Source organism: Triturus cristatus, chromosome 9 (genome assembly GCF_964204655.1).
Source record: "Triturus cristatus chromosome 9, aTriCri1.1, whole genome shotgun sequence".
NCBI lineage: Eukaryota > Metazoa > Chordata > Amphibia > Caudata > Salamandridae > Triturus > Triturus cristatus.
In genome coordinates this window covers 953329317-953906032 of record NC_140592.1, presented here as the reverse complement: position 1 = coordinate 953906032, position 576716 = coordinate 953329317, and the positions used below count along the sequence as shown (strand labels likewise).

Below are 576716 nucleotides of genomic sequence, written 5' to 3'. Positions count from 1 at the left end.
TGAACAGATTTACACCAAACCTGCAAAAGGCACTTCATGGACCTTATGGCTACCTCTCTGCCAAATTTCACGTAATTCTGTTCAGCCGTTCGGGCTGTAGCTGCGACTAAAGTCCCTATGGAAAAATCCATGGGGAAAACGCGTTTTGGGACCCCCCTTTTTCCCGGCCCCCGCTTGACGAATCACCCCGAGACTTTCAGGGTAGGAGAGGAGCGGAGCGCCCCATTAGTTTTGAAAATTTCGCGAGGATTCGTCAATCGGCGCCAAAGTTATTCAAAATAGAATTTTGAGATTTCCTATGGAAACTCGGTCCTAACTATAACTATCTACTGGCGACCGCCAGTAGATTATATATATATATATATATATATATATATATATATATATATATTCACTGAAAAAACCATAGGTTTCACACATGTTATAGTTAGCTGGACATTTTACTGATAAAAAACCAATGAAATTCCCCCGTTATAGTTAGTGCAGGCAACTATAACTCACGCGACCGCAATCTTCTGCTGATGCTAATACTGTATTTAGACAATTATTTGCCCATGTCTTCTTCCATTAAATTTTAGCTATACATATATTACAAATATTTTTTTTTCATAAAGACACATATGTCATCAGCAGAGGATTGCGGTCGCGTGAGTTATAGTTGCCTGCACTAACTATAACGGGGGAATTTCATTGGTTTTTTATCAGTAAAATGTCCAGCTAACTATAACATGTGTGAAACCTATGGTTTTTTCAGTGAATTTGCAAGGTTTTTTAAATGCTATTTCCTAACTATAACGTGTGTGAAACCTATGGTTTTTTCAGTGAATTTGTACGTTTTTTTAAATGCTAAGTTACTTTACGCCATTCGTGGCGTGCGCGCCCACTTTACGCAGTTAGTGCCGTGCACGCACGGTGGATGGGCCATGTACGCACGATGCGCTTCGCGCACCGTGCGCACATGGAGGACATATTATGCACTTCGTTGCGAAAGGAAATCTTTTTTCTTTTCATAATGTGTTTCAGATGCCATGCACAAATGGTGCACTGCGGGCACCATTTGCACACGGGGTGTGGAGAGTGTGGTTGATTTTTTTTTTTTTTTGGGAAATTTTTACCGTACGCGTACGGTAAGCGTAATCGCCGATTTTTCGAAAAAAATTAAAATTGATTTTTTGGCCTTGGGGGTTCATTGGGGACACCATCATCAAGGCTATGTGATTAGGAGCTGTCTAAACAGCCCCTTTACATGTTTTTTCCCTTTGTTAATCCTCCACCCCTCAGAGTGCGAGAGAGAAAATGGCGGCCGCCGCTTCCTGGTTTCGACCGATTCGAATGTTTACTAAGATCTAACAGCCAATCAGAATCGCGCTCGCGCACGTCACCGTACGCGTACGGTAAGCGCACGGTAAGCGCACCGTAAGCTGGCTCAGATATATATATTGATTTAAAGGCTATTTTCTCAGAATCTACTGAACAGATTTACACCAAACCTACAAAAGGCACTTCCTTGACCTGTAGACTACCTCTCTGCCAAATTTCAAGGAACTTTGTTCAGCCGTTCGGGCTGTAGCTGTGTCTAAAGGTCCTATGGAAAAATGCATGGGAAAAATGCGTTTTGGGACCCCCCTTTTATCTCAGCCCCCGCTTGACGAATCCCCCCGAGACTTTCAGGGTAGGAGCGGAGCGTAGCGCCCCATTAGTTTTGAAAATTTCGCGAGGATTCGTCGACCGGCGCCAAAGTTATTCAAAATAGAATGTTGCGGTTTTCCTATGGAAACAGGGTCCTAACTATAACTACCTACTGGCGACCGCCAGTAGGTAATATATATATATATATATATTCACTGAAAAAAACATAGGTTTCACACATGTTATAGTTAGCTGGACATTTCACTCATAAAAAACCAATGAAATTCCCCCGTTATAGTTAGTTCAGCTAACTATAACTCGCACGCCCGCAATCCACTGCTGATGACATCACATATTACATCACTCATGACATGGTCAGTGACATCACTCATGACATCACTGATGACATCTCAAATGACATCACTGATGACATCACTGATGACATCATCCATTGAGTATGTGTTTCTGAACAATTTTAATATGTTTAATATATATAGGGAAAGGCCTGATGAAGAATGAGTGGGTGTACACGTGTGTAAATGAATGATTTTCTGTAGTGCGTAACTGACTCTATAAGTGAGTCATTAAATGTATCTTACTGCAATCTAGTAACTAAACTGTGTAAATGTCTGTATGTGTCTGTATGTTGGTGTATAAGTGGCTGCTTGGTTTTGTGAATAGCTATATGAGTGTCTATATGAGTTATTGATTGTTTGTCTCAGTATCTGTATGGGTTCCTGAGTGTTTGTGTGGGTAGGGTGTGTGTGACTCTATGCATAGATGTGTGAGTGGGTGATTCTATGGGTGCATGGTTTTAAGAGTGCATCTGTGATGGACTGTATGGTTGAGTGAGTGTATGTATGGGTGTGTTAGGGATTGAATGTATATCTCAGTGGTACATTTGTGACTAACTACATATGTGAAAGGCAGTATATATGCGTGTAAGAGTATATAAGTGGGTAGATGTGATAGTGCGTGATTGTGAGAGTGACTGTATGGATGAGTATGTGCTTGAATCAATGATTCTATAAGAGCGTAAGAATGTGATACTATTTTTATGATTAAGTGAACTTGAGTGTGAATAACCGCATAGGTGAGTAAATGGCAGTGTAATTATTTGCATGACTGACTATGTGTGAGTGTACCTCTATGGATGATTGGTGGTGTGTGAGTGTCTATATAGGTGTATAAATGCATATGATAGTCTTGTATGGAGTGTTTGTAAGTAGGAGTGACTGTACAGGTGAATGAGTGGAGGTGTATGTAGACCTAACAGTTAATAAGTGGGTATGTAGTTATTGGTATTGGAGTATGTATGGTTTTGAGAATGGAACTCTGAAATTTTGAGTCGGTGTATCAAAGATTATATTAGGGTGTGGTAATTTATCACATGGACGACGTCATGAGTGATGTCATCAGTGATGTCATTTGAGATGTCATCAATGATGTCATGAGTGATGTCACTGACCATATCATGAGTGATGTAATATGTGACGTCATCAGCAGTGGATTGCGGGCGCGCGAGTTATAGTTAGCTGAACTAACTATAACGGGGGAATTTCATTGTTTTTTTATGAGTGAAATGTCCAGCTAACTATAACATGTGTGAAACCTATGGTTTTTTCAGTGAATTTGCAAGGTTTTTTAAATGCTAATTCCTAACTATAACGTTTGTGAAACCTATGGTTTTTTCAGTGAATTTGCAAGGTTTTTTTAAATGCTAATTTTTTTATTTATTAATTTTATTGAGTTTTTTTTTTTTTAAAGAATATCCTACCTATGTATATAATCATAAATTTACTGTATCCTGCAATATGGAATGGTTCACCTTTTTTAAATAAATCTTTAGATATAGTTGAACATCATAGTTAATATCTTCTACAAACCTTTCAACTTTGGTTTTTTTTTTTTTTGTGGATTTTTTGCCGTACGTGTACCGTAAGCTTACGCTACGTGCTCGGTACGTTATAAGTACGGTACGCGCACGTAATATGTGTGCTCCGTGTACGCATGCGTACGCGATTTACGTACGCATGCGTACTTCGTCACCGACGCGTACGCGCTGGCGTCCTACGCGCATGCGCGCGCGCGCTCCTTACGCGAAACCGACGTATGCGGTTACGCGACTGCCTGTAATGCGCATGCGCGTGTGAGTCGTACGTGCGTGCTCCGTACGTGCATGCGTACGTCTCCCCTACGCGCATGCATACTTTTTTCCCGTGCGCGTACGTTAAGCTTACCGAGCTCGTACGGTAGGTCATGTGATCAAGGAACAACACTTTTGATTGGTTTAAACTACTTTCAGTTCCAGAATCTTCCTACACCACACCCATTCCCCTCATTACTGCTTGTGATCCCCTAGGAGAAGGAGCTGAATTGTCTTTGGGATACAATGGCAGAGCAGCACTCCTCTTCTGAGAGTGAGCAAGGCAGCAGCATCATCAGACAGAGAAGGAAGAAACAAAAGAATTATTTTGTTTGGGAATATTTTACATTTCCAGAAGGGCAGAAAAAGGTAAATGCTCCATTAGTCACCTGCTCACTTTGTGAGCGTGTCTTATCTAGAGGTGATCCAAGGAAGAAGTATTCCTTTGGTAATCACACTATGGTTAGACACATTAGGGATGTACATCCCAGGACTTTTGCTCGACATACTGAAGCAAACTCTCCAGTAAGTCACCCGAGCACATCCGCAGAAGCTCAGCCGAGTACATCTTCGGCAGCTCAGCAGAGCCCTTCATCTGCGGAGGGAGCATCACCCTCTTCTGCTTCTCTGGACATTAACCCTCGATTTCAGAGGGTACAAATGAGGTGCAACAGATGTTATGGTCTAATTGTTTATGGGGAGTCCAGTATTTCCTTAATAACCAATGAGATAGACCAGCACATCTGTGGTCCTTGTTAATATTCCCACTCTTTCTTTCCTCTGTCCCTGTATTAACACAAGGGCTCTTTTAAGAGCCACCCTAGCTCACAATTTTTTGAAGTTTTTTTATCACTTTATTTTTTTTAAAAATTTTTGCCGTTCGCGTACCATTTAAAAAAAAAAAAATGTATTTCACCTTTCAATGTACTTGAGGGAACACAAGGGAAATAACAAAAGCAGAGTGAAGAGAAGTAAAAACAAGCGACTACGAAAGTAAATGTGTGATAAATAAAGATATTTCAAAATTACCTGACCAACTAAATTTTCATTAAATGGTTTTTTTTAATTAGTAGAAAAAAAGATTTATTTTCCTCAAATTTATTTCACAATCTGTAATCAATAAGTCTGTTTCTGCTTTCCTCAGAGACTATGGTATGGGTTCTATATACCACAACAACTTGCGTTGCAACATGCAAGACATTTATAGAGGAGACGGTGTACATTTCAATGATGAAGGGAACAGAGTCTTCCTCTTGAACTTTAGACTCTGCATCGGTACTTACTTGTAGGTACCAAAAAAAAACACTCAATAAACACAACGGCTATTTTTAGAGCCAACCAACATTTAAACATTTATTTTTGATTTTTAATTCTTTTTTTAATTTTTTTTACCGCCGTACGCTTACCGTGCGCGCACGGTACGCTTACCCCGCGATTTAAAAAAAAAAATTAAAATGTATTTTTCACACTTCTGAGTCTTTTTGGCCCCCCTGACAAAGGCTAGGGGGTCTCCAACTCTCTACCTTTCCCCCTTTTCACGTTCTCCACCTTTGTTTTTTAGTGTGAGACACACAAAATGGCAGCCGGCACTTCCTGATTTCGACCGAGTGGAATGTTTACTGTCATGTAACAACCAATCAGAATTACGCTCGCGCATGGCATCGTGTGCGTACGGTAAGCTTACGGTGCGCGTACGGAGCGCGCTTATAGATATATATATACTTTTAACTGTAATTTTCTCAGCAATTACTGAACAGATTGACTCCAGACCTGCAAAAGGCACATCCCTGACCTGAGGACTACCTCTATGCCAAATTTCAATTAATTCTGTTCAGCCGTTCGGGCTGTACCTTGGACTAAAGGTCCTATGGAAAAATGCATGGGGAAAACGCGTTTTGGGACCCCCCTTTTTTCTCGGCCCCCGCTTCACGGATCCCCCCAAAACTTTCAGGGTAGGAGCGGAGCGCCCCACCTATTTTGAAAAATTCACGAGGATTCGTCAATCGGCGGCAAAGTTATTCAAAATAGAATTTTCAGATTTCCTATGGGAACACGGTCCTAACTATAACTATCTACTGGCGACCGCCAGTAGATTATATATATATATATAACCCTGCATAATTTAAAGTTAGTTTTGAGGCACGAAATTGTCAGGATAATATATTTACTGTTTTGAATACAATCATGAGAGCTGACACACGAGATATTTTCGTAAAGAACTACCAGTCTGTTTTCACTATTTATGGTTTTGTAGTTTGTCACGTGTCACGCAATCACTGTTTTGTTTAAAAATGGCAGAAAACTTTATGTGAACCGTTAGTGAACAAGCCTGTTCCACAGGCGAAACGCGTCTAACGTTTGTGCTGACAATAAAATACTGCAATCCTCTGCTGATGCTAATACTGTATTTAGACACTTATTTGCCCATGTCTTCTTCCATTAAATTTTAGCTATACATATATTACAATGTTTTTTTTTTCATAAAGACACATATGTCATCAGCAGAGGATTGCGGTCGCGTGAGTTATAGTTGCCTGCACTAACTATAACGGGGGAATTTCATTGGTTTTTTATGAGTAAAATCTCCAGCTAACTATAGCATGTGTGAAACCTATGGTTTTTTCACTGAATTTGCAAGGTTTTTTAAATGCTAATTCCTAACTATAACGTGTGTGAAACCTATGGTTTTTTCAGTGAATTTGTACGGTTTTTTAAATGCTAAGTTACTTTACGCCGTTCGTGGCGTGCGCGCCCACTTAACGCAGTTCGTTCTGTGCGCGCACGGTGCACTTTACGCAGTTAGTGCCGTGCACGCACGGTGGGCACGCGGTGCGCTACGCGCACCGCGTGCCCACGTTACGCTTGATGGGCCATGTACGCACGATGCGCTTCGCACACCGTCCGCACATGGAGGACATATTATGCGCTTCGTTGTTTAAGGTAATATTTTAAATGTTCCTTATTACAAATAAGCCATGCACTAATGGTGCCCTTAGGGCAGCTTTAGCACACGGGGTGGGGAAAGTGTGGATTATTTTTAAAAAAAAATAATAATTTTTACCGTACGCGTAAGCGTAATCGGCGTTTTTTCGAAAAAAAATAAAATTGAATTTTTTACATTGGGGGTGCTTTTGGGACACCTTGATCAAGGCTAGGTGGTTAGGAGCTGTATAAACCGCCCCTTTACATGTTTTTTGCCTTTGTTTTTCCTCCCCCCCTCAGAGTGCGAGAGAGAAAATGGCGGCCGCCGCTTCCTGGTTTCGACCGATTCGAATGTTTACTAAGATCTAACAGCCAATCAGAATCGCGCACGGCACCGTACGCGTACGGTAAGCTTACCGTAAGCGCACGGTAAGCGCACCGTAAGCTGGCTCAGATATATATATTGATTTAAATGCTATTTTCTCAGGATCTACTGAACAGATTTACACCAGACCTACAAAAGGCACTTCCTTGACCTGTAGACTACCTCTCTGCCAAATTTCAAGCAACTCTGTTCGGCCGTTCGGGCTGTAGCTGTGTCTAAAGGTCCTATGGAAAAATGCATGGGAAAAACGCGTTTTGGGACCCCCCTTTTTTCTCAGCCCCCGCTTGACGAATCCCCCCGAGACTTTCAGGGTAGGAGCGGAGCGTAGCACCCCATTAGTTTTGAAAATTTCGCGAGAATTCGTCGACCGGCGCCAAAGTTATTCCAAATAGAATGTTGCGGTTTTCCTATGGAAAAGGGGTCCTAACTATAACTACCTACTGGCGACCGCCAGTAGGTAATATATATATATATATATATATATATATTTCTTGTAGAGCAATTTTTGCCTATCGCAGAAGTAGCACACTGAAAGACACAACAGAGGGTAGAAAGAAAGAGGTCGAGAGCAAGATGCTGTAGTAAGTAGAAGTTTAATAAAATTATTGTTGCAAAAAGATAAGTTGCTAGGCAACTGATATGTGGAGTGTATGCATCGAAGATAGCCACCCAGTCATGACAGCACAATGTACATAGTGTCACGGGGAGCAAGGGAAGACAGACAGAGATCCAGTGGGCCTCAGAATATAAAGACAGTGTGCAGCTGTTGACAAGAGGTGTGGACACTGGAAAGGATGCAGCTAGAATCTGCAGAGGACATGAGTCTGGAAGTCAAAAGATGCAAAAGAATATGTGCCTACCTTCGGGGAGCAGCAACAAAGTGGCATTTCTTTGCTTGTGAAATGACCTTACCCGAACTTCCAATTACATCATAACGTGTTTACATATTGCAGCTGGGAGTAGTACAAATCTGTTTTGTATATTATGCCAGTTCCTACCTTAAAACTACTAATAAACTAAAATGAAGATGCTGCCCGCAATGTCAAGGCGCCAAAACATTGAAAAAACAGATTCAGTGGCCCAAAAACTGGCTGCCAAGTTCTAGCCCAGGCCCAAGTTTGAAATCACAACCATAAAATCCTTTTAGTCAATCTATATTATTTCAATGCCTAAGAATGATTTTAACAGATGGTCTCTATAACCTGTGAAAGAGTAATTCTGAATTGAATTTTGTGCTTTGACTCCCAGTCACTCCAGTTTGCCTCTTTTATTAATTTTCCCTTTCACACTTACTCTGGGGATACGAGAGAGAGAGAGACAGAGAGAGAGAAAGTGTTATCTGGAAATTCAAAGGAGATTAGCAATCAGATTAAGATTAGTATTACTAAAGTATCTGGGGTCTTGCATGGGAGATTAGATTCTCCTTTGTCTCTATTGTGTCTAAGGGCCTTTAAAAAGGAACTCTCCATTCTTTCTCCAAAAAAGGTATCCCATGATACAACATCAATCATACCCTGTGCCATCACATCAGTTATAAAAACTGTGGTACTTTTTGTTTCAAGTTTATGGTTTGTTTCATTTTACCAGATTAGGCTGTACAAACATTGTTTAAAATATTTTTTAAAGTCAAAAGTTTAAAAAAGAAAATTTACAGAAAGAGAAGGTGACCGAAAATGCAATACAAGTTTACATTTATGGTTTATAAAACTATGAGAGAGGAAGAATGAAGAGTGGATAGTAGTAAAGACAGAAGAGGAGAATACGGGGCCTATTAGCATGGCGGGCGGATCGCCTTCGCCCGCCAAAACACCCCGCCGCTTTTCCACTGGTAGGCAATCATCACGATTGCCTACCGGGCAGAAAAGGCCCATAATATGGTGGCGGTGCAATGCCTTTCCATGGCGGAGACTCCGCCATGGAAAGGCATGCAGAGTTTACTTTGGGGGCCCGTTGCGGGCCCCAAAGGGGATGGAGGGCTGCACTTGGGGGGTACCCATGGTACCCCCCTACATTGGCATTCACAAGGTGGCAGGCACCACGCGGCCCCTGTCACGTTGTGCATGCCAATGCACAACATGCTTTTTCAACATTGTGGCAGGTGCTGTTTACAGCACTGCCCACCACAATGTTGAAAATACGGGATGCGACCGCCAGGGTGGCGGTCGGAGGCTAATTGGCAGTGCGGGACCACTGGCGACCGGTCCAAGCACTGCTAGGGTGGCTGGCGGACTGAAGTCCGCCCGCCATCCTAAGGGGAGCCTAGGTATCTAGCAGGAGAGAGAGTGAGAGAGAGAGAGAGAGATCAGCAGAGATAGAAAGGAAAGGGATCGGTGGTAGACCGAGGGGGCGGGCTTCGCTTCATACTGTCCAAAGGAATGTGGGAGGTACTTATGTTTTGGATGAAAAGGATAGGCTTGCCTTGTGTGAGGGCCCTGCCTAAGGTGGATTAGATTTCTGCAGGTAAAGATTAAGTTTGTCCCATAAGCTTATAGAGGGGATAGAGGTAAGGTTTTTAAATGGATAGTATTGTCAGCATTTCTTATTAAGCACACCCAAGCCCACTAAGTTTGGAATGAAACATGCTTGGTATTCTTTCAATCGCATTGAGTGGCTTAGATGTCTATCGATAGTAGTAGGCCTAGAAGGAGGAGATCGTGGTCATTGGAGGTTAAGTGGGAGGTCCATGAACAGTGGGGCTAGAATAGTGTTACATGAGTTGAGTGATCTAAATATGAAATATTTCATTGGTGATTTGTTTGATAATTATCCACAGGGACTGTATGTGTTTACTATTAAAGAGCATGAGGTATTTATGCGGAGGGTTCGGAACAGTTCCAACAGAAGTCAGGTTCTATAAGGCCAAGTTTGAATCATTTATTTGGGGTCCAAAAGACATTGGCTCTGCTCATCACCCCTTTTGTGTAAGGCCCAGAATTTGCAGTGGTATGGCAAAGGGGATTGGACCGAAATGATGGCCCATTGTTTTTCATTGAGGGTTTTTATGTTTATTTTGAAACATGAAAAATCACAATTTCTCATGTGTGTGTGTGTTGTTTTTAGTGTTGCTACTATCTAGGAACTTGTACATTTTAGCAGCAATATGATTTTTTGCAGACACTCTTTCAAGTAATATGATGTTATCCGGTGATTGTGGTTCATCTAGCTTCCTAAGGGCAGATTTGAGTTGCACAAAGGTTTAGAAGTCCAGGTCTGATATGTTATATTTTTCTTATAACATGGCATCTGATATGGGATGTAGAGCTGAGCTAATGTCTTTGAGAAAATGCATTTCTCTTTCCGCCCAACTTCCCCATAGAACGTTTTTCACATCTGTCTTAATTTTTGGATTAAGGTACAAGGTGGCCATTTCTGAGCCTCAGATTTTTGTGACATTTCTTGTCTTAGGGCATTTATGGTGATGTCTCTTAATATGTTACATGAGTGGCATACCTTAGGTTCATCTACTGCTAAGGTATTTATGAGGGAAATGGGTTTTACTAGGTCAGATTCGATTTCCACCCAAGGAAATAAGGGCTATTTAATTATATCTATCCATTGGCACGTTTGCCTCATTATTAAGGCAGATTGGTAACTAAAGAAGTTGGGTAGACCAATGTCCCCACTTGGTGTCTTTGTTTTAAGTTTGGAGAGGGAAATTCTGACTTGTTTATTATTCCAGATGAATTATGATATAGGTTTGTCTAGTCTTTTGTAGAAATGTGTTGATAAGTGTAATGGAAACATACTTGTAATAAATTTAACTTGTAGTGAGATAATAATTTTAATGCAGTCAATTTTGCCCCACTAGGTTATGAAGCTTATGGGGCTAATTATGATGTTGGTTGGAAAGGCTCCAAATGGCATTTTGTTTTTCCAAGCCAGTGTCGGAACCCATGTTGCCGACCGACTTGGAAACATTTCTGATTACGATACAAGGTAACCGTTCAGTCTTTCTGACTCTGTTCCGTCCAGCATTCGGAGAGCCTGAGTCGGTTGGAGCTGAATCGCACCGTTCTACGGACCGTGTTTCCGACCAAGTGATTACGATGTCGGATTCGACAGCCTGTCTGAGTCGGTTTGACTGGCACGGATCGGCTGTCGCAAACTGGCTTTGGGGGCCTGTACCAGGCCCTCCTTCACCCAGAGGCCTCCGGTTAGGCCCCGTTGGGGTACCCATGGGTACCCCCTTTACAACAATGCACACTGTGGCTGGCACCATGGATTGCCCGCCACAGGGTGCTAGGTTTTCCGCAACCACTCCGTTTTTCAATGGGATCCTGTGTTGTCGGTGAGAACACAGGCTCCCATTGAAGTCAATGGGAGTCCGACCGAACGGTGTTCGGAATCATCGTAAACGGTCGGTCGGACTCCCCGAACAAGGAGTAGGTCGGAATGCTTTCTGCCCGACATCGTAATGAGGGCCAAACTTGATCAGGAGTCAGTTAGATTTGTAATCATGGATTATAGGTCTTTCTCAATGTGATATCTTGTGGTATTCAGGCAAAATATTGAGTTGAAAGTATCGATTTACAAGAATATCAGATCTAAAATATTGTGACATGGGAAATATTGATGTCAAGAATATTGATCTCAAGAATATTGATTTGAAGGTAATATCGATTTCTAAAATACAGAAGTCATTAATATTGTTTTTAAAATTATAGTTTAAAATATTGTTTTTTAAATAATTATTTTAGTTTACATTTTAAATGTATATGATGTCATTTTTTTGTATAAATATCGTCTTTTTAAAATATATTTGTTTTTTTTAGTAGTTATTATATTTAATCTAATAACATTTTGGGGCCGATTCCGATCCTGGAAAAACACTTTACAAATCGTGGTATGGAGCGTTTTCCCCATACAACTCGTACTTGTAAGGATTCCCCTACAACCTAGGAAGTACGATCCGTACAAATAGACGCTCTCCATACAAATTGTAAAAAAGACCATACAACTCGTATATACAAGCAATTCCGATTCGGATTGCCCTGTTCGCGACGTTCACATGTATTCCCGGCAGCAGTTTACAACCCGTCAAGTACGATTCGTACAAACGGCACTCCGCATGGCTCTTTTTTTACAGGAGCCAAAAAGTGCTGGGAAAACATTGTACGCCCCGAAAACAGTACGAGACGGACCCCCCATGTACGCGTCGTACACCCCATGAATACAGGGGTACGGTGCGTATGTACGGTGCGTACTGATGACACGGAAAGTGGGGTACGGTGCGTATATACACGCTGAAGTGGTACTGGTCGTGTACGCATCGTACAATCACCGTACCCCAAAATCGCTTGTGTACGCACCGTACCCCAAAAGTGCGTATGTACGGTGCGGACCCCAAAATCGCGTATGTACGGTGCGTACATGCGCGATGTTGGGGTATGCTCCATACACACGCCTTGCATGTGGGGGGACCACTGTACGCCTCATACCCCTATACGACCCATACCCCGGTACGAGTCGTACCCCCAGAACGAGTCATACCAGGGTACGAGGCGTATAGGGGTTTGCTTCGTAGCCCGGTACGAGTCGTTCCCCGTATACAGGCCATTTTCCATACAAATCGCATGCAGACAACCCGGTACGAATCGTACTTGACGGGTTGTGCAGCCTTTTTACAAATTGTATGGTCTTTATTACAAGTCCCTGTCGTACAGCTTTTCCCGATTCGATTTGTAAGGATCGGGACAAACTGTATGTATTTTTCCCGTACGAATCGTACTACACGGGTTGGAAGGGACTTGTACGATTTGTATGGAAAAAAATACGGATCCGATTTGTATGTAAAATAAAAGTCCAGGATCAGAATCGGCCCCTTAGTGTTTAGTTCCGTAGCGGATTGTGGGTTTTATAAGGGTATAAGGTGAAAAGTAATATATTTGTAATTAATTATTAATTAATTGTTGATTAATAATTGAAAATTAAGTATGTTAATTGTGTATTTTTTGGGGGGTGCAGGTTGTGGGTTATAGAGGTAAGGGGTGGGAAGTAATTTATTTTTAATTGATTCATATTATGGTGAATTAATTATGTTAATTCTTTATTTTTTGTTGTGTGGTTATAACGGTTAAAGGTGGGAAGTAATGTATTTTTAGTTAATTATTTAGTAATTAAAATGAATTAATTGATGATTATGATTAATTGTTTAATTCTTTTTAGGTGTGGGTTGTGGGGCTATAGGGGTAAGGGGTCAGGAGTAAAATCATTTTAATTAACTAATAATTAGTTGTTAAATACTATACATTATTTAATTGACAATTGTTTTAATTATGTAATTCTTTTTTATAGTTTGATTTTAGGTGTGGGTTATGGAGTTTATAGGGGTAAAGGGAGGGAAGTTATTTAATTGTAATGAATTTATATTCAGTTTTTAATAAATAATACTTGTTTAATTGATCATTTATTTTGTTACTTGTATTATTACATTATTTGGTTTAGATTGTATATGTAGGTTGGGGGTTTTGTAGCGGTATGGGGTGGGAGGTAATTAATTTGAAGTAATGAACATTTTTTATTATTAATTCAGAATTTGATTGTGTAAATTACTTTTGATACATTTTATGAGTGTGTTGTGTGTTTTGTGGGGGTGTATTGTGGGAAGTACATTAATTATAATTAGTTAATATTTAATTATTGATAATTGGTTTGTTAAATATTTTTTTTTTTTTTTTTTTTTTTTTTTTGAAACCGTTTATTGCAGGTTGTAAAAGTTACAGGTATGGGCCTACAACCACCCGGCCGGCCGCTAGAATGACAAGCATATTGTATACATACAGTAAAAAGCTCTCGGCAGTGCAGAGCAGTGAAACAGGAGTAATCAGTGGTGCGGGCCACACAGCTCCAAGCCCATAGTGCGGTTCCCTTTTCTTAAAACAAAACAACACAAAAAACCACACCCGCAAGGCAACCCGCGATCTAAAGTGACAGCACGTGCTCCATAAGTGGGGGATCCAAACCAGCAGCAGAACTCTGGGGAGGGGAATGGGAGTAGGTCAGGGACTGGGGGGACCGCGCGCTCGCGGCCGAGGGAGGGGAGCCGTCTAGGGAGACGGAACCGGTGAGGCAGCCGGTAGCAGGGGCGGCTCACAGATGCCCCCGCGGTAGGCGTTCCAGGGGCCCCAGAGTTTCACCCACGCCCCAGGCTTACCCCTCGCCACATACACCACCTTTTCACGAAACATACACCAATCCATATGCTCTTTCCAGGCCGACACCGCAGGGGGCCTCTGGGATCCCCACAATTGAGCAATGTCACGCTTAGCTATCATGTATCCCAGAGTCACCCATCGCGTCTGCGGGACCGAATAGTCATTCGGTTCCCATACATTCAGCAAGCATCTCCTCGCTTCAGGCAGCAGCGCGACACGCGTAACCACACGCAGGACCTCATGCACACCACGCCAGAATCGCTCCACCTTCGGGCACTCCCACAATATATGCATGAAAGTCGCCAGCGCACCACAGCCACGCTTACACAGTCCGTCACCAGCAAAACCCATACGCAGAAGCCTTGGCCCCGTCACGTAAACCCGGTGGAGGATCTTGAGCTGGACGAAACGAAGGCGAGCCGGGATGGCCACCTCTTTCGGGGAGGCCACCGCGGAAATCCAATCCTCGCCGTCCAGCTCCAGCCCGTCGGCAACCCATGCCTCGCGGAGACTAGTCAGCAGGCACGATCTATCGTTGATCAGTTTTTTATATATGAGGGAGATCGTGCTGTCCGGTACATGGCCGTCCAGCACTCTGTCCTCCAGGGGGGAAGACTCCGGAATGGCTGCGACGTCCGGGAAGACGGAGCCCAGCGCATGGCGGACTTGTAGGTACCGAAAGTACTCACTGCCCTGCAGCTGAAACTCCGCCTGCAGCGTCTCAAAAGTTTTGAATCCCCCCCTCGTCCAGAGATCTCCCACCGTACTGATTCCGATCGTGTCCCACTTCTCGAAGCCCTTCGACGTCCATAGGGAGCCCAACCTCTCAGACGCATACAGCGGTGACGCCCGGGTCAAACGGTTCTTCCACCCCATAGCTGCATTGGCCGCGTGCCAGACACGCACCATAACACGCGTCGGTCCCGTCAAACGGGAGTCGGGCGCGCCAGAGTAAAGCGCGCGATTATAATCGCCACCGGGTAGGAGCATTTTATCCATCTCAAATGCCGGGTTCAAGGCGGGCCCATAAAGGCCATGATTAATTGCAGCTAGTTGGGAGGCCCAGTAATACCGTTTAATGTCCGGGAGGGCGACCCCCCCATCGTACCACGGGAGCGTCAATTTAGCCAGAGCAATACGCGGCCTCCCGTCCCAGAACAGGCGCCGCTGGAGGCCCTCCACCTCACGGAAATAGCGCGCCGGGACCAAGTCCATTGTATTCTGGAGGGCATAGAGGAATCGCGGCAGGGACATCATTTTGAACAAAGCCGCTCGGCCGAGCGGCGAGAGCGGCAGACGCCGCCAGCGCACCACGTCCTCCCTCAAGCGCTGGAGGGGGGGCAGCAAATTCCGCTCATAGCGGGCCTCCGGGTCAAGTGTGATGTAGATACCCAGGTACCGAAAACCATGGGGGGCAATCTGGATCGGACAGTCCCGTGGTAGGGCCGGAGCCTCCCCGGAGAGCACATAGACACAGGATTTCGCCCAGTTGATGACCAAGCCCGAGTTGCGACCGAAGGAGCGCAAAACATCAACCAGGACGATCAGTGATTTACGCGGGGAGGCGAGATACAGAAGGATGTCGTCAGCGTAGAGGGACACCCGGTCCTCATGCTCGGGGGTCCAGCGGAGACCACGGATAGAGGGGTGCCACCGTAGCCACTCCGCCAGGGGCTCCAGGGCCAGGGCAAATAGGAGAGGCGACAGGGGGCAACCCTGTCGCGTACCCCTCCCCAGCGCGAATGGGGCCGAGACTCGCCCATTCACTACCACCTGCGCCAAGGGGCCCGAGTATAGCAATTTGACCCAGCTAATGAAACCCGGGCCGAACCCGAATTTCGCCAGCATCGCCCAGATATATGGCCACTCAAGCGTATCAAACGCCATGGTGGCGTCCAAGGATGCCAAGATGGCCGGCTCCCGCACAAAGGGGACACGCGCGAGCACCCCGTGCAAGCGCCGCAGATTGAGCGCCGTGTTGCGGTGCGGTATAAAGCCAGATTGGTCTTGGTGGACCAGGTCGCCCACCACGCCAACCAACCGGTTGGCCAACACCTTGGCGAGGATTTTGGGCTCCGCGTTCAAAAGCGAAATCGGCCTATAGGATGTGACACGTTCACGGGGCTTCCCCTCCTTGTGGATCACCACAATTGTGGCCAGGCGCTGGTCCGGCGGAAGGGAACCCTGCGAGTGGGCCGCCAGAAACATCGCACGCAGGTGGGGCGCCAACACATCCGGGCGTAGCTTGTAGAGCTCAATGGGAATACCATTGGGGCCCATGGCCTTGCCGGATGCAACCGAGCGGATAGCCAAGGCAATTTCGTCCGAGGTGGGAGGGGCGTCAAGCGAATCCCTGTCCTCCACCGTTAGGGAGGGCAGTGCGATGTCCCGAAGCAGGGCATGGGAATCTTCCTCCGAGCAGGGGGAAACCGGGGAGTAGACTTCGCGGAAATAATCCGCGAAGCAGGAGACAATGGCTTCTGGCTCGGTGACACACGCACCATCAATACTCTCAATCACAGGCACCACGCGGCTCGCTCTCTCCCTCTTATCCAACCACGCAATCAATTTGCCAGCCTTATCACCCACATCATACAATCGCCCCTGCTGCTCTCTACTGAGGCCCCTGGCCGCCTCCGTGACGAGGGCCCGATAGGCCGCCTGCTTTAGGTGTAGAACATGCAACTTGGCGTCTGTTACCCCGCTCCCCAGGTCACCCTCCAGTTCTGCAATCTCGGCCTCTACCCGGGTCACCTCCTCCCGCTCGAGCCGCCGGGCATGGGAGATAAAGGAGAGGGCCTCCCCTCTAAGGACTACCTTGAAAGCCTCCCACAGGGAGATGGCGGAAGAGACCGACCCCACATTCTCGTCGAAATATCGCTGTAAGGATTTGATCAAACCGACACGAATGGTGGGGTCACGCAAATACCATGCATTGATTGGGGCCACCCTGCCATCCCCCCTCGGGAAGACATCGAAGTGCAACAACAATGGGGAGTGGTCTGAGATACCCCGTGCTAGATGGCGCACCTCCCCCACCCTCCCCGCATGGGCCGCCGGGACAAGGATGTAGTCAAGCCGCGAGAGGCTGCCATGGGCACCCGAGTGGAAGGTGTACTGTCGCAATTCGGGATGCTTTAATCGCCAACAATCCACCAGGCCCAGCGTGTCCAGAAGGCCGGGCAGCCACGCCTGTGCCCGGGGGAGGTCCCTAGGGGGATGGCGATCCATAGACCCAGAGGCCACCGCATTAAAGTCCCCTCCAACCACCAGCAGGCCACTCGGAAGGTCCAGGAGGAGGCGCCCCAGGTCCGCGAATGTGGTGACTTGTAACCCAGGCGGGACGTACACGGATATAAAGATAAACACTCTACCCTCCATTCTTCCCACCAGAGCCGTGTAGCGTCCCCTCTCATCATGGCGCACCTCATCAATCTCCAACGGGAGCGAGTTCTTGATCATAATACCCACCCCCCGCGAGCCCGAGGTGAAGCCGGAATGCGCCACCAAACGATATCCCCGCCGATTCATTGCATGAAAGGAGTTACCTATAAGGTGCGTCTCCTGCAGGAAGACAACATCTGGTGAAATACGTTTTAAGTACTGCAGGACCACACCACGCTTAATCCTATCCCCCAGGCCGTTAACATTCCATGACAACACAGTCAAATCCCTACCCCCCATCATACGTCGAATCAATCGGTCGTCCCCCATCGAGCATCCTAGTAACAAGAACATAGTAGCGGGTTTGCCCTGCGGTGCTAACAAACAACACCCCCCCCACCCCCCGGTCCCAACAGAACTCCCCCCTCCCTGCACCCCTGCATGAGCCCAAACAGCCCCCCCAAAGTGCAGTGTGCCTGTCGCCCCATAGCTAAATACTAACTAGTCCCCCAAAGGAGGAGGGAAGCCCCCAACAGACCCCACGCAACCTCCATAGGAGGGGAAAATACGCAATCAATAAATAGTAAAGGAACAGCGTCCAGAGCAAGGCCTATTCAGTCACCCCTCAATTCTGATCCGGCGGGCCCTCCCCGCCAGCCGCGCCCCCCCCGCCCCCCCGGCCCCGATCTCCAGGCAGGGTGTCCAGCCAGTCCCCAGCCGCCTCGGGCCGGTCAAAGAAGTGCGTGCGACCATCCACCTCTACCCTCAGCTTAGCTGGAAAGAGCATTGAGTACTTGAGGTTCAGGTCCCTTAGGCGACGTTTAACCCCAAGAAAGCTCTGTCGCTGCTTCTGGACCGCCGGAGTAAAGTCTGGGTAGAAATGTATCTCCATGTTGTCAAGCTTGACCGGTCCCTGTTGCCTGGAGGTCTGGAGGATAGCATCTCTGTCCCGAAAATTAAAAATCCGGGCGATGAGCGGCCGCGGCGGGGCACCAGTCTTAGGTCTGCCCCCGGGGACCCGGTGAGCACGCTCCACCGCAAAAAGCTTACTCAGCCCCCGGGGCTGGAGATGGGTCAGGATCAAATCTTCAACGAAGAGGTCCGCCGCCTCCGCCTCTCGTCCCTCCGGGACCCCCACAATACGGACATTATTCCTCCGGGCCCGACCCTCGGAGTCCTCCAATCGCCGGTCCATCAGGGCGCTCGCCTGGCCAAGCCGGCGCACCTCCTTCTGGAGGGCCACCACGTCTGCCGTGAGGCTCGTCGTGGTGTGGGCCAGGGAGTCGACTCGGTCGTTTGTTTTGGACAAGTCCGCCCTCACAAGGCTCACATCCACAAGGACCGAGTCTATTTTTTGCGCTAAGGTGTCGAAACGCTGGTCCACCGAGGCCTTCATCTCTGCGATGGCGCCCATGACGTCCCGGAGGGTCAGATCCCCTGGATGAGCAGATGCCTCCGTCGGGCCCACCGGGGATGCACTCGATGTCTCCGGAGAACCCTTCTGAAGCGTGTAGCGGTCCATACTGTTGGCCTGGTGCGCCGTGCCACGGCGGGTCGTCTTCACCTTCTCCCGGTCGCCATCTTGTTTGGTGGACATGCTGGCTCTTCCACAGTCGTGCCAAGCTCCCCAAACGGGCCGCTATACCAGTCACGGGTGCCAGGGGGGGGGCAGGGGCGACCACCGAACCGCGGGTCAACCCACCGCCGGCGGGTCAGCCGGGCTCCTGGACAAGGCCACCGCACCCCGCTCCGCAGCCCGACCCGGCTCGAGAGCTAGGAGGGCGCAAAAGCGAAAGTGAAAGTGCGGGGTACGCCAGTCGCCCAGCCCCGCTCGCCGCTGTTATTCACTTTGTCCCCGGATCGCCCCACTACTCCAATCCGGGGGGCCGGCGAGGAGAAGGCCGCAACCTTCGATCGACGCTCCCACCGGCGTTCGGGGTCCGATTCGAACCCAAAAAACGGGTGGCGCCTCAGCTCCGGTTCCTCAACACAGTCCCCTCGACAAGGACAGGATATCGCCAGGATTAATTCAGGAGGTCGCGGAGGTCCTCGGGAGCCTCGCACCTACGCGGCCATCTTGGTTGCGCGCTAGGCTCCTCCCTCGGTTTGTTAAATATTAATAGTGTAAAAATATATTTTAAGCACTTTTTTTGTTGTAGCTTGAGAGTTTTGTGAGGGTATATGATGGTAAGAAAGATATTAAATGTATACTAATTATTTTTTGTTATTGTTAAATAATTTAAAATATATATTTATAATAATATTTGTAGGATTTTGTGTTGTTTTTAACAATGTTTTTATTTTTTTAAATTGAATAAATTTTTGTATTTTTTCAACATGTTTGTATTTTGTTTAGTTTAATTTGTTTTTGAAGTAATTTTATTATGTTTAAGATATTTTGTTGCTTATTGTTGTTGTACTAATTGGAGTGAGAATAGTAAATTTCACCCCTCCGCAATCCAACATTTCCCCTACTGTTGAACTTGTTGGAGTTGGAAAAGTACATTTTACCCCTCCACTATCCAACACTTTCCCTACTGTTGCATTTATTGGCGGGGCAATAGTAAATTTTACCCCCCCTCCCCCCGCTATCCAACACTTTCCCTACTGTTGCACTTATTGGAGTGGGAATAGTAAATTTAACCCCTCCGGAATCCAACACTTTCCCTCCTGTTGTAGTGGCTGAAATGGTTATAGTAAATGAAACCTATCTATAATTAAATATTTTTACTAGCATTGTATTTATTGGAGGGAGATTTGTAAATTTTACCAAGTTTTTTTATTTTTGTGTTGCATGAAGTGGGAGTTGGTAATTTTTAAATATATTTATTATAATACTTTAGGTCGTTTTAAATTAATTGTAGTGGGAATACTATATGTATTAAATTATATATATTTTTTCATATTTTTATAATTTATATTATTGTCTTTTTGTTTAAAATTATATTTTTAAATATTGATGTTTTAAAAAGTAAGTGTTTATACATTTTAAGAATGTTTAGTTGTTTAGTTTTTTATTTAATTAGAATGTTTATTTTTTTAAATGTTTATTTTATTAGTATATATATATAATTGTTTTTTATTTTTCATATTACATCGTTTAATCATTTAGAAATTATAATATAAATGAAAATTATTAGTTCAAATGATGTTTAAGTAGATGTATGTAAATATAGTAATTATTATATATGTATTTAACTTTTTTTAAATTGAGTTAATTTGCCATATTTGTTAAATATATAAACTTTATTTTATTTTTTATTAATGTTTATAATTAATGTATTTAATATTTATTAATTTATTTTATTTATATTTTAAAAACAATATTTAGTACAACGATATTAATTACAGCAATTTTTTTTCAATATGTTTATACTTACTATTATAAAGATATGATGACGATATTTTTGGCATCGATATTTAGGTCGCAATATTTTTGTATTGCGCTATTTAGGGGGCGATATTGTCAATGAACCATCTCTTGTGTAATATCAGTTTCTCATAAATTCTATTTTAATTGACTAGCTTGCCACTTGAGCCTCGCGTTTATAAGTATGGCTGGGAAATACAAGGGGTCAGTGGGAAGGCCTTTTTCATCATTTAAAAAGTATCTTGAGACATTAGTATCGTCACTGATTATTTTAAGAATTTGTGATTTCACAAGTTCCGCATTTTCTGTAAAGATTAGAAAGTCATCTGCATATGCTGCATTGTTTGCAGGGGTTAGAGGGAAACGCAATTCCTTTGATGAGTGGGTTCAAACGCATGACAGTTAGCAAAGGTTTTATAACCAGTAGAAATAGTAATGGTGACATGGGTCAACTTTGTCTGGTACCTTGTGATCGCCTTAATTTCTTTGACAAGTGGCCTTTAATCAAGTCAAGTCAAAAAGCTTTATTTCGATAAAAGAATTATCATAAAAGCATGTACATACAAACATATAAAAACAAACAGATAATTCATCAAGAGAGCAATATTTACAGGTAATCGCAATATTTGTGAGAATGCTCCTAATCTTGGTAGCTTAATGATTAGTTATATAAATTCATTATAAAAATGTTAAAACCAGTTTAAAAACTTAAAAAGAGGATGAAAGTGTTATAGACAAAAATCAACTACTAGGGCTAGTGAGTTTACTTCTAATAATCCAGGACCAGCCCAGAAATTTGGCCACGGCACAGACTAGCACCAAGCTTGTGTCAGATTGTAGAATACGTAAAGCAGCACGATAGTTTGTAGTGCCCAGGAGGCGGCAAGCTGGGCCTAACCATTTCCTTCTTGGATTACTGTACGCTGGGCATTCGAACATGATATGGGCAATGCTTTCGACCTTCTCCACACAGATCAGACAAGTATCAGGTGTCTGGTGGGGAGGCTTCCATTTACTAGTGAACTCTCGGGTTGGAAGAATCTCTAGTCTGAACTGGAGATACAAAGATCTATCCCTTGGTTTTTGTACAAACTCGAGATAAGGCTCGAAGCAAATAGACTGCTTGTGAATGTAAAAAGCTTCAGTCAACCTTTAATTCTAATGGAAGTTTATGGTTGGGTATATAAAACTATAACCATGCATTCAAAGAAAGGTCCTTAATTTTTTTTTTTTTTTTTTTACTGAATGCAGGAAAGTCCACAAAACCTTATCAAGGGCTTTTTCTGCATCCAATGTCATGGCTATTGTTGGAGAGGGTAGTACTTTGCCTTCTCTAGAACATACACAAATAGTCCTATGTTATCTGATTTGTATTTACCTTTAATAAATCCTGTTTGTGTAGGGTGTTTAAGCGTGGCTAGGACTTTTTCCAGTCTCACGGGCAGGATCTTCGCACATGTTTTGCAGTCAACTGTGAGTAGTGAGTTTAGCCTGTAATTTTTGGGGTCCATAGGATCTTTCGCATTCCTATGTATAACCATTATTGTGGCGTCCAAGGCAGTCACCTGAATTTCACCAGTGGTTTTAAAATGAACAAAGAGTTCTTCTAGGCGTGGTAGCAAGGTCTTTTGTATTAGGAAGCAGGAAAACTATCCAGGCCCAAGCCTCTGACACATTTTGGGGATTGAATAGCTTTAATTATTTCAGATCTTTGTATTTTCTTGTTTATTCAGCATGTGATTCTTCATATATTATGGGAAGTTTTAGATTATTGAGTTAGGTCTGGCATTCTGTCGCCGACTGAAACAATGTGGTCTCGATCAGAGCTAGTGCCTTTTTCTTTTGAGAGGAATGGGAGTGGTCTTAAAACCAGCATCCTTTTGATGTGAATGAGAACAACTGGTATAAGGAACTGGCAAAGGCCAGTGGGTTAGAAACCTCGCTTGACACTGGCTTGGTCTCTCCTCATACTATAGCTACAGAGGAGGGAGCCTCTTATGCTACGGTGGTACATAGGGCCGCTGTGGTCCTGGACCTTAAGCTGCCCACAGTGGCAGTCAAGACGAATGCCTTGACAGAGGTGCTTCAGCCTGGAGTCACCCATACCGATGTCCTACTCAGGGTCTGATCCAAGCCCTGCACATGGATAGAATGATTGTTCTCCGCCATTGCCCAGCTCCTTCGAAGCCCAATTTCCTTAACCGGCACCTCCCACCAAAGAGCTTTGTGGCCCAAGCCTTCACAGCTAGCATCAACCCGACAGATTCCCTACCACTCCACTGAATAGGGGATCCCTGGATCCCCAGGGATACCCTTAGCAAGAGAATGTTCTCTATGGCCAGCCTTGCACTTCGGTGATTGAATACCACATGCTTTTTGGGCCGATATTCCCATACAATCTGGATTCGGTTGCGCAAGTGCTGCCTATGGTCTCGGAAGAGGCACAAGCCATACAAAATATTACTGAAAGGCAGAGACGCCAATAAGTTCACCATACGCTGTGGACTAGACAGGACCGACATGCTGAGTAGATAATGATTTTGTTGTCGGTGGCATTGCACCGCCATGCCTGGCTGGGAAACCCTATTTTTTATGGAGCTGCCCAAGCTTTGATTATGAACATGCCCTTTGATGGCTCGTGTCTTTTTGGAGAGAAGGGGGACTCAGCGCTGGAGCGCTTTAAGGACAGCAGAGCTACGGCCAGGTCCTTCGGCTTGTCTGTGGACACTCATCACCCCTAGTCGCCTTTTTTGTGGCCACAGAAGGGGTCTCAAACCATGTCTGTACCCTCCCAGCCATCAGGGCCAACAGTCTTCACAGCCTTTTTGTAGCTAGCTCTCTTGGCCAAGGGAGTCATAGAGAGGCTGCCAGCATCAGAGGTAGATTGTGGTTGCTATTTCCACTACTTTCTGGTGTCCAAGAAGGATGGAGGTCTTCGTCCTATCCTAGACCTGTGCCTTCTCAATCTTTTCCTGAAATGGAGAAATTCAAAATGCTCGCTCAAGTCCGGTCTGCCATGGACTCCGGTCTTTTTGATTTAAAATTGGCTTTGCAGACCCAACTTGGAGGCGGCATTGCTAGAGTATCTATTCTAATGTAAGAAATCTCTGCCAAGAAGGCTCTATCAGATGAACAAGTTACTTACCTTTGGTAATGCCTTATCTGGTAGGGACGCTCTCTGACCACAGTTTACTGACCCTCCGATCTTACCTGCTGTACAAGCTGATTGCAGTATAAGGGATACCCTTCATAGAGCATTAGCTTTTTCACACCAGTGGTCAGTTCTCATCATAGCTCCGTAATCCTGGCATGGAAAGTTGCAAAAGTAACTGACATAAGCACACTGCTGTGGCAATTATACAGTCACTTCAGGCATGAACAATGCAGACAACATGGATCCGTGTGACGCCACCTACTGGCACACTGGGGTCCTGCTCAAAAAACTTCCAGATCCAGTTTGACGCCTAGGGATTATTTTAAAATAAGGAATCTGCGGCTAGATAGTCTCTACCAGTTAAGGTGTTACCGAAAGTAAGTAACTTGTCCTTCTGGATCATACAGAATCTCCGCATTTATCCTCCAGATTCTGGGGCCGATTCACAAAGGGGCCCGCATGCATGGCAGAGGCCCGCAGTCTTGACAATGAGTAACTGCAATGCAGAGGTTTCACCACAAGTGCAGGGCCGCCGCCACGACTATGGGGCCTCCTCCAAAATGGCTGAGGACCTTTGTAAATTAGGCCCTCTGTCTTTGTTTTGTGAATTAGCAAAATCTTGGGATTGGTTACATTGGCAGTCAGCAGATTATTGGTTAATAGGTAGTCTATTTTTGTTAGCGTCTTGTGAAGTTGGGAGTAAAAGGTAAATTCACTTCTTGTTGGGTTGTGATGGTGCCATAAATCCTTAAAGTTATGGTCTTGGATTAGTTGTCTTATTCGCAGGTGAAACCTATTTGGTTGGAATTTGCAGGATGGGATTCTATCTAAAGTTATGTCTAGAGGGGGATTGAAATGATCCCCTATTTGTATACCAATAATATTTAAGACAGTGCTTCCCAATCTTTTTAGAAGCAGGACCCACTTATTAGATGGACAAACTGTGGCGACCCACCTAGCTTTTATGGACATGACATGGCCATTTTTTTAGGAAGCTCACTGTCATTTACAGACAGCATATTTTCCATTGAAATGGCCTCTAAATTTGCACAGACTTACAGGTTTACTGATAAAACTATACTGCATACAGATAACATTGCATGGAAATTGGGTTTCAGTGAATTTATCATTTGTACACCAAAAAGTAAAGAGTCTTGATTTGTTTTAATCCTATTAAATCATAAAACCTACAAAGAAATTCACCATGTGAGGAGACGGAACTTTGGAGGTGGCAGGGACTTGTGCCTAGAGCTACCTGAGAAGAACTTTGCCCTCCACAAATATCTCCATGTTCTCTTTCCACCCAAAAAAACAAAGGGTCGATGAGGCTATCGCCGACATCTTGAGGTGTTCACACATTCGTTAATGGGCATCGACTGCTTACAACCTCAAAAAAAGAGCTGGAAAGCCACTCTGTGCAGTGCTTCCAGCTGCCTTTCCTGCCAATGTGTGATTTTGGCTTCTCACCATGCGACTGTGTGAAGGTGAGCCGAAATACTGTGACGCACCGTGGCACTGTGTGAGTTGGCAGGTCTGGTTAAAGGCAAAAAGGAACCATAGAAAAAGAGGGAGAAAATTAACACATTTAGAATTCTTCCATTGTTAAAAACTATCCAATAGCTCAATGGTTCCTTTAGTAAGAGACATTCTCAAGTTCTGCATGTGTTGAGAAATCAGAAGAAGTTCCGGCAAGATACATTTTTCATCTTTTCAATGCAGTCTAAAGAACTTTCTCACCTTAGCAGATTGCTTTGTATACCCTCATTTCATACCACAGCATGATTTGTGCAGTTGGAGTCTGCAAGGTATTTAAATAGGGAAGCAGCAGGATTCTATGGTCTCGAATAAGTGATTTGCAGAGAAGGATCCACATGATAATGATTGGTTTTGTGATAGACATAATGGGCACCATCTTGAAGAGTTATTGTCTTTCTTTAACCTGCTTCTTATCTCTTGTAGAGCCATTTGTCTTAATCTTAGCATCAGGATCCACCTTCTGTGTTCTTGCACCTGTATCTGAACCAGGTATTGTTGAGGTTGTTCTAACAGCTCGTGGATGCACACTGTTTCACTGGAACTATGCTATACCTGGCTGACGTGCCCTAACTACGGTGAAACCGGTCCTAGGTTGTTTGCGTTCTGGTTCGGGGAGAACCTGGCACATCAGGCTGGACTGTTCCCATTGCAGCAGGGGCAAGACTGGTTGCATATGGCTGGGTCCAAACTGAGGATGCATGGTGTGCATAATAACAATGGACTGGGATGCTGTCTCGAGTAATTACCAGTGGCACAGATTGTGGGGGGGATATGAAAAAGTTGACTAGGGACAGGACACAAGGCATGCTGCATTGGAAGGCAGAGAGCTCCCAGTACCAACAGGAGAGGCCTTGGTGGTGTCTGTACCTAAGTAGGGTAGGTCTACAGAGAAGTCAGCCACCTATAGGCCTCTTTCAATGCTTAATTTAGATTGTAAAATACTCATCCATATCCTGGCTAACTAGTTGTACCCTCACTTACCCACGTTGGCTCATATAGATAAAAATGGGTTCATACCTACACATAATACATCCCTTTACAGAAATATTGCAGTGGCGCTATCTGAAAGCAGTTATGACTCGAATGTTGCTTGGGCTTGATAGATTGATACCCTAATACAGTGGCCAGAGTGAAGACAAAAAAAATGTTTTACCTTCGGGAATACCTTATCTGGTAGAATATCTAGCTCAAAACTCCTTATACTTTTTTTAACACAATTTTTCAAAATACAAACAGGAAAGGAAAAAGGCAGTACAGGGCAATCATTATCCCACCAATCGTTCACAGAATCCCCCCTAGTGCAAATTAGTAAAGGCTCTTGTTATTAATGATGCCTTGAGGTATCGGGAGGGCTGGGGAGGGGAGGGTGATGTAATGGCCCGCATAGGAGGCGGCCAAAGTTAAGAGATGTTGTAGATTAACATATGTGACGGTATGGTTCTTGTGCATGCAGGGATAAAGTGGTCTAGGCCACATCTTTGGGGACCAATATGGTATGACTGCCAAACAGGGTAGAACTGTGATGTTAACCATAGGGCAGGGAACAGGGGCAGATTCCTTACCATAGAATATTTCCCAGGTGCCATACTAGAAACCGAAAATCTAGAGCAGTACCTCTCCGCGTCCATAGGTTGGTGGCGCTGATCGGCATCGCAAGCGTCGTACATTACAGATGTGACCTGTGTTGTGTCTATACAGCCACCATCCCAGAGTACTGCCATCTGTTCCTTCCTCCTTCTTGGAGCGGTGAGGTGGCACTAAGAAGGTCAGCAGCTTGATGCTCTGGTGATGTTGAAAGAGGTCACCACCTTCAACAAAAAAGAGGCATGGTTGCAGAAGACCACGTTTTCGGGCAAGAGTGTGATATATCGAGGGGCTATACCCTTGCAAAGGTTATGAATTCAAGTCCAGGGTGGGTTTGGATTTAGGAATGGATCGAGATAGTCCGAGGACAAACCTGCTGGCTGAGACACAGCCAAAGCACCTCCCTAACATGTGGGGCCTGAAGGCTCTCCAGAGGGGTCCCGGACACTCAAAAATGACGTGCATAGTCTCATAAAATTATTTTAGTTTGTTAGTGGTGACACCGGCTCCAGGAAAGTCAGGCATACATGGAGTGGATAGAAGTGCAGGCACCATGCGGCAGTTTGGGAGCTACGTTTTGATTTGTGGTGTTATCCTTGCACCTCATCCTGTAACTTGGGCCAGAGCGGCAAAATCAAAGAACTCGTCAACATCTTGGATTTCTTCTTGTGGGACTTACCCGACGACTTTTTCGGACCTTGATGGATGACTGGTGGGAGTGACTACTCAAGTGGGCCCAAAGTCTTCCACACGACTGGGGCATGGCATGGTGCAGAGTGGTCGGGTGTCGAGAGGCCAGGAGCTTCATGGTGCACTACCAGATAGCTGTTGGATTCACTGGCTGACTGTTTGGAGTTGTGGTCCAGCTCCAGGCACCACAAACAAACCAAGTGGAAGTCTGTTACTGACTTTTGCCTGTAACAGGCTCCACATGGTGTAAAACCAACAGGTTTATTAGGGGACATCACTAAAGCACACTGGTACCGAAAAATTCAGAAACGGTCAACAAAAGTAAAAACAAAAAGCAGTCAAAAATTGACTGAGGTAGCTATTTGAGATCCGCGCTAGTGGTGAGCAAAGAAAGTAACTGATTTCAGCATGCTGGGGTGGCACCTAAATAGGCTCTGCCACATCACATCTGGCACGGATGACGCCTACAACGCAGAGCCAATCGGCGGCACGCAGCGGTAGTACTCAAGATTTTCCGGACCCAGTCTGATACCTGGAGAATATTCTAAGGTTAATAATCTGTGGCTACAAGTCTCTATCAGAAAGGTGGTTATATATCTCAACAGTTGTCAGAATTCCTGCCACAGCTCACCTGTCTTGACTATCACAATATACTGGCATGACTTATATCATTCCTCCCAACACTTATAAATAAACAAACTTCTTGTACCCTGACTATTGACCATATTACATGCTGTTGGTAAAAGCTAGCTGCAGCTGGTGTTCCCCAGTTTGTATGAAAAGGCTTATTAGCTTTTTATAAATGTTTTACCATGCATATGCAAGGTCAGGTTTCAGTCACCACAGAAACATCCAGAAAGTCCACCAGAATAAGTATAGATGACCGCAACATGAACCTTCAGGAAGGCAACCCTCATCAAATTAATCCCCTGAACCTTTATATAAGCAATTAGAATGCGACCTCTGTGAACATTCTAAAACACCTTCTAGAAGAAATTCTTTTCAAATGAATCATCTGCACCTGTTTCTTGCTGTAAGCAATTAGAACTTGACCTTTGTGAACATTCTAAAGCACCTTCTAGAAGACAGCCTCTTCAAGTTAATTATCTGCACCTGTTCCGTGTTAAATGCAATTAGAATGTGACCCTTATGAACATTCTAAAGTAGTCTTATTTAAATACTGTGCATACTTCTACCCTTCACGTATCCGCTTTGCCTGCCACTTACCCGTTTCCCGACTTCCAGGACTCTGTCTTGCCAGCTCCCTTGAGCCTCCTGCTTCAACCTCACTGCAAAGAACGTACCACATTAGTCTCGAGCCTGGATGGACAAAAGAAGTAGAAGAAAAGGAGAGACGCATTAGCGAGTTGAGTTTACTATGCGCTGAGCTTGGTCGCAACATTGTGCTGCAAACAAAGGTAATCAGTGTTTTTGTTCAACTTGTACATGCCCACAGCAGCAGCAGGGCTCTGCCGGAGAGGACTTGGGTGACGCTAACTCAGTCCAAATTTTCTTGTGGGTTTGATGCTGAAATCATACTCACTACAGTTTCAAAAGTTGTGCTAAAGGAGCCTCTACGGGACAATCTAAATGAAAACAAAACAAAAAAACTAAAGGTTGGTTAAGATTTGAAAAGCTTTCGTGAGGGAATACCTTAATAGATAGAGTAAATACAAGAACAAAGCCTTGTAATTAGATTGTTTATAGGTACCATATCTGCCTGTATCATTCATCAGACTGGTGTGAATGCCTGCTGAAGTGTTGCTGTTGAGTAGACGAGTGTTGAAAAACGAGGCAGTATCTGTGAGGCCTGCACAAATAACAGGACTACATTTTTCCTTCACAGAGAACCAAACACACCATTGTAGCGCTCGACTCTCAGAGGGTAGCACTGCTGAGCAGTCTAAGGCTACTCAAGGGAGGTGGTGTGAGCTAATAATTGCCATTTACAAGTACGCTGAAATAACACTCAATAATTGATTTTCCAGTCTGTACTTTGTCTGTACTCAATACTATGTACCAATTTACAGTTATACATAAGCTGTTGGAATTACTTTGTGACATTGCATAAAATGTTCCACCCCTCCAGCGAGGGGGGGTCTAGTACCCCGACTTCCATGTATGCACATCATCTTGCCCCCTAATGCAATGGGTTGAACATAACCTGGAGCGAGGGCCTTGCCCACTGGTACCATCCCAGTGGCGACCCACCCCATTATCTCAACAAGCCTTTAAAATAAGTACACCTGCCCTGGTGACACATAACCCTGACTGAGCATCTCATACTGACCATACAGTATACACCTCTACATCTTAAAGGCTAACAGTCTGGGTTGTTCTTCACCTAACACAGCAGCAAGAATACATGTTTAGACATCACTTTAAATGAGGTACTTATCATAGCTGATAACAGTTGTATTGCATTGCAATCACAGCCCCTAAAAGGCATCACAGTTATAATCCCAGGATTAAGCATATACAACCTGACATCTTAGCAGGAATGTCTGCAGCCTAACCCCACTTTGCTTATGACTTCACATTACATATGTGACTTTCAGTCCCAACAAGAAACAATATAACGTAGATGAGCCATTGCGCAAATGCACCTGTCCACCTCTAGGGAGAGTCACCTGAATGACCATCCAGGTTTAACCTTTCACTCTGTAGTGAAGTCTCAAACATCAACTTTCAGCTGCTGAACTAAAGTTCCAGTGTTAATGAAGCTTAAAAAAACCATGGCTAACCCTTGAGAGGTTCCTTCCAGTAAGTCCCCCAGAAACTGAGGGTGGTACTTTTCATCTTCCTGCTGGGAGAGACTGAGCTGCTCCTGCAGCTCCACCAGCACCTCTTTCAACAAAGGGGGGTAACCCCCTCCTCCGGGGCCAACTTGTACCCATTCACAACGCAATCCCCATGCCTTGCAAGGCATTATGGGGCGCTTCTTGGACCCAGCGCGCATATTAGAACAGTGGCTCTCCCGCTGTGTCGGGGAGAGGCACGCGGCCTTTTTTTGCAGCTTGGCGCCGCATCCGCCCTTCGTTGCGGTTCCGGTCCCACTCGGGCTCCTGCTGCCAACCGGTGAGTCCTAGTAGCAAGTGCAGCTCGGGGAGCCCACCCTCCGCTGCTCTGGCCATTCTGGCTGGCTCCCAGCCTGGCCGCACCCTCCTGTGCAGCTGCAGGAGCCAGTGTATTCTTCTGGTCTGCCCGCTCAAGCGGGCAGACACGGAGACTCCCGCCGGTCCGACTGGACCACGGGGGAGTGCGGCGGCACTCCCCCGACCTCTTTCTTAACTTCGGGGCCCACAGATGGGGTCCCGGGCCCCTGGGCCATCTGAACGGTGGCGCTTCCTGGCTTGGCTTCCTCGCGCCGTTGCACACCAGGGCCCTGAGTTGGAGATCCCTGGCCCCTTCCCCTGGACAGTCTTCACGGGGAGCGCGAGGACTCTCCCCGACTTCGCCCATAGCTTTGGGCCCGGAGTTGGGCTCCCGGGCCCCTGATACTTCTTTGTGGGGGGGCGCAACCATGCTCCCCGCACTCATTTGTCGCCGGGGGTCACGGGGGGCTCCTGGCACCCCATTTGGGCCACTTCACGGTGAGCGCGACGGTGCTCCCAGACTTTGCTTCATGCGGGGGCAGCCCTCGGGACCTGACCCACCCCGGGGCCCATTCAAGACCGGCGGTGGAGCCCCATATGCTTTGTTGTTGGTCAGGCTAGAGTTCAAAGGTCGCCTACCTTCTGGGGGGCAAATCTCAGCCCCCGGGGGACCGATCTTCACCATTTTGGCCTCTTCTTGGTCCTGGTGGTCTCAATGAGAGTGAATTCAGCAGGGAGCAGTCTTCACTGGTTCCCTGTGCCAGCCTTTTGCCTGGCTCTCCTCCTGGGCCTCTCCTCGCCTTGCGCCGAGGCCCAGGCTTCTGCTCACTGGTCATGGACTCCCCTCCTGGCGCAATTCTGGAACCTGGGACAGTCAGGGGGTTCTTCCTTCCAACTGCCCATGGCACCAGGCCCCAGCACCAGTCTTCCTCAGCCGACCACACCCCAGAGAGAGCTTCTCTTCCTGTGCAAGCTCTTGTAAAAGAATTTGGAGGGGCTGGCAGGAAGGCTATCAGGCAGCGACACATTACCTCATTGCCCCTACTCCCTCCTTCCTGCCCAGGCCTCTGGGTTAGTTCAAAATGGCGTCATCCAGGGGTCTCATGCCACATGGTCTCTGAAAAGCGCCTTCCCCCTGGCTGCCTTCTCTCCAGAGCAGCTTGGTTCCTGGCACCAGGTGACAGCTGCTGATGAATAACCTATAGCTCTGCCCAGCTTCTCTTCTTGGAGAGGAGACCTTCGGCCTTGGAATGCTTGCCATGAAGGGCCAGGTCTCTGAAGCTCAGCTTGGAGAGGTAGGTCATTAATCCAGCCTGGCAGGGTCAGCCCCAGCCAGGCTCTGATTATGAGCTGTCAGAGGAATATGACATTTCTGGATGACCCATAAGCAGTACAGATATGGTTTTGAATTCAGCAGAATACTTCTTCTCACCTAAATTACAGTGGACTGTAGTGCGTGTCTGGAATTTGTAGGCCCTAGGGAAGTGAAACTATCCCATGTGATCCCCATCCTCATAGGAAAATAATGGAGTGGTCCTTCAGTGAAAACAGTAAAGCACACTGACTTCCCCTCACATATTTCTTCTCACTGTATAAAACCTATTCCATGTCACCACCCAGCTCTGCATTATTCCTACCACACCATTCAATCTGTACCTGCTCCTAGGCGGCGCATGCCAGGAATCTCCCCTGCGTTGCCCCTACACGTGTGTACACGCATGTACCCACGTGTATGCATGTAACCAGCCCAGCGCCCCTTACTCCGGCTGCAGCGCAGCGGCCTACTCTCACCAGGGGCCACCAGTAAAATCCACATGCAGTCTCTTTCATCATGAGTTCACTGTGGGTGAGTCCCAACTTATGAGGCTCTTCCACAGTAAAAGCTCAACAATTAGGTGTTCAAAAAGCAAAACATCCGGGCGGCTCAGATGGTCAGAACCACCTTATAACAAAGAGCCATAGCATTTTTGACTCTACATACTTTCTCCATCCCAACCCCCTTCCCCCTGGGATTTGTCACCGGAGCAGTGTCTCCTCCTGTAAACTGAGGGCAAGTCTAGTGAGGATTCGGGAACTAGCATCGCCGCCCCATTGTAATCATCTGGGATCCAGGTAGGTGGCTTATGATAGCAGTACTGCCTATTTAAGGGAGAAGACAGAGATGCCCTCTTTCCCTGCTCTTTTTCGCTATTGCAATAGTCATTTACTTTGGTTGCTAGAGCAGAAGGGCATGTAAGGTCTATAGCGCTATTAGATGGTATACACACTGTATCCTTCTATGTGGACAACCTATTTTTGTATGTTTGAGATGGGTCAGTGGATTTGAGGCTGAAGGTAAAACGCCTGGCAAAATTTTGGAAACATCTCTGAGCTTAATTAAATCTATGACTTGTTCCTTTCCAGTTGTACCAGACAGTACGGAGCTTAATGTGGGTAACCTTGGGATAACATGGACTCCACACACTTTAAAATATGTGGGTGTAAAAATATACTACCGTTCCACTGACCTCCGCAATGGTAATTTGGGTACTGCACCAAAAGCATTGAAGGGTAATATAGCATTCTGGCACTCCCTCCGATTGCCGCTTATGGCGAGATTGGCCTGTACTAAAATAGTCATTTTGCCCAGGTTACTGTATTTTTTTACCAACATGCCAGTGTAGGTTCCAGTGAAATGGATTAAACAAATTGCCTCACTTATCAGGGAACTGATCTGGGATGGTGGCGTCAGAGACTATTGTTGGAAACACATAAAAAGACTTGTTTTATAGAGCTGTTTAAGTGCACCAGATTATCAATTATGTTTTCTGGCAGTACAGCTGCAATGCTTAGCAAGATAACTGGATTGAACCTAATCTTCAAGCCCTCATAGCCTTTATACTGATAAAGACGACCAGAACGCAGGGCTACACAATACTCCTTTCTGTCACTCTACATCTGATAGGGACTTCTAGCCGCAGATTCTTTACCTTAGAATTACCCCCCAGGTGACAAACTGGATCCAAAACCTTTTGAGGAGTACACCTGTGGGCAGGTAGTGATGTGAACAGTGCCTGTATAGGTGCCACCCAAGTGCACTGACATCACTTCTTTCCGCGACATCCAGCAAAGATCCGGAGAGAGCTACCACTAGTCTATTTGTGACTGACCTTATTTGAATTACTGTTGTGAATTATTCGGGAATTGTTTTTCTCCTGGTGTGTAAAAACAGTGGCTTTCAAACTCTGTTGCCCCTGTCACTTGTGTTTTTTCTGGGGTGCTTGTAGCGGGACCACAACTCGAAGCCCTGCAAGGACTGCCACGCCATGAACACAAAGGTGCTGAGTGAACATTTCGTAAAGCTGTTTGCTGCTCAACGCTGGACGACCCCGTGATGCTGTCGATCCCAGTCAAGTGGAAGGTCCCAGACCGCTCGCGGAACACTCCTGAAGATCATCGTCCCAGTGAATATCTTCTGATAAGTCCCACAAACAAAAGAAGTCCAAGCATTCTTCTTTTTCGCCGTGCCAGTCAAAGTCATCCGATGAGGCCGGGGAACTATGATACCACTCAAGAGTGTCATCAAATTCCCATCTGTGTCTGCAGAATAGACACTGAACACAGACACTGAATGCTGAAACGATGAGGAGGCAGGGACAAGCCACAGCAGGAGAAGCCACAGGAAGCTGCAGGTCACGCTTAGGAGACACTGTGATGGGAGAAGGAAGTTGAGGCTCCTCAGGGGACATTTGTAACACTACAGGTGTTTAGCTCCCACTCCTCCTTCTACAGCCCCACCCATTGTCGTCAAAATGGTAGAAGAAGCTGCGTGGCAGCGGGAAGCAGCGTGGCAGCCTTTCTGCCTAGGCGCCACACCGCTGCCACCTCCCGCTCCTCGCCCACAATTTAACCTCTTCGGTGCCCATGACGAGCTGGACTCGTCATGGGCCGCGGTTGCACTGTGCCCATGACGAGTCCAGCTCGTCATAAACCCCGCCCGCTAATGTAACGGCCGGCACAGGGCGGGGAAAGGGGCGGGCACTGAAGGGGTTAACAACTCAGTAACCGAGTAACGCTGCCCCCCAGTAGCCCATAATAGGGCACAAGACAAAAGACATTCTGGGACCTCTGCGGCAAATAGAGTCTCTAGGTGGTTGGAGCAGTGGAGAGGGAAGCGGAGGTTTCATAGGGTGGTCGGTTAGTAGTACCACATTTGGTTGAGCCTGGACATGCAGAAGCAGCCCACTTGACTGGGGTGCAGCTTGTGTGCAGGTTGTTTGCGTCCTCCCTACTTCTACATCCCTCCCTCTCACAATAGACTTCATGCCAACTTAATTCAGAGCGCTTTAAACAATTCCCTGCCCTTCGTCGATTGATTGGATCACTATCGCTAAGGCACTGTGATCTATTTGTGCCATCTTCAGGCAGTGAAGACTCCAGCATATACAAACAAGTAAATTTTTTTAAACTGCCTTATTAACCCTTCTGTGCCCATGACGAGCTGGACTCGTCATGGGCCGCGGTTGTGCTGTGCCCATGACGAGTCCAGCTCGTCATGAATCCCGCCCGCTAATGCAACGCCCGGCACAGGGCGGGGAAAGGGCGTGGCACACAAGGGGTTAAATGGCACAAACACTATGAAATCAAATCCAAGCACTAAGGCCGGCAATATTTAATGCACAACTATGTCTAATCATCTGCCACTTCAAATCCCATACGCCATAACTTTTAAGTTGATAACCCATCATCCCCTTAACAAGCACTAACAGGGGGCAAAGCTGGACAATCTCTGGTTAAATTCTTTCACGGCTTAGATAAGAAATCTGGTAGAGAAGCAACTTGTCAGGAGCAAGACCAGCACAATTCATAAATTATGTGCTCATAGTGCCCAGCTCCAAGTAAACATAAGAAACGCAAGGAACTTTTCCTCTGAAAACTTGAAGTTCTCACATAAAGACTTCATATTCAGGAGGACTGCAGCAATGGTCGAGGAAGGCACTGACACAGTTACAGATAGGAAAACCCCCCGCAACCCAGAACAGGGACGACAGTACAATGTACTCGGCCAACAGGGCTCCTACTAACACCTCAATGGCTACCAACCTAATCGAACATCCAAGGGTAAGCTACACACGCAGCAGCAGGAAAGCAGTCGGGAAAATCACTGCATACTTTCTGAAAAAGGAAAGGGGTACGTTTCTTTCCGGAACCCCTGATCCCATGCTGCGCTCACTTATGACAGCCTATACGGAAGCAGAACAAGTTATAGGGCCCAGCAGACCGAGCAATAGAAGGACACGCTCAAGCCCAAAGCTAGGGGACATAAGCTCAATAATAGAACTATGATCAACTATACTTGACCTACCATCATCACAAAATATGGGACATGGGGTAAATGACGGAGGATATGGGCAAGAGTCTATCCCTCCAATAACCCAGCCCAATCTAAGGAGTCAACTGCGGCACAGTTCCACTAGGAGCATGGACATGAAACAGGAGCAGGTAGGTCGTCCGGCGACACAAGTCAAACTAAAGGAACAGCCCTGAGTGGACCACCCCAAAATCTTGAATTCCTTGTAGGTACCGGATGAGGAACTGACGCATCAACTCACCCAGAACTCTCGGAGCCCTTACAAGGGACCCTCCACTTCCTCTCCTTTGGATCTCTCTCATACAGAGGTCCATTAATTTCTTCACTGATGGCATCCACAAACGACCTGACATTGCAGTCACTCAAACTTAAAGTTCAGATGGAAACCCTACAAGTAATGGCGTCCACCATGGTGGAAATGGCAAAGATTGAAAAAATTGACGACATCAGCAAAAAGGTGTCCACAAAAGTCTGTCTTTGCCCAAACATAGTGGAAAAATGGTCCACGCTACCATCATCTTTGCCACATTGGTCGCAGACCTGAACGAAATAAACAACATTCCTCCAGGCATGCAATGCACTGGGGAAGTAGAAGGTGGAACACAAAAGACTGGTACTCCGCTCACGACGATGGAAAGACAACAAAACATTTGCCAGGTGAAAACAGAGGAAGAGGTGGCTTGCCGAAATGTGCATCTCTTCATAAGCAAAAATACTAACAAACATTCTAAGGAGCAAATGGAAACTTGCAACTGTCTAGATGAAGGGGTAAGGCAGCACATAATTGAGCTGCTAACACGGAGAGTAAAAAACGCTTAAAGAAGCGCAAAAAAACAATGAAAACACAGCACATAAAAATGGCGCATGAAGTGTTTGCAAAGAACTTTCAGCAGCAAAAACATATCTGATAACCACAGTCACCTCGACCAAGCCCTTATATCCAATATTTCTAACAAAGAGAATGTGAGATATGGGCCAAAAGATGGGGATGATGTACCCTCCACAACTACAAACACGATCACATACGCCCAGGCCGCCAAACATCTTGGCAGGGAAAGCAACAAACTAATAACATGCATAGATATGGCAGACACCTATAAGTGGAACCGACAGACAAGAACTCAGGTCCAATAAGACCTATCAAGTCAGCAAAGTCTAGAAGGTCCCCATCCAGGCAGAAGGCCCCAAGCCATAGACCTGGAAGAAATACCTAACTGTCAGCATGCAACATCACATGAGAGGCAGGCAAATAATACATACCCAACTAAACTCAGCCCAATAAAGGAAATACAACACATAGGAAGCGATAGTTTGACAATCAACAAAGAAAGTAAAAGAAGCTGCTCAGTAGGGACAAGTAGGACGACTAATGCTGGAGAATCCATAGAGTGCCCAAACAGATCATACCGAGAGGCCTGAGGACCATAAGGATGTACCAACTCCAGGGGGAGAAGATCAATCCACTATACAGTCAATCTCACCCAACATAAAAACCATGTGAGTGCACGCACATGACTTGGCCATAAGATGGGCTCCTGAATTGCCCCGACCGGCAGGCTGCCCCAGTCACACCAAAAAGCTAGTTCCAACAAAGAAAACTGGGGTAGATTCTAAAAAATATACTCAGCCCACAGTATGTCTCTAGGGCTATCTCAGATGTTCTCAACCAGTTTAATATGCTCAAACTCAGCAGTATATCCCCTCATTGTCCTCCATTAACAGCGAAGACATAATAAGTGTACAACTTAACTTCATAGGTCCAGACAAGATAAACAAATCAACAACTATAACATGGTGAGACGCAAGCCTGTCAAAAAAGGTGATGCATGGAAAAGAGCAGTTTGCAAACTGGGGAATATTAGTCCATATCATGAAAAGGGAGAAATACCCTTACATCCTAAAACATCTGTCTGATGACCATAGAGAAAACAGCACAAAGAAAGGGATTTTAAGGGGAACAATGAGTGGTAAAGTCAATCCAAGCTACACAGATTTTAATAATCGGTACCAGCCAGAAGCATCGGCGGGAGATTGAAGGTTAATTATGCCACAGTGCTTTTCCCCCTTGACCATTTAACTTATGTAAATGACTGGGGCTGGATCGCCACCAACCTAACCCATGAGAAATTGAGACATCCCTAGCTTTAATTACATGGAGATGAGGAGCATGAAATGTCTGGTAGAAATAACGAAAACAGTGACTTGGAATGTGGCCGTAAATCACTAAGATTCTACAGAGGAAGGCCGCACTCACATTCCTGAATTAAGCAGACATCATCCGTCTCCAAGAGACATGGTAACCAAAACCTACTCTGCTACCAGGATAAGCCCGACAAAAAGATTGATCTATTCAGGAGGAGTATCAATATACATCAAGCACTCAGTAAAATTGTCCATCTTGGAAATAAACAACAACTCAGAAATTCTACAAGCAGGAATACTAAAGGGCTGTAGAGGCAAAAGAGGTACACAGTCGATGTTAATCATTAACGTCTACTTTAACGCCCATGGCAGAGGTAGATTGGAAAAAACAAAAAAACTGATCACCAATCTGGAAAAACTAATCAGCAACCACACAAGTAGTATAAAGGTATCCCTTTCACTCATCCCTTTAAAAGTGAAGGGTTCCACGCCACCTGAAATGACGTAGGGTTCACATGTCCCAGGGGTGGGATCACGTAGGGGTGGGGCCTTGTTGGAAACCCAGCGAACCAGAACTCCAGGACGCCCTGTGACCAAGATGTGATGTAGAGGTGTACGCCTCTTTTAGGGGTGCTTAGAATACATATAAGTAATTCTTAAGTGCCATGTGCAGCAACCAAGAGATACAGCCCGCTCATCAAAAGAACCCCATTGGTGGGTGGTCAGGCCACAATCGATAGATCTTATCATAGCATAACACCCACGGTATTGGACTAGAATGCTCAACAGGAAGCTCCTAAAGATATGGGCTGCGACGATATTGGTTGGACCTTTGCCGTCGGATGAAGTCTCAAGGATTTGCCACGACGGCGCGCATGCTGGAAACAATTTCTTCGACATGGAAAAGGTGAAGAATCTATAGTTCCTCCTAACTCACCTGTCTATGAAGATATGGGTTTTTTGGAGGAAGCTGTTCCAGAGCCGGTCGTTGTTCAACAGCCTGCTACAAGCTACGAAGCTGGTGGGGCCTCGCTGGACCTCTGCGATTCTCAAGATTTCAGAGCCGCCGCAGAGTGCCATGAAAATGCTGAGGTTAGTAAAAACGTTATAGGCAGTCAAACTGCATATTATTGTATTTTATTTTTAACTAACTGGTTGTCTCTCATTCTTCTTCTGAACCTTAGACAGCATCCCCAAAAAGAACCAGGCCAGAGGGGTAAAACTCAAAAGTTAACAATGTACATTTTTACTGTCTGTGGTGTTCAAAACAGATGGAAAGTTCCACATGCCAAAACAATGATGGTCGCAGCAAATGCGTCTGTGCCTCTAAGAGCGGCACATGTGAAAAGGACACTCCCGGAGTACCCCACAACGCCATATCACCTGTTAAAGGTTTTGCTGTAGCTGTTGTACTAGCCTGTGTCATACATTACTATTACAGCCTTTGTCATGGACATCAAATTAAGGATCCTCAGCAGGCTGCACACGAATGTCTGTGCGAATCATACAGAGCAAGAACAATGCAGTATCTATGTAGTTTGTTAGACCCGCACAAGGTGTATAAACTGTTAAGGGTGGTGTATGGGCTGTCCGCTGAAGAGAAATATGTCCACCATGATATGCTGAAGATCTTATCATCAACACTCAATGAGATCTGTGTGGTATGCCGAGGCTGTGTACGTGTTTTGATATAAGGATGATAGAAAGACTCGTAAAAAGGCATAAGTGTAATATGTATTTAAAAATAGAAGAATAGGTTCTTAAGCCCCCGAAAATCTGTTTTAAAATAAATAAGTTATTATTTAATGTTACATAAGCGTTCCTATTTAGGACAAAGCAATATATTGTCACAGCACAAGCTGGCTATGCATTAATCCCCCCTTCTAGAACCAATGAGTGTATATCTGTAAAAAGTGTAAAGCCAGTAGGGCATGTACTATGAAAATGTGAAGTATGTTCTGTTTATGTTTTGCTAATATTATTTATTATTAATAAAATGTTCTTACACAAAACAAGCATCTTTCTTTTCCTGTGCTGTAGCGGATGATAACATGTCTTGTACTAAGCAATAAAAGTGGGGCCAGCGTCACAGCTGCTTTTAAAGCAATCTTCAAGATGGGTCAAACCCCTCAAAAACTACAAACAGATGCTGGAAAAGAATTCTTAAATAAGGCGTTTCAGAAATGATTCAAGCAGCATATTGTTCACCGTTTTGTAACACAAATAGAAGTAAAAGCTGTAGTTGCAGTTGTAGAATGGTTTAACAGAACTTTAATGTCTAAGATGTGGAGATATTTCATGGCCTACAACACCTACAGATACGTCGATGTTCTACAGGCTTTTATAGATGTTTAGAATGCCAGTTATCACGGAACAATCAAAACAACACCCCTAGAGGTGATCATTCGTTAAATGTCTGGAGAACGGTGTACGGGCGCCATTTTGCTACAAAGGTGAAGAAACCACTTTTTTAAAAAGGTGATCATGCTAGGATTTCAAAGTTGAAATGTCTCTTTACTAAGGGGTACCAGCTGACTTTTAGCAATGAGATATTTATAGTGGAAATAGGGGTTGTATATTTACAGGTTAAAGGACTACGATGGTGAAGATGTGGCAGGCGTCTTTTACAAGGAAGAGTTACAAATGATCCCCGATGATCTGCACAGGGTATATAGGGTTGGAAAGGTTCTGAAAAGGAAAGGTAGAGGGGGTAACAGCCAGGCATTTGTCAAATGGCGGGGATGGCCTGTGAAATTTAACCGTTGGGTGTTGGCCAACTCCCAGAAGGGTGTATGAGTTTTAGGACTGTCTAAAGCTGGCGGTAAGATGGAGACAGCGCCCTTTTATATTACCCTGCCGTCCAACGCCTCTAAGGACATGTTCCCAGAAATCCAGATTTCTAATTCCACCGTGAAATTAGCTAAGCCTCTGGACTTGAAAGGGGATTGGGAGGTAGCCCAAACAGAAATTCAATACCCAAGAACATGGAGTACATTCACACCGACCAATGCCATATTTAACATAAAGCGTGAACAAGATCCCTTAGAGCATACATGCCAGCTTTCTACACTGTTTTTACCCAAATGTTCCAAGTGTTGTCGACACCATCAACAAATCCATATCCAGCATTCAAACATATGCGAATATTCATCTGATGCTAGATACCATTAGAAGGAAGGTGTTTGTTAAAGCCCCAGGCCACAATACAATGTATAACTGTTCTGGTAAATTAAGAAGGGTTTTAGGCACCGTGCAACATATGAGAAGTCCAGTTGAACCGAATCACACATGCCCTGATATTAACGGGGGTTCTATACACTCTATGTGTATGGCCATATTGTAGAGGTGCATAGTTATTCACCGTTGTTAAGATGGGTACATATGCAGGGTGAAAATGATATGATAGTTAATATTCGATTTAACAAGGCTGACTGTGTAGCAGTTTCTAAAAACCATTTTGACACTATTTCAGTTAGGATCTTCGACGACCAGTCTGAGCCAGTCTCCTTTAAAAACGGGAAAGTTATAGTTAAGCTTCATTTAAGACCGAGACTCAACAGCGACTATTATGAAGACATCATGGTGGTCTTGAAAACGACAGACTACCCCCGGAAATACAGGCAGAAAGACCCCACACCCTCGTCTTTCACACAGATCCTCATTACAAGGTTGGAACACACTGGGTGGCAGTGTTTATGGATAGTGACATGGTTACAGTGTTTAACAGTACAGCCGAGTTCCCCAAACATAGCATCTATACAAAACCCATATTAAAGTATGTGAAAAAAGCTGCAGCGTGGGTGGAGTATACCAAGATGAGAGTCTAAGATTCGCTAGCCATCACATGTGGGGAACACTGTATATATTTTATTAGTAAAATGTCAGAGGGTATGACGTTTAGAAATGTCTTAAATCTTTATTCGAATGACCTTGTTAACAATGACCGGATAGTTATGAAATATGTAAAAGAAAACACAGGGGCTATGAACCGTTCTGTTAAAATGGAATACACCGTATGTCGAAATTGTAAAGTCGTGTAACATCTGTATGTTTAATGATGAATGTCTAAAATAAAGTAATGTAAAAACGCAAATTCGGCCTGTGTATTTTTCATTCTGACTCATACAACATAATTAAAATGTTTTAAAAGATGACTCAAACAGACTGAAAAGTTGAAAGTGTTTATTACAATCAGTTTTGTAGGATAAGTATTACATTAACAGCATTATATAAGAAGAAAAAATCAGACACGAACGTTAGACGATGCATAACTATGCAAAACGTAATGGATGCAGATATTCAAAAAGTCTGGAGAAACATCAGGTTGTAAGCCATGTGTGGGAGTTAGCCAATGTCTTTTTTTGAGGTACAGCAGATGTAACAGGAGTGCTCCAAGTGGTGGATAGCTGTGAAATGCCAGAAACGGCTGGTGATGGCGGTAGGGGGGGTCTTCAAACTTTCAAGTAGGTGCCTGTGGTCGCCTTCACCAAAGAGCGTTGAAGGGATGTTGAGTTCCGTAGAAGCTCGCAGAAACTGTTCCCAACCAGTAGGAGCATTTTGGGGCGTTAGGGGTTTGGTGTGCGTGAGGCCTTTGACTAGGTCGTACATGTGTGACTCAACAATCGGCTGACTTTTGTAGAGGAATTCGCCACACTCATTCCAAGATGTTAGGTCTTTAGAAGATGCAAGATTACTCATCAACATTTGCGAGGCCCTTCGGTATGTTTGACTTATATTTTTTATGAGGTCATCAACAAAGATATCTGAGGTTGGTGATGGGTCCTGCTGCGGTTGTTGGTGTTTAGGTGCTGGAGGGGGTGCTGGGTGCTGTTCAGAGTCTGGGGCATAGAGAGTTAGCCTATTTCTTTTGGTATTCCACTGTTTGTAGTAGTTTAAAAAATGTTTTAGGATGTTGCTGTAAAGGTTTGCTTTGTCGCACAGATTTAGATCTGTCCTGTTCAAAATGTCTTTAATTTCAGCATCCAGCCGCAGAGTCTCATTTTTTCTTATATCCCATGTGTTGTCTGTAGGCGGTCCCAACTGTTCCAACTGTTGTCTAGGCACCAAATACATCTTTGAGGCATGCTCCATCACTGTCCCAAGAGGATACTTGTAATTATGGGTATAGCTATGCCCAACAAAGAGCCTATAAAACCGTCAGACTGTTTTACCCATTCTTTTGCTAGGAAATGAGGGAGTGCCTTTTTTACTGAACTTCTTAATAAGGTACCGCTTCTTCTTAACACCTGTAACTGATGCTTTGATATAAGGACGTTACCGTTCAGGGTGTTTGGGGCTATTTCTGAAATGGCTGCCATTAAATCTTCAGAAGGCGCGCACAGGATGACCTTTCTGTACTGGGGACTGGCTGCTACCAGCATTTTAAGGAGAGCTAAATTACGCCGTAGGCGGCCAGACATGGTCATCACCTTATATTATAAAGTCAGAATTGTAACTGTCACTAAGTCTTTAACAAGTCTTTTTATACGCTCTGGGTTTGGTCTTAGGGGTGTAAGCGACGGTGAGATCAGGGGGGAGGGGAAATATCAGCCTGTAGTCTGTAGTCTTCTAGAAGATTTTTTTTAAGCCGACCAACATTTAGCCATGAGGTGTTTTTGGTAGTGTCATTAAAAGCCTCCATGAAGAACTGGGTGTTTCCAGGGTACATCTGTTTAGCTATGATGGATATTTGCTGTTTGTCACAGGGGTTTTTAAATAAAACAAGGCATGAGGCATTGAGAGCTATAAAACGACTGTTCTTACCCTTGTAAAGCAAGTTCTGCACGATGTAGCATATGCTTAGATTGCGATGGTGTGAATAGTCAGTAAAATCTCTCTCTAACTCAGGATGATCCCCACCTTCACGCATAAAGTCATCGACAATTACCATGTTTACAAGGTTTGTCGACAGCAGCTCATCGCCATTGAGATTATTAGGTGTACCTTCTATAAACCTGATATGTAGGAAACTGCGGGATAGTTTGGTATAAAGATCTTGCCAGCAAGAATAAAGCCACACAATGTTTTTAGGTGTTTGGGATAAAACACCTTCAGCATTTTCTAAGCGCTTTTTTATTAAGTAGGTTTTACCAGAGTTTGAGGGAACTGCTAAAACGCAGGAGAACGGATTCTGTAATCTGGTATCCATAGTGTAGGGGTCAGCTGCTCTAATGTGTCTAATAACTGTACAGCAGTGTTTTATAGTCTGCAGTCAGGACCCTTTTATCGGAAATAACGAGTAATGTTTTATGTAAGGGTTATGTTGTTACTTACCACTTCTTTTTGGATCTGTCTATGCTGGGTTGATACACAACTATGGTTTTATAATTTTTATGATCGTCCAATGCCGAGTATTCGTGCACCAGATCCTTCAGGTTGTCAAAATTAATTTTTAGGGAGTTGTTGACATTTAATATTATACATTTGATTTTCATACATACTTTGTTGTTGTTGGTTTTGTAAGAATAGGTTTTAGGCCCTGATAAAGTGAATTCAACTGTATATTCACCCTTATCAAGTTTACTGGTCAAAATACCTACATAATCACCTAGCGGAGGTCTTCATCCCAAGGCTTACTCACAAAAATAACTGAATCGGTATCATGATACAAACATCGGTCCTGTAGTTTATCCATAACCCTATAAAGCTCTAAACGTGTGTGAGCTGTCGTAAAGCACACTATGAAGATGTTTATGTTGTCACATGTTGTGGGGCACTCTTGTGTGTATTTCCAACATAAAGCAGCGGTCTTGTCATCAATAAACTCGCAGCTGGACACCTTGTAACACTGCACAAAAAGGTACTTAAACAGTTTGTCAGGATCTGTGATTATGGTCATGTTTGACAGGTTTGTACGCTGTATGAATAAGAAGATGAGACAGAGTTTTTAGAACTGTCGTCTGGCAACTGGGGCCATAAGCATATTCCCTTGTGAGCGTGGGAGTCATCAATTAATTTTTGCTTAGTATCCTGGCTAGTGCACCAATCAGGATACCCTGAGGCCTCCTGTTTGTCTCTAAGAAACAAGTTAATCTATGGGGAAAAGAGCTATGTCATGGCCCTCTAGGCCCTATACTCTCAGCACATGTTTGACAGAGTGGGAACATTAGCTTCCCATTGACTCTGCATGGTAGTACCAGAAAGTAAAGCCTCATAGTAGGGTAGATCTGGCACTTAACTAACCCTAAGTATTCAGAAAGGTGTTTAAAGTCTCTATGTATGATGGTGGGGTGGCCTAAGGGGTATAACTTCATTTTGTTCACAAACAGATACAGACTAGTGAAATCATAGGAGTGTATTTTCTCACCCTCACCCTTGGCCATGTACAGCTGTATAGCATTTGTACAACCCCCAAATAAGGCATTGTGGGGCTCCAGAGGATCTGGTAAATCATGACTCTTAATAAAAGAACAGAGTTCCTCATTTGATGTTAGCATAACTAACCACTCCTGCTCCCAAAGGGTCCTCATAGCGAAGCCACATTTTTCAACATATTGTGCCTTCATAAGAGTACGTCTGTGTAGGTGTTCAAACTTGGTACCCAACAGTCTGTTAAGCTCATGGGGCTTGTAACACTGAGGACAACCATAATAAAAACAACCATTGTATTCAAAGACAGTCTGAACACCCTTAATTACAGCGTACCCATCTTGGTAATAAGGTCCCAGGCTGTATCCACCACCATGTAAGGTGTTCTAAATATGGATGTTTTCCTTTGCAGAGACGTACATGAGCCATTGGATAGAGGGGGTTGAATAACATTTCTTTTTACCGTTATAGAGGTCTAGTGTGACTAGCAAGATACTTTCAGGTCTTAAAAACATGTGCTTATGGCTCGCATTGGTTTGCAACAGGAGATTTAATTACAAAGGTTAAATTGCTCACATGATGCTTCGAACCGTAACTGTGTATTCTACTATGCTGTCTGAGACTGTATATCATTATGCCACGTATGATTATGATATCGTATCATGTTTTGTTGTTTATTTGATTGGTTGTGTAAAATCAATAAAAAACAGATCTAAAAAAAAATAAAAAATGTGCTTGGGAGACAGCATGGACCCCACATAATTATTGTTCGTCAAGGTGTTAAAAAAGTGTGGGGAAAAAACCTTTACATCCTGGGAAACCAAAGGCTTTTGACAGCTTGTTCAATTTCATGGTCAAAAAACTGCAGGGTGTTTATGAACCTTATTTGTAACGGTCCAGCAGTTAACATCATCAGTTTGGAACCCTGGGTGAGGACTTCTACAGGGATATTTTCACAAATTATTTTTTGCAAAGTAAAGAAAGAGTCATATGCTCTTGAGTTATGCGCCAGCATGGTATACCCTTTGAATTTTGTTTGAATGAATGTGTTGAGGAAGTCACCCACACACATGCACCCTTCAAACTCCCAGTTGTCATCGGAAGTTAGATTGCAGGCGTAAATATAGTTCGGTTGGTGTAATCCTGTCTCTTGTGTACACTCTATATCGAACACAATATAGTCTTCGGTTTTGGGCTGTGGCCGACCTTTAACCATGTATCAATGTTGTTCTCGAGCCCTAAAAGACGTACGACACCTTGGACATTTCATGCCTTTTGCATTTGCGATCTGCTTTCACATACAGACCACACTCATTGCAATCTGATTTAGGGATGCACATAACATCACGGTTGTGTATGCTCAAACAGTCTTGCGAGCGATCAAACAGATTACAGTTGCTACACTTCACCTTCGGAGCTACGCCTACAACGCAACCGTCTCTTTGGCACATCTTACAGTGCATTTCACACTGGTGATTTGCCGGAATGCTGTAGATGTGATCGCAATGGGTGCACATATCCTTGGCCCCTAGACAACTTTTAAGGTTCAAGATACCATAAAAGTGATTTTCGTGGTGGAGGACATATACAGTCTTGTTTTTCACAAGTTCCCCGGTTGTAAAGTACTTAAAAAGAACCATCGTGATAAGGAACTTTCACTGTAACAGCAAAATAGTTCTCAAAAAGACCTATGTCCCTAAAGCAGACCAAGCGATCTGGAGGTATTTCAAGCATCGCATGGGCTTCAGTAGCTTTAGACATGATGACAGCATCGGGGATGCTGCGATCCAGCAGTAAGCCCACAATGCTGGCTGCCAGACAGACGTTGGACGCTACACTTTTACAGTTGAGCAATCAACGTTGTTTCTTTCCAAAGATTTTACTGTACTGTACGCTCTTAAAAGGACGGGAAACACCCTCCTCATGGCCTCGTACAATGAAGGCGATGACTCTGAAGGTACCATAGGCGACTAGTTCAGCCTTACTCTGTAAAAGCTAAGAGAGGTTTTCTAGAATTTCCACAGCGTCAAACACCTCACAGGGTCGCGGTTTGGTGAACAAGGGGCTGTCAAGGCCCTGCCCCTGTAAGCGTAGTTGGAAGAAATCTTTAGGACCCACCTCAGGCAACAATCTTTCTATAAGCGTTTGCATCGCCTGATGTATGGCTAAAACCCCATGAACAGAGGACCTTATATGGTGTAGGTTAACAAACCTAAATTCCTCATAATGCTCTGTAGCGTCAAATCTCTCTACAGTACGGCTGTAACTTCTAACGCTCTCTAAAAACACGGATTCTGAATCCTCAGATTGAGGAAAAGTTCTTGCTGGGGAGCGCCTAGATGAATCATTTTAGTGGTTCGGGCTTAGCATGGGCTCTGGTGTGTTTTGAAGCCGCTGTGTAGTGCATATTCTGGCTTTCTTTTGTTTACTTATTAAAAGAGTGTGCTGCTTAGCGCTATCATACCATTTTTGATTTTTACCGGCCCATCTATTTTTAGGTAACTTTCCACAGCCTATTTGAGCAGTTTGGCCTGTGTTTGTAAGTGCCATACTTGTAGAGGCCTCTGCTACAGGCCCTACATATGGCCTTTCTATGTGTTCAGGGTGTTGGAGTATCTCAGCTTTACTTCCTGAACGCTTCAAGCTGCCTATCTTGGGGCTGTCCTCTCCTTAACTTATGTATTGTCCTATGTTAGGTATTGATTTATATGTTTTAATCATAGGGTGCAGTACTTTGAGACTTTTTTTGAGGGGCTCTATGCACTTTTTGCTCTCGAGACAGTGTAAGAATTGCAGGGATGTACTCAGTATAGTGTAGACCTTCTTGAAATATGTGTAGGCTTATTAACAACTGCGGAATAGTGATTCTTTAGGGCACGTCGTAGGTCTAGTCACGCCTGTATAGCACTTATGTCTGTCAATGTAGCTTGACAAGCTTGTAGGACCATGTTTTTACACAGTTCAACCCTTTGAAGTATCTTCCTACGTGCATACGTCATGATCATGTCTCCGCTTACCGTCTTACCCAGATTTAAGGTCCTATAGTTCACCTGACATATTAGTTTATTAACTGTCAGCTGTATATCTTTGATGTGAGCCCATAGTACAGCTTTCGGATCTAGAGAATCATATTTGGGTGCATTAGAGATGAACATGGAGCAGGGTTGTATAAAAGCCTGAAGCATCAGCGGGTCCGCACTCAGGCTACCCTCATCAACCCCATTCTGCACTGCAGGGCAGGGCGGGATCAAAGAAAGAGGGTCCCAATATGAACAGCCTGGGGCTCCAGAGGACGGTTCCCCACTAAACACGACTTCAAAACTTGGATTTTGGTAGCCGCTCCATCCAGTACTACTATCAGGATATATTGAGGCTTGTGTTGGGAGTTTTACACCGGACGCGGGACTGGAGGGGTCGTACGCTCCTAGTGGTGTGATGGAGGGACATAGGGTATGGGGAGTTTAAATGTTGGTCAAAATAATCAAGGGCCTCATCGGTGTAGGAATTGTCAGGCTGGGGGTCAGGTGTATGTCTAACCTGTGTCTGCAACCCCCCCCCATTTTCCATATTAGGAGGACCATTGTGCACAGCTTCTGCGGGTGTATTGATACTCTGCACCAGCCCTGCCAGGGTCTTGAGAAAGCCTATACACTCAGTATAAGGAGCCTTGAAGGATTGTTCATTTTCAATCGGGGTGTCCCTAAGCCTGTTAAGACTCATTATAGTTGGTTTTGGGGTTGACCCTACAGTGACCTCGTCTACATAGGCCACCATATTCTTTGAACTTCTAGAGTGCTTTTGAGTACGGGGCATCTGTTGCGGTGTAACAGTCTTGTTTAAGGCTCTGGCTACTGGATCTATTTGTAACTCTCTGATCACCTGCTTCTTCCAAAGGTTTTTTTTTTTAGAGGCGAGTCACTTTTGAGATCTGGAGTGGTTTTAGAACCTCTACAATAGATGTTGTAGCCGCTGAACATTTAGAGGTATGTGGGGTAATGGGGCCATTCTGCGGTGTAAAGGTCTTTTTTAAAGAGAGTTCTAAAGGGGCTGTTTGCGGCTCTGGGTCCTCCTGTTTCTTCTTACTACATTTTAAGGATAACCGGTTCACATTTGGGTTTGGGGCTATTGCATATATACTGCACCCCTTTTACACAAACCCTGATGTGTCATTTCTGGAACTGTCAGCACACATCCTCTTTGGTCTCCAAATTCTTGCAGAAATGGCATTCAAGTAGGAGTGTTCAACGAGTTGGATGGTGGCTTACCTTGAAATGTCAGTGAAATGTTGGGCCTCGGGGGATATGTACATAGTCAGAGCATAGTTTGTCCTGGTGCACACAACTACTCACACCTTTTGCTGTAGGTGGGTCTTTGTGATGTCCCTTAAAGGGACCGACATCCTCTTGGCCTTACACGATTCTTCTCCAGAGAACATTTGAGGTGTTTCTAGGATGTAAATATAAATATATATATATATTAGATTAAATAAGAATCCTTCACAAAATTCTTACATTACCCACAGACACTCACACGGACCCCATAACTTCTGCACAACCCTTTATATAACGGTACTATATGCAGGAGGTCCTTTCTGTTTGAGACTATAAAACCTAAGAGTTCTTTTGACACCTTTTGTGAAAACACACCTATTATTGGTCTTTGCACATCTAATTTCTTTGAAGCCGTTCCTTTTTTAGGTGCTGAAGACTTCCTTTTCAGTAACCAATTTTTTGCTCGCGGCTCTGCTTCATGGCCCAGACTACCATCCTTGCACTTCTCCACGGGACATGTAAAGAAAAAAAACAAAGTCACATTTACAGCAGAAAATGTACCCTTAGCAGCCCTTCTGATGAGCCTTCCTACAGTTCACCTATGGGTTTTTGGACTATCACATCCTAAGGCTTACATACCATTTAGGGTCCTTTTTATTTACCTGTAAGAGCAGGATTATGTTGTACACTGAGCGGAGCGTCTTGACCATCCAGGATCTGTTGTAGAGTGTCGACCGACAACTGTACTTTGGTGTCATAACCTTTAAAAACACCCATGCATGAGAATACAATTTGAAAAACACCCTGGTTAACAAAGAGGCTCAGAACTATAGAACTCTAAATATCCATACCTTGGTAAAAGGCGAGCATTTCTTCATCACATATTTATTTAAGGGAGATCCTGTGGGGGTAGAGCAAACAGGGCTGTTTTAAAAAATAACTCTAATAAAACACTGAATTACCATGTGTAACTCATGCCTCAGAAAACGCTAATAAATAATGCATAACGCCCTGTCTACAGGAACATTCGCTGTTTGTAAATAGTTGGGACTCTGGTAATACAAAAGAGACATTTCACCAACCACTATCTTTCAGATGTATTTAAATAGTTATATAATGGGGAGACTTACGAACCTGCCACCACCGCCGAGAGCCACTTGCTAGTACTTACCTGAACCTAACTGGGCAGAATCCCAGCCGCCATCCCCGAGAGTCAATCCTGGGCACATATTGCTTAACTGTCCTGACGTTTTGGCCACCACCGTCGAGAGTCAATCCTGGGCTTTGGAAACCGCGCCACCGCTCCGGGGGACTATAACTCCTGGCAGGCCTCGCGGCGGCGCGTGGAGGTGACGCAACACGCGCCAGCGAGTGCTTCCAGGCAGCATAAAGGGAGAAGGAGCCCCGCGTCGCGGGACGCCCGGGGCGAAGCCCGGGCAAAGGGCGGGCCCTCTACGGCCCTCATCGGCAGGAGGAGGCAGGGGCAGGGCCAGAAATGCCACAGGATTCATTTCTGTTATCATTTCTTAAGTAAGCCTAGCCTATATAAGATCTTACTTACAGTTGTACTTGCGTTCTTCTTTAACATTTGTTATATTATAAGCTATGCCTAAAAAACTTGTTGGAGCTCAACAAAACAAGATTAACAATTACCTTGTTCAGACCGTACAGAAGATTAATATGCAAAGGAGGGAGTTATTGGGGCTGAGCCAATCTCCTGATTTGCTTTGTCTGTCTCCACCCACACTTGTTACTACTTTGACTGATGAAATTACCATGCAAGATGTTTATAGTGCAGCCACGATTGTTGACATTAATTCCCAAGTCATACCTGGCACTCCGGATAATGCAACCCCGGCTTCTGAGGGCTTGCCCGTTGAGGGCAATGCAGATAACTACAATGATAATGATTCTGACCAAGATACACAGTCTCAGGTCTCTGTTCTCGACCAATCTTCTATGGGTCACGCAGCCAGACCTAAACGACAATGTACAAAGATTCCTCTAAAGCGGGGTGGGTTACGCTCAGGGACAAAACAGAAGAGGGCTACTACTCCAAAATGCAAACAAGTGACTCACGTTGAGGATCATCCTATCTGTTCTATTGAAGAAGTCCTTCTTGATAAAATTGCAGATCTCATTGAGATTAAAATCAACATTATTGTTAAACCTCTCATATCCAAGATTGATAAACTGCAAGCAGAGGTTAAGAAGCTGGGTGGTCTCCAAAATACAGTTGCAAGTGGCATTGAAAATATAACTACGTTAGTTACTCATTTTGGCAATAATTCTAGGGGAGTTGTCGCCGGAAGCGATATGGGCGTTGGAGAAGGAATAGAACTGCTTGGGGAGAATCCATCGCCATCAACTTTGACTGCTATTATTGAGGGCTCTACGCTACCATGTTCTCCAACAAACCCAACCCCTTCGGCTAATATTCCCCCAGTGCAAACACAAGTACAAGCCCAAACTTTTACTACGGATCCTCTGCAATTTATTGTTGAAGCCACACCTATGGTCTTAGTCCTCGCAAATGTCCCTCCGCTGGAAAGAGGCATAGCGGAAAGTTCTAATTCACTGTGTAGCAAAGCCCTACATTGGTTAACTAGTAATATGCGGCTAGCTCCAGGGGGACAGCATCACCTAGTAAGTGTAATTAAATCAGCAACTAGGGTTCCCTGGCTGGGAAATCGGCCAAAAAAATTTAAAGGTGACTGTGTGGCTGTGAGCTTTTTAAATCAATACGTTCTTCCCAATATTCTTGCAAACATCTTTCCTCCCCAACGAAGACAAGGCACCGTGGTCCCCCTCACTTTGAAATTCTTTTATGGGGAACAGCAGAATGTATCCATCCCAAGGACTCCTGCCCCAGGGTGGAATACCAACTGGGATTCTCACTTCAGATGGGGACAAGACTTAAGGAACAACGCACCAGTTCATCGTCATCAACCTTTTATGCTTAACCCTGTTACACAGCCCTCAGAACTGTTTAACCGCTTTGCGCCACTATCTTTTATGGACCAAAATGACTGACTTTTGCCAAGTCAAGACAATGATGTGGAGGGACCACACCCTGCTCTTGGTTTGTCAGCTCAGTCCTCTGCAGGTGCCAGGGTCTGCAGAATTATGAGCTGGAACATTGCTGGGCTTAGAATCAAATTTAAAGATAAGAACTGGTTGGACAAAATCAGGAATTATGACATTCTTGCTTTTCAGGAAACTTGGGAAATGTTAGATTGCTTGGCCTTAGATGGCTATTCTCTTTTTTTTGTACCTACAGACCCCAGCAAAGCAGGAAGAGCAAGGGGCGGGTTGGCTGTATATATTTCACTTGACGTCAAAGGTAAACCTAGACATATTAAGTCTAAATCTAAAAATTGCTTAGTGGTTGAACTGACTTCACCAAATTGTAATTCTATTTTACTAGTTAATTTTTATAATTCTCCGGCCAGTCAATTTCCTAACGAGCATTTGCTATCCCTAGAGGATCTCTTATCCACTCACATTGAGAACAGTTCCTATGGGTGTGAGGTGATCCTTATGGGAGATTTTAACATTCATCCTTGCCAGGCGGGTTGTCAAAGGGAAGCTGAGAAATTTTTTTCTTATTCCTCCTCGCCGCATTTTGAACACACACCAAGCGGAGAGGTTTTGGAATTGCTCTTGGCTACCCTCAACCTTCATGAATCATGTACCTGCTCAAATGATCTGAGGTTACCAACATACGTGGGTAATGATTCCGGCCCAATTATTGATTATATTTTTGTATCTTTAAGAGTTCTACCTGAAGTACTTGCTTATAAGGTAGAAACTTCTGTTTTTAGTGATCACAACCCTGTGATTTTAGAGGTTTTAGCTCAAGGAGTCTTGGGAAATAGGAAGATGGACACACTGTGTGCGACAGATCTTGTGCTAAGAGATCAAAACCGGAGGCTCAAATGGGATCAAGTTACTCCAATAACCTTTTTACAGGAAACTATGGCCAAAGTCGCTGGCGAAATTGCTATCTGTTTAGACAATAAAAACCCTAGTGTCACTATGGTCGAGGCCTTTAGTGTTATTTGCCATCAAGTCAACTTAGATTTGACTGTAAAGGCAAAGTTTAATAAACCAAAGGGCCCCAAATGGTTTGATACAAACTGTTCTAAGGCCCATTCAACTCTTCTTAAGGCCCTAAAGTTTAAACCTAGAGACAGAGTGCTGATAGCGTTATTGAGGAAACAATATAACCTAGCTATCAGGAAGAGGAAATCTGAAATAAAAGACGAGGCCTGGAATGATTTGCTACTGCCCGAGATACAGAAAGATAGTGTTAAATTTTGGGCAGTTATAAATCACCCATATTTTGTGGGATTAGATAATCAGAGAGCTGACTGCATTATCCCAGATGAACAGTGGGTGACACATTTTAGCAATATCTATAGTCATACTTATACCACTACAGAATGCGAAACACCTCTTCTAAAACCGTTAACTCACATCTCTCCCTTTACTCAGGAAGAGGTGAAACAAGCAATTAAAGACACACTCTGTAAAAAGGCACCGGGGCCAGATGGGGTCCCTGCAGACTTTTTTAAGAGCGCTCCTGAACTTAGCTCAAAAATTTTAACTAATATTTTTAATGCTACAAGGGAATTTATTTTCCCTTCTAGCTGGGCAAATTCGACCATTGTGCCAATCTTCAAGAAAGGACAGAGGACAGACCCGGCCTGTTATAGGCCAATCTCTCTTATTGACTCGAGTGTTAAAATTTTGGGGAGAGTCCTCTTAGGTAGATTGACCCTGATTTTAGAAAGCAAGGGTATTTTATCTAATGCACAATATGGCTTTAGAGCCAATAGAGGAACCTTAGATCAGTGCCTAAACCTAGAATTAATTTTAAATAAATATGTAATCGCCAAGGGGGGTTCATTGTACATGGCCTTTATGGACCTCTCCTCAGCTTTTGACCTGGTCAACAGGTCAAGGCTGTGGGGGATCCTTTTGGCCATGGGCCTTGACCCCCCTTTGGTCGAATACTTAGCTGAACTACATAAGGATCTTATGACTTCAGTTAGAGTCACTAGGGAAGGAAGATGTACTTGTCATTTTAGGTCAGAGAGGGGGGTTAGGCAAGGGTGTATACTTGCCCCCCTCCTCTTTACCCTATACATTAATGACCTTGAGGCAGTAATGTCAACATCCCATAGTGACATCCCGCGTGCAGGTGAGACAAAGATACCTGTCCTCCTGTACGCGGATGATGCCGTTCTTCTAGCACGCTCTGGAGTTGCGTTGAACAAACTTCTTTTATCTTTTGGAGTTTTTATGTCATCACTAGACATGAAAATTAATACAGAAAAATCACATGTAATGATTGCTGGACCCGCAGGCAGGAAAAGAAAGTCGCTAACATTTTACTGTGCGGGGAAGGAGGTTAAGAGAGTCCCTTCTTTTCCATACCTAGGTGTGACTTTTGATGAAAAGGGCACTTGGGGCCCCCAGCTTTTGGTTAAAAGCAGCGCTGTTGCTAGAGCGGCCGCAGGGCTGCTAGGTTTTGCTAAAAAACTGGGCGCCCGCCCCATGGGAAGCATCATCAAAGTTTATAAAGCAAAATGTTTGTCAGTCGCCCAGTATGGCTCTGTTATCTGGGGATATACTAGCTCTGCCAAAATACAGAATGTAGAAAACAAATTTTTGAGATCTCTGCTTTCTGTTCCCCAATCAACCCCGACCTTTGCATTGCATACAGAGTTAGGCTTGGGCTACATATCTGACACTTTAAAACTAGCCCCAGTGATTGGTTGGATAAAAACCTGGCTTAACCAGGAGCTTACTCTAAATCATATTATTTTAAAAGATTGTTTAGCCCTGGACAGAGCTCTTAACATCCCATGGGTAAGATATGTGAAAACTCAGCTTATTTTAGCAGGCCGCCCGGAGCTCTTTTCATCTCCAGATGGAATAACTCATGAAGATCTAAAATCAGTCAAAAATATTCTGACAAATTTATATGCCCTGGAGAGGGAAGTAATAGAGCTAAAAAAAACCATGGTAAGGAAACACTGTATGCTTTCCTCTGTTCCAGGAATGGAATCATACCTCCTTTTGGTAACAAATTCTTACCATCGCTTTCTCTTAACGAGATTTCGCTTTGATTTAATTCATTTTATACTGGGCAATTTTAGAACCTGGACTAGACCTGATGATGCTGAACCATGTGACTGTGATCATTTTTCAACACAGGACACGATGCATTTTATTATGTTTTGCGGTCATTATATTGAGATCAGAAAAAGATATTTGTTCCCTATTTTATGTAATCAGGGCTTTATTCAGGTAAAACCAGCCCTGTTGTTTTTGCAACTTCTTCCTAATATGAAAGTAGCTTTTTCTGTCGCTAGTTTTCTAGTTGCAGGAGCACGCTTAAATAAGCATCGCACAAGGTACAGGCACTTTATCTCTGAAAAATGAATTTCCTCTTTTCTCATTTATTTGAATGTGTTGTGTTTTAATAAACCCTTCTTTTTATCTTTTTTAAATATTTATGTATGTTTCAATGTAAAATTTAGTGTCTTCTATAATGATTGTTTGTAAAATGTTGTGATCTGACGAAATGGTGACATGTATTTTTGCTCGTTCTTTTATGATTTTTAATAATCGAATAAAGATAATTGACTGACTGACTGACTGACTGACCCTCATACCAGCGCAGGGTGTCAGGGCATTTTGCAACATATGCTTATTACCTAGAGACAATCAATAATACATGTTTGAAGCAGCATATAGGCAATATTACATAATCCTGAGGTCTACAAGCTGCAGGAAAAAGCAGTCACCCCTACTAGTAAACAGCACAGTTAAAGTCTGAGAAGCAACAACTCAGAATTAAAAACGGAACCACAAAGTTGTGGGTGTTTTTTAAATAATCAACCCTTATTTGTACCCTATGAACTCTTGTGCACCATTAATCTACGCTCATAGCTATACTATGCAGGTTGCAAGATGTTATTTGCCAGCATTTAATAATTCAACATTCTATAGTCGGATTTTAACTTATAACCCGTCAGTAACAAAAGGCCCTCTCTTAGGAAAAACAGTAACTCATGGACCTATTGTCATTATATGCACTTTGTGGGCTGCACGGAATACATTCTATGTAGCAGGCATATTAATCCTATGTGCAATTTTATGATCATCTAAAACCTACACTAGCCAAAATGCTAATCTCTCCCCAGAGAAGAACATTATTCACATGTGTTATGTATGCACTTTTATGATCATTTAAAACCTACACTTTACAAAATGCCTATCTCACCCCTCGAAGAACATTATTCACAGGGGATATGTTAACATTTTTTATTTTTGTATTTATCCAATGCCTGCTTAATATGCTGCTGTGCAGAATCACACAACGCCCGTCGCATATTCTTGAAGCCATTCTTATTGCTTCTTAGATCAAGGGGGGAGGGAAGGAGAAGCTATAGTCCATTCGGCTTCCTTATATTCATACAAAATCAGGGGAGAGAATGGACTGCTTGTACCTGTGTGACCTTACAAAAAAAAACAACTCATTAGCGTACACAGGTGGTGGGCGGTATATCTTGATTCTTCGCCTATGTGTAGCGTAGCAGCATTATCATCATCGGGTTTTATTGTTGGTATGCTGACCTCCACCTGGAGGAAGACATATTTAAAGTGATTTAAATGTCATTTGCAATGCTTTGTAAATGTTTTTAATGGTCCCATCATCTTGAGGCATTGTAAATATACACGTAACAGAACCGACGCCAGGCGCATCTACTAGATCGCAGTTCTGTAAGGCACCAATATATGATCATGCTTATGGTTGCTACATTTCCTGACTCTCACCGCCACACTAATAACGGCATATACAACTACCCAAACATAGTAAGAATGTAATAAACAATGGTCATCTATTTACATTATAATGGAGCCATCAATGCCTATAAGACCGCTAAGCTCATACACCACAAGCAGTAACGTGAATGGGTAAACAGTTCTAGTTTTAATCATACCTAAACCATACGCGCTTTCCCCCCTTCCAGTGCCACACCGCTTAGATTACCCTGCATAGTTGCAATACTAAAATTAGTATTGAGCATCACAGTATCTAAGTATTTAAAAAAATGAAATGTCAATGAAAGTATATAATTGTACCTTTCTATTTTCCACCACTACAGCTACAGGTACTTGTGACCTGACTCAACCGAACAAGAGTGGTAAGTTAATAACCCACTTAAGTAGTCGCTACAACGTGCGTCTGCGAACTTAGAGGTCCTGAAGAAAGGCCCTATATCCGATTGGACAATGAGGCTGAAACATGTCGACCACCATTTTTAAATAGTGCGTGCGCGAGATTAGTAACTTGATCTGTACACGCACCACTTTGTTTTTACTTTTCCATACCACCATTCCAGTAAAGAATTGTCTAATATGGCGGTGTAGGGAATTTTAAAATCACTTCACTTGAGCACTATATTCACTTCTCTGGATGCTACTGTAATACCAGTGGTCTTCCTCCAGGTGGAGATCAGCATACCAACAATAAAACCCGATGATGATGCTGCTACGCTGGTGGTGGGCGGAGAATAAAGATATACCGCCCACCACCTGTGTACGCCAATCTTATTACACCATGGCACACAATCTGTCACAGAGGTTCAAAACCTTCTATTGTCATTGGAAATAGTGACAGACATAGGCAAATTAGGTAAATTCATACATATGGCATGCACATTGCTAAGGACAAACTGCCCAAAACCACACCCCAACTGCTGGACTCCAGTAGTGAGCTCAATAAGCTCAGTCCTTAGAATTTAGCACTTTTATTCAATTTGTTTTTAGCCTAACTGTAATGGTTTTAAGTAATCATACAATAAAGTTCATTCATTCATTCACTCAAGGTTTTGCTCCTCCGCAGAGCCTGTTCCTGGGTCAGCTCCATGCCTTCCAAATTTTACTGGAGCCAGACCAACCCCTTCCCAACTCAGGGAGTTTAATGAGGCCATGCACCTCATATTTTGGTGACACGACCCCTCTGGAGCCTCTTCTGGCTTCACAGTTTTGGGCGTGGGGTGGTACCCCTACTACAGTCCCGCCTACAGTACCACCTTTGGTGCCATTCAGGCCTCATGGATCCGGAGCGACTCCAACCATAAGACCGCGATCTTCCACAAGACTGATCCAGTGCCCTGGTTCCCAGCACCACTGAGCTGGAACAGCGTCATCAGAAGCTGCCTCCGACGGGTGCCATGCTCTTCAAGTCAGAGCCAGCGCATTTTACTTTTGATAGGCCTGGGAAGAGAGACAATTGGAAGGGGTCAAAGGCCCCTTATGCATTCCACCACCCCTTACATGAACTAGAGGACAACTGCTATTAGGAACTTGCGGATGCCAGTGGAAAAAACACCTTACCCGACACTAGCTTAGTCTCTTCGCCCACAGTGGCTGGGGAGGAGGGAACTCCTTTGCAATGGTGGTGTGGAGAGCTGCTATGGTCCTGGCCCTTACATTGCAATCTGTGGCAGTCAAGACAAATGCCTATATTGGTGCTTCAGCTGGGTGTAGCTCCCAATAAACCTCTACTCCCATTTAATGAAGCCCTTAGGAACGTCCTGTTTGGGGTCTGGTCCAACCACTCAACAGGACTCCTGTGCACAGCACAGTTGCCCACAGCCATCACCCCGCTCTAGGGAACCCCAGTTTCTTCACTCAGAACCCCACAGAGCTTGTTGGTCTTTGGCAAGACGGTGTTCTCTTCCGCCAGACTAGCAGTTCAATCGGTGAACATTACGTACCTGTTGGGCCAATACATACACACACGTTGTGGGATTTGGGTGCACAAGTGGTGCCCATGGTCTCAGAGGAGGCCTGAGCTATTCTCACCCAAGCCATATCAGATAGGCAAGATGCAGCAAAGTTCACCATCAGATGTGGGCTGGATACAACAGACTCTCTAGGCAGGGAGACTGCATCATCAGTGGCACTCAGACACCATGCCTGGTTGAGAACCACTGACTTTTTCGGGAGATGTCCATACCTCATTCATGGACATACCCTTTGATGGCTCTCACCTTTTTGGCAAAAAGAAAGACGCAGTGATGGCGTGCTTTAAAGATATCAGGGCTACAACAAGATCTTTGGGCCTATCCATGGCACCCGGCCAATCTCAGTCTGCCTTTTGCCCCTTACATGGCTACTATAGGGGCTGCCAACTGCATCTTTTCACTCTCAACCACCAAGGCCAACAGGCTTCCAAGGCATTTCGTGGACGCAGACGTGCTTCCCACAGACAATGTGGGACTACCAGCCAGAAGTTGAGCTTTCCACCGTCTCCCACCCCATCCGTAGCAGCTGCCCCAAGCCCCTTTAGTTTGCCCTCATAGCAGCACGGACACCCAGTAGGAGGCAGGATACATCATCTCCTGCCACACTGGCAGTCCATTACATCGGACAAGTGGGTTCTTCAAATCATCCATAAGGGATACTCTATCACCTTTCTAGAACTTCCCCCCACCCATGCCACCATCTGGCAACTGGCTGACTAAGGACAACTCTCCTTGCTGTCTCAAAAATTATTGTTGGCTCTTTTGGCCAAAGGAGCCACCAAGCTTCAGAGGTAGATCTTGGTTGCTATTCCCGTTACTTTCCTGTGTTCAAAAAGGACGGAGGTCTCTGTCTCATTCTAGACCTGTGTCTTCTCAACTTCTTCCTGAAGAAAGAGAAGTTCAAGATGCTCATGTTAACTCAGGTTCTGTCTGCCCTGGACCCTGGAGACTGGATGGAAGCATTGGGTTTTCAGGATGCATACTTCCATATTCCAGTCCTGCCTGTTCACAGATGTTACCTGTGATTCATAGTGGGTCATGAGCACTTTCAGTTTTCTTTGGTCCCCTATGGCCTTACCAGCGCCCTTCGGGTGTTCACCAAAGGGATGGCTGTGGTTTCAGCAAATGTGAGGAGGTCAGGGGTTCCAGTCTTCCCCTACCTTAAAGACTGTCTGTTGAAGTCAAATACGCCCGAGATAGTCGTCTCCTACCTTCAGACTATGGCTGACCTACTGCACTCGCTATAAACATGCCTATTTACATATTATCGATCGACTGACGGTAAAATCTTTTCAAAACAGATTAGTGAATCGAACACCATTTTTACAAAATCAGCCTCTCGATTCACGATGGTTTTGCTATCATGTGGTATTTTTGAGACTTTTCCTGGAGGCCAAAGCAATTAATTCTCAAGCTTAATTTATCAAGCGTGCCGAGAGCAACTTCTCAATAGTCATCCTACCAGATTAATCCTGGTGATACTTTTCCAGATCACCAAATGGAGACATAATAATCACAAAGTTTAACCTCAGTGTTGGTTACTTACCACAGCAGCTTGCTAAATCTGATACAAAGCATGGACATCCCATGGCTAGCAGAGGTGAGAACTAGTTTATGTAGAATTAATTACTGATAGCCCTAATGAGCTAGACATTGTAAATAAAAAAAGATCGCTAGGCAGCCCTATATAGGCACTATAGAAAATATAGACTCAATAGGGAGTCTAGTAAACCTAGTGTAGCCACTTTTATGGAGATGGATCAGCAACTGGTTAGTTACCTGACTAAACCTATGGGCCGCTGGGAGCATGGTCTCCTCTTTCGTCTGAGGACAGGTACTGTTAAATATTTATTACGCTTTCCCCTTGGCTTTCAAATCAATCTTGATCTTGTTTCATGCCCATGCGATGAACGCTCAGGCCAAACCACATTACATTTTTTAGTCTTTTGTAAGTATTATATACAATACACTGAATTGTTTTTACTTCCCTTTTTTAAATAACACTCATACGTCAATTAAAGAGATGCATATAGGATGCTTCTTAATCTAGGAGATGGTGATTTAATATTCAGTGTGAGGGCCTTTTTGAAAATTGCTGTTCGCACGCGTAGTACGATGAACACTGTATAAACTGTATTTTAATTGCTCTGCACTGTATTGGAATTTTCATATTGCACCCTTTTTGAACATGATGAATCTTTATGTTTGATGTATCATTGTATGAGTTTGTTCTTTTATGGATATGTTTTTATTCGAATAAAGTAATTGAAATGAAATGAAATCTGATGCAAGCTTGGATGAGGTTACCCAAGTTAACTGTTATACGCATCCTTGATTGTAGAACAATTGCCACAGTCCTCTGGTGTCTCCTACATAATCCCTTCCTGATGAAGACCCTTATCTAAATAATTCTGTATTGTGGGTCGAAACATCAACAACTTCAGCAGTGGACTGTTTTTTAATTTGATTGAGGATTTCAACACTCCTGTTGCCTATTACATCCTAATTTCCCTATCCGTCACATGTATATATTTGCATTAGGTATGGCATTTTAACACTATTTATTCACTTCATCATTCTTACTATGCCCTCAACAAATAGGAGCACCTTGTTTACGATTGATACTGAGAATTGTTAAATCAAGTTCTTGGGACCACTTGTGTCTATAATAATTATCCTACCCAGGTCCTCAGGTAACTGGGTTGCCTCTGATTCTAAAATATGGTCCACACCATGTCAGCAGGGAAACGAAAGGTTAGATGATGATATACAAGCAGAAGAGCTGTTAGAGGCATTAAAACAAAGTGGGAAGGCACTGGGGCCCAATTCCTTTGAGGCTGAATTGTTCAAACAGCTATCTGATTAGGTGTCACACCACATTCTCCAGCTTCTGCTAGAATCTACAGAGGAATGCTGCCTCCCACTGGATGTGCTTATGGCCAAAATAATACTGATAAAAAGTTGGTAAATGACTGGATTAATGCACCTCATTCAGGTGCATATCCCTCCTAAACCAAGAGTGCCTGTTAATAGAAACAAACGTTGCTAATTGTTTGCAAATGCTAATGCACCTGGATTTATCCAGACCAGTCAGAATGTATCCCTACTAAGCCAACATGGCACAATCTTAGGTGCCCATTACGGATGCCAGAAACATGGCAACATATGACTGGAGCCAGGCCGCAGTCCTATCAATGGGTGCTGAAAAGGCATTTGATTCTTTGTAGTGACCTTTCCTCTAGGCACACCTGAAATAAATGGGCTTTGTCCCGTTGTCATTTCCTGGTGTCTTTTCTCTATAAGTGTCTTATGGCAAGGGTAAAGGTCAATGGGAAGAGGTCAGTGCTAGTTTCCCACTAAACAGAGGCACTAGGCAGAGGTGCCCGAGTTCCTTCATTCAACCTGACTATCGAATCCTTGGCATGCTAACTTTGAAGAGATTCATTGGAAGAGGACTGAGGTGGAGTGGGAGGAAGTTTATTAGATGAAGAGGGTAAGCTCTTCTAGCTGACAGACCCTTTAACTTCAGTTAGTAGAACCCTGGATATTGGTAGTATATCTGGCCTCTACTCAGGCCTTCGGCTGAACTGGTCTAAGTTTATATTATTCTCACTCACATATAGGACCACTGCGGCTGATTGGCCCCGCCTTCTTCAAATTGCCAGGAAAGCTTACAATATTTTGGAATCTTCAAAATTAGGGAAAAAAACGTTCCAGGTAAGAACGCGTAAATCCCCTTTACACAATATAGGGGGGATGTGACACATTGGAAGAGCACACCAGTTTGTGTGCCAGGGACATATTTTGGTGAACGAGATAGACTAGTGCGACCTTCATTACGGGACGGGGGGTTATCCATGATCTCACTTGCCACACACTGTTTGAGAGTGTATGAGGGAGGAGTTGTGCTATTAGATAGGAGAAAATATTACTGACTCTTGCCAAAGTGTATTGTTCTGCGAAGAATCAAGTTCTCACTAATATGTATACAGTACCTCAGCTCCAAATGTACCCGATGAGCCATAACTCTAGAGAACAGTGTTGAAAACCACTGGCTATTTTCACGCTGCCTCTGCCATATAAAAAGTAGTAAGGGAGAGTGTAGAAACAGTAAATGAAAAGGCTAGCACATCTGTTCACAAAACAAATAAATATGTGCTATAAATATTTGCAAAATAAAATGTAATATTAATCAAACATGCCTAATACAAAATATTCAGATTAAGCTACAATATAGCTCAGTGACCCTCTCCGGTCTACCCAAAGCAAGAACAGCTCCACTCATAATGACTCTTAATGCTGCAGCAAAACTGGTAACAGGAACTAGATGCTTTGACCACATCACCTCATTGCTTAGGTATCTAGACTGGCTTCCCCTTGCGGCAAGAACTCAACTGAAAATTGCCCGCCTCACAAACAAAGCATTACATTTTAACAAACCAAGTTACCTGGCAAAAAAGGTTTGAATCTCCGGTGGCAGCCGCCACCTAAGCAGTGCTAACTCAGGCTTGAACCTCCTAGATTCCAAAAACAAAACATGTTAACACGCTCCTTCTCCATGGCGGCGCCAAGGATCTGAAACTCCTTACCACCCAAGGTGCGTTCAAACCCATCAACCCACCTTTTCAAAAAGAGGTGAAAAAGATCCTAATGAATAGATTCCTTGCATAGACTTTTGGACAGCCCTTCCCCAGGGCGCAATGGACGTCACAATGGCAGCAATTTCTAGATTGGTCAGAAGCACTTCGTTTACAGGAGAACCCTCTAAAACATTGCTCCCCTGGGTACCTGGATCTGAACAGTTTCAAAGCAGCAGCAAAATACCCACCATAAAGATGATAGATCAATGCAGACAAATGGAATATTAATGGACTGACGGTCGTTTAATATGATATCTGTTGCAACAGCCTATTGTGGAGCTTTACTTTTGATGTACCTGTCTATACCTATCATTTGGTCCATTCAACCCTATGTACAGCGCTTTGATACCCTTGGGCCATATGCGCGGTTTATAAAACACTCTAAATAAAAAATACGCTGTTTCTCTTCCTTCAGAGGTATAAACCAGAACTGCAGTAAACCGTAACTTCAAAAACAGTATTAAATATTCTAATTAATTCTCCTTTTTTTTCCTTCATAGTTATGTTTATTAAATGTTTACAGCTTACAATCTGAGCTAGCAACATCAAATGGTCCCACGCAGGGGATCAGAAAGCCTCAGCAGGACCATAACAGTTGAACAAAATGCATTGATCAATATAAACCAGCTCCTCTTCTCATTAAGTAGGCTGAATGGTGGATACAGTTTCTAAACGTACTGGAGCTTAAAATGAGTCTTTGCAGAGGTACGATGCAAGCAGGCCGTTCTATAGAAAGCTCAACTTCCTTCTGCGACGGTAGCTTCCCCAAGTTGCTCAGTTGGAGTGCTGTACATGAAATGAACAAAAAGAATGTACAAACTTATCCCAACGTGGGATAATTTAAATATAAGACAAACCCCCCCCCCCCATACCCTCCCCCACCCTACCCGTGGTGGCGGCAAAATTCATACAATTGAGAAAGTGATCGACACTGGGACTCTAATCAAAATTGAAAGAGATGGAGGGCTCTTATGGTAGAGGGACACACAGCAGCTGGGAGACCTCTGGAAAGGAAGGAGACAATGGGTCCCCATTTAAATTCAAAGTTCTTATAGTTATCCCTGAAAATATCAGCCATACGCTCTAAGCTAAGCAGTCTCCATAGATGAGAGTGCCAGAGGGAAATAGCTGGAGCCTCCCTCCTCTTCCAAGCGGCTGCCAAAGTAACCTTAGCCATGCTAATGCAAAACCACATAATCATTTTATCAGCTCGAGTCTGGTGTTCTAGGGAGGAGTCATGAAGCCCCAAAAGAACTCCCGCCATGGTAGTGGGGATGGGATAACCCAGCATGTCTTTTATATGTGCCAGGATTTCTTCCCAGAAGGGGTGGATAGCCAGGCAATCCCACCTTATGTGTTGAAGTCCCCAAGAAGTCCGCACCCTCTCCAACATCTATCCGAGGTGGTGGGGAAGATCTGCGGAAGTTTGGATGGATGCAGATACCAATCCATCATGGTCTTCAGGTGTGCTTCCCTGAGTTCTGTGGAATGATTGAAGCGTGCAATGTCGGACCATAGGTGCGTCCATTCCTCATCCGAAATAAGACGGTGAATCAAGTCTTCCCACATGGACATATATCTGGGGCTGTTTTAAGTAGGAAGCTATGTATAAACGAGATCACCCCTTTCATATTAGTAGTCTTGGTGAGGAAAGCCTCACATTTTGTGAGGGGCCGAGTGGCAGCGTCCCGTACCTGAGGAGTAAGGGCCCAATGCATCAATTGTGTATAATGGTATCTTTCTGTGTTCTCTAGTTCATAGTCCCGCTTACAGTGATCGAAAGTGAGAGGATCAAAATTATGGAACAAATGTGTTAGAGCTAAGCAGCCTCCCTTTCTCCAGGCATCAAAAGTCCCTCATGCTGGGCCGGGGGAATGCTGGATTAAAGTGGATCGGAGTAAATGGGGACGGGAATGAGGTCCACCTATCGTCACCCGAGATCGAATCCCATACTTTAAGACTTGTGCGTGTGGGGGTGCTAATGTACGTGTTCTGGGGTCTGTCCCTTCGAGGGCGCCACACCAGATCCCAAACGGTTCGCCCCGTCATGCTGCGATCCATATGTAACCAATGTTTCTCGGATTCCTGTTGGGATCAGTCAACCAGGACTCTCAGCTGTGCCGCTTAGTAGTATAAGAAAATGTCTGGGAGGCCTACTCCTCCATCAGTGCGGGAGCGGCGCAGCAGAGAGTAAGAGAAGCGAGCGCGTCCTCCCTGCCAAATAAAGCACAGGATCATGGCCTTCACTTTCCGAAAGAAATCATTCTCCAGTTCAATGGGTAAGGCCTGAAATAAGTAGAGAAGCTTGGGCAGGAGAATCATTTTCACGGTGTGTATGTGGCCCAACCATGACAGGAAAAGAGGTTTCCATTTCGTAAGTTCTGTTTGAATGCGCGCAAGGATGGGAGGGAAGTTGGCAGCATTTAGCCCCTCAATTCTCGGCGTCAGTTGAACCCCCAGATATTGGATGGATGAGGTAGCCCATGATAGCGGGGTAAGAGATTGGAGCCTGAGGACCTCCATAGGTGAGAGGGTAAGATTAAATATGTACGATTTGCCTAGATTTATTTTAAACCCTGACACTAGTTCGAAATGCTCGAGTTCCGACTGTAAGTGCGGGAGAGAAGTCGCAGGCTCAGACAGAGACAAAAGAGCATCGTCCCCGAACAGAGATATTTTATGGGATTCTCCTGTGAATGGTATTCCCTGGATGTCAGGGTTATTCCTGATCGCTAAGGCTAAGGGTTCAATGCTGAGCGCAAAAAGTAGAGGTGAAAGGGGACACCCCTGACGCGTGCCTCTTGAGTGGAGAAAGGTAGATTATTGTATCCCGTTAATCACCACTCTAGAGCAGGGGAGACGGTAATTAGCTCTTATCATATTGAGAAATTTAGGCGCAAAACCGAATGCCGTAAGGGTGCAAAATAGTAAAACCCAGTCCACCCTATCGAAGGCCTTCTCGGCGTCCAAGCCCACCAAGACCGCAGGGATTTGGCGTCTACTGGCCTTTTCTATCAGGTGTATGATTCTACTGATATTATCGTGCGTTTGGCGTCCTTTGATAAAAACCCGACTGGTCTGGGTGAATGAGGGCGGGCATGAGGTCATTTAGGCATTTGGCAATAATTAAAGACTACAGTGTAGCATCAAGATTCAATAAGGCAATCGGCCTATAGGAGGCGCAGCGCTGGGGGTCTTTCCCCGGTTTGGGAATCACTGAAATCACAGCTTCAGACATGGTGCCGGAAGTTGCACCTTCTTCCGCCATTTTGTTGAAAAGACGTACAAGATAGGGGAAAATATCGGGGGCAAATGTCTTAAAAAAAAAAAAAGAGCCGTACAGCCGTCCGGCCCTAGAGCTTTGTGAGGTTTCAGGCTTTAAAGGGCCATGGTGACATCGTCTATGGTAATAGGAGCAGTGAGCAGGTCATTCCATGCATCAGACACCTGGGGCAGAGGCAATGACTGGAGGTCTTCCTGTTGAGCGTCCGCGTCTAAGGATTCCCCAGAATGTAGGTTCCCATAAAAAGTCCCAAAGATCTCAGCTTTGTCCTCGTCCCTATGTGTAATTTCCCCCGCAGAACCCAAAATGCCGCCTATGTATTCTTTCTCCCGTTTGTCTTTCAATTGTCTGGCAAGATGTTTAGCAATTTTATTGCTCTGGGTGTATGATAGGTGCCGTAGCTTAAGAAGTGTGAGTTCTGCCCTGTTGTTATAAATGGCCCTGAGTTTACCTCGGAGGGCCATGAGACTGCGTAGCGTTTGCCTTGTGGGGTTAGCTTTATGGGTACGTTCAAGAGCAGTCATTTCGTTCTCCAATAGCTCTCTCGCCCGAGCACGCTGCTTATTCAGTGCCGCGTTGAGGGCAATACACTCCCCCCGAATAACAGCCTTTAATGTATCCCAGGTGATAAACTCCGAGGTATCTTCTGGCCTGTTAGTATTGAAGAATTCAGTAATGGCGTTTCTTATTTTGGAACAGGATTCCTTGTCACAAATAAGTGACAGTGGCAAGTACCATCTAGGAGTGGTCGGGCATTCCCTAGCCAATTAAGACAAACAGAGAACAAGTTATGATCGGATACCGAGAGGGGCAAGATCTTGGCGACCTGTAATGCACCCTGCAGAGACTGACTGATAAAGATGTAATCCAACCGGGAGTATGTACGATGGACATGTGAGTAAAACGTGTAGTCTTGTGAGTGTGGGAAAAGAGTGCGCCAGGTATCTAGGAGGCCCAGATCATGGATGCGTTGTTGTGTCTCCCCGGAAAAGGAGCCCATGTCCGACCGCTGTGCGTATGTACTGTCCAGGTCTTTTTGCCATATCAAATTAAAATCGCCCATGAGAATTAGCGGGCCCTCTGCAAAGTCTGTCAATTTCCCCAGAAAAGTGTGTAGGAAAACAGTCTGACCAGTGTTGGGGGCATATATAGCTGCAAATGTGCAAACTTTCCCTCTTAGGCGACCTTTGGTCATGACCCAGCGCCGATCTCTATCGCTCTGAACTCCCAGAGATTGGAATTGTGTAGAAGAGCGAAACATAATAGCCACCCCCGATGTTTCGTGTGGGCCGAGGACCTATAAATTAGTGGAAAGTGTTTGTGTCTAAGTGCGTCTCGTGTAGAGCCACGATGTCGAGGTGGTGATCAATAATATATTTCCATACTTTGTGGCGTTTTTGGGGGGAGTTGAGACCTTTAACATTCCAAAGTTCCAATAATAATCGGCATCACATCACATCACATGGAAAAAACGACATCTCTCCCCAAGCCCGGATGGTCCCATCGCGCCTCCACACCTAATCTGTGGTAGTGTAAGATCAGAGCCCGCTGACTGTGCCTTCCCAGAATTTCGAAGATTCCCCAGAAGCATTGTTAAAAGGCCGCCACCACCACTCACCCCAACCCCCCCAGAAACCCCTAGAAAAATAAGAACAAATAAAAACAAGTAACCAATTCTAACATGACTTTTGGTCCCTCTATGGGGGTCGAGATGATCCCCCTGAGACCATGGGAAACAACAGGTCCGAGAACCCCGTCCACGCCCGTCTCGGCGGGAAGTTTGACCAGAGGCGTATTTGTGCGGTTCTCAGAGAAGAAACAGATACAAAAAGGGCCAGACTTAATGTTAGCCCATGCCTAGAGAAACGCATTAAGAAGGCATTCACATTGGTAAATATAACAATTATCAACATTGTAGATCACAGATTGTATCCGAAAGCTAGAAAATCCTCGATTGATAAGCCCACTGTGTATAATCGAAAGGAAACAACATCAGTCTTACTTGTAAGGTCTACAACGTCCATGAACCCTCTTTCTTGATAGTGAGTATCCGTAGCCTCAGAAACAGGGGCCGCAGCGGTGCACAGAGAAGGGACATTCCTGGCTCTCCCGGCAGATGCTGGCCCCTGTTGTGTATCATTGGAGGTTTCTAGGGACATCAGCCATTACTGCGGGAAGGCAGGAGGCTGCGATGTGCAGCCCATGGAGCTTCCAGAAGACGTTCAGCGCCTCCCCCTGCGCGACCAGGCTGAGGATGATGAAGCTCCTCGGGTAGATTCTACAGCTTTGCCTGGGGAGGTGGCATCCTCTCCAGAGGGAATGCCTAGCAGATCCAAGCCTTACTGGAGGTCGGTGATATGGCGTTGTTTATTCTGGAATTCAAAACTGAGCCCAAAGGGATAGGTCCATCTGTACCTGATCTTGTCATCTCGCAACTTAGTGGTAACGGGTCTGAGCAATTGTCTCCGAGCCAAAGTCGATGGCGCAACATCCTGGTAGATGGTGCAGGAATGATCTTGGAATGTGATGGACTCCCTAGCCCTGGCCGCCTGAAGAACAGCCTCCTTGACCTTATAGGAGTGGAATTGTGCTAGGACATCGCACAGCCATTTCTTCTCTCACTGTTGTAGAGACCCCACCCGATGGACTCTGTCCAATTTTATTTTGAGAGAGTCTGTGGAGACAAAATCTCCGAGAAGAGACCTACAACAAAGGCCTCCAGATCAGGCCCTTCAGCGCCCTCTTCCAGGTCTCTGATGCGTATGTTCTCCCTCCGAGCCCTGTTCTTGAGATCTTCTGCCTTGAGTTGCGACTGGTGAAGTTGCTTTTTAAGTGAGCGGACATCATCCCGGAGTCCGGTAGATAGTTGCTCTTGTTCCTGGTGGTGTGCTTCGAGGTCAAGGACTCTAGTGCCTACTGAGTCCACATCCTATTGTAAGGAGGACAGACGGTCCGACAAGTGTGCTCGCAGTTGGTCAATGGAAGATTTGATGTCTTGGCCAATGTCCTTGCGTAATTCGGATTTGAAGTCTTTAAACATGGTTAAAAGATCTGCTTTCGTAAGAGCCATCGCTGCAGAGCCTGCGTCTCCTCGTAGCGTAGATCGTTTATCTGCGGTCGAGAAGAAATCTGAGACCTTGTTTGGAGTCTTGGCCGTTGTCTTCTTAGGCGGCATAGAGTGAAACCTTCAGAGTTGCGCTGGCGTATGTAGGACTTAGCCCACTAGTTTCTGACTGGGAAGCGTCCGTAGGTGGTGCCTAAAGGGTTAACCTCCTTGCCACAAAGTCTCGCACCTTGAAGCCTGCGGGGGGGCCCTCTCAGGAGCTCAGCCAGGTAGTCCTCGGGTATACAAGGGTGGCACCGTCGCTGTGTGAAAGTTTGAGGATCAAGTGCGCACTAGTGCCCTTCGTGGAGCCTTGTTGTTTTGCTCCTATAAACAGCCGCTGCAGTGGGAGCAGTAAGATGCTAGACTGTGAGGAGCAGGGTTACTAGGAAAGAGATCTGCAGGTAATAAGAGATGTGGAAGCCTGGCGATACCGGACAGCGGTGTGTAACAGGCCCCAATCCCTCAGGCCATATCCAGATACGCACCCCAATGCCCAGCGAAATGGAGGCTTTGGGCGCAGCGCTCAGGGGGGCCCTCTTATGTGGAGCTAGCAGGCGATTCCGGGCAGCAAGCTGTGAGCGCGAAAGTCGGCTGCCATTTTGAAGTCAGGCACACGTGGGGGAGATGAAATTCGGCGATTTAGCCAAGTGTATGGGTTACCGCTGTTGCCCCCAGGCCATCCAGTACTTGCTGTGCATTCCGCTATCTAATCGAGGGGTCCTGCATCCTCACCGTCGATGTGTGATCGGGAAAGGCTCCTTTTTCTCGCAAAGGTCGCGCCGCCATGTTAACACGATGCGCCTCCCACTGTCCAGACGGCGAAGTCAAACGCAGCGGTTCCCGAGGCGAGCAGCGTGCGCCGACACTCTCCGCTAATGCCTCACATCCTTACACGCCTGCAACCTTCGTTTGTGGTGGGCGTAAGTTGCCGCAACCGCTTCTATCCCCACCGAGACAGCACGTGAACCGGGAGCAGAGACGGGTTACGTCCGGTCGGCCATCTTGCCCGGCCACGCCCCCAATTCCCTTTTTTTAAGTACTAAACGTACCAAACAAGAAATAGTGTCAATAAAATAGTAAAAATAAACACCTACAAACCAAATCATTTCTATTTGTTAAGAATGCAAGCCAAAAATGCAAAAAAATCGAATTATGATTATTGTTTCTATTTACTCATTACTATTTATACCATTAAGGCCATCTAGCAGGAATGATTCCATTTATGCTAATGTTTCAGAGGAAACAATTAATTTGACATCCTTTGTGTGCACTGCAGTGCCTCTCTTTGACTCCCTCTTCCTCGCTTCGCCTTCCGTGCTCCCATTCTTGCACGTCTCTGTTTTGCCCTGCGTCAACATCTCCTACGGCACCTTACCTAACTCCTCTTCTTACTACGTCCCCACACCTTAGGCACCAGCTCCCTGATAGAGGGGGTGGCAGCCAGTGCAATTTTTGGGGTGTCCTAGAGAGGGGATTAGCACGTGCGTTAATGATGCTGACCATGTTGCGCAGGCGCACGAGGCCCATTCGCCTGGGCTTTAGAGAAGTAATTCCTGGAGGCATTGGCAGCTCCTCCGCAAAGGTGGAGGAGCGTCGCCCCACTGCTTTTAAGCAGAGTCACTAAAGGGTAAAATAAAATTATAATAACTCTAAAGTTTTCATTATTTAATTTTTTCCTTGTTGCAGCAGCTTTGTGGCGCAGGCGGGGCGGGTCTGCTGGCAGAGCGCGGGAGGGAAGGAGTGATTTGCACTCCCTAAAGTGTGCATGAATGTTTGGGTGGCCCTCTGGGACTGGGTAAACATTCATGCACACTTTGCATGTTCTCCATGCAGGCGGCACAGCCTGCATGGAGAACATGCCCAGCCTCTCCATTATCTGACTGAGTGCCGATCCACGGCGCTCAGACCAATCACAACGCATTGGTTATCAGGTGTCTGGGAGCCGGGTACATCCTGTTTCCTGCCCTGGAAGCGGGGAAGAGGAACGGGATGAGGCGGCGACGGCGGGCAGCTGACAGGTAAGTTTTTTTTAATTTCAGTCCCTCCTGCCCCCCCCCCCCGCCCCCCCGCCCCCCCCCCCCGCCTTCAAATACCAGCTGCAACTGCTTGGAGCGGTACATTGGAGCGTGTATGACAGGCATCATCATTTTATTTTTGGCAGTTTTACAAAATTCTGAATCAGGTTTCTGCATGGAGGGATCGGGAGGCAGGAGACTAGACTTCAAATCGGTAGTCTCCCCCCTGAATCAAGAGGGTTGCATGTAGGTCTCTGGGCTGGGGATACCAGCTTGGCCTAGCCGGATCAGTTGGCTAAGTGTTCTGCTCCCCTCCTAAACATATTTACAGCAGAACAACTTTGTTTTTCTGTTTTCATCACTGAAGGTGCCCCCGATGTCCCCTCCGCCCTGCCTGAACTTTTCCCTGTCAACCAAAATGTGTCCATGGCATAGGTGTGAACACAGGAGCACAGAAACTTGTATCCCCTGCTGCTATCTAACCCGAACCTCAAATAGACTGCAGGGTTCTTCTGTAACACTCCTAGAGTAACAAGAGGGAGGTAATGATCCCCATCACAGGGCTAATAAAATACAGACACAATGATACCGGGTTAAAAAAAGGATTGAAATTTGAACAGTTCATGACATTATTACACTAATATTAGAAGCACATTGTTTTCATTTTTTAGTTCCGCGTTAACCACTCCTCAGTGTAGGAAGTGGAAAAAAAATACAGTTTTCTGACATAAATTTGAGGCGCTATATAAATGTAATATCAAAACTTGCACACATGCATCTGTGTATTGCTAGGCATACCAGCCTTCTACAGGGAACTAAGGGGCATATTTACAAGCCCCTATCGCCACCACAATGTCACTTTTTTGGATGTTGTGGTGGCGATAGGGGCTTCCCCTTATTTACAAGGCAGCGATGGAAGAGTGAGGGCTCATAGGGCAACCTGGATGGAAAATGTATTGCTGTCAGCCCTGTGTGCCCATGGGCTGATGGTGTCATGAAGCAGCATATATGTAGCAGTGATTAAGTTTGAAGTGAAACGAAGATGATTGAGAAATGTAGTCACTAACAATATTCATACCACTTTTGCACATTGTTGGTAAGTTTATAGTGTGACCGGAGGAGAGACGTTTTGATGTGGGGCATGGTAAGCACAGGGGTGCTCTTATCTTGCGGCAATATTGCAGATCCAATAAAGCTTGATATGAAGCCAAGAAGAGTGGGAGAAGCTAATACCTAACATCTGTATCTAGTTTAGAACTTTGATTATAGCTATCAAAACACAATTTTTCATGTTTAAAACACATTATATTAAATTAAAAAACGAATTTAACCTAAACAAGCGAAAAAACAGCTTAATACAATTAGGCATTCTGGCTTATAAAATAAAATTTTTATAATGTACTGAATGCACTACCTCTCGAAAATACACAGGCTTCCCATGATTTGGGAACGAAGGACGTAAAACATATTCAAAATAAGATTTAATTTTCTTTATCACATTTGTGCGGCCCACTAACGACAAATGAAGATTATGTATCCTGCTAAAATCCTGTTTCACTTTCTTAATCAATGGCTCAATATTCTGCTCTACTGTACTGCTCAAATCTGGTGAGATACTAATCCCTTGATAGACAGCCGACCTAACCACCCTATTATCCTCGCAGACCGTGATATCATTTTTAATTATCTGGGTTTTAGCCCTATTGAGCGCATACCCTGAAACCTGCCCGAATACCCAGGCTTCTGCCTCTACCTCTTCGATAGCAGTGACTGGTGCTGATGTGACGATTGCGACGTCCTCTGCATAGGCAAAGGTGTTAAACTCCTGCCCATGCATAGCTAAAGGGAAAATCCTGTTGTTATGTTCCAGTCTGCGTAGCAATGGGTCCATATACAGAGCAAATAGAAGAGGTGAGGATGGGCACCCTTGTCTATTCCCTCGCTTGATCTGCAGCGGGGCGGTGTATCCTTTGTTGATTCTCAGTCGGGCTGAGGGATCCCTATAAAGAGCCTGTATAGCTTTTATATATCCTTCCCCTATACCGCTCCACCTCATGGCCATCCAGAGGTAGTCCCAGGAGACCCTATTGAATGCCTTCTCTGCGTCGAGTAACAAGACGGCCATAGGATCCCCTGGAACCTCCGCTGCATCAAAGAGGGTAAACATTTGCCTAATATGTTGGGTAGTGCCCTTTCCCGGTATGAAACCATGCTTCGTGGGGCTAACCATGCCCTCGATCACCCTGCCTAACCTCATAGCGAGTATTTTAGAAAAGGTCTTCGCATCTGCGTTCATAAGTGTAATGGGCCTATAAGATCCTGGTTCTGATGGAGGTTTGTCCTTTTTCAGGATTACTACAATATCGCCCCCCCCCCCAGTAGCTTGGTATGGAGAGTCCTTGTTGTGCTTGTGCCATTGTAGCCTGCATATCCCTACTTAACACACCTTGAAAAACTTTGTAGAATTCAGCCGGTATCTGATCCGGACCTGCCGCCTTACCCGAGGGGAGGTTTTTTATTGCAGTAACCATCTCCTCTAGAGTTATAGGGAGATCAAGAGCCGACTTCTCCTCCTCAGGGAGAATCGGGTGTGGGATGTCCTTTAAGTATTCCTGAGTGGACGCTACTTCGCTTATCTGATTTTGATTATAGAGTTCCGCATAAAAAAAGTCTAAAAACCTCCCGTATTGCCCCGGAGTCTGTAACTACATCTCCTCTATCATCTAAAATCTCCTTTATTTCCCCTGCCACCATTTTCTGCCTCGTGCGTATTGCCAGAATATGCCCTACTCTCTCACTTAATTCATAGCACTTTCTTTCTTAACCAAAAAGCTGGCTGCCGCTTTGCTCGCGATACTCTTGCTTGCCTCAGCTTTACCGACTGGAATTTTAAGAAGGATTTGCTCCAGGGGCGCCTTCTGCTGTATAGCTACATTCAGCTTCTCCTCTGCCTCTGCCAACCTTTTCATAAGCTTTTCCACTCTTTCCTTTTCCTGTTTTTTCTTATATAGTGTGTAGCTCAGAGTCTCCCCTCGTACCCCTGCTTTAAAAGCATCCCAAGCGATAGCGGAGGAGGTACTTCCTCTGTTAATCTCCCAGTATGTTCTAATCCACTCCTTCATATGGTTAACATATCCCTCATCCTTTAATAATGCCCTCTCAAAAGTCCAGTTATTTTCCCTGTTAGCGACCCTCCCTAGCTAAAGAGTGATTATTAGAGGATTAAGATCGGAGATTATCCATGGCTGTTTTTCTATCCGGGTTCTTGGAGTAAGGGAGTTAGATACTAAAAAATAATCTAATCTCACGGAGATCCTGTGTGGTGCTGAATAAAATGCACTGCCAGTGCCTACCGGATTAAACCGTGCCCAAAGGTCTGTTAATGAGTTATGATATGCCAAATTAACTATTGCGGCACATGTCTTTTTCTTACGGCTGGTATATATCTGCCCCACCTCTGTGCCCAAACCAGTCCGCCCATTAATATTGAGATCCCCACAACAAATGATAGGTTCTGGCCATAGAGGTAATTTCGAATCCAGAAACTCAAAAATATCTGGGTCATCTTCAGTTGACCCGTAAATTGATACTAAGGTGAATGTCTCCCCCTTAGTTGTACATTCGAGTAGAACCCATCTCCCCCATTGATCCTCCTTCTTTCTCTTGACTATTGTTTTCCCTCTTTTAGCAAGTACAGCAACTCCCCGAGTTTTTGATCCTTGCTTAGTATTCGCCAACACCGAGAGTCCCAGCTGCTCCAGGAGGTAGCCTTTCGTCCCTTCTATGTGTGTCTCCTGTAGGCAAGCAATGTCTAAATGCATTGACGTAAGGAGTGCTGCCACCCGCTGCCTTTTAGTGCCATCATTGAGACTGCAGACGTTTATTGATGCAATCCGGATACTCCTTAAAATACATCATATTGCTGTCCTGCTTTTCCCAGCCGTACCTTGTAAGAACTAGAAACGTGTGCTGTGCTGTATGTGCTGTGTGTTCCCCCCTTACGCTCCCTCCCTCCCCCAACCCCCCACCCCAACCCCCCCTCCCAGCACCCCTCCCCCCAGGGCCCCCCTACCCGCTTACAGGCAAATAGATCAAGCATGACCTATGAGTGACCGCTTTTGGATTGCTATCGCATCCTTATCCCTCCCAAATGCAAATCAAGCCTTATTGTGGATACCCCCTAACCCCCTGGAACAACCAGCACAACCAACTTATAGCCCGGCCTAGAAAGCCCCTGTTGAAAAGAACATTTTAACCTGCCCCTTTGGGAGCACCTTAAGCCTCGCGGGATATAATAGGTAAGCCTCCGACCCTAGAGCCTGGCGAAAAAAGTGATGTCTTTAAAGGAGCGCTTAGACTCTGGCTTTGCCTGGTCCATAATTTCTTGTCTAAGCAGGTAGTTAACCACGTAGACCAAAATTACCCTGGGCCTACCCTCCTGTGACCCCCCATGCACTTTCCTCGGTGCCAATGGAAACCGATGCGCTCTCTGAATTTCATTCTCCCACTGCCAGGATGGTGATTCCAGGAAAGCGCCATTCAGTAAGTTAACAACAAATAACCAAACATCTTGCCCTTCCACCCCCTCAGCCACACCCAGTAGTCTTATATTGTTCCGCCGCTGCCGATTCTCAAAATCCTCCAGCTTCCACTGAACGTCCTCCGCCATTTTTTCTTGTGTTTGTTTAAAAGTCTGCCAGCTGCTAACGTCGTCCTCCAACCTTCCCGTTCTTTCCTCGACATGTGCCACTCTATCCGCCACTTCTTCATACAATTTGTTCATTTTTCTCAGTGAACTCTGTATCTTTTTTATTGCCTGTGTCAGGCTCTCCGGGTCCGAATCCTCAGGGCTGTATCGATGCTCTATGGGGGCCCACCTCTGAATCGACCCAAGTCTGGCCGTGTAAACATACGCAGACTTTTGGGGCAATTGAGCGGGGGAAGGAAAGGGTGGGGACTGCGGGGAGGGAGACCTGTGTGTGAGAAACAAGAAACACTATGAGAATTTGCATTCACCCTTTACTCCCTCGCTTATCTAACCCCCTCAATCCACCCACTTCTTACCTGTAAAGAAAAAAAAAAGGATAATGTTCCATCACTCTTCAGAAGAGAGGGAATGAAGACGTCTCTCAAGTGCTCTAGAGGTAGTGTGTTTATCCGTCTGATTCCGTTCTCCTTACTCTCACTCATTTACTCTAACTCCTGGGTGGATACCAAAAGAGAAACAAACACACACACAACAGCAAAGGAAAGCGAGGAGAACACTGAACTTTAACACTGGAGCCGAGTTACAGGTCAGGTATGATCATGTCTTTTGTATTGGATAATACTGAACCGAAAAATGTTCCACTTCTATAGGTTTTGTACCTCAATTCCCAAGAAGCCTGGTGATCCCAGGTACACCAGCACTGAACCGTAATCAGCTAATGCAAGATCAAGAAAATGTCACACGAAAAAAAATGGCCTACTCTGCTTATTCTCAATTTCTATAGTAAGCAATTTGCGTTCACTGCCTTTGGATGCCAGGAATGTTATGGCCACACTCATCCATCCATTCAGCGTTTGCTCACCATACAATTCGCTGGTGCGTATTCACCCCGCATAAAACCTAGCACGGTTTCTCCAACTGGGTTAAAGGCTGCCCAAGCGCCACTACGTGCGCGTACGCTCCGCTGCACGGTGAAGCAATCACCTCCAACAGGGGAGTCACTGGAAACCGGGATATGAAGTCCCGCGATTTCCTCAGTATGCGGTCGAAAGGTGTGTCCTTGGACACTCTTACCGTCAACAGATCTGAAGAGCGAAGCGTCCTGCTTCCTCGAGGGCGAAGGTCGAATAATCGGCAGCGCGGTCCAGAACGCAGGGCCTTTATTTCCTGCTTCCGGTCCCGCCGCCGTCATACGCGCAACGTGTTTCGCGTTGCCTAATGGGAGTTGTAGTTTCGGTCCCGTCCGCGTCGCGTCGGCTCCAGACACAGCAGTGAGCGCGAGCGCCAGACGCAAAATCCTGACAGAACATCCCCCCTTTCACCGGGAGCGCGAGCTGCAATCCGGCTTGCCAGGGTGTAATCGATGAAATTTGGCCACCAATTTGGGGGCATGCACCGCTTCACTCGGTTCCCATGAGTTCTCTTCCGGGCCGTAACCCTTCCAGGCCACCAAATACCACAACTTCCTACCTACCCTCTTGGCATCTAATATGCCCTGTACCACATATTCGAGATCTCCTTGTACTACCACAGGCACCGGGCAAGTCAGCGTCTTACCCTGAGCTGGTTTCAAAAGGGACACATGAAATACGGGATATATGCGCATATGGGACGGTAGCTTTAGCCTCACCGCCACAGGGTTTATATGTTTCTCCACCTGATATAGGCCAATGTATTTTGGATTAAACACGCTGTACCTTCGGAATCTGATGTGTTTCGTGGACAACCAGACCCACTTGCCCCTGACATATGTAGGACCTGGTCTACGCCTTTTGTCAGCCTGTGTTTTGTATCGTTCTTTGGCCTTGATCAGATTGCTGTGTAGTGCCATAAGTGTTTTGCGCATATGCCGCAGCCTTGCGTGTACCTCAGGGATGTGAGCAGTAGAGCTTGGAAGGATCAGTGGTGAGAACCTAGGATGGAAACCATAGGTACTGAAGAATGAAGTGTATAGCGAGGAGGAATGTTTGGCGCTGTTGTAAGCAACCTCGGCCGCCCACAACCAGTCCACCCACTCGTCAGTATTGGTTTTGACATAGCACCTTAGGAATTGTTTCAGAGTCTGGTTGAGTCTTTCTGTTTGGCCGTTTGCGGATGGAAACTAGTGGAGAGAGATGTTGCCATTTGTAACCCTGCACACCACGTCTTCCAGAATCCCGCAGTGAACTGGGCCCCTCGGTCTGAAACAATATCTTTGGGAAGACCATGGAGTCGAACTACGTGGATTAACAACAGTTTCGCCAGTTGGCTGATTGTGGGCGCTTGTCTACACGCTATAAAGTGGCCCATTTTGGTTAAATAGTATACCACCACAACTATAGCTGTGTTTTCTTGATCCCTCGGTAAACCCACGATGAAGTCCACTGAAATTCTTTCCCAGGGAGCGGTAGGCGTAGGCATGATTTGTAGTAGTCCTTGCGTCGGTTGATTATCCGTTTTTGACTGTAAAGAACAACAAATAGTCTCAACTGGTGTCATTCAATTTAGACAAATAAAATGCATGTGTAAGACATTACAATTGAGATAAGGAAGACTCTGAGAAGGAAAGTTTAGAAAAAAAGTATATTGTATTATATTAAATAAATACAAAGGAACGCACAAACACTTAATTGAGCAGGATGATGGAACAGTTGTATCAGCACTATACGCAAAATTCCATATTACAAAAGGACAACCCGAACGTGTACTTGGTGCTTAAGGTGTACGTGATACGGAAACGGCGACGCAAGTGACAAGGTGAGAACAGCAAGGGACAGCGCAAGGTGAAGTAACAGTGAATAGTTGAAAATTAAACAGGTTCTGAATTCAATTAGTTACAATAAAAATGATTGCACATTCATTTTAAGGAACCATAAGGTCATCAATTAAGCTGAAATGTCGACGGCGTTTCGATCCGGTTGAATTGGGATCGTCATCAGGACTGGGTTGCAATATTCAAGCGGTGCTGTACAAGGAAAATTAAAGGAGTGTAAGAGAGGAGAAAGGACAAAGTTAAAGAAAAAAGAAAGAGGAAAAGGAACTAGTCAAAGTACCAGAGCCCGGGTATTGGAATCAATTGGGAGAAAACAAAACCAAATCAGGCACAAAATAGAGGTCAGGGTATAGGTCCGTCACTAATTATACAGTTAATTACACAAGGACAAAGGGAGGGGAAAATGTGGGGGGGGGAAAGGGGGGAGAGGGGTGGGGGGAGAGGGGGGGTTGAGATGGGAGGTGGGTAAACGGAAAGTGAATATTAGGGGGAGGAGGACGAATTATCTAATGAGAGTGGGGTACGCAAAGGCACTTACAGGGACAGAGGGGCCAGGAAAGGCGAGATCGAATCAGCGTGATTACCTGGAAGTGGGGAGTTGTAATCAGGTTACAGGAGAGGACAGAGCGGGATGATGGAAGAATTCTACATAAACAGGGAAAACAAAAATACAAAGGGGAAAGGAATTAGTTAACAGGCTCAGGAAGAGTAAGGTCACCTGAGTGGCAGGGAAAAGCAAGTTTAACATTTACACGAAACTCACAATCAGGTGTCAACATATACCTGAAGGCACCGAGGGAAAGAATCGTTATCTCGAGGGAAAATCAAGGCGTAATGGTAGCAGGAATCTGGGGGAAGGACACAAGAGAAACATCAAGTAACCGAGGTCGCGGTGTGTGAATGATCGGAGGGAAAGAAGGGTAAGGTCGGGAAACAATAGAGGATAGCATACCTAATGCATAGAACGTCAGGGGTAGGCTAACTCCATCACCGGGGGTCCAGCGGTATAGAAACCAACGGCAGGAATAAATCAGCAATATCAAGGATTGAGTTAATAATAAATGGGGCGAGTAAAGCGCCAAGGGCCCTACAATCTGAAAGAGAAATCCCAGTGTAAGGAAGGAAGTTGGCAAAAACCGGGAATGACCAGGAAACAGGTTACGGGCAGAATTACCTAATGGATCGAATGACGGGAGAAGGGCGTCTCAGTCGCCACAGGACCAGCGTCGTGTATCACTGGACGAGACTGTTGCAGGAAGTCAACAGGAAAGGGGGGGGGGGCGTGACTGCATGTAAATACGTCCAAGTGAGAGGTCAGTGAGTAAACATAGACAACAGACCACAACGTGGGAGCAGTGAAACGGAAAGGAGAGGAAAAAGAAAATGGATTAAATTGTCAAACATTTAATTAAATTGAGGCGAAAGTACTAACTAAATTAATAAAATAGATCACATAAGTGGCAATAATTATTTTAGCAAGCAGCTCTGTAGTAACATAATCACGGATAGAATATGCAGTAGCAATCAGAGAGGCAGGAAGACATATATAAAGTCATCTCTGGTAATTGGGTAACAGGAGCATACACTTTCCACGACGGGGCAAGTAATGAGCCGATTTTCTCATGGGACCGGAGTTAAAATAGAAATAAAATTAGAAAGAAAAGGATCAAAGAGTAACAAGGTCAGTAGAACAGTCATATTTGAGGTCAAAACCAGTATTCTAACAGGGAAAGTTTAAGCCAGGCCAGAGGGTTCAAAGTAGTATGGTGCTGTTCCACTCATCAATGGTATTTAGCCCTGAATTGACAGAATTGCAAACCGTCATCCATTTGGACTCACTTTTATTGAGCAATAGTTTAATATTGCCACCTCGTAGTGGTAGTGTTGGCTGTTCAATCACTTGCCAGGCAATATCTGTTGGATTGTGGTCTCTTTCCAGATAATGACTAACCAAGGGAGCAGTAAGTACTTTACAATGTATTCGACTTTTGTGTTGAATGATCCGTTGTTTTACCATTTGGGTAGTTTGTCCGATATATGTCAAATCACATGGACATCTAATCGCGTAGACCACATTCTGGGACCTTCAGTTCGTCATAGTTTTGAGCATGTAGGTTTTGTTGCCTGTTTTGAACTCTTTGGTGTTTTGTGTGAGATCACAAACTGAGCAATTCTGACATTTGTAGTGCCCAACAATCGGTGGAAGACCCCAAGTTGAAGTAATAGTGTTGGTATTAACTGTGTCAGTCGGCCAAGTTATGGCATGGACAAGATGTGTAGCCAGATTTTTGCCCCGTTGGTACGAGAAGAGGGGGGATTCCTTAAAGGAGTCCAACTGTCTGAGTACAGACCAGTTCCGTTTGATAATTTTGGAGACCGTGTTACTACATGGACTACATTTGAGACAAATGGGATCCGCGTCATGCTTTGTTTAGGTTGTGGTGTGAGAAGTACTTCACGTGGACAATACCAAGCTCTTTTGCATGCTCTGGTCAGGAGGCGTTTGGGGTGCCCTCTGTCTGTTAGTTTTTGTAGTAGGACATCTGACTCAAAGAAATAGTCTTTCCGCCACTTACAATTCCTACGAATCCGTAGGAACTGTCCATAAGGAAGTCCATCACGGAGAGCACGAGGATGGTAACTCGAGTATTGAAGAAGAGTGTTCCGTTCCGTGGGTTTTCGGTAAAGACGTGTACCGATAAAGCCCTCCTCTGCATGTATGGTAACATCAAGGAAGGGTAAATCATTGTGTTTTGTCTCACATGTGAAATTAAGATGTTGCTGAGACTGATTAAGCCAAATCATGAACTGGTTGAGGGTATCTGAAGTACCTCTCCAAAAGACCAGGATGTCGTCAATATAACGACGCCAGAGAGAAATACAATCAAAGAATGGATTATTACAGGTGAGAATATGGGTTTTCTCCAAGTTGTAGACGTAGAGAATCGCAAAATTTGGGGCAAAACAAGCACCCATCGAGACACCTTTAATTTGTAAGTAAAAGGAATCTCGGTATAGAAAGTAGTTGTTCTCCAGCGCAATTTGGAGTAAAACCATTACAAAATCCGTGGGAATCAAATGGGGACGTGGTCTGGTGTCAAGGAGGTCTCTGATAACTTGAAGTCCCTCGGAATGGGGAATGTTTGTATAGAGAGATTCGATGTCCAAGCCTGCCATGATTTCGGTATTGTTGTCAAATGGTCTATTCTCAATTGTTACAATGAGATCCATAGTGTCTTTTATGTAGGTATCGGTTGTAGGTACAAATTCTTTGATAATGGCATCGATATACTTTCCTAATGGTTCTAAAATAGAACCACAGCCTGACACAATTGGACGGCCTGGCGGATTGAGAGGATTCTTGTGAATTTTAGGGAGTATATAGATGACAGGTGTCCGAGGGAATTTATTGTTAAGGAAGTTAAACTCTTTAGAAGATATAATGTTAAGAGCTTTTGCCCGTCCAGTCAATGTTAATATTTTGTCTCTAAGGGCAGGTAAAGGATCCTTAGTCAATTGCAAATAGTGGTTTTGGTTAGAAAGTTGTCGTCTTACTTCAAGGTCATATGTGTGATTATCCATGACCACTATGCCGCCGCCCTTATCTGCTGGTTAAATGGTTAATTCAGGGTTATTAGCAAGATTATTGAGAGCTTGTTTTTCAGATAAAGGTATGTTGTATGGGACATATTCAAAACGAGTCCCTAGGTCAGCCACTTCTTGTAGAACTAGATGTTCGAAGGCTAGAATTACGGCAGGCATGGAAGCGGAAGGGGGATTGAAATTGGAGGGGGGATGAAAGCGTGGGAGAGGAGAATAGGGATCACAAGGTTTGTCAGAAAAGAATTGTTAAGTAAATTTGATTGTAAGTCAAGAAAATGTGTACGTTCTGTTGGTACAAAACTGAGGCCTCGACTAAGTATCTGAGTCTCGTCATTGGTGAGGATGTGATTGGAAAGGTTGAAAATGGGTATGGTCAACGGGTCAGGTGGATTGCAATTACTAGTAGGAATGGGTTGAATCATTGAGGGGGTCCCCATTGGTAATACCTGTTGCGGGTTTGTCTCTCGCCTGAGTATTGATGTTGGTACTGGCGATTGTTCCGTGGTCGTGATTGAGCTTGGCCGCGGCTTGGACCTAAAAAACCAGGTGGTAAAAGAGGTTGGGGTCTGTGGACCGGTCCACTGGAGTTGGGTGTGACAGTCCCGTCTGAGTCTTCCAAAGAAGTGTTGGAGGACTCAGAGAAGGTAACGCGCTGATTATTACGCGACCTGCCCCAAGTACTTGTTCTGAGTGGAGTATACGGAGTGTTGTAAAATTCCTCCCTAAGGTAAGGGTAGGTATTATCAACACTGTAAAATTTTATATCCTTCTGGATTTTGGTGACTTTCTGGTTTAGCTCAAAGGTGTTAAAGGTCGAGATGGTAGCACTGATTTTCTGAAGAAGGTTTTTGGCCTCTGTGCAAGTAGTATCGGTTAAAATCAATTTCTCTAATTTAGCAATTTCCTCGAGTTCCAGTCGACTGTGTTCTATTGCGGTATCAATGCCCAACACCATCCAGTGGCGTGAGCAAGTGGTCGCAAGATGGCTGAAACAACGGAATTTAGGGTCCTGGGTGAAGATTGCTGGGATATTTCTGATTTGTAGGCCAAGTGGTATTACGCCTGATTTTAAGTATTCCGTGAGCATACGGGCATGTAGATCAGTTCTAATTTGTTTCTTTCTCAATTTTTCAAGTTTATCCAATAGGGAAGAATTTGGAGTAGAGACAGAGGAAGTGGAAAGATGGGGCCCTGAAAGAAGGGAAGGGCCACCAATTAGCCGTTGAATGTAGTCCTCAGAGTAAGAGAGAGTCTCCCTTGACATTCTAATAGACAGACAAAGGACTAAAAGAGAGACCAAATAAATTGGAAAAGCTAGTGGATCACAAGGTGACCTACTCTCGCAGCTGGTAAACTGCTCACAATCTTATAATAAACAACAGGAGCTTAAACCCGTAAACCTCGTTGAGATAGGGATAGTGAAGTAAAGAACAACAAATAGCCTCAACTGGTGTCATTCAATTTAAACAAATAAAATGCATGTGTAAGACATTACAATTGAGATAAGGAAGACTCTGAGAAGGAAAGTTTAGAAAAAAAGTATATTGTATTATATTAAATAAATACAAAGGAACGCACAAACACTTAATTGAGCAGGATGATGGAACAGTTGTATCAGCACTGTACGCAAAAGTCCATATTACAAAAGGACAACCCGAAATTGTACTTGGTGCTTAAGGTGTACGTTTTTGACTGAGCACACTTGTTGCATTCTCGGACCCACATCAATACGTCTGGACGGATTGTCGGCCACCAAAACTGACGCAACATCTTTTCCAATGTTTTGGCGCCTCCTGGATGACCAGCACATGGCAGATCATGGCACCATGTAAATGCAGAGCGGCGTACTTTGAGGGTAGGAAGCAGCAATTGTTGTCCTTTCATGGGAAGCCCTTGTCTCACCCGCCATTCAGGATGTGATTTGAGCCAGCGTCTCCAAGTGAAGTTTTGTATTCCAAGTCTGATTACTCGTAGAAATCCTTCGGTTTGCATGGCACATACTACTTTTGCAGGTTAAATTATGGAGTCCTTGATTGAAGCAACCTCAGGGAGAACGACTTCCTGTCTTGTCAGTGCGTCGGCCTTTTTGTTCTGGGCTCCTGGCCGGTAAGTAACCACAAAATGGTATTCGGCGAAGAAGAGCATCCACCGGAGTTGTCGTGGCGTAAGATGGCGTGCCGCCTTCATAAACTGGAGGTTACGATGGTCGGAATATACCGTGATTTGATGGACTGCTCCCATTAGCCAATGTCTCCATTCCAAGAAGGCGTCTCTGATAGCTAATAACTCCTTCTCTGCTATTGTATAATTCTGTTCCGCTATGTTGAGTTTCCGAGATATAAAGGTAATTGGATGTAGATATCCCGTAGATTCATGTCATTGCGAAAGCACCGCTCCTATCGCTGACTCGGAGGCATCTGCTTCGACTATGAAAGGTAGAGCTGGATTGGCATGTGTGAGGACGGGGGCTGAGACAAAAGCGCTCTTTAGACGGTCGAAGGCCTTTTGGGTGTACTGGGTCCATACAAATGGGGTCTTTTTCCAGGTTAACTTAGTTAATGGAGTAACTATTTCTGAGAAGTGCCGGATAAACCGGCGATAGAAGTTCGCGAACCCCAACAGGCTCTGGATTTCCTTGACGTTGTGTGGACAAGGCCATTCGAGGATGGCCTTCACCTTCCTTTCTGCCATGACTTGACCCGACGGAGTAAGCATCACCCCCAGAAATTCCACAGTTGTGACGTGGAATTCGCACTTTGTTATCTTGCAAAACAACTGATGTTTCCGTAAGGCTTGCAAGACCAGGCTTACGTGACCAACGTGTTCTTCTTCATTATTGGAGTAAATCAATATGTCGTCTATATAGACCACGACGAAGAGATCCAGATATTGTCTCAGGACCACAATGAGAAAAAATTGAAATGCCGCTGGGGTGTTACATAACCCAAAGGGCATTACCAGGTATTCGTAGAGCCCGTATCTCGTTTTAAACGCTGTCTTCCATTCATCCCCTTCTTTTATTCGGACCAAGTGGTAGGCACCCCTTAAGTCCAATTTTGTGTAGATGCCTGCTGCTCGCACTTGTTCCAAAAGCACCAGTATTAGGGGAAGTGGATAGCGATTCTTGATGGTGATTTCATTCAAGGCTCTGTAGTCAATGCAACATCTCAAGTCCCCGTTGGCCTTGGGGATAAAAAAAAAGGGGAGATGCTGCTGGTGATCTAGAAGGTCTTATAAAACCCAGCTCCAGGTATTTATCCAAATACTCCCGTAGATACGTTGTTTCAGGTACTGTAAGGGTGTAAACCCTCCCACAGGGTACTACTGCTCCGGGGACCAAATCTATGCGACAGTCGTAGTCTCTGTGGGGTGGTAATTGTTCGGCCTGAATATCGCAGAACACATCTGCGTAGGTCTCATAGCATAAGGGCAGAACTACGTCTTTCTCGGCCGCAGTGGCTATGTGTTGACTAGTGGCTAAGAGTCTCGAAGGCCGGGACAGTGGTGGATTGCAATGTTGTTTGCAATATTCTGAATTAAAACTCAACGTCTTTTGAGCCCAATTGATCGTTGGATCGTGCTTTTGGAGCCAAGGTAGGCCTAGAATAACGCCGTATTGTGGAGCGTGTATTATGCAGAACGATAAGTTCTCACTATGACAGTCCTCGTAAAGGATTTCATATTCCGGGGTGTGATGTGTAATGGGACTGGTTTCCAACTCTTGACCATCCACCGCATACACCTTCTCCGGAATGGATCGGGGACCCATTTGTACATTCAGGCGATGTGCCTCTCTTTTTTCCATAAAACAACCAGTGGCTCCTGAGTCCACCATTGCCAGTAGGTGCCGATTTTCGTGGTTGATCCTGATCACCAGCTTTATAAAAAAATGTTTGGTTGTGTCGAACTCGTAAGCATCCACTGAAGGGATGGCGCATTCGCCTGAAGACGTCCCTTCCTTCTTCTTCAAGCTTTGCCGTTTCCCTCTTCCTTTTCCGTGGTTATGGCCGCGGTTTGCCCTACTCTTCCCTTACCATACTTGGGTTTTATCGGACATTCCCACAGTATAGGCACAATCCTTGCTTCCGGCGATGGTCTCGTTCGCTGAGCGTCAATGAGGCTCTTACCGTGCCGATTTCCATCGGTTCCGGTTGGGTACTCGTCTTTTCCACACTGGAGCCTCGATCACTGTACACGGCACCTTTCTCTTTCTTTTTGTTTTCTCCTCGACGTTCTTTAAGACGGTGATCCAACCGAAGTGTTAGGTCAATAAGTGCGGTACAAGTGCGAGGCTGAGGATCTATTTGGGCTAATACGTCCTTGAGCTCCTCTGAGAGCCCCTGATAGAATATAGCCGATTGTTTAGATTCCGGCCAATCTGTTTCTGCAACGAGTCTCCGAAAGCTATTTAAATAACTAACCAACTCAGAGGACCCTTGGCGTAGTTTCAACAGGTCTCTATCTGCTGAAAACGTGTCCGCCCTTCTATCGCATGTTTTTTCGAAGCTTTCCCGGAACTCGTCCCAATCATACAGCTTCGGGTCGTCTCTCTGCACTATGGGGACTGCCCATTGAGCGGCCTCTCCTCCCAGGTAGGAAATCAAAAACGCCACTCGTGCTTGATTTGTACTGAACATCTTAGGCTTGCAATTGAAATGAAGGAGGACTTGGGTAAGAAATACTTGTACTTTTTTTAAAGTCACCGTAAAACCTCTCCGGTGGTGCTAACTGGATTTGTGCTGGCATCTCTACCACTACTGACGGTGGGTGTGGAGTACCCCCTACATCAAAGGGGTTCTTCTGAAGCCTATCTACTCGGGTATGAAGGGCTGCTGTCTCCTGACGTGAAGCGGCTAGTTCAGCTTGAACAAGCGTTCAGGCCGCGACTACATCTTCTAAGGTGGCCATGTTTAACTCAACACAACCAGGAGGAAACTGATTCGTGGGCCGATTATTCTGTCAGGCTCTCCGGGTCCGAATCCTCAGGGCTGTGTCGATGCTCTATGGGGGCCCACCTCTGAATCGACCCAGGTATGGCCGTGTAAACATACGCAGACTTTTGGGGCAATTGAGCGGGGGAAGGAAAGGGTGGGGACTGCGGGGAGGGAGACCTGTGTGTGAGAAACAAGAAACACTATGAGAATTTGCATTCACCCTTTACTCCCTCGCTCGCTTATCTAACCCCCTCAATCCACCCACTTCTTACCTGTAAAGATAAAAAAGGATAATGTTCCATCACTCTTCAGAAGAGAGGTAATGAAGACGTCTCTCAAGTGCTCTAGAGGTAGCTTGGCCTTGTGTGTTTATCCTTCTGATTCCGTTCTCCTTACTCTCACTCATTTACTCTAACTCCTGGGTGGATACCAAAAGAGAAACAAACACACACACAACAGCAAAGGAAAGCGAGGAGAACACTGAACTTTAACACTGGAGCCGAGTTACAGGTCAGGTATGACCATGTCTTTTGTATTGGATAATACTGGAACCGATAATTTCACGTTCCACTTCTATAGGTTTTGTACCTCAATTCCCAAGAAGCCTGGTGATCCCAGGTACACCAGCACTGAACCGTAATCAGCTAATGCAAGATCAAGAAAATGTCACACGAAAAGAAATGGCCTACTCGGCTTATTCTCAATTTCTATAGTAAGCAATTTGCGTTCACTGCCTTTGGATGCCAGGAATGTTATGGCCACACTCATCCACCCATTCAGCGTTTGCTCACCATACAATTCGCGGGCGCGTATTCACCCCGCATGAAACCTAGCACGGTTTCTCCAACTGGGTTAAAGGATGCCCAAGCGCCACTACGTGCGCGTACGCTCCCCTGCACGGTGAAGCAATCACCTCCAACAGGGGAGTCACTGGAAACCGGGATATGAAGTCCCGCGATTTCCTCAGTATGCGGTCGAAAGGTGTGTCCTTTGACACTCTTACCGTCAACAGATCTGAAGAGCGAAGCGTCCTGCTTCCTCGAGGGCGAAGGTCGAATAATCGGCAGCGCGGTCCGGAACGTGGGGCCTTTATTTCCTGCTTCCGGTCTCGCCGCCGTCATATGCGCAACGTGTTTCGCGTTGCCTAATGGGAGTTGTAGTTTCGGTCACGTCCGCGTCGCGTCGGCTCCAGACACAGCAGTGAGCGCGAGCGCCAGACGCAAAATCCTGACAGCCTGCCTAGCCCTGCGGCTCTCCATCCTCGCTTCCCCCTGCATCTGCTATAGAGTGCTAAACAGTAGCTCCAGTGAGGCAGGCTGAGGCTGGGGGGGGTGGGGGGGGGGGGGGGGTGTTGGATGCCGACCCCCCTTCTAGGCTGAGTGGATTAGTACCATCCTGGTACATTTGTGAGGTAGCAGAGTAGTCCCAGACTAATTTCTTAGCGGTATCCGAGAGGCTCCCAGGCGGGTTGTCTCTTACTTTAGACCTTCGCTTCCTCTACGTAGTCAGAAGCACTGGTCCCTGAGTCTGAGTCCTCTACTGAGCTTGCTTCACTAGATACCATAGACTCCGAGTCTTCATTCAGAGAAAAAAAAACAGTTCCCCTCAGGTGTGCAACCCCTCCCTCTCTCCAATAACCCTGGCTGTTGCAGGGCTTTCGCATCAATCTGACTTGCCTGACTTGCCAGGAGGGGGGGGGGGTCGCTTCCCCGCATACTCACAGTTTGGTATGGTGGGTCGCATGCGGCTCCCACCATGGTCTGTGCACTCAATTCATCCTTATTGCCCACCAGAGATATGGCCAGCGATCCGTTGTTGTCAGGGATTGCCTTCTGGGCTCTTCCGTCCTTTCCAGTGCCTGCTTTGCCGCTCCTCTGCTAACCAGACGGAGCTCACGCTGCTGTGCCCGGGCATTGCTTGGCAACCGTACTTTTGGCGTCCTCGTGGAAGGCGCCGCTTTGGCTTTTCCCTTTCCCCACGTCAGCGTCTGACAGCTCCAGCACCTTGGCGATGAAGGCTTCAACCACGGTAGGTTGTCGCATTGAGGCGTCCTTGGGTTTGCCACTGTCTTTTGGTAACTTCTGTAGCGAGGTGTTTCGGGCATTATCCGTAGTCGCGGCCTCGCTGACATTTCCGCGCTGTCACCCGTTCTTCTTTGAGGTTGTAGTCGGAGCCCTCCGAGCTGTGCCTGAAGAGCGCTGAGACGCGCCCGGGGCTGGCATGTCTTTACTTGGAATTCTCTCGTTGTGGTTCTCCGGTTCCTTTTGTTCCTTCGCCTGCTTGGGGACGCGCGGGGGCATTGTTGATCTCGTTCTGGAAAGAAATGCGGCAATCCTTATAAAGCTGATCTTGATGATTGAGAATAGTGAGGCTGTTGGGTATGCTGACCACCTTGCGGTCCCAGGATCCCTTTGTCTTGTTACCGCCAAAAGTTCCGAGCCTCCAGGGGTCCACAGCATCCTACTCAAAACTCCATACTAGGTCCAGGGAGGGAGAAGGAGAGATTGCGACTGAGCACTACGATCCAGCAGCGGCCATCTTGCCCTCTGTGATAAAGATGATCATCTTGCCTAAATTCCTTTACTTGTTCAGGGCGATTCACTTTTCTTTGAGGCCAAATGGTTTCAGGCACCAGAGCATATTCTGAACAGATTCATATGGGCTCACGGCAAAACACGGAGGGCATATCGATACATTACCCTTCCCAGGGAAAGAGGGGGATGGGGGGCCCCCGATTTTAGAATGCATTACTGGGCGGCAGCACTTCAGTACATGCAGGGGCTACTGGGTGGTGCAGAAAGGGATTCTCAGGATAGATCTAGCTTCACTAATGTATACGCGACGGTGCTGGGGCAGAAGCGGGGAATTGTTTTCTTAATTGCACAGATTTTAGTTATTATAAAAGAACAAGGTTCAAGACATTGCAGGCGGTGTATAAGATATGGGCAGCATTTTCAAAAAAGTTTGGCCTTGGAAGATTAAACAAATATACTCGTATGCTGAAGAATATATCCCTCCCAGGGGAGATATTTATGGATTCAGTGATGGTGGAGTGGGGGGAACATGGAATCCAGAAATTTGGCGACCTGGTGGGCCCCAGTGAGGTACTTCAGTACTCTGAACTACAGGCCGTTTATGGTATTGATAGGAGTTTTTTTTAAATACTTGCAGGTACGGAGTTTTATCTCAATTAAACGCGGAGAACCATCAGGGTTCAGTAATAATAAAAATTTGGATATTATTGAAAGCAGGGGAAATTGTACTGTCCGTAGATTTTATGCAGAACTTGCCGCAGCTAAGCCCGATGATCTAGGGAAATTTGGCATAAAATGGGCAGAGAAATTAGGTACTGATCACGACTGCTTTCAGGATTCACTCGACCTGGGACGGACAATACTTTGCTCAGCAGCACTGCAGGCTCAACCCTATAAGACAATATATTCCCTATATCATACACCTGCAAGGATAGCTCAGTGGGGGGGGTACCTCAGGCATTACTTGCCCTCGCTGTGATTCCACGGAGGCAGACATAATTCACATTTTCGCTACTTGACCGCAGTTGTATACACTTCATAGAGCAGTGGAACTGTTTCTTCATAGGTCATTGGGGATAAAAATTAGCCTCTCATCAGTTTTGATCATATTTGGGGTCAATGCAGGCTCTGAGGGGCCCCATATGGAATTTTTATTTATGGCTATGTCTGTCCTGCGTCTGTGCATTGCTAAGGCATGGCTAGACAAAGTTCCCCCCACGCTACAGCAGTGGTTAGCTAGGTTGCTTGCTGTCTATAATTTAGAGAATAGAATTTATGCAAAGAACGGGAAAAAGGGCAAACTACGTGGGAGGAGAATTTGGAGACCCATTGAGCAGTGGAAAGAGGGCCTTAAAAATACACCTTAGGCGTGATGTTTTTTCTCCTCATATATAACTTTTTTTAATTTTATTATATACTTTCTTTTTCTTCTTCATTTTCTATATGGTGCCCTTCCTATTTGGGTATTTCTCAATAGTGTACTTTGGAATGTCTAATTGTGCGGAAGTAATCTATATAATGTATGGTAATTTAATTTTTGCTGTGCTGTAATACAAAAGCTTAATAAAAATATTTTTTTTTTAAATATACAATTTCATTTAATGACTTGACATCATGTGTGCTACATACATTTTCTCCATGATCTCACTATTTATAAAGTACTTTTGTATCTTTTTCCACAAAAACCCAAATGATTACCCAAAGATGGATTTTTAACGTTTAATTTGAAAAATCTAATTTTTCAATTCTCAAATAAATTTACAAAAATATAATCCCAGTTGTATTTATCAAAACTATTGTGTTACTTTTTTTAAAGGTTAAAAGTTGAAAGGCATATTATTTCCATGCCAATTTGTCGACAATTAAGGTTATACATCAGTTACACTTTATATATAAATTTGGGGCACATTTATAATATTTTGGCGTAGGGCAGCGCTGCAAGTCTTCTAGCTGCGCTGCTCTATGTCTAAAGAAAAGGATAGGAATACAAGATACGGAGCATGCCTGTCCTTTCTGCAAGTGCTGACGCACAAACTGCAGTCGAGCGTCAACGCAGGCAGCCTTGCACAAGGGTGCAAGGCTGTCGGTGTTGTTCGCATTATTGTTTTTTGCGCAGGAAAGATACCTTCCTGCACAAAAACAATCAAAGGAGGCTTTTTTCGAATGCAGCACATGTGGAAAGAGGAAAAAACGAGGAGAAATGTAAAAAAAGTTCTTCTTGTTACGCCTGCTTTGAAAAGGCATTAGTTTTGGCGATTCCCCAAATTTAAGCTATGTTGTAAATCTGCAGCAGTCTCAAAAAACATGGGTGTTGTGTGGGAACACCCACAGCAATACCATGCCTGCCAACCTGAAGAACAATCTCACTGTGTGCGGTGGGGGAGGGACCATGAAGGAGGCGGGACCTCATGCCGAGAAGTACCTACGAGGCACTTTTGAAACCAACTCGCCCTCAAGCCCCCTCCTCCCCACCAAAAGAAAAAAAGCTTCCTGAGGCTGGTGCTGATGTCCCGGGGTGTTTAAAACACCCCTTAATGGACGTCAGCAGTTCAGAGCCTCAGAAAAAGAGCTGGAAAACCACTATTTACAGTGCTTTTCAGCTCATTTTCCTGCCACGGTGTGATATCGATTCCTCGCTGGGAGACCGTGTAATGAGAACCCATATCGTGTGTCAAACGGTGGCACTGTGCGAGTTGGCAGGTATGCAACACCCATGTAACGCCCCTTCCACGCAGAGTAAGGCATTGCCTTACTCCATGTTCAAAAGAGCATAAAAAGCCACGCAGGGTGGCTTTGCACTGCGCGTGCGCTGCCTTGTAAATATGGCGCTAGTGATGCTCTGGTGGCATAAAAGTGCCGCAGGGGCATTGTAAACATGTCCCTATATTTCTTATTTACTTTACTAGGAAATCCCAATAAACAGAGGCTTTTCTTTTACAATTAAAGGGTAATGTTCCATCTGGTGATTACAAACTATACAGTGATTACATTTTTTTAATGATCCTTTCAGTTGGTTTATTTCAAATTGTACTGCTTGTAGCATTTCTGACAGCACAAACTGCATTGTTTGAATTTAGATATTTTAAATGACAGCATGAGTTAAATTGAAGGCATGACAATAGACCATTTCCCTAATTTTCCATCAGATCTCACTCTGATTTCCTATTCTTTTATGTAGTAAATAAGGGTATAATTCAAGTTTTAAAAAAACCATAAAATCTTATTTTTATATAGTAGTCATTCTCATTCATGTCTGGCTGTCAGGACGGGGCAAGAAAGTCAACCATATTATGTTTGCTTGCTGCATCAAGGACATCTTTTACCTATGGCATGATTAGTTTAAGAACATGCGAACAAAAATAAGTGATATGCAAGGTTCAAAACAAGGGCCAGAGGATTTCCACCTCAGAACTTTAAAATACAAGCAATCCAGCAAAACGTGTGGTAGTTGTTTTATCTATCTAAATTCAGTGCTGGGGCTCAAAGTACCTTAGGATCCTATTTTGCACTTTGGTTCTCCAAAGTCGAAGATCTAGTAAGCCCACACCTAATCCTCGATGAGTAAGAGGTATAGATACGTTTCTCTGGTTCCCTATACCTTAACAGAGACTATTTTATGAGCTAGGTTAATCTGCTTTGAGACGGTCCTCTAGGCACTGATCATCACTCATGTCTTCCATCAAAAAACACAAGACTCTGGAGGATATCCCTCCTGCACCCACCCAGCCATTTACCAATGTCTTCCATAGAGCAAGGAGTAAAGAGAAACCACCCACTGTTGACACTGCTGAATGTGAATATATCTGATATCTATCCACATATAGAACATGTCCCTGGATACCTGTATATGCTACCTGAATTAGAGGAATATAGAAGTAGCACCAATGTGTTTGAGCTTAAAGAATAGCTTGCCCTCATCCATAGCATTAAAGGCTTTTGCAAAATCTAGAAAGCACACAAACTGATGAACTATGTGATAGGTAATAAACTGCATTTTTTAATCAATCTATATGTTGTCAATATCAGACAGACAAGTATAATGTTGTACATTGTTTGTGTACACACTCTATGGCCTTAAATAGCAAAGACTGGGCTAAGTGGTTTTGGCGGCCTACTGCTCTGGATAATGGCAACATCAAACTGGCAACCTGTTGGACCAGGCCTTTTTTGCAGGGTTAGCCCAGAACTTTTCGCCTTCCTCCTGTACTTTTTCTGACCTGTTTTTGTTGGTTTTATGATTCTGGGCACTTTACCACTGCCGATCAGTGCTAAAGTGCAGGCGCTCTCTCCTGTAAACTTGGTAAGATTGGTCTACACCAGTTTGCATATTTAATTTACCTGTAAGTCCCTTGCACAGTGGTATCCTATATACCCAGGGCCTGTACATTAAATTAAATGCTACTAGTGGGCCTGCAGCGCTGCTTGCACCATCCACAGAAGTAGCCTTTCAAACCTTTCTCAGGCCTCTGCCGCTGCTAAAGTGTTTGCCAAGTCTGAAATTCCTCTTTTACTACATATAGGTCACCCCTAAGGTAGGCCCTAGATATCCCTATGGGCAGGATGCTGTGTAGGGAAAAGGTAGGACATGTGCCTTTGTTGTGTGGCATGTCCTGGTAGTGACAAACAGCCTATTCAGTTTCTCAGTGCTGTAAGGCTGCTCCACTCATTGGTTTGCATTGGGAATTCACTGGTATGTTTTTCAGTGGCAATTTGTGATATGAAAGGGGTAGCGGGACATGTTTGGTATGTTTGGAATAGTGGTAATAAATTCCGCTTTTTGGTAAAAGTGGATTTGTTAATGCCATTTTAGAAATTCCACTTTTAGAAGTGGATATTTGTGTGTACTTATGACTCTTTGTGCCATGCCTGGTTCTGTATTCACTGTCTGGTTTAGACTGACAGGAGCTGGAGATGTGCATTCACTCTAGACAGTCACAAGGGGGGTTGAAGTGTGCCCTGCCTTTCCTGGGTGACTCATTTCCAGGCTGAATAGACCTTTTCTGTACTTAGAGTGGTGGGAGGAGTTGTGACCTGCACCTGAATTGGGCTGTGTCTGCCTTTCACAATGTTGTCTCTGCCCCCCTGTAGGGTGTCTGGAGCCAGAGCTGGGAACTGAATGGGGGTGTTGTGCACTTCTAAGTTTGCTTGAAGTGCCCCCAAACAAAGTCTTTGTGGGTATAAGTACAGGGGCTGTGACCCCATGATTTTAGACACTGTGTGGGACTTGTAACCAGACTCTGCTGGCACTATAGACTGCACCTTGCCAGAAGGAACTGTTATGCTGCCAAGAGAAACTGCATTGAACTTCCTTGTTTGTTGATCTGATCATTGGCCTGCGGGGCTGCAAGAAGGACTGCCTGCTTCCCTACAAGGACTCTGTGTGCTGGCCTGCTGCACCTATTCCTAATTGGTGCCCCCGGTGATCTCCTAGGTCTGGGTGGCCTGCGTTGCGTTTTTGAAAATCTAGCACCTGGTGAGCGCTTTATTCTTTTGGCCCTGAACTTAATTGCGTTGAGCGCTTATAATTTTGGAGACTGTGTGGGTTCTCAGTTATCTCACATCAGCATGTGGTGGGCGCTGTATTATTCCTTCGTTTTTTGTGAAGGCAAGTGAGGAGCCCTTTTGTCTACCCTACAGCGTGTGGAGTGCTGCACTGTCAGAGTGGTTCCTGAGTGAGGAGAGAGCCGAGGAGGAAGAAGCACTCTCCCTCTCCCTGCTTGTGAAAGCCGCATGGTGAGCCCTCCTCCCCCGGTCTGGATCAGCGTGGGGGTTGCCGCTGAGAGGAGCTACCTCGGTGTCTTCCACCACAGCCCTAGCCAGAGAGGTTGCCCGAGGGCATCTTGGCGCTATCAAATGAGGGTTTAGGTACAGAACTGTTAGAAAGAAAGCTCTCTTACAGGACAATGAATACCTTTTAGTCTTGTGAGAAAAGCCAGGTCTTAAAAGATTTTCTAAAGACCAGTAAGGAAGAGGTCGTTTTTAGTGTCAGTGGTGGACTGTTCCAGAGCACCACGGTGGCCGTAAAAAAGCTCTTTCTACCCCAGGTGGTCTTCCTAAAACAGGAGACAGTCAGGTTCTTGGCAGAGTCTGAACGAAGAGTCCTCCCAGGGATATACCATGTGAGCTTGTCCTTGAAGCGACCTGGTCCATATCCATATAGTGATTTGTAGGCCAAACAGAGGGCCTTAAACTTACACCGTTTTCTGACTGGTAGCCAGTGAAGTTTCCTGATGGCTTCTTTAGCCGATTCATATTTTGGTATTTGGTATTTTGAAAACAAAACGTGCAGCTGCGTTCGGCAGAGTCTGGAGCCTCTTCATGCAACCTACTGCGGGATAGAGATAGAGACTGTTGCAGTAGTCAAATCTCGTACCAAGGAGATAGAAATTTTTCAATCTACCCTACCATTCTCAGGGAGCAGAATAGGCCTGGGTGGTAAATTTCGTTCCGCTCGCGGAATTTGCGATATTTTGACATTTTCGCGTTCCGCGTAGAACGTGAAAATGTCAAAATTTTCGCAACCTGCCGCGAAACGAAAGTATTTTTCTTGTTTGCGCTTTAAAAATGCGTTCTCGCGCGCGTTCGCAACTTACCGTGTCCCTGCATTTGCCGACGAGTTTTCCTATCCGTTCTCGCGCGCCACAAGATGTTGGATTGTTGGTAGCCGGTCGCGCTATCCCGCAAGAGTTTGCGATCGCGACAAGGAAATAAACATTGCGAGCAAGATGGCCGCGCCCATTAGCGACCGCATGGGCAAGTTGGAGATATATTTCCCCGTGAGCATGCAAAAACACATCGCGAATGGGTGGGAAAGGCAATCTCCGCATTTTCGCGAAAGTTCCACATGCTCACGGAGATTTTGTGCAATTTCGCAATAATTTGCGAAAGTCAATTTCGCAAATTCCGCCCACCCCTAGAGCAGAATGAAGTGATACTGTTCACCTGCTCTTTAAGCTTCATCTCATTATCTAAGAGGAAACAGAGATTCTTCACTTTATTTGTGGCTTCAGGAAGAGAGCCCAACTCAGGTGGCCACCAGGCCATTGTCCAAAATGAGGGATTGCTGCCGAAAATGATGACCTCAATTTTTGTGGCATTCAGTTTGAGACAGATGTTGCCCATCCAATTGCTGTCGTTGCTCATGCATGTCCTAAAGGTAGAGCTTGTCTTATCTTTGCCATAATTGGGGGGAGGGGGTGTGTGGGGGGGGGGGGGGCACTATTCTGCACTTTTGTGGCCATTGTGGGGCGATCCCAGGAGGGGCGCCTGATCTGAAACTGCCCGCACTAAAAGATCCTTGTGTGGTGATTCATACGCCCTGAGGAGGTTATGTGATCAAGTTCTGCACTCTACGCGGAGAACCGGAATTACCGCAGTCAGTGGAGTAGGTGGTCCGGTGGCCCTGTAGCCCACATTTAGGAACCATATTACCGTATAGGGAGTATTAGAAGCACAGAAGCACTGTGCTTTACGAATCTGTGGGGATACTGGTTGTTACTTCATGCCTATGGTGATTTATGTGATCTAATTCTGCAGCAAACTACTGCAGTTTGATGCTGTAATGTTGTGCATTAAGCCAGTTACACCTGGCAATGATAGGGTGATGAGTATCCTTCTTAGAACTGCATACTTTGTATAGGGAGGGTGTAAGGTGTCATTATGCTTAATGTTTTTCATGATGGTAATTACTTTATTGCACTAAATGTGTTTTGACAATTGCTTAGTTAGCAAAGGGATTTATGTGATTGTGTTCTAATAGGTTTTATATACAATATAAGTGATATTTGTTTATATCTAAGTGGAGTCTTTTTTTGTGGTGTGTCTAGTTTGTCACTGGTGTGGGTGTTGTGCAAACGCTTTACACATTGCCTCTGAGATATGCCTGACTGCCCTGCCAAGCTACCGAGAGGGTGAGCAGGGGTTATCTTGTATGTGCAACACCTTACCTCGACTAGTGATGGGTTCTGCCTGGCTTAGGCGTATACCCTAGATCTGTGACTGGGGGTGAGTGTCTGAAAAGTTTCAGCGCTCCGTCCATCATTGCCTTGTGTTTGCTTTGTTCGCCCTAAGTTGGCAGCGTATGCCCAGATGTGGGTCCCTTGCTCACTTTGCCACTGGATTTCCAGCTAGCCTGGCTGATAAGGGCTGTTATCCCGAAACTTGTCCCAGGATGCTTGTTTCCGGTCCAGGGAAGACATGGCTTGGCAGTACGGGCTGGACTGTTCCCATGAGGCACAGGGTCAGGACTAATTTGTATATAGCTGTGTCTGAACTAGGGTGGTGAAGTGAGCTAAAGAACGATGATGGATTTAACCCAGATCTGTGACTGGGGGTGAGTGTCTGAAAAGTTTCAGCGCTCCGTCCATCATCTCCGTGTATTTGCTTTGTTCGCCCTAAGTTGGCAGGGTATGCCCAGGCCTGGGTCCCTTGCTCACCATTGCCACTGGATTCAAGCTACCCTGGCTGATGAGGGCTGTTAGCCCGAAACCGTTCCCAGGATGCTTGTTTCCGGTCCAGGGAAGACATGGCTTGGCAGTTCAGGCTGGACTGTTCCCATGAGGCACATGGTCAAGACTGATTTGCATATAGCTGTGTCTGAACTGGGCTGGCGAAGTGAGCTAAAGAACGATGATGGATTCAACTCAGATCTTTGACTGAGGGCGAGTGTCTGAAAAGTTTCAGCGCTCCGTCCATCATCTCCTTGTGTTCGCTTAGGCTCATACCCTACCCAACCAGAAACACCATTTTTAACACCACCCTTCTAGCCTATTATCAATCGTATCAAATTCATGCCATATGGGCATTCTTGAAGGTTTACTTCGTGCTTGCTAGTAGTCTCTAGAATTGTTCCATATTCCCCCCCCCCCCAACCTGCAGAAGTAGAAATACATTTTTTATACAGGTTTTATACTACCGTTTCTTAGTAGGCATTTTTCAAAACTACACAGTTTCTACGGGTTCGCAAGCATTTCACCGCAGGGAAATCACAGAAACTCTTGACACCAGTGTTTGTCCCAAAGCAATTCAGGGGCAGCTCCTCTGTTAAGGCAGAGGAGCACCCCCCCACTGCTCTCAGAGCATTGGGAAAGGGAAAAATAAAATGATAATAACGTTATCATTTTATTTTTTGTTGCTGCTTGGCAGGGTTAGGGCAGGGCGGGGTGGGGCTGGTGGCACAGGGAGGATGAGTGGTTCATGCACTTAAGGGCGCATGACGGTTTGGCCTGCTGTGTTAGGCCGGCCAAACAGTCATGCTCACTTTGCATATTCTCCACCAGGCGTCAATGCGCAGCCTGGGTGGAGAACATGCACAGGCTCTCTGTTCCCCTCAGACTAAACACAACAGAGTCAGAAAAAAAAGCAGAGACAGCGGAAGAAGTAAGAGGTTTTCTTAAACAAATCTTATTGGATTATCAAGGTACATACCGAGCCAGTGCTCGCGATAAATATTGGATGCATCAGATACAACCAAATTACCTGCATTAGTGAACACACTGGAACTCCTGCATAACCTGCAGGCAATACATCATAAACATAAACGTGACCGAGCCTTTAAAACCCCACAAGATTAAATAAATTAGCGCATGTTTGACCACCAAAGCATTTGTAAGTGTTCAAATCTGTTCAGGGACTTGCATCGCATTGGGGAACCATTCTATACTAGGTCTATGTCTGGCAGCGGCAGTAGCTCTAATCCTCGATAGATCGCTGATCTGGACCATATTTTTCTGTGTTTTGGGGGGCACCCTCTCGCCTGAAATATCGCCATCCCTGCCCCGTGCATGAATCTAAAGCTTTCCTCCAGCCACCAATTGTTCGGGGGATGCCACCTTCCACTGCTGTGCGATGTCCCTCTTAGCCAGGGTGAGGGCCAGGAAAAGCAGAGGCTGTTTATATTTGTTTCCACCAATCCCATCCGTGCTATGTAATAAGAAAAGTCGTGGGTCAAATGGAGGTCCCAACCCAGGACCTGATCCAGGCAGGACGCCACCCTACGCCAGAATGGCTTCAGTGCACTACAACTCCATACAGTATGTATAAACAAACCCTCGTCTTTCTCACAGCGGAGACGCATTGGGGACGGAATAGCTGCCATCCGCCACAGTCGGGATCAAGTGTAATATATACAATGTATATATTTGAACTGAATGAGGTGATAATGCGAGGACACCGCCACGCCCCGGGGGATGGTAAGAGCCTCCGACCAGTCATCATGTCATATCCGGTAGGTCCCTGAGCCATGCCGCCTGAGTCTTGTGTATGTTGGTATGGGCGTGTGTTGTCAGCGTCTGATAGATCTGGCGTATTTTGTGTGCCCCAATGTCCCCTGTGAGCAGTCGCCCTTCTAGTGGGTGATATTCAAAGTCTCCAAAGGGTGTAGTTGGGGGTGAATTGCATGTCTCAGTTGGAGATACTTATGAAATTGTGACTTATTTAAGGGAAACTCGGTCTGCAGCTGGGTAAAAGATTTAAGTGTAGTTCCCCGCATGACATTGCCCAGAGTAGATATCCCCAGCAAACCCCACTTCTGGAAACCCCCCAGCTCTGCTACCGGGCGTAAATAGGTACCATTCCATAGCGGCGTCAAACCAGTCAGGCGGCCTTGCCAGTCCATCTACCGGACTACAAATCACCAAATTCGTATCACCACTCTACCAGCCGGCGGCAAGAAATCCACGCTTGTGTGACTGTAGAGGAGTTGGAGGAGAGGTTTATGTTCCATCGCTCTATGTTGCAACTGGTATGCTGGATCTGACGGCGAGTTATGCAACAACTCAATGACTAATAAATGGGATGCTGCTTAATACGCAAACACGTCTGCCGCCGCTATGCCACCCCAGTATATAGACTGCGTGCAGGTGCTCAGTGCCACTCTGACTGCCTCGCCGTCCCATAGGAATTTATTGTGAATGGCATTTATTTGTGAAAACTAGGTGTGAGGTATGTCATAAGGGATATTCTGTACTCTCTATAAAATACAGGGAGGGAGGCTCGGATACCCCAGATAAGAATAGCTGATCTTTTAATCTTGGCCACTCCACTGCACAGACTTTAGTACGCTATAAAGTTTCTTTGGTTTTCCTTTTTACTCCTCCTTTCTAAAAACAAATGTAAACTTTTTATATTGTGCTATTCTGTCATATCCTATTGTGAACCTACCGACCACCAATGTGAAAGACTCATATTTAGCAATAAGAAGGTACTACTGTATAGTCTGATCCTGAAGATATTATTTACCGGATTACAGTACGGCGATAAATATGCAAACCATTGAGCAGAGTCCTCATGAGGGGGTATATTATGTAAAACTGTGGTAACTCTGGGGAGAGACTTGCATGCAGATTTATATACTGTCTACGTATTGAAATGTGATATAAGAAATGCCAATAAAAAGAAGTTAAAAAAAAAAAAAAATACGGGGGAGGGAGACCATTTTAAAAATTGCTGATCGGCCATACAGTGACAGAGAAAGGTGAGACTAAATCGCCGTCTCGTCCCGCAAACCAACCATTAGTGGGGTTATATTGTGAGCCCACGAGACTTTCGGGCAGGGAGAGACATATATGCCCAGGTATTTGAAGCCAGCGGTCTCATGTGACAGTTGCGCCGCCCAGGTGGTACGGCCTTGATCCCCACACACTGGCAACGAAACCGACTTTGCGGAGTTAGTATGGAGACCGGGCGTTTCGCCAAATACTAAGTATTTGCAAGATACGAGGGCCAGAAAACCAAGGGTCCGTCATAAAGAACAGCACATCGTCAGCATATAGTGCTATGCGATCCGAGCAAGACTCTGTCCAGTCAAAACCCCTAATCACCGGGTCACTTCGAAACCCATGCCGCCAGGGGCTCAACAGCTAGCGCAAACAGTAGGGGTGACAGGGGGCAACCCTGTCTCGTGCTGCGGCCAATCATAAAGGGGGTCGAACTATGTCCCGCCACCCGGACGGAGGAAGTGAGGTCTGTGTATAACAGTCATATTTATGTCCAAAAGCAGGGACCAGAGTTAGCAGCTTCCAGGAGTTGGAATAAATACGTCCAGCTTAGTGAGTCCAATGCTTTTTCAATATCGGCTCATAAAATTGCTGCGGGACGACCTAACTCAGGAGCCTTAGTCATAGCTTTGTGAACCTGCCGTGTATTATGTCTGGTGGAGCGATGTGGCATGAAGCCAGACTGATCCGGGTGGATCAGATCCAGGATGCATATTCGCAGTCAGCCAGGACCTTACCCAGTAGTTTGGGCTCACAATTTAGGAGAGACATGGGGCGATACGACGATGGGTCTTCAGGTGGACATCCGGGTTTTAAAAATAAGACTATTTCCGCATGTCTCCAATCCACTGGCAGCACTTGACTATCACATGGCTTCATCTATTGCAGCCAAGAGGTGTGGGCCCAAAATCCCTATTTGGGATTTGAAAAATTCAGCCGGGAACCTGTTGGGACCAGGGGCTTGGCACGGGCAAATATTACCAAGAGCTGTGGTAAGTTCATCCACCGTGATGGGGGCATCCATTTGCTCTCTCATATGATCTGGGAGTGTGTGAGGGGGAACATCTCGTAAGAATTCAGCAATTTGCGCTTCCGATATATGCTCGGTGCGTCTATATAGTGCAGAGAAAAACAAGCAAATTCCTCAGCGACCAGTGTGGGGAGGGAGGAGTATATAGTCCCTTCTGACCCATGCAGTGTTGGAACGCACAAAGGGGAGTTAATAGCTTGGCACAGTCTGTGTAGCATTTTGCTAGATTTGTCCCCCACTGGTATATCCTGTGCAGCTAACCAGATTTCTTTCTCCTCCTGTGTGAGATGCTGCTGTATGTTTTGTTGCGCTAACAGTAAATTTCGTTAGTGATGTGGGTTATAATCTGTTATGAGTTGAGCTTCAAGGCTCCGTTGGCAGTTTTCAAGGTCATCTAGCTCTGCCCGTTGTTTACATTTTCTCCCTGTGCGAAAACTAATGTCAGCTCTCCAAAGGGCTCGTCGCCTATCTATTGGGGCCATCACGTCGTTCCATTCTCCAACCCAGCAGTGTCATACATTCAGGGAGCTCTCCCCACAGTTGTGTAATCTGTTCAATAAACGTGGTCCCGAGGGGGGAGGGGCATATATGCTACCAATGCTGATGTGTTCCCCGTATAGCGTTCCTGACACAAAAGTGTAACGCCCTCCCGGATCCAGCCATTGTTTGGTATGGACATAGGGGACCCTGCGATGTAGAAGTATAGCTGTGCCCCGTGAGCCCCTGGTGAATCCGGAGTAGTAAACCGCATGATAGCCAAATCTGGCCAAACAGGGAGCTTTATTGCCAAGCAGGTGCGTCTCCTGTAGGAGGAGGACGGTCTGCCGCATATCTTTTGGCCTGTCGTAGAACTGCTACCCGCTCTCACCAGCTGAAGATTGTGAGTTCCCCCAACGGGGCCTGGTGTGTCAAACTAGTCATCTCCAATCTTTATGGCTGCCACCTGTCGCTATGTTTATGGGGTCTGAACTGTGCCTCTGTGTACAATTAACCATAGAAACAAAAACATTTTGACCACTGAAAAGAAACCCCCACCCCCATCTCAATACTTCCTTACAACTGGAGCATCTGTCGTGGGGGAGGGTACTCTGGACCCCCAACAGGGAGGCCCAAAGGTTTCTCGCCGATCTGTTCCTAACTTCCCTTTTAACGTGAACATAAAAGTCTACGGGCGGGATTGTTCAGTGGCAGGTTGCTACGCCATGTTTATAGTCAAACGGAATGAAAACTCAGGAGTGTATGAATAGGATATGCCTCTCCGCACTTGGTCGGAGCCGTTCGAGTTTATTTACGATGCAGCTTCGGTGGTCAGTGGGCGCCGATTGGAGCCTGAACGGTGTCTCCATTTAGAGTTGTTCTTTTTTAGACGGATTCTTTGTGAACCTTGCGATGTTTGAGATGAGTCCGATTCTAATGGGGGCGGCGTATGGGCCCCAGATGAGCTCTTTCATCAGCCCAAGCAAAGACTGCCTCCGGTGTGTCGAAGAAGTACATCTTAGAATTAAAGGCCACTCGCATCCTGGCCAGATACAACAGCATATATTAGCCATTAAGCTCTTTGAGCCTGCGCTTAGCGGCCATGAAGGACTAGTGCTGCTACTGGTCAAATCTTGTGTAGTCTGGGAAGATCATGATTCAGCCTGATTCTACTATTGGCTCATCTTTGTGTGTTCTGGCGAACTGTAGGATGGTGTTTCTATCAACATAATTCAACAGCCAGACAATTACAGGCCTCGGGCTTTCACCCAGAGGAGGTTTCTTCGTGAGCGCCCTATGAGCTCGTTCTAAGACAAAGAATGAGGACAAGGACTCTTCTGGCAATACTGACCTAAGCCAGGTAGTGAAGAAGCAGACCATCGAAGAACCTTCACAACCCCCAGGAAGCCTCACGAAACGTAAGTTATTGCGACCGGCTCAGCCATCCATATCTTCCACTCGCGAGGCCGTCTCTTGAGCCACCACCGCCAGTTTAACTTTTTTCTGGAGGGTCGATACTTGATCTTCGACTGTCAAGACCCAGGTTTCCGCTTCTGTGATTCAGTCCACTGCATTCCGCAGGTCCTGCCACAATAGGGAGACCTCGGATCCCACTGCTCCGATTTTGGCATCCAGGGCATTTTGGGAGTCCATAATGGCAGCCAGGAGAGCCGCGTTGTCAGACACTGTCCCATCGGCATCCCCTCCAAGGGCTCCACCAGGGGGTGTTGTGTACTGGTCCAGTGTACTTTGTTTTGAGCCCGGATCTCTGCAGGCCGCCGGGGCTTATCTGGGCGTCCGTATTCTGAAGCTGCCCTATGGCAGTCGCTACCCCTCTTGCCCACAACAAAGAGGTCACCCCCCCTGGCCGGGCCTTACGGATTCCGACCACCCCAGGCCACAAGCCGCACCAAGCCTAGCTCGGTCGCTTCCGCAGCCTGAGGTGACTAGCCAAGCGGGCTCTCCTACCAGGGCCATGCTCGCCGGCCCCACGACCCGAGGTCGGCCCCCACAGGATAGTGCATGCTGGTCAGGGGTATGCCGGCCCCCGGTTTGTGTCTCTCAAGAAGCCACTGTCAGTAATCAGGCCTGGAAAACCGTGCATGTGTGGTCCACTGGGCCTTCCAGAGTTTCTTCACCTCGGGAAACAGAGCCATCTTCAACATGAGGGGGATACGCACCTCCCAGCTCAGCGATATGTGTATGCCTTGCAACTACAGCCTCACTGTATCGGGAGTATCCTGAGCCGCACCGGGAGTGCACCCTTTACCTTCATGTGGTGAGCGCTGTATTTAATTTCTCGCAGGGTCCACCAGGCGCATCGTCTCTTTCAGAGTGTTGGAGCCCCGGGGCTGTATTCCCTCACAGGGTCCACTCCACTGCGGATTCTCGGCCCGCGGGGCCGTACGCTACACACTTATTCAGGCCCCCATGCCAGCGTGACTCACTGGGCCTGATGGATCCGCCGGGGCAGCTACGGACTCCACGTAATCCGCATACGGCCGGAAGGGCCTTCAGTGAGCGCCACCCCTCTAAGGCCGCTCCCGCCAAGACCACAGATGATCCCCTTTGGGTCGCGCCACTGCCGCAGTTTACCCCCGGGGCCTGGCGTCATTCACATATGGGCAATCCGGCTATTGCGACCAACCGGCTTCAATGGCAGCAGCACACCAGCAGGCCCAGGTCTCGCCACAGCTCGCTCCCCTCTCAGTTTTCAGCTGATCCTGGGCTGATTTTCTCTTTCTTCGCTTGTCGCTGCTGCTAGACACTGGTTGGAGGTCAGTCGTTCCATTTGAGGGCAGTATTATGACGGATTTTGTTATTTTACGGCGCAGACCAGCGGAGCCTCGTTAGAGTGTGTCCGCCATGTTGGCTATCGCAGCCACGTCCCGGCAGAGGTAAGTGTTTTAAAAAAATATATTTTTTTCAAACACCACCCTTGTTCCCTACCAGCCACCACTGCAGCAATCGCCGTTTTTGCATTTTCTTCATTTAGGGGGTGCCCCATGTTTCCCGGCTCCCCTCTCCACTGGCATTTTGCCACCACTAACTGCAGCGCTGTTTAATTAGGTGCTGCAGTGCTGGCGGCGAAATGTTAGTTGTAAAAATAAAAGTGGCACAAAGTCCGCATACCATTTCCAGGCACAAATTGGCTCGTTCAAGGCGCTTTTCACTTTTCCATTAACCATAAAGCCGTGGCGGGTCTGTTGTAAGACTTTGAGGGTTCTCTCTGTTGATAGGTGCTTAGAATTTAGAGATTTTATTTTCCTAACGTTTTTATTTTAGGTAAAAGCAAAAAAAGCCACCAGAGACAGAAATACAGGTGTTGGCATTTGAAAGAGCAAAATTCACCGCAATTACCTACTTGTGTATCAACTAGAGTAGAGTATCATCTAACAACAGGATTTCCACGAGATTAAACTGGTAGTCTTCACATACTGAGGTACCCACCAAGCAACACTTTACACCATCTCCCCCTGATCCTATTGAACATCTGTGGGCATCCACGTGCATTGTAGTTCCAGTACATGCCTGAATTGAAGAATTTCTTTTTATAATGAGATTTATGCAATTGTAATTTTTTACATAGGTCTATTAATATTAAAATAGTGCTAGCTTCCCATATGTTGGTTAATTTGTAAATTCCAATAATATCCCAAGGCCTGAATTAGAGGCCCAATTATAGGAAAAACTCAATTTAAAAGCATGCGTGTTAAAGGCATATTTGTTGTAACATCCTGCGTGGTAACAGTACCCGCATCATAACTGCTGCATTGTTAAGGTATTGCGTGGTAACGGCTGCATTGTAATGGATGTTTCCGTAATTAGAGTGGTCTTGTAGCGGTCAGTAGCCAATCTCCTAGCCACAATGTGGTTTCTAGACTAATACATTTATACCAGGCTATATGATATGAAACCGTGCATTGCGCCACACCATTAGTGCTTATCTGGTGACCTCCGAGATGTCCTATGGGATCGTGACCAGGCATAAGTCGTGTTCAGGGTTGGTGTCCGGAAAATAGGTTAACTCCAGTCTGTATGTTGGATCGTCCCAATCCCCAAACATCCAGTCATAACTTGTGAGGTGGCTGCCAAGTAATAAAGTTGTATTTCAGCCATTGCTAATTCTCGGTCATATGTGTCCTGCCTACTTTTGACTGAAGCTATCCTTGTTTACCAGGCCACAAAAATTTCAGCAGGGTGGCTTTCAGTTTATTAAAGAAGGATTGTGGAATACTGTAGGGAAAGTTTTGTAGGAGGTATAAAAATTTGGGAAGAGCAATCCTTTGAAAAAGGGCTGTTCTATCGGGCTATTGATAAGCGGTGCGCTTCCCATTTATGGATGTCGTATTCAAGTTGTATCAGCAAGGGAAGAGATGTTTAGGCTTCTTGCCTTGTAAGAGTGCATTTTGAGATATATCCCGAGATATTTGACACAACCTTTATGCATTTGGAGTTGAGGAAGCCAGATCGCACTGGATTTATTCCAGTTAACCGTTAAGCCAGTCGCACTGGCGTAAAAACATACGATTCGCATTAAACGGGGACCTGTTGTATGCGGCTTGTACAAGAGGAGAAGCACGTTGTCAACATACAATGATATACGATCTTCTGGGTGATCAGCTCATCGAAAGTCCCCCTCCACTCAAGCATCTATCCTAATCAGTTCGGTGAGAGGCTAGATCACCAATGCAAATTGGAGTGGGAACAGGGGACAACCTTGTCTGGTACTTCTCTCAATCAGGAATGGGTTTGAGAGGGTTCTGTTCAGAATAGAGGGCCATGATACATGACATGAATTGAGGTCCAAACTTCATCTTGTGAAGAACCTGCAACAGGAACCTCCAACTCATTGAATCAAAGGATTTATCAAATTAGGGATAACAGAAAATGAGGGCCATTCAGATGCAGTCTCTGGAGACAGTGTCTAGTGCTGCCTCTGACACACAGATGATGGATGAAATGCAGAGTAAATCAAACATTCTCCCCCAGTCAATAGATCTGGATTAAATCCATCATTCTTTTGCTCACCATGCCACCCCAGTTTTGACCCAGCCATATGCAAATCAGTCTTGACCCTGTGCCTCATGGGAACAGTCCAGACCGACTGCCAAGCCAGATCCTCCCTGGACTGGAAACAAGCATCCTGGGACCGGTTTCGGGGCATCACCCCTCATCAGCCAGGCTAGCTTGAATCCAGTGGCACAGTGAGCCCGGGACCCACGTCTGGGCATTCCCGGCACACTTAGGGCGAGAAAGCAAAAGACACACAGATGATGGACAGAATGCAGAGCAAATCAAACATTGTCCCCCAGTCAATAGATCTGGGTTAAACCTATTGTTCTATTGCTCACCATGCCAACTCAGTTTCGACCCAGCCATATACAAATTAGTCTTGAACCTGTGCCTCATGGGAGCAGTCCAGACCAAACTGCCAAGCCAGGTCCTCCGTGGACCGGAAGCAAGCAACCTTGGACCGGTTTCGGGGCATCACCCCTCATCAACCAGGCTAGCTTGAATCCAGTGGCACAGTGCGCCCAGGACCCACGTCTGGTCATACGCGTCGAGAAAGCAGATGACACACAGATAATGGACAGAATGCAGAGCAATAGATCTGGGTTAAATCCATCGTTCTTTTGCTCATCATGCCACTCCAGTTTAGACCCACCCATATGCAAATCAGTCTTGACTCTGTGCCTTATGGGAACAGTCCAGACCGTACTGCCTGTGAGATATAAGGTTTTTGATGGGAGAAATTGAGGAGAGTGCTGTGTGGGAATTAGAGCCGGAGCCTGTACCATATCATTGTCGACGGCCAACATCCTTGCCGGCCCGTGCTAATTTTACTCTGTTTGATCTGACATATGAAGACTGAGGAGATTGTCGTTGTTGGAATTAGGAACGGTAAGATTGAGTACTTGAGGAGTATGCTGGGTAACATTATTGTTGATACCACCCCCCCTCCCCCCCCCTATAGGAAGGCTGCCCTTTCCCTCGGGACCCTTGAAAAGGAGTTTTCTTGAACTGCAGCATCCCCAAAGACTTGGCGGTATCCGTGTCCGCCTATATTGTTTTAGGGCCTCCTCCACCTGGCTTCCAAAGAGGTCCTTCTCAGTCATATCGTAGGTCCAAGATCTTGTTTTGAACCTCCGGTCGGAATGAGGTGGCTTTAAGGCATCCTTGTCATCGCAGGACTGCCACACCTGCCAACTGCCTTTCACCAGTAATGGCGACGTCCATGGCAGATTCTATCTTTTCATTAAATGCTCTTTTGCCTTCATGCAGGATCTTCTTTGCTTCCTCCTTAGCGTCCTCTGGTAGTTGGTCCAGATAGGGGGCTATGTCTGACCACATCTGGAGATCATAGCGCCCTAAGATCGCCAGAGAATTTGCCGCTCTCACTGTTAAGGCTGACATCGAAGAGAAACGCTTGGCGATTGAATATAAGTGACTGCCATCTTTGTCAGGAGGAGCCCAAAGGAGGGCTGCCGGATTCTTCGAGCGGTGCTGGGCAGCTTGAATGACGACAGAATCCAGTTTTGGGTGTCCTGTGAGGCACACTGGTGCATTATCCGTAGCCTTGTATTTCTTGTCAAGCCGTGGAAGCACTGCTGGTACAGAAGCTGGGGTCTTCATGATTTCAATACCCTTGTCCCATATGTAATCGATAATTGGTATAGCTCTGACAGACTTTCTAAATGGTTCTTTAAAGTCGCAAAGGAAACAGTCCAGACTGTTTCGAGGGCATTGGCAACCAAATCTTTTTGCTGCACGTTCCAAAAGGTTACGAGACCCTCCAGTGTCTTCTGGTGGAGAATATACAGGAGGAGGTGTTGGTGAAGCAGGCAAGGAAATCGAATACTTATTCCACTCCCTACCCATGTCGGGAAGTTCTGACTCTTCCCTGGTGAGGAATGTACTGCAGACTATTAGGAACTGACAACCTCGTAGGAGTGGAGCGCTGTACAGGTGAATTGTAGGTGTAGATTCAGCAACAGGTCCTGCAGGTGGGAATCCCCTACGGTAACCCTCCAGCATAAACTGAGGATCTGTGAGCACGAAAGACAGCATTGTGACCATTTCCTGATGATACTGCTGATGTCCCATCTCAGGTTGGGCATAGTAGGCCTGACCATAATAACCTTGTTCTTCCTCTTCGTCGTCATCTTGGCATTTAACCTGTAAGTCTGAAGGACTATACGCATTCCCAAATGGGCCCTCGTCTTCCTACTCTAGAAGATGAGTGGGCAGAAGAGGAATGATCTTACTAGGGCAAGTATGTTCTGGGGTTATGTCCATGTCCATAGGCTTAGGCGAGAATGAACTGGCCACCAACTGCAATTTTGGTGACGAAGGAGTTTTGGCCTGAGAGTTGGCCGCCGTTGACACCGGTGGCGTCATCAAAAGCGGTGGGCTCAACGATGACGTGTTCACCTCCGGTGACAGTTTCCTCTTCGTTAATGAGTGTGTCTTCACCAACAACTCTATCTTTGTCGACAACTGTGTCTTCAATGACGGTGGTACCTTAGTCGACGGTTGTTCCTTCATCGACCGTTGTTCCTTCATCGGCGGCTTCGTTGATGGCTCAGTCTTCGTCAACGACTTGGTCTTCGTCGACGACTGGGCCTTATTCGGGGACGATGGGATCCCCGTCGACGGTGGTGTCTTGGTCGACGACAACTTTCTGGTTGACTGTTATGTCTTCGCCGTCAATGATTGGGAGAAAGTGCCCTCTTTCTTGCATGGTATGCCCCCACTTTTTGCTGAATTGCTGATGTGCTTTGACTGAGTGAGCCCTGGGCTCCTGCCAATCAGGTACCCAGGACCTGTGTTCCTTCCCTAAAACTACATTGAAGCCTAAACCCAATTGGCATCTCTGGCCACATGTCAGCCCCTGGCAAATGGTACCATAGGTACCCAGGGCACTGTGACCAGAGAAGGACCCTAAGGGCTGCAGCACTTATTGTGCCACCCTTAGAGGCCCTGTACCCTGACACACACACACACACTGCCTTTGCAGGCTGAGTGTCTTTGTGCAGAACAAAACAAAGAGTCGACATGGAACATATCCCTGTGTGCCATGCCCACAAACCACTGCCCTGGCCTACATCAGTCACCCCTCTAGCTGGGTGCCCTATGCCAGTGGTGAGGGTACAGGTGTATGAGCCCTGTACCCCTACAGTAACCAGGTCTATTGCTGGGCCCTGTAGAGTGGCAGAATAGGGGGTGTACCCACCCCAGGGAAAGGACCCATTGGTCCCTGCCCTTTACCTACCTGTAACACCCCTAAATTTAGTATTTAGGGGCACCCTAAACTTTCCTTCCTCAGATCCAGCGACCACAAGAAAAAGAAAAGAAGGACGAGAAGCTGTGAAGAGCTAACAAGAGGAAGACGCCCACTGACATGGCCCCAGCCCTACAGGCCTGTCTCCCCTCGAACCTGCTCCTGCAAAACCTCAAAAACCCCGGAGGACCTGCCTGCCTTCACTTTCCAAGCTGTTTCTCCCGTGAACACCAGACGTATTTGAACTGCAGCTTCTGGTGCCAGCCAGGAACCGTGAATCCAGCCCACTCTGCACCCCCCGAACTCGGCCTGAGCTCGAGTGGAAAAATACCACAAGGAGGTCCCCCCGGCGATCCTGACCAGAGATCCGGCGACCCCTGACCTGCTTCAAGCCTCCAGACGACGCCTGCAGCCTCAATCCAGAGGACCCCCCTACCGCGACCAGAGTGGGTAAGAAAATACGACGTCCCAAGGCACCTCTGCACCCGATTCCCCACGGCCTTGAGCGCCCAACCCAGCGGTGCCTAACCAACCCTCAACACCCCAACTTACCCCTCGAAGTGGTGGTCACTCCTGGAAGATCCTCGTCCCCGAGCCTGCAGGGTTTCTTTGTCCCGGAGAATCTCCATTGAAATCAACAGGGCACCCAACCTCAAAACAGCACCCTGCACCCGGCCGCCATAGTGCCGCGGAGGGTGCCCCTTTGGTGCTTACTTGGTCCCCAACTTGCCCTGAGCTTAACCCTAGGAGCTTTGCTCCCACAACCCCGTGGCCTGCTTGCCAGCAGCCACCAACCGGAGTCCCCCTATCCTCCATAGGATAATATTGGGCCTCAACACTCTGCACCCGGCCGCCCGAGTGACGCTGAGGGGGCAATAACAGTGCATCAATGACCCTGGGAGACTCCCGAGTCTAACCCCAGGACCCTAACTCCAAAGACCAATTACCTACCTGGAAACCGATAACCTCTTTTTCCTCATAGAATAACACTGACACTTTTTCTCCCAAAAAGTTTCGAAGTGTCGACTTTTGAAAACTGAGAATATTCCTTAAAAACCAACCGATTAACCATAACGCATTTTCTCAACTGTTTTCAGGAAATGTCCCAGTGCTGAGTCTAGTTATCCAGCACTGAGTAAGAAAAGTATTGTTAAAGTAACTTACCTGCTAAGTGAATTTCCTCCCATAGGATAACATTGGTGATTCAATGTGAAAAAGTTTAGAAGTGTCAACTTTTGAAATACAATAATATTCTTTAAAAATCGTACCTCTAACTAAAACGTATTTACTCAACTGTTTGCAGGAAATGCCCCGGTGCTGAATCTAGGATCCAGCACTGTGTTAGTAAAAGTAATCGGATAAGTAATGTAATTGCATTTTACTGAAAAAGCCTATTGATTCCGATGTACTGAGTCTACTAAGTTTGTGCAGTGCATTGCATTGCAACCCCTGTAAACTCGAATTGATACAAAGTCCTACTATCTTTTGAAAGTATTCAACAACAGCATCTTGTAGCTGAAAAGTATTTACGTGCTTACCTGTGCCAGGCTTGCTTGGTTCTAGAAATAAAACATCAGTATATGTTTTCATACAAAACAATTGGCCTAGAGTTCAGTTCTTGAGTGTGTGAATTAATTTGCTGACTGAGTGTGTACATCAAATGCTTAACACTGTCCTCTGATACTGCCTTACTGCTCGACCAAGCTACCACTTTAGAGAGTAAGGTTCTATCTAACTTTAACCTCTGTTAAACTTCTGGAGACCCTTGGACTCTATACACACTGTACCTCACTGTGGTGAGTATATATAGAGCCAGTTTCTTACACTGATTTCTCTGCCGACCAGGGTGATGACAACAACAGTCTCGCCGACATCTCTGTCGGTGGTCTCATTTTAAACGACAATGACGAAATCTTCGTCGACGACACCAGAGGGATGTTCAACAAAATCGGGGTCTGAGTGGACGACGAAATAGAAGTAGTCGATGATGAGAGGGCCATGGAGAAAGATGTCGATATTAATGTCCCTGAGGTGCATCCCCTCGTCGACGAGGGAGTTGACAGACCCTTCCTAGATGGCAGAGAGCTTGACGACAGCTCTGAGGAAGGCTTCCTGAATGTTAATTTTAGCTTCGGAGGTGGAGTTTTGGACTCTGATACAGTCTATGAAGGCTGTTCTCTCCTGTGAGACCGTTTCTTGCTCTCTGAAGAAACATCTCGAGAAGATTTCTTATTGAATTTGGCATGGGGTGCCTTATCAGAGTGCGAGGAATCCCTTCCCCTTTTGAGGGAAACTCTTGAGGAGGTAGACTGCTAACTCTCAGGATCAGGCCTAGTCATCTTCTGGAGCCAAATGAGAAGCCGTCCCTCACGGTCTCTGAGAGGTTTGTTTGAAAAGTGCAACAAATGTTATAGTCTGACGCCTTATGGGCTGGATATAAAGAGTAAATGCACTCTTTACGCAGGTCCTCCACATATAGCCTCTTCTTAAAACAGGTGGCACACTCTCTGAAAAGAGCCTTTCTTGCCTTGTCTAAAATGACTCAGAGCGGATATAAGAGAATAGATATGAGTAGAATATATATAAATCTGCTTGAAATACAAATCATTAGTCACTTCCCTGAAGTATGAAGTCCAGACATCATCTTTAGGTGTGAAAAGCTGAGCAGAGCTCATAGGAGACTCCCTAGCACAACATGCTGTAGAAAATCTGAGGTACTGAGCTTCTCTTTGGAGTGTTCTAGAGGGCGATTTATGCGGATTGGTTAAGGCAAAATTTGGTCTCTTTTTTAATAATGACAGTAATAGGTTAATAAACTAAGAGGCCTAGGCCTTTTCTAGTCTATACCTATCTACTACTACTACTATTTTAAAGTACCGGGGACTCCCATCAGGACGACGGGGAATGATTCAAGCATGTGAATCTATGAAAGTTCCATTACTAGAGTAATTCAGGAGTATTCCTCACTGCCTTCTCGTAGGGATGCTACCAAGTTTCCGTTCATATGCCACCAGTGGCTACACTGCCAGTTTCCTCTATATCTGGGACCTTTGCCAAGTATTGTTCGCAATATTGGGGAATGATCTGATATACCACTAAGGAGAAGGTCTATGGCTGCAACATCTTGATTCAAGAGTGAGGGAAATATATAGTCCCGACAGGAAAAAGAATCGTGTAGTGATATGTGTATGCCAAACTCTCAAAATGTCGGCGAGACCCCTATAGCTTACCCAATCACAAAGTTTGAGGGATCGTCTGGTAGTCGTTATTTTAATGCTTCTAATATCCAGACTTTTGTCCTTGACTGCACTGAAGTCCCCGCCTATTCAAGTTTATCTAGGGGCATGTTTGCCATTATGTCAGTTAAGGAGTACAATATATTGTCCAGAAGGGGAGAGGGGGCATAAACACGCATCAGGGACCATTTCTGTTTGTGTAACAGCCCTCCACCATGGTGTATCTTCCCAAGGGATCCAGTTGAGAGTGGTCTATTGTGATGGGGAATAATTTATTAATTAATACTGCCGTGCCTAGACAGCAGTTAGTAAATCCTGCATGGTAAACTCTGTTAAAGCCATAACAACCAAGGAACCTGCAGGTATTGCCCTATTAGTGAGTTTGTGGCAAGAGAAGGAGGGCTGGGTCATTTAACAAATTACATAACTGCTCCCCTATTTATCTTTTTAGTAAGCCCGCTGACGCTTCATGACATGAATTGGTGCATCGTGGGGTTTAGAATCAAGTCATTTCTGGTCATTGTGCTCTAGTATTAAAATATAGTTGAGTTGTAAAACCTCCTTCACAACTACCCCACTTCACAGTTCCACTCCAGAAGCATCTAACACCAATTACCACTGAACCTAAGGAAGAAAAGGAGATGTTAAAATCAAGCTAGTCGTTGTCCCTCTGATCTAATGAGGTCTAATATAGCAGGGGAGTCCCAGCAGGCTAGTTTGGAGCACCTCATCCAGAGCGTTGTTGTGAGAATGTTGGATACGATTCCTCTTGGTAATTCGCCTACTTTGTAAGTTGAGTGGCAACAGGTTCGAAAGGACCACAGACAGGGAGGTCCTCTCTTTCGGGTAGCATATCTAGCCTCCTCTCCCATCCGTTTTCTGTAGCACTTCATTAAACTTTGAAGTATTAACCATGATATTTAATCATCCAGTTGCACAGGAAGAGACAACACTGGATTTCCCATCATCCATCTGCACAGAAAGTAACATCATTCCTCCCCACTTCCATGACCTACCTAATGGTGGTCACAGTTCGAATGTGCAGCGGACTCCATTTGTTCTAGCATTTTGCAGAATTGCATCCTGATCTCTCTAATTAAGGAGTCATAAGACAAAATGTGTAGGCAGAGCGCCAGGAGGGTGTTTAACCATCGGGGACTTGATGGACCTCTCAACTATGAAGCACTGGGAAAAATGTTCTTTCAGTACTCATGCAATTAGCCATTTGGTCATAAATTGGATTGAGTTTGATTTCTCCGTCCTCTCTAGTATCCACACTAGGCGCATATTATTCTGCCTTGAGGGGCCATGGAATCTTCAGATTGATTCTCACGTTCCATGGTGGGTATGTGTGGGTTGTCTGACAGAATATAGATGAAACAAATATCGTGTAGACTGAATATTGTGTCAAAAATATCAAGGACTAAAATATCGATAAGTGCAATGAGGTAAGTATAGATTTACTATTCTTAACTACACTCCTACATACCTTGATGATGTATGCATCGTCAAGGTACATACATGTGGACTTAAGTATAAAGTTTGCTTACCCATAGAAACTTACCTTCACAATATTTTTACCTCAATATTCTTGAACCAATACTATGTTCACACTATGTTTTTATCCAATGTTTTGTGCAAACACCTCTGTATGTTTTTTTTTAACTCCAGATATTATGCCTTCTTTCTCTGTTATCCTTTCAAAGTAATTTCGGAGATGGGGGAGATCAATGCTCACCTCACTCATTTTACTTTCCAAGGTAGTATGTGTGTCATTGATCATCTACTAAATCTTTCAGTTTTTCATCGCTCCTAGGTAACGTCGGTGGAGTCTCCACTGGGGCCAATTGCTTGGTGCATGTTTCAATGGTGATTTACCCACCAGACGCTTCAACCTGCCCTATGCTTGGAGAAGGGGAATGGATTAAGTCTTGTGTGTTTCGGCGAGTATCAACTTGTATGGAGCGAAAAAGGAAGAGTGATTATTTAGGGAGATATTGACTTATTTACAGTAGTCTGGTCCAGCAGGGCCTGCCTTCCACCCATACTGGTATGAGGGCACGAGCTGCTCCGGCCCGATGTTCATCTTCAGCTGTCTATATCCAGTTGTCAGGCGATCGGGCCACACCCTGTCCCAAACCAAACAGTGTTAATTAATGGCTCTCACATACATAGGGACATGTCAGTCTGGATGGATGGAGAGAAACAAGCTGCAATCACCCAACTACTGATCAATTCTTTGCTTCAGTCAGATACTATAGGGAAGTCTGCCAGCCTCAGTACAATGGTCTAAAAAGCCTTAAATCAGCAGCCTTTATGGCTCTTTCTTCCCTTCACAGATTTGGATGCACATCCGTTTCCTCTTCAGGGGCTCTGGTGCTGCTTTAATTAGTGGGAAGACATGTCCAGCTACGGGAGACCCAAATTAAGTAGTTAGTGATATTTTTTGCCTCAGTTTAAACACAAAATAGCAGACTGTGGGCCAGCAAGAGTAGCACCCTTGTATGGCCTCTACAGGAGGTCTCTGGGATTGGGAGGCTCAATCTCCTACCCTCTTCATCAATTGCACAGGCCCCGGCTTCCCACCCAGCAGAATGCCACAGCAACATGGCTCAGATATATATCGGTTGACACTGCAGCCACTCTGTTCCCAGAGGAAGATCACCTCATCTGTGGCCTGCACGCCAGACTCTACAGTCACCGCCAAGGGCTTGGTTTCCTTTAGGCCACTCTGCGCCACACATTGTGTCCTCTAGGGCTACTGGATCTCCGGCAGCTGGGCCAACCCAAACAAGGCCACGGGCCAGCATTCCTGCAACATGCAGCGTCCGCCTTAGGTGTCCTGGGTGCTAGGGGCACAGACCAGCCATTGGACAGATGAATATGCATCCCATACCGCTATTCACTAATGCTCATGGGCCACATCGATAATGGATTGTGGAGAATATCGGAGATTCCAAAGAGAGCCTAAAAAGATGCAGCTGCCATGTTCAATAGCCTACTTTGCCCAGAACCTAGACATCTTGCATCAAAACTTTCATTAGGGCAAATAAACTCTGAGTCTAAGTTCTCTGGATTTTCTTTGATGAATCTAAATTTGAGAGCAGTCCAGTATGAACAAGTTTAATAAAAAGAAAAACAATTAATCAAGTTGAAGCTTTGAAATAATCAGCACCTCAATCCTTGTGTAACATAACAAACTCCTAGGTCACTCAAGCACTGTGCACTTGGTTTGTGATACCTTCAGAACTGCATTTATGGAAGAAAGGGCAGCTCTTCATAACATCACACCCTAGAACACCATGCGTATCAGGAAATTGTTTCCTGTATAATGCAGCGCCAATGTACCTCTGGTTGCCAATGAAATATATTCAAGAATAACAATGTGCGGTTGTAGAAGGCACTTAGACTTTAGACACAGAAAATATTATAGGCATTTGAAGGACAGTGTAATAAAATGAAGCACCTTCCAAATTGTTTTGACTTCAAATATTTATTTCCATGGCAAAAATAGACTATATTCATTATACATAAATGACACTGTACACATTCAGTCATAAAAACATTTCCTGTCTATCAAATATAATATATTCATTGTCTTATAAACTAATTTTAAAAGTTTTAAAGCTGTAATAATCATATATGTTTACAGTGGTAGCCAGGCACACTCAAATTGGCTAGCCATGGCGTTTGCGAAAATAATACTTCAGAAAATGTACTATTACATGTAGGGAGTATAAATATATCCATGTTGACTGGCTTGAGAGTGAATTGTGGCAGGTGGTTAGTAAAACCTACCTATATCACTTGTTGGGTCCACAATGTGCAGTGTGCAAAGGCTCAGAACTGCATCATCAAAAGTAGCCATGGTCCAGCTTTGTATTACACATCTATGGACTGTTTGCGATAAAATTCTACCATTTTCTTACATCTTGCAGTTTGCATTTTCAAAGCTAATGAGAATTTTCCCAACAGCACAAATAAACATTTCCACTAGCTTGGCTACTTGGACTCTTTAAAGTGCATAGAGATCTAAAGGGCAGTGATGTTTGATGACAGCTTAAAAAACAGACTTTGGTGAAATCGTTTTTTATAACATTACCTTAAGAGTTACTTAAGGAGAGGGGGTCATATAATGCATCTTAAGTGTTCTTTCTGTAAATGATGAAACAAATGATTACATCTTTTGTAAAAGTCATATTTCTGACAAACTAAAACCTCATTACATCAAAGTAGGCTTTGCGAATGGAGTAGGATTTCATATGAGCTACTTGTACATGACCACATCTGTATTACAAATCCTTCACTGGGTGCACTATAAATTAACCAGTCCCTTAATGAGTGAAGCCTTATACCACACATACTAATTTGTATTTACCCTTTGTGTTTGTAGTGAAAACCAAGCTATGAAGCCAGTCTTAGTGTCACCCTTAGCTAATGAACTGCATTAAGCCTGGCATGAAAAACAGGGCAGCTATCTTGAAATATACCGCCTAGTGGTAGGAAACTGTCATCTTCAAAGCTGGTCCTATTTGCTTTGTCACTTTATGCCTCCTCCTTTCACAGAGATTCAAATACAGTCCACACAATCCATTCCAGAAGAAACATTTGTGTGTGCTGTAATTGGATGTTATTTACCCCACTCCCAGTAACACAGGATCTAGTTTGTCAAAGTCACTTTATACCACATTGCATCAGTCCTTGGAAAGGTGTAAGCCTATCAAACTTAAATGCTTGCACAAATGAAGCAGATTAAAGACAAGCAATATACACAACCCATGAGATGAAAAAGTTTAAATTATACACGGTCCTAAAAAACACATAGGCAAACAGGATATATGAATCTAGAATTGCAAATTTGCTTTCTTCTTCCTACAAGTAAAGTTTTTAGCACAAACTGAAAGCAAATTAAAAAGAAAAGGAATTCCATTCCGGTTTTTTTTTTTACGCAACAAGATGCCAGTTCGATAATACTTGTATACTAGAGTAAAAACAATTTTTGAGGGGAAAAAAGTGTCCGGTTAATTGGAGTGCCAAGATGGTCAGGTCTGGGAAATAATTTTGTGTCGTTATGTCAGCTTTGCTTCCAGAATTGTACGGATTTATTTTATTTGCATTTCTGGAATTTTCATAAAATAAGATCAAGGAAACATAATGAAAAAATACAGCAACGTCTTTCTGCTTTACAACTGGGACATGCTCCTTCAATCCTCCCCAACACCATTTAGTCTTTTTCATATATTAAAGGGATATTCTGCACATTTGTTTTTTATATTAATGCCTGTAGATTCGTTTTTATATCAAAATCTAGGCAGCACATAGAAATCTTTCAAGAATGCACACTGGGATCATCCAAGACACCATATAAACCATAGTGGCTAATCCCAAATCGACATGGCCAATGCAATTTACCTGAACATCCCTTTTCAAGAAATCAGACACTCTCTTGCATGTGCAATACAACTATTCAATAGTATTAATCTACAAAACACTTCCAAAGGCTACCTGTCGAAGTATGTAAAATGGATGCATAGTACAATTCAAATTTAATGTTAGGAACATTGCTATATAATCACTCAACTTTGGAGCTCTCTCCATTATTTCGATCACACCAGCTAACATTTCTGAATGCAACAAAATTGGATTATAAAATGATATGCAATCTATCAAAAAATAGTATTTATTATTTATTATTTGGGCGTCTACAACTTTATTGCAGAATCACACCGGAGGCATTCTGTTCAGCTGTTGCTTTTCCAACTTTTGTATTTTCCATAAAGGAACTTAGAGTTAATTTTTTGACAGACATACCTATTGGCTCATTTTCAAATACCATGAATCTAAAGATTCCTGGTGCGGTTTCACTTCCTGTGCAACAGAGTAGATTATCTAGTGAAAGCATTAGAATGGGTTCACCTATGTGTCCACTTTTGATTTTGCTCTTATTTATAGATAGCAGATGCAAAACCAAAAGATGGTTCGCTTTCCATTACATAACATAACGTGTATTTTTAAAGCACACATTCACCCAGAAGGGTACCATGGTGCTGCATAACAGATGTTCATTAGAATATTGCTTTCACATAGACATACAGCCTATGCCAAATAATTTTTTATTTACATAATAGAAGAATCAGGAGAATTTAAAGAAAAGTTTAGGCTAACGGAATGCATCTTGCATTACAGGATTCTCTACAAATTCTACAGTCTACCCGGGTTGAGTGTATATTAAAATAAGTTTTCTCCGGCAGTTTGAGTAAAAGAACGGGCAATACTCAGCATGGACTTGTAAATGTACTAAAACACTATGCAACGTGATGCCATAAGGACCTGAGCATTTTGGGCCCATTTACAGAAAATTCCCAAAACACATATACACAGATAGATGTTTACCTTCATTTGATTGTAGATATATACATTTTTGAAATCCTCCAAGGCTGCCTGCCAGGAATACACTAGGAAAGCTGCGACAAACGCATTTTCCCCAGGAGTACTCCTAAAAAAAAGTTTGAGGAATCCCATGTAAGAGATTATGAAGGCATTTACGTATATACAATTTTTGTGTTTTTTGTAAAGCGTTACTTCCCAAAATGTCTTTCATGACCATAATTGCACTTTAATCTTTTCCTTTCGTCTCCAGGGTAAACTATTCCCACCCATGGTCATGTAGAAATTGATTTATCACTGTTCTCAGGTTCTTGACATGAAAATATGTCTGACCGGTCTAAATCCAATACAAATCATTACTAGTAGAGGACACCTTCAAAAAGGTGTATCTGATGGAGGAGACTGACTGTATACTGCTAAGGCCAAGAATATCTAATAACTTTATAGGGCTAACTTATATAGAATAAACTTATTTTTTAACTCCTTACAAAAAGAAATAAAATTTAGTACTGAGTCTCAGCAGCACAGGAGATGCTTTGCTGGGCTAGAAGCGGCTAGTCTAAATGTTTTATCTCAGAACTTCACTTTCTTACTTCCCACGGTAAGAAGAGTAAAAATATTGAGAACTGAGACTGCAAGATGTTTTATTGCATGCTAAAAAGGTAAGGGCTGCATTGTGGTCTATCCAATGTATAAGGCATAGTGATTTTCAGGTCGCTCGTTGTGTAACAGGAACCTAGTTGAGCTAGGCCAGAGTCTAATATGGTCATTCTTGCTTAGCACAGCCTTTCCAGACACGTCATAACGGGGACAGTAAGCGCTTTGGGAAATCAAGATTGATGCTCTTACTGTAATCAAGGAGAGCATGGACAAAAGTGACGAAAGTCCAAACACGCTGAGGGATTTCCAAGTACATAAATATCTGGTTTCTAGGATGGAAAATGGCTTAGACAATGTTTGTGAATATCCACAAAAGAAGTACATTTGTGGGCATTTCCAGACATTCAGGGCATACTCCTCGCCACTGGATTAATATTTAGTCAAACGTTAAAATGAGCTTTAACTTGTTAAAAGACTTGTTAAAAAGGTTATTGGCACATTAGTTAATTTATTACATTTTTACACCAATGCCCTACCTGTATGAACGTACTCTACAGTATAACAACCATAGAGAAAGTTGTGTTTACAACGTGATTGTCAGCCAGCATTACAAATTACACTTGCAAATTTCTTTATGAATTTGGTCCTTAGCCAATCAGCTATCCAAAGAATTGAAGAAATTGGGTAGGTTTAGAGAAAGGGGCGCCTGCTTTAATTTTACTATTGACTTTAACATTAGCCCCTACATGTCCTTCTCTTGCATGTCCTTTTCGTCCCAGTCTTTGTAATTAAGAGCAATAAATGCGAACAAGCATTTGCAATGCAATGGTCTCGCATTTACGAGAGTTTGAGCTGTTGGCACTGTAAATGACAATGCCTTTTATTTATGTGTTGTTGTTAAAACGGATAGATAAAAGGCATTATCATTTACAATGCCAATAGCTTAAACTCTCGCAAATGCGAGACATATTGCATTGCACGTGCGTCCAGCGCTATAAAAACTTTTTAAAAAGCGTTAGGAGAGAGCATGTCCACAAAACTATTTGAGAAAATAGTGCTTGGAAGCTATATTTAAAGGCTACCGAGTAACAATACACATAACAGGGTGTCGCCATGGGACGTTACAAAATTAGACAATGCGGTACTAAGGAGGGACTACTAAGCCTATTGAGCAATGAACAGCCACAGTTTACAGTAGACAACGACACAAGCCAATGAAAAATATGGGCGGAGAGTAGGTAGAGCTTAAGTCCCTACCTGAATACAGCATGCATCACAGAGCAGCGCATGCGCTGCCCAGGCTCGACCAACAAAGGATAAATTGTAATCTGCCTCTCCGGGGGTAGTGCCGTCTCACTCAGTAAGACAGAGATGAGGATGACCTGATTCATGATAATGAAGTTTACTGGTAAGTAGTGGTTTCATTAATCGCTTGCCTAAATATGGGTTCAGGGAATAAATAATTACTTTGAGCATTTACAGCGTTAGGAGCAGGCTTCTTGTAATTTATTACTAATGTGCAACTGAGCTCAATTAACCTGAGAAAGATGAACCATGGAGCCCGCTGAACAGGTTACATCCAGCATTTATTTATCTAACCTGCCCTACAGTAGCAGGCAATCGTAATAAGATTTACACACGCAAGTCTTCCTTTTTCATTACTGGCAATGCATCTATTACAGCAATGGATCGCAAATAGTTTTTGACATTTTTTTTTACGCAGTTTTATATAGCGCGAACTTGACTCGAAGGTATCTGGTATCAAAGCGCTTTACATGAGGACCAGTTGTGTTACATGAGGACACATTTGTTTTTGATAGGCACGGGGAGATTAACTGATTTGCACAGAATCACAGGATGTTGCGCGTCTTTGCCGAGGCTTGAACCCGGTTCCCCAGATTAGAGGTCGAACGCTCTTGCCGTTAGACCAACTCCTCTCCCCAAATGGTATTTTGTATTTTAAAGACATGTACTGTTTAATCAACTTTATGAAACATGTCGGTCACAATTGGAAAGCACTACAATTAACAGATGAGGAAGCACTCTGTGCCTGTGGTTTAGCTGTTTTTACGGTGCGTAGCTGGTTAAAATAACTGCAGATGTAAGGAAACCGTTTAAATTGTATTATATGGCCACACCATATGCCAACTTTGGAATTATTTCCTCGTTCAATTCTGGGACCCAAGAGAGATGAGATGGTCTTTGGAGCCCTTCCACTGCTTGAGGTGCACGCTGGCATCTGATAGTGCTTTCACACACTACTAAGGCCCCGCCCCCATGCCCTGGGAAGGCTGAAAACTTGTGTGGATTTTGTGAGATGGGCTGCAACAGTCAAGCTGGGAAGCTACTCTGTACCATGGTTTACAGGTCACTTTACTGTTCACTGTATGATAAAGACTCTTCACCAATGCATCTTGTGATGTGAGCAGATACCACATGGAACTTTGTGAAACATATAGTTAGTGTGTGTACTCTTGGGTAGTTACACTTGGTTTGCATGTGACTACAATCACCAAAACAGTTATTTTTAATTTCTATGTAGCTTTTTGAATGGATTAACACAAACAATTCAATTTAATGATATTGTTGCTTTTAAATTAGATCGCTGTTGAATTAAAAAAATTTAAAAAAAAGAATTGTTCACATGGTTAATTAACCAGTTACAAGGCACGTCTCACTTTGTACTAACAGATTAAAAAGCAGGACACTTTTTTTGTTATTTAGTATCCAAGAGAAAGAATGCAGGTGGAATATCAACAAGGACAAGCCAGCCTTCCATCTTTCGGAGGTAAACCAACTGCCAATCATTAAGTTGAGGAATAGCATCTCTAGTGTTAACACCACTTATAAACAGAGGAGTATTATGAACCGATATAAAAAAAAAAGTTCAGGTTTTGCTTGTAAAATGTTTTTGAAAGTTAATCATGGCCGCTAATATATTAGGTGTATCAAACCGAGGACAATCTGTCTCCTCATTAATGATTGCTGATATTGCAAAACCTTTGTATCACAGAATGCAATAGATGCCAGTATATTCTGTGAAAATGATGACTGCCAAGTTATCGCTGTGGTTTGTACTGGCAGGTCATACTACTGCTGCACAAGGTTTCTGAATTCTCAGGAAACACCAGAATAACCAGTGATACCCCTTGCCAACAACTAGAAAATATCACTAGAGGATTACATTTTATCATGCCAAAAGACATATTGGTGTAACGGGACCTCATTTAAGGGTACCAATTTAATGGCCTATTCTGCTCAGTTTCTGCTATTTAATGACCATCTGGCAAACTGAATTACTGTATTAGTCTGGCACATATCTGGCAATAACGCATAGAGATTTTTTTCTCAAACTGGTCCAGAATATAATAATGCATTAATTGGGAAAAACCCTATTAAGTGAGCCAAGTGAGATACAGCTGATCACATACAGAAAGCATCTTTTGCACATCAATTCCTTACAACTCTTCAATGGCATGTGACAAACCAGAACTCATTGGCCCTCAATTGCAGTTTGCCAGACTTCACGCTTGTTAATCAATAATTGTCTGCTCATGTGGACTTATTCACCACAATGGACAATGGTTGTTTACAAAATTTCAAGACATTCATGTGTGTGTATGTGTGATGAGTTTGCATATGTATGAGTGTACAAATGCTCCTGCTTTCGCTTTAAAAAAAAAAAAATGGGAGGCGCATATGGAAGTAGGAAGTTGAGTTTTGCTTCCTGTTGTGCCCACTCTGAAAATTAAGTATGGCTCAAGGAGTGAGGTGCGCGATGTGAGAAATCCCTCTACTGCTCAGTAGTCATGACTCTGCCGGTGGAGCTATGGCCGACGCCTAGGCCTGCTGCTCTCAGACACTCACTGGTATACAGAGGTGAGGGTTGGGTCAGCAACCAGGCAGATGAACCTATGAAAAGGTCAGATGAGTTTTTTTTTTATCTCATCGCTGTTTGCAGCCAAAAATTGTAACCTGACCACAAGTTGAATTAGAACAATTCTCCTCACCATCCAGCTTAACTTTTGTGCAAAAATAAATTAGAGTGTGAGGTAAATCAGCATTAATTCAGTAAGTACAAAAATGCACTTTTAACACATTTTCCCCAACTTCCAGGTACAATGGCTGCATTTTCTAGGCGGTTTTCACTGTCCATTTTCTCCTGTTGCAGTCAGGGTTAAGATACGAGGAAAAAGTGATAAGCCCAATCACAAGTTTTCCACATTTCTATCCATAAATGAGGATGATTGTGAAGAAGTGGCATCTCTCTTTTGGATCTCTTAAGAAGCACTGCACATTCATCAAGGCACCTTCTCCACAACTGTTTAAAGTCTGTTGTTTTCAGAAGGGCCCATTTTAAAACAAGCAGCTGCTGAGCATCATGTTCAAAATACCGTTTACCCTTTTTTAGGGGATATACTGAATTGTTAATACACAAGAACATTTATAAAACTGGACACCCATTTTTAAAGATTCCTTACGATGTTTGTAAGAAGTTACGATGTTAGAGAAGAGCGTAGTGTATGGAAGGGTCTAAATATTTTAGGACCTCATTCAAAAAACGTATACGAGTATCAGAAACAGTAAGAGAGGAGGACTCTTCACATTCTCTTACATCCCTTTATGAATCATCCCTGAAAAATTCAACTACCTAATAAAAGTGCAAATAGGGCACATCCCTTTCTTTTTGTACTAATCTCATATGAATATTAACAGAATGTTCCCATTTAATTCCCAGTACAGATGTTTTGGGGCCACCTCATAAAAGCATATATGAAAGAGTATTAAGAGACTATTACTTTATGTAGTTCAAAATGCCTTAATCTTTTCATTTCAAAACGTAGTGCATGTTTGGTACCATATTTGAAGTATGTGCATTGTCTCTTTTCAAGCAGCATACTATTGTTTTACCAGCTTGTAGGTTTTCTTTAGCAGCTTTCCGTTGACTAGGTAACCTCCAATGTCTCTCATAGGTTTATATTATTAATTAGTGGTGTAATCTCTCTTTTCCAAGAACATTTTGACAGACTCATCACTTGATTGAAAGGCCTGAGGGGGACAGCCAACAACTGGTTCTAACTCATTGATTTAAGTTAGTCAATCACGGCATCAGGTAACACAAGTGCTATGGGAGCGCAGCAGGTTTTAGGGTATGATTTTTGCACTTCATGGGCACTCCTGTTGTATGCATTGCGCGGCCCAACATTTCGAGCCTACTCAATGAAAAAGATATGTTCCCTCGTTTGTAAAAGTTCATGGCCCCTTACAAATGAAATAATGCCTTCGCCTCCGCGATGTTATGGACACAGGCGCGCAGACAAAAATGGGCGTCCCGACTGCAGACCACATAAAAGTGGACAGTTAGTCTCTCTATAAGTGTGCCCTTTGGTGGAATGGCACAAGTGGACACCCTCAAATAGAGACAAGCCAAAGACTGGTGCCCCTGTATAAAACAGAGTGGCTGGGTGAACCTCAAATCTGTCTTGTGCAGCAGCGCTCCCTTCGTTGCATTTGCACACTATAAAGGTATGCACTACACAAAACCGGTTACATCATCAAGACCCTGCAATCTGTGTTCCCATACTCACTGGAGGGAAAAAAAGGGGGGGGGGGGGGGAAGTATAGGACTAGCTTATGGTGGCCCACCCTTCAACAGATGGTGCTAGTTGACAGCTATTGAAGATATCACTGTAAGAAGAGAAGTCAATATAGATTATAGGGCACGTTAAAGTTTTTAAATTACTTGCTGTAGGAAATAAATAATTTCAGAAGCACAATAACAGACAATGACTTCCTTTCAAAAGCTTAGAGCAAACTTGCATTTCCCATGGGAAAATAGTAACTACAAAAAAGCCTAAGTGGGCCATTAAAAATACACCACATTCACGCTTTCACTTCCTCTTTACCATTTTACTACTTACACATATTCCTTTTTCTGCAACGTTAAAGTCATCAGTTTAAATTCTTCAGCTAAGAAAATATTCAGCCCTAATAAGGTGTGTTGATCTAAAAAGATAGACATTTAAAATAAGCATTTTTAGCTATATAAATAAAAGAGCCCCAAAAAAGTGCTTATAAAAGAAGCGCCCATCCACTTGATTTCAACTAGTAAAATCAGACATTCAGTTCAAAGATGAGAAATAATACTGATAAAAAAATGTACTTCATATCACCGTTCACGCAGATTCAGACGCTGCAGGGTTCGCGTGTAAGAATCAATATGGAGAACCCTGCTCGAAAGTATGCGCTCATTGGCCTGCCACACTACAACAGTATGCAGAAATGTGTTGCACATGTTTAAAACGGAAGTGCTGTAGACCCAGCCTCGGGTCTTCCATTCTTTTCTTTTGTTCTGCTCCTCCTTTTTCATTTTCAAAACTCACGGACCAATTGTTTTTATCTCCCAAGCACTGCCATCTTGATCATCCTTGTCCTGGGCTACAGTCTTCTTGTCCGATTCCCGGTTCTGGGATCCAGGGTGCCATAAGTCCCGTTTTTGGATCCTGTTGTGCAGGAAGCCCTCCACAAGCCGTCACTCAGGAGGATGTTACCTATTTGGAGAAAGGCTCTATAGGGAATTTCACAGCGAGTTGAAATTGTCAGATTTCTAAGCAAGGGACCGTGGCAGGGTGAAACACATCAGATGTGCTTGATTGCATGAGGAATCCAGTCCCAGTTATAGACTTTTAGAGCCTCCAGTCTGTTAAGGATCCTCTTGATGATGAAGTGCACAACTGTCTTTAAACAGCCTATTGACAACTCTCCCGATTTTCCTAAAAGGTAGTTGTGCTCGGTTATGGACCGCTGTGAAATTCAACTAAAGTATTGTGATGGCCAACAGAGGAGCATCGCAGGCTAACGATGGTGCTATCATTCCTAAGCTTTGGAAACAATCACACAGTCAACAGGAAACTGTTCCTGTGTATTGTACTATTGCTGTGTAGCTCAAATGGAACCTCTCATCCAAAGTATAGATTTTCCACTCGGAAATCTCACCATAACTAGTTGATACATATCACTATCAACCTTTGGAGCTCACTCTTCATTTTACTGAAATGCCTCTTGACCAAATCAATCCCTGGTTTAAACTGATCTGCCTTCATGTTCACTGGAAGGAAGATCTTTTGCTAGGGAGACTTGCGTATTAGCCATTGGGCTTGAAAGAGTTAACAATAACGCATCACTGACATTCAGCTAAAGTTAACCAGCTTCCAAGGTGTGGGAGATTTTACTACTGGCCCGCTCCATCTTCACATGTTTAGTGGAGCTGATACTTCAGACTCTGCTCTTACTTAAAAGCAAGCACATCACACCAGCATTTGGGTGGCTCAAACATATTCTTCACTCTTTTCAGAAATCACTTCTTGAGAAATTGCAAAGATGCATGCCTCAGCCAATTAGCACAGTTCCATAAACTCCAACTAGGTGTAGGTCCTGTTGGATTAGGCGATGTTCAAATCAGTCTGGAACTTTTGAGGAATTCTATGAGCACCTTGTAGACAAAAGTGTACTGGCAGATAATCTGAACCATCATCATCCGCTGCTGTCTCAGCATGTCCAATACTTTTGGGATGTCCAGCATCTGAAACAAGAGAGACAGGGAAAGGGTTTAGTATATCTTTAACTGGATGGTGGAGCTAGTCACGTGTGAACTACAGGATGAACACATGTGCCACTAAGTCACAGAACATGCATTTTATCAGTGGTTAAGTCTGACCATGGAAAGACCCCCATTCTGACCATGTTTGAAATCGCTTTACCCAACACTGAAGAACAAAGGAGTTGATTTAGTGTAGGGCGTTCAACCAAGTAGCATGGCCCATGGCTTCCTTGTTACACCACTGCTGAGTCACTAGCTTTTTCCTCTTTTCACAGCACCATTTAAGTGGTCTTGTACCACTTATTTTCTGAATTTTGCAATTATATTTGTATAACACTTTATATCCCACTGCAAGTGGCTAAAGTGCATTATTGGACAGGAAGCATGCAACACTGAGTACTTGGTTGGAAGGGCGTTTTTTTTTTTAGGCAAGTTTGGGAAGTGTGCATGGGTGACTGGACTGGTGCTCTTGTCGTCCCTTGAGTTGCAGGTCATGATGGAGGAATGATGAGCAAGAGATAGGGAGTATTCGGTTATGTTAGATGGCTGATACATTCTACTCTACACGTCCCATATTTAGTTTATGGTGCTAAGCAAGACCACTAACTCATTGTCAGTGAAATTGCTCTCCCTCCCTCGCAGCTCCACCATTAAGTGAGGCCTTCCCCCAAGCCCCTGCACTCTCGAGTGTTGGTGTTCGAGTCCCTCCTCCACCCGCAGGTTTCACCTGCGCCTCATCCTTGGTGGTCCAGTGGACCTCTTGCTCTTTTTCTCTCCTTTTTCACACGTTTTTTCCCTCACTTCTATCTCCCCCTTCACTCTCCTTCTGGGTCTTTCCTCCATTTTCTGTTGTTTTCCCCTCCTTTCAAGCTCTCCCCTTCACTCTCCTTCTGTGTCTTTCCTCCGTTTTTCACTCGTTTTTTACCCTCACCTCAATCTCACCCTTTCACTCTCCTGTGTCCTCTGTCTTTCCTTCACTCTTTCTTGCACTCTTTCTTGCACTTTTGCTGCCTTATTTGCACTTTTCTCTCTCTTTTTGCCTTTTTCCTTTTGCCTTTTTCAGCCCGTTTTTCCCCGCCACTGCTGCCCCCACGACCCCTCCTCCCCAGCACGACCAGTGAGACAGGCCCAATCCAGCTCCCCTCCCTGCTCCCGCCTCCCAGCTGTCCAGCCCTCCCCGACCCCTACTTAATGGCAGCCACTAGGCGGCCGTGCCGCCGGGGCGCCAAAGACAAGCTTGTCTGCGCCCGTCCGCGACCCGACTGAGACCAGCGCCAGGAACCCTGGATCTCTGCACCGCCAACGCTACGACCCAGAAGCACTCCACTCTCTCAACCCAGGCCACAACAACAACTGCAAGCTAGCATCACCAGCCGACACCCACGGACCCTTCAGCTGTCACCGCTATCTGCACACCTGCAGCACCGCCAAGACCACTGACCCAGCGCAATCCGCCCGCAAGAACACAACCGAACCGAAGAACCTGCAATGCATCCTCCTCAACGTCCGATCCCTCCACAAACATGCCACTGAAATCTGAGACCTCCTCGACAGTACTACCCCGGACGTAGCATTCTTTACCGAAACCTGGACCAACACCACCTCGGGACCGGACATCGCCATTGCCATTCCCCAAGGATACAAGATTACCAGGAAGGACCGCCCCACCCGCCCGGGAGGAGGAATCGCCATCGTCCACAAATCCACCCTCCGCATGAGCACACTCCCGATGAGCCCACAGACCTGATGTAACACCTTCACTTCAAAATACTGGCCAGCCCTACCTCCACCCTCCGAGGAACCCTCATTTACCGACCCCCTGGACCCCGCAGACTTTTCGCCAACTCCATTATGCACATCATCTCCCCACATGCCATCGCGTCCACCAACTACACCCTACTGGGAGACCTCAACTTCCACCTCCACAACCAACTGGACCACAGCACGACATCCCTCCTGGACAACCTCCACAACATTGGACTCTGCCAGATCGTGACCGAACCCATGCACTCAGCAGGACACACCCTCGACCCCCTCTTCACAACAGGAAACTTCATCACCTTCAGACACACTTCCGAACTCCCATGGACTGACCATCGATGCATCCACTTAACCTTCAGAACACCCACCATCCACAGACACCAGCACCTGCTCCCAGGAAGAAACTGGACCAGAATCACTGACGACCAGCTAACCTCATTACTCAGCAACTCCACCCCAACCATCGTGGAAAACGACACCAACACTGCAGCCCGAACCATGCACAGATGGATCTCTGACAGCGCCAACACCATAAGCCCCCCTCAAGAAAAACAACAACACCCACACCAAGAAAGCTAGATGGTTCACCACCGAAATTTGAGAGTCCAGACGCACTTGCCGCCGCCTCGAAAAAGCCTGGAGGAACACCAAATCCACAGAAGCCCACAACAAGATTTCTTATTAAAGATCACAAAATGGGGGACAACGCTGGTGAAAACAGGGGAGGCTTCCAAGGCGGCTTTGGCGGCAGGGGCCACGGCTGTGAAAGAGGGCGGGGCCGCGGACGAGGCCACGGAGCCCGTGTGAAGGCAGATGAAAAAGAGTGGGTGCCGGTGACTAAACTAGGTCGGCTGGTCAAGGACATGAAGATCAAGTCTCTGGAGGAGATTTAGCTTTTTTCTTTTCCAATCAAGGAGTCCGAGATCATTGACTTCTTCCTGGCCTCTTCTCTGAAGGGTGAGGTTCTGAAGATAATACCGGTCCAGAAGCAGGCCAGAGCCGGTCAACGTACCAGGTTCAAGGCTTTTGTTGCCATCGGAGACTACAATGGCCATGTTGGGCTGGGTGTTAAGTGCTCTAAGGAGGTTGCTACTGCTATTCGTGGAGCTATCATTCTCGCCAAGTTGTCCATTGTACCTGTGCGACAAGGTTGCTGGGGAAATAAGATAGGCAAACCCCATATAGTGCCTTGTAAGGTGACTGGACGCTGTGGTTCTGTTCTTGTGTGTCTGATTCGCATCCCGCGGTACTGGCATTGTGTCTGCGCCGGTCCCCAAGAAGCTGCTGCTGATGGCTGGTATCGATGACTGTTACACCTCGGCCAGGGGCTGCACAGCCACGCTGGGCAACTTTGCAAAGGCCACCTTTGATGCTATCTCAAAGACCTACAGCTACTTGACCCCAGATCTCGGGAAGGAGACAGTCTTTACCAAGTCTCCATGCCAGGAATACACCAATCACTTGGCCAAGACGCACACCAGAGTGTCTGTGCAGCCCAGCTGTCCCCGGCGCAACCCCCACATAACATGTTCTGCTGGAAAATAAAGTAGTTGGAACTGTAAAAAAAAAAAAAAAAAAAGCCCACAACAACTTCAGAGCCGCCACCAATGCCCACCACCAACTCATCAGAAAAACGAGGAAAAAAGCGATTGAAGACAGAATCTCCACTCATGCACACAACAGCAAAGAAATCTACATCATCAAGGAGTTCGCCCAACCCACCAGCGAATCCACCGACATCCCTCCCTCACAAGACCTCAGCGACAAGCTCAGCACCTTTTTCCACCACAAAATCAAGAGCATCTACGACAACTTCGACGAAGACAACCAACACACTGAACCCTCACCAACCACCCCCGACACCCGGAAGCGAGCGATCGACAACTGGACAACCCTCACCACCGAAGACACACTGAAGACGATGAAGTCAATCCACTCCGGGGCCCCCACGGACCCCTGCCCCCACCACAATTTCAACAGAGCTGCCAACATCATCGCACCCATGCTCAGCCAACTAAACACCAAGAAAACGGAAGTACTCATCATGGGTCCAAACTCAGATGCCTGGAGACACATGGTGGCCCCCCGCCCTCGGAAACCCGTCCAACCCCACGGACCACGCACGCAACCTGGGAATCATCCTTGACTCATAGCTCAAAATGGACCGCCAGATCAACTCAGTCTCGTCCTCCTGTGTTCCACACCCTCCGCCTCCTACGTAAGACCTTCAAATGGATCCCCCTCGAACACAGAAAGACCGTCACTCACGCCCTGGTCACCAGCAGGCTCAACTACGCCAATGCACTCTATGCCGGAATAAACAAAAACCTCACCCGCAAGCTACAGAACATCCAAAACGCCGCGGCAAGACTGGCCCTCAACCTGCCAAGACACTGCCACATCTCCCAGCACCTGCGCACACTCCACTGGCTCTCCAGCGAAGCTAGAGTCGCCTTCAAGATGCTAACCCACGCTCACAAGGCCCTCCATGACACTGGACCAGCATACCAGCATACCTGAATAGCCGACTCAAATTCCACGCACCCCAAAGGACTCTACGATCAGCCAAGCTCTCCTACGCCGTGGTCCCCCGCACCAGAAAGATCAGATCAGGAGGCCACTCATTCTCCTTCTGCGCGGCCAGAGCCTGGAATGACCTTCCGCGCCACCTCAGACAGATAACATCGCTCCCCATCTTCGCCGAAATCTCAAAACCTGGCTCTTCGACAGACCCCCTCCTTGATGGACTGGAACCTGCGAATCCCCCCCCCACCCACCATCGCCTTGAGACACTTACGGAGGAGTAGTCACGCTTAAACACCTGATTTGATTTAACCTCCTCTGTACATTTTGCGAGTCTGGAGAAAAGAGAAAGGACAGTGATTCACCTTGATGGACTCATTGCTTAATTTGTGCAACAAAAAAAAAAAGAAGGTGCTAGTGCTCTTGTCAGGAGGCCTCTGCAGCTTGCACCACCTATTGCCACGGCCAGTTTTGCCAATGACAGTAGTTGAACAACTACTAACCAGCACACTGCTACAAGTGTGACAATTCAAACTATTCCAGGCCCCCAATGCTATAAAAACAGCTTGGGCGTCAGGTATTAGTTGTTTTTAATGCATACAGAATTAATAAACATTATATAAAACAGCGCCAACATGTGGCAGCTGTCAGAAGTGCTGGCGTTGACAATTATATGCAGGTGCTAACAATTAAGTGCCGGTGCTGAGCAACAGAAACCACCGGCTCAAATTAAGCACTGGATGGACTGCATTACCGTCATCCATTACGTAAGCTGCTATCGTTCTCTAAGAGTTTGTAATGCTTTAGGATGTTCAAGTTTGAATATGTTGAGGGACAAGTGCATGATCTGCAGGGATAGACTGTATTAAAGTTCTCCAAGACTGCCAGCCAAATGTGGAAGATTGCATTGTGTACAGAGCGTCTATTTCTTGATATTGAGTGGCAATGGTTTAGGTGGACTGACAGTAAGGACGCACTGCAGATTACCTCTTGTATTAGTTCTATAGATTCGAGCCTGGGTCAGGGACTAAAGCTCTCATCTGTTCTGGTAACCACCAGCCGAGCTACAAATATTTCGAAAGGGTTGCCGAAGGGGGTATCAATGTTGTCTCGTCAGCACTGATTACAGCTGCCCATTGTAAAATTAAATGTAGTGTTACTGTGAATGTTGGGGCACTCTTGGATCTTGAGTATTCAGCTCTCATATTGAGAGTTGTTCATTTTCTTCCATGCCAATGCACCAGAACGGTTCGGCATTTTTATGTTGAGAACAGGCAGCTTATTTCCTGCTAAAACATGAGATGCTCTTGTATATTTCATATCTCAGCAGGCAAGATGTTTCAAAGTTTTGCCACCTGTACTAAGAAAGTTGTTCCACCAATGGTGTAGCGATTCAGAGTTTCCTCCCAAGCTAATTCAGCAAAGCCTTAACATTTCTCCCTTGACTCAATTCTATTTGTTCCATGAAGTTGCTGCTCGACTTGTCCGGCAGATTCTTAAGGCCGCACTGCTGATCTTCTTTGGAAAGCGGGGAGTGGCCTCTTTTCCTAGATGTCATGTCTAGGTCCCAGATCAGGAGGGCACAGTTTTCCTTTGTCACGAGAGTCATCCTCTCCTAAATAGCCTTCGACTGCAATCTGATGTTTCTGCATTTAACCTGCGCACCCTTATTTCAATGGTGTGCACTATAGAGGTCTTCAGAGTAAAAGGTTGACACCACCATTTGCCACTCAGTGCCAGCAATATACCAGACAGGTCTCAACATACAGGAACACGCAGGCAACCCAGGCAGAACACTTTGTGGGAAATCAGACTTAATCTGAAACTGGCATATCTCGAAAAATACAGGAGGGGCTATGCACCCTGCTCCCCAACGCAGGCTGCAACATTTCAGTTGCAAAGTAAAGAGGGGAAAAGCACCCTGATGAAAAGGAGATGAGACACTATCAAGCTAAGTGTCCAGCAATCACAGGGTTGTTCAATTTATTTTCAAGTATTTCCTTAAGTCAACCCCTCTTGACCTTCCTCCTCATCAACGCCCATCAATGGTGTCACCTTGCGGCTGCTAGGGAACACTACTAGGATCACTAGTGAATTCTGCCCTAGGGCACCATTTAGCTTCCTGTGGCTTCTATGTCATGAACAGCTTTTGCCCACATAGAACACTTCCCTTCTCAAGAAAGGCCAAGACAGCATGTCATCAAGGCACTCAAGCCTAGCTACCATGCCACTGCCCTATCTAAGTATGAATTGTGTGGAAAGAGATAATCAAAGACCCTCTTGATGCAGATATCATCTGCCATGCACCAACTCTCCCAGCTGCAGAATGGATCCGGATGTACCAGAACCCCTTCCACCTCAATCAGGTCACTGAGAATATAGGAAACTACATCTGCCTGCGCTATGAGAGCCACAGTGCCAGAACTCCATGGGTATCAAAGCCTTTCTCTTTCCACTGTGTGCTGGTAAGATGGCTGTCACAGTTACAAGGAGGAGGTTGGTTATCCGCCTTGGAGAATAAAGGCACTTGCTGCACTTCCTCCAGCTCCGAATCCCACCTCTAGGAATCTCTCTCTTTCCTTCCACCTTCAAAGCCCTGTGAGGTCTGATGATGCTTGTCAGCTGGTACTACTCAGAGGGAATGGGTTCACTGAGCAGGGGATCACACCTCAGAGTTGCTCAAGACTTAACTATTAATTGTTATGGATGGACAGCTCTTGCTCAGTGAAAACTTATAGAAGTGTGTTGGAATTCTTGAGATCCCTTACAGTCGGTCTTAATTCCAATGTGTTCTGAATGAGAAAACAGTGCCTCTCAAATGATATGCTAGAATTGACTCTCACAATAACTGACAGACATAACATTCTCCATCACAGTCCTGACAAGAAAAAGGTCTAAGGTAGGCTCCATAATGTTTCTGAATTGGAAAACGTATCCTATTCCAGAAGCGCAAAGCAGAAAAATCTAGCAAGGAAGAGAGACCTAGCTAAGAATTTGCACCTACTTCCTTTACTGCCACTAAAATAAAATAAAAATGCAGGCATCCTACTATGAGAAGCAATAAACAAAGCCCAAATATGCTGCAAATAAGCTACCACGAGTCACACATAAATAAAACATGCACAAGTTAGAGTCTCAGCATGGGAGCTTTCCTCTGCGTTGGAATGCTGTTACCTGCCGCACTAGGAGAGAACGCTTACATGACGGTAACTGCAGTACAAGGCTTTTCGTGGTCGCAACACCTGAAAGGAAATGACTGTGGCAACATGGTCAGCCATTGGAGAAACTCTGCCGCTAAACATTAAGCCTACACATTCAAGAGATCAGGTCTGCTCTGGAGATGGATAATCAACTTGGAAACTACGTTATAATGGCTACAAGAAGCTGCAGGGATTGTAACAAATGGACTGTTTCTGGTTGGAGCCATCTGAGCACTCCTCTATCGGCATCTCCAACGGATATTTACAGCTAGTTTTCTATAGATCTGGATTCCTTCATTTTTTATGATCTGTGTTATATACAGGTTCACATGAGTTTGCTTTGGTCTTCCATATGCCTTACTAGAGGTATTGTAAATCTATATACCATCTTCTTAACTCCACCTCAGAAGCTATGGTAGTAAGGTTTTAGGGAAGACTGTTACAGACACCCGGCTATCAGGTCTGTTAATGTAGAAAGACCTCAATATATCTGAATGTATTTGTCTCACCAACAAAGGCAAGAGTCTGAAATCTGTGTGCCCTTTCTCGACTCCTATTACAAATAACTCATCATATTGACCTCTGCTAGCATTATATCAGCTGTTCTTCCTGTTGGCTTACTGGATGTACTGATCTCTTCCAGCACAGATGTAAATAATTTTTGGAGAGCAAGGATGTCTGGACTTCCAACTACCCTTTTTGGTGTTAAGGGGCATTCCCTCACTGGTCATTTTATCTCTTTCCATGGTTACAGGTTATATATTGAGAGGTGAAAATAAGGACTCATCCTAAGGAATGTGGAGCAAAGGAATATTGGTGCAACCGTTGTTGCAGTGAATAAGGTACAGCTTTTCCTTGTTTCACCTGCCTTTTGAGAAGACAAGAATAACTATAAGAGGGGAACATTTATTCTCACTTCTTTTTGCTCAATTCATATGAAACATCTTGCCAAACTGGGCATTAAACCAAAGGCTCCCAACCACAACAGAGTGCATGTAGAACACGTGTGCGTTGCCCATATGGCTCCCCTGCATATAGTCTCAAAGGATACATGGTACTGGAACAGATGTTTTGGCTCTTTCTTCATGCATATGGATGCCTTCTAGATGACACTAGCATCTTTGTAGCACTCTCAGATAGCTACAAGAGATGATCATAAGACCAAGCAATGCCCGTTTCCCTGCTGATGAGGAAAGGATCCGCCACCAGTAACAGAGGATATAAGGGACTATTACCATCAATAGCAAAGTAATTACCTTCACAGCACGGCAAATGCTATGGAACACATACTGTCTGATATGCAGAAAATAATTGATGTGTGCAAGACCATAAAGTAGTGAAGCCTGCAGGTGTGCGCATATTCGGATACCCATTCAAATGTCATATTTGTACAGCAGGAGTTGATCCGACATATTAGCACAGCCACATTTTAGTTCGAGCTAAAGTATTCTGAAGGCCTACACCTCAACCACCAAACTCTGTTTCCATGGCCCTCAGTCTGTTGCAGACCTTGTACTGCGCTGACAAATACATCCTACATGGGTATTCCAGACAAATTCAGCGAACCACCACATTACCCTTCAGCTACTAGCAGCATTGTTATTTATGTACTTCAAAATACAACTGGAAGATCAGTCACAAATGCATCATTCCTACATACAACTGCTAGTTACCCAGAAGCACACAGCCAGTTAACCACTAATTTGTACAATGGCTCAAGTGTTTCAGAATGAGATCGTATGTGGGAGTGACGGATACAGACACAGAGGTACAGTAAATTATCTAGCATCCTAGCAATTGCTGATGGTAAACTCAGAAACCAGAATTGGGTAAGAAAGTCCCACATGTCTGATGTATAAAACATAATTATTTGGCATATTTCAATCACATTAACAAAGGAAAAGACAGTCACCTCATTGTGCTCCAAGCAAGCAATCATGATCTCAGACAGAATAACCACTCCGGTTCTTCCAACCCCAGCACTGCAGTGTACCAGCACAGGTGGGTTCGGAGTATTGGTGCTGTTCGTGTGGCGACGCACTGACTGGATCTCTTCTAGGTAGGCTATGGGTACAAGTGTGGGAAAGGAAAGAACAATTGCATACATCAAAGGGGTGACGTTTTTAGAATACAGGCAACAAATGTTTACTTTCCATAATGGAATGTGGCATTTACACACAGCTGCTAAAAGAGTAGGGCCTGCAAGAGGTTCCTTCGGTGACATGTAGCAACATCTTGCATTTCAAATGGCAACCATGCATGTCAACAAGTCATTGTTTATACTTCATCTTTTCATACAACTTTGCCAGCTATACCATAATTCACCAAACCAGTAACGCCAGAGTCTTTGGAGGTTTGGTACAGATTGAGAATAAATAAATCTGCAGCTGATGAAATATGTTTTTTTCAAACAGGTTAAAAAAACTACACGATTAACAAGTTCCACCATTTTGCACGAACCAGATGCGGGCCACACATTTTTCACTGGGACAAGCTGCATTTGTCAAATTCTATGAAAATGACCATCCATGTGCCCCCTATGTTCTGCAGAGACAAGCCGGTGCCTCTACTATTTTTGGACAGAACAGCTGGGTGCATCCAGGTTACTTCAGGCACCAGCTGCATGTCTTGATGACATACATGAACCAGCTCTGGGCCTCATTTCCATTCTGGATGAAGAAGATGAGTCTTACAAAGCAGTCCAACTTCCATGGTATGTGGCCTGGCATTCCAGGCAGGACTGTTACTGTAGGAGCAGGACCGTTTCTGATTTGCAAACGGATAACTTCACTCTTTAATACCCCTAACGGCACTGAAACAAAGAACGTTCCAACTAGCATCATTCGCATCTGTATGGATAACAATTTCTGACCCATCTCCCATCTGCACTGGAAGTGACACCACTGGATTTACCATCAACCATCTGCACAGTAAGTGGCATCGCTGGTTTCCAACCAAAAAGAAGCAGCCAAGCAAGATTACTCCTAGGACCTACTTAATGATGCTGTAAATCAAACGCACCACTGGTGCACGAAAGGCAAGTCCATCCACATCTGAACCACGCCCAGCATCAAGAACCCATGGACTCCCCTACCCATCGATAACCTGTGCGCTCCTCCATCCTCTGAACCCCGGCCGCCACTAGCCGCACCACTGCCACAACACAGAAGGAGTGTTCACAAGCTCCCTCTGGAAGTCCTCATACACTCTCCCACACCCACCAATACTGCACCGACTGCACCCCACTTGCTCACACAAACCAGCTAGCTACCTGCTCATGCTCACTAACGAAACCCCATCCAAACACGCCATGCTCACCTACATCCTCAACATATGCTCACTCACCAAACGCCATGGATATATGGGACCTACTGTGCAGTCACGCTCTGGACCTGCTCTTTCTCAAAGAAACATGGCTAAACCAAACCTCAGTATCGGACAACGCTAGAGCCATTCCCGCCACCTACAAGATCTTTAGGCAAGACCCTCACTCAGCATAAGCTTGTAGGTGGAGTCAAAAGATACCATCAGCTGCAACACCTCACGGACACCCACACCAGCTACCTGGTACACCTCACGTTCAAGATACACATCACACCTAACTTCTCTCTGGGCGGAACCCTTGTATACAGACCACCAGGCACCCGCACCAATTTCTCCACTGTCATCATGTACTTTGTCGCACCTCTCATCATCAATGCCATCTCCTTCATCCTCCTCTAAGACTTTGACTTAGAAGACCGCACTGACCCAAACTCTACAGCCGTTCTAGGAAACTTCGGAAGCCTTTGCCTCATCCAGCATGTTATCAAACTCACCCACACTGCCGGCCCCCTATTGGACCCGATTTTCTCCTCAAGCAGCAACAATCACATTTGAGAAGCCAGCAACTATAATTTGGACACATCACGCCCTCGTCAGTTTCAGAATAGCCAATCCGCACCATCAGAGACCTACCACCACGAAAACACCTGCCACAGCTGGAAAAGCATATCTAAAGAGGAGCGGACTTTCACCATTTCTGAGCACAGGCCTGAAACTTGCTGGAAGCCATCAAAAACATCTCCAGCTGGATCCCCGCATAGGCCGACACCCTGGCTCCCATCAAATGCATCCCAATGGCAAGAGCCCGACCACAGGCCACACAGAGGAACACAGGCTGACAAAACGCCACTACAAGCAACTAGAAAGCAAATGGAGAACAAGTAGATACACCGTAAATAAAGGCATCTTCAAATCAGCCATAAGACACTACCCCCAGCAGATACGGAACACCAAGCACAGAGTTCTATCAGATCCCATTAAGGCCATCACGAACAGCAGTTAGGAAATATTCGCAATCAAAGATTTCACCATGTTTGCTGCCACCTTCAGCAACATCACCCCCTCACAAGACATCTGCAACAAGTTCTCACAATTCGTTTGTAACAAAATCAGCTCCCTATACAACAATTTCCACCCTCAACCAGACCCAGTCACCATCGCAACTCAACTTCCAATAAAAGAACCCTGACCTCGTGGCTTGCCATGACCACCGCCGAAATCGCTGCTACCATGAAGACCATCCACTCAGGAGCTCCATTTGACCCTTCCCCCACCACACCTTCACCAGAGGACTCCTACTGATTAGCGGAGCACTAACACCCATCTTCAAGGCTTCCATCGACTCAGCCACATTTGCATTCACCTGGAAGCATGCCACCATCATGCCCCTGCGCAGGAAACTATCAGCAAACATAGCAACACTTTCCAACTACAGACCCATCTCCCTCCTACCATATCAGGCAAAGGTCTTAGAGAAACTAATCAACCAAAGCCTCACCGACCACCTCAGCAAACACCAGCTCCTTGATGCCACTCAGTCTGGATTCAGACCCCAACCACATTACAAAAACAACACTCATCGCCACCACAAACTACATCAGCATGATTATTGACAGAGGAGACACAGCAGCACTGATTCTCCTGGACCTCTCTGCAGCATTTGACACAGTCTCACACTCCATCCTCATCAGGCGCTGGCAAGAGATTGTTATCCTAGATCCTGTTCTCCGCTGGATCTGCTCTTTTTTAATGGATTGAACACAAGCAACGAGACTGGCCCCTTACTCCTTGGAAGCTTGCAAACTCATCTTCTAAGTACCTCAAGGCTCATCGCTCAGCCCCGCCCTCTTCAACACTTTGGACAATGCCATCCGCGCAAACATCAACATCCTCTCCTACGCAGACAATATGCAACTCATTATCTCCCTCTCTGACAAGTCCCCCAACACAAGAGACCAGTTCACCGCCTGCATGACCGAAGTCGCTAACTGGATGAAAGCAAACTGTCTCAAGCTCAACACCAACAAGCCAGAAGTAGTAATCTTTGGCAAGAACATCTCACGATAGCACTCCAAATTGTGACCAGGCTGAACTCAGACCCACACCTAGAACCCACACCAGGATCCTTGGAATTATCATTGACCGCAAACTGTACATGATCACACAAGTCAAAGCTGTCACTGCATTCTGCTTGTACGCCCTGAAGATCTTTAAATGGCATTCAAGCAACACTAGAAAAACTGTCACTAATGCCCTAGTCACCTGTAAGTTGGACTGTGAGAACATCCTCTACGGCGGGATCATGAAGCAATTCACTAGAAGACTACAAACCATCCAGAACTTGGCAGCCAGTCTCATTTACAACGTACCACGCAGAACTCGCATCCCATCTCAGGGAAGCACATTGGCTCCTGATACACAAACACACTCCATTCAAACTCCTCACACACACATTCAGGGCACTACACAACTCCGGCCCCACCTACTTGAATAGTCACATCTCTTTCCACCAACCACCCAGACACCTCCGCTCTGCAGGACTCCTCTTTGCACATACCCAGCGCATACACAGAAACAGATCAGGAGGCCAGGCGCACTCTTGCATTGTTCCTAAAGCGTGGAACAACCTCCTTCTCCACATCAGAGTCTCCATCTCTCTTCTTGAATTCCACAACAAGCTGAAAACCTGGCTTTTCAATTAACCATCCTACCATAGCCAGGGCTAGGCTCACACACCTAGTCAGCGCCAGGATACCCTTGCGGTTGATAGTGTGCGTTACAAATGCACATAAGAATATTTTGTTGCCACTTCAGCTTAGGGTGGTTAGATAAAGTCCTTTGGTGACCAAATCGCATTCTTTTATTTAATCTCGGCTGCCCTTTCCTAACTAGACAATCCACTCTAAATCATGACATGCATTATTAGTTTGATACACGCTTTACTTGTACAAGTTGATGTTGCTGACATGACTACACTCATGAGAGTTCTGTTACAGTTTTCAAGCTAAATTCAGATCACAATTCTCTATCTGTCACGGAACCAACAGCAGGGTGTTAAAATGTTGCTTAGATATAGCTGACAGACTGCTTTTTGGCTATTTCAATGTTCACTTCCAGTTTTGTAACACTGAAGCACTTTTCATTTGGACTGCACACAACAAATGTGCTTCAAAGTTAGTAAGGATGACTGATTCCAGAGTTGGCTGTAATTACTTAAAAATATACTGTAAACACTTTTCAGATGCCTTCTAAACTTAATGATTGAGGACTTTCTTCTTATGCCCAAAGAAGGCATTAATTTGTGTAACACTAACTGTAATTTCGAGGCTAACAAAGGCAGGGTTTAGGGAAAGGAGTAGTGCGTATCAAATCTACTTCCGCTAGCTATCCAAACTGAAAAAGCCAGCCTTGAAAGCATAATTACACATGGGCGACTTATGCATTTTGTCACATTGAAATCAATAGTCACAGGTGCACAGAAAAAAAATTGTGTTAGGATGTCTCAAACCAGGGTACAGGCTTTTAAATTGTTTCTCCAGATTCTATCTGCAAAGCTTCACACAAATGTATTGCCGACTCTCAAGGAACAAGAGGAAGTGTGACCAAGTAGTTTAAGAATAGTTTTAGACTAAAACATGACAGTATCCATTTTCGATACATGGTTAATGACCATTTGAGTCACTCACAAATGGCAGTTAATTTTCGATGGAGAAAGTAGATTTACAGGTCTTATAAGGGTTGGTGAATAGACATTTAAGATGCGCCAAACAATGTAAAAGAAGCCAGACGTAACTAGTGGTCTCGAGGGAAGGGGGCACTTGGAGGAAGAATGCCACAGCAAACAATATGCAGAAAATTAGCAATTTAGTCTGACTCCTAGGTGGTAGAACATATACTTAGTTATACTATACAATGACATTCTAGAACAATAGAGTTTTTAGGCACATTCTACTTTTTTTTTTTTTAATTGCTCTCCTGTAAATGAGCAAACTTTCTGACACACTGGTCAACTCAACAGCTCTATTAAAGTTTCATGGTTTTGGTATGTGTGTCCTGAAATTATACACATCTTAAACAATAGCAGATGAGTATGATTTAATAAAAAAAGCTTACTAGAGAGGCTCAGCACTATAAACTGGGTTTTAAATGCACACAAACAATTTTTGCAAATCCAAAAGGTAATAGTAGGTCATTTCTAAAATTGCAGACCACTCTGACTTTGTGATATAGCTACAAAATGATTTCAAAAAGCAAAACACTGCTTTAAGTGGCCAAGGAAGACCATGAGAAAGACAAGTTATTTTATATAACTGGATCTCACAAGGCCCTGCATAAACACTCTGTTTGAAATAGAATACCAAGTTCCCTAACACAGCAATGGGTTTTATATTTTGGGGGAATGCAACCAATCAACAATGTAAGCTCACTCACTTAAATAAGAGTAAATAAGGCCTGATAGTACAGCCATCTTGTGTGTCTAGCACATCTTTCTTGATTTAAATGATAATTAGTAATTTGCAGATGCTTTTGACAAGAGTAATGTTATTTTGTGTACACTGCTATTTTTCATTTTAAACAACGGTTTTATGATCATTATAGGTTGCAAAGACAAAAGTCAAAAATCAATGAGTGAAATACATTCATGGTTTAAAGTTAGTCTTGTAAACAGCAAGAACTGTATTCTTTTTCAAACTAAAAGACCATTGTGAGTGTAGGTTTTAAAATTTGTCTCTAGGGCTTTGACCAGGCAACAAATGGCCGAGCCAATGCCTAATTGTGTAAGGCTTCATCTTTATGAAGTCCCCTTTAACCTCCCCCCTAGAAAAGCTTCACATTATATGAATATGGATGTTCTCTCGCTGCACTTGAGCCCCTCCAGTGTATCCATCGAAGCCTCCAAAATGAATGTTTGGTGCCCCGGCTTCCAAGCTCTGCTTAGAGAAGATTACTTGAATAATACATCTATTCCCAAAACAAAAAGCGAGTGTGCAGACTTACAAAGAAAGCCCTTGATATCATCTGGGCAGCCATGCTCTGGCCAGTCCGTATACTGGAGATGCCATACAGTCCTCTCCTGACCAGTTAAGAGGTGTTTGATCTTCAGACCAGTGGTGGCATAGCACCCAGAGTCGGTACGAAAGCGAGTGGTGATCTTGAATCGCCCATAAGTGACCGTGTTGTGCCTGGAGCCGAGCCTGGGCCAATACCTGAAGCTCTTCTCTCGTCCACCCTCCTTAAAAAAAGATAAAGAAAATGTAAGTCATTCATGAAAAAAATGCTGTGAAGATTCGACTGTCAGTGCAGTTATTTTTAGAAGTGATTCTTGGATGGCTCAAGAAGGTTTACACAAACAACCTACATGCTCCTGAATCCCGCAGCAGCTCTAAGTATAAGTCATTATGTAGGCTACTGCACCTGCTGTCGAAATCAAATAGTAATCTGGTTCAGATGCAAGCAGGAACAAATTACCCTTTTACCCTCCAGAGCTCAAGGAGCATCACTGAGTTTAGCAGCAGTAATGCCACGGTTCACTGTCTTGGGAAGTGAGGTAAAATACCTCACACAAATGCTCATTATCATCATGATGACTACACTTCGGAAATTCACCTCACTTGAAATAAAAGAGTCCCCCCACCATCCTTAAAAAGGGACCCTGGTGAAAAAAGGTAGAAAGTAGAAAGAAAGCTCACCCATGCCTAGTTCCAAGCCTTAGCTTCGGGAAATGTAGCCCTTTGACTGTTTCAACAAATTTGAAAGCTTCAGAACGAATCAGATTCTTTACAATGTTTCTCTTAATCTGAACAGCTTAATTGTTAATTTTTTGTATCTAGTCTTATTTCTCTTTTTTAATGGCATGGTACTTAAGCAATACACTATATTATTTCCATGCTTTTACTGTCAAAATAAACACGAATTCGGTGATTTTAAACAAACAGTCTGCGATTACATCATCAGAAACACTTTTATGTACGGCCAATGAGTAAATGTTGACCTGGTTCCAAAAATATTCCCTTGGATACACATAGGCGTAAGCCTGTATACAATGCATGCTCCCTTTAGCAAGAGCACCAGCTTGTATGCAAAATGGAGATCCAACACCTGGAAACATGAATGCAGTACTTGTGAGAGATCTGAACGCTCACTGATTAAGTTTAACAACAACTTTGTATTAAAGAAATCAAATGTACTATTTTAAAATACTGCAAAAATAAACAAAACTCAGGCGGTAACACATTTAAAACCAAACTATTTTGAGAATGCGCTTCAAAAAGGCAATATGGGAAATGGGCAATGTGTCCCACTCAATTCTCCAAATAGGGAGAGCCACGTTAAAAGACAAAAGGGACTTATTCAAAAATTTCCATGCAGTACTTCATTACACTGAGCCAGAAGACATGTCCTGGGAGAGTACAGACCAACATATTTAGAGATCTTCGCCAGGGATGTGGAGATCTGTCCCACCACAGCTTCACTGGAGGTTTGATGGCATCATGTTCACTGTGCCCACTCAGCACAGTTTTTTTTCAAATCTAATCTTCCAAAGTTCTAGGTTTGTTATTGAAAAACAAAAAAAAATGGCTCTTATACGCTGGAATTTTTCCCCATAGTACATTAGTGCTATATCCTGGCGGACCAGCTGGGGTACCTTAGCCCATGCCTAAATATCTGAATGGCACCATTAAAAGTATTCCACCAGAGGAACCACTGCTTCCTCTGCCATCAGAAAAATGGCTGTTCACCAAAACAAAATGGAGTGGGAGAACTGCAGGTTTGGCTAACTGGATATTCCAACACATATTTAGTAGCTGATCATGATGAGATAGGATTTTGAAAGCACTTGAAAGCAAGTTTTGGAAATCTGCTGTTGCCGGTATGCAAACCCATATAACTGGTGTAACCATTTTCTTTAATTTCATGGGAGCCAATAGCTGCCTATTTCTAGATATTCCTATTCTAAGACATGGATACTGCTTGGACCACTGAGCAACGTTTTTATTTATATGCAATACAAAATAATAACATTGACCGTTTTTGGTAGGCGTGTGGCTTTCAATAGAATGAAAATAATGAGTTCAATGTAGTATAGAGGAGGCAGGAACCCATTGAAAATTGTGTACTAAAACGGTTAGGAGGAAGTGGAGGAAGAGACAAACGTGTTTTTAATATCCCATTTCTATAATGAAAAGGAGATGGGGATTTTCCTACTGGTGAATAGTATAGCAGTTTTACAAAAGGTTTTGTTGATCTCACATTGCTTTATGTCGAATCTAACTTTTTTTGGGCCTGGTAGGAGAAAGATCAAGGGATTTTCTTCAAATACTGTGCGTCACCCAACTGAAGGGTCATATTCTTTTCTGAATTAAATTTGTCAAATAGGATTCAGAAGAACAACAAGGATCGGCTTATGCTTATTCATTTAAACTAAGTGTACGATGTGTACCACATGTTGATGAATGCTTATCAGGTGTATTTGGGGGAAATATAGGGCAGGGTAGTGTTCACTGCTGGACATAATGTACCACAAAAACTAGTAACTTACCAATAACACTCTTTGGAGCGAATAGTCTGTCTATACACTGATTTCCCACCTTTAGAATTCCCAGTGACAGACTAGCTCTATAGAATTCGCTCTACAATGATTCTTGCGTGGCGCTAGGCTGTGCAATGTGGCTCTGTGGTAAATTTGCACTACCTCTGAAGTGACGGATCAACGCCGCATATAGGAACCACCTGTGCATGGACATTTTTTTTCTTTTCTTCCAGGAACTTCAACATGGATCCAGCTCTCTGCTCCTAAATTTGTTGGCCTCCCTAAAACCATTGTGAAAAAGTTGAGACAGTGTGATACGGAAGAGCTCTCCCCTGGAAAAACAGGTTTCAAGCTGTGCCGCGATTGAAGGAAGCAGATGTCAGTCACAGATCCTCATAACTGAGTCTCTGGCCCCTGGGTTCTGGTAATGACGCAAATGTTTGTATGAGAAATGTGTCCTTCTTCACCCGAAGGCAATCAGGGAGCAAAATGAAGCTCTATATCATCAAACACTAGAGATCGCGCTCAAAGCAGCATTTCCATTCCAAGTTGCAGGCTGGACCTGATCACAGGGGTGGTCTCACGCAAGGTTGCGCTTGAAGTCTTAGGTAAAAAATGCCATAAGGACAAGAAAGTAAGTGGGATCAGGTGAGAAGTTGCAAGGACAACAATACAAAGGCCCCTAGCTTCCAGCATGTTCCGAATCCTATCTAGTACCATAACTTATCCCAGCACACCCCAATTTCCCAAAGCTGTTAGACCGGTCAGCCTTGGGGTGATCTTTGGCCCAAACATTTACCTTTCTCCTCCATTTTTGCCGACCTCGTATTTGCTGGCCTTAGAACTCTGCACACTTTACCACTGCTAACCAGTGCTAAAGGGTAGTGCTCACTACTAAAAACATGGTCATATCGCGTATCCCCAATTAAGTCATAAATGTTAAACCTGTTAGATCACTTAAAATCATTATATGTAAAACATCACTGCACAGCAATTTCCTATGTACCTTTGAAATAAAAATTTAAATTTGTATAAATAGTAAATTCTGTAAAATAGCATCATAAAAAAACAACATTAAAAGTTTGTTTTTAAAAATAAAAAACATTGTAAGCTCTAACTCTACTGTTCATGTGCTCTAGGTACTCTAGGCAACCTTCAGGGAACTATCTGTGTGCAAAAAATGCAAAATGCTTCTGTTACAACATTTGAATGACTAATACCTAGGAAGATGTCTGCTTGCTGGTTAATAAGCCAATTTAGATCGCTTGCGATGGCGGGGACATGGGATTTATCTCATCATAGACACAAAACCTGCAAGCCAAATAACATCTCAGAATTTCTCCAGACTGGCAAGAGTCTGAAGTGAGCAGAGAGGTGTTAATCCAGTGCTTTTCTGCGGAGTCTGACCAGTTCTCACCCTGTTAGTACACTGAGAAGAACGGATTGAATAGAATCAGTGAATTTTCCCATCCTGGTAAGAGTTTGTGGGGGGCAGGTGGAAAAATTTAGGTCTGATGCTTCTCTGCATTGCCTAACGCCACTGGCTTGACATAAAGGAGCCAACAAACTACGTCGATCGGTGGTAAGTTTGGGACAGTAACACAGCAGGTGGAACCAAGTTTTTCAGCGATAGTTGCATATTCGACACGGTGTATCCTTGTCCCAAAAAACAAAGAAGGGAGTGAAGAGGTATAATAAGTCGTGGACTTTGCCTCTTCTACAAGTAATGAAAAACACAAAGGGAGTCCACTCTCAATTTCAAAGAACCGTGCTATCCTTACAAACAGTGACTAAACCCAAGAGAACCATTCAGTTTCTAGCATGGGAGAAACGATGTGTTCTAAAATAACCCTCACCCAACAAAAGGTCCCTTGGTGGCATGCTTCATCATCGGGTTCTTCCCGCCTTGCTGCGGGACGGGGCGTGCTACGACCTACGGATACGTGGGAGCACTCTCAAGTGAAGTGAAAAAATGTGTTTGATGTGAGAGTGGAAGGGTCAGAAGATAAGTGAGTTAAAAAAATCCCTGGCTGGTTATCCAACCTTCAAGTGCTTTGCCCAGGTCGGCAGTCTGCAGATTGAAAAGAAGAGGCGCCAACATGCAGCCTTGTTTAAGACCGTTGTTATTTGACACTTTGGCCGTTGCTGTGGTTGGACTTGTTTTTATCCGGACCCAAGTCCCCTGATGGAGATTTTATGGCCATGAAAAGCTGGAGGGGAATCCCCCATGCGGTCAATTTTTCCCTCAGCTTACCTGGCCAAATGCCACACTGCACTCTATGAAGCAACAAAATAGTGGCAGTTGCTTGCACCGGGTGGCTCACTGAGACAAGTGTGCCAGTGCTAAGATATTGTCCATTGTGGACCTAGCAGGCCTGAATCCTGATTGGAAGAAAGGGAGGATGTTTTTTTTCGGATGCCCAGGATTCCAGCTCTGCCAATAAACTTTGGGCATTGTCTTTTGCTTCAAGGTGCAATAAAGTGATGAGCCAGTAGGTGGCGGGGTTTGAGCGGTCTCCCTTTTTATAGATAGGGAAAAGAATGGCTCCTCTGCATGTGTACGGTATTGTTGGAATGGTGAAGGTGTAGTTGAACAGCGGTGTGAAGAGCCCAGCCCAGAAGACATGTAGAGTTGTTCCTAATTTTATTAATGGTGTCTTTTACAGAAGCCTCTGAGATTAAGGTTTTGTTGGTCCAGACAAAGTGAGGCTGGAGTATTGAGTATAACTGCTTAACATAAGTGACCCACACTTGTTTTGCTACACTATTTTCCTTAGTCTGGGCAGATTGCTAAGGTTGTTGATGTACTTCCAGAGGTGGGAATAGCTCTTCTCTTTTAGGAGGGTGACATTTTTCAGCCATTCCACTTCGATTTTCTTTGATCTTTGCTCCCATTCTATCTATTTGTGGGCAGCTCTGAGTGCTGAGATCTTATGGCCTTGATGATTTTTGCCACCTCTACCTCTGGCCTTCAGGGCCCTTCAGAGACTGCGCTTGCTAGCAAGAAGCTCCTTGAATGTAATGAGAGGAGGAGATGTTCTAGCGAAGGGGTCCCTTCTCAGAGGGATACAAGATCATCCGCCCAGTGCCTGCTGAAGTTTAGCGATAAGATCCTTCCAGTACCCCGGGGTAATGATGTCCTGAAAGATGAGTGCCAGCTCCTTTTTAGGTCTCGCCTGAGACAGCGCTTTAGCGCTGTTCTGGCGAGACTTATAGTAAGCACTTTTGGAAGTGCAAACGAGTGCTTTCAGGCCGACAACTACTGTGCATGTGTGCCGGGCGCGCGCACCATTTGGCAGCCTGAAAGCACTCGTCTTTCACTTTCGCCTGTCACACAGCCGCGCTTTGAAGTGTGATCGCGATTGCAATCACTTACATTTCGCGGGCGCTTTGATGTTTTCAGTGAGCCGCGCGGCCACTGAGGACATCAAAGCGCCCGTGAACACCATTTGCCACCCCCACCTCTTCAGCCAACTTACTCGCCATGTCTGCTCTGGATTCTTGTGCCTCTTTTTGAAACTCAGGAGCAGTAACATTGTCGTGGTGTCACTAGGGCTTCAAGTGGATGCTTTTTCAATATTATATACAAGCCACAGTTACTGCTAATTTATCTTATGCAACTAACAACGATTGACAAAGCCAATAGTCCTAACTTGTTTTTTTTGCATTTGTCAAATTTTAATTTTTAAACAGCTGTTTCCATTTCCCGTTTTGTTTCCCTTCCAAACTGCTTGTGTTTGTCGCTTTCTTGTGTGCTCTTTGTTTTTTTTTCACTTCGTTAGTCTAGCACTCGTTTAAACCGCTGCTCCTGTATGTGTCCTTCGATACCATCTTTGCACACTAACAGCTGGTGCACTGCATCATTATTGCGCGTTTCACGTAACATTAAGGGTACAAAATCCCTCTATGCAACCTAACCGTACACAAACAGAGCATAGGACCATAACACAAAGCAGGGCGCGTGGGGCTCCGGCAGTGCTCGTCACCTCACAGCTCTCTCTGAGAGCCCAACCGAGCCGCAGCCATGTCGGACCAGAGCCCCTTGGGTAGGTGTGGCGTGTTTCCCGTCCTTATGGGTGTTGCAGCACTACAAAATAAATGTACATGCACCTGCCCCAGAGTAGTGGTTTCCGCATGCACTTTATGCGACGTGTCTTCTCTGGGTGATTATCTGTCGTGAAAAAAACCAGTTTTCCACGAACGGTCTGCAGTACCACACAGCAACCACTCACCATTATTTGATATGCTTAGGCATCCAGCCAATTTCTCCATCACTACGAATGCTCCAGCAAGAGTGGCAATTTTAAAGCGAATCTGATAATCTACAACCCCTTCCTAGCATCGAGGCATTCGTCCTAAAATAACAGTGACTGACAGATAACAGGTGGTAAGCCCAAGTACGTGTTCTCAGTCACCTGAGGCGAGGTTAAACACTGGGTTCGCTGGCGTGTAACCCAAAAGGGGTGATTTGGCAGAGTAGATGGTGCTGATCCACTACCACAACAAGAATGCTGAACACTTGGTACATAGTTTACAAGGCAGCAACCACGGAAGCCAGTCGTAACAAACTGAGGAGTTACTTGCTACAGGCAAACTAAACCAATAACGGGGATCTTGAACACGTTTTGAAAGGAGTTGGGAAACCATAACCTTGTGAGTAACATAAAACTGCTCGTGGGCTAAGACATGCACACGAGTAAGCCATTCGAGCCAGGGAGATCAGAACACCAGTGTGCAACGGAGACGCCTGGGGGTTGCGTTGTTCGTACCACCCTTCCCCCACTGGGGGTGAAAAACGCTCTTCTAGAGCCTCCGAGGGTCACGTTTCCCAAGCTGTTATGCAAGTTCTCCCAATCGAAACCCGACGAATGCAATGCTACACAACACTACACCATAGGTCCTCGCCAGGCCTGCGCTCGGGTTCTTTCCCGGCCAGGGTTTAACACATTTGGGCTGCATTCAGGGACTGGGGGGGAGGAGTAATCCTAATGGGCCTCATCGGACATATGTTATTTACTTCCATATAACAATCAGGCATTTGAGCTGCACGTCCCCACAGTCAGTGGTGCCACAAAATTCTCGCATTTCCCTCATAAAATGGAGCACCGGTGATCGTCGAGCTGTTCTGCTTATACAGTCGGTCGGCGGGTGTGCAGCGCTATGCTCCCTACTTCCTCGAGCGAACACTAAAGGCCGGTAACCTGTTCCTTTGTGAGAGAAAGACAAGTAGCCTTCTCAGCAGATGCCTGGGCCCGCCTCATCTGTTCCAGCGGCCTCACAAAGACCTACGCGGAAAAGACAGCGAGACGGACCTCCGACTACAAAGCCCGCCAGGCGCCTGGAGGGGGACGGTGGACATTGATACAAAACCTACCCACTTCCTGCTCTCACAGCACAAACAGACAGCACACCTCACTCACACACAGGCACAATCACCACAGACGGACACTTCAGCCAGGCTGACTCGAAACTTAGAATGCGGGCGAAAAAAAGTTCCAGGTACCGCGCATGCCCAGGCAGCTCTTGCCCTCCCAGGTCTCCTCCCGGCCCGGATGTGGAGCTGCTTTTAAAGAGGTGCAGGGCGCGTGGGGCTCTGGCAGTGCTCGTCACCTCACAACTCTCTCTGACAGCCCCACCGAGCCGCAGCCATGTTGGACCAGGCCCCCTTGGGTGGGTGTGGCGTGTTTCCCCTCTTGGGTGGGTGTGGCGTGTTTTCCGTCCTGGGTGGGTGTGGCGTGTTCCCCTCCTGGGTGGGTGTGGCGTATTTCCCCTCTCCGCCCACATTTTTAATTGGCTTGTGTCATTGTCCACTGTAGACTGTGGCTGTTCTTTGCTCAATAGGCTTAGTAGTCCCTCCTTAGTACCACCTAATCTCAATTTGTAACTTCCCATGGTGACACCCCCTGTTAGGAGTGTTGTTACTTGGTAGGCTTTGCTTTAATTACAGGCTCCCAGCACAGCAGGCAGGACATGCTCTCTCCTAATGCTTTTTAATTTTTTTTATAGCATGGGCGCTGGCATTTGCAATACAATCAGCCTCACATTTGCGAGAGTTTAAGCTATTGGCATTGTAAATGACAATGCCTTTTATTTATCTGTTTAAAAAACAACACATAAATAAAAGGCATTGTCATTTACAATGCCAATAGCCCAAACTCTCGTAAATGCGAGACCTATTGCATTGCAAATGCTTGTTTTCAATGCATACGGATAGGTTTCTGCCAAGATTTACAGACCATTTAGTTCTCGAAAGGACCTTATTGCATTCTTCCCTTATTGCATTCTACCCAGGTGGGTTCCCCAAACTACAGTGATTGCTGCAAAACATTAGAGTCTAACTGTTGGACTGCCTGCAGGGACCAGTGATCACTCTTGTCCCTGTTGTCTACTTCAAAGTTGCAAAAGTTGGAGGACAGTGCATTATTAAGAAAGATATAGTCAATGGTGGATATATTCCTGAAGGTTGGGGTGGGTCGAGGGCCTCTTTTAAGGACTGTGCAGCAACTAATTATGACTCTACAATGGTACAGCCTCTGTGGTTGGGGGACATCCACAGGGCTCTGTTAAAGTCTCCTACAATTTTGGGAGAGTGGGAAGCGCATTTGTTTAGTAGATATTCAATTATAAGTGCGAGGGAACTTGGAGCCCTTTTTTTCTGATACAGTGCAGGGTTGATGTAAGAGCTGATAAACAGCAGTTAGATGGGCTGGAGTGTGTTCTTTAGCCCATTGATAAGCAATGCTTGAAGGTCAGACAAGCTGGTGCATATTTCAGTGGCCACTATTTTTCGAACATATTTAATGAAGATGGAGAGCCAGATGGCCGGACGAAGATGTTGTACTTTATTGCTGCGGAGTGAAATTCGTAATATCCTGTGAACTGCATTGTTTCAGTGGCCCAAGTCTTCTCAAGGCATAACATGTTTTCCTTTGTAAAGGTAGTCCGGTGCTGAGTGGGCCTCAAGGAGTTTATGAAGGTCTTCCACGCTCAAGGAAATAACGGATGTGAACTGCGGCCTGCATCCCCGATGTGTTTACATTTTGCCCTAATGTTGACAATGTTAGGGATACCGTTGTGGGTGGAAATGAGCCGTTGGGCCCCAATGTTCAGTTTCAATATTGGCTGTGTGAATGCAGAAAAACACTGCCCTTTTTTTGTTTGTGTTTGTTTATTCTTAAGGCGTTGAAAGGTTTCTACTCAGCAGGATTTCTACCACCCTGGTTGATCCATTTAAAATGGAGAGAGCTCCCTTTCTCGGGGAAGGGATGTTAAGCACATATGGATATTTCTCTGATTGATGTCAATTCCTCCATTCTGCCAACTTAGGTGCTATCTCGAGCATGGCAGCCAAGAGAAGTTGTTGGCACAGGCCTTGATTTGCTGTGGGTGTTACCCGGGAACCTAAACTAGGCATGGTCGTCCTATCGCATGTGAGCCAGGGAAGGTGTGCTTAAGTAGCTGCAGTATATTGACCCTATTTAAGAAATCGTGTTGCCAACTGATGTAATATCTAGGAGTTAGCACTATCTCCAGGGCACTCGACCTTGCCTTTGTGGTGGTTGATTCTGTGGGATGAGAAGCACTTTGGGTGCAACCAGAGGTAGACAGAGCGTTTGTCTGACAGAGATTAGGTGCAGGTGTGTTTGTAGGGCCTTAGGTGGTTTCCTCTCTGATATGTGAGCTGGACTCCCAAATAGCTTCAGCCTGGGTGTTAGCATCCACCTTCTCCTTTTTTTATCAGGGATGGGGCTGTGGGTTCTCTGGGGCCGGAGTAAACCAGCACCCTGTCCTCCCTTTATGGGCTTTGTGGGTATGGAGGTTTTAGGGTTGGGACCCTTTTGCCATGGTGGCTGATGCATCCCTGGTGCCCGGCCTTGGGGCAAATTTCATATACAACTGGGCGGGACCATTTGCAACAGGAGCAGGCAGGTTCTGGGTGATTAGCCAAGACGCCACTCTTTCGGAAATTGTAGCCCTTTTGTACGGTTTTCTTAGTTTTTTCTTGGCCCTCCTGGAGAAGGGCACACCTGCCTGCGTTGGACAAGATGGACCCTTCTTAGTGTCCTTGCCTGCTGGCCACGTGTTAGCACTGTAACTTGATTCACTGGAACTAGAAAGTAGATTGTGTTTTGTGAGAATAGGCCATGTGTGCTGGAGTAGGCTTAGGACTGTCTATCAATTATTGGTTTGGAGAGTGGGCCTGCTGAGTTTACAGCCACCATACTTTGGTTACGATGGGTTGGTGACCTGCTACCTGCAGGGGTGCAGACTTTGCCCCCCCCCCTCCCATTGTGGCGGCAATGTCGGACAAGACTTCCGGGGGAATTACCGTTTATCAATGATAGCAGCACATGAGCAGGTACACAACCACTCCTGCAGCCCTGCGATGGCATGGCACAGCATGGAGCTGCGCAGCGCTACACAAAGCCTGTCACACCTCTAACAAACCGGAACTCACAACCCACGTCGGTACGTTGGTGATGCACCTTGCCCAGCCCAGCCAAGGTGCAACTGGAATTTGCAACCCAAAACAGTTTGACATGTCACCAATTAGCATATTTAACTTACTTATAAGACACTAGTAAAGTGCCACTGCATGTGCCCAGGGCCTGTAAATTAAATGCTACTAGTGGGCCTGCATCACTTATCGTGCCACCCACTTAAGTAGCCATTTAACCGTGTCTAAGGCCTGCCATTACAGCCTGTGTGTGCAGTTTTAAAACTGCCATTTCAAACTGGTAAAATAAACCTTTTGCATACTCAAACCTTCCCTTTTTACACATGGAAGTCACCCCTAAGGTAGGCCCTGCACAGCCCACACGGCAGGGTTAGGTATATTTAAAAGGTAGGGCATGTACCTTTAAGTTTTACATGTCCTTAGCCTTTTATTGCCTATAGCCTGTATCTGGGTCACATGACTGGGTGTAGCTGACAGTTGAGCTGTGTGTATTCCTACTAGACAGACACACACAATAGGAAGCTTAGGTGTGCCTGGATGGGCAATCACTGTCAGGAAGGCAGGGGGAGCTGGGAACAGCCCCACTTGCACTTCAATAGGCTGTGTCCTGCCTCCACACAATGGGCTGCATACACCCTGTAGTTAGTCTGGAGCCAGGACAGGGGAAGCAGGATGCCTGGGGACATTAAAGGAAAACCTCTATCAACTTCTACCCACTTCAAAGGTACATGTGCGTATAAATACTGGACCTCAGACAATACCACTTCAATACACTTCTAGATTGTGGATACACTGCCAGGAAGGACTCCTGAGCTGCTCTCACTGCTCCTCGCGGCCCTGCCTGGTGGAACAGAAACCTCCATGGTTGGCAAAGAATTCTCTTTAAGGAAGGGGTATTTATGGTTTTCCAGAACAGGTTACTGTCAACACTTTCTGCTGCCTGTTCTAGATCTGTCCAGGCCTGCTCCTGAAGTCCCTTTTTTCCTTCTGGCTAGCACCACCATTCTTAGATCCTTGATTCTTTCCCTATTTCAAGGGTTTCCTACAAAGCCTTCCTTAGGGCCTCATTTTCTCCAGTGAATTGGGAGCTGAACCACCCTAGGTCTGTTCTTCTCTTCCCAAGGTCTTTAGCCAGGGTATTTAGGTTGTTGGCAAAGTTATTTTGTGAAAAGCCTCCACCAACTTTTCATCTGCCCACCATTCTGTGCAAGTGCCAGAAGCTTCCCATTGCTCCATAATAATGTTTTCAAGTGTTTGGCTCAGTTACACGAGCCAATTTTAGGTTAAAATATTTTTAATTGTTTTTAAGACAAAACAGTGTGCAAGGCAACATGTAAGCCAAGTTGTGGGCCAGAGATATTTGCAGTGCTGTGTAACACACCATAACGAAAACAAGTAAACAACCACCCAACCTCCGCCCCCCCCTCCCAAAATAACCCCCCAATCCCCCCTCCCAAAATACCCCCCCCCCCCCCCCGGGTCAGACTCAAAAGAGAAGAAACTCGTATGACTTAGGATGCATCAATGTGTAGAAAGTTGGGGCTTGGCTTGTTGCAGCGCAGGGAGATGAAGTAGTCGCAGGTATTTGGGACAGGTTAGCTCGCTGAATTCCGAGCATAGCAGGGCTATAAAGGGATACCACAAGTTGGCAAAGGAGGCCTCATCGCCCTGGAGCGAGAAAGAAATGCGCTCCATACCATTCACGTACCATAACCTGTGCAGTCACCCTTATAATGTGGGAGTCCTATTCGTACCCCATTGGGATATGTTCTGTAGTGCCGCCCCCAAGAGCTATTCCCATCTGCCTACCCTTACGAGATTTGAGGGGAAAAGTAAGCGCAATATTGTAGTGTTGAAATGTTTCTCAATCTCATCTAGGATCTGTTACCAGTACTGTGTGAGAGTGGGGCAGTCCCACAACAGGTGCAGCTCCGTAACCCCTCCAACATCCAGGGAAGCGGCTCGGGTTGCTCCTATGAAGTCTGGGGGGGGGGGGTGGGCGGGGGGTTGGTGAGGTACCAGTATGTTGCAATCTTAGTTGTGGACTATTCTAGAGAAATTGCGAGCTGCATGTCTGGCCCTGTAAAAAAGTTCTCCACATTCTTTCGGGGATAGTGTCCGTCCCAATTCCGTCCCCCACCTCCTCTGACCAGCAGATTTAGTCGGCTGTTCCAGGGGGTGTAGCATGTGGTAGAGCTCCGTGATAAGCCATTTGTTTGACTGTTATAGTAGCCACCTCTCATAGAGGGGGAGCCCTCTCTCCGCTCCCTTGCGTATCTGGGGCTGCATTATCGAGTGGTGTATTTGCTGATAGTGGTAACGTTCGGTTTAGGGCATTGCAAATCAGATCGGAAATCTTCAAAAGAGAGAGGGCCCTCGGCGTCGAAGAAGTGGCCTATCTATCTATGTCCCTCTCTGTGTCAGTGTCTGAAGGCCACCTCGTTTAGGCCCGTAGTAAACTCAGGGTTGCTAGTGATAGGGGTGAGTAGTGACAGGAAGGTGGCGAGTCTGCTGTGGGTAGCAGTTGTGTCCCACATCTTTAGGGTGGCCCGTATGATTGCCAATCCATAGAGTCCCGGAGGTTGGGAATCTCTGCAAAGAAAGGGGATCTTCCACAGGGATTGGCCCGCTAATGCCCGCTCCATGAATGACCAATGTTTCTCAGATTCCGCCTGGGCCCACTCTAACAGCAGACGCAGATGGGTAGCCCTGTAACAGCGAACAAGATCAGGGGATACCCAGGCCTCCCTCTCCAGGACGCTGAACAGCTCAAATCCCTACTCATTATAAGTTTTTTATCTGCCCAGACAAAGGAGATGAACTCATTTCGAAGCTGCTTCAACATACCCGGGAAGGAAGGAGGGGGGTTCCACTGGCAGGGTTTGAAATAGATATAAAATTTTACGTAGGATGCACATCTTGAGGTCTGCCACCCGTCCCAACCAGGAAAGGCTAAACAGCCGCCAACGATGCAAATTGCAACGAACTTGAGCCAGCAAGTGAGTGTAGTTCAACGAGACAGTATCTGAGGTGGATGCTGTCAGTCTGATGCCGAGGTTGGGTATGGCCCTCTGATCCCATCTGATGCGGCAGGTCTGGCTAAGAATGGCAACAATTTGTGAGCTCAGGGAGAATCCCAGGGCTTGCGATTTGGTCACATTAACTCGAAAGCCTGATATGGCTGCAAATGACTATCTCAGCAAGAAAAGCCGGTACCGATGTCGTGGGGCTTTCCTGCCTGGCGATTACATCGTCCGCGTACAGGCTGATGGTGGGGCGCTCTCCCCCAAAGTGAACCCCCTTAACCTGCTGACTATCTTGTACCTCTTGAGCCAATGGCTCCATATACAGGGTTAACAGCAATGGGGAGAGCAGACAGCCCTGTCTCGTGCCTCTGGTTATTGGGAAAGACTCAGACATGTAGCCATTTACCCGGACTGTGGCCGAGGGACGGCTTCAGCTGCTGAGTACCAATCTCTGGAATCCCCCCCCCGCCCCTAGCGCTCTAGCATGGCCTCCAAGAAGGACCAGGAGCGGCCAGTGCACCCCGTTGAACGCCTTTTCGGCATCAAAAGATAGCACCGCCCGGTCCGCTGACTGGCGATGTGCCTTGTCCAGGAGGTGGAGTAGCCTCCGAGTGTTGTCGCTACATTGCCTAGACGCCACAAAACCGGCCTGATCCAGGTCGATTAATCCCGGCATTAGCGGCCCTAAGCTGGCCGCCAAGATCCTGGTGAATATCTTAAGATCAATGTTCAGCAGGGATATAGGCCTGTTGGAGGCACAATAGCGGCTGTCCTTTCCGGGCTTGGGGATGACAACGATCGACGCTAGGAGCATTGTGGGCGGCATCTCGGAGGTATCTCCGATAGCATTAAAGAGTCGGGTCAGTACCGGAGCCGAGGTGGAGCAGAATGTTTTATAAAAAATAGCGGTGAACCCGTCCGGGCCTGGAGATTTAAGGAGCTTGAGCCGTGCTATGGCCGATATGGCCTCTTCGACCCGGATAGGACTGTAAAGAGAGGAAGCCTGGCATGTCGTTAAGCATGTGTTTTATCCCCTGGAGGTATGCGTGGGAATTCTGCTCTGGGTTTTGCAGCGCTGAGTATAGCTCTGCATAGATATCCGCTTCTTGCGTGCTTTCGGCACCCTGGGTGTCATAGATCATTTGAACTGTCTCTGCCTGGCGCTGGGCATGCAGCTTGTGGGCCAGCAGGAGGCCGCATCTATCCCCTCCCGTATAGGACAGGTGTTTCAGGCGCAGGGCAGCGTACTCTATCCAAGTCCAAGCTAGCTAGTTGGGTTTGCGTAGCATCTAACTGTCACCACACTCATGGTGTCATTGATAGATAAAAAGTTCTCGAGCGTCTTGGTTAAGCGTGTGATAACCTCAGGGCGGGGTGTGAGAGTGTGTCCCTAAGCCTCCAAGAGTATGATGACCGAGGTGTGGGGGTGAAATGACAATGATATCGTTATTGCTGCATGGTCAGACAACGGTTTTGGTTCTATGGATAAGTCTTGTGCCGAAGAGAGAAGGGACTGAGACCCAAGAAAGTAATCCAACCTGGCATAGATTCTTGTGAGCGTGAAGGTAGAAGGTATAATCGGCGGTGCCAGGTCATGTAGCCACCGTCGTCCATCCGCAGACAAGGCCCCAGACTGACCCCGTCTCTGAGCTGAGCGGTCTAAATGACTGTCGAACACTAAGTTCAGGTCTCCTCCCATGAGGACTTGTCGGTCTAGGGAGGATGTTAAATCTGCGGCCGCCCTGCGAAGGAATACCTCCTGACCCTCGTTAGGAGCATAAATCGTAGCCAGCGTGAGTGTGTGCGGCCCGATAGTCACAGAGAGGGCCAGGAGTTTCCCCCTAATCTCAGACACCTTTGCTCCCACCACCCCTGTAAATTTGCGGGATATGAGGATGGCTACCCAAGCCTTCTTGGTGGGAAGAGAGGAGAAATATAGCTGTGGGAAGACCTTTGAACGTAGTTTGTGAGTGTCGCAGCGCAGGAGGTGGGTCTCTTGCAGTAAACATATATGCGCTTCTGAACTCTCCAAGTAAGACAAGATAGCCCTCCACTTAGTAGGGTTATTAAGCCCCTTGACATTCAGGGCCAGGATTCTAACACTCATCGGTATATTGCCTGGTGTCTGATGAACTGTGGGAGCTGAGCGAGTATATGTGACTGTAGTACCTAAGGGTGGATGGAGCCCTATGTGCAGAAGCAGGCCTAACAGAGTTTGCCTATGTGTGAGCAGAATAGAGGAGGCGCGGGGGTGGGAGGTAGCCATTTGAAAGAAAATAACAAAACCCCAACATAACTACAAAAATATCATGGTGAGTCATCAATCAACAATGTCCGGAGCGTACGACTCCCTAGAATGAGAGTATAGGGTACCAGTGGCCGGTTTCTCTCCGCTTCCCCCGGCACAGCCCGGCGTGTGTTTGAAGCATTTCAGACAATGGGCAGGGGAGCAAATAACGGACTGTTAGCTCTTGTTTGAATCCTCAGTGTTCACTCGGAGGGTGCTCCAGCCAGCGATGCCAGAACCGCCTGTCTCTCTTTGGCGATAGTGTTCGAGTCAGGGCGCGCCGACGGGCTGGGTGGTTTGATGGTGGTCCAGCCATGACCACTACATTGTCTGGGGCTTCGGTTGTTCCGATTAGGCTCTTCCTCTGTGGGTTCCTCAAGGTTCAAAAGCTTATAGGCGGGGGAGAGAGAGAGCAGATCTCCCTAAGCTCTCCCTTAAAGTGGAAGATCAATCGAAAGGGGTGCTCCTAAGAATATTTAATGCCAGATTCTCTGAGGAAGGTCGTGATCGGGCAAAACAACTTGCGTTTGATTAAAGTGGAGGCTGCCAGGTCCTGATATAGTGTAGGTTTCTGACCCTTGTAGAGGAAATGCGTGTTGTTTCTGGCTTCACAAAGGATTCGTTCATTGAGTTGGTAGTCGTGTACACAGGTCCAAACGTCCGCTGGAGGGCCTGGGCCAGGTCTTCTGGGCCCTATGGGTGCGGTCGAGCTTGATTGGGAATTCTGGGGGCTCCCCCAGGATCGAGCGAAAAAGGTCCACCACCAGAGCTGCAATGTCTGTCCCTCTCTCCCTGAGCCATACATCGGATGCAGATGTTGTTTCTCCGGGACCTGTTCTCCAGGTCCTCGGTGTGGGCTTGGAGGTCGAGATTCTGTTCTTCACGCCTGGTTTCATGCTCCTCTAGTGTGTTGACCCTCTCCCCTAGGGAGTCTACATCGCATCAAACTTCCCGCACGTCCACCGAGAGATCGCGCTTCATGGCGGACAGGTCTTCCCATAGGAAGGAGAACAGAGATTTAAGGAAAGATCGGCTTACTGGGGCTTCTGGTCCCTCCATGCCTTCAGCCTCCTTCGTGCCCTTCGCTGTAAGTAGGCTGTCCGCCTGTGACGATGTCGATTTGATCAGCATGTGTTTCACTGTTCTGTCCTTTCTGCCCTCGGGGGCCGCCATGACTCCGCAGTCAGACTGGGGTAGGCTCGACCCTAGATTGGAGATCCTGCAAGTGGGGGGGCACCTCCCAGGGGGCCTCTCAGCCTAGTCCTTACACCCCCTGCAGCCAGGGTGGCGCTTCCCACCTGAACTTCGCCGCACTCCGTGTGATCCTCGTAGCCAGTCAGCGCACCTCTCAGGCCTCGGTCCAGACCGCCACCATCTTGCGGCCCTGGAGCGGCTCTTGTGTCCTGGAGCAACTCCGCGCATGGTCCACACACCCGATCAGGCTTTGACAGGCCGTGTCTGCCCCTGCCTCCCGAAGCAGGGGATAGCCCCTCCACCCGGGCCGGCTAGCAATCAATCCCGACCCCAGGGCCCCAGCCCGGTAGCTCCTCCGTTCCGTATCCGGAGCCCAGACAGGGGATGGCCGGGAAATGGGGGTAATTCCTGTTGTACCCACTGTCACTCCCTAGCATCCTGCACTCAGGATGAAGCGGTGGGAGGGGTGCTTTGCACTCATCAGAGTGTCAGTTGGCAAGGTGCTCTGCTGCCGTCTTTTCTTGCCTCTGTGTCCAGCCACTTTGCTTCACTGCAGTCCTAAGCTCAGGCCCCGAAGTCACCAGAGCCTGCTCCCACACTGGCCAGCGGGGCTGTAATAGGTGAGGCAGGCCTTGCAAGGCCTCCGCGGTCGGCCCCTCAGGGCTCAGGCCTCTCCGCACTGTAGTGACCGTCTGGCAGACCCCACCTTGAGTGCAGCCGATCTGCTGCGCAGTGCGTGTCCTCCCCGGTGGCCTATCTTTAAGCTCCTGGAGTCTGGATCTGGAGCGTCGAAGGTGCCTTGCCACCTCAGCTGAGTCCCAGCGCCAGTTGCGTCCCTCAGTGTCGCCTACAGGCCAGACCAATGATGGAATCACCAACGGGCAGGGCAAACCTGTGCTTCGGCAGCCGGGTCCTTGCGTAGATTCACACAGCCCGACTTTTCTGACTCAGCTGGGCTGCTCAGCCTTGCTGTGCGGACGTGCAGCCGACCCCGCCGCCTGATCCAGGACCCCCTGCGGTCTCGCCGTATAGCCGATGGAGTCGCCGATGTCCGCTGGCAGCAACGCAGCACTGTGCTTTCTGGCCTCTTCCGGCCGGCCCTCTCTGCTCCTCAGACAGGCCTGTGTTACCTTCTCTGCAGCCCTCTGCTCCGGGAGCACAGCCACTCAGATCAGCCCCAACACCGGTACAGCCCTCAGCAAAGGCTCGGCGGACGCCACGAGTCCTCCTCGCCGTCTGATTAACAGGGCTATGCCGGGCCGGAGCGGAGAGCCACGAAAGTGCGACCTACCCAGTCGCCATCTTGGCCACGCCGCCTCCACCAGCCAATTTTAAGGCAAATCTATTTCTTCTCACGGGTTTAATAAGGGCTATTTCCAATACCTCTGGTTTATTATGGGCGATATTTAGGGTGAGATTTAACAAAGCTTGATCACTAAGAACTGTACATTCAATTTTGAGTGTTATCAGATTTAGGTCTTTTACTGAAATCATTATGTGGTCAATGGAGGAAGTATGCCCAGTTCCATAAATATTATCACCACAGAGCCATTTTCTCTTATTTCTTGCTCTATCAATTCCAGATTTAGTTTATATAGGAGATCGTTTAACAAGTCCCCATAGGAGTCGTGGGGGAAATGGGGTTGTTCAGTACTGTAACAATCTAAAAAGCCACAAACTGTGATATTAGTGTTCTGAAATTTACTCATGTTGAAATCTCCAACCCAAAGGTATAGTAATTGGAAACCATGTTATTTGCGAATGTCTCCAGTTCCTTTCCCAAATCTATAACAATCATACTACGCGTATTGTTTAAAACAACGTTGTAAAAGGTAATTAAACTTACCTTTTGGTTTATAATCAAGTAAGCCAGCTAGAAATAGGGGGATTCATTTGAAGTTTTCTTGGCAACAATAGGTGATAAATTTGAAATGAGTATTGCCAAGCCCCCTTTGGCTTGTCCATTAACTAAGGGAGTGGCTGGTGTTAGGATGGAGACAAATCCATTTATATGAAAATCTCCCCTGAGCCAAGTTTCCTGTAGACATATTAGGTCGGAAGACTTTATAATATTTTGCCAAACCAGATTATTCAATTTAGATTTCACACCCACAACGTTCCAGGACTTAATTACTAAATGCTCATTCGTGTTGCCTATAGTATTCGAGACCCCCAGCCTGCCCCTTGAATGGTCATAGGAATCCTGTGGCTCTGGTCCCTACTAACATGCTCCATAACCTCCTCCTGTCAGTCTTGGTCATCTAGTTGGGTTAAAGGTGCATATCTGTTTTATTGCTGCAATAAAAAACATGGGGCTTACAGTTCTGGACCCGATACCAGCCCTGTTGTCTTTCCCGTGATTGATTGACACTTTAATTACAGGAATCTGGTACTAAGGTCTTTGATTTGCTTTATCTATGGGGTCTACAAAAATATCCTAGTGGGAGGGCTTCTATTTTACTCATACACGGGGTGATTTGAGCCAGGCTTTGCAGTAATAGCTCAACAATGAAAGGTCTTCTGAAATGTACTAATATGCAAACCCCTGCAGTCTCTTTTTGGTGAACAACCAACCATGGCATCCTCTTTATTGTGCACCACCTCCTGTGTCAGATCCTCCACCCATCCGGAATTTATTTTCTTCCAGTTATGTCACGTTATGTTAAAATACTTGTATAGCGTATGGCTGCCCCAGCATCGAGGCGTCCCAGCGCTGAAGCAGAACAATGAGTGAGGAGGCAGGGAGAGAAAATTAGCGGTGGGAGAAGAGCCAGGTCTTCCCCAGCCTTCTGAAGTTCAGGTGATCAGGGTTGCTATGCATATGTAGAGGGAGGGAGTTCCTTAAGGCAGGAGCCAACGGCTTAAAAGATCGACCACCCGATCTGACGCTCCGTATCCAGTCCACCATCTTGTTTGGTAGTGCTGTGTAATCCTAACTATTTTCATTTAAAAGCACTGGCACATCCTTTAATATAATGGTGTAAGGGGTACACTCGAGGATAGTTGGGGATAACCCTTATTGGAGCGTCGGTCCTTCCCATTAACTTTTCGCTATGATCCTGGTTTGTCATTTATATTTTTGTTTGGTGAGAAAAGTGGTTGGTTAGGTGTCTGGGAGACTATGGGGGCATGTATTGATTCCCTCTCCCTACCGGGGATCCCAGTTATACCTGGCCCTCAAGCTGTTGGGCATATACCCCTGGGATTGTGTAGGACAGAAGTAGGTCCGCAGTGTTCATAATACCTGTCCCCTGTCTTTCTTCTAAAATACTTTTTAAGACCATAATTTGTGACACCATATCATCTAGACGTAAAAATAAGGGGGCGAGTTCCTACTTGATTACGTCTCTAAGAGACTCTTTACTTTTTTTCTATAAAAAAGGTCCATAAAGTCTTAGTTAGAGAAACAGGATGCCATGTCTTCACATGTAGGTTCCCATGTGAATTGGGATACAGTAGCAATGGCTTCCCTGGCCCCTGAGTTCCTGCAGCAGCATGTCACTGCTGTGTAGACTTATGAACTTTATGACTCTTATCTTTAGCTCGAATTGGGCCCTTAGGCTTTTTGCTCTTTGATGGGGTTGGTTCTGCGCCCTGTGTCCCGAGCACTTGGACATTTCAGGCATAATAATCGAGTCTCTTGCAGGGATGAGGGTATTGGCTTGGGAATTATCCACTTCTAGCAATGCATCTAACCAATGGCCATGGAGAGCTTTCTCTCGGACAGTTGAATTTCAGCGTTAACCACCCCTAATGTTCATTCTAACATATGATCAATCACAGTAGGTTTTGCGGGGGTTCTGGACAAGGATTCCCCCTGGTAGCCTTCTTTTGCCCATGGTCTTACTAGGTGAACAAGCAGAGAACAAAAGGAAAATGCTACTTACCAGTATGCATCTGTTCTTGGCATGTAGAGCTGCAGAGATTCATACTGTAGCATAGATCGCCATCTGGTGTTGGGCTTGGATGTTTGCACCTTGTTGTTGTCTTGGAAGAAGTCTTTTGTAGTCACGAGATAGGGCACTCCTCCCTTGGACGATAGTGCGCATGGGCATCGACTCCATCCTCAAATTGTTTTTCGCCATGATGGGAAATGATGGAGTCAGTAAGAAGTAGAAGAGATGTCCATGTGAATGTATCTAATTAAGATAACACTGGAACAGATACAGGCTCCAGGGAGGCCGGTGGGCGTATGAATCTCTGCAGCTCTACATGCCAAGAAAAGATGCATACTGGTAAGTAGCATTTTCCGTTCGAGGCATATGAGCTGCGGAATTCATACTGTAGCATAGACTGTATAGAAGTGTCTCCCCTAGCGGTGGTCGCCTGTATCAGTTGCAGTGGTTTGGAAAAGTGTCTTAAAAACAGCCTTGCCTACAGAAGCCTGTTCCTTCGCCTGCACATCTACACAATAGTGTTTAGTGAAGGTGTGTGTTGTAGACCATGTTGCTGCCTTACAAATGTGTTCTAGGGGAATATTCCCTAAGAATGCCATGGAAGCCCCCAGTTTGCGAGTTGAATGCGCTCTTGGGGGAATTGTTAGCGTACGTTTTGCTTCCTGGTAACATATTTGAATGCATTTTACTATCCATCTGGCAATTCCAGCTTTGGAGATGGGATTACTTTTATGAGGGATGAGAAAGCTACAAAAAGTTGTTTTGTTTTTCTAAAGGCTTTAGTCCTGTCTATGTAATAAATTAAAGCTCTTTTGACGTATAGTGTGTGAAGAGCTCTTTCTGCTACCAAATCAGGGTTTTGGAAAAATACCGGTAACTCTACTGATTTGTTAAGATGGAAAGCAGAAGGCAAATGCTACTTACCAGTGTGCATGTGTTCTTGGCATGTAGAGCTGCAGATCTACACACTGTGCATAGATCGCCATCTGGTGTTGGGCCCGGATGTTTGCAGTTGTTTTTCTTCTTGGAAAGTCTTTGGAAGTCACGAGGTCTGTGACTCCTCCTTTGGATCGTATTGCACATGGGCTTCGGCTCCATCCTCAGATTGTTTTTCGCCAGCAGGGACAGATGGAGCGTAGTAGTAACAGTGAAGATGCCCATGTGTGTTGTATCTAAATAAGATAAACTGGAACAGATAAAGGTAGCCGGGGAGGCGGGTGGGCGTGTGTAGATCTGCAGCTCTACAGGCCAAGAACAGATGCACACTGGTAAGTAGCATTTGCCGTTCGAAGCATATGAGCTGCAGATTACACACTGTGCATAGATTATATAGCAGTACCCATCCTTGGCGGCGACCACCAGTATCTGTTGCAGTGGTTTGAAACAATGTCTTGAGTACAGCCTGGCCCACACTAGCTTGTTGCTTAGTTTGCACATCTACACAATAGTGTTTAGTGAAAGTGTGCGGTGTTGACCATGTAGCTGCTCTGCAGATATCATCTAAGGGAATGTTCCCTAAAAATGCCATGGAAGCCCCTATCTTACGTGTAGAGTGGGCTTTAGGGGGAACAGATAGCGTTCGTTTTGCTTTGTGGTAGCAAATCTGAATGCATTTGACAATCCACCTAGCTATCCCTGATTTGGAGATAGGGTTGCCTTTGTGTGGTGGTGAGAAAGATACAAACAGTTGTTTGGTCTTACGAAAGGTTTGTGTTCTCTCAATGTAGTAGAGCAAGGCTCGTTTGACATCTAATATGTGGAGAGCTCTTTCTGCAACGGTCTGTGGTTGCGAGAAGAAAACTGGTAGTTCCACAGATTGTTTTATGTGAAAGGGAGAAATGACTTTAGGGAGGAATTTTGGATTAGTACGAAGAACAACCTTGTTATGGTGCATTTGGAGAAAAGGTTCTTGAATGGCAAGTGCTTGTATCTCACTGACCCTTCTGAGGGAAGTGATGGCTACAAGAAAGGCAGTTTTCCATGTTATGAATTGAAGTTCACACTTGTGTAGAGGTTCAAAGGGAGGCCCCATTAGTCTGGTGAGAACAATGTTTAGGTTCCACACAGGTGAGGGTGGCACTCTGGGGGGAATTATTCTTTTGAGGCCTTCCATGAAGGCTTTTATGGCAGGTACCCTAAAGAGTGATAGATGTTGCCTGTTTTGTAGATTGGCTGCAAGGTGCAGTCTAATAGACGTGTAGGCTAGACTGCATCTTTGTAGGTGTAGTAAATAGCTTATGATGTGTTGAATGGACACATCTAGGGGATTGAAGTTATTGTTGTGACAATAGACCACAAATCTTTTCCACTTGGCTGCGTAGCAAGCTCTAGTGGTGGGTCGCCTAGCTTCTCTAATGAGGTTCATGCAGCCAGGGGGAAGATTTAGATAACCTAATTCTAGGATTTCAGGAGCCAGATCGCAAGGTTGAGCTGAGCTGGGTCCGGGTGCCTGATCTCTCTATGGTTCTGGGTTAAGAGGCGTGGAAAGAGGTGTAGCTTTTGGTGCGGTACTACAGATAGTTCCAGCAGTGTGGTGTACCACGGTTGTCTGGCCCAAGTTGGGGCTACTAGTATGAGAGTGAGGGAGTGCTGTTGTAGTTTGCGCACCACTAATGGAATGAGTGGGAGAGGCGGAAAAGCGTACGCAAATTTACCTGACCAATTCATCCATATCGCATTGCCTTTGGACAATGGGTGTGGATATCTGGCGGCGAAGCTTGGGCATTTGGTGTTTTTGTGGGTGGCGAAGAGGTCTATCTGTGGATGCCCCCACATTTGAAAGTACGGGTGAAGAACTTGTGGATGGAGTTCCCACTCATGAATTTGTTGTGTTTGTCTGCTCAGCAGAACTGCGATAGTGTTTTGGACTCCTGGGACATGTTGGGCTAGGAGAAAGATTTTTTGGGGTATGGCCCATCTCCATATGCTCTGTGCTAGCTGAGAGAGCTGCGTAGAGTGTGTGCCGCCTTGTTTCTGTATATAATACATGGCTGTCATGTTGTCGGTGCGGACTAAGAAGGCCTTGCCTGAGACGTGAGTTTGAAAGGCTTTTAGTGCTAAGAATATGGCTAGTAACTCCAGACAGTTGATGTGGAGTAACTTTTGTTGAGGTGTCCACCTGCCCTGCATGGTGTGATGTAATATGTGAGCTCCCCAGCCGGAGAGCGATGCGTCTGCTGTCAGTACTTTCTGAGGAACCGGGTCCAAGAACGGTCGCCCTTTGGAAAGGTTTGTGGTGGTCCACCACTGCAGAGAGCGATGGGCCCGACCGTCTACCAACACCAGATCTGTCAATTGACCCTGGGCCTGGTTCCATTGGCGCGCTAAGCACTCTTGGAGAGGACGCATCTGGAGTCTTGCGTGGGGTACTATGAATATGCAAGAGGCCATCATTCCTATTAGTTGCATGAACACTCGTGCTGGAAGAGAGTGTTCTGGCTGAAATTTGAGCCTGAATGCTTGCTATCCTGGCCGGACTGGGGTAGGCTAGCGCTTTTGCGGTGTCTATGGTGGCACCGAGGTATAGCTTTACGTGGGATGGTTGCAGATGGGACTTCATGTGATTTATTGTGAAGCCCAGGTCATGAAGTAATCGGATAGTGGCTTGGGTGTGTTGTACACATTGGTTGTATGAGCTGGCTTTTATGAGACAGTCGTCTAGGTATGGGAAGACATGAATGTGTTGCCGTCGCAGGTGTGCTGCCACTACCGCTGGGCACTTGGTAAACACCCGTAGTGCTGTGGTGACTCCGAAGGGGAGCATTTTGAATTGATAGTGTTAGCCGTCCACCACAAATCTGAGAAACTTCCTGTGAGCGTTGTGAACAGGAATGTGGAAGTAGGCGTCTTTGAGGTCTAAAGTGGCCAGGAAGTAGTTTTGGGAGAGGAGTGGAAGTACCTGCTGGAGTGTGACCATGTGGAAATGGTCTGAGTGTATATATTGATTTAGGGGTCTGAGGTCTAGGATGGGCCTTAGAGTGTCGTCCCTTTTTGGTATGAGAAAATATAGGGAGTAAACTCCCATATTTTGTTGATTGGTAGGCACTGGTTCTATCGCACCCTTTTGTAGGAGGGAGATTACCTCCTGCTTTATTAATGTTAAATGTTCCCGTGACATCGGGCGTGGTTTGGATGGAATGTTTGGGGGGTAGATGTTAGTTCGAGGCAGTATCCTGACCGAATTATTTGGATTACCCATTTGTCTGAGGTGATTGTAGTCCAGACAGGAAGGAAATTTTGGAGTCTGCCCCTGACCGGAGTGGGATGGTCTGGGGGGAGTGGAGGGAAGTCATTGGGTAGGGGTGGAGGCAGAGCGGAAGGTGTTTGTCTTGCCTCTGCCTTTGTTATTGTTGCCCCTATAGCCGCCTCTTTGGTAACCCCTTGTAAAGGTGGATTGGGTAGGGGCTTTAAAGGAAGTGGAAGTGGTGTCGGAGGAGTAGCCTCTGGATGTGCTTCGAAAGGAAGAGCGGCGAAAGGAGCGTCTGGGAGGATGCGATTGTAAGGCTCCCATAGAATTAGTCGTATCTGTGTCTTTCTTCATTTTTTCTAGGGCCTCATCCACTTTTGGGCCGAACAGATGTTCTTGGTCAAAGGGGTGGTTCAGAATAGAAGCTTGCACCTCCGGTTTGAAACCTGAAATCCGTAGCCAGGCATGGCGACGGAGGAGGACGCTGGTGTTAATTGCCCTAGAGGCGGTGTCAGCTGCATCTAGGGCACAGCGGATGGAGGTGTTGGTGATGGTTTTCCCTCCTGGATTAGCTCATTGGCTCTATTTCTATATTTATCAGGGAGGTGTTGCATTATGGCTTCTAGTTCGTCATAATGTGCCCTGTCAAATCTTGCCAGAAGCGTTTGTGTGTTGGCGATGCGCCATATGTTGGCAGCCTGGGATGCAGTGCGCTTGCCCGATGTGTCCAAGAGTTTGGACTCTTTGTCAGTGGTGGTGCCTCGCCTGATGCCTGGGAGTTTGCCTGCTTTCCTGCAGTAGACACTACTAGGGAATCTAGTGGTGCTGGCCCTCTGATGTAGGTGGGATCTGTAGGGGCGGCCTTATATTTTTTGTCGATGCGAGGGTTGATGACCCTGGCTCTGACCGGGTCTTTAAAGACCTCTGGCGCATGTTTGAGAACACCTTTGAGCATGGGCAGAATGGAAGTGGCCCTGTGTGTTGTATCGAAGGTATCAAGGAGGAAGTCCTCCTCCACGGGGTCAGTATGGAGATCCACACCCTGGTAATGTGCAGCCCTTTGGAGTAGTTGATTGAACCCCATTGAGTCTTCTGGTGGGGATTTTCTCGAGGGGTAGATATCATCCTGTGGGACGTTCGGGATGTCTGGAATGTTATAGTCGTCCCATGGGTCTGGGGAGCCTGTAGGAGTGGGGTCCCCTGTAGGTTGGTCATGGGGCTCGTCCCCTGTGTCATCATAAACATCATCATTCGGAGAGGGTGTGGGGGAATGATGGGGTGGGGGAGGAGAAGGTGGAGGGGTGGAGGAGGGGGTGAAGGTATTCTCATAGGGGAGGTCGCAAAGTCTTCCCTCTTTGGAGGTGGAGCAGGTTTGTCCAGCTGTCTCTTTTTGATGCTGAGCATCAAATGTCCAGTCTTAGGGTCCTTGACCAGTGTTTTTTATAATGGTTCAGGCCTAAATAGTTCTTCAGAGAGTGCCCGCTTTGTCGGTGCCGAAGGCATCGGGCCGTAGGTTTTTTGTTTTGGAGTCTGCGCCAGTTCGTAGTTTTGAACCGTGCGGCTTTGGAAGGGTTGGTTGGTCACTCGGTTCCGAGATGCCTTTCGGCTTCGAGGTGTGGGTGTCGATGGCTTTGTGTTTTTTGCTTGGCTCCGAAGACTGTGTCGGCACCGAGGAGCCGGTGCTGGTTTTCAGCGCCGAGTGCTTTGGTGTGGAGCTCGGTGCCAAGGAGGAAGGCATTTTCTTTTTCGGCGTGGGTGCGGAGGAGTGTTTCTCGGCACCGACGGTGGGCTGGCTCAAGCCCGAGCCGCCTGAAGGCTTGATAGGCTTCTTTACCGGTCCCGAAGGCGCGGTGTGGGAAGCAGTGTCCTTGGTCGTGCCTAGGCCTGAGGGCGAAGGCGCGACCAAAGCCTTTTTCGATGCTGTCGAGGGTGTGGGTGGATGTTGGTACTCACGACCCTCTGTGCCGGAGTGATGTCCTCGACATCTGAGTCGTCGGCCTCGGATGCGCTGGCGAGGCCCTCTTCGGTGTGCTGTCCTTCTGGAGCGTCAACGCCTTCTCCGAAGAGGTCGTCTGGGATCGCTGTCGATGGTTTCTTGGACCGGAAGGATTTGCACGCCGGACAGTCTCGAGCCTCGTGTTCAGGGGAGAGGCAAAGTTTGCATACCTCGTGGAGATCGGTGTGGGGGAATTTGGACCCACATCGAGGGCACTTTTTGAATGGAGTCCTTTCCATTAGCCAGGACCGGAGCTTGGGTAGGCCCGAAGTCGATGAGTGTGGCGATCGCAAACAATACCGCGAAAATGGGGGAGGATTGCACGTCGATTGAAGAACTGGAAACTGTTCGGAACCGGAGCGCGAAGATCACATCTGAGCCCGATGGCGGAAAAAAACAATCTGAGGATGGAGCCGAAGCCCATGCGCAATACGATCCAAAGGAGGAGTCACAGACCTCGTGACTTCCAAAGACTTTCCAAAAAGAAAAACAACTGCAAACATCTGGGCCCAACACCAGATGGCGATCTATGCACAGTGTGTAATCTGCAGCTCATATGCCTCGAACATGACTTCTTGAAGGAATTGTGGATTTGTCCTAAGAACCACTTTGTTACGATGTATTTGTAAGAATGGTTCTTGTATGGTTAAAGCCTGGATCTCACTTACTCTTCTGAGAGAGGTGATTACGACAAGGAAGGCTACTTTCCATGTAAGGAATTGTAATTCACATTTATGTAAAGGCTCAAATGGGGGACCCATGAGTCTAGTAAGAACAATGTTAAGGTTCCACACTCGAGAGGGTGGTAGTCTGGGTGGAATTATTCTTTTGAGGCCTTCCATAAAGGCTTTGATAGCGGGTACCCTAAACAATGACAAATGTTGCCTGTTTTGTAGGTAGGCTGCAAGGGCAGCTAGATGTAATCTGATTGATGAGTATGCCAGATTGCATCTTTGCAGATGTAGCAAATAGCAGATAATGTTCTGAATTGAAGCATCTAATGGATCTATTTTGTTGTTGTTGCAGTAAATTACGAATAATTTCCATTTAGCTGCATAGCAAGCTCTAGTAGTAGGGCGTCTGGCTTCTTTAATAATATTCATACATTCAGGTGGGAGGTTAAGGTAACCGAACTCTAGGACTTCAGGAGACAATTGCTAGATTTAGTTGCGCTGGATCTGGGTGCCTTATGTCTCCATGGTTCTGTGTGAGCAGTCTTGGGAAGAGACGGAGCTTCTGGTGTGGAACTACTGAGAGTTCGAGGAGTGTTGTGAGCCACGGTTGCCGCGCCCATGTGGGAGCAACTAGGATAATTTTGAGAGACTATTGCTTGAGCTTGCGTACTACTAGCGGAATGAGTGGGAGTGGCGGAAAAGCATACGCAAATCTGCCTCACCAGTTCATCCATATTGCATTGCCCTTGGACAATGGGTGTGGGAACCTGGCGGCGAAGGTTGGGCATTTTGCATTTGCGTGTGTGGTGAACAGATTTAGGTCTGGTTGTCCCCACATTTGGAAGAAAGGTTGAAGAACTTGCGGATGAAGTTCCCATTCGTGTATCTGTTGCATCTGCCAACTTAACAGATTCGCTATCTGATTGTTCACTCCTGGAAGATGTCCTGCTAGCAGATATATTTTTTTGTGGAATGGCCCATCTCCATATGCTTTGCGCTAGATGAGACAGTTGCAAAGAATGTGTTCCTCCTTGTTTTTGTATGTAATACATCGCTGCCATATTGTCTGTGCGGACTAGGACAGTTTTGTTGAGAAGGTGTGGTTGGAATGTTTTTAACGCTAGAAATATTGCTAGTAATTCTAGGTAGTTGATGTGGAGCGATTTTTGTTGAGTCGTCCACTTGCCCTGAATTTTGTGGTGTAGGAGATGGGCTCCCAGAAAGTGATGTGTCTGCTGTTAGCACTATCTGTGGAACTGACTCTAGGAACGGCCGACCTCTGGAAAGGTTTTGTGTATTCCACCACTGCAGAGAGCGATGTGTGCGGCTGTCTACCAACACCAGATCTGTAAGTTGACCTTGAGCCTGGTTCCACTGATGTGCTAAGCATTCCTGTAAAGGTCGCACCTGGAGTCTTGCATGAGGTACAATGAAAATGCAAGAGGCCATCATTCTTGTGAGTTGCATGGACACCCTTGCTGGAAGGGAATGCTGTGGCTGAAATTTGGTGATGAGGGATTGTATACTGGTTATCCTGGTTGGATTGGGATATGCCAGAGCTTTGGAGGTATCTATTGTGGCCCAAGATACTGATGCATATGGGAGGGCTGAAGATGTGACTTGGTGTAGTTTACTGTGAACCCCAAGTTGTGTAGTAGCTGGATGGTTTGGTAAGTGTGATGGACACACTGGTTGTGTGATTTGGCTTTTATGAGCCAGTCGTCGAGGTATGGAAAGACATGGATTTGTTGTCTTCTCAAGTGTGCTGCTACTACTGCAATGTACTGGTAAGGTGTGCCTTCAAGGGATTTTTTGAAAGACTGAGTTATATAACTTGACTATAGGGTAAAGATATACCTATAGAAGCGATTTATCTCAAGGTGTATATATCGTGAAGTTGTATATTATGCATTAGTCATATATATATATATATACACATCATTTCAACTAAATTGAAACAGTTGAATAATCAGAAAAGACAAAAGGTGTGTGAGAAAAAATTAATTTATAACAATAAATGGTAATCAGGGTACCTAAAATTTGGACAGTTATACAAGATTTGGAAGCAAATGATACATTCAATGATTCCTCCACTCAACAATAAATCAAACACTTTTTCTTGATGATGCTTAGAAGTTATATAGAAAACAGTGTGATAGTCGACGTTTCGGTCTTTACATCTCAGTTCATAAGACCATCTTCAGGACTGATAATTTAAAAGTTGACCCCTGGAAGTTTGGTTGTTATCCAAGTTTTTCCGAAATCTCTAATATCTACTTTCAAAGACCAGTGCGAAGTTGGTAGTCTTGATGTAGTAAATCTCGTTTTAGCGGGTGAAAGAGGCACGTGTCATTTAGTTTGACTTAAGCGGATCCTCTATCATCCAGTTCAACTGAACAGCATACTAGTTCTTTCAGGCTTCTTTAGAAGGAACTTGTGACGAATAAATTGATATCGTAACCGAAATACTCGAACGTAGGCAAACCGGTGAGTAATCTCGGGGCGTTCGTGTCTTCCCTCAGAGAATACTGGCAATGATTCGGCGGTCTCGTCTGTTGACTGAAGCACTACTGCAAGGCACTTTGTGAAGACTCTGGGTGCTGTGGTCACCCCGAATGGAAGGACTTTGAACTGATAGTGTTGTCCGTCCAACATGAATCTTAGGTATTTCTTGTGAGCAGGGTGTATGGGAATATGGAAGTAGGCGTCCTTGAGATCTAGTGTGGCAAGGAAGTTGCCCTGTTGAAGTAGCGGTAGGACCTGTTGAAGAGTGATCATGTGGAAATTATCTGACTGTATGTAGAGATTTAAGGGTCTGAGGTTGAGTATTGGCCTTAGGGTGCTGTCCTTTTAGGGGATAAGGAAATAGAGCATTAAGGAACAGGGGTTTACTTGCTGTAAGGGAACCAGTTCTATTGCATGCTTTTAAAGCAGTGACAGAGCTTCTTGTTTTAAGAGCGTGAGATGTTCCGTTGACATTGGACGCTGTTTGGGTGGTATGTTGGGTGGGGTGGCTGTAAGTTCCAGGCAATAACCATACTGGACAATTTGTCTTACCCACTTGTATGTAGTGATGGAATCCCAGACAGGTAGGAACTGTGATAGTCTCCCTCCGACTGGAGTGGAATGGTCTGGAGGGAGTGGAGGGAAGTCACTGCTTATTAGCGGGCGGAGGTGCGAGTGTTGTTGTTACCTCGGCGTCTTCCCTTATTGTTATTTCCCTGTATCATCCCCTAAAATATCCCCTGTTGGGGGATGTTTGTGTGGTGTTTTTTTAGGAAGAAAAAGCAGTGTCTGTACTGATGTTCTTGGATGCTCCTCTATAGAAGGAGCGTCGAAAGGAACCACGTGTGGATGGAGAGTGTAATGCTACCATGGATTTAGCAGTCTCCGTGTCCTTTTTCATTTTTTCTAGGGCAGTGTCTACAGCCGGTCCAAAAAGCTGTTGATTGAACGGCTGATTGAGGATAGTTGTTTATACCTCTTGTTTGAAGCCAAAGATGCGCAAACAGGCATGTCGTCTGAGTAACACGCTAGTGTTGATGGACCTAGAGGCAGTGTTTGCTGCATCAAGGACACACTTAATTGATGCATTAGTTACTAATTTCCCCTCCTGAATTAAATCATTGGCCTTCGTCTTATATTGATCAGGTAAATGTTGCAATAGGGTTTCCAGTTGGTCATAGTGAGCCCTATCGTACCTAGCAAGTAATGCCTGTGTATTGGCTATCCGCCAGTGATTAGCTGCTTGGGCAGCAACACGTTTGCCGGAATCATCTAATAATTTAGACTCCTTATCTGGAGGTGCCACATCACCGGAGGTCTGAGAATTGGCACGTTTCCTAGCGTTAGTTACCACTAGGGAGTCTAAAGGGAGTTGACCCTTGATGTAGGTGGGATCATCGGGGGCCGGTCTATATTTCTTCTCAATTCTGGGATTGAGAATTCTAGCCCTAACAGGGTCCATGAATATGTCAGGGGTATGTTTAATGACATCTTTTAACATTGGCAGGGTTTGTATAGTCTTTAATGACTGTTCAAAAGTGTCTATTAGAAAGTCCTACTCTGCTGGGTCTAAATGCATTGGAACCCCATGGTACTGAGCAGCCCTATGTACAGGCTGACTAAAACCAATACTGTCATCTGGGGGAGATGGTTTTGTTGGGTATGCATGGGGACCAGGGAGGTCTTGAGGATCTAATGGGTTATCATAATCGTCCCAATCGACCTGTGGTACGTCTGTGTCGTCATCAGGGTCAGTAAAAAGGTCATTGTTGCCTCCCCCATTCCCTAAATCATCATCATCCTGTGGTGGTGGTGAGTTTGGTGGAAGTATAGGAGAATGTGGAGGAGAGATAGGCTTAGTAGGAAGAACAGGAGAAGAGGGTCATAAAGGTGAAGATGCACAGTCTTTCCTTTTTACAGGCACTTCAGGAGTGTCTGGGGTGTCCAATTTCCTCTTCTTGTGAGGAACAACAGCCACATGCCCTGTTTTGGGGTCTATGTGGAGTGTCTTTTGTTTTGGATCAATGGGATCCGTTCGCAAAAGTTCTTCCTCTTCTGTAGTCGCTTTCAGCGCTGATTTTTTAGGGTCCGAGCAAGTTTTTGATTTCTGCACCGGATCGTTTTCGGTTCCGAATGTCTCTGTTTCGGAGCTAATGCCTTTTCTTTCGGCGTCGAGGTGGTCGGTGCCGACGTCTTTTTGGAAGTGGGCTGCGCTCCTGTCTTCAGTGCTGATGACGCCCGCGGGACACTGACATGCAGCTTGCTCGGTCCCGAGCCGCCGGAAGGCTTGTCCCTTATCTGCGGAGCCGGGCCCGGGGGCGGGCTTCTGAAGCTGGTTGTCGGACGTGACTGGGGCCAGCAGGCGAAGTCTTGACAAGGGCCTTCTTTTTTTCAGGTGGGGTTGGGGTAGGGGCAGTTGTACTCACTCGTTGACCTGAAGTGATGTGGTCGTCTGAGTTAGCGTATTCTGCTTCGTACACCATCTCGAGATCCTCCGAATCCTCCTCCGGGACATCAGGGCCTTCATCGAAGATGTCCACCGGTGCCGGAGCTGCTTGCTGCACCATGATGTGTCATCGGGCCCGGCGATCACTGATGGTCTTTTTGGATCGAAAGGAGGCGCAGGCCTAGCAATTAGTCTCATCGTGCTCTGGCGAGAGACACAGGTTACAGACTTTGTGGTGGTCACTGTGTGGACATTTAGCTCCACACTGGGGGCATTTTTTAAATGGAGCCCTTTCCATGAGCCGTAGGCCGAACGGTGTCTATAGGCCCAGCGGCCCGCGTCGACGACCGGAATAGAATATTTGAAGGAGTGCGTCAAAGATCACGCAATCGATAACAATACCGTCGAGTTTATGATGGTTTGCACGTCAAAAAGGTTTGGAGAATATGGTGCCGAACCGGAGCGCCGAAGTTACATCTGAACCCAATGACGGAAAAAAACAATCTGAGGATGGAGTCGATGCCCATGCGCACTATGGTCCAAGGGAGGAGTCACCTACCTCGTGACTACAAAAGACTTCTTCCAAGACAACAACAAGGTGCAAGCATCCGAGCCCAACACCAGATGGCGATCTATGCTGCAGTATGAATTCCGCAGCTCATATGCCTCTAACACAATACTTCGCCTAATAAGATATAAACACCAGTCATAAGATTATTTTAAGCACACAATGTCCAAACAAAAGTCTCTATTGGAGATGCAGGATCCCACACCTTTGGGATAAAAGGAGAGCAAATTAAAAAAGTGTTTAGAATTACCCCCGAAATGTTCGATGTCGCGAGGGGGGGGGGGGTGTGAGGATGGGGGCTCAGCCTTATCCAGTTTCAGACGGGCACAGGCTGGCCTGCCCTTTGCCCAGGTTTAGATCGGGCGCGTCCCATGCAGTGGAGCCGCAGTGAGTTTTTATGAGCGATTTGTTGCTCTAGAGGTGGCAGGGGATTGTAGTCCCCCAGAGGTGGTCGACAGACCCACGACTCTCTCCCGGCAAGTTCTTTGCAGCAGAAAGTGAAAGAGACTCAGTTGTCCTTTGTGAAATTGATAACATTTGTTTAAAGGATTGCAAATCAAGTTAGGAGTTTGGCTGTATCTCCTGAAAATACTCAATGCTATTTTACTTTCAGGTAAGGATGGTTTATTAACAGAATTCTTGAAAAAGTTTTTTTTTATGCTAAAGCTAAAACATTGGTTCTCCACTAGTATTAACCTTGACATTTTATCTGGTTTCACAGCTCCTTCCCACTGTACTTCTGGGAGGTACTGTTCCAGGGGATTCTTGCCCATAACATTAACTCACAATGAGCAATTACATCTATGAAGGCAGTGGAGAGACTTGCAATATTAAAGCCCTCCTATTCTGAAGCAATTTTGAGGACACGTTTATGCAGGCATTAGACATTATCGCCCCCCCTTAAATTGAGTATAATTAAAACAAAAAACCTTCTTGCTCTATGGTACACTGAATCCCTAAAGAGGGAAAAAACATGAAGGAAATATGATCGTAAATAGAGAAAGTCCAAATCAGATGAGGATAAACTCATTTTTTTTATCTGCATTAAGAAAATACCAATACTGCAAGAATGACCTACATAGTTGATAGAATAAACTCTGCAAAGAATTCTTCAAAAGAGCTTTATAACATAAAAAAAAATTCCCCAATCTTACGATGTATAGCTCTACTATCCCAGCATCCCAGGCGTTCTATGATAATCTAGCAGTACACTTTGAACAAAAGATCAATAACATCAACCAATCTCTTTCAAATAATGTGGCATTGACAAAACTCAGCCTACCACCTTGAAGTTTTTTAATGCTGCTACCCCAAACAAGTATTGGATCTTCTTGAAAGGATCAAATCCGGATCTCCTGTGGATCTCTCATCCCTTTATATTATAGTCACCTTGGCTCCAATACTTCTTACTCCTATCACAGACCTATGTAACCTTACATTTAATCTGGAAACCCTGCCCATTAAATGGAAAGCCGCTCAGGTCAGATCCATTCTGAAACAAACATATGGCTGACTCTAAAGACTTGCAAAACTACACACCAATAACATTGCTCCCTTTTCTTGTGAAAGTTACGGAGTCTTGGATAAATCAACAATTGGTATCTTTTTAGAATCCAACTCCTTGTTGGATTCCTCCCAGTCAGACTTTATGGCACAGTCTCGGCCTTTGTGGAGGCCACTGTCACAATGAGACTTGCCTTAGATTAAGGAGAATCACCATACCCGTATTCCCTTGATCTATCAACTGCGTTTGATACCATCTCCCACTCAATCCTAATCCAGAGATTGGGTGGGACTGGTGTCAGAGGTTGAGCTCTGAAATGGATGGAAAACGTTTTAGCGGAGAGATCTCATACAGTACAAATGGATCCTTAAAACTCTGAAACTGTGGTCTTGGATAAAGGGGGGCCAAAGGGATTGATTCTGAACGCTACTCTCTTTAACATATATGTGGCTCCCCTGGCCAAGCTTATTAGGTCATGCAGCTTCGATAGGATTTCATACGCTGATGACACACAACTTCACTATGGAACCTAGTACAGAATTTACCAATATCAAATTTAAAAATTGCATGCTACTAATTGCCTCCTGGATGATGGCTAATTTTCTTCAGTGCAAGACTAGTAAAACAGAAGTCTTACACTTTGGGAAGGCTCACTCAGTCTGGTCTACCGACTGGCAGCCATTCAAACTTGGAGTGTCCCAGAGTCCCAAAAAACAGGTAAAAAAATGTGGGTGTTCTCTTGGACGATAATCTTTCAATGAATGAGCATGTTAAATCTATCTCTGGGACCTGTTTCGGCTTGATGGGCGTGCTTAGGAAAGCCTTTCATTGGGTTCCTTTGCATTAAAGGAAAGCCCTAGTCCAAGCGTTGCTAGTGAGCCGCATGGACTATGGGAATTCCCTTATGGTCGCAATGAAATAAGGACTTTTTTTCTAGACTTCAGGTGGTACACAACACAGCAGCATGCCTTGTCTGTAATCTTCCCCGCGATCTCCCTCTGAACATTCCCTTCACTGGCTTCCCATAAAAAAGCATGCACTTTTTAAACTTATGTGTTTGGTTTTTAAATCTTTGCATGGGAAGGGTCCATGCTATCTTAAAAACATGTTGCAGCCATATATCCCGGTACGCCTGCGCAGATCCAGTGAGCTACTATTGCTACACCCAAAGCTTATTCTTACAGCCAGATACGGTGGCCGTTCCATTTCCGTTTTAGCTCTAAAACACTGGAATAAGTTACCCTTACACCTCTACGTTCTTGCTCAGACTTACTCTCTTTTAAAAAACCCTTGAAAACATAGGTGTTTGATCTTCAATCATCTAATGGAATCGTGACCTGTACTGACTGCTCCAGCGCCGAGTAATCCCATCAGAGATGATTTGTGCGCCTAACAAATCTAAAATCAAATGAAATATGCTAAACTTTGAACCTCTTGGTGCTCCAGGGAGCCCGGAAAAATCTAAAGTGAAAGGGCTTTCAAAATCTCCTCTCTCTAATGCTTTTGAATGGCTGCAACATGCTTTCCTAAAAATGCATAGGTCATCCTTTGAGAACACAGAGGATAAGCATGCCCCTGACACTATCCCCACTGAGGATGATAATACCCTAATGGGGGATCTCGAGGATGGGGATGTTTTTTAACATGACCTGGAAGACAAGCCAGTGGATGAACCAAGCCCCAGAAGACCCTGGCGACCGAACGTGTTCCCAAGTTACCCAGGTTAGAGATTGGGCCCTTCTGGGACACAGTTGGGGCCAAGAATCCAGCTGATATGCTAAGCCCTGATGACATTTACCATCCATACTCAGTGAAGTGGAATCTGGCAAACAAAGTGGCCCAATATGTGGACAGCAGAGTAAGGAAACCACTAAATAAATAGGTCAGGGGCCGCCTAAGGGCAGAGTATGCGAGACCTGTCCTAACGGGAAGGGTTGCTCTAAATCTGGAGACAGATGGCAAGATGGCCACTTTCATCACCAAATTTGTTAAGGATCCCAAGAAGGAGATCGACAGATCCTAGCAGGCTTGCCAGATAAGCTCCTGGACACACTAGGACCATTGACTAAAATCCTGGAAATGGCCGAAGAGGCAAAAGAGACTGGTAATTTAATATTCCTGGATATTCTTTAGGGTTGGGCACAACCTGCAGTGTTTCCTTGGCAATGCAAAGTGTGGCATCTACGCAGAGAGGCATTGTTCTCTACCGATTAAGAGTGATCCCAAACTAGGGGAGTTGACCTACGCGGAGATCGGTTCAACAGTAAATGGAGGCCTTTTCGTGGATCCATTCCTAAAAAAATTGAGTACATTTGTAACTACCTTTTCCTCATTGGAGAAAGCCCAACAATCAATGAAACTTGTCTTCGGACACAAGGTTTCATCTAGAGCCGGGGGAGGCAAGGGGTGCTTATTTGGCCACGCCTTCTACCCACAGATCACAGTTTCAAAAGTACCAGTGGCAGGATCAGCCAAAATTTGGGGGGGGGGGGGGGGGTTCTTGCAAATTAGAGGCGGTGGCAGAAGTGCATTTCAGGAAGCCAACAACGCACCAGGCGGACCTTCAGGTAAGGAGTATTGAATAGTTTCTTACCGGTCGGTGTAGTTTTGTAGCTTGAAGAATTTTCCTTATTCACATGCTGTGCATTATTCTGCCATCTAGTGGTTGGGTCCGGAATTACTGTATTTGTCTTTTTTGTGTGTGGTTGGTGGGCGTCGACATACCACCATTTGATGTCCTTCTGTGACGTTGAAGGGCTTCCTCCAGAAGCTCACACCTTTGGTCGCCATCTTCGGATTCTTTTTTTTTGTTGTCGTCTCATCATTCCTGGCGGAGGAGGGTGGGTTCGCTAGTGAATCCAGAAAATTCTTCAAGCTGCAAAACTACACCAACAGGTAAGAAACTATTCATTTTGCAGCAGGAATCTTTTCTGGATTCACATGCTGTGCATAGACTTTGTAGCGGTTTGCTAGTCGTGTGGTGGCTGGGTGGAAGAGGAGCGTTGGTTTGTGAATAAATGATGTAAGACCTTTTGTCCCACCTGTGCTTCCTTATTCATTTGGATGTCCACACAGTAATGATTTGTAAATATGTGTAAGGAAGACCAGGTTGCTTCCATGCAAATGTCATGAACTGGAGAATTTGCCAGAAATGCCACTGTACCGGCTTTCTTTCTTGTTGTGTGAGCCCGTGGTGCTCCTTGTAATGTTTAGCCCGCTTGTTTGTGACATAGCTGAATGGCTTGTGCAATCCATCTCGCAATGCTATTCTTGGTTACTGGTCTTCCCAAAAAACAATTAGCAAAAGAGACAAAGAATTGCTTTTTCTTCCTGTATTCGTTGGTTCTTTCAACGTAGTACAGGACTGCTCTCCTGGCGTCAAGTGTATGCAGGGTCTTTTCTGCCTTAGATTTTGGTTTCTGAAAGAAACTTGGAATTTGTATCATCTAATTTATGTGGAATTATGATACCACCTTTGGCATAAAATGTGGATCTCTCCTCATGACCACTCTGTCACCATGTATTTGGAAGTAGGGTTCCTGTAGTGTTAAAGCCTGTAGCTCACTAACTCTGTGTAGAGATGTGATTGCTACTAAAGAAAGTTGTTTTTAGAGTGAGTATGTTTGGCGTTGCTTTATGTGGCAGTTCAAATGGTGCTTTCATTAATTGTGTCAACAACATGTTCAGATTCCATGTGGGCGCAGGCACCATTTTTGGTGGTGCTATTCTTTTTGCTCCCTCTAGGACCCTTTTGACTACACGAGAAGTGAAGAAACTCTTTCCTGCTTCTCCTCTTGTGTACGCTACAATTGCTGCTAAGTGCACCCTTAGTGAAGTGTAGCTTAGGTTACGCTGAAGCAAATGAGTCAGATACTTTAGAACTGTTCATTCTTGTCAGATATTTTTTAAGGCACCATTGTGTGCATCTTTTCCATTTAGCTGTATAACATTTTCTTGTCATTGGTTTTCTTCCTTCTCTGAGAACAGTCATTGTACTTTCTGGTAGTTTGAGGTGTGTCCTCAGAAGCCATGCTGCCAAGCTTAAGCTCTCTGTTTCTGGGTGCAGCACCTTTCCGTTTTGCTTTGTTAGTAGGTCTTGCCTTTTTGGATATGTGTGCATTGTTCCTTGAGATACTTCCATTATCTCTGTGAACCAAGTTTGCCTGGCCCACTGTGGTGCAATGAGAATCATTGTCATCTGGCTGATCTTGCATTTGAGGATCACCTTGTGGAGTAGTGGGATCTGGGGAAAAGCCTAAGCAAATATCCCTGACCAGTCCATCCATAGGGCATTCCCTAGGGACTGATGCACGGTTGCCTGGATGCGAAGCTTTGGCATTTTGCATTGTGGGGTGCTGCAAATAAGTCTATTTGTGAAGTCCCCCATTTCCTGAAAATCTTTTGGAGTTTCGATTGATTCATTTCCCACTCTTGGGATGATGACGTTTGTCTGCTCAGTCTGTCCGCTTCGATATTGTCCTTCCCTGGTAAATGTATTGCTACTATGTATATGTTCTTTGGGATTGCCTATTTCCAAATTTCTTGGACTAGAGTAGAGAGAGCAACAGACTGAGTTCCCGCTCTTGTAGACACAGGGGCCATTCACCTGAAACTTTTTGTCAGCAATGTGTTCCTAGTCCAGAAAAAGGGTAAGTGCTACCACCTGTCAATCAATCTGAAGGAACTGAATTGCTATTTGGTGTATCACCACTTCAAAATGGTGAGAATGGTCAGGAACATCCTGCTCTCAAAACACTGGATGGTAGATCTCAAGAACATCTACCTCACAGTCCCAATTTTCTACCTTACAGTCTCTATTTTCGGGCCACACAGGTTTCTTCAGTTTGTGTGGAGGGGTCAACCTTACAATCCGGGCTTTTGTTTGGCTCCTTGGTTTTTCAACAAAGATCTCAAGCTGGTGGTGGAACTGTTCAGGTCACAGAGCCAGAGGATCATCGTATACCTAGACGACATCCGGTTCATGAATCAGGAACCAGATCATCTGACTCAGGAGTTGGAGTTTGCGAGATCCGTCCTTCAGGATTCAGGATCCGTAATCAACAATGAGAAGTCAGAATGCACAATGGCAAAATCAATGTCATTTCTGGGATTCAATATAGATGCGGTGCAGGAATCTCTTTGACTACCACAAAGGAAGCTAGCCCTGATCTGCAAGGAACTCAGGAGAACGATCACAAGGGGCCAAACCTTGCTCCCATACTGGCACAAATAGAGGGCCTTCTGGCATCTTCAATTCAGGGCATTTTTCCAGTACCTCTCCAGTATCTGGTCCTCCAGCGACTGAAGACCTTGCACCTCAGGAGGGGCCTCTCTTAGGACACTCTGATAGCTTTGAAACAGAAGGCCAGGATCGAGCTCAAGTAGTGGCTGCACCATATCGATGCCTGGAATGGCAGACCCATTTTGGGGTCAGCTCCGGAATTCGTGATAGAATCTGATGAGAGTTGCTCGGGCTGAGGAGCACGATGTGGAGACACAGGCAAAAGAGGACCTCAGTCGCAATAGGAATCAACACTTCACATAAACTCTTCATAATTCCTACTAGGATTCTTTTCAGTGAAGTGTTTGACAAGGGACAAGGTTTCCTGCTCAATCCTGCTCAAGAAGGACAATGTGTCTGCAGTTCGTTACATCAACTGGCTGGGGAGCACCAGGTCAAAAACTCTGGCAGAGTTGGCCAAGGAGTTTGGCAGCTCTGTTTGAAAAGGATTTCAGTCACGGCAGAATGTCTTTTGGGAAGGACTGGAATTCCAGGCACCTCAGCGACTCTGGGTATTTGGTAGCTGGATCCAGCTGTATTTCAATTGATCAAGAGCAGCTGGGGCCCCTGTTATATACATCTCTTGGCGTCGAGGTTGGATCACCAGCTTCCACTATTTTTCAGCTGGTGGCCAGACCCGCTGGCAGAGGCTGCGGATCCGTTTCTCCAGGACTGGTGACAGTCTGTAAATAACGTGTTTCCCCCATTCTCTATGATCACAAGACTTGCAGGCTGGGTCAAGAGGCAAAGAGTGAATTTGGTGCTGGTGACACTAGTATGGTGATCGCAAGCTTAGATTCCAGCTCTTCTGGAGCTTTCCTTGGATTCTTCAATCCGTCTACCCCGGATGGCAACTGCCACCCATTGGTGCAGAGGGGCAATCTCCACCTCATGGTGTGGAAGATGACAAGAGATGTTGCAGCGTCCCAGGCCTTTAGTACCAAACTACAGACATCATCAGAAAGGGATGGTCTAGCTCTACGGTCAAGAGATACGACTTAGCGTGGTGTAGATGGTCCCACTGTTATATGGGAAGAGGTATCAATTCCCTGGGGGAAGCTGTAGATCAGGTTGTGGATTTCTTGTCAGAACTGTCGGGTTAAGGTATTGCCTACCTCACCATTCATGCCTGCAGATCAACCATATCGGCAAGTCATCTCCCATACAGGGAGTATACGTGACAGAGCATCCTTTTGTCTATAGACTCCTAATGGGATTTGACTCGGTTTCTCCTGAGTCAAGATATTTGTGCCTTTGGGACTTCAGTGTGGTTCTGAGGTTCATGAAATGCTGGAGGAGCAATGAATTTCTTTCTATGAAGGAGTTGTCTGGGAAACTGGCAATTTTACTCTGTCTCATCTCCTGTAAATGGGTGTCGGACATTCAAGCCTTTCACATTCACATCTTTGCCAGGGGGTATACTCCGGTTGGAGTTTCATTCACAGTTTCCAGACACACAAAACCTCCTACCAGGATTGTTAACTATCCTGTTTTCCTCAGCAACCCCAAATTGTGCATGGTGAAATGTCTGCAGGCTTATGAGAGTGACAGGGGATGTGAGGCCTCCGGGAATGAGGAAACACCTCATAGCATTAAAAAAAAATATTCAAACCAGTATCCCTGGTAACCATAGCATGTTGGATTTGATGGATAATGAGGGAAACGTCCTTTAGGACGAAGCCCCAAACATGCTGTGCTTTCACAGCGCCACAAGCAGAACAAATGCATCTTTAGCACGCAGTCGCTCTGCATGCAAGTCATTACAACGCAATGTGGTGTTGGAATTAAAGTCCAACACCTTCCCTACTGTTGCGCAGACTGGAGTTGGAATAGTAAATAAACTATTCCAATATCCAGCACCCCCCTAAGGCAAGTTGTTAAAACGACTTGCGAGTAGAACACGCATTCGTTCAAAGGACGGAGTTCCTAAGGTATGCGTAAAAAAACGCATGGGGAATTCCGTCATACATTCGGATAACGAGTGAGACTGAAATCAGAGTCTCTATTGTCGGAGCCCACTCTGTAAGAAAGAGCATCTAAGGCTTATTTATGCCTTGAGGGGCCGCCTGCAGAATATTCTGCGGGCAGAAGATTAGTCCTCCAATTCTACTTCTCCTAAACTTTATTTCAAATCAGGGGTGGGAGTAACAACGTTGGTTGTTGACAAGCTTTAAACTAGATTAATTCGAAGCCTAAAGTCCGGATATAGAATGTAAAATTTCCTAGCTAACATGAAGGAAAGTTTCCATTCTATTAAAGACAAGGAGACTAGGATTATCCCACTCAGTGAGACGAGGACTCAAACGATCCCGTTTAGACAACACAGGTTGGTTCATTGAGGTGGAGTATATTTTCTTGTTGACGCATTGACATGTTATGGGTTTCTGGTGATTTTCTTCTGGTAATTCAAGTATGCAATATCACAATTGTAAAGTATTTTCAGGGAGCAATTGATTAAGATTGTTTCTTTTCAGGATCTGAGCAAAATTAAGATTTTCAGAAGGAGATGGCCCCTCATAATCCGCCACCCACAAGGAAAAAGGAAAACACTTATCTCTGACTGCTGAACAGTGAAGAAAGAGGAAGTGTTGTTCAGAGTGGGATGTTTAACATGGATAAGATTAATGGTTATTGGTGGACTGTTTTAATGTTGGGATTCATGGAAGTGGTAGTCCCAGATTAGTAGGGTTGTACAATGTTGGGCTGCTGAACTTATAAAAGCGAAGCAATACAGCACAATGCTTGCCTTGAGTTCTTGATATAATTGAAACTTTCCTTCACGTTAGCTAAGAAATTATACATTCACCGCTGCTGCACTCACAAGGGATTCACCTCCCAACGCCACCCTGTTAATGTAATGGACGATGGAGCGGAATGTTGGTCCCGGACATTGGAGGGACAAAGCTTGAAGGTAAGGCCCACTAGCATCTCAAGCACATCTGTGTGCAAACACTGCTGTTACATGGCCCAAAGTACTTGTATCGAAATGTTGCCCAGATCGGCAACCAAGTCCATTGAGGAGGCGTGACCATAGTATCGTGTCCTTTCGGTTGAAAAGATGACCTACGTCAAGACTGGAGCGGTTCATCCACTCAGACAGGTCCAGAAGAATCAACTGGAATATCTGCACCTGAGCCAAGACGATCCCTTAATGTTGGTGTCCCTGGTGTCATAGGCACTGCCGGACACTCATTCGTCATCTGGAGGGAACTAATTCTCCATATGGTGAGCGGAGTCAAAAGGATGCATGAGGCTGAGTACGTTTAAGACCTGTAGGACCGGGCGACGGGTTGAATAGAAATCTCAGAATCATCTCCTGAATATCCACAATCCTCAGAGAAGGAGGAAAAGCCTTCATGTGGGTCATGCCTAGCACAGCATGTGTGAAGGTCAACCTCTGTATCTGACTGACGTGGGACGTTTGGGCATTGAAAGCAAAGAGCAGGTCGTGAAGAAGATGCTCCTAAACCAGCACCGTGGAGTTCGCCTTCACCACACAAGTCATTCATTTGCAGAAACACATAGCCTCCTGAATATCTTGGTGAAGCTGCTATAACTGCTAGCACCTTTGTGAAACAATGAGGGTGCAATTATCAACCAGAAATACAAGATTGCCAACTGATAATGCTGGGACCTCATAGTAAATCTCAAGTAACACTTGTGAAGATAGAGAGTTTGAAGTGGGTGTCCTGAAGTCAGAGGACACCAACCTGTCTGCACAATCAGGGCAAGCAGACACTGCCTCAGAGACAGAATCTTGAAGTAAAGTGAGCAAAATGCAGTGACCCTTACACGCAGAGGCACCAACTCAATGGCCCCTATGTTCAGCAGGGAAAGAACCTCGGCCACCAGAATTGAGGTATGTGCCAGACAGCACGTCCTGGCAGCCGGTATGAAGGTCTGGACAGGAATGATGGGACTCCTGTGGATCAACTGGATGACCCAGCAGCCCATCATGATCGACACTCAATTGGGGGAGTGGGAGATTTCCCACCACACCTCAAAGTAAGATGGTGGTGTATGTAGAGGGAGGAGTCGAAGATGTTCTGTAGCAGCAGATCTAGCCAAGATTTGAGAGGACAAAATATTTTGCCGCTGCTGGCAATAGTGACCTTTAGGTACACCTTTGGTGTGGAAAAACCAGTACGTTTGTCGAGGGTTCAGGACGGGATAAGAGGGTTGCCTCTGCCACAACTGAATTGCCGCAAAACACTCTACATTGCTGCATGAACTGCCTTACAGAATCCGGTCCAGTGAGCGGGCCTTAGCCCTGCTATTATTGCAGCTCTCCATGGAGGAGTTGGCCTTTTAACCAAAAAGTAACTCCCACTGAAGGGCATGTTCCTCAGAGAAGCCTCAAATCTCCCGAAAAGCCAGGAGGGCCAATTTTAGCATGTAGGCGTAAAGTGATGGCAGTGCCCATTGACTAAGCTACAGTAGCTGCAGAATCCATGCGGCACTTCAGGGTGAATTTTGAAGAATCAATGACCGTTGACTAGTTTTGCTATTTTCCAGAAGGCACGAACACAGCAGCCTAGTTGACAAGTGTCATTCTCTGTACACAGAGCAAGGCTGCCTAATGCAAACACCTTCTGGCCCATGGCATCCAGTAGTTCAGAGTTCATATCCGGTGGGGCTTTGGGGAGGGCACTAGGGTTCAGTTTATGGATCAATTCTGTTTATTGGCACCTTGGGGAACTTGAACATACACAGCTGTTTGCCTTCAACCCAGGTGGTGGGGTTCAGTTTAGAGAATTAAGCTTGAACCACTAGCGCTCTTGCAACAGATGCAAGGACAAGAATTTCAGGTTGCTTGCAAAGGTCTATAGTGTCTGGAAATGTGTCTGTGGACTGCAGGTACAAAAATGGCCTTTTCCAGAAAATCAGACAGATTCCAGTAAATCTCACTGAATGGGAGCAATAACTCAGCAGTCAAGCTACTAGGCTGCAAAATGTCCTGCAAAATATGATTTGGAACCTCAGGCGGTAGTCATTTCCAAAGTATCTGCCACTTTACGCACTACTGTGGTGAAGGAAACTTCCTCTGCCTGGGGCCAAGAAAGGTAACTGGTGTCCCCTTCTGGAGAGGTGTCCAGGCCACTGGCATGTGGCAAATCAAGATAAAGGCCAGCATCTGAGTAAAAAAGAGGAAGCTTATTGTCGGGCTCAGAATCATCATCTCCAACGCAGGCATGATCCACAGCAAGCAAATTTAGGCTTCAGAATCTGATCAGAATAATTTTAACATCCAGATAGATTTGGGAACCTATGCAGGAGCTGTTCCCCAACCTTTAATCTTTTCTTCTCCTACTGAGATAGTCTCAGCTGACTTCTAGGGAGACACCCCTAACAAATCTGAGCTTGACCGGCTGCAGGGGTGATATAGTACATGGCCCTCAGGTAGACAGGGGATGGTGCTGGAACTTAGGTGTTGAGGCCGGAAATCGTGAAGTCGCAGAGACAGGAGGGGACGGATTGGAAGCTACTGGAGCCATGAAGCACAAAGGATATGGTCCATCCTTAGGAAGAGGGCCAGATGGCACAGAAGCTATCCCAAAGTGGAAGGCCGTGGCCTGCAGGAAGTCTTCTGACAAATTCAGAAATTCCAGCTGAACCTTCTCCAGCTTTTGATTCGGGTTACAGGATGAGGAAAATCCTGGTATCAGGGAATGGCACTGTGACTCCGAACAGATCTAGGAATGGGACTGCTCAATCGTTGAAAACATTTCTCCCTATGGTGCTTTAATGTTTTGTGGAAGACCTCTTGAGAGAAAGCTTGCTCACAAAATGATTACTTTTACGAGGTTTGCAGACTGGCTGGTCTCTGTGGGCCTTGAAAAAAGAAAAAAGTGACAGGTGGATTGCTTGAATTAATCTTAGCCACTGGTCCATCTGTTGTTGCCCACCATGACACCTCAGACGCGAGCCAGTCAAATGCAAATCAGTCTTGGCTGTGCTCCAATAAGAACAGTGCAGTTCAAACTGCCAGCCTATGTCCCCTTTAGATTGGAATACAAGTAACCCCAGAATGGTTTTGGACTATTTGGGCCTCATCCGTAGGGTGCAGTTTGGTTCATATACAACACTGAACATGGGACACGCATCTGGGCATTCCCGTAGCACTTAGGGTATCACACTATGGAAACAAAAATGTGATGTGAGGATTGCTTGGATTGATCTCAGCCATTAGTAATTACTCTAGGGCTGTACTCCAGTCCGCTTTTATTTGCCTACCATGTCACCTCAGAGAAGGCCCAGGGCAAAATCAACTTGGTCATTCTCTGATGACTTTCCGGTGTTTTAGTCAGACAAAGACACCATATGCACATTTTGTGCGGATCAGATAGAAACATCTGCTTGTGGCACTTACGACAGGGCATGAACCCTGAAACCTTCAGAGGAGCCAACTGATTTAGGTGCTGCCAAAAGTGGAAGGATGTTCATTGGTGAAGCACTGAGAGAGAAAGAGAGTTCAAGATCACTTCAATGAGGTGCAGAAAAATAGGATCGAACATCAGTGTGCAGACAGCGACTACTATATGCAGGCAACATAATGTCAGATGGGTGGTGGCACAGCTGTAGTCAGAGGGTGCCACCTGGCGGCTAAGGGGAATTATTGCTGGAGACCAGTCTCGCCCCACCCCCCGGGGAACAATCCTAAAGTGAGGACTCTGTACGAGGATATATTTATCAGAAAATGATGAACAATGGAGCTAGGAAAGGACACATTACTTACTCTACTTAGATTATGATGCTGTCCAGATTAGATTATACATAAACGGTCTCGAATGGTATCTAGATTTGTAATAATACCTGGAACACTGATTCCCAGTCCACTCTTCAGTACTTCAGACACAGGGCTTAAGCAACAAATATCTTCCAAACTTAGATAGACCCCATAAGGAAAGCAGCTGTCAAACAGAATTTCTGTAGATGCAGTACAGGAAGGTGCAGGAATCTCCTTCACAAATAATACAGGAGCAGCAGCCAATACAGCACTTTGTTTATCAACACTTAAGTCCTTCTTAAGAGTCATGATCATAGACAGTTGAATATAGGAATCTGGGAGAAGGGTTAAAGTGCTTGCCAAAGTTTTCATCACAGCTTTAAGTTTCATTCCCAGCAGTTTATAAATCAAAAACTATTCAGCCATACTAGAAGGAAGCTGGAACTGTAGTTGCAGTTCATACTGCCCTATTACCAATGATATATAAAGATTTGAAGCTTTATACAAAGCACTAGCAAATTATTTAGCTCAAGTTGCATCACTCTTGGTTTAAAATGGGAGTAGTAATTCTCTTTGATATCTGTATCATGACATCATATCTCTGTAAGAGCCTTCCGGGGTTGCATCAGGGAAAGGTTTCAAACATAATTACTTTTCCCAGACTTCAGAAGTATTTAAAATCCGTTGATGGACACGTCAGGGCCACCTCTTCCATTCTCCTCCGCTCTTATTTAGCCATTCAAGCAAAGGATCATTGATCAGTATGATATTCTTGGGTTAATTTATGGCTATGCAACAGTTGCTATGAAGAATTTATGATAGTCTGTAGGATACACATGATGAAAACAAGATGCATTTCTGCATTTACAGAAGGATGCATCATCGGGGTTCTAAAATGGGGATTAATGTCACCCATTTGGAGGACCTAATTAAGTAAAACTAAAAAACAATATAGTCAAGGTGGGATGGCAAGCAGAGGCAAGACGCATATGGGGTTCTTTGGTCAGAGATCATTGGCAAACAGAATGATCCATAAAACTTTCATTTTCTAAAGCACAATTTAAAAATCGTGATTGGATCACTTTTATAAGGGTTTACAAGAGCACAGCCTTTGAGTAAGAAATTAATTTTCCAGGAAAGCAAGGGAGGAATGGTGAACTCCAGCCTTCAATGCTACTATTAGACATGTTTTTGTATCTCCTGCAATGTCAAGCGCAGGACTTTCCTAACTTTTCCAGGAGGAAGTGTACTGCTACCAGCAAGAGTATCTCCTGTATACGTTTTCCAGGGCTTATCTTCTTCTGTAAAGTTTGCTGTATGGTGGTGACAGTATAGGTGTTCAATTATAAATCTCGGTGGGGACAACGAGTTCGCCCCAGTGTAAGCTGGTCAATAAAGCTCAGGTGACCGTTATATACTAGGAGGAACTTTGTCCACATGGAGGAGATCATTTTTTAGTCTGCTAGGTTATACGAGTTTGGGGCCACTTAGTTGAATTGTCTTGATTACTGGGTTAGGAGACAGCTGACACGTAAATACTTTCCCCTGCATGGAAACCAGCTTCCAGATAAATCACTTCATATACTTGCCAAGGAAACGACTAATAACCACATTTCATTCATTATCCCCATTCAATAACTGGAGCCTATAACTCAAAGTAATATCTATCTTGTGGTAAGCTGCATTCAAGATCTAGCATACTCTCTGCAATATACCCATATATGGCTATTTCCAGCTAATTTGAGAATGGCACAATTCCCTACCAATCTAAAAATATATTGACATCTTATAAACATTAGGACATTTGTTGGAAGGTCCAGTAATAGAGTAAGAGATGGCAGAAGAAGGATACTTTATAACTTGTTATCATTTTTTTGCTACAATTACGGAGATTTTTTTAGATATTTGAGTGGAGAACGTGGTCCAAAATGTCTGTCTTATGGTCTTTGCGACTTATGTCTGTCAAAACCATAAAACTGTCACACGTTTTGTCGCAACATCAGTTACAAGCGTGGTATAATTGATATCCTAGCTGAAGCCACCAGTAGAAGCACAGTGTTGGATGCTCAAGGGAAATTTAGCACAAAAAAAGGATTATTTTGGCAAGGAGACTTGGAATGCATTTACAAAATAGATCTGTCACAATATTGAAAAGTCTGTCAAAGGCCCATATCAGGATGTGGTAAAACTCTCAACTGTCATACCGTGTTTTTTATTACTAAAACACTAAGTGCAAGTCCCTGAAATTTTGGTTAGAGGCCCGCGGCCAGCGCAATGAATATCAGGGGTGCCGAATACCACGGCTGTGTAGTCTTGATTCCACCTTATGCCTCTTTCATCAACCACCAGACACCCACTGCCTCTTTATCCCACTCTTGCAGGCTGTTTTTAATCCCTGCTCTACCCTTTGTCACAGTTTTTCCATCTTTCTCTTCCTCCTTTTGTTTTTGTTATTGCTTTTCTCTCCCTTGCGCTGTGTGAAATCTGAGGAGGAAAAATATGCATTGGCCCCAAAATTGTATGCAGGTGGGCCTCACCTGCAACCATTTGCTCAAATTAAGCACTGGTCATACCATTCTTTGTAAAGAGATATATACATGGTTTATCCTGCCCTCATTTCTGCTTGTTTCACTTTTCTTCTATACTTGTTTTTTAATCTCAGCTACTGGTCCTTCGTTGTTCAGTGCTCATTCTTCATTGCACTTTAATGAAAGCTCCTAGATGTACCAGTGAATATTTATATGGAAAATGCTACTTACCCAGTATGCATCTGTTCTTGGCATATAGAGCTGTAGAGTCATATGCTTTAGCATAGATCGCCATCTGGTGTTGGGTCCGGATGTTTGCACTTTGTTTTTGTTCAAAGAAGGTAGGGGACTCCTCCTTTCGGTGATAGTGCGCATGGGCATCAACTCCATCCTTAGATTGTTTTGCCATAAAGGGTGACGATGGAGTTAGTAAAGTAGTAAAAGAGATGTCCATGTAATTTGTATCTAAGTAAGAGATCACTGCAATAGGTAAAGGGACCCGGGGAGGCAGTGGGGGCATATGACTCTACATGCCAAGAACCGATGCATACTGGGTAAGTAGCATTTTCCGTTCGAGGCATATGAGCTGTAGATCATATGCTTTAGCATGGACTATACAGCAGTTATTTTAAAGAGGTGGCTAACCTGTAGCTGTTGCAGTGGTTTGAAATAGGGTTCGTAAAACTACCTGGCCCACACTAGCCTGTTGTTTTGCTAACACATCTACACAATAGTGCTTCGCAAATGTGTGGGGTGTAGACCATGTTGCAGCTTTGCAGAGGTCATCTATGGGTATGTTTCCTAAGAATGTCATAGAAGCCCCTAGTTTGTGTGTAGAATGCGCCCTAAGAGGAATTGGTAGTGTGCTTTTAGCTTTTAAGTAGCATATTTGAATGACTCAACTATCCACCTTGCAATGCCTGATTTTGAAATAGGATTGCCTTTATGTGGTGAAGTAAAAGCAACAAAGAGGTATTTAGTTTTACTAAAGGGCTTTGTTCTTTCTATGTAGTAAAGCGGTGCTCTCTTGACATCTAATGCGTGAAGGGCACGTTCTGCCACTGAATCTGGTTGAGGGAAGAATACAGGCAACTCGACAGATTGGTTGATATGAAAGGCAGAGATGACTTTAGGTAAGAATTTGGGGTTAGTCCTAAGGACTACTATGCTTTGGTGTATTTGCAAAAACGGTTCCTCTATGGTTAGTGCCTGAAGCTCACCCACTCTCCTCAGAGAAGTGATGGCTATAAGGAAGGCTACTTTTGTGCAACGGCTCGAATGGTGGACCCATGAGTCTTGCAATGACTATGTTAAGGTTCCACACTGGAGAAGGTGGAAGTCTGGGAGGAATGAATCTTGAGTCGTTCCATAAAAGCTTTCATAGCGGGCACTCTAAAAAGAGATAAGTGCTGCCTATTTTGCAGATATGTTGCTATTGCAGCGAGATGTAAGCATATGGATGTGTACGTTAAGTTAGAACGTTGCATGTACAATAAATAAATTACGTTTTGTATTGAAGCATCCAGTGGAGATCTGATTGTTGTTACAATACACAACAAGTCTCTTCCACTTTGCTGCGTAGCATGCTCTTGTGGTAGGGCGCCCACCTTCTTTGATAACATCTATAAAGTCTGGCGGTAGATTAAGGTAGCCAAACTCGAGGACTTCAGGTGCCAAATCGCAAGGTTTTCAGGAAAGAGAGAAATGGTTCTGTTGGGGGGTCAATTACTTGTAGTACATAGCCAAAGCTTATGGGTATCAAAATCAATGATTTTTCAAAGAACAAAGTATAACACACAACAGAGAAATTGAGTCATTCAAAAAAAAAAAAATGTAAATGATGAATCACAATTAGTCGTAGGCTGTCGCAATTTACACTTTCAATTGTAAACGTGAAATAGGTGACTGTGGTGAACAGTGACATGTGAGAAGTGGTGATAGAATACTGTATACAACATCAATTGTAAACAATGTGACGAGAAGGGGAAAAAAACTTTCATAAAAAGTCCTTATTGCTTTACACATATGCTTAATAATCTAATGATGAATGGGACTGTATTCTTGAGCTTTGTGTGGACATAGGTAGTACGCAAGGTTGAGCTGATTGGGATCTGGATGTCTTATCTCTCCATGGTTCTGAGTAAGGAACTTGGGGGAGAGGTGTAGTTTTTGGTGGGGAACTACTGATAGTTCCAGTAGAGTTGTGAACCAGTGTTGTCGGGCCCATGTGGGAGCAACTAGGATAAGCGTCAGGGAGTGTTGTTTGAGTTTACAAACCACTAATGTAATGAGTGGGAGAGGAGGAAAAACGTAAGCAAATATTCCTGATCAATTCATCCTTAGTGCATGGTCTTTGGACAATGGGTGTGGATGTCTGGACACGAAGTTTGGGCGTTTTGCGTTTATTTGGGTGGCGAACAGATCTAGCTCTGGGAAGCCCCACATTTGGAAGAACAGGAGGAGAACTTCAGGGTGAAGTTCCCATTCGTGCATCTGCTGTTGTTGACGACTGAGCAGATCCGCAACTTGGTTGTGTACTCCTGGAAGATGTTCTGCAAGGAGATATATCTTTTGAGGTGTGTCCCATCTCCAGATGCTTTGTGCTAACTGTGACAGCTGTCAAGAGTGCGTCCCCCCTGTTTTGTATGTAGTACATGGCTTTCATGTCTGTGCGAACCAGGACAGCTTTGCCCACTTAATGAAGTTGAAAAGCTTTTAATGCTAGAAAAATTGCTAGCAGTTCTAGGTGGTTTATGTGTAGTTGTTTTTGTCGCAGAGTCTACATGCCCTGGATGGTATGTTTTCCCATATGTGCTCCCCAACCAGTGTGGGATGCGTCAGCTGTTATAACCATCTGTGGAATGGGATCGAGAAATGGCCGCCCCTTGGAAAGGTTTTTTATGTTCCATCACTGCAGAGAGCGATGAGTACGGCCATCTATCAACACCAGATCTGATAACTGACCTTGAGCCTGGTTCCACTGATGTGCTAAGCATTTCTGTAGGGGACGCATTTGAAGTGTTGCATATGGGACGATTAAAATGCAAGAAGCCATCATTCCGATTAGTTGCATGAATACTCTGGCTGGCAGTGAGTGTTGAGGCTGAAACTGGGAAATTAGAACTTGCATGTTGCGAATCCTGACTGGGTTGGGGTACGCTAAGGCTTTGCGAGTGTCTATTGTGGCTCCTAGATACACTTGAGTGTTGGATGGTTGGAGGGGAGACTTGGTGAGGTTTACGGTGAAACCCACGTAGTGAAGCAGTTGGACTGTCTTTAGAGTGTGATGTATGCAGCTTTGATATGATCTGGCTTTTATCAGCCAGTCGTCTAGGTAAGGAAAAAAATTAACATGCTGTCTTCTTAGATGAGCTGTGACTACTGCGAGGCACTTGGCGAAAACCCTGAGAGCTGTAGTTACTCCGAATGGGAGGACTTTGAATTGGTAATGTTGTCCGTCCACCACAAACCAGAGATATTTTCTGTGAGCAGGGTGAATGGGAATATGGAAGTAGGCGTTCTTTAAATCTAGAGTGGATAGAAAGTCGACTTGCTGAAGTATTGGGAGCATCTGTTGGAGTGTGACCATGTGGAAGTGGTTGTAGAGGTTTAATTGTCTGAGGTCTAATATAGGCCTGAGAGAGCCGAGGAGGGGTGTAGGAAGAAACCAGGTGAGAAAAAGAAATAAATAGAAATACAACACCGTCCTTTCTGGGAATTAAAAAATACAGAGCGTATACCCCGATTGTAAGAGGAGGAGGCATGGTCAGTGGATGTAGTTTTTGAGCCACCCTTGTAGAAAGAGCGGCGAAAGGAACCTCTACTGGCTGGTAACTGTAAAGCCCCCATGGACTTTGCCACCTCAGTGTCCTCCTTCATCTTTTCCAGCATGGTAACAACAGCTGGGGCCGAAAAGATGCTCTTTATCAAATGGCTGTTTAAGAATGGAGGTTTGCACCTCTGGCTTAAATCCAGAGAACCTGAGCCAAGCGTGCCTGCGCAATAATACACTTGTGTTGATTGCACGAGATGCTGTGTCGTCTGCGTCCAGTGCACATTTAATGGAGGTGTTAGTAATAAGCTTACCTTCCTGTATAAGGTCGTTAGCTTTAGATTTGTATTGGTCAGGCAAGTGTTGTATTCGTTTTTCTATCTCATCGTAGTGAGCCCTGTCATATCGGGCTAGCAGCGCCTGGGCATTAGCAATGCGCCAGTTGTTTGCTGCCTGCGCAGCTATTCTTTTGCCCGAGGCATCGATAAGCTTGGACTCCTTGTCAGAAGGAGGGGTGTCTCCTGTGGGTTGGGAGTTAGCTTTCTTGCGTTGGAGACTACAAGAGAGTCTTGGGGTAGCTGTCCTTTAGTATAAATAGGATCGGTAGGAGCTGCTTTGTATTTTTTATCTACTCTAGGAGTGATAATCCTAGCCCTTACTGGATCATTAAAGACCTTGTCTGTATGTTTTAACATACCTTTCAGCATTGGTAAGGTATGAATTGTTCTTTGGGAGGAAGAAAGTGTCTCAAAAAGAAAATCCTCTTCTAAAGGTTCTTTGAGAAGTTCTACCCCACGGTAATGAGCGAACCTGTTTAGGAGCTCAAGATAACTGATGTTGTCATCAGATGGGGAAGGGCTAGAGGGATACAAATCATGGTCATTGTCAGTATTTGGGTCAGTGGGTTAATCATCCCAAGCGTCAGTGTCCTCATCCTGAGCCCCATCCCCGTCATCCTGTGGGTTAGGTGTAATAGGCCTAAGTGGTGAATTGTTAAGTGTAATGAGCAAGTTAGGGTTAAGAAGAGGAGAAGGAGGTGGAATGTAAGGAGGAGAAGGGTTAGTGCCCATATTATTCTTTTTAGGAGGGGCATGGTCGTCCTCTGGCAAGTCTGCTTTCCGTTTCTTTGGAATGGTTGCTTGAATATATCATGTTTTAGGATTTAAAACCAATGTTTTCTGTTTTGGATCAAGAATTGGCTCATTAGATGGAAGCTCTTTGGGGAAAGTCTTTATCTTTCTGTGGAGATTCCGGTCCCGAAGGTTTCGGCTCCGAGCCTTTGGGCGTTGTTAATTTGGGCTCAGTGTGTTTGTGCTTGTCTGCGTCCTTGGTTTTCGAGGATTTCGGCTCAGAGTGTTTGTTTCTGAAAGATTTCGGCTCTGAATCTTTGGTCTTGGAGGATTTGGGCTACAAGTCTTTGACTTTGGATGGTCTCGGCTCAGAGTCTTTGGGCTTGGAGGGTTTCGGCTCCGAGCCTTTTGGCGTTGCAGGTGGAACCTTCGGTCCTGAAGGTATCTTGCTCTTATGTTTCGAAGCCGAAGGTGTCGGTTCGGCATCGGAGCGAGGCTGGCTCGAGCCCGAAGGCTTTTTTCTTGTTTCGGAGCTGAGCCGGGGGGCGGGGCATTGGAAACGTGTTGTCGGTGCCGACCTGAACCCGAGGGCAAAGGAGTGACCAGAGACTTTGTCTTTTGTGGAAGGGGCCCAGGGGGAGTTGTACTCACGGTATGCTGTCCCACAGTGAGGTCTTCCTCTTCCTCCATGTTGGAGTCGGCTTCGGACACGGACACCTGCTCTTCTTCCTCTGGCTCCGAAGCTGGAGGGTGGATGCCGAAATCTTCTCCAAAGATGTCCGGAATGGAGTTGCTCTGGTGCTGCATTTCGTGGCGCCGAGCCAGACGATAGGATAGACACGCGTCCCAGCTTTTTTCATCATGTTCCGGGGACAAGCAGAGGTTGCAAACTTCATGCAGGCCAGTGCGTGGAAATTTAACATGACACCCGGAACATAGTTTAAATGGAGTCCGTTCCATCGACTGCTAACGCGGTCGGCATGGGTAGGCCCTACGGCCTGCCTCGAGATTTCCAACTGAAAGTTTTCCGAAGTAAGACGATGCGCGTCGAATGATGGGTCGCGATCGATAACAATACCGTTGGGGTTAGCGGATTGTGCGTCGAAATGGTCCGAAAAAGGTGCCGGAGCGCAGCAATACACATCCTAACCCGATGGCGGAAAAACACAATCTAAGGATGAAGTTGATGCGCATGCGCACTATCACCGAAAGGAGGAGTCACCTACCTCGTGACTACAAGACTTCTTCGAACAAAAACAAAGTGCAAACATCCGGACCCAACACCAGATGGCGATCTATGCTAAAGCATATGATCTACAGCTCAAATGCCTCGAACATTAATTTATGAGAAATCAAATTAATTCCATGGATTTTTCAGCATGTTAAGTGTCGTTAAGTAAAAACTTTCACAAGTGGCACACTGTAAAGGCAGATGAGCTTGTGCAGCTTATACTAAGTGACTTTCTCCGCTTCAATGCACCAGTGTAGATTCTTGCTCCAGTGTTGGTATTACCAGTCTGCCTCAGAAGTGTCTCATTTCGCCTTCAACAAAGCTTAGTGAACACATGTTATATCGTGTCTGAAAATCACAAAATTAAAAAACAATCCCCATTGCTGTCACCAGTCTTTATTCCTCTTTTCATTTGGAGGAGCCATACATTAGAGTGAGACTTCATCTCTGATGCACTCTTTCCCACCACATCACAAGACAAGCCCACTCAATCTGTGACAAAATGGAAAGGTTGGTGTGAGAGCAATAAAGAAAGGGATAGGGAGGTGTCTACTGGCCTCTCCCCCGTGAGTAAAACCATCAGCAGAAATCTGGTACATCCCAATCCCCCCCCCCCCCCCCCCCCCCGAATACAGACTTCCTGAGTTGGTCACAACACATTTATTCTAATACAGACTTCCTCAGTTGGTCACAACACATTTATCCATCCTTTAGAGTCATCCTGAACTGCAGCCACTATAGGGCTCTAATATAAAGGCTGCCGATTAAGGTGACAGGGCACTTCGCAAGAGCAATGAACGTTTCAATATGAGCAGCTCATTTAACACCACTTACACAGAAGGATCATCACAAACACATTCCTCATCTTTCAAGACATGATATACCGCAAAATATACACTTACCTGATAAAGAAAAGGGAAAACAGATCCTACAATAAAGCACAAGGGGTCAATACAGCTTGGAGAGCAAAAGGCCCAATGTCCGCAGTAAAGGTTCTCCATTTGTAATCATAGAGTCAAATTTGATGTTGTAGATTTAGTCTTGGATTGCTTATAATTTGCTGTTCAGCACAAGCACATATTAAAATCTATTTTTGAAAAGTATGAGATTGGATCACATTATGATGCACTGCTGGTAAGAACACAAAGGCATTTTATGGACGTTATAATTGCAATTATATAGTTTTTAAAAGTAATTCAGAAAATTGAATAAAAGCTTGTTAGTTTATCATGTTAAGAGTCATTAAGCAAATTATATTTGTTTTATTTTAATGGATCGTGGCTGTTAATTATTTAATGTACGACGAAGTTTTAGAAGACTTTTTTTGTTAGAAACCAAATACCTTTGAATTTGTAAAATCTAAAATGTTATTACTTCTATGCTCTGAGAAACATTCAACTTGTGTACCGTTCAACGAAAATAACACAAACATTAAACACTCCATATATTCTTTAATTCCAATGGAAAAAGCTTTATTTACATCACAGTAACTCACACAAGATAAACAGTATACTCCATGAAAGGGTACTCACCTCTTCTGCAGTTACCATGGCAATGATGGCAACGCCTTGCTCCCACACCATCTGCCAGAAATCTTGACAAGTATTCTGCAGTGGGCCTTGTGTGGCAATATAGTCCCATTCTTCTCCACCAACCGTGACCTGGAAAAAGTACAAGAAAAATGTATAACAACAGTGAAAGATTGCTAGGCACTAAGTGAATGCATGATAAAGTGGAGCTTTTCTCTGAGAGGATATCATGCTTTACTATAAATGGAGAACAACTGTATATTCGGTCTCTGTTCATTTGCAGGAATATTACATGTTGAATGTGGTTCAGTCTGGATTAATTTTTTTAATAAAAATTTTTTTTTTGATTTTCATCTGTAACAGAACATAAAAGTACAACTAAAGCATCAGCAAATATCCTGTAATTACTTTTCTACTATTTAAGAAATAAAGAAGATGTGGTCAGATATTACCAGCCAATTCAACATTTAGTCCATCATCTTTTTTTTATTTATTTTTTTTAAAAACATTTTATTATACTTAATAAAGTAATACAAAACAAGAAGAAGAGCTTGGTACATTCGGTAGTGCATTTGTCATATTAGTCCTCTGCAGGTCTAGTACACAGGTAAAGCAATGCCACAAAGTATCATAATTTACATATTAGAATGTAGCAAGAGAAAACTTCTGGAGCGTCGATCCCGGCCACTATTATGCCCCCTCACTGGACCTATCGGGTTAATCGCTCAGATCAGGATCCGAGTCTGATGCTGGAGGGGCGCAGATGTTGCCCCAAAATGCATTCCACCTACCCCACACCCGTTTCCATTTTTTGGGGCACCCTCTGTGTATAAAAACTGCTTTTTCGGCCACCATTGAACTATCCATGTCATGACACCATTGTCTCCGCTGGGGGGATGCCGGTACGCCCCAGTGCTATGCAATATTGCGTTTTGCCAACATGATCCCCAGAGTCGCCCAGTCTTGTGCTGCGTGGTTTAGGTCAGTTGATTCCCATATATTGAGGAGGTATCGCTTTGGCTCGGGTGGGACCGGTAAACCACACACCTGCGTAATTGTGTCCATCACCTCCTCCCAGTAGAGTGTTATGTGTGGGCACTCCCAGAATGTATGGTAGAATATGCCCCTCGCCCCACAGCCCTGCAGACAGAGAGGTGTCACAGCTCGGCCGATCCTGTGGAGCATGTCCCTAGTGTAGTATGCCCTGTGTAAGACCTTCAGTTGCACCAACCGTAGCCGGGACGGGATCGCCACCTCCCTCGGGGACGCTAGTGCTTCCTGCCAGTCCTGTTCATCTATATCTCCAAGGTCTGCCCGCCATTTGTCCCGCAGGGCTAGTGTGGGGTGTTTTTGATTATTAATAAGTTTACGATAGGTGAGGGAGATGGCCCTCTTAGTGAGTTGGTCTGTAAGAAGACGGTCCTCAAGGGGGGATGATTCGGGAAGAACCGTGCCTCTAGGTATTGCCCTTGTAAGTGCATGCTTAATTTGTGTGTAAGGGAATAATTCTGTGTCTGCCATTTGATATGTCGTCTGTAGTTGAGCAAAATCCACCACCTCCCCTTTTTTCCACAGGTCCCCAACTCTGGAGATGCCAATAAAGTCCCATTGCGCAAATCCCTTGCTGTTGCGGAGTGTACCAAGTTTTGGTGTATCCTACAATGGTGTAAGTTGTGTCATGACTCCCTCCCATCCGAGCGTTTGTTGCGCTATGAACCATATGCGTATCGTGTGTGCGGTGGGACCCACCCATGCGTCTTTGTTGTTCTTGTGATAAAGCGCCCCGAGAGGTCACCCAGACCCACGAGCATGCCGGTCGAGCCGGAGAGCTCGCTCGTCCCGAGGGGCATGAAGCCATTGGTTAACTATGATAAGTTGTGAGGCCCAGTAGTACTGTCGTATACTAGGCAAGGCTATTCCTCCATCGTACCAGCTCCTGATAAGTTTGGACTGAGCTATGCGGGGGGTTTTCCACCCCAAAGGAGCAGTCCCACCTCTGCCTCGACTGCCTTAAAGTAGGAATCAGGGACCGGGGTGGATGTATTTTGCAAGGCGTATAGAAATCTCGGGAGAGCCATGATTTTGAATAGGGCTGCACAGCCCAGAAGGGTAAGGGGTAGTGTATGCCAGTGCTTTACATCGTCTTTAAATCTCCGGAGGGGGGGCCTGAGATTTCGCTCATAGAAGTGGGTGGGGTCTGGAGTAATGTGGATACCCAGGTATTTAAAGCCTTCCCTCCCCAGCTGTATCGACACTCCCCGTGGTAGACGTGGAGGGGAACCGTGAAGAATAAACAAAACAGATTTAGCCCAGTTAATCGCGTAACCCGAGCACCTGCCATAGGCAGCACATATGTCTAGTAGACAGTTGATGGAGCGGCTGGGGGAGGACATATATAGTAGTATATCATCCGCGTAAAGCGATATGCGGTCCTCCCACCCCTCCGCCCATCAAAGCCCTCGTATCACTGGGTCGTTCCGTATCCAGGCCGCCAGGGGCTCGAGTACAAGGGCGAATAGGAGCGGGGACAGGGGACATCCCTGTGGTCCCGCACCCCAGAGGGAAGTCCTTTGAGATGCGCCCATTGACCACAACATGCGCCAGGAGTTGTGTGTATAACAGTTGGATCCAAGCACGAAAATTGGGCCCAAAGCCAAAGCGCTGGAGTACCGCGAACATAAAGGGCCATTCCACCCGATCAAAAGCCATGCTGGCATCTGGCGAGAGAAGAACCGCATCCTCTCGGATAGTAGACATTCGAGCTAACACCCCGTGGAGCCTACGTAAGTTCATTGCCATGTTGCGGCCGGGCATAAACCCGGACTGATCCGGGTGAATAAGTGACGCGAGGTGTGGCTGAAGCCTAGTGGCCAGCACTTTCGCTAAGATTTTTGTCTTTACATTTAGGAGTGAGATGGGACGGTACGAGGCACACTCCTGAGGGGGCTTGCCGGATTTTGGGATTGTCACTAGGGTTGCTAGCCTTTGGTCTGTGGGCAGTATTCCCCTATCTAGGCTATCTTCGTACATTTTCAATAAGTGGGGTCCCAGTCTTTCTGCGTCTATTTTATACATTTCTACGGGAATGCCGTTGGGACCGGGGGCTTTGCCTGATTGAAGATCCCTAATTGCTGCGGTGATTTCATCCACCGTAAATGGCTCTTCTAATGGTTCGGTGTCTCTGGGTGTCAGAGTGGGCATCCGAATGTCTCTGAGAAATTCTAAATTCTCCGCCACTGTGCCGTTAGCGGAAGGTGTGTAGACTGCCTCGTAGTCGCTTGCGAAGGCGGTCACTATATCTTGCCGGTCCGTTACTTCCTCCCCAGAGGGCAAGTGCAGCTGGGCCACCCACCGACTGGCACGCTCTTTCTTGTCCAGCCAGGCCAGCAGCTTACTAGCCTTGTCCCCCGTCTCGTAGATTGTGTGTTGTGTTTTCCGGACTCTCTCCTTAGCTTCCTCCCATGTGTAGTCCCTAAATGCTTGTTTGGCCAGATCTAGCCTATGTGTAGTCTCAATAGTCTGAGTTTTGGTATGTTCTTCTTCAGCCAAGCCAACCGCTCTCTCCAGTTCCAGCACTTGGTGGGCCCTGTCATGTTTGTGCGATGTTATTATAGACATTGCTTGCCCTCGTAGGACCGTCTTATACGCCTCCCATAGAATACTAGGGGAGTCAACGGAGTGTGTTTTTTCATGGAAATATTGTTCTGTGGTTTTCCGCAGCTGTTTCTTAATGGTGGGGACTTTCAGGTACCCTGAATGAATCGGATAAATGCGTTTACGTCCCACGTGCTGTGATGCATATGTCACTAACAGAGGGGATGATCGGATATCCCTCTGGGAAGATGCGTGATCTCTGAAACAGCCGCTAGGGTTGTCGGGGATGAGAGGACGTAGTCTATTCTGGACAGACTGTTATGGACACTTGAATGGTACGTGTATTGACGCACCTCCGGATGCCGTGTACGCCAGACATCTATAAGGCCCATCGCTTCCACAAAGTCTCGCAAATGGGAAGGGGGCTTCCCTTATTCTCGCGCTGGTGACCTATCCTGAGAGGCATCAAGGACTGCATTGAAGTCCCCCCCCCTATAATAAGTTCCCCGGGAGGCAGGGTGAGCAGGAACTCACCCAGAGCGGAGAAGGCCGCGGCATGAAGTGCAGGTGGTATGCATACTGCGACTAAGTTGTAGGTTCGTCCCTCCCATTGACAGGACAGCGCCGCAAAGCTTCCCTGATCATCCTGGGTGTCTAGTATTATCAGTGGGCAGCTTTTACGTATTAATATTCCCACTCCCCTGGATCACGTGGTGAACACAGAGTGTACGACCATTTTAAAACCCCAGCAGTCGAGCGCTTTGGTGGAGGCCCCTACTAAGTGGGTCTCCTGCAGGAGGACAACAGATGGGGTGTCTCTCTTAAGGTGGTGCAGCACTAGCATTCGCTTGATTTTATCACCTAGGCCGTTGACATTCCAGGAGATGAGAGTGAGGGGGGGGCAGGGTGTACGATTGTCTTCCCGACTTAAATCGTGTATGAACCCTAGGGCCTCCTCCTTGACGGCTGTACGATTTGGATGTACGATTTGGATGCGGTCCTTCCTACTGCCCAGAGGTACCCAAGGGGAGTCAGTCGTCTTGTGTTGACACCCGTGCAGTATGTGGGCACCTCCTCAACCGGGAGCACCACCAGGGCGCCAAGTGTTCATGCGCCGCAATTCGTGCCCCCTCAGTGCATTCAGGCAGGGCGGGGTTCTTTAGTGTTGAAAAGGGCACACTGCTCTGCACCACTAGACCCCCGGGTCCTCAGCTGGGTCTTCCAATGTTCCACTTTCTTCCCCCAGCCTTTACGAGCAGCCGTCACACTCGGGGATAGGAAGAGGGCCAGGCCCTCTAGGGCTGCTGTCGTTCCTCACCCCCCTGCCTCCTTACTTGATATCTGCTCCGGGGGGGCAGGGGGACCCCGCGCCAGAATCCCCTGCCGGTCCGTGGATCGGGCCGCCAAGACCCCACAGGCCCTGCTGTGCAGGGGGCCGCCGATGTCTTCCCGGCAGCGAGTGCTGTGCGTGACCGGGACGGACCCGATGTCCCAGGCCATCTCACCGCCGGTGTGCTTCACCACGTATAGGGTCACAAGTGCCCTGCAGCGCACCGCTTCCCGGGGGCAGCATCCTCAGCGCTGTGGCTCCCCCGCGCCTCTCCATCACGGCCCAGTCGCGGGTCTCCTGGTCACGCGAGACCTTGGCTCCGTCGACCGCCGCAGGCCCCACGTCGTTGCCGGCCCTTATGGTGACGATGCGACCTCAGCTCCGCCGCAGACTCGACCTGGGGACTGCCGCTGCAGTCCGATGCCCATATCAGTCCTGGGGGGGAATTATTGGTACAGGATAAATGCCCGGATTAGGGGGCGATGCGGTGGCGCTAGCCGGAGCTCAGCTAGGTTGCGGCCATTACTTTCGGCTGCAAGCCTAGTCCATTATCTGAGTGACTGTAACTATTTACAGCCCAGCCCCACGGAGTGACACTACCATAATCAACATATTTAATTACATTTCCTGGGGCATTTCACATGGTGGGAGCAACACTCCATACCCCGCAACTAAGTTTTTATTTTAATTCCAATATGCCACCCACTTTTCCAAGGTTTGAGTATGTGTTAATTAACTACCTCCTGAGATGCACTGCTGGACAAGTTAGTTACCTTTGGTAATTCTCTATCTAACCACAAATTCCTTGCCTTTCAAATTGCCCCAGACGCTAGACTAGATCCGGAACGTTTTCCAACAATTGCTCCTGGAGCCGGAAGGCAATACAATTTGACTCTCCTGCGGCTTTTTCCCACCTCGGAAAGTGACAGCTTGGATATGGATAGAGGCACTATCCCTGTGCACCGCCGTTAGTCTAAAGTGACCTCTACTGTGCCCTAAGATGTGGAGCATCAGTGACAGAACAGTGATATTGTGCAAAACCTAATATGGAACATTATTAAAATCCAGCAGCCCAATCCAAAAAAAGGGGAGGATGGTGAGGAATCTGTAAATAGAGAATTGCAATTAGAGTATCCACCAGAAAGATCATTACCAAGCTAAGCATCTTATTCTTCTAATGATACTTCTAACCGTTGATTCCTCATTTTTAAATAGATACCAAAGCAGCATCCCATGGAAGTTGGTAGGTGTGAAAAATTGACTTTACAACAGGAGTCCTGCATGGCCAAGCAGGCAAACCGAGCCTTCCTGTGGAGGTGATAGAATAGTACCATGTTAAGCTGTGGACAGATGCTCAATTAACAGCCTGGAAGATGTTATGCACCAGACCCACCCAAACTAAAGCAATAGTGTCAGTTTTGGCTCTGATGAAATATGCCTGAAGGTGCTCAGGAATCTCCTTCGGGGGGGGAAAAACATAATGTATTGTGATCTAGACAACAATTCATCATACAAGGGTCTTTTTCTGAACTGCCCTTCCCTTGTCCACCTGATGCTCCTCGAAGAACTACACGTAGGCTCAAAGGATGAGAACATCAAGAAAGTAAGAACCTAATCAAGGTCCCACTGCGACATAATAAAAAGGGCAGGAGTAAAAATGTATGCAAGTCCTTTTTAAAAATGCATCTCAATTGGTGACTTATGATCATCCAAACGAAAAAAGGCCCAACAAATCACCTACAATGGTGTCCACAGCAAAACCTTGCAGAGCCAAAAAAAAGAACAAACAGAAGTACTTCAGTAAGCTTCATTAGCACTAGACGGTCCTGCCAAGTGGCGAGAATAGATCAACTTGGTGAAAGGATGGCAATAGAGGATATCCACCTCCTCTGCAGTGAGGTCAAAATCACTAACCCGGGTACACTTAATCTCCAAATGTAGAGGTGTTGGCTGTGGAGGTTCAGATGAAGAACCATGTTCTATTCTGGTACAGTAGGTCCTCCTGAAGAGGATCATGTAGTGGAGGACAAATGCGCAGACTCTGTAGTTTAGAGTACCAGAACCTCCAAGCCCAGTTTGTTGCATTCAGGATGATCTAAGCCCAGTTCTTCCAGGCCATCATCAGAACTTATGTAAGCATTATTAGAGAAAACCTCATAAAGGAGTCTGTGGAAACTTTAGCACCCCTTTACCAGCAATGAATGAACCTCCTCCACAAGAATGGTGGCATGACCTGCAAACGTCTCAACAGAAATGGTAGAAACAGAAGGGGGAGTAAGTCAGCAAAAGAATCACGTTCCGCCTCCTCACCCACGCACACAAAGCCCTCCATGACCTAGGCCCCAGGTACCTCAACAACCGCCTGACCTTCTACACTCCCACCCGCCAACTATGATCGACCAACCACGCCCTCGCCGCCGTTCCACGCATCCGAAGAGCCACCATGGGAGGAAGATCCTTCTCCTACCTGGCAGCCAAGACCTGGAATTCCCTCCCCATCCACCTCCGACTCACCCAAGACCACCTCTCTTTCAGGAAGCAACTCAAGACCTGGCTGTTCGAGCAGTAGCGGACCCCCCCCCCCCCCCCAGCGCCTTGAGACCCTCCAGGTGAGTAGCGCGCTATAAAAATTTCTTGATTGATTGATTGATAGACAAATGTATTCTGCCCTCTATTGGCTGCACATGATCACTGTAGGGGGAGTCAGAGTGGCTTGTCAGCGGTCGCTGCAGATCACAAGGAAGAAGACTGACCTTTCTGGTGTCCACAGCCTCTGCATCCACCACACCCTCAGGAGTAAAAAAAAAAAAAAAAAAAAAAAAACAGTACAGTTTGTTGCACAAGCTGGGATGGTTGGATATGGGGGTAAAGAAGTCCCCAGGAGAAGCTTACGAATTTTCTGTATTGTTGAAGAAACTGGCGGACCACAGATTTCCCAAAAATGCAGGCTGAAGTACAGCTGTCTTGGAACCGCTCATGAGACTTAGTCACTTTTGTGATGAAACAGCTTGGATGCAACAAACGGCATGTCTATCATGGACGCCTACATGTCCCTGGAAAAGCTTTTGGTGTGCATCCAAGTATGAAGCTGAAACATCAAACTCATGTCCATAGTGCAGCCAATGCAGTCTGCAGTGTGCAGCCCATCTCCTAAAATATGTTTTGTCATATCTTGCCAATCATGGATCACATGGGTAAAGGTACTGCAGAACTCTTCCCGGAGACTGGCCAAGAACTTACTTGCTCACCACGATCACCATGTACTAAAAGAGCACGATTTTAGTATCCTAACAAGCAAACTGCTTTGAGAGATCTCGAAGTCTAGCTGTGAGAGAGGAAGCCCTCTTGCCTAATGCAACAATGCAACTCTATTCCCTGTCATGAGGGGAGAAGAGAAGGCACTCAAATTCATTTTGCTGGCCGAAGCCTAAACCACAAAGCTCTTGGGTGTCAGGTGCTACATTGCTCTGGCAAAAAGACTGGGTCACCAGAAGCAGGCCTATGGTGCCTCACATTGTGGTGACTCACTGGTGGTGCCAAACACAGCTTTGGTCCTGCTGCTGGCAAGGCCTTTGTTACTGTTTCATTGAAGGGCAACAAGGGCACTGAAGTGGAAGAGCAAGGCTAAAAGATTTCTGTAAGCAGATATGCTTTGGTCTCCACAGTAGGTAACTGCAGTTCCTGCATCATTACAGGCCACCAGAGCAAAACAGCAACGTTCTCCCATCAGCGGTCCCAATGGGGCATCCAATTCCATTTCAGAGGAGATATCAAGGCTACTGGGATCCTGAAAATTCACCTTAAGACCAGCATCATTATAGTGAGAAGACAGCAAATAGCCAAAACCACCTCCACACCATCATTGTCATGTAGGGCATTCTGAATTCCCTGAATTGCATCTGAATCACACCCAAAAGTGCCCTCGAGCTGTCATTAGTACATACATCGAGGCACAGACAACTGCAAAATGTTTCCACATCAAGGGATGTGCCGTAGTAATCTCATAGCGAAACACTGTCTGAGATCTAGTCAAACTCCGATTTGAATCCAAAAGTGGCAGTGGGTGATGGGCCCACAACTGGCATCTCCAGAGCAGAGGCCAACACAATAGGCTTGAGAAGGTATGGCCTCTAACACTTGTGGGGGTGTGGTCTTGCGGTGGCAGGGAGCCAGGAAGATGCCTAACATGGCCAGATGGAGAAGGCTCCGTAACAGGAATTCGGACTGCAGGCCCTGACAGACCCATGGGGCCCGAAGGAGCCCCAAAGGCAAAAGGGACCCAGAATCTTCTGATAAAGCTGCAGCAAAGCCTCTTTGAAGGCTATGACCCGCTGCAGAGTCAAGAATGGGAGGGAAATTTGAGGGGCATCTGCCCCTGCTGGGGAACGCGGTTGGAGTCAGAGAACTGACATGAAATCGGGCCCTTGGAGTGTCAACTGAATGATCTTTCCTTGGAGCACGAGCAGCAGATCAAGACTCCCACCTAAGCTTCATGTGCTTGAGCAGAGGATTGTCTTTTGACTTGATCTTGGACATACCAGAGGACATTTCTAACGCTTGGTGACTTAAAGTTTTGTCGCCTGCTCCGTACTGGCCATAGGATGCAAAAGGGAACATTTGCCGCATAACTTTGAATCATATTTGGAACCAATGCAAACGTTATGCGCATCTGTAACCGGCATGTGCTTTCTGCATTTGGATCATGGTTTGAAGCCTGTGGTCTTCAGGTGAGATATTTTCCCAGCAGAAAGTCCAATAAAAGATGTTTAGAGGGCCAGCAAATCATCAACAGACTTAAGGAACAGAGCTCTGGATCCGCGTTTTAGAGTGCAGAAGGAAAAGAAACTGAAAACAGCATGCGGGGTGGCATCTGAATAAGGCTGCTGCATGTTACTTATGGAGGAGAGGACAGGGCCACCACGGAGTCCGATGGTGTCACCTATCAACATGTGGGAGCAATTGCTTGAAAAAGTTCTGGATACGGTCTTGCATCTGGGGATAATTAAAAATAGGAGTTATCCGTGGTCAGAGTAGAAGTATTCATCAGAAACATGTAAACATCATTGGTGCAGACCTATAGGCACAACTATGAACTGTCAATGTTTTGCACCTCCAATAAAATATATTTATGTGTGTCTTCAGTGCATAGAGACAGGATAGTAAACATCCTTTAAATGTATTGCATCAGTATAATCACATATGGTAGTTGTGATTTTGAGCCTTTATCTTCTGACTAATCTGCTCAGTGAGTGGAGGTTCAGAATAGGTCATCGTCTGCAGTTTTTTTTTGGGACTGAGAAGGTATGTAAAGTACACCTCTTTATTTCAAAGTGACATTGTTGATGGCTCCCGTTTTGAAAATTGTTGCATACCAATCGACAGTTCCCAGTCCGTCTAAAACCCAATGGAGTATTATGGGTGCAGAATTCATATCCCATTAAAGCCACACTGATGGTCATCAACGAGAACTTATAACTTTTATATAAAAAGTGAACTTTCTGACAGAGTTGTTAGATCGCAGAATTATGCATGAAGTAAATCTGTGAGAGGTTCACATTCAAAGTCCAGGATTTAGAGTTACATAAGACTGATGAACAAAATAAAGTATTTTGAATGAAAATCTTTGTATGGTTTTTCCCTCCCCTGTTTGGGTCCATGTATCTCTTTGGGTTCCCTCATCCTTGAGATTTTCACTATGTTTTCCTCTTCTCTAAGTCCAATGTAACTTCTACTTATTTTCCTAAATGATGCTGGTGCTTTTGAATAAACTCCATTCAAGTCCACTTGCCCCCCTCCTGTTCCTTCTCACCATCAAACCCCTGTTTAACGACAGTTACACAAAGAGTGTTTTTGTGATTTTCCTCACTCTGCACTTTATGATGGAGAGAGAAAAGTAGAAGATGTTTTAAATGGGTTTACCACATAACCATTTCTAATTTGCACTTGTGCACACACAATGTGAATTTTTCTCAAAGTACTTACCACAGGGTACCGGTGCAGAAAGACAGCTGTTCAGCACTACAAGGTAATATAGGCATCTAAGGCTCTTTTAGTACTTGTCAGACTGCACTTTTGCAATACATTTTGTACGGGGTATGCTCAAAACATTGTAGTAGATTATGCATAGTTGCATTCAGCCTGACCAAACAAATTTTATGAACCATTAAAAAAAAAAAGTTAACAGAACAGGGGACATTAATGTAATTATTTTCAATGATTGAATATTTGACTAAAAATTACGTTAGCCCGAAATGTAATTTAATCTTTTCTCTTAGTCTGCATGCACATGCGGCAAAGATTGAAATCTACTGCTGCCAAGTTTATGGGAACAGCCGAGGAGCCTTTGTTCGCTTTTCGTTTTTAACCATTCTATCTGTCTGCAACTAGGAATTTGATTGGCATTGTAATACCAAAGAGAATATGGTTGATTTATATATTGTGCACACCAAAATTAGTAATCATTTTATTGATCTCAGGCGCATCAACAGCTTACGCTAACCAGGTAGGATTCGAATCTGGGACCCGTTGGTTAAATATATAGCACTAAGCTCATTAACATCTATCGGTTTTTGAGTTATTCTTCACCAGCCTGCTCCTTTGGACAGAGATCTAAATTATACATTAGGGGTAGGCATCGACTCTAAATGAAGACTCTGCCCTGTTGCTTTGGACTGTACCATTTAAGCAGGGTCAGAAAGGTGGCATATGTCATGTGTACCATGTCAAAACTCATTCAAGAGAAAACAGAGCATAAAGCGGATTTTCACTTAATTCCTAAGAAAATACTTTCTTTTTCCACTTTCATTTTGAGTATTTCACCGTTCATTAGCTTATATCATTTGTGCGACCAATGGCTGCATAAAATCCATTTGTTTCTAAAATTGAGAGTTTGCTGGAAAATAAAAATATCACCGCTATGGTGACCAACATTTTTCTGGCCGCAATTCGGTGTTATAAGTGCATCATTTTTAAACTGAAAAACACAAATCGAAAAATAGGGCAGCCCAGAGTTAAGGTGCTGATTCAGAGTTTTTCTTCAGTCCTACAGTGTGGTGTATCCACATCTTCCTCCACACTGGTATAAGAAAATCTAGTGCATCACATTTTTTTTTTTTTTACATTAAAATGTCACTTTGGTGGAAAAAAAGATCATGGAAATTGAGCAAGTGTCTACAAAGGGTATTGGAATTTCAATAACCTATTGTAGATACTAGAACAGTACCTCCTAAGTAAGAGGTCAGTCAGTGCCTATATATAGTGTTTTCATTGGAGGGCGGGTGGGTCCTACTAGATTAGAGATACCAAAGTCATCTATTTTGTTGTAGTCCACCACTGTCTTCCAATGTGTTACTTTGAGAAACATTGGGGCAGATCTTTTTCACTAGATGGGGCACCTGAGGTTCCATCATCTTTGGCGGATGTTCTTCCTTCCCTTCCCCTAAGATTGCAGTGCCCTACCCCAGACTTTACCTTTATGTGCGAGGCATTGATGTAGCCAGTGTTGTTTTCTTTGGTTGGCACCAGCTCCACCCTGCAGTCATCATAGGGCAGCACATCCTGGTAACGGTTTCGCTCAGCATTTTCTGGGAGCCGGGCCGTTGAGCATTCCCCACCGTCAACTCGCCTTTTCTGGATATTTTCATACTCTGTAAACAACATTGAGTGTTCCAGCCGCTGCTCTAATAGCTTACACTGAAAGTAAGGGGAAAATATTGTCAGCATCAAAATCTTTCTCTTCAAAAACAAAACATTTTTCTATTCTCAGCGTTTGACTTTTAACTTGTTCAAGAAATACTGATCTAAGAAAGTAATGTATTATTTATAGTCTTCAGTGTATAACAGTTCTGAGCTTTTAACTGTAATCACTCATATAACAGACAATGTACAAATCAAATTTTGAAAAATCAAGCATATGCAACTCTCTTAATTCTGGGGAGAAGTTTTACAATAATAGGGGTGTGTGAAGTATGTTTGCAATCAGAATTTGTTTTTTCCTGGTGTCTTATGAAGTAGATTTTTCCCCTTTTGTTTTAGTCACCATTCCAGTGGGGCTAGCTAATATCAATTCTCAAGGTTTCATTTTTTTTTATTGGAGTACGGTCATGTGTAGTTTGTTTGTACACTGCTTAAGTCCATGAGGGAATGCAGGACCATTTTTTGTGCTAAAACACAAAAATATTATGGAAAGTGAGGTGTTCCTAACCCAGGGTGAAAGGGCGTGGTTTTCCAACCATTCACATTCAGCCTATAAACAGCCTTGAGGGCAATGTTTTGTAAGTTCTATTTAATACATCAATAGGGATGTGTCCTTTCCTAATGGAGAATGATTGCACTCCCATCCCTACAAGCTGATGCATCCAAGAAGCTCATTCATTCATGGACTGGAATGATACAAGAAGAAACTGACAGAATTGTCATTAATACATCACAAGGACTTGCAAGTCTCTGACAAAATGTATGATCATATCATAAAAAATGATTTACCAATAATTATGGGCCAGATGTCGAAAGATACTGGTTGTAACAAATGGTCGTAATTTGAGACCAGTCTTTTTTTGCAAACCTACCTATATACTATTAGGGCGGTTTGCAAAGTTGCAAATCATAGTGGATCGCAGTCTGACCTACCTAATGATATTCCTTAGTTTTAAAATTGCAACTCATCCTAACTGGTCACAATCAGAGGACTAGTAGTCTGAAAGGGTCAGCAGACCACTATCCGTGTGATTGCTTTTAAAAAAGCTTTTATTTTTTATTTTAATGGGATTTTTTTTGTTTTTTAAAGTTTTGGTGAAGGTGGATAGTGGTCTCCGGGACCACTGCCTACTCCCCCCTAAAACATGTATCTCTATTCACAAAAGGGAAGGAGAGTCCTTAACCACTGATACATCTAGAAGCGATATGGTATTTGGATGGTATGGCTAAAACATGCACCTTCCAAATATTAATCCGTATCAAATTGTAAACCCATTTTAGGAGTCTGTAAAACTTTACCAACTCCACACACGCGTTTGCACTTTTTTGCTATTGTAAACTCCAAATCAAAGAGTTTGCAACATCAAAAAAAAAGTGTCATAAATTTGGTTCCAAGTGCTGCTCTGTAAGCCACCAACAGCACAGTTCTCCTTTCAACTAATCAATTAATCTCTAGCATGGGCACCATGAGACAAGGGTTTCTGCTTGAACCTGGTTGCCATCCTTAAACAGGTCCTTAGAAAAGCCGAAGTGCGTACCTTGAACATGGTGGCTAACATTAGCACAGAATACCCACAGCCTAAAAAACATATACCACGCAGGACATCAAAAACAAACCAAAATGTGGTTACCATTCTAAAATGGCAAGGAACCTGCACAGCAAAACCTAGAAATCAAAAGGATGTAACACTGCCAAAGGCCCTTGGAAGAAATGCACCCTGATACTACACACTGGCTCTGTGTCCATTCAACAGCATTGATCATGAAGTCCTACTAAACTGAGAGACGGTGGCAGGCATGGAGGGCATCATTCTGGTCTGTTTAAATCAATCATCAATCAGGGGTTTGTTGAGTGCAGCTACTCACCTGGAAGGGTCTCAAGGCGCAGGGGGGCGCGCAGCTCCAAGGCACTCATGGAGTATCGTCGGTGGCCAAATGGGTCAGAGGTCTTTCCTGGCCTTTCAGGGTACGCACTGTGACGGATGCCCATGGTGATTCGTCAAAGAGCCAGGTCTTGAGGTCCTTCAGGCACTCGGGGAGAGTTGGTGTCTGGCGGAGATGGAGAGGGAGGGTCTTCCAGGCCTTTGCCGCGAGGAAGGAGAAGGAACAACCTCCTGTTCTGGTCTAATTGATGCGTGGTACCATGGCGAGGGAAAGCTGGGCTGAGCGGAGGGATCTTTGTGGTGCGTGGAACGAGAGCTGGTGGTTCATGTAGGCGGGCCGGTGTTGTGGAGGGCTTTGTGGGTGTGGGTGAGAAGCTTGAAGGCGATTCCCTTCTCGACGGGGAGCCAGTGTAGTGCCCACCGGTGTTGGGTGATGTGGCAATGGCGTGGTAGGTTGAGGACCAGTCTGGAGATGGCGTTCTGGAGTTGGTGGGTGAGGTTTCTTGTTGATCCCGGCGTAGAGTGCGTTGCTGTAGTCCAGTCTGCTGATGATGAGGGAGAGGGTGACTGTTTTCCTGTGTTCAAGGGGGATCCAGCTGAAAGTTTTACGTAGGAGACGGAAGGTGTGAAAACAAGAAGAGGTGACAGTGTTGATCTGGAGGTCCATTTTGAGTTCGGAGTCGAGGATGAATCCGAGGTTGCGTGCGTGGTCCGCAGGTGGGGGTGAATTCCTGGGGGCCACCAGGTGTTGTTCCACGCATCGAGATGTGGGCCTATGATGAGTACTTTGGTTTTTTCTGTGTTAAGTTGTAGGCCGCTGTTCTTCATCCACCTGGCGACTGCTTCCATTCCTTCTTGAAAGTTGTGTTTCGAGATGTTGGGTTCATTGGATAGTGAGAGGATGAGTTGCGGGTCGTCTACGTACGATGCGATGTTGAGTCCGTGTGATCTAACAATGGAAGCGAGAGGGGCCATGTAGACGTTGAACAGAGTAGGGCTGATGAAGGATCCTTGGGGGACTCTGCAGGTGATTGGCATTGGCTCCGAGAAGAAGGGAGGTAGTCTGACCCGCTGCGTTCTTCCAGAGAGGAATGAGCAAATCCCCAGTCGAGGGCTTTGTTCCGGATTCCTGCATTGTGGAGTCTGCGGGCTAGGGTGCAGTGTGAGACTGTGTCGAAGGCCGCGGAGAGGTCCAGGAGGATGAGGGCCACAGTCTCTCCTCGGTCGGGGAGGGAGCAGATGTCGTCTGTTGCGACGATGAGGGCGGTCTCTGTGCTGTGGTTCTTCCTGAAGCCTGATTGGGAGGAGTCGAGGATGTTGTTAACGTCGATGAAGTAGGCGAGCTGGCTGTTGGCAGCTTTTTCAATGACTTTGGCCAGATAGAGAAGACGGCAGATCGGTCTGTAGTTCTTGAGGTCGGTGGGGTCCGCCGATGGTTTCTTTAGGAGAGGGTTGATCTCGGCATGTTTCCAGTCATCGGGGAAGGAGGTGGTCTCAAAGGATCGGTTGATGACTCTTTGTAGCTCAGGCGATGATGTCTGCGGCTCTGTGGTAGATGTCCGTGGGGGCACCGGTGGTCCTCATGGTCTTTAGGGTGTCTTCGATGCTTTGGGCGGTCCAGCTGTCCAGCATCGGCTGTGTGGTGCAGGAAGCGGTGGGTGTGGGTTCCTCATGGAGGTTGTTGTTGTCGAAGTTGTGATAGATAGCCCTGATTTTGTGATGGACGAAGGTGCTGAGTTTGTCACAGAGGTCCTGGGAGGATGGGTTGTCGGTGAACTTGCTGTTGGGTTGGGAAAAATCTTTGATGATGCCGAAGAGATCCTTGCTGTTGTGTGCATGGGCGGAGATTCTGTCCTGGAGTGCTTTTTTCCTTGAGTGTCTGATGAGTTTGTGTTAGTGGTGGCTGTTTTGTTTTGTAGTTGTCGAGGTTCGCTGGGGTTTTGGAACTCCTCCATAGTTTTTCGAGAGGTCTGCAGGTTCGTCTGGATTCCTGGAGTTCGGTGGAGAACCAGCTGGCCTTCTTAGCATGAGGGTTGAAGGATTTCTTGAGGGGGGCGACGGTGTTTGCGCAGTCGGTGATCCATTTGTGTCTGATGTGGGCAGCGGTGGTGGGGTCGTTGTCTGAGGCAGGGGGCGCGGAGCTGCTGAGGGTGGTGGTGAACTGCTCGTTCGGAGGTCTTGTTCCAATTCCTGCATTGGAGCTGGGGTGGGTGTCTTTGGGGGATGTTCGCTTTGTAGGTGAAGTGGACACAGCGGGGGTCTGTCCATGGGAGTTCAGAGGTATGGCAGAAGGGGATGAAGTTTCCTGCTGTGAAGATAGGGTCGAGGGGTCCTGCGGAGTGTGCTGGTCCTGGTACGAACTGATGGAGTCCGATGACGTGGAAGGTTTTCCAGGAGGGAGATGGAGTTGGGGTCTTGGCGGCTGTCGAAGTGGAAGCTAAGGTTTCCCAGCAAAATGCAGCCGGTGAAGGTGATGGCATGCAGGGTGATTATGTCGGTGATGGAGTCGGAGAAGGGTGCGCGGGGTTCGGGAGGTCGGTAGATGAGGGTGCCTCGTAGGGTGGTGGTCGGGTTGACCTGTATCTTGAAGTGCAGGTGTTCCATAAGGTCCGTAGGCCCGTCGATGTAGGTGCTTAGGCGGAGGTTGGCCTAGTGGGCGATGGCGATGCCGCCTCCGGGGGGTTTTGGGCGGTCCTTCCGGGGGATTTTGTATCTTTCGGGGATGGCAATAGCAATGTCAGGGCCAAAGGTGACGCTTGTCCATGTTTCGGTGAGAAAAGCGACGTCGGGAGAGCTGCTGTAGAGGAGATCCCAGATTTCCATGGCGTGCCTGTGAAGGGAGCGGACGTTGAGGAGGATGCATTGCAGGGTTTGGGCTGCGGTGTGGATGTTGCTGGTCGGCAGAGGGGGGTCCTGGGTTTTGTCGATGTTGAAGGAGTGGCGGCAGTTTCTGCAGGTGAAAGGACCGTGGGTGTCGAGAGGAGAGCTTGCAGTTGTTATTCTTGTCGCCATTGAGTGTGTGGAGATCCGCTGAACTGTAGCGATGGTAGGTCGGAGGACCTGGGGTCATGGTGCTGGTCGCAGACGGGCTTGCCTTTGGCGCGCACACTGCGCGCGTCCGCCGCGTGGCTGCGAAGCGGCCTCCATTAAGTAGAGGTTGGGGGAGGGCGTGACAGCTGGGAGCTAGAAGAACGCGGGAGGGGCCACAGGGGCAGCAACGGCGGGAACCAGCAGAAGGGCCAGACACGGAGGAGGGGGGAGAGAAGAATAGGAATAAGGGGTATAAAAAGAAATAAGGGGATACAAAAAATAGAAACAAAATAGAAATAAAAATGAGAAATTAAGCCACCAGAAAAATCAAGAGCAGTCCAGGGCGTGGCACGGGCCTCAAACCGTGGTCTGTGCAGGTCAGAGGCAGAGGCAGAGCACTGCCTGGGTGAGCAGTAACACAGTAAATCAATGCTGGATATCTGCACCCAGCAGATTAAATTATTACCCTTCTTGAATACCCTCAAGATCGTGTGCAGAGCACTTTTAGGATCACCCCTCTCCTTGGCCATTTTACTCCTATAAAACGACTTTGCTAAGTACAACAACACTACACAGATCCACTTGAAAGTCTAAAATGGATGTGGGGGATTGACAACGAATTGGGATTACTTGGCAAATGTCCAGGTCTGGATGCAAAAAAGCAAGCTCTCAGATTCAAGAACAACAACTGTATATTAGACCAACCACCCTCAGACCAGCAAAACTCAAATCAACACTCCCCCCAACCCCCCATCACACACACACACACCATATAACACTGGATTGCTGAGATCTTAGCTGGGGTGAGCCAGGGCCTGGCTCATTGTGTTAGTATCAGCACAGGTATCTGAGCCAAGTCAGTGATCAAACAACAAAGGCCCAAAAACACACTATAACGCTCCAGCTTCAAATCAACTCCAGTAGCTTTCGGTGAGAAAGAGAACACAAGTAAAGACTCTACACCGTTCAGAAGGTGCTACATGGACACGCGCAGACTACTCGACAATATCTTCTCACTGTACCAGATGGTCGGATACAGGTTGACATATTGTAAACTTATTTCTCGTTACCCAGCCAAGTACTAGAGGCTGTGGGGGATAAATCTCTTAAAACACCGGGAAGTACTGTTCATAAATGACCATGTAATCAAGGTATTGTAAATACCAGGTGTTACTTCTATTATCAACCTTGAAAAGAGTCTGAGTCATAACCATAATTATTAGAGCCGTTGCCTGCAGCCTGAGCATATTTCCAAGGTCCATGTGTGATGTGTGCTGTCCCAGTCATGTTTTTTACTTTATTTGAATTCCTTTATAATACAGACTACGAACCCCAGAATTCAGAGGAAACCCTTGACTGTATGAGCCTTTGAATGAATGCCATTATAATACAGGCTATCTAGGAGTCCCAGAGTTTAAGAAGAAAACCTCTACTCTGGATGAGCCGATCAGGCATGGACATGGTGGAAACCTGGCATCTATGTGCCAACCACCTAACTACCTCGGGAGCATGTGCGCAGACAGAGATCATGGGGCCCCCACATACCCGTTCGTCGTTGGTCGCTTGGGCGGGCTCCTCCTTTCCGTCGTCTTCTAACGGCATGCGCGACAACGTCAGCCCGTTCAGCGCCGCCAGCTTCAGAGGCCCCATCTTTTTCGCCTCAGTCCTGTTGCTTTTTTTCATGCCCTAAAATGACAAGAACAAGTGCTGTAAATGTAATATCAAACATTCTCCGATAAATACGCAGCCTGGAAAGAAACAAAACCGTGTTGGGAGAGTTTCTGAGCTCTTCTAGAGAAAGGGTGAGGTTCAATGGGCCTGTGCTCATCATCCCGTGGCCGCGCGTTCTGAGGGCGCACTGCCAGAGGGGCACGCGGGTGCCTGGTGTGGGCAGCTACCCGATGAACTGCAATTCTTGCAAACTGCCAAATCCGGGTCCGTCGACATTCCTGTTCTTGTCTGTTGGCAAAGGGAGTTAAACGCCTCAACACCTTAATTTTCGACATATGCAGTTCAACTGCAATGCGTCACCCCACGCTAGGCAAATGTCTCTAAGTAAACTCACAGACCCTTTCCTTCCAAACTTCAGACTGATTCCAGCTGTGGATAGCTAATGATTGATTGTTTGATGGCGTCGTTCAGTGTATTCGGAGCCCAAGCCATGATGCGAGGGTGGATGTGCTCTACTGATCAAAATATAAATCGTTGGACCTGAAGTAGGGACACCCGGGTTCTAATCCCGGTTTTTCACTTCACCAAGTTGTGTTATTTTGTGCAAATCCGCTTGCTTCCATATATGCTTTATTTTCCTTATCTGTCGCAATGCGAATGCATAGAAACAGCCCAACTACACGTATGGGGCACTATACAGACAACACGCAAGGCTATAGCGAGTAGTTTGTGTACAGTGAACGCACACCTCTAACTAATAAGCCGTCATGGACACGGACTAACACGTATAGAGAAGTTTAAAGGGATAAATGACAAAAGATAGGTCACCTATGCTCCCTAAAAATAAGCAACCATGTCGGCAGGTAAACTATACATAGAGAGCAAATATACCTACACACGGGCGAAAAGATGAAGGAATATGCTGGATGAGTCGATAAATGTCTAATTGGTACAATCACATTTCAGGTCTTAAAACACGTATAATGTCAACATTCTGTCAATCCTTGCGCCCCCCTTACAGAAATCACATTTATGGGTGCCAGGCCAGCAGACATTATCCTATAAATAAAAGGGGAGGCACAGCCAGGGGGGAGACACTACTAAAGCAGTCAAAAACACTGCCAACTCCACCTTATAGTATTGGTATAACTCATAACACTAAGTGCGGTTCTGTATTCTGGAGCCAGAACATGTACAAAAAACTCATATATAGTTTTACTGTTTTGTTATTTTTATTCAACAGAGTTCATTTTTTTGTCATACGCAAGTCTGTTTTTATGTCCAACTTTATATGAATTGCAACTTTGCTACACATGTACTACAAATAATGTCAAAACAAATATATGTAAATCGTCACAAACTTCCCGACATTCCACTCACGCTAAAATATTGCGTTCACATTCAAACGGATACCAATCATACCTCATTCATTCATACTCTTTCAGTCTGGAACACATTAAAACAGCATAGCTTGTGGAACCAGCCAAGATCATAAAATGTGGGGTATGCTCCCAGACAGATTTTTGGGTACAATTCAACATAATTGACTATAATGAATACACTTTTGCCAGTAAGTTATGCCATATACCAATAACATAATCAAATAATTCAATATTGCAATGATTGTGCGTTTTCCTGGTTCCTATTTAGGCTATAAGGGCGTCCCGCATGTTTCAGTGCAAGACATTATGGCATCCCTACACACCTTAAAACAGGTACCCACCCATGCATATGAGGCACATATACACCGAGAAAACGAATGTACAATACACATACAGTCACAGACAACACGAAGGCACACATGAATAAGCCAAAACGCAAATAGGTAGCCTTACCAACAAACATGCTTGCACACAGGTCAACAGAGTTAAAGCTTGCCTTGGGGGCATGGCATGGAGTGAAACCTTTACAGATTCTTCTTTGCTTCGGATCGCCAGTCTGGGATCCTGCTAGCTCAATCTGGGCCCCTAAACCCACCTTGCTGTTTAGAGGTGGCCGAGCCACCGAAAGCTCGAGCTCGGCCCGAGCCTGAAACCTGGGTCAGCTCAGCTCGAGGCCTCATTGGAACATCAAGCCCATAATGAGCCGAGCTTACAAGTGGCTTCTGCCCGCCACCCTACCTATACCCAGAATGTGGCATTACAGGCAGTGCTGCTGACTTTGGAACTAGGGAACCAGGTTCAAGTCGCTGGTTCAGAATCCTGTGATTCTGGGCAAATCACTTAATCTCACAGTGCCTTTAAAAAACAAGCATTTGCAATGCAATAGGTCTCGCATTTATAAGAGTTTGAGCTATTGGCATTGTAAAATTACAATGCCTTTTATTTATGTTTTTGTTTTAAAACAAATAAAAGGCATTGTCATTTCAATGTCAGTAGCATAAACTCGCATAAAAGCAGTGTGCGGCGTGCAGCAGTGTGCGGCGTGCAGCAGTGTGAGGCGTGCAGCAGTGTGAGGCGTGCAGCGGTGTGAGGAGTGCAGCGATGTGTGGCGTGCAGCGGTGTGTGGCGTGCAGCGGTGTGTGGCGTGCAGCGGTGTGTGGCGTGCAGCGGTGTGTGGCGTGCAGCGGTGTGTGGCGTGCAGCGGTGTGTGGCGTGCAGCGGTGTGTGGCGTGCAGCGGTGTGTGGCGTGCAGCAGTGTGTGGCGTGCAGCAGTGTGTGGCGTGCAGCAGTGTGGCGTGCAGCAGTGTGTGGCGTGCAGCAGTGTGCGGCGTGCAGCAGTGTGCGTCGTGCAGCAGTGTGCGGCGTGCAGCAGTGTGCGGCGTGCAGCAGTGTTTCGTGTAGCAGTGTGAGGCATGCAGCACTGTGTGGAATGCAGCACTGTGTGGCATGCAGCGGCGTGCAGCAGTGTGCGGCGTGCAGCAGTGTGTGGCGTGCAGCAGTGTGCGGCGTGCAGCAGTGTGCGGCGTGCAGCAGTGTGCGGCGTGCAGCAGTGTGCGGCGTGCAGCATGCAGCAGTGAGAAATGCAGCAGTGTGCAGCAGTGTGTGGCATGCAGCAGTGTGCAGCGTGCAGCAGTGTGCGGCGTGCAGCAGTGTGCGGCGTGCAGCAGTGTGCGGCGTGTAGCAGTGTGTGGCGTGCAGCAGTGTGTGGCGTGCAGCAGTGTTTCGTGTAGCAGTGTGCGGCGTGCAGCAGTTGTCGGCGTGCAGCAGTGCGTGGCGTGCAGCGGTGTGTGTCGTGCAGCGGCATGCAGCAGTGTGTGGCATGCAGCAGTGTGCGGCGTGCAGCAGTGTGCGGCGTGCAGCAGTGTGCGGCGTGCAGCAGTGTGCGGCGTGCAGCAGTTTGTGGCGTGCAGCAGCGTGCAGCAGTTTGTGGCGTGCAGCAGTGTGTGGCGTGCAGCGGCGTGCAGCAGTGTGCGGCGTGCAGCAGTGTGCGGCGTGCAGCCGTGTGCGGCGTGCAGCAGTTTGTGGCGTGCAGCAGTGTGTGGCATGCAGCGGCGTGCAGCAGTGTGCGGCGTGCAGCAGTGTGCGGCGTGCAGCAGTGTGCGGCGTGCAGCAGTGTGCGGCGTGCAGCAGTGTGCGGCGTGCAGCAGTGTGTGGCGTGCAGCAGTGTGTGGCGTGCAGCAGTGTGTGGCGTGCAGCGGCATGCAGTAGTGTGTGGCGTGCGGTAGTGTGCGGCGTGCAGCAGTGTGTGGCGTGCAGCAGTGTGTGGCGTGCAGCAGTGTGCAGCGTGCAGCAGTGTGTGGCGTGCAGCTGTGTGTGCCGATCAGCAGTGTGTGGCGTGCAGCAGTGTGTGGCGTGCAGCAGTGTGCGGCATGTAGCAGTGTGTAATGCAGCAGTGTGTAATGCAGCAGTGTGTGGCGTGCGGTAGTGTGCGTCGTGCGGTAGTGTGCGGCGTGCAGCGGTGTGCGGCGTGCAGCAGTGTGCGGCGTGGTCCCTCCCACCCTTCCATCAAAGGAAGGGTGGGAGGGAACGAGCATATGGGGTGTGAGTTATAACGAAAGTTAATTGTTGTAAGAGGGGATGCAGGAAGTGAGGCCGAGCGCGCGCTGGCGAAAGCAGTCTGCAGCTTTCAAGTCGGATGCCAGATGCCAGCTTCGCGCTTGAATGCCTCACATGCACTGGCCATAAACTGCATTTCTAAGGTCTTGTGCCCCTTACTAAATCTCTGAATGCGTGAGGCAGCGCACACGCAGGAAGTAGCTGGTGGCAAATGGAATGCGCGTGGTTGTGCGCGTAACCGCCACCCGATCCGCCTGGGAAGCCTTTGGGAGCATTTTCTGAAGCCCCTACAAAGTCTCGCTGTGCGATCGCTTACGCTAATGAATGTGACTTGGTGTAATGTGATCGGTCAAGTTTGTTCGACATAAAAACTGCCAAAAATGCACAAAGAGGTGAAAACAAAGCGTTTACATAAAAACCCCACAGACAGACACCCATTTAGTCACTGATTTGTACAAAGTGAAACCAGAAAACCAGGATAAATCACACCTTACCGCTTAAATTGTGTGATTTTATGCAAATATTTTATTTCAGCTAAACTCCCTTTTCTTCATTATCGCTTAATAAAATACTTTCAAATCTGTGATTTCTGAATACCAGTTGTACAAAACCTATTGTGTTTGATTTAGTGGACTGTAATTTTGTCCTATTATAATATCGGCCATGTACAGAGTTTACAAGACAACGGCCTTGCCTCTTGGTTCACGAATGGTTCATGTTTAAAGGCGTGTCATATTTTACATGATGTTTGTTGTATGGTTTACATAGAAAACATTTTCAGGGCTCAGTCGTGAACAAGCTCTAAGATCCGAGCCTGACCCTTGGCTCAGCACTTCCTGTTAATTTGTAAGCTCTCCCACCTCTACTGCTGCCTTGAAGGCCCCAAGGCTGGGGAAGAGGGGGGCTAAAGACCCTTCAGCGCAGTGCTGCGGCCGCCAGAGCAGGATGGTTGTCAGTTGCAGGAAGTGCGGCACATCCATGCTACAAAGGAGATGGGCTTTTGTCTTGGTCCAGGAACGCAACTCAACAGATCCAGCGTGAATGGATGGCACAATTATAATGATAAAAACTTTTTGTGGCTGTTGTATGGTGTTGAAAAACATAAGCACAACATTCCTCTGCAAAATAACTAATAGATTCCTACACATCACTCACATTAAAAATAAATGGAAGGAAAACGTTTTAAAAAAAAAAAACAAAAAAAAACAACCTGCTAAGAATCCTGCAAGGACATCTAGGCAGGACTGTCTGCATGACAGAGATAGCTCAATAAAGAGCTCCCTGAATTGCTGGGGCCTGGGCCAGCACCTGTTTGCCCATGCCTTAAAACGTCACTTATGGCAAGTCCGTATGAGCACATCTGGCAGTGCCATGCCTGTCGCCGGGAGCTCTAAGGCAGCAGATTAGCAGCCTGCATGCACCAAAACAACTATCTACGGCTGGCAGACTCTGAGCACGGGCTCAGTTTAGCAGAGGGACCCACAAGAGGGTGATGCCTAGCGCACTGGAGATATCCTCACTTGTAAAAAACCGTCCTGGGCACAGAGAGATCCCTAGGGGCCCTGGAAAAGGACAGTGTCACAAAATGTGACTCTGGTCTGAGGCAATAAAGCAGCCAACAACTCGGTTTGCATCATGACCACACACACAATTTGCAAGACATAACTGATACGGCAAACTCTTAGTGGACTGAAAATGGATCACAACCTCACCAGTACCTCTAGAAGGAAGCAGCATCCCCACGTTTAGGAGTCTAGCAAGAAAACAAATAGGCGATGAGGGTGGTGTTGCCCCAAAGCTGGTACCGAGCTGACTCCAAATCTAAGCAGGGCGTGTCGCTGGGTAATAGGACAATCACATACTGAGAAACCGATGCCTGGTAGTACCACATCTCTGTTAGAGCAGTTAAGAAACTATGGCAAAGGTGAACAGGGCAAAAAGAAGACGTAGTGAATGACATGCTTCCTCGCTTGTTTGAAATGACCACACTACGCCAAGCCCTGCAATGGGCATGATGTATAGCAGTGCTTCCAAAACATTTTAGAACCACCACCCAATTTTTAGAACACATTTTTGCGAGACACCTAGTTTTGATGGACGAGAAGGGCGATTTTTAGGTCTCGCAACGCAGCGCGCAAGCGCTGCTTTGGGGACCTTTTGGAATCGGTCCGGGCTTTATTGGGAACTAGTGCATGTTTTGCACTGTTCCCAATGAGCCCTCGTGCATGTGTGGCGATTACCTTGCAGGAGCGAGCAGGCGCCATATGTTAGCAATCATCGCGCCTGGCGCTGCTCGTTCCCGCAAGGTAAAGGCTGTCCCTTTACAAGTGAGCCCTCCCTCGCTCACTTGTTCCCTCGTTTATCTCCCTCCTTCTGTTTCCTTGAAAGCTGGCTTCACTCGCACTCTGTACCCATCTTGAGTGTAATTTTCTCACGCGTTCCCTTTTGTTTACACTGCGGTGAAATAGTGCCCTTGGATAAACTGGAAAGTAAATATGCTAAAACAGTTCACTGAAGCCTCACTTTCAGAGGCATGCTCTGCAGAAATCACAGCCGCACTGCTCCCCAAAGTGATGCGCGTCAAAAATGCTCTGGGACTTTAGTGTGCGTCATAGAAAGTAAACACTCAGGGAAATTCCAAAGAGTTAGTGTCCCTGCTAATGTCACTTTTTTTTTTAGCCCAGTATTGTAATTTAGATTCAAATGAGCAGTCAAACATGGTTATATTGGAGCATGCTTTATCCGAATGGCGTCAAGGTCACCTTTCCCCTCAGAACTTCTCGGTCACAGCTGCACTATTACTATTTGGTAATTGTATCATAACGTTGATTAATTAGTTTGTTAAAGTTTGGGCATACATCATTAGATTTCAAAATCATGGCACCCTTGGCGTGTTTTATAATTGAATACAAGTTGACATCTTTGGAATTTCCTGTCAAAAACGTGCCATGTGCGCACTCATAAATGAATGAATGGAAAGCATGCGTTATCCAAGCTTCAAAGCATGCGTTATCAAAGCCTCATGGGCAGTGCGCTCATTCATAATTCTCGTACCGACTACTTCCTCCCCACCTCCATTTGTCTGAAACTATGACAAAACCTTTAAAGATTAGATTACTATCATAACTGACAAATTACCCCATGGCAGGCGAGCCCTCATGACATTTTTTTTTTGCGGTTTTATAGTGCTCGAACTCGACCCAAAGGTATTTGGGCCGTTTCTGGATCTCCGAACTGCAGCCATATTTCAGTAGAGGAGCCGATGACTGCTTTACTAAGCAGCATGCAGGAAAGGGTCTCTTTCACTGCAGATTTTATCTGCATGTAAGGCGTACCTTCCTCGCTGTGTTAAGTGGCAGTAAAAACACAACAGCATGAAAACACGTTACCACATCTAAAGGATGGGCAATGCCTAGAAAAGTAATCTTTCACCTGAACACCCGTTTTGGATAATTTTGCCCTCCTCGCTCACTTGTTCCCTCGTTTATCTCCCTCCTTCTGTTTCATGTTCCCTCCTTCACGCATACTTCCATTATGTTTCCTATTGCCTTCCATCTGCCATGACCATACCAATCTTCTTCCCTCCTACCCTCTTTCCTGATCCCTCCTCCTTCTCTCCGGTTCCCCAGCCCTCATCTGTTCCATTAATCCCTCTCCTGTTCCCTTCTACCCTCCCACAATCTTTCCCACTCCAGTTAATTCCTTCCCTGTCCTCAGTCCCCGACTATCCTATTTCCTCCTCCTTTATTTCCTCTACTGGTCATTCCTTTTGTTCTCTCGTTTCTCTGTTCCGCCACTATTTCTCTTTCCGTTCTGTTCCCTCCTTGCCTGTCCTATTCTATCCATTGCTCTATCTCCTTCTGTCCTCCCTCTTTGGCTCTAACATTCCCTCCTTTCCTCTCTCCTGTGCCTCTCATTCCCTTTATGCATGTCCTGGTCTCTCTTTTCGTCTCACATTCTCCCGTTTTCACTCTCACATACCCCTTTCCCCATCAACAGTTCGTTCCTTCTCCTTCTTCTCCCTCTTTTCTCCTGTTCCCTTCTTCCCTTTCCCGTTTTTTTCCCCTGTCGTACTTTAATCTCTGGGACCGCGTAGGGGACAGGGCCCTACCCCTGTCTATCTTGGTATTAACAAACCGCAAATGGTAAATGCGGCATGTACGAGTGCTTTGTATATCGTTCTAGCTATGAATGCACTGCGTACACGTTATTCTGCTTCACTACGCGGGTTCCATTTTGGAAGCAGTGGCCATCTTGTCATTGCCCTCACATAGGCTATAATGGAGTAAATACAGGCCTCACAGTACATGGGCTTCTCCCTCTGACTTCTCTGTGACCTGGGCAGCTGGCTCTGCTGCCCCAGGTCAAACCGGTCTCACGAGCTCCCCTTCCTCCGTCCACCTGTGATTAGCATCAGGGCTTGACCCATCATAAAACCCTTTCATTCTATACAATCCCCCGGCTAATCTCTTCCACACCTGCTTGTTCCTGCTTTATGACTTGTTTCCCAAAACAGGAGATGCTCATGTTTATTGGGGGGTCTATTGACATCAAATGTGGGATCTGAACCTTACTGTGTAAATCATTGTGGGCTGGCCGAACTGGAATGTGGGATGGTCATCATGACTCTGCTTTTTCGTTTGTAATGTATACTTATAATGGCCATATCGTAAACCAAGGAATGTGTGCCTGGAGCATGATATTTTGTACTTAAGGAGAAGCCCGTTCCTATGATTTTCAGCAGTCTCCTGAGAACATACACGCTGTTGTACTTCTAGGATACCTGTCATTGGTCTGCAGCCAATAAACGATTCTTTGACTTCACCCAGAAGACTCTGTGTTTCTGTAGGTCTGGAACAGGGTGAACCCAGAAGTCATAGGGTGTGTGCCCCTGCACCGCTGGGTCTAAAATACCCAGTACTTCAGTTTGGCGCCCAACTCGGGGCGATTTCAGCGGTACCAGTCCAAGCCAGGGGTTCGTGAGGAGCTTCGTGTGGAAATTCCGGAGGAAGGCCGCCACTTCATCGACCCCTGCATGTCGACGTGGTCCGAAAGTCTTTTCTGCGAGGTTCTCCGCGTCCCGACGGCTACGAAGGACTGCTGCCCTGATTAATCGACCTGTTTTGGACCCTTGACGAATCTGAGAGAGCGAAACAATCGAGAGAGTCTTCTGGTGACGCCATCGATCAACAATATTCAGTTAAGTATAAGTGGAGCGTCTCCTATTTGTTTTTGGTATCCTTCGGGATCGTTTGATTTGGTAATTTGGTACTTTGGAGTTTGCAAACGCCAAAGCCAGAGGACTCGTGTATTCACGAGGCTATCGTAATCGATAATCCTCTGACGTTTGGATCTAGACTAGTGAGCAAAGATGCCTGGTTCTGGACTATTTGGTAGATTATTCTGTTTGGGTTGTGGAAAAGATTTCCAGCTAGAGGAATCATGTCCGGTTCCTCCGGTTGGAACTCCAACTTATGAGCTCTATGTCAAACATGGCGTAGGCCCCATTGCATATAACAAAGTATGGATCCACTACACTAGGAAAGATGGTGTTTTAAAATGGCCCCAAAATGGTAGTTTTGATACCGATATTTTAGATAATTTGGAAATTAAATTGTTTAAGAAGAAAGCCCGGCCGGCGATGTTTGACTCTTTCCGCTTATGGCGAAAGGAAGCCAAACAAAAGGAAATTAAGTTAGCGAAACGGAATAAGAGAGAGAGAGGTATGACAGTAATGCAAGCAGCTGTACAATTTAAAGACAATGAAGAGGAGCAAATGAGTGAGCAATTGCATAGGCAGCGCAAGTTAGGGATTGACAAAAGTTACCCAGCTTTACCACATTCTAAGCAGAATGGGTTAGAAGAAAAGGAGAAAGATCCCCTGATGTCACATTTGTTGAGTCCGCCACCCCCGTATGCTCAAAATGCCACGGCGCCTCCCCAGCTTGTAAATATGCCACCTCCAGTGAATATACTGTAAGCCTTGCCGCTACCGCCAGCTGCTTTGCAGCCGGTTCCTATCCCTGTAGCGCAGCCCTCTCAAGCGCCGCCAGTTGTGCTTCCAACTGCCCCCGCACTTCCTGCGACTTTGCCTAATACAGCAGCTGCCTCCCCTGACACTCTTCCTTCCACCTCTCCAGTACCTGTCTCTACATCCTCTTTTCTTCCCTCTGTTTTTCCCCCTGTTCTCGCCTCAGCTTCTCCTTCAGCGCGACAGCGCTTAGCTAATGTGGTTACTACATTAATGTCTCCTCTCTTTGAGTCATCTGGTGCGACTCCTGGTTTACAGCGTAAGCAGTTGCGTAGCCAGTTGCCTAACCCCGATGAGAAAAAGGTAATAGATAATATGGCGCGTAGATGGATTGTTTTCCCTTCACTGTATGATGTGGAATCAGTTGTCAACGTTTTCCATCAATGGGATGCCCCAAAACAGAGATATGTGTTTGAGAAAATGTGCGAAATTCTCTGTGAAGAATTGGAGGATAGTGGTAAAAATCCGAACCCGCAGGAATTGTGTAGAGTGAGATTCGATTTTGGAACTGGTATAATTGTGGACCGTGGAGTAGATAAAGCAGTTGCGGTTGTATTGTCCTTTAGGAATGATGATTGCCAACAGTCATTGTTTGAACAAGATGTCCTTGTGGGGAAAAAGGTAAAAGCGCGACAATACCCTATGAGAGAAGTTCCCCCGGTATGGAAGGAAGCGGTTGCAGCTGCCGGTGGTAACCCCGCTGTGGCAGCGCATTTCCAGCGTGTTTGGGTGCATGTTCCATGGAAGCGCTCTGAGGTGTTAGCGCTTAAGCAGTCCTTGCCTGATCCCCGTAAAAACCCAGCAGGTTATTATAAAGAGTTGTCACAGACGGCAGGGTCATGCATTATGAATCTGGCCGACATAGACATGTTGTTTGGTAATGTTGTTCCACAGCCTCTATGGGGATCAATTCGTAATATAGATCACAATGCAGAACTAGGGGATACATGGGCTAACATTGTTGCTGCTGATGCTAGACAAACTGGTGGTGCGAAACCAGAACCTTTAGTAGCTGAACTGCCTGGTAGAATCATCACGTATATGAAGACAATAATGCCTGCGATGCGCGTAAATTGGGACAAGTTATCTGCATGCAAGCAGAAGAAAGATGAGACAGTGTCAGACTTCTTTACTAGGTTTGAAGAAACGTTTATTGACCACAGTGGGCAGGATATGAGTACTGAGGGTGGCCAACGGTTATTTGTGGATAAGTTTGTGCAGAATTTACTTCCTGACCTGTGTAAAAAGTTAAAAGATTCAGAAAGTTCTTGGGCTGTTTCTTCTTCAGCGCAAATACTGGCTACTGCACAGTATTATGAAAATAGAGATAAAGACGAGAAAGATAGAACAGAAAAGAAAACGAAGGAACTAAAGACAAAGGTCCTTTTACAGCAGGCCTATCCGCCACGTGGAGGTCAGAATAATTATAGGCAACCCCAAGGTGTCTATCACCAACCTCAACAGTTTCAGAACAACCAGCAAATGAACGGGTACTATCAACCACGTGTCCCTGTAGGTCCCAACCAATGTTCATACTGCAAAGAGGAAGGTCATTTTAAATACAGTTGCCCTAAATTGATGCAGCGTAACGGCAATATGTATGGCGCCCGAGGTAGGGGTGGTCAGCAAGCTCCTAGAGGCAGAGGGCGTGGAAGTGTTCCCCAGAACGCGCGTCCTCTGCCGCCTCAAAGTACCATCAATAGCTTTGATCAGCAAGCTAACGCGACTAGTAATACGGCCCAGTATTACAATAATGATTATTATGCAGAGGACGGTGATGCAGAAAATAATGATTACTAGGACGGCCATAGACAGAGAGAGGGAGTTGTTTCAGTGCCAGTGGATCAGAGTGGACCGTATGTTGAGGTGACTACAGCAAATGTAACGGAGCCTTTTCTGCTAGACACTGGTGCTGCAAAGAGTTCAATCATGCATTCAAAACTCCCTGGCGCACCTTTGTCTGGCGATATAAATGTTTCAGTAGGTTTTTCTGGCGCCCCAGTTAGGAACCCGATTTCTAGTCCCATGTCACTTTCTGTTGGACCTTGCGAGCTGAAAGCACCCCTGATTCTGACAACAGGTTGTGGTGAGAATTTGCTGGGATTAGATTTGTTGAAAAGATTGCATGCTACACTGTATTGTTCTCCTTCAGGAGTACAACTTACATTAGGCAAGAAAGTGATTTCCCCAATGTACTTGTCTAAGAATACAATGCCGCCTGAATTGTCATCCCTTCCGGATGCCCTTTGGGCTACTGGTCCCAATGATGTGGGCCTCTTGGAGATACCGCCATATGTGGTGACTTTAAAGGCTAATGTCAGACTGCCACGTATTCCCCAGTACAAGATCTCTAATGAAGGGCAGAAAGCATTGTTAGACATTGTCAGCGACTTGATTAATAAGGGTGTGATTGAAGAGACAAGAGGCAACGTTTGCAATAGTCCGATTTTACCTGTCTTAAAACGAACGGACCCTTCACAGCCACCTGTTTACAGATTTGTGATTGATCTTAGAGAGGTTAATAAGATTGTTGTGCCACAGTTTCCGGTTGTCCCCGATATAACCGCCTTGTTAACGATGATTCCAGCCTCTGCTGCATGGTTTTCAGTGATTGATTTAAAGAATGCTTTCTTTAGTATCCCAATTGCAGAAGAGAGCAGGGACATTTTTGGTTTTAGTCTGGGAGGCCGAAGCTTCCGCTTCAAACGCGCTCCCCAGGGCTACTGTGAAAGTCCATCAATATATAGTCAAGCTTTGAAAGCGCAGCTTGATGCACTTGTTTTACCTAGTGGCGCTATCCTGATTCAGTACGTGGACGATTTACTGATCGCTGCGGATACTGAAAAGATTTGTAAAGAAGCCACATTGTCACTGTTGCGCCATTTATCCGCTTTCCATCACAAAGTGTCTCTCTCTAAGCTGCAATATTGTCGACAAGAAGTGACCTACTTAGGTCATCTCTTATCGAAGGAGGGAAGGAAACTGACCCCAGAAAGAATTCAAGCCATTGCACAGTTGAGTGTGCCAAAAACACAGAGAGAAGTACGTGCTTTCTTGGGCATCACTTCATACTGTAGGCATTGGATCCCTAGTTTTTCTTTATTGGCAAAACCTTTGTTAGCCTTAACATGCAAAGACACACGGAACCCTATCCCATGGTCTGAAGAGTGCCAGAAAAGTTTTGTGGAATTGCGTAATGCATTATGTTCAGCACCTGTGTTGGGTACCCCCGACTACAGTAAGCCTTTTACATTGTATGTTCACGAGAAAGATGGATGTGCGTTGTCAGTGTTAACACAGCCTTTTGGCGACAGACCGCGCCCATGCGCATATTTTTCATCAACCTTGGACCCTGTAGCAAGGGCATTGCCAAGCTGTCTGAGAGCGACAGCTGCTGCAGCGATGTCTATCCGACAATCTGCTGGTTTGGTAATGGACAATACATTGATTGTTATGGTTCCACACGCTGTAGACACATTATTAAATAGGACCAAGACACAACACTTGACTAGTGCGCGATTATCAGGTTATGAACTTACACTGTTAGCAAATCACATACACATAAAGAGATGCAATACGCTGAATCCAGCCACGTTGTTGCCAATTCCAGCAGACTCAGATGAGATTGAGCAACATGACTGTCTGTTCAGAACGGAAGAAGAGACGAAAGGGAGAGTAGATCTAAAAGATACTCCCCTGACTGAGTGTGATGGCACTTTATGGGTGGATGGCTCCTGTTTCAAGCTCCCTAATGGTGACACGACTGCTGCATATGCTATCACGACTTTGCACACGGTCGTGGAAACTGCGCGAGTGCCACATAATTCGGCCCAAGCAGCGGAATTAATCGCCCTCACGAGAGCATGCGTGTTGTCTGAAGGAATGAGAGTAAATATATACACAGATAGCCAGTACGCCTTTGGCGTGGCTCATAATTTTGGGCGTTTGTGGAAGGAGCGTGGGTTCCTGACGTCGCATGGAGCTAAAATTCAGAATGGCAAGCTGGTGAATGACCTCCTTGAGTCACTGACCCTACCGTTGCAAGTTGCGATCATGAAATGCAGTGCGCACAGGAAAGTCACAGATGATGTTGGACGTGGGAATGCGTTTGCTGATGAGACCGCGAGAGAAACAGCACAGAATGTGAAGACTAGAATGTATGTTGCAGGCCCCGCAAGATGGGTTAATGATGTGGGAATGTGTGAGAACACAATAGAGAGTGTGAAGTCGCTTCAAGCTGAAGCCACAGAGGAAGAGTTAAGCAAGTGGAGAGAAAGTATGGGTAAGTTGGATGAGAATGGTTGTTGGATTGATCTGACAGAACATAGGCGATGGTTGTTGCCTGATGCATATGTGCTTCCAGTGGTTACTATGGCACATGGAATGGCACATATCAGTACGAAAGGTATATGCAAGTTGTTGGCTCCAGTATGGCAGAACGCTGGGATTCCCAAGTGTGCAGAGAATGTGGTCAAGAATTGCATAGTATGTTTGAAGTACAACCCTGGTAGGGGAACCCCAACTCCAGCTGGTCACTTTGCACCCCCATCATGTCCATTTGAAGTTTTGCAGCTGGACTTTATTCACATGGAAAGATGCAACAACCTGAAATATGTACTGGTGGTTGTTTGTGCTTTCTCAAAATGGATAGAGGCTTATCCTCTGAAAGATAACACTGCCCTATCCACAGCCAAAGCCCTTGTGAAGGAATTTTTCCCTAGGTTTGGGATGCCAAGAATGGTGTGGTGTGATAATGGAAGTGAGTTTGTGGGTAAAGTGATGAAGAATGTATGTGAAGGGCTAGGGATAAAGCAGAAGTTCCATGCTGCAAATCACCCCCAATCAGCTGGATTAGTAGAACGCTACAATGGAGCCTTAAAGCTCAAGCTGGCCAAAATCCAGGCGAGCACCGGTCTTAAATGGCCTGACGCTCTGCCTCTAGCACTCCTGTCCACCAGAATGACCATACACTCACGAGTGGGACTTAGTCCTTACGAGGTTGTTTTTGGCCGTCCGGCCAACGTATGGGGTGTACCGAGGCCTACGAAGTTCAGTGAGATAGAGCATGCAGTACTGCTCGATTACCTGCATGATTTGACTGTTAAACTGCGTGTTTTGCACCAACAGGTACATGATACTCTTCCCAAAGCTTCTGAACCTCCTGGACACCCTATCAACCCTGGTACGTGGGTGCTAGTCCGAAATTTCCAGTGCAAGAGCAACGACGAGCCTCGCTGGATCGGCCCTCATCTTGTTCTTCTTTCGACAAGATCAGCAGTGCGAGTAAAAGGGAAGAAACACTGGATCCATGGTACCCACTGTAAAGTAGTCCCTTTGCCTCTGCCATATGACCAGTGGGTCAAGGAGGGTATCGCCGACTCTGAGACGGACACTATACCTCGTTTTGTACCATTCAGTGACGCACGCATAAGAGGCACAGTTTCAGACCAAGAGAGTGACAATATTCTGCAGGAAGCTGTGCCACCATCAAATCGACTGGACACCACTGAGCCTGAACTTTGGCCGTCTCCGCTATAATTTGAGACCTAGGCCCATGGACAAATAAAGATTTCCTCACTATTTCCTTTTTGACATTTTTTGCTCTCCCATCTGAAGGACTTTCTTGATTTTTTGTTTTTCGAACCACCATCCGGGTTCTGCCGCAGGGTCGCGGTGCCAAGACTTTGGGGTACAGGCCGAAGACGCTAGGTCAACGGTTCTGGTTGGTCTAGGGCGTTTCCCTGGACTGACAGGCGTACTCTTTAGCAGAAGAAACTCATCCACTGCGAGCGGCCCGAGTAGAGGATGGAGTTTTTTAAGATGGAGAGACCGATTGAGGAAATGAACTTTAACGCAAGGATGTGTAGAATTGTAAAAAGTAAATGTTTTGTCTTTTTGTGCCTTTTTACACTGTGTAGCATAATAATGTTTATTGTAGGATTTGTGTTTTTCTCCGCTCAAAAGCCCATTAAACCCACTGAACAGCCTATACCTCTTTCTACTGCCTCCTCTCACTCTTTTCACCCTTTACCTGAGCACGAACAGACCAGACGATCGGAGTTCGTAAATAACTCGTTTATCCAGCTCTTGCACCAGCACCAACTGGTAATGAATACGACCAATTGCTGGGTGTGTGGGTTAATGCCACATACCATTAACAAGGGTATTCCCTACCTGGTGCTGCCGTACAGTTACAATGGATCGTCATGGGCATTCCAAACCATGTTCCTCTATGCTCTAGATACGTACTCCCCTCGCCAACCGCGTTCCATCAGACCTATCACCAATAATAAGGCTTTGATGAAAGGAGTTGCCGATATGAGTAGGGATATCGATGCATACTCATCCATTCCCAAAGAAGAGTTGAGACCTTATGTAGGATGGAACGCGACGGGGTATAGTATTAGTCTGGGTGAAAGACAGCGAAAAATCTCATCTCCAATCTGGGTCGTACCCCACATGGGTCGGTTCTGCTTACAGGGTAATGGTCAGAATCCTAGAGCTCAACTGGGAAGAAGTGACTGTACTGAAACGTACACTTTCCCGTCACAGTTTTCCCCAGCGTTTTTGGCTGCCAAGGGCACATATTTCATCTGTAATGACCGAGCATATACATGGCTGCCCCCCGATTTCTCGGGCACATGTTATATTGCGAACTTGCTACCGCCGACATTTACTGCTGCCTCTGACTATCACAAGACCAGAGTTGTGAGAGGTGTGATTAGTAAGGAGGATACTGCGGGTCAGGAAGCAGGAGACTTCTTCTTGGGTTTCCTGCCGTTTTGGGGACCTATGGTCAATAGTAGGAACCTGAGACAGCTGACTCGTGTGGTTGAATCCACTGTCAATGTAACGGCTGGTGCCCTTAGTAATCTGACAGCTGAGCTCCAAGCGGATCGCCTTATGACTCTGCAGAACCGCATGGTTCTAGACGTTATTCTTGCAGACCGCGGTGGGGTATGCAAGGTCATCCAATCCAGTTGCTGCATTTTCATACCAGATAATGCTCCAACAGTGTATCAAGCCATCTCCAAACTCCATAAAATATCTGAATCCATACACGTGGATAAGGGAGATTGGTCACTGGTGGGGTGGTTCTGGGAATTGATATCTGCCTGGGGTTGGAAAGTTCTGATGGTCATTGGAATGATCTTAGCCATTCTTCTCCTGTTCTGTCTGTGCATACAGTGTGTTCCTGCGATATGTGGCCTCTGTGCTACCTTATGTGTAAGGAAACCTGTATCGAGGGACGAGCTAAGTAATAGGATGATGCTACAGCAACATCTCCATGACTTTGTGAACATTGACCTAGACTCGGATTAAGATGAGTATAGTGATTGCCTATGTAAGGGCAAAAGGAGGGTCTGTCGTACTTTAATCTCTGGGACCGCGTAGGGGACAGGGCCCTACCCCTGTCTATCTTGGTATTAACAAACCGCAAATGGTAAATGCGGCATGTACGAGTGCTTTGTATATCGTTCTAGCTATGAATGCACTGCGTACACGTTATTCTGCTTCACTACGCGGGTTCCATTTTGGAAGCAGTGGCCATCTTGTCATTGCCCTCACATAGGCTATAATGGAGTAAATACAGGCCTCACAGTACATGGGCTTCTCCCTCTGACTTCTCTGTGACCTGGGCAGCTGGCTCTGCTGCCCCAGGTCAAACCGGTCTCACGAGCTCCCCTTCCTCCGTCCACCTGTGATTAGCATCAGGGCTTGACCCATCATAAAACCCTTTCATTCTATACAATCCCCCGGCTAATCTCTTCCACACCTGCTTGTTCCTGCTTTATGACTTGTTTCCCAAAACAGGAGATGCTCATGTTTATTGGGGGGGTCTATTGACATCAAATGTGGGATCTGAACCTTACTGTGTAAATCATTGTGGGCTGGCCGAACTGGAATGTGGGATGGTCATCATGACTCTGCTTTTTCGTTTGTAATGTATACTTATAATGGCCATATCGTAAACCAAGGAATGTGTGCCTGGAGCATGATATTTTGTACTTAAGGAGAAGCCCGTTCCTATGATTTTCAGCAGTCTCCTGAGAACATACACGCTGTTGTACTTCTAGGATACCTGTCATTGGTCTGCAGCCAATAAACGATTCTTTGACTTCACCCAGAAGACTCTGTGTTTCTGCAGGTCTGGAACAGGGTGAACCCAGAAGTCATAGGGTGTGTGCCCCTGCACCGCTGGGTCTAAAATACCCAGTACTTCACCCCTCCGCTTCTACCCTCTACAGTCCATTCCTTGCTCCTCCGTCTCCTCGTTCCCTGTCATGTTCCCTCCTTCAACACCTGCTGCCTCTCTCGGTGCTTCGAAGTGTCATTTTGTCGGTATAAGCGCAATTCCTCCCATGAGGGGAGAGGATGTTGCGTAACGGCCAGATCTGCCGACTTTTTAGCTGGAGAAGTAGGTTCGGGTCTCAGCGCCCGCTCAACATACTGTGATTCTGGGCAAATCACTTCATGTCCCCACGCCTACCAACAATGAATATGCCCTTGTGTAATATAATTGATGCTAATGTAAAGCGCTTTAATATATTAGGGTCGAGTTTGCGCCATCTAAAACTATAGAAAACAAGCATTGGCATAGCCAATAGGTCTCACCTTTAGGACCTTATAAGTGTTTAGCCATGCAACAGTTAATGTTGTTGCACCAAGGATATTGTGCTGCATAACTAAATACTTATAAGGTCCCAAAGGCGAGACCTATTGGCTATGCCAATGCTTGTTTAATGTAACTACAGCATCGTGTGGTAGCACACTGTCATTTACAGACCGCTCATTTGCCATTGAAATCACCATTACATTTGCACAGATATACTAAACCTATATTGCGCACACATGATACTGAGTGTAAATTGGGTTTTAGTGAATATTACTCGTGGATCACCAAGTAAAGTGTCTTAGTTTATTTTGATCCTATTAAAATCTTTGTTTCCATCACATTTTCGCTTTTCTAACTTCTGAATGTGTAAAGTTCACTTACAGGTATTTACATTTTGTTGTGTATTACAAAAAATGACATCTTTTCCTTTCACACTCACTGTACCGAGCAAGATTGTCACATAATTCACTTTACTTTTCTTTCTCCAACTGTAAAGTGACAACTGCAAAGTGAGAGTTCATAAACATCAATTGCCCTGTTAAAAAACACATAAGCAGCAATTTATCAGCAGTCGTAGCATGACATTTGACCTCCGTCTTTGAAGTGCACCAAATGTGACGAGATAAATACAGAACATTTTTAATGCTTGGACTTTCATGACCCACGGAAATTAGTCTCGGTTGGGAAACACTGATGTAGTGTCATATGTGTATTGCATGTTACGAACGGTGAATGAGTCATAACAAACTGAGCACTCATAGGATGGCCAACTTAGGGAAGTCATGGGGTCAAACCCTGGGTATTTTGACTAGGGGCTACTATTTGCGGCTAAAGGAAAGAATCATGGAAGTAGCCAGAGAAAATGAGGACTTTCAGTTTCTGGGTTCCACAATCACCCTCTATTGGGATTCCTCTGCCCTGACACTCCAGAAATGTAGATCATTTCCCCTGTCACTGGTTTATGGCGGGCCAACAATACAGCTTATACAGATGTTGGCATCCATTCAGGATCATACTCAAGTGGATGAAGCAGCTGCACAAGTTAAGTCCTTGACAGAAGGAAAAATATATATGAGGCATTGACGATGAAAAATGGTACTGCATGAGGAGTGTGCTCAAGCATGGACTCAAAATATCAACAAGGTGGATGTGGCCGGAAAAAAGTGATGGGAAAGAAGGAGTGGATCAAGCCCTCAATGGAGACCATATGCAGGAATAGAAGGCAGCCATACAGTCTGCTATGGCAGCAGGCCGCCCCCCACCCCTGGTGCGACTAGACAAGAGAGGACTCAAACTCCCTCAAAGCGGACAGTGCCAGAGAGGGCACAGGACCCATGTCTGATAGCTACATGGCAATTATGTGAGCTGCAGGGGCTCTGAAGTGGGTGGATAGTTTGATGTTAACTTATGTTTAAATGGTCATGAAACAGGCCAGCAAGATTTATAAACAGTATATCTTTAGGAAAAAGTTAGGGAGTTACATTCCTCAAAATCGCAAAGTATGGGTGATGGTTAGAGGAAGTTGATGGGCTGGGAAATTATGCAATTATGGAAATTATGCACTGTCCGTTAGAGGGGATAGAGGAGCCTCGTGTGCACACTTCCATAGACTGTTTGGTAATTTAATATCTAGGGGTCTACACGTCATCTCTTATAACATGCTGTGGGTAAACTGCCAGGTGAAATGCATCATGACACCCACTGCTTAATTTGTAAACACATAAGAGCAGGGGTCCAAAGTTTTGTTCAGAAGCCGGTGGCCAATTCAATCGAAGGTTGGGTGCTGGATACCAGGGGTGAGGGGTCTTGATCACACCATAGGTGTCTTTTATCCACACCAGACACTCCCTGCCTCTTTATCTCACCCCTGCAGGCTCTTTTTCATTCCTGCCTTTTTCTTTTGTCACTGGTTAGCCATCACTCTCTTGCTCTTTCTTACCGCCTTTCATTTCTTTTTCTCTCTTGCTCTAGATGAAAGTCTGAAAAGGGAAAAACATCCATACACACAGCAGCAGAATGAGGATGACATCAGATAAGATATGTAGTGCAATAACAGATCATTAGAAGCTCATTATTTGAGCCCATAACCATCAAACAGTGCGTTGGGAGGAATTAGTGAGGAATCTGCAGCTAGAAAAAGAATCCACCTAAAGGAAAATGTTGCTTACCCAGTAAGCATCTGTTTGTGGCATGTAGTGCTGTAGATTCACACGTTGCGCATACTCTTGTTATGTACTGTTAGGCCCGGATGTGTGCAAGTTGTTTTTCTTTAAAAAGTCTTTTGAGTCACGAGGTACTGTGACTCCTTCTCTTGCGGATACTGGGCATGGTCATCGACTCCTTTGTTAGATTGTTTTCTCACACGGCAGACTAGTATGTAATGTGAAGCAAACCGATGTATAGAGTGATTTCCATGCAAAAAGAGGAAAGTGAGATAGGTCACAGATGTCCACGGAGGAGGGTGGGTTCATGTGAATCGAAAGCACTACATGCCATAAACAGATGCTTACTGGCTAAGTTAACATTTTTCATTCTAGGCATGTGTGGCTGTAGATACACATGTTGTGCACAGACTGTAAAGCAGTCCTCCCAAAAGTGGTGGCTAGCTGTGGGAGCTGCAGTACATTTAAAAAGTGTACGGAGTACTGCCAGGCCAACCTTGGCAGGCTAGTACATCCATTAAGTAATGTTTTGTAAAAGCATGTGGTGTGGACCAGGAAGCTGCATTACAGATGTCAGCTATTGGAATGTTACCCGAAAGGCCACAGAGGTCCGTTTTTCTCAAGTAGAGAGGGCTCTAGGAGGAATCAGCAAGGTCCTCTTAAATTTGGCATAGCATGTCTGGAAGTACTTAAAGATCCATCTTACAATGCCCGATTTGGATAGGGCCTTCCCTTTATGGGGTTTGGATTAAGCAACAAATAGCTGTTGTGCCTTTCTAAGTGGTTTAGAGATATCAATGTAGTACATGATGGCTCGCTTAACATCCAAAGTATTAAGAGGCCGTTCTGCAACGGAGTCAGGTTGAGGGAAAGAAAAAGGAAGTTCAATCAATTGAATAAGGAGGAACTGTGGTACCACCTTAGGGAGGGATTTGTGGATGGTGCGGAGGACAACTTATCACTGTGTATCTAGAAGAAAGGTTCTTCCAAGGTCAAAGCATAAAGATCACAGACACGCCCGAGTGAAGTGATGGCAACCAGATATGCCACCTTTCAAGAGGGAAACTGAAGGGGGCAGGAGTGGAGTGGTTTGAACGGAGGGCCAGTGAGTCTTGTCAGTACAATATTGTGGTTCCATGTCGGGCTGGTGGGACCTGAGGAGGAAAGACTCTCTTCAGGCCCCCCATAAAAGATTAAATTCTGAAGAGGGAGATATGTTGTCTGTTCTGAAGATAGGCGGTTACAGCAGCTAGAGTGCAGCCGTATGGAAGTGTCATCCAAGCCAGAAGTTTGCAAGTGAAGTAGGTAACAGAAAACATCCTGCACTTTGGTTGCTAAACAGTCAGTGTGTTTTGAGCGACAGAACTACACAAACCTCTTCCATTTGGCAGAATAAAAAGCACAGGTAGTAGCAGTGCATGCTTCCTTGAGAATACTCGTACATTACGGTAGAAGATTAAGGTACCCAAATTCTAGGACTTTAGGAGCCACATTGCAAGATTGAGAGACCTGGGGTATGGGTGCCTGATTTGTCCATGGTTATGTGTGAAAAGGTCTGGCCTGTTGAGAAGCCTTTCGTGCAGAACCACTGAGGGTTTGAGCAGAGTGGTGATGCAGGGGTGGTGAGCCGATGTGGGAGCCACCAAGATAAGTCTTTAAGACGTCTGCTGAAGCCTCCGAATCACAATTGGAAGTAGTGGGAGAGGAAGAAGAGCGTAGGCAAAACTCCATGCCCAACTCATCCATTATGCATTGCCACTGGAATGTGGGTGTGGGAACCTGGAGGCGAAGCTTGGGCATTTGCTTTTTTCTGTCCAGGTGAAGAAGTCTATCTCTGGGAATCCCCAACGGCGAATGTACTGGCGGAGGACTTAAGGGTGGATTTCCCACTCGTGGACTTGTTGCAGCATCCTGCCAGGGTAGTTGGTAAAGTTGTTGTCCACTTCCGGAAGGTACACCGCTAGCCGATGGATCTTGCAGCAGCAAGCCCACCGGCAAGTGCTCTGGGCTAGGTGAGAAAGCTGGGGAGATCAGATGCCACCTTGCTTTTGAAGATAATACATGGCTGTCATGTTGTCTGTACTGATGAGGACTACCTTGCCAGTCAAGTGAGGAAGGAAAGCCTTCAACAGACGGTGAATAGCTAGCAGTCCCAGGTTTCTCATGATGTGACCCTGGTGACTGTCCACGGCCAGTGTGAACCCAGTCAGGTCCAGTAAGTATGCATTGCATCCTGTAAGGAAGGCGGCCATTGCTATGGTATTTTGTGGAACTGGGTCAAGGAAAAGCCACCTCTGCAACAGGTTGTTGATGTTCCACCACTGCAGGGCGCGGCAAGTTCAGCAGCCGATCAACACTAGGTTGTTCCAATCTTCCTCTGCTTGAGTGGTGTTCTGGGGAGAGTTTGTGTTTACAAACAACAAGGAGCTACAGAGGGAAATATCCAACCAGGTCGCCCTACACTCAACATACAATATCAATACATAAAGACCTGATCTTAAAGGCACCTTTCTTGAGGCTAATTATATAAGCGGGTGTAGGGATTCAAAACAATTTCTCTCATATACGCCTCTCCTTTATATTACGAGGTAGTAACCTCCCACTTTATTGCCTTAGACATTTAAAACAATATGGTTTTTACAAATGGTAGTCACCGAACTACAATATCCCTGACCAATGTACAGGAGTATCACTGTGACTGGTGTATCAAAAGTAAAACACCTCAATCTGAAAAATGGTGAGAGGGCAAGATGACACCTCACGTGCGCACCACCAATAGAGCTTGCTGATTGGTACTCGCCAGCTATGCCCACTTTATTCATCATTGGTAGCCATCTTGCCTCAAAGTATAAATAAAGTGTCCAAAACAAACAAGAAGTGGTGCTAAGAAAAAAGTAAAGTGAATGAATCACATACCACAAATGCGACCATGTGAAAATAAAATTGAAATGAGTTGCACATTAATCGATACCAACTTTATTATTCACTGTGCACTGATTCAAATTAAAATCGGTTGCAAATTATGCATACCGCTTCATACTGAGCCGACATGTTTCATTGCCACCACAATTTAAGGCAATTTCATCAGGGCAGTGAGGTCGCCTGGTACCAGTACTGGACTCTGAAATTTTCTTTTACAGGGACTGCCAAATGTAAAGACAAAACAGATACATAGCAAATCACTTTCAAGGTTTCTTCTCTACATCATGTCTAAAACTAGGTCTTCATTACACATGCGTTTCCATTACCATAAACGAGCTACGGTCCTTCATACCAGCTCTTTTCTTATGTCACGCATTAGACAAAACTCCATCTGTGAGTCTTCTCAATGGGCTTACACTCTGCCATAGTGTCAATCTACAGAGTGATAAAAATTATTAAAATACACACAGGTTAACCATCTCTCGGCCCGTTCCACTCATAATGGGGCTGCTCCCATATTAGGAACTCTGTTTAGTTTTACGACAAGCACTGCTAAAAATTACCGGCACCTCAATCATTCGGTCTGCATAGTTCTCAAATGCTGTTTCCAAGACCATATCTTAGTTGTTTCACAATAAATCTGCTTATGCCGGTCCGTATCGGGCATTTTGATTTTGATATTACGGCAGTAGCCGCCAAACAATTACCGGCGCCCGACTCCTTTAATCAGGACCACTGTAAGTCATACTTTTAATCAAATTGTGCCCTCCTATTAATTCATGCCGCAGTCCTTACCGCCAAAGTCCTATGGAAGCGAGTTGCCTCAACCGTCTCTCCTACCGAGTGAACGCTTCGTATTTAAACTTTCTGAACGGAACCCCGTTCACGTGAGTGGTCGGCGATCATGGGGGCCATATTGGAGTGTCACAACAATGCCTAAAGCTCCTTTATTAGCGTACAAAACGAATAAAATACAAAGTGTTTTCACTAATCATGTTCTATTTTCATGTTGTTAAAGCAAAATACTCGTAATCCTTTTCATTTTCAGGTGTGTTAATTTTCTCAACCATCTGAGGAGTATATATAGCTAGGCATCCATATCGACGGACTCTTCATACAACTCTTACTACTACAATTGCTGTTACCTCTAATGGGCTCAATTGTCCATCGATTTACATAGCCTAGCCACTATGTTTATAGGCTCCTCCATAACGGCCCACATATCACGTCTTAGCAAATCTCGTGGGTGCCATCTTATAAATTGCCTCCATACATGGGTAATTTATATTCACACCCTGTATTCTATATAAAGAGGTTCTGAGGTCATATGCAAGGTGTTACAATGCATTGTGAGTATCAAGGAATCAAGTACTTCACTCTCGGACACCAAAATACAGGTTCACTATTACCAGCATGATTGATGCAAGAATTTAATACTTGACTTTATTCCATTCTATAAAGTAGTTTAACCCAATCTGATCACTTTTCTCTTGAAAAATCCAACTTGCCCCTTTAGAAACCAGAACCCTCTCAATGTTCTGCGGGTCCCCCACTACTTTCTCCAGTACAACCCAGGTGAAAGAGTGTTTCTGCTCATGACAGTGCTGTACTAGTTTGGTGGTTAGCTTCCCTGCTCTGATGGTGCTAAGGTGTTCCTGCACTCTAATTTTGATCTTCCTGGTTGTAAGCCCTATGTAGTGTAAACCGCATTGGCATGTCAACCTATATACCACATTAATGGTGTTGCAATTACTGAATCGCGTCAGGTGCCAAGTCCTGCCAGAGTTCAAGATCACATTTGAAGTCTTCTTAGTAAGACTACATACAGAACATGTTCCACAGGGGTAGTGTCCTGGAGGAATAGTTGTATCTTTTTGTTGCGGTCTTGCGCCCGGGTATGAACCAATTTGTCCTTTAGGTTACCTTACCTTTTAAATGCAAATCTCGGTGGAAGTATTTTAAAGTCATTGGTAGAAAGTAATGCCCAGTGCTTCCGTATAGATTGACGAATCCGGGTAGCTAATGGGTCAAAGGTCATCACCACAGGGACACACTCATCCTTAGTTCTTTTATTTTTCTACATGAGTACACTGCGGGGGGTATTTAATGCTCTTTTCTTAGCTTGATTGATTATTTTACAGGGGTAATTCCTCTGTTTAAGTTTCTCACACAATCCCTCTGATTGTTCCAGGTATGACGCGGTGGTCGAGCAGTTCCTGCGATATCGCAGGAACTGCCCCACTGGCAAATTATCTCTTAACGCCCCGGGATGGTATGATTGATAAAGCAGGAGCGGATTCTTATCAGAGGGTTTCTGATGGACTCCAGTGCACAGTATGTTACCCTCCACACAGATGTCCAAGTCGAGGCATACAGCCTTCTGACTGCTATACATCCATGTAAATCGTAAACTGGCATCTTGATGGTTAAGCCAGTTAAGCAATTCTAATAAGACCTCCTCGCCACCAGACCAAATGCAGAGCACATCATCTATATATCGCTTCCAAAGGCGTAAGTTCCTCTGGAAGGGATTAGACTGATGGTAAATGATGTGCTCTTCAAACTGACCTACATAAATGCAGGCCAGACTGGGCGCAAAGGTTGCGCCCATAGAAGTTCCCGTGATTTGCAGGTACAGCTCATCTTTGTAGCAGAATGGGTGAGTGCTAATTCGATGCATTGCAGTATAAACGACTGCGGTGTGTCATAGAACCACTCTTGTTCACCCAAGGCCTGGGCTGCTGCCACCAGCGTGGCGTCTTGGGGTATACAGGTATAAAGCAATTCGATGTCAATTGTGACCAGAAATTCGCAGGAAGGATCAAAATGGATACCCTCCAAAATGTTTAAAACCTCCATGGTGTCTTTAATAAAAGACTATTGTTTTATCACCGACTCTCTGAGAAAGAAGTCGGCGAACTGTGATAGAGGTTCCAAAACTGATTGGATCCTCGACACAATGGGTCGGTCAGGAGGGGGACGTTGGGATTTATGTATTTTTGGTAGGATATAGAAAGCTGGAGTCTTGGGTTTGTGGTTAATCAGAAACTCAGCTCACCATAAAAATCAGCTGACAAGGGTGGGGCAGTGGTGGTTATGAATTCTACGGATTATGACGCTGAAGTGACTAGACTGTTGGGGGGTAAGTAACAACTATCGATCTCTTACTCGTGACCCTGTAAATGAACTCCAGGTGACTATCAGAGAAATGGTAGGAATAGTTAAAGAGAACAAATGGATAACAGTTAAGGAAGCGGAGTTTCTGGGAAGCTAACCACCAAACTAGTACAGCACTGTCATGAGTAGAAACACTCTTTCACCTGGGTTGTACTGGAGAAAGTAGTGGGGGACCCGCAGAACATTGAGAGGGTTCTGGTTTCTAAAGAGGCATGTTGGATTTTTCAAGAGAAAAGTGATCAGATTGGGTTAAACGACTTTATGGAATGGAATAAAGTCAAGTATTAAATCCTTGCATCAATCATGCTGGTAATAGTGAACCTGTATTTTGGTGTCCGAGAGTGAAGTACTTGATTCCCTGATACTCACAATGCATTGTAACACCTTGCATATGACATCAGAACTTCTTTATATAGAATACAGGGTGTGAATATAAATTATCTGTGTATGGAGGCAATTTATAAGATGGCCCCCACGAAATTTGCTAAGACATGTGATATGTGGACCGTTATGGAGGAGCCTATAAACATAGTGGCTAGGCTATGTAAATCGATGGACAATTGAGCCCATTAGAGGTAACAGCAATTGTAGTAGTAAGAGTTGTATGAAGAGTCCGTCGATATGGATGCCTAGCTATATATACTCCTCAGATGGTTGAGAAAATTAACGCACCTGAAAATGAAAAGGATTACGAGTATTTTGCATTAACAACATGAAAACAGAACATGATTAGCGAAAACACTTTGTATTTTACTCGCTTTGTACGCTAATAAAGGAGCTTTAGGCATTGTTGTGACACTCCAATATGGCCCCCATGATCGCCGACCACGCACGTGAACGGGGTTCCGTTCAGGAAGTTTAAATATGAAGCGTTTACTCGGTAGGAGAGACGGTCGAGGCAACACGCTTCCATAGGACTTTGGCGGTAAGGACTGCGGCATGAATTAATAGGAGGGCACAATTTGATTAAAAGTATGACTGAGAGTGGTCCTGATTAAAGGGGTCGGGCGCCGGTAATTTTTTGGTGGCTACTGCCGTAATATCAAAATCGAAATGCCCGATACAGAAGCGGCATTAGCAGATTGAATGTGAAACAACTAAGATATGGTCTTGGAAACGGCATTTGAGAATTATGCAGACCGAATGATTGAGGTGCCGGTAATTTTTAGCGGTGCTTGTCGTAAAACTTACTAAACAGAGTTCCTAATATGGGAGCAGCCCCATTATGAGTGGAACGGGCCGAGAGATGGTTAACCTGTGTGTATTTTAATAATTTTGATCACTCTGTAGATTGACACTACGGCAGAGTGTAAGCCCATTGAGAAGACTCACTAATGGAGTTTTATCTAATGCGTGACATAAGAAAAGAGCTGGTATGAAGGACTGTGGTTCGTTTATGGTAATGTAAACGCATGTGTAATGAAGACATAGTTTTTAGACACGATGTAGAGAAGAAACCTTGAGAGTGATATGTATCTGTTTTGTCTTTACATTTGTCAGTCCCTGTAAAAGAAAATTTCAGAGTCCAGTACTGGTGCCAGGCGACCTCACCGCCCTGATGAAATTGCCTTAAATTGTGGTGGCAATGAAACATGTCGGCTCAGTATGAAGCGGTACTTCATACTGAGCCGACATGTGGAGTGGTGTGTTCGGGAGGGGGCGGGGGGAAAGCCTGTGGTTTACAGGTGGTGATAGCTCCTTTGGAAAGCCACCTTTACCTCTGCCTTTTGAGTGGTTTCCTCTGTAAGACTCTCTAAGGTTGCCCCTGGGAGAAGACTGTTGGGACTGTGGATGCAGGTAAAACATGGAGGCCTCAAGGGAGGTGGTCTTTGAGCCTTCATTGCAGGGAGTGCATCAAAACGAGCAGGTTTCGGAAGGGCACCCATTGCTTTCACCATCAATATATCTTTCTTTATTTTTTCCAGCATCTGGTCAACCTGTAGCCCAAACAAATGCTGGCAATCGAGCGGCAGGCTGAGCAAGTTTTATTGGACTTTCGGCTTGAAGCAGGAGATACAGAGCCATGCATGCCTGTGCAGAAGGATACTAGAGTTAATCACCTTTGCAGCAGTGTCTGCGGCACCTAATCCACAGCGGTTGGTGATGTTGGAGATCTGCTTTCCCTCAGAGACAATCTCAATAGCCTTTTTCTGTGCTTCTCTAGGAGATGCTGTAGGAGCTCCTCCATCTTGTCCGAATGAGCACTGTCAAACTGGGAGAGGAGCCCAATAGAATTGCCAACCCACCACTAGTTAGCCACTATATGTTAGCTTTCTTTATCTTGTGTCAGCAATAGTCTGTGAGTTGGCCCCTATACAGGAGGTAGTGACAACCAAGGAGCTGGCTACAAATGTAAAGGGGGTCAGTAGGGGAAGCTTTCAACTTCTTGTCTACCCTGGGTGTGATGATGCAGGTGTGGATGGGGTCCTAGCCTCCATCAGCACTAACATGGCATACTGAAGTAGTGCGTTGAGGGAGGGCTGAAAGTATGGCACTACGCAGAGAGGAAAATAGAGGCATAAGGAATGGGATATGGTGGTGGAACAGTTTGTGGCTGCTGAACCTTCACTGCATTGAATAACAAGCATTGGCACAGCCAATAGGTCTAGCCTTTGGGACTTTATAAGTGTTCAGCCATGCAACAGTTGATGTTGCACCAATGATATTGTGCTGCATAATTAAATACTTTCAAGGTCCCAAAGGCGAGACCTATTGGCTATGCCAATGCTTGTTTTATTTGCTAGAGGGTGTGCCCTTAAGCCTTAATTAAATTCTTCAGCTTGCTTGCATTATTTAACATTTTATGGAATAAAGGTGAGAATATAGGCTGGTCATTTTAGGGGACCCGAGTGAACCTAATATACACAGTATTAAGAAGTTTGAAGACCACTGTTCAAGAGAATGTATAAGGATCTACTTTGGCACCACTTGTTAGATTTGTATTGTGTGTATGTAGTGGTTGGTGTATGTGTTGGGAAAACCAATACCCAGTAAAAAAAAAATACGCATTTCTGGCAAAGCGTATATCCCAGAATCCCCACCCCATCCCACAATGCAACACCCAGGGAAAAGCACAGTGTGTGTGCATGAAGAGCCTTGCAGCCAAGCAAAATCCCTGTGCAAAAGGGCAGCATGTGCGTGTGCAGAATCCCTCTCTCTCCTTTCATTCTCTAAAACACGTTTCACGTATGTGCATGACTACAGGAAAATCTTCACCTCACAACCCTTCCAAAATGAAGGAAGGGTGGGGTTTGGATTATAAAACTTTTTATTGGCACACATTTTGTTTTTATAGAGTACATGAAACTCAGCAGCTGAAGACTCAGTTTACTCGTCACAGTCTCCGCACATGTTTCCCTGGCACGAAATTGACTGAATTGCGTGAGCAAAAGCCGTGCAAGGCTCGAGCCTGAACTGTGTCCAAACATCTCTCTCAGTTCGCCCAACCACAGTCTCATAGCTCCTTACACACTACAACTCGGCTGAATCACTACAATTTGTCAACACCTGCTCACAATGCTGACATTGTCCTGTGCACAACCTTGCTGTAGCTCGTTTTCAATCCTTGAATTCCTTCACTGAGATTCACCAGAGCTCAGCGTTATTCTCATTCTGACCAGTTTCATCTAAACTGACTCAAAAGCATTGTGTGAGCCAAGAATTTCACCTGCATGGACCGAAAGGCAGTGTTCCCTTACCAAGCCCTGTCACTCATAACTCGCGATAAATAAAGCATAAATATATGTGTTTATCCCCGCAAATAACAGAATACATGGTCTGCACTTCAATCTCACACCCTTTGGTTATGTCCAACACAAATGATTATTAATTCACTTTGAATTTTTATACAGTGTTACAAGTAATGTGCTCACTGAATGATGGCAGCCATTGTGCATATTCCGGAGAGTACCCATGGTGTAATACTTGAAGCAAGAGGAAGCAAGTGGATGTTAAAAAGTAGCAGGGAAATTAGGAATCCTCATGGGAGTTCTCCTTTTACCTAGTGGGATGATGAAAGAAAGTCCCCAACCGCTGTCGGCTATTGTTGTGAAGAAACGTTTGAGTCCATTCAAGGACTGACCACAATAACCCTACACATTCCTTGAGGCTGCTCAAAAGGAGGGTGTGTCTGACTGTATAACAGGCAACCTTGAGATGAGAATTGAAGCCACTGGTTAGCCTTTGCAAGGGTGGCAAAACCCTTCTCTGTAAACCAAATGCCAGTCCTTCTGGATGAGGTTCTGCTCTGCTAATTCCTGCACTTATCTGGTAATTTCTCTTTCCAAGATCTAGCTAGGTATGGGAAGTTTAAAATTAAGATTGCAGCTGGACAACCACGGAGGCCCAGAGGTTTTGACTTTATTGACCTGATGAGTCACTTCCTCTTTTAGACACTGTTTTGAAAGAGAATGGCGAGGTAGAAGAGTAAGAGGTTGATATGGTACTGAGCTGTGTTGTTAAAAAGGGGCTCCCTGGAGCATGCAACTACACATTTGAAAGATAAAACATTCAGGTCTATAATTTGCATATGCTTCAAGAATGAGAAGTAAAAAGTAATGAGACCCTGCCTCTCTTATGATTCTCTCTTTTTGAAAATTACTTTCTATCCCAGTAGAGGAAGGTCATCAAAGAAGGTGACTGGGTGATCCTTGTACCAAGTCTCAATTAAAACAATACTGACCCAATTGTCTAATTGTTCTACTATACAGAGTTACTTTTCAAAATGCCATTGCTGCTCATTAAATGAAAACAAATGCACAACCATACAGCTATGACTGCTTTGTGACTGAGTTGTCCTTGTACAGGGGAACACATGCTAAAAATAGTTGATAGCCTTCGCAGAATCCCTTCTCAAAACCATGTCATACACTCGTGTTCTGGCATCTGAAGTAGGCACAACCCCTTCTGTAACAGACTTTGGTAAGTTTCTGAAAAAAGTTGCAAATGTAATTGTTTGATTCAAATGGAAAGCTGACTCAGTCTCGAGCTAAAGCTTTGGTGTTTTTGAGAGCACCACCCACACGCATGGAATTGCAGGAAAGGTCATTTCACATAAAATCTGTCAGACTCACTCTCTCCAATTATTAACTGCTAAAAAAAAGGTTTCCTTCTAGAGAAGCTATTTCACATTCAGTGAGTGGCAGTATGTACACCTTCACTACACACCCAACTCAGGCCACAGGCCAGCACCACTGTCAACCTCACACTATGAAGCAATGTGATGTCATACAATATGGCATATTGAGAACTGTGCAAATGGTTATAATAGTGCACAACATGAGAAACAGCACACATAAAATAGTACCTCCAATTAACCAAACACAGGCCCTAGAAAGAAGAACACTCGCATGAGAACAACTAACCATGACCACCAACGAAACCACAGTCAAACGGTTACCCAATACAGGATGATGGACTACAAAATAGAAATAAGTGTAGCAGATGACAAGAGGGAGCCCAAAATCTGCCAACTGTGTGATCAGAGAGAAAAAAAGTCTCTAGCCCTGGCTTCGTTGCTTTCCTGCTAGATTCGCACTTTAAAAATGCCACCACATAAAAATATAGACACACTCTGTCCCTAGGAAAGGATATACATATTTGTAGACATTTAACGGCCATATCCTGCATTGAAAATAGGAACTTCCTGGAAAGAACGGAAGTGGCAAAACTGCCTCTTCCTTGAGAGAATATCAGAAACAACTGAAAGATCAAAAAACACAGTTTTCCACTTCTCAATAAAATACACAAAAGACTCAGAAAACACACAATATCACAACCAACAGACTGGAAAGACAGTGTACAAAAAAACTGTTACTAGTACACCATGTGTGTACCCAGCTTCGGAGTCTATAATTCTTACACTGGTCAGGTTAATGAAATAAATTTGTAACAACGTGGGTGCGAGCAAGAAATATACTAAAAACGTTCATTGAGCACTGCATGAGCTGAAAAGTCAACCCACTGCATTCAAAGGAGGTGACAGGAAAAGCTATTTTCTAGCCTTCTAACAAATCGGACAGGTCAGTCACAATACGAAGAAAAAGCCTCCGTCCACATCTGCGACAGGACACTGTATAGGCAAGGTAAGATCAGTCCTTTTAATTTGTGTGGCACAGCAAAATCTATGTCTGTGAACAACACCCCGGTTCACCCAAAACACATTAGGACAAGATAATGCAACTGTAGGAAAAGTCTCTCTCGCGCCCTAAAAATCACTCGTGGAAAAAGGCACTATTTTCATCTGCAGCAAAACTTTAATTTACACACTTGGAGCAGGGTACCCAACATATAAGAAGGACAAGGCACTGTTATACGGATGAAAAATACCCCTATACAGGGCACTGTGTGCAGGACAAGCCCCCGGGCTGCATGATATGGAGAAAAGGCCCCTCCATCTGTAGCATCGTCATACAACTGCAGGACAAGCCCCCACGATCTGCATATATCACAAGGCATTGTCTGTGCTCAAAAGGACTCTCACGGATTCAAGACATCTGAAATATGACACACTGTGGATGAAAGACCCTCGCCTTTGTAGCAGGAGCCTATGGCTGTTAGAAATCAAGCATTGGCCGCGCGGCCATAAAAGTAACGGGGACGCGTTCTGTGGTGTGGGAGAAGCGGAGCGAGGAAAGGCAGATGGCGGTGCCGCGAAAGTGAAAGTAATCGCGGCTGTAAGGGGGCCCGCTAGATGGTGCCTGTGCTCGTAAGCGCGCGCCCATAACCGCTCGCTGGTGGCCGGAGAAAACCTTTGGTAGCACTTCAAAAAGCCAGTTATTAAATGTCTCGCCAGACCAGCACATGTGCTGGCTCTAGCGAGACCTAAAAACGTGAACCTAATCTGAGCAATGATAGACTCGAGAATATAATGGCTAAATGACAGACCCCATTGAGACCTCAGGCTCGTATATAATTTGTGAGACTACAAGAATTAATCTTAAAGTTGCTCCATTCGGCATCTCGGTGATATGTATTTGTAAAGCTGTAGTTGCAATGAGTCTAGGGTGGATGGGGGGGGGGGGTTCTAGTTAATAAAGCACGGGGGGGGAGGGAATGACATTTTGTTTAATATGATTATTGTGTACACGGAAATACTAATGCCAACTGCTGTACAATATATATGTAGACTGAACAGAGCACTGATACGGTGCCAAACCGGAGCATGGGAACACAAGCCTGAACCAGACGGCGGAAAGAAAACAATCTAACAATGTAGTAAATGACCATAAGCATTACCAGCAAGAGGAAGAGTCACAGTACCTCGAGACTTGAAAGACTTTACCAGAAAAACAACTTGCACACATATGGGCCCAACACTAGATGGCAGGAGAATGCACAACATGTGTATCCATAGCTACACATGCCTCAAACATATAGTTACCAACCATAAGTAACTTTTTCTTCTGATTACTCACCTCTTGAATACATTCCCAAGCAATACCTATCTACAGAATGGAGGACCTTGATGGATGGTTATGCCAGAAGTCCTATAATACAGAGCTGGCAAACTGCCCTCCACTCCTCACCTCTCAATCCAAACAATAGTACTTGGTAAAGGTGTGAAGGTTTGACCAAGTGGCTGCTTTGCAGATGTCACCCATGCACTCCCCTAGCCAAGGCAGATGTTTAGGACTTGGCTCTCATGCTCTCCTATGGTTCTTTTTGGGCCATGACATAGCTGATTTTAATGCACAACATAATCCCCCTAGCTGAGATCCTTTTCTTCACCGGTTTTCCTTTTCTGCTACCTACATAGCCTATGAAGAGCTGGTCATTCGAAAAGAAGTCCTTCTTGCAGTCAATATAAAAGTTCACTGCCCTTTTCAGGTTCTGCTTGGGCAGCCTAGTGTGCTCCTTTGAAGGGCAAATTGGGAGAAAAGAAGGACGAAACAGTGAACAATTGAACTAGATGGAAAAGGGTCACCACTTTTGGGAGGAAGCAGCTCTGGTTCTGAGGACCAACTTGTCAGGATACAAAGTGGTGAAGGGTTGCTTGACGCTCAGTGCTTGCAACTCACTGACACGCATGGCCGATGTAATGGGAACTAGAAAGAATTACTGCATGGCTACTAGCCTTAAGGATCAACAATGAAGTGGCTCGAACAGCGCTCCCATAAAAAACAGGAAGAACCAGATTCAAATCCCACTGTGGCAAAACAAAAGGAGTGGTAGGAAGCATACTGGTTAGAACTTTCAAGAATCATAAAACAGTGGGTGCTATATGAAAAGAGATGGCTGTTTCGGAAGACAAAGGAAGGCTGACAGTGTCACTAGAGACACCTCACCATACACATGGTTGATACCTCCTGAGCATATGAATGTGAGCTTGAGAATGTCAGACAGCTGTACTTTCAAGGGTTCAATCTGGTGATCTGCGCTCCAAGCATCAAACCTGTGACACTTCCCGCAGTAAACAGATTCATCATCAGGTAGCTGGAATACAGTTAAGTGTCCGTGCTCAATATCTACCCATAAACATGTAGGAAATTCAGGTGGAGCACCTGCCCATTCGACTGGGAGAGAAGATGCATTCTGAGAGGAGGACTGATCAAGGCGACACATGGAGAGGTACATATCACACCCTTCTCAGCCAAGCCAGAGCCAGTAAGATGACTTGGAGGGTCTTGGCAGATTTTCCTCAGAACTCGAGGAATGGGATGGGAGGAAACACGTAGTGAAGAGGAAAGTTCCACTTCAACTGGAACATGTGCCCTAAGCCTCCTTGACCGGATGCTGGAAGGTACAGATCTTTAGGCAATGTGTAACGGAACAAGTGGCAAAAAGATCCATTCAGGTCATACCCCACTGGGCGAAGATACTCTTTATAACATCTGTATTGAAAAGCCACTCATTAAGAACAAGATGATGCTGACTCATGTCATCAGCTATGGTGTTCAACGAGCCTGTGAGATTAATCACCACCAACCACGTTCTGTGCTTGTGCACCCAAGACCAAAGCTTAGGAAGGTCTTGTCAGAGAAACTGGAACTCTACTACCCCCTGCTTGTTGATATACCAATTCTGAACACACATAGAAGAGCAGAAACAACTCATGCATGTCTCGCATCCTCAGGGTAGGTGGAAAGGTATAGGCCGAAGATGTTATTCAGTATAGCCCTATGAACAGGATATGAGAGGGCTCCAGGTGAGATTTGAGCACACTGACCGAGAAGCCCAGGCCATGCAGCAGGGATGCAATCTCCAGAGTCTTGCTCTTCAGAAGTCAGTCATCCAGTAAGGAAAACCTGTAATCCTCAATCTCCTAAAATGGGCGGCTACCACTTCCATCACTTCTGTGAAGACTTGTGTAGACGAAGTCAGCCGAAGGGAAGAACCACAAATTGACAGTGATTTGTGCCCACGCCAAAACTTAGGTACTTACTGTGGGACTTCAGGATTGGTAAATGGAATTACACATCCTGCAAGTCGGGTGACCATATCCAGTCTCCATCTTTGAGTACCATAAGCATCTGAGCAAGTGACAGTATCTTGAACTTCTTGCACAGCAAGAAGTTCAAGACTCTGAGGTTCAGAACGGATGGAGACTGCCACCCTTCTTTGGAACAAGGAACTAACAAGAATAATAACCTTGATTAAGCTCCTCCTCTGGCACCAACTCCACAGCTCCTTTCTGAAGCAGGGCTTACACCTCTTGCTGCAGTAGGAGAAGGTGTTCCTGCAAAAGTCTGAACAAGTAGGGGGCAGCTTGAAGGGTAGGGCATATCTCTTTTCCACCATCTGTAGGACAACTGGTCGGGGTTATGGTCCTCCAGGTCTCTGGAAAATGGGACACCCAGCCTCCCACTGGTCTAAAATATCCCTCCTGAAGAGAGCTATTTCCCTGAGGTGGCTGGGATGTAGGAGGAAGTAGTGACTGTCTGAGGGTTTATATGGCCTCTATCCTTTCCAAGGCCCATAAACTGTCACAAAATGGAGTTCCCCAATTTGCTGCTGGGCAGGGACGGCCTGACATTGACAGAATTCGAGACCTCTCCCAAATCCACAAAACTACCAAAACCCCTGAAATGTCTTCCTTAGCGGCTGTAGACCAAGAGAACTTCACCGCGACCATGAAGAAAAGCCACTCAGGAGCCCCTACGGACCCCTGCCCTCCTCACATATTCCACAAAGCCGCCATCGCACCCGAACTAGGATGGACCATCAACACCTCCGGTTGAAACCCCTCCTCCAGAAGCCAACGGACGACCCAACGGATCTGAAAAACTACCGGCCCATCTCTCTCCTCCCTTTCGCGGCCAAAGTCAGAGAGAGACTTGTAAACGCCCAGCTGACTGCCTTCATCGAAGAAAACTCCATCCTTGACACCTCACAATCTGGATTCCGCAGCAACCACAGCACCGAGACTGCCCTCCCTGCCGCCACGGACGACATCTGCATACTAATAGACCAGGGACACACTGCGGCCCTCATCCTTCTAGACCTCTCTGCAGCCTTCGACACAGTCGCGCATCACACGCTCACAGCCAGACTTCATGACGCGGGGATTCAAGGAGCCGCCCTCGACTGGATCCAATTCTTCCTCTCCGGCAGAACCCAGAGGACCAGACTCCCTCCCTTCCTCTCCGCACCCACTGACATCAACTGCGGAGTACCCCAAGGATCATCGCTCAGCCAGACGCTCTTCTACATCTACATAGCACCCTCGCCGCCATCGTCAGAAAGCATAGGGCTCAGCATAGTATCCTACGCTGACGACACCCAGCTCATCCTCTCGCTCACAAAGAACCCCGAAGACACCAGACTCCACTTCCATGAAGGAACGAAGAGCGTCGCAGCCTGGATGAAAGACAGTTGCCTCAAGCTCAACTCAGAGAAAACAGAGGTCCTCACCCTCGGACCCTGCACCTCTGTCTGGGACAACACCTGATGGCCCCCACCCTCGGGAAGCCACCCACCCCTACAGACCACGCATGAAACCTCGGTATCATCCCCGACTCCTTCCTCTCCATGAACCGCCAGATCAACGCAGTCACTTCCACCAGCTTCAACTGCCTCAGCAAGATCTTCAAATGGATCCCCCCCAACTGCAGAAGGTTCGTCACCCACGCGCTCATAACCAGCAGACTGGACTACGGCAACGCCCTATATGCCGGGATCAACAGAACTCTTCTACACAAACTCCAAACCATCCAGAACGCCACAGCCAGACTCGTCCTCGGGACACCACGCTACGAGCACATGACCCAACACCTACGAGACCTCCACTGGCTGCCCGTGGAGAAGAGGGTCACCTTCAAACTCCTCATCCACACCTACAAATCACTCAACAACATCGGACCCAAATACCTCAATGCGAGAGTCTCCTTCCACTTACCCAAGAGGAACCTCCGCTCCGCCGACCTCGCCCTGGCAAAGGGCCCCCGCATCCGCAGAAAAAGAGCAGGCGGTAGAGCTTTCTCCTACATTGCACCCAAGGCCTGGAACAAGCTCCCTGTGAATATCAGACGCTCGCCGACCCTGCACACCTTCAGGAAGGACCTCAAGACCTGGCTCTTCAACTGATCCGGAGCTGCCCCCCCGACCCCCCCAACAGCACCTTGAGACCCTCACAGGTGATTAGCGCACTTGATAAACCCCTGATTGATTGATTGAACTTATTTTAAAACATTCCAAGTCTGAAACCGAACTGTTTGGCACTTCCATCAAAATAGATTGCCTACCTGAGTAATAACAGGTGTTTCTCTACCAAGTAAATCTGCTGACAGCCACAGATGTGCAAGTTTCCTGGTAAATGAATTTGCCATATATAGGCCAACTCTGGTTAGGAGTGGTCTCAGTGGAAAGGCATACAAAGGGCCTGAGCTCCACATGAGATTAAATGCTTCTCAGAGCTAGAGCTGTATTGGAAACTATAACATGCATAAGTGCTGACATTGCGCGGTCTCGTGGTGGCAAACAGATCTAAGCAAACACAAGGAGATGACACTCACCCCCAGTCACAGATCTGGGTTGAATCCAACATCGTTCTTTAGCTCACTTCGCCACCTTAGTTCAGGCCCAGCTATATGTAAACCAGTCTTGATCCGTTGCCTCATAGGAACAGTCCAGCCTGAACTGCCAAGCTAGGTCTTCCCTGAACTGGAAACAAGCACCCTGGGACCAGTTTCGGGGTGACACCCCTCATCAGCCAGGCTAGCTTGAATCCAGTGGCAAATAGATCTAACTAATCACAGAAGAGACCTATCGCCACCTCCGGGCGAAGACTCAATTTGTCATTCACAAGTTAGTCTGCCCTGGCTTTCAGAGATCATACCAATTCCTGCACGACCAGGAAAATGTCCTGACATTCCAGCCATTCCAAAGACAATGGGCTTCTTTGCGCACGGTCCAAGACCCCATCCCACCCTGCTTGTTGCAATACCATATGGCAGTGGTGTCGGATATGGAGACAAGAGTCCTCTAATCTCCACTTCTCGCAGATTGCCGTCCGAAAACAGAAGTGACGCAGGGGCTGCCACCACTGCAGGTCTTTTGCAGTTTCCGTCGATATCTGGACCAGGTTGGAGAGATTCCCCTGAAACCACTGCAGAGCTCACATATGCCAGGGAGCATGGTTTCCCAGGAGGGCATGAGACCCAGCCGCCTTAGAGTCAGTCTCACCGAAATCCAGGATAGAGGCCGAAACATCGAAATCATAGCCTGAAAATCCTGGACGTGCCACTCCAGGGGATAGGTGCGGAATTGGTCTGCGTCTAGAATGCTTCCAATGAAAGGGAGCATCTGGAAGGGAATCAGGTGTGACTTTGGCACGTTGATAGTGAACGCCAACAAATACAGGCGTTCCGCCATACTCTGCAGGTGGATTATGATCACCTGGGTCGAGCCTGCCTTCAACAGCCAGTCGTTAAGTTAGGGGAAGACTGGAACCCCTTACTTCTGCAGATGGACTGCAACCACTGCCATGATTTTAGTGAACCCCGAGCGGCACTGGTGAGGCCAAAGGGGAGCAAAGCAAACTGAAAGTGCTCATAGCCCACCATGAGCCGCAGGTAATGTCTGTAGGCTAACAGGACGGGTAAATGGAAATGTGTCCTACAAGTCCAACACTACCATCCTGTCTCTAGGGCAGACAGTATCTGAGTCAATGTGAGCATTTTGAATTTGTCCTTTTTCAGGAAGTAGTTGTGAAAGCTGAGGTCTAATATAAGGCAGAAGCCTTCATCTTCCTTCAGCACCAGGAAGTAGCGGAATTAACGACCATGACCTACTTCTGATGTTGGCACACTCTCAATGGCTCCTTTGGCCAAGAGCCTGCACTTCCTGACACAGCAGGGAGAGGTGGTCCTACGTCAGCCATTCGGAGGATGGTGGCATGGGGAGCGGGGTTTCTGTGAATGGGAGAGCAGAGCGCCGCTTAACCATTTGGAGCATCTGTTTGTCCTAAGCTATGGACTGTCAGTGAGGCAGGTGTGCATGATCCTGCTGCCGACCGGTTGCCTGTGATGTTGCAAGGGCATATTAAAAAGGTTTGGAGGCTGCCCAGGGTGGCAGATTGGGCAGGTCTCTGGCCTTGCGTCCCACAAACATTGTGAAAACAGCGCCCACCGCCATGAAAGGGCATGGGAGTCTGCTGGCAGTGGTGGCTGAGAGGAAATGGACATGGCTGGCACCCCTTACCATGGCCACAAAGGTAGCGAAAGGCAGAATGGAGCCATGGAGAGCCCCAGTGACCTGGCGATAGCCCTACTGTCGAGGGCAAGTGCTGTCGAAAGACATGTCCATAAGGCATTTCTAGACATCCCCTGAGAAGCCAGTTGACCTTAGCCAGGCATGGTGATGAAGTGCCACTGACGAAGCAATTGTTCTACCTAGTGAGTCTTTCATGTCCAGTCTGCAGCATATTATGAACTTTGCATCGTTCCAGCCATCTGCAATAGCCTGGGTCAGAATGGCTCAGGTCTCCTCCGAGACCATGGGTAGCACTTGCACAACGGAGTCGCATACCATGTGGGTATAGTGGTCCAAGAAACACTCTGTGATCATGGACTGCAGTGCCAGGCTGGCGGAAGAGAATATACTCTTGCCAGAAGTATCCAGCCTCTTGAATTCCCTAATCAGTGGTGTGGTACTGAACATGATGGGGTTGACTTTGGACAAGAGCGCCTGTGCAGGTTTTGGTCCAGGCCCCAAGCAGGACATCAGTGAGAATTCAATAAAGAAAATAGGAGGTTCTGTGGGGGCTCCCCCGGGGTGAAGCACCTCTGTAAAGACACTGGTCTTGATTGACACCCAGGGCAGCATAAGGTCCAGGACCTCAGCCATTTCCTCACCACCATAGCAAATTAAGCCTCTTCTACAGTAGCCACACCAGGTGGAGAGACTAGGCCAGAGTCCGGGAGGTGTCCAGACCATTGGCATCAGCCAGTTCCTCATACCAGTTATCCTTGGCCAAGGGCTCCTCTATAAGGATCCTCATATCCCCCCCAATCATATTCCCTACAGGGCCTCTCAACAAAGGGAGGTGTTGTCTCCATAGAGGAGGGTTTTGGTCCAGTCAGCGCCGGAGTCTACGTCAGATGACGTTGGTCTAGCTCCATATCCGAGACCGGTATGATGATGTGGTCAGCGTCGCCGAGGGGCGTGTGTGGTGCTGGGAATGATGTCACTGGAACATAGTCCAATGAAGGTCGTGAACTTGCGACCGGAGCCAATCCGGATCCAGGAACGGATCCAAAGGGCCCGACTGGCTTCAACGGTGAATCTGCCAGAGGGAACCCAGTAGGGGAACCCGACGAACCTATGGGGCCCTAAGGCGCTCCAGAGGGGTCGGCCAACCCAAATATCAGAAGAATGGCCTCAAAGAACTCTTCAAACTGGGTGGGGGCTGCTCCGGGAAACTCTGTGAGGTGCGGAACAGACTTTGGCTCTGTGGGTGGCGTGCAGGAGCAGGACCTAGATTCTCTTTGTAGAAAGACACTCTGACAGCAGAAGCTGCAGATGAAACCTGTGCAACCTGTGTCTGCATTCACATGAATTTTGCAGGTTTTGGTGGCATGCAGAGCAGTGGTGGCTCCTCCACTATGGCGGAGGAGCGTCACCCCACTGCTTTTAAGTAGTGCAAAGTACAAAACATAAAATGATAATAACTAAGTTATTATCATTTTATGCTTTGTGCTGTTTTGCGCGTGGGCGGGGCTGGTCTGCTCTCGGAGCAGGGCAGAAGCGGAGCGGTTTGCCCACTCCTAAGTGCGCAATGACTGTTTGGTCGGTCCTCTTGGGCCACCCAAAACAGTCATGCGCACTTTCCCTGTTCTCCATGCAGACTGCATTACAGCCTGCGTGGAGAACATGCCCACCCCTCCAGCCCCTGGCCGAGCGCCATGTTACGGCGCTCAGATCAATCACAACTCTGCATTGCAGCATTGTGATTGGTCAGGGAAGCCTGGCTGTGCTTCCTGTTCCTGGAGGCAGACGCAGGTGTGACAGGTTTAATAATGTGTGTTTATATTTTAGTCGTCCTTCATGTAGCACATTTGTGTAATGAGGTTTTATGCTAATGCGGGTACTAGACACCATATACAGAGAATGTGGTTCTTAATGACCGACTTGTAGCAGAGTATATTGTGCAAAGTGCTGTTAGGTTTATTTTAGCACCTGACTTACTGCTTTACATCTATTGGGTTAGAAACTGGAACTAGCAAACCTATCCGTAAGAACAAGAGCATTTCAATAAGGTGGGACCAGACAACACAACACCTTAGAAATGCTTAAAAGAGGGAGGTATCATTACTGTGTGACCAATGGGTATCAGATCGACCTGCTGTGGAAAGAAAGGTGAAGTATGAGAATTTGCTTCAAAATACTACTGAATATCTGCGAGTCTGGCTACTGTGACCTGAATTAACACCACCTTTAGCCTGTTTTTTATTGTTGAATGAATACTTTACTATAGTATACATATATAAAGGGATTAAAAAAAGTTCAAAAAATGATTAAAAGCATGAAGACTTTAACAACAACCATGCACTAGGATCACTTTTACTTACTCCGAGAGGCGGAAGCCCTTCGACGATCATTTTATTTCCTGAAAGTACGTCAGAGACAGGTCTCTTTTTGGTGGCATCTTTCTTGACTCTGTACCTCCCAGACATTGTTAGGTCCGATTCGGATACAGATGGAGCCATTGTGCCCTCTCCTCTCCTTTGAAAATAGGTACCTGCCACCAAGTAAGCTTGACTACTGTCAACCAATGGTCTGGCCTCTGTTTCGAGGTCTAGAGTTGCAGGCATCTGTTCAAAGACTTGCAAGGGGCCACCTGTCGAAGCCATAGCAGAGCTGAAAGGATAAGGTGGTGCAGATTCATCAGGATAGCTCCCTTTGATTGCAGGGATCTGTGCTTGGTCATTGGTAAGAGATATTTGTGGTGGCTGAACTTGGCTTTCCTCTTCGAGGTCTTCATCATCCTCGCTGCTGTGTATCAGCATGGTGGCATCCGAGAGAGATTTCTTGTGAGCATACTGTGCATTGCTGTGAGCCTCGTGAGCTTCCTCCTTTGTCCTTTCCACAAATACATTGGGCTGTGAGCTGGCAGTCTTCACCCATGGTAGTCCCACATCAGCTGCAGAGGCTGACATAGTCCTCTCTTTTATCCGTATACCTTCAAAGTTGTGCACTATGCCAGCTATTTCTATGCTGTTTCTTTTCTGCAGGTGCAGCTGTCTGGCAGAAGTGAGGGGCTCGCTCACTTCCTGTAGTGAGTGTGCCACTGGCAAGCTGTCTTCCTGAAACGTCTGCACAGAATGATGAACTCGCCGGGTAATAAGATCTGGGTTGCTGCTGCTAATGTAAAGATGTCGAGAAAGATCAGGCGTGCTGTTGGCTGGTCTTGGGTAAGGATATGGATATGGGGGAGGAGGGCGATACACCTGGGTCTTCATGATGTTCTGAGCTGGGTAATCCTGGGCTTGATGTTGAACATTGGTCAGCTCAGGAACACTAACTGCTCCAACCACCGGACGCCTTTCTGCAGGATGGGGATATGGAGTCTGGCTGTGAAAGCTGTAATTCAGGTTGAATGGATAGTGATTGGCCTGGGTTGTAGTAAATGGTGCATGCTCCCGGATTTCAGGCTGGCTGTACACCAGTGCATCAGGCCTGCTGTAGGCATACGAGCTGCCTATATTCAAATTCCTCATTGAGTGGCTCTGTCGTTCTGCATGCATTATGCCACGGTTCAGTTGCCTCATCACAGTCTCATAATCCGGGGTGGGCCGATAAGATGGTGGTATCGGAGCACTATGTCTATGTGTCGGAACATAGTCCGGCCTCATAACATCACTTCCAGTTATGCTGGGATTAGATGACATGGGGGAGGGCTGGATATATTGCTGTGGGTTATTTAAAGAGTTGGTGCTGTGAGCACTGTAGACACTGCCGTTGCGGATTCTCCCATTGTAGTCATGAGGTGCTCTGTCCAGACTCGTCTGAGAGTGATAGTAGTATCCATTTTGATTGTTCACATAAAGATTGTCTGAAAAATCAAAGGAGCAAAACAGTCAAAATCTAGTCTGACGATCAAACAGCATGGAGTACTTTTAAGCGATTACTAGTTAGAAACTAGCAGAAGGAAAGTCATGCTGTAATCCAACATTTATTCAATTAGAGTTTAAGTGGAAAAAAGTAAAAAGCAAGCCCATAAGTTTTTTCTATCTATGCTCCCAGGATCTAGAACAAAAATCCCCATTTCCATCAGGACTGACCAAACCCAGCTCCAATTCAGAAAGGAGTTGAACATGCAACTCTTTAAAGAACACTACAGTACAGAAAAAACGACCTCTCCATACACTTGTTGACTGTATCATTGCATTTTCACCTGTACAGTGCTCCACTACCAATTGGCTAGGTTTGCACTATACAAAAACAAACATATATAGATACAAACATGAATATCCATGGCAGCACCAAGGGTTCTGTTTAACCAAAGTAGGTCTGCTAAGCTGGACAACAGCCCTTTTCCCTTTAATCAGCTCTCATTAAGGCATACTCACCAGGTCATTAATGATCTTTACCTCCTGCTATTAGCTGTAGAGGTCACACTCAGATAAGCTTTGTATTTCCAGCAGTCATGACACATTGATAAACACTACCTAATTTGGCCTTGGATGTCAAATTCTTTTTTTTTTACATTTTACTGTATTTAGCACATAATTTGTAATACATTCCACATAAAAATAAGAATATTTAGAAAACTTCTCATTGGGCATTACAGTGTATAGTGATGGATAAATTATACATTTGTGTTTACTACATCTCATCGTCTGATCCATGGTCTATTACCAGGGGAGTGCATATATAACCTCTGTATACATTCCATTTGCCACACACTCTCCACCATTTCTTAGCACACCCCCTGGGGACAAATGTAGCTTTTTCAGCAAGCACGATCATATCCATATCATTACACCAGCCTGTTACAGTTGGGGTTTGCGCTGCTCCCCAGTACCGAGCTATGTTCCGTTTTGCTACCATCATACCCGTTGTTGCCCACTGTCTGTCTACATGGTTGAGGTCTGTAGGCTCCCATATGTTATACAGGCAGCACTTGGGAGAGAGCGGACCCATGCTCCCACTAACTTCTGTGATGGTGTCCATTACTGCTTTCCAATACGATGAGATCCCCGGACATTTCCAAAAAGTGTGATAGAATGTGCCCACTTCTTCACAGTTGCGCAAGCAATACTGGTCCGAGGCTCTGCCGATCTTATGCAGAGTCACTCTTGTATAGAAGGTCCCATGTAATATTTTTAGTTGTATGAGATGCAGTTTGGAGGAGATCGCTACCTCCCGTGGTGATGCTATGGCGTCCTGCCAGTCCGAGTCGTCTAGGTCACCAACCTCCACCTGCCAAGTCACTCATAGACGCGTCAGGGAGTCTGTCTGGTTATTAATGATTTTCCGGTACGTGAGGGAGATTGCTTTTTTGTGCAAATAATCAGTCAGTAGTCGGCCTGCTAAGGGAGACGATTCAGGAAGTATGTCTGTCGCTGGTAGTGTTGTTTCTAGTGCGTGTTTCACCTGCAAGTATTGAAACCGCTCCCCAGGGGCCAACTCATAGTGATCCTGCAGGTAAGTAAAGGTGACAATCGTGCCCTCCTTCCACAGGTCCCCTATCCTGGAGATTCCTATCAAGTCCCATTTCTGAAACCCTTTACTGTTTCCCAGGGTACCCAATCTGCCAGTGTCCCACAGTGGGGTGTACTGCGTAAGCTTATCGGCCCACCCTAGGAGTCGTGTCGCTGCGTGCCAGACATGAAGCGTATGTGCAGTCGGTTCAGGGAGCCCCCTCGTTTTCCGCTTATTGTATAGCATCGAATTCATTCCCCCAGTTCCCGGGGCCACCTTATCTAAGCAAAACGCTGGGTCTGTATCAGGCACATGGAGCCACTGATTGACTGTCAGTTGTGAGGCCCAATAGTATGCACTGATATTGGGCAGAGCAATGCCACTGTCGTACCAGCTCCTAACAAGTTTACACATGGCTATCTTCGCAGGTTTATTGTCCCAGAGGAGATTAGTAACTTCGGAGTTTATTGCCTTAAAATAGGAGTCGGGCACACAATATGGCGTGTTGTGAAGGGCATATAAGAATCGAGGCAAAGTCATCATTTTGAAAAGAGCCGCCTTACCCAGCAATGTGAGTGGCAGCGTCTTCCAGTGCCGAATATCACGCCACAGCCTTTGCAGCAGTGGTTGAAGGTTGAGCGCCCGGAACTCGTCTGGATCCGACATCACATGTATCCCAAGGTACTTAAAGCTATCCGTTACCATCTTGACCATACAGCCCCGGAGTAATTTGGGAGGTGGGCCATACAGAATATAGAGAACCGATTTTTCTCAGTTAATCGTGTATCCCGACAACGATTCGAACGCCCGGCAGATATCAAGTAGTACGTTGAGAGTCCACGCAGGCGAGGCTATATATATCAGATCATCATCTGCGTAGAAGGAGATCCGGTCCTCCCACCCCTCCCTCCATCTTAAGCCGCGAATAGCTGGGTCTCTTCTAATCCATGCAGCCACAGGCTCCAGGACCAGCGCAAATAGGAGGGGCGATAGTGGGCAGCCCTGTCTCGTCCCTCGCTCCAGCGTAAATTCCATTGATATGTGTCCGTTGGCTACCACCTGCGCGATAGGGTTTGTGTATAGGAGACGTACCTAGGAGCAGAATTTAGGCCCAAACCCCAAGTGTTTGAGGCCTGCGAACAGGAATGCCCATTCCACAGAGTCAAACGCCATTTTCGCGTCAAGAGATAGGACTGCTGCATCCTCCAGGACTGTATGGTTCCGGCCCAGAACACTGTGGAGACGGCAGAGGTTCAAAGCAGTATTCCTGCCCGGCATAAATCCTGATTGGTCCGGGTGGATCAATTTAGTGAGATATGGGGCTAGTCTAAGTGCCAGCACCTTGGCCAAAATCTTGGCCTCCGCGTTGATCAACGATATCGGGCGATACGACGCACACTCCTCCGTGGGTTTCCCAGGCTTATGGATTGCCACAATGGTAGCTATACGTTGGTCCCTGGGAAGCTCACCCACAGTTAGGCTCTCTTCATACATTCGCAACAGTTAGGGGGCCATCCTATCAGCCGTATGTTTGTAGAGTTCGACAGGGATACCGTTGGGGCCGCAGGCCTTGCCTGATTGTAGTTTGTAAATGGTTCCCTTTAGTTCCTCTGTTGTGAAGTCGGCCTCCAGATCTTTAGTTTCATCTGGAGTGAGCCCTGGCATGTGAATGTCCCTGAGGAAGTCTCGTGCATCCTGCACTGTGGTCGTGTTGGTGGAGGTGTACACCTGCTTGAAGTGCCCAGCCAGTTGGATGTTTATTTTTGACGTAATATTGTGCTGTAACAACAATGTTTCAACCCTGGGAGTTTCTTGCTCATATAGGGTACAAGTAGGAATACAAAAAAATGCAAATAAAAAAATGTCAGCTTGTGTGACGGATGCAGCAAGCCCTGCACCTGTGCACCAAAAAGAACTGCATACAGGGGCAGGAAGTGTCAGGAGATGTGTAATTTGTGTTCAAGGTTGAGGCGATGTTTGGTCGGAATAGAATGATGTCTGCAGGAAACTGAAAAATCAGCCAGGCTTTCAAAGCTCTTTCAAGCCCTCTCCAAAAACCCACTCCCACATCCTGCTTCTGTAAATGCTTGAAGGTTTCTATGGTCCTTCAAACGTAAAGAACCTGTACAGGTAAGATTAACCAAGAGAACATATTTTAACATTATGCTTTAATATGTTTTTGCACTTAATTCTATACAGACTACACACGCTCCTGCATATAACAAACAAATATATTATCTTTTTATATCTGAACATTTATAGATTGCAGCTTTCACTGCAAAGAGCAGTGAGACACGGTAAATAAATGATTAATTTCAAATATATAGGGGAAATCAAAACGTAAGTAGAATAAAAATAAAATATACACAGCAACAGATAAAACCAGCATTGGCAAAGCAATATATTAGGTTTGTATTTTCTGTTAGATTTTTCAGAAGGCAAAATGGGATGCCAAACAGCTAACAATGTCATGAGAGAGAGACACTCATGAAGGGGGGTTTGTCTCTGTATATTTTAAAGAACCACTATCAAAAGATTGTAAAAAACAAAATCGAGCTGTCTGCAGCCAGACCTAAAAATGAGCAACACAAAGTAAGGCAGCAATTGTTGTGCTGCATGGGGCAGATAATTAGGACTGTCCTGTCCAAACAAATATCATTTTAGTATATAGATTATGCTCTGTGTTGCTCACAGAGCCTGAAATAAAGCTCAACTTGCAAAGGGATCATCTATCATCAAAAATATAATCAGGCAGGGCTGCATCATGTCCTAAATCTAAGTATTAGTACCATGAGAGTTATATATGCTCTTCCTAACTTGTGAACAGGCTGTATCCAGCTGTTTATATTTATAACAGCAAAATAGAAGTTGATCAGAGAGACTTAGCCAGTCCCAGGCAGTACTCGAAGGCAAAGCCCTAACCTTAACCCTGGAAAGCAAATTCCTTCGGAACACATACTTCATCAAAAGCAGACAATTTTCCCTTCCAGGTGAACATTTAATGGATGGTTATGCCTTTACCTGAGGGTAGCTCAGCTCTCACCTTGTTGTGGAGAAAGTGTATTGTTATATAAGCAGAACACATTGTTTCCGAATTCAAATACAATTCAGATTGCCTTGATTCTTTATATGACTTGCTCATATATGTGAACCATGGCGGATCACACCCACATAAAGTTGACAAATGAACCTCAAGATTGCTTTTCAATGCTGAATACTCAATTCAGTCAAGAAATCAAGAGTACCCCCACGTATGCAGTCATATAGAGTAAGGAGCGATAAGTGTATGCATGTATATTACCTACTGGCGGTCGCCAGTAGGTAGTTATAGTTAGGACCCTCTTTCCATAGGAAATCCGCAACATTCTATTTGGAATAACTTTGGCGCCGGTCGACGAATCCTCGCGAAATTTTCAAAACTAATGGGGCGCTATGCTCCGCTCCTACCCTGAAAGTCTCGGGGTGATTAGTCAAGCGGGGGCTGAGAAAAAAGGGGGGTCCCAAAACGAGTTTTCCCCATGCATTTTTCCATAGGACCTTTAGACACAGCTACAGCCCGAACGGCTGAACAGAATTACTTGAAATTTGGCAGAGAGGTAGTCCGCAGGTCAAGGAAGTGCCTTTTGTAGGTCTGGTGTAAATCTGTTCAGTAGTTCCTGAGAAAATAGCATTTAAATCAATATATATATCTGTAAGCGCGCTCCGTGCGCTTACCGTAAGCTTACCGTAAGCTTACGGTACGCGTACGGTGCCGTGCGCGAGGTCAAATCTGATTGGTTGTCACATGAATGTAATTCGAATCGGACGAAATCAGGAAGTGTCGGCCGCCATTTCGTGTGTTTCACACAGAGAAAAAAAGGGAGATAACGAGATAAGGGGGCAAGGAAGAGAGTTACAGACCCCCTAACATTTGAAAGGGGGTCAAAGAAGGACACAAAAGTACAAAAAATACATTTATTAATTTTAAAAAAAAATCGCGGGGTACGCGTACGGTAAGCTTACGGTAAGCTTACCGTACGCGTACGGTAGAAAAATAAAATAAAAAAAGAAATAAAATTCAGATTTAAGTGTTTAGATATTAGGGGGCTCTAAAAAGAGACGTTGTGTTTTTGAAGTGATTTTTTAGTGGTACCTACAAGTAAGTACCGACGCAGAGTCTAAGGTTCAAGAGGAAGACTCTGTTCCCTTCATCATTGAAGTGAACACCATCTCCTCTATAAATGTCTTGCATGTCGTAACGCAAGTTGTTGTGGTAAATGGAACCCATACCATAGTCTCGGAGGAAAGCAGAAACAGATTTGTTGACGTGCTTTCTTGCTTTGTCAATCTGCGGACAAAAATGATTGGACCAGTTCCATTTTTGCCTTTGGCATATGTTAGAATACACAAAGGCAGTTTTAGGGAAAAGTGAAAACAGTTGTGCAAAGGTTTCCTTCATAAGCATTTCCAGACCTACCCCAGTTAAAGTGCCTAGGTCATTGCCACCACAGTGCACTATTATGAGGTCAGGGTGTTGGATTTGCATGAAGGATTTCACCAATGGCATCAATTGGTGCCACTTTAACCCTCTCTGACCAATCCATTTAATGTCTACATTTGGCAAAGCAAGGTCTCTCACCATGCCTGTTTTCTCTGCATACTTTTCACTCCAGAAGACATAGCTGTGCCCTACAATCCACACTGTGAACATCTTCAAAGGAGATCTGGATGCACTCAGGAGGTGTATTTCAGTAGAATGGGAAAAAGAAATGAAAGACAGTTTGGAAATGGAGGCATACATATTTGTTTTAAAATAAAAAGAACTCATTGGCTGTTTCATACCATTCTACACTAAAAACTAGGCTGTACGTGTCAATTTATAGAAGCATGTTTTGTATTGGTACAGAAAAATGTGTTACCAAAGAACATTACTATGGATTTGCTGTTAGGTTTGAAAAGTCAAGCACTCTTGCTCTTTGAAAATGAAACATTGTGTGGTGAACTTCTGACCTGACTTCACAGAGCAGTGTTCCATGAGCTGTTGCTATGGTAGCAGGCAGAAGTCAAGTTGGGGGAAGGGTGCTAGGCAGAAGTCAAGTTGGGGGAAGGGTACTTTTGGAAAAGGGTTGGTTTTCAACCAATAGAAATGTGTGATTACATTTGAAAAAAAGGGGGAAGCACTGAGATTTAAAATTAACATGTATATGTGTGGAAAAAGAGAGGGAAACATTGCCATTATCTGGTTCTGCTGAGAGGAGAGAGGTGTACAGAACAGAGATCCTGGCTCTGATAATCTGCTGTTTGAGTGCCACATTTCTTTCACAACTAACTAATTTTAAAGGTGAGTTATGAGTTTGAGAGTGGATGTATGTGGTACATTAAGAAATGAATAATAGAATTGGGATTCCTTTTGTTGAAGTTGTGTTTATCATTTTGTGTTTTGGGAGAAATTTAAATGTAAGGAACATGTAAAATATTATGGACTATGTTTTTACCATAAATTAAGGTGTACTGGTATAAATGAGGAATACTTTTAGGGTTTGAGGTTGCAGTCAGTAATGCAAATACATTCAGCATCACTAAGGCTGGTTGCCCTTGCTGGAGTGTAGTCATTCACCCAGGTTACACATGTTCCTGGTCTGAAAAAGCAGTTTGGACATGTGTTGTTTTCAGAATCTGAAAAGTGGATTAAAAATGTGTCAGACTGTAAAAGTACTTATCACTTGCCAAAAAAAGAGTAGTAAGTGAGCTTTCAAATTGGCAAAGAAATATCTTTTTCTGCCTAATTTCAAACCATGACTCTGTGTGCAAAGAGGAATTATAGACAGAGATTTATTGCGTATTACTCTGGTAATTTTACATTTGCATTAGTAGGAAAGGGGCACCTATTTTTCTGCAGAAGCAGACTCTTAGCACACACCCAGCTGCTTATCCTGTAGAATCATGCATAGTATTCACAACCGAGTGGGGTTTGAGGTTGCAGTCAGTAATGCAAATACATTCAGCATCACTAAGGCTGGTTGCCCTTGCTGGAGTGTAGTCATTCACCCAGGTTACACATGTTCCTGGTCTGAAAAAGCAGTTTGGACATGTGCTGTTTTCAGAATCTGAAAAGTGGATTGAAAATGTGTTAGACTGTAAAAGTACTTATCACTTGCCAAAAAAAGAGTAGTAAGTGAGCTTTCAAATTGACAAAGAAATTTCGTTTTCTGCCTAATATCAAACCATGACTCTGTGTGCACACAGGAATTGTTTTTAGATATTTAATTTGTGATGGTTTTATAGTGATTTTCACTTGTAGGAAAGGGGTACATAGTATTTTAAGATTTGAAAAGATCATAAAAAATATAGAAATATATTTAAATAAAATAAATGATTTTTTTTTTTAGTTTCTTTCAGGTATTGCTGAAGAGCAGTGAACAAAATTTAAGATGCCTACAAAATCCAGACAAAGGAAAAACCACAAAAAAAATCTGTATTTGAAGACAACTGGAGGACCTAAGTTAGTTGGAGATGCTCATGTTGGGAAAAAGAGAAAGTCTTCTGGTAAGCAGACAAAAGATTTTTTAAACAATATCTTCAAAAAAAGGAAAAATGTACAAAATGTCTGTACTGGAAAGAATGTTTTAAATAGAAAACAACAGGAAAAAATTGAGCATTTAGTTAATGCAAATATACCTTCAGAAACAATAAAGATTAACTTAAAAAGAAAAACAGCGTTTAAAGAGATTCGTAGAAAAATGTTTCAGAGAAGAGTTATGTCCAATTTGATAAAGGATGTGAAGAAATATAAGAAAAAATCAAAAATTTTTAAGAGAAAAAAAGAAATTGAAGCCATTGCAGCAAAGGCTTTAGAATTAAAAAGGAAACTATTAATTTTAATTTTGAACAGGATGCGTACATTAGATAAAATGGTCAATGTACTGAAATCACAAAGCAAAAGGAAAAGACTAGTGAAAAGAACAAACTTTTGTAAAGTGTTTTTAGGAGAATGGATGCATAGTTCAAGTAGTGAACCTTTTTTTAATGAAGAGAGTTATTTTCAAAGTAATAGTTTGCTGCATGCAGTTGACACCAGAGGTCGTGCTTATGAAGTGAAAAATGGTTGTATAATGGAGAAAGAGAAAATGGTTCCAAGAGATGAGGAACAAGTGATGGCGGATGAGGCTATGGGGAGACGTCCTAAAGCCACAGTGTACACTTGGAATTGTAGTAGTATTTGCACTGTGCGTCAGGAATCTATTGATAAATTTCGTGAGTTTCTAAGAGAATATAGTAAAAAAAAGTGTTAAACAGAAGATTAAGGTGCTTCAAAGTCTAGATCCATGCAGAGTGAGAGAGAATACTGGTTTGCAGGGACATTCTCTGGCTTGTCTATCTAGAAAAGTGTGTAAAAGTGTTTTTCATCATTTTAGGATGCTGGCAGTTCATCATACTGAAATGAGAAAGTTTGTGAGACGATTGTATTTTGCTAAAAGTCCAGCAATAAAGTTAGATGAATTGAATAGGGCGCTGTTCCGTGGATCGGTATCAGATGTAGAGAAGGTTACTGATGAAATTCAGTTTTGTTACTTTGGTCCAGAACAAGAGAGTGCAGGTAATGACACAGTTATCGAGGAAGATGTGGAAGAGAATGTAGAACCCTCTGTAAGTAAGAAATTTGATGATCAAATGACAAAATTTGCAATCATCTCTAAAGAAAGACCAAATATTACTTGTATTTGTTGCCGCGGAACTCATTATAAAAAACAAACCAGGAATGTTGATCTCTACAGAAAAAGTGAAAATGAAGATAATTATAAGTGGAAGGATTTTGCCACATATATATTTCTTGAAAATTGTTTTGAATTGGGTGAAGATCAGCGTATTTGTAAATACTGTTACAACAAGTTAGAAGAAAATAGAATGCCGACCAGAGCTGTACATAATAATTTAGAATTGGATGCTATTCCTGCCGAACTTTCCGAATTAAATACATATGAGTCTATACTTATTCAATGTGTTCATCCCTTCCAGACCATAGTACGTATGGAGCCCAAAACTGGTAAATTACCTCCTTCAGATTTACTGAGAGGTTTAAAAGGAAAAGTGGTGTATTTGCCCTTGGATTTGAAAAAAAATATGGAAACTATTGATGCAGATACTTTGGAAAGTGAACCATTAGTTATTCTGGTTAATGGTGTACCTACAAAGAATAAGAAGATTTGGCAAGAGCTGGTAGATGTACGGAAAGTACAAAGAGCAAATTTGTATTTGAAAAGGAATAACAAATGGTATGAATCAATTTATATAGAAGAAGAAGAAGAAGATTTACAAGAAGACACAGAAACACCAACTGGTCAAATTGAAAAAGTGGACAAGTCAAAGGAAGAAGAAATTTATGAACATTTTAGCATACATCCTCTTCATTCAAAAGAAGTTATGGGAGACACTATTGATCTGTTTCAGATGAAGAAAGCAAAAGGAACTCCCGTGAGTGTATGGGAGGAGAGCTTGGAAGCTCGATGTTTTCCCCAGCTGTTTCCTACAGGAAAAGGAGGACGATACGATGAACGTCCAGAACAGATTTCAGCATCTGAGTATCGGACTACAAGACTATATGCAGAAGATCCAAGATTTCAACAAAGTATTCCTTATTTGTTCCATCTTTTATTTGAAAGCGACTTGTCTGCATTGTCTTATGCAGTAAATCACATTTTAAAAAGTGGACTACATTTACAAAATGTGTCTGCTAAGGATTTTATGGAGAAAGTGCAGCACCGAGATGATCATTTGGAAACACAACTGATCAATCTGATGGCTTGTCAGCGTGGAACAAATGAATATTGGTACCAACGCCATGGTGAATTAAAATGCATGTTACGGAATTTAGGAACACCAACATGGTTCCTGACCCTAAGCTGTGCTGAGTACGCTTGGGATGATTTACTGGATTTTCTACGAGAGGCAAATTCAAACATTAAAAACATTGAATACAAGACAGCAGGAGAACTGTGCTCATTGGATCCGGTTAATGTTAGCAGATATTTCAATCATAGATTTGAGGCTATGATGTCCTTCATCTGCAATAAAAAAAATCCACCTCTTGGAGAAGTTGTGGATTTCTTTTGGAGAAAAGAGTACCAGGCAAGAGGTGCTCCTCATATTCATATGCTGTTGTGGATCAAGGATGCCCCAAAGTTTGGAACAGATACTGATGAAGCAGTGTTATCTTTTATTGAAGAATATGCAACATGTGCTATACCAAAAAGCACAGAAGAGAAAAAGTTGAAAGAGCAAGTTTTACGTTTCCAAAGTCATCGGTGTGGAAAGTACTGGCGACGGAAGTACAAGACAAAAGATAAATTCTACACTAAATGTCGATTTGGATTTCCTAGACCTGTTCTTTCAAAAGGAAGAGTAAACAGTTTTATGTCAGCTGTGAGACATACTATTACAAGAAAATCACCTAAGAATACCTACAACCTAAAAAGAAAAGAAGAATCAAAAAATATAAATGACTACAACCCAGTCATTTTATCCATGTGGCATGCTAACATGGATATACAGTATGTAGCTGACAATTCCATTGCTGTTGCTCGATAGGTTACGTCTTACATTACGAAATCAGAAAAAACTGAATTGAAAGAAATGTGGGAAGAGATTTCTCACGAGAAGACTGTCAGTAAGAAGCTGTACAGTTTCAGTTTAAAGATGTTATCGCATCGAGAAATTGGATCCTACGAATGTTCAGATAGGTTATCTTCTGCAAGTCTCTACTCAAAATCAAGAAGAATAATTTGGGCAAGTTTAGGCCTTGCAGCAATGAGAAATCGGGTACTGAAATCTGTTGGAGAAATTGAATATTTGGCCGAGAATGACCCAGAAAGTACAGATATTTTGAAATCAAACATGTTGGACACATATTACCCAAAGAGAAGTGTCCATCTAGAGAACATGTGTCTCTATGAAGTGCTGCAGAACTACATTTATTCACGGAAAGCTGCAGAAGACATCAACAATGGAAAATATAAAGTCATTGGTGAGGAAGGATGTTTGGTGAAGCAAACAAAAGGAAGTTTGATAAATCACCGGAAGCTGAGTTGCGACACTACTGACAAAAAGGAATTTTACTATTTGGCTCTTTTACAACTGTTTAAACCATGGCGTTCAGAGGACGAACTACTGGGAGAATTTCAAAGCTATGAAGATTCCTTTAATGCTTGCAAAGACAGCATAGAATGCAGTACTTTCAGAAATTATGTGCAAATGTTAAATGAAGAAATTGAACAGGAAACTTCAATTGCAGCTGAAGTAGCTAGAGACAGTTCTCAAGACAGCCAAAGTTCTGGAACACTCAGTCAAGATCCCCTAGGACAACCAATCGTTGAAAATGAAGCTGCAATAGCAATGACTGAAGTGGAAACGGCTATGAATCAAGCTCAAGAAGAATTTATAGACTTACCAAATTTGGAAAGACAACTGAATGAAGAGCAGCAACAAATTTATGAAGAGATCAGAAACAAAATTGATCACGGATTACAACATGAAAAAAAAGAGTGCTCATGCACATCATTTCAACCAATCAGGATGTATGTAAGCGGACAAGCTGGAACTGGAAAAGGTTTCTTAATCAAAGTCATCAGAAGCTACCTACAGCAAAAAACAGATTCAACTTTGTCTTGTGTGGTTACTGCTCCAACTGGGTTAGCAGCCTATAACATAAAAGGAATCACCTTACATCGTTTGCTAATGTTACCAGTGGAGCATGAGAACAAAATACAATACCACAAGCTAACTGGAGAAGCATGCTTGGAAGTTTCAAGAGTATTGAAGAAGATGCAAGTTCTCATTATTGATGAGGTGAGCATGGTATCAAACTTAATGCTTGCCTTTGTGCATTTAAGAATGCAGCAAATTCTAAGGACAGACTATGACGTGTTATTTGGTGGAAAACATGTCATAGTTTTTGGGGATCTTCTACAGCTTACTCCAGTTAAAGGACAACCAGTGTTTAATACTGTGACACATGAAGACACAAAGAAGTAATTGGGAAGCATTGGTAATGCAAATATTTGGTCCTTCTTTGAGTACAAGGAACTTACTACTAATATGAGGCAAGCAAACGATGAAGAATATGGAAGTATTCTGAAAGATATCAGAATTGGACTACTCACTGAAGCTGGCACGAAAGCATTACATAGTCGGTTGCTACATAATTTATTCCCAAAGGAAGAAATAGTTGCAGCAAAAATATACAAGAACATTGCAGAAAAGAAAAGTGTCATCTGCTTAATGCCAACTCTACGTGAATGCTCAATATTCAATGAGGAACTTTTGAAATTGGAAAAGGAAGAGATTAGGAAATTGGAAGCAGTGGACAAAATTCAGCATGAAAGAATTACTATTACATTAACAGGCAAACTGAAAAATAAATTGGATTCACTAGAGAAGAACATTTCCAAAACAGCTGGATTAGAAAAAAATCTATATGTTTGCATGAACTGTAGAGTATTTTTAAGGAGAAATTTGGATGTTGAAAAAGGTTTAGTGAATGGAGCTATGGGAAGAGTTGTGGGTTTTATTAATTACCAGAAAAAAGAAGGAATTGAATGTTTAAAAATAAAATTTGATCAGATAGAAGAAGTTATAGACATTTGTCGTTGTACAGTTCGTTTCATGCTTGTGAAAGACTTATATGTACGTAGGAAACAGTTTCCGTTTTCTCTAGCATATGCTGTAACTATTCACAAGTCTCAAGGATTGACTGTAGATTGTGCTTTTGTAAACATTGGTTCAACTGTGTTCAAAGAAGGTATGGCTTATGTTGCTTTGTCACGAGTGAAAACATTATCTGGTTTATTTATGATAGACTTTGATGACTCCAAAGTTTGTGCTGATGCAAATTGTGTAAAGGAGTATAATAGATTAAGAAGAACCTATGCTCCACATTTAGGTCAGTATCCTGTGTTGGAAAAACGTGTTGTTTCTCGAAAAAGGAGAATTGAGAATATCTATAATGAGGATGTAGAGAAGAGAAAAAAAAAAGAGGAGTGATGTAATTGCAAGCAAAAAGAAAAAGGAAAATGTTGAAGAGGTTGTAGGTTGTCATTTTGAAAATAGCTCTGGTGTCAACTGCTACGCTAATGTAGTGCTGAATGTTGTATTTTATCTGGAAAGTTTGAAAGAACAGATAATAGTAAATCTGAGAAAAAGATTCTGTTCTGAGTTGAGTCTCCTTTTTGAAAAGCTGAGTAATGATAAAACTAAAATAGAAAGTGCTACTGAAATTAGAAAACTTTTAGATGTATGTTCAGGACGAACACAGTTTTCTCAAAATGTACAGCAAGACGCACAGGAATTCTTGATGTATTTTCTTCAGGTACTGGAAGAAGAAGGGGTACACATTGAAAATATGTTTGGTCTCTCTTATAAATGGGAACATAGTTGTGAAAACTGTTTCCATACATGTGGCTCTAATGTTGATTCTGAAAGGTTTATTTATTTAACATTGCCAGAGTGTAAAACAGTCACTTTTGCTAAATTAGTTAAAGATGCTAATCATAGCATGGAATGCAGTGAGTGTAAATCAGACATGTTTTCAACATTAATTTTAAAGGAATACGGACAGTATGTAATTTTAATGATGCAACGATGTAGAGCTGATGGTACAAAATTGGATACTTTAATAAAGAAGTTTATAGGACAGCAATTATCAATTTCAGGAAAAACTTTTGTAACAGTTGCAATAATTTTCCATGAAGGACCTACTGTAAGTTCAGGACATTACACAGTTTATCTTAAATGTGAAAAAGGCTGGACACTGTGTAATGATTCCCAATTGATTTTCAAGCAACGTTTGCCTTTTGATTTAGCAAACTCCTATCTAATCTTCCTGAAACCTAAATTTTAGAGAGAATTGGCAAGATCTGTACAAAACAATTTTACCATTTTATTGGATTAACATTGGAATTTTCAAATAAAAAGATTTTTTAAATTACCATTTGGCCTAAAGGAAAGGTAACCAATTATATTGTGGACTTATTTAATTCCTAATTAATCTTTCGGAAACCAAAAATTTGGAGAGAATCAGTAACATCTGTACAATTTAAATTTTGGAATTTTATTGGATTACCATTGGAAATTTAATCAAAAAAGATTTTTAAAATTACCATTTGGCCATATGGAAAGGTAACCAATTGTATTGTGGACTTATTTAAATACTAATTAATCTTTCGGAAACCAAAATTTTAGAGAGAATCGGTAACATCTGTACAATTTAAATTTTGGAATTTTATTAGATTACCATTGGAAATTTAATCAAAAAAGAATTTTAAAATTACCATTTGGCCTAAAGGAAATGTAACCAGATGTATTGTGGAGTTATTTGAGATATATTATTTTTGTAATTATGCTTCTGTTACAAAATTGTCTGACGGTATTTTAAAGAAATAGTTATTGTTATTAGATGATATTTTTTTGAATATTTTGCATTTCTATAATGTTATGTTTAAGTGAAAAGAGATTCTGGGCTTTTTTAAAACAATCTTTGAGATTGTTATTTTTTTTTTGCCCGCTGTTAAGTGATGAATGCAATTGCTTTCACGATTTATAGTGAGATGCAATATATTCTGAAAACAGCAAAAAAATGGCAAAAAATTGTTTTTGGAAAATATGTAAATACGTGTACTGTATTATATAATGATTTATTAAATATTAATACATTTTTTTTTTCAGATTGTGAAAGAAAATTTTGGAAAAAAACAATCCATTTTTACAAGTAATATCAATTAAATTTTAATTAAAAATTAAATTGTTGGGTGGGTCAGGTAAGTCAGAAATTAGATGGTCCCTTTCTTCCACTTCTCCTCAAACAGATTTTCAGTATTTAGTTATTAATCCCTCAAGGACCTTGTAATGTGGTAATTGTTTTTTAGTTTTTTTTTTTTTTTTTAAAATACGCGTACGGTAAAAAAAAAAAAAAAAGTTTTTAAGAAAAAATTAAAAAAAATTGAGAGGTAAGGTTGGCTCTTAAAAGAGCCGTTGTGTTCATGCAGGGACAGAGGAAAGGAAGAATGGGAACATTAGCTGGTAGGACAAATGTGCTGGTCTATTTTGTTGTTAATGAGGGGAAGACTGGTCTCCCTATGAACAATTAGACCATGGCAAAATGAACACCGCATTGTAACCCTCGCAAACCGAGGGTTATTTTCCACAGGATCAGAAAAAGGTGAATCTGCCCCCACAGATGAAGGGCTCTGCTGAGCTTCCGAAGAAGGACTCGGCTGAGCTGCTGTGGATGTGCTTGGTCGACTTACTGAAGGGTTTCCTCCAGTATGTCGAGCATGTGTCCTAGGGTGTACATCCTCAAGGTGTCGTAACATAGTGTGATTCCCGAAGGAATACTTCTTGTTAGGATTACCTCTTGAAAGTACACGCTGGCACAGCTTACAAGTCACCAAAGCAGCATTGACTTTTTTCTCACCCTCAGGAAAAGTAAAATACTCCCATATAAAAGAGCTCTTCTGTTTCCTCTTTCTCTGCCTGATGGTGGTGCTGCTAGCCTCACTCTCAGCAGAGGAGTGCTGGTCTGCCATCGTATCCCAAAGACAACTCAGCTCCTTCTCCTAAGGGATCACAAGCAGAAATGAGGGGAATGGGTGTGGTGTAGGAGAGTTCTAGAACTGAAACTACTTTGAACCAATCAAAAGTTTTGTTTCTTGATCACATGACCCACCGTGCGCGTACGGTGCGCTTACGGAGCGCTTACGGAGCGCTTACGGTAAAAGTACGCATGCGCGTAAAAAAGACACGCGCTCGCGCGCATGCGCATAACAGGCACGCCCAAACACTTCCGCGTAACGTGCGCGTGTAGCGTACACGCTTACGCGCCGCGTACGCAGTACGCACGGCTACGTAAATTGCGTAACCATACGCAAAAAGAGTAGAAATATTACGAACATTACGCAAACCGTACGCTTACCGTAAGCTTACCGTACGCGTAATTAAAAAAAAAAACAAAAAATCAGTATGTTATACTAATATATCTTACCTGTTTGTTAAAAAAAAAAAAATGAGAAAAAATAATATATTGCAGAATTTTTACAAATTAAGCATAGTGTTTTAAGAGAATATAAAGTAAAAAAAAAAAAAGTAAAAAAGCTTGCAAATAAAAAAAAAAAACACGTTTAATATAAGAATTTGTATTAAAAAAAACATACAAAATCAATGAAAAAACCATGGGAATCACACATGTTATAGGTAAGAATTAGCATTTAAAAAACCATACAAATTCACTGAAAAAACCATGGGTTTCACACACGTTATAGTTAGGAATTAGCATTTAAAAAACCTTGCAAATTCAGTGAAAAAAACATGGGTTTCACACACGTTATAGTTAGGAATTAGCATTTAAAAAAACCTTGCAAATTCAGTGAAAAAACCATAGGTTTCACACACGTTATAGTTAGCTGGACATTTCACTCATAAAAAAAAAATGAAATTCCCCCGTTATAGTTAGTTAAGCTAACTATAACTCGCGCACCCGCAATCCACTGCTGATGACATAACATATTACATCACTCATGACATGGTCAGTGACATCACTCATGACATCACTGATGACATCTCAAATGACATCACTGATGACATCATCCTTGTGACAGAGTGGTAGACCTCCTCTCACCCTAATATAACCTTTGATACAAACATTCAAAAATAGAGACTGATATTTTCAAAAAAATGGACATACCAATACCAGTTACAACAACCTCTTCAGTAATTCTAAGATCCACATACACATCCACTCATTCACCAACAGTCCTATACAGTCACTCATACATGTACTCACTCATCATATGTACTCATACACCTATACATCCTGTTACACAATGCCACTCATCCATAGAGTTACTCACACACAGTCACTCATGCTAATAAAGAATCAAACATACATTTACTTGCATATACAGTTATACACACACCTCCACACTTACTTCTACGGAAACTTACACATACTTACTCTTTTAAATAATCACATATAAAAACACATACTTATTCATACAGGAACTCTTTCAATCTCTCACTCTCACATATACTCACTTATATACACCAATAGTCACATATACTAGTTTAAAACATATGTAGTTACTCATAAAGACACTATTGAGACAGTCATTAACTCACTAACACACCCATACACACACTCATCCAACCATACAGTCATGCACACATGCTGTCTTCAACACATACAACCAGTGAGTCACTCATTCATGCACCTATGCACTACGTAATACCCCCCACCGAACCATGCAGACACTCACACTGATACTAAAAAAACCACCTAATAACCTATATAAACACCCATGTAGCTACTCACCAACCCATGCAGACACTTATACACAAAGTGAGAGACTGATACAGATAATTACATATTTAAACATTACTCACTAAGCCATGTATTCACTAAGATACACTTAATCAGTCAGTTACACAATCAATTTTTCAAAAACAAATCATCCTTTTAGACACTTATATACCCATTTATTCTTCCATCGACCTTTAGATATACATATATAAAACATATTTAATTTTCAGAAAAACACACATTCACTGGATGATGTCATCAGTGATGTCATTTGAGATGTCATCAGTGATGTCATGAGTGATGTCACTGACCATGTCATGAGTGATGTAATATGTTACGTCATCAGCAGTGGATTGCGGGTGCGCGAGTTATAGTTAGCTTAACTAACTATAACGGGGGAATTTCATTGGTTTTTTATGAGTGAAATGTCCAGCTAACTATAACGTGTGTGAAACCTATGGTTTTTTCACTGAATATATATATATATAAATTCACAGAAAAAACCATAGGTTTCAGGGGTGTTATAGTTAGCTGCCCATTTCACTCATACAAAACCATAGAAATTCCTCCGTTATAGTTAGTTCTGCTAACTATAACTCACTCGCCCGCAAAGCACTGCTGATGATGTCACATATTGCATCATTCATGACATGGTCAGTGACATCACTAATGACATCACTGATGACATCATCCACTTGACAATCTGATACACCTCATCATACACTAGTATAACCTTTCATCACTCACTGTAAAATACAGAGTAGCATATTTGAAACCATTTACACACCAATACCAGTTACTACATACCCACTCACTGATTCCTAAGTCTACACACACAACTACCCATTCAACAACAGAATCATCTATACATGCAGTCATTAATTAATAGAACACTATCAAATGCACTTATACACATATATAGACATTGACACATCAGCAGTCATCTTAGTCGGTTATGCAGTCATCCTACTCACTCATGAAAAATATTTATCGCACTTAAATTTACTCACTTACACAATTATCCAACAACACCTCATTTATTCAAACACATAGTAACTCATCGTTAATATGTTAAAAAAGCACCATTACAATTATACACTCATTCATATAGTTACTCTCACAATCACTGACTCTTACACATACTTATTTATATACACCAACTCTCACATACAGTGCAGAAAACCAGGTCAGCAGAGCTGCTGTAGAGCCAGAGAACCAGGTCAGCAGAGCTGCTCTAGAGCCTAAGAACGAGGTCAGCAGAGCTGCTCTAGAGCCAGAGAACCAGGTCAGCAGAGCTGCTGTAGAGCCAGAGAAACCAGGTCAGCAGAGCTGCTTTAGAGGGAGAGAACTAGGCCAGCAGAGCTGCTTTAGAGCCAGAGAACCAGGTTAGCAGAGCTGCTTTAGAGCCAGAGAACCAGGTCAACAGAGCTGCTCTAGAGCCAGAGAACCAGGTCTGTAGAGCTGCTGCAGAGCCAGAGAAACCAGGTCAGTAGAGCTGCTTTAGAGGGAGAGAACCAGGTCAGCAGAGCTGTTGTAGAGCCAGAGAACTAGATCAGCAGAGCTGCTCTGTAGCATAAGAACCAGGTCAGCAGAGCTGCTCTAGAGCCAGAGAACCAGGTCAGCAGACGTGCTGTAGAGCCAGAGAAACCAGGTCAGCAGAGCTGCTTTAGAGCCAGAGAACCAGGTCAGCAGAGCTGCTTTAGAGCCAGAGAACCAGGTCAGCAGAGCTGCTTTAGAGCCAGAGAACCAGGTCAGCAGAGCTGCTCTAGCTGACACTGACTGACTGACACTGATTAACAGACACTGACTGACACTGATTAACAGACACTGACTGACACTGACTGACACTGATTAACAGACACTGACTGACACTGACTGACACTGATTAACAGACACTGACAGACACTGACTGACTGACACTGATTAACAGACACTGACAGACACTGACTGACAGACACTGACTGACTGACACTGACTGACACTGACTGACTGACACTGACTGACTGACACTGACTGACTGACACTGACTGACTGACACTGACTGACAGACACTGACTGACAGACACTGACTGACAGACACTGACTGACAGACACTGACTGACAGACACTGACTGACAGACACTGACTGACAGACACTGACTGACAGACACTGACTGACAGACACTGACTGACAGACACTGACTGACAGACACTGACTGACAGACACTGACTGACAGACACTGACTGACAGACACTGACTGACAGACACTGACTGACAGACACTGACTGACAGACACTGACTGACAGACACTGACTGACAGACACTGACTGACAGACACTGACTGACAGACACTGACTGACAGACACTGACTGACAGACACTGACTGACAGACACTGACTGACAGACACTGACTGACAGACACTGACTGACTGACAGACACTGACTGACTGACAGACACTGACTGACTGACAGACACTGACTGACTGACAGACACTGACTGACACTGACTGACACTGACTGACACTGACTGACACTGACTGACACTGACTGACACTGACTGACACTGACTGACACTGACTGACACTGACTGACACTGACTGACACTGACTGACACTGACTGACACTGACTGACACTGACTGACACTGACTGACACTGACTGACACTGACTGACACTGACTGACACTGACTGACACTGACTGACACTGACTGACACTGACTGACACTGACTGACTGACACTGACTGACACTGACTGACACTGACTGACACTGACTACTCTCTACTACTGACTCTCTACTACTCTCTACTACTCTCTCTTTACTAATCACTCTCTTCTACTCTCTACTACTCACTCACTACTACTCACTCTACTACTACTCACTCTGCTACACACTCTGCTACTCACACTCTGCTACTCACACTCTGCTACTCACACTCTGCTACTCACACTCTGCTACTCACACTCTGCTACTCACACTCTGCTACTCACACTCTGCTACTCACACTCTGCTACTTTCTCTACTACTCTCTCTACTTCTCACTCTCTACTACTCTCTACTACTCACTCTCTACTTCTCTACTACTCTCTCTACTTCTCACTCTCTACTACTCTCTACTACTCACTCTCTACTACTTGCTCTCTACTACTCTCTACTACTCACTCTCTGCTACTCTCTCTCTGCTACTCTCTCTCTGCTACTCTCTCTCTGCTACTCTCTCTCTGCTACTCTCTCTCTGCTACTCTCTCTCTGCTACTCTCTCTCTGCTACTCTCTCTCTGCTACTCACTCTCTGCTACTCACTCTCTGCTACTCACTCTCTGCTACTCACTCTCTGCTACTCACTCTCTGCTACTCACTCTCTGCTACTCACTCTCCTTTAATATGGAAGAAGTTGAAAAAGCCATAACCAACACAGTAGGGCAGAAAGCGCCAGGCCCAGATGGCGTCCCAGCCGATATGTTCAAGGCAAATGTCTCTTTCTGGGCTAACATTTTGACCAACGTCTTCAATGCCGCCATGAAACATAGCTTGCCTGCCTCCTGGTCACATGCCACCATCATTCCAATCTTCAAGAAAGGCCAGAGGGGAGACCCGAGGTGCTACCGCCCCATCTCATTAATCGACTCGTCTTTTAAAATCTTGGGGAAAGTGATACTGGCAAGGATCGACGAGTGGGCTGCCAGCAATAACATCTTATCAAACGCCCAATACGGGTTTCGTAAGGGGAGAGGGACGGAGGACCAGTGCCTCAACTTACATCTGATCCTAGGCAAATACACAGTGGCATCCAGCGGATCAATCTACCTGGGGTTCATGGACTTGTCCACAGCCTTCGACCTAGTGAATAGGTCCAGGCTGTGGGACATCCTCCTGGAACTGGGGACGGACCCTACCTTGGCTCATTTCCTGGCTGAGGCTCATCGGGACCTAGAAGCGTCCATTAGGATGACGCCGGAAGGAGTTTGTACAGCTGGATTCAAGTCTACCAGAGGGGTGCGACAGGGGTGTATTCTCGCCCCAATACTATTTACACTCTATATTAACCACCTCGAATCCACACTGGAGCTGGCAACTCTCGACGTCCCGCGTTTTGGCGGACTGACCACCCCGGTCCTCCTTTACGCGGACGACGCGGTGCTCGTGGCACGTACTCCTCTTGGGCTACAAAGACTATTGACATCCTTCGATGCCTTTATGATCTCCCTTGATTTAAAAATCAACACAGACAAGTCCCATGTTATGGCTGTAAGCGGCAGAAAAAATAAGGACTTGAAGACCTTCTACTGTGCTAATACTTCTATTTCTAATGTGAGAACTTTCACCTACCTGGGGGTAGTATACGACGATAAGGGCACATGGGCATCTCAAATATCTGTCAAAACTAACGCCATGAAAAGAACAGCAGCCGCCATTGTCGGCTTCTCAAAACGTCTGGGTGGAAAGCCAACGGAAGCAATGCTGGCACTCTACAGAGCGAAATCAATCTCAGTAGTAAGGTACGGGGCTTCCATCTGGGGTTATTCCAACAATATAGAACCAATACAGATGGAAGAAAACAGATTTCTACGTATGCTTCTAGGATTACCTCAATCCACAGCCACCTTTTCTGTCCATATGGAACTAGGCCAGGGGTACATCAGTGACACAAAAACAATCCCCTATCTTGATGTGGTTAAAAACATGGCTGAACTCCCAATTTAACTCTGAACCACACAATTATGAGAGACTGCCTACTTCTGGACAATATGAAAAATATCCCGTGGCTAGCATATATTAAAAAAACACTAACATCCCTGGGCCGCCCAGATCTCTTCCATAAACCAGACTGCATCGTTAAGAATGACCTGGAATGGTTCAAAGTAACTTTTTCCCAAGCAAGAGAAATGGAGCGGGAGAGCTGTGAGCTTGCGAAACCCACTGTGAGGGAGCATTATATTTCCAAAACTACACCGGCCATTGAACCTTATTTAACAGTAGTGTCTATTCCATTACATCGCTGGTTATTAACCAAACTAAGACTTAACCAGATTCACTTTCTGCTAAATGACTCGAAGGTATGGGCCAAGCCAGAGGATTTAGCGGCCTGCAAATGTGATGGTTTTTCTCTGCAGGACACTGCTCATTTTATGTTCTTCTGTGGTACATATGATCTGCCCAGGAAAAAGTATATTGTTCCATTGCTTTAGAACAAGGGGTTCGTGCAAATCAAGCCTGCTCTATTTTTCTTAAAAAAATTAGATTCACCACTAACTATGTTTAGTGTCGCTAACTTCCTGGTAGCTGCCTTTCGCCTTAAAAAACGTTCTGTAAATAGATAACTTAACAGTCTTTGACAACACCCGATGTAATTATCGAAAAATTTCTGCATTTTTAAATATTTTAATTGCTCTATTTTTATAGTGACTGCAACCCGATGTAATTGTACCCCTTAATTATGTATTTGATGTCTACGTGCTTTTTATGATTCGTCATGAATCGAAATAAAGTTGTTTTGAACTTGAACTACTCACTCTGCTACTCACTCTGCTACTCACTCTGCTACTCACTCTGCTACTCACTCTGCTACTCACTCTGCTACTCTCTCTACTACTCTCTCTCTACTACTCTCTCTCTACTACTCACTCTCTACTACACTCTCTACTACTCACTCTCTACTACTTGCTCTCTGCTACTCACTCTCTGCTACTCACTCTCTGCTACTCACTCTCTGCTACTCACTCTCTGCTACTCACTCTCTGCTACTCACTCTCTGCTACTCACTCTCTGCTACTCACTCTCTGCTACTCACTCTCTGCTACTCACTCTCTGCTACTCACTCTCTGCTACTCACTCTTAACTACTCTCTAATACTCTCTCTCTGCTAACTATAACTCGCGAGCCCGCAATCCACTGCTCATGACGTCACATATTACATCACTCATGACATGGTCAGTGGCATCACTCATGACATCACTGATGACATCATCCTTGTGATAGAGTGGCGGTCGCGCGAGTTATAGTTATCTGAACTAACTATAATGGGGGAATTTCATTGTTTTTTTTACGAGTGAAATGTCCAGCTAACTATAACATGTGTGAAACCTATGGTTTTTTAAGTGAATTTGCAAGGTTTTTTAAATGCTAATTCCTAACTATAACGTGTGTGAAACCTATGGTTTTTTCAGTGAATTTGTACGTTTTTTTTAAATGCTAAGTTATGTATGTATTATGATATTTTTTAATATTTATTTGACAATAAACTACGTATTAAAAAGTTTAAAAAATTTTTTTTATGGTTTTTCACCGTGCTCGCACTGTGCGCGCACCCCGCAATTTTTTAAAGAAAAATTAAAATGTTTTTTTCTGCCTTCGGGGTCCTTCAGGGACCCCCTGACAAAGGTTAGGGGGTCAGGAACTCTCTACCCTGCCCCCTTTTCACGTTCGCCACCTTCCTTTTTCACTCTCGCACTCAAAACAAACAAAATGGCGGCCGACACTTCCTGATTTCGACTGATTCGAACGTTGACTGACATGTAACCACCAATCAGAATTACGCTCGCGCACGTTAGGGTGCGCTCACGGTGCGCGCACGGTGCGCGCATGGCTATAGATATTTATGTACTTTTAACTGCAATTTTCTCAGGAACTACTAGACAGATTGCCTCCATATATGCAAAAGGCACATCCCTGACCTGAGGACTACCTCTTTGCCAAATTTCAAGTAATTCTGCTCAGCCGTTCGGGCTGTACCTTCGACTAAAGGTCCTATGGGAAAATGCATGGGGAAAACGCGTTTTGGGACCCCCCTTTTTTCTCGGCCCCCGCTTGACGAATCCCCACCCCCCCGAGACTTTCAGGGTAGGAGCTGAGCGGAGCGCCCCATTAGTTTTGAAAATTTCGCGAGGATTTAAATAAGAGATCCCCCACAATGTAGAGTGCTGGCTCTTCAACCAGGTACGGTTGGGGACGCGGACACGGAGAGACATCCACCCCCCCCCTCATCAAAATAATTTTCCTCTGCCTGAATTCGTTGGATAATGGTGCGCCACTGTGAGGAGGCGGCCTCCATAGACGGTGGCCCCTTCCCAACATCACTTGTACAACAGAACGACAATGGTATGAGACGGCTGGGAGGGAATGAGTTAATCCTTTCCACTGACTCTTGTGTGCAGGGAGGAGCTCCATCACCCGGGTTGAGCAGGAACAATGGAATGTGAGAGAGGCGGGAACCGTCGAGTATGAAGGGAACCCGGAAGAACATCAACGGTGTGTGGAAACGGCGGAGCAAGGAGTACAGCCACACCGAGAGGAAGAGAAGAGCGGAAAAGAACACTCGACCAACATCCTAAGAGACGAGGAACCGAGGCAGACCGTCGACTCGGAAGAAGCACCCGACTCCGGAGAGAGCGAGACCTGGTCCGAGGAGTGGTGGACACCCCCAAGAGGACGCTGACAAGCCGCCGCAACTCCGGAGATTCAACTAAGAGAACACCGGGGTATCCTGTGGTGAGAACGGTTGTCCGAGCACGCACCTCCCTTTGTATCCCTTCACAACCCAGCCGCATTAGGAGTACTGATCCGCTTGCTTTGACCCCTCTGCCCTTACCCTCTGTAGAGCGTATATTCCAACCTTGTTTTTTTTCTCTTGTATGGCACGCATACCCTTGGATTCTCGCATACCTCCCTTCTTTTATCACCCCGGTTCTTTATTTGATATACTGGGATAGACACCCGACTCCATTATCCCCGTCTTATGTCTACCAGCACACCTGTATTTCTTTTTTTTCGTGCCTCACAATGGGTGCTTCGTTAGTCACTGGTGAAGGGTTCGTATCAGAAAAGCCTGAACCACAAAACTTATCGCCTTCTCTCCTTTCACTTTCCGAGGCAACCTGCGGAGGAGTCCGACCACGACCGGAACCCATCACCAGCCGGAAGACAACGAGGAGGGACCACAACTAGAGAAGACCATCATACCATCCTAGACCTGTTTTGTGGAACGATTACCTTTCTTTGATTAAAATCCAATCACAATTGCTCAACTAATTCGGCCTCCTCGTTTTTCCTTTCGACCCTCCCTCTCACAGCCACAAAATCTGATATCAAAGATGCCCGATTCAGAGTTTGGCAGACAGGAAGTCCATTCAGTCCACCTAATTACAGGTGACATATGATATAACTGTACTTGTAATGAGGCAGAGGAGATATTCATCATGTTTGTGATGGAGTAACCGGTCAGCCAAACTCTAAATCAAGCCTAAAGGCCACCAAGTTATATCTATAAACTCTTAAATTCCCCTCTATTTATTTGCCAAGTGCATTCAAATTTAATATATTATTGGGGATGAACTTGTTCAAATCAAACATATAAACCAAGTTAAAAAACGATGTATTCAGAAAGATTCCATACAATCAACATAAAACAAATATATATGAAAATATTTCTGCGAATATACATGACTATGACCTAATATTACTATTTCATATCAGCATCATATCATAAACTCTAACTAACATGGCACTCTTACGATAAGCCATTCTACATTTCGAGGCTCTTAAATAATTCTGTATAGATAAAAAAACATATTGAATACAAACATTTTTACAGAGCCATGAAGTCTCTTTACAGGATCACACAAATTCATTCAATAGCAGCTTCAGGTATCCTCTGCCTATCTCCTTGCATTCAAATATAACGTGCAAAGAAACAACAGGAAAGAGTATTAGCAAGAGTAAGTAGCTGCTGATGGATACTTCTAAACGTAAATTCTTCACCTTTAAAAGATACCATGCAGAATAACCCACAGTTGGGAGTATCGAGATGGTGAACACCAGAACACAAAATGTTCCAAGCGTTTGGCATAAACAGACTTTATGGACAGTGTCTGGCTGCAGGAATGGCATACCACTTCAGGCAGCAAGTCATGAATATTTAACTGGTGTCACAAAATCTCCAGGCATGGAGCTGTAGGTCGTGGAGATTCCGGTGAAGGACTCTGCCCTACTGCAAAGACAGTAGATCCTCCCCAACAGAAAGCAGGATCGGAGGATGAATGCTCATGCTCAAGAGCTCTGCGTATCTCACTCTCTTGGCACTTTCTGGGGCTATTAAGATTGCTTGGAACTAGTCAGTTCTAACTTTCTCAGAACTCGAGTCAGTGACAGGAACGTGTACAGGAGACGAGGTGTCCCATCGCAGATAGAATTAATCTCCCAATGATCTTTTTGGAGGAAACTCCAGTGTGTACAAGCATCGTCACCGCACATTCTTGACAGTGACAAACAGATCTAACCAGGCATGCTTCACTCAAAGATGCTGTGTGAAGCTGGCCTGGTATATGATGTCCACTAACGTAAGTGGGCAACCTGCACCAGTCCAGACAACCCTTATGGTGATTTAAGAGGTCTTAGACAACCTTAGAAAGCCCTCTAAGTGGCAGCTGTGGAGAGCAGCCTTAAGGCTTAGTCCAAACGGAGTGTAAAGCAGCTTGTTTTACCAGAATGCAACCTTATAGGTATAGATTAAGTGAAAAAGAACCACAAAAGTTATTATAAATATAGGTATTTATTATATAATACTTTCTAACTCATACAAATATCTCCTACCCAGAAATATGCACAATACACACAATACTTTGCATAGAAACAAGTAAATAGCACGAAATACACAGTGAACCCCGGGGTGGACCAAACCATATACTAAAGAAAATGGTATAAGAACCACGACTCGGGTCAAGACAATGTCGAGAGGACGGAGAAGTGCTGGGGACCCAAAGAACCACCCAAGGTGAGTGACTAGGAACCCCACGGAGAGCGTGTGCAGTGTGGGAGCACGACCGCGTGCTCCATGCAAATCAACGTGTAAGTTGCAGTTGGAGTTTCAAACAAAAAGGACTCTTCCCAGTGGACCCTGAAGAAACCCAGTGGAAAACAGAAGGTTGGAGAGCCACTCCACCCGTGGATACCCTGGTACCCATGTTACCTACACCAGGGAAGCCGGGTGCATAGGTGTGAAGTGGCGTTGGAAACCGCCGTCGAACCCAATAGAGGACTTCAGGAAAGTGACTCTGCAGAAGAAGGAGAAAGTGTCCGGTGGAATCCGAAGGTGGATTCTAGTGGAGAGGTACCTGCAAGCAGAGGGGACAGAGTCTATGTCACTCTGGAGTGATCAGGAGACATGGAAGACGAATGCCCTCCGATGTTGGGTGTTGCAGGAGAGCCGACGATGACCTTGACTCTGCAGCTGTGAGTACCAGGAGACGCTGAGGAAGACCAGGAGCCGTGCACGAGCTGTTCCACGTCAGATGTCGAGTGCTAAGGGGTCAGTGTCTGGCGGGAGCACCAACAGCCTTGGCAAATGCAACCAACGCAAGAAGTCGAAGAATGTGCAATGTCGGGACCAGCAAGGTCCAGGGGACTCACCACAAGCAGGGGAGTCAGGGCTGGCCCGAGCAATCAAGGGAGCCCAAAAGAAACAAAGGGGACCTTCAAATGGACCCACAGGCCGGAGGCACTGGAGTTGCAAGAGGACCTCAAGCAGCTCACCAAAAGATGCAGGCCAGGATGCAAAACAATACGGTGTGGCTGAAGATTCTGGCCACTGGAGATGCTTGATGTTGGGGCTACTTGGAGCCCGAAGATCTTCTTGGAAGGAAGCCAACAAGTCTTTGCAACTGCAAGTTGACGCAGTGCACAGGGGTTCCATTATTGCAGCCCTCACAAGGGATTCTGGCCTCAAACTCTGTGAGAGGGCAGGGCAGGCATTGAGAGAAGTGGAGAACCACCACCTGTGCTGCAGAACCTTTCGGAGTCCGGAGCAGCTTAGGATCAGCAGACCGGTCGATTTAGTTGCGGTGCATGGGAATGCAGTGAAGTGACTCCTTCACTTCAAGGGATATTCCCTCAGGTGTCTTTGATGCCCAGAGGCCTTGGAAGGTTCCTGTATGGCGCACAGCTACAGACGATGCAGCAGACTTGAAAGGAGAAGAAGTCAAGCCCAAACAAAGTCCAGAGTGCCCACACAGTAAAAGAAGCAGCTGTGTCTGTTGTGAATCTTATCCCAATACGAATCCAGGGAGCCACCCACAGGTAAGCCCTTAAGTACCCTCAGGTTGGGATGATTCAGGGGACCATCCCATGGTAGGGTCTGGACAGGAAGCAGGTTACTCCCATGTCCTTAGTCCAGTTTCGCACCAGAGCGGGAGCCAACGGCTCCCAGAACTAGTTTGAACTGGACTATGCATGGGGACACCAAATGTGCCCCTCATGCAAACTGAGTGGCGCTGGCAAGCGCACCTACCGGCCCCAATACACTAAATCCTGTCTGGGAGGTGGTCACACCTCCCCATGACAGGATGCTTATTGTTCTGCCTTTCCCTGCTCCAGCTTGGCTCAGCAGCAGGACGGCAGAATCATGTCTCTGGTCGGCAGCAACCATTTTGTGCTGTCCGGGTCTAGAAGGCTGGCACTGAGAACACGAAGAGCCTAACGGAGGGCTCTTCCAGTGCTTGGAATCATACCTTCCACACCGTTTACGATGTGAGGGTATGATTCCAACATGTTTGATACCAAACATGATAGGATTTGTTGCAGCCATGGGGGACCTCGGAGGTACCTATGTCCTTGGTACCTTTATACCATATACTAGGGACTGGTAAGGGTACACCAGTATACAATTTGCGATGTCCCTAAGTACTGAACACAAGCAGAGAGACTGATTAGCAGGATCCCAGTCAGACAAGTCAATAACAGCTTAGCACCAGGCAAAAAGTGGGGGTAACCATAAAAGCAGATCCTTCTTTCCTACAGTAGCTCAGTGTCATCTCTGGATGAAGAAGCCACTTGTGGACCGCCAGCAGCCGCTTGCTCAATTCGTCGGCTCCACATTCAGGGACCCAGCTAGGTGGCTGGCTACCAAAATGATATTCTGCTCGTCCAGCCACTTTCAGAGACATAGCACCTCCTGGCACAGAAACAAGGACACCACCCGCCCTGCTTGTTGCAGTATCACATGGTATGTTGTGCTATCCTTTAGGACCTTAACCAACCTTCGCTTGGATAAGCTTTCAGGGCCAAACAGAAAACCTGATGCTCTAAAGCGTTGATGTGGAGCACGCTCTCTGCTGGAGAGCGGGGGCCTCTGATCTTCACTTCTCCAAAATGACCCTTTCACAACAGGAGGGACGCTTATGCCCCTATAGCAAAGTCTGGGTGGGCAAAAGAGACCAACCTGTCACAGGTGTCAGGATGGTGCTCGTCCGCCACCACATGAGATCATGAGCAAGATCTGAAGAGTGTCAGAGAGGAAACTTTAGTGCTGGGTCACACTGCAGGGTCCGCACTTGCCATCTGGCTTACATGATAAAAAGGAAGCACAAACCAAGGAGCCCAACAAGCCTCAGCACCGTCCTCACTGAAATCCATGACTGAGCCAGAAATGTCGGAATCAGACACAAATGTCCTGAACTTGCTGCAGTAGGGGAAAGTCCTAGAAAGCCACTGCGTCAGGACAGCCGTTACGAACGGAATAATCTGCGTAGGGTCAAGGTGGAACTTCACCTTGCAGTTTTCCAAGCAAATGAAGAGGTTGGTGTAGTCAGGAGGTGATTTGTAATGGACTGTGGTGAGGTCGCATTGATGCCTTGAGCAGCTAGCCACTGAGGTATGGGAATATATGTATCCCGACATTCTTAGATAAGCAGTACCCACCATCACTTTCATAAACACCTGCGGAATCAAGGTAAATTGAGGTGCAAAACAGTAAATTGGAAGTGTTCCGATCTCACTGTGAACCACAGGTAACGTCTCTGGGACTGCAGGACTGGTATATGAAAATACATGTCGTGCAAACCCAGGGACGACTGGATCTAAAGCCGAGAGAAAATGAGCCAGCATGAGCATTCTGAATTTAGCCTCTTTAGAAAGGCATTAAATGGCTGAGATCCAGTACAAACCAGAGACAACTGTCCTTCTTCAGCACAAGGAAGGCTAATGCTGCCGGTAAGCTAGGCTTGTGGCATTTCCCCTCAGTTTATGTACTACCAATGGAATTTACTGGCATTGGGTAATAACCTCAGTGATCATGCTTTGGTGGGAATATTTCTGAATTGCTTAAGTGCTAAGTCAATCTTTTCTCAGAACGGTCTAGAGCTACTGGATGCTCTGACATCCCTGAAAAACCTAGTTGATCACAACCAGGTGTTCCTTCTAAGCATTACACTGGTGTCAATAGCATGGCGTATGCAGTCAGTGGTGTCCAGGACTGTATGCAACACATAGTTTGATCATTAATGCCAGTCCTGAGGTCATCTGTGACAGCCAGCAGAATATTGCTGGATGTACCTGCACTAAAGGCACACCGCAAATAGAGAAAGTAAAGGTAGGTTAGCTAATGAAAAATGTATCACAGACATCAATAAGTCACTAATTGGAGTTTGCCGGAATAGCATTTCAAATGACTGCACTACAAGGCTTTCAGATCCTGTATATTTTGTCAGAAGTCTGGGTCACCAGGGGTTGGCCTGTGCTGCCTGGACGCAGGTCAGCAGAGAATGGCTAAGGGCCAAGTAGCCATACGAGTCTGTTGGGGCCTCATTAAATTGTAGTAGTGGCTCATAAGAAGCCATGCCTGGCTGAAGAATTTCCATCAATCAATTGGCTTTAGTTTGCAGAGTAAGCGATTGCAAATCGAGTACTTCTGCTTCCTTTAGCATCACTACAGAAAAAGAGGCAGATGGGCAAGGCGATGAATCCAGCTGTCTCAGGTGAAGAATCCAGCACACTGGTATTTTCCAAGTTTAAGTACAGCCCTTCATCAGTGGAATGATGGAGGGGGAGTAAGGATTATGTTACTTACCCAGTAAGCATCTGTTCTTGGCATGTAGAGCTGTAAATTGATATGCTTTGCAAACTGCTGCCATCTAGTGTTGGGTCCGGATGTTTGCATATTTTTTTTCTTCTAAGAAGTGTTTCCAGTCACGAGGTAAGGTGACTCCTCCATTCCGTGATAGAGAGCATGGGCATCGACTACACTGTTAGATTGTTTTCCCGTAAGAGGGCGAGAATGGAGAAAGTGAGTGTAGTAAAGAGATGTCCATGCATATATAATGTAAATAGGGAGAACTGCAACAACTACAGGTGACCGGGGAGGTTGGAGGGCACATGCGAATCTACAAAAGGGGTGTTTAAAATAGATTACTAAACCTCAGGTTTAAACCCTGAAATCCTAAGCCATGCATGCCTTTTGAGGAGAATGCTGGTATTTATCTCTAGTCAAAGTGTCAGCGGCATCTAGAGCACATCTAATAAGACTAGTTAGAAATGAGTTTGCCTTCTTGAACTAACTCTGTGCTTTGCTAAGGCGACTGTGGACAGTGATAGTGACACCTCTGACAATTAGACATGGGGAAATACTAGCAACAAACCCACAGCCCTCAAGAGACTATTCAAATATCCTAGATACAAATAGCATACCACTGGACAATGTTATGTTATGTTATATAACTTCCCATGATCTGGGACAGTTTAAATGTTCATTAAAACAAGATACGGCTTAAAGAAGGTACAGGGATGTGACTTCCCAAGATAGACAATTTTCTTGCTGCAGAAACAGGAATGTCAGTTTTGAAAAAAGGATGGTAGTATCACAATGTACGTAGACCACAACCCAGAGTTTGAATTGTAAATTATGTAGAAGGGTATGTTGGAAAGACAGGTGAATCAAGGATTGGATTGACATGTAAAAGATGGTGTTTCAGACCAAAATTCCTGTATGTATGTTATTTTTGCTAAGTATAAGAACAATTCTAATAAAGACATATCTAAAAAAAAATACCTCTGGGCTCTGCTTTTGTGCTCGTCTGGGAGATATTGGAGCAGTTGCTCCATCTCATCCCAGTGTGCCCTGTCGTACCTAGCTAGTAGGCCCTGTGCGTTTGCGATGCACCACGGATTAGCCACTTGAGCAGCCACTTGCTTCCCCGAGGCATCTATAAGCTTAGATTCCTTGTATGGGGGAGGTGCATCACCAGATGTTTGTGAATTAGCCCTTTGGCGAGCATTGGACACTACTAGGGAATTGAGAGGTAATTTTCCTTTCATGAACACGGGATCAGATGGAGAAGGTGTATATTTTTTATCTACTCTGGGAGTTAAAATAAGTGCTCGCACAGGGTCTTTGAAGAGGTCATCTGCATGCCTGATCATGCCCTTTAGCATAGGGAGTGTTTGACATGACCGGTGTGTGGAGCCAAGGGTTTCAAATAAAAGTCTTCTTCTAAGGACTCTTTATGTAAGGCCACCCCATGATACTCTGCTTCTCTAGCAATAAGTTCTTGATAAGCCATATTATCATCTGGTGGTGATGATTTTGACGGGTAAAGGTCTGGGCCAGTATCCTTTGGAGGGTCAATGGTGTAATCATTCCATGGGTTTACAGGCAAATGAGTGTCTTTATCAGTATCATCCCCTTGAGGCTGTGTATGTGGAGATTCCCTGAGGTGTTATGTGTATGGGATCTTGAATTGGTAACTCTGGAGAAGATGGAGGTGGAGGGGACTGAGGGGCAGGATAAGCAGGGCTAGTAGCCATGTCCTTTTTTCTTTTCAGAGGAATTTTATCTGCAGGGTCGTCAGAAGGAAGTTTGTGTTTGACTGGTGTTTTGGCTGAAATATGTCCTGTATCAGGCTGGATATAAAGCTTCTTCTGTTTAGGACCCAATTTTGCCTTGACAACGTCTAAAATCGGTTTGGGAGGCTCAGAGAGGCTGTCCTTTGATTTTGGCGCCAAAATAGTTTTGCTTTTGTGAGCAGAAGGTTTCGGTTATCACCAAAAGGAGGAGTCACCTTACCGAATGACGGGATAGACTTCTTCGAAGAAAAATAACTTGCAAACATTCGGACCCAACACTAGATGGAAGGAGTATGCAAAGCATGTTTATCTACAGCACACGTCTCAAACACTGTCTGCCTCCTTATCATAAGTGTCATAAGGGATTTTAGATATGCCCTGGCCTACATCTAAGCTGGAGTTAAAGGGGGACAATAGCTTCTGATGAATGAATGAGATTATTTGTAAAACACACTACTACTCAAACAGAGCATCCTGGCGCTATTCCAGGCACAAGACCATTCGCCAAAGGCTATTGCTATAAGAAAATCACTAGAGTGAGGAAGAAAGAAAGAAACCTACATCAACCACACAACTCATCTGACAATATGAAAAACCAGATTTTAAGGTATTTTCTGAACACTCTATCACTTTCAACTAATCTCAGACCGCAAGGGAGTCTGTTTCACACTTTAGCTCCTACCATGGTAGAGAATCTTCCTCCTTAGTTTTCAGCCTAAAACTGGGGATTTGGAGGAGATTAGTATTTGTAGATCTTAGAATCCTCTGTGTACTGTAACAAATGAATCGGTCTGAAAGATATTTTGGACCGGTTAGATGAAAGGCTCTAAAAACAATAGTCAGGGCTTTTAATAAAATCTGTTTATGAACCTGTATCTAGTGAAGAGTCTTGAGCCTTAAGGGGATAGAGCTCCTGAGTGGCAGCTTAAGCACCAGTCTCACAGCCATATTTTGTACCACTTTTAACTTGTGGATTTAGTATTTTGAAATGCCTAAATAAAGACTACCTCAGTAATCTAGCCTTGAGGTAATAAGGGGATGGTTTCTGGTTTTTCTAGTTGCCAAAAGGAGAAATTGAAAAAAAAATTAAAAGATTTGATAAGAGATTGCCAGGATTTTTGGCAAAATAATACATCGTAATTAGGGCTCCCCGTTTTATGGTATTTATTTTTTTGACATTTCCGCCTGTATTTATCCATATTTATTTTTGGGTAATTTTATCTGTATTTATCCATATTTATTTTGGGTTTCGTGGAAAAAATGCTGCTGAAATATGTATGTATATTTCCACATTTATTTACCGATAAATATGAACTAATGCTTGAATGCCTGCCAGGTTTCAGTGATATGAACACCCGAAGCAGATAAATCAATGCGCCTATGTGAAAATATGCACATTTCGGAATCTACTGCTGTTTAAGCCTCTTTACTCCTTTTTATTTAACCCCTTACCTATCAATCCACGCAGCTATTGGCAGGGAAATCAAGGCAGAGAGTATTTAGAATCAGCCAAAAAGCAACCCAATTTACGTTTTATCCACATTTAAAAAATAAATACAGAAAAGGAAACAAATGGTTTTCGGTCTGTATTTATCTGTAAAAATCAGTAAAAACGGAAAACAGGGAGCTTCAATCATTATCAAATGGGGATCCAAGGTTGACAGGCTGCCAGTCCTGAACAGAGAACACATTGTTCTTTCCAAACAGAAGAATTTCAGTTTCAGGTGATTACATTCCAACCGATGGATGATTTGGGAAAACAATTCTTGAAGTTTTGTTCTGAACCAAAATAATTATTTTCGAAGGACAGGATCAACTGAGTGTTATCCACACATTAAGTGGTGGAGATTCCAAACTGCTCAATGTAAGAGAGATCAAAGGGACTTATAAATGTTAAATAGTGTTGGGCTAAGCGGTGAGCCCTGCGGATGTCCGTACTTCTATGGTTTTTCTCCTGAAGCGAAATGACCAATCGTACCCATCTGTTTCCTATTTGCATGGAAGGCTTGTAACCAAGATAAAGCCTGTTCACAAATACTGATTTTGGCAAGACGCTGAAGAAGTACAGCATGTGACGCAGTGCTCAACTCTGCTGTCAGATCAAGAAGAATAAGAACAGCATTAAAACAATTGTCCAGCGTGATCTTTACTGATTCCGACACCTCAAGAAGGGCCCATTCGATGGAATGTCTGGGCCTAAATCCTGATTGTGATGTGTGTAGAATCTTAAATCTTTGTAAATAGTCAATTAATTTCTCATTTACTAACTACATTTTTGTAGGGAGTAGAAATTAGATAGGATATTAGGGTCTACAGACTGTTTCTTCAGCAGAGGTTTGACCTCAGCCAATTTCAAGAGCCCCATAGAATTTCAATCTCATGGGACACTGGTTTTAGCAGTCTGGCTGCACTGTATTTTAAGTTTAACATTTAACTGTCAGGGGGTCCCCTATACGGCACATTGTACTTTTAAAAAAATACTTTTGCCCTTTAAATAGTCTGTATCTAGTCACTTGTTTCACAGGACAAGCAAAATAAGGGGAAAGCCTTACATGATAGCCTTAGCCAGGACAATGCGCTTTATGCTTTTAGAATACAAAGAGCTATTGGGCCACTCTTTTTGCACGTTGAATACATTTTTAGATGAAGTGTTTTACTATGTCCCAATTTAAGAATGAAGCTTGCGCTTATCTTGCCCTTTCCAGCCCTATGCACTTTGTTTTTATATTATCTAGAATTATTTGGCCATATCTGCACAATGAATTATTTTAGATGACATGTTCATTATATATCATTTTAATGAAATATGTGATTATCTTGCTTTTTTAATGTAAAAATGATCATGTTATAAATAACTAAACAGTATAAATGTTTTCATTCCTTCAGATCTCCAGCCCTGAGCCAGATGGTAATGAGGCACTTAAAATAGAATTCATAAAAGGATTTATAATATCCATGGCTTTCCTAAGTACAGCTAGGGGCCATAGATCCATAGGAGTGCCAGATTTGCAGGGTGGAATAGCACATTCGGGTTGCTGAAGAGAAATTGACTGAAACTCTGCCAGTGTGGTTTTGGAACTAGAAGTGGCAGAAGAAGAGCTTTGTAAACCCACTAACTCAGCCTTACTACCAACAAACCCCAATTGGTTCGATTCAATCTTCTGTTGAAAAAATTTAGAGAGCCTGTCACACAGGGTTTGAGATGTCTGAATTTCAGTCATAGACACTTTGTGATGAAAAAAACTCTTCACAATCTGGAAGATCTTCTTAGGGTCACTGTTAACGACTTCAATTTATAATACTGGTGTTGAGTGAGAGCCCAAGGCTGAAGTTCTGGCAGTGCAAGCACAGCGTGATCCTTCATTATATCACAGCACAACCTAGGCTTAACATAGGCCAAAATGAGCATGGGATTTGTAGGAAAAGGCCTCTTTTTTTTTTTTTTAATACATTTTCATTGGCATTACACACATAGGCACGGTTGGTAATGCAGTTGTTATATAGGCGTACAAAGCAGGAGCGCCCATTCGCGTCCCATGCGGACTCTCAGTCTCGTGGGCCTGCGGGCTGCGCGTCTCTACTCTGTGTTTGGCTGCAGGCAGGTGTCCGGGGCCTGCGTCTGGGTATGCCCTGCTGGTGCGAACGGTGGTCGCCGCGCCGTATGGGGACCGTGCAGTGTGAGGTATATCATAGAAGCTATAGGGCTGCAGCCATAAACTAACCGTCAACTAACTAGGGTTGTAGGAAAAAGCCTCTTATTGCAATTTCACCACCATTTCTTTTGACTGATGCTGCTGGTCTTTTGACTGTGTGCACGGGGACTCGGCTAACCAAGTCCCCAATGCATCTGGTGCGACCTGTAAAACATGTCTGAATTGGCTATACTCCTAATTGGTATACTTAACTTACTTATAAGGCCCTAGTATATGGTAAAACATGGGAATAAAAATGTTTTTGCTCTAAAGACCTCCGGAGAACCAGGACAAACCTGCCAAATGAATCAAACGAAGGTGTGCTGGCACTGGGCTAAAGATTCAGGTTGGTCGAGCTTTGAGCTTTTCCACAGCAGCAAATTAATTTCAGTGGGGCATTGCAGAGATGGTGTCTGCCTCGTCAAGCCCCATTAGGCTACACTTTCCAGCCTGGCCCCGCTACAGGAGTTCAAGCTCTAACATGTGAGTAAGACCAAATATAGTCACTGGGTGAATGCAACAAAAGTATTCGGCCAGCGAGGGACATTCCTTGGGCATGAATTTTGAATTTCTCTAGCTCAGAGCTTTCCTGCACAAATTCAACGGCTTCACTGGGACCTAGCCGATGGCTGCCCTGCCTTGTGGAGCTCTTTTTGGTGACAGTCTGCTGTCTTGCCCCACTGAGAATTTTTGATTTCCATTTAAGAGACTAAGTCAGAAGGTAACATTTCTGACCGGGTCAAACCGAGTTTCTGTATCTGCCCCACGCTCTGCTGCTGTTGGCTCTAAATCGCACCTAGGTACCACTCAAGTGCAACCAGATGACTGTAGTTGGAGTTTAATGATTTTTGGCGCTATTTATTTAAAACTTTCATATCTCTGGTTCTCCTTTCCAGATTGTATTGTTTTGGTGTTATTTTGTTCATTAAAATATTTTCTAAGGCCAAATTCTATAAGTGTGAATGGGATTTTAATAGTGTCACACTTTTGAACTGTTTTGGTACTTCTACATTCTTTACACATTTTCTTGAACTAAGCATGTCTGCTTGGTGCCATAGCTACAAGGGGTTGAGCTCAGGTTTAAAATTACTTAAACCTCAACTGGACCCAGCAAGAATATTGACATCATTACTTGCAGTAGACTACCATCCACCCCAATTAATAATCCACTTTCTCATAGTGCAAGAGAACTGTGTTGTGGTTGGATTCGTTACTAGCACCGGTGGAGTCTATATCGGTGCTGGCATAATGGAAACTGCTGTGGACAGTGGGGCCACAGTGGAAGTCTGGACTGCCTGTGGTACAGGCCCAAGAAGAGGCCTGAGTAATATTTATCAGTAGAGGGGGCAAACAGTGGGAGTCCAACTAGAGGTCCATGTGGCTCCTTGGGACGTGAGCTAGAGGGAGCTGGTAGCATCTGGAATATGTTATGCATCGCATCCTTGAATGCTGCCATTGGCTGCAGGGTCGGTGACAGCCTGGGAAATTCCAGGTGTGCCGGAACTTAATGCAGGATCAACTCTGAATCAGAGAATGTAGGAACCCTTCTTTGTTGCTTTGCAGGGTCCCCAATAGTGGAGATAGTGGACCAGGATGGGAACAAACAATATACGCAGGAAGGGATCAACAATATTTTTGCCCGGTACTATATCAGACTGTACCGCAGGGCTCCCCAGTGTGATGACGAGATAGTAAGGGACTATTTAGAGGGTCTGAGACTGCCACGATTAGAACCGGGAGATGCGGAGGAGTTGGGGCCGGCTGTCTCCCTGCACAAGATGAAAGCAGCCATTAAGCTTTCTTTCCAAACTTCATTTCGACCAGTTGGTCATAAAAGTTCATACAGTAATACAGAAAATACAGAAAATACAATCAAACAACTGTCGAAAAAAGGAAGACTTAACAGCAAGCAAACCGATTTCATGTCTCAAAACTAAAAGAAAGAAAAACTATTTTAAAACTATAGGATAAAAGAGGGACAACCAACAATTTAGTGAGGAGGACCAGATATATCAGGTTTCAAGTTAAAGACACATTTAGTCTTCTTTTCCTCCACATTGAGGCAAGTAATGAGGAAACTGCAAATACTATTTGCCTAGATAAGTCGGTTTTGAGTACCCTATAGGCTTCTCTGCAATGTATAAAGCCTAGATTCCTACAGATAGGGAGAATCCAGTAATTCCTAGTCTTTTTGTAACATGGGCAAAAAAATAATATGTGAATATCAGACTCCAGTTCTGCATCACAACTAGGACAATTTTCTGGGATGGAGTCAGACCATTTAGTGGTAAACGCTCTTATCGGAAGTGTGCCATATCTCCACTGGATAAACAATTTCCTATTAAAATTAGGTCTAATCTCACTTAAAGCCTCTTCAAAATGGTAATAATCTTTACCTATTAAAAAAGTTTGCGTTAAAATCGAAGATTGAGATTTGGAAATGGAATCTGCTGTTTTAGACTCATAATAAATATGGGTAAGTTTTTTACGGGAAATTTTAAGACAAGCTGTCGCCGGGGCTGTCCAAAGATCAGAAAGGCAGAGTGCGCCAAGTTGCCTCTTAACATACGAAAGCCATGGAAGTTTGGCTGCACTTGGTATACTCAATAGTTCCATTAATTCTTCCCTATAGACCACAAGCTCAGGTGTTGACCATATCCTCCTCCAGAAGATCAGGGGTTTGAGACCAAGGACTTCATCAATAGGTCGCAGACCCAGATCGAGTCTTAGTGGGAGTAGGGGAGTACTCCGAGGTAGAGCTAGCAACTGCCTTATAAACTTGGATTCTACAGATGGAATCTCAGAACAGCAATTAGATCCCCAGAGTTCTGCACCATATACTACACGCCCGCGGGCCTGAAGTTTATATATTTCTATAGGTGGATCAATCGATTTTACACAAGAAGAATTATAAAACTTCAGAATCCCTCCAATTGATTGGACTAGTTTCAACTGGGCCTTAGTTTGGTGTGAAATCCAGGTCATTCCTTCGTTTAGGGTGAGGCCCAGATAGTCAAAGGTATGGACTCTCTCCAGAGTTATCCCGCCTACAGAGGGATTTGGACGCGTCTTAGCTGGAGGGTTAAAGATCATAAATTTGGTTTTAAGAGTATTAACTTCCAAACCCTGCTCCAGACAGAATAACTCAAAACCGTCCAATACCCTCTGTAGGCCTAAAGGGGATTTAGAAAGCAGCAGGGTATCGTCTGCGAACATTATCGCCGGGACCCTCTTGCGATCAAGTTTGGGGGCATCACTATTAATGACCTTGTCTAGGTACGAGAAGGCGCCATTTACGTAGAGACAGAAAAGTGTAGTAGCCAAGACACAGCCTTGCCTGACTCCTTTCCCTACAGTAAATCTTGATGTTAACATTCCGTACTTCCCATACCTTACTTGTGCATAATTCCCCTTATGAAGGCGAATTATCATCTTCAACAAGGGCGCAGGAACACCCAGGTTTGCTAGAACGGACCATAATTTAGATCTGGGGACCAGATCGAAGGCCGCCCGTAGGTCTACAAACACAGTGTATAGTGAACCAGCCTCCACCTGAACGGTCTTCCAATGTAAAAGCATAAGCCGAAAAATTTGGTCCACCGTGGAAACCTTTTTCCTGAACTCAGCCTGATAAGGACTAAGGATGGAAAATTCCTCCATCCAATCTTTAAGTCGGTCTAGAATCAGGCGGGCAAAGATTTTTTGAGAAACTTCTATAAGACTAATCGGCCTATAGTTTCCAGGAAGTAGAGGGGAACCTTTTTTATAAAATGGAACTATCTCGGCTCCAAACCAAGTGCTAGGAATTGCCATACCCTTTAGGATGGCGTTAAATAATGCAGTTAGGTAGGGAGCCCAGATTTTCGGCTCATTTTTAAAAAGATCGCCAGGGAGCTTGTCTAAGCCCGGCGCTTTTCCAACAGGAAGGCTACTCAGTAAATCTGCGACTTGTTGGACTCCAAAATCATCAACATAGTGCTGTAGAGCAGAATCATCCAAGATGTCCTCTTCCCTCAAATCAACGAGAGAGGAGGAAGACTCACAGGCGTAGAGAGATGAAAAGTGAGCCTCCCAAACACTAGCAGCAATGTTAGGACCAACAGCTGAGATGGGCACAGACGAACCCGTGTTGACAATTTGCCAGAACGTTTGTGAATCATTATTTTTAAGTGCCTGTGTTAATTTGTCCCAATTAGCGGCATCCCACTCGGCTTTAGCTGGGCAATTAATTTTTTTATATTCCCAGCGTTTCTGTGTTATTAATGCTTTGTTGTTACTAAATTTAACTGCACTAAGAAGTTGTGTTTTTGCTTTCCTACATGTAGCATTATACCACATTGGAGTAGTGAGGCTCTTTCTTTCCTTAAGAATTATGGGGTTGAACACATTGGCCAAAATAGTGTTTAGCTCGTAGTTTAAGTCCTAAAACTTTTTGTGGGTACCCTTAGTAGGAGTTCGCAACGGTAGAGAAAGCAGCCATTAAGCACATGACACATAAAACGCCAGGAACGGATGGATTACCTTCCAAATTCTCGACTTATGCTGCGGAGCTAGCCCCTAGGTTGGTCTCGCTGTATGAGGCAGCTAGAGAACTGAAAGTACTACCTGACACCACTGGAGAAGCCCTTATCGTTCCGGTACTAAAACCGGGGAAGCCGGCTTATGACTGTACAGCCTATAGGCCGCTGTCCATGTTGAAAATGGACAATAAAAAACGGAGAAAGATAATAGCGACCAGGTTGTTACCGTATATGTCCAAGTTCATTCAGATCAGGCTGGCTTTATTCTGGAAAGGAACACAGCTATTAATATCAGATGCCTCATGGCTATACTGGATGAAAGGGTAAATGCAGCAGTGTTCACTGTCAATGTAGAAAAGGCGTTTGAAAGCCTAGAATGGAGCTATCTGTATACGGTACTGGGGCAGATGTGTCTGGGCGAGAGCTTTGTGGGATGGGTGAAACTACTCTACGCAGACCCGCGGGCCAGAGTGCGCACGGAGAAGGTTATATCCCGGAGTCAGAGAGGGGAAAGGGGTACAAGGCAGGGATGCCCACTGTCTCCACTACTATTTGCCCTTGCCATGGAGCCTTAGGCATGCTGCGCCCGGCTTGGGCGAGACTATGCAGTGTTGGAGGTAAGTGGGATGTGTCACCATATTGCTCTATATGCGGATGATCTACTGCTCTTTCTCAGAGATACAGAGGAGGATCTGTGAGGCACCAAAAAAATGTTAGATGAGTTTGGTCATCTCTCAGGACTGAGAGTGAATGGGCAGAAATCAAGCCTGTTCTCCTCAACACTAGATAGGCCCTTTCTGGAGGGATTGGGATGCCTACAATGGGAGCCCACCTGTGGAATATCTGGGGGTGTGAGTATACCGCAGAGCCTCGGTTCTTGCGGAGGGCAACGTGGACAGGGGGATACGATCCCTCCACTTCTCTATGGAGTTTTGGGGTTCCCTGACGTTGTCCGTGGTGGGCAGGGTGGCCCTGCTAAAAATGGTGGCACTTCCGTGCCTGCTTTACCTCTTTGGGACTCTTCTGATATGGATCCAGAGTGTGACATTTAGAGATATGAACTCACAACTTATAATGTTTGTATGGGGATCAGGCCGTAGGCGCGTAGCCTTTGCCACAATGCAGCACTCCACGGTGACAGGGGGGAGGGAGGGTCTAGCGGTCCTGGACCTTGAAGCATATTACCTTGCGGCCCAGCTCCAATGGTTTGTGAGATGGTTAGCAGACAGTAGGAGTACGGGAGGGACACAATGTCCATTCGCTCCAGAGGTCCTAGACCCGGTGAGAATACTATTACTACTAAAGCGACGACCGCGCACGGACAATGAAGAGACAAAAATGGTGACACAGTGCTGGACCAGATGGCTGCAGCGCTCTCGGTGCGGAGTGCCCTACTCCCCAGACTTACCTCTGGAAGTGCTCAGGTACTTACCGCACGGAGGGAACTGGATGGGGCTTGACGACTGGAGGGAGGTGGGAGCGATTGTGGTGGGAGCCCTTTTCCAAGATTCCCAGATGCTTCCTTTTGAGAACTTCCACGCGGAGTTTGACCTCCCCCCCAAGGCCACTTCTTGATGCACAGAGCCCTCACTGCAGCGTTTAAGAAGCATTGGGGCAATCGATCCACAGAGCCGCTGGCACTAGACTGCTGGAGATATGTGGCCCTATTGGCAGGTAGAATTAAAACAGTCTCCTGTATTTACAGGGTGATCAGGAGTGACATTCAAAGGCCCATGGAATGGCTTCAGTGGGAGGAAGACCTGGGAGTACCGATTCCGGAAAAGAGTTGGAGGGCTATTGTGTAAAGGACCCTCAGGATATCAAGAAATACGCAACTTAAGTTGCTAAATTATTATGTCTTACACAGAGTGTACCTCACACCTGTGCGAATCAGATGACCTTGCATATAGATCAGCTAAGCGAGAAATCGCAAAGAACTGGAAGTCGGCTTGGGGACCGAGAATAGGGCCTTGGAAAAGAGAGATGCGGGACGGGGTATAGGCACACTGAAGACTGCAAGGGCTTGGGGGAGACTAGTAGATGACATCCAGGCGCTAGACTCGGATGAGACAGCAGAAAATTGCTCGGGCCCACTGTCGCTGGACAGAGACGAAAGCGCAATAGCCCAAAGAGGATAGGAAAAGGCAAACAGCACATGGCCACTCTAGCTACCGCCTGACTCCAACATGAACAATAGATAAGCTTGTAGAAATACTCATGCACTGCTAGATTTAACAGGCTGCCATAAAGAGACTTGTTTGGGAGTGAGGGGGGGGGGGGGGGGGTGAGGGGAGCGAGTTGAATTAAAACTGCAATAGAACAGAGATGTTGGAAATGTAAGTTGGGAAGGTACTTATATGACATGAATACCTGATAAATGCAATGTACTTAAGCAAAACCTCAATAAAATATGTTTAAAAAAATAAATAAATCATTCAATCACTGTGTAGCAGCGGACTTAGATTAGTTAAAATAAATCAATTGATACTTTATGCTCCACACAAAGGACCGAAAGCGATGCAGCAGTGCTTTAAAGGGAAGAAATGAGTGCAGGTACTCACCAATAGGAGCGGTGAACTGGGGGTGGAATTTGTGGCCAACATAAGGACGGTGCTAAGGGCAGCGCAAGGGGCGGGGCTAGGTTTTTGGCCTTTCAAAGCTTTGTATGCAAGAAATCTCCATGCACTGCAAGAATGTCTGATGTATCTGTCCATGAGTTATTACACTAATAACCATTTATACAGCACTAAGTAATAAGTGTATATTATTGACCAAAATAGCCCTTTTTTAGCAACCTTCGAATAGCAAAATATTGAGAAAAAACAAGGTTAGAAACATATGGCTTGTAGCTAGGGGTGGGCAGAACTCACAAAGTAGAACTCTGCAGAATTCTGTAGAGTAACCTAAAAACTCCACAAGATTCCACAGAGTTCTGCGAGCATCGTAGTTCAGTACGACGTGCTGATTTTTAGTGCTAAGAGCTTGTCCCACACTGTTAAATCAGCATGAAAGGCACCGCTGAGTGCAACAGAGTACGCTACTACGTTCTGCCACTCAAGTAAATTTTCTACTCGAGCTGCAGCTTTCTATACGCGAGCAGAAGCTTTCTCAACGCAAGCAGTAGCAACCTACCATGACCGCCTGTGCTGAGAAATCTCGGAGGCGGTCTAGCACTCGATTTTCTTGCTCACCAACTTAATATTGACGAGCCGCGCACGAGAATAAACGGTTTGCAGAGTTGTTCCAAACTCTGCGCTCCAAGCAGAGAGCGGTGTGGGGAAAACTCAGTGAACTCCGCCGGAGGAGTGGAGTTTATCACCCACCCCTACTTGTAGTTTGAATGAATTGCCTTGATGCACTAAGCTATATGACAAGGATTTTAACTTGCAACCTGCAGGTAACACAAGGATCTTTTCAACAAAAACAGAAATCAACTGGGCTTTCTACATAAAAAAAAAAAATCTACATGTTTCATGCTATGCTTTGACACACTATGCAATGTTATGCTGTGTCGAGCCATTGAGGAGAATGCACACAGATCTTTCCAGCAAGTGCATTAATCACCAGAGTTATTAAAGTGCCATTGTACCCAGGAACTTGCTGGTTACACAAAGCTTTCTGTAGCAGGTGATACTTCGAAATGCAGCCTGTTGTGATCAGTTAAGCAAGCCATAAAAGTTATTATCTCATTTGCCTTGTTTTTTTTTTTTTTTTTTTTTTTTGGCATTTGCACAAGTTATCATATAACAAAAAAAAGAAAGGATCTAGGAAGGAGAAGGAAACAAAGAAAATCCCCATTACCTTGAGTACAGTTTCAGAAAGCCATAATTCCTTTGCCTCATATGGTTTATGTAGAGATCTGTGCCAGAAATCCCCCCATTCATAGTTGCAAGGGGGTTGACAAGGTCTAAATGTCTCCTTAACTCTATTCCTTACATGACAATTTCAATAAGGCCAAAACCCTCCGTATATGCTCCAAATATTCATCACTGAGCTCAATCCCTGTACGGGGTAACCAAACCACCAAACAATAACTGAATCCCGCCAGGGGCCTACCCCTATCCCATGGTCCTCTAGAGACATGCATTACTATCAGTGTGGATCCCCCCCCCCAACAAAGGCGGGGTAGTGCGGGGGGGGGGACAGAACAAGAAAAAGAAAAGACAAGAAAAAATAAACAACAAGAGGGAGAGAGGCAAGGAAATACCCATATCACCCCGTCTCAAGCCCAGGGTCCGCCTAACCAATAGTTTGCCCCCACTATCCCCTGGAGGACCGCTGTCCGGTCCTCCAGTGTCTCCCACTCCGCACTATCACTTCTCTCCGGATCATCCCTAGACTCCCATGCCTGGACAATAGCTCCCCAGCGCTCGGCAAGCGGTTTGCGCCTCTTGGTGATTCTGTCTTCTGTAATAAGGGCCTTCTCCTCCGCCCTTGCCCATCGTGTGACCTCTGCTCCCCAGAGCATTATAGACGGGGTAATTTTAGCCTTCCACCTAAGCACTATCTGCCTCTTCGCCAATCAAAGTGCTAAGTCTACAAACCAGTGCCCCAACTTGCGAGCCTTTGGTCTGGGATAGAGACCCAGTAAACAGACCTCTGGGGTACTAGCCAGAGTCCCATCCAGCACTCTATTGACTTGTGCCAGGACCTCACCCCAATACACAACAAGCTGGGGGCAAGACCACATCATATGGTCAAAATCTGCGTCGAAGGCTGAACATCTAGCGCAGGAGATTGCCGTCTGCTGATAAATGGTATTCTGCCTATGCGGTGTCAGGTATGTCCTGTGGAGCACATTAAACTGTAGCACCTTAAACGCCGTGTTTCTAGATACCTTCTTGGGGCTTCGTATGACTTTCTGCCACTCTTGATCTGGCCTGCCTATGGAAGCCACCCATCTCCCCCTAAGGCCTCCCAATTCTTCTGCCGTCAAACCCCGTATTGCCAAGTACAGCCATCAGATCAGGTGGCCCGCCGAGCCCAAAGTTGCCACCGCTTCCAGTGCCGAGTGTGGATCCAGTTCCGTAGTGTGGGGTCCCCATAACTCAACTATGGCCCGTCTCAGCCTATGGTAATTCAGGAACTGTCCCGCCGGGAGCTCATGGTATTCCAGGAATTCCTTTCGTGGGAGCCACTCACCATCCCTATAACAATCCCCAATGGTGTGTATCCCCGCCTCATACCACCCAGTCAATTGTCGGTGGGTAAGTGGTGGTCCTCTTCCCGCCTGCGGGATACCTGGAGCATACCGTGTTCGGGCTCGGGAACGTGTCACACAGCGGTCCCAGCATTTCACCGCCACGGAAAGCAGTACCCCCATAGGTAGTATCTTTTGCCGCCTATCCAAAAGTCAAGGATATAATCTGGCCGGAGCCGTCCCCATCGGTAGCGATATAGTGTCACTGTCTCTACCGCCCAACCAGCGAGTCAGCCACTGCAGCTGTGCCGCCAGATAGTACCCTTCGAAATCCGGGGCTCCGAGTCCTCCGGAAGCAAACGGCAGCCTCAACGTTTGCAATGATACCCAGTTCCGGCCACCATCCCATATAAGAGAACGCAGGAGTTCATCCAACGTCTGAAATCAAGCCCTGGGGATCAGCACTGGAAGGTTCACAAAGTGATATAACAACCGGGGGAGCATCACCATTTTAGAAAGTGCCAGGCGGGCCATAAAGGTCATCTTTTGTGAGCGCCAAAATGTGACCTGGGACCTGAGGCTTCTTAAAGAAGCCCCCAGATTCCCTTCGAACATATCCATCTGTGTGTGGTATATCTGAATCCCGAGGTATTTAATGGAAACCGGTGCCCATACCAATGTGTTCGGCACTATCACAGGTCGAGGCATGCTAGGCCTTAGCGGGAAGACAAAGGTCTTTTGTGTATTCACTTGTAGGCCTGAAAAGGCTGCGAATTCTCCAAACAAGTCCATGATCATCCGGACTCCCGTAGAGCCGTCTCTCAAATAAATCAGGACATCGTCCGCGTATAAGGAAATGATATGATTCGCTCTCTCTATCGGTATCCCCACTCCCTCTGCCTCCCTCCGTATGCGTGCGTCCAGAGGTTCCATGGCGAGTGCAAAGATCAATGGGGATAACGGGCATCCCTGCCTAGATGGGGTAGGGGGACGAGATGGTGCCTCCCGTCCGTACTCGTGCACTCGGGCTCTTGTAGAGGAGCTTAATCCATTGCAACCAGTCGTCTCCTAGCTGCATCTCCATCATAACTGCGAATAGAAAGTCCCACCGGAGGGAATCAAAAGCTTTTTCCAGGTCGATGGCTATCACAACTGCATCCGGGAAATCGCCAAGGGAGTGGTGGAACATCACATGATAAAGACGTCTCAAATTACTTTGACGTCGAGCGAGCTGGAATAAAGCCGTATTGGTCCGTGTGGACCAGTTGCCGCATATGGGGAAGAAGTCTCAACGCTAAGTCCTTACTCAGGATCTTAAAATCCTTATTCAACATGGACAGTGGTCGGAAATCGGATATTGGGGCCTGATCCGAATTTGTTTTCGGGAGGGGAATCACCAATGCTTCCCTAATCGAGGGAGGTAACAGTCCAGCTTCCAGGGCCAGAGCATAAACCCGTTCCAATTGAGGAGCCAGTATATCAATATACGTAGCATAGAACTCCGCGGGCAGGCCATCCGGCCCGGGTGTTTTCCCCTTCGCCATCTTTCTTATCGATTCTTTGATAGCTCCTATCCCCAGCGGAGCAGCCAGTTGAGTCCGATAGGTACGGTCCAGCTGCACTAAACCTGGAGTCTCCAGGTACCGCTGCATTGATGCAATTTCACATGGGTCAGGGTCATCGTATAAGGCCTCATAGTACATCCGGAAGGCTCCATTATTATCAACTGGAGAGGTTAGTATCTGGCCCGTAAGATCCGTAACACTGGTTATGGGGGACCCCCTGCCCTCCGGCCTAATCAACCACGCGAGTAGTTTTCTTGCCCTTCCTCCTTCTGCAGGCTGGGCAGCTTGATGCATTTACCAGTCTATGGCCCTCAGTCGGTTCCAGGCATGGTAATACTAGCTCCGCAGCTCCACAAGTCGGTCCCCTGTATGTCCCCCCCCTCCGCTGCTTCGTTATCAGCCCGGAGTATCCGGGCTTCTATCTCTTCCAACTCCTGTGTTACCAAGCGTCTTGTGCCAACTGTCTTCCCTAAGCAGAACCCCCTCACCACCACCTTGCACGCCTCCCACTCTATACCAGCCGAGAACTAGCCGTACCTTCATTAGTAGTGAAGTAGTCTGTCAACCGTTCAGCGAGATTGTGTTGGAATCCTTCATCTTCCAGCAATATAGGACTAAGGCGCCAGCTGGGAATCAGAGTCCGCTCCCTAAGTGGAGTAAACCTCATAATCAATGGGCTGTGGTCCGATAGTGATTGACCCAGATACTCAGTAGCAGAAAGTAAGGAGGACAGGGATGAAGAGCACCAAAACAGGTCTAGTCGGGTATGCAGATCATATAAATGCGAGTAATAGGAGTAGCCCCGCGTCCCCGGATTATGTAGCCTCCAAACTTCCCTTAAGTCCCATCCCTGGGCCCATGCTCTCAACCCTCTAGCTGTTGTTTCAACCGGAGTCCCATGAAGCGGGGGTGTTGATCTATCCCAGTGCACATCAGCTATGCAATTAAAGTCCCCCCCCTATTATCAGATCTGTATGTGGGAAGTTGTCCAGGACCCCCGAGAGGTCAGACAGAAAGGAAATCTGATCTCTATTCAGGCTATAAACATTCACCAATATCACCTCTCGGCCTCTCAAAGTACCTGTAATTATCACGTATCTCCCTTCCTGATCGATCCTTTGCCTAAGGAGCCTAAAGGGAACCCCCGGTTTAATCCAAATCAGGACCCCCCTGGAGAAAGCAGAATACGTAGTAGCATACAGCTGTCCCCGCCAGCGCCTACCCAGACGTGCCATCTCCCCCTCCGCCAAATGCGTTTCCTGCAGCATAACCACCTGCGCCCCTCCACGCCGAACATATGACAGTACCTGATATCGTTTCAGCGGTGATCTCATCCCTCGAACATTCCAGGTTACCAGTTGGAACTCCTCGGGCTTACCGCCTGTCATCACCATTCTGCAATATCGTGCTCCCCTCCCCCCCCCCCCCCCCGCTCCACACTTGAAACCGTTTCTGTGCTCCTGGCAGAAGCAAACAACCCCCTTATCTAAAACTCCCCATCCCAAGAGCGGATTGGCAACGGCCAACCACCCAAACCTATCAACAGAACCCATGGTGATGCTTCTCACCACGCAACAAAGGCAAAGTATGCAAAGGTCTAAAGGAAACTACCCTCAGACCTGCTGTGGGTGCGTGGCAAGATCAGTGACGTCTGCCAAGATAGCCCGCTAACCGCCGACTATCCTCATGATTAACCCTGGACCCCCTTCCAATCCCAATCTCACCCCCAGAAAGCCGCGCCCCCGCAGGACAACGCTTCTCCGTCAGGCTATACCCCCCGCAGTGTTCTACGGCTTTCCCCCTGTAGCAAGGCCAACCCCCACTACACCATACAAGTGATTATAATCTAGTCCCTCTCCTACAATAACCCCCTACAAGTCATCAGCAGTCTGCGGTGTCACCGACGGCGGGACCCCACTGGTAGCCTGCGAGCTCTCTGAGTCTATGTCCTCCTCCCCATACTTAGCCTCGGAGTCTGTTTCAGAGTGAGAGTCTCTGGACTGCATCACTGCGGCCACCGTCTCCAGAACTTCAGCGCGCTCTGCGGCCAGACGTGTCGGGCTAGGTTTCTGAACAGTTGTCCGGCGCCTCCGTTGTCGTAAACGTTTCCCTGCACGCATCTGTCCCACTGTTTGGCGCCTCGAGGTCGAGTGAGGGGAGCCACCTGCCCGATACGTCTCCAACCAGTCCCAAGCTGTTTGTGGGTCCTCACAGAAAGTGAGTCTTTCCTTCCATCATAATTTTTAGACGAGCAGGGAACATTAAGGCGTACTGAATGCCTTCTTCTCTTAGGGCCTTCTTCACTTCAAAGAACGAGGCTCTCCGTCTTTGTACCTCCAAGGTGTAATCAGGGAATAGCGTCACTTTACTGTTGCCTACTGCAGAGGGGCCCACTTCTCGTGCTCTCCTCAGCAAAAGGTCTTGGTCTCTGAAGTGCAGCAACTTAGCCACCACCGTCCATGGAGGCCGACCAGGAAAAGGCGGACGTGCCGGCACTCGGTGCGCTCGTTCAAGGGTATAAAATGTGGAGAGGCCCTGCGGCGCCACCACCCTCCGCAGCCAGTCCTCTAAGTAAGCCACCATATCCGTGCCTTCTTCACCTTCCGGCAGTCCCACCACTGGAATATTACTTCTACGGTTCCTCCCTTCTGCATCCTCTGCTCTCTTTCCAGTAGCAGAACTCTCTGGGATAGGTCCCCCACCTGCCCATGCAGCCCCTGCCGTATCGGTACCATAGTCTCCAGTGATCCCTCCACCTGCTTCACCCCATCCGAGAGCTTCGCGTGTTCAGCTCTCAGGAGGCCCAGCCCCACCGAGACCGTTGCAATGTCTTGGTGTAAGGTATCCTTAGTGTCTTTAATGGCCGCAAGGAGGGTATCAAATTGCCGTTGTTCAAGAGTATCCGGTTGATCAGCCTCCATGTCCTTAGAGACTTGCGTCCCTCTACTTACATCCCGTTCAAGAGGGGGACCCGTCTGACATGCCCTGGGCTTCCCCATGCCTGTTTGTCGTGCTCATACCGTCCGAGGGTTGCTGACTCGCTGTGGGATAAGCTCCTCCCCCGGGCAAGGGGGTATCCACCACTCCAGTGTCTGTCAAGGATGAGGATGAAGAAAAACTGCCAAATGGTGAGTGATGGGAACCCTATAGTTTCAGTCAATAACACAGCAGAGCGTACCTGTTCCTAGAACACCAAGTGCTTCTCGGAACCCGGCAAAAGTCACATTTCCATCTCAAGGTGTTTACCAAATGTGGGATTCGCAGTGTGACATCCTAAGTACTCCCACGTCGCCGCCCAGCCGCCGATATCTCATTCTGGCATACAAACTCCATGCGAGGTGGCTGTCCTCTCAGCCCTGGCAAACTGGCGCTGCTCCGCTCCCCCGGGACTCCAGCCTCTTATGTCACCTACTCTCCAGAGGGCCGCCAGGGGTTGGTATTTACCACTTCCGGTCTTATCAATGCGGGAGATCTCTCTACCCCTCGCCGGCTCCCATCACATTTGCCTTGTTGTCAAATTTTTGGGGGCAGAGCTTCAAAAAAACAAAAAAAATACGTTCAGACTTTGATCTTTATGACTCTGCCCACTTCTGCTTCCAACTCTTGGCCCTTGACCGATTAATAAAAACTACAGAGTTAATCTGCTCCCTCATTTGTTCACAATGCTGATATTTTCTTAAATAAATTGACATCACAAAATTGCAACAATTTCCCAAAAGTCAATTCAAGGTGCTCAGTCCAGAAATTAAAAGGTACTTCCTGCACCCAGGCTCTGACGTTTCTGGAGTCTGAAGTGCTGCTGCAAATATTTCATTTCTAACCTGCGCTTCCAAGGTAGCAGGTGTAATTACTTCTGAATACATGAAGACTGCAACTTGGCTACTCTGGAAAAGATGGAGATGGACTGTTTATAGCATGACATGTGTGGACTCCCACAAAACATTTGAGAAAGAGCTTGGTAGTTCCCAAGTGGCACTATGCAATGTGACATGTTCAATGTGTCCTTGATTTTTGCATTAAACACTTTGTCGGCTGGGATTTTTTTAATCTCTTACCTGGAAGGAGCAAAGGAAACTACAAATTCCAGAATACAAAGGTATGCCAGTTGATATCCAAATCCATATGAAAGCGTCACACATTCCGTGGAGCCTCATGCCACATTTAACTTATATCTGGTTTACCATCTGAAGCAAGAAGTTGCCATGTGTAAACGCTAAAAAGATATTAATTTGGACTTTTAAGTCATTTTTAGGTCTTGCCTAGGCAGCGCTTGCGCAGTCTCTTCGAGACATGATGTATTCAGGTATGAACTTTAAGCTCCGTCCACTCCACTCATATTTGTCATTGGCTTGCATCATTGTCCTTTGTAAATGTTGACTTCTGATTTGTTAATAGGCTTATTAGTGCCTCCTTAGTTCCTCCCTGTCTTTTGTTGTTACCTCCCATAAGGACTGGCACTCTTACATGCGTCCTTACTCAGGAGCTTTCATTAGCAGTTCGGAGAACTAGTTACTTAATTAATGTTAAGCATGCGCTGCTCTCGGCATTCGAGAGCTTCTTGGAATCAATTCAGATTCCGAAGCTCTCGGAGGCGGAGTTGAAGCCCCGCCCATCTTTCTAATTGGTTCTAGTCATGTTGCATGCAAAACGTAGGCTTCTCATTGTAAAGGAGGCTTCCTAGTCCCTCCTTGTTGCCGCCTTGTCTCCTTTTGGCCACGCCCACAGGGATTTGATCTTTTACCGGTGGTATGACACTCTCCCCTTTATTATTCCCTACGCACTTTTTTGTTTGCATTCCGCTTTGTCAAAGTCAGCCGCATGTTTACTTTCACATTGCGCTTTTAATTAAAGTGAAAGCGCGATGCGAAAGTAAACACGCGGCTGCCTTTGCGGTATTTTTATGTGTTCCAGTGTGCCCCCGTGTAACTTGTTAGTGGCACTTAACTCCAAGCTCCAGCAGAAGGTGAAGAATGGCGAGCGCCGCCTTTGTTGGAAAAGCCAGCAGCTGGTTTTCGACACAGTCCATTCAACAATGTACAGATGGGTTGATAATTCAGAGCTTTTCAGTCATCCACCTTCATTCACGCCGACACTAATTACTTCTGATTTTCAAGCAATGGCCCGAGCCGGCCCTGGAGAGCACGGGCTTTGTGTGAGTCCGAAAAACCTCCTCATTGTATGTGGCACACGTCCGGCTCGGGCCCCGTTCCCCCGGCAGGTAAACAAACGGCCCCCCTTATCTGAGTGGGATGCGCGCACTTCATTACATAACATAAGCTCGGGGGCAGAATGAAGGTGACTTTTTTCTGAGCATTACATTTTAATAGTAGCAGCAGCAGATTGTTTCTGTGCTCAACAGGCACGCAGAAAGGTCCGGCCCTCGCCTCGGCTCTCGGAGGTAGGGTCGGTCCCAAGAAAGAAGCGGAGCTTGAAGTCCGCCCTCTTTTTCTCCTCTTTATCGCCCACTGCTTTCGCACCCAGAGAGTCTTCGGCACAAAGGAGCAGCCAGCACACCTCCCTACAGCCAGGGCTGGAAGCATCCCTCTTCCGCAACCAGGTAAGGATGCGCTTGTCCTCCCATTCGCTTTCCTGTGTTTAAATTGCTGTGTATTAAATATGTGTATTTAACAGCAGGGCATCGCAACTGAAATGCTGTGTATGGTGGTTTAATGTTACCGGTGTATTGTAACTTAGCAGAGGGTGGCAAGAAAGCAGCAATTATACGAAAGAAGGGAGAGCTGCCCCTTATCAGACAATTGTAGCAGTGATAGCGGACATGATGCGTGCGATGCACCGCAGTTTTCACAGTCCTGTTTCTTTACAATAAGGATTAGTTACTTACCTGTAATCCTAGTTCTCTTCCAGAGGTATCCTCATCAAAGTCATAAGCATTAGAATATTCCCGCCCAGTATATTATATGTGCCCCACATATATATATCCATACATATATACCTATATGTATACACAAGCAATTGCAGCCCATAACACCCTAGAGCTGAATCATGCTGTAAGGAATTTCCACTATACATAAGAAAATAGCATTATAAACATGAGAAACAACATTATAACTTGTTTGGAAACTGTTTTAATGCTTAGAAAACAGCAGAAATTCTTAGAAAACACTGAAAGCATAGGAAGCTCCCAGGCTGCATTGCATATACCCAGTCTAAAAAGACTGAAAAGCTAACTAATAGCTGCATAGCAAAAAACTGACACCGTGCCTTTAAGGTACACCTGACCCCCACCTTCCCATCATGCCTCAGGGGTGGCAGTTAGGTCAGTTGTTCTTTGCGGGGACTGAAAAGTCATGACACAAAGAAATAATAACCTCTGAAAACTATCACACCTTTGCCCGGGGAGGCGGGAGGGTTGCTTATGACTTTGATGAGGATACCCCTGGAAGAGAACTAGGATTACAGGTAAGTAACTAATCCTTCTCTTCCAGGGGATCCTCATCAATAGTCATAAGCATTAGAATAGAATAGCGAGCCTCACCTCATCCCCCTGCGGGCAAAGGAAAGAAAAAACAGAGAAGGAACAGTATGCTTAGATAGACCCCGCTACCCAAACAGGTTCCTCAAGGAGGCTTGGCCTACTTGGGCATCCGCCCTGGAATCGGATTCGAGGCAGTAGTGCCTGGTAAAGGTGTGAACCGATTTCCAAGTGGCCGCCTTGCAGATATCCGCCATTGGAACGTCATGCAAGAAAGCTACTGTGCCCGCTTTCCCCCTAGTAGAATGAGCCTTAGGGGCCAAAGGTAAGGGCCTTTTCGCCAGCTGGTAGGCTAGGGTAATGCAGGAAACAATCCATCTGGAAATGGATCGCTTAGCTGCTGGGAAGCCTGTTCTCATGGCGCCATAGTTGACAAACAGTTGATCCGTCTTCCTAATGCCTCTGGTACTTGCCAGGTAGAATTTAAGTACCCTCTTGAGGTCTAAGGAGTGGAGCAACCGCTCAGCCGGGGTCGCTGGATTCGGGAAGAAGGATGGCAGAGAAATGGACTGATTAATATGAAAATCAGACACTACCTTAGGGAGAAAAGATGGATGTGCCCTTAAGACCACTTTGTGCTGGTGAAAAACTGTGTACGGCTCTTTAGTACAGAGAGCCTGGATTTCGCTTACTCTGCGTGCAGATGTAATGGCTACCAGAAAAGCGGCCTTCCACAACAGATGCTGTAAGGAAGCTCTGTGGATCGGCTCAGAAGGTGGGCCCATCAACTTGGACAACACCAAGTTCAACTCCCACGGAGGAGAAGGGTTTCGAACAGGGGGGTAAACTTTCTTCAACCCCTGCAAGAAGTCCTTGACCACCTGCATCTGGAAAAAGGAAGGTTGACTGGGAGACCTCCTGTAAGCCGTAATGGCAGACAAATGGACCCTGATGGATGCATACTTCAAGCCTGATCTAGCTAAGTGAAGGAGGTACGGAAGGATGACGTCCTCCTGCCCCTTTGTAGGATTAAGGTGATTCTCCCTGCACCAAATGAAGAACCTCTTCCACTTAAACGCATAAGACGCTCTTGTGGAGGGTCGCTTCGCTTCTTTGAGAATATGCATGCAGTCAGGTGGTAGACCTAAATGTCCGTATTGCAGGACCTCAGGAGCCATGCTGTTAAGTTCAGTGAGGGAAGGTTGGGATGTAGAATCCTCCCGCCCATCTTGGACAGCAGGTCCGGCCTGCAAGGCAGTCGCCTGTGAGGTTGCACTGAGAGTTTGAGAAGGTCCGGGTACCACCACTGGCGCGGCCAGTCCGGAGCTATGAGGATCATCTTCATGTCGGATCTGAGCAGCTTGGATACCACCTTCGGAATCAGAGGCAGGGGCGGAAAGGCGTAGGCAAATGTCCCTGACCAGTCCATCAAAAGAGCATTCCCCCTGGTCCCTGGACGGTGGAATCTGGACGCGAAGGCGTGGCATTTTGAATTTTAGACGTCTGCAAACAGATCGATTTCTGGACGACCCCAACAACGGAACAGGTCTGCCACCACGTCGTCGTGCAGCACCCAGTCGGGCTGATCTTCGAAGTGCCTGCTGAGTGCGTCTGCCTTGATATTCAAATCCCCCGGAAGGTGCACTGCCACTACCGAGAGGTTCCGGGCGAGCAGCCAGTGCCAGTTCGCCTGTGCCTCCAGGGAGAGGGGGCGTGACCGAGTCCCGCCCTGTTTGTTCAGGTAAAACATGGTCGTGGTGTTGTCGGTCTGCACCAGGACTGAGTCGGCCTTGATTGCTGGGAGGAACGCCTTTAGAGCAAGGTGGACTGCCCGAAGTTCTAGCATATTTATGTGGTAGCCCTGTTCTTTTGTAGACCACCGACCCTGTATTTGGAGGCACCCCATGTGGGCCCCCCAACCTTGCAGCGATGCATCTGTCACCACCGATTGCACCGGAAGTGGGTGGTGAAACGGGACTCCCACCAACAGATTGTCCTGACGAGTCCACCATGCAAGGGAAGATTTCGCCACCTGGGAGAGAGAGATTCGATCTCCCCAACGGCCTGTGGACTGATCCCATTGGTCCTCCAGAGCTTGCTGCAAAGGTCTCATTCGCAGTCTGGCGTTGGGAATGAGAAAAACGCAGGACGCCATGGATCCCAGCAGAGATGCTACCTGCCGGGCTGACGGCCTCTGCATCTGCTGCATAAGCCTGCATTTCCTCTTCATTGAAGACAGTCTCTCCCCCGAAGGATACGCTTTTCCCACGCTTGTGTCCATGACGGAGCCAAGGTAGTGGATGGACTGAGTGGGCTGCTGCACGGACTTTGCCATGTTGACGTGAAGGCCGAGAGCGTGCAACTGTCTCAGACAGGTCTGGAAGTCTTTCTTCACCTGCTGCTGGGATGGAACCTTCAGCAACCAGTCGTCTAAGTAAGGGTAGACGAAGAGACCCTGCTTATGTAGGCAGGCCGCCACCACTGCCATACATTTGGTGAAGACTCGCGGAGCCGAATTGAGTCCAAATGGAAGGACTTTGTACTGATAATGCTTGCTTCTAACCACAAACCGCAGGTACCTGCGGTGATGTTTCGCGTTTGCAATGTGAAAGTACGCATCTTGGAGGTCCACCAAACACATCCAATCCCCGACTTGCAGATGTGGACATATTTGGTGAAGCGCCAACATACGGAACTTCTCCTTGACGATGACTTTGTTTAGGAGACGAAGGTCCAGAATCGGCCGAAACTTGTGCTCTTGATCTTTTTTGGGCACAAGGAAGTACCGGGAGTACACTCCTTTTCCGACCTGCGAAGGAGGAACTTTTTCTATGGCCTGTTTTTGCAGAAGGGCCCTCACCTCCTTTTGGAGCAGTTTTAAGTGGTGAGGACGGGACCTTTTTGGCGGGATGTCTTTCGGATGCGCTCGAAAACGTAGCACATATCCATTTCGCAGTATATTCAGCACCCAGCGATCTTTTGTGATGCTTTCCCACTCTGCTAGATGTCGTGACGCACTTCCTCCCACTGGAGTGGGCAACGGTCGTAGAGGAAGCCACAGCTCATGACTTTCCTCCTCTTGTGGTAGTGGAGGACTGCTGCTGGTGTCCACCTCTGCCCCTGCCGGATTTTCCGCCTCGAAACTGCGATTTTCCTTGGGGTTTACTCTGAGACCACTGAGGGGTTTGAACCCTCTGTTGAGGCCCCTTGCGTTGGGTGGGTCAAAAACGGCGCTTGAATTCCTTTTTCTTCTCCAAACCCACAGCTTTGAGGGTGTCTAGTTCAGTTTTCATGCGCCCCATCTCCTCATCCGTGTGAGTGCCGAAGAGGGAGTTGCCAGAGAACGGGAGGTTTAAAATCCGTTGCTGTGCGTCTGGCTTGAGCCCTGTCAGCCGCAACCAGGACGACCTCCTGGCGCACACACTGTGTGTGTAAGAATGGGCTGAGAGTAGCGCACCATCCGCCGCCGTGCTAATCGACTGATTAGCCACCAGAGCCCCTTCAGTGACAATCTCTTCAAAGTCCTTTTGGTCCTCCTTGGGGAGCTTGGACTTGAATCGCTCCATCGAGTCCCAGAGAGCCCTATCGTATCTGCCCAAAAGCGCCGCCGCGCTGGAGATTTTGAGGGAAGCTGCCGCGGAAGAGCAGGCTCTGCGTCCCCAGGAGTCCTGGGTTCTGCTCTCCTTATCTGGAGGAACGGAAGAGGAGGCCGACGCCGTCTGACCCTTTCTTGCAGCCGCCACTATTACGGAGTCCGCAGGCGGGTCCATCTTCACAAAGACCGGGTCAGAGGTAGCTGGCTTGTATTTTTTGAGGATACGAGCCGGAACCGCTTTGACGGTCGCCGGGGTGAGGAAGGTGTCCATGACTGGTTCCATGATTCCTGGGACCAAAGGCAGCAGTGGACGAGAGGCAGACTTCTGGTGAAGTGTTTCAAAAATCACCGATGTGGTGACTTGGGGGACTGACATCTCAATCCCCAGCTTCTGCGCTCCCCGCTGCAGCACCTCCTGGTAGGTGTTGATGTCGTCTATGGGCGAGACCCTGGACACTGGGCTGCCCGATAGCGTGGGTGAATAGTCCCTGATGGAGGACCTGGTGGACGAGGAAGAGGACGATGGAGTCCGCTCCCGGCGATGATCACGAGCCCGTGATCCGGATGAACGCTCCTCCTGCCTGGGGGAGCGTGATCTGCGTCGCCTGCTGTCCGGCGACTTCTGACGTGCTGGCCTGGAGGGACTAGCTCTGTCCACAGCCGCCACCAGCCGTTGCAGCGGAGAGTCATGCACTTGACTGACGTATTCCCGCAGCCTCCTTGTAGCCCCTGAGTCCTGCCAATGATGTGCTGGCAGCAGCCATCTGGGCGACAGAGAAAGGGTCCCTTGAGTCTGAGGGGAAGACCTACGGGGTTGGCTGGCAGGCTCTCGTTGAATTGCCGGTCGTGGAGATGCCCCTGAGTGAGAGGAGGAATGGCGCGACGCCGACTCTGTCACCAGGACCACCGACCTGTCCGAGGCCTGTCTCGACGTCGAGCGTGGTCTTGACGTCGATCCGTGGCGTCGCCTTCTTTCTCGCCGGGACTCTTCTCTCGACGTCGAACGACGCCTCGATGTGGACCGGCGGCCATGTTCAGTGGGCGAAGAATGCCGCCTCGACGTCGAACGCGATGTGAAGCCGACGACGGAGGCCCTCTCTCCCTCGACGCCGAACGCCGTGGGGACGCCGGCGGAGATGCTGCCACTCTCGACGTCGACGCGGATGCCAACCTCGACGCCGAACGCCGTCTGGATGACGACGGCGGAGGATTCTGCTCTCTCGACGTCGAACGCTGATGGAGCCTCGACGACGGAGGGGATCATGCCCTCGACGACGGAGGGGTGACACTCCTCGACACCGGTCGTCGCCTGGTTGTCGACGGTGGAGGGTCCATGCTCCTCGACGCCGATCGTCGTCGAGATGACGACGGCGGAGGTTCCCTGCTCCTCGACGCCGATCGCCGCTGGATTGGTGACGGCGGAGGTTCTCTGCTCCTCGACGCCGATCGTCGCCTGGTTGACGACGGCGGAGGTTCCCTGCTCCTCGACGCCGATCGTCGCCGGGTTGACGACGGCGGAGGGGTGGTGTCTCTCGACGCCGATCGTCGCCGGGTTAACGACGGCGGAGAGGCTCTAGATCTCGACGCCGATCGTCGCCGAGTTGACGATGGCGGTCTGGACTTAGACGTCGACGACGTACCTGCTCTCGACGGCGAGTCCGCTGTCGAAAGTCTCTTCTTGGAAACACGACCTACCGGAACATCTTTCCTCAGCGCCGATCCCGACACTGAGGCGGAAGGACGAGAGGACTTGCTCCTAGATGTATCTCTAGGCCTCTTGGAGCCCTTCCTCACCGGAGATCGGCCTCTGGATGGTTGCGCCAGGCCATAAATGCGAATTCGCTCTCTGTCCTTCAAAGTTCTCTTGGACAGGCTCTGGCAGGGAGTACATGTCTTGGAATCATGATCCTCCGGTAGACACAGGATACAGACCCTATGAGAGTCAGTCCTGGCCTTCTTCTTGCCACAAGCAGGGCAAGGATCGAAAAGAGAAGGCATTTCAAGTTGGAAAAAATGCCCAAAACTGCCTAAAAAAGACAGCCTCTTACTGACATAGATGTAAAACGTCGAAGTAAGGGAAAAAACAGTTGAAAAACAGACAATATTTTCTGAGAAACTCAGAAAAAAGTGGAGCTCTGTTGCCAGGATCCTTCCAGAAGGAGCCGGAAAGAACAACTGACCTAACTGCCACCCCTGAGGCATGATGGGAAGGTGGGGGTCAGGTGTGCCTTAAAGGCACGGTGTCAGTTTTTTGCTATGCAGCTATTAGTTAGCTTTTCAGTCTTTTTAGACTGGGTATTTGCAATGCAGCCTGGGAGCTTAATATGCTTTCAGTGTTTTCTAAGAATTTCTGCTGTTTTCTACGCATTAAAACAGTTTCCAAACAAGTTATAATGTTGTTTCTCATGTTTATAATGCTATTTTCTTATGTATAGTGGAAATTCCTTACAGCGTGGTTCAGCTCTAGGGTGTTATGGGCTGCAATTGCTTGTGTATACATATAGGTATATATGTATGGATATATATATGTGGGGCACATATAATATACTGTTTCCGGGATCCCGCACATGGGCGGGAATATTCTAATGCTTATGACTTTGATGAGGATCCCCTGGAAGAGAAACAGTGTTTCCATTTTCAAAAATGCTGGAAGAAATGGCTGCCACATAGACGTCCCATGACGGGCCGCGCTCGTTTAGTTGCAATGTAAGATTCACCCCCCTCCTTCCTCCCCCCACCGAATATCACTAATGAACCCACTCCCATGCCTTGACTGGCCTCTTAGCGCTAACCCGAATTCCCGCCAATCGAGCTAGCTGCTCTGCAGAGGCCCTTGGGCTCCTGGTCCAGTAAGGACAGGTGCAGGATAAGGACACATGATGGGCCGGTATTTGGCACATGTGATGTCATACATGTAAATAGCACCACACATTTCTGCGGTCCCCACAACCAGTGTTCTTGGAGGCCGGTAGCCCCGGCGCACCCCACGGGCACTTGTAATATGTCGCTGGACAGCTCCTGGCGCAACCTACCCCTCGCTGCCCAGTCCCAGTGACCCACGGCAAACTGCTGGTAACGCTGAAAGGCGCCCCCTGTTGGCGTCTGGACTCCCCGGTCCTCAGGCAGACCAGGTAACAGGGACATTGGGAGATTACCCTTTATTTTATGGTGCTAGGAAGCCGGAGGACCGCCTCATTATGCGCTATTCATTAAACAATGTATTCATTTACAGTCCTGCTCTTAACTGTCTGAGTCACAGGTGGGGGCAGTGCCCAGAGGGCAGCGAGCCCAGCTGCAGCTAGCAAGACGAGGAAGCTCCATCAAGAGGGCCCAACAGGGGGCCATCCTGCTGCTGTCAGAGCTGCCCCAGGCCCCTTGAAGCGCCCAGCCTCTGCCCTCTCTCCCTCCGGAGTAAGGCTTTCCTGCACTCTGTACAGCAGCAATGCCCACTGTACCCGATGCCACTGTCTCTCCTCCAACTGGCAGTGCACCCTCTCCTTGGAAGAGCCCTCTGCTCGCCCTGGCAGCACTCTCTCTATTCGACAGTGCCCCTCTCTCTCTGGCAGTGCCCTCTCTCCCTGGCAACGCTCCCTCTCTCCGACAGTGCCCCTCTTTCCCTGGCAGTGTCCCCTCTTCCTGGCAGAGCCCTGTGCTCTCCCTGGCAGTGACCCTCTCTCCCTGGCAGTGACCCTCTCTCCCTGGCAGTAGCCTCTGCTCTCACTGGCAGTAAGCCTCACTCTCTGGCAGAGCCCTCTGCACTCCCTGGCAGTGCCCTCTTGGCGGTGCTCTCTCACCCCGGTAAAGCCCTCTCTCCCTGGCAGTGCCCTCTCTCCCTGGCAGTAACCTCTGCTCTCCCTGGCAGTGCTCTCTCCCTGGCAGTAGCCTGTCTCCTCGGCAGAGCTCTCTCTTCCTAGCAGTGCCCTCTCTCCCTGGCAGTACCCTCAGCTCGCCCTGGCAGTGCCCTCTCTCCCTGGCAGTAACCTCTCCTCTCCCTGGCAGTGCCCTCTCTCCCTGACAGAGCACTCCGCTCTCCCTGGCAGTGCCCTCTTGGCGGTGCTCTCTCAACCCGGCAAAGCCCTCTCTCCCTCGCAGTGCCCTCTCTCCCTGGCAGTAACCTCTGCTCTCCCTGGCAGTGCTCTCTCTCCCTGGCAGTAGCCTGTCTCCTTGGCAGAGCTCTCTCTTCCTAGCAGTGCCCTCTCTCCCTGGTAGTACCCTCAGCTCGCCCTGGCAGTGCCCTCTCTCCCTAGCAGTAACCTCTCCTCTCCCTGGCAGTGCCCTCTCCCTGACAGAGCCCTCTGCTCTCCCTGGCAGTGCCCTCTCCTCTTGGTCGCACCTTCAGCTCCCCCCGGCAGTCCCCCTTCGCTGCCCTCCGTGCCCTGCTCCTCTGCACAAAGCTCGCTGCCAGCCTCCTCTGAACGCGGCGCCTTTATCTCTGAAACGTCGGTACCTCCGCTCAGGAAGCCTGTGTACTGCCCCCTCCCCCTGCACGCAACCCCAAAACCACCAGCGTGTCACAGCTCACGGCCTCTGACAGTGACAAGGCGCACGGGGCCCTGCTTCCAGGAGATTGGCGAAGTGTGGTCTGTGCGTGTGACAATGAAACAAAAGAAGGGGCTTCAGAGGTCAGGGGTTACGGAGACTGGCGTGCCTTGCCATAGTGTGCAGACCCCAGCACTTACTATAGTAACGAGCGTCCTCCAGCCATCGCGTGTGTAATAGGTGTCACTATACTCACAATTACCACTGTAAACTTTCTAACGCGTTCACTTTTGGTACAACAAACATTCTTACACCCGAGTGTTCATTAAACATGACACCCACACATTCATAGATGTGCACACAATGAAATGCTGAAAATATTATAATATTCCCTAACGCAAATGGTGCAAACTACTTTTTACACTCACAAGTAGCTATTTACACGCGCTGTCACTAGTACTGATGCACATTTGCAATCACTACTGGGGGTGCACCCCCACACGCCATCCCTAAACATACTTAGCACTACAAACATTCTCATATTCAGTATTAGAGCGTCAGAGGCCCTGCTCACCTGCTATTCCTAAGGGACACTCCTGGAATAGCTCGCTCGTGAAGGGGCCACTCTAAGCTGTGATAAACAAAAACCTTCTGCAACTACAAACACTCCCACACAAGCACGGCACAAGTCCTAAACAAGCATTCAAAATGCAATAGGTCTCGCCTTTTATTAAGTTAAAGCCATTTGCTTTGTTGCATAATACCATTAGCAAAGCAAATGGCTTTAACTTAATCAAAGGAGAGACCTATTGCATTTTCAATGCTTGTTATTTGTCTCACCCCACCCACCAACACCGCTTGACCTTGTTTATTTATTTTAAATTGCTTAGATCCCGTCAATTGATTAAGTGAGGCGATGCCGAGCCTTGCTGTGCGGCATGGCTGAAAGTAAAGAAAAAAGTGCTACGATGAGGCAGCACTCTGCGGCACAGCACCTTTTCCCCCCTTGTTGTACAGCAGCTGCGCTTCATCACAACATGGTAAAAAAAAATTACGACGCCATTAGCTACCGTAGGCGAGATCTATCAGTTTGCCAACACTTAATATTACAGCAGCAAGACCTAAAAAAACAAATGTGAACATTGTCCAAAATAAAATAATTTTTGTCATTAGTAACAAACAATTACACATTTAAGTTGCATGTGTCTTGGGAAAAGATGCACTAACACTCTCATGCAAGACGTTTCACACACCATAATATACTTTAGAGAAATACCTTTTTGACCAACAACAAATTAACCCAGCTCATGGATTATAGCAAAACTGATATTCCAGCTACAAGAGCGAAAAAAACACCTCATCTTATGTACCTCATTCCTGAGCTGGAACATCAGGGCTTTGCCAGCCCTCAGACCAACCCACAGCTCTACCAATGCACCTGTTTCCTCATCTGCAGTATCAGTGCAAACGAGCCCTCAGACAACAAACAGCAATAATAATGTACCTTGTTGCGCCAGCAGCATCATTGTTGTACCAGGTTCGCGATCCACAAACAGCAATGACAGCTTACCTCACTTCAGAACTGTAGCACCAGTGCTATTCAGGCCATGGTTTATTCGTTATTCATTTCAGAACCACTGAACTCTCAATGAAGCAAACCAATGGTAACTAATGCTCACAGTATAGAAAACAAAAGATCTTGCAATACCCACATGATAACTTTATGAAATTATGCCTCCATTGAATTTATTAAATTGGGCTCCCCACTTGATCAATGCCCTCCAACAATTGTGCACTTAGCCCCCAGGATCTTTGGAACTCAATTCACCAAAATCTTAAATTAAGTTATCAGTACCAGTGACATTCCCTCTGAATGGAAGACGGCCTCAATCCTACCTTTGTTAAAAAAGAATGACCTCAACCCCCAGGAACCGGGCAGCTACAGGCATATCGACAGATTGCCTTTTCCTGCTAAGTTACTAGAAAAGGCCTTGAACATGGAACTCATGTCATGTATTGACAATAATAATCTTCTAGATTGCACCCAATATGGCTTTAGAAAGGCACATAGCACAGAAACGTCATTGCTAACCACATCAAAGGAACTTTGATTCATTCTAGACGGTGGAGGTCGAGCCGCACGGATATTGCTGGATCTCTCGGCAGTCTTTGATATAGTCAAACTCACCATGTTTATTGACCGATTAGCTGAGCTAGGAATGGGAGGCTCAACATCGAAGATGTTGACAGCATTTTTAGCAGACAAAACGAATCATGTAACAATGGGTGACTTTATCCCTGAACAGAATGTGGGGTACCTCAGGGCTCCTTGTTGAGCCCCACTCTTTTTAATCTTTGTTACCCGTTTGGCCAAACTTATAAAAGCAATGGGTTTCTCAGTGGTTTCCTATGCTGATGACACCCAAATGTTGGGTTCAATATCCAATAACCATAATGAAGCTGCACATTTATGTCCGAGATAGAACAATGGACGAGAGCAAACTGCTTAAACCCTAATACAGGAAAGACATAGGTCCTTCTTAATGGTATTGATAAGTCCTTCTGGTCATCAAGTGGGTGGCCACAGGACATGGGGGCCCCGCATTTACACCAGTACGGAAATGAAGGAATCTAGGAATTCTCTTTGATGATAAACTTAACTAGGAAGATCAATTCAATGCTATTGCTTCATTGGTGTTCTTTACTTTGAAAATAATCAAAAAGATTTGTCACCACATTCCTCTCGACCTCCACGAAACTGTGGTTTCCACCCTAGTCTTAGCCAAACTAGATTATGGAAAATGCTTCTGCCCAGCTTCTAACAGGGATTCCAAAATATCAAACAGCATCACAGGTCTTGATCAAATTACATTGGCTCCCGGTAGCAAGACAACTGGAATTTAAGGGTCTCTGTATTGCTTTTAAGGCACTGCACAATATTGGACCTAACTACCTTCGTTTAAAATTTTTCTGGTATACCCCTCTGAGGATGCTTAGATCCTCAGATGCAAAGTTATTAACATTACTAAGGGTTAAACGTGCCACATGAGGAGGTGTTTCGTTCTGAAGACCGTCAAGCTATGGAATGCCCTTCCTGTCAACTTAAGGAAATGCTCAGATTTCCTTACATTTCGGAAATTATTAAAGACCTGGCTCTTAATCGATAAAGAGTTATCATACTCTGCTCTATTTCTCCTCTAATTGGTATGGCAGCAGCGCCAAGACGGTTCAGGGCATTTGAGCCCTATATAATATTAAATATTACAAATCAAATCCAATCATTGTCTGTGGGCATGGGGGAGATTCATTTATTTATTTATTTTCATTTATAGAGTTTTATATAGCACTGGGAAGACCAGAGGGCATCGGAGCGCTTTACAGCTTTACACAGGCAATAATATCAGACAGCAATAATAAGAGTAAACAAGCATTTGCAATGCAATAGGTCTCGCATTCACACAAGTCAGAGCCACCGGCACTGCAAACGACAATGCCTTTTATTTATGCTTTGGATTTTAAAACATAAATAAAAGGCATTGCCATCCACAATACCAACAGCTCAAACTCTCCCAAATGCCAGACCTATTGCATTGCAATAAAGGGTCTTCTCGACCGCTTCTTAGATTGTAAATATCAGAGGAAGAAACTGGCCAGCGAGGTCTTCAAAGTATCGATAAATAGTGCAGTAAAGAAAAACTGCAAGTGTTGTAAATTATACAGACACAAAGTGTGAAGTGAGAGTTACATATGATCCGAGCTATAAACATTAGCAAAGCGCTCCAACACTTTTCGCTCTGTGATTACACTGTCGCGTCTCAGGAGGAAGAGCGGGGGGGGCAGTATTTCCTGCCTGCTCCGTGATTTGAGTGTGCAGTGTGGCATTGCGTAATGTCATTGCTATCTTTGGCCTAATAAAAAAACACTCCTGCCGTAGTAGGGCCCTGGCTTCACCTCCTGGTGCAGGGCGGGCTGTGCTTTATGAAGAGAGGGAGGGAGGGATGGTCTCGGCCTCAGCTCCGGCCTCATACAATGCCCCTGCTATTACTGAGAGAGAGGTGCTGAGGTGGTGGTATTGGTGGTGATATTGGTGGTGCCATTGGTCGTATTGGTGGTGGTCGTATTGGTGGAGGTTGTGGTATTGGTGGTGGCGGTGGTACTGGATTGGTAATGGTGGTGGTATTGGTGGTGGTGGTGGTGATGGTATTAGTGGAATTGGTGGTGGTGGTTTTGGTGGTGGTACTGGTGGTGATGGTTATGGTATTAGTGGCGGTAGTATTGGTGGTGGTGGTATTGGTGGTGGTGGTGATATTGGGGGTGGTGGAGGTAGTGATATTAGTGGTAGTATTGGCAGTGGTATTGGTGGTGGTGGTACTGGTGATGGTATTGGTGGTGGTATTGGCAGTGGTATTGGTGGTGGTATTGGTGATGTTGGTATTGATGGTGTTGGTGTTATTGGTGGTGGTGTTGGTGGTGGTGTTGGTGATATCGGTGGTGGTGGTACTGGTGGTGGTGGTGGTACAGGTGGTGGTGGTGATGGTATTGGTGGTGGTAATGGCAGTGGTATTGTTAATGGTGGTGGTATTGATGATGTTGGTATTGGTGGTGGTATCGGTGTTGGTGGTATCGATGGTGGTGTTAATAAAACAAGCTTTTGAACACAACCAGTCAGGTGGCTTTAGAACAGATGACATGTAACACAGATGTGCTGTTGTCAGCTTCAGCCCATTAGCACAAGATTATGTGCACCCTGGAATTCACATGACTTAATTTGCTAATCATTTCTAAATCCATTTTACTTGGGGGGGTAGTTATAAAGTTGAGCATAGTTTTACATCATCACATTCTGCCCTCAGTAGTTAATGTCCTGCTGGCATCCAGCTGCAGGGAATTGCCTTGTCCACTGTTACTCCCAGCTGTCTACCCTGAAACACACAAGGGAACACAATAGCTGCCTCCTGACAAACAGTTTACTTTCCATTCCCTGCTTTCGAACAATCCGCCCTGTACCTTGATTTGCCCAGAATCCGAGAACGTTGAGCTGACGCCTAGGCTCGAACCTGGTTTACCAGTTCCAAAGTTGGCAGCTCTGGCCATTATGCCACAATCTCTCATAGTTACAGGCTGCATTTTATACATATTAATACTTACTTATCCCGAGACAACCATGGCTAAAACAAGGCTAAACAGCTTGTTGAATACAAACTAATTCTAAACTATAGCAATATGTTGTGCTGGGTACCTAAAATATATTTGCACTACAATGTTGTGACAGTGCTGTGCAGTTGAAGCATCAACAGAAAAAAAGATGTGTGCTGTGTGTACAAAACAATGAAATGCTTTAAAAACAACAAAGGAATTTTGTGTGGCCTTTGAGGCAAACAAGGAATGTTATTTAACGCTCTTCCTTGCTATACTACCCTTTCCCACACTGCCCCGTCGGTGCACAGACAGGGTTCTGGCAGGTACTTACATCGGACGGTGCGAAAGCCACAGTCTGGCTGCTTCTTGAAGCGCTCTCCAGGTTTCAGGGCTCACTCCTTGCTGGTGAGGATGGGGATAGTTGCCCCACTGAGCAAACAACTGGGACCCACTGTCATTGCTGACCATCTGTTGCCACGAAAGAAGTGGGAGTGGGTGGAAGAGTTGTTCAAGAAAACTCTCGCTTCTCAGCAGACAGACACAGCGTCTGTTGGGAGAGTGATGGACACGTGCATTTAGGACCCCAAACGGTATATAAACCAACTTGTGGAACTACTAGTTAACTTTGCGTTAGCTGGGCGCCGCTGTTTGCAGTTCAACTAAACAAGGATGGAAAAATGAGTATGTAAGACGACTTATAAACATGCCAATGTTATAGTAAGAGCTGCTTAACAATTGTACGCAGAGAATAAAGACTACACTTTCCAATAGTCAATGACCATAACCGCACCTTGCAAGAAGAAATGAAAACCGAACAGGCAAACAACGCATGGAAAAAGTGTTGCCACGCATGAAAAGAGATGCTGACGAAGGAAGCGTCCATTCAGAGTTCCAGCATACTCTTAACAAAAAGGACATGCCGAAGGAAATGCAGCTACCGAACCGAAATGAATTTTCTTCTCTGAATTGTCGTCTGTGGACTTTTCTAACTATGCTGCGCGCGTGTGAATCTGACTTCATGTTCATTGTGGCCTGTACAAAACAAGCATCGAAGTAAGAGTGGTTTGGGGGACGGAACAGGCACCCTCGGAAAACAGCTTCTGACATTAGTTCCTGACAAATATGACGGGATAAAACCAAGATTTACAGGCCTGTTTACAATAACGGAGCAGACCTCAAAGGGAGTTGAAACTGAGCCGATCAAGTGAATTGCTTTTCAATAAAAAAACAAGTAGTTCCTCAAACAGTTGTTTATATGGTGACCAGTGGATTGATATAGTACCCGGTCCCTGCTCTCAGGGAGGGCTAAACACAGCAAGAGGCTTGATAAATGCATGTCATGGACATATGGGGGGAAAGAACGGGAGAGCAACGATGTAGCCAGCGAAAGGGAGACTTATAAGTAGGCTGAAGCCCACAAAGTATATACAAAATGTCTCGAAGAGACAGCGCAAGCGATGTCTAGCAGAGACCTAAAAAAGTGTCCAAACTTGAACTAGGTGGGAAATGTTGACTGTGAAGGAGAAGCAACAGAGTTCAATCTGAACTCTGTAGTACAGTGGCAACCCATGGCCTTTCAATAGAACAGGTGTGAACCCTGCGCGCTAACCACCATCAAAACGTATGCAGAATGTAAAACAACTTTTAGTTCAGCAAAGGTATACTCCTATGAACCAATACAAAAAGGGTTTTTATGTACTAACCAGTATGGAAATAAACTCTTGGACGGCTGGAAGAAATTCAAAAGCTGAGAAGATAGCTAGATTCTACTGAGAAGAGGAAGCTCGAAGAAGCAGCATGCTTAATTTTGGGAACGTGTACATGAAAAGGTGATTTTCCCAAAAAGAAAGATTACATACAGTTGATGCAACAATGGGATATGCAACAAGAGAAAAAGTGGGGAGCCAAACTGTCTTGGAGTTCTCTAAAATGCTTGAACATCCAGTTTTAAATGGCACAGAGACTGTCCAAATCATTTACGACTGAGCAGCTGATCTGCTTGGTTGTCAGGTTAAAAGCGCAAAAACAACAGTTGATGGACAGAATGCAGACCAATGTCATACATTCACCCCAGTACAGAGATCTGGGCCTAAATCCATCGTTTTTTGGCTCACCATGCCATTCCAGTTTGAACCCAGCCATATGCAAATCAGTCTTGACCCTGTGCCTCATGGGAACAGTCCAGCCCGAACTGCCAAGCCAGGTCCTCCCTGGACTGGAAACAAGCATCCTAGGACCAATTTCGGTGTGAGCAAAATAACGATGAATTAAACCCAGATCTGTGACTGGGGGTGAATGTTTTGCCAATGTGCAACATTCCGTCCATCATCTTGTGTGTTTTGCTGTTCGCCTATGTGGGAAGGGTATGCCCAGACGTGGGTCCCGTGCTCACTACTCCGCTGGAGTCAAGCTATCCTGGCTCAAGAGGGGTGAAACCCCGAAACCGGTCTTAGGATGCTTGATTCCGGTCCAGGGAATATATGGCTTGGCAGTTCGGGCTGGACTGTCCCCATGAGGCACTGGATCTAGACTGATTTGCATATGGCCATGTCTGAACTGGGGTGGCGTGGTGAGCAAAATAACGATGGATTAAACCCAGATCTGTGACTGGGGGTGAATGTTTTGCCAATGTGCAACATTCCGTCCATCATCTTGTGTGTTTTGCTGTCAGGTTATAAGAACATTTTTGCCCAGGTAAGTTACAATTTCATCTATTTTCGGGTTCTTCATTTTTATTTTTACTTTCAATACTTGATTTCTATTGAGCATACTTTGCCATGGCTATCTGCAATAGAGATGTTGGCGGGTGGGGTGGTGAAAGGGGGTGTATGTGTGGGTTTTTTCTCTGTTGTGTGTTGTGCAAAGGTGAATACATCTTCTGCCTATGTGGCTAAGCTACACCAAGTGTTATGTACACAGGTGACAGTATGCCTGCTGCCTTGGTATGAAAGTTTACCATATATATATTTCTGTGTACGCACGTTTCACCGGACTAAAGTTTTGTCTGTGAGTGCAGCTAGCTTTGTGTAGCCTGTGCACACTTGTTTTTTATGTTCTATTGGCTGAGCATTTTCACCACTGATCTAATATCACTTTCATTGTGGTTAAACTGAAGCTCTTCTGCAACATTTATTTTGTCGCTTTATAAATGTAACGTATACATGTATTGATATGAAATAACTATTAGTGATTGCAATATCTTATAACAAGAGTTATTTGTTGGAGGTCAAACTGTGACAGCTGTAATTTTAAGTAGTAGCAATCTTTATTTACTCACATTTGTATATACAACAGCGAGACACCATTTACCTTGGGAAGTAGTGTACGGTTCATTGTAGTGTCCATTGTAGTGTAGCTGAGGGGGAGGGATCATGTACGGCTGAGGCTTGGGCTACAATCAAATTCAAAAGAAAACAGGTCTATGACTGTGAAGGGCACAACCCCACTGCAGGTCACAAGCGATGGGCACAGAGAAGCATTCAACTCAATATCAAGTAAAATGTCAAAGCCATGCGACTCAGCAGCCACTTAAACCACATCACTCTGCAACCCATCCTCCCCCACAGACACACTGCATCATATTGCAACCACATACACATCATGCGACCATCTACACTGCACAGGACAGCGAAAAGTGCTACAAAGGAGCCATTGTGTTTTCCTTTCGACTACAACCATATACACCACGTGTACATTTAATTGAGCCAACAACCACAAATGACACGTGTAATCCAACAGCTAGGTACATCACATGACTTCTTACTCTGTATGCGATTCAGCAACCACTTACCTGTCAAGAGGCTTCAAATACATACACTGCATGCATGAGTCTCTAACCACTTACACCGTACGCAGACCTACAACCTCATGCAAGTATGAAATGATGCAACAGCATCACAGATGCAACTATGATAACCACAAGACTCGCAACTGTTTTTTAAGTGCTTCTCACATGCACAGGCCAAAACAAACAAAGTAATTACTAACATGTCTCAAGCTCGACAATTATTAACAAGAGATTGCTGTACTGAATTCATTTTATCCACACTGCACAGCTGAACAGGCAAACGCAACTGAAGCAAAAACTTTTAAAATTACAATTCAATGTAGGTACCTTTCCTGTGGAAAAGTGCTTATCTCATGATTTAGGACCAGACATGCGACATTATGAAAAAAGTTTTTTTTTATAAAGTTGTTTTTGTAAAGGTAATTTTTCTTTTTAACACAAGTATTGTTGTATCCAATTTTTTTAATCAGTTTTTGTCAAAATGTTAAAAAAGACAGAAGAAACCAGACAGCATCAGACACCCAAGAAAACGTGAAATAACAAGTTTTTATTTTCATTTATAAACAAAAAGCGCTGAATGACAGGAAACAGTAAATGAACTGGAACGAGGCAATGAACTGAGGCACAAGTGATAGATTAGAAAATGCTGATCTAACCTCTTAAAGCAGCACTATATCTAAGAAATGTAACTAAAATAGAGTAAGCAGGCTGTGTAGAGAAGGCTAAACGTTTTAAATGCTAGCACTGCCCATTCTACATGGTATGATCCACCTGTGGTGAAAGACATGAATTTGACAAAAAACAAATAGATATTTCAGTTGCTTAAATAATATGGCCATTCTTACCAGTGATATTCTGGACGAAGACCCTCGTCGGACAGGATTTACAGAAATAGTCTGGGTTTGCCTATAAAGAAGCCACAAAAACAAAACCTTTGGTCAGGTCATTTTTAAATTTACGCCTATTAATATATACTAGTTTTCAATTCTGGAACCCGGTACAGTAGGAAAACAATGTGAATTTTCGACCAGGATGTATGTAAATAAACCACGTAAACAGACTTTGTTGAAAGGTAAGTAGTGATGCACTCAATCTATTCACTTCTCTGCCTTAGTGACACAGTTCCAAAGTGGTCTCCAGCTTTGGGATTAATTAAATCAAAGAGGCGTTTCATTATCCTGCTACTGAAGAACACTTGTATCGAGACCTTTGTGCAGACATTTTCTTTTGCTTCATAAATATTTGCCGATGATATATATGTTTTGATTGCACATATAGTTATTATAGCCAACTCGTAGATCAAAACCTCTGTTGCATCCAGCCTCCATAGCCAAAGATGTCCAATAAATGTGGTCTGTTTTTGAACAAATGTTGAGAATTATTTTTTATTTTCAGTAAAATTACACTCTAAATTCTTGCAATTAATTCCAAAGTGTCCAGCAGGAATGTACAAATAATTTATTTATATACTGGCTATGCCAGCAAGTGGCACAATGCCTTGTTAATCGTCCATGTGGATCACACAAAGTACTACATTTTTGTTTAAATCATAGAATAGGTTTATCAAGAGAGAGGCACCTCAAGTTCAAGAAGGACAGTTATACACCACAGACTCACAGTTAGAATGACAAAAGATTGTTCTGGCTCACCCCTTGGGAGGAGAAGGACGAGACAGAATTGGAAAGCGTGGAAAGGAGAGGAGGAAAGATTTCGGAGTGCCTTCCACTGGAGGGCTTTCGGAGTCTCTGAGGACAGGAGACATGTAGAAAAAGTTAAGAACGGAAGATGGTAAATTAATTCAAATGTGATAGGTATTGAGGTCACAGTTTCCTTGCCAAGACGAAGAGAAAGCACGCTACAACTCTCTAGTAGTCGTACATGTTAAGTATATTTTTTGAATACCCAGAAAGACAGGAACTACAAAGACAATTACTGTAATTTTAGCCATGGGTCTCAACACATGATAATATCTTTTGGAATTTAAAAGGTTTTGTAACTAGGTTTATACCCTACTACCAACTTTATACCATTTGTATACTGATAAAGAGAAAGGAAATTCAGTACAGCAAGTTACAATGACACAGAGCACCAAGGCAGCAGTAATGGAATAAACAATACAGAAGACAGGTGATGCAAGCAAACTTTGAAGTGTAGCTGTAGCTCGAGGCAAAAAATACATGTCTTGCAGGATATTTTGGAAGTTTAAAAAACAGGAAACTAAATCCAACGTTATTACCAATGACGTCCTGGATAGTAGCTCAGCGCTATGTGCCCCCACAATTTGTTTCATATTTCAAGGTCCCAACTTTGAGTCAATGTATTTAACTCGGAGCACATTTCAGAGGTAAACTAAGTGGCCTTCTGAAAAACAAAGTCTAGCTCTTCCAACCATTATTCCCAACTACAATAATCTCACACAGTTTTGTTCTGGTAGATACTTCTCTATCTTGGCACTGACCTTTACAAAACTGCAGGTTTTAGCTATCCAGCCCTGGCCATATACAAAAAAATAAATGCTTGGGAAAATCGCTACTTTTCATGATAGAAGAATTATTAGTTAGCCGGAAGCACTATATATTAATGCTTCATTACAAAATAACAATTAGTGTCCAATATCAGATGCTGCAGAATTATGCCGAGACCAAACTGCTTCTTAAACCATTTCTAAAAAGTCTTTCATCCAATTTACTAGGCCATCTGCATCCATTGTGTATATCCCACAATTAACGTTTTTCATTTGACAAAATATATACTTTTCCCACAAGACTGTCTGACGTTTGATAGAGCCTTGCCTTCAATCATGTTTAACATCTAGATACATAATTTCTACGACCCTATTTGAAGATCAGATTTATGTCAAAGATGCCAAGTCACATCTGTGGCTCTAGGACAACTTAAGAAGAAAAGGAACTTCTGAGAATTTTAATTAAATTGTTTTCAAAAGATTTCACAGTATGATGTTTGCTTCAGGTCTTCAGATTGCAGTGCACATAGGACAAACATTTCATTACAGTTAGTAAGTGTTTTTTTGTATACAACTGAGCAGAGTTGCTGTGAGTTATTACTTTATCTAGTTCACTATTCTTTATAGGAGAGACCATTGACCTTCTTTTGTTGAGGTCTTAAGAAATACTCAGAGTTTATCAGACTTCAAATATCTATAAATGCAGCCTCTTTGAGCGAAGTAAGTCGATTAGTAGGAGTACTGATTTGGGCGGGAATGGAGTGTGCTGTGTTGTCTCAGGAATTGAAGAAAGGGTGAAGATAGATTGAAAATACACAAGTATGGGAACACCTTGTGGCTTGTGTTGACCCCAGATGTTGATATAATCACACCAAACCGCTCCCTGATCTATCCGAAGGATTTAGAGGGAGGTAACTGACCTTGCATGATTTTAAGGGTGGGACTTTGAACTACTGAACTTTGAAATACTGGACATTAGGACGGTCTGTATTTGGCAGCTTGACAGGGGATAACTATAGGTAGGGATGTTAGTTCCGTTGTTATTAACTGCTACTTAGAAGTGGGAATGATTTAAAGAGTTGTTGCAATTTTTACATTCTGATTGTATTTGTTGTATATACTAGCATTCAAAACCATCTATTATTTGAATTTACATACTTAATTTTAAAATATCACATATGTATTATTTAAAAGCTAAATTTTAAACTATTATTTATTATCTATTTATTATATGTATTTGCTTGATAACCTTTTTCTGTGGCCTTGCAGCTTCTGTTTTATGTTCAATATTGAAAATAATTTCAAATTGAGTACTGATTGACTTAAATCACTCCAACATCATCTGAAAGGTTCAAGGTATGCTGGTTAACCACTTCCTCAGGCAAGTTAGTAGTTTTGTTACTCCAACCAACATTCAGACACTTGCCTTAATATGTATTTCAGGCATGATTTATAAGTTACACAACAATGTGAAAGTTCTTCATTAGAATTCTGCTAGTGAGGTGGTTGATGTAAACATCTTACTAATCTTCACAGATGTCTTTTTGATAAGTATCTCTCTATGCGAAAAGTTATTTAACATAATATTAATCACAGTTTGATCTAAAAGGAAATATGAACTTGTCAACATACAGGATCAAATGTGTCTTGTTTGCAAACCACCATTCGGTGGTTGGTGGTCAAGCTGAGGAACAAGCAAGAGTCTAAAATCCTATCTCTAAAAGTTCTCTGTCCAATAACAGGTTTGGCAAGTTAGCACCTTTTAAAAACAAAAAAAATCACAATAATAAGCTTTGGTAACAACGTACACTGATAATTTAATTTCGGACATCAGTCACTAGAAAAAGAGATCACACCTGCGACAGAACAGTCAAACATTAATAAAAATGTTTTCCGATTTGTCGTGCATTGACATCTTTTCACTGAAGCATAGAAATGTAGATTTGCCTTAATGTTCCTAAAATCTCCAATTTGCTTCATATTTGTTTTTTAACATCTGTTTATGTTTAAAATGTACAAAAACTTCAATAACATAAAACAGCGGCACCAACTAATGCAGTGAGGCAGAGTCCTGTGAGTATAAGACACCATTACAATCATATTGCAGAAAGGTTCCCACAATAATAACATACAGCAAACACATCAGGTGACGGATAGTTTGGTGGACCAAGGGATCTATATTCTCCGACTACGGAGATCCACGATTTATTTTTAACATTTAGCTCTGTGAAAAGATTTAGAAAGGGGCAAATATCACCTAAAGACATAGTTCAGATTAGACTAAATTCAATACCACTTTTTCTAAAACCAGAGTAGAATGAATACCAATGCCCAATTGTGACAGCAGACAGCTGAGTTGGGGTTACTGGTGTCAACTTGAACTTACTCTCGGACCTGTAGCTTCCTTTGGAAGCATACCAGACATTCAACTAGAAACTCATTACATTCTTGTATCACCCTGGCAGGAAAATTCTAGGTGCTAAAACTTTGGGGACCAATCTCCAGTTCAAAGCCTTCTTCCGGGATATTCTCCCTCGAAATTGTCATCAGCATGATCAGAGGAGCCATGAGGGATGGTGGGGTTGGGACAAGTGGGTCTTTTGGCCCAGTGCCCCCCACCCCCTTCCTTGTGCCTCATCATCACATTCATGACAGGTGGCAATTTACTAGACATTGCACAAGTCAATGCCATGTAGCACCAATGTGAATGTATTTTTTCACCTTGAATCCCGTGCTGAACCGATCCGCGTAGGCTGGTGCCATTTAATTTGCTGTTTTCACCTGCAAGCACGATGCAGTTCAGTGGAGAGGCAGACTGGCATGGCACGGCCGACAGAGACAGTATGGGAATCTTGGGAGGCTCTTGGTTTTCTTAGGATTTTCACTGGTGGCCTTCCACTTGTCTCTAAATTCCAGAATTCTCAAAACACAGAAACTTCAAATCTGGGCATCATGTTGCCACCTATATTGTGAAATGCTGTCCGACCCCCATTTGGAAGGGGCCAAAGAGAAAACAAGGCCTATTGGGCCCCAACTGTGGTGGTTGAGGTTGTTCACCACCACAGGTGATGCAGCCACTCTACAAATCCTGATTGATTGATTTGCCACTTGTGTTCTGTGGTCCTCCCTACTATGGCTCTACAAAAAAGGCCAAGTACGACTTTCCACACATGGCTCTTAGAGTGGTGAGGGTGAGCAGTCACTGGCTTCTCAGGGAGGTAGTATGGGTGAAATTAGCTCAGAACTCTAAATCAACCAACAGACACAGTAACCTTAATGTTCAGACCAGTGCTTGACTTTCAGATTTTTTTTTAATTACATAGCAGTATTTAATACTACACAATTAAATTGTGAATACATGGTGATACCCCTGATCACAATTCCTTTCTAGAAACTATACTGATTTCTCCTGATCGTGCTCTCTCCCAACCAGGTCCCCAGATGTAGGAGGATGCTCTGGGCGAAATATAAATAAGGCTCAGGGAAAGATTGCACATTTGAGTTGTGGTGAAACATAATCAGTTCACTGGCCACTCAAAATACAAAATGCTACTTACACTGAATGCATCTGTTCGTAGCGTGCAGTGCTGTAGATTCACATGCTTCGTATACTCCTGCCAACTATTGCTAGGCTCGGACATTTGCAAGTTTTTTTTTTTTTAAGAAGTCTATTGAATCATGAGGCATAGAGTGACTCCAACTCTTGGTGTACACTATACATGGGGACAAACTATGTTAAATTGTATTCATACAGCACATGAGTTTGCATGGAGTGTCAACGTAGGTATGGTGCTACAAGTCCGATGTACAGTGAAATACAGTACGCAAGATCTGAAAAAGACACAGGCTTCCGAGCAGGGGGCAGGCACATGTGAATCTTCAGCACTAAATGCTACAAACAGATGCTTGCCGTGTAATTAGCATTTTCCATTTGTACCATGTGTGGCTGTAGACACACATGCTTACAATAGACTGTAAAGCTTTCCAGAAGTGGTGGTTAGGGCACGGATGATGCAGATGTCTCAAACAAGGTCCTTAATTCAGTCTGGCACTCCATGGCCTGTTGACAGGCTAAGATGTCCACACAGTAATGTTAGGTAAAGGTGTGTGGTATTAACCAAATGGCTGCATTACAAATACCCACTAATGAGATGTTTCATACAAAGGCTATGGTAGCACTTTTCTTGCAGGTGCAGTGCGCCCTGGGTGGGACAAGTAGACCCCTCTTTGCTTTATGGTGACAGGTTTGAATACCTGTAACTATCCACCTAGCTATACTTGCCTTGGAAACGGCATGCCCTTCTGAGGCTTTGCAAAGGAGACAAAGAGATGATCTAATTTACGGAATGATGTGGTCATGTCAATGAAGTACTTGAGAGCTCTTTTGACTTCTATGTATGCAGTGTTCTTTTCGCAACAGAATCGGATTGTGGAATAAACTGTGAGCTCTATGGTTAGGTTGTGGTGAACTTGGATCGGCTTAGGGAGGAACTTGGGGTTAGTTCTAAGAACAACCCTGTACTTGTGGACAAGGATGATTGGGTAGGAGCCTGCATTTCACTAATGAGCCTAAGAGAGGTAATGCCCACTTCACAGGAAGGTAACTGAAATGTACATGAATGTAGAAGTTCAAATGGTGGTCTCATAAGTTTGTTGTGGACTACACTGAGATTCCACAAGAGCGGGAGGTGTTCTCAGGAGCATCATGCTCAAGACCCTCCATGGAGGCCTTAATCACTGGAATTCTAAATAGGGACGAGTGTTACCTGTTCTGCATGAAGGCTGCAAATGCATCTAAGGGCAAACAAATGAAGGTCTAGGTGAGGCCTACGTTTTGCAAATTCAAAAGGTAGGCGATAATAACCTATTCCATAGGTTTAAAAGGGTCCAGGTTCTTAGAAATGCAGCAGTAAGCAAATGTATACCATTTTGCTGCTTAACGAGTGCAAGTTATGGGCCGTCAGGCTTACTTTAAGAAAGAAAGAAATTCCTGGGGAAGGGAGAGGTATCCAAATTCATGACCTCATGTGCCAAATCACAAAGCTGACTTGTCCAGGATCTGAATATCTAACTCAACCATGCCTCCGTATGAAGAGTTCAAACCTGAGTGGTAGTGTCTCGAGAGCATTGACGGATATCTCCAGAAGAGTGGAGTACAAGAGCATTTTGCATTTTCCGGGGAGGTGAACAAGTCACCCATACAGCCACTCACACACCCAGTCACTCACTCATATAGCCATCCCGATAGCTATACAGTCACTACACACCCACTTAACCACCCATAGAACCACTCACACTCACACTGCCACTCACTCACCCATACAGCCACTGACACACCCACTCATCTATCATTACAGCTACTCACACAGCAACACACTCATCCACACAGCCACTCACACACCCACTTATACACCTATAGTCACTCTCACACCCATACACACAAGGATACATTCAGGCACACAGTCACTCACATAATGGATGTAGTATCAATCAGTAGTAGTGCACCTAGTATACTAATCTAACTTTTGTAGTTGATTTGTATATATGTTTAACAATCCTATATTCTTAAAAAATACTTACACTCACTGACCATGTCATTAGTGGTGTAATATCTGAGGTCCTAGCAGTTCATTGCAGGGTGTATGTTATTGTAAGCTCAACTGCTGATTTTCTATGGTTTTGTACGAGTGAAATCTGAGCCTAACTATAACATTCCTGTAACCTTTGTTTTTTCCAGTGAATTTCTAAGGTTGTTCACATTCTATTTCCTAACTGTAACCTTTGAGAGTGAATATGTGAGTGAATGCCTAAGTAGGTCTGTGAATCAGTGTGAGAGTGTCTGAGTGGGTCTGTCAGCTGGGGGGGGTGGTGGTGGTGGGTATGGGAGTGACTTCAGAAGTGTCTCACTGGGTGTCTGAGTGGTTTTGTGAATGTCTGAGTAGGTCTGTGAGTGTCAGTGTGTCTGAGTGGCTCTGTGAGTGCCTCCATGAGTGTGTGAGTCAGTCTGTGAGTGGGCGCATGAGTGTCTGAATGGGTCTGTGAACGGCTGTGAGAGTGTCTGAATGGTTTTGTGAGTGGGTGCCTCAGTGGGTTTATGAGTGCTTGTGAAAATGTCTGAGTGAGTCTGTGAGTGGGTGCATCAGTGTCTGAGTGGGTCTATGAGTGGTTGTATCAGTGTCTGAGTAGGTCTGTCAGTGGGTGTGTGAGTATCTGAGTGGATGTTGAAGTGTCTGTATGGGTATGTCAGTAGCTGTGTGAGTGACTTGGCCACAAAGGAACCACACCTGCGATTTATTCCAACAAAACTCCACAGTTTCGCACAAAATATCTACCCAAGTGGAGTACTTTCTACTGGTTTAATACTAAGTGATCCTCCTTGGGTAAATGTCCACTATGTATTCTAAACTACAGTTGCTTTTTAGAGCATGAAAAAATGTCACCACTGATGGTGTGTGAGTTTTGGCAATGTGATTTGTTCTGGTGGGTCTTTATCCACAAATATGTCATAACGTAAATCCTCCTCTAGAGAAGACAATGAGACTACAAATAGGTACATCTCCACCAAACAAGGGTCTTTCTTCTGAACTATATGAAGCAAATGCTTCTTTGATTGGTGGAGATGTCCTCCTATTGCTCAGCATCATCAACGCCTCACCAAAATCGGTGGGAAACACGCTGGGGGGCCGCTTGTTAAGCTGTCTATCATCCTGGCAAAAGGCAGAAAGACCGTTGCATACTGCTAAGTTGGGCTAAGCGAAACGGGGAAGCTTCCAAGTGATTTCTACATTTGAATACTTGTAGCAATTTAAGGAGAGAGCCACGGACTCTGCTCTGCCCAGGTCAAGACAAGAAAGAACCCACTCGTCACGGTCTCTACAGACTGCACTCTAATAGCGCAACGATGCATTCACCTCCACATTTTAGATTGTCTTTCAATAAAGAATTGCTGATAAAACACACTTGCTTTGCCTTCGCCAACCCTGGAGTTAGAATCATTTGTCCTTTACAGAAGTGGAGCTTCAGCTGAGGCACCTGTTATGTTTATATTTGTAAGTGCTTCTAGTTGAGGTTTAATTTCTGTGAATGAGCATCCGAGCAAGGGACCCCAATCTTCCCGCGGCCCAGCCACAAATCAATTGGGGAGGAGGGCCATGTGCACCCCCCCTCGCTGGACAGAATTCAGCCCAAAGACTCCATGCCAGGGCCCAGCCATGTCTCACTTGGTGCCCTAGTTCCACCAAGGGCACTAAGTCTAAGTCTGCATGTTGGGGACCGCGGGATAGGCTCAAGGCCCCTGCAGTCCAGGACGGCTCCCTGCCTCCTGCTGGAGCCGGCACTGCTGTTGTACACAGGGATCTGTTGCAAATGCAGCTCCCTGTATGCAAGAGCAATAGTTCCATCTCTTCCCTGCCCACATGTCTGCGGGCAGTGGAAGAGATAAAAAACTCCGCTTCCGGCAAGCGGGAGCAGTTTGACAGCTCCCGCTTGCTGCGAGCGGAGTGTTTGCTTCAACTTGGCGGGAGCTGTCACCGCTCCTGCCAAGCAAAACCAAACAGCTTTGACACAGGGGTGGGCACCCTAGGACATAGCACGAGCCAGCCAATCGGAGCTGTGCAGATCTCTGCACAAGCTAGTTATTATTCACAAAGGCTTCGCTGTCCAAGTTCCAAATTTGGATTTTGTTAAATTTCTCACAAACTACTAAATGGATTTAGACCAAATAACAAAAAGCATGATCTGTGAACCGAAAGCTACATTTCTGCCAAATTTGGTGAAATTCTGTCCAATGGTTTGAGCTGCAGGCGTGTCTAAAGACTCCATTAGAATTATCATGGGAAACAAACTTTGACACCCCTTCCTATTTCTCAGCCCCCGTAGACGGATCACTCCGAAATTTTCCATGCACACCTAGAATCACCAGGGTACTTTTTTGGGGAAAGCTTTGTGAAGATTCATCAAGCGGCTTCAAAGTTTATGCAATTAAAAAAATGCTTTTCTTATGGAAACATGGTCCTAACTACAACTACCGACTGGCTAATGTTAGGGTAAGGGTGTTTTTAGGGTGTGTATGGGCTTTTGAGTTGTAAGGAATTTTTAGGGTTTAGGGCAGGTATGGTTTTTTGGGTGGCAATGGAATTTTTAGGGTTTAAGGGAGGTATGGGTTCTGGAGTGTAAGGTATTTTTTAGGATTAAGTGTGGGTATGGGTTTTTGAGTGGCAAGGGAATTTTTAGGTTTCAGGGTGGGTATGGGTTTTTGGGTGGCAAGGGAATTTTAGGGTTTAAAGTGGATGTGGGTTTTTTGGTGGTAAGGGATTTTATAGGGTGGGTATGGTTTGTGGGTGGCAAGGTTTAGGGTGGGTATGGGTTTTTGGATAGCAAGGAGATTTATAGCGTTTTTTGACTTGCCTATATCTTTGGTACCGGTGGACAAACATGAGATTTTCCCAAAAAGCGTGTAATGTTTCAAGTTGTGCATGGAAAAGTTTGGGGCGATCCATCAAGCAGGGGCTGAGAAAATGGGGGGTGGTTAAAAAAAGTATGTTTCCTATGTTAATTCCCTTAGAGTCTTTAGACACGCCTGCAGCCTAAACCACTGGACGAAATAACACCAAGTTTGGCAGAAATGTAGATTTGTTTCCAGAGATCACACTTTTTGTTATTTGGTGCTAATCCGTTCATTAGTTTTGGAAGTATTAAAAGAAAACCAAATGTGAAATATCTGGGCGGAGCCTAAGCACAGATCTCATGGTGGGATCTGATTGGCTGCCAACATTTCAAGCAGGGTGTGTTGGCAGCCATCTTGGGACCAATATACATGATAGCACCTCATTGAAATGCATTGTAGTGAATGGCTGGTATTGAGGGTCACAAAAAGGAGAACTTATAAAGGGTGATAAATGATTTATATTTTAACTAAAATTTGATGTTAATGGTACCATATTAGTTTAATTTTAGAAATTGTGGTGTGTTCTAAGGTGTGAAAAAGCCTTCTACTGGGATTTCATGAATCATGTTTGAGAGAAAACTGTTTTCTCATAATTTTCCCACAGAGGTTTTAGAAGGTGCTCCAGAGGCTACATTGAGAGCAAATATTCTGTAAATTCACACGATCTTTCTCAGCCATATGAAAATGAAGTCTGACATTCTCAGAAAATCATGTACTTTCAACAGGAGCAGCCTGTCAAGTGATTCCCTTGTGTTCTACTGCAGTCTCTAGAGTGTTCCAAAGAACAACTAGAGCACTACTGGTGTTACCTATTACAAAAGTATGGAAACCTGAAGCCACGTTGATTGAATCAAACTGGTATAACTTAAAACATTTAATTCAGATAGGAACAAAAGGAGGGGGTTCAGTCGGTCATAGAAATTACGGTTAGTGCTGTATGAGAAAAGAGTGGACACATTTTAAGTGAGTTCTCAAATATCTTCCTCTTCTATTTCATTAAAATCAGTCTGGCATGCACGGACCATGTCATGAGTGAATTAATAAGTGGGGTCATAAGCAGTGCATCACAGGGGCATAAGTTATAGTTAGCTCAGGTAAGTATAACTGCTGAATTTCAATGGTTTTGTACAGGAGCGAGCCGAACTATAACGTTTTTTATTTAAGTGCATTTCTACTGTTTTTTAACTAGACACGTTTGCAGAGTTGGGGAGAAAGGCGACGGGGCCTCCGACCAGATCTCGGCAATCCCGCTGTGTGGGACTTACTGCTGGTAACAGGAGGGCTTTTGACCCCAAGGGGCCTCCTGCGACTTCCGTCTGGCCTTTTTAAATATATATATATAAATTTAGTTTTTAATTACCGGAGGGGGGCCTCTTTTGTTTTTACATGCTTTTTGGCTATGTCGGGGTCCCTGGGAGATTCCATGACAAGCATTGGGAGGGGGGGGGGGGGGTTAGGGAATTCCTACACTGTCCTCTTCTCTTTACAAATTTCTTCAGGGGCTCGGCTGAAGCCGAGTCACAAGATGGCTGCCAACACTTCCTAGCTAAAGTGTTGGCCTCGAATCAGATCTCAGCACAAGATCGAGAGGGTTTGCGGAGCCTTCGAGCCTCAAGATATACATATTTGGATTTCATTTAGTATCTCCAAAACTAATAAATGGATTTACACCACATCACAAAGCACTCTTTCTGGACCAAGAACTAACTTTCTGCTAAATCTGGTGTAAATCCGTCCAGAGATTAGTCCTCTTTAAAATCCCTATGGGAATTAACATTGGAAAAACTGTTGTTTTTTTTTTACCTCCCCCCTAAATCTTGACCCCCGCTTGACGGATCGCCCTAAAACTTTCCATGCACAACAAGAATTACAGTGCACTTTTTGGGGGGTGAATTCCGTGATGATTCATCAAACTGCGCCAAAGCTACAGGCAAATATATATATATTTATTTTACCTACTGGCAGTCGCCAGTAGGTAGTTATAGTTAGGACCTAGTTTCCATAGGAAGAGCGATTTTTTCATTTGTCTATAACTTTGTTGTTGTTTGATGGATCCTCATGAAATTTTCAAAACGAATTTGCCAATCCCTTCACCTGCTGTGTTGTAAGTTCAGGGTGATCCGTCAAGCAGGGGCCATGAAAAAGGGGTGTCCCAAAATGTGTTTTCCCCAATGTTAATTTCCATAGGAAACTTTAGATACGACTATAGCCCAAACCGCATAACGGCATTACACCAAATTTGGCAGAAAGATAGCTGTTGGTCCAGAAAGCTACCTTTTTGTTAAGTTAAATGGTGTAAATCTGTTCAGTAGTTCCCGAGTTACTTAAAGAAAAAAAAAGAAAAAAAAAATATATATATATATATATATATATATATATATATATATCTCAATCAAAAGAATACCCTTTCAGGCATAGAGTGACAAATTATGCAAAACAAAAAAGCAGAGAACTCTGGGTAGTTTTCAAGTTTAGGTGGAAAGCAGCTCCTGTATAGAGCACTCTCAACACCAGCGGACACTCTAGATCTGCTCACCTCAAATGTCTGCTTTTCTATCAAAATTTTTAAGCATACGATTAGCACAGTGCTATCCACGCCGAGATAGAAATGGACAAAGTCTTTTGCCATTTCTACAGCAAAGTCTTTAAGCATAGGACTAGCACAGTGCTGTCCTTGCCAAGCTGTAAAATGACAAAAGCCATTTACCACTCCAGGCACAGTATTACCGCTTTGAATTGGTAAAATACCAATCAAGCCAACCTGAAATGAGTAAATATATATACACACACACTTGTAGGATCCGCGAACCCTTCGATCTCGTGCGGAGATCTGACTGGCTGCCAACACTCCAAACGAGGTAGTGTTAGCAGTCATCTTGTGAGTCGGCTTTAAGCGAAGTGACAGAAAAAACATTTTTTTTAAAGAAAAGAGGGAAGGGTAGAGACGCCCTGATCCCCCCTAGGACTCTTGAGCGAGGGGGGAGGAGGACCAAAAAAGCTTTTTTTGTTTTCTCTTATTTTTGGCGGGAGATGCTTAGGCTCTGAGACTCCCGCAGTAAATAAAAAAATCAAGCGCAGGATCTCGCACTTATTCATTAATAAGCCCCCCAGTGGGCCAGGTTCTGGGATCATTGTGGAAAAAGGAGGGGGGCGCACAGGGACCCCTCCTCAGGCTATTCAAAGCCCCGAGGACCGCCACCTCCCCGGGGCAGTAACATGATTATATTCCACCTCCCCGATGCACAGATTTAAATTACAGCCTCGGGGACCGCCTCCTTCCCGTTGCACAGATTTAGATTAAAAATAATGTGGTGAGCCCCGAGGACCACCACATGTGGCCCACACATTGCTAAATATTGTAAAGCAATGTGTGGGCCACATGGTCCTCCGCATGCTACAGGAACCACCACCCACAGGGCAAAATGTGAACAATTAAGGTGGTCCATCGTGGACTACCGGGGATCAAGTCCCCGGGGCTAAAATCAATGGTGGAGTGGGGGTTCGCAAAACACCCCTCCAAGAGCCATTAATGGCCTTGCTGGTCCCGCCAAGCCAGAGCAAACACTGCTTCTAATGAAAAAAGTGCAACAGGCTACATTTCAAATAACGGATTTACTTTTAAGACAAACATTTGATATTTTTCTTCCCTCAGATCTCCTTTGCAAGCTGTTGCTAATTATCATGGTAGGGTTATACTTATCCTCAATTTCTATACATTTTTACAAAGGTATGCCATCTATAATTTAAATTAATGAGTATATATTTGTATATAACATCACTTGTGCACTGATGACATACTGCTCTCTTTGAGAAATACCACTCTAAAAGACGTAGTAAGAGTTGCCTAAAATTGTAGCGTATATTTTACAAAACATTAAAAATGGAGAAAACACTGCAGCTGGTATGATTCCAACCACTGATGTTCGCAAAAGTGCTCCGACACTCGCTGGGTCTAGTACAATCTTTGGCAATCTACTAGATAAATAATATATATTACATAGACACATACATAAACTCACAAAAACAGTCTGCCTTTACAATTATAGCTAACCTATCAGTTTTTTTGTGGCCCACTCCATGTTCCCTTAAAATGAATTTCTAGGCATACCACTTACTCTTGAGCTAAGAGTGTGCCGTACTGTGTACTTTAGTGACATTGCAACACCAACTGTGACTGAAGAGAGGTATCTTGATTTAGACCAGTGAAAAGTTGATCAAATGGTCAACAAATATATGGATAGGCATGTGGTACATAAAACAATAGAAAATAGAGTCAGCTGTGGTAAAAGAGAGAACCATGTAGGTAATAACTAGAAGAGAATGAAGCAGTGTACCAACAAACATATAGACTAAAATATGGTGCAGCTGAGAAGAAAGAAAAATCAATTTATATTCCCCAGACCCATTTGTAGTGATAACTTACAGGCTGCACTTGTTCAGTCTATAAAATTTGTGCCTGGCAACACACATCCTCCACACGTACTTGGCAGTCTCCATGTCATCCTAAAAAACAAAAAATGAAGCTTACATTACTTTATGAATAAAAAGAAAAATAGTTGTGCATTGATGAGCAACTAGTTGCTTAAAAAGTACCATGATTAGTCTCACTATTTTGAATTAAACCATATATAGAGAATAGTACTCCACAAAAGGTGTCTAGGTCTGTGGAACTGCACCTTGACAAAAAGAAGAAAATGTCAATAAAGAATTGTTTGAGGAAGGAAAGGTCCAGCTGACCATGGGGGAATATTTCTCTTCTATTAGAAAAAAGACCGCAATTATTTGGTTTGTTGATCTAGAACTGGGGTGTCAAACGGAGGTCCAGGAGAATTGGATCCATTTAATATTTTGTGGAAACCCATATAAGACAAATTTCCATACAAGTTTAAATGGATTGTGCATAGTCATTGTTTTTTCTGAAAAGATGCCATGGACCTACCCCTCATGAATGTACACTGGATACCACTAATAAAGCAACTAAAGTGAAGACTGTCATAAAACTAGTTTTGCAAATAGAACCCATAGTGAAACGTTTGTGTGAAAAAGTGCCAACAAAGTCAACATGGCACCCTGCGTGGCTGCCATGCCAGCCAGCACTACCTGTAGGTATAGGTAAGCCACCTCTCAAGCAGGCCTCACATCCCTAAGGCAGGTTGCACTATACCATAGTTGAGGGCATATCTGCCTGAGTAGATATGCCTCTACAACAATTAAGTTCATTCTTACATATTGCAAGTGCCATGGAAGCCATGAGGTGTACATGTGCTGGAAACTCGACAACTAGTTCACCAGCACCATGATGAATTCACTGAAACCAGAAGTGGTTGATACCAAACAGCTCCTGGTACTAAATCCACACCGATGCCAGTGTAGGATTTATTAAAACGTACTCAGAAGGCACCTCAGAGGTGCCCCCTAAAAATCTACTGACCCTGGTGTGGGCACTGACTGGCTTTAGGCAGCCTGACACACGCAGACATGCTTCTGGACCCCTGGAGGAGAGCCTTTGCTCCCTGGCACCAGAAACAATGCACATCGTGGGCAGAGGTGCAGCATCTCCTCCCACAGGATGGGCCAGTGCTTGAAGGAGACACTTCAAAGGCCTGCTGCCTTTGTAATGTGACCCCCCCCCCCCCAGTCTCTGCTGCTAGCAGGTGGTAGCCCCCGGTTTACACACCCACGTTGGGCAGGAAAATTGTCAGGAAAACTCAAAGGGACTAGGAGGTGTGCCTACCTTTGCCAACTTCACTCCTCAGGTGGAGGATGCGAAAGTTAGGTACACTTTTCAGCCCCCTCCATCTTGAAGATGAGGGGACTCATCCAATCAGGGCTAGGTCTATGCCCCCTCCCAAAGGAGGGTGGCTTAATAGTGGGGGTAGTCACCCCAGGTAAGGTGCCCATTGGCCCTATCTACTACTCCCCTTAAACACCACTAATTGTAGTATTTAGGTGGCTCCCCCAGACCTGGAAACTAGATCTGCGATGACCTAAGAAGAAAGAAGACGTCACTGCAGAGAACACTGAAGACGACGACTGCCTTACCAGCCTTACCAGCCTCCAGGACTCTGCTACCCGTCTTGCAGCCAGCGACCTCTGAAACCCTGGGAGGACTGCTGCCTTCCAAAAAGACTCCAATCTCCTGTGGACAGCGAAACTGTCCAGAACAAATCTGCTCCAAGGGCTTCGGATCCAGCTGGAACTGCAACTTCTGCCCACTCTGCACCTGACGACGCCCATGGCCTGAGTCGGAGTGGCTCACCTGTCCAGTGAAGTCTCCCTAGCAATCCTGACAAAGACTCTGAAGGTAAAAGGCAACCCTTCACCCAAAGCCCCTGGGCCTTGGTGAGCTGAACCAACGGTGCCCCTACGAGCCTCTACATCTCTACATACCTCTGCTGTCATTGGTCTCCCTTCTACAAACTGGGTGCCACACCTGCAGCCTGTTTGTCGACTCCGTAATAGCACCCTGCACGTGGCTGTCCTCATACCGCTGGTGGTGTACGTTTGGGGCTGCTTTGTGGTCCCCCAGTGCTTGTCCTAAGCCCCAAAGCTTGGCCCCTGCAAATGATCTACTTACCTGCAAGCAGTGTGGCTTTGAGGACGCCAGTCTCCATTGAAACGCACTGGGCCAAACTCAGATTTTGACCTCTCCACCCGGCAGCACCTGTGCCGCTGGTGGTGCAGTTTTTGTACTCACTTGGCCCTTGCCCCCTGCTGACCTTTGGTCCAGGAGACTGCAACTGGAAGTGTGATACTTACCTGTTTAACTGCAATATTGTTTTCCCCATGGGATAACATTGAACTGTTCAGAAACTGCACTGTCAATTTTTGAAACTTAAAAGTATTTTTATTTAAAAACATACTTAAATTATTGCGAAGTACAAACAAAGCTTATTTTTCTAAAATTGGTGTGGATCTCCTTTTTGAGCTGTGTCTCCTTTATTGGTCAATTTTGTGCAATAAATATCTTACACTCCTCTGTGTTAGGTCTAAGGCTGCTTGCCCACACTACCACTAATAGAGCACTTGGGTTTTACATTGAGCCATGTACACTTTTGGGAAACCCCAGGACTCTGTGCATGGTATAACCACCTAGTGGCGTACCACATACAGAGTCAGCTTCCTATAATCCATAATGGTTGAATATATTTAACAGATATATTTTATGCCTCACAAAGACATTTTTGTAATGACAGTGCCTTAAAACGAGGGTGCTGTCTGCCTGTGCTTTGGTGATCGAGTTAAACCCTTTGATAAAAGGCAGTCAGGTGCGGCGTGGTATCTAGATTATAAAGAAGGTCCTGCATTGGAAATTACAAAGGATAGGTTTGTATAATTTATTTCGTCTTACCACATCACTGAAACTATTTAGTATTAGCTCCATCCCTGTAGTTTATTACACAAAACGCACAATTACACAACTTTGACAAACCCACATTGGGTGAAATGATTCAAACAGAGCCATCCTTATGAGACATGTCAATTCCTCGCCTTTCTTTCAATATCTACACCCACATCTTATTGCCCAGGTAATTTTTCAAAGCCCTTAAATGTAATGGCTGTGAATGCAACATGGGCTTTAAAAAACTACCTGTAAAAATGGTTTTCTTCAAGGTAATCCTATTTGTTCATGCATTCTACTTTTTTGGTGTGGAACTTAGAAGTTCAATAAAGCGCCCATGACGGATCTTTTGGGAATGGCAAACAACTAACTAGGTATCAATATAAGAGTTCTGCGGACAGAGATTACAAAAGAAAACTTTGCATTTCCTGCACATAATAAAATGAAAAACACTTTTCACCTTTGCTTGAATGGCTTATTAAAAAGAACAATAACTGGTTTGCATAAGATTTCCAGGTGCTATATATCAAATAAAGTACAGCCTTTCATACGAAAAGGATAGAAAGTTTGCAAATATGAAGACTTTTAGATAACATCTCTAGTGCAAAATTAAACACATCGAAAATCAGTAGGATATTTGTTGCAAAAGTATATTATAATCAGTTTCATACAAGTCAGATTTTTAATTTTTTTTTAAACACGCTGTAGTTCAGAATGTGTAGCGACCACGCAGAGAGATCATATCTTTCCTATATTGTTTTAAAGTGTGCAAAACATTTGCCAAGTTAACCTAAACATCTCTTCTCTGCTTATTACTGCTCATGTAGAAAATGAAACAGCAGGAGGATAAGTCTAGCTTCGTTTTAATTTGTTTAAACTGCAGCTTTAACTGCGCTACTTATCCTGCCTTTCCCCTTGGGTACTAGCTCTCGCAGCAGCACTGAGATGGCAGAACTCAACTGTAACAAGTAATGTAATGTAAACTAGATTTATATAGCGCACTATCACCCAACGGGTATCCTGGCGCTGGGAGAGTACCTTGTTGTTATATTGCATAGTTGATCGGCCACCATAAAATGAGACATATAGATAAAAATTAAGGGGGGGGGAGGGAACCAAAATAAGAGAACATGATGGATCAGTAACATTCCATCTGTGTATTACTCCTCCCTCGGGAACAACCATGTCTTCAACTTCTTCCTGAATTGCATTAAATTCTCGCTTTGTCTGATGTCAGTAGGAGGTTCATTCCACAGCCCACAAGTTATTACAGTTAATGTCTTTTTTATTACAGGTGAATGGATGCGTCACAACTCGCCTGTAATAAGGATATTAGACGCAGGCGTTTATACTAGGTTACAGGATTCCATCAATCATAAAAGATCGAAGAACCAAACTGGCAATTTACATTTAAGTAAATATTTACATCAGAAATCTAGCATTTAATTGGTTGCCACAGAAAGCTAACATCATTGTCTTTATAGTTGGAAAAACTCAGCTCCTCAAAATAAAAAAAAAACAAGCGTCCTGTGGTGGACATGCTCATAGTTTGTGCAGGGAAATGGAATTTAACCAAAACTAGTCTTCACAAAACAAAAGAGATACCAGGAATAGAATCAACCAAGAGGAGGGTAGATGAAAACTGAATCTAGGATAGCTACAGCCGAGTAGTAAGAGTGGAGATACTGCATTCCCCAGGCAATAGAGGGTGTCTGGGCATACTACAGGGACATGAATACAGAATAGGCCTGTGCCACGTCCAGATTTTAGATAAATTCAGACACGGGCACATAGACTGGAGTATCAAGAAGACTAACAAGTCTACGACTTAACACCGCACATATTGAAATAGAATTCTTAACATACACAAACATAGTCAGAAAATATAATAAACTAGACATTAGAGCACCCATCAGCTCTTGGAACCATCAGCCAATTTCTACACATATATTAGTTGGCAAAATATACCAAGCCAAACTGAGAAACTAGGTAAGTAATTTGGTTCAGATCTCACCCAGCTAAAGAGTTACAACTCTTTAAAATTAACATTCTTTCTCTTTGCTGCGCAGATCCACAAAATCGAATTAGAAACCTGAATGTAAAGGAAGTGTTTCACTATGAGGCACACAACGGTCTGTCTGTGTGCCATTGAAGTGTATATCACCAGTTAATGGTTAGGATTGAACTATTTGCATAGCACCTTAATGTTGCCTCAATTACTAATCATGGAAAACATAAATGTAACTTCTGTAGAACAAAACTTTTTCTGAACGGTCAAGATCCCATTCAAGAATACTCGTTTTGCAGGATAATTACATGTATTTATACCGGTAAATAATCTGCAAGGGTTGTCCATTAAACGCTTCTCCAAAGAATATAGTGTCCTTTAGACCCAGCAATTCCTTACCCGGCTGAGATTGAACGTGGAGAACAGTGACTGAAGAGAAGGGATGGTCTGGGGAAATATATTTTAATTAATACAAAAATAAAAGTAATGAGGTGGAGAATAGAAAGTGTTCCAGGATCTAAATATTACTGGTTACATTTCATGCAAGTAGCACTGTAAGGGCATTTGATTAGGGAAATTGTTACATTTGTGGCAGGAAACATTCTGAGTATTCTAAATTGGAGCAGAAATACCCCATTTCATTGTACAGAGGCCTCGATAAAGCAAGTTGAGATTTGGAGATTCCTGAGATATTTCTACAGAGATTTAGTTTCCTGTTCGGACGTGAAGCTCTGAAAGGTTAAATCAGCACACCAGGCAAAAACTGTATAAACTATTTTTATGCTTCTGATCAAAATGAACTGGAAATTCATGTTAACAATGATTAAAACAAATGCCAGTCTAAAAAATAAAAGGAGTGACATGGCTTTTCTGCAAGCGTCCCATCTTTGAAAAAGAAGAGGCAGTGAACCTTTGCAAGAATTAGTTGGGTTGGAACATCCCAGACTCCTCTGAACCAGACAGAAAAGGTGGGGCCATTATCTCACAACAACTTGATTACTAAAGTAACTCATGAAAAATCTGACCCAGAAGGCACCTGGCTGCGAACAATTGTGGAAATGAGGGAGAGAAGGCTGCTACTCTTTATATGTTGAACCATAATTTCAGCAGACTCCTCACCCGGAGAATTATCTCAGGCATCAGATGGATCCGGAAATTTCAAAGCTCTCACGTCGCCGATGGGGAGAACTGGCCTCATCTATTGCATCACAGAAGCAATAAAGTGCACCCCCTGCAGTGGTGCAATAATGTCAGTTACGATCCATTTTTTCCAAGGCTTTAGGGTAAACAGGCAGAATGACATCAATAATGATAAAGAAGCACAGTGCCTAAATATGCCTATTAGGGAACTTATTAACTTACCCTGTAATAATCCATCAAATGGGAAAGGAGGCGTGTCTGTGAGGGATCTGCAGGTGGATAGAGTATCTACCAGAACGAATGTTACTGCAGGTAATCAACTTTTGCTTCTGATGGATATTTCCAACTGCAGATACCTAACCTGGAGAATTGATTGCCGAGCAGTACCCTGCCTGGGAGAAGTGATGATGGATACTTTTAAAAGAAAATCCTGCAAGACAGATCTGGCAAAGTAGCCATCTCTACGCACCTCTAAATCCTGGCAGAAATGATTGGCAAAAGTGCGTAGTGATGACTATTTGGACGATTTACATACGTTTCCTATTGGAACCTTCCCTTGCAAGAACAGAAGTGCTGACTTTAGCCCTAGTGGAATGAGCTTGGGCCCCTCCTGGAGAATCCTTCTCCTCAGTACAGAGCAGGTTTTGCTGCAGAGAATGATCCGCCTGGAAAGGTTCAATTTCTGGACAGATTTGACCTTCTTTGCACCACAATATCCGACAGAGAGCTGGATATCCAGTCATATATGCTTTTTGGCATGTGGTCCAGGTAGAATTAGACCGTCCACCTACGATCCAACCTATGGAAACGCTCCTCCTCCTTCTTGGGATGGGGCGGGGCACAGGTGGGAATGACCACCTTTGGCAGAAAAGCAACCCTGGTTCGCATCACTAACTTTTATGGGAAACAGGTATTGAAGGGAGGACAAAAAGAAACTGACCTTGCATCTCACTTAACCTTCTGACCGAAGTAATGGCTATTAAGGTGACAGTTTTCAATGTCAACATCCTTACCATCCTAAAGAGACTACTTTGCTGGGGCTGGAACAGGGTCCCCACAAGAAAAGTTAACACTGGATTAAGGTCCCATTGGGAAACAACAAAACGGTTCCGGGGATACAGATTCAACAACCCCATTAAAAAAAAAGTGATGCGCCAATGGTCTGTGTACCAACCTTTGTTACCAATCCAGGCCAATGAGGAGGATTTGAGCTCGGTCCTGGCAAATCTTCCTCAGGATACAGGGAATCAATGGAATGGGGGAAAACACGTATTGCAGCGGAAATTTTATTTTATTATGTTCCCCAATGCTCCCCTTTGAGCATTGTCCAATGAGGCAAACCTGTCCACCTCAGGAGTGCCCCCATGGGCGAAGATGTCTTGGGCTACCAGTGGCAGAAGTTGCTGCTCAGGATCGGCAACATCATGCCAGCTCAGGATGTCGGCTCGAAAGGCAGAGACCCTGCTAGCTGATTGGCAGTTAACCAGATCCCTTGGTGCTCAAGACCACAGTCAAAGCTTCCAGGCAAAGGAGGCGAGACCCTATTCCTCACTGCTTTTTGGCAAGCCACATTGCTGGCCGTCAAGATGGGGGCGGCCTGACTCTCGGTGGAAGGGAAGACTACCTTCAGCGCCAACCGAATCACTCGCAAGTCTAACAGGTTGATATGAAAAGCCTGCTCCTCCAGAGAGCAGAGGCCATTGATTTCTGGATCATTCTGTGAGCTCCCCACCAACAGGAGGAGGCATCCGTCACTACCGTAGTCACTTTTGGAGGGTGTTTAGAAGACTATGCCATAGGTCACGTTGGCCTCATTTCCCACCATACCAGTTCCATTGCAGCGCTGGAATAGTCTCCCCATACTGTAGCCACTGCCAGCAGAGGTACCACTGCAGACCCTTACATGCCAACATGCATATGTGACTAGGAAAATACAGGAAGTGAGCAGACCTAGGAATCTAAAGACCTTCAGGACAGAACTCGGGAGCTTGTTGGAAGTACCAAACCATTTCTTCGACATATGCAACTGTCAATGATTATTCAGCATTGTAGGAAGTCATTCTACACCTTCATTTACAGATCTGCTGCTAGCTTTGTCAAAGGACTCAAGCTGATCCTTCACGGAGAAGGCCCGACAAGGCTCTATCCAGTCTAGGATTGCTTGTATTTCGATTCAGTGGGTGCACAGCCATGCAGATCCCGCTAGACTAGAGTAGGCTGAAGGCTGATTTGCATTGGGTTTCTCTCTGGAGTGACACTGTGAGCAAATAAACGCTGGAATGTAATGGGGCACAGAGAAATATGAACTGCGGCTGAGATTAATTCAAGCACTCAAGTGCAGATCTGGCACTGTTACATTCACTATTGAAGGATTCGGAATTTGGATTAATCTGCAAGAGGAAGGTAGTAAGTAAACTTGTTAGTTTTTGGTTTATCAAAATCAGACTCCTGCTTTGGGAATTTTCTTTGAAAAACAAAAAACATCTTAAAAGCTTGACAAATGCCAATCAATTTGACTGTACTGTCCATCAGATGTTTCTCACATTGACAGGGACTGATGTGAAGGTAGTACCTGCCAATGATTAAAGATGTCGGCCAGCCAAGCGGACATCTCCAAATGCGGAGGACATGTACTCTGTCAGGGCAACAGAGTATTTTACTCTGTCGTCCTGAAGTACAAAGTATACTCCATACTCTAAATCATGCCCTTTGTAGTTAACCTAGGACTGCAATGGTTTCTTTAAAGTCATTTTCATAACATCTCAAATGTAAGAATGAAATATTGTAATTTAAAAATGACTACCAGCCATGCAGACTCTTTCCAAAGCCTAATCATAAAAACACCAGCTACCAACCCCAAGTACTTGATGTAGATTATAATGTTCCATAATCAAGTTATTATCATAGAGATTGCTACTATGTCTTTGAAACCAAGTAGGAAAAGAAAAGATTCACTCACTGTTTGGAACTGAATAGTTTCCTCCTTGCTGGCAAGCTCTAGTGTAAAAAAGGACTTGTTGTGCGACATGTTCGCAATGTCATGCCACCTACAGACAGAAATGGTGAGACACAAAAGAAATAAAGTGTGTTTATATTGTTACCAAAGCGCAGGAGAACCAAATTTACTGATACTGACTGAAGTTGGGGATAATATTTCCAGCATTTTTGTTTTGAAAGTTTGTACTAATAAATAAGAATGTATTGGCAATCTCCTTTCATTTATCTTTCCTAGATTTCATGTATGGAATAGGAGATTGAACAAACTATGCCTCAAATAGAGAATACACCCAACATTTTGCATTTTGAAACAAAAAATCATTTCAAAGAAGAAGACAATCCTCAGAAAGCAAGTCAGGATAGCCTATCAAAAATTAGCATGATTATTTTTTTTTTACTGATAATAGAAATTGGCAGCAGTGCTTATTCCCCATCACTCAGTTTTCAGAACTCAGGGAAGACGATAACGTGAAGGAGCTTTGGATAGAGAACACCATGCTATTCCATCTGACCATTTAGGAACAGTGCTAAAATTACCGTTCGTAGTGGAGCCTGGGTGCAAATAGGGATGGAGTTTTTCACCGACTTGAAACCACATCAGCCCATTTTTTTATATATACAGACCCGCCTGCCCTGTTACCTGTGCTCTTTGGAAAACACTTTTAATGCCAAAAAAAATGTAGTGTGCTCCCAAATATGTGCAATTGCATAGTTAACTCTACATAAGGAAAGCAATTCGGGACATATATAGAGCGATGCTTGAGCAATGTTCAGTTTGCGGAGGGGTAGCTGCAGTGGGGTTTGTAATTTGGGGAAAATCATTTGTGATTGAACATTAAAAGTAAGCCACTAAAATTGTAGAAAATTTGTGTAAGGAAATCTAACTGATTTCCAGCATGCACCTTAGCAAATATACTTGAAATATTATTAAGCCAACATCTTTAGGCAAATCTCAGGAAGCTTTAAACAATAAGAACCAACTGTAGGGGAAGGGATCCAATCACAAAAATTACAGCAGAGTGACAGGGGACCATGTTGCTGAGCAGGACAGTAGAATCCAATATTGTTCCATGAAGGCCATATCCATGCCAGATTTCAAGGATGTCTACAAGTTATATACTTCTATTTTCTGATTCAAAATGAGGATTAGTTACGTAGTCAATGGCTATCCGTAAAATGTGGTATGGATCCAGTCCTCATCTACAAACACGCCTGTGATAAGGTCTAATATAAATCTAGTCAAGAGTAAACAAAATAAATCGAAAATGCACTTGCATGGAACATTTTATAACTTCTCCATGCGTGATCTCAAAGACCCAGAATATAGTAGTAGCATGTAAGAAGGGAACAGCATTTCTCTGAAACACTTCCAAATATTACTTTACAAACCATGGCTATGGCTTCTTCGAACACAGACTCAATTAAAGTACAGCACTCCTCTCCAAACTCAAACCACCCTCCAAAAGTCATCCAGAGCATACATTTATTTTTTGATTGACATTTTGCTCACCAAAACACCACAGGTGGTCTGCCATTTTTGTGCTTCACAAAGATGCCATCCAAACATGCTCCGATACAGATATCGTATCCTCGGCTGTCCTATAAGAAGCAACAAGAGAACATTGCAAGAACATAAAATTAGGTGGCTAGTATGATATTACCATAGAACACAAACTAAAAAAAAAAAAAAAAAGAAAAGAAAAAAGGCAAAATCCCTCCAAATTACAACGTAATGCCAGTAATACATAGTTCCAATTCACTACCAAAGAACAATTGTGGTTGCCAGACCTCCAGAGCAGTACCAGCAAAAGTAGAATCAGGTTTAGTTTGGGAGGGTGGCTGAATATGGATTACTACTGAGTTACTATGGAAAATGTAACAGGTGTGGGTGTGGACTGTTGTCACAACCAAGCCCTTTGAGCAAACAAGGTCCATTACATTTGCCTAAATTAAGGTAACTTTACCATAACTTTCTAGTCAGTGGGCATTCATTGACTTCACAACTTACTTATTACAATAAAACCTTAGATATCACAATTTGAAGGCTTTTATTAAAATCAACTTGATGAAATTATAGGAGGATTATTTGTGCATTGTAACAAATTAGTCAGAAACCTCCATGAAAAAAACCTGCAGTACTTAAAATGCTTCAAAATAGTCAACCCTTCGAAATCCCTCGCTCTATGCGGTTGCAGTTAGATGTTTACCCTGGCACTCACCAACAAGTGACTGGGATTCTCCCTGAATCTATGCGATTGCCTCATTGAGCTTCTTTTGTGCATGATAGTACATACAACTGTATGCCCAAATAGTTACTTGCTGTCTTTATGCACTCTCTCTGGGACACATCACATCTGTTTAATACCTGCAAAAGTCTGCTGTGCTGCAGAGAGCCCTCTGTGTCCCTTGGCATTCCCTTATGATACACTCCTATGAATCCCACTTTCAGTGACTGCTAATTTAGGGCAAAGGATGTGGGGGAATTTGTGAATTAAGCTGCTAGGCTATCCAGAATGGGCCACGCAACACAAAACTTCATTTTTGTAAATGACTTGATTTCTTCACCTCATTCAGAGATTCTTATTTCTGCCTGATGACATCCTAAAATGCGTACCCCCTTCCATGTCTGTCTGTCCCCAGCACGCATGGTAGCCAGTGGCAATTATACACAAAAAGCACACCTCTGGTCCTTAGGGCTGCACATTAACATTGCCCTCTGCAATTTCTGAAAATATGTCTCATCCACTTCCCACAGCAATACAAATATAGCACATCATCACAAAACACCCAACCAAAATCCTCCACTCTGTACCTCAGTCATGAACAACCAATACCTGTTTTTGTTCATTTGTAGATGCATCTGCATGCATCCCAAATCAAAATAACAGTGCTTCAGGAACAAACTGGGGACAGCATTGTGCTGCAGAATTGCCAATTGCAACAAAGGTACCTGCAAGTCTACTGCTCAGCCTTAAAAACAAACAGATTATACCTTTGCGGGGTAGCTTTCTTCTCCATAGCCATCCATCCTTTCTACCTCCTGCATGTATAACATTTCTGTCTCAGGTGGAGTGAGGCCCCTTCAAAATAGGAGAAAAGTCACATTTAGCATTTTTTGTCCTCTGACATCAATTAAAATTGTAATCAAAGTCGACATTGTGTAAACGTCCAGGTATTAGATTGTGCTTATTAATTGGGTTCTAAGCACTCACACTTGGTAAAAGCAACATAACTAAAGCACAGGGATTCATAACATCATTTAAGTGGGGAAGTCAGGATTAGAAGTCTGCTCGCTGAGGTTAGTTATTTAACCAGGAGACCACATCTGCGCCAGAGAATGTTTAGGCATCAACAAATAATCAGAGAAAACAAATACTGTTTGCTCTATATGACCAAATAAATCACGGAATATATCAGCCTGCCTCCTTTACCAGTTTTTCACATGCAAAAGTATTCATGGTACCTAAAAGGTCTCTTAGCCACCTACATATTGACTAGCTCAGTAAAACCCTGACAACTCTAGTGAATCCCTGAAAAAACAATTGGTGGATACTGGATATAACACTTCATTGTAAGACTTCATAAGCACTGTGTAACTGAGTGGCACAGAATGACTATGATACTGAATTTAAGTAATGAAACAAGACCCAGATTTAAGTTATTGTGTACTGGCACTGAGAAACCCTAAAGGGTGCTTATAAATTAAATAATAAATAAAATAAATATTAAATGTTGCTCGCCCGCTGATGTGACTCTCCAGAATGTATGCATTTTCAGCATTCCGTCCATCATTTGTTTGTTGTAACGCTTTTCGCCCTAAGTGGGATGGGTATTCCCAGACGTGGGACCCGTGCTCACTGTGCCACTGGAGTCAAGCTATCCTGGCTGATGACGGCTGATAGCCAGAAACCGGTCCTAGGATGCTTGATTCCGGTCCAAGGAAGACATGGCTTGGCAGTTCGGGCTGGACTGTTCCCATGAGGCACAGGGTCAAGACTGATTTGCATATGGCCATGTCTAAACTGGGGTGGTGTAGTGGGCAAAAGAACGATGGATTTAACCCAGATCTCTTGACTGGGGGAGAATGTATGCATTGTCAGCATTCCGTCCAATCATTTGTTTGTTGTAACGCTTTTCGCCCTAAGTGGGATGGGTTTTCCCAGACGTGGGACCCGTGCTCACTGTGCCACTGGAGTCAAGCTATCCTGGCTGATGACGGCTGATAGCCAGAAACCGGTCCTAGGATGCTTGATTCCGGTCCAAGGAAGACATGGCTTGGCAGTTCGGGCTGGACTGTTCCCATGAGGCACAGGGTCAAGACTGATTTGCATATGGCCATGTCTAAACTGGGGTGGTGTAGTGGGCAAAAGAACGATGGATTTAACCCAGATCTCTTGACTGGGGGAGAATGTATGCATTGTCAGCATTCCGTCCATCATTTGTTTGTTGTAACGCTTTTCGCCCTAAGTGGGATGGGTATTCCCAGACGTGGGACCCGTGCTCACTGTGCCACTGGAGTCAAGCTATCCTGGCTGATGACGGCTGATAGCCAGAAACCGGTCCTAGGATGCTTGATTCCGGTCCAAGGAAGACATGGCTTGGCAGTTCGGGCTGGACTGTTCCCATGAGGCACAGGGTCAAGACTGATTTGCATATGGCCATGTCTAAACTGGGGTGGTGTAGTGGGCAAAACAACGATGGATTTAACCCAGATCTCTTGACTGGGGGAGAATGTATGCATTGTCAGCATTCCGTCCATCATTTGTTTGTTGTAACGCTTTTCGCCCTAAGTGGGATGGGTATTCCCAGACGTGGGACCCGTGCTCACTGTGCCACTGGAGTCAAGCTATCCTGGCTGATGACGGCTGATAGCCAGAAACCGGTCCTAGGATGCTTGATTCCGGTCCAAGGAAGACATGGCTTGGCAGTTCGGGCTGGACTGTTCCCATGAGGCACAGGGTCAAGACTGATTTGCATATGGCCATGTCTAAACTGGGGTGGTGTAGTGGGCAAAAGAACGATGGATTTAACCCAGATCTCTTGACTGGGGGAGAATGTATGCATTGTCAGCATTCCGTCCATCATTTGTTTGTTGTAACGCTTTTCGCCCTAAGTGGGATGGGTATTCCCAGACGTGGGACCCGTGCTCACTGTGCCACTGGAGTCAAGCTATCCTGGCTGATGACGGCTGATAGCCAGAAACCGGTCCTAGGATGCTTGATTCCGGTCCAAGGAAGACATGGCTTGGCAGTTCGAGCTGGACTGTTCCCATGAGGCACAGGGTCAAGACTGATTTGCATATGGCCATGTCTAAACTGGGGTGGTGTAGTGGGCAAAAGAACGATGGATTTAACCCAGATCTCTTGACTGGGGGAGAATGTATGCATTGTCAGCATTCCATCCATCATTTGTTTGTTGTAACGTGATTCTCCAGGCAGCTGTATTGTTAGACACTATAATTTCGTTAAAAACGAAAGTCCTTGCAAGCAGCCATAGCAAATTATTTTACAGCACACAACATAATAGATACATATACATAACCTACTGGCGGACGCCAATAGGTAGTTCAAATTAGGACCTAGTTTTCATAGGGAAATAGTTTTTGACTTGCTTATAACTTTGGCGCCATTTAACGAATTTTCCCCAAAAGTGCCCTCCTGATTCTAGTTGTGCTTGGAAAGTTTCTGGGTGATCCATCAAGGAAGGCTGAGTAAAAGAGAGTGTGTGGGGGAGGGGGGGGGTAAAAAAAAAAAGTGTGATTCCCATGTTAATTCCCATAGAGATTTTAGACACGACTACAGCCTGAACCGCTGAACGGAATTACACCAAATATGGCAGAAAGCTAGCTCTTTGCCCAGAAAGAGCCTTTTTTGTTATTTAGTGTAAATTTGTTCAGCAGTTTTGGAGATAGTAAAAGAAAATCAAATGTGTATATCTAGAGGCGCAGACCCTCCACAAATCTTACTGACCTCGTGCAGAGATCAGATTGGCTGCCAACACTTTAACCAGGAAGTGTTGACAGGCATCTTGGGACTCAGACACAGCCGAGTCCCAAACAAAAACATTAAAAAAGAGAAGGGGGCAGGGTAGGATAAATCTGACCCCCTAGGCCTGGTGCTCAGATCCCCCCAGGGACCCCACCTGGCCCAAAAAACATTTTTTACAGAGGTTTTTGCAGTGAAAATCACAACGAATTCGCAAACAAAGAAAGTGCAGTCTACAGCACTTTTTGTATTTCGGCCCCTGGTTGGGCAGGGTCCCAGGGTCGTTTTATAATATACATTTTGGGGATCGCGGACTAGAGGGCCCCCCTCTCTATGGCAGATGTATGCCCTGGGGACCATCGCCTCCCAGGGGCAGGCCCTGTAATAACAAAGATAGGGGAAGCACGCGGCGCCCCACTCCTGTGTCCTGGGGTGCCCACCCCCGCCAAGTAAGAGCAAACAGTAAGTCCGCTCCCAGTAGGGGCGGGGGAGGGGGTGGGGGGGGGGGGGGTAAATCAGGTAAACTGCAGGAGCAGACATTTCATCTGTTTTCCTGTCCACTGTCAAGCAGGCAGGAAAACAGATTAAAGGATCGCTCCCACATGCAGGAAGCAACATTTTTGAGTGCCCCCTGCGTGTGAGAGCCACGAGGCTCCCCCCACGTTGGGATCTCTGGGGGCCAAAAATAGCCCATGGAAGGGGGCCGTGTGGACCCCCTCCCCTTCAAAAAGCACAAATGATTCTAACTTCTTGGGCTTGGGAGAAAGCAAAGCGAGCGGTTTCTTTCTTGTTGTCTCCTGCTGAGAACAGAGTCCATGGTTCTCCCTTGTAATTACCCTGAGTATGCAAATGCCCCAAATCAACTGCAAGGTCTGCCCGTTTGGCCCAAACCTATTTTCCTTAATAGTATACAAAGATCTTCCCACCTTTTCACACGCTGATGGTCAGCTTACCAAAAAACCCAAGTGTGTTTTCCACTGATTTTTGTGACACATTCTTGATGCAGAATAGGAGGACATCACCACTAAACAAAGAAGCACTTACTTCATTTAGTTAGGAGGGAGTACCCCTGTTTGGTGGAGATTCCCCTCTTTTTACTCCCGTCCTCTTCTCTGGGGATGATGATTGATGTTATCACACAATCCCATTGCCAAAATTACATGCACAAAAGGTTACTGGAGACATTTCCTCGTGGTCCATTATGCAGCTGTCGTGTAGAATATGCACCAATTAATACCCAACGAGGTAGAACTTACTAATTAACCAGTAGAAAGTACTCCAGTTGGGTGGACTTTTTGCAGAACTGTGGACTCTTGTTGGATAAAGGGCCAGGGGAAGTTCTGTCACTCACCCAGCTACTGACAGATCCACACAGACACTCAAACACCCACACATACCTAATCAGCAACTCTGACATACACTCACAGGCCCACACAGCCACTCACTCATCCACACCCACCCACCCACAAAACCACTAACACACCCATAAAACCACAGAGACACCCACTCACACACCCCAAAAACTACTCACACACCCACTCAAACATCCACTCACAGACCCATACAGCCACCCACTCAAAACACTAATACAGTCACACAACCTACTCGGATGACATATTTTAGAAATAGTATCACTCAGTAGTACAGAAAGAACAGAAATTTAATTAATGCAGCAGCTTAGTATATATCTTTACGTTTCAGAAACGTTTACGAAACACACTCACTGGATGATGTCATCGGTGATATCATTTAAGAAGTCATCAGTGATGTCATCAATGGTGTCACTGACCATGCCATGAGTGATGTAATATGTGAGGTCATAAGCAGTGCATTGCAGAGGGCATAAGTTACAGTTAGCTCAGGTTGCATAACTGCTGAATTACACCGTTTTGAAATGAAATCTGAGATATAAGTCCATGTAACCTTTGATTCTTTTTCCAGTGAATATGTATTATACACACACACACACCCACCCCCCCCCCACACACACACACACACACACACACACACACACACACACACCCTTTGCTAATCACCGGATAGACATTTTTTTTACTGTCTCTACATAAAAAATGTATCTTCAAAGAACCACATTTTGAGACCTAGAAACTACAATTTTTAAGACCTTGGGCACAACTTTGAAAGAGTGCTGAAAGATGTCACCAACCTTTATAGGGACACTTAGCAGAGAACCTATGTATGGACTGTTCAAAGATCTAGTGGTCATTACTGAATACTTGTGGTCGAAAAGGGGTGTTGGACCTGGCTTGTCCAGAGGGTTTATCTCCAGACGTTTTGCTTTTGGGCCTCATGTTTTTGTTGGTTTTATTACCCTGGGCACTTCATCACTGCTAATCAGAGCTAAAGTACATATGCTCTCTGTGTAAATTGTTATTATGGATTGGTGTTTCCATGATTGGCTTGTTTGATTTACTACAAAGTCTCTAGTACAGTGCACTGTGTGTGCCAAGGCCTGTAAATCAAATGCTGCTAATGGGCCTGCAGCACGGATTGTGCCAGCCACACAAGCAGCCTTGCAAAAGGTTCTCTGACTTGCCAGCGCAGCGTCTGCACCCACTTGCCAGGCCCTAACCTTCCCTTTTATTACACGTGAGTCACCCCTAAGGTAGGCCCAAGGTACCCCTGTGAGCATGGAGCAGTGTATGAGAAAGTTAGCACATGACCTGGTATGTGTGACATGTCCTGATCGTGAAATACAGTTTATTTCTTTTTCACAATTGAAAGGCTATCTGTCCCATAGGATAGAATGGGAGTTTATTTATAACATCTTATAACTATAACTTCCCATTGGGACAGGAGAGAAAATGGAGTTTAGTATGCCTGAACTCAGAATATAAAAATGCATCTTTTAGTAAAGATGATTTTTAACTTGTGGGTTTGAAAATACCACTTTTTATTGCTTAGCCATCCTGTGTCTCTGCTGGTTTGTGAATTGACTGTCTGTCTTTGGAGTGACAGGGGCTGGGCATGTGCATTCTCTCAGACAGCCACTGAGGGGTTGATGTGTATTCTGCCTTTCCTGAATGAGTCAGGGCTGGACTGAATAGACCTGGGCTGCATTTAGAGCAGGGGGAGGACATTTCATTGCACCTGAATGGACCTGGTCTGCCTTACACAATGCTGTCTCCACCTCCTGCCGGGAAGCTGGACCAGGGAGGACAGAACTGGTTTTGACTGAGCACAGAGCCTCTCTGCCACCAGAGAACAAAGAGAAATGGGATATAAATATTGGGGTCCAGAACTTCAGATTACTTCTGGACTCAAGAGGAACCTCTGTCAAGAAGAAGAGCTGGGAAAGCTGTAGGAGAAGTACTGTCCCATTGCTGTGTGCTGTCTGGGGTTGGCCTGCAGTGGCTGTTTCTGCCAAGGAGAGGAAAAAGACTTTGCTGTGTGCTGTTTATTCTGTTTGAAGAAGATCTTCAAGGGCTTAAAGTACACCTTGCCTCCTGTTCTGAAGTATCAGGGACAAAAAGACTACATTAACAGCTCCTCTGAACTTCCTTGCTGGGATTTCTGACATGCCAAGAGGGGCCTGTTGCTGTTTTGGGCCTCTCGAGGTTGTTCCTGCTGCTGGGAGCTGGAAAAGAGATTCAACACAGATAGGCACAACGCATCTGCACCCGTTTCCAACGCATCGTCGCTGTGCCGCTGAAGAAACCGATGCAGCGCCTGCCGCGGCTGGGAACTCGCTTTACGGCAAATCCTGTGCACCAAGCGCTGAAGTCTGAGATCACCGCAACGATTCCGATGCAGGCCCTGCTGTGCAGCTTCAAGAACCAACACATCGTGGTAACGCAGCTGGAGAGACCAACCCTGCGACGTTGCAGCCGCCTCATCAAAAGCCAATGCATTCCCGATCCTCACACATCGCACCAGGGCGCCAAGTCAACAATGATACCAGGGCCGCAGTAAGAAACCAACGCATCACCTCCCCGCACAGTAAGAAACCAAAGCATAACCTCCCCTGCGTGGCAGTAAGGAACCGACGCATCACCTGCCCTGAAAAACTAACATCACCTTCCTTAGGTGTAAGGAACAGACGCATCACCTTTTCTGCAGCTGTTTTTGTTTATCATTGGGACGCATCCAAGGTACTTTGGGGCATATTTACAATAACTGGCGCATCCCTGCATATCAGCAGGGATGTGCCAGTTATTGTGCGCCACAGCTCTGTCACCATGGATGCGCCGCATTTACAATGTGGTGCACCATGGGGCAAAAACAGCACGGATGCGTGACGCATCTGTGCCGTAAAAGTGGCGCATTGCTGAAGTTGCGTCGCATGCGCGATGCAGCTCTAGCAATGCTCTGGGAGGCCCCATCTTGTTAATGCTGCATCAATCCTTACACCTGCTTCAGGCAGGCGCAGGGTTTTGACGCAGCATGGGCCTAAAAGTGACTGAGTGAAATCTTGTAGATTTCACTCAGTCACTTTTAGGAGGCGTTCCTACGCCGGAACGCCAACCCCCCCCCCGCGCAGGAACGCCTACATGTGGCGCAGGGCTTTACAACGTGATGCATCTCCCAGATGCGTCACGTTGTAAGTACCCCGCACCATCCCGCAGGATTTGCGCCGCCGCGGCCTAAATGAGGCGCAAGGGGCTTGTAAATCTGCCCCTTTGTGTTGAAAGTGTAGCATCTATAGTTTGCTTTGGACGGAACTGTTTTTACCTTCTAAGAATCACATTTTGATTATGGTGTGATGGATTTTTTTGTCGTTTTGCTCTTGTTTGGTTTAGATAAAGAGTACCTAGTATTCTAAACTGATGTGGTGTCCATCTGTAGTGTTTTCACTGTATTATTGTATCTGTGCACAAACGCTTTATACACGACCTCTGAGATAAGCCCGTTTGCTCATGCCAAGGTACCAAGGGGGTGAGCAGGGATTATTTTAGAATTGTTTTCCCTTTACCCTGACTAGAAAGAAGGGTCCCTACATGGACAAAGGTGCAAACCCTTGCCAACTAGAGAACCCCACTTCTAACAAGGGGCTTTTATGCAAGTTATAAATTCATCACCACCATAATGTTCTGTCACTATGTTGCATCTAATGGGCGTGAACTGAAATCATGGATCCTTCTTTGCACTGATAATTCTAAGGCGAGCAGCTGTAAATAGTATCTTACGCCTGTTTGAAGCAGCTATCCATTATCATTGTGCAATTGATCTACTGCTCCACCTGGTAAAGCACAGTTATGCCTGCTTCACAGCTTTTCTCCAGCAAAGTACTGATGATGCCACACGGGTTGCCAACAGCCTTATTACCCAAACATGCAAGGCAAAAATAGCTGTAATTACTTGCCCCTTCATTCAGCTGCGGCTTGGGACCATAATTAAGGGGGCAGATAATTAACAGCCATTCTAACATGCAAGTGAGTGTAACAAAGAGTTACTTACCTTCAGTAATGCTTTTACTGGTGGATACTCCAACTGCAGATTCCTCACCTTTAGAATATCCCCCAGGTGGCAGATATTTTAAAAGCAATGTTCCTGCGTGCAGGTGGGTAGCATTGTGCAGCTCCGCGTTGATTTTGCTCCTCCCTAAAATGACGATGGAGCCACATGTAAGCGCCACCCCTGCAGATCAACGTCAGTTTCTGTTTAGACGGTCTCCTCCCTCGGACGCAGAGTGCAAAAATAATAAGAGATAATAGTGGGTAGATCTCTAAATTGGGACAACTTTCGATGGAAAATAGACCATTCCACAGGACAGAGAGGAGAAAGGGCAGTGAGGAACCAGCAGTTAGATACAGTAGCCCCCTCAGAAAGAGCTTTACTGAGTAACATGTTCTGAAGAATACTTATAACCACAGATTCCGCACCTTTAGAAAAGATACCAAAACAGAATCTCCCAAGGTGGTGGGTTTGCGAAATGCCCCACATCAAAAATTCCTGCAGGACCAAAAGGGGTAATGCCCTCACTGCCATACCTGGCTATGAAGTCAACAGTGCTTTGTGAATCTATGCACTAGTGCCCACACTGCAGCCTGACAGATATCATGAACAGACACTCTGCATGCCAAAGCAATTGTATAAGCCTGGGCCCTGGTGGAACGGGCCCAAAGCCCTTCTGGAGGCTACTTCTTAGCCAGCGTTAAGCAGATCTTCATGCAGAGGACTTTTCAACCCAACAAAGTCCTTTTCTGTACTGCCTTGCCCTTCTTTGTCCAAGAGAATCCCACAAAAATCTAATTGTCCATCTAATGGTTTAGGTGCCATTGATGTAAAAACTTAAAGCTCTTCTGTGGTCCAGTCAGTGGAGTCCCTCCTTCTCTTTCGAGGGGTGAGGTGAGTCAAAGAACGTTGGAAGCATGATGGATTGCCCAACATGAAACGCAGTCACAACGCTTAGTAAAAAGGCTGTTCTGGCACTCAACTCCAGCTTATATGGGAAAAAGAGAATGGAAGGCGGATGCACCGAGAGAGCTTAGCGCTCAATCACACAGCGAGTTGAAGGCACCGCGCACAGGAAAACAATCTTCAGATTTAGGAGACATAATGAACAACTGTGCATTGGTTCGAATTGCGTGCTTATGAGAAAGGTAAAGATCAAATTAAGATACCATTGTTGTATCTCAAACGGTGTCAGTGGAAATAAATGAGTTAACATTGCAGAAATCTCATAACAGGTGACTTGAACAAATACAATTGGTCTGATAAATGTGAAAAGGCTGAAAGAGCCGACACATCATTTTTAACAGTAACCACTGCAAACCCTTGATGGGCTTGATGTAAAACAAACCGAAGGACATATGACAGTATGGCTTGCAATGGATCAATATTGTGGGTGCCACACCAGGACACAAACTTGTTCCAGCACCCAGTGTAGACAGACTTAAAAGATGGATGCCTGGCAGTCATGATGCAGATGCAGATTATGCAGGTTCGGAAGCAGGATGCTGTTCTGGTGCTGTAAACTGAGGCCCTATAAAAGCAGTAGTCTGATCAGAGGACAGATGCTCATGCCTGACGATCCAGGTACCACCATGGCATTCAAAGATCCCAGCAAGTGGTTCATTCCCAGAGAGAAGCCCTGTTACTACAGCCAGCCCCAGAAGCAAAGGGCCTCCTAGCACAGGACACAGGAGCCCATCTGCCCTGCTTGTTGCAGTACCACTTTGTGGTGGTGTTGACTGTGAGCACCAAGTAGACAGTCCGCAACTCCAACAAACCAAAGTGGAGATGGATCTCTGCCTCTGATTTCACCTCTCCTAGATGACCTCCTTTATTTTAGAATCAACATAGCTGTCCCTATAGTCAGCCCTCGGTAGGCCAGGGAGAGGGGTCTACCGATAGTCTAATTGTGGTTAAGGTCCCACTGAATGTCATTTACAGTCTCCTTCGAATCTTGGATAGAATCGGATATGTACCCCTTTTGGGCCCACTGATAATTCAGGTTAAAAACTTCAGGTTCCACTACGGAGCCCGCATAGGTCACCTAGCATAGTTGACTAGCAGGATACCTACATGCCTCGTAGCCACTTACCGAGACCCAAGGCCATGGTTCAAATGTCGGTATCATATACCAAATGTTCTGGGCTTGTTGTGTAGGAGGGAAACTATCCCATATCTAGGATAGCTCCAATGAAAGGGAGCATATGCAAAGGAGTCAAGCATGTCTTCAGCATGCTGCTAGAGAACTGCAGCGCCAACAGCAGGTTCACCGAATGTCTGAAGGCAGTCTGCCACGGTCTGTGGCGAGCCCGCATTCAACAGCCAGTCAACGAGGTAAGGAAATTCTGGTATCCCCAACCTCCAAAGGTCTGCTGCAACCACCACCTTACTGTTGTAAACACCCAAGGGGCACTGGTGAGGCTATTGGAGCAAAGAAAATTGAAAATGTTTTTAGTCTACCTTGAACCACAAGCAGTGTCTGTGGGACTGTAGGATCGCACATGAAAGTAGGTGTTCTGTAGATCCGAAGCCGCTATCCAGTCGCCTGGATCCAGAGCAGACAGAACCTGGGCAAGTGTAAACATGTTGAATTGGTCCTTCCACAAGAAGGCGGAGCCTAAATCAGGATGGAGGCCTAAAATAGGACAGAGGCCTTTGTCCTTCTTTGGCACAAGTAAATAGCGGAAGTAATGGGCAGTCCCCTATTTCCGGGCCTGGAACCTGCTCTATGACTCCTTTGGAAAATAGACCCTGCACTTCTTGGGGCAAGAGGGAGAGGAGTGTTATATCCTACTTAATTGTTTAACATTGTAGTCCAGCCCTGCTGCCACTAGCTGCTCAGCCAGAGCGTGAGATGGTCATAGAATGTTGGTGTGCCTGTGATGCGTGGAATGCCTGGGTGTCTGAGTGGATGAGTGTTGGCAGTTGAAGATGGGCTGAGCAGCTAGGGAGGCTGCTCCTGGTGGGGCTGGTACCACACTAGGCTGGCTGGAGTAGAGACAGATGTAACCTGAACTGGAGACTGAATAAAGATGGCTTAAGAATACCTCCTGGCTCCAGGTGTCTTTCTACAGAGATCACAATATTTATTTTGGCGACGAGCGGACTTGGACCCTAGAGACTCTTGGTACAGCACAGAAACAAAGCAACTACAAAGAAACTTAAAGAGAAACCAAGAGATCTAACAAGCAACTACATCTACAAAGTAAGAATTCCCAGGAAAGCCAGCGCCAGCCCCACCAGTGTCCTCAACATTGGACAGCCCACAGAGAGGTGTCATCACAAATGGACACTGCAGCCTGGGAATACTAGAAATATCTAAAGGACTATAGTGAGTTGGAGGAGTAGCTAAGCTACAGCTGCATCTGGTGTTCCAGCCACAACGTTTGCCACATAATGGATTACTGTGAGTTGGATGGGTAGCTTCACTACAACCAGTTGATGGTGTTCCAGCCACATCGTTTTTCAGAGTCTGCTGTGTTTCTAAGCAAAAGGTACAATGGTGTACAGCGTGCAGTGTCTGCACAGATGGAGAATTTTTGGTGCTTTACAGACTCTTGCAACATGATTGAATTCCAAACAACATCAGCACTAGTTAGCACCACAGAGGTATGATGTGGTATCACAAGATTTGGGCTTAGAGGATGTGTGGTAGGCTCAATTAAGGTCTCACAAGCTTAGTGAGTGTTTTGGACTTTCAACTTATGTGACAGCTTCTACATGATACAACGTGTTACTGTGCGGCTGCATGTTCGAAGAAACTAGGGGTCTGTCTCTACTTTGTCAACCTCTGGATGGGTGTCTACTCAATGGCTCCTGTTTACTTTGGAGCAAGCACAAGTTTTTGCAGCGTATTGGAGTTGGTGCACAGTTTGGAAAACTACGGTGTCTACACACGTTCCTGCTGTTTACACGACGCTGCACTGGGAGGAACTTTGTCTACGTGTTATGCGGCAAGAAACAGAGGGAATGGCCGTAGTACACACTTTTCGGCAATTTTTGAGGTGAACCATTGTTATGTTTTTGTTGTTTATGGCAGCGCTTAACGGTTAGTCTAACTGCTCTATTGGAATTCAAATACTGGGCGCGAGTCGCAAACAGCGCGCGCAACCTCACCTGATGTTTCCTCATGGGATCCTGCATGACGCGCTCATCTGCGTAGGATCCTCTGTGACGGTCAAGCTGCACACTGGACGCTTTTGGTGCTTCTACATGCCGGGAGCCACCCGGCGCAACGTAAAGAAGCGTGCCGCCATCTTAGGGTTGGTGGTGTGGCATAGTCAAATAACGTTCTTTGTTGCCCTCTGGTTTTCTCGCCAACCACGGTGTTCAAGCTGCTTCCAATAAAGTTCAAAAGGAAAAAAGAATCAACGTGAGGGCCGGGGACAACGCGGTGTTCTCACTACATGAACATTGAGTGCCGGGGACAATGCGGTGTCTATGCGAGTATATTCTGGAATCGTTGGTTCTTCGCGACGTGAGCATATTTTGGAACCGTTGATTCTTCGCGATGTGAACATATTCTGGTATCGTTGAATCCCCGGAGTGGTAATCTCCGTTTCAAGTATGTCTTAGTTGTTTCACTGGACGTAATGGCTGATGTGTGATCTCATCTTGCCTGGACCAGTGGTAAAGCTCCATTGTTTGCTCACTGTATTGTTTTGGTTTCATTAAGCTATGGATTCTAAGGTGTCCTGTAACTCGTATATGCCACAGAGTGAACATGTAGTGCTGTCAAAAACTGAAGTTCTTGATATGTAAAGTGTTTTTACTTATGTACTGGTCATGATTTCTGGTGGTGTACATTGTTCTTGTGTCCCCACAGTGGTGTGATGATTTGTGTGATTTAAGTAGGGAACCAGACCTTTCACAAATCGGGTGAGATATCGCTCACCGGCGAGGGGCACAGTGTACTACTGTTCTACAGTTAACTGAATGGCTTTATTTGTTAGTATTGTAACAGGGAAATAAAAAGTCGTGATGCCACAGGTGTATAGTTTGAGGATGGGTCTTCTATTTGACAGTGATTTTCCTGTGGGTGGTCATCACATGGTTCCCATACACGAGGGAAGGTTGTGGGTATCAGCCCTGTGATTAGTTGTGTTTGTTACTCCCATATGGGGTACGTAACCCCCACAAGGGGGTCAAGAGCTCTTTTCGCATTTCAGTTTGGTTACTCCTACATGGGGGTATGTAACCTCTACAAGGGGTTTGGAGTACCTAGGTTAACCCTCACACTGGGTTGGGTTATGGTTTAGTTCATAAATAGTTTGTACCTAGGTTAACCCTCACATTGGGTTGGGTTATGGTTTAGTCCATTAATAGTTGTGCACAGTACTAATGTACATCCCTTCACGGGAGTTGTTATGGGTGACGATCCATATACTTGTTTGTTTCCCTTTCTCTTGGGATTGTAGTTGTAGGGTATGCTATCTTTAGAGCTACTTTTAGTTATACTCTTGGGCATTGGTTTTGTGGGGTCTTTTACCCTTTTTCGTTGTAGTGCATCACGTCACAGTGGTTGATGCAAAATGCTTCAAATGTATTTCAGGGAATGTTATGCTAGTTTCATAATGTTTTTAATTCTTTTTAGGGAGGGATGGGAGATATTGCTGTTCATATGTATGTATCTTATCCGTCCTTTCTTGCTTTAATGGTTCTTGCTCCTGTGATGTTTGATTTAAGTTTGCATCCGTGGGACTTGAACTATTATTCATTTTTTCTTCTTGATGCTCCTGCGATGTTTGATTTATGTTTGCATCCGTGGGACTTGTACTATTATGTATTTTTCTTGTTGATAGTTCTTCCTTCATGTTTTATCATTTGCAAGTTTCGTTTTCGTTGAAGAAAAAGGGATAATGTTATATCCTACTTAATTGTTTAACATTGTAGTCCAGCCCTGCTGCCACTAGCTGCTCAGCCAGAGCGTGAGATGGTCATAGAATGTTGGTGTGCCTGTGATGCGTGGAATGCCTGGGTGTCTGAGTGGATGAGTGTTGGCAGTTGAAGATGGGCTGAGCAGCTAGGGAGGCTGCTCCTGGTGGGGCTGGTACCACACTAGGCTGGCTGGAGTAGAGACAGATGTAACCTGAACTGGAGACTGAATAAAGATGGCTTAAGAATACCTCCTGGCTCCAGGTGTCTTTCTACAGAGATCACAACAAGGAGCTCTACTGAAAAATACTCTAATGTGGGTGGGAGGTGTGGTGGGCCTAGAAGGAACGGCAGGGCGTAGCCCTTTGAACAATTTGCAGAACCTGCCAAATGTTCTTCATTGTCACCCATGAAGAAAAAGATGGATGCTGCCTCACACAGGGAGGTCATGTGCTACTAAGGGAGAACTAAAGGTGCTTGGAGGCTGCTGCCAAAGTGGTGAGGAACTGGTAGTGCATTGTCCCAGATGGCCTGGGAGTACCCAACTCAGAAATGATTGGGGTGCCTGTTGCAGGGGTGCTGGCCCTTGACGTTGCAGATATGCCAGCCCACAGAAGAAGCTGCAAATGGGGCTACACTGTTGAGGCTTCTGTCTCACAGGGGTGGACAGACCTAAGGAACTCTCCATGGCCCAGCTTTCCTTAAAGCGTTTCAACACTGAATCAGACCTGCCGGCAGTAACCCAACTGATGTCCTCTGTAGATCCAAAGGGACTGAAGGAGCACCAAAGGGAACTAGAAGAGAGCAAAAGGTTTGAAACATGGCCTCATGAAAGGCCTCAATCCGTTATCAAAATACTGAGGAACCCGAAAAATCAGATTGTATCCGGATCAGCTGCAGATTCTGCTCCTCAGAGGGGGACGAGGAGAGACACCACAAGGAACCCTTACGTCCATGCAACATCTCAGATTGACAGTGGCAGGGCTGTGGTGTTTCCCGCTTGGCCTTCTAGTGTTTCCGTTATAACTGTGACTTACTGGAAGACTTGGACTGTGATGAGGAACTGTCGCAAGAGCAGCCTCAACAACGGGTTTGCGCTCTTGAATGGGACATTCGAGACTTCTTGTACTGTTCTGCGACATACAGCTTTGCTACAAGTTCCAATATCATGTACTGGTTCATAAAGTCATATTCCTTGCAGGATGTGCAGTCGTGCTCCAAACCCAGACACCAGAGTCACACCTTCTTTGTTCAGAACAGTCAGGACAAGATTTAAACCCTCTAGTTGTAGGAGGGAACATAGTTCCCTAGCATACTGGAAAACAGAATTTGTCAGGGGAAAAAACTTGTGAGGGCTGAGGAAAACGTTGTGAGCAAAGTCCAAATCCCTGCATGAAGGCACAGAAATAAAAAAACTGACGTTGACGCGCAGGGGTGGCACTTACAAATAGCTCTATGATCACTTCTGGGGTAAACAAAGTCAAGGCATGGTCACACAGCACCAGCCAATAGTGATAGGGAGCATGTCTGTAAAATTCATCTACATCAAGCACGGCCCCCGGGGATATTCTAAAGGTAAGGAATCTGTGGTTAGAACTATCCATCACCGCCCTAATTAGAACACTCAAATGTTGGAATCTTTACTAATGAGAACAGACGTACAGAGGACGAACAATGACAGATAAGGACCATCTACTTCGATACTCCAATGTTTTTCTTTAGGTTTCTTCCCGAATATTTTACAACATTCTTCCCTCAGTGAGTGTTAGTTCGATTGCTATTACAGCTCTTCTGCCTCAGACTACCACCGAGGTTACAGACCCTCTCTTGCGTTCCATGCCCTTGTCTGCAGCAACAGGCTTATAAATGGACAACAGGGCAGTAAACTACCAGTACAGCTTTCGGCAGCAGGCAATAATGCTTTAATATAGCTTCACTTCTCACTGCAGCATGCTGTATCATGCAACATCCACTTGGATCAATAACAAGGAAGTAGCAGTTTGATACAGCTATAACCTGCTGCAGGACATGTAGCTAAGAGAACATTCCAGCCTAAGCAGCAAGAGCAATTCTAATTCTAAAACATTTCACAGGATCTTAGGAGTGTACACTCCGCCCAGTGATACTGAATGGTCCCATACCTTGATTGCCCACAGAAGCAAAGAATACCAGCATTAAACACCAGTTCTATGTTATTGTCCATCGCTGGTGTGGAAGGAAAAGCCTACTACATCTGGCTATGAAGCTATATTCAAGTAATCCTTTGCCAATCCAAGGGAGAAAAGACCTTGATTCATATCTTAGTTAAAATATGCAAACTAGTCCTGTTCATGTAATGTAAGGTAGAAGTATCTGTTAGAACAAAAGAAACAAGTTCAACATCTGCATGACCGAATTCGCTAACTGGATGAAAGCCAACTGTCCTAAGATCAACACCAACAAGATAGAAGTAGTGATCTTCGGCAAGAACACCTTACCATGGGACTCCAACTGGTGGCCAGTCAAACTCAGACACAAACCCATACCCAGAACCCACGCAAGGATCCTCAAAATATTAATTGACCGCACAATACATATGAACGCATAGGTCAACACTGACACTGCATCCTGCTTCTGCACCGTGGAAATGCCAAGGAAGTTCTTCAAATGGCACCCAAGCAACATTAGAAAAAGTGTCACTCGTACCTAGTTACTAGCAAGTTGGGCTATGGGAACACCCTCAATGGGGGGGGGGATCACTAAATAACTGAGTAGAAAACTATAAACCATGCAGAACTCGCCAGCCAGACTCATCCTCAAGTTCCCACACAGACCTCACATCACACCACACCTCAAGGAACTACACTGGCTCCCGATACACGCATGCTCAATTCAACTCCTCACACATACATTTAAGGCACTACACAACTCAGGCACCACCTACCTGTACAGTCGGATCTCCTTCCACCAACCATCCAGACAACTCTGATCTGCAGGACTCCTACTTGCACACATCCCACACATACACAAAACAAGGTCAGGAGAACTGGCATTCTCTTACATCCTCCAAAAGCATGGAACGACCTCCCATTCCACATCAGAGCCTTCCTCTTCTCTTCTTCAATTCCACAAGAAGCCAAATACCTGGCTTTTCAATTAACCAACCTACCCTAGGTAGGGCTAGGCACACACACACCTGCTCAGCTTCAGGATACCCTCGTGAGTGATCGTGCGCCTTTTCCAAATATACATTACATCTTTCTGGAGGAAAAAGACTCTGATTTATTGCACCAACATTCAACAGGTTATCTATGTTGAAATCCTCTTTCAGCTTCTAAATACTCATAATATCATGTAAGTATCCGGCAGACTTTCAGCTTTTTGGCTTTTTATACTAACCTGAACTTTTGATGGAGCAGGGCCACCTTTTGAGTAGCTTCTTCCAGAACATTTTCATCCTGTATCCATCCCTAAAGAGGATAGATAATTTCATATGAGAAATCAATTTGGAGCTCTTCAACACCGTAGCTCTATGTGGACCAATATATAAAGTACATCTGTAGAGTTTGATCATTTAAAAAGTATGCCATTCTACAGGGCAGCCATGTAGTGTTTGAGATAAAATGCACACAAAGTATTCTAGGAGTTTTACTTTTCTGTACAGAGTAGATACAGTTGAATTTAGGTAGCCATATCAGTTTTAGCTGCCTTTTCTGAAAGGCAGATAGTCTACACAGAAATCTTCAGTACTCCAAGTGGTTGTGGCTTAGATAAGCCATTTGAGGAGGAAAAGAGACACTCGGAGAGGCCATCCTGCTCATATTTACCACCTCTTCTTTTCATTTCAGTGCCACTAGCTCTTTGAGACAATGTGAGATTTTCAGGCATGCATGGAGGACAAGCTAAACAAAGAAAAGATTTAATTTGAACGAAAGTAATGAAAATCCTTACCACAGGAAACAGGGCAAACCGTTGCAGGAAATCCTGCGATTCATACTGATCAAAGTCGCCAAACTCAGCTGGGGAAGAAAATGAATGTGTTACTTACATGGCTTCTATTAACTACATTTCTTCTGGTTTCAGAAAACAGATGACGCTAGTTTAGACATATACCTTCATGGCTGTGATCAAGCACAAGACAAACAATTGATTTTTATCACCACTGTCAGATTCTGATAATTAAAAACTAGGTTCTAAAAAAAAAAAAAAAAAAAAGTTATTGCTGCTGTCACTTCTTTCTTGCAAACCATTCCTTCCCACTGCACTTTCTGAATACACCCAACATCATAAGTCTTGGATTTGGTTCTCTCTCCAGGGTCATCCCCAAACCTTTTGCCTTCACCCTCCTGTTGTCTGAACCAGTTATGTTAGCTTTTAGGACTCTGTGCACTTTACCACTACTAACCAGAGCTAAAGTGCTTGTGCTCTCTCCTTTAAACATGATGGAATTGGCGTGCACACAATTGGCACATTAACTTTACTTGTAAGTCCCTAGTTAAGTGGCACTACATGTCCCCAAGGGCCTGTAATTTAAATGTTATTAGTGGGCCTACAGCACGGATTGTGCCACGCACTTAAGTAACCCTTTTAAACATGTATCAGACCAGACATTGCAGCCCGTGTGTGCCATTTTAAACTGCCAGTTAGACGTGGCAAAATAAACCTTTCCTTTTAATACATATAAGTCATCCCCAGGGTAGGCCCTAAACAGCCCATAGGGCAGGGTGCAATTTATTTTAAAACTTTGGACATGTATTTTTAAGTTTTACATATCCTGGGAGTGATAAATTCTCCAATTTGCTTTTTCACTATTGCAAGGCCTACCTCTCTCATAGGATAACATTTGGCTACCTTATTACTTTTATTAAGTGATAACTTTCAATTGAGAGTAAGTAGGGAAACAGAATTTGGTCTCTAAGGAATTGTAATTAAAACCCCCTTTACCAGTAAATTTGGATTTTAAGTCACAATTCTGAAAATGCCAGTTTAGAAAGTTGGCATTTTTTTGTCTCAACCATTTCGTGCCTGTATCGTGGGTCACATGACTAGACACAGCTCGAATTTGGTCTTTGTGCATTACTCTCCAGACAGTACACAAATGGGCTAATAGGTGTGTCAGAATGAAGGGGAGAATCTGTCACCTACCACACTTGCACAGGACAAAGGGTTTCACATTAGTCTTTTGTGGCCCCAAACAAGCTATGGCCAGGGCAGGGAAGAATGAAGGTAATTGCAGACACCTCTCTAATGGGAGGACTATAGACTTTTCTCCCACTTCAAAGTGGGCACAAGGTAGAAGCAGTGAACCCTCAGATCCAACTCTTCAGATCACTTCTGGACAGGAGGATTCAGAGGCTGCGCAGCTGTGAAGTCAGCCCTGATGACCTGCTTGCCGACCAAGGACTGCTTTTTCCCCAGGGCCTGATGTTGCTGCACCAGGACTCTTCTGCTGCTTAAGTTGCCCTGCCGCACCCAGCCTACCTGTGTGGAACCAGGACGCCAAGTGTCAGTTGGCTGGCCCATTTTCAAGTGACAGGGATAGAACAGGCTTCATCGCCATTGACGCAACTCTGTGCAATGCGATGCAGCCCGCCATCAACTCCAACCCAGCGTGATGCAGCTCATCGTCAACACTAATGCATCTCAGCTCAAGTCCTCACAAGTTCCAGCGGTTTCTTTGACGTCGGTCCAGCGTGACACATTTTCTCCCCAGCACTAATGCATCACAATGCAAGTCTCCACAAGCCTCAAAGATTCAGGACCTCGCATTGCAGCTCTTTTGTGACTGTCATCGGCTCCACCTCTGCACAACTCATCTCGTGACCTCACACCGCAGCTTCTCATCGACTGTTCCTCTACACCGGCCAGTGCAGGTCAACGTAAGGAGTTTGCATCTCAATGCATAGGCCACAAGGCAAACTGAACTCAGTCCTGTATCCAGCCCGTGCTCCATCGCCATCAACCTGAGCTTGTGACTTGCCACTAGTCAACCATGACAAGATAACCGTGGTTGGACTTTTCACTTCTTTGAGCTTCACTTCTACAAAACCTTTAAAATTTCATATCTCTGGTTCCAACAATAGGATTTTTGTGTTTTGGTACAAATAATTTATTAAAAATTACTCTATTGTTCTAACTTGCTGTGGGATTTTTTTGTGTTGTATTACCGTTTAAGTGCTGCATAAATACGTTACACATTACCTCTTAGTTAAGCCTGACTGCTTTTGAGTCAAGTTACCATCGGGTTGAGCACAGGTTAATTTGGGGTTTGCTTGTGGTTCACACTGACCAGAGGTTTGGTTTCTGCTTGAGTAGGGCTTCAACCCCCTCAACCAGTAACCTCATTTCCTACAAAAAGTAAATAAAAGCGTTGGCAAAGCAACGGGTTCCCCTTTAAAAGGCCTTTGCTTGTTGCTGATGCTGAACAGCATTAGGAACATTTCTTAAAAAGTCTAAACGGCTGGCCCAGAGTAATGACATATACGAGGACATGCATACCTATTCGTGGAGGCATGTATTCATCATCACGTTGCAGGAGACATTTTATTTTTACTTTTCATTTACCATTCCAAGATGGTGGACACCCATCTTTGCACAGTAAATAAAGTATGAAGTCCACAAAAGGGAGCAGACCAGTAGGAAATTGCACCTTCTGGTTCCTCTTATAAAAGAAAAAAAATATACAAGTAAAAAAATAAAAAGCCTGGGATGTGGAGAGTAGGGGAGTAATGGAGAGGGGAGAGTAGGTGAAACAACTCAACCTCACCAAGCAGTGGGTTGTAAGGTCACCAGGGAGGGGCGGTGGAGCAAAAGACAAACTTGCAGGGTGGAGCAACAGAGAGCACAGGTTGGTAAAAATAAGTAGGGGTCTCCTTGGAACAGGGTGGGGGGGGAAGGCAGCAAGACAACATATGCAATCCCATGGAGTGATGGAAGATAAATGAAAAGTAGTTGCCCTAATGTAAACTGTGAAAGAACACAATATATCCAATCAGAAACATTGGAAACAGGCACGCTTTAGGGGACAAAAAACACAAGAAGTGACAGGAAAGTCATCAAATAAGAAGCAAACAAATTAAATGGATAGGTAAGCCAAACAATCATGATCAATTGACTAACCAAACACCCATTCTACGTATTATCGTACACCATAGCATTTTCAACAAACAGCTGGCATTGTCTGTAAAGCAAACACTCCGTCCATCATCCCCTTTGGTTTTTCTTTGTTCGCCCTAAGTTGGCAGGGTATGCCCAGACGTGGGTCCCTTGCTCACTTTGGCACTGGATTCAAGCTAGCCTGGCTGATTAGCCAGAAACCGGTCCCAGGATGCGTGTTTCCGTTCCAGGGAAGACATGGCTTGGCAGTTCGGGCTGGACTGTTCCCATGAGGCACAGGGTCAGACTGATTTGCATATGGCCATGTCTGAATTGTGGTGGCGGAGTGAGCTAAAGAATGATGATGGATTAAACCCAGATCAGTTGACTGGGGGTGAGTGCTTGCAATGTTCAACACTCCGTCCATCATTCCCTTTGGTTTGGCATTGTCAGGAGGCAAGACATAAAAAGGTGGGGTTTGCACATTTACATTGAGGTGTGTAAAAGTATTTCTTGTATCATGTAGACCTGAAGTATATAACCTCTCAGGAGACAAGATTATTTCAGTCAAGCTTCTTTGGCGCATATTTACATAAAAATTGCTTTTGCAGATGCATAAAAATCAGCTTGCACGCACTTTAAAGTTCTGCCCTTCTACCTGCGGGAATTTCACTTAGCGAGATGTGGACTGATCCTTATGAAGAGTTAACCTAGCGAGGAAGCAACAGATAATTTTACAGATAAAAGATAATGATTCTGGATCACATATACGGTGTTGGATTACAGATGGAGTAGACTAGGTGTCTTTCTATTTGTTTCCAGAGTGCTGAAGGAACAGGTTTGTTAAATATGGTGCAAGCCTCTGGGTATGGTAGGTTTGATTTCAAGACTGAATGCAGTAGGCTGATTTCATGGTTTCTTTAGTAGGTCATGGTTACTAGACAGCGCATGCATAATATCGTTTACAATGAGCATAGACTGGCTTTGATCCAGCCCATTGCTGAACATTGGTAGGCTTTCAATGTCACTCATTTAACTGCTTCTTTTTCATGTTCCAGCTTCTCAACCTTATATGTGTCCCTCCCATGCAGCATTGCCTCTTTACTGTGTGTGCAGTTTGTCTGATGTCTGTGCTTTATGTTGGAGGACTACTTTTTTAGTGTAAGCACTCACAAAGAGAGCATGTTTCTTTACACAGTCTCCCTTGCGTATTCCTCCCCACCCCTCTCCAGGGACTTCTCCTTGTTGCATGCACCCTCCCACAGTCTCCAGTGTTGCTTTCCCATTATTGCTTCTGTGCCCCCTGCCCCCTCCCTTTCCCGGTGTTGTTTCAGCATCCCCATGCCCCTTGGTTGCTTCCAACCCCCTGTTGCTTCCACATGCAGTCCACTTTATTAAAAATAACAAAAACACGCTTTTGTCAAATCAGGCATGCGCTTATGGCAGTGATCGCACCGGGCACACGACTGGCGGAGTCCTCACCATTGGAGGATAGACTCCTTACAGACCATCTCAACAAAAGAGCCATTTCTCAGACATATCGGAAATTCATAAATAATCAGCCGGACCCCCTAATAGTCCTTAAATCAAAGTGGGAGACAGAAATAGGAGACCTCGACGAAGCGGAGTGGCAGGAGGGCCTTACGTCCCCCAGGGAGGTAGCGATACCATCAAAACTCAAACTGATACAGCTGAAAATACTGCATCTCACGTATTATACCCGAACTCTCCTATACAAACTCAAGCGGACAGACTCACCACTATGTCTTCGACAGTGCGGACAGGAGGGGAATCTTTTTCACACCCTATGGATGTGTCCCATAGTTGTCCAATACTGGAGGGCGGTAATGCGTACACTTTCTCAGGTAACAAAAAGCACGACTCTCCCAGAGCCCAGGAGATGTCTCCTTGACATATGGGAACCCACGGATCTTAACCGTGCGATGCAAACATGGGTCACAATAGGCATGAGGATGGCAAAATATAGCACAGAGATGGGGATCTAGACAGCCCCCCACCCTCCCCCAGTGGTGTAGAGACATGGATACCGTCATGATTGCTGAAAAGGCAGTATATGTACACAGAGGATGCCCCAAAAAATGGACTCAGATATGGGGGGGATGGAACAGGTACCGAGGGGGTATCTGCGAACCCCCTAAGGAGAACTCAGACTCAGAACTTAGTGACTGAGGAAATTGGGGGAATGACTGGGAAAGGGGTGGGTCATGTTGAGGTTCTTGATAGAGCACTGATTTGGAGGAATGAAGTAAGATATGCATATATTGATGTAATGCTGTACCAAGTGTTGAATGAAGCTACAGGTACTTGTGGAATGATCCTCACTGTAAGCAATGCCAAAGATTGTTATGTATGTTATGAGAAAACAAATAAAAAGAGTTTTAGAAAAACACGCTTTTGCACATTCTGGGCCAGTTGTATGACCCTATTTTGCATGTGCAAATGGGTTTGCGACCCGTTTGCACATGCAAAATGTCACAGGGCCATGTACAATTCCTAAATAGCGAGTTGCAATTTATATGCGACTGGCTATTAAGGAATTGCGAGTCGCTATTTGGAAGGGTCGCAAAACACTCGCAAATTACCACCCTCTTCAAGAGTGTGGTAATGCACTCGCAAAAGGGAAGGGGTCCCCACGGGACCCCTTCTCCTTTGCAAATGCAGGAGAAAATATTTTTTAGGTGCATGCAGTGGGTGGTCCCAGGGACCACTGCCTGCCCTTAAAAAATGAAAGGAAAACGTTTCATTTTTTTTTCCATATGCATCCCGTTTTCCTTTAAGGAAAACCGGCTGTATTTATAAAAAAAAAAACTGCTTTATTTAAAAGCAGTCCCAGACATGATGGTCTGCTGAGCCCAGCAGGCCGCTATCCCTGGGAGGGCCAGCCATTCCCAATGGGGTCGCAAATTGCAAGTGGCTCATTAACATTCATGAGCCTCGCATTTTGCTACCCCATTCGGAATCGCAATCAGTGTCTCTGACACATTGTAACTTGCGTCTCACAATTTGCGACTCGCAATCGAGCGCAAATTGCGAGGTGCAATTTACAAGGGTCGTACATCTGGCCCTTTGTTTATAGTTACAGAACAAACTCATATCAGCTACTAAAAACAAAAATGAGGCCCGTTCATTTTGAAATTAAGTACATTCATAGAGTGCGCCTACAAAATGACATGGATAACCTTGCAAAAGGTTTTTTGTTTTGTTTTAGTTTAATCATGCTACACAGCATCGAGGATGCTCCACAGGGTGGCTAAAGTCCGTTGACAAAGCCAATAGGTAAAAAAGGAGAGACCTATTGGCTTTGTTAATGCTTGTTTCTTTTCTGCACAACTTCTCCAAGTAGAGTAGATAATGAAATGGGCTTCCAGGGGTTGCAAGTGTAGGTCCCACAGCATGGAAGTCATGCCTTCAATTTCCCATAGTCCTTCGAGGAGGCAGGCAGCAGCATCTAGGATACATTTCTGTTGGGCCATAATGGAGTTAGAAAGAGCTGCAAGCACAGCACAGCCACTGTTCTATGGAGTGGAGAAGATCAGGGCCTCAAATATAATTTTGAAATCTGTGTCTGGTAGGTAAAGGTATATTTTCAGGAATAGTGATAAATGATAATGCACTGTTCAAGTCTTCTTGGAGACATGCACCTTGTAGAAGTGGCTGGCGATGGTTAAGCCAACAGAAATACCACAACTGAACAGTGGCAGTGTGAAGCTTTAGGGTTCCTATACTGAATCTAGGATAGCCGGTTAATGCTACCAAGGAGGAGGAATTTGCCTGATTGATCATTAAAAGGGAATCCCAAATTCATGTTTGCACAAGGGCAAGAGATTCATTAGGGTGAGTCATTTCACTGACTGAGGGGACTTTCAGATACAGTTTTGTATCATTGGTGTATTGGTACGGTGTTTTTTCTAACACTGCGATTGGCAAGGTGGCTGCTGTGCGTATTTATTTGAATAACAGATAAGAAAACAACCACCTGATGTCATCAAAACTAATATGCAACTTGAAAGGCGGCTAAACAGCACAAGCATAGCAAGGGTTACATTTTAGAGATCGGACACGACTCCCGCAGAATGCATGCCCCTTTCTGTACCCACATGTTCTCAGGTCAGTGTTTTACTCTCCTTCAACATCAAGACATAAAGAACTAGATGAAGGGTGGATTGACCTGGATAAGGAGTGGATTGTGGACTATCAGTAAAAGAGTCTCTACAGTGAATAACTGGCCTTCACTGGTACACCCTTCTTAATCCATACTCATGAGAAGAATACAAATCATGAATCTTTCAGGAAAAATGCATATTGGTTGCATATCGGGAAAGGTGTAATATCAGCTTAGAAAATGTATCTCAAAAGTGAAGCTGTATCTACAAGACCAAGCTAAACTAAAGGATAACTTTGACAGCAATACCTGCTTTTGTCTGACGAGCAGAAGCCTAAATATCATCATCCCCTACGACAGTAACTTCCTTTAATTAAATGCATGAGTGGACCATGCCAGGAAAATGGCAGGTGGCTCGGGTATCTGCATGGCAGTCAAAGCACAGCCATGTGGATGGCCCCATTTCACCATTTCGTGCTCCTTGCTCAACACAACCTTTCTTCCAGTATCACTGGTATGGAATGAATAACACAAATTGACTCCAGGACAACCTATCACTAAACACAAACATTTGGTCGTACCATTCTATTCATATTCTTTGCCATTCTCTCAGACTGTTCTGGATGCCAAACTAATATCCCCACGGTTTCTGGCTTACCTAATAAAAAAACTTTTCCATTATTCTCTACATAAGATAAATACGTCACTAGAGCTCTGCATGGCACAGAGCCACTGCAGGGCCACCTGGTGGGAATACCACCTTGCGGAGGGCATGCGCCCTGAAGATTCGCCTGAGATGGTCACACACAACAGTGAATGCATGACACTGCAGGGGAAATCCCACAAATCCTGATGGCCCTGTTCCTCTGCAAAATATTACCACCAGACTGCCCAGCAGGGCTGGGGTCCCAAGAATTAAATTTCCTACATTCAGACAACAGAAAGAGAAGGAATCTGGATCTCTGCGATATACTTTCTGATAGTGAGCGCATGTGTGGTGCCACTAAGGGAATCCCTGATGAAACCCTGTTATTTTGGTAATCACTCCACCCCTCACAGGAAAATGTATTAACGGATGAAACAAGTAGCTCAAATTCACCCAAGCCCAAAATGCATGCAATGTTCTTCTTAAATACAGCAGCTGAAGTGTGGCCGGGGCATCAGGCCAATGCAATCCAACAATTGCCAGGACTCTTGCCTGCTCATGGAACTATGGAGAGTGTGAGACAGCTAGTTGAGATCTGGAAAGGCTGAGAACATGAGAAGACTGGACATAGTGGATTCCTTTTACCCATTTGTTGACCCTGCATAAGATACCACTGGCATATATTTCCAGGAGGCATGACTGCCCATAAGGGACTAGTGCGGAATTTGCAAGCACACAAAAGGGGGAACCACACTTAAGTTCCCCTGGCATCCAAGTCTTTTTGTCAGAGCTTGGACATTTCTGTTCACCACCCCTCCACCTGAACATTAGTGTGCTGTCTGAACCATCTGATCCCGAATGCGTATTGACTCGCACAAGTGTCCACTGAACAAAGCTGAAGACCCATAATAACTGTGCAGAAATATCAGATTTAGCTGGGGAAGCAACAGGACAAGACTGAAAATGTTCTCCTCAGGAGAATATGCATCACATGGAACAGAGCTTGGCGGCCTGAAGCCACCCTAAGCTTCTCAAGAGGCACAGTTGTGAAGCAGTGACAACAATAAGTGGGGCTCAATCAAGGCCGTGGCCAACACATTGACCTCCTTCCCCTCCTGTTGCCCATTATGACGAAAAAGGGGATGACAAATCACATCTGTATGTGGACAGGTGGAATTGGCTCAATGGCATGTGGAGGTATGAGTGACAGCTCTAGCTTAGGGGCACACAGTGAGCATAATCTTACATGTGACTGTCTGGCAGTGAGCCCAATTTATGTATCAAAGCACGGACTACATTCTGTTGGCAAGGAATGTCAGGCGATTCCATTGCCAGCACCACAAATGAGGACAGTCTTGGTAATATTATCCCAGGATTTCCATTTTGTCAGGGGAGATATTATTTGGGCTTATTATTATGCTTACAAATGCTGGGGTGACAGGAGTAGCCTGCCACACCTGTGGTTCCATGAATCACTGGATATTCTTACAGGACATGTGCATTGGGTCAAATGGAATCTAATGGACTCCTTGAGCCACAGGGCAGCAGGAGATGGAGTCTTCTGCCAATCAGGATTTGGTGAGCCCTCATCACCTCATAAACATCTTTTTTTGTGCATTTTTATGTAGGACAAACTTGATCCAAGGCATCAGACAACTTAACATGAGCACCAGATTATAATACAAGAGCACCAGATTCTTCTTTTTTTTTTAAGCACGGGCAATTAGGTGATTTGCCCAAGATCACAGGATGTTGGTCCAAAACCCAAAGCTCATACCTCACTCACCAGATCCAATGTCAGCAGACCTGCACAGTAGGCCACATCTCCTTTTGCCGTTTCACTGGCCATATCCGTATCCATAAAAGGTTTTTGAATCAGTAAATGCACTGTAATATCTTTGTCGTATATGTAAAATTGGTGTTTCACTGTTGTATTGTTTTGTGGTCCGAAAAAGAAAAATATGTATATTGTTCATGAAAATAATCACATGAACTAGTTTTTTGATAAACGATACCGAATATTTAAAAATAAAAAATAAAATATTTATTCATTTTTTCAATCACTATGAGTGCCACGTGTGATTGTTTTGAATGAGATGGTGAATATTTATCAGTACTGGCAATGTTCTGTTGTATTATTCATAGTTTGGTCCAGCCTTACTGCTTGAGAGAAACCAGCAGAAAGGTTAGGCGTTCACACAAGATACTGAAATAGGGAAATTGCTGATGCCTCTCCCACCCTTGGATGTAGGCGAGTGCATGTGTTAGGTTGAAAGCCAATAAAGAGTTTCAAACCTAAACCTTCGGGATGCAGAAAAGGCCTTTGACAGAATGCACTGGTCATCTCTAACTCCTTTTGGAACACTTGGCTATACTCAATGGATATATTTAATTAGACTAGTCAATTGAACATTTTTTAAGGTGCCCGAAACCCAGTCTCCAGCATCGGACTGGCAAGCTCAACTTTCGAACAAATACATTTGTTGAAAGAAAACAGCCCCAAAATATTTAATATTATGTGATAAGCAATTTTAGGTTAATATGAATGTATAATTGGGCATTAGTATTTGCACCTCAAGAAACAAAAGGTTGCAATTTAAAACAAGGCTGTCGCCCCTCAGGAAGCTTTTTTGAGCCTAGCTACAAGGCTGTGGGGAACCAGCATGGGCTTAACTCATGGAGGATATGCAGGCAAAATTACTCCAAACTCTACCTTAAAGAAGTGAGATTTTGACTGGGAACTGACGCAAAGCTGGTAGACGCTCTGATGATAAGAATCTACAAACGTATTTTCTGACCACCGAACTCTGCTTCATCGGTCCAGGTGCCTTTGGAGCTGGGCCTCCTTAAATAATCCATGACTGTTGGAAATGGCCCTTTTTGCAGGGTTACCCCCAAACTTTTTGCTTCTTCCTCCTATTTTATCCTGACCTGTTTTTGTTGGTTTTAGGACTCTGGGCACTTTACAACTGCTGATCAGTGCTAAAGTGAATATGCTCTCTGTGTATATTGTGTTACGGATTGGGGTTTCCATGATTGGCATTTTTGATTTACTGGTAAGTCCCTAGTAAAGTGCACTGAGTGTGCCAGGGCCTGTAAATCACATTCTACTAGTGGGCCTGAGGCACTGATTGTGCCACCCATATGAATAGCCATGAAAAGGTATCTCAAACCTGCCACTGCAGGGTCTGCATGCAGTTTGTAACTGCCATGTCAACCTGGTAAGTACACCCACTTGCCAGGCCCTAATCATCCCTTTTCTTACACATAAGTCACTCCTAAGGTAGGCCCAAGGTAACCATGTGGGCAGGGTGCTGTGTATGTTAAAGGTAAGACTGTACTTGTGTGTGTGGCATGTCCTGGTAGTGAATTACAGTGCATTTCGTTTTTCACTATGGAAAGGCTATCTGTCTCATAGGAAAGAATGGGAGTTTTTCTTATAAAATCTTATGAATATAACTTCCCATTGGGACAAGATAGAAAGATGGAGTTTAGTATGCCTGAACTCAGAATATAAAAAAGCATCTTTTAGTAAAGATAGTTTTTATATTGTGGGTTTGAAAATACCACTTTCAGAGGGTGGGAGTTTTCTTGCTTAGCCATCCTGTGTGCCTCTGCTGGTTTGTGGATTGACTGTCTGGCTTTGGAGTGAGAGAGGCTGTGAATGTGCATTCTCTCAGACAGCCACCAGGGAGGGAAGGGTGGTTTGATGTGTCCCTACCTTTCTTGAATGAGTCAGGGCTGGGCTGAATAGTCCTGGATTGCATTCAGAGTAGTGGGAGGAGTTTTCACTAGCACCTGAATAGGCCTGGTCTGCATTTAGAGGGGGGAGAAGATTTCCCTTGCACCTGAATAGGCCCTGTCTGCCTTGGACAATGCGGTCTCTACCTCCTGTTGGGAAGCTGGGCCAGAGAGGACCAAACTGGTTTGGACTAAGCACAGATACTCTCTGCCAGAGAGAACAAAGGGATTTTGAGTTTAAATATTAGGGCCCAGACTCCAGAACTTTAGAACTCGCTGGAAACAAGGAACCTACCAAGAAGAGTAGCTGGAAATGCTGCTAGGACGAGTACTTCCCCTTTGCTATGTTGTTGCTTTGTTGGGTTGGCCTGCAGCTGCTGCTTCTGGCTTGGGCAGTGAAAGGACTGGACTGAACTTTCTTAACTTGCGCTGAGTATCTCCAAGGGCTTGAAGTAGAGCTTGCCTCCTGTTCTGAAGTCTTAGGGACTGCAAAGACTTCGTCGGAGGGCACAAAGTGACATGGGTTGGAGACGTTGACCCGTGATGAATATTTGACTACAGGGCAGTGTTCCCACTTTGGCCCCGAGTTTGGAGAATAAGTAATGCAACTCGGGTAAGGAAGACGAGTGTGGGTACTTACAAAGAACCAAGCAAGGCAAAACATTTTTTACTTACTGGTAAAAGTTTAATCTAGGAGATTCTTAAAAGCCTAAAGGGGTGAGGACCCTGAAGAAGACAAGAGACCTAAGGGACCAAAATGATTTGCTGAAACATGTCAGTAGGGCAGATGGGGTGTTGGAGATGTAACTCCTCCTACACACCCAACACATATTTTTAACCCTGTCAAGTAGAACCACGAATACATTAGCATATTGGTATTCACTTAGGCAGTTTTATTACTTTTCTTTCTGCATTTGGGATCCCTCATTTGGAGTACTGTCTCCTTTTTCTTCTTTTCTTTCTAAAAAAATCTGCTCTCCACCCTGAGTGTTGGTCTGCACCAGGGTGTCTGTAGCAGCCCAATGATGAAGCATGCCACTACATAGTGGGTGAGGGCAGTCTTCAGCAAGCCTGTTGGCTTGTCTCGAAGATTCTGATGTGTATTAGCATTTCACTCCTGTCTGTCTTTCTTCTCCCCTACGATGTACACCAATTCAAATACAATACATCTTTTTATGTGGATATTATTAGTTCTTTAGTAGTCTGTTTTATACAGCACTTTTTTTGTTCCTTCTCTTTTTGTGAAATTTAGTCTGAGTCAGGAGAGCTAGGGAAGGCTCATTCTTTGGTCCCTCACTTTGTGTGGCTATACTGCAAAGACTTCACCAACCTCTGGGTACCGCTTCAGGAACTGCTGTTTCAGTTGCCACAGAGAAGGGAGATGCAACCGACTCAGTCGCTGGCTCTGTGACCTGATGGCACCACAGAGGGCATCGTCTGCATCTCGCACCGCAACCCTGGTTTCACCGACGACGACTGATGCGACCGAGCCGCTGCTTGCACCGTGACCTGTGGGTACCGCACTCTTCACCGCCTTCCTTCACTTGGTCATCCTGGTCTCACCGACGACGTCGCTTCTCCTGACTTCAACACCCGTGACCGCATCGTGGCTGGGGACACCCTTCGTAAGTTTCACAACGAACCACCTCATTCCACACAGTCGTCTGGGCCGACTGACACCAGCTCCCGCTAACCGGGTCTGTCGCTTGAACCACACCCTGCACCGCTTCCATTCTGCAACATAACCGCGACTGTTACCACGAGCGACTCCACCAACGTGCCAGCCGCAATGAGAAAGGTACTATTCACGAGTCTGTCCACGCTTTCGCTGGCCCATACCTACAAGGTCGGCTGGAACTGTTAGACTCTGTTGTTTTCAGCATCGCGGTAGCCCTTGATATCGTGCAAAGTATATACTTTTAAGTACTGCATGTTGGATTCTTATCGTTTTGGTCCTGTTTTGGATACATAAAAAAATTGTATATTTTTCTAAACTGGTGTGGTGTCCTTTTGTAGTGTTTTCACTGTATCACTGTTGGTTATGTGCAAATACTTTACACACTGCCTCTCAGATAAGCCTGACTGCTTGTGCCAAGCTACCAAGTGGGGGGTGGGGGGGGAGCAGGGGTTATTTTAGGAGTGTAACTCCCTAATCCTGAGTAGAAGGAAGGGTCCCTACATGGACAAAGGTGCAAACCATTGCCAACTAGAGACCCCCATTTCTAACAATGGCAAAGAAACCTGCATATGTTAAGTTTTTTTTTTTTAAAACCTTTATTAGTCACCAGCAAATAGTACACAGCTGTTCGCCTACATCCTGTGTGACCAGGCCGGCAGCGTCAAAATACAGTGTCATAATCAAAGAAGCAGTAGCAGGCAAGTATCCACCAATGAACATATCACACCGCCTACAACCCAGAAGGGCCGGCTTCAGAGTAATGTGACAAAAGCTGTTGAAGTACACATCAGCGGGCAGTCAATCAACAGTATATATTCAAACAGAGAATCATTGAGGTTTCTTTTTGTCGTATATAACCAACCAACAAGATAAAACACAATAATAAGTGTTCCCTCCTAGGATATAACCACCATAGGCGTGAAGGACCTCGCGGTGCAGAGCGGTAACACATTGAAACGCACCGTAGAGTGCAGCTAACATCCGGTTTAGTGTCGCCCTGCACTATGTTGACCGAGCCAATGACCTAGGAGGGTATTGTTATGACCCAACCAGGGAAGCGCCCTGGTGGTGCTTCCTGTAATGCCATGTAGCGTGTGCTCTCAAACAGTAAGGGCTCCTCCACCCAAGGCCCGGGGGGGGGGGGGGGGGGGGGGGGGGGAGTGGCAACCCATCCCTACCCCCGCCCCCCACTGAGGCGTGTGGTGTCATCCGAAGGCATGTAACAGACCTGGACATCCCGGGAGCGCACTGAAGGCCACGCGCGGGGAGGAAAAGGGCAAGGGAAGCGAGGAGGGATCAGTCAGTCGCGGCTGCCGCTGGGGCAGGCACGGGGCTGGACCGGCCGGACGCGCAGACCCCTTCTGTATCTCTGTTTACGTCCCCTACTGGCTCGTCCTGGTGGCGAGCCCGGAGGAGATCGGCCGTGAGGGGCCCCCAAAGGTCCCTGGGGCGTGACTTGTGAGGCAAGAGGTCAGCATAATTGTGCAATTGTTCCTGCCAGGTCGACATCGTATCAAGCCAGCTCTTAAATTTGGGCGCTCGCCCTCGCCCCCACCGGCACGCTACTTGACGCTTAGCCAACAGGAGTCCCAGAGCAAGAAACTTCCGATGCGACTTCACCGCGGGGTTGGAATGGCCCAGCAGGGCAATCTTCGGACAAGGTGCCATACTGACCCCGATCATTTCAGAAAGGGCCTCGAAAACTTCCGCCCAATACATGGTCACGGCCAGGCACGTCCATGCCAGGTGCATGAAGTCCGCACCCGCACTCCTGCACCTCAGACAGCGGTCGTCATCCCGGAGTCCGATTCGGTGCAGTTTGGAGGGGGTGAAGTAGAGGCGATGCAAAAATTTAAAATGCACTAGTCGGAGGCGGGCATTACCCGACACTTCGCAGGTATGCGAACAGCTTTCCTCCCACTGATCGTCCGACAACGGAGCTCCCAGGTCACCACTCCAGTCCGTCCGTGCCCTAAGTGAGGGGGGGGGGATGGAGCAGCCTGCACATGCCTGTATAGCATGGAGACCACATGTGTCGGGGCGACCTTCTGGAGCAGGGCATGCAAAGGCGCCCAGGTGTACGGCTCATCCGGGAAGTTGGGCGTAATCGCCTTGACATTCTGCCGGAGCCGAGTGTAAAGAAACGTGTCCATTGCCGAAGGGGTACTCTCGCCAAAGAAGTGTGCAGCAGTGCGAAAGCTCCCCTGATGATATAGGTCACCCCACGTGTGTATCGCTAGCCGCGTGGGCAGCTTACGTCCAATCTCCTCGCGAGTGACGCTCAATCTGCGGACATGTGCCAGGGTCATACGAGGAGAATATAGAAATTCAACTTCCATATGGGCCGCCATGCGTTTCCAGGCCCGGAATGTGCAGTCAACCGTGGTGGGGTCCCGGTCTCCCATACGGACAGCTGCGTACAGATATCCGGAAGGTTTCTCAGGCCTCATGAACCCATCCTCCACCGCCAGGTGCGCCATGAAGGGAGGGGGATGGAGCCAGTAGACCGCGAAGTGGCCCTGAGCGCAGTCGTAGTAGCGCCGAAAATTAGGGACATCAAACCCTCCCTGGTGATAGGGCAACATAAGTGTACGTAGCCCGATTCTGGCCTGTTTACCGCCCCAGACAAGCCGAGACAACTGGGAGTTGAGGGCCCCGAAGAAATATGCCCCCGGACTGTATGGTATATTAGTAAAAAGATATAGCAACTTGGGAAGGATCACCATCTTAATGAGGTATATACGGCCTGCCATGGACAGTGGGAGATGGATCCACTGAGTGATTTTGTCCGTAAGTTTGTCAATACCAGTCCCGTAATTTGCTCTGATAAGGGCTTCTCGGTTTCTAGTCACTCTAACGCCCAGGTATGTAACCTCCTCCTCCTATATATAATGCAATAAGTAGTTGGCGCTCTGGGTAAATGAGAGATCGGTGGTTATGATGCTGCCTGAGTTTTGCCGCCAAGGGTTCCATGGCAATCGCGAAGAGAACTGGGGAAAGAGGGCAGCCCTGCCGGGTGCCTCTGTGTATCACAAAAGGAGTAGACCGGACACCATTGAGCAGGACCGTAGCCTGCGGCTGGCGATACAGCAGCCGTATCCAGTCCAGGAAGTTGAAGGGAATGCCCATCCGCTCCACTAGAGCCAGGAGGTAATCCCATTCCAGGGAGTCAAACGCCTTGGTGGCATCGAGGAATACCGCGGCTGCCTCACTTCCAGGATCGATATCTTGTATCACCGCCTGCAGAGTGTGCAGATTATGAGAGGTCGCGCGATTCGGATCAAACCCTGCCTGATCGGGAAGCACGAGGCGCTCCATCAGAAGGTTAAGACGTGTGGCTAGTACTTTGGCCAATATTTTAACGTCCGTATTTAACAAGGAGAGGGGCCTGTACGAGTCGCAATGTTCTGGGGGCTTACCCGGTTTCAGCAGGGATGTAATGAGAGCCTCACGCATTGTAACTGGCAAGATACCTGATTCTAGAGCGGAGTAGTACACTTGCTTCAGTATCGGAGCTAGTATATGAATAAAGGCTTTATAAAAGTCAATCGGTAAGCCGTCCGATCCCGGCGATTTGCCCGACTTCATGGACATTATTGCGTCTTTTATTTCGTCAGTTTCAAGTTCGTGATGGAGAAACTTCTGCTGGGAGGGGCCCAACCAGGCTATTGCAGTGTCGTCAAGGTATTTGTCCAGTGTAATCGGTATAGTTCTGTGGGAGGTGTACAGTTTGGTGTAGTGGGCCGTGAGGACTCGGAGCTGGGCCCCGGGGTCCCGCTGCGGGACGCCGCCCTCGTCCAGCAAGGAGGTCACATAGTTTCGGTACCTGGGGGGCTGGATCGTGGAGGCCAATGCCCTACCAGGTCTGTCCCCCTCGCCATATACACGCGCAACAAAAGGCTTCCCCAGGAATTTGCACTCCCTAGCTGCAGCCTCGGTATATTCATTCAGTTTTTCCCTAAGCCGCGCCGCGACGTCGTTACTCCGCGCATTTCCTGCCATCTCGCGCTCTAACTGCCGTAGTTCGTCCTCCCTCCTTCCCACCTCTCCACGCAAGGCCCTGAGGACTCGCCCCCCCCCCCCCTCGCCCCCCCCCCCCCCCTTAGCTATGCACCATCCTCTCAGGGTAACTTTGAATGCTTCCCACACAGTCGCGAAACTAGATACTGAATCAATGTTGCGCTCAAAAAAGTCCGTAATGTCTTGCTCCAATTCAGCCTTAAATACTGCATCCGTGAGGTGCGCAGGGTTGAGTCGCCAGCTCAAGTATGGGGACATATCAAGGGGTATGCGCAATGAGAGCAAAACTGGTGAGTGGTCTGAGAACGTGCGGGCTAGGTGAAGCGCCCCCACCAACCATGGGGAGAGGCCCGTTGACAGAAACACATAGTCGATGCGTGCCCAAGTGGAGTGTATCGCTGAGTGGTGAGTGCCCTGCCGGAGTGTGGGGTGGGAGTGCCTCCATGCATCTACCAGGTGATGTTCTTCTACAATGCTTAACAGCGCACGTTGGGTGTGTGTGTAGTGCGACGCCTGTGGGTGTGACCTGTCCATCCCGGGCTGAAGCGCAGTGTTGAAGTCTCCTCCCAGTATGACATGCGAGATACCCAGGGTGTGTATTTTGCCCCACAGTGTAAGAAGCGCTGACGGGTCATCATTGTTGGGGCCGTAATAGCAAGCAAACAGTATTGTATGTGAGCGTAGTTTCCCCCAGATCATGCAGTATCTGCCACCAGAGTCCACATCAGTCCCTGCAGGGACAAATCCCATCTCCCGCCTCACCAGTATGGTCACCCCTCTGGCATAGTTTGAATAAGAGGAGAACACTTTACAGGCTGCCCAGCATGAAGGGAAAGCGGGGTCCCCACCGGGCATCAAATACGTCTCCTGGAGCATAGCAATAGACACTCCGTGCCGCGCCAGGTAGCCCAGGACCTGCCGCTTCTTACGTGGATTATTCAACCCACGAACATTCCAGGAGACCAATTGAAATTGCAAGGTTGGTCGTGCGTCTGCTACGTCACCCATTCTCCCAGATAAAGAAATATGTAGCACGTATACATGGCATGCAGGGTCATATGGCATTCATTATCAGAACTCGGAACCCCCCCCCCCCCAAAAAACTACCCCTTCCTCCCTGACCCATGCGCCTGCACCTAGCGAGGCAATGAGCACAGAGGTCAGTTGGGACCTATACCCACCCACACCGGCAACCCCAACTGGCCGGGGACACAAGACTGCCCATCCCCACCCCATCCCATTTCCCTGCCAACCCTACTAACAAAAAGAAGGAAACAATCACCCCTACCCTGCTAAGGGGGGGGGGGGGGGGGGGGGGAGTAGTGGGGCTCGCCCATCGGGGGGACAGCATCTAGGGGCGCCCGACCTGCCTACCACCTCCCTACTTTCACCCACAAGAATCCAGGAACATTCCTGTACTCCCAGTGCGGGACGGAGGTGGGCGACCGAGCACACAGTGTAACATTGACCAGTTCAAGCATAAACAATAAAATAAGAGTACCTCACCGGGGGGAGTGCGCCGTGCCCGGACCGGGCAAGCGCGGCAGTAGCGTCAGCGTGAGATCAGGGTGCCACCCCGCCGTTTTCAGTCCTGCTGCAACATAGGTGAGGCCGATCCGGAGCGTCGCGGGCCAGCGCCAGTGCCTGGCAGGTCTCTTTTGTGTTGCTTGAGGAAGTCTTCAGCTTGTTGCGGATGTTGACAGAAAATTTGTTTACCTTGGTGTGAAATTTTCAGTTTCGCAGGGTAGAGCATGGAGTATGCAATCTCTTGGGCTTGTAGTTTCTTCTTAACCCCTGCGAATTTCCGTCGGGCCTCCTGCACAGTAGCAGTGAAGTCGGGGAAGAAGGACAATGTCGTGTTGCAGTATCCCACTGTACCCATCTCACGTGCCCGCCGCAGGACAGTGTCTCGGTCCCTATAGTTAAGGAACCGCGCGATGATGGGTCGCGGCTGGGCTCCAGGGGGAGGGCGAGCAGCCAGAGATCTGTGCGCCCTCTCCACAATGAGGTGTGAGGAAAAGGAGTCCCTTCCAAATAGCTCGGCCACCAGGTTCTCGATGAAGACCTCCATTTTGCCAGTGTTGGTGGACTCCGCCATGCCAAGGATACGGACGTTGTTGAGACGGGACCTCGCTTCTAGGTCCTCGTTCTTATCCGCAATGATTTTGAGGAGCCTGTCCATCTGGGTCACTTGCCTGGCAGAAGAAGTGGCGCCGTCCTCCAGCGTCGAGATCCTGTCTTCAGTTTCCTTGATTCGAGCCTCCTGCTGCTCCAGCTTAGCAACCACGTTATCCAGTCTGGTATTGATGGTATCGATCTTGGCGTCTATTGTGGACAGGCTTTGTTGCATGTCCAAGAGCAGGGATGTCCATTCATCACTTGGCGGTCTGGCGGCGGGGGGACCCTCCCCAGGCCTTGTGGAGGTCGTTGGGTTTTTTTTGGATTCGAAGGGCAGTCTGGACTGCCGAGCGTCACTGCGACCCATGGTCAGGCCAGAAAAATAATCTCCGCACAAACTACACAGCAGACAGCAGGGGCCAAGCAGTCCAGAAGTCCACAGTGGAGCCCCCAACCAGCCGCGCCGCAAAGACCCCACACGCGGTGATGCACAGCACCAGACAGCAGTGCGGAGAGCGGTTCGCCAGTTAGCACAGGCCCCGGGAGGGGGGGCCGAGCCGGGTCAGTCCACAGCCGCGTGGGAACGGCCAAGCCGATGCGGAGTCTGAATGTGCTCTCAACGGCACGGGAGCTGTGTGCCGCCAGCGAAAGGAGAAACTGATGATGAGGCCGTCCTCGCACCAGGCCGCCCAGTGTCTCTGTAAGCGCATTAGGGACTGCAGCGTCCAAGTCAGATATAGGGGTCGATCGTGCCCGGCCGCCCAGACAGGGAGGGGGGGGGGGGGGGCGAGGCCCCATCCAGTCAGCGCACACGCGGTCCAGCCACCACCCGTCGCCTCAGAAGTCCAGGCGGGCAGCCCCTCCAGGCAGGGTCAGGGAGCCCCAGCAGATCCGGGTGAAGGGCCGCGCGATCCCCGGCGAGTAGGCCTGTAGGCCCCAAATTCCCAGTAGTGCGGTGAAAGGGCCCCCCCACCCCGCCCCAGCAGAGCGGAAAGGGCCTACGCCCCACACCCTCGGAGGACAGGGCCGTTAGCGGTGACAAGGATCAGTATTAGGAGAGGGCGGGTTCCAAATCCCGGCGCAGCCGGCAGCTCCACGGCCCCAGATCCGGGCCTCAGCCACTCCCAACGAGGACTGGTCAAGTAAGGATTCCCATGGTAGTTTCTGCCACTGGGGGGAGTCAGCGTCGGTCTCACCGCCAATATTGCCGCCACCGAGGTGTCCGCTGTATGTTCCCCGGTGCTTCAGCCTTCATTCGCGGGTCTGCGGGTCCGCCCGCCGCGCAGGCCCCGGAGCACCGGGCTCTCCTAGAGGGCTCGCGCTGCCGGCGCGCGGGGCCCGGACGAGTTTGCTTCCTCGCTAGGGGGGACCGCGGCTGTTATCTCGGTCCCCCGGTGGGCTACACAGGCGCCGATTGCACCGGAACGCTAGGCAGGGTCTCAGGGGCACAGTTGTGTAGGTTAGGCACTGGATAATCCGGTCAGGATATTGGAAAGGATGATGAAGGTGCTCGGCCAGGCGGGAGCCTCACTACTGTGCGGCCATCTTGGTTTGGCGCCCTCTAGCGCCCCCCTGCATATGTTAAGTTGTGCCACAAGTATAGAGCAGCATGTCCTAACTCACTCGAAGGAGTATTATGGAACGAGTTAAAGAAAGGTAGAGACAAAACTGCCCATGCAAGATATCTGGAGGCTTGCTTGGACGATTTGCATATCCGAGAGGCATGGTCACTAGGAATTAGCCAAACTGAATGTGAAAAAATGGAGAAAATATCAACACCCGGATCGTCAGTAGACTTTTTGACAAGGAAACATTGGCTCTCTGGTCCAAAGTCTGAATAATGATGGGGCCTTACAAATCTTCAAGAAGGCAAGATTATCTGGAACTGAATTACTGCAGATCAAGAGTCGTCTACTGGCTTTCCAACAGGGGGCCTTACGAATACTGTACTGCTACCCGAAGTGGCAAAGTCAACCACCTGATGCCCTGTGAAGGTTATGCCAGAAAGTGGAGGAAACAGTGGTTCATGTAAAATGCTTGTGCCCGCATTACTAGAAGCACGCAGGCGATTATTTCAGACAGAGATTAACAACATGCAAATTCGTACACATAGACAGACTATCATTGCGGTTCTGAAACCTGCAAAATACTGCATTGAATATTAAACTAGTAAGATTTATGTCCACTTATGTCTATGCTTAAGTCCCAAGAGATGATTAGTTTCGGAGCGCCATGTTTCTGGTAATGTGCTTTTAATTGTTTTATACAATATAATGAAGCAACAAGATTTGTTTTTAATTTTCATATGCAGATCTTTTCTCCATTTTAGGCCTCGTTAGTTAAAACACTCCGCGCCTGAAATGGTCACTGCATGAGAACAGATCGTTATGAATAGGCCTGCTTGCAAGTTGATGCGCAGCACGCTTGCACTTTATTCATGACAGACTCTCTTAAAGAACTTATTGCATGGCTATTTTCATGGACATATTGCAGAATGTGTGACATTTTATGACTAGAGTAAGCATTTGCTATGGGATTTGTTTTAATGAACACTACAACTTCGTTAAAATTCCCTTATGAAAGCTATTGAATCGTTTTTTATTATAATGATTCTTTATAACAAACCCTGGTTGTGTTTTTAGCGAATTTTTGCAAAGAATGTATTAATCATGGAAAACAATTACTTACAATAGTATTTGCACCTCATACTCCCCAAAAAAGCAGTAAGTGGGTGTGACATCAGTCATGCCTTGTAGGAAGCTGGCTCTTTATATGGTATATCATAAAGAGGTATACTGTGCAAAGAATCCAGGCATCCCTTATAAGTGGAAAGGGGCTTGCTCTGACAATCCCAAGATACTTTTAGGGGGTAGTGTGGTCGAGCAGCCTTACACTTATCAGAAAGAAGTGTTAGACATCTGCAGTATACACACAGTCAGTAACTGATACACTCGACTCAATAAGGAGATCCACAACAATTTATAAAAGGAATATGCTACTTACCAGTATGCATCTGTTCTTGGCATGTAGAGCTGCAGATCTATACACTGTGCATAGATCGCCATCTGGTGTTGGGCCCGGATGTTTGCAGTTTGTTTTCCTTCTTGGACAATGTTTGGAAGTCACGAGTTCGGTGACTCCTCCTTCGGTCCGTACTGCACATGGGCTTCGGCTCCATCCTCAGATTGTTTTTCGCCAGCAGGGAAAAGATGGAGCGTAGTGATAATAGTAAAGAAACCCATGTGTGTTGTATCTAAATAAGATAGACTGGAACGGATACAGGTAGCCGGGGAGGCGGGTGGGTGTGTATAGATCTGCAGCTCTACATGTCAAGAACAGATGCATACTGGTAAGTAGCATATTCCGTTCGAGGCATATGAGCTGCAGATTATACACTGTGCATAGATTATATAGCAGTACCCAACCCTAGCGGCGACCACCGGTATCCGTTGCAGAGGTTTGAAACAGTGTCTTTAGTACAGCCTGGCCCACACTAGCTTGTTGTTTGGAGTGCACGTCTACACAGTAATGTTTTGTGAAGGTGTGCGGTGTTGACCATGTGGCTGCTTTGCAGATGTCATCTAAGGGTATGTTCCCTAGAAAAGCCATAGAAGCCCCTATCTTTCTTGTAGAGAGGGCTCTAGGTGGAACAGATAATGTTCTTTTTGCTTTGTGATAGCAAATTTGTATGCACTTTACAATCCACCTAGCTATCCCTGATTTTGAGATGGGGTTGCCTTTATGCGGTGGAGAGAACGAGACAAACAACTGTTTAGTCTTTCTGAAAGATTGCGTTCTTTGTATGTAGTAAAGTAAAGCCCTTTTAACATCAAGTGTATGTAGAGCCCTTTCCGCAACAGATTGAGGTTGCGAGAAAAAAAACGGTAATTCCACCGATTGATTGAGATGGAAGGGGGAAATGACCTTGGGCAGAAATTTTGGATTTGTGCGAAGTATTACCTTGCTGTGATGTATCTGTAGAAAGGGTTCTTGTATAGTGAACGTTTGTATTTCACTAACCCTTCTAAGGGAAGTGATAGCCATGAGAAAAGCTGTTTTCCAAGTAAGGAACTGCAGCTCACATTTATGCATTGGTTCGAAAGGCGGACCCATCAGCCTTGTAAGAACTACGTTTAGATTTCACACAGGTGAAATTACTCTTTTAAGGCCTTCCATGAAAGCTTTAATAGCAGGCACTCTAAAAAGTGATAAATGCTGTCTGTTTTGCAGGTAAGCAGCAATTGCTGCTAGGTGTAAACGGATGGATGAGTATGCCAGGTTACACCTCTGTAGATGGAGCAGGTAGCATATGATGTGCTGTATGGATACATCTAAAGGGTTGATTGTATTGTTACGGCAGTAAACAACAAATCTCTTCCACTTAGCGACATAGCATGCTCGAGTGGTAGGACGTCTGGCTTCCCTGATAATGTTCATGCAATCAGGGGGAAGGTTAAGGTATCCAAATTCTAAGATTTCAGGAGCCAGATCGCAAGGTTGAGCTGAGCTGGGTCCGGGTGCCTGATTTCTCCATGGTTCTGGGTTAGGAGGCATGGGGATAGGTGCAGTTTTTGATGTGGTACCACTGAGAGCTGTAGTAGCGTGGTGTACCATGGCTGCCTGGCCCATGTTGGAGCTACCAGAATGAGTGTGAGGGAGTGCTGTTGTAGCTTCCTTACCACTAATGGAATTAGCGGGAGAGGTGGAAAGGCGTATGCAAATTTGCCTGACCAGTTCATCCATATCGCATTGCCTTTGGACAATAGGTGTGGGTGTCTGGCGGCGAAGCTTGGGCATTTTGTGTTTTCGTGGGTGGCGAAGAGGTCTATCCGAGGATGCCCCCACTTGTGAAAGAATGGGTGAAGAACTTGTGGATGCAGTTCCCATTCGTGCATTTGCTGCGTTTGTCTGCTGAGCAGATCTGCCATGAGGTTTTGTATCCCTGGGACGTGTTGTGCCAGGAGAAAGATTTTTTGTGGGATTGCCCATCTCCATATGCTCTGTGCTAACCGAGAGAGCTGTGGAGAGTGTGTCCCCCCCTGTTTTTTAATGTAGTACATTGCAGTCATATTGTCTGTGCGAATGAGGACTGCTTTGGCTGAGATTTGTTTTTGAAACGATTTTAGGGCTAGAAAGATCGCCAATAACTCCAGATGGTTGATGTGGAGTAACTTTTGTTGTGGCGTCCATATACCTTGCACTGTAAGGTGTAATAGGTGCGCTCCCCAGCCGGAGAGCGATGCGTCCGTTGTTAGAATTACCTGAGGAACCGGGTCCAGGAACGGTCGCCCTTTGGAAAGGTTTGTGGTGTTCCACCACTGCAGTGAGCGATGGGTGCGTCCGTCCACCAACACCAGATCTGTTAGCTGCCCCTGGGCCTGGTTCCACTGGCGTGCTAGGCACTCTTGGAGTGGACGCATGTGAAGTCTTGCATGAGGCACTATGAATATGCAAGATGCCATCATCCCTATTAGCTTCATAAACACTCTTGCTGGGAGAGAGTGCTGAAGAATGAATTTTTGGCGCAAGGCTTGTATGCTTGCGATCCTGGCTGAAGTGGGATAGGCTATAGCTTTTGAGGTGTCTATAGTGGCACCGAGGTATTGCTTTGTGTGAGACGGTATCAGCTGGGACTTTTGGTGGTTCACCGTGAAACCTAGCTGGTGGAGTAATTGGATGGTAGTGTTTGTATGTTGCACACACTGGTTGTAGGACGCGGCTTTTATTAGCCAGTCGTCCAAGTAAGGGAAGACGTGAATGTGTTGTATTCTGAGGTGTGCCGCCACTACTGCTAGGCATTTGGTAAACACTCTTGGTGCGGTCGTGACCCCGAAGGGGAGAACCTTGAACTGATAATGTTGGCCGTCCACTACAAATCTGAGGTACTTTCTGTGAGAAGGGTGTATTGGAATATGAAAGTATGCGTCTTTCAAGTCCTGGGTAGTGAGAAAGTCGTCCTGGCAGAGGAGTGGGAGGACTTGTTGGAGAGTTACCATGTGAAAATGATCTGAATGTATGTATGCATTTAGAGGCCGGAGGTCTAGAATGGGCTGTAGGGTCTCGTCTCTCTTTGGTATTAGAAAGTACAGAGAGTAGACCCCTAAATTTTGCTGATTGATGGGGACCTGCTCTATAGCTTGTTTTTAGCAGGAGGGAGATCACCTCTTGTTTCAGCAGTGTGGTATGTTCTTGTGACATTGTACGGTGCCTGGGTGGAATATTTGGGGGGGTAGATGTTAGTTCGAGACAGTACCCTGACCGAATAATTTGGGTCACCCATTTGTCTGATGTTATGGTCTCCCAGGTTTGAAAAAAGTCTTGTAGTCTGCCCCCGACTGGAGTGGAATGGTCTGGGGGGAGCGGGGGAAAGTCATTGTGTGGGCGGTGTGGCAGAACGGGCGGTGCTGGTTTTGCCCCTGCCTTTATTATTGTTCCCTCTATATCCACCTCTTTGATAGCCCTTTGTGAAGGTAGTCTGAGGAGGGGACTTGTAGGACGTAGAGGCGTTATCGGCAGAGTAACCCCTGCCAGTGCCTCGAAAGGAGGAACGGCGAAAGGAGCGTCTAGGAGTGTGGGATTGTAATGCTCCCATAGACTTCGCCGTATCTGTATCCTTCTTCATTTTTTCCAGGGCTTCGTCTACTTTTGGGCCAAATAAGTGTTGTTGGTCAAAAGGGTGGTTCAATATAGATGCTTGGACCTCCGGCTTAAAGCCTGAGATTCTGAGCCAGGCGTGGCGGTGGAGCAGAACACTGGTGTTTATAGCCCTGGAAGCTGTGTCTGCTGCGTCAAGTGCACATTTAATAGAGGTGTTGGTAATGATCTTTCCCTCTTGTATCAGTTCATGAGCCTTATTTTTATATTTTTCTGGGAGATGTTGCATAATAGCCTCCAGCTCATCATAGTGCGCTCTGTCGTACCGTGCCAGCAGCGCTTGCGTGTTGGCGATGGGCCACATATTGGCAGATTGCGAGGCGGTGCGTTTGCCTGACGCATCTAAGAGCTTGGATTCCTTATCGGGTGGTGGAGCCTCACCAGATGACTGAGAATTGGATCGCTTTCTAGCTGTGGATACCACTAATGAGTCGAAGGGCGCCGGTCCTTTAATATAGGCAGGATCTGTGGGGGCTGCCTTATATTTTTTCTCTATTCTGGGGTATAAGACCCTAGCCCTGACTGGGTCTCTGAAAACCTCTGCCGCATGTTTGGTCACTCCTTTAAGCATGGGTAATATGGCAGTAGATTTATCTGCGATGTCAAAAGTGTCAAGTAGGAAGTCTTCCTCAACTGGATCACTGTGTAACTCCACCCCATGATAGTGTGCCGCCCGTTGTAGTAAGTGGTGGAACCCCAGGGAGTCCTCTGGTGGAGATGGCCTGGATGGATAAAGATCATCCTGAGGCACATCTGGGACATCTGGATTATGATAATCCTCCCATGGGTCTGGTGTGCCCGGAGGAGTAGGGTCCTGTGGGGCATCTGTTGGATCATAGTATGGATCCCCTTGGTCATCAGGGTCTGGAGACAGGGTTGGAGAGCGATGAGGCAAGGGTGGAGAAGGTGGGGGGGGAGGTGGAGGAGGCGGAGGTGGTGGGGAGGGTACTCTGAAAGGAGATGTGGCAGAGTCCTTCCGTTTTGGCGGTGGAGGAGGAGCTGGCTTGTCTAAATGTCTTTTCTTTGAAGACAAAGTCAAATTTCCAGTCTTTGGATCCTTTGTTAAAGTCTTTTGTCGAGGATCTGGCGTGAATAGCTCCTCCGGCACGATTCATCTGTCGGTGCCGATGTTTTCGGAGCCGACGGCTTCTTCGGTTGATCCGTGCCATGCTTTTTCGCGGCCTCCGATTTTTTGTTCGGTGCCGAGGCAGGCTTCGGCACGGGAGCGTCGGTGCCGAGGGATTTATGTTTGGTCGGCACCGAGAGGCCAGGTTTCGACACCGATGGCTTCGGAACGGAGCTTGGTGTGGATTTCTTCGGTGCCGAAGTGTGTTTTTCGGCGCCGCTAGTAGGCTGGCTCGAGCCCGAGCCGCCGGGAGACTTATGATGCCTCTTCACCGGGCCCGAAGGTGGGGTGATGGAAGCGGTATGTTTGGTTTTGCCTAGGCCCGGAGGCGAAGGTGTAACCGGAGTCTCTTTCGGTATGGGCGCGGGAGTGGGAGGGGGTAGAGTACTCACGACCCTCTGCGCCGGTGTGATCTCCTCGACGTCGGAGTCGTCGGCCTCGGAAGCGCTGACGATGTCGTCCTCCTGTTCGGTGTGCTGCTGTCCCGAAGCTCCGATGTCTTCTCCGAAGATGTCAGGTGGAGCCGAGGTCGATGAGTGCGCCATGGTGCGTCGAGCTCGTCGATCCCGAATAGTCTTTTTCGATCGAAAAGACTCGCAGGCGGGACAGTCTCGGGCCTCGTGCTCGGGAGAGAGGCAGAGGTTGCACACCTGATGTAGATCGGTGTGGGGAAATTTAGACCCACATTTTGGGCACTTCTTAAAGGGAGTCCTTTCCATTGGCCGAGACCGGAGTTGAGATAGGCCCGAAGGCCGCCGCCGATGCCTGGAATCGAGGAAGTGCCGAAGAGAGAGATGAAGATGATGATTTTGTCTGAGAATCTTGATGGACGAGGATTTTTCGTCGAAGGTCGAACTGGAAAGGTTCAAAGCCGGAGCACGAAGTATTACATCCGAGCCCGATGGCGGAAAAAAACAATCTGAGGATGGAGCCGAAGCCCATGCGCAGTACGGACCGAAGGAGGAGTCACCGAACTCGTAACTTCCAAACATTGTCCAAGAAGAAAAACAAACTGCAAACATCCGGGCCCAACACCAGATGGCGATCTATGCACAGTGTATAATCTGCAGCTCATATGCCTCGAACATTACATTTATCTTTACATAAGTTTTGGCATAAAGATCATCAAAATCAGGTAAGTATGTTTCGGGATAGAGATGTTTATAGTTTTTAAAAGTCGACAGTGCAATTTTCAGAAGCGGAAATGTTATCCTATGGAGGACAAGCATTTGCAATGCACTAGATCTCGCATTACTGATAGTTTGAGGTATTGGTGTTGCAAATAATAATGCAACGCTAACAGCTCATACTTTCAGTAATGCGAGACCTAGTGCACAGCAAATGCTTGCATAGTGAGCCAGGAACCAGCATTCCATGTCTCAGTGCAGTACTGCAAGCTGCTCCTAGAGGTCCCTAGTAAGAAAGGCACCAGCACTGCATGTCTAGGTGCAGTACCGCAAGCTGCTCCTAGATGACCCTAGTGAACAAGGCACCAGCACTACGTGTCTAGGTGCAGTACCGCAAGCTGCTCCTAGAGGTCCCTCGTTAGCAAGGCACCAGCACTACTTGTCTAGGTGCAGTACTGTAAGCTGCTCCTATAGGTCCCTAGTGAGCATCATACACTTCTGGTCACATATGGTACTGCACCCTGCAGAATATATGGTAAATCCACCCTACCCATAATGCATTGCATGCAAGACAGTACCACGAGTACATTCAAATAGCTATGTCCATATATACAATTAGTAGCTTTGAAAAGTGACAAAAGAATTATTATATCAATTCTGGATTAAGTTGTACTCTATGTGCAGCTGATGAAGGGAAATAATTTATAGAAGGTCTAATATAAATGTGAGATGTGCTAGCAAGTAAAGTAACCACTGCCAACCGAGTTTAGGACCAAATGAGTGTCCTGTCTGAAGGCCTTTAAAAAAATAGTGCCCTGCGGCTGTTATTAAAACCTAGGGCGTAACAACACATGTAACAGGGGGTGTCCTCATGGGAGGTTAGAAAAAGGAACAAGACGGAACTAAGGAGGGACTACAAAGCCTAATGACCAATAAAAAAACCATTTACAAAGGACAGGGACAGGAGCCACTTAAAAAGATGGGCGGGAGGGGCGTGGCTAGCAGCCTTAGAAAATGACCTCAGCCTAGGGAGGCTCCGTGGTCCGAGGAACCCTCCTAATAAATCCGATTATTTATCCGGCGGCTCCCTCTCCAGAATATTGCAGCTCGTGGTGGCGGAGACCCCTGGGCGCCCGTTCATCCCGGTCCAGGGCTGAACGGAAGGCTCAGACGGCACAAACGACACGGGGCCTACCCCGGCGAGGTGACCCGGGGAGTAAGGTTCAGGCGGAGCCGACCGCGAGGGAGCAAAGTGTTGCACGGAGGAGGGCGTGAGGTGCGGCGGACTGGGAGGCGGCTGGGAGAGGCCCCCCCTCGCCGATAGCGAACCGGAGGGGGCGCTTCTCTCACAACGACGCGGTACAAAGAAGGGCACCTGCGCGGGCGGAGAGGCGAGCGTACTGCCGCCTCACGGACCTGGCGCGCCTCCCGTAATCACCAAAGAGGGTGCATTTGAAAAACTGGCGATCAGGCGGCCCGCCATACCGCCGCTGCGCTCCCACGGTCCTCCAAGGTCAGGACGGCGGTGTAATTGTACCGCATAGGATCACTGTGCTGCCCAGGTATTGCTCCTGCATATAACAGACACCGTCTGCTTGCACAACGCTAACGCCATCAAGTTTTATCCACGCACATTTATCAAGACTTACAGCTGCACCTCATTGAACCTTATCGTGACTAGTGCAAAGGTATTCTCTTGCCTGCACATTGCTGGTGTTGCGGATAGTGCCGGGAGAGTTGATCGCGCTTAGTCCAAGCACACATTGTCTCCAGGTAGCGGACTAACGGCGAAACACTATTTTAGGAGTTAGTCGGCATACCGAACACTGCCCCCTCTGTGGAGGGCAGCACAACGCAGTGCACGACGCCATATTGTCTGGAGGGGGGCCTTCCCCAGATATGATGAACTGATTCTGAGTGACAAACTGAAGATCGTTCCAGAAGAGAGCGGACAGAGTGGGTCCCATAGACAGGGCCAGTCCTAAGATACTTCAAGCAGCACACTACAGGAGGTGCAGGGTGGGAAACCAGAGAGGCCGCTTGGGCTGTGATAGCCCTCTGGCAGGCCGCGGTGACTACCACTCCTGATCTCTCCACTTGTGCGAACATACCCCCAACGCGAAAATGAGCTGCAGAAATGCGAAGGGGCCGAACCATGCGAAGCTAGAAAAATACGCCTATACAAAATCGCAGTCGGATCAAGTGGCTCAAGATGCAACGCCGGGACCAAGTACGAACACCGGAGAAACCCAAGAAGTGACGCTGCAAGACATTATGACCACATTGAATAAAGTGCACACGTCCCTAGACTCATGCATTGGATCCCTCTCAGCAGAACTCTCATTAATCCGAGATGACCTTAACAAAATGTCCACCAGAGTATCGGAGGTGGAGGTCACGGCAACCACCCTAACTAACGACACGGCCACGCTTAAGAAGTAAATGCAACAGCTCACAGCAGATAACAAGCTGTTGGCTGCTAAACTGGAGGACCAGGAAGGGCGGTCGAGACGAAATAACATACGCCTTATAGGTGTGTCGGAACAGACAGGTGGCCCAGCCCTTGACCTGTTTGTTGAGGATCTTATTACAAATCATCTCCACCCACGGGGCCTCTCCAATTATTTCTCCGTGGAACAGGCACACAGAGTCCCAGGTGGCCGACCCAAACCAGGGGCCCCTCCACGCCCATACCTAGCTCGTATTTTAATTACCAGGAGAGAGACGCAATACTACAGGCCGCGCGTGTCGCGCCCCCTCTGAAGCGCGACAACACTAATATTACCATCTTCCCGGACTATACTGCAGCAGTTACGAAGCAGCGTTGTGGATTTCTTGAAGTGAAAAAAACACTCCGCGAACGTGGGATCAAGTACTCAATGCTGTTCCCTGCAAAATTAAGGGTGGAAGCCGAAGGTAAAGCATGGTTCTTTCTGTCGCCGGAGGACGCCCAGGAGTGGCTGGAGGGTTGGCGCAAAGCCCTGCGTTCGGAGCACCGGAAAGGAGGTAACGACCACCGCGAGGGAGCTGAAGTGCGAGAGGAACTAGAGTAGTCAGCTGTAAGAGAAGGTGACATTCATTACTGAAGTAGGGAAGGAACGAGCTGCAATGATACGGCGATCGCGGCCTAGACATGCTGAACGGCTGAAATCTAGAATTCGGTCAATTTACCAGATTCTCTACGACTCCATTGTAACGACACCAATGCTGCCTCACACAAGGGCTCGAGGGAGTGACTACCGCAACAGAACAGCCCGATGGAGGGAAAACATGCCTTCCAAGCGCTTAATGTACACAAACTATCAGAGAGGGAGACAAGACCGCTACTACTGAACCTCACAATGGGTGTCCGAGGACAATGGACAATTGCTCTCACCCCCAAGTTCTGGTATCGGGGAAGGGTACTAAGCACTCTGCACTGTTGGGGTGGCGGGTAGCTATAGGTCCGTCAAGCAGGGAGGTGGGTGGGAGGGGACGGGGTTGTTATTACAGTATTGGATGTTATTGGTTATTATTTTCTTAAGGACACTGGCTGCAAATTGATTTAATATGTGCTGGTTACAGGAAGTGCAGACAATCTATGGCACTGACTGCATGCTTTAAGTATGACAGGAATAATGGTTCAGGATCACTCAGGGGCTGAGTCGCTAACGTCCCCTGTGGGCCCGGTTGTCCCTTTATCATTGGTTACATGGAATGTCCGTTGGCTAGGGGATAAGATTAAAAGAGGTCTAGTTTTACAATATATGAAACGGTTTGCGCCAGCGATAGCCCTCTTACACGAAACACACTTAACGGGAACGACCTGTAAAGCGCTGGACCGGTTTGGTTTTACAATTATTGTGCACTCTGAGTTTTCTTCCGGATCACGGAGAGTGGGTATCCTGGTAAGAAAACAGTTCCTGCTGATCATTAACCAAAAATGGACAGATGACCAGGGCCGCTTTGCGGCTATAGCATGTCAGTGGGAGGGGAGGTCCTTTAAAGTTGTCCTCCAGCGCTCAACGCAGTGGCCCTACCAGCGCTCAGTAAATTTCTGTTCGCTCTCCCAGAGGGGGAAATGATAATTGGGGGGAGACCTTAATGCCACGATCAACGGGACTCTTGACCAACATCCTCCCAAACCTCACACCATCAGACTATCTCGCATAGAGTTTTCTAGAAGCCCTTGGTCTCCTGGATGCCTGGAGATGCCGTCACCCCGCGACACGACAGTTCACTTATCAATCGGGAGTACATAATAGCCTCTCAAGGATAGATTACTTCTTGACGTCAGCGGACAGCCTGCAGAATATAGTGGACATAGAGATCAGACCCAGAGGGATCTCAGGTAATTCCCCAGTGCTACTAACATACACGTGCCATCACATGGTTAGACGACGCATTTACCCCATACACCCAGGATATTTGAATAATCCCAAAATCCTTAAAGACCTCAGCACTACAACACTATTTTAAGGAAAATACAACGTCAGCCCCATCTTCAACCACCCTTTGGGAGGCCTATAAAACTGTTATTCGTGGGCAAGCCATTACATCCATAGTAGGTTATAAACGCGAAAAGCGACAGGAGTTACTTGACATGGAATCGAGTTTGCATCAGGCTGAGGACCATCATACACAACACCCGGCGTTAGAAACGTCCCAATCCCGGAGTATTAAGCAACAAGAATACAGAGAATACTTAAAGGAGATGACAAAGTCCAAGTTAAAGAATACACAACATAAGATATATGAAATTGGGGATAAGGCGGGTAGGCTTCTGGCCTGGCTCGACAAAAAAGAACGAGCAAGGAACTGGATAGCACAGATAAAAACTCGAGAGGGGGTAGTGGTCTCAGACCCTCAAGAAATTGTAAACGGCCTGGCCAGGTACTTCGCCCAGGTAAATGCGCCTTCGTCAACCAACACGGTTGAGGAGGCACAAGCTTACCTCAAAGACATCAAAATGCCCGCATTAACACCGGAGGCGACCAGCACACTTGAAGCTGACCTCACGACGGAAGAATTGCAATTAGGGATCGAGTCCCTGCAGACGGGGAAGGCGGTAGGGCCTAACGGCATACCCATCGAGTACTATAAAAGGATGGCGGGAACACTCTCCCCCCACCTGCTAAAAATGTATATCGAAAGTCTAGCTGCGGGAGAACTCCCGCAGGACCAAAGAACGGCCACCATAGTGGCAATTCCCAAACCTAGGAAACCTCCTGAGGAATACACCTCGTATCGCCCAATATCATTGCTTAATGCTGAAGCTAAAATACTCGCAAAACTTTTGGCAACTCGATTAACCCCGCACATGACGGCCCTAATACAGCCAGATCAATCAGGTTTTATGCCAGGTCGCAACACGGCTCTTAACCTGAGGCGCCTTCATGGGGGGATAGCCCGTATACCCTATATCCAAGAACCGGCTGTTATTCTTTCGTTGGACGCCCGTATGGCGTTTGACATGGTGGAGTGGCCCTTCCTATTTGCGGTCCTTAGACATCTGGGCTTCAGCCCTAAATTCTGTGCATGGGTACACGAAACCGCTGGCACATGTCACAGCTAATGGTCACATGTCAGAGGACTTCCCATTGGGGCGCGGAACTCGCCAGTGCTGCCCTTTACCCCCTTGTTGTTTGCACTTGTGCTGGCAGCATTGATCAGGTGGGAACCGACCATCAGGGGACTCAAATGGGCGGTGGGATGGGAGGACCGCATCTCCTTGTATGCAGATGACATTTTGATATACTTTGCCTCCCCCAGACGTTCCATTCTGGTGCTATTGAACGTTTGTGAAAACTATGGGAGAGTATCTGGCTATACTATTAATTGGTCCAAATCGGTCTTATTTGTACTATCTGGTCCGCCACCGCATCTTCCTAAAGAGTGCGATCTCCTAATCACGACAGAGTGCTTCAAGTATTTGGGTATCTAGGTGATGCCTAGGCCTGAAGAATTCATTAAAAAAAATCTAATACCCCCCCCTGGACCGTCTAAAACGGGATACAACGCACTGGCACGCATTACCTTTGACGCTGCTTGGGAAAGCAGCGCTCTTTAAAATGATGGCGCTTCCACGGTTTCTCTATGCCTTGGAAAATACTCCGTTTCCGGTACCAACGAGCTATTTTAAAGCGATAGCGACAGAGGTCTCTAGTTTACTGTGGGGAAACAAGCCAGTGCGTATTGCAATGGAAAAACTGGTTAGGAGCTGGTATGATGGGGGTATAGCACTCCCAAACATACAACTGTACTACTGGGCAGCACAGTTAAAAATAATCAATCAATGGATCCACGACCCGCAGGCCGGCCCTGCGTTCCAGGCGGACAGATACATATTAGGAGATGGAGGAGTCATGGCGGCCCTATACAATAAAAAACGATCTAACCCACTGAGTGGCCCGACGGCACATACAGTTGACATATGGTACTTGGCACATAAAAAACTGAGATGGCAGGGGGTTATTACACAACTTAATCCACTCTGGGATACACAGCGGCTGGGAAGACTTAGAAATAGTAAAGGGTTCAATAACTGGGACGCAATAGGCATTTCTACGGTAGGCGACCTATGGGTTAAGGGCGGGGTGATCGCGTTCGAACGCCTTCAGGACCAATACGAACTAGCCCCTTCTGAACAATTCAGGTACATGCAGATTAAACATGCACTACAGGCAGCTATACCACCAAACTCCGTGCTGCCGGAGGCCTCTCCCTTAGAGGATAGGCTTCTCACTGACTATATGACAAAAAAGCCCACCTCTTTTACTTATCGTAAATTACTTAATAACCTCCCTGACCCAACGCAGGCACTGAAAGTCAAATGGTCCGTGGATCTTGGGGAACTTGACGAAACAGACTGGCAGTTAGCACTTTCATCACCACGGGAAGCTGCAATACCCTCGAGATTGAAGCTCATACAACTAAAGATATTACACCGTGTATATTACACTAGATTAACCCTACATAAAATAGGGAATGTCTCCCATCCGTATTGCCTGCGGGAATGTGGGGAGGAGGGAACGTTTTACCACATTATATGGCAATGTCCGAAGATCATGCCATACTGGGTGGCAGTGATGAGGACCATATCGCAGACGGAGGAGGTGTCGGTCGCACCAGAACCTAAAAGGTGTTTGTTAAATATATGGGAACCCAATGATTTAAATCATCTGGCACAGGACTGGGCAACTTTGGGAATGATAGTCGCCAAGAGAAATATAGCTAGGTTGTGGGGCTCCAGATGCTCACCAACGATCAAGGCCTGGTGTATGGACATGGACGAAGCCATGGTGGCAGAGAAGGCTATGTTAACCGAGGCTGTCCCCAGAAATGGGGGAAAGTGTGGGGAGCCTGGAACAAATACAGGGGCTTTATCTTTGAACCACCGGAGTTACCGAGTGAGGACATTTTGAGTTGAAACGGGGAGAAGATGAAGCGGCGTGCATGGGTTAATGGGTGTGATCTGGCCTGTACTAGATGTAACAGTGATATGCATAATGGCTTAAGAAAATGTACCAGCCAGCTGCAATGTGTGTTCATTTAGATGACTTTGTTCTGCCCTAACTTTAATAAAAAAAAGAAAAAAAAAAAAAAAAAAAGATGGGCGGAAAGTAGGCAGAACTTTATGTCCATATGCTGAATACAGCATGTCTTGAAGAGACAGCGCAAGCGCTGCCTAGGCGAAACCTAAAAACAAATACTGCATAAAAGTACTTCACAGAGGCTGACGGGACCAATCTTCTGGACTTAAGGTGAGTATGGGACAGGGTCCAAGGCAGCACCAACAGGTCACCTTGGGTAGGACTGGGGCGGCCGGGAGCAGAGGTGCTATACAGCGTCGGGTGCCTGTGTAAGTCAATGGTAATCAGTCTGGATCAAGAAGAGGCTGCAAGCTGGAAATGGGGGACCAGTCAGGTTGAACCAAAAATGGGGTGCAGGTCAAACGATGCTCGGGACGTGGGACACCTTTGGTTCTCTTCTCCTTGGTCCAGGTGCAAAGGTGTTCTGAGGTGTTGGATTTCTTTCACCGGAGACATGTCTGCGTTCTTCTTTCAGGTCGGTAGGATCTGATTTCCTGGTGCCATGGGCTACCCTAAATATTAGACTTCGGGACGTTAGGGGAGTGTAGGGTAGTAGCCAATGGGCTACTTACCCCTTGGGTCACTACGCCCCCTATGTGACCTTTTCCTGTGGGAAGTGGGCATAACCCTCTCCCTGTGTTCCTAATTCTGTCATGACAGAGATGGCAGACTTTGAAGTTTTGTGTCCACATCAGGTAGCTCCCCTTAGAGGTGGATAGGCCTGAGGGTATACACGCCTCTCTGACTACTAATTTTCCGGTGTGTCCAGGCACCAAATGGGCTCTGGTCTGGGGGATGGCATCACCTCTGAGGGAAGCCAGATTCGCATACCAAAGGCGGTGGGGCTCTTTGAGGCTCCATGCCTCGGAATGCTAATCTACAGGTCATCCTGCTAGAAGGGGTGTAAAACACCCTCTGCCGGAGCAGGCTTTATTCCTGACCTCTTGAGAGCATGGGCCCTCATCCCTGGGGTTCAGGAACTTATCTGTAGTGGCAGCCTGCTAGTAGTTGGTAGGTTTTGAGGGGGCACCTCTAAGGTGCCCTCTGGGTGCATGTATTAATAAATCCAGCAAAAGACACACAATTAATGGAAGGTGTTGGAAACAGCCCACTCCCACTCCGCAGGGTGGTGGTGGACTCCCCGAACACACTGTGGTAGCTTGGCTCGAGTGGTCAGGAAACAGGCGCAGTGCTAAGCATACAATATACCCATACAATAACCATGCGTGCATCCGTTCCAAAAACGACTCTACACCGTAAAAATTATGAAAATATTCTTCTTTATCTTTTTCTCTTAGTTGCTGATTGGGAAAATAAATAACAATCACAATATACAAATTCTTAAATAGAGCAGGTCAAATAAATATTTGCTGTTTGCTGAAATAAATAGGGGTGATCATAAATAACAGGGCATAAATACAAGTGCAATATATACAGACAATTAAATACTTTGAGGTAATAAATACTGTACCAATAAATACTGTACCAATAAATACTGTACACCAACAAGTCCTGTGGACCTATAAATACAGTGCAGTATTAAATAGATAAGAACTTAATAAATACAGTTTCCCCAATAAATAATTAGAAGTATACAGTAACACTCATGAATCAGATGACACTTCAATACTTAAGGGCTGATTTGGCCCAGGCACAGCTTGTAGGGTGTGGAAGGCTTGGGGGGTCCTACTCCCTGGCTGAGGCAAAGGCTGAGGCCTAAACTGAGGTAGATCAAAGGGGGGAATTCCAATGCCCTGGCTTTCCTCTCCACACAACCTCTCTAGGTTAGTCCCAGTTCACCCCAGGCACAGTCAGGTGGGTTTCAGCACCTCCCTAGCCCCTTAGAGTAGTCTCTCAGGTCTCCACAGGGCCTTAGGCGCCCTCTACTCCACTTACTGCCCTTTTCTGATGTTCCGACGCCGCTGGAGTCGTGTCGACGCCGTGAGGCGGTTCCGGTTCGGTCTCGGCGGCCTCGGCACAGTGTCAGTTCTTTGTCGACGCCGGTAGGCGGTTCCGGTCCGATGTCGGTGGCCTCGGTTCGATCTCGACCTCCGATTCGATGGCGTCGGGCAGTCTCTTCACGAGGTCGACTTCGGGCGGCTCCGGTCCGATGGCGCTCTCGGCTCCGATGACGTCGGCCGGCCTGGCCTCGCTGTCGACTTCCGGCGACTCCGGGGTGCGATCCTCACCCCCGACCTCCGGGGCTCTTCCTCACAGGTTCCGGGCGACTCCGGAGTGCGATCCTCACTCCCGACCTCCGGTGCTCCTCTACCTCGGTCTCCGACGACTCCGGAGGGCGGACTTCACCCTTCCGATGACGCCGCTCACTCGACCTCGGTTCACCTCCTTCTCGACCCTTGGTATTCCTCTCGACCTCCGCCGGCGCCCTCTTACGACCTCAGGCGGCTCCGGGTACGACGTCTGCTACCTCAGTCAGCGCCGCTTCTCCACCTCGGGCTCCAGGTCTTCGGCTACTCGACGCCAGGCTCCAGGGAAACCAGTTCTCAGGTCAGAATCTTGCTGCTTTCTTGGTTCTAAGGCCTGTTCCTGCTGTCCAGGTCCTTAGGAAGGTTTTCTTCTGACTTCTTCCCACACAGGGCTATAGGCTGGGATCCATCAGTAGGGACAAGTATCAAGGGTGGGTTTATGGACCCCACTCCAGGCACAAGTTTCCACCCCTGCTGCTTCACTCCTTCCTCCTTCACTGTTGTGCTCCTCTCTCTTCACCAGTCAGGTGCCAACTGCCAGCTCCAACTGCCAACTGCCTCTCTTATCCTCCCAACATTCTAAACCGCCTCCAACGGTCACAGGGTTCTGGAAGCTCCTGGAATGTTCTGGAAGGTGCTGGTAGGTTCCAGTGGATGCTGGTGATGTCATGGGAGGCCACCATTTTGTGCTTCAGGCCCTCAGACAGAAGGTTCAGGGGTAGCTAAAATGGCTCCCTGAATCTGTAGCAACACGAAAAAGTCTGGTGGTTCCCAAAAAGGAAAAATTCAAACAGGGTTTGAGGCAAAAGTGGGACAAAATAAATAATGATGAGGAGGGACCACCCAAAGGGCTGACAGGTCTAACACGCGTCCCCCCCAGCTGAAAGTGGGGAGAGCTACCCAACCCCTTGGGAGTTCTCATCACTAAGGCGGAAATACCTTGAGAGACCGTCTGCATTGGCGTGGTCCACTCCAGGCCGATGTTCCACCTGAAAGTCCATCCCCTGTAGGGAAATAGACCACCTCAACAACTTGGGATTCTCCCCCTTCATTTGCATCAGCCAACGAAGGGGTCGGTGGTCGGTCTGAACCAGGAAGTGCGAGCCAAACAGGTATGGCCGCAACTTCTTCAGAGCCCATACCACTGCAAAGGCTTCACGCTCTATTGCACTCCACTTCTGTTCCCTGGGAAGTAGTCTCCTGGATAGGAAGACCACGGGTTGATCCAGACCCTCTTCGTTGAGTTGCGATAACACTGCCCCAATGCCATGTTCTGATGCATCTGTCTGGACAATGAACTCCTTGGAAAAGTCTGGGGCCCTTAAGACCGGGGCCTCGCACATGGCTTTCTTCAATTTCTCAAAGGCTTGCTGACAAGCCTCCGTCCAGACTACCCGTCGAGGTTGTTTCTTGGACGTGAGCTCCGTGAGAGGGGCTACGATGGTACCGTACCCCTTCACGAAGCGGCGATAGTATCCCGTGAGGCCCAAAAATGCTCGGACCTCAGTCTGTGTCTTGGGGGGTTCCCAGGCCATGATGGCCTCGATCTTCGCCTGGAGGGGTTGCACCGTTCCCCTACCCACCAAGTGTCCAAGGTACACTACCGACCCCTGCCCGATCTGGCACTTGCTGGCCTTGATCGTCAATCCAGCTTGTCTCAGGGCCTGGAGAACAGCTTGCAGGTGACGCAAGTGATCCTCCCAGCTGTTACTGAAGACGGCTATGTCATCCAGATAAGCAGCAGAGAAACTCTCCATTCCGGTGAGGATCTGGTTTACCAGGCGCTGAAACGTGGCAGGTGCGTTCTTGAGCCCAAAGGGCATCACACAGAACTGGTAGTGGCCATTGGGTGTGGAGAAGGCTGACCTTTCCCTTGCTCCATCAGTCAACGAGATCTGCCAGTACCCTGAAGTAAGGTCAAAGGTACTTAGATATTGGGCAGCTCCCAGCCGGTCAATCAATTCATCCGCCCTAGGGATCGGATGTGCATCAGTCTTTGTCACTGAATTCAGTCCCCGGTAGTCCACACAGAACCTCAGTTCTGGTTGGGCACCCGGTGGTGCAGCTTTCGGTACTAGCACCACCGGACTGGACCAGGGGCTGCTAGAAGGTTCAATCACTCCTAGCTCCAGCATCTTAGTGACCTCACTATGAATGCTGGCCTTCACCTTGTCTGACATCCGGTAGATCTTGGACTTCACAGGGGGGCTGTCTCCTGTGTCCACGTCATGGACGCACAGGTGAGTCCTACCCGGGACAAGGGAGAACAACGAGGAGTACTGCCCCAGGACCTGGCGACAGTCCTCCTGCTGTTCAGGAGTTAGAGATGGGGAGAGAATCACTCCCTCCACCGACCCATCCTTTTCTTGAGACGCAAACAGATCAGGGAGAGGCTCGCTTTCCACGTCCTCTCCTCCGTCAGTCACCATCATCAAGATGACTTCGGGCCTCTCGTGGTGGGGTTTGAGGCGGTTGGCATGCAGCACCCGCAGGGGCTGACGAGGGATCTTCAGGTCCACCAAGTAGGTAGCCTTACCCTTCTTCTCCAACACCTCAAAGGGTCCTGACCAGCGATCCTGGAGGGCGCTAAGCTCTCCCGGTTCGATCACCCACACCTTCTGGCCAGGCTCCAACTCCACCGGGTGAGCATTGTGGTCATACCACGCCTTCATCACTGCTTGGCTGGCTTCCAAGTTGTCAGAAGCTTGCTTCCACAACTTAGCCATTTGGCTCCGGAAGGCCAGCATGTAGCTCACCACATCCTGGGGAAGTTTTCTGGGAGTTCTTTCCCATCCGTCTCTCACCAGGTTGAGAGGTCCACGTACAGGGTGCCCATACAGAAGCTCGAAGGGGCTGAAGCCCACTCCCTTCTGTGGCACTTCCCTGTAAGAAAAAAGTAAACAGGGTAGGAGGACGTCCCATTTCCTCCGCAGGCTTTCAGGCAGACTTCTGATCATGCCCTTCAAGGTTTTGTTAAACCTCTCCACCAGACCATTGGTCTGGGGGTGGTAAGGAGTTGTGAACCGGTAGGTCACTCCACACTCCTTCCACATTGCCCGCATATATGCCGACATGAAGTTGGTCCCCCTGTCGGACACAACTTCCTTGGGAAAACCCACTCGGGTAAAGATTCCCATCAGGGCCCTAGCCACAACAGGTGCTGTTATGGTCCTCAGAGGTATTGCCTCTGGGTACCGTGTGGCATGATCCACCAGAACCAGGATAAACCTGTGACCAGCTGATGTTGGCGGATCTAACGGACCCACAATGTCGATGCCCACCCTTTCAAAGGGGGTGCTAACGACAGGAAGTGGTTCCAGGGGAGCTTTCAGCTTCACCCCTGTTTTCCCACTGGCTTGGCAAGACACACATGTCCGGCAGTAGGTATCGGACGACACTTTCATCTGAGGCCAATAAAAGTGTGGGACAAGACGGGCGAAGGTCTTGTCTTGCCCCAGGTGTCCTGCCAATGGTATCTCGTGAGCCAACTCTAAAAGGAAGGCTCGATAACGTTGAGGGACTACCAAGGCTCGTGACGATCCATGTAGGGGTGCCTTGGGTTCACTGTAGAGGAGGCCATCCTCCCAGTAAACACTGTAGTTCCCTTCAACGTTCCCTGCTGCCTGGGCTTCGGCCTGTCGCCTCAGCCCCTCAAGGGTAGGGCACTCCCTCTGGCCCTGGCAGAATTCCTCCCTGGACGGGCCTCCCTCCACGTGCCACTCGGCCGGGATGGGTAGGTCCTCCAGGTTGGTAACGTCCCCCTCCGCAGACTCCTGGTCCACCACCTCCGGTGGCCTATCCGTCCTACGGGGTGGAGACGCCGAGGCAGGCTCCTCCTGTCCTCGGTTCTTCCCTTGACTGGCAGCTGGCTGGGCCTTTGTTCCAGGCTCCAGCCGGAATGAACTCCCTCTTCGGGTAGTCACGGACCTTGTGCTAACACAGGCCCAGTCAGGTGTACCCAGCATCTCGGTATGAGTCCGGTATTCCACCTCCTTCCAAGCGTTGTGCTCCATGTCATTGCCCAGCAGACAATCGACTGGCACGGCAGGGCTTACGGCAACTCGAAGTGAACCTGCAACCCCCCCCCATTCAAAGGGAACCTCAGCCACGGGATAGTGGCCGGTTCTGCCGTCAGCCATCGCGGCTGGGTGGAGTACATCGGGAATGACTTGCTCTGGAGACACCAGTTGGCTACGTACCATAGTCATACTGGCTCCTGTGTCTCTCAGAGCCTCCCCTCTTTGGCCATTGATGGTGATCCACTGCCCATACTTTGCAGTATTTGCGGGCACCTGGATCTTAGGAACCATCTCCCGTTCTCCCAGGGACACTAAAGTGACACCCGCCCACTCCCTTCCCTTAGTTAAGGGCATCTCCTCCCCGAGCACTACACTAGCTACTCCGGGGGGCTTTCCTCCAGTGGGAGGGGGTGAGCGTTTCTGACACTTCGGATCTCCTTTATAGTGTCCAACGCCACCGCACTCGTAGCAATGGACAACCCTTGGCTGCTGACTCTGGCCAGGATTAGGGTTTCTGGGAGGGTTAGCCTTAGAGGTGAATCCTGTTCCCTTCCCTTGGAAGTTATTTTGGGGGCCTTTGGAGAACTCCTTTTTCTTTTCCCCTCCTTCTTTCTTCTGGGGGGCGCCCTGTCCGGTCTTTTGAGTATCCCCTCCAGTCCCCCTTGTGGACACCCGGGTACTAGCCCAAATGTCCGCCTCCTCAGCAAGCTTCCGGGGACTGGTCAGCTTGCTATCCACCAGGTGTTGCCGCAGTTCAGGGAAACATTTCTCGAGTAGGTGTTCCTTCAACACTAGGTCAAACAGCTCCTCGTAGTTCCTTACTTCACTGCCCTGAATCCAACCTTCCAGTGCCTTCTTTGCATAGTCCAGGAAGTCCACACAATTCTGTGTGCCCAGTTTGTGACTACCCCTGAACTTCTGTCTGTACTTTTCCGGAGTAAGTCCAAACTTCCTGATGAGCGCCAGTTTCATGGTGGGATAGTGGGTTTGCTCATCCTCTTCGAGGGCCAATAAAGCATCCCTACCAGCTGGAGGCATGTATTTATACAGTCCCCCTCCCCAATACTTCGCTGGAACCCCATGGGCCCTCAATGAGACCTCATAGGCTGCTAGCCACTTGGCGATGTCGTCACCCGCCCCATAGCTTGCTACAATGTCCTTTGGCAGGTAAGGTTTGGATTCCCTAGTGGACTCTTGGTTTTGGCTGCCACCATTAGGAACAGGTTGTGCCCCGATTCTCAAAATCTGAAGATCTATTTCTTTCAGTCGCAATTCATGGGCCATCCTCTGCTCCTCTTTCTCCTTTTCCAGCCTTGCTAAGTCCCATGTGAGCTGTCTCTTCTCTCTCCGATCTGCTAACTCCACTTCGGATAAGCCCCCACTAGAGACAGTGCTGCCCTTCCTAGAAAGTGTCCTGGGCCCTGCTGACAGGTTCCCCACCTCAGGTTGGTACATCTCAGCCCCCTCGGGGTCAGGCTCTCCATCCCTGTCTTCCTCCTCAGCCTTGCTTTCCCTGCGTGCCTCCCCCCAAGCCCTTAAGCTGGTTTGAAGTGCACCCTTCTTTGCTCCTGGGGGACAGTACACCCCCTCTCGCTGGCAAAACTCCCTGAGTTGGGCCACAGTGTACGTGTCTAGATTTTCAAGAACAAACTCCATCTTGCCCACTCAGGTTAGAGGACAGGTTTTGTGCAGAAACAATGCAGGGGGGTACCTTTAATAATACCTCCTCCCACCACCAGAGTAAATTTGGAAAAAACAAAAACCCACAATTAGGAAGGCCGCTTTGAGAAAACTCCCGGTGTAGGCCTATGGACTACCCACAGTTTTGTTGAGTATATGTAGGCACAGCTCTATCCCACCGCTGAACACCAATTTATGTTGGAAACAGCCCACTCCCACTCCGCAGGGTGGTGGTGGACTCCCCGAACACACTGTGGTAGCTTGGCTCGAGTGGTCAGGAAACAGGCGCAGTGCTAAGCATACAATATACCCATACAATAACCATGCGTGCATCCGTTCCAAAAACGACTCTACACCGTAAAAATTATGAAAATATTCTTCTTTATCTTTTTCTCTTAGTTGCTGATTGGGAAAATAAATAACAATCACAATATACAAATTCTTAAATAGAGCAGGTCAAATAAATATTTGCTGTTTGCTGAAATAAATAGGGGTGATCATAAATAACAGGGCATAAATACAAGTGCAATATATACAGACAATTAAATACTTTGAGGTAATAAATACTGTACCAATAAATACTGTACCAATAAATACTGTACACCAACAAGTCCTGTGGACCTATAAATACAGTGCAGTATTAAATAGATAAGAACTTAATAAATACAGTTTCCCCAATAAATAATTAGAAGTATACAGTAACACTCATGAATCAGATGACACTTCAATACTTAAGGGCTGATTTGGCCCAGGCACAGCTTGTAGGGTGTGGAAGGCTTGGGGGGTCCTACTCCCTGGCTGAGGCAAAGGCTGAGGCCTAAACTGAGGTAGATCAAAGGGGGGAATTCCAATGCCCTGGCTTTCCTCTCCACACAACCTCTCTAGGTTAGTCCCAGTTCACCCCAGGCACAGTCAGGTGGGTTTCAGCACCTCCCTAGCCCCTTAGAGTAGTCTCTCAGGTCTCCACAGGGCCTTAGGCGCCCTCTACTCCACTTACTGCCCTTTTCTGATGTTCCGACGCCGCTGGAGTCGTGTCGACGCCGTGAGGCGGTTCCGGTTCGGTCTCGGCGGCCTCGGCACAGTGTCAGTTCTTTGTCGACGCCGGTAGGCGGTTCCGGTCCGATGTCGGTGGCCTCGGTTCGATCTCGACCTCCGATTCGATGGCGTCGGGCAGTCTCTTCACGAGGTCGACTTCGGGCGGCTCCGGTCCGATGGCGCTCTCGGCTCCGATGACGTCGGCCGGCCTGGCCTCGCTGTCGACTTCCGGCGACTCCGGGGTGCGATCCTCACCCCCGACCTCCGGGGCTCTTCCTCACAGGTTCCGGGCGACTCCGGAGTGCGATCCTCACTCCCGACCTCCGGTGCTCCTCTACCTCGGTCTCCGACGACTCCGGAGGGCGGACTTCACCCTTCCGATGACGCCGCTCACTCGACCTCGGTTCACCTCCTTCTCGACCCTTGGTATTCCTCTCGACCTCCGCCGGCGCCCTCTTACGACCTCAGGCGGCTCCGGGTACGACGTCTGCTACCTCAGTCAGCGCCGCTTCTCCACCTCGGGCTCCAGGTCTTCGGCTACTCGACGCCAGGCTCCAGGGAAACCAGTTCTCAGGTCAGAATCTTGCTGCTTTCTTGGTTCTAAGGCCTGTTCCTGCTGTCCAGGTCCTTAGGAAGGTTTTCTTCTGACTTCTTCCCACACAGGGCTATAGGCTGGGATCCATCAGTAGGGACAAGTATCAAGGGTGGGTTTATGGACCCCACTCCAGGCACAAGTTTCCACCCCTGCTGCTTCACTCCTTCCTCCTTCACTGTTGTGCTCCTCTCTCTTCACCAGTCAGGTGCCAACTGCCAGCTCCAACTGCCAACTGCCTCTCTTATCCTCCCAACATTCTAAACCGCCTCCAACGGTCACAGGGTTCTGGAAGCTCCTGGAATGTTCTGGAAGGTGCTGGTAGGTTCCAGTGGATGCTGGTGATGTCATGGGAGGCCACCATTTTGTGCTTCAGGCCCTCAGACAGAAGGTTCAGGGGTAGCTAAAATGGCTCCCTGAATCTGTAGCAACACGAAAAAGTCTGGTGGTTCCCAAAAAGGAAAAATTCAAACAGGGTTTGAGGCAAAAGTGGGACAAAATAAATAATGATGAGGAGGGACCACCCAAAGGGCTGACAGGTCTAACAGAAGGCATGCAGAACAAATCAAAAAATGTACCCCCAGTCAAGAGATCTGGGTTAAATCCATCATTAGTTTGCTCACCATGCCACCCCAGTTTAGACCTGGCCATTTGCAGATCAGTCTTGACCCTGTGCCTCATGGGAACAGTCCAGCCCGAACTGCCAAGCCAGGTCCTCCCTGGACCGGAAACAAGCATTCTAGGACCGGCTTCTGGGTTTCACCCCTCATCAGCCAGGATAGCTTGAATCCAGTGGCAAAGTGAGCCCGGGACCCACATCTGGGCATACCCGGGGCACTTAGGGTGAGAAAGCAAAAGACACAATTGATGGACGGAATGCAGAACAAATCAAAACATTCACCCCCTAGCTATCCTGGCTGATGAAGGCTGAAAGCCCGAAACTGGTCCTAGGATGCTTGTTTCCAGTCCAGGGAGGACCTGGCCTGGCAGTTCGGGTTGGACTGTTCCCATTGGGCGCAGGGTCAAGACTGATTTGCATATGGCTGGGTCCAAACTGGAATGGCATGGTGTGAAAAAAACCGATGGATTTAGGCCCAGATCTCTGTACTGGAGTGAATGTACGACATTGTTCTGCATTCTGTCCATCAATTGTTTTTGCATTTGTCACCCCGAGTGGGACGGGTATGCCCAGACGTGGGTCTCGTGCTCTCCATGCCACTGGAGTCAAGCTATCTTGGCTGAAAGCCCGAAACCGGTCCTAGGATGCTTGTTTCCAGTCCAGGGAGGACCTGGACTGGCAGTTCGGGCTGGACTGTTCCCATTGGGCGCAGAGTCAAGACTGATTTGCATATGGCAGATCTCTGTACTGGGGTGAATGTACGACATTGTTCTGCATTCTGTCCATCAATTGTTGTTTTTGCATTTGTATTAATAAAGCCATCACTGGAATCAGTGTGGGTCTATTAATACAAGATGTTTGATACAAAACATCTTAGGTTTCAGTGAAGCCATCATGTAGCTGGGGAACTCGCTTTTCACCAGCGTCCCGCATATGTATTTAAAATGGCTTCCCTGGTCACTTGTACTGGCAGTAATTGAACTGGTTCGCACAGGGGCATATATGCTCATGCAGATATGTCCACCCATGTAGTATAGTGCACCTATACTGTATGCAGTGTATGCAGGCATGGCACACATGGATGTGTGCCATGTCATGTATTCCCTTTTGTATGCACCAAGACACGCAGTCTGCAATTTCAGTCTGCATGAGTTAGGTGAGGGGTCCCTTAGGTGGCACAATACATGCTGCAACCCTTAGGGACCCTCTTCAATACCACTGACCTAGGTACCTGGGGTACCATTTACTAGGACTTACAGGGGTGCCCAAGGTATTGCCAATTGGGGGAACAATTGTACAGTTTTAGGAAAGAGATCTGGCACGGAGGACCTGGACAACAGGAACCCAGTGCACTTCCTGTCAAAATTGCATCAACGACCAGGCAAAAAGTGGGTAAACATGTCAAAAATGGCCACTTCCCTACAAGGGTTAGGAGTCTGTGCTCTTGTAGGTCGCTGATGATCTGCTCCTCTTCTTGCTAGGCCAGAGCCATGGTGTTGTGACAAATTGCCGACCTAAAACTATTGGATGTTCACGGGGTAGTGCAGGTACCTTCATTTTGCAAGCCTCTGCTATGAATGCAGACCACCTCCTCATACTGGCAATGAAGCATAGCAAAGATGTGGGATTATCTTGGAGACAATATGTAGAGAAGGTAACCAAAACTAAAACAGAGCCATGGTCAGAAACCAGGACTGCTTACGGGGTTGAGGACAGACAGAAGAGTGTACCAGAAAAGAGCCAATTTCATGAGCAAAGATTACGGTCTCACAAAAGGACATCGAGATCCGACTCCTGCCTAAACAAATCAAAAGCCTCATATGGTCTTCATGGACATTAATGCTGCTTGCTCATAGATAAGGGATCGAGTTGAAACAGTGATCTTACTTCAAATTTAGTGCACAAGTTTAGAGGGAATGTTATCACTGGCACACACAGTTGAGGCAATTAGTGTGGCTTGCCATCCTTTCCCAAGATCACATGGTAGACAAAAAGAAAAAAGAGCACTTCTCTTTTGCGCCAAGTTCTACTGATCGAGTAGGGGTTCCTAAGGTGGGTATGAAGATTCCATGTACTTTGAACAGCTGAAGAGAAAAGAACAAACCCATGTGCACTACTTGAATCTGGATTAAAAATCCAGCAAGGAGCACACCTCAAAGGCTTCCATAGATGGAGTAATATTGGCATAGACCTCCTGGGTGATGTCTGAAAAATGGAAAAATGTTAGACTTTGCCACCCTAAAAACAGAGTATCAGATGGGGGAGGGTGAATATTTCCGATTTTTGCAGTTGCGATATGCACTCCACTGCCACCTGAAAGAGGGTGATCCGCTGCCAGAGTAAGCGCCACTAGAGGATAGGCTTCTGCTTGATCCCATGATCGATAAGGCTATATCCCTCACATATAAGAAGCTGATAAATAACACACCAGACCCATTAGGGCCATTGAGAGAGGCTTGGGAGTCGGATGTCGGACTCCTTGAAGATGATGACTGGGCGGAGGCTCTGCAGAGTCCCAGAGAAATAGCTGTGAGAGCAAAGTTCCGATTAATCCAACTTCGAAATCTCCATAGATCATATGCTCCCAGGACCGTCCAACATCATATTGGACATTGTGTGTCTGAGGAATGTGCGAGGGGGAGTGGTGAGACAGGGATATTCTTTCATATACTGTGGATGTACCCTAAGATTCAAAGATACTGGGAAAACCTGGCCCGGGTGATGTCCTCGGTTGTCGGGTCCACGGTCCCGGTGGATGCACGGTGGCATATCCTGGGAGTGACGGGGGATGTAATCTGGCCCAAATGGGCAACAACCTGGCTCGCACTAGCGGGTGCCGTGGCAAAACGAAACATCGCTCGATTATGGGGTGCCGAGGAGGTACCCACTGTGGAGGGCTGGAAAAATGACTTGGATTGGTGTCAGCGGGCTGAAAAGACTGTGTACCAGAGCAGAGAGTGCCCACGTAAGTGGGAAAAGATATGGGGGGCCTGGATAAACTGCAGTGGCAACTGATCAGTGGCATAGGGGAGGCCAACAGGCAGGGAACACGTGATTTATGATATCTACGATCACCTTTGGGGGAACTAACAGCATTGTGGGCATCTGCAATGTGAATGTTGCTATGTATGTGCAAACACTGACCCACCATGGTTTATATTGTATTGTTCTTCTGGAAGCATAGGTTTCATGGTTAATAAAAATGAATTAAAAAAAAAAATCCAGCAAGGCAGAGGAAGCCATATGCTAAAGGGAGGAGAAAATGGAGGGTTTATTGTCTCAAGCAGTGCAAGCCGAACCAGCAGCAGCAACATACTCTATGGCAATTCTGGAGCTGGGCAGCCAGACAATCAAGGATGAACTCAAAAGGAAGACAGAACTTACAATATCTGCAATTGGTACTCTGGTGAAGTCTGTGCACTGATGCAATGTTAGACAATGAGAAGAGGATCTCAGCTTAGAATTATGGGGTTACCGGTAACAACAGGTGTGACTTCATAGGTTCTGACACTAAAGAAGGTTATGAAAGCCATGATGGGGTGCCTTGTGGGTGACACACAAAGGACAGTGTGAAAAAACTAAAATGGATGGCACTGGGGCAGGCAGCACAGTAATGATTGTTCTCAATTCTCCAGAGGGACATGAGGCCATAATGAAAGCGGCAGAGTAGAGGGCAGCAGGAATGCATGACAACCAATACGCCCTTTTCGAAACGTTTACCCTGATACTTGGTCAGGAACAAAGCAAGTGTTAACAAAGATCAGCAATGAACTGATGACGAAAGGCAATGAGTCATCTAAAAATGTCCTATTCAACTGAAGGTGTCATAAAGGCAAGAGCTTTGTTAGGTTGCAACAGAGAGCCTTTAGGCGTCTGTGGCATCAGCCTTACTGTGGGGAGTGGAGGAGTAGAACTGCTCTTTAGAAGTCAATGAGGTTTCAACCCTAGGGACAAGGGGTAAGAGATTGTTGTGTTAATGTTTATGTAGCTTTCGCTACTGAACTATTTCCATTGTTCACTCCATTCCCTTTTGGAGTTTCAACCAAGTATGTTCAGTATTTAACTACCAAGTATGATAATGATTGTGTTCTTGCATGGGATTGTATTAAACCGGACTACAAGGGTCTACTATTACCACATGCATGGTCTCAGAAGGACAGCAACTAGCAACTGTGTAGCACTCTGATGGCTTGCTCGGTAGAGTATTGCATCTCTGAGTCTTTGAGAACCATTCCTAGTATAAGAGTTACTACAGGTGATAAACTACCTCTATGGGGACCAAAAAGGCTTGGTCCAGTCTAGACAAAACTCCAGACACCGTCTGATATCTATTGTATTCTGGGTTGTCGCCACATTGCAGTATGGTTGCAGATAAAAGAAACAAAGAACAGTTTCCTAGCCATTGTGGAAATCTGTAAACTTCGCTATGAAATTGATGTGTACAGAACAAAAAGAGGAGCTTGCAAGAGGCTAATTCAAAAGCAGAGTCCATCATCCTTATAGCAAGGTTTGATAATGGGGTCTCTAGGGTTTAGAAGACTGTACACTGCCAGCCTGGATATGCTGTACTCCAAAAGCCCCAAAACAGAAAAACACTAGATGTTCTTTAGATAGACTCTTGGTGTAACATTATATGTCATGGCTGCAAGTCTCTAAACCAGTAACCAGAGAGGCAGAAAAACTAACGCAAGTAGTTTGGGCCCCCTCCTTGTTCATCAAGAACATATGTGCATCTCCCCTGTGATTGAAAGGGGGTGGGGGGGGGAAGGGTACACCAGAAGGTTTGAGCCTGTCCTTGAACTTTCTCTAGACTAGAATGAGTTGAATGGTTTCCTTGTGCTCTTAGATGACATGCAAAATTCTTTATATCTTGAGATGGATCAGAGTAATTCCAGAATGCAAGAGGTCCATGAGCCCAACAATGCCCAAGAAATTAAAGCCAAATCCAGGGCCCTTGGTTGCAAAAAGTGCCAAAATCAGATGAAGTCCCAACAACTGTCAGGTGGTAGGAAGACCGTTTATAGAAAACCTTTCAGCTTATTCCAAAGAACAGGAAAACCTGTGAAAGATTCAGCAGGACCTAATAAAGGGAGCTCCTCTGTCACCTGAGCGGAGGGTGCCCTGATCAGTCAATCTTTCAAGTAGAGTTACAGGCTATCATTGCCACCAAGAATGCAGACAGGTAGCTACTACCTCGATGACTTCAGCAAAGATGCAGAGCTCAACTCAAAGGTGAGCATTTTAAGTTAATCAGCTTTAGGAAAGGAAAACTGCAACAAAAAAAAAAGGTAATTCTTGAAGTTGATTGGCAAAGGAGATGACAGGATAAAAGGGAAGCAAACAGGCTTGCTCAAGTGAGGGCTTTTGACAACTGTAAATTCTGTGCAGCTTTAAAGACACAGGTGATCTCCTGAAACTGAGTATGGCTGGAGCTTTGCGAGTTTCAGAGAGAAGGTGCAGAATGGTGGGCTTTGGCCTGTGGTGCGCAAGCACCTCTCTAGTAAAGGTTTAACATTGCAGTATAAGTATGTGCCAATGCATGTACAATGCAGCTCTGGAGATTCCATTAATCTAGTGGAAGAGGTCTTGATGTGCCAATACTTGCTCATCAACTGGTTACCTTATCATTCTACTTTGTAGTAAAAGGATTAAAGCATTTTTTCACAATATTTCTTCCCCCATAGGTGGTTATTAAGTCACACTAATCAACCTTCCCAGAAATGCACTTTTACAGCGGAAATTGCATATATGCTTAATATGCAGTGTAAAACTCTGTATACCTCCGTATTATAAAAATGCAGTAAATTAACCAAATCAATGTATTGTATAAAGCAATGTAGCAAGGCAATTTGCAATTGTGCAATACATTCCAGTTAAACTACAATCATATTTCAAACATTTTAAAAATCCATCATTAGGTAACACTCCATCATCACCTTCTCCATTGGGGGACAACAGTTGTAAAATGCCCTCTACCTAAGCCGCTAGCAAGAGAGCCTTCAATGACTGCTTAAGTCCGATGCAGAAGAGCTATTTGGGGAAGGTTGCACATGCTTGAGCCAGAAGACATTGTGTAAATCTATACGGGACGTCTCATCCAACAGGGAGAAAAAATACACTTTACAGTATGGGTCCTTCCGATGCCTACTTAGTATAAAATTGGTCGGAAAGAAACGTCAGAGATAATATTTACTCCTTCACCGGACTAACGGGTAGCATTCCCTTGGTTCAATAAGGTCCTCAAAAATGCATTTTCTACCACTTGTGCATAGGAAACATGTAACGATCTCATTGGCATTGACCAATAAACTGCTGGTTATTACAACGTTTATCGGGTACACCTGCAATATGACTCTAATTGACTGGGCATCAACTCTTCCTAAAATGTAATATTGCACTTAAGTTCTGCTTCAATATGGCAGGTGACTCTTTCTGCTGATTGTTCTAAGCAAGCTTTCAATCAAATTGTGCCCTCAAATAATCAAACAGGTTACACATTCAAGCTTACTGTTATTATTATTAAAGGTCATATAAATGTTGTTCCTACTCCAATGGACCATTCATTTGATTTGAGATCTATCTGTTGACTGGTCAAGGTGGGACAGAGTTAGTCAGACAGCTTACAAATTAGATATGTTCAATTCGGTCTTTCAAAGTGACTATAGTATCTGAGAAATCTGCCAATTCTTTTAATTCAGTCCCTCTTTGTACCACTGTCACAAAATGCAAAATCAATTTAGTAAATCTCACCTTTAATTACTTTTAAGCCATACATCCCAAAGACAAGTCTTCATAGCAACAACATCTCCTAACTTATTTCAGTCACTTGCCTTGAACAGCTAATCCAGCCAGCTGCACCGCTTGATCCAGTGTACATGGAATGTTTCCCTCCAAGACATCTTTTTTTAACTGCAAGTAATACTGGTACCTACATAAAGAAATTCAATGTTAGAGCCATGTTTGAAGCAAGGTGCTCTCCACAAACTGCTGCTCCATTCTTGCCGTAGTAGCATCTTTCTGCAAGTGGAGAACATGAAAAAGAATCAAAAATAAAACTATGCACTTTGAAAGAGGATTAGTGGAAAATATCCAAGATCCAATTGCCATTAATGAACTTTATTAAAGGAGCTGGAGCTCATAGACAGGGTAGGCAGACTACATCAATGATAACTGGTTTACGATATAATCGACCCTCCTCATGAGACGTGCATCTTTAGGAAATCCACAGTTAGGACATGATTCTCCCAATATATAAGCACGTATTTTATCTTAGAAGGGTGCCTCCAAGACAATCAATCAAATCTTTCTTTGAACAAAGGATCCAAAGAATTGTGCCTTCTGATGTCTATGACTTAATCCATTATTATTATTAATGTTTTCAGCAGAAATGCACACTCAGGTGTATAACGCCACGATGTATTGTTCTTATAAATTTAAATAGAATGAATCAATGTTCCTTTTTTTAGACTTTTACTTTTTTCATTGCTTACTTGTATAAAATAACTTTTTACAAAGCAACATTATACATATATAAACACAGTAACAGGGGCAAGACTTGTGTGAACCAAAAACATTACATGACATCACTGGTTAGGTATATGCAGAAAATAAATCAAACAGCATACAGCAAAAAACAGAAAATTACATGTCTAGTGTCCTTCATTGTCGTGTTGATGGGACAATTACAGCAATAGGCCTTTTGCGGTGGATTGTTATAGTGTGGCAACCCTGTTCCCAGGTACACATGTAACCTCACAGATTACCATGGGAGGAAAGAGTTTGAATGTTTATTTCCCCCTAGAATATTTGCACTGTGAGAATCCTTGTTAGGCCGACTTAGGAGGGGTTGTGTATTGTTTTCCCAACTGTAACTCTACATATTTGTAGTTTTATTCATGAATGCCTTATGGCAAAGCTAATGCCAATGATAAAGGCTACAGGCTGGATTGATTAATTTGAAAATGTTGGATGCCTTATGTTTGTTCTGTTTATTATGAAAAGCTATGACAAATAGTATAGTCAATAAAATATGTTAAAGATGATAGACCCTTAATGGAGAATTGTTATTACACTGTGTTAAAACCTGTAGACATTAATTTTGTTACATGGAATCTGGCAGCTTATTGTAGAAGGCAGAGGGTTTTGATATTTTCTACCCCATCTGTCAGGCTCTGGGTGCAGAAGATTTGTATTTGAGAATCCTTATTAGACTTATTAGAAGGGGTTGTATTTTGTTTTTCAACTGTTATTTTATACAGATTTGTAATTTTATGCGTAGCATTTAGCTTTGCATGTGTTTAAAGTACTTTGTAGATCCAGCAAAACAGCTTTAGCTGTCTACAGAGGTCTTGTAAAAAATAAATAAGTGAAAAAAATTCCCTCTCCCTCCCCCTCCCCCTCCCCCTCCCCCTCCTAGCCTTTTTCAGCCATTGGTCTGTGTGTCATTCTCATTCTGTATTTCACCCTTAAAATACATGGCATGGGGCTTGTGTGCCAGTTTTTTGTTTTTGGAGCAACTTGTAGCCCTGATACCATGCTACCAGCCACTGGGTCATTGCTCATTTCTTCAGCAGTAAGTCTGAAATTGCGGTCTGGTTTGCCAAATTTTGTTGCATTAAAATAATAAAATATGTGGCACAAAAAAGCAACGTTTGCAGTATTTTTGTGACTAGCACTAAATGTGCCTTTCACAAACATACTGTGGCCCAGAAGTAGAACCATCACACCAGGACTGCACAGCAGGAGAAAGCTGGGAAGAGGGATGTTTGGTACAACAGTGGGTGCAGATTTCAGTATCAAAACTGTGCTCCCTACGGCACCACCATGCCATCTTGCTTCCAAGCATGAAATACGTAGTGCTGGAGGTAGCTATTGCTTTCCTCTCTCCCCCTTTTTAGGTCTTGCCTAGGCAGCGCATGCGCTGTCTTATCGAGAGATGGTGTATACAGTATAGTGGGGGAAGCTCCACCCATTTTCAACCTCTTTGATTTGCCGAATTCCTAAATGCTGCAATCTGATTGGTTTTCCTCAACTCAATCCCGCCTCCTGACAGCCATGTCGTCATTTGTCTCCTTCCATAGCTATCGGTCCCTTCACTTTTAAAACTGTTTTGTTCCCCTGCCTCACCCCGTTCCCTCCCGCAGTCCAAAACTTTTCTGCCCACCACAACCTCCCCACCCACTCCCGTTCCTGCCTTCTTGGAAGACCGCAGTCTTATTTACAATGCAATAGGGCTCGCGTAAATACAAGTCCTATTGGATTTGTAAATGCTTTTTTCCCCCTCTGATTGACTGGCTGCATTCGCACTCTATTCTGCCTGACCTAGACTGTCGCATGCGCGCGATGCTATACATCGTACGCATGCGCGCCAAAAGTTTAACTCTGCCTCTTGTTTTTCCTTTTCAATGCTCCGCGGCGAGCCCGTGCTCCGAGGGCGATTTCCCCAGGCATGTTGACTTACTTACTGAGGGGAGGCCAGTCTCCATGCTGTGAAGGTCTGAGAGTGTATCAGCCTTTGTTGAAGTGTGTGTGAGGGTACTGCTAGTCGGCACATTGTGCGCAGGTAGGATCCGCGTGTTTGTTACTGCCGGCTGGGTGTGGTGTGTGGGGAAAGTCACTTGTCTTAGACGGTAGTATGCGCCTCCTGGATGTGAGGGTCTGAGGGCGGTGCCGTGCAAACCTGCATGACACTGTGCAAGTTTTTGTGAGGGAAGCGCTGCAGAAGCAGTTTGAATGTCGCGAGGCCGCAGTGGCGGCTTTACCCTGCGAGCTGGCTGAGGTGCCAGCTTATATTTTATGTGTGAGGGTCGGTGAGGGCAGTGCGAAGTTACCAGACCCTCTGCTTTTCGTGTCTCCTCTTGTATTGTTCTCTGCGGTGATGGGGAGGGGAGGAGTGTAGAGTGCCTGGGAAACGGGAGGGGGAGGAGGACAGGCACAACCTGAGCGCACACACAGCCACCATGGGCTTACACTGACTGAGGTTTAGAGCAGCCGGAGGAGCACAGGAGCCAGGCACCGGCAAGCGGATTCCAATCTGGCCAGGGGAGAACCACCACACACAGCCTGGTCACAGAGAGGAGCGCAGCACCGTTAGGAGCCGGCATCAGCGGTGCGGGAGCGGGTCTCGCTGCACCGGGAGCGCTGCTTTCAGCGGCAGCGACTCTGCGGGCAGAACAGGGGGCTCAGGACGCCGCATCATCACCGGGCAGACTCTGCTGCTTACTGCAGCCGGATCATCGGGGGCTGGGAGGACGCCCGCGAGTGGCGCATCATGTGCGGGGCAGCGCGGGGCTCCCCGCGGTGGAGGACACCGCTCATCACCCGAGCTCGGCGGCTCTTAGCAGCCGCCCTCCTTTTGCAGTAGGGCCACCATAGGGCGCCCCTCGAGTCGCCCCGCTAGGGGGGGCTAGGCGGGAGGCAGCGTGGTGTCCTACTTGAGGGGGCTCTCCCCATCCCGGGCCGGCATGGAGCCCCTCGCATGGTGAGTATTGTGGGCTTCAGGGAGGGAGGGGGGGTAGATGCTCGGGGGAAGCGGTGTGTAGTTTGAAGGGTGGCAGGGTACATACCCTAGATCCGGTTACTAAAAGCCCAGAAAGATGCAGAGCACCTTAGCACAAAGTTAAAAGTTCCATTAGAATAGGACCGACAATCTTGCGAAGTGCATTTATTTCTTTTAACGTTAGACCAGTGGGTTAAGCGCCTACTTGTTTGTTAAGCTTGCACCCGTCACAGGCTGGTAAGCAAGTGCACTTTTTGCCGAAAATGTAAGTATGGCGGCATGGTGTAGGCGGGGCCTCTGGTGTCTTTGTGAGCGGCCAGTCCGATTTGCTCAGGCTCAATGGTATGCAGTGCAAACATAATACATTTAATTAGAGAGTACTTCTCAGAAACAAGCAGGTGCTCTGGTACAGAGTACCTGCACTTCGATTTTTCCAATGCAAGCACTGGTAGTCTGTATTGGTTAAGTGATGTGGTGAGATTCAACTTGGCCCCTTAACTTCAGAGCGTTGCCTATTGCCCAAACTGTGATCCCGATTGCTCAACAGATGGTAGTACCCAAAGGCCAAATGGAACTGCAACTGATAAGCAATAGGCCCTTGCTGGATATGCAGAACACTGATGCAGCCACTAATAAGACTTATGAACCTTCCACCATGTACCAGCCCTTATGTTGTGATACTAACTGGCATCCAATTACTGAGGCATAACCAGACGGAATCAGGGGACACATATCTTAATAAAGTTACCTATTGGTTATCTAAGAACAGAGGGTTCAGAATCACTTTAGCATTCTCTAGATTCCAGTACATATAAATTGTCTTCCATGAGCACCCGTAGACAATAATATTTTTTTCAAATCTTGTATTTTCAGTGATATAACCACCGAAGGGCCTGATTTTATATTAAAAACAGAGCTTTGGACTATACCATTTTCCGCTGAAAGGCAATATTTCTCTCCATGTGTTCCCATACCTGGCGTGTCACGTAGTTTGGTGCTTACTTTCGCTCCATGTTAAAGAACAGTAGATGTTTCAATACCCAGGCTAATGTGCTGCATAGCTAAATACATATAAGGTCCCAAAGGCGAGACTGATTGCATTGCAAATGCTTGTTAAATTAAGGTGTGAGGAGGGTGGAGGAGGCTAAAGCAATAGCTCCCACGAGCACCATGCATTCCACACTGCAAATGGTGTGTGATGGTGGTGCAGATAGAAGCACTGGACAGGGGAAATGAGAAAAGTGGGTTTTGGGCAGGAAAAAGGGTGCCACGAAGAGAGGAGGGGCTCGAGAAAAGAAATGGTGGCGTGAGGACAACTGTATTGTGCATGCATTTATAGTGGGTTGACGAATGGGGTGGAAAATAAGTGATGAGGACGGGGAAAAGGAGGCAAACAAGCGTGGTAGTGGTGGGGGAGGGTGCGAGAATAATCTGTCCAGGACTGAATGGGCAGTTTACAAAAGATGGAGAGGATGGAGGGAGTAGACAATCATGGAGGAGTCCAAGAGTTTGCTAAAGTAGGCTGGGACCTTAATATGTCTGTCTCCTGCACTAGTTTCCTCCTTGCTGTGCATGTTTAAGCGCTTCCTGGAGGTGTGCTCTCCCTCTTCAAGACACTTCTAGGCATTCAGCCAAGTGAGAGATAGACAACACTGCTCTCCTGCCCACCCTACTTTTATTGACCCAGCACAGCAGTACTGGGTCAATTAAAAGAAGGTAGAAACAAGGGATTACTTAAGATTTTGTAACTACTTTTGTAAAAATTGCAGGATTTTTTTACAAGAGAGACAATTTCACATTGTTTTGCAAATCAAAAAACCCTGGGATGACTGAACAGTGCACCTTACCCTAAGTGTCTTCTGTTCTAAGCCGAGTAAAGACAGGGGGAAATCTGGAAGGGTATCAGGATATTGTCCATAGTGTGTTGTCGTTTCACTGTACCAAAATAACCATTACATTTAGAAGTAACATTTCAGCCATCTTGGAGTGTCAGAGAAAGTATTCACAATATGCAACACAATTTCAAGATCGCCGCTTTTCCCTAATTGCAAAGGCATGCCAACCAAATTTATGCAGTAAAATTCTTCGCGTTTTGTTCTTTTAATCCATTTTAAATATGCTTTCTGAGTATTATGGATGGGAATGTGCCTCATGGGAACAGTCCAGCCCGAAATGCAAAAGCCAGGTCTTCCCTGAACCGGAAACAAGCATCCTGGGACCGGTTTCTGTTCCCATTAGGCACAGGGTCAAGACTGATTTGCATATAGCTGTGTCTGAACTGGGGTGGCAAAGTGAGCTAAAGAACGATGATGGATTTAACCCATATCTGTGACTGGGGGTGAGTGTCTGAAAAGTTTCATCGCTCCGTTCATCATCTCCTTGTTTTTGCACTTTCTATTATATGCCAGACCTTCTGGCATTGGCAATGCTTGTACCAAATGTTATGATGCCGGGGAGGAAATAATTAGCACGGTTGCAGTGATAATGGGATGCATTCTCTCCTTAGAGTTTTGGTGTTTATATAATGAACGCCCTGCTGCAATCACCATACTGTCCAAGCCTCCCTATAGGGTTTATAGTTTAAATAAAACATAGGGGTGAAACCTCCCTATTTCAAAAGAGAGGACTAACGAACAATGCTTAAGCTATTTTGTAATATTTCTTATTCGCAAGCTGGCTTCAAATGTTACATACTAAGAGTGGAACCCCTGCCACATATGGGAAAACATGTTGGGACACATTCACAACTCGGTTTGCTTTTTACTGTAACTTAGCTACATAAAAAAAAATACATTTATGATTCTAGATTTTTCATCCTACTAAAAAGGAATCAGGGTACATTGAAGGTTAAGAGTGTAGCATGACATCACAAAACCCACAAGTATATCAACTTCCATTATTATAAATTTTACAGTTGGGAAGGGAAGAAGGTATCAAGTAGGTTGGCCAAACATGGATTACCCACAAAATGCCTGTGACAACTCTCAATTATTAGAATAGCCTCTTATATATACCCTGTTATTCTGGAAATAGTTTGGAGTAACTGACTCCATGGTGGGAATGCAAAGCCCCACATTTCACGGGAGTGCAGAGACAGAGGTTACAAAAAAGAAAGAAAAACAGTGTAATGTGAATTGATAATAGAATTAGTCAGATTGTCCACTCGGGACAATTCATCTGACTTGAATATAGAGGTGGAAGTACATTGCTCCCAGAAATTTACAGTTGTAAATTACTATGAGCACTTTGTAAATCCCATAAAGGTCAGAATTGTACCCCAAATGTAGGAATTAACTTAGGAAAGTACATTACCAACATTACGTTAAAAAGTGAAAGAAAAGGATATAAAAAAATATTTTTAAATGTATGTTTACTGGGTGGTTAGGTCACAGCTCAAATGGCCAATCCTAGAAAAAACATGCTCATTCGCACCACACATAGCAAGAGATCCATCTCTAGAATCCTTCCTTTCAGTAAAATGTAAGAGTGTTTGCGAACAGCTGTTCGGGAGAAATGTTTTATCTTTTGACCCAAGTGTCGGTAACAAATAGCAAACATTTGTATTCCGTACAAAGAAATAACACAGTACCTGTTGTGCTCACCTGGTAATTTCCTGCTGAAGCTGGGAAACAGAAGGCACATAAAACACCACCCCAAAATACACCGTGGGCTCCACCGCATACTTGTCCAGCTGCTTTTTCAGGGGTTTATCTAAATCCACCCAGCGCCGCAGGTTCTGCTTGTTGCAATACCACAAACTGAAGTAGGTAACCTAAAGCAAAAAGGAAGAAAGATGAAGAAAGATATATACATCATTAGGCTATATCAGGCAGCACTCCACCACTAATAAATTATCAAGTCGGGCAACATCATAACTAGTGTATGAACAATTTAGATACGTACGCCACTACTATACATTCAAGAATGGCAATGCTAACAACTGTGTTAACAGGAGATTGGCAGATGAGTCCTTAGTGCACGTTCAAACCAGGCCTCGATTAATAGCATGGATCAAGACAACAATCATCCCCTGAACGACAACAATAAGCACTGCTAGGGCTGGAATGTCCCCTGCATGGTAAACAAGTATCTACCCGTGCCATGAGTTTCCGACTGCAAGTGAAACATGTATCATGAATTGTTTGGCCCTTGTGTCACACTAATCTAGTATGGGCCCAGAGGCCTATGCCTGTCCCTAAAAATGCAAAGTCCAGGACCTAATCTGTGACCTGGAGGGGCGCAACAAGTAAGCCCTTGGAGTAAGCAGTGGACATCCCCTGGATGAATCCTATGAAGTGGTGTCAGCAGAACACCAGGTTTCTGAATCTACAGTGTGACCAGACCCTACCTTTTTCCTATCAGTGACCACTATGGACCGCTTTTTAGTAAAGTTCCGCTGAGATGTGTAAACCAGAATATTGAGCTTAAAATGTATGTGCATGTTGAATGCATGTAAGCGCAGTGAGTGTCACTTGTATGGTAGTAGCACTGTGTGTGTTGGGCGAGTCAGAGCATTGGAGGTAGTGGGATCCATTTTGGATGACCCTGGTTTAGCATGGCACAAGATGTGATGAGGACCTCCTCCACACTACAGTGGAAGTGTTTTGCTTCACTCCTGTGGCTCCCAGGTGAAGATCCAGACCCAGAAAGTGAGAAGGATAGAGACAGGACTACATTTAGAAATTCCATGAAAGCCTTGTTAGCAATGGACTACTGATTAATTCTTCCTGACCACTGCTATTTGGTAGGTGGTATAGGTGAGGGATGGTACTGCAGTTACTAATGACAGTCACATGCAGAGATCTCACACTTCATTGTGCCTGTATTTTGAATAATCCTGCTTGGAGCCAGAGCAATTGCTACCTTCGGTGCAAGAGAGCAATTTGCCCAAAAGCTGGGTCTGGAGAGCAGCCTGGAATTGATATTTGAGAGAGACCCAACACAAACCAGTTCTGAAACTTTAGACACAGGATCCACCTGTCCTATTTGGAAAAGGGCATTAAAGTGCGATCCAAACCAACCCACATTGTCCCACTCCCAAGTTATTCTTGAACAAGAAAGGGAGCGCTCCACAGAGTACTCAAGGAGCTGCTGTGCAACCAGAACTGGTGTCTCTCAGACAGTCATTCTCCCAGAGATGAAGGGACATATCCTGAAGTCATAACTTTCTACTGGAGAAGCTGACGATTTGCCTAAAGAGCCTAGAAACCTGTGGCCTGCTGAGAGGGGTAAGGAGTGTGCATGAACCTTCTGGAGGGCAGTTAGTCCAGAAGATGTCCAGTATTTGTGACAACTTGCTCCCCGCGTTCTCGTGTTCACCACCAGGGGACTGAACTGTGGGACTCTCCAGTGTTCTAATAAGCTTCCAGAACCTCCCCTTCATGTACATAGTGACTTCCAGCCATTTGGACACTATTTGGGAATTGACATCCATTCCCAATCCATACCGGGTTTTGTAGAAGAAATCCTGCTCATGCCTGAAACTCCATTACCTGCTGACTGCTTCGTCTCCACCCCTGAAGGCCACGGGTGTGTGGAGGAATTCAGCTCACCCGTGGCTGGCTGCTGCTAGCCTGCTCACACCTGATGCATGTAATTACTGTGAGCTCTTTTAAGCCCCAGCTCCCTTCAGTCCAGGGTTGGTCATTGAAGCTGTGTACCAGTGAGACCGACCCTTGTTTCCAGTGTTTGCTGAGCTTTTGATATCCTTCTTTCCAGGGTTTCCTGAGCTGTAGTTAGTCCTTGTTCCTGAACTGCAGCAGTTTTCCTTGTTCCTGAATTAGCATTGCCTGCAGTGCTACCTTGACTCCTGATCCTTAGCATTTCTTGTTCCTGAGCTACAGCAGTTTCCCTTGTTCCTGAACTTGCACTGCCTGCAGTGCTAGCTTGGCTTTTGAGTTTTTGCTAAATTCTTGTCTTGCTCCAGCACAGCATTCAGTACTACTTTGTTTTCTTGACTCCTGATCCAGCCCTATTCGAGTATACCCTTGCAGCCTCCCCTTCAGTATATCCTTTTCCAGTCCCTGCTTTTCTTCCCATTTCCTTGGTTACCGTTCCTAGTTTGCGGTCTTTCTATTCTGCTGTATTGCTTCTATTACCTTGTAAGTTTGTTACCTGCTTTCTGCCTAGTGTGCCCTGTGATTTCCTTCCTTTCCTGTTAAGCACTCCTCCTTGCTAGCTCCTTGTCTATTGTCCTTAGTTCTACCCCCTTTCTGTTACTGCCTTGCGTGTTCCTGTTTGATCGCCAGGATCTGTGGGCACAGCAGACTACCTAGATGGTGTTTCTTGTTCACTGTGAGTATGGTCTTTGAGTTACATTTATAACATCACCATAGGTATAAGCTTCACAGACCCTGCCTTCGCATGCAGATCCTACATGTGGGTATTTGCAATCAGTATCTGTAACAACAATTGTGGGTGAGAAACTTACTGAGCTTCAGTTTTTACTTTTTGGAGCTCCTGATTGCTTTCCCCACACTCCCGTTATTGTTAATGTTGTTTTATATATGTGTATTGCACATCCGTCCTGGGTGTAGTGATTCTGATTGCTGACCTGCCTCATGAGTGCCTGTCCTTCCTGAGTCTTAGCCCTCTTGTTCCTTCGTGCAGGCTTCCCCTTAGATTGGATCCCTTTTTTAGGTCTCGTCTGACCCAGCGCATGCGCTGGTCTGGCGAGACTTATAGAGAGGGCTCCAAAAAGTGCTGCCAGGCAGCCTAGAGCTACAGTGCATGTGCGCGGGCACGCGCGCCGCGATTACTTTCACTTTCGCTGCCGCACGGCCGCTTTGATGTTTGATCGCGATCACATAGCCAACAGGTCTCGCTTTTGGGACCTTATAAGTATTTAGCTATGCAACTGTTGCATGGCTAAACACTTATAAGTTCCCAAAGGCGAGACCTATTGGCTATGCCAATGCTTGTCTCCTCTGACTCTATGTGATCCTGGGCAGCGGTGTACTCCTCTTTCTGTGTACGTTTTCTCTCCAGTTCCCAGTCCTTGCCCAAGTAACTGACTTTGTCCCAGACAGTCCCAGACAGTCCCGGACAGTTTTTTCCCAGTATGAGGAGCACCTAGAGAAAGATTGCAACCCAATAGAGAGAACGAGGAGTGACCGTGCTATGAGGAGTTCCCCCCTTAATCTCTCTGTGCAGTTCACAAATTAGATTAATCTAAACTACACACAAGCACGTATTCCTATGCTTCCCGGCAGCCTGCCAAGGCTCCAAAAACTGGTGGTTCTGCTGCCAACAGACAGAGGAAAGGTGAATTGTCGCCAACACAGATTCCTGTTTTCCACTGTCAATTGATTAAAGTCTCTTTGCATCAGCCTTTACCGAAGACAAGTACTGACGTGTAGTTCGGCTCAGAGTCCGTCCCGCTGACCCTGTTACAAGCAAGGTTGCACTGTGGTCTCTAGAAAAGAAGAATTATTGCTATGTGAAAAAGAATACAACCTGTATCCACTGCACTGCACAGCCCCAGCTGCCAAGCCGCTAAACCACCGGGCTTAGTCTGAACCCAAGAACGAAAGACAGGATGCCGCCATACCCACTTGCCCATTTGCCTTAAAATTGTTATTTTAAAAAGGATTGAAGAAAACCTTGAACTGCGTTGCTGTTGAAATAGAGATAATTTTTACGCCATCTGCACCGTAGTCTAATCCTATAAAGAGTACTGGGGATTTTAATAGCAGGATCTTGACCCCAAGGGAAGAGAGACCGATTGCCGGAAAAGAGAGGTGTGTAGCACCTCACTGTTAGAATGAAACTTATGACAACCCTGTATAACTTACTCGTCTAATTGTACAGTATTAACTTCTGCTGTGAGATTAAAGATTTTCTTTTTACACAAAAGGTACATACTGGGCTGGTCATTATGTTAATTTGACTGTTGGGTGGCTAGTGGAGTCTGTAACTGTTCGCCCTCATTACCTTGAGACTCAAGAGTGGAAGGCGGGGTACTTAGCCAAGTTTGTACAGCCATAGTAGGGTAGACCCCAGGACACCAAAGGCAAACATTCTCACCAACCACATTTAGGGCCCAGTAGCCCCTGCTCACGCCACAACGGGGTCTGACAGGCACCTTCACCAATAAACTAGGAAAACTTGAGTCCTATTCACCACCACAGTACTATAGAGAAGATACCTGCAAAACATGTGGATGATTATTCCTGGCATATGTTCCACTGGTCTATGATCAAGGCGGGTCTCTCCACTAAGGCAGTGCAAGACCAAGGCAAACAAGTTAGCCACCCATTTAAGAACAAGGGAGTCACATGGCCATCAGTACATGATCATCGCAGTAACCAATAACATTAGTGTAATCATGATCTGCAACCCCAGCACACATTTTCAAGTCACCACTAATGTATGATCCTTCAAGCCATGTGCATCACTAGGCAGGATCAAGTTTGGTACTTGCACTAACCATTACATTTTCAAGTTTGTAGTACCTCCACCGTTAGTATATATATATGCAGCGCCTCCAGTCGTGATCCATAATCCAGCAGTGGTCTAGCACTAGTGAATGACAAATAAAGACGCCTTTTAGCCAGAACTAGCATATGAGCTAGCCAGGCACATGCACCACCAGTGCATGTCCACAACCATCACTTTCACCATTAGCTTACAAGCCAGATTGATACATTTTAGTCTAACCCAAAACCAGACAACCACATCACTATTGTATGATCAATACAAGCACCAACACCAGTGCATGTCCAAATCAGGCCCACATATCAGTGTATTTTGATCATCACAATAGTGATAGTAATACTGTATGAGGAATGTAGTTAAGACAACAATTAGTGTTTGACTAGGATGCAACCCTGTGCAATATAAAACGTTCTATGGACATTACTGAACGGTTTTCCATTCTACTTCTATTTCATTTTCTATCCATAGATACAGGACAAAAAGGAAAACCGATGATTGTGCAGGACTTGCAGTTTTTATGGTGGTTGGGTAAACGAAGGATAAAGAGGCTTCTGGTTATCCTGATTTGCTGTTGAATGTGAATACAATTCATCAGATGGTGACCAAGGGCCACAGGGACTCTACTCTGGGCTTCAGATATGTCGAAGTGTTGGTTGTGCCTCTGGGATGGGGAAGCAGTTTTTAAAAAGCGTATTTTTTTTCCAATGTGCAACCTCTCTATTATCTACCCTCCAAAGGAATTGATAATAGGCAGTCTCTATACTTACAATGACTTCTTCAGGAACAGGGCACCTGTTTCGCACCAGCCATGCCCTTCTCCTACTAGGCCATAAAAAGACGGCAGTGTGTGCTCCAGGGTTCTAGCCTATGCTCATTTCACAAACTGTGGTCACTACCAAGTGTCTCCTCCCATTCATAAAACAAGATTTGATGAATTCCTGGTCACGCTACAAATAAAATGCTGCTTCCATCCTGGCACTGAAATGCATTCATAAAACAAGATTTCATTCATTCCTGGTCACGTTACAAATAAAATGCTGCTTCCATCCTGGCACTGAAATGCATTCATAAAACAAGATTTGATTAATTCCTGGTCACGCTACAAATAAAATGCTGCTTCCATCCTGGCACTGAAATGCATTCATAAAACAAGATATCATTAATTTCTGGTCATGCCACAAATAAAATGCTGCTTCCATCCTGGCACTGAAATGCATTCATAAAACAAGATATCATTAATTTCTGGTCACGTTACAAATAAAATGCTGCTTCCATCCTGGCACTGAAATGCATTCATAAAACAAGATTTGATTAATTTCTGGTCATGCCACAAATAAAATGCTGCTTCCATCCTGGCACTGAAATGCATTCATAAAACAAGATATCATTAATTTCTGGTCATGCCACAAATAAAATGCTGCTTCCATCCTGGCACTGAAATGCATTCATAAAACAAGATATCATTAATTTCTGGTCATGCCACAAATAAAATGCTGCTTCCATCCTGGCACTGAAAGGATTTCCGACTAACCAAGCCGTCACCTTTCTACCTATCCACAGGGTTGGTACCTCCAAAAAGATGCCCTGTAGAAAGTCTTTGCATCAACATGGCATGTTTATGTTGCATCTTAAAAGCTTAGGCAATGAGTGCAGTATATTAACTATTATTTCAATGTGTCTATTGTGCTGGCCGTGCATAACAATCCCATACTGCAATAACAGCATGCATTACAACTAAGGGAAGTTATTAAATGGAGGAACACTTCGAGTCACAAAAACATCCGAAGAGGAGGCCTTAAACGTAAGCTCCAATAAGTCTGGTCTATCCTTCCGGGACTGAACAATTAACATGCGCCCAAGTTATGCACGGTTTTCTGCAGGTGAGATAATCGACAACCATTCTAATAAGAAAATATATTTACTTACAATCATTACTCTAGGTAAAGTTACACAGCGATGGCAAGGAGGTACTGCTCATTCACAGTGATTTAAATCTCCCCACAATTTCATATGTACAAAGTGATGGGTGTTAACCTTTAGTGCCAGACAGAAAAGCCTCAATGATGGCTGGAAAGGGGAGTACCAGTGAGTCGCTCAGAGGAGTCGGTGGCATTTCAGGATGCTTACCTACTATGTGCTACAGTTGGAAGTTCGAGGTTTTTTCCCCTGGATCAACAGGGCAAAGGATTGTGGAGAAGGTGATCCCGAGGTGCGTAACCAGCACAGAGGGCTTTGTTTAGAAAGAACAGACAAGAATAGATAGACAGAGAGTGCGAGTTTGGCGACAGCCAGTTGTATAAATTGATCTTGGAAAAGAGAAAGGTAAAAGCAACAGAATGTGCTCCCCAAAATATGCGAGAAAGAGTAAAAGACAAAATTAAATGATTATGGTGAAACAAAACCTAGTTTATACCCCAATCCAACGATGTATTTATTCTGGAAGCGTTCTTTTAATTTCCAGAATAGGGTTAACACCTGTACAATGGTAAACAAAGAAAGTAAAGGACATCGAAACAGGAAACGGTTTAAAAATATAGATTCCTTCAGGTGCTAAAGCAGTGCGGCGACTTTTAGGAAGGGGGAAGTGGGTCTACGGAATAGGAGGACTTCATATGCCACTTTGTAGCTTGGGCCTTTGTCGCAATGTTTACACTGTTTAAAATGTGGTTATAGACCAACTAGCATCTGAATCGGCAGGCCAAAAACAACACAGGGAGTTGCCCCTTTGCAGAAAACGTGCACCGGTTCTCTTTCTCATTATGGTGTCTTGGTGATTGATGTGAGGAGAGTTTGGAACAGCTCACACTGCAGCTGGGAGTGCGGCTCTTAAAACAGGCATTGCTCAGAGACCGATTATCACCAAGAATCACTGAGCCGTGCAAGCACCATCATTTACAAGCTCATGTCTACTCACGTTATTTACAGAATGCGAATTTCGGCTCGTACACGGACGTTCTCACACAGTAAATATGTCAGGAATGTCTGTGTGAGCAAGTAAGTCCATAATGGAGCATGGATGGGGCAGTTGGGAGCTTTTCATGGTGAGGACACTTGTCAGAGTTCAACAACCACAAATTCACAAATGTGTGCGCATCACCACTTTGAAAGCTGTAGGGACTTTACCAACTATACAACGATCAGTGATTTACTCCACATAGACAGATAGAAAGTCAGTTTATTTGTGAAGGAGGTTTAGTACAGGCACCGCAACTGCATTTTAGATCCCTTGCATCTTTTAAAGTATGTCGTAATACCACGTGCATTCAAACAAACACTCTACAGCCACAGGTTTAATTCAGGCAATCCCCCCCTTTAAGGGCAAAAGAATTTGCGGACAAGACTGAAGTGCGTGCTCTTGTGTCAACATGATGCAAAAATCAGATCGATGCAAAACGCATGAAGCAAAAGTTCGGGTCTGGCAAACAACAGGAACACTGCACAGCACACTACCGCATACGACACCCCCGATCTGCTCCACGGGTCAGCAAAATGAACCCAAAGCTCAGAACCATGCGCCACACTAACCAACATCCTACATTCTCCCCAGCCTGCGTCAACTCCAAAACTATACAACAGTCCAGTCACCCAAACGGGCCAAGAGACCATAGCAGTGGCAGACGAGTAACATACAAATATCAGGAGAAAAATCATTTGTACAATGAAAACGTTTGCCATCATAGAACTAAGCTAAATAACCTTCGGTCTAAAACTATATGAAATCTGCTTCAAGTTGACAGCGATTCTATTCTTAACCTAGTGGCCTCTTACCATTTAGGCAGCATGGAAAGCCATGCAACTCTTACCCAAATTGCCAACTTTCTGCACTTAAGATGGCTCACCATCGCACTGTATCCTTTTTGTTCCATATCGGGATTCTTAGCACACATTATAGGGAAGAAGACCAGTTGGATAGGAATAATTCCTGAGCAGAAGGCATATACCATGGAATTTGAAATATGTCGGCATTAACAGATTTGATTTGGTGACACAAAATTGTGTAAACAAATCACTAGCCAAATGCAGTGATGTTAATGTTATGTTAATGTTAATGTTAATGTTAAAATGGTACTTGTAGAGCGCAAGGCTACTCAAAAAGAGTGTCCCGGCGCTTTTATTTAAGGTGAACTACAAAATGGAGACACAGCATATTAAAAGAGAAAAAGAAGAAGTAACACATTCAAAAGGAGAAGCAACCATCAAAGCAGGACCTACTGAATAAACAGCCAGGATTTAAGATCCTTTCTAAAGGCAAGTAAGCTAGTGGCTCCCCGCAATTTGAGAGGCAAAGAGTTCCACAACTGTGGCGCCAGTAGACCAAAGGAACGACCTCCCAAGCGCACTCTCCTTACTCGCGGGACGGAAGCCAAAAACAGATGTTCTGATCTCAGAGAACGCGCCGGTCGATAGAAAGCAATTCTCTTTTGGAGATACTTAGCTCCCGTCGCATGGAGAGCCTTAAATGTCAAAGTCAGAGCCTTAAAGGCAATCCGCTTGCGGATTGGAAGCCAGTGCAGGGTCTGGAGTAAGCCCGCAGCACTGACACGTCTGTTCAGGCCAAAAATAGCTCTCGCCGCAGCATTCTGCACAATTTGAAGCCGCTGTAGCAGGTAGTCTGGCAGGCCCAGGTACAGAACGTTGGAATAATCTAACCTGGAACCTATCAGAGCCTGCACAGTCAGCCTCCTGTGCTCCTCCGATAAAAGGGGAAGAAACCTCCGTAGCATCTTCAGGAGGCCGAAGCAGATGCCCGACACCCCCAAGATCTGCGACTTCATAGTCAGCCCATTGTCCATCTTAACCCCCAAGTTCTTAGCCAATTGGGATGAGCATATAGGGGGGAACATATTGGCAGGCCACCAAGCCTGCCAGTCTGGCTCCGAGTCGCACCCAAAGAAAAGTACCTCGGACTTATCGGAATTGCACTTGAGGCTGTTCAGTTGGAACCATTGAAACACAGCCCCAAGGCAATCCCGGATACTCTTCCCATCAAAGTCTCCTCCTCTCTTACACGAGAAGAGGAGCTGGGTGTCGTCTGCATAGGATACGATCCGGGCCCCAAGCGACTCCGCCAACGCCGCCAGAGGGGTCATGAAGATATTAAAAAGGGTCGGGCTCAAGATAGAGCCCTGAGGGACCTCGACTCCCAGAGGCGGCATCTCGGCGGAATCAGGCGAGGCCCAGACCGTTTGCCGGCGGCCCGTTAGGAAGGAAGAAAACCAACTAAGCACCGTCCCCCGCAGTCCAATCTCATAGAGTCTTAAGAGAAGACCATCATGGGGGACGGTGTCAAAGGCCGCCGACAGATCCAGCATCACCAGCATGACTTTGCCCCCAGTGTCCAGAACCCCTTTAATGGTTTCTGAGACCTCGAGGAGCGCAGTCTCCGTGCTAAGATTTGGACGAAAACCCGACTGAGTGGCATGCAAAATCTCATTCGACTCTAGAAAGTTGGACAGCACCGTCTGCACGTGCTTTTCGACAACTTTCGTAAGAGCCGGCAGCAGGGAGATAGGCCTATAGTTGACTGGGGCATTTGGATCCAGACCAGGCTTTTTAAGCAGCGGGATGACCATTGCTTGCTTCCAAGCCTGCGGAACCACTCCCTGACTCAGCGAGAGATTCAGTAACGGGTTAGCCAATGGGTTGACCACCTCGGCCAGTTTTGCCAGAATCTTAGCAGGGCATGGATCCAAGGGCGAGCCCGATTTCAAATTGCCCAGAAGTGCTAAAGAGGCGGGCGCAGGTAAGGGTGGAAATATGTCCAGCGTCAAACCTGGCAGAGCAGAGGACGATCGAATAGCCCCAGAATTAATTCGCTCCACGGAAACAGTTAATTGGAAAGAATCCTGTATGTGTTGGATCTTGCTAGTAAAGAAACCAGCGAGATCAGAGGCCCAAGAATCAGAGGGTCTCTCTTCAGAGATGTTAGTCCGTGGGGAAATAAATTCTTTAACTATGGAAAAGATCTCCTTACAGGAGTTTGAGGCAGCCTCTACCCTCTCTGCCAGGTAGGCTTTCTTGCTCAGGCGGATATCTCGATGGTACTCCTTAACCAAGCTCTTATAAGTCAGCTTAGCATCCGAGTCATATTTTACTCGCCAGGCTCTTTCTGCTACCTTGCATTGCTGCCGCCTAGCCGACAATGCTACGGAAAACCAAGGGGCGGAGACTCGTTTAGGAGTAAGACGAGGAGCCAGTTCCGGGGCCAAATCATTAAGCCTGTCAGAAAGCCAAGCCTGTAAGGACTCCAGATCCTTCGACAGGTCGCCAGAGCGCAGTGAGCACTTTAGTAGGGACATAAGGTGATCTTTAGAAATCATGGATGCGATTGTAACATGTTTATATGTTTTTCGGTTGTTTTTTGGCATCCATCTTTAAAGTCTTTGTTTCTAACTGATCTGACCTGGTGATATAAAATTGTTTCACAAATAACTAGTCATATGCATTGAGCAATTCAGTAGGAACACTTGGTCGTTTCTAGATGTCACGGATGAATGAGATTTTAAAAGGTTGATAAATCATTCATGGCTTCCGTTTTACAGCAAATGAATTTGTATAGCTAAACTTATTTTGTAAAGTGATGTTTTAATGTATCAAATTTGTGGGTTTTAATGTTTTTATATTGTATGGCTTATATTAATAAGCTGAAACAATAAATCGCTACTACTAATAAAATAGGATTGGAATTCCTTATGACTTGCAGAGCTTTTTCCTATACAGAAACCATTTTTATTACCATCAGTTTATTACATTTCGACAATTGCCCACTTGAGCAATTACAATCCTAAAGGTGCCAAACAGAAGGTTGTGAACGATAGGAAAGCCCTTGATTTGTGGCAGGCTACTAACGTAGGTAGTTTCTCAAGTATTTTGTTAGGTTTTTATTCTTATAAAATACATATTTAAAACAAATTTCATTTTAAAGAAAGGCATAACGGTTGGTTCTAATGGTGTACTATTAAACACACTACGTAGCCTGGGGACAAACACATTTCTCCCAGACACACAAAAGCAGAACTTTTCATATTCTTGATTCACTTTTTTGCCCTTGATTAGAGACCCATAAAGTAGAAATGCCAACTTATTTGTAAATGAGCTATACATAAGCTGGCACATTAAAAATGCTCTCTTGTGGATGGAAGCAAATTCATTTATGGGTGCAGCTGCTTTTACTGTAGCAGTTTGAGATCATTATATAATTGGAATGGAGGTGGGTTAGTATCACACTGCCTATGAGCACAAGGAGACATTACAATGAATAGGGAGCTAATTGAAATTAGCAGGAAGGCACACCAACAACAAAAAAAAAAAAGACACCAATACAAAGGTCATCTTTGGTAATACCACATAAAGGATATTGTAGGTGCCAGGGCAAGCAATCACCATTGATTAGAACATTATTTCATGGATGTAAGAAGCGAGGTAACAAGCGCAGAGTCTGTAAGAAACGAGGTAACAAGCGCAGAGTGTGCTGACCAAAGAAGCGGAGGGTTCTTATAATTCCAACAAACAATGAGTGCCGCTCGCAGCTGAAACTTTGGTTGCATTCCCACGGACTACTGCGGTGTGGGACTGCGAGGACCAGCAGTCCACACCACCTACAGCTGGTTACTCTTCCCGCCCCGCCTCTCTGGTGCATATAACGGCTCGCAGCCCCCGCTTCGCGGGCACCGCTCGCAGCTGAAACTTTGGTTGCATTCCTACGGACTACTGCGGTGTGGGACTGCGAGGACCAGCAGTCCACACCACCTACAGCTGGTTACTCTTCCCGCCCCGCCTTTCCTGAGTTTTACCCCTAACGTCACTATATATACTGACGCGGGACGCGCGCGGGACGTGCTGGGCGAAGCCCGGGCCAAGGGCGGGCCCGTTTGAGCCCGTTCGAGACCAAAGAGACTGGATTGGGCCATCCCCTATGTTCGTTCTCTGAAGCAATAAGTTAAGTATAACAAAAACCTGTTTGAGGTGTCCCTCATGGCAATGGCGGGCGGAACGGGCAGGGGAAGAAGCGTTGTAGGCGGCGTTTCTATGGCAGGTACACTGGACAATTTCATTGTAAGAGCTGCTACCCTCCTTGAACGTGAAATTGATCTTACAGAGCATCGCCTTTCCCTTGACCCGGTTTCCCATAAACGCTCATCATTGGGAAAAATTGCATCGTCTGTTACACCCAAGGTAAACACTAAAACTCTTACCCTATATGATTACATCGTCTCTGATGAAGACAGTAATGATGTGTCTATGGACATAACTACGGAAAGTAAGAGCGGCAAAGAAGGGAGAAGCATCGCTAGGCATTCTACTACTAAAGTAGACCATACGACCGCCCAAACTGAAGGTGTATCCACTCGGGCACAAACATACGTTGTTACTGAGGCTACTACTTCTTCCTCAGTTAAAACCCTAGGAGCTAAACCGAAACAGAAGATTGCCCAGCGAGGAAAAAAGGGCAGTCAACTGAGATTGATGAATTCGAAAAATATAAAATCGTTATCCAAGAACCAATCAAGTGCTGTTGACCAATCCTTGCCCATAGTGTCTGCAGACCCAGTTATTAATCTGGACGAGGGACTTTGCTCCAAAATTGAGGAACTTTTTGCCCTTTCTACTCGCTCTATTCTGGACAGACTGAAGCTCATCGAGGAACGTCTTAAGAAACTCGAACAAATGGCCCTGTCGAACCTTGAACTCAACCAAATGTTAAAGTTAGGATTATCAACAGAGCCTAATGTGCAGCTCTCCTCTGGCAATCAGGTTGCTAAGGCCAAGGGGAAAACTCCTGTACCCTTGGCTCCTACTTCCGAAATTCCGAAGGGATCTCCTAGGGATAAAGGTGTGGATCTATCATGCACTAATATTAACTCAGATGCAAATGGCCCTAAAGATCCACCTATAAGAGTAAACACATCTCTAAGACATAGTGATGTCAACGAAAATTTAAAACGTGGTACGGTCCAGAATTTTAATGAGGCAGAAAATAGATCCGTGCATAATAATAGTAGAGGTTTTCTGCTACCTAGTTTAGATTTGCCGCCAGAATCCTCTCCCTATGTTATCGTATTAGCAGGGGTTCCTGGTTTGGACAATACCGCCATTGAAACATACCACGAACTAAAGAACAAAACAATGCACTGGCTTAATACTAACCGACCACTCCCCCCCTACATACATAGTAACATTTTGTTCGTTCGGAGAGTCAGTTGGGTGGGCAAGGGTAACAAAGACATATCAGGGGATTGCATTGTTGTTCATTTTAAAGATACACAGACCGTAAAATATATTCAGCAGGACCGGCCATTCATGCCATATACAAGAATTCGGCCACTTCCCCGTGGTTATTTTCATGGTGTCAATCCTTACCAACCAAATAATAGCCTTCCTTAGTATTTCTGAGGAAATACGTAATTTGCTTTTAAAACCTCAGAAATCAAGGGAGGCCAGAACGAAGAGGTGGTTTAACAGGGAATGTAGCAAGACTCATGCCTGTTTAATGACACAGTTAAAACGAGACCCTAGGGATATGGCTGAAGTCAGACTCGAAAACACCACCAACTGATCCACACCACCAAGAAAACCGCATTCAAGGAACGACTGGACAACAACGCACACAATAGCAAGGAACTCTTCAACATCATCAAAGAGCTCTCCAACCCCAACGCCGGAAACAACAACATCACCCCATCACAAGACCTCTGCAACTCCCTCGCCTCCTACTTCCACAACAAGATCGCAGACATACACAACAGCTTCATCACACAGCCAACGCACCCCACGACCGCACCTGCACCCCCCACCACCACCCTCCGCGCCTGGACCCCGATCAACACCGAAGAAACCCGACGCACGATGAACTCCATCCACTCCGGATCTCCAACCGACCCCTGCCCGCACCACGTCTTCAACAAGGCCGACGCTGTCATCGCACCCCACCTGCGGGACATCATCAACACCTCCTTCGACACCACTACCTTCCCGGAGAGCTGGAAGCACGCCGAACTCAGCGCTCTACTGAAGAAACCATCAGCGGACCCCACCGAACTCAAAAACTACCGCCCCATCTCGCTCCTCCCGTTTCAGGCCAAAGTCATTGAGAAGACCGTCAACAAGCAGCTGGCCGCCTTCCTCGAGTCGAATGGTTCCCTCGACCGCTCGCAGTCTGGCTTCCTAGCCAACCACAGCACCGAGACCGCCCTCATCGCAGCCACTGATGACATCCGAACCCTGCTCGACAACGGGGAAACAGCGGCCCTCATCCTCTCGGACCTCTCCGCGGCATTCGACACTGTCTGCCACCGCACCCTAGTGCAGCGCCTCTGCAACGTCGGAATCCAAGAGAAGGCACTAGAATGGATCATCTCCTTCCTCGCCAGAAGGACACAGAGAGTCCGCCTCCCCCCGTTCAGATCAGAAGCCACCGAAGTCATCTGCGGCGTTCCTCAAGGCTCCTCGCTCAGCTCCACCCTCTTCAATGTCTACATGAACCCCCTTGCGGCCATCGCACGCCAACACAACCTCAACATCATCTCTTACGCCGACGACACCCAGCTGATCCTCTCCCTCACCAGCGACCCCGCCACCGCCAGAGCCAACCTAAACGAAGGGATGACAGACGTAGCCGAGTGGATGATGAACAGCTGCCTGAAGCTGAACTCAGACAAGACGGAGGTCCTCATCCTGGGCTCCTCGCCCTCCGCCTGGGCAGCGCACCCAAACCAACAGACCACGCACGCAACTTGGGCTTCATCCTGGACTCCTCCCTCTCCATGACCAGACAAGTCAACGCCGTCTCCTCGTCGTGCTTCAACATCCTGCGCATGCTACGTAAGATCTTCCGGTGGATCCCTACCGAGACCAGGAAGACGGTTACCCAGGCCCTCGTCACCAGACGACTGGACTACGGCAACTCCCTCTACACCGGAACCACTGCCAAACTCCAGAAGAGACTCCAGCGGATCCAGAACGCCTCAGCTAGACTCATCCTCGACATCCCCCGACACAGCCACATCTCCGGACACCTGAGAGACCTGCACTGGCTCCCGGTCAACAAGAGAATCACCTTCCGTCTCCTCACCCACGCACACAAAGCCCTACACAACCAAGGCCCAAGATACCTCAACAGCCGCCTCAACTTCTACACTCCCACACGCCAGCTTCGATCGACCAGCCACGCCCTCGCCGCCGTCCCCCGCATCCGAAGAGCCACCACAGGAGGAAGGTCCTTCTCCTACCTGGCCGCCAAGACTTGGAACTCCCTCCCGACCCACCTCCGCCTGACCCAAGACCACCTCGCCTTCAGGAAGCAGCTCAAGACCTGGCTGTTCGAGCAGTAGCGGAACCCCTCCCCAAGCGCCTTGAGACCCTCCGGGTGAGTAGTGCGCTATATAAATGCTTTGATTGATTGATTGAGATTTGCCAGATCTGCATATCAATGTGCACTAAAAAATAGAAAAAAACAGATAAAACAGGAAGCATGGCAGACCTTGCAGGAAGCCTCCCAGACAAAGGATAATATTGCTTTCTGGAGAGCTGTGAATGCTCCCTTTTTTAAAGACAATTCAACAGACACAATTGAAATAGCAATTACGGAAGAGTCTTGGGTGACTTATTTTGGGGAGCTCTATCAAGCAGAAACTGTGGAAGGCTCAGGGAGGGGGCTTAACCTATCAGGACAGGACATTGCTCCATACCCAATAAATGTTGAATTCCTTTTGTAAGATGTCCTGGTAGCTATTGATAGAGTGTGGCAGGGAAGGCCCCGGGCCCCGATGGAATTCCTGTTGACATCTTCAAGGCTAATACTGCTTTGTGGGCCCCGCTTTTAACAAATGTTCTAAACAGCTTTACTAAAGTAGGATTTCCTTCTACTTGGCAGGAAGCAATTGTGGTTCCTATTTTTAAAAAAGGCGACCGAAATGAGCCTAAGTGCTATAGACCGATTTCTTTATTGGACTCGCTCATGAAGATTGCCGGGAGAGTTATACTCAATTAACTGCAATTATGGGTTGAAGATAACAGTATTCTCTCACAGTTTCAATATGGTTTTAGGGAAGGTTTGGGAACAATAGAGCAAGGTCTGAACTTAGCTCTTTTAGTAGCCAAATATGTTGAGGATAAAAATGAAAGCTTATTTCTCACTTTTGTAGATCTAAGCTCGGCCTTCGATTGCCTCAATCACAATAAACTTTGGTCAACAATGCAGGATATGGGAGTAGACCCAAACCTCCTAATTTTTATCAGGGAACTATACCGAGGGGCAGGCGCTCGGGTTCGCTATGGGGATAAGGGGGATTTTACTTCCAAATTTGCCATAGGGAAGGGTGTGAGACAAGGCTGCATATTAGCTCCATTCTTGTTTAATTTATATATTAATTCGGTAGCCTCTCACCTCTTGGAAGAAGAGCAAGATTATCCCAAAATAGGAAATTCCTATATCCCCATTCTTTTATATGCAGATGATGCAGTGATCATGGCTCGGACTCAAGTGGGCCTCCAGAGATGACTCAAAAAGTTCTCAGACTATATGGGCAACAGGGGCCTAAAGATTAACATAAGTAAGACCTTTAACATGTGTTGCACCAAAAAGAAGAACATCACCTGTAAAACCTTTCTATCCAGTTTAAAAATTGATACGGTAAACACTTTTTCTTACTTAGGTATCAATTTTGAAAAAAAGGGTTCTTGGATCGTAGCAGGCGAAACAAGAAAGTTAGCGTTCTCACGAGCAATTGGGGCAGTTAAAAATTTTGCCAATAAGGTGGGAGGACGTCCAGTACCTGCCCTAGTGGACATTTATAAATCTAAATGCGTGACTACGGCGTTATATGGTGCAGGGATTTGGGGGATAGCGAAAAACCACAGTATACAGTCCTGTGAGAATGCTTTCCTTCGCCATCTCCTGGCAGTGCCGGGGTCCACTTCCACTTTTGTATGCCATCAAGAGCTAGGCCTACCTTATATTAAGGACCTTATTAAAGTTGACCCTATTTTATTGTGGCACAAAGTATGGTCCTCTAATGAAACAGGCCTGAATAGGGACATAATCTTGGATTGTTTAGGTCTTGAGGGGGCTTCAAAGATTTCCTGGTTTAAGTACATAAAATTTTTTTGGGCGGCCATGGGTCACCAGGAAGACTTTGATGCACCGGATAGCATGGCAGGGACGTCAAGGAAGAAGCTTAAGAAATTATGTTTGCATTTCCTGGAAGATAAACGGTGTCAGATAGAGAAATGCAAGAGCACTGTCATGGCTAACTGCTTACTCATACAAAATCAAGGCATCCAGCCATACTTGTTGCAAGTGCCCTGCTGCTATTCCCGTATGTTATTGACTCGTTTCAGGGTGGATATCTTTTTTAGATTAGTTACCTTCCCGGAGATGAACTGTTGGTCAAAAGAATTAATTCCCTGCCCATGTGACCTGGTTTCTGCTCAATCCTCCCTTCATTGTATTTTCTTTTGCAAATTTTATTCAGGTCCTAGGAAAGGAATTTTAATCCCTGTTTTAAGAAAGTTTGGCTTGAGACAATGTAGAGTGGCACTGTTAAGATTACAAATGCTAGATGACGATTTGCTCATGTTCTCGGTGTCAATGTTTCTTAAAACCATTATTAGATTTAGGTCCTCAATGAATTAAGCTTTTTATTGTAATTCTTAAATTGTTACTTAAAGGTTAATTATTTATTAACCTCAATGTATTTATCTATGAAATGTTTTAAAGTGTGCTTTTATGGTTTTGATTTTAAAATCGAATAAAGCTATTAGAACTAAACTGAGTATACACATGAAAACTATAAACGCCAATGACGGTGATGCTTTATGAGAAGAAGCAGAGCACGACCACTACTGAGATGAGCATAGATGACGGGTTTGAAAGAAAGGAAAGATACCTATAATGTTTAAAGATGCCTACATTTTTCATTTGACATTGGTATAAATAAATAATAAAGCAACTTGGGACAGCAGCATCTTTGATGACAATTAAGAGCCTTAGTTGTTAAATTTATTGTGAGGTCAAAAGAGAACGCACTAAAGAAACGCTGGTGACTTTAGGTTGAGTGTGGAATTGTTAAAAGTAAACCAGAAAGACCAACCATTGGCATAGCCAATAGGTCTCGCCTTTGGGGCCTTATAAGTGTTTAGCCATGCAACAGTTGTTGTTGTTGCACCAAGGATATTGTGCTGGATAACTAAACACTTATAAGGTCCCAAAGGCGAGACCTATTGGCTATGCCAAGCTTCTGTTGCCCTCGCCAAAGTTACAGCTCAGACAGCAGCAATAGAATAGGTAGAATGGGGCCAAACCACCAGCACATGCTTCCCCTCATAAAAAATGTACAAAATGCCATCAGTAATGCAACCCCTCTCCTTGCAGTACAGATTCACACGTGTCATAGGGTGGGGAAGTGAATGGGGTTCAAGGAGAGAGTGAAGGATAACTAACCATTCACCCTAGAGGACTAATGCCGAAACAGAAGTATTGGAGGCTTCAGAGCCGCCCCAATGCAGGTACATTTCACTGCAACATGCAACAGCTTTTCCTTCTCTGACTCCCAAATTAACAACTACTGTCATTAGACACACTGTGTAGGCCTGAGCGAGGAACATCCTGCTGGCCTGCTCATGACCTGCCACCCCAGGCTGCTTGAGGCAACCTTGTCCACTTCAAGGTAGGGCAGAGATGGGCTGGCAGAAAGTGGCTAGGTGGCGGAACAGAGGTGATACACCAGCGGCACGACGCAGCAAGCAAGGGGTTTTCTGTGGCATGAATCAGCTACTTCCTGTTGAGGGGTCCTTCTCCTTTCTGTGACTCTTGCACACCCCTCCTGATGAAACATCATAGCAAACATAGCGCCCTTTGTGGCGTTGAGGCCACAGTACGCATGCAGAGAGGGATTTGAGGTTAGCTGGACACTGAATTTCTCCCAAAATCACAGCATGCTTTTCTGTGTCTTCTGAATATAATCATTCATGTGCTGCACTTCTTTTGCCCAATTAAAAAAAAAAAAAGATTTGTGGTGTTATCTGAACTGACAAAGCAAAAAGATCCCAAAAAAGGCAAAAAAAGAGAGAAAGATACAGTAAAAGACTGTTTTTTTATTTTACAGTATAAGAAATGGAGAAAGATCCTGCATATATGGTTAAGTCCCACTTTGCATAGGAAATGACCTTTCTATAACATAGGGACAGTTTAGAAAAACTTGGGGAAATGTGCCATGCGTCTGGTGCATTCAGCGCCGGGACTTCATTATCTGTTCGTGCAGCAGGCTCAAGGAGGAGCGGCGCTATTGGTGTGGGTCCAAAATTATCACTTCCAAATGTAAGTTCCATCCGAATGTTAGCTCTATGCTACTCAAGCATCTGCTTATTGGGACAAGGTCATGACTTTGTTCTCTGTGACGTCATGGAGACATCATCAGGACGAACACTAGGTACTTGTGAGAGCGAGAATTTACCCCTTTGTGCGGATTAATCTCAATGAAAGGATCAGACCTTCTATGCGTTGGTCTAAGCATGCGTGTGGAGCTCGAGGGCGGGCAGGATATGAGGAGAGGACTGACAGGACCCGGTGGGTCCATTGGTCAAATAAGGTGCCCCTCCTGGCCTTCAGTGTACGGCAGCGTCAGGGGATGCAGCATTTCAAGATGGTGGTGGATGATGGTTCACTTACAGGCACTTGAAAGGCTGTAGTCCAGTGACAGCCAATAGATGACCTCACACCTTACATGAAAACATAAGGCTGCCGTACAGCTGATGGCCACTAGAAGGCCTTCAGTAAATAACAAGCGGTCTGCACTTTTCAAGCACTCGTGCTTGTGGCGGCAAAGTGGATGCCGCCACAAGCACGAGTGCTTGAAAAGAGAAGTGAAGACCGATTCCTAAAGGCCCTCTCCTAAAACAGCGTATGCGCGCTGCCTAGGCGAGACTTAAAAACGTGTACAATGAGCCAACGTGCTTAAGACCGAGCCTGACATTATTGGTTGGTTGAAAGCCATTACAATAACCTAACTGGAGTGATTGTTTTTTTAAGGTAATTTCATCCTGGCACTGTTAGGTGGGTGTCCATAAATGAACATGCATATGCATGTGGCTAGAGCTCGCCTTTAAAAACATAATTGATGAAACCAGATATATTATACCCCACGGCTACCTGGTAAATATTAAAGCAAAGAAAGTAGTAGGAAAGAAATACTGAACTATAAAGACATTCTTAATGAAGACTTCGATAATGTGTCAGGTTTTCAAAGCTAGACTGATGTTTAGAAGACATACCATTTAATTGTCTTCCATCATACCGCAGCTTTTTCCACGTTTATCATTTCTTCAGCTATCAGTGGTGAGCCCTATGTTTATATTTATTCGTCATCATCTCGTTTGTGCATTTACCATGTGACTTTTTTCTTTTTTTTAATAAATAGTTCTGTTAGTGTATTTTTTTAAAATTATGTTACCTTTACCAACTCCCTCAAACCCTTTTACAAATATATGATTGAGCACCACTCTGCATACGCGCCTCCTGGCACACTATTCGTAGGGGGATGCAGTCCCCATGGCTATTGAGGGTCCTTGGGGGGCCACCTACCCCTCCTATTACCTCGAGTAAGTCACATACAGCACGATTGCTGAGATCTGATAACAGTCCATGCCCCCTTTCTCCACCACTCAGCAAACGCGCATCCTGGCGCCCTACTATTTGGGGGATGAAGTCCCCTTGGCTCTTGAGGGTCTTTGGGGGCCAAGTAGGCCTCCTGTTACCTCCAGTAAGGCCCACACAGCTGGTTTGCTGAGAGGTGGTCAGAGGCAACGCCCCCTTTCTCCACCACTATGCAAACACACCTCTGGGCGCACTGCTGCTTGGGGGAAGAAGTCCACTTTAGTCCTGAGGCCCTTGACTTTAGTTGACTACTTGTGTTCCGTATGTTCCAGACAAGTTTAAGTACTACATACTGAGTTTTGTAAGCAGCCTTGAGTTATTAGACAAAATTGCGACAGCATGACAATTTCTACATGACAAAGAAGACTGCATGCACAAGGTACTAACCTATGTACATGTGATCCATTTGCTTCAGAAGATGGGCTATCTGTTAAGTTTTCACCACCATATGAAGGCTGCAGATAGTATAATCTTTAGTACCTTCTGTTATTTTAAGCAAAAAGTATCTTTTTTGACAAGTGTTGCATAGAGGCTACACTGTTCTTAGTAGATAATGTAATATTCTGTGTTGTATTTCTCATGACAGTTTCACTGTCTGCAAAGAGTATGTTGCAGAGTTAACTCTCTCCATATAGTAAACAATGTTTACAGTACCCAATTTTCTACTCATATCAACTTAATTTCTCAATGTACGTTTGATGACTGTGAGGGGCTTTTTTTTTCTTTTTTTTTTCTTTTTTTATTCCTCATATACCACCAGACGGGGAAGGGCAGTCCAAATAGGGAAGCACCCTCCCCTCAACCCCCACTATAAAAAGTACGATTCGGATTTTAGGACCCTGGGGGGGAGAGGGGGAGGGGTCTAACCTCTCTGGCATTTTACTGTTTGCTCTGTCCACTCCAACGTTTACTCACTGAGAGGCCCATTGATGGTGTTAGAGAATGAGCCCCAACAGTGCCCAGGTAAAATCATCGGAATACTTCCATCATCTATTCCACCATGCCATTAAGGGTGCCCATACCTTTGCTTCACTGGAGGGATCGCAGGCAAAATCTGACTCACAGGTGAACATGATATGTTTCAAGCAATCTGAGAAGATAGGTGCCTTCTCGTTTTTCCACGCCCTACATATTTCTCGCCTTGCTAACAACATAATATAAAAAATAAGTTTAGATTCAATGGCACATGTTTGATGATCGTTAACTAACCCAAACAAAATTATCTTTGGATTTATGGTAAATTGTACATTTAATACTGCTGCAATGAATTCACCTAATCTAGCCCAATATTGCGCCAAAGAGGGACAATCCACAAACATATGTATGTCATCAGCGGCGAGCAATCAACAACGAGGGCACCGATGTTCCAGATTGGTGAATCTTACAAGTTTCTTTGGTGAGATATATACTCTATACAGGGTGAACAGATGGTTCCTTTTAAGTGCAGCTGGCTTAACCACATTATGTAGCATAGCAAAGGAATCCTCCCACAGCTCCTTAAGATTATTATAATCCAAGTCAACCTGTTCACCCCATAATTTTAAGAGTTCAATCTCCGGAATTTCTTCTGCTCCCATCATGGCCCAATACCAAAAGGCCAACTCTCTTTTCCAGGTCTCTTTCTTGCTTATGAGGTCAAAGCTTGAATTAGATGTACAAGACACCGGCGCGAGAGTAGCCCACCAACCTGATAGTTGATAATATTTGAACCTGGTGAGAGAGCCCTCCGTCAGGGTATAGAGAGAATCCCAATCAATAAGATGTGTATCCTTTAGAAGATCTCCCCAATGTGTGATACCAGCCAACCTCAAAGGACGAGCTAGCTGATCTTTCAAACACTCTGGGGTCCCTGGTGATTCCCATATCGGGGCCTGGGGAGCATAATAGGGGATTCCCAACTTTTTCCTGAAAAAGACCCAGTTCTTTAGGGCAGCTAACAGAATCTTCAATCTGACTTTTTTTAAAAACCTGGGATCACCAAATTTGAACAAAAAGTATTCCTGACCCTGGGGTAGATTATGTAACAAAGCCTGAAATAGGGAGCCTAAAACAGTAGTGTCTGCCTTATCTGCCAATCGTCTGAAGTTTTTAAATTGGAACGAATGGCAGTAGATAAGTAAATCTGGAAGGGCAAGGCCCCCAACTTTTAGTTTTCTCGTCAATTTTTTCCAAGATATTCTCGGCGATTTAGAGTTCCAAATAAATGAACCTATTTTTCCCTGCAATTTAGCTATGTCTTTTGGATCAAAAGATAACGGAATAGAGTTAAATAAGAAGGTAATTTTAGGCAAAATAGTCATTTTCACGAGGTTCACTCTGCCAAATATATTAAGCGGAAGCCCAGACCACCGTTGAAGGAGATGACAGATTTCCTTATAAACTCTATCGAAATTTATTTTAGTTGTCTGATTTATATCTTGAACTAGATATATTCCCAGATATCTCATCTTAGATTTAACAGCCAAATGTTCCTCTACCGAATTCCAGTGCATAAGCTCGGTTTTATCTCTGTTTATTTTATACCCAGAGATTGCCCCAAAGTCTTCTGCCCATGCAAAAAGTCTAGGGACGGCCTCTTCTGGGTTTGGTGTGAACATTAAGAGATCGTCCGCATAGAGAGCAAACTTCAACTCCAAACTCGCGATATTAAAAGGTTTGAAGGTCGAGTCAGCTCTCAACTTAACAACTAAAGGCTCGATATACAAATTAAACAAAAGAGGGGAAAGGGGACATCCCTGTCTAGTGCCACGGAATATGTGTACCCACTCAGTGAGAAAACCATTTACTAAAATTTTTGCTTTGGGACTAGAATATAAGGATCGAATCGAGGCTATAAAGTTCTAAGGCATACCGAATGCAGCTAATGTTTCCCAGAGATAAGGCCAACTAACTTGGTCGAAAGCCTTTGCGGCATCAATGGCCACGATAGTTAGGGGGGACTTTTCATTAGTCGCTGGTGGGTGGTGGGTGGTGGAGGGGGTGGATATGGTGGGTGGAAAAAATAAATAAAACATTTCCTCATAGAGCCAGCAGCATGAGTTGTAGTAAACTATTTAACACTCCTTGGGTATATAAGTCAGATCTGGATATCTTCTGGTGCATAAGAAAATTTACTCTCTGGAATAATGAATTCTCTAAACAAAACTAAAATAATCAGTTGGAATGTAAATGGATTGAGAGATGGGAGGAAACTTAACAGAGTCTGCGAATTTCTGAAAAAATCAGGAGCTCATATATGCCTTCTACAAGAAACCCACCTGGAGTTTCAAGAATGCAAGATTGCCTTTGAGAAACAGAGCTGGGTTCAGGATCTCCTGTGCTCTCGTCAAAGTGGAACTACAAGAGGGGTAGCGATATTAATTCGAGGAAATAGTAAAATTAGAATAGAGAACCATGACACGGACACGTCAGGCAGATGGCTGTCTGCTCAGTTAAAAGTAGATAGTTTTTCCCTGACATGTGCAGTCTATTATGGCCCCAATCAGGACCGTCCGGAACATCTGGCCAATTTGAAGTCATCTCTCTTCAATCTAAATGCCCCTATTATTTTGGGGGGTGACTTCAACTTGGTTCTTGATAAAAACTTGGATAGGACCTCTAGAGCCACTGCCGCTTCTCTTCCCAAAACAAAATTAGAACTTAAGAACGTAATGAAGGACTTCAATTTACTGGATATTTGGAGGACTAGGAATGTTACGGGCAGAGACTATTCTTTTTATAGTCATAGATATAGGCATCATTCCCGGATTGATTTTTTTCTGATAGACCAGATGCTTCTTTCCCAAGTAGTCTCCTCCTCTTATATTCCCGCTCTACTCTCGGATCACTCTTCAGTGGAATTAACAGTCAACTTCGTAAAAGAAGTACAAATGAGAAGGTGGACTCTTGATAGATCACTGTTACAAACGGACGAAGTAAAATTACAACTATCTACACAGTTGGAAGAATATTTTAGATTCAACTGTGGTTCAGCAAGTGCACAGATTGTATGGGAGGCCTTTAAGCCCTTTATGAGGGCGATAATAACCACACTCACGATCAAGAGAAATAGGGACAAAAGGAAAGCAGAAGCGGACTCCCTTATAAAAATTAAGTTGAAAGAACAACAACTTCAATTAGCCTCCCTAATGCAATATCCTAGTCTGGATGTACTACTGAATGAGTTAAATTCCTTAAAAGCAGAATATCAGGCTCTCCTTGATAAAGCTATTAAGGAAAGATGGAATGCGAGCAGACTAAGTAATTTCTCTTATGGGGAGAAGTGTGGTCGTTTCCTGGCCTGGAAGGCCAGAACAGATCGAGCCAAGAACCAAATTGGGAGTTTGATCCTACAAGACTCAGGGACTTTGACCTACAACAACCATGAGATATCAAAAGAAGTTCATAATTATATGTCAAAGATGTATGCAGAACAAGGAGACTTCTCTTCAGAGAAGGCTGAAAAGTGGCTTAACCAACTAGTCTTACCACATCTTACAGAAGCAGATAGGGTCTTTTTGAGTTCACCAATTAAGGAGAGTGAAGTTTATAACCAATTAAAGAGCATAGCAAAAGGCAAAGCAGCGGGTCCGGACGGCCTCCCAGTTGAGGCATATCAAATAAACCTAGAATTAGTTGTACCAATCCTTACAACCTTATTCAATAAAATACACCGCTCCGGCGAGGCTGTGCCACAAACATGGTCTGAGGCAACAGTGACTCTGATATTAAAACCTAATAAGGACCCTCTGATGGTTGAATCATATCGGCCAATCTCGCTGCTGAATACTGACTATAAAATCTTTGCAGGCGTATTGGCAACGAGATTGGCCAAGGTTATTAAATCAGTGGTCCACAGTGATCAAAGAGGCTTTATGCCGGGTAGGCAGCTAAACGAACTTACTTTTCAGGCCATCGCTGCCATAGATGTGAGGGGCTTGATACAGACAAAAGCTGTCCTTAGTAAGGCATTAATTGTGAAACAGAAGCTGAGTATCTTGAGTAACTTGGCTTTCTCTGAACAGTTGTATACGTATTTAACACTGAGTGCAATGAGGGTTTCCCATATATCTGTGGTTGGTTGTTAAAGTGAGCAAGGCCAACCATGAAGTTTATGGTAGAAGGAAGTGCTTAATTTGAGATGGTGGTTTCCGTTGCTCTGCACCTGCACTTAATCGTCAATACCAGCACTTGTGACAGTCTGCCACAAGGGGGCACAGGCTAATTTAGAGATGACCACAACAAAAGTTAATTATTAATTCAATATACATTAAAAATTACTATTACCTGCCACCAAAGCCAATATTATAGCTTTGGGGACCTGAAATGGTTCAAACGGTCACACTTGTGGGAGTGTGATGGTTAGCAGTTGTGATGTTACTATCATTGGCAGGATGAATATGTCGTGAAGAGAGCCCTGACACTTATTTGTTTTACAAATTAAGCACTGGTATAGGGTCAATGTTGCGCATAACAAATGCTTGTTACACCTAAGAGAGTTGTATCTGTGATGGCATTATTGATGCTACATATTATTCAGAGCTATTTTGTACACACTTTCAGTCCTATAATGCCAGACGAGTTTATAGAACAGTGTGTACAAAAGAAGCTTGGATGATGTCATCGGTGATGTCATAAATTATGTCACAGAACATGTCATGAGTGATATAATATGGTGAGGTCAAAAGCAGTGCATGGCGGGGGTGAAAGTTATAGTTAGTTATACTGACTTTAACTGGTGAATTTGTGTGGGTTTTTAGTTAAAAATGTTTTCATGGATATATTGTGAATATCTAGGGTTTTTAACGTAAAGTAATATTTTACTGCCATAGATAAAGCCATAAACCCCCCCCCCCCCCCCCCCCCCCCGCCGCCGCCGTGAGCGGTTGCAGGGTGTCCCCAGGGCCTGGTCTGTGGCCACACCCTTCGGCAAACCCCCCACAGGCAGCCAACACTACACGGTGCACAGCCCTTGGTCATGCATAGCAGAGGACTGGCAATAGGGCCTGGCCTGTGGTCAACCCAGCCAGAGCCAGCACCATTGCTTACTACTAAAGGTGAAGCAGTGGTACCAAATGAACAGATCTTGTAAGAGATTTAGCACCTTTGCATACTCAACAGCAATTAAAATGGAGCACAGTGGACTGTTCTCAGACCAGGAGACGAAAAGAAAGAATCCACTCGTCTTGGACAGACACTACAGAAGAGATTGCGCCCCACTAACTCATCAATGCATTCACCTCCATCAAGGATTTCAGATAGTTTTTCAACATGCAATTGTAAAGAAAGCAAGCACACTGTCAATCAGCCTTGAAAATGGCGGAACACCATTGAATCCTACTAATGTAGAAGGGGCAGGGTCAAACAGGTGGAGCTTATAGGGGATCTGGCACTTTTGCATACTCATCAGCAATTAAAAGGGAGAATCGTGGACTCTGCTCTCCTTTCAGACCAGGAGACAAGAAAGGTCCCACTCGTCTTGGACAATCACTACAGAAGAGATTGTGCTCCAATAAATCAATGAGGGGAGCTGCGCACCCCCCCCCCCCTCCCCCGCCCCAAGCCTTATTAGGCCCTGGTGACCCATCCCCAAGGGCTGCATTTACTCAAAGGGGAGGGGGGCCGCTCATCTACCCTACCAGAGACTATTTGGTCCCGGACACCTCATTCCCCAGGGCCAGAGTTGAATAAATGTGTGCCTTCATGCCCGGATCTCTTGACGGGAGGTGAATGGTTTTATTTGTTCTGCATTCAATCCATCAATTGAGTGTCTTTTGCTTTCTCGCCCTGAGTGTGCCGGGTATGCCCAGACGGGTCCCGGGCTCACTGTGCCACTGGAATCAAACTATCCTGGCTGATGAGGGGTGAAACTCTGAAACCGGTCCTAGGATGCTTGCTTCCGGTCCAGGGAGGACCTGGCTTGTCAGTTCGGTCTGGACTGTTCCCATGAGGCACAGGGTCAAGACTTATTTGCATATGGCCAGGTCTAAACCGGGGTGGCATGGTGAGCAAAAGAATGATGGATTGAACCCAGATCTCTTGACTGGGGGTGAATGGTTTGATTTGTCTAACACTAGCTGAGAGGCGGCGGCGAACCTCAAATGAACAGTATACTTCAAGGAGGGGGAGACTGCGATGTTCCCCGGATTTCTCACCCCCGAATCGCAAGAACTGTTTTAGGGATTGGGTACTAAGCGCTCTGCAATGTTGGGGTGGCGGATAGTTTTAAATCCGCTGAGCAGGGAGGCAGGGAGGGGGGTGGAGGGAAGGGAATTGTTGTTCTGGTTACGAGTTTTGTTGTTAGTATGCACCACGCAGGCACAAGTATGCAACGCTTTCCAAGACACAGGATGGCAGCGGCACGGTTCAAGTAAGCTTGATACCCTCCATACACACGATATCAGCAATGGCGGCACCAGATTCACAGACCTCTGAGCGAGAGCACGTCCCCAGCACACAGATGGCCACCTTGTCGCTAGTGACGTGTAACGTGCATGGACTGGAAAAGAGGTTTAGTTTAGTCTTAAGCGCTGCTCCCCGGCGGTGGTCATGCTACAGGAGACGCACCTCACTGGTACCGCTTGTCGGGCAATGGACAGGTGGGGGTTCAGGATGGCAGTCCACTCTGAATTCACAACTGGCTCCAGAGGAGTGGGTATTCTAGTGCGAAAACAGTCACCACTCATAGTACACAGAACGGCAACGGACAGGGGTGGTCGCTTTGCAGCTATTGTTGGTCAGTGGGAAGGACACCCTATCAATATAGTGTCCGTTTACATTCCCCCGGCATTACATGCAGTCACACTCCCGGCACTCAGCGAGTTCCTTCTTGACCTTCCGACAGGAGAGCTATTAATAGGGGGGGGGGGGGGGGGGGGGGGGGGGGACTTCAATGCCACGATAGATGGGACATTAGACAGACACCCTGCGAGGGAGCAAGCTCAGGGGGTATCGCAACTGGGGAGCTTTCTGGATGCATTGGGGTTTGCGGACGTATGGCGGTACCGCCACCCCATGGCGCGTCAATTCACTTTTCACTCTGGTGTGCATAACAGCTTATCCAGAAAAGACTACTTTCGTGCATCCCCAGATAGTTTGAAAAAGGTGGTCAAGATTGAAATTAGACCTCGGGGCATATCGGACCACTCCCCAGTCCTTTTAACTTATACCTATTGTCAAAAGGGACGGCAGCGAATTTTCCCCATACTCCCAGGATACCTGGAGGTCCCAAAGATCCTGAAAACTATGGTCACTACAATGCAACATTTCTTCCAAGAAAATGTCGCGTCGGTCCAATCCCCGACCCACCTGTGGGAAGCATACAAGACCGTGCTGAGGGGGCAGGCCATTGCCGCTATCACGGAACATAGGCGTGAACGGGAGCAAGAGCTCACTACTATTGAATTAGAATTGCAGAAAGCTGACAACCAGCACTCACACAACCCAACTCCGGCCACAGCCCGGCACTTGCAGCTACAACAAGCACGACATAAGGAATATCTCACAGAGAGGACCCATCCCCGACTCGCGGCCACGAGACACAAGGTATATGAGACCGGCGATAAAGCCGGAAAGCTCCTGGCATGGCTCGATAAACGGGAGTGAGACTGAAAGTGGATAGCGCAGCTTAGCACAAGGGATAACCTAACAGTGACTGATCCGCGCGCCATAGTGCAAATGTTAGCGCAGCACTTTCAGCAGGTTTACACATCGCTCTCTGAGATGTCCGTGGAAGAGGCGTTGACCTATATAAAAGATATAGCAATGCCCAAGCTAACACCAGAGGAGGCCGTTACACTAGAGGCGGACCTTACCACTGATGAGCTGCAGGTGGCAATTGGTAACCTGCAATCTGGAAAAGCGTTAGGGCCAAATGGTATACCCGTGGAGATATATAAAAGGCTAGCGGGGAAGGTGGCCCCGCATCTGCTCAATATGTACCGCGATTGCTTACAAATGGGTGAGCTCCTGCCGGATCAGCGTTTGGCCACAGTGGTGGTGATCCCAAAGCCCGGGAAGCCCCCGGTAGACTGCACCTCCTACCGCCCCATTTCCTTAATCAATGCAGAGGCCAAAATTCTTGCAAAGCTTCTCGCGATCAGGCTGACCCCGCACCTCACAACCTTAATTCAACCGGACCAGTCCGGCTTTATGCCCAATACAAATATGGCACTGAACCTGAGGCGTCTGCACGGAGTGATAGCCCGCATACCATATCTTCAAGAGCTAGCCGTTCTTTTATCGCTGGACGCCCGTATGGCGTTTGATATGGTGGAGTGGCCTTTCTTGTTCGCTGTGCTGACACACTTGGGCTTTGGCTTAAAGTTCTGCGCATGGGTGCGTCGCTTATATACAAAAACACTGGCGCACGTGACTGCGAATGGTCACATATCCCATGACTTCCCGCTGTCCCGGGGAACGCGTCAGGGCTGCCCCTTGTCACCGTTATTATTTGCCCTTGTCCTGGAGCCGTTAGCGGCATGGGTCAGATGGGAACCAATGATCCGGGGTCTTAGGTGGACGGACAGCTGGGAAGACCGCATCTCATTGTACGCGGACGATGTCCTATTGTATTTGATTTCACCCAGGCGATCCATTCTAGTGCTACTGAATATATGTGACCAGTTCAGTCGAGCGTCTGGATATACAATAAACTGGTCCAAGTCGGTACTCTTTGTGCTTCGGGGCCCACCACCACAACTCCCAAGGGACTGTCCTCTGGAGATCACTCGTGACGCCTTTAAGTATCTGGGAATGTATGTCAGGGCTGATCCGGGTGACTTTCTAAAAAGAAATCTATTGCTCCCCCTGGAGCGCTTAAAGAGGGATGCAACTCACTGGGGGACATTGCCTTTGACACTGCTAGGGACGGCGGCGCTATTTAAAATGATGGCGCTGCCTCGGTTCCTGTACGCCTTGGAAAATACACCTTACCCCGGCCAGCTGATTATTTCAAAAAGATAGCGACCCAGGTCTCCGGACTGTTATGGGGGAACAAACCGGCACACATAGCGCAGCGCAAATTGACTAAAGGGTAGTACGATGGCGGCATTGCACTCCCCGACATAAAACTATATTATTGGGCGGCCCAATTGAAAGTAATCAACCAATGGATACACGCCCCGCAGGCAGATCCCGCTTTCAAGGCAGACGGGCATGGGCTAGGGAATGAGGGCATGATGTCTGCACTATATAATAGAAGGCGATTACTGGCGGTGATTGGACCCACCAAGCAGACGGTCGACCTATGGTATGAGGCACACGCCAAACTGGGCTGGAAAGGAACGATAACCCAATTAACCCCTTTATGGGATACACAACGTTTGGGCGGCCTAAAACAGTGCAAAGGATTTGACAAATGGGATGCAATTGGTATATCCACGGTGGGGGACTTATGGCACAAGGGGGAGGTGATACCCTCCGAGCGCCTTCGAACGCAGTATGACTTGGCACCATCAGAACTTTTTCGATACCTGCAAATCAAACATGCATTGCAGGCGGTCTTGCCGTCCGGCACTGAGGTTCCGGAGGCCACCCCACTGGAGGATAGGCTGCTGACAGACCACATGCCGAAGCGAGCGACCTCCTTTACCTACCGTAAATTAGTAAACAATTTACCCGACCCACATGTAGCGCTCAGGGAGAGGTGGTCCCGGGATTTGGGCAACTTCGATGAATTTGAATGGCGGGAGGCGTTGGCATCACCGCAGGAGGTGGGAATACCCTCCGAACTTAAATTAGTACAGCTTAAAATCTTACACAGAACCTACTACACGAGACAAACTCTTCACACAATAGGGTCGGTGCCGCACCCATACTGCTTGAGACGTTGTGGGGAGGTAGGCACATTCTTTCATACGGTGTGGGAGTGTGCTCAGATCAGGGAATACTGGGTAAAAGTAATGAGGACCATATCACAGGCGGTGGAGGTGTCGTTGACGCCGGAACCCAGGAGATGCTTGCTAAATATGTGGGAACCAAACGACCTCACGCTCCCACTGCAGGAATGGGCCACGCTAGGGATACTGGTTGCGAAGCGCAACATCGCACAGAAATGGGGCGCGATAGAATCACCAACGCTCGCTGCATGGTGTGGAGATCTAGACACTGCTATGATGGCAGAGAGGGCAGTTTTCATCCATCGAGGATGTCCGAAGAAGTGGAGCAGAGTATGGGGGGCGTGGAACAAATTCAGGGGATATATCTGCGAGCCTCCTGAGATGCGGGCGGAGGGGGATTCGGAAGACGGGAGTGATGGAGAGGCTGGAATTTGAGGGATGGGAAGTGGTCCACAGTTGTGATACCTGTAAAGTCTCCGTGCCATTGGCTGAAAAAACACAGATGTCTGGATATACTGTTTTTATATACTGTATGCTAAGCTTGTGCCAAACTTTATATACAATAAAAAGTTTATAAAAAAAAAAAAAAGGGGGAGGCACGAGCAGGCTCCATGGAAAAAGTATACTAGATTCAGCTTTCCTATAAAAGCTCTCTTTTTGAAGTCTGCAGAAAGCAACATAAACACCAGGCACCTACGAAAACACAGCTTGACATTTGACCTCCGTCTTTGAATGCCTAGCAAATGTGATGCGATAAGAACCAGATTTAAAGGCTTGTTTATTACAGAAAACGAGTTTGTGTGAGGATTCTATAAACACGGCTTTAGCATGGGAAGGTACTAACTCAAGGTGCACAGCCTAAAGTAAATAAAGCCAGCAAATGGAAAGGTGACGAACAGGAGTTATAAACCACAAAGCCAATAGAAAGCCACGGGCAGAATGCATTTCCAGGTGAACTTTCTGAAAGTCCTCAAGATGTCTTTCATAGAGCCAGACAGCTGTGCTGTCTGATAGACAGTGACCTAAAAAAAAGCTCCATGGGCCAATCAGAGAGCTCAAATTTTAAACTGGGACTCCAGCAAGACTCTCCGACTCTCTCGAGCCTCTCGCGGACCCAACTGTCCAGATACACAATTATTTTTTACCATACACAGCGACATTCAGGAGGCAGGCACAGATGCCATACTGGAAGAAGTGCATTCACCTACAGTAGATGAGGATGCTAGGGCTCTTCTGAATGCTCCTATAGAGGAAACAGATATCAGATGGGCTATTAAGCACATGAACATAGGAAAAGCACCAGGAAATGACGGGCTGCCAGTTGCATTCTACCAGACCAATGTGGATTTGCTGTGGACGCCATTGCTTACTATGTATAAGGAGTCATTTGAAACAAGAGTATTAACAGCTTCACTAAAGGAGGAAAATATAGTAGCTTGCCCAAACCTGAGAGGGACCGCACCGATTGTGAATCATATCGACCAGTCAATGATAAATGTGGATGGTAAAATATTGGGGAAAATATTAGCACAACGCCTCGTAAAGGCAAAAAAAGGAATAATACATGCTGATCAGGTGGCATTTGTAGGCGGGCGCACAACCACTAACAACATCCGAAAGGCATTCTTAATTATGGAACAGGCTGTGCAAAGAGAGGAACCAAGTGCAATTGCTAGTCTAGAAACCCGCAAACTTTTGATACAGTTAAATGGGTATTTATGGACCACACATAATGCTACGCCTTTGGGGCAGAGTACTTGTGATGGATAGAGCTACTTTATACTGTGAGCAAGGCAAGAGTGAAAGTAGGTAATAGTGTCGGTCGGACAGTTGGTCGATAGAGAGAGGGCCAGCTGTACACAATACATTAACGTGGGTGTGGGCGCTCTCAGGGTTCTAGCTAAATGCCGACCAATTGGTGTTGTATCCTGTACAGTCGTCTGTAGCAGGGGAGGTACGCCTACAAAACATTAAGATCCAGACCACCCCAGGGAAGTGCCTCGGAGTGTATTTGACCTCAGATTGCAATGAAGCATATAATCCTAATGTGAGCAATTTACTGACATCCCTTAGGCAAAGTGTACACTAGTGGCTGAGGTTCCCAATGTCCTTAATGAGGCGTATCACAATTAGCAAAATGATCAAGCTACCCCAAGTGTCATATGTATTGCAACACAAGCCGATACACATACCAGCAATCTTGCTTCCACAAACTGGAAGAATTGCTTTAATTGCTTTGCTGGGGGACAGGAAGGGCATGGATAAGTTTGGAGGTACTGAAACTACTGTGGGATAGTGGAGGGTTACAGGCATCAAATTCCAAGGCCTATTATTGAGCAGCTCATTTTCAACATTCCATACCATGGTTTCAGGAGGTGGGTTAATGATCCAGTGGCAGGGATGTTGGCATGTTTTTTTTACGACCAAGGACACTACTGGTATTGTCCTTAGTCTCTTACAAGAAACAGACAGCTACACCATTACAGGTTAAGAGTCTACTAGATATATGGGGACAAGCAACTAAAAGAAAAGGAGATGAGTACATTTATATGTAGCAGCTGATTCCCTGGCGCACTGAAATTAGCCTAATGATGCCATCTTTTCTGTGACAGAGGCGAGAGTGATACCCCCACATGACACGGGAGACCTGTTTGAGGATGGCCGTATGGTGGGCTATGCAGAATTCTGTGATAAATGGGGGGTAGCAGGTGGATGCTTCCTGGTATATGCTGGTTTGGCGATGGCTGTTCGCAAGGCATGGGCAGGGTTTCAACAAGAACCGGAAACACATGTGTTAAACCAAACCCTCCCAGACATGGGAGGTGTGGGCAAACTCATCACTCAAATTTACTCATTGTTGCTACCAGGCCCAATTACCCGTAAACCTACACTGAAGACACAGTGGGAAGGTGATATGGGCATGGAGTTAAGGAAAGGGGACTGGGCATCTATATTGGGTAACTGCAGGAGAGTTCCACCTAATGCAAGGCTAAAACGTATACATTATAGGTGCGTACCAATTACATCATGCTATAGTAGCTGCACAGACTAGATTCCTCTAGAACAGTGCCCCGATTGCAGAATCACGGAAGGATCTTATATTCACATGTGGTGGACATGCCCAGGTGTGATTGCCTTTTGGGGTAAGGTAATTCAGACTTTAGGAATACTAACAGAAAAGCAAACACAGCCAATGATACAGATGTGCTTACTGGGACTAATCCCCCGTAATAAGCACATTAAATATGTGGCGAAGGTATTGGAACTAGATCTCACTGTGGCAAAGAAGTATATAGCACTACAGTGAAATGTCCAAACGAATGCCCACAGAAAAGCAATGGTTATGAGAATTTGCAAAAAAAGTACGAGCTGAATGTGGGGTATGCCACAGGTTGGTTTACAACGGAGTGGAACAGGGAGGAAGGATGGAATGGAACTTGGTAGGAGTCCGGATACAACAGGAAATGGGAGACCCTGAACCCGGACAAGATGCGGAGGGGACAGATAATTATTACTCTTTGGATGGGGGGGCGTGGCTAGGAACGCGATCAGGGCGGTCGCATAACTGTGAGGCTCTGTCACGGTCCCGACTTAATCCTGTTCAGAAACAAAGTGGGGTGTCCCTAAGACCTACAAACAAGAGAAAGAGGAACAGGTTACTCCACGGTGTCCGACCCAACCGGAGACAGGGCTCCGGGGAGTCGTAAAGCCCGAGAGAAGAGCGGCATTCGAGCCAGCGTGGGCCCAGAGCCGCCGTGGCAGAGAAGCCTGGACCGAGGGATCTGGATTCAGCGCCGGACTACGGCAACCTCCACAGCAGTTGAGAGTGAGCAGCGGCGGTGCTGGAACGCATGAGGCGTGGAAGGCGGAGCGAAGTGCACTACGGAGGCGACAAGAACTCCGAACTGCTCGGGCCTCAAACAACGGAGTGGAGAGAGCGCCTTCCCAGCTGAAAGCGACCGGGCGCAGCGAACGATGCAGACAGCTCACCGAGTCCGATTGGGACACCATCAGGCCAACTCCGGTTCTCCTACTTTACTTGCATGCACCCTGTTTTTCATTGCCTAGATTGTCCTTTCGAATGGGCTCTGGATTTGTGCCTGTCGAACTCGGTGTCTCCTGCCCCGGATTATGATCAACTGATGAGTCCCTTAGTGGCTCATGAGTTGGACTGTTCTGGCATCGGGATTATGGCCTGTGGAGCGGCACATGGAGTCCTAGGGAATTGGGATATATCTACGACAGCATATGACTTCTTGGCGAGAAGTCATCTTGAAGAACACGCAAGTTGTCCTCTGATTGTGCTAGAGGCTCCAATTATCGAAGAACATGTATGTTCATTTACTTTGCTACACTGGATGGCGGATTCTTTTACAGACCTTCTATTAGTTTAATAATACTAGCTTTCTTGTGAAGGGAGGGTGACTATAATCCACTATCATTTATAACATGATTTCTCCCTTCATTTTATATGGTATTGTAACAATGATGATGGTTTTATTTTTAATCATATGTCTGCTTATGTTAGCCAAAGTACTGCATCTTAGGGCACGTAGTTAAAAATAAACATTTTAAAGCTTTACTGTGTCTCTGATTACTCTTGTTATGGACTGATATGAGAATAATAACTAAAAGGTGTTTCTGATTCCCACAATTCCTGAGAGTACTCCAAGTCGCTTGTTCTGGGTTGTCTAATCATTGGTAGCTTCAAGATGATACGGAGAACGAATGAGGCACTGATGCTAGTCAGATAGGGGTTCTGGGTACTGAGGTGAGTTTTTGGTACACCGCAATTCACTGAGGTCCTGGTTTCCTGCGCATAGTTCTGTGCATGAGCAGAATCCCTGCAACAAAACCTGGGGTTCCTTTTCATATGTCACGTAAAATAATTTATCCAGATGGGAGATATGTGCTAGTAAAAGGCAAGTTGAAAGGAAAAGAGATAATAATGGGGAGTATAGAACCAAACACAAAGCTAGCGGTGGCCCTCTAGAACAGCACCGGTTTTGAAAATTACCCCATATCAGTTATGGTGATATAATGAAATCACCGCAAGTGTGCAAACTTGGTAGACACCCGCCAGCACAATGTCGTTCCAAAAAACTGGAAAATACATGTACAATCACCAAAACCAAGTGCACCACTTAAACACTGTAAGTTAAATCATATACAGATTCTTGAGTAGTTTTATGTCTTTTACAAAAGATCCACTTTTATTTTGCAATAATTTTTACACTTTAAAAGTCAAAGTTTTCCAGAGAAGCCGGAACAGCCGACGCGTTTCGTCCATCAAAGGACTTCTTCAGGGCAAGATAAATAAATCAGTGTGACGAGAAAGGTGTCTCAATCGGTAGTTCTTGATCTTTTGTTTGTATCACTGGTGCCAATATCCCCGGTGATGAGTTATGACGTCAAAAAATTTCATATTTGAGAAGTCAATATTATGGTGATAAAGCCAGTTAATCTATGGAAAAGCACTTATCCAAATATGGATCAGAAAAAGAGGGTCGATCGAATTCAAGTAACATCCAATCAGTTAGGCTTATGTAGATAAAGGAAGATACCAGAATCCGTATCTTCAGAGGAGGGTCACGCATCCACCCCACGCATCCACCCCACCAATCAGGCTACCTGATTGGTGGGGTGGATGCGTGACCCTCCTCTGAAGATACGGATTCTGGTATCTTCCTTTATCTACATAAGCCTAACTGATTGGATGTTACTTGAATTCGATCGACCCTCTTTTTCTGATCCATATTTGGATAAGTGCTTTTCCATAGATTAACTGGCTTTATCACCATAATATTGACTTCTCAAATATGAAATTTTTTGACGTCATAACTCATCACCGGGGATATTGGCACCAGTGATACAAACAAAAGATCAAGAACTACCGATTGAGACACCTTTCTCGTCACACTGATTTATTTATCTTGCCCTGAAGAAGTCCTTTGATGGACGAAACGCGTCGGCTGCTCCGGCTTCTCTGGAAAACTTTGACTTTTAAAGTGTAAAAATTATTGCAAAATAAAAGTGGATCTTTTGTAAAAGACATAAAACTACTCAAGAATCTGTATATGATTTAACTTACAGTGTTTAAGTGGTGCACTTGGTTTTGGTGATTGTATAATAATGGGGAGTATTTATGCCCCGAACCAAGTTCAAGTTCCCTTTCTGATGCAACTTTCTAAACCCTTGTCGGGAGTGGTGGCTGGTGACCTAATCCTGGGGGTGACTTCAACTGTGTATATGACCTGGGTATAGTTCAATCTATCACCCCATTACGGGGTACAACAGCGGCCTCGACAGCTAGGGGCCTAAGGGGTTGGATCAACGGGTGGGAGTTAATGGATGTCTGGAGGTTACAAAACACACAGAAGAGGGAATACTCCTATTACTCATCTCTTTACGACCTACATACCAGACTAGACCTGTTTCTCTGCTCAAGCCAGCTGGCTCCCGCGCTGGCCGAAGGGAGATCAATCTCAGACCATAGCCCCCTCCTGCTGAGATTTGTCATGCCCCCGAAAGGGCTCCCATACCACTGGGGAGGTTAGACCCCAATTTACTGGAAGACGACTGTTTCAGACAACAGCTCTCCTGGACAATAGCAGCATATTTTTAAATGAACTAGGGAACGGCTGGCTCCTCCCTTGTGGAGTGGGACGCCTTCAAGGTGGTGGTTAGGGGGCAGTGCATGGGACAGACTGTGGGCGCCAGAAAGGAAATTAGGCAGGAACTTAAGTCCCTAGAGGCCCAAATATTGTCACTGGAAAGGGAGGTCGGGAACGGGCAGAAACCCTGAAATGCCTGGCAGACATGAAGAGCATTTATAGCACCACCTGGGAACGGCTGAGACTTCTAGATTTGCGAGCATACAAAGAAAGGTAACGTGGAAGGGGGCAGAGCAGGGAAGCTGCTGGCCTGGCCAATTCGTCCGGAAGCTAGGGGGTCCCCGATACCCAGCATTTTAGACTCTAGTGGACAGGCGACCTTCTCCCCGAAGGTAATCAACGACACATTCAGGGAATATTATGAGAAGCTATATAAGAAACCGAAGGAGGTGCACATAGAAATGTTGCTTACTTATTTGGGAGGTTTGGGACTGCAGAAAATAGACCAGGCCGATCGAAAGACCCTGGCACCAGCAGTCACTACGCAGGACATTAGAACAGCCATTAAAGAAATGGCACGAGTAAAGACCCTGGGGTCGGATGGCCCCCCGGCCGAATTTTATCACATTTTTGTGGATTTATTAGCCCCAAAAATGGAGCAAATGTATGCTCGGGCATTAGAAGGGGAACACCTTCCGACATCTGTCAGGGAAGCACTAGTGGTCCCATTGCCTAAATCCAAAAAAGAGATGGTGGGCACAGCAGACTTTAGGCCACTGTCAATGCTAAACCTGGACTTTAAAATACTTAGCAAGGTACTGGCAACTCGGCTCCTGCCCCTGATGCAGCGACTGGTCCATACCGATCAAAACAGGTTTATCCCAACGCGTTCGACATTTAACAATCTGAGGAGGCTCTACCATGTGCTATTCCACAGGGATCTGGAGAGGTTCTCTGATGCTGTAGTGATGTCAGTAGATCTGGAAAAGGCCTTCGACTCTTTACGATGGAACTCATTATTAAAAGTAATGGGGAGGATGGGGTTGGGAGACGAATGGCTGAAATGGGTCTGCTTGTTATATACAGACTCCACGGCTAAGGTATGCATATGTGAAGGAGTGTCGGCCCAATACTCCATACGCAGAGGGACAAGGCAAAGTTGCCCTCTGTTGCCACTGCTTTTTGCTTTGGCAATGGAGCCGTTGGCAGAGCGATTCCGACAGGAAAGCAGGAGACTTGACGGGACTGAACACATAGTCACTCTATATGCGGACGACATCTTAGTATATATAAGAGACGGATCCCAGGGTATAGTGACTGTACTGTGCATTCTGGAAGCGGTTGCAGAATTGTCCCGACTACAAGTTAACATCAAAAAGATTTGCATATTCCCGATGATACCCACACTTGATAGACTACTGTTTTCGTCTTTATATTGTTCCTTATTACACATGTAGATGCATATAGGGCATAGATATACAAGAATGTAAGCTGTGAGCAACTGACACAACTACTCCCCACACGAAACCTTTATATAGTAGGAATACGACATCCAACACTATAGAAAAGATGGGCTGTAGCGGGGCATGGAAATGTTACAAGATGTATACTGGTCATTGAAATGTGATAATTGTATGCCCCCTGCTGCAGTGTTACTGTAATTATTGCTGAAAGACTCTGATGTATGGAATCCATACCTACTGTTACAGCAAAAACCTACAGATTGCGCCAAAAATTTATTTTAAAAATGCCAATAATTATTTTTTTAAATACTCTTTAGATATGTCTGTGATGCTGATCTGCTGTCATTTAATGCAATAGTACCAATTATGCTCTTTAAGTGATCCAATGTTATGTATGGATTTATATTTATTTGCACACGGTGTGACTCGCATCTCTCTCCTTGCTTAGGGAGTGGATGAGGGAGATAGGACAGGTTAATGAATTGTAACATTAGTTTGTTTTTTTAAATAAATATATCTAACACACACACACACACACACACACACACACACACACACACACACACACACGTACGTGTGTTACCATCCTTGTGGGGACTATGTGTGAACACCTGCCTTGTGGGGACTAACCTTTCTGAATGTTTTTACAACAGACAAATAACAGAAAAATGTTAAGAAAAAATTCATGATACAGGATCCTGCTTCAAATTTGCAAATATATTGTTATTTAATCGTACGCACAGCACCATCCTTGTGGGGACTTGAACAAGTGCTACCATCCTTGTGGGGACCTAGTCCGTAACACTATTTGTGATTGAATTCAGTCGAAGGCACATGGCTAAATGTTTATTTTATCAACAATGTACACAAACAACATCATAATCTCTTCATAAGTGAATTGCTGTACTAGGGGTATACATTAAAGACAGATTATGTTAATGTGCCAGAAAATATCATATCATGGTTAAAGAAAGAGACTTAAGCTGTAGTTAACCTATTTATTAGTTCTTTAAATCTGAGGAGATAAGGGAACTAACACATAAAGAAATTACCATATGGAACCAAGGAATATGGTCAAGTGGAACCCAAAGCTTGATTAACTGCTTAAATTTTTGCCAAAATAGATGTTCAGGTCCCCACAGAGATAGTGGGTAAAGATTTTGTTTAAGTCTCCATAGAAATAGTGTACATTCAAAGGTTAAATCCCATTATAAAGAGTGTGTAAACAATGATGTCCCCACAAAGATAGTGTGTTATCATAGCGGTGTTCAAGTCCCCACAGAGATAGTGTGTTATCATAGTGATGATCAAGTCCCCACAGAGATGGTGTGTTATTATAGTGATGTTGAAGTCCCCGCAAAGATAGTGTGTTATTACAGTGTTGTTCAAGTCCCTACAAAGATGTTGTGTTATTATAGCGATGTTTAAGTCCCCACAGAGATAGTGCATGAAGGTGGTTGTATTTAAGTCCTCATTATAATAGGGCCTGATTCACAAAGGTAAACTTCGACAAAAAGTCTAACTTTACTACTTTTTTCAGTATTCACAAAGGTAAATTTAGACCAAAAGTCTAACTTTACTACTTTTCAATATTCACAAAGCCCCATTCAGTGAATGTAAAGCTGATGATGTTCAAGTCGAAGCAAACACAAGGAGATGATGGACGGAGTGCTGAAACTTTTCAGTCACTCACCCCCAGTCACAGATCTGGGTTGAATCCATCATTGTTCTTTAGCTCACTTCGCCACCCCAGTTCAGACCCACTATACGCAAATCAGTCTTGACACTGTGCCTCATGGGAACATTCCAGCCAGAACTTCCAGGCCAGGTCTTCCCTGGACCGGAAACAAGCATCCTGGGACCAGTTTCGGGTAACACCTCCTCATCAGCCAGGCTAGCTCGAATCCTGTGGCACAGTGAGCAAGGGACCCACGTCTGGGCATACCCTGCCAAATTAGGGCGAACAAAGCAAAAACAAGAAATTATGGACCGAGTGCTGAAACTTTTCAGTCACTCACCCCCAGTCACAGATCTGAGTTGAATCCATCATAGTTCTTTAGCTCCCTTTGCCACCCCATTTCAGACCAGTTATATGCATATCAGTCTTAACCCTGTGCCTCATGGCACCCCCTGGTGCTTCAAGTCAAAACAGAGCTTGCGTTTAATTACAGGAATGCTCAAGTCCCCACAGAGATGATATGTTTTTATAGTGATGTTCAAGTCCCCACAAAGATAGTGCTTTATTATAGTTTTTTTCAAGCCACCACAAAGATAGAGTGCTATTAAAGCGATGTTTAATTCCCCACAGATATAGTGCATGAAGATGATTGTGTTTAAGTCCTCATTAAAATAGGGCCCGATTCACAATGGTAAACTTAGACAAAAAATCTAACTTTTCTACTTTTCAGTTTCAACAATGTAAACTTAGACCAAAAGTCTAACTTTAATACTTATCACTATTCACAAAGCCCCATACAGAGAATGAGAAGCTGATGATGCTCAAGCCAAAACAGAGCTTGTGTGTAGTTACAGGAATGCTCAAGTCCCCACAGAGATGGTGTGTGACTATAGTATTACCACGGTTGCCAAAGAGAATGTGTGCGATTATAGAATTAGTGCATGATAATAGCCATGTTCAAGTCCCCACAAAGATAGTGTGTGATTATATTGATGCCCAGGTCTCACAGAGATAGTATGGGATTATAGGGATGCCCAGATCCCTCCAGAGATAGTGTGTGATTATAGAGATGCTAGGCCCCCACAAAGAAAGCGGTCTCATTATAGGGATGTCCAGGTACCAAAAAGATAGGAGATGAGTCTAAACTTGCTGAACAATCTTTGCTCATCAAAAGGCAAATCAAACAATTGCGAATGAACATCTCCTGAATAAAATGTCATCAGAGAATGTCTAGGGAAACTTACGGCACATCTTGTCGTATCTTGTCACATTTGCTCTGTGTTCAAAGACAGAGGTCAAATGTCAGGCTTTGTCTTCTGAGGGAGCTTGGTGTTTACATTTCTTTTTCCGACATAAAAGTGAGAGGAATTATGTGACACTCTTGCTGGATACTAGATGTAAGAAAGGTTTTTTTCTAGCATACAACATTTAAAATAACTGTGCAAGTATTTCTGAATATTGTAAAATAGCAACATACAGGAGAAACACATTTTTTGTTCACTCTGAAGTGTTTTGGAAACAAATTCTTTAATATGATCAAAACAAATCAATGCACTAGGTGATGGAATTTTCACACAATATTGTTTGTGTACTGTATAGCTTTATTTGTAAAATGGAATGTCTGTGCAAATGTAATGAACATTTCAATTAAAAATGTGTTGTCTGTAATGGCAGTGTCCTACCATACCATGCATACTCCACTCTGCTCTTCACCATTCCATTTCAATGCACTCTACTCTGCACCACTCCAATTTACACCACTCCATGCCACTGCACTCTACTCCACTCTGCACCCCATCAATGTATGCCACTGCACTCCACCCAACTACACTCTATGCCACTTCACTCTACGCTTCTCTACTCTATTCTGCAGCACTCCACTCTGTACAAATGAACTGTATGCCACTCTACTCTACACCACTGCACTCTTCACCACTGCCCTCTACATCACTCCAATCTAGCTCGCGCCAATCTACTCTGAACAACTCCACTCTATGCCACTCCACTCTACACCACTCTGCACCACTGCACATAATGCTAATAGACTTCATGCCAATGCATTTTACTCTGTAACACTCAACTCTTTGCCCTATTCATTCTACACCAATCCACTCCACTCCACTCTACGCTGCTGCACTTTACCCTGCACCACTCCACTCTACGCAACTTCTCTTTACTCGGAAACAATCTATTCTATGCCACTGCACTCTATTATGCTACTCCACTCCATGCCACTCTACCCAAACCCATTGCACTCTACACCACTGCACTATATGCCAATGCACTCTATGCCAATGCACTCCACTCTGCACCACTGTACTCCATGCCACTGTACTTTACACCAATGCACTCTACACCACACTACACCACTGCCCTCTACGGGCCCGATTCACCGAACTAACTTAAGACAAAATCCTAAACTTACTACCATTTCGGTATTCACAGAAGGCACTTACTCATTTTGGTATTCACAGAAGGCACTTACTCATTTTGGTATTCACAGAAGTTAGGACTCCTAACTTTAGGACTCCTAAATGCCTTCTGTGAATACCGAAAGCCTTAAAATTAGGATTTTTCTCAGTTTAGTAGTAGTAAAGTTAGGAGTCCTAACTTTAGGACTCCTAAACTGAGAAAAATCCTAATTTTAAGACTTTCGGTATTCACAGAAGGCATTTAGGAGTCCTAAAGTTAGGACTCCTAACTTCTGTGAATACCGAAGTGAGTAAGTGTCTTCTGTGAATACCAAAATGAGTAAGTACCTTCTGTGAATACGAAAATGGTAGTAAGCTTAGGATTTTGTCTTAAGTTAGTTCTGTGAATCGGGCCCTACGACACTCTGCTCTGCACTACTGCACTCTATACCAATGAACTCTATGACACTTTACTTTGCATGACAGCAATCTGCATCACTCCACTCTATGCCACTGCACTCTGCACCATTCCACTCTGCACCACTCTATGCGACTGCACTCTCTGCCACTCTACTCTTCACCACTGCATTCTATGCCACTGCACTCTATGCCACTCTACTCAGCACACTCCACTCCGCACCACTGCTCTACTATGCACCACTCTAATCTACGCCACTGCATCCTATGACACTGCATTGCACGCCGCTGAATTCTATGCTGTCGCACTCTATGCCACTGCACTCTACCTAAACAACTCCACTCTACACTTCACTCTGCTCTGAAACACTTTACTCCACGCCACTGCACTATATTCAACTGCACTCTATGCCACTCAACGTCACTCTGTGCCACTACACTATATGGCACTTCACTTTACTCTGAAACAATCTAGTTTATGTCACTTTACTCTATGCCACTGCACTCTATATCACTCTATCCACTTGGCGCCACTGCACTCTGTCACTCTACTCGAAACAACTGCACTCTATGCCAATGCACTCTACTCTGCCCGATTGTACCCGTTGCCATTCTACTCTATGCCACTCTACACCACTGCACTCTGACACTCTACCCTGCACCACTCCACTCTGTCACTTCACTCTACTCTGAAACAATCTACTCTATGCCACTGCACTCTATGCCACTGCAATCTATGTAATTTTATTCCACTCTGCGCCTTTCCGCTCTATGCCACTGCACTCTATGCCACTGCACTCTAAACCATTATTTGAACCTGTGACCATGTTGTCAAACACAGGCCCCTACAGTAGACGCATCAGTCCACTAAGTCACCAGACCCGGCCACTCCATTCTACTCCACTCTACGCTACTGCACTCTGCAGCACTTCACTCTATGCCACTGCACTCTATGCCACTGCACACTACAGCCCTGTCTTCTATTGTGCGCCACTCTATGCCACTCTATTCTGTACCACTCTATGCCACTACGCTCTGCGACTCTATTCTAACCTGCACCACTGCACTCTACACCACTCTACTCTGCACCACTTCACCCTGCACTACTGCACTCTACTGTTCAACACTCTAATCTATGCCACTTCATTATACAACACTGTTTTGAATGCTGCTGAATTCCATGCCTCTGTACTCTATGCCACTGCACTCTATGCCTCTGTACTCTGCAACACTCTATGCCAATGCATTCCACACCAGCTCACTCTACGCTACAATCCTCCAGTGAACGAGACTCTATGTGACTCCACTCCGCCGCTCCAATTCAGGACACTCTATGTCACAAAACTCTTCTCCACTCTTCACCATTCGACTCTGACACTTCACTCTGCTCTCCTCTACATCACTAACTTTTAGCCATGCTGAACAGTAGCCACGCTGGTGTACAACATGGTTAAAACACATTGGCAAAACCAATGACTCTTGCATAGGCGAGATCCATTGACTTTGCCAATGCTTGGTTTGTATTGTCTTTGTCTTCCCACATATGTCTCTCTATTTCAACCTTCCATCATCTCCTTGCCATGACTCCTCATGTTTTTTTTTCCCAGGGTTTGAATTGAACTAATCAGCGAAATGAAGTTCTGTTGCTTTTATTTAAATTTGTAGTTGCATAGAGCACAATCTATACTCAAAGGTATTAAAGTGGTTTATTTGAGCCCCAATTACATTACACAAGGTCACGTTCACTTTTCAGGCACGGGAAGATTAGGTTATTTGCCCAGAATCAAAAGATGTTGAGCCGATGCCGAGATCTCTAAGTCCAATCTCCGTATACTTTCCTCTCCCCTTATCCTGTTGCCATGTAATGTTTTGCATTTGCTGAACCTCTGACATATAATTCAACGAATAGTTTTAAGGTGTATAAAGAATGATTTTATTGTATTAGTTTATTTTAAAACGAGATGCTGTTTGCAGAAAATATGTCTGCATTATCAGTAACGTTTTATTATAGAAAGCATGATGTGATAGGGACTGAGAGTAGCAGAACAGTTAAGAAGGGAGATAAAGGAACTGCGCAAAACTGAAAAATCGTTTTGCCTTGTGCAGAACTCCGGAATAGAACCCATGCTTCCAGAAGCAAAACAAAATAGCAATCTCAACATTCCTGTCACAATTGATTAGGGTCCTCAAGTATTTTACAATTTAAAATTAATTAGTGTAAAATAAAAATGATGCTAGCTAGCAGCATGGCAGCATTTCACATGTAGCGAAAAAGGTCCTAGCCTGAGAAATATCTTTTTTGTCATGAGAGAGAAAATAGTCTTAGCATATGTAAGAAGATGCACTTGATAACCTTTTGCTGGACAGCTGCCTTCCGTTCCCACAATGAAAGGTTGAAAAGGCAGAGATGCGTGTAAAGTTCATTTTTCAGCTTGGGTGTTTATGTTGAGCCCATTGAATCCCCTCCCACACGACTACAATCTGGGATGCAAGGTGCCCCGGGATGTCTTGCTGCTGTGCACGCCCTGGCTCAGGGTGTGAAATGGCCAGGTCAGAATGAAGCTGAGAGCGTCAAGTTTCCAGCCCTTTGTTATGCTGAACCTGGGAGAGCGCCCATTCACACCTGATTCACAGCCATAGTCATGACAACAAAGACAGACAGAAGAGGCTCTCTCCCCTGCATCAACCTGACTGTGGGGGAGGGTTCCACAAAGGATGGGCACTTGGGAAGGAGGGCGAGTTTAGCAACAGAGTACATCAGATTAACGCGCCTGTCCTCCTCAGTCAGGATTCATACACATTGTGTGTTCTCTAGTCAGCAGAAAGGACAGGGGCACGGGAACTTTCATTTCCTGGTTCTTAAAAGCGTGCATTGGAGCCTTGATATTTTGACTAGGGAATCGATTGTGAAAATCCAGTAGTAACTCTAAGGTGCTTTTAAGAATACTATGAAATTCAAATCGCTAAACTATATTCACACTCCTAGTAAATGTAATAAATTTAATTTCGAATCTCATTTAGAATAATACATTGTCTATAGGTATTAGCGAGAGGGAATTTTTGAAACGTGAACTAGTGTGTGCTTTTTCCGTATTATCAATTTTATAGGTCCAATGTCTATAAATATTTTTTTATTATGTGGTGTTGGCATTGGTTCTCAGCATTGTATTCATTGTTTTATTTTTTGCATTCTGATACTTGTAGTTTTCTTTTTACCCTGAGATATAGTACTACCAGCACCACAATGAGAAAAGCAGATGGGTCAAGTGCTGAATGAAGAATAACTTGATAACTGTATGTATGTTTGTATGTATCTATGCATGTATGTATTTGTATGTATGTGTCTATGTGTGTATACATGTATGTATGTATGCAGGGCTTTAAGTGGCCCGGGTCTCACCGGGTCTGAGCACCGGCCCTATCGGGCTCTGTATTGTGCCCTGGCACATGCGGTCCAATTTTTTCCCTGACTGCAGTGACAGCAGGCACATCGATGTGCTTGTGTTCAGTGTTGTAGAGGAAGGGAAATCCTTTAAAGAGAGTCATTTTCTCTCTGGATTTCCCTTCTCTTTTTGAAACTCAGGAGCAGCAACATTGTCGTGGTGTCACCAGGGCTTAAAGTGGAAATGTTTTCAATATTATATACACACCATAGTTGCTGCTAATATATCTTGTGCAATTAGCAACCACTGACAAAGCCAATAGTCCTGACTTTTAGGTATGATGTGACTTGTTGTATCATATATCTGGATGCAATGACAGGAACAGTAAAATACAAGTCGGGCAGCACACTGTGCTAAACACAGATTTTTAGCTTGCGTGTTTTTAAGCCACGCCTTTAATTGCATTAACCACGCCCCTTTGAGAGAGACCCCAGTTTTTCCATCACACTGAAAGCCTTGTATGTATGTATGTTTGTGTATATATATATATATATATATATATATATATATATATATATATATATATATATATATATTACCTACTGGCGGTCGCCAGTAGGTAGTTATAGTTAGGACCCTGTTTCCATAGGAAAACCGCAACATTCTATTTGGAATAACTTTGTCGCCGGTCGACGAATCCTCGCGAAATTTTCAAAACTAATGGGGCGCTACGCTCCGCTCCTACCCTGAAAGTCTCGGGGGGATTTGTCAAGCGGGGGCTGAGAAAAAAGGGGGGTCCCAAAACGCGTTTTTCCCATGCATTTTTCCATAGGACCTTTAGACAGAGCTACAGCCCGAACGGCTGAACAGAGTTCCTTGAAATTTGGCAGAGAGGTAGTCTACAGATCAAGGAAGTGCCTTTTGTAGGTCTGGTGTAAATCTGTTCAGTAGTTCCTGAGAAAATAGCATTTAAATCAATATATATATCTGTGGCAGCTTACGGTGCGCTTACCGTGCGCTTACGGTAAGCTTACCGTACGCGTACGGTGACGTGCGCGAGTGCGATTCTGATTGGCTGTTAGATCTTAGTAAACATTCGAATCGGTCGAAACCAGGAAGTGGCGGCCGCCATTTTCTCTCTCGCACTCTGAGGGGGGGGGAGGAAAAACAAAGCTTGAAAACATGTAAAGGGGCAGGTTAGACTGCTCCTAACCACCTAGCTTTGATTAAGGTGTCCCAAAAGAACCCCCAAGGCAAAAATTCAATTTAATTTTTTTTCGAAAAAATGCCGATTACGCTTACCGTACGTGTACGGTAAAAAATAATAAAAAAAAAAAATGTTCCACACTTTCCCCACCCCGTGTGCAAAAGGTGCCCGAAGGACAACTTTTGTGCATGACATATTTTTTTTTGGGGAAAAATTAATACATTACCTTTCACAACGAAGCGCATAATATGTCCTCCGTGTGCGGACGGTGCGCGAAGCGCATCGTGCGTACATGGCCCATCCAGCGTAACGTGGGCACGCGGTGCGCGTAGCGCACCGCGTGACCACCGTGCGTGCACGGCACTAACTGCGTAAAGTGGGCGCGCGGTGGGCGAAGCGCACCGCGTGCTCACTGTGCGCGCACGGAACGAACTGCGTTAAGTGGGCGCGCACGCCACGAATGGCGTAAAGTAACTTAGCATTTAAAAAACCGTACAAATTCACTGAAAAAACCATAGGTTTCACACACGTTATAGTTAGGAATTAGCATTTAAAAAACCTTGCAAATTCACTTAAAAAACCATAGGTTTCACACATCTTATAGTTAGCTGGACATTTTACTGATAAAAAACCAATGAAATTCCCCCGTTATAGTTAGTGCAGGCAACTATAACTCACGCGACCGCAATCCTCTGCTGATGACATATGTGTCTTTATGAAAAAAAAATATTTGTAATATATGTATAGCTAAAATTTAATGGAAGAAGACATGGTCAAATAAGTGTCTAAATACAGTATTAGCATCAGCAGAGGATTGCGGTCGCGTGAGTTATAGTTGCCTGCACTAACTATAACGGGGGAATTTCATTGGTTTTTTATGAGTAAAATGTCCAGCTAACTATAAGATGTGTGAAACCTATGGTTTTTTAAGTGAATATATATATATATATATATATATATATATATATATATATATATATATATATATATATATATATATATATATATATATATATTATCTACTGGCGGTCGCCAGTAGATAGTTATAGTTAGGACCGTGTTTCCATAGGAAATCCGCAACATTCTATTTGGAATAACTTTGGCGCCGATTGACGAATCCTTGCGAAATTTTCAAAATAGGTGGGGCGCTCCGCTCCTTCCCTGAAAGTCTCGGGTGGATTCGTCAAGCGGGGGCTGAGAAAAAGGGGGGGTCCCAAAACGCGTTTTCCTCATGCATTTTTCCATAGGACCTTTAGTCCAAGCTACAGCCCGAACGGCTGAACAGAATTACTTGAAATTTGGCAAAGAGGTAGTCCTCGGGTCAGGGATGTGCCTTTTGCAGGTCTGTTGTAAATATGTTCAGTATTTCCTGAGTAAATAGCATTTAAATCAATATATATATCTATAAGCGCGCACCGTGCGCGTACGGTAAAACTTACCGTACACGCACGCTGCCGTGTGCGAGCGCGATTCTGATTGGTTGTTAGATCTTAGTAAACATTCGAATCGGTCGAAACCAGGAAGTGTCGGCCGCCATTTTGTCTCTCGCAGTCTGAGGGGGTGAAAAACAAAGGTGGAGAACGTGAAAAGGGGGCATGGTGGATAGTTCCTGACCCCCTAGCCTTTGTCAGGGGGTCCCAGAAGGACCCCCAAGGGCCAAAATTTCCTTAAATTTTTTGCGAAAAATCACGGAGTACACGTAGCATGCGTGTACGGTAGAAACGGAAAAATTCCGCGAACTGCGTAACGTCGGAGCGCAGTGCGCGAAGCGCACTGCGCGCCCACAGCGCGCGCACGGTGCGCGAAGACATAGGTGTCTTTCTGAAAAATAAATATTTGTGATATATGTATAGCTAAAGATTAATGGAAGAAGACATGGGTAAATAAGTGTCTAAATACAGTAATGTAATATCTGACGTCATCAGCAGAGTATTGCGGTCGCGTGAGTTATAGTTGCCTGCACTAACTATAACGGGGGAATTTCAATGGTTTTTCACGAGTGAAATGTCCAGCTAACTATAACATGTGTGAAACCTATGGTTTTTTTAAGTGAATTTGCAAGGTTTTTTAAATGCTAATTCCTAACTATAACATGTGTGAAAGCTATGGTTTTTTCAGTGAATATATATATATATATATATATATATATATATTACCTACTGGCGGTCGCCAGTAGGTAGTTATAGTTAGGACCCCTTTTCCATAGGAATTCCGCAACATTCTATTTTGAATAACTTTGGCGCCGGTCGATGAATCCTCGCGAATTTCTCAAAATAGGTGGGGCGCTACGCTCCGCTCCTACCCTGAAAGTCTCGGGGGGATACGTCAAGCGGGGGCTGAGATAAAAGGGGGGTCCCAAAACGCGTTTTTCCCATGCATTTTTCCATAGGACCTTTAGAACGAGCTACAGCCCGAACGGCTGAACAGAATTACTAGAAATTTGGCAGAGAGGTAGTCCCTATGTCAAGGAAGTGCCTTTTGTAGGTTTGGTGTAAATCTGTTCAGTAGATTCTGAGAAAATAGCCTTTAAATCAATATATATATCTGAGCCCGCTTACGGTACGCTTACCGTACGCTTACGGTAAGCTTACGGTACGCGTACGGTGGCGTGCGCGAGCGCGATTCTGATTGGCTGTTAGATCTTAGTAAACATTCGAATCGGCCGAAACCAGGAAGCGGCGGCCGCCATTTTGTGTGTTTCACTCAGACAAAAAAGAGTGAAAACAAGAAAAGGGGGCAATGAGGAGAGTTACAGACCCCCTTACATGTGTGAGGGGGTCAAAGAAGGACTGTAAAGTACAAAGAAAACATTTATTGATTTTTAAAAAAAACACGGGGTACGCGTACGGTAAGCTTACGGTAAGCGTACGGTAGAAAAAAAAAATAAAAAAATAAATGAAATTCAGATTTAAGTGTTTAGATATTAGGGGGCTCTAAAAAGAGCCGTTGTGTTTATGAAATGATTTTTTAGTGGTACCTACAAGTAAGTACCGATGCAGAGTCTAAGGTTCAAGAGGAAGACTCTGTTCCCTTCATCATTGAAGTGCACACCATCTCCTCTATAAATGTCTTGCATGTCATAACGCAAGTTGTTGTGGTAAATGGCACCCATACCATAGTCACGGAGGAAAGCAGAAACAGATTTGTTGACGTGCTTTCTTGCTTTGTCAATCTGCGGACAGAAATGATTGGACCAGTTCCATTTTTGCCTTTGGCATATGTTGGAAAACACAAAGGCAGTTTTAGGGAAAAGTGAAAACAGTTGTGCAAAGGTGTCCTTCATAAGCATTTCCAGACCTACCCCAGTCAAAGTGCCTAGGTCATTGCCACCACAGTGCACTATTATGAGGTCAGGGTGTTGGATTTGCATGAAGGATTTCACCAATGGCATCAATTGGTGCCACTTTAACCCTCTCTGACCAATCCATTTAATGTCTACATTTGGCAAAGCAAGGTCTCTCACCATATCTGTTTTCTCTGCAAACTTTTCACTCCAGAAGACATAGCTGTGCCCTACAATCCACACTGTGAACATCTTCAAAGGAGAACTGGATGCACTCAGGAGGTGTCTTTCAGTAGAATGGCAATATGAAAAGAAAGACAGTTTGGAAATGGAGGCATACATATTTTTTTCAAAACAAAAAGAACTGATTGGCTGTTTCATACCATTCTAGAATAAAAACTAGGCTGTATGTGTAAATTAATAGAAGCATGTTTTGTATTGGTACAAAAAAATGTGTTACCAAAGAACAGTAGTATGGATTTGCTGTTAGGTTTGAAAAGTCAAGCACTCTTGCTCTGTGGAATTGAAACATTGTGTGGCGAACTTCTGACCTAACTCCACACAGCAGTGTTCCATGAGCTGTTGCTATGGTAGCAGGCAGAAGTCAAGTTGGGGGAAGGGTACTAGGCAGAAGTCAAGTTGGGGGCAGGGTACTTTTGGAAAAGGGTTGGTTTTCAACCAATAGAAATGTGTGATTACATTTGAAAAAAAGGGGGAAGCACTGAGATTTGAAACTTACATGTATATGTGTGGAAAAATAGAGGGAAAGTTTGCCATTATCTGGTTCTGCTGAGAGGAGAGAGGTGTAGAGAACAGAGATCCTGGCTCTGATAATCTGCTGTTTGAGTGCCACATTTCTTTCACAACTAACTAATTTTAAAGGTGAGGTTAGAGTTTGAGAGGAGATGTATATGGTAAATTAAGAAATGAATAATAGAAATGGAAATTCTTTTTGTTGAAGTTGCGTTTATCATTTTCTGTTTTGGGAGAAATTTAAATGTGAGGAACATGTAAAATAATATGGACTATGTTTTCACGATAAATTAAGGTGTACTGGAAAAAAAAGAATAGTTTAAGGGTTTGAGGTTGGACTCAGTAATGCAAATACATTCAGCATCACTAAGGCTGGTTGCCCTTGCTGGAATGTAGGCAGCCACCCAGGTTACACATGGTGGTGGTCTGAAAAAGCAGTTTGGACATGTGCATTTAAAAAAATCAAAAAAGTGGTTTCATAATGTGTCAGTCTGTAAAAGTGATTTTCACTTGCCAAAAAAAAAGAGCAGTAAGTGTGCTTTCAAATTGGCAAAGAAATTTCGTTTTGGGACTAATGTGAAAACATGACTCTGTGTGGAAATAGGAATTACAGGCAGAGATTTATTGCGTTTTTTTCTGGTGATTTCACAGTTGCATTAGTAGGAAAAAGGGGGAGCGATTTTTTGGGGGAAGAAGCAGACTCTTAGCACACACACCCAGCTGCTTGCCATGTATAATCATGCACAGTATTTACAAGCGAGTGGGGTTTTCAGGTTTCAGTCTGTAATGCAAATACATTCAGCATCACTAAGGCTGGTTGCCCTCGCTGGAATGTAGGCAGTCACCGAGGATACACATGGTGGTGGTCTGAAAAAGCAGTCTGGACATGGGCTTTTTAAAAAAATCAAAAAAGTGGTTTCATAATGTGTCAGTCTGTAAAAGTGATTTTCACTTGCCAAAAAAAAAGAGCAGTAAGTGTGCTTTCAAATTGGCAAAGAAATTTCGTTTTGGGACTAATGTGAAAACATGACTCTGTGTGCAAATAGGAATTACAGGCAGAGAACCATTTTTAAAGCAATTTTTAAAAAAAACAAATGAATAAATATTTTTTTGAGTGGGTATGGTAAGTCAATAATAATAATTGTACTCTCAAAGACCTTGTAATGTGATAATTGATTTTTAGTGTTTTTTAAAAAAAAAAAAAAAAAAAAAAAAAAAAAAAAAAAAAAAAGTACGCGCACCGTACGCGTACGGTAAAAAAAAAAAAAAAAAGTTTTAAAAAACATATGTAAAAAAAAGATGAAAGATAAGGTTGGCTCTTAAAAGAACCGTTGTGTTCATGCAGGGACAGAGGAAAGAAAGAATGGGAAAATTATTCAAAGCGACAAGTGTGCTGATCTATTTTGTTGTTCACTAGGAAAACACTGGTCTCCCTATGGCAAATTAGATCTTGACAAAAGGCGCATCGAATATCAACCCTCCGAAATCGAGGGTTCATTTCCAGAGGGCCAGCAAAAGGAGATGCTCCCCCCACAGATGAAGGGCTCACCTGACCTGCAGAAGAAGGAGTCAGCTCTGCAGATGATGGTCCAGGCTGAGCTGCTGTGGATGTACTTGCTTGTCTTTCTGAAGAGTTACCTCCAAAAAGATGACCATGTGTCCTTCTGTGTACATCCTTGAGGTGTCTCTTCATGGTATGATTCCCAAAGGAATACTTCCTGTCAGGATTACCTCTTGAAAGTACACGCTGACACAGCTTGCAAGTTACTAAGGGTGCATTCACCTTTTGCTGGCCTTCAGGAAAAGTAAAATAATCCCATACATAAGAGGGCTTTTGTTTCCTCGCTCTCTGCCTCAAAACAGTGCTGCTAGTGCTAGCCTCACTCTCAGAAGAGCTCTGCTGTTCTGCCATCGTATCACAAAGACAACTCAGCTCCTTCTCCTAAGGGATCACAAGCAGAAATGAGAGGAATGGGTGTGGTGTAGGAGAGTTCTAGAACTGAAAGTAGTTTCAACCAATCAAAAGTTGTGTTTCATGATCACATGACCTACCGTCCGCTTACGGTACGCTTACGGTACGCTTACGTCAAAAGTGCGCATGCGCGTAAAAAAGACACGCGCTTGCGCGCATGCGCATAACAGACACTACCCGACACTTCCGCGTAACGTGCGCGTGTAGCGTACGCGCGCACGCGTCCCACGCGGAGTACGCGCGGCTACACAAATTGCGTAACTATACGCAAGCAGCGTAGAAAAATTACGGGCGTTGCGTAAACCGTACGCTTACCGTAAGCTTACGGTACGCGTACTAAAAAAATAATTAAAAAAAAAAAAAAAGTACTGCAAATAAATTTTACATGTTTATTTTAAAAAATATATTAAAAAAAACATATTAAAGAATTTTAAAAATTTAACCATAGTCTTTATAAAAGGTAAGAAAATTAAAATAAAAATATGTTAAAAAAAATAGAAGAAAAAAAAAAATTAGCATTTAAAAAACCTTGCAAATTCACTGAAAAAACCATGGGTTTCACACACGTTATAGTTAGGAATTAGCATTTAAAAAACCTTAGAAATTCAGTGAAAAAACCATAGGTTTCACACATGTTATAGTTAGCTGGACATTTTACTCGTAAAAAACCAATGAAATTCCCCCGTTATAGTTAGTTCAGCTAACTATAACTCGCGCGCCCGCAATGCACTGCTGATGACGTCACATATTACATCACTCATGACATGGTCAGTGACATCACTCATGACATCACTGATGACATCTCAAATGACATCACTGATGACCTCACTGATGACATCATCCTTGTGATAGAGTGGCAGACCTCCTCTTCCCCTAATAAAACCTTTGATACACACATTCAAAAATAGAGACTAAAATTTACAAAACAATGGACATACCAATAACAGTTACAACAACCTCTTCAGTAATTCTAAGATCCACATACACATCCACTCATTCACCAACAGTCCAATACAGTCACTCATACATGTACTCACTTATCATATGTACTCATACACCTATACATCCTGTTACACAATGCCACTCATCCATAGAGCTACTCACACACATAGTCACTCATGCCAATAAAGAATCAAACATACATTTACTTGCATATACAGTTATACACACACCACCACACTTACTTCTACGGAAACTTACACATACTTAGTCTTTTAAACAATTACTTATAAAAATACATACTTATTCATACAGGAACTCTTTCAATCTCTCACTCTCACATATACTCACATATATAAACCAATAGTCACATATACTAGTTTTAAACATATGTAGTTACTCATAAAGACACTATTGAGACAGTCATTCACTCACTAACACACCCATACACACACTCATCCACCCATGCAGTCCTGCACACATGCTCTGTTCAACACATACAAACAGTGAGTCACTCATTCATGCACCTATGCACTACGTCATACCCCCCACCGAACCATGCAGACACTCATACTGATACTCAAAAAACCAACTAATAACCTATATAGACACCCATGTAGCTACTCTCCAACCCATGCAGCCACTTATACACAAAGTGAGAGACTGATACAGATATTTATATATTTAAACATTACTCACTAAGCCATGTATTCACTATGATACACTTAATCAGTCAGTTACACAATCAATTTTTCAAAAAGAAATCATCCATTTAGACAGTAATATACCCATTTATTCTTCCATCGACCTTGAGATATACATATATAAAACATATTTAATTTTCAGAAAAACACACATTCACTGGATGATGTCATCAGTGAGGTCATCAGTGATGTCATTTGAGATGTCATCAGTGATGTCATGAGTGATGTCACTGACCATGTCATGAGTGATGTAATATGTGACGTCATCAGCAGTGCATTGCGGGCGCGCGAGTTATAGTTAGCTGAACTAACTATAACGGGGGAATTTCATTGGTTTTTTACGAGTAAAATGTCCAGCTAACTATAACATGTGTGAAACCTATGGTTTTTTAAGTGAATATATATATACATATATATGTATGTATGTATGTATGTATGTAGCCCAAACCTAGCCAGAGGTAACGGCAAAATATGAAAGGCCAAAAACAGAGTATAGGCAGAGATTATTTCTATGGTTTTAGGGTGGGCTGCAGTGCATAGAGAGGGGAAGGGGACTTTCCAAGGGATGTATGTCGTTACAACGCACACTTTTACAACGCATGCACTTACAACGCATTTTTTACAACGCAAAATCCATTACAACGCATTGCATTACAACGCATGACACTACAACGCATTTTTAAAAACTACCTTTACAACGCATTCCATTACAACGCATACTACCTTTACAACGCATACCATTACAACGCATAATATTAAATTGCATTTAAGGTAAGTATTAGATAGTATAGGGGTAAAAATTACTTTTCTAACTCCAGGGGGTGCAACAGTAGGGTAAGTGTTGGATAGTATAGGGGTAAAAATTACTATTCTAACTCCAGGGGGTGCAACAGTAGGGTAAGTGTTGGATAGTATAGGGGTAAAAATTACTATTCTAACTCCAGGGGGTGCAACAGTAGGGTAAGTGTTGGATAGTATAGGGGTAAAAATTACTATTCTAACTCCAGGGGGTGCAACAGTAGGGAAAGTGTTGGATAGTATAGGGGTAAAAATTACTATTCTAACTCCAGGGGGTGCAACAGTAGGGTAAGTGTTGGATAGTATAGGGGTAAAAATTACTATTCTAACTCCAGGGTGTGCAACAGTAGGGTAAGTGTTGGATAGTATAGGGGTAAAAATTACTATTCTAACTCCAGGGGGTGCAACAGTAGAGTAAGTGTTGGATAGTATAGGGGTAAAAATTACTATTCTAACTCCTGGGGGTGCAACAGTAGGGTAAGTGTTGGATAGTATAGGGGTAAAAATTACTATTCTAACTCTAGGGGGTGCAACAGTAGGGTAAGTGTTGGATAGTATAGGGGTAAAAATTACTATTCTAACTCCAGGGGGTGCAACAGTAGGGTAAGTGTTGGATAGTATAGGGGTAAAAATTACTATTCTAACTCCAGGGGGTGCAACAGTAGGGTAAGTGTTGGATAGTATAGGGGTAAAAATTACTATTCTAACTCCAGGGGGTGCAACAGTAGAGTAAGTGTTGGATAGTGTAGTGTAATATTATGCGTTGTAATGGTATGCGTTGTAAAGGTAGTATGCGTTGTAATGGAATGCGTTGTAAAGGTAGTTTTTAAAAATGCGTTGTAATGGAATGCGTTGTAATGGATTTTGCGTTGTAAAAAATGTGTTGTAAGTGTAGTGCGTTGTAAAAGTTGCGTTGTAAAGGTTGTTCCCCCTTTCCAAGCCATTAATTTGAAGTATAGTCCACGTGCTGCCAATTCTTTATACCTTTTTCCATGAAGAAGAGGATGATAGCATTGCATTTCTCTGTTGAACATGGTATTTATCTGTCTGGTAAGGGTTTGGTGAAATGATTAATTGTCTTGAAGGGCATTCCACTTTTGTTTGCTGCATCTTTGATGGTATTGATGCGAATGTGTAGATTTTAGTAGAGCGAGTTAATTGGTAGGCAAGCTTTTCTTCCATGTTGGTTGACGTCGAGTTACGTGGGGTACAAGGCTGCTTATAATTTAGTTATATACTTATGTGCATTCATGTGTCCATGAAAGACTGCATAGTTTTCTCGGAATGTAGTGAAGTTTGCAAGAAGGGTATTAATGTTGGAAGCTGGGGGGTTAGGTTTTGATGCCCAGAGATATGTTCAAACTGTAGATTGACAAGAGGCAGCATTACCCTGCAGGTGCATGGTGCTGTTCAGATGGAAGAAGAGGATTTGGAACTAGGGTCCACCATGATCCGAGGTAGAGGGCAACCCAGGGAGTGCTTTAAAGCAATGCTTGGCTTTGTCCAATTTACTAGAAGCAGGTCAAAAGATGGCGTTTGCTGGGAATGGTGGTTCTAAGTCGAATGGAGGGCTGTGGCTTTGTTAGCAGAGTTTGATTGGTGGGAAATGGTTTACACAATGCAGGGTTTGTAGTAGTTGTGGTCCTGAGCCAGGTTTCGACGGGAACGAAAAATTGGTCTGTGCACCAAAATAAGTGTCCCCTACTACCAAACCAGTCAGCTGAAAAGTGACCCCCACTCTTGCAAATCAGACCAGTGTTGAACTTGCAAAATCACGCTATATGGATACTTTGCAAGATATGGGAGACTGCATGCATTTGTGTTCGCTGCAGCCAATCTTGCAGTAATATCAGGGAAATTAACAATAAAACCAGCCCACCTTGCCATAAAACAGGCTCACATACTGACTTGTCAGGCAGGTCCATTGAGTGTCATTGGCTGATTGCCATGCATGAATGAGAAGGCTATTCCACAGGAGGGGCCTTACAACTGAGAAGTATCTGTCTCATGTGAACTGCAATTGGATTTGGGAGTTTGGAGGAAGTTGAAGTTGATGAAATGCAATGGTCTGGCTGGGGCATACTTTTGCATTCTGAACTGTTAGAGGCAGATGAACCATTTTTGCATTTGAAGGTAAGGAAACGTTCTTAAACATCCTGAAGAAATCTCAGGGGCAGTTCAATGCATTTTAAATTTGCTCTGAATAAAAGCCTTGTTTGGTTTTGAAGATAAGTGGTTCTGGCATGTTTGACGGAAGTGCAGGAAAACAGACAGATTCCAGTTGATGGATTTTCTTTTTAAGCAGTTTCAGCACTTTTGAGTACCACATATTGTGTATATTTCTTTTAGATAATTTTAGGTGTGGTAACATGAATCAGCAGTAAGGGAAATTGTGGAGTGTATCCGGTTCATGATACATTGAGGGGAATTAGCGGTGATCACTAGCAAGAAATGTATCCCCAGAAAGTATTTGAATGAATAGGACTTGATTTTTTTCTTGGAGCAGAAGTAGGAGGTGTAGTGTTTATTAATGATTGCACTGGTTACAGAGAGAACTATATTGAAGAATGTGGTTATCAAAGATGGTGTGATGGTCATACCAAATGGCAGGGGTGATATTATGTGCATGGTGAACTATAGTGTCAAACAATGGCTTTTGATTTAAGGGAATGCAGTGATTGCTATTTCTAGGCTGTTGCTATGGCATTTGCCAAATAACTCTTTGAAGGGTGGGATAGTTTGGTCCTTGGCCTGAAGTTAAATCCCCTATGAATAGGAGGTGATTGGATTTGAGGAATAAGTTGATTAAGAGAAAAGAGAAGTCTTCAAAGAAGATTTGTGCAGGACTAGGTGGGTGAGAGCAAGTACAGATTTTGATGGAAAGGTTAGGAGAGTCTTTCCAAGGATTCAAAAGAGTTTCTGTCACAGATGGTAAGCTTCAGAATGTGAACATTACTCTTATGGATAATGAGTGAGACATGCACTCTACCTTTAGGTCTGTTGGTGAGTTTGAGGGAGTAATCTGTGGGCTAATGTGGTAAAATGTCAGGAGAGAGAAGGCTGTGACTAAGGTTTGAGTGACAATGGGATAGTCTGAAGCCAGGCTGATACTCAGGTCTGTGAAGTTCTCGGAATGTCTGGTGGCATGCCTAGCATTAATAAGGCAATACCTTACATTATATACGTTTTGCGCACATTTTGTGTTACACTGACAATTGGTAGAGAAATGATGAGAGTTTTGGATCCCTTGATTTTTTAGGAAGAGTATAAGAATTTCAGGGCTGGTGAAGTCGTAATTCATCAGATTGTGCAGGTGTTCTGGAGAGTATTTGATAAACAAAGATACTGTATTCAGATATGGTAGTTGTACATATAAGTAATCAATGGACGCTATAGGTCTATGGCACTGTAGAAGGGTGCTGGTTGCAGACCTCCAAGGCCCAAACATTTAGTGCCAGGAGAAGGTAGTCATGTGACCAGATAGGATTTGCTCTTCCCATCAGCCTGCTTACAAAACTTCTGATCACAACCCTTAAGTTAAGTGGCGACCTGGGTATGTGTTTTAATGGGCCAATTAGACTCACCTTGCTTTTCTTCCATACTTTGCTTTCTAGGGCTTAAGGCTGCTCAAGCTGTGCCGCCTCAAAGCACAGCCTCTTTTGCCTCTTTTCAATGGCCCGATGCTCTCCAGGGTACCTACATGGCTGTTCAGGCACTAGTGGACTGCGGGTTTTGCCTTCGTCTCTTGGTCCCCGCAGCTTTTATGGTTTAAATCTTTTATTGATTTTCAAGACAAATAAAGGAAGAAGGAACCAGACCCCCAGCTCCCAGATACAATGTATTACAGACACAAGTGTCGCGACTAGTAGCATTACCCAGGTAAAAGGCATGGAGCGGGTCTACAAAAGGGAACATATAAAAAGAACAACAAAAGGCAGCGCACCAAAGAAAACCCCCAACATATCCACCCTCCTCCCCCCACTCTCGTCCACCAACTAAAGCCCCACGGGAAGGGAAGGGATTATGAAACGTGCAGAGAATCATCTTAGCCTGGTAACTCTACATGAGGAGCCCTTCTGTGGGATTTGTGTGTCAGCAAGGCGTAGAAGTCTTAAGTAGCGGGGGCAAGTCAGTTCCCTGAATTCAGTTATGAGCAGAGTGAGAAAGGGACCCCACAACTCCGGGAACTTGGACCCTCTGCCTGCCAGAGTGAGAGTGAGCTTCTCCATCCCCAGTACCAGCCAGAGTCTCTGCAGCCATCCAGAGTGAGGTGGAGGCAGGGGGGAGCGCCAGTATATTCTGAATGGCCGCTCCGAGGGCGACTGCGATCAGGCAACCTCTTCGGGATTTTAGGGGATACATCAACGGATTAGGAAGGCCCAAGAGGATGTAGGCTAGGAAGCGTGGGAGCTGTGTATCCAAGTGAGTGTCTATTTCGTCAAGGATTGGGGGCCAATATGGCTGAATGCGGCCACAGCTCCACAAAAGGTGTTCTAGGGTACCCACCTCCCCACAACCCCTCCAACACAGAGCGCTCTGACGGGAGTCAAAGTGATGGAGGCGCTCTAGCGTGTAATACCAGTAGGTAACTACCTTAGTCAATGTCTCAGTGAGGCCTGTGTGGTATGCTGAGTGTCGAGCCCTGTAGTAGATATTGTCCCATTCCTTATGGGTGAGGGACCGGCCTAGCTCCCGTTCCCTGTGTGCCCGACCTGCATTATATGTGAGTGTAGTAGTAGCCAGGAGGTGCTTGTAAAGATCAGAAATGAGCTTCTTGTCAGAGGTTCGGGTGACAAGCCATTTCTCAAATGTGGTTAGAAACGTTTGACAGGGCTAGAGAAATTAATAACTAAAAAGGGCAAGCCTCAGTATTAACGCTAAGCAACAGTTCATTAGTTTCAATAAACCACAACAAATCCCTTATAGAAAGTACATTTTACTTTTGGATATATCAATGTGTTTTCTTATGTTGAAAGTGAGTGTTCAATATGGGATTGGATGTTAATGCTAGAAGGACAACTGCTCAGTTTGCATTGAACACAAGAGCAGGCAATGTTGATAAGTAATAATTGCATTTTAAAATACACCTTTAACACTTAGTTAATAATATCACTTTTTGTACAGATATTCATCCAAAGTACATCTAGTTTCTGTCTAGTGGATTGCCAGGTGGTATGATGTCTGTGTGAGCTGCATGCTCACAAGTTTGAATCTGAGTTAAATATGTTTCAGCCTTCCATCGTTCTGGGGTGGGTGAATGTAGTGCCATTAAACTGGATGATTGTAATAGTTTTCATATAATGCTTCAAACCCCATTGAGGAGTACAGAAGTGCATTATCAGAAGGTTAGCATGCTACAGGCTTAGCTTAAATGATGGTGTTTTGCAGTGAGAGCTATGTGGAAAGCATTTTGGTGCTGTGCATGAGTGACCAGAAGTGTTCTTATCCTGTCCTGGACAGTAGAGCTTATCAGTGAGAGGAGAGAAATAGTCTGCACAGTTTACATTAATTGGCTGCTATGATTTACTATTCAGTGTTGATCACTGTAATGAAAATGTGGCCACGGTTAAACTTTCATTACCCTTAATGCTGATCAGGCCTCTATGTTGTAGTGGCCCTAATGGCATTATTCTCTTTTCCTTGCAGCAATATAAAACACTTCAAGCAACAAACAAAGGTCACAGGATGTTTTCTTCTTGTGCATCAGGGCTGTTTAAAAATGTTCCTTCCTAGGACTGGCATGCTTCACATGGCAGCTCCAGAAAGACAATTTCAGTTATGGTAACTACAACCTAGGGCAAGTGCCAGTTTTAGCTGGTGGTTGTCTGGTGGAGAGACCACTGGGGCAATGGTTTCCACTGGAGTTGGTTGAAGCTCAACTGACAGAAACCCAGCGATCGCACTACTTGTTTGGCAGTGGAGAAGTGTTGCTAATTTATAGCTGCACTCTTGCTCCGCCAAACTATAAAGGACTGCCAAAAGGATTTTTGTTTTGTTAGCTATTTATACTATTAACTTTTAGGGAGATGGTTAGTTATCAAATTGTTGCTGTCAAATGAATATATGTTTGCAAAGTATTACAATGCATGAATGTATTTGTCAGGATAAGATCTCAAAAATACATGATTGCAAATGTCAGCTCTGAGATGGGTGAGGACCAATGGTTGTGCACAACACTTAGTAAAACAGAATAAAAGTATATCAAGATAAAAAACCGATTTAAAAACACTTTGTACTGGGGTTACAAGAGTGATGTTATTTACTTTGTTTAGTCATAACTCTCAAATAATGTTTGTTTCTTACTAAAGTTCTTTCTAAGGGAATGGCAGGATTTCCAGCATGCACACAGTTAACCATTCGTGTCATCGTAGGTTATTTTTAAGTGATATCTGATATTTCATATGCAAAAACATCAAGGTAGCCAAAACTGGGAGTTACAAAGACTATTTGCAATAATATTAGTGAGCTGGCGCTGTACATTCTAATATTGAAAACAGGTCAGCATCCTTGAGTATCAAATGTAAACACACATGGAATATGGACCAGTGAGCCTGTGCACGTTGAGTGACCTGGTCAACGAGAGCAGAAAAGAGCTGACATTAGATCATGATCCCAAAGCTGTTCCTAACAGGGGCCCCCAAATTACATTTTGCTCAGGGCCTCCGAAATCTTTAAGATGTCCCTGTGTGCGTGCACTTGGAGTGTGATGGAAAACATAGGACAGGAAGTAGTGAGTAAGTGCAATCACTCTCTGTACTCTGGGCTCTTGTTGGGCTTCAGTGTGCCGATTATTGCCCACTCTGTAGTCCACTGGATTAATCACTGCTTCTATTCTACTAATGAAATTAAAAGGTGGACTTCGAGGCGCTGCATGGCTTCTTGCATTTATGTGGTGCTCGCACTGTGCAGTCGAGGTAGTGAACAGGTTCGCATCAGACGTTGCTTTCTCGCCAATTAACATTAAATAAACAGCTTCAAGTAAAATGGTAATTTTGAAGAAATAAGTATATAGGTGCAGAGTTAAAATATTGTTGTAAAGGGAAGGCGTGGATGATTCCATCACTGAAATTGTATACTTATAACACCACATCCCAGCTAACAAACTACAAGAACTGCGTCAGCCCAAGGCAGCATTTTTCCAGCAGTGTTGCCTGTTACAGGCGGGGCAGGCACTACAGAGTTCAGTGATTTTTGTGTTTACAGAGAGGTCACATAATATGGTACTGTTTAAAATAAAAAAAAGAGATGGTTTACAAATCTAAGTTGCAATAAGGGTTTCCATAGCCAAACATGGTCTGGCAAATTTCAAATGATATAATTTGTCTGAGCTTCTGAAAGCAACTGCAATGGTCAGAACAGGTGTAATCTCATGTAGGGTGCGACTGGAGTGTGGCTACACAATTGTTTTACAGCATGATCAGCTTTCAAAGCTGCAGTAGAATAGTGCCTTTCCATTTCAAGATAGTGGTTGATAATAATGTACAAGTCTCCTTAAAGAGTGTGTGACTGTAATGCTGTTTTAGTATCAGAGACATACTGTGGTCCTGATACACAAAGGTAAACTTACACTGGTTTACGATTTTTCGAATTTCCCGTGGATTTTTAAGAGTAGTATCTTTATGACTGGGGAGTCTCTGCACTTGGGGCAGAGACTCCACTCATAAAAAGGTAGGGAGTCTTACAAATAACGCTCATAAAATTGCTTTGTGAATTGCAAAATGTCATAAACTTACACAAATGTTTAAGTTTACCTTTGTGAATCAGGCCCTGTGTGATTATGGGAATGTTCAAGACCTTCCACAGAATATGTGTGAAGTTAATCATATTCAATTCCCCACAAAGACAGTGTGTGGATATAATAGTCAAATCTCCCCACAGATAGTGTGTGGTTAGTGATCAGTTTGAGTCGCAACTGAGACAGCATGTGGTCATTAGGATGTTCAAGCTGCCACAAAGATAGTGTGTGTTTATTATGATGTTCAAATACCCCCAGAGATAGTATGCAACTATGTTATGTTATAACCATTTATATTGCTAACTACTACCCGTAGGTGTCTATGGCAGATTGCGGACCACATACTGCAGAGAAGGATTCGTTTTTTAAAAAGCCAGGTTTTAAGATGTAGTAGTGTTCAAGTCCCAACAGTGATAGTGTTTAAATAATCTTCATGTTCTTACACAGATAGCATGTAAAGGTAGGATTGTTCACATCCAAACAGGCATTACAGACATGTTTAACCCTGCACATACATAGCGTTATTATAGTGATGTTCAAGTTTCAAAAAGATTGCGTGTGAAGAAAATGATGTTCAGGTCCCCACACAGATAGTGCATGATTATAGGACTGTTCTAGAATTCACACAGATTGTGTGTGAAATTAATCTTGTTCAAGTCCCCACAAAGATAGTGTGTGAATATGATTTTGAAATCTCCCCATAAAAATTGTGTGACTATCAACATGTTCAAGTCCCCACAAAGATAGTGTGTGGTTATAGGGATGCTCAAGTCCCAACAGTGATAGTGTGTGGTTACTGGGATGTTTAAGCTGCCACAAATAGAGTGTATGTTTATTAGGATTTTCAAGTCCTCACAAACATAGTGTGTAGTTACAGGGATGCTCAAGTCCCCGCAGTGATAGTGTGTGGTTACTGAGACGTTCAAGCTGCCACAAAGATAGAGTGTGTTTATCAGGCTGTTCAAGTCCCCACAAAGATAGTGTGCAAAGATAATAATGTTCAAGGGCCCGATCTAGATTTTGGCAGAAGAATTACTCTGTCAACATCAGTGACAAAGATCCCACCTGCCTAAATATAAATCCCATAGGATATTATGGGATTTATATTTTGGTGGACAGGATACTTGTCACTGTTTTGACAGAATAACCCATCTACCGAAATCTAGATCAGGCCCTAAGTCCCTGCAATTGTAGTGTTTAAAGATAATCTTTAAGTCCCCACACAGATAGTGTGTGAAGATAATGATGTTCACATTTAAACAGATAGTATATGATTATAGACATGTTCCAATCTGCATATACATAGTGTGTGATTATAGGTATGTTCAAGTTTTCCCAAGATTGTGTATGTTTTTAGGTGCAATAAAGGCCTCGCAGAGATGGTGTGAGAAGGTAATGATGATCAAGTTTCCACAAAGATAGAGCATAAAGATGATGTTCAACTCTTCACAAGTATAGTGTGTGTAGATAATGATGTTTAAGTCCCCAAAGAAATTAAGCGATTTCAGGAAAGTTCAAGACCTCACAACGATTGTATGTGAAGGTGATCATGTTCAAGTCACCACAAAGATGGTGGTTGATGATCATGTTCAAGTCTCCACAAAGCTAGTGTGTGATTAAAATGCTGTTCTAATATCACAGAGATACTGTGGTCCTGATTCACAAAGGTAAAATGAATTTTTTGCAATTCGCAAAGGCATTTTATGAGTAGTATCTTTATGACTGATGCGTCTCTGCAATCGGGGCAAAGACTCCACACATAAAAAGATATAGAGTCGTAAAAATATCGCTCGTAAAATTGATTTGTGAATTGCAAAATGTCATAAACATACACAAATATTTAAGTTCACCTTTGTGGATCAGGCCCCGTGTGATAATGGTAATTTTCAAGTCCTTTCACAGATAGTGTGTGAAGTTGATCATATTCAAGTCCCCACAAACATAGTGTGTGAATATATTGGTCAAATATCCCTACAAATAGTGTGTGGTTAGTGATGAGTTTGAGTCCCCACAGAGACAGCATGTGGTTATTAGGATGTTCAAGCGGCCACAAAGATAGTGTGTGTTTATTATGATGTTCAAGTACCCCTAGAGATAGTGTGCAACTATAGTAGTGTTCAAGTCCCAACAGTGATAGTGTTTAAATAATATTCATGTCCTTACACAGATAGTATATAAAAGTAAGATTGTTCACATTCAATCAGGGATTATAGGCATGGTCAACCCTGCACATACATAGCGTTATTATAGTGATGTTCAAGTTTCAAAAAGATTGCGTGTGTAGTAAATGATGTTCAGGTCCCCACACAGATAGTGCATGATTGTAGGACTGTTCTAGAACTCACACAGATTGTGTGTGAAATTAATCTTGTTCAAGTCCCCACAAAGATAGTGTGTAGTTACAGGGATGCTCAAGTCCCAACGGTGATAGTGTGTGGTTACTGAGATGTTTAAGCTCCCACAAAGAGAGTGTATGTTTATTAGGATTTTCAAGTCCCCACAAAGATAGTGTGTTGTTACAGGGATGCTCAAGTCCCAACGGTGATAGTGTGTGGTTACTGGGATGTTTAAGCTCCCACAAAGAGAGTGTATGTTTATTAGGATTTTCAAGTCCCCACAAAGATAGTGTGTAGTTACAGGGATGCTCAAGTCCCCACAGTGATAGTGTGTGGTTACTGAGATGTTCAAGCTGCCTCAAAGATAGTGTGTGTTTATTAGGATTTTCAAGTCCCCACAAAGATAGCGTGTGGTTACAGGGATGTTCAAGTCACAGCAGTGATAGTGTATGGTTAATGGGATGTTCAAGCTACCACAAAGATAGTGTGTGTGTTTATTAGGATGTTCAAGTCCCCACAAAGATAGTGTGCAAAGATAAAAGTGTTTAAGGGCCTGATTTAGATTTCGGTGGAAGGGTTACTCTGTCACAACAGTGACAGGTATCGCGTCCGCCAAAATATAAATCCCATAGGATATTATGAGATTTATATTTTAGTGGATGGGATATCCATCACTGTTGGTGATGGAGTAACCCGTCTGCCGAAATCTAATTCAGACCCTAAGTCCGTATAGTGGTAGAGTTTAAATATGATCTTTAAGTCTCCTCACAGATAGTCTGAGAAGGTAATGATGTTCACATTTAAAAAGGAATACTATCTGATTATAGGTATGTTTAAATCTGCATATAAATAGTGTGTGATTATAGGGATGTTCAAGTTTTCCAAAGATTGTGTGGGTTTTTAGGTATGATCAAGACCTCAATTAGATGGTGTGAGAAGATAATGATTGATCAAGTTCCCACAAAGATAGAGCATGAAGATGATGTTCAAGGCTCCACAAAGACACTGTGTGTAGATAATGATGTTTAAGTCCCCAAAGAAATGAAACGATTACAGGAAAGTTCAAGACCTCACAGCCATTGTGTGTGAAGGTAATCAAGTCACCACAAATATAGTGGTTGATGATCATGCTAAAGTCTTCACAAAAATGCTGTTCTAGTGTCACGGAGATACTGTGGTCCTGATTCATAAAGGTAAAATTAAACTTTTGTTTAAGCTTACAAATTTTTGCAATTCACAAAGGCATTTTACGAGTAGTATCTTTATGGCTGCAGAGCCTCTAAACCCGTGGCAGAGACTCCACATACACAGAAGTGTAAGTTTACCTGTGAATCAGGAAATTTGTGATTATGGGAATGTTCAAGACCTCCCACAGATTGTGTGTGAAGTTAATCATGTTCAAGTCCCCACAAAGATAGTGTGTGAATATAATAGTCAAATCTCCCCACAGACATAGTAGGTGGTTACTGGGGTGTTCAAGCAGCCACAAAGATAGTGTGTGTTAATTATTATGTTCAAGTCCCCACAGAGATAGTGTGCAACTATTGTAGTCTTCAAGTCCCTACAGTGAAAGTGTTTAAAGATAATCATCATGTCCATACACAGATAGCATGTGAACGTACAATTGTTCACATTCAAACATGCATTATAGGCATGTTCAACCCTGCACATACTTAGGGCCTCATTACGATGTTGGTCAGAAACTACACCGCCCGACTCCTTGTCGGATTCGGTTCTGACTGACTTGTGGCCGGTGGTTCTTGCCCGACCAATAACGATGCTTCCAAACACCGTTCGGAAGGACTCCCATTGACTTCAATAGGAGCCTCTGTTCCGACCGACAACACAGGCTCCTATTGGAAAAAAATGGGTGGCTGCAGAAAACCTTGCTCCCTGTTGTTGGCTCCCCATGGTGCCTGCCACACTGTGCATGGTTAGATATTCCCCTGAGCCCAAACCAGAAGACTCAGGATGAAGGGGGGCCTTCTAGGGGCCCCATAGTCAGTTTCCAACAGCATTTTCGTGTCAGACAGACCAAGTCAGAAAGGATGTTGGAATCAGACATCGTAATCAGTCAGGCAGAAATGCTGGCAGTTGAGCTGTACGAATCAGTTCCGATTCGGAATTCACCTTCCGACCGTGAGCATCATAATCGGTCAGTCGGAATTGTTTCTTACTGAGTCGGGCGGATGGGTTCCAACACGGTCTAGGGGAATCCGACTGCCGGTCAGATGCTTTCCGAACTACCTCATAATGAAGATTATAGGAATGTTCAAGTCTTAAAAAGATTGTTTGTGAAGTAAATGATGTTCAGGTACCCACCGAGATAGTGTGATTATAGGAATGTTTAAGATCTCAAAGAGATTGAGTGTGAAGGCAGTCATGTTCGAGTCTCCTCAACAATTGTGTGTGAAGATTATGATGTTCAAGTGCCCACACAAATAGTGTGTGATGATAGGACTGTTCAAGAGCTCACACAGAATGTGTGTGAAATTAATCTTATTCAAGTCCCCACAAAGATAGTGTGTGAATTTAATGTTAAAATCTCCTCATAAATAATGTGTGGTTACTAACATGTTCAAGTCCCAACAGAGATACTGTGTAGTTATTGGGATGTTCAGCCACTCTTGAGAAGTCTTCCCTGGCTGGCTGCAAATCTACAAAAACACCTGTTGTGGATGATCACAGTTCAGTGGGCAGACTAAGACTCTTCTTACTCAAGTTACATGCTTAAAGAGTCTGGAAGGCATGCCATGCTGAAGGAAGCAGTGTACCTGTTTTGAATTAACCCAGAATGCCTATGTGGGCATGAAATAACTTGATGTACAAGTTAGTGAATAAACTGGAGCTAGCACAGCTCAGAAACAGGGGTGTCGTGTTGCTTCAGCAGCTACAGGGGGGCTATAGTTCTTTGTGTTCCTATTCTGTCTTCACCTGGGCGGACAAAATGTCGTAATTAATGCAATAAAGGAATACTGCCTCAATAGAAAAGCAAACAGGAGAAAGGAAGAACAAAAGATGGGTAAAGAGAAAAAGGAAAGAAAGAAGGAATATTTAAAGGAAGGATGGGTGAAAGAAAGATAGATGGGTGTATGAGTAGGTGGGTGGGTGGATGGATGAGTGGGTGAAAGGATGCATGAAATGAATGGATAGTAAATGGCTAGATGGATGACAGAGGGAATGAATAGGTGGATGAACATGTGAAAGGGTGGCAAAGGTAAGACATGGATAGAAGGCAGAGTAAAGCTGGATAGATAGGTGAATGGACAGGTGAAATGATGGAAGAGTAAAGGTATTGCTGTATGTATGTATAAATGAATGAATGACTATGTGGATGGGCGGGTGGAAGGATGGCAGATTAAAGTGATGGATGAGTGGATGAAATGAGTTAATGTATGGCAGACTGGATGAATGAGTAAATGGATGACAGAGTAGATGGATTGCTGAATGGATGGCAAAGTGGATGGATGGCAGAGTGGATGGATGGATGGCTAGATGGAAGGCTGAGTGGGTAGATAAATGACACAGTGGATGGATGGATGATGATGGATGGCTGAGTGAGTAGATAGATGGTAGAGTGGATGGGTGGGTGTCAGAGAGGATAAATGGAAGAGTGAATGGATGGATGCTAGATTGGATAACAGATGGATGGCAATGTGGATGACGGATGAATGGCAGAATGGAGAGAGGGATGACAGAGTGGGTGGAAGGATGGATGGATGCATGGCAGAGTGGATGAATGACTAAGTGGATGGATGGATGGATGGCAGGCTGGATAGATGTATGGCTTTATGGATGTAATGGTGAAGAATGAATGACGGATGAAAGAATAAATGACTGATACAATGTAAAGGTGAAAAAGTGGATATCAACCGATAGGGTGAAATGATGCCTGGATGGAAGAGACAAGGGAGCTCTTCTAGGGCGGGTTGGGCTCGCTTACTTTGTGCCGTCAGAGCTTGAGTTCAAAATCGGGGAGTATGTTCATTTTCTGGCTACTCTCTTGTTCAGAAACATGGAGCTGTGGTGCCACCCTGTGATCTAAATAAACTAAACATGGGGCAGTGCTATATAAACATTTGGAATATTCCATTGCACTCCGTTGGACAAATAGTAAAAATAGTACAGCACCATATTTTCAAAGAGTTGCATGCCAATGATGCCTTTTTGTGTGATTCTAAGCATTGCACGGCAGTGCTAAGCCAAGCTAGTAGTGTCTTTTGTGAAATGTATATACGATGAAGCTCTCCAGTACAAACTTCAAGACAATGTCAAGAGGCTAAGGGTAAGCTGTGTCCAGTGGATATTTTTGAAGAAATTACATCAGGAAATATCCTAGGCTTTTCCATATACCCATTGTTTGCTCCTGGTTTCATTTGGTGGTATAGCTTCATGCAAAGGCAGGACACATTAGTTAAGTAGATCTGGCTTTGTGTGGATTATAGTTGTCTTTGAACTGTTGCCACCCTGATAGTGGGTTGTGCACCACAGAGCAGAGAATTTGGTGCTGCACTCACATCAACGTTTGACACAAAAAGCATTTTGTGTGGCAAAGTTGAATTCCCCTCATTGCCTCACGAGTACATGATCAAAATGTGAGTAAATCATGGCTGTATTTATATAATATACTGTCTACAGCTTAGCCACTAACTTAGACTATTTCCATGCTAGGGTATGAGCTGTAGGTAATGTAGTGCAATTACATTCCAAAACAGACACACATCTACTGTTTTATGCTATGGCTCTTTCTTCTTAGATGTATACCAATAATTTTCTAAGCTTACCCAAAATATTAAGTGTAGTGCCTTATTTTAAAAAGTACTGCCCTCCTTAAATGACAGTCTAATTACAGCAACATTCATGCTTCAATTCCAATACACGTATCGTAGATTCCTTGCTAAAGGTAGGCCTTCAAAACTTATAAACACTCTTAATAGTCTGCACTTAAGCGAATTCCACAATCTCTGCTCCCAACTGCTGACCAATATGATCATAAACAACATATTAGTCCAAAGGAATATTTCACTTCTAAACAAGACATTTTTCAACCCCTAAGTGTGATATACTGGTCCATTCTTTATGCACTCTGTCTGAGGTGAAAGCCCTTCTTCTCTTGGGTGGAGTATGAGGCTCTCCAGGATTGAGTCGTTTTTATACAGAATAAGTGTATAGTCATAGTAGGGGCTTTGAGTAGTAGCTAAAATATTTCAGCTGTGTACAGCAAATATGTGCTCTGGACATTTTGATATTGATGTTTGTTATGCCGTGAGCAAATGTTTTTGATCGGTGAGGCCTTTTAGATGCTTCATTCTCTGCCTAGTTGCTTTCAAGGTCTTAGGTCAGGCACAGCCCTTTCTGCTTCTCTTTCAAAGGTGTGCTCTTACCAGCAGGGCCCATCTCCCACTATGGGAGTGGAATCAACTTGAGGATGTTCAGGTGTACCGGCCTATTCTCTTGTTGATGGGAAATTTGTTATGTGCGAGGGTCATTGCCCTGAAGCCCTGACTGAGTTTCTCCTCAAGGCCGATATTAACTTTCCCAATTGAAGGAGGTCTAGTACTGATGTTGGACAGGCTGCAGCTACCTCATGGCAGATCTCGAGACCCGAGCAGTAGTCTATCTCATCCCTGCCTATGGCTGTGGTAGCATTAGTAGACTTAACCCACACAAAAGTTCTCATGGTGAAGCAACAGAAGCCACTTCTCACATACTTCTGTAAATGCCTCATTCCTACTAGTGATGTGCTTGGGTCACTCCACTTTGAAGCACTTTACATGTGCACCAGTTAAGTTGCGTACAATTTCTTTAGGCACGGGGAGATTAAGTGATTTGACCAGAATCACACAATGTCAAGCCAACATCAAGAATTGAGTTCCAAGTTTGTAGCTCTAGCATAACGCCACATCCTTTCCACACTTCCGGCTGGAAGACCTTCTTACTCATAAGGCAGGTGGTTGAGCACAGCCTATGCTACTGCAGTATGTTGTAGTTAAACTGGTAGGATCTTGGAAGGCAAACTATATTTAAATACACAGGAAGGGCAAATTGAAGTGGACACCAACATGAGGTGGCCAATTTTTACAGCAGAACTTTGCACCTTAGCTGAAGCACTAAGTCCAAACTGTAATACGTGTGGGTGCCAATGCAGTAGTAAGGGCACTGTGAGCCCTAATGCAATATAGGGATTTGGTCGCCCATTCACCTCCCCTTTTTCGTCTTTTAAAACATAGCCACTAATTAAGGTGAACCAGGACCCTGTGCCTCTGCACCTACTTCACTAAGGTTGATATATATCAAAGTCTGCATTTTATAATTGAATAAGTCCAAGGAGTTCTTGATATACTGTGATCAGTAGTGGCAGCGTCAGTGATTTTTCTTTTACCCACCCCCTCCATTGATAGTGTTGATCCCTCACACGCCCTCACCCTCCTGCCAGCAATAAAAATAAGTGTCATGATGTGGTCTGTTTTGGCTGCATCATATTGCTTTTTAAAACTTTAATTTCAATTTCATCCATGCGGCAGAGCAGGAACGCTGCTGTACAACAGGGCAAAAAAACTCTGTCAAAGCCAGTAGCTGTCTCATAGGTGACACCAGTTGGCTTTGCCAATGCTTGTTATATGACTATTCTTCACCCATCTATGGGAATGAAGCTGCTTTAATTTGTAAAGCATTGGGAACAGTTTGGAAATTAAGCAATACAAAGGATTTACATGTGATGTCATCTTACGGCAATATTTGAAAATATTATCTACGAATGTCAATATTCTAAGAACATGCTTTTTCTGTTAAAATTAAACTTACCCATGCTGTGGGCATGACATTACTGCAGTTCGGCGTTTAAGAGAGCATAGCTGTTAGCTAGATGAGTGAGTGCCTAGAGTTGCATTGTGCTATCATCTTAAGAACGTATTCCAAAGTGCATATTAATATGTAATCAAATTTGTAAAAAACTATCAGATCAGTTTATATTGTATTATGTTTTAATGCACCATCATTCTTTAATTGCAGATAAGGATCAAACGGCAATAGTGATGTAATCTGGGTTTCAAAGCATCCCCAAATTGCTTTTAGCAATGTTTATAAAACCACTAACAATTTTTAAACTCAAATATTCTGAATTTAAAATTTTCATGTAAATAAAGTTTCTCTTTATTAAATGGGGAAAATGTTACTTTGCAGTTAAAATATTTTTTAACCCAGGGTTTTGCATCTTTTCCTTTGAAATATCTGTGCTTTCTGCTGCTAACTTGTGTTCCTGGTGAACAAAGTGTGTTTAAATGCAAAGTGTGTTTAAGACTGCAGTACTGCCTCCTGTCTACAGGGGCAGAGCTGAGCAAAAATATAAACACACTTTATGAAACACAGGTCCCCACAAGGCAATTTTTTAAAAAGTTGTAAAAATTGACACAGATGTTCCTGAAGCCATTTTTTAATCATTTAGAGGACATTGCCTTGTGGGGACTTGGGTTCAGGTCCCCACAGTGCAATCAAGTCCCCACAGCGTGAGTGTGTTATCACACCCAAGTCCCCACAAGGATACTAACTAACTAACTAACTAACACACACACACTAACACACACACAAACCCACACACAAACCCACACACCCACACACACACACAAACACACACACACACAAACAAACCCCCCCCCCCCACACCTGAGGGATTTAAGCCAAATCACAAAAAGCACAATCCTCGGACCAAGATCTAGCTTCCTGCCAAATGTGGTGTAATTCGGTTCAGCAGATTTTGCTGTGGCACTTCTTTGGAAAATGCATGGCGGTTTTGGGACACCCCTTTATTCTCAGCCCTCACTTGACCGATCACCCCAAAACTTTCCATGCACAAACTAGGCAAAAAGGAGCACTTTTTGGGAAAGTTTTGTGGAGATTTGGCAGATGGTGCCAAAGTTACTAACAACACAAAAAAATGCATTTCCTATGGAAACAATGACCTAACTATACCTACTCAGTGGCGACCGCTTTTGGGTAATAGAAATTAACTGGGAAAAAATGAAATGTTAAAGAGACATTATAGTTAGGTAAAAAAAAAAGTCAGTTAAAACATTCAGTTTTAAACAAACAAAACCACTGAAATTCAACAGTTAATTAACTCAACTAATTATAACTCATGCCCTAAAGTAACTATAACTTGTGCCCCCGCCAGTCACGGTGTGGTCATCAATGATGTTATTTCATATGTTGCAGTAATTTTATCAATGGTGCTATAAAACATGTAAGGAGTGATGTTATTTTGGAGATAATCAGCAGCGCATGGAGAGGGCACGACTACAGTTACTTCGAGGCACAAGTTATAGTTACTTGAGATGACATGGCATGTTTCAACTGACATTATTACCCAACTAGAACATCTATTTAACCTTCGAATTTTTCACTAAATGTGTATATATTTTTATTTTTTTTACTACAAAGTAAGATAGTATTACCATACCCAACTATAACATTACTTTAACCTTTGGCCGTACTCTCCCCCCTTCCACCCCAAGTTCCTTTTAAAATAGCCATCCCTGGGGGATGGAGTCCCCAATGCCTTTCGCGGCTCAGGGAAGGGGCTGTGCGGTCTCTTACCTTTAATTTAGAATCTGCCCAGGCAATTGGGATTCCCGAAGCCTGAGGGACTATCTGGGAGAAGAGTCACGGACCCCCTTCCCTCGTTCGGCTCGTGGTGGCGGGCCAAACGGCCCCCTAATAAATTGTTTGTGCCGCTCCCAAAGGTGCTGACACACCCCGGTGGGATTGCCTAGTTTATTTAAAGCACGGATCCACTGCAAATTCGCAGTTCTAGTAGAAAAAATTAACAGGACCACCCCCATACCCTGCCCACCCACGTTTTTTAAACTTTATTTTTTTTTACAACTTTTGAGGACAGGGAACCGATTCCCCCGAGTCCTAAATTGGCCGCCGCCGGTACATCTTTGTTGATGTGGTTGGAGCTAAGCAGAACTTATCTTGAGATCTGTTGGCTCTCTCTTTTTTAGCCTTAATTTCTCAAAAACTACTGAACAGATTTACATCAAATCACAAAAAACACGCTTTATGGACCAACATCTAGCTTTCTGTCAAATCTGGTGTAATTCCATTCTGCCATTTTGGATGTAGCAGTGTCTAATTTTCCTGTGGAAAAACGAATTGGGAAAACACGTTTTGGGTCCCACCCTTTTCTCTCACCCACCGCTTGACGTATCACACCTAAACTTTCCTGGAAGGTGCTGAGATGGAAGAACATTTTGGGGGAAGTTTTTATGAAGATTAGTCAAACAGTGCAAAAAGTTATAAGCTAACCAAAAATGCTTTTCCCATGGAAATGTAGTCCTAACTATACCTACTCAGTGGCAGTTGCCACTACCCTCACCACTTTAATGCCTTGCCCTTAAGCCATTTAACATTAAATCCTTGCTCTACACCCTTTATACCCTGAACCTCAAACACTTATTCTTAACCCCTTACCCCATTTTGTTTAAAAACCCTTATTGTTAACCCCTTATCTTTAATCATTTACACTTAAGCCCTTACACCCATTCTTAGTCTGTTACTCTAAACTCCCACCGGCACACCCTTAACCAGTTAGCCATAACGCTTTACTTTTGGTTGCTTAATTCCTACCATTAACCCATTACCCAATAGCACCTTATTCTTATACACTTACTCTTTATGCCCTAAGCCCCTTAAACATACTCCCCACTCCATTAAACTTGACACCTAGCCTTACTCTTTATCCATATTCCCTTACTCTATAATCTTTACCCCAACCCTTTGCATCAACCCCTACCCCCAACCCCTTACCACCTTTTGCTTTACCTCTTACTCACTTAGCTTAACCCCTTGCCATTGCTCTTACCACCTTACCTATAAACTTTTAATCTTACTCCCTTACCTCTGCCCTAAAACCTTTACCTTCATATCTTTAACCGCTTTCCCTTAACCCTTACCCTTAGCCCTTTCAACCCTAAACCCGCATCCTGAGCATCTAACTTTAGCCAATACCATTACCCTTCAGCAATTGCATCTTTCTTTCAGCCCCTTACCCCTATATCCTTAACCCTTTACCTTTTTTTCAATGTATGTGATAAAATGAAATGGCGAAGAAGACTTACAATGAAAATGAAGTCCATGAGGAAATGCCCAGAAGGAAACGGCAGGGCAGGCAAATGAATGCAAACGAACAGTCCGTATGATCCCTGGTTTGTGAATGGTATAGTCATTGAGTGTGTGGTGCGTGTGTGTGTGTGGGTGTGTGTGTGTGGGTGGGTGGGTGGTAAAGCAGGTGTATAGTGGGTTATGTCTGTAGTGTAGACAATGTTTCTTTGGTGAATTCAGGGCTCTGTTGTGTGCTTGGGACTTAGCAGTGTAGTCATTTTGGTTTGCTGTAGTGTGTGTGATGAAGCAAGTGTGCGTATGGTGAAGTAGTGAAGTTGGAATGCCTGTGTGGTAGTGGAACTGGCATGTGGTGGACGGTGCATGTAAAGCAGGGGTCTCTAACCTTTTCTCTACTGAGCGCTAATTCTGATCAGTGAAAATCATTGTGAGTTACTGAAGGACAAGCCACTCGCACAGTTTTACCAGACACCCCAAGCCCAGCTTTATTGACTTTAAGTCTAATGTCCATAAAGCTAGCTATTTTGGTTTGAAAAAATACTTTGATTAGGGGCACTATGACAGGGCTGCCATGTGTGTCTGCAAGAGAGCTGTCTTTGGGCATGTATGAACATGTGTGCCTATGAATGGGATGTGTGTGTATTGGTGACCGAGAGTCTGTGTTGTATGCATTTGTGGCACAGGACATACCTTTCACTATATGTGGCACCGTTACATATATAACACAAACATACAATCATTTTTTAAATGGGAGAAATTTCAAGTGCAGAAAAATGTTCAGTGTATGGAACATTTTCCGCCCACTTAAACAAATGGCTACATTTTTCTGTTATACTTGTGGCACAGTGCATATTGGCCAATGGGAGCAAGAGGCATGCTGTTCGTAAATGCAACACTTTGAAATGGGAGAAATGTAATCATTAAGTTAACTCTTCATTTTAATTTTCTCCCATTTAAAAGTATTCAGTAACATCATGTTGTTCTCATGGTCCAATATTGAGTTGACAAGGACTTTTTTAAAGATTTAAATACCTCAGTACTTCCGTTTTTCACCTCTGTGCCCTGGTTCATAAATCTGACTCCAGCACTGCTCATTATCAGGCCATGAAGTCAATAAAGTAAAATAAACACAGCCTTACTTTAACCCCTTCGGTGCCCGCCCCTTTCCCCGCCCTGTGCCGGCCGTTACATTAGCGGGCGGGGTTTGTGACGAGCTGGACTCGTCATGGGCACAGCGCCACCGCGGCCCATGACGAGTCCAGCTCGTCACGGGCACCGAAGAGGTTAACTGCAAAATGAAAATGTGACCTTGTGCTTATTTAATGAACCCAGTGCTGTGAGATACTCTGAAGGGGTACTGGTAGCTCGCAATGGATCAGCTGGAGATACCTGATGTAGTGTGTGTATGTCATGTGTGGGTAGGCAATACAATTTCTGTAGTGTGGTGCAGGTATTGGATTACATGGAATTATGATGCATTGTGGATAGGGAGAAGTGAGAGAAGTTGGTATAAGTGTGCAATATCATTAACTGGCACATGTGAGCAGTTATATATGTTCTTACTGGTGGTGGAGCATGTGAGAAGCTGTCCCTTGTAGGCAGAGTTGAGTATGAGGAACATCTTTCAAATATAGGAGCAAGCTAAATCCTCACCTCACTCTCATCACACATCCAGCACTGTACTTCACACACTCTACATTCTCCTCTGCTCTCCTCACCCACCAAACCAGACACCTCACCAATCAGCCTCCATCCTCATTTCAAGATTGATTAATAAAATGGACAGTTGATGGTGTCTTAAAATGTACACTACAGTTGGCATTTTTGGACATCCCATGCCTCACTCTTCTTTAATTCCTCACAATCCTCATTCATCCCTCCTCTTGTGACAAGGTACCTATTATCAAACAATTGCAAGATGAAAGGACCATATGTAGTTTCCCACACTAATGGAGAAAAGAATGAATACAACTGAAAAGAGCAATCTACTAAAGGGCAGCTTCTCTCTGTCCACACGACTTGGGATGGTTCATTAACTCTAGTGATGTGGAAAATGAGTGAATGTTCTCACATTGTGCAAACTCAACAAGATCCTCAAAGTTTAGTTTGCAGTTGCACATTTTGGTAGAGACAAGGAAAGTATCCCTCTAAAGTTATAGCAATGTTTTTGGCATACAGTATGTTGCTTAAACATGAAAAACAAGAGACAAGATGCATTTGGCAAAACAGGAACAGTTTGTTAAATTAAACAGAGTGGTCGGCAGAACAGTTACAGTTACAGGAGCAGGGTCTGAGGACCGTCTCAATTTACAATCATTCTGCAGCCTCTTTTTATACAGTTCATCGTAAAGAATTTCCGGTGATCCATTTATGGTAAGGAATGTTAGTTGCTGCCTTCTGAGTCATAAATTATTTGTCTAATGGAGAGTACAGGTGGGCCATGATCTTGTGTGGACATAATGTGGCCAGTGGGTAACGTGCTCAGATGTCCAGCATGGGGAGCATGTGATCACTGCATGGTGTTTTGGGACCATACCCCTCCGGATGTGTGGGCCAATCTCCCTCGGCCATTGTAGTGTCGCTGCGCCTATCTATAGGATTGATCTAAGGTTTCCTGTTTGTGCGTTTGTCTGCCGGCTGCGTACCACCCCACCCTTGACCTATCAATTAGGTGACCTCGAGCTGAGGTCTCAGAGCCTGCCTGACTGAGTATATGCGAGTCAGGGTTGATGTGGAGTTCACAATGGGTGAATTTGTTAATAAAGACGCGATTTCGCCTTCATTGATGACGGTCTCGTTTTCATATTAGCATCGACTTTTTCCATATTAACAAGTATTCTCTATTATTATAGCTTTTAAAGGTTTTTATTGGTTCTAACTACAGATAGTACTCAATGATGGATTTGGATGCTTTCAGAATTACAGTTTCGCTTAAAATGCGGTATATGCATTTAGGAATAATGAACTGTAAAATCCATATTTAGCCTCCACATTGTACAAGTTAAGTACCGCTGGTTCAGAGGCAGCTTCGGATCACCATGAACCCCTTTTACTCTGACAGCACATAGACTTGCTAGACATCTGAATACTGTAAGTACACTCCTAGTTACATTGCCAAGAATCCTCCAGTAAGCCTTAGTCATCGGTCCTTGGGCAAATTCTAGCCATTCGTGCCTTCAATTTTCTTTAGCTTTAGAATCACATAAACTTCTCACTACTCCTTTACACAACAAAGTGAGCAATGAGAAAGGAATGAAGCAGGCATTCCACTGCCTTCTTGACCCCGGTTTGTTATGGCTGTTATTGAGTTCCTGCCCAGTAACTTAAAGATTAGTAAATCATTTGTGGATTAAACAAATCACAGAAGGTGCTTTTTGCTTAGGTTTAAAGAACTGGGTTCACAACTTAGTCTGGACTAGGAAACCGGTTTGCCTATCGAAGAAAGATGTGCACATAAGCATCTGATAGGGCAATTCAACTGGTAGAGCCCCAAATTAAAGATGTCTCTAAACTTAAGGCAACAATTCTTGCTGAATCAGTCAGTCATACTTTCAGAGTTTGGTCCAATAAATACCAGGGTGCTAAGTAATAACAGAAAGTACAAGTCAAGTAACAATTCAGAATGGGCTGTAGATATATCACATTTTATATTACATAGGGAAGCATGCAATTCCTTCATAAAAATATGTTGTTATTCTTTTTATTACAGTCCAACTGTGACATCACTAATTTCCTGCAATGAGAAAATGGTGTGACTGCTCAAGTATAATAATGTGCTACAATTTGATAGTGATACCACAATGCCCACAGCCATACCAGAACACAGTGTGAAAGGAAGGTAGGCCAGAGAACAGAATTCCCACTGCTTGCTAAACGGTGAAAATGGAAATTTATTTTTGCTGTTCAGAAGTTCTTTTCTCAAATACACAGTTAAAGAAAGGAAAGATTTAAGGAAGAGTGAACTTTTCGGCATGGTGATAATTCATCACAAAAAGCAAGAACCTCTCTGCATACTACCACAGATAATGAACTATAGCTATTTTTAAATATGACCTACATTAAATTCCATATATTTTTGCAACAACATAATAGCTGTATGGTGTGTTTAAATTCACACTACAAATTCCATATTTAGTATACATATTTGCAACCATACTTATTGATATAAATGAGCAAGAGACTGATAATTTCAGCTTTTTCTTGGGGGGGGGGTAATGGTATGGTTATATATGATAAGGAATAAAATACTTCCTGTCATAGGTTTAATGGATATTGCAAAGTAGGCCATATTCCTCTATAGTGTGTCAGAACCCCTCAATGACTTATAATGTACGGCAGAATGATCCTAACCCCACATAATAAAAGGCTTACTGTAATAGCCCTGCATTTCTTTTTAGAAGAGACCTCTGATGCCAGAACTTGCCGATATTAAGAAAAGACATCATTAGTCATTTGTAATCATTTACTATATGTGCCTGTATGCACCACAGTGCTCCCACAGTAACAGCAACAGCAACCACACAACCCTACCTGCCATTTCTCACCAACTAAGATGTCATTAAGTCAAGTCCTCAGTCAAGAGCACTGCTAGCTGACATTTTTGTACATTAACTGTTTTGTTTTTTTTGTTTTATAAAGCGCAAACTCGACCTGAAGGTATCAGAGCTTTACATGAGCACAAGTGGTGTTACAGACGGACACAAAATACTTGGCAATGTAGCACTAAGGACCGTTATTAAAATCACTTTTTACATCATTAATCAGTGTTTTAAACCATTCAAATCAATTACAATTTCGTTGAAAAACTGTTAAAAATGGCAATGAGTGAAATATTCCTTTTCTTGTCTTCAATGGTGGTATTTATTTTCTTCAGGTGACCTTCCTTTAGACAACACGTGTTTCGTAATTTCTGGGAGATATCCCTACGACTTTGTCAGGGCTAAACGTAATACAGATACCACCATTGTTTTTTTATATTTTGACAATGACTGTTCTGTCACTCTGTGCATGTTTGTTCAATAGCTTTTTGTACTGTGTGTTACAAAACAACCTTAAAAACTTCCTGAAGTATTTTGGCATGAGTTTTCAGGTTGTAATGGTAACCAGGACACACACTGAGTGCGATGGTGCTCCAAGTACTTTTAAATTGTACAAGAGCATGTACTGTAATCCTTTATATGTATATTGTGTCAAAATATCACAAATCCATGGTGGTATCTGTGCAGGGTGTTTCGTATTACTAAGGTGGCACCTCTAATAAAATATTCCTAGTTACACTTCTTTGCCCATGCCTTTTTTTTTTTTTTTTTTTAGAGTATCCTCTCAAACTTTTGTATTCAACTTACAGTGCTATATAACACCCCTATGCATGTAGCCCTCTTTGCCAAAGTGTTTCTGCACTTGAAGAATATATGCATGCACTTCCATTTCTACCCATGTCATACGTGCCAACACACCTGTCTCAGTAGGGTGACTCACAATTTTTTAAACCACATACAGCTCTATTTTTGCTGTCTCCTCCCTAAAATTGCCTCTAATTCAATGCAAGTAAAATAAATTCCTCAGATTTTTAGTTTTTTAAACGTCTCTTTATTGCTTCCAAATGTTGGCATTATGGATTATGCCGTATATGGGGTTTCATTTCCCTGTGCTATGTCTGGAAATGTGTGTGTACTGAAAGAAATGTGTACAGGAAGTACCTATGATTCAGTACAAATGTCAATACCTAATAATACTTCTGTGTTTAATAGACAGGACAACTGTATTTTCCCGATAACTTGCATTGGTGTAAAATGCATTTGGAAAGAAACAAAAACTATTAACGAGTCTAACAAAATAAATCAGGTTTCTTCCGCTTACTTTGGGAGTGTTGAAACATGGGTATCCAGTGAAATATCCTTCGACATGCCATCAATTAAGCACTACATTTACAGCTTTAGGAATGTCAATTACATATCACAGACATCATGCGTTTAAGTCTAATTAGTTTATCTGAAGCCAACAGACCCTTCAACATTAAATGCATTAAAGTGGCTAGGTTTGACGGCTCTCCAGGGAGCCACGGTGCACAGTTTGGGAACCACTGCCCCTGTTCTTTGTCATACTGACTTTAAAGTAAAAAAAAGTCCTGAAATGCACTTTACCACTGATGGTTGAGATGTGGTGTACTGGCGGGATATGCTTTTTCAGTGAAATGTGGCAAATATTAACTTGAATTATGAAATAAAACTACACTGAATCAACAAAATAAAATGCTCAATAATTGAGTATGTTGCATTTTATTTCTTTTAGCAGGTGTTCATTATAATTAAACAACTAACCCCATGGCCAATACAATACCACAGAGTTCCCTTCCTTTTGCTTTCCAATACGGTCTATTTCAGATTTATGTATGGTAGAACACACATACACTTGTACTCATGAATCAGATTTTGCTGAAAGCTCACAGAAGCCACATACTTTCAATTTAAGCACTGGCTTTCAGGTTGCAGTAAGGATGAACATTAAAAACTCAGCATGCTTGTAAGTGCACATCTCTAACGTGGAGGCCAATTTAGGGAAATACATATGACAGTTTGAATGCAAGGGCAAGCTTGGAGACACAAGCAGGGCTGCAGTCTCCAGTAAGAAATTAGGTCATGCAACGTTCGGCTGGACGTTTGTACCCAGTAAGCACAAGCAGGTCCACAGAATCTCTGATTTGGGAGATAAGGAGAGCAGAAGTCACCAGGAGAGAAGAGAGCCGCGCAGGGCATTGGTTCACTGGAGGGTTTTTCACTCTTCTCTGTCACCTAGTAGATGCAGCCTCACATTACCGTAATCACTCTCTTGCACATGGTATAAGGCATTAAAGGCTACCTCAGCTAGGATGCACTTAATTCTCATATCAGACAGAGATGCAGCAACAGCATTTTAGTCTTGTGCGGAATCCTGGTCTTCAGGCAGTGGGTCATTGAAGCTGGGCTTCAGAAGTTATTGAGATGCGCTATGCCAACTTCTCAGCCTTTCAAGGCACTTTACTTCTTTTCCTCAATTATTATCTATAGTAAGTCTTTCTTCTTCAGTACAGGTGTCTCATGCCAACTCCGATAGAAGGGCTACCAAAGCATTGTACCCTGGTCAAGTACTTAAGTCTGTAATGGTGTACAGAGATTTGCCTCAATCATAAGGTGAACTAACTTTCTGGCTTACAGGTCTAGCGTATATGTGAAGTCGATGTCAATCACAGTCACACAAAACACACTTCGATTCTCTGGAGGGAACCAATTTCAATTTCATCTTCCTTCTAGTACAATCCAGTCACAAGAGAATGAACAGTAATGCCTACTGTTGCTGACTCCATAGTGACAGCAAATCCAAGATGGTTGACCTGGCTTCTTCTCTAATGTCGAAGGATTCAACAAATTGGTAAAAAACACATCTTTTCTCCATATAAGAGCAACAGCCATGTCCTGGATTCAGTCTTCATGAAGGTGCTCCAATCGACAGACCTGCCCAAACTGTCAATTCAGTGGGGATGAACACAATGGATTCCTCTCGATTACAGTGAAGGCTTTCTTGATCTGATCTGGAAGCACACCAAACTTATGTGGCAGGGGCCTGTGCTTAGAAATTAGGGAGGAAGGAGCAGAGAGACACGAAGGGGAATAAGGGAGGCAGCTACTTGAAAGGCAATGCTGTCAAATGTGACATCCAATGAAGCTGAATGTGCCAATGAACAGGGGCCATAACTCCTCCTGCCCCAATAAGAATATCACACACATAATTCTTACACTAAAGGAAATGGGGTGGTCCTAGTATATGACCGACTGCAGGGACAAACCCAGGAGGGTTGTAGGCAGCCTCCCCAACCTGGGTGGCAGTAAAAATGCCTTTACTCTATGCTTATCAATCTACTGCTACAACAGTCAATCATGTCAGTGCCTGGATATTGGAGTATGGATTTTTAGGAAGTCACAGGTATAGAGCAAGCCCAGTCAAACTGACAAATACAAATTATTAGAATTGCACTTTTTGAAAACCAGCATCTCGTTTTTTTTAAAATCAGTAAACTTTAAAGCTTATTTTTTTTTTAAAAACACTCGTCATTATTGAGGGAACCATTTTTTTTTAACCAAGGCTGAAGGAGAAAAACAAGTATGGAAAAGTAAGCAACAGGAAAAAAAAGCATTCCAAAAGAAGAAAAGAGACAGAAAAACTGTTATCGCCTGACTAGTATGTAGACGTTTCAGAGCAGTTTTCCCATGTTGGCGTCTTCCTCTCCTGAAACTCGCTGTGAGAAGTTGTATTACGGCAGGTGCAGGTAGGAAACGTAAATACAAATTTTTTAAATTATAAATAACAGAAGGGAGTGAAGCAGGCATCTGAAGGCACACTGGTTATAGAAAACATAACCAAGAGAATGCAGGTGGTGCTACCCCCCATGAATAAAATAAAATGAGTGATGCACATTTAAAAATAAAAATTAATAATAACAGGGAAAGGGAAGGGAAAAAAGACCACATCTTGTATGCCGCTCAAAGTGGTGAAATATGGCTTTGTTTCTGGCTTGAGGACAGCCTCTATGACTGCAAGTGTCATCCCCAACCCTAAACGTTACACGACTCCCTTCCCACAAAACAACAGAAGGGTTCCACACAAAAAAGGCAGAGCGTTATGATATAAAAAGAGTTGGTTGGTGGGGATGAGAGGCGAAAATGCTACACGGCTCTCACTGGAGTACTGTGTGCGTCAGTCAGTGACATCTGTGTGCTGACAAGTCATAAAACCCTCTGACTTATACCAGTAAACCACGGTGTTTGTCTAAAAAAAAGAGATGGTGATTTCTTTAACACTTATGCTGACAATAGGCGAGGAAGAGAGGCAGATGGAAGTATATCACAACAAGAGGGTAGGTCTAAGTGATAAAGCAAGAGAGATAAAAAGAAAGGAAGAGAGAAAGAGAAAGAGCAGCAGCCCAGGAAAGAAACAAAGTGCACAAAAAAAAAAGAGAATGGAAACAACAAAACAGAAAGCTAATAGAAGAGAAGGCGGTGAGAAACAAGTATTCGTGAATTATATGTTCTTCATTAAGTGGTGCCCCTCAGATTCCCCCTCACCTCTCGGAGCTCCAGTCTCTGAGCCACAGCCTCCAGGCACTCCTGGCCCACACTCTCCACAGAAAGCGTAAACTCCACAAACTCATTGTTCAGCAGCTGGATCCGGGTCACTAGGCAGCTCTTGCTGGATACCGTGTACCTCCGAGTCCGCTTCAATTTTAACCCGAAAGGCAGCGGCATCTTCTTCGAACCACAAATTATATGTGTGAACAGTTCAGATGAAATGAAGCATATGCAGCCTAAGCCCCCTCGTCATCCTGCTGCCATCAGGAAGAGATTGAGGAATTCGCGTGTAGGCAACATCAAGGACCCTGTAGGGAAGAGAAGATGTGGTAAATGGCAAAACTGTGAGAGAACTGGAGAACTGGCAGACTTTGATAGGGCTCACATGCTGCACCCTTGAACATCTAGTATGGTCCTAAATAGCTCATTGTTTTCATAAATCATGTTTTTCCAAACACTTTGAGAATTTTTGGGGACGCCAGACTGAACGTCCGATTCAAACTTGAGATCCAGGGTGTACTGGATAGCCTGTACACAAACCCATCATTAAGATTCAAGACAACTGCTTCGTGCTTGAAAGCTGAAGCAGAATTGTACTATCCACATACAGGTAACCTAACATAGCAGGCTATTTCCCAGACTTGTGCCCCATAACCTTGTACGGTGAACATGGGCTACGAAATACAAGCAATTCTCCTAGTTACAAGGATCATGTGTTAACTGTCACATAGGTATCTTTATCTCCTGCCTCATAAATTCCACCTCAGAAACATACAATGTTTAAAGTATGTGTATATCAACAATGGCAAATTTAGATAGCGCAGCATCACTGAAATGAGTAATCTTTCCATTATATGTTTTTGTGAACTAGCCAATGACAGAACAATACTAAAGTTCCACCAAGGAGATCTGGAGAAGAACTTAACAGAAAAACCTGAACACAGGCGCACTCAGTCGCTGAAGCATATAGCCTTGGCCACAGTCTGTACCAACCATTCACAGCTCCATCATGCAGATTCCCTGTGACCTCCTCATGCATCACTATAATTGCTCAAGTAGTCCAACAATAATGGTGTCCCCTGGCACCTCCTCGAGGACTAGGTGAAAGCAAGTTAGTCCGAGGTGTGGTCGGAAACACGAAAAAAATCTTCTTCCTACTTGGCCCCAAATTCAGTGTGCACTGTAAATCATACTGATGGTATTTTAAACAAATGCATGCTTTAAAAAGAAGTCTTATAAACCCTGGGAAAATCTGGAGCCTTTGTCTATAGAAATCCTTTAAGATATCAACTGCTGTCCCAATAACAAGCACTCCAGTTAAAAATCCACGATAAAGTAATTGAAAAAGAACTTTTTCTTCTGGTTTTGGGAGTTCCACATACTGTAGATTAAATGGTCATTATACACTGGTCAGGCTCGTGTAATAGCTAATTGAATGCCCCTTCCACCACACTCAGAAAACAACGTGAGTAGCACCTTCACAATTTATTTATTAAAAGTTTTAAAGTGCTCACTAACACAGAAGGCTACATCTATGTAAAGGCCTGAAAAACAAAACATTGTTCTGCTGTATTCTACCCATGGCCATTCACTGCAGCATCTGAAGCCTGCTCAGTAGACTTTATCCACATGTGCTCTGTAAAGTGCAACACCGTGTTTAGGTCAAAGCCTAACAGACGGCACAGCTAAACGACAATTTGTGGACATGCGGAAAGCTTCACTGGCAATACATTTCGCCGATTGCTTACCATTGGATTTGTGGTTTGCAAGTCACATTTGCTTGCTTTCTATTTTCTGTCTCTATTTGTTTTAGGCAGTCCATCTTGAGTTCGTCCCTTCCGTTGCCCAACCCCTGTTTAATGTATTCTTCCACCAGTCCTGGATTTGTCATGTTTGCTGTGCATTCAAAGACAGAGGTCAAATGTCAGGCTCTGTTGGTGTTCACTTTTCTTTCTTTGACTTCAAAGTGAGAGGATTTATGTGACAATCATGCTGGCTACTTGGGGAGGGCTTGAGAAAGGCTGTCCGATGTTGCACAACAAAATTTAAATGCCTGTAACTGAGCTATGCAGATATTTCAGATTATATCAGAATTAGGAGCGCACAAATTAAACACGTTGGTAATTCTGAGGTGTGGTGGAAACAATTATTTGAATACGATCAAAACAAATCAGTATTCTAGGTGATTATATTTCTGCACATTATCGTTTGTACGCTGTATACTTATATCAACAAAACTGTATGTCTATGCAAATGTAATGGTCATTGCAACTGAAGACGTGTTGTCTGTAATGGCACCAAGCATTACACTCCACACTCCAACTACTCGACAACACTGCATTCTATGCCACTATACTCTACAAAACTCAACACCACTGAACGCTACACCACTCTATTCTACTCTGTGCCACTAAACTCGACATCACTGCGCCACTCCACAAGACTACATTCCCATGTAATTAAACTCAACGCCACTCTATTCTGCTCCTCTGCACTCTACAACACTACACCACCGCGCACTGTCAATACACTCTACGCCACTCTTTAATACTCTGCACTACTGTTCTCTACGCCACTGCTCTCTGCACCAATCTAGTCAGTGCCACTGAAGTTAATGCCACTGAACTCTGCACTCTAAGCCACTGCACGCTACACCACTCTACAGCATAGCACTCTACGTCACTACAATTTATGCCACTCTATTCTACTTTGCACTGCTCTACTCTACACCACTCTACTCAAAACCAATGCACTCTACACCACTGAACTCTACACCAATGTACTCTGCACCACTGTACTTTATGCTACTTAACTCTATGCCACTCTACTATAGGATACTCCACTCTATGATGCTTTACTCCATTAAACTCAATTCCATTTTACAATACTGTACTCCACGATGCTCTACGCAACTCCCTCTGACCAACTTTACTCCACTTTATTCTACGACACACTGCTCCACTCCACAACACACTATGCCACTCGACTCTAAAACACTCGACTCCACTCTATGCCATTCCACTCTCCTACACTACTCCACTGTACACAACACACACTATGCCACCCCACTCTACACCACTCCACGATACTCTAAGCTAGGCCTGGGCGAAAATTCAGTTCCGCTCGCGGAAATTGTGACAATTTGACATTTTCGCGTTCCGCAGAGCGCGAAAATGTCAAAATTTCCACAATCCGCATCTTACCGGAAATTTTTTGCTTGCCCGCGCTGTAGAAAAATACATTCTCGCGTGCGCACGATCGCCTTAGCTGAATCCCCGCGTTCGCCGACAAATTTTCCCGATCCGGTCGCGTTCTCCACGAGATGTTGGATTGTTGGTGCCATTTGCGCTGTCTCGCGACAGTTTGCGCCCGCAGTGATGTCATTCGTCGCGTGATCACCTCTTTCTTCTCGCGATCATGCACCGCGAGACAAGTGAAAACAAGATGGCCGCGCCCGCGAGCAACCACATGGGTAAGTTGGCGAGCCGCGACCACGCAGAAAATACCGCGAACAGGCGGGGAAAAAACTTCCGCATCTTCGCGATATTTCCGCGTGTTTGCGGAGATTTTGAACATTTTCACGATAGTTTGCGAAAGTGAATTTCGCAAATTTCGCCCACCCCTACTCTAAGCCACTCCTGTCTATGCCCTTCCACTCTGCGACACTCTATTCCCTCCACAACACTCAACGACACTCCACTCAACTCTACTCTGCAGCACTCCAGGCCACTCCACGCCACTGTCCTTACCCCCACTAACTTTTAGCCATGTTGAACAGCAGCCACGCTGGTGTACAACATGGCTAAAGCATATTGGCAAGGCAATAGCTTTTGCAGAGGCGAGACTTATAGGCTTTGTCAATGCTTGTAACTATAAAATGCCACAAAAGTAACTAGCTGGTCTAAGACCACCTGCAAATTTCACGTATTATGTAGTGAAAAGTCAAGCCACATTTTCATAGCGCAAAACGGATTAAACATGGATTCAATAACCTGCAATAGTAAAGTACTACCACCACCAAATTTGCGTCCAGCTAATTTACTCTGAAATGGTTAACAAAATAGTTGGATTTTTATTAGTTATGATGCTTTTCTAGGTGGCAGGTACCAGTATGAGCTTGCCACCCACATTCTACCCTCAAGAGAGCCTTCTCTTTAATAAAGGCTACCATGAATGGACACTGTGCTTCCTACTGCTGTAAGAAGTGTGCTTCTGTATAGTACTTGGGGGATGTCATCTGAGGAGGGACTGAGGAAGTCACCAGAGAAAATGATGGGGTGGCAATTAATAAATTAAGGGAACTGGAGGTCAGGCATTGAGTCATTCTGTATCCATCTCTGGTGGGCGGAATCAAGCTTTTAAAGATGGTGGCACTAACGATTTCAAAATTATTTTTTAATATGCAATTTTTAATGACCAGGCATTTTTCTATAAACTGCGAACAAAAGCAATGACATCAAACTGCCTCTTGTGTAATGCTTAGTCATGATACTTCCCCTGGAAAAGGGGTGCTTGGCAGTTGCCGACTTTTAGAGATGTATTACTGAGCAAGCACACTTCATTTAACGGGGCTTGCAGGCTTCGAGAGGCACCAGCAGGTACAGGCAAAGCGGCAGCAACCTCTCCTAATTTACGGTCACTGCTATATATTAAAAAAAACATTAAATAGGCTAATAGCATAGATAGTGCAAGCACTACTTGGTGTAAATTAGCAGCAAATGCAGGTCCCAATGGGTTCCTTCCATTAAAAGATAACCTCCAATACCTTTTTTCTGTGAAAAAGGGTACAAGAGACAAGTGGCTGACTTCAACTTATTAACATTGGGCTATCTATTACCAGAGAGTCAATTTCTATACATAGATACATCCATCCAAGTAATTGAGGTGCCTCCCAATACAGATTTAAAAGAATGATGGAGAAGTTGTAGGACTGTTTCCCCACTGCTATGCCAGAATATCCCCAACTTTCTAAATTTTAATCAACTGAAGGAGATGGAAACCTAGTTCAGCACTTAAACGTGAGAGTTCTGGAGCCCTCTACAGCCAAGGAGGTCTGAAAGCAGAGCCGCGGATGCACAAGCACATATGAACCATAATAAATAACACACACCTGCATCCTTATTTCACTTATTTAATTGTTGTCTATGTGTAGGAAAGTAGGATCTGCTTCCATGGTTACCCCCACTTTTTGCCTGATGCTAAGCTGTTACTGACTAGTCAGACTGGGATCCTGCTAATCAGGACCCCAGTCTATCTGCTTTCTCCCTAAATTGTTATGTTCAGTACTTAGGTACATCCCAGATTGGATACTGGGGTACCCTTATAAGTCCCTAGTTTATGGTACTAAGGTAACCAGGCCATAGGTACCCCAGACATCTCCCATGAGCTGAAGCATGCATTATGCCTCCCATGGGAGACCATTCAAAATGGAACTACAGGTCTGCCATTCCAGCCTGTGTAAGTTGGTGCTCGCACCACTTACTAAAGATATAGGTTTCCTGTATCTAGGGTCACTTCACTTAAAACCTATAAGTCACCCCTACAGAAGGCCTTTGCAATCCTGAAGGAAGGGTGCTTGGTTCTAAGTGAGAGGGTACCCCTGCATGAGCAGGACACCCCTACACCAGACCACGTGCGCCCTGACCTATTTAGGTTGTTGTCATCTAACCCAAACATTGGAGATGTCTTTACATCTAGATGCTCCTTGAACCCATTGAGTATATGTGTTCTGTGTGATTGAGAGCGAGTCAGAGTTATGAATGTGTCTGAGAATTGATTGCGTTCATGAGTAGGGAGTTGCTATTTGTACATATTAGATATAAAAAACCTTTTCTACAAAAAAAATGTGCTTTTTTTAATACGAAATGATTTGTACTGTAATAATGGAGACTGATTAATAACAGTCATATAATGACATCAATTGGAAATCAACAAATAAAATAAAAAGAATATTTTTATAAAAAACAAAAAGACTATGTATTGATGTATCTAATTGCGTAAACCATGTATGCAGTATAAGTAGTGATTAACCCATGCGTAGATATATGTCTAGGTAAAAGTAATATAGGTCTGAGAGGAGTTGTTCTTTATTTAGCAGGACACCCCTACAGCCTACAGAGTCCATTCTCCCAGGCTGTCAGTGAAGCAGCAATAAACCATATAGAGGGGCACCGCGTAATTACGCTAGGACCATCTCGAAACTGCCTGCAACGAATCTTATCATGATTGGTATCAAACATGTTGGAATCATAGATTCCAAGCACTGGATGAGCTCTCGGTTAGGCTCTCCATGTCCCCGGTACCAGTCTTCCAGACCAGGACGACCAGTCCAGACCAGGACAGCACAAAATGGTTGCTGCCAACCAGAGACACGATTCTGTCCTTGTGCTGCTGAGCCAAGCTCGAGCAGGGGAAGGCAGAACAAGAGGCATCCTGTTGGAGGGAGGTGTGACCACCTGCCAGACAGGATATAGTGTATTGGGGCAGGGTGGATGAGCTTGCCAGCAGCACTCAGTCTGCATGTGGGGCACATTTGGTGCCTCCATACAGAGTCCAGATCAAACCAGTCAAGGGACCCGTTGGCTCCCGCTCTGGCGCGAAACTGAACAAAGGACATGGGAGTAACCTCCCCACTGTCCAGAACCTCTCCTTGGGAGGGTCTCCTGAATCGTCCCAACCCTTTCCTACGTGTACTTAAGGGCTTGATGCAAAAACAACAGTTGATGGACAGAAAGCAGAACAATGTCATACATTCACCCCAGTACAGTGATCTGGGCTTAAATCCATCGTTTTTTTGCTCACCATGCCATTCCAGTTGGAACCCAGTCATATGCAAATCAGTCTTGACCCTGTGCCTCATGGGAACAATCCAGCCCGAACTGCCAAGTCAGGTCCTCCCTGGACTGGAAACAAGCATCCTAAGACCGGTTTCGGGGTTTCACCCCTCTTCAGCCCGGATAGCTTGATCCCCTTTGGTTTTGCTTTGTTCGCCCTAAGTTTGCAGGGTATGCCCAGACGTGGGTCCCTTGCTCACTTTGCCACTGGATTCAAGCTAGCCTGGCTGATTAGCCAGAAACCGGTCCCAGGATGCTTGTTTCCGGTCCAGGGAAGACATGGCTTGGCAGTTCAGGCTGGACTGTTCCCATGAGGCACAGGGTCAGACTGATTTGCATATGGCCATTTCTGAACTGGGGTGGCGGAGTAAGCTAAAGAATGATGATGGATTAAACCCAGATCAGTTGACTGGGGTGAGTGCTTGCAATGTTCAACACTCCGTCCATCATCCCCTTTGGTTTTGCGTACTTAAGGGCTTACCTGTGGGTGGGTCCTTAGATTCATCGTGGGATAAGATTCAGATCAGACACCACTTCTTCCAGCTATGCACTCTGGACTTCGTTTGGGCTCGACTTCGTCCCCCTTCCAGTCTGCTGCATCGTCTATGCCAGAGGATACAGCCAGTGGACTTGAGGAAGTCCCCTTTGTTCCTCCTGGGAAAGTGCAGAGTAGACAAAGGAAGTCTAGATCCTCCTCTGCAGAATCCAATGCATCAGGACATTGAGTAGGGACCTCCATCTCTAGTAAGAGGGGACACTTTTTAGACAGGGAGTACCAACTTCTTGAACTTGAGAAAGCTATGCTTAGGATCAGGCAAGAGCAGTTAGCCCTGGTCAGAGAGTCCCTAGAAGTCCAGAGAGCCCCTAGAAGTCCAGAGAGCAAGGAAGAAACCGGGACTACAGTCCCATGGTGAAGGCAACAGTGTCCCTAGAGTTAAGGAACATTCCCTTGAACATAGAAACCTGAACAAGATTGTCCCTCCCTACCATGTTGGGGATGACATCCACAAATGGATAACTGCTTTAGAAAAGGGCCTGTAAAGTGTAGAAGGTCCCCCAAGAGCAGTGGGTAGCTATCTTGTGGCTCTCCTTTGCTGACAAAGGTAGAGATAAGCTCCTCACTGTTAGAGAAGAGGACGCTGATAATTACACGGTCGTGAGGAGTGCACTCATTGATGGTTTTGGCTTAACCACTGAGCAATACAGAATTAAGTTCAGAGACACCCAGAAAGCACAAACTCAGGTCTGGGTAGATTTTGTGGATAGTGCCATTAAGTGCCATTGGGCTGCAAAGTGCAAGACTACCAGGGATTGTACAGTTTGATTATGAGGGAGCAGATCCTTAATAATTATCAGAACCAGCTTTTACATCAATACCTGGTAGACTCAGATCTGACTTATCCCCAAGAATTGGGAAACAAGGCAGATAAATGGGTCAGAACCAGGGTTGAGCAGAAAAATCAGAGCAATGGTGGTGACCAGAAGAAACAGGATTCTTCAAAATCCCAGGATAAGGGTGGGGACACGGGGAAAGATAAGAAAGAGTCTTACCAAGAGCCCCAAAAAACTGCATCTGGGGGGGGAGCAGGGGAGGGGAGAGTCACAATCATCCAAGAAAGGTAAGAAGAAACCTTGGTGCTATGTCTGTAAGGTAAAGACCCATTGGACAACGGATAATGATTGTCCAAACGCCAAGCAGACAGCTACTACCACCACCCCCACTAAGGCAACTACTCCCCCTAGCACAAGTACAAGTGGTGGTACAGAAAACAAGGGATTAGTGGGGCTAACCTTAGGTTCTGACTTAGTCAGAACTCCAGCTCAGTCTGTTCTAGTCTGTGATGGTGGCATAGATCTTGCCACCTTACTCGTAAGTCCCACTCACTAACTTGGGTAAGTACAGGCAACAGACTTTGATAAATGGAAAAGAGGCATTGGTCTACAGGGACCAGTGTCATAATGGTGACAGAGAAACTTGTGTCTCCGGACCAAAACATACTTGGACAAGTGTACCAAGTGACCAATGCTAGCAATGTCAGGAGTGACCATTACTTGTCAGTTGTGAATCTCAGCTGGGGAGGGATAACTGTACCTAAAAAGGTTGTGGCATCTTCAGACCTACCTGTAGATTGTCTGTTGGGCAATGGTTTGGAAACTTCAGTCTGGGCGGAGGTAGAGTTCAGGACTCATGTAGAACTGTTGGGCATCTCTGCAAGTGTGTTTGCTGTGACCAGGTCACTAGCCAAACAGATTTCCACTGAACAGGCCCTGGATCCTGGAACAATGGACCAGGTGCTCTCTATGAGAAGGAGCAGGAAGGGGTAAGGCTGGACCTTCCCCCCAGACTCAGAGTGAGGATCAATCTCTTGAGGGAGAGGATCTTAGCCTCTGTGAAGGTACTGCCCCAGATAAACTTGAGCCTGATCAGGTTGAGTTCTTGGGGGCAAGCTGGCCCTTCCAGAGCAGATTTGAGTTTGGAACAGCAAACCTGCCCCTCTCTTGAACCCCTCAGACAGCAAACTGCTGCGGAGGCTGCTGGGAATGTCAGGGGGTCCCACAGGATCTACTGGGAGGAAGGTCTTCTGTACTCAGAGGGTAGAGACCCCAAGCCAGGTGCCACCAGGAGGTTGGTAATACCCCAAAGGTTTAGAGGGTTCCTACTCACCCTTGCGCATGATATTCCCCTGGCAGGACACTTAGGACAAAGCAAGACTTGGGACAGGCTGGTCCCTCACTTTCACTGGCCCCATATGTCTGAAGAGACTAAGGAGTTTTGTCACTCCTGTGCCACTTGCCAAGACAGTGGTAAATCAGGGGGCATCACAAAGGCCCCCTTAATTCCACTTCCAGAGGTTGGGGTTCCCTTTGAGAGGTTTGGAATGGATATTATTGGTCCCATGACCCTCCAACAGCATCTGGGCACAACTATATTCTAGTGGTGGTGGACCATGTCATTAAATATCCCGAAAGTTAATCCCCTTAGGACCACTACAGCTCCTGTGGTGGCAAGGGCCCTCTTAGGATTTTTTTCCAGAGTGGGCTTCCCTAAGGAGGTCTAAACTGACAGAGGCACAAACTTCATATCAAGTTATATAACTGCAATGTGGAAAGAGTGTGGAGTGAATTACAAATTCACCACACCTTACGATTCTCAATGTAATGGGCTAGTTGAAAGTCAACAAAACCCTCAAGAGTAGGATTATGGGACTCCCAGAAAAGCTTAGGCGAAAATGGGATGTACTATGCATTTATTTTATTTATAAAGCGTGCAGCTACCCAACAGGGTCTCCCGGAACTGAACAAGTGGAGTCAGGGCCATGCAGGTGATTAGGCAACAGGCAAGAATAGGAGTCAGGCCAGGTCGCTGAAAAGCAGAGTCTTTAAGCGCTTATGGAAAGCTAACAGGGAATGACAATTCCTAAGATCCATTGGGAGAGCATTCCAGAGCTAGGGGCCCGGGTAAGAAAAAGAGCGACCCCTCATATGGACAAGACGAAACCTGGGGACTGAAAACCGTGAGAAGCTGGAGGATCTCAACTGTCGAGAAGCACATAAGGTGTTAATCTTTGACTATAGGAGGGAGCAAGGCCACATTTGACCTGAAACATGTAACATAGGGCCTTAAACTCAATGAGATTATTGACTTTAAGCCAATGGAGTTGGTGGAGCAGAGGAGATGCAGAAGCGCATCTAGGCAGATGGAAAAAAAGACGTGCAGCTGCATTCTGTTCTACTACCCTTCCTTCTCTTTGCCTACAGAGAGGTCCCTCAAAAGGGGGCTGGCTACAGCCCTTTTGAACATCTGTTTGGGCATCCAGTTAGGGGTCCCTTGTGTCTAGTGAAGGAGGGATGGGAGTTACCTCCCAAAAGGGACAAAGTGGACTATGTACTTGGTCGGCGCTCGCGCATGGCGGAGTACATGAAGAAGGCAAGCAAAAACCTGGAGGCCAGCCAACAATTTCAGAAAGCTCGGCATGACCAAACTGCTGTCCTGACTGTCTACCAGCAAGGTCAGAATGTATGGGTGTTGGAGCCTGTGGCCCCAGCAGCTCTCCAGGACAAATGGAGTGGACCCCAAACCATACCGAACAAAAGGGTGTGGTCACCTATTTGGTGGACCTTAGCACTCCCAGAAGCCCCCACAGGGTCCTTCGTATGAACAGGCTGAAACCTGTTGTTGACAGGGCTGACATGGGCTTGCTCATGGCAACTGATGAGGGACAGGAGGAAGAGAGTGACCCTCTCCCTGCACTCCTCTCACAAAACCCTGATGATGGATCAGTAGATGGAGTAGCCTTGGCAGGCAGCCTCACTGATCAGCAGCAGATTGATTGCAGGAAGGTCCTCAATCAATACAGGCATATGTTTTCTCTGACTGCCAGTCAAACCACCTGGTGTACCCATGAAGTGGACACAGGTGGGAGTCTACCTGTTAAGAATAAAATCTACAGGCAGCCTGACCATGTCAGAGATTGCATCAGGACAGAGGTCCAAAGGATGCTGGAGTTGGGAGTAATTGAGCCCTCTGAAAGCCCTTGGGCTAGCCCAGTAGTCCTAGTAGCCAAACCTCACACCAAGGATGGAAAAAGAGAGATGAGGTTTTGTGTAAAGTACAGGGAACTCAAAGAAGTCACTAGGACTGATGCTCACCCAATTCCTAGGGCAGGTTGCTAGGGCACGAGCACCCGCTAACCTGGTAGCCAGCAGGTTCCACAGGAGCGAAGTGAATCTCCCTACACTCCCACAAAACAGCCTCCACACGAGATGTGATTGCTTCTCGATTAAAAACACTGCCCAAAGAGAGAAAAGGGTAAGAGTTAACCACCGTCTGCTTCTCTCTTCCCTTGTAGGTAGAACAGGCCGCTCTCAGAAGGAATGCAAGGGTAGCGGGAACTAAAAAAAGAATTTAAGAAGATATCAGTTGTCTGTCCACAGAATTAAGACAACCAAAACACCCAATCACAGTGCATGCAAGATATAAGTAGACTCTTCTTACCAATTAAATCTCCAAGGAGGCTCTGAAGAAACAAAAGAGTTAACTGCACTCTACTTCCAAGGCCAGTAAATACTTCTTTACCGGTAAGAAAATTAGGACCAGTAAACTAAATCAGGATGTCCAGCAAAGGAAAGCAAGTTAAAACTTCAAAGGAGCAAAGGTAGGATTGCTGCAAGAAAGCCTTGGGACAGGGAAAACTGAATTCAGGACAGGGAAACAGGGGTAAAAAAAAAATATATAAAAATGGTAAAGGACTTATTGCATGGGAAAGGACAGAGGAATTGGCTTTGGTGTAACAAAAGAAAAATGCCTCCAGCACAATGAAATTCACGCACGTGGGAAGCGTGTGTTAATAAACAGTCTTGTAGTTCTTGGAGGCAAGTTACAAAGACACAAAAATCAGCGTAACCGACAAGAATGGTAAGCGTCGGGCTAAAAACAATGTTTCTTAATTTGCCTTCGGAGAGGATCGGCAAAGGAAAAAGCTACACGCACTGCGCGGGAAGCAAAGTAGCAACTTCCAGCAGGAGGCTCAGCGCGGCGAAAGTGATACAATGTTGCCAATACGCCACGGAGCAGGAAAGGAAGCTCGCGGTGAAGGAAACTGACACACAGGCAATTCCCAGTCACAGCGGGAAAAGTTCTACACGTTCGTTCAGGGATAGGGAATCACAAGAGGGAAGCAAGGGACGCGGGAGGGGCATAATAGACTAGGAACAGCTGAAGTCAGGAAATGATCTCAGAGGGCGTGGAAACCAGCAAAGACGGGAAGCCAAGCGATGTCTCCTGACGCTGGATAAGCATGTAAGAGAGCGTGTCTAATTTCAACTTCTGCTCTCCAAGTATAAGGGAGTGAATAAAAAGAGGGAAGTTTCTCCATATCTGAAATGCACTGTGATACTATAGTATAGTCAGTGATACAGAACACATGGCTTGTGTCATGACACAGATGAGCTTATTGACACTTAGGCCTCAGCCAAGTTCTAAAGTACATTTGACCTCACTGCTGGCTATTGGCAAATCAGATTAGCTGAGGATGCCAAACCAAAAACAGCATTTTCAACCCCTAGTGGGCATTATCAATTTATTGTAATGCCCTTTGGCTTGAAGAATCTACCAGCCACATTCCAAAGGTTGGTGAATAAAGTTTTCACAGGTCTGGAAGCCTGTAGTGCAACATATCTAGATTATATAGCTGTCTTTAGCCCCACCTGGGAGGATCACCTGGTCCACCTGAAGAATGTTTTGGAGGCTCTGCAGAAAGCAGACCTCACTATCAAGGCTACTAAGTGCCAGATAGGGCAGAGCAAGGTTGTGTACTTGGGCCACCTGGTAGGTGGAGGCCAGGTTCAACCACTACAGAGTAAAATTCAGATCAGAATGGAATGGGTTGCTCCAACTACCGAGACTCAGGTCAGAACTTTATTGGGCCCGACTAGGAATAACAGAAGATTTGTGAAAGGGTATGGGTCCATAGTGACTCCTTTGAAAGATCTTACATCAAAGAAAATGCCCAAGAAATTTCAGTGGACAGTTAGATGTCAGAAGGCATTTGATGACCTCAAGCAAGCCACGTGCACTGCTCCCATTCTGCAAAGTTCTGACTACTCTAAAACATTCATTGTCCAAACAGATGCATCCGAGTTGGAGGTAGGGGATGTGTTGTCACAACTTAATGCAGAGGGCCAGGATCAACTAGTAGCTTTTATCAGCAGAAGGTTGACCCCAGAGAGAAACGTTGGTCAGCCATAGACCTGGGAGTAACCATGCCAGTGCAGATGGACTCTCCAGATATTTCCACTTCAACTGGGCAAGGTTAGTCTCCTCTCCTTACGTTTTGGGGTTGTGTAAGGAAGTAGGATCTGCTTCTATGGTTACCCCCACTTTTTGCCTGATGCTAAGCTGTTACTGACTAGTCTGACTGGGATCCTGCTAATCAGGAACCCAGTCTATCTGCTTTCTCCCTAAATGGTTATGTTCAATACTTAGGTACAGCCCAGATTGGATACTGGGGTAACCTTATAAGTATCTAGTATATGGTTCTAAGGTACACCAGACGTCTCCCATGTGCTGAAGCATGCATTATGCCATCCATGGGAGACCATTCAAAATGGAACTACAGGCCTGCCATTGCAGCCTGTGTAAGTTGGTGCTAGCACCACTTACTAAAGATATAGGTTTCCTTTATCTAGGGACACTGCACTTAAAACCTATAAGTCACCCCTACTGCAGGACTTTGCAATCTTGAAGGCAGGGTGCTTGGTTGTAAGTAAGAGGGTCCCCCTGCATGAGCAGGACACCGCTACAGCCTACGCAGTCCATTCTCCTGTGTTGTCTGTGAAGCAGCCATATACCATATAGACTGACACCACGTAATTACGCGATGACCATCTCAAACTGTCTGCAACAATCATATCATGTTTGGTATCAAACATGTTGGAATCATACCTTAAACGGTGTGGAAGATATGATTCCAAGCACTGGAAGAGCCCTCCATTAGGCTCTCCATGTCCCTGGTACCAGTCTTCCAGAACCGGACAGAGCAAAATGGTTGCTGCCAACTAGAGACACGATTCTGTCTTCATGCTGCTGAGCCAAGCTCGAGCAGGGGAAGACAGAACAATAGGCATCCTGTCAGAGGGAGGAGTGACCACCTCCCAGACAGGATTTAGTGTATTGGGGCAGGGTGGGTGCGCTTGCCAGTGCCACTCCTCTGGGAGGGTCCCCTGAATCGTCCCAACCCTTTCCTTAGGGTACTTAAGGGCTTACCTGTGGATAGGTCCCTAGATTCGTCGTGGGATAAGATTCAAAATCAGACACCATTTCTTCTTCTGTCTGGGCACTTTGGACTTCGTTTAGACTCGACTTCATCCCCTTTCCAGTCTGCTGTATCGTCTGTGCACCATAAAGGAACCTTCCAAGGCTTGTGGGCATCAAAGACACCACAAGGAATCTCCCTTGGTGTGAAGAAGTTACTTCCCTGCATTCGCAGAAACCACAACTAAGTCGACCGGTCTGCTGATCATGACTCGTGAAGGTTCTGCAAAACAGGTGGTGGTTTCCACAGTTTGAGGCCTGCCCTGCCCTCTCACCAAGTTTGAGGCCAGTATCCCTTGTGGGGCTGCAATAACCAAACCCCTGTGCACTGCGTCCCTTTGCAGTTGCAAAGGCTTGCAGGTTTCCTTCCAAGAAGATCTTCAGGCTCCAAGTAGCCCGAACCACGAGCATCTCTTGAAACCAGAATCTTTGGCCACACGGTATCGTGTGCATCGTGGCCTGCTTCTTTTGGTGAGCTGCTTGAGGTCCTCGCATGTCTCCAGGGCCTCCCGCCTGTGGGTCCATTTGAGGGTCACCTTTGCTTCTGTTGGGCTCCCCCGATTGCTCGGGCCTGCCCTGACTCCCCTGCTTTTTGTGAGGCTCCTGGACTTTGCTGGTCCCGACATTGCACCTTCTTCAACTTCTGCGTGGGTTGCATTGGTGAAGGCGTGTTGGTGCTCCCGCCAGACACCGACCACTTTGCAATCGACATCCGACTGGGACAGCTCGTGTCCGGCTCCTGGACTTCCTCAGCATTGCCTGATCCTCACAACTGCAGAGTCAAGGTTTTCGTCAACTCTCATGCAACACACTACATTGGAGGGCATTTGTCTTCCAAGTCTCCTGGTCACTCCCGAGTGACATAGACTCTGTCCCCTCTGCTTACAGGTACTTCTCGTCTAGAGTCCACCTTAGGATTCAATCGTACACTTTCTCCTCTTCTAGCAGCGGCACTTTCCTGAAATTCTCTACTGGAAACAACGGCGGTTCCCGACACCACTTCACACGTATGCACCGGGCTTCCCCGGTATACGTAACGTGGGTATTAGGGCATCCATCGGTGGGGTGGCTCTTCAACCTTCTGTCAGTCACGGGGTTTCTTCAGGATCCACTGGGAAGGATCCTTAATCTCTAAAAATCGAACGGCCACTTACATGTAGACTTGTACGGAGCACGCGGTTGTGTACTCACACTGCATACGCGCCACGTGGGGTTCCTAGTCACTCACCTCGGGTGGTTCATTGGGTCCCCAGCACTTCTACGTCCTCTCAACGTTGTCTTGACTCCAGTCGTGGTTCTTATACCAGTTTCCTAGTATATGGTTTGGTTCCCCCCCCCCAGGGCCCACTGTGTATTTTGTGCAATTTACTGTGATTTCTTTGAAAAGTATTGTGTGCATTGTTCATATCTCCGGGTAGGAGATATTTGTATGTGTTAGTGTTATATAATAAATACATGTTTTTATAAATACCTTGTGTGGTTATTTTTCACTTAATCTATACTATAAGATTGCATTCTGGTAAAACAAGCTGCTTTACACTCCTGAAAGCTGCTATCCACAGCTACCACTTAGAAGGCTTTGTAAGGTTGTCTAAGACCTCTTAAATCACCATAAGGGTTGTCTGGACTGGTGCAAGGTGCCCACTTACATAAGGGTACATCATGTATCAGGCCAGCTTCTCACAATATTATACCCCAACCCCGTCACAGGAAAATTTGCCGTCCTTAATTGACCTAGCCCAGGATGTGCACAGCAAAAATCTGTTTTGCTCCACATAGGTTTGTTATACTGGTCAACGGCTGAATTCTGGGTGCGAGATGGTGCAGCGGGTCTTAGAGAGAGAGAGAGAGAGATCGGTTTCTTGCATTGCAGAGTTATGGGACAAGCCAAGCAGGAAATTCCTAGCTATTATATTTCTTCTGGTAAAGCAGAGATGGGCAACAGCTTGGTCCGGAGGTCCACTGCGAATATGTGAAATTGTGGATACGGGACCTAGTATATGGCAATGAATTACCACCCAAACCTCAAATAGGGTGTAGAGGCATCTGAGGCCCAGTGCATGCATACTTGCTGTGGTGACTTGCTTATATTTGTGGATGAATATCAATTCTGGCTGTCAGCAAAGTATTGCTGGTCATCTGTTGCCTCATCTAACTTTACTGATGACGATCTACGTTTTAACTTGACGCTAAGGTCAGACAGCACATTAATGTACACTAATTAACTTCCCTTTTCCCCAAAAGTATCTTCCTGCGGTGCCGAATGCCCTGTTGGTGTACCATGTGGTGACTTCTTTGTACTGTTGCTATAAATTTGCCAACATGGAAGAATACTGTAGTAATGAAAATTGTAATAAAAATGTTTGTTTTTTTAAATGACAAATTATACTAATTTTGAAATATTAAATATATCTCCAAGTTGAGTGGTTTGTTAAATAGATGTTAATATAGTTGGCTGGAATTCCTCTCACCATTCACTTATTTTACACTGCTGCTCAGTTAAAGAAAGCAGGAAAAAAAGGAAAACACAAAATGGCCAGAATGGGGAGGGATGATAAGCCCCCAGGCTTTTCTGGTCGAGCTTACTCTGAAAAGCAGCAGCTTTCTCCATTCAGCTTGTATAGAACACAGGGGCCAAGCTTTACGGATGGGCTTGGCTGGACTGGAACAAATGTGGCTTACAGGGGAAATGTATAGTGGGGTGAGCTGGAATAGGAAAGGGAAGCGGAGAATTGAAATGCACAGAGAACTCTACACAGTGGAACAAATAGTTCTATATTAATCATTGCTTTTTGTGGTGCAAGAGACTTTGGCATAGCTTTTTACTAAAAAGCACATTCTCTAAGCAGGAGCTCGATCTCTATAAAGCAAAGTCAGGGATGGTGAAGACAGGCATTTTTAGATCGAGTCTAGAGCCAGCGCACATGCGCTGAACTGCGAGGCATGCTGTATTCGATCTGTGGATTTTTAACACACCCGCCACACGCCCATCGCTTTTCATTGGTTGCCTGTTCTGCCTTTGCTAATTCCATAGTTTTTGTTGGTGGATAGTGTGCATTTGTCCCACCTTGTGGGTGTTTGTTCCTGCCTTGCGGCCTGCCACTGCCACATGGATCCTTTTAGTAAAGGGCCATATGTTTTCTAAAACTGCACTACTTTTTCTTTCCGCCCTCTCCTTGCCGCTGGCTGAAAATCAAAAAGTGCTGGTTCCCAAACGTACATGTTGGTGATCACCACCTGCAACCATCTGCACTGCACATGGTGGGCACTGAGTGTCAATATAAAGCCCAGGAAATTAAGTGAACTGTGTTTCGTAAGCAAAAGTCAATAAAAACTTGCAAGCGATACGCCATGGGTCGATTATTCGGCATTCGATTCTTGTTTTCCCACCGTCTCATCTCACTGGTTTCCGTGTACAAAATCATCTCCCTAATTGCTGTTTTAGCGCGGGACAGCTCACCGTGCTCAGCGCTTCAATTAACCATACTCTGTACTCAACTATTGAGTGGCGATTAATGTCTCGAGATGTTCGTACTCCTGCTACATCGGTCACATTCAGAAACGGACCAGCGCCTGCGCCAGCTGGTTATAGGTTTCTAGCTTCTCTGTTCCCATAGCACTAAAAAAGATAGAAGAGCTTTAAAAGTCAGTTGTCAGGGCACGTAGTCTGCAGTTCCTAGAGGCCGCTCTGCTCCTCCGTTGCTGCCTCTCAGGCTCTGCAGGCGCTTCACTGTCTGTGCTAGTTAGTCCCCATTTTATTGCACTTGTGTACATTGGTGTGAATGAGATTGTCGTCCATCCCTCTGTTCATGTTGCTTCTGCCCCTCCCAACCCCCTCCATGCTGCTTCTTCCACTCCAACCACCTGTCCACGTGGCTTCTTCCCCTCTCACCCCCCGTGCGTTTTGCTTCTTTTACTTCAACCCTACCCCACGTTACTTCTTGCCCTACACCCCAGTCTGTGTGGCTTATTCCCCTCACCCCTCACGTTCCTTCATCCCCTCCCAGTCTATTTTGCTTATTCCCCCAAACTGCTATAAAGAAGGAAAAAAGCGCTACGACGCAATCAGCGCTGCATTCTTGATAACGCTTTATTTTTCCAGTATCTATTCCTACCACCCTGCCATCGTGCACCTCTACCCGATTGGCAAAGTCAATAGAATGCCCATAGGCGAGATCTATTGGCTTTGCCAATGCTTGTTATTTAGACCTATTCGTGGAGGGGGACTCACAAGAGCTGAAAGGTTTTACCCTTTAAAATTAACTGCTTTGTCCCCGAAAAGTCTGTCAAAAGTATTGCTGAAGCAAGCAAGGCTCTTGTCAGCCCATGAGGACCTATTAACATAGTGAAGCATGCTGGCCTGAAAATTCCTTTATATCAACCAGTATCTCTTCTGGTGTACTAGTCACTTCCTATATAATTTACTGTAAAGTCTGAACTAATGCGTTTGAGATTCGGCTTAATACCACCCGAAGCATACAAGTACAGCCATCTGACTGGCACATCGGACGTTTTATGTAGGGGCTGTGGTTTTCAGCAGGAGTCACTTTTACATGTTTTATGTCTGTGCCCTTTATTAAGTTCACCCAAACGATATTATCTTGTTCCAATTTTCAGGCAGTTGAGCATTAGGGCCTGCAAAACAGCTGTAATTGAATGCCTGAAAGGTGACTCGTGCCAGCTGACCGCAAGATTCATAAAGTTTTTGACTACAGCCTCGTTAATGCTCAAAGATGTTGAACTTGAAAGCAAAGCCCATACACAAGGCCAGGCATGGTCCCCGCCAAGATGGACTAGGAGGCCCTACTGTTCGTTGGAACTAGCACTTTAACTCTAGTACACACAGGCTGAAGGTTCTCTCTCTTCTGCAGGCTCTGTTTGGCACTTGCACTTCTTATTGAGCGTTTGTTAGTATCCTTGCGATCTCTCGTTACTGCTATTATGAATGGGGCTTTTGCTGATTATTATATATAATTTGTCATGTGATAGTGTGTCTTTTTTCGTTAGTGATATCTTTTATACTTTTGTTCTAGTATCCTTGCGATCTGCCGCTGCTGCTATTATGAATGGTGTTTTTGCTTCTACTTTTTAAATTATTAATCATGTGATAGTGTGTACTCTTTCTTGTTAGTGGTATCTTTTATAATCTGCATGATACTGTTTTTTTCAATATCCTGGTGCTCTTTTTATTGTAATGTTTGCTATGATTTTAATTAATCGTGCAAATAGGAAATGAACTAAAAACTTTGAAACCTAAAAATGAAACGCCTCACTTGACCCACTGTGAGGAGAGAGCCGAGTGGAAAAGGCCAAGTTAAGATCTCCCTCCCTATGTACAATACTTGGAAAATCTTTTCTGACTGTGGAAAGAGGTCTCCAGCTCTAGCTTGAATCTTTGGGATCAGAAAGTTGCCGTGGTGATGATGATTTCTTACCATCCCCCATGCTATAGGTTTCAGGGACTGCCACTAAAGACTGATTACCCCTACTGACCTTCCCTTCCGTGGCTGGATGTACCATATCAGAGAAGACAGATTGCCTGCCTGAAAGAAAACAAGTGGGAAAATGCTGTCTGTCATGTGGAACTACTCACTTGCCGCTGGAGAGTGCAGAAGGTCCTTCTGACAGATAAAGCAGTTGTAGAAAAAAACTAAAGGGCCAGTTCCAATCTGGGCATTGTGCTGTAGCCTTATAATGATACTCTCCCCTGAGGCGGAAGCCGGGGGCTCTATTCTATCCCTGTTGCATTTCTGGCGAGTCTTTTTTAACTATTGTACATATTTTAAACTGGTGGTTTTTAATTGTACATTTACGCGCTCAGTGACAACAAGCTTTGTTTAGCACTGAGGCGCGTTTCACTCACCTTTTCCTCTCGCCGTGGCCGATCAGGGGCTGACGACGCGGGGCATAGGCGCCATCTTGGAGGGAGAAAGGGTTGGCGGTCCAGTGGCAGGACGCCTCCCACCCTCCTCAACACAGTATAAAAATATGGGGTCTTTCCGTCCGCGCAGCGGGCGGGCGCAGCGGGCGCGCAGGCGGCGCGCCGAAGGCGCGCCAAAGGCAAGCCCGTCTGCGCCCGTCCGCGCCGGACCCGGGCCTAGGGCCATCCCCCATGGCCGGACTGCCCCCGCATGCATCACATCATACCCGCGTTCCGCACTGATAGACCTCTGCCCACAAACATCGGAAAAATGCACACGGCATAGTCTTGACTCTATACCTTCTAAAACAGTACTGAACTGTACACATTGTTTAACGTCCATCCCTCTACTAGATAAACGGGTAGGGGATGATACTTTTAAGCATATGAAACAAATGTCTACTATTGCCCTTATCAATGTGCGCTCTCTAGCCAAGCATAGGCAAGAAATAGCAGATGTCCTCACTGACAGGAACATAGATATAATGTTCCTGACGGAGACTTGGCTGGATAAAGCCTCCGACCCAGACCTCGTGATAGCCGTTCCTCAAGGTTTTAAATGTCACAAACTAGATAGAATTGGTAAAAGAGGTGGGGGAATTGCTATAATTGCCCGTGACTCCTTTAAAATCCGTACTACTCCAATTCCTTCCGTGACATGCGAGGCACTTCAATTCGACATCTATTTATCTCCCTCGTATAACTTCAAAGGTGTACTGCTATATAGAAGACCTGAAGCCCGGTCGGATTTCCTTACAGAAATCCTCACCATTTTAGAAACCTCAGTCACGGACAAATCTATAACACTGTTAGGTGACTTTAATTTCCATTTGGATTGTAGTGAAGACAAGGATACCATATCGCTGCAATCTGAAATGGAAGTCTTTGGTCTGTCGCAGTTGGTAAAAGGACCTACTCACATTGCAGGCCATACCTTAGATGGTATTTTCTCCAATCTAGATAATATCTTAGTGACCGACGTCCTGCCAATGACCTGGTCTGACCATCATTTGGTATTGGCTACAATACAAATTAATAAAACACCTACCGCTATAACAAACCCCCCCAAGCGAGAATTGTTCAAGGTCTGGAAAGACATTAACATTCCCTGTTTTAAGGAGGAGTTGCACAATTCAATACCCATATGGGCCACCGACCCGGATACTGCCATTGAGCAATACTACACATGGGTGGGCCAGGCTGCTAATAAACTGGTACCAGTTAAAACAATGTCCAGGAACAGAAGCTCCCCCTCAGCACCATGGTACACTGAGGAGCTGAAGAAACTGAAGCAGCAGTGCCGAAATAAAGAGAGGAACTGGAGGAAAAAGTACGATAATGAAAGTAGGGAAGTGTATAAGGAATTGCTAACCCAATATAAACTCTCAATTATAGAGACAAAAAAGAAGTATTATACCGAACAAATCGAAAGCGCAAAAAACTCCAATAAAAAACTTTTCGAAATAACTAAACATTTAGCGGGATGTGCCCCAGATCTTAATCCCCCTTGCTCACAAGATGTCTGTGATTCACTGGCATCATTTTTCTTCACCAAGGTGAACAACATATTTTCTGCGTTCAACCTAGGTGATAAACAGGACCCAGATAAAACAAACAGATCATCCTCAAGCAACAATTTTTCCCGCTTCGCAGAAGTTACAGAGGATCAAATCCAACACATCATTAACACTATTAAATCTGGATCAGCTCTAGACCCCTGTCCTCTGAATACCCTTCGTTCACTAATGGACACTGTTACTCCAGTCATCACACGAATATGTAACGTCATGTTTTGCACTGGCATCTTTCCAAATCAATTAAAAAAGACCTTACTCAAACCCCTCCTGAAAAAACCTGGCTTAGATAAAACAGAACTAAAAAATTATAGGCCTATTGCAAACTTACCCTTTCTGGCTAAAATAATCGAAAAAGCCATGAATATCCAACTCGCGGAATTCATCGAGCAATATCATCTGCTCGACGAATCACAATTTGGATTCCGCAAGTTTCATGGAACGGAAACTGCGCTCATCAAAGCGGCGGATGACATCCGATTAATCAGAGACCAAGGCGGTACAGCGCTCCTGGTACTTCTAGATTTATCGGCCGCCTTCGACACGGTTGACCATAAGATCTTAGTCAACCGTGTCGAAAAAATGGGCGTGCAAGGCCTAGCAAAAAATCTATTGGCGTCTTTTCTGGCAAAGAGATCCCAGTCTGTCATACTGGGCCAGTTTGAATCCGCTGAGCTATCGCTGTCATGTGGGGTACCTCAAGGTTCATCCCTCAGTCTGACGCTATTTAACATATATGTGTCGGACCTCGCAAACACCATCAAAGCGCATGGGATGAACCTTACCTCATATGCAGATGATACACAGCTGATACTGGCTGTCAGAAATGATGGGGAAGCAGTGGCGGAGCGTTTCAGAACAGGTATGCTGGCCATAGGTAACTGGATGTCAGCAAACAGTTTGAAACTTAATTCTGATAAAACCGAGGTGGTCACCTTTGGCCACCTCAATCCTAGCTGGTCCCCAACCTGGTGGCCTTCTTCCTTCGGAGCGGTACCTAAGCCGGTCACGAAGGTGAGAAATTTAGGAGTCATCTTTGATGACAATCTAAATTTCATGGCCCATGCCAATCAAACGGCCTCTACGGCATTCCATAAATTACGGCTGGTTAGGAAGATTCTCCCTTTCCTTCCAAAAAACGTGGGAAAAACATTGATCAGCGCCTTGGTTTTGTCAGCATTGGATTACTGCAATGGCTTGTTTGGGAATGCGCAAGTCAGGATTATCAAGAAAATGCAGACAATCCAAAATGCAGCAGCCAGACTTCTTCTTGATATTCCTAAATTTGCGCCAGTGGCTGAGACCTTGAGGACTCTCCACTGGCTACCTGTTAGGAACAGAATAAAATTCAAAACTTTATGCATTGTCTACAAGGCACTGCACCTTCAAGCGCCTCAATTCCTGTGTGAACATCTGGTTCCATATGTCCCCACTCGAACACTACGATCAGCAAAACTACATGATCTTGTAGTGCCACGGACCAGGCTAGTCAACTGGGGAGACAGGCGCTTCCTAGTAGTCGCCCCAAGACTATGGAATACACTCCCGCAAACCATAAGATCTTGCTCAAACTTAATGTCCTTTAGGAAAAAATTGAAGACCTGGTTATTTAACCTCTAACAACTCATAAGATCACCGGGAGAGTAATAACAGTACAGCGCCGAGACGCCTGTGGGCATTTGTTCGCGCTTAATAAATGATAAAAATAAATAAATAAATAAATAAATAATGGAATTGTGGATACCTCTATTCCAAATGTAACATGGACTGGGGTCTAAGAAACCAGTTCCGATGATCTGAAGACTTTTTAAAAGGTACTTTTTACTCAACCACTCCCTGCTTGGGTAGTGCTGCTGCAAGCTGGCAGAATTCTGAGTAATTGTTTTGTGTGTTTTTGAAGAATCCTTTTAAGTGGTCAGAGCAAGACACTGGGCAGAATGGCAACTTTTGCCTAGGCTCTGAATACTGCTACTGCACTTTGACTCCCAGGATGTGTCATTGGGATCATTTCCCATAGGTCTGGGATTGTAGGTGAGGTGAACTCAATGGAGCAGGGATTGTGATCACTAGAAAAGATAGAGAACCCAAGGTTATGGTTTGCCTGCGACTTCTCTGTAATCGTTGTGAACCAAGATGGGGACCGAGGAGAAGGGTAGTGTTGCAGAGACGAGCAGGCCTGTGAAAGATATGGGCAGCAGTGTATGCTCTGTGAACCAGCAGTAGTGGAAGGGGACACCCCCTCTCTTTGTACACCACAAACTACGCAGCTTCCTTTTACAAGCATGCATCTTCACGGTCTGTTGCGTCACCAATAAAAGTGACAATCAATAGATGATATGACCGGACTAATACAAAATCCACATCTCAGACTAATATCAACCTTACGTAAGACTTGTTGATTCTCTCCTCCACTTCAGAAGAGTTAAAAATAAAAATCATCTTGTAAGGAACACATAGATCACCTTTATCAATGAAACTCACAAATGCTCCTGGGTGCTAAGTAGATGGGAAAAGAATGTTGTCTCCCCCTTTTGCACAAGATCTTGAACAGCCCCCTCCCATCATAAACTGCTCTGTAGATTTCCAGCTAGGTTTGCGCTATGCAAGTCCTACATACACAAGCGGACAAATACCAAGGATAAATACTTATAGAGAGATAGGCAAATTCATGTTTTGCTTTGAACACCACATCCATTTAGTCTAGGGAAAATAAAGGACCCTGGCCCCATTATGTCAACCGATAAATTTGAATGAGATTACTTGGATAAAATCCAAAACACTTTTTAGGTCTAGCTTAATATCGCAGCGGTCATCATATTTTGAGATCGACAGGAAAATAAAGCTTTCAGAAGTACTACTGAGAAAGGGGATGTATGCTCCACCCACATGTTGGATGTCTTGAACACAGCATTTGATTGGGCAGACGTTGTACTTCCACTGAAGAAAGAGTGTTTGTATTGCACCATTAGCCTTGTAGAAAAGCTTATGCTCATTACAGCAGGTCTCTGTTGGTAATGGTGGCAAGCCAATGATCACGGCTTTGGGCCTGATCGGATTATTATGTAAAATTACGATAAAAGGCAGCAGGAATTACATATTTTGGTGAAATGCTTATTTTAAAGTCACTAGGCATTGCAGGATAGAGTGTTTTTTTATGTATTAAAGCCTGCAGAGAAGTATTTTGTAATATGAAATCTCACAGATTGCTGTAGTAGGCAGGAGTTTTAGAGTTAGCTATCCCCTGTGACAAACCGTGGTGGTAAAAGATTTTCACTCCGATAATCCTCGTTAGGCATTTTTGTCAAATGTAATTTTTTATACATTTGCAATTTTATGAAGGTATGTCTGATGGTTGCCTTGTGGGAAAGCTGATGCTCGATACAGTATGCCCAAGTTAGTTATGGCAATGACAGAGGTCACCAGACCTTAGTGGTTCAAAGCCATAGACCTGAACTGTTCATTATGAGAAGTTATGATAAAGGCAGAAGGTCTGGCTTATATATTGTAAAAAGTGCTTGCTAAAGCCAATGGGCCTTAAACAGTATTATGACACTAAATTAGAGGTGTAGAGTGGTATTTTGTTAAATGAAATCTCACAGATTATTTTAGTGGGTTAAGTGTTTTCACTCGCATAATCCTTGTTGGATCTTTTAGAGAGGGTTATTTTTGTAATTTTATAACTATATGCATGTTGACTACCAGCCTAAGCACCCGTCTATCGGCCCAACGCTGGTTACGTTGATAAGCCAATGGAAAAAGACTATAAGTTTTATTTGTTCACAGCAAAAAGTTAAGTCAGATTTGGCATGTTTTATCTGTTTATCATGAAAGTTAGGACAAAGCCAGTAGGCCGCACTTATATATTCTGAAAAGCATGTGTTAAAGGCAATTAGCTTTAAGGGTGGATTTTATTACATTATACCTGAAGGTTGCCTTGTGGCAATGGTTATGCTTAAAACAGCAGGTCTAAGTTGCTTACTGTGAAAAGCCAAAGATAAAGGGTACTTGCTTGATTTGTTCATTGGGAAATGTTATTTCACATGTCATAGGTCTAACCTGTTTCTTATGAAAAGTTATTACAAAAGGAGTAGAACTAATTTATTTATTATGAAACACATAAGCTAAAGGTAAATAGATTTTAAGGGAAGATGGTTATTTAATTGTGTGAATACCTGCAGTCATGCATTTAGCTCCAAGCATTCTCACAGACTACCTCTAAAGGTAAGAGTTTTCATGTTGGTTACACCTTTTGACAAACACTATGCGTAGGATATGTGCACTGTAATAATTCTGGTTAGAATCTCTTCGGGAGACTGGCAGGCTTAGTTGTCGGTCGGGATATTGGATTCAAAACAAAATTCATTAAAAGTACAGACTATACACAGTGGTGGCTGCTCCCAGGAAGCAGCAGTGGGGTGAGAAGGAGCAAACAGGAGGAGTGGGGGGGGCGGGGGTATTAAAAAAAAAAAAAAATCACTTACCTGCCAGCCAGCCGGCCGCCGCCTCTCCTCCGTCCTCTCCGTACTCTTCCTGGCTTCTTCTGCGCAAACAGGAAGCACACGTGCTCCCAGGCTCTATATAGCCAATCGCAACGCTGCAATGCAGCGTTGAGATTGGTCTGAGTGCTGTCGTTCGACTCTCAGCCAGGGTATGGGAGCCTGGGCATGTTCTCCACACAGGATGTAATGACAGAGATGGCTAGCCAAACATTCATGCACATTTACATAGTGCCCAGCACTCCTTCCCCTGCTCTGAGAGCACAGCAGATCTGCCCACCCCGCCAAGACGCCACAGCAGAAACAAAATGATTACGTCAAGTTATCATTTAATTTTTTTCACTGAGAAAAGCAGTGGGGCAATGCTCCTCCGCCTTAGTGGAGGCGCCACCACTGACTATACACATACATCGAGGGGTTTGAGTAAGCCCTCTTTTGCTATTAGTCTGTATAAGTGGAAATAATTTAAATGGCTGGAGTTTGAAAACTCTAATTTGGAAGTCTATTTCAAGGTGCCTACTTCACTGACCTGCCCAGCTTTGCAGTGGGGACAAAAAATAATGGCATATGTCTGATCTCATGTGCACAACTGCCTGAAAAAAAGTGAGGTGCGGTGCCAGGGCTAGATGGCCATCCTTCAGTATTCCATGTTCGCGTTTTATAGATCCCCTTTCCTTCCTTCACCTCTTGCCTTTTCATTTTTTAACACAAACTCTCAAGTTTAAGTGTAAATGAGCTGCTTACTTGCTCAATTCATCTGCAGTGCACTGCATCCTGCACGGTCACTGCCTCTAAACCAGGCAACCATCATGTAATGCTGTTGTGCAGTGTACTCTTATTTATTATCCCAAAATGGCCAACATGATGGCTTTTAACGTGGCGGCCAGGCTAGAAATTTAAAACAGTGACACACTACATACAATATTGTTGCAAGATGGTCACCCGCTGCTATGTTTCATTTTATTTGTTAATGTAAGCATATGCCTCCTATGTTTAGGCAGAAGCAGGTTTTCTTTTGTTCTACTTTTATTCTTTTAGATTATCTTGCCTATGATGTTGTACTTTTGTATTTGTTGTATTATGGTTGTATAAGAATCTTGTACACTGACTCAATGAGGGATTTGTTGTTTTAAAATGACCATTAATTGAAAATGATTTGTCAATCCAGACTTTTTGCCTGAGCACCATTGACTTAGTTCCTTATATCGTGTTATTACAGCACTTGCAATGCAACCAATATTTAGCAGTATTCTAAAAAGTTCCAATGACTTTAAATATCTGTGCAATCATGAAAAATCACTCCACAGTGAACTAATTTAATGTCTTTGGTTAGTATGGAAAGTTTGTTTGAGACAACTTGCAACTAAAAAAAATGCATGACTCACGATCTTTGGAGGGTCTTGGTCTATCAAATATGTCTGCATTCAGCATCAAGACCTGAGGCTTAACTAGCCGTTACCAAACCAACCTACATTGCGGGACACATTTTGAGCAGCATCTTTGCCTCCCCTAGATATCAGTTACCAGAAACTAATAGGGCTTTTTTGATAATTTCCTCAAGATTTTGGGGACACAGATGATCACAATATGCCCCAATAACAATTAATTAGCTAGTGATGCGTAATAGTGGTGGGGGACGAGTATAAAGCGCCGTTAATGGTTCAAGCCTGATCATTAATGGAAAGAAGATTTTTTCATAACATTTCTTTGGGGTGTTAGAGGCACACATTACTCTACAAGCCCCCTTTGAAGAAGCTGGCCTGAAATCTGACGTACTTACAAAAGCACTTAGTGCATATCCATCTACTACTAAGAAGTCATCAAGAATGGCTACCACCACGCATGTCAAGTGCGACAAATTTAATGATGGCATTAAATGGCTGGGCTGATCCAGGCAGGTTGCTATGCATCCGAAAAAAGTCACAGAAAGTATTTATATAGCTGCAAGCAACTTTAGCATCACAGCGGGCTTAATTCAGGCGGATAAAGTCGGGCTATTTTACCACATTGTTCCATTCATCTCAACACCTAATTTTCTGAATTACTTTACTTTGCAGCAATACACCATATTTATTTTGTTTGATTTTGCCACCTGTAGCGGAAATACCAATCTTTGAACAAAGGCAATTCTAATTTGGAATTCATCCACTTTTGACAATGCAAACTTTTTAACACAGACACAAGCACAAGCTTCATATTAATAACGCATTCCATGGCACCTAGCCCATCAGCCTGCCTGCCAGATGCGGTTATTCTCAATCTGTTCTTCAAACTGAGAAGGAAACGTCTGGAGCATGCCCATATGGGAAAAATAAGCGACCACCATTACCCTGCCAAGACTTTTAGAAATCGAAATAAATGCCAGCTGAACTCGCTCATCTTTATTTAGATGGCCTACAAGTCACAGTGGCCACAGTAAATATGTAGGACTAGTGCAACTCTTTCGGCTGCATGTGTGGCTGTAGCATAGTGAAGGGAGAAACAAATAGGCTTTAGAACGCTATGTTCTGTTGTCCGTGAAGATATGAAAAATGTATTTAGCAGCTTAACATTTCAAACAGAATTGTTGTACATAAGAAACAATAGAAGTACATATAACATTTGGTAGGTGGTCAACAAAGAACAGACGTATTCAGTTCAAACGTGGATTTACTTGTGCCAGCATTAGCGAAGGCAAATTCCTCCAAATACACAATATCTGATGATCAAGGGATGCGAACAGCAGAAATAATGATTTGAATGCATGAAGCCAAAAATGCAAAGCCAGAAGAATACAGCTCCTACTGGGAAATAAAAAGAGGCAAGTTCTTGAGTAAATTTTAGACTATCTAAGAAATAAAATTGGGGACAAATCTATAAAGATGGGTTTCAGGGCATGCCCAGAAACTGAAATAAGGATGCTACTCTTTAAAATGTTAAAAAGTGTCTTGCTCTGGGTACCAATCAGTGATTACAAGGAGGTGACCAAGGTGGGCACGGTTGTTTACAACTGGTGCCCCAGGGCCACAAGTCCTTGTGCATTACAACTGGATAACCATGATTCTGCCTCCAGGTACTTGAATCTACAGTGCAGCAAAATAAAGCACTTAAGGTTTACTTTAAGAGGAGGTAAGATTTATAAACTCAAATATACCACCATACAAAAAATAACGCTCAATAAACTGAAGGTTCAGTTATGAAGAATAGGATTTAGTTAATAGGCAACTAAAATATAGTTCTGAATGCTAGCCGTTAGAATTTCTGTTACCATTCAGCCCTGTGGCTAAAGTTATTTGATGTGGGGGCATTTTGGTGCAGTCGTCAAATCTAACCACAATGTATTCCTTCAAGCAGTCAATGGTGCAGAGGTGCCAGACAAAACAGAATATTAATGAATCTGTCTGGTCTTCTGCTCTGCTATTTTTTGTCCCCACTGCAAAGCTGGGCAGGTCAGTGAAGTAGGCACCTTGAAATAGACTTCCAAATTAGAGTTTTCAACCTCCAGCCACTTTAAATTATTTCCACTCTAACTGGAACAATGGTTCCACCCACGTTGTTGCTGCTAAAAGCTGGCTCCCACTAAATAGATGCGTGTGTCCATTCAACAGGCTATAGGGTGTCTGGCAATTGGGATTCCTGTACACTATCACTACGGGTGTTGGAGGGAGGAGGAGAGTGGCGGTCAAAGACCAGGTACAAGTTCAACATTTCTCAATTCCTCAACCTCCAGCAATGGTAGCTTGTTTCGTTGTGATTCTGGCAAGCAGAACTACAAGTTTTACATGACTCCCAGGAGATGTCACTTCCTCGATGTGTCCAACATGCAGAGACTTCTTCAGCTAGGCCTTTTACTTGTCTTCCATTCAGTCGGAGGGTCTGCTTCTCATCCCACTGGCCATGGCCAAGGTACCAGTACTCATGGAAGACTGCCACCAGTAAGGTCCTGTCTATGGTAAACATACAATTTAGTCTGCTATGCGGTCCTCTTCAATGTCTAGATGATGCACAAAATTGTTAACAAAGACAGACAGTATTAAGTTCCCTTTGGGGGTACTGGTGGATGCTAGAGCCAAACCCCCTTCGACCACTGGTGGGGTGTAACATTTCTGCAGAAATGTGACACCCTTCTAGTGGACTCACTGATTGTTGGGTCCAATCGGCAAGTACATGAAAGTCCAGAAAAAATCTGAACTGGGAAGAGATGCAAAATCTCTCTACTGCATTGCAGGAATTCTGTTGCTTGACTCAGCATTCATTCCCTTCTGTGGTTAACAAACAGGATTGCAATGCTTTCTCTATGGTCGTCTGTAAACGACACCTGTTGCCATGTAACAAATACAGCAGCGCAATAGGGTGGGTGGCTGACTTGCCACTTCTACGCCAAAACAAAGCACTTGCAGTGCTGACAGACATTACATGGGTCATTTAATGTTTGTGGATAAGCTACCTTTAGAATACAAACAATGCTGCCTTATTGTTTTGTGGGGAGAAATAACAATAATGTACATTGCTTTAGAAATTGCTCTTGAGTCCCAAACAGCAACAAAAACATGACACCCCAGTTGATAAATTCAGTTGACCACTCACAAGTGGTTTTTAAAGCTCACAGTTGTGGCATGTCTGTGTTTTTAACACTTTGGACAAGTAGAGACCAGGTTAAAAAAAAAAAATAGAAATCCCACACACATAATGAAGACCTATTCTAGTTAACGAAATAATACTAACCAAAAACACTCCATACCAAAATGGAGCTTGAAAACGTAACTGCAATCAAATAGAATGTTTTAACTGCCTCCATGGCAATTCATTATATGCCAAAAACCCACATACGACTACGAATATCAAACTGAAACCGTTTGGAATTGTCATTACTAGCAAGAGCAGCTTCCTTCATCACCAAATTTAACATGAGGAATGCTGATATAAATTAATACACAGCTAATCTTCCTACAAGATGACAGTTTCAAAATTTAAAAAAAAAAAAATATATATATATATATATATATATATATATATATATATATATATAGAAGAAGCAGAGAACTCTGGGTAGTTCTCAAGTATAGGTGGAAAGCAGCCCCTGTATGGAGCACTCTCAACACCAGCAACACTCTAGATCTGCTCAAGTCAAATGTCTGTGTTTCTATCAAAATCTTTAAGCATAGGATTAGCACAGTGCCATCCACGCCGAGATAGAAAAGGACAAAGTCTTTTGCCATTTGTACAGCAAAGTCTTTAAGCATAGGACTAGCACAGTGCTATCCTTGCCGAGCTGTAAAATGACAAAAGCCAATTACCACTCCAGGCACAGTATTACAGCTTTGAATTGGTAAAATACCAATCAAGCCAACCTGAAATGAGTAAAAGCAACCCCTGACACAGTGTTTCGCTCTAATTAGAGCTCTTCAGAGAGGTATAGCTTTGTCCAGACACAAGGGAGCACCCAGTATAAGTTAAAGAAATACCCTTTCAGGCATAGAGTGACGAATAAATTATGCAAAGAAGAAGCAGAGAAATCTGGGTAGTTCTCAAGTTTAGGTGGAAAGCAGCCCCTGTATGGGAGCACTCTCAACACCAGCGACACTCTAGATCTGCTCACGTCAAATGTCTGTGTTTCTATCAAAATCTTTAAGCATAGGATTAGCACAGTGCCATCCACGCTGAGATAGAAAAGGACAAAGTCTTTTGCCATTTGTACAGCAAAGTCTTTAAGCATAGGACTAGCACAGTGCTATCCTTGCCGAGCTGTAAAATGACAAAAGCCAATTACCACTCCAGGCACAGTATTACAGCTTTGAAAGGGTATTTCTTATACATATATATATATATAAACACACACACACACACACACGTTATGTTTGATTCTCGCTGAGAGCCACTAGCGTGAACATCAAATTCTAAATCGGGTAATTCACTACTTTTACATAGAGACAATGCATAACAAACGCTGGTACCCACTTTGGCCATGTCAAACAGGAACTCTAAACAGCTGCGACAGGGCTCTCTGAGAGCCTATCAGAGCAGTGCTGATTCTCTGCTCTGTTGTGGGCCAGAAGGCACAGCTTCGGGAGGGGAGGGAGTTGAGATGACAGAGGGTCGTGGGTTGCGTGGCTAGAGGCCAGTTTTTTTTTTTTTTTAAACATTTGGGACAGTGAGGAGAAGCATTATGTGAGGTTTCTCACGACTCCTCTGCGTAGCAGATGAAAGTAAGGGAATAACATTTTGGGTGGACATACATAACTTAAAATTATAAATGGGTAAAAAGTAACAGTGACGTTTTTCACTCGGGGTTCCGAGTGACAGCATAGACCAGAGGTTCCTAACATGTGGTCTAGGACCACGGGGGGTGGGGTGGGAACCACAAACCCTCCACAGGGGTCCACAACTTCTTAGAAAATTAAAAAATATTGACAGATTAATAAAGTTTATATAAATAAAGAAGTAAAATTAAAAATATGTTAAGACATTATGTAAATGTTAAGGAATCTGTAACTGGATGCTAAAAATTAAGTTATTGATTGATTAGAAACAGATTTATATATCCATTAATAGTGAATTTTAATTTATCAACTCATGATCCATTGTTGCACTTTATCTCGCAGCCCTCTTTCCCCAGATAGTCTAAATAATATTTACATAATTTGAGGGATTTTTACACATATAAAAAAAAATGTACGCTTTGTTGCGGAGCATATAATTATGTTAGAAGAGAACGTGCACAGAAGTACTATTGTAGATGATATTATAAATCGTTTTCTTCATAAATAGTGAATTTTAACTTATAAACTCTTGAAGAATTATGCACGTTATCTTTCTTGATACGGTAGAAGATGTTTAACTATTTAAGGGATTTTGATGTTTTAAATAATTATCGATTGTTGTCATGATGGAAGGTGCTTTTGTGCATAGATGTACTATTGCATTATTAAAACAATTTTTGTATTTTAATAAAAACATCAGCACCCACTATTTGTTTAGGGTAAGAACAGAAAAGAAGAAAATAATTATTCATTCAAAGCGCTTCAGTTAAGGGTTGCACAGACTCCAATCAGATTCATGTAGACATGATATTTCTTCATAGTTCTTTATTTATGTTGTACAAAATGTTCAGCAAATGTAACCAACGCGTTTTGTCCCTTTCCAGAGACTTATTCAGGGCTTTGTCCTTAGCACTGTTTTCCCCATAACATCTAGTCGTATTGAGATTTTCCAAATTAAAAGTAGACCTTAATCAGTAAGCTCCGAGTCTCCGCAATTTTAGAGGAATGTTCGCAGTTGCAAAGTGATACAGTCTTAGTCCATGTCGGCAGTCAAATCTAACAGCTGATATTTCACACCATCTCCAGGAATTATGTAAAAAAAGTATTTAAGTAGCAGCCTCTTTTTATGAATCATTTGCTAATTTTTGTATTTTGTTCTTGTCCTCAGCAGAGGTTTACATCAACTGTTAATAAAACTGAATTGAGTGATGTGTGGGACTAGTTCTAGTGCATCAAACAGAATATAGTACGGACAATAAGTGGCCTCAACTGATTTTAAAAAGCACCAGCTTTCCCATAAAAATGTTGATTGTTGTATATTTGTTAGTGAATTAAATATTTTATCATTGTTGTATTAGTTTGATTAATGTTTGTTTCTGCATTCTTGTATATTGTTTTGTAGTACAAATAATCGAAAATGCTTAGGCTGCAGTTCCCGGCCTCTAGTAAGGACTCAGTGGGGTCCCTGTATTCCAATAATGATTCAGTGTGGATCCCTTTGTTAAAGTAATTATTAAGTGGGGGTCCACACAAGTCAACAGTTTATTAACAGCTGGCCCAGACAACCCGAGCTTCGCTCTTGTTGCGCATTTGATGTCACTCAAAGCTACTCATGAAAAACATCCCCATTATTCAGTGCTACCCATCTATAATCCTATATGAGGGTCACAATGAGTGCACACTTTTCTTAGATTGCTTTGGAGTGCAAACTAAAATACAAACACCAAAACTTACACAAATTTTCAAAAGCTTCATAAATCGTTACATATTGTATTACATGAAATGTATGAACCTCCAGTCACTCAAGTCGGCCTATGACCTGACAGCTACAGACATTTATCGTCTGCAAGATTGCTCGTTGAGGTGTAGCCCATCAAAACAAGCAGTGCCAGTGCCGTCTAAAATACTCTAAAAATTGGCAGACATCTCGTGTCAAAAGAATAACCCCTAAATACATTAGGAATCTCATACTCAAATAACTTAGTCAATGTATTTTTTTTTAAGGATTCAATAAATACTTGATTACAATAGTAAAGTCGCATATTGTATGACAAGGAGACACAAATACACATAGGCAAGTGTATCCTGACAATGTGCATGTAAAAACCCATGCACTATGAATGTTATGGATTGCATGCTGCAAATGCTGAAGTATAAACAAACGCACACACTGTTGCCGTAACATCGGATAATCACCAGTTATAGTTGGGCAGTAGTAAAAGCTCTTTAAATAAATATAAACAGACTAGAATCATTAAACAAATGCAGAATCGCACGACTTTACACCAGGCTCCGCTCTTGCCTGACTTAAGTCTACTTTTGATTCGGTCAAGCACAATATCCACAAAGTGACTGTGAGAAACGAAGTAAGAACAGGACTGGTGAGTAATCACGCAGAAATCCTGGCAGCTGTGTTTACCTGCTCTGCCCCACTGCTGGGAAGAGTTGCACTTGTTTTCTCCCGCCGTGTGTCGTGGGAAATCTCCAACAGGGCTCCTCTCCGATGCTTTTTTTCACCCTCTTTCTGTCTCTCTGTTTATGTGGAGCCGCGTCTTCTCTACACCATTCCACCACCTCCTCCCAGTCGGACTACTTTTTACAGAGGCATAGGCTCACTTCCTGCTTTGCTTGAACAAAAAATACTCTTGGCACATCCCTCCGCTAGGAAGAGAGAAAACACACAGGGGCTAAAACAGAAGCCATGAATGACGGGGAAATACAGCAGCCATCTTGGAGGTAATCATTTCAAGCCCTACGCTATACAGCTCAACAAAACTCTTTCAAGCCATTGAAAACAGTTCATAAACGTTAAATAGCGTTGTGTTTCTACGCCTAATAAATACGAGTCAGTGGCTAAGAAATGCTGTGCACACCTTTTTAATTCGCGCTTGCAAATTCTCGTTTCGAAAGGCGACCCAAATTATTATTTCCATTCTTTTTAACATTTTCAGAAATTCTGTACTCTCAGAACATCCAAATTTTGACACTCCGGCAACTAAATTAGTGGCAAATATTGATGTAGAATGTGATTCCTTTTTCTAGTTGGATTAGTTCTAATGCATTTTCACTAGTGTTTTGAATAGGGATAGATCAATTGAAGTTCAGTTAGTAAAGTAATGATGTTTGATGTTGTTGGGAGTGGTGAATATGTGTGCCTAGTAGTGGGATGAAATGGATTGAAAAGAGGGAAGAGTCTGTAAAGCATGTTTAGGAGGGTTTAGTGGACAGTACAGTTGGGGTGAGTGCAGAGAGTGAAGGGAAAGGAAGAGGTGAAAGGGTGTTTTTTCATGATTTTATTTAACTTTGTTCTTAAGTACAAACCGGTAAGCAATGTTGGTGTAGCGGTCTAGTTGTTAGCCGCTCCGAGTGAGAGAGACCCCAACCCGGAACCTCACCTCTACTTTGTATCACCTTCTGGCCAGGCGTGGCCAGAAGGCTTTAAATAAAGGGACCGGATTCGCTCGGGACTTCCGGTCCATACCAGTGATCATCGTGTCTGTGTTAATCTTTGCGACGTCCCCATTTACCCTTTGCCATATGTGCACACAAACCCCACCCCCCATGGTCCCAACACTGGCGACGAGGGTGTAGGCTTTCGGAACCCCTCACCTCGGCTGCGGATCGTCGCGGCCAATCCACACTCCAGCCACCTACTGCCTGATGGTCCCTGCTGCGTGAGGTCCGCACTGTCGGCGGATAGGCGTGCGAAGGGTCGCCCGTGGGCAGGTCGAGGTGAGCTCTGCTATCGCTCCCTGAACCGCGGCAACTAACCCATCAGCTACGCTCCGGGTCGCGCTTCTCCTGGGCCACGCGCGGTGTCTGGAAGTGTATTGAGGCCTGCGCTCATCACGTAGGTGCGCGCATGCGCAGTGGTGAGTTTTTGCCTGCCTGGAGCGGAAGGTGTGCCCGAAGCGGCGGCAGCGCAAGGGAACCCCAGCGGTGCTTGTCGGTCAGTCGAGGCACATGCCCTAGAGACACAGCAACACCAACAGGAAACAAGCATTGGCAAACACAACTCAAATAGAGTGGAAGAGGGCCACAGGAGGTCCATTACGGACTGGCATAGTAAAACACTGCCATTACACAGGAAAAGGGCCACAAGAATGAACACCACAGCCCACAAGGGAAGACACCAATAAGCACCACGCAGGGGAAACACCCAGCATATCAGAGGAACAAGAGGGGGCAGAGTGAGGTGCTGAAGCAAGACCAGAGTATTGTGGAAAAAAAAGGGACAGTAAAGGGGATACGTCACGACACACTCACAGACAGCAGGAGGCTCAGTCAAGCAAAATTAAAAAAAGAAAAAAGAAAAAGAGTGCCACAAAGCACAGACATGACGGACCAAGCAGGAGCAGCAGCGGCCCCACTGCAAGCAGCAGCGGCAGCTCCAGCAACGCCAGTGCATTCCCAGGTGAGCGCGCTACCACCGTTCAGCGAACTAATTGATCCCGCCACTGCGTCACCAAGGTGGAACGTGTGGGTTGGCCGGCTGGACAATTACTTTACCGCCACCAGAGAAACAGATGGCGCCGTCAAGAGGTCGTTGTTGCTACACTTCGCAGGGGATGAGATATACAAGCTTTTCAAGCACCTACCGAACACGGGGGCCCCCATAGATTATGACGCAGCAGTGAGGGCACTCAATTCCCATTTTGACCCGCAACTAAACCCCGATTACGAACGTTTTAAATTGCGGCAGGCCCGTCAAAGAGAAGGGGAGTCAATGGATACGTTCCACGCGCGTTTGAGAGAGTTAGCAAGCACGTGCACGGACGGTGATCCAGTTAAGGAAGTGCGCGCGCAACTCATCCAAGGGTGCCGAAACAAAACGCTGAGGACGCTCATCCTCCGACAACCCAGAATCTCGTTGGAAGACATGCTGGTCCTAGCACGGTCACATGACCTGTCCGAGGTCCGGTCCACAGCGATGGAAGCGGCGCTCATGCCCACGGCGAGTTCAGCAGTGCCCATCAAGACAGAAAGGGTGGAAGCAGCGTACACCCCAGGACGTGGCAGCAGAAGGCGGTGGCCCACAAGGAGGCCGCGCCAGTCGCAGTGCGGATACTGCGGCAAAGAAGAGCACTAACCGAACGAGTGCCCGGCCCGAGGGAAGACTTGCTCGAAGTGCGGGATTCCGAACCATTTCTCCAGCGTATGCCGAGGGGGCATGCGGAGCAGAGGGAGTGCCGGACGACGACCAACGACGAAAGCAGTGAGACACCTCTCACTTGAAGAACCCGACACGGCACGAACGCTGAAGTTGGCCCCGCCACACAGAGGGTACCTCGAAGACCCGTCCACTGACGAGGAAGAGGAGTGCCTCCTCATATCATTCGCAAGTGACCTAAAATGGAGGCGACGTCCTCAACCGACTTGAGCAATCGAAATCGCAGGATCCCCCGTCATGGCCCTAATTGACACCGGAGCCTTGGTCAATGTGATGGGGAGCCAACATTATAAGAGACTAAACCCAAGACCCCAGCTCACGTCGTCCAAGGTAAAAATCCTGACGTATGGAAGTCAGACGCCCCTGCCGCTAAAAGGGAAAATGACGGTGCAGGTGAAGTCAGAAAGTCATGAAGTAACAACTACGTTCCACGTGGTTGACAAAGAGGCAGACATCCTCGTGGGGAGCCACACCGCAGAGGACCTAAGCCTGGTGATGTTCGCAAATGTGGTAAGAGTACTGCAGACAGAAGACATCCTAGAACTGTTTCCACAGTTGTTCAAAGGGCTAGGGAGCATGAAACGACCTCCGGTGCAACTGCATATTGACACGTCGGTGAAACCCGTGGCCCTAAGGCACAGACGCATCCCATTCCATCTACGGCTGCTGGTGGAGCAGGAGGTAATCAAACTGGAACAACAAGGGGTGATAGAAAAGGTTGCCGGACCCACCCCCTGGGTATCACCCATGGTAATCGCTGAGAAGCCGAAACAGCCCGGAAAAATCAGGCTCTGTATAGACATGCGCATGCCTAACCAGGCAATACGACGTGAGTGACATTTGACACCAACCGTAGACGACATCCTTGCGGATCTCAATGGGTCCCGGTTGTTTTCTAAATTAGACCTCAACGCAGGATACCACCAGTTGAGGTTGGCTGAGGAAAGCAGGTACATAACTACCTTCTTGACACACCTGGGACTCAGGCGGTACAAAAGACTAAATTTTGGAATATCCTCGGCTGCCGAAATATTCCAAAACGCAGTCCGGGAAGTCTTGTCAGGGCTTCAAGGGGTGTTAAATGTCAGTGATGATATCCTAATTCATTAAGCAACTTTGGAAGACCATCACCGGCGGCTCAGAGCCACGCTCCACCACCTCGCGGAACATGGGGTGACTCTACACAAAGAGAAGTGCCAGTTCTTCCAAAAGACTATCGAATTCTTTGGATATGTCTCCAGCCAAGAGGGTGTTAAATTAGACCCCCGGAAGTCGCAAGCAATTCAGCTAGCTCCAGCCCCCACAACAGCATCAGAAGTTTGAAGCTTTCTAGGTATGGCAACATACTGTGGGAGGTTCATACCCCACCTTGCAACAGTCGCAGAACCATTGCGAAACCTAACTAAGAAAGACAGCGTGTGGAAGTGGGGCCCGGAAGAACAGGAAGCCTTCAGCAAGGTAAAATCCACACTACTAGAAAAGACAACAATGGCATATTTCGACACAAAGCGACCAACAGAACTGATCGTGTACGCCAGACCCGTAGGCCTTGGAGCGCTGCTGTCCCAAGAAACGAATCCAGGAACATGGGTCCCCCTAGCATTCGCTACTAAATCCCTGACGGCAACGGAGACAAGATACTCCCAAATTGAACGAGAAGCACTGGCCATCAAGTGGGCCTGCAACCACTTTCACCTATATCTGAGCGGACATCCGTTCCACGTGGTAACGGACCACCAGCCCCTTGTCCCGCTATTCAGAGGAACGGCACCCCACCCACCACCACGGATCGAACGGTGGCCGATCCAACTCCAGCATTACCAATTTGATCTGGTATACAGGCCTGGTGCCAAAAATCCAGCGGATTTTTTGTCACGCCACCCAACCGCTACCGCGGAGGAAACTCACGGCCAAGAGCAACTGACGGAGGAGTTTGTCTTCATGATCACCAAGTGGGCATGCCCAAAGGCCCTAATGCTGTCAGAGATTGAATCACATACCCAGTCCGACAAGGTTCTGAAGAAGGTGCTGGAAGCGATACAAAAGGGTTCATGGGCTGGGTTTCTCCAGGACGTCAGTGGATGGACCGAAATGGACCGAAATGGACCGAGCTCGCCTCGGGAAGGTGTGGCGAGTCCATGAGGAGCTGAGCGCCGCAGCTAGCGGGGTGGTGCTAAGAGGCTCATGCATTGTCATGCCCCTAACCCTCCAGGACCAAGTGACTGCCCTAGCCCATGAGGGTCATCAAGGCACCAGACGGATGAAAGCCAGGTTGAGGGAGAAGATCTGGTTCCCAAATCTGGAAGAAGCCATAGAAGAGTTTGTACGCAGGTGCCGAGCTTGTCAGCTGACAGGGTGCTTGGAAGCTCCAGCTCCGGTGATCACAGAGGAACCGGCTCCGTCACCCTGGTCATGGATCAGTCTCGACTTCGGAAGTTTCCCCGATGGGCGAGTGACAGCCGTTCTGATAGATGGGTACACGAAATATCCAGTGGTGGAAGTACTACAGTCAACCACGTTCGACCACCTACTTCCAATGTTGGACAAGACGTTCGCACTCTTCGGACTACCGCATGTGGTCAAAACAGACAAAGGACCCCCATTCCAAGGTCACAAGTTCAGGGCCTTTCTGGCGTGCCTAGGCGTCAAACATCACCGCATCACGCCGCAGTGGCCGCAAGCAAACGGAGAGGCTGAGAGGTTCATGCGGACGCTGAACAAAGTGTTACAGATATCGGTGGCTGAGCAGTCCGACCCGGAAGTCGCACTTCAAAGATTCCTGTGGGAATATCGGAGCACTCCACATTGCACCACTCAAAGGTCTCCGTGGTCACTGATGCTAGCTGGGCAACGACAGGACAACATCCCCGTAGCGGAGAACTGGGAGCCTGAACCTTATGATCCCGCGAGCACGCAGGCAAGGAGACTGGCCAACAATGAAAGAGCGAGCAGGAAGAGACGATCCAAGGTTAGGCCGATGACACCGGGCTGTGTCGTGCTTGTGAGAAATCGTCGTAGCGGAGGGAAATTCTGCACACCTTATGAACCAGGACCGTGGCTAGTCAAAGGCGTGAAGGGCACGGCAATAACAGTCGAAAGAGATGGGGAAGTCATCACTCGAAACATTTCATGGTTCAAGAGGGTGCCTGACTCAAGAGTAGAGAGACCAATGGTCGAGGAAGTCCCCTGCAGGGAGCATGGTCAGCTAGGTGGAAGCCATAGCGCGACAAGCAGCCCGAGCATGAGTGTAGCGGGCCAGGAGAGTCCCAGGGATCTTAGGCCAGAGGAAAGGTCACCCGTAGAAGAACCCGCGAATCCAAGAGATGACAACCAACGACATCGGTATAATCTGAGACCCCATCCGAAGCCCAATCAAAGGCTCACTGACTATGTGTGTTAATTTCACGTTGTTTATTCAGACTGATTTGGGAGGGGATGTAGCGGTCTAGTTGTTAGCTGCTCCGAGTGAGAGAGACCCCAACCCGGAACCTCACCTCTACTTTGTATCACCTTCTGGCCAGGCGTGGCCAGAAGGCTTTAAATAAAGGGACCGGAGTCGCTCGGGACTTCCGGTCCATACCAGTGATCATTGTGTCCGTGTTAATCTTTGCGATGTCCCCATTTACCCTTTGCCATATGTGCACACGAACCCACACCCATGGTCCCAACTGTTGGTATCACTCCTTTCAAAGAGTTGAGTCTGCTATGTACAATGTTGGCAAGACTCCTTACATTTGCTAGATTACGTTATGTTTTATTACAGACCTATCCGCAGCCTTTAACATTCTCAGAAATTGTGTACTCTCAGGCCATCAAAATTTTGACATTCCAGCAACTAAATTAGTCGCAAATATTGTTGTAGAATGTGATTCCTTTTTCTAGTAGTATTAGTTCTAATGCATTTTCTCTAGTGTTTTGAATATTGATAGATCAATTGAAGTTCAGTTAGTAAAGGGATGATGTTTGATATTGTTGGGAGTGGTGGATATGTATGCCTATCAGTGGGGTGAAATGGATTGAAAAGAGGGAGGATTCTGGAAAGCATGTTTAGGAGGGTATAGTGGACAGTACAGTTGGGATGAGTGCAGAGAGTGAAGGGAAAGGAAGAGGTGAAAGGGTGTTTGTGTGGGGGTGGACACCGAGGCGCCATTCTTACCTACGGTTAGGGAACGACATCGACCAAACTACTCACCGAGCAGGGATCGGACTACGAGGGTCAGAATGAGGGAACCACGTCCGGGAGGATAGCCACACCCACCTCTCCTGTTGCCCTACAGCGAGCCGAGGAGCCGGAAGGAGGAGGAGCTGACCCCAGAAGCAGTGGTTCGCAACCACTGAAAAAGGACCAAGACCGGGAAGGAGGGTCGTCGACCAGCGGAGGAGACAAGGTGTATGCGGAGCGGAGTGCGGGGAGAGAAGACGGAGACCGAAGCAGCGTCGAAGAGGAGGAGCCCGACGATCATTGGAGTGAAGAGTGGTGGTGTCCACCGGAGGAGGCTGGAGAGCGGCCGCAACTCAGGAGAGTTGCGGCGGAGCCGGTGAGTGACGGCAGTTCCAGGGAAGGTGGGGGCGGATACGAGAGAGGCGGGCACGGGTTGGGAGAGCGGGACCTCCGTTAACACCACGGCACGTGATCCTTTCTTTAAAAACAGCACATCCTACAACGTTTCCTCACGAATCCCCACCCTGATTCCTATCGACCTTAGTGTGTGTAGCAAGACTCCCTTGTCTACACCAGAAAATACTCATATTATTCACGACTCAGGTTGCCTATCGCCCACAAGCAGATACGGTGAACCACTTAAAACCTCTAGACATCACCAATTCGTGGTGCAGGTGACAGGTAGTTTTACTCATTTCCCTCCCTATGTTACAGTATCACAGACGGCATCCTTTCTCTTCTCAATCTATGAGCCTCCGGGAGGAAGCCAGCACAACGGACGAGCTGACGCGAGCGGCCCTCAGCATCAGCCCCGAGACGAACGAAACGGATCAAGAACATCCCAGCCCCCACCAAAGTTCAGAGAAGACAGAGCAGGAAGAGAAGGAAGACCGAACCCCTGTAGTCAAACCTAAGACCTTGACCCCTGACAATAAAACACGATCCTTTGGAAAATATATCCAGCCTCCACGTCTGAATATCCAACCTGCCCTCCCACAGTGTTTTTTCATGATTTTATTTAACTTTTTTCTCAAGTACAACCCGGTAAGCAATGTTGGTATCACTCCTTTCAAAGAGTTGAGTCTGCTATGTACAATGTTGGCAAGACTCCTTACATTTGCTAGATTACGTTATGTTTTATTACAGACCTATCCGCAGCCTTTGACACTATCAACCACAAAACTCTTCTGAACATTCTAAAACAAAGAATGGGTTTTGAAGGCACAGTCCTCAAATGGTTCGATTCATTCCTTTTAGATAGATCTCAAATGATCAAAATAGGAAAAGCGCTCTCTACTTCAATGTCTGTTGGACAAGGCGTCCCTCAAGGCTCTATCCTCACACCAACTTTGTTCAAGCTCTACATGGAGCTATTGGGAAATTTCCTTAAAAAATCTGGGATCCACTGTTACCTCTTTGCAGATGACACCCAAATCCACCTTAAGGTGTCTTCCGCACACGACATCTCAATCCTCAACACCACTCTCAACTCCATCCAAAATTGGATGTCAACTTATCATCTTATTCTGAATCCTTCCAAAACAGAATTTCTTCTTCTCTCTACCTCTCTTTTTACTCCTCCCGTTCAACTTTGGATGGACAATCTGAACTTACTTAACAACAAACCTCTTGTTGTCGACAGTGTTAAATCTCTAGGTGTCATACTTGATAAAAGGCTCAATCTACAGTCCCAAATCAATACCAACGCCAAGAATGCATGTTACCAACTACTCCTTTTCTGGAGGGTTTGGTGTTTCATTCCGGTACAAGACCTAAAAACCTTGGTCCCATCACTGGTTCTCTCTAGATTGGACTACTGCAACTCTCTCCTTGCTGGCCTCCCTAGAGCCCACCTTTTCCCTCTTAAATCCGTCCTCCAGTGGCACGATTCCAACTTCTTCTCTTCTCTGGCTTCCCATTGAAGCAAGGTCAATTTACAAGACTACCTTCATCACCCACAAAGCCTTGCACACTTCATCCCTCGCTATCTGGCAAATAAATTCAAAATCTCAGGCGGCTCTAGACCTTCATGCAATGCTGAAAAACTACTGTCCGAGCCCCCTACTTTCAAAAGGGAAAGATGTATGGCTCAATCCTTTTCAGGCAATGCGGCTAGAATCTGGAACTCACTTTCACCAATCCTCCGAACCACAGCCTCTATCCGGAGCTTCAAAACAGATCCTAAATCTCTTCTCTTCATAAGACACTTCCAGGCTTAATTCAACTCTCTCTCATGTCCCTCAAGACTGC

General features: G+C 45.3%; 1 protein-coding gene and 1 pseudogene across 2 annotated transcripts; one reads left to right on the top strand and one right to left on the bottom strand.

Annotated features, from left to right (window-relative positions):
* Positions 1-129392: 129392 nt before the first annotated feature.
* Positions 129393-567740, bottom strand: PTPN21 (protein tyrosine phosphatase non-receptor type 21). Of its 2 annotated transcripts, XM_085626579.1 has the most exons (20): positions 567554-567740; positions 532257-532567; positions 445045-445214; positions 437775-437872; positions 384845-384912; positions 384293-384363; positions 366634-366721; positions 365152-365240; positions 363604-363691; positions 354578-354657; positions 340894-340989; positions 340090-340150; positions 338767-338848; positions 265909-267392; positions 222929-223069; positions 216246-216467; positions 203855-203983; positions 146441-146675; positions 140031-140182; positions 129393-130616 (listed from the first exon to the last, which is right to left on the bottom strand). In XM_085626579.1, exons 2-20 carry the CDS (start codon positions 532434-532436, stop codon positions 130488-130490), a joined length of 3663 nt encoding a protein of 1220 aa, XP_085482705.1. In that variant the 5' UTR covers positions 532437-532567; positions 567554-567740; the 3' UTR covers positions 129393-130487. The 2 variants fall into 2 exon arrangements, with proteins under 2 accessions (XP_085482705.1, XP_085482706.1); XM_085626580.1 differs by lacking the exon at positions 340894-340989.
* Positions 133091-133974, top strand: LOC146799138 (small ribosomal subunit protein uS5 pseudogene; annotated as a pseudogene).
* Positions 567741-576716: the final 8976 nt, after the last annotated feature.

Bases quoted from the DNA above. Each gene is read 5' to 3' on its own strand.
- PTPN21 (XM_085626579.1), bottom strand. From the start codon at position 532,436: ATGCCGCTGCCTTTCGGGTTAAAATTGAAGCGGACTCGGAGGTACACG. The intron at 437,873-445,044 runs GTGAGCACAACA...TTCTTTATGTAG, and splicing joins CTTCAGCAGGAAATTACCAG to GTACCAGTATTACTTGCAGT. The intron at 366,722-384,292 runs GTTAGTATAAAA...CCTATTTTGAAG, and splicing joins CTGCTCCATCAAAAGTTCAG to GGGCCTCACTCCACCTGAGA.